At 38.4% G+C, this 563,424-nt stretch overlaps 2 protein-coding genes, 1 non-coding gene and 2 pseudogenes across 3 annotated transcripts; 4 read left to right on the top strand and 1 right to left on the bottom strand.

Moving 5' to 3' along the window:
- Window positions 1–79,121: 79,121 nt before the first annotated feature.
- On the bottom strand, window positions 79,122–79,491 carry LOC129084241 (NTF2-related export protein 1-like; annotated as a pseudogene).
- Window positions 79,492–171,234: 91,743 nt separating this feature from the next.
- Window positions 171,235–171,381, top strand: LOC129087753 (U4 spliceosomal RNA). Its single transcript, XR_008530927.1, has one exon. It is a non-coding gene; the product is annotated as a U4 spliceosomal RNA (small nuclear RNA).
- Window positions 171,382–206,659: 35,278 nt separating this feature from the next.
- MYO3A (myosin IIIA) lies at window positions 206,660–406,561 on the top strand. The gene is made up of 33 exons (XM_054590298.1): window positions 206,660–206,827; window positions 209,228–209,362; window positions 223,108–223,212; window positions 224,048–224,147; window positions 244,833–244,909; window positions 249,593–249,738; window positions 252,460–252,525; window positions 255,459–255,614; window positions 283,004–283,103; window positions 284,643–284,759; window positions 285,989–286,093; window positions 286,194–286,277; window positions 291,014–291,216; window positions 297,776–297,874; window positions 297,966–298,080; window positions 314,604–314,730; window positions 318,246–318,456; window positions 322,218–322,365; window positions 332,480–332,633; window positions 334,171–334,259; window positions 336,179–336,308; window positions 342,388–342,467; window positions 345,567–345,644; window positions 347,304–347,509; window positions 354,421–354,532; window positions 356,817–356,979; window positions 358,884–359,007; window positions 362,655–363,561; window positions 365,269–365,413; window positions 392,809–392,915; window positions 398,040–398,080; window positions 399,401–399,544; window positions 406,444–406,561. Exons 1-33 carry the CDS (start codon window positions 206,660–206,662, stop codon window positions 406,559–406,561), a joined length of 4,860 nt encoding a protein of 1,619 aa, XP_054446273.1.
- Window positions 329,323–329,795, top strand: LOC129084232 (60S ribosomal protein L23a-like; annotated as a pseudogene).
- A 4,766-nt stretch (window positions 406,562–411,327) lies between the features above and the next one.
- Window positions 411,328–489,360, top strand: GAD2 (glutamate decarboxylase 2). Its single transcript, XM_054592519.1, has 16 exons — window positions 411,328–411,462; window positions 412,176–412,235; window positions 412,425–412,574; window positions 413,583–413,816; window positions 418,134–418,224; window positions 418,780–418,892; window positions 422,839–422,954; window positions 436,679–436,758; window positions 457,920–457,974; window positions 459,395–459,511; window positions 461,659–461,723; window positions 468,069–468,147; window positions 470,835–470,984; window positions 476,738–476,845; window positions 477,181–477,270; window positions 486,765–489,360. Exons 1-16 carry the CDS (start codon window positions 411,387–411,389, stop codon window positions 486,936–486,938), a joined length of 1,758 nt encoding a protein of 585 aa, XP_054448494.1. The 5' UTR covers window positions 411,328–411,386; the 3' UTR covers window positions 486,939–489,360.
- Window positions 489,361–563,424: the final 74,064 nt, after the last annotated feature.

The following is a 563,424-nucleotide window of genomic DNA, read 5'->3' as shown; positions in this document are numbered from 1 at the left end:
AGCACTCCACTGACAGAAACCAGGGCAACACCTTTACAGAGGAAGTGGAAAAATGAAGAATGGAAATTATTTGATAGACAGACCTTAAAGTTTAGTTGACTGTTTGTCATTGGTCGTCTGTACTTAGCATTTAGCTTCTGTTACATTGAGTCATTAACAGGCTTAAGTTTTGGTTTGTTTACAGAGGCCACCATGGCATTGGAGAGACCTCAGCCTGAGGGCCTCCTTATTTAATTACTTTAACAGTGTAGGTGTCACTCTCCAATCTCCATCTTTTGTGCATTCTTTGTGGGTTATAAAGTACATGGTAACTTGACTCTTGGTGAAAAGTTGCTTTGTGTGTTTTTCCAGACTCCATCTGTGTTTGGGATCCACTAAGAAAGGCATGTACTGGAGTAACACCCTGCAAAGAAGGCTGAGTGCTGACTCTAAGTGTTGGTACCTGCTGCAGTGTCCATGTTTCTGCTTTACAATTGTATGAAAACACCTAGAAATACAAACGAAGAGAAACCAAGATTATATGTTTGCAATACGTTCATATCCAGTTGAAAAATTTCAATAACCAGTCTTTTGCGGACGTGATATATGATTCTATGTGACTGATTTTTTTTCTCTGCCAAGTTTACCAATGAACACTGATGACCTATGGCTATGCCTTGAAGGTGACCTTATAATCATTTCTCTCTGAAATAGACTTGCTCCCATTCTGCTGCCCTCCCCAGTGTAACCTTGTCCCCAAAGAATCTTAATAGAATGTTATACTGCAAATATACCATTTGAGGGGAGAGGGAAGTCTGGCTTCAGAGCTCTGTGTATCTGAATCCCTGGCTTATATATGTCCAGCTCACTGAGGAGTAAGCATGAGTTATAAAAAAAAGTCACCTTAGGGCTCACAGAGATTCAAAATTTATCTCTACAGTTTTCACGTTGTTTTGTTATCTGGGTGTTGCCTTGAGGCTCTTGAAATTAAGATTCACATTTCTCACATCAAAGGAAGCTTGTTATTCCTCTTTGCACCCTATCTTGTTAGAAAGAGGACTGGTTAAAGCTTGCTATAATACAACAAAGTTAAATAATGGAATAAATAAAAGAACTTGGATAAAAAATAAGTGACTGCTACGATAACAATAGCACCCACAATCCATGTTTAAGATCCTAAAAAACTGAGCTATACATGTGATTCTTAACTACCCAATTTCCATGACAAAAAAATGAGAAATGACTATTATCAGTAATATTTATTTTTGCAGTTGCTCAAGGGAAGTTTTTATAAAGTGTCCATCAACAGACAAATGCATAAAAGTAGACTATTATTCAGTCTTCAAAAAGGAAATCCAGCCCTGGCCACATAGCTCAGTTGGTTAGGGCATTGTCCTGATGCACCAAGGTTACAGGTTGAATCTCCCATCAGGGCACATACAAGAAACAACCAATGAATGCAAAAATAAGCAGAACAACTAATTGATCTCTCTCTCTCTCTCTCAAATCAATATTTACAAAACAGGAAGAAAATCCATATGCAACAACATGGATGAACCTGGAGGACATTGTGCTGAGTAAAATAAGCCAATGACAGAGAAACAAATCCAACGTGATTCCATTTACATGAAAATAGTCATACTCATGAAGCAGAGAATAGAATGGTAGTGGGCAAGGGCTGAGGGAGGGGGGAACAGGGAGAAGTTTTTCAATGGGTTTAAAGTTTCAGTTATGCTAGATGAGTAAGTGCTAGAGACCTGTTGCATGACAATAGTTAACCTACAGTGAATAATATGGTATTGTGCACTTCAAGATTTGTTTAGAGAGTAGATGTCACATTAAGTGTTCTTAACATACACACATGCCACAAAGAAACAAACAAAAAAAGGGGGGCACAAGGAAACTCTGATGGGTGTTAGATATGTCTATTACCTTGATTGCAGTGAAGGTGTCACAGGTGTTTGTATATGCCCAAATTCATCAAGTTGTACATGTTAAATATGTGCAGCTCTTTGTATATAATTTATGCCTCAATAAAGCCATTTTAAAAAGGCAAATAAACATGTTCACATTTTCTAATATTATCAATGTTTTGCTGAACAGAAGTTCATAACATGCCACTATCAGAACAAAACATAACCACGAGTTGTTAAAAGAGGTGAACATGCAGAATGTAGATGATCCACATAATCTGTTAATACCTGTCAGAATTTTCTAATTTTAAGCATAATGAATTGTTAAAAAGATAAAATAAATACATACATAAATAAATAAATGAGATGTTAGTAGAATAAGGTTCCATCCATCACTTACGTTTGATTACGCGTAGATTTTTCTATTTCAAGATGTGGTAGGCAAATTTTTCTTGCAAACAAACATGGTCAACAGCATCCATCAAAAGGTCCACCCTCATTCAGCAATCCAAAATGCCTTCAGGGTGTTAGCTCCAGTAATGCATGTGACATTGTAGGACTAGAAATAGTTACTGAGGCTCAAGGTAGCAAGCAGATCTGCCTCATATATTGCCACAGAAGTCAATACCCTTCAAAATATGAAGACAGTTAAAATGGTCTTATTTGCAGAAGTGACTGTGATCACTCCTGATCAAATAAGATATTGTATAGCTTCTTTGTGTGATTCATCAGCTCACAGTGAAATAAACAAGTAGGAGAACCAAGAACCACTTTATATTCATTCAGTGTGTCCTCAGATCCTAATTTTTTAAAGCTCAAATGAGATTTTAATATAATAAGGTTGCAGCTGTTTAATAAGGCTTAATAAGGCTACAATTCCGTGTATACTAGTCTACATGTGAGAATAGCCTGGCTGGTTTCTCTTAAATCATAGATTTTTTTTCTTACTATTTATTTGCTTTGCTTTATAACTTTATTGAGTTATAATTAATCTAAATAAATTTTCCTTATTTAAAGTGTACCATATGGTGAGTTTTGACATAATAAACTCCTATGAAACCATCACTACAGTCAATTTCATGAAACTTTTTATCACTGTTACAAGTTTCACTTACCTCTTCACACTCTATCATTCATTATCATGATTTTTTATTTGTCTGTTTCCACTACATAGCAAATAATTTATTGTTTAGAATCAAGTTAATTGTGACACAGTAGTTAGTCATCATTTACTCTTTTAAATTGCAGTTGATGGTTCTGTCACATTTATAAGTATCACAAAAGGGGTTTCCTCTAATGCAGAAAACTTAAGCTCCACACATGAATGAGTGTCTTTAGGTATTTCAGGTGATCTAGGATGACAAGAGAACTGGCTAGTCATTGATATGGGAATAAAATGTTGAAAATGGGGAGGAGAGAAGCAGTGTAGGGAGATGGTACCAACTCTGTGTAAGAAAACTGCATAAGGGGAAAAGCAACAAACATGATATGCTATGGCAGGAGCCAGTCCATTATCATACCATAAAAGGGTCAAATAGTTTAAAATATGTTAGGTACTGGTGAAGGCCTAAATAGAAGGAAAAAAGAATGAATTGGGGGTGAAAAGGAGAGAAAAAAGCTATTAAGAGTAATAGGAAAAAAGACAAGTAGAAAGCACTGCAGTGGGGCTTTTGGCTGGAAGATGTCCGTAGAGTGACTTTTGTGGTAAAGAAACCAAAGAAGGTCACGAAATGGGTATCTACAAATGGGCAGCACTGTTGCTGGGTAAAGAGCATTAGAGACCAAGAAGTAACTCTGGCTGTTTTAATGTTTCCAGCAATGTTGACTCTTCGTTTTTGAGTTTGGCCAAGAAAGAATTCAGAGTCAAGGACTCTAGCACAAGAAGAAGATTACTTAGCATACAAAGCAAAAGTACACTTGAAGAGAAGATTTGCGTGGGCTACTCAGAGAGCTGCCTTGGCCTTTCAGAAAGAAAGTCACAAAGGCAGAAAAAGTGAGCCATCTGGGCTGCGTGGACTCAGGAAACAAGTTACAGAGACAAAGAAAGGATGCTTGGAGACAGGATCAGGTTGTTAGCCAGAGGTGAGATGCCTCTGCCTGTTGCTCCCCTGGTTGTAAGTCCCATGGGGACCCCTACAGCTTAGGAGAAAGAAAGCAAAGATACATATCTGAAAAAATAAGGCACAAGTGCGCTCCAGAGAGAGTGCACTGGGTCCTTTGTCTTAAGGGTTTTTATCTCTTTTCTAAAGGCAGGAATTTTAGGGGACATCTCAAAGGAGGATCTCAATAGTATATTCATCAGCTTTCCAGGTGGGTCCTTTAATATGCTGATTCATCAAAATGATCATATACAATCAGAGTCATGGTCTCTACTGATCGGTCAGCACTAATGTAAGGGGTCATCGGTCATTGCATCTGGTTCTGATGCCAGCCATAGCATCACTTTGTCTGGTTTTGCTGCTTTTCCAGACCTAGAGCTAAAAAACAACTGAGGCCTAGATGTTATCTCTAGTTTGACCAAAACTTTGTCTCTATGGTCAACAGACCCAAGGCCTTGTCCCTAAGATTACTTGATGCTGATCAGAACCTCATGCTGTCCAGAGGGCGTAATGCTTAAGGGAGTGGACATGCAAGGGAGAGGGAGGCAGGTGAGTCAGTGTGTTGGATGAGGCCAGTTTGAAACAGCCACCCTTCTCAGTTTCCCCATTCCACTTGCCACGGAATTTTCCTAACTTCTTACTACCCTGTCTCAATAAGATTCCCCCAGCATCACTGCCCATCCTCAGGGCTGGAGGCAGAGAAAAACTTGCTCTCCTAAGGAAAAGGGAGCTATTTTTGTCACATTAAATGAGCCTGAACCTGCGGAGCTGAGCTGGCAGATGAATATTGTTAATTGGTGCAGTTTCTTCAGTGCAGGCAAGAGTTTTCAATCAGACTAGCAATTCTCCTGCCACACAAAGGGTGATTTATTAATAAAAATAAAATGAAGTTTCAGAATCCTTGTTAACCAGGAGCTTATAGTGATGCGCCCTAGAAAAGAAGCCCTACAGTGGTGATGCCACTAAGACATCCTTTCCAGGCCACTCTTTATGTGGCAACAATTCAAACAGTGATTTTTCCCCCTAAAATCTTCCCCCTAAAATCTTCTACATTTAAATGTCAAATCAAGCTGCTGTGCTCACCTAATTGTGATTCTCCCTTCATCAGCAGGTAACTTTCAAGGAGTTTCTGATTTAAAGTAACCAGGCAACTTTGCTAGGTACATGCTATTCTGAAAAGAAAGTGGGGAAAAGCAGAGAGGAGGAACACTCTCTTTTTAAAAAATCAGCTTTATTTATTTTACAGGTTAACAAATTTGAAAATGTCTACTCCCACATAACCACAGGCACATTAAGGTATGGAGCACTTACTCCAGAAAGTTCCACTGTTTCCATTTTCAGCAACCTCTCCTCAAAATCCCAGTCTTAGACAAACCACTGATTTGTCTTCTTCAGGATAGAGTAATGTTGCCTTTTCTAGAATTTTATAAAAAAAAAAAAAAAAAACCCTCAGCTTAATGGTTTTGAAATTCTGTCCATGTTGTATGAGTAGCAGTAGTTTATTCCTTTTCATTGCTGCATAGTATTCTATTATATGAATATACCACCATGTGTTTATCCAGGAATATCTGAGTTATTATCTGTTTTAGGCTATTATACATAAATCTACTATAAATATTAGCATCCCAGTATTTTTGTGGACATATTCACATTTCTCTGGGGTAAGCACCTAGAGATGGAGTTGCTGTGTCATATAGTAAGTATATTTTTAACTTTTTAAGAAACTACCAACTGTTTTCCATACTGGTTGTATCACTTCACATTCCCATCAGTAATTATTGCTCCAAATATTAGCCAGTGGAATGGGTATAATGTTATCTATCTCATTATGGCTTTAATTATACTTTCCTAATGATTAGTAATGTTGACTGTTTTTCATATGTTCATTGGCATTCATTAAGTTCTTTTGTAAAATGTTTAATAAAAGCTATTGCCCATTTTTTAAAATTAAAGTCACTTGTCATTACTATTGATTTATAAGATTTCTTTACATATTCTTACTACAAATCCCTTGTCAGATAGATGTACTATGAATATTTTTCTTCAGTGTGTGGATTGCCTTTTTATTTTCTTAATGGTGTCTTTCAAGCAACTATATTTTTAATTTTAATAAAATTCAATTTCCCATTTTTATAGTTTTTGTTCTGTGCTTACTTTATAATTGTAAAAAATTTCTCCTGCTTTCTACCAGCTTTTAAGCCTAGATCTACCCTCTACTTGAGAAAATTTTTGCATGTTATCATATTAAGGGACTTTTTTTATTTAATATGTGTCTATTGAGTTATTTGAGGACTATTTGCTGAAAAGACTATCCAAATGGATTTACCACGCCATCTTTATAAACAATCAATACACATGTGGCCTGTTGCCGAACGTCCTATTTTAGTCCATTGATATATATGTCTATATGTATGCAAATACTGTGTTATCCTGATTATTGTTATTTTATGGTCTTAAAATCAGATAGTTACCTTACCAACCAACGTGCTAACACTGAAAAAAAAAAAGAAATCAGTTATAAGTCTTGCAACTTGATTTTTTTTACCTCAAAATAATTTTGACTATGTTCTTAGTATTGGTATACAAATTTTATTAACTTGCCAATTCCTACAAAAGAGCTTGTTGGGATTTTGATTAGCATAGCATTCAATGTATACAACGATTGAATAGAATTGACTTTTATTTTACTTTATTGTAGTAAGAAGTTTTAACATGAAATTTACCCTCTTAACAAAATTTTAAGTGTACCATACAGTATTATTAACTATAGGCACAATGAAAATTGACACCTTAACATTGTTTTCAAATTCATTAACATGGTATATGTCTATATTTATATCTTCTTTTAGATAATTTCTCTCAACATGCTTTTTTACTTTTTAAAGATCTTGCACATATTTTATAAAGTTATTCCTAGGTTGCCCATGTTTTTAGATGATATATTAAATGGAGTGGTTTTATAAAATTTTACTCTCCAATAGTTATTTTTAGTATATAGAAGTATAGTTGATTTGTTAGATTGACTTTGAACCCTATAATTTTGCCAAATTTATTCATTCTAGTAGCCTTTTTGTTGTTTCCTTATGATTTTCTACATATGTGGTCATGCCTCATGCAAGGAGAGACAGGTTTGTTTCTTAATCCATATGCATTATATTTATTTATTTTTATCTTATTGCTCTACTATGACTTTGAGTACAGGGTTGAAGAGAAGTGGTGACAGTGGCACCTTTGTCCTCTTCATCTTGTTTTTTCACCGTTAAGTATAATCATAGGTGCAGGTTTTTTGAAGCTATCTTTTCCCATATTAAGAAAGTTACCTTCTCTTCTGTTTTTATGAGAATGAGTTTTAAATTTTGTCAGATGATTTTCTGCATCTATTGAGATAATCATGACAATCACATGTACTTTTTTCTCTTTTTTTAATATGGGAAATTACATTGACTTTGAAACATTAATAAACCTCTCCTTCTTTGAATAAGCCCCCTTTGGTTATGATACATTATCCTTTTTATATACTCCTGGATTCAATTTAATAATATTTTTAAAGAAATGTTGTGCCCTGACTAGTGGGCTCAGTTGGTTGGGCATTGTCTTGCAAAGAGAAAGGCCGTCGGTTAGATTCTTGGTCAGAGCACATGCCTGGGTTGCGGCCTGGTCCCTAACTGGGGACATGTGCGAAGCAACTGATTGATTATTCTCTCACACGTGGAAGTTTCTCTCCTTCTTTTTCTCCTGTCCCTTCCTTCTCTCTAAAAATAATAAAATAAAATATTTTTAAAGAAGAATTTTTGTATCTATTATAATGAGAGGTATTAGTTTATAATTTACTTTCCTTATACAATATTCACCTATTTTTTTAAAGGCTGACCTTATGAGACTGCTTCCTCTGTTTTCTAAGAGTGTGGGAAGAACTAACATTATTGCTTCTTTAAATGTATGACAGAATTCACTAGTGAATCCATCTGCACCAGATATTTTCCTTTTAAATTTAATTCCTTTAATAGATATGACTATTTGATCTTTGACATATTTTTCTCCAAATTAAAAATGATATTTTATTGGTTCTTCCTGTGTCTAATAATTGTTTATTGGTAATAAGCTTTGTAATTTGTATGATATTGAGTCCTAGATTTTGTCTTTAACGAGTATTGGACTTTGTTCTCAAAGGTACTAAATTTACTTGTGGATCAGCTTAATTTTTGGAGACTTACTTTAAAACCTTCTGGGGACTCTACTGAATGCTCTACTTATTTACTTCACTCTGGCTGGTTGAAAGTTGAACAGCTTCCAGCCCTTTGTGAACTGTGGAATTGTTTAGCATACAAATAAATCCCTTGCCATTTTTTTTCTCAGCCTCATAGAATTTTACCCTTTGCAACTCAGTATTCCACCTTACTATGATGATCATGAGGTCACATTTGTGGGACTCATCATGAGATCACATGTGTGGGACTCATTATCTGCACAGCCCTCTCCTCTCTGGTACTTCCCACCACACATTCCATTCATCTCAACTGAGACGCACTCTAATCTCTGTTTCCTCAACTCAGTGAGACCATGACCCTAAGTTTCTCTTGCCAGAACTGCTGCTCAGAAAATGCTTCCAGGCAGGAATCCGAGGTGATGGTAAGGCTCACTTTCTTTGTTTCCCTTCTCACAAGATTATTAGTCCTACATTGTTTTTTGTCTGATGTCCCAAAACAGTTTTCTACTTGGTTATGGCAGGACAGCCAGTCTGGGGCCAGTTATTCCACCATGGCTTCAGTGAAACATATCTTTTAAAAATATAAAATGTAAAGAGTTGAAAATAGTGCTGATGTCATCTAATTGTAGTTGCTTGTGCATCATAGAAGTTGATTTTGTCCTACAATTTTATGTAACCACAAATGGAACCATAGTAACTCTTCTTTTTTCCATTAAAAATTCCCTAAAATATGAGTAGTGAAACTATGTCCACACACTTTAATGAAAGCTAAAGATACTCCTATTGGAAATTTGGATTTAGAGAATTTTTTTACTTTATTAAGCAATTACATTGTCATAAAGTGAGACCCTCACTAAGGCTAGATTATATTGTTCTATTTCATAATGGACAGGGGAATGCCTAATCACTAAAATACAGTTTAAAAGAATAGTATCTGTCTTTGCCTTTTTCCTTTTTATTCAGTTAATCTTTAACCAATATTTTATGATCCAACTCACGTCCATTTCTCCAAGGAGTTACTGAATTATTTCATTCCTGTTTACATTATGATAGCTAAGCATCTGCCATAAAAGGACCACAAAATACAGAACCTTGAAGTATATGGAAATCTCTCTCTCCACTGACAGTTTTAAAGTAAGCAGTTCTGGTTAAATGGGGCAGCTCCTTCCAAGGTTCCTCTCAAGTTATTGTGCTATCATTCTTTAGATGCAGCCCTCACATGGTCAAAGCTGGATTTCTACCTCTTTCTGCTCCAGAACAATTAACCATAGAGGAGAAAATATGGTGAGCAGAGCACATCCACGAGACTTAAGTCCAACCCAGATTTTTTATTGGTGAGAACTTAGTCACGTGGCCATACCTAACCACATGGGAGGCTAGAACATGTAATCTAGCTGGGCACCATGGTGTAGCTACATTAACATATAAGAAGGGGAGTGTGAATTTTGGTGGATAGTTAGCAGTCTCCTCATATCATTCTAACCTCTCAGAACTCAGTCTCAAGTTCAGATCTAACAAGCAGCCGGCTCTATTAATCAGATGAGTAAGAGGGGATGCTCAAAGTGAGAGGGCCCATTTTGTCCAAATATAGGTTGGTAAATATGACTCTTGCTTTGTTGTTTTCATTACTTTTTTATGTGACTTTGCATATTCATTGGGACCACTAGTGAGACTCTCCAGGCCAATTTTCATTTAGTGCACATTTAAGATAGACAATAGAGATATGCAATGTTAGTCACTCATCTTTACTATAGATTTTGGGGACAGATAGGACAGGTTCAAATCTTGGTGTTTTTCATTTTCAGGCTTTGTGATTTTGGGTGAGTTACCTAACTTCTCCGAACCTCAAGTTTGAATAAGGATAACAATGTCTATCTTTCAAAGTATGGTGAAGATCAAATATAAAGACCTAATAAAGTACCAAAGCATGCAATTAAAACCCGATAACTTAGGGAGATGTAGATATAAACATATAGATATAGATATAGAGAGATATATAGAGATACATATATAAATGAGTATGTACATATGAGTATATATATGTAAAGAACGGTGAGAAATGAGAGAACAAGGGATTGCTTGTACATGTATATAGACATGTATACCTTGCTCTCTCTCACTCTCTCACTCTTTCTTTTCTCATTTCTGTGGAATGTTCAGCAGTCAACAAGTGTTTACCTGAGAGATACTAATCTATAATTTACTCTTTCTCACCACATGGAAACCCTCTGTGTTTGTCATCTACCTATATTATAGAGCCAATGAAAAGTGCACATTTCCTTTCTGGAGAAACAGCTCATTGCTTTAAATACAAGTCCAGTATTGCAGGCTTGAATTGTGAGCTTAGGTCCTACTGTTGATCACTATTGCACGTTTCCATGGTGAAGAAAATTTGACAGTACCTTCTCATTTATGAAATATTTTCACTTGTATTACCTAAGGATAGGGTCTCTTGCTCATGGTCACCACTGAACCACAGATTAAAATAATGGAGCATGCATTTAAGCAGTAAAAATTATGTGTGTAAATTAAGTCAACAGGCACAAAAACACTGCAAATAACACCAGTGGGACACTATAGATAACTAACCCCGTAGAGCTGGGAGTTTCCTTCCCAGGTGGAAGTTTTTCTGGAATAGAGCAAATGATAAGGGAAATAAACCCATCTTCCCTAATTTCTGGAAATGTTCTACTATCCATCTCTTTATCTACCTATCTACATATCAACATACCTATCTATTTCATTTTACAAAATATTTGGAGCAACATAAAATAATATAAACAATATTCACAGTTAAACAGAAAATTATAAGCCAATCAGAGTTAGAAGAACTATGTACAAAAGAATAAGATAGGCAAGTTTATGATTGGAACAGATATCTATATATTAAAGCATATAAAAAAGTTATCCCAGTTCATCGACAAAAGGAAATCTTTTCCTTATACTAACACTTGAAATAAATTTTTCAAGTGAAACTTAAAACAGAACCCTGAGTGAAAATGTGGGTGATGTTCTTAATCATTTTCTTCCATAAATGCAGCAGGGACATGTGGAGGGCACTTCCTTCCAGTGTCTCTGAAAGTCAGCTGGAGGCCAGCGCCAGACGAGAAGTTTGCAGGAAGCTAAAACAATGTCATCATTTCGGTCTGTAGGTCTCTTAGTTCCAGCTTTATCTAAGAGAAAATCCTAGGTTTTCTGGGTGAATCAGATTTTTCAATTTTACATAACTATCAGGCCCCTCTTTGGAAATTTTTGTTGAAAAGCCGAGCTGCTGACGGGCAAGGTCACTCCCCTGTGGAGTGTGGGCGTGTGAGGCAGCACAGCCTGGAAGGTGATGCCATCTGAAAATGACATTTTGGGAGAACGGAGGCTCCTCATGGGGACTCTCGACTGAGTGGCCAGGCATCACCCCTCCCTATTGCTCTCAGAACACAGACAAATAGACAATCGGCCTGTGGTACAGAGCCGAAGATTAATGTGACGGACTGCCTGGACACCTGAACCCAGAAGGGCCGTAAGGGCAAATTCTGCTCCCTGTCCTGCTGCTATGGATAAAGGTCCCCTCACCAAACAACCCTGCTCATGGATGAGCCCAGGCATAGTTTCTGCTTATCCTGAGTGGTGGTTTCAGTTCCCTGCTAGCCCTTGAAATTATCCAAGCACAGCTGTCTTCAAGAACAAGAAGTTACCGCTCTCATGGTACTACAAAGTCAGCCTTCCTCTGCCCCCGATTGTTCACTCTGACTCCCAAGTACAACTTCTCAGTGACAATGAAAACATGGCCCCAAAATTGCACCCTCAAGTACATTGAAAGAGCTTAGTCTCTTTCTTTGGCCAACAATAAATATCCAGACCAGGGTGAGATCCAATGTCTCTTTTTCTTGATTTTCTGGAGTCATGAATGTGTGATGGTCAAAACACCTGCATCAGAATCCCCTGGAGTCATTGGTAAAAGGCTTATTCCAGGATCCCATTGAGCAGAATACCTGTAAATGAGTTCTAGAAGTTTGCATTTTATTACTCCCCTGGTGACACTGTGGCACTTAGGGCTACTGACCTAGACATTGGGTTATGTGAGAGCAGCTACATTAGTGACCATTAGTAACTCATACACTCAACTTTAGTATATTTTATATTTTAAGATGAGACCCAACCACAGACCCTGGCTACTTTGGGGAACTAAAAAAACAAAAACTACATGCTCTAATTGCAGCCCCTGTCTAACAAGGTTCTTGTCTTCATGTGCTAGAAAGTGGTTCTATTGTCATGTATAGCCCCACCTTCCATGTACAGTTGGAGAGGCTAAAAATAGACCCCACCTGCATAGAACATTTCCTAATAGAATGTGCTCTTCTTTCTGATGTTTGATCCAAGAACATTGCTCCAGAAACATTTGTTTTCAACTACTCTTGCTGGGAAGTGGGTTCAGATAGCAGTGTGATCTTTTTCTTATTAAAAGGTCATGTGAGGGGGAAAAAACAAAACTGCAATTTCCGTCACACTTATTGATATTATATATAAAATAATTAAGAAATTACCAAATACTACATATATTTTGACATACTTGGTTTTCTATTTCTATGGGACATAGAATTTACTAATCTATATTCAGAGCTTAATAATTATTATTAAAAATTAATTCCTTGTTGGCTTTACAAATAATCTGATTAGAAACAAGCTAAAAATCACCTTCATATTTATTCAATTTCAAGATGTTCAGAAAATCTTGCAAATCAGTGATTGTAAACCTAATGTGTATACACAAGAACCATCTAGAGAAACTAGAATACAATAGTGTCTAAGAGTGTTTTGAATCCCAGTTCAACCAGTTATTTTAGTATGAGGCCTCCAACAAGTTACTTAACCTCTTTGTGCCTCAATAATAATAGTATATACCTCATAACATTGATCTAAAGTTTCAATTATTTAACATATATAAAGTTTTGGAAAAATGCCTGTCAAACAACACACTCAGTATGTATTATTATTTAATAAAGATTATTGGACTGCTCTTTCAGAGACTTGAAAAATTTCATTCATCCCTGGCTGGTGTGGCTCGGTGGATTGAGTGTTGGCCTGTGAACCAAAGGGTTGTCAGTTTGATTCCCAGTCAGAATACATGCCTGGGTTGTGGGCCAGGCCCCCAGTGGGGGGCGTGTGAGAGGCAACCACACATTGATGTTTCTCTCCCTCTCTTTCTCCCTCCCTTCCCCTCTCTGTAAAAATAAATAAAATCTTTCTTAATAAAAAGAAATATTTCATCCAAAGTATATCCTGGGAATCTACATTTTAAATAATTGTTTATAATAATTCTGATGTAAGTGGCTCATGGACCAACTTAAGAGGCAGCAATCTAAGCCAGCGGTCTTAAGAGGAGTGGACGAGCAAGTGAATAAGATGATCCATTGGAGCTGAGGAGGAAATGTTGGTATTCCATTTCTATTTGCCTTCTTTATCTAAAACTAAGAAATTGTTCTAGTAGTTTTAGAAATACTGATTAATACTGAGGCCCTCAGTGGTCTTCTGTGGTTTGGGTGCCAAACAGGGGGCTCAAGGAATCTCTTGTGGAAGACATGGAAGTCCCAAAGACAAGAGCTGCGGGTGGGCCCTCGGCAGTGGTTTGCTTTCAGTGCTGTGATGCATCATCATCACTGTGATGATGTTCATGCTGGGTGAAATGAATTTACAGATTACATTTCACAGTTTTAAATTAGATGTACTCTTACAAAATGAACAACTGACTTAAAAGGATTTTTGCTAGGAAATTATACACCAATGATAATACTAACAACATCAACAAAAGTGAAGAAGAAGAAAATGACAGTCACCATTGGCCTTTGCTTTCATGCAATCCCTCTGCCAACCACATCTCCAATGAGAGCAATCTCCATACAATCCATGAAACAAAAAAGAGACCCTCCTTAATGTGCTTGCATATAGAAAACTATTTGAAATATGAATTACTTCTGCTCATATAACTGATTATTTCATCCCAGGCATGTGTTATGCCTTAATATGTTAAGGAATGTTACCAGTGTGTTTTAAAAATTTGGAGATAGTTAGAATAAATTTTAAGATTCTTTTTGCCAGCTAGTTAATTCACATGAGTAGAGATCAACAACAAAAGGAAGAAGATGTCTTTTTAAATTGGGGGAAAATGATCATCTCACAACAAATGGAGTGTAGAAGTATAAGGCAATCTAAAAAGATCCAGTGTCAGTGGATGGTCATTTACAGGCGGAGGGGAGACAGATCTTTCCCTCTTGGCCCTCAGAAGAAGCCAGCCCTGCCAACACTTTCACCTGGGACGTTCAGCCTGCAGAAATTTAGCAGACATCCCTTTAAGCTTACCCAGAAATTATTTTGGAAGGAGTCACAACATGCATTGCAAGACACTTGTCCACTAGGAAGTGGCCTGAGACCAATTCATTTCATCCTGGCTGCAGAAAAGAAATCAAGTGGTGGTCCGTAGATCTCAGAAGGCAAGAAATAGGGATGAAAGATCACATTCACAATAAGGAAGAGGTCTCGGTCCTGGATCACTGCTTGAAGGTTAGGAAAATCCATTTGAGTCATCTCGAATGAAAAATAAGTGTTTACCACATGAGAAACATGAATTTTGCAGCTGGAATACAGCTGACAAATCTGGGTGTGATCCAGTAGTTATAGTTCTGTAAAAAGACAGCAACAGGAGCTCAAAATTCATCAGCCAAGCCAGTACAGATTCTGTTTCATGTGAATAAATGTTCCAAGTGGTAGGAACGACATAGTCATCCGAGGGACTGCAGATGGTGGAGGAGTGAATGGGAGTCACATTGACCTCCTCCCAAGACCAAACTGGAACTGCGACTAAATAGCGGAGAAATCACCTGGAAAACAATGGAACAATAGAGGGAGAGGAGCCTTGGCGCTGCGGACAGATAGTGGATTCAACTTTCACACATCCAAATCCCTGAGAAGTGCAATGGAGGCTCAAGAGGATGGGATGGGCACCCGTAGGCACCAGCACCAGAAGGACATTGAAACGGCCATTTGGATGCCCCTGAGAAGAACAGGGTCTGAACCATAAAGAGGGACCCCCTAGACTACAGCAGATGAAACTAGGAAAACACACAGACAAAACACAACCCCAAAAAGTTTAGGGGCACTCTCTGCCAGAGATAGGTGGCTGGAGATGCAAAGAGACATTTAAAGGGCCAATGCAAAAATTTGCAGTGGCAGCCACTTTCCTTGATCTCTGGGTAGAGGCAGCGGGAGAGTGGGCTGGTGCCTGAGAAAAGATTGGCGAGGAAAACTTTGTGAAGAGAACAGAGACAGTGGCCAGTGGAGCCCTGATCATAACTCGCCTCCCACTCTGCAGCTACCACCTCGCCCAGGCATAAGGGAATCAATTAACCTGCCTTTTGTGTGCTCCACACGCAGCTTGTGCAAGTGTGGGCTAGGGGCTGAGTGCACCTTGCCTGGAAGAAATAGAGGATCTTTGGCCAAAGAGGACACACAGCTGCATAGAGACCCTTGAGGAGAGACTGGAGATGGAGGGGTTGGGGAAAGAACTGGAGGATTATCTGACATCCCCAGAGCAGAGTCCCTCCCCGTTCTGTAGTCCCCACTTGCACAGGCAGGCCACGCGCCCAAAGAGGCAGAAGCAGGAGTGGGAGCCAGAAAGCCCGCAATTATGGTCCACAGAAATAGTGGATCCCTAGCCGAAGGGGTCACAGAGGTCCCCAGAGACCCTCGGGGAGAGACTGGAGACAGGACTAACTGGAGGTTCCTAGAGCTGACTTCTTCCCATTTCCCTAGTCTCCATTTTGGGTGGGCAGGCCACACCCCCAAAGAGCCAAAAGCAGGGGAAAGCACACAATAGAAGACCGTAAACTGACCAATGTCCGGGCGCTGCTAGGCGCAGACAGCAGGCGAGCATGCGAGGTTGGGCAAGTAAACTGCCCTGGGCTGACGCGAGCGCCCAGGTGGGCGGGGGATCTTGCGGGGCCAGGGAGCACGCACAAGGAGCTGGCTTGAGACTGCAGAGCGATCCACAGAAATAATGGATCCCTGGCCAAAGGGGTCACAGAGCGGCCCAAAGCAGGAGTCAGACACAGACAGTAGATTCCTGGAAGGCTCAAACAAACAACCCAAGGTCATATACGGTCAACAACTGACATCATCAGAGGCAAGCCCAGAAAGAAAAGAAAGAAGAAATTAATTAATTAAAAGACCCGCCTACTACCATAGTTTAATCCACAAAGTCGGGAAATCTAGAAGGCCCAATTGAAGCACAAGCAAAAATAAATCAATGAAAAAATAAAAAGAAATAGACTCTCACAAGAAGTTCCCCTGAACTAAGTAGTAAAGAGGAATCCCCACAGAGAGAGCTAAATGAAACAGAGGCAAGGGAACTATCAGATATTGAATTCAAAACAATGGCTCTAAGGAAGCTCAATGAGCTCAGCCAGCACAAAGATAACTATGAGAAACTGCAGAGAAACTATCAGGATCTTACAGCAAACTATATCAACCTGGAAAAGGACATAGAAACTATCAAGAAGACACAAGAGGATATGAAGAATACCATTTCTGAATTGAAGAACACAGTAGAAGGAATCCAAAGCAGGCTGGATGAAGCCGAGGATCAAATCAGTGATGTGGAGGATAGGGAAGAAAGAAGCTCCCAGAAAGAACAAGAAATGGAAAAAAGACTCAAAAAGCATGAAGAGGCATTTAGGGAAATGCAGGACAACCTGAAACGCAATAATATCCACATAATAGGGATACCAGAAGGAGGAGAAGAGGAGCAAGCCATAGAGAACCTCCTCGAAAAAGTAATGATGGAAAATTTCCCTACTTTGAGGAGAGAAATGCTCTCATGGATCCAGGAGGCACAGAGGGCCCCACTCAAGAGGGACTCACGGAGGTCCACTCCAAGACACATTGTCATTAAAATGGCAACTATCAAAGACAAAGAGAGAATCCTCAAGGCAGCAAGGGAGAAGGAGAAAGTAACATACAAGGGGGCCCCGATAAGGCTAGGAGCTGACTTCTCAACAGAAACACTACAAGCCAGAAGGGAATGGCAACAGATATTCCAAGTCATGAAAAGCAAGGGCCTACAAACAAGGCTGCTCTACCCAGCAAGGCTCTCAGTTAACACAGAAGGGGAAATAAGGAGTTCCCAAGACAAAAGAAGGCTAAAAGAATACATCTCTACCAAACCAGCACTCCAAGATATGCTAAAGGGACTGGTTTAAGAAGATGAAATAAAAGAGTGAGAAAGAGAAAAACACAGGTACAAAGAGAAAAAATGAATAAGTTTCTATCAGTAATAACTCTCAATGTAAATGGACTAAAAGCCCCAATCAAGAGACACAGGGTAGCTGAATGGATAAGAAAACATGACCCACACATATGCTGCCTACATAGACCCACCTCAGAACAAAAGACCTACACAGATTGAAAGTAAAGGGATGGAAAAAAATATTCCAAGCAAATGGGCAAGAGAAGAAAGCAGGGGTTGCAATACTTATATCAGACAAAATAGATTCCAAAACAAAGGCCATAAAAAGAGACCCAGAGGGGCACTTTATAATACTCAAAGGAAGAATCCATCAAGGGGACATAAACATTGTAAACTTATATGCAACAAACATAGGAGCACCCGAATATATAAGGAAAATCTTGGACAACTTCAAAAAAGATATAGACAGCAACACACTGATAGTAGGGGATTTCAACACCCCATTGTCAAAAATGGACAGATCTTCCAAACAAAACATCAATAAGGATATTGTGCAGCTGAATGACACACTGAATCAAATAGACTTAACTGAACATCTATAGAACCTTACATCCCAAAAAGAAAAATACACATTCTTTTCAAATGCTCATGGAAGTTTTTCAAAGATAGACCACATGATAGGACACAAAGCAAACCTCAACAAATTCAGGAATATTGAAATAATACCAAGCATTTTCTCAGACCACAAGGGCTTGAAACTGGAAATCAACCTCAAAGAGAAACTTCAAAAACTTGCAAACTCATGGAGACTGAACAGTAAACTATTAACAATGAATGGGTCAATAATGAGATAAAAGAAGAAATCAAAAAATTTATGGAATCAAATGAAAATGAACAGACAACAGTCCAAAACCTATGGGACAGAACAAAGGCGGTCCTGAGAGGGAAGTGCATAGCAATGCAGGCTTACCTAAAAAGATAGAAACATTTCAATTAAAAGACCTAACACTACAACTTCAAGAATGGGAGAAACAACTACAAATAAGTCCCAGAGCAAGTAGAAGGAAGGAAATAGTCAAGATTAGAGCAGAACTGAATGACATAGAGACAAAAAGAACAATTCAAAGGATCACCCAATCCACGAGCTGATTCTTTGAAAAGATAAATAAAATTAACAAGCCTTTAAGGAGACTCATCAAGAAAAAAAGGAGAGGACCCAAATAAATAATATCAGAAATGAAAGGGGAGAAATAACAACTGATACCACAGAAATACAAAGGATTGTCAGAAACTACTATGAACAATTATATGCCAAGAAATTTGAAAACCTTGATGAAATGGACAAATTTCTAGAAAAGTATAATCTTCCAACACTGAGGGAGGAAGAAACAGAAAGCTTGAACAGACCGATAACAGCTGGGGAAATTGAAGCAGTCATCAAGAAACTCCCGGCACACAAAAGCCCTGGGCCAGACGGTTTCACAGGAGGATTTCACAAAACATTTAAGGAAGAGCTAACCCCTGTCCTTCTCAGACTATTCCAAAATATCCAAGAGGAGGGAAGACTCCCAGACTCTTTTTATGAGGCTAGCATCACCCCAATCCCAAAACCAGATAAAGACCCTACAAAGAAAGAAAACTACAGGTCAATTTTGCTGATGAACATTGATGCTAAAATCTTCAACAAAATATTGGCAAACCGCATCCAGCAATACATTCGAAAGATTATCCACCACGATCAAGTGGGATTCATCCCAGGGATGCAGGGATGTTTCAATATACGCAAATCAGTAAACGTGATACATCACATAAATAAAAGAAAAGACAAAAACCACATGATCATCTCGATAGATGCAGAAAAACCATTCGATAAGGTACAGCACCCATTTATGATCAAAACACTCAGCAAAATGGGACTAAATGGGCCATTCCTCAACATAATAAAGGCCATATATGAAAAACCTACAGCCAACATCATACTCAACGAGCAAAAACTGAAAGCTTTCCCACTAAGGTCAGGAACACGACAAGGATGTCCGCTTTCACCGCTTCATTTCAACATCATATTGGAAGTCCTAGCCACAACAGTCAGATAAGAAAAAGAAATAAAAGGCATCTAAATAGGAAAGGAGGAAGTAAAGCTATCATTGTTTGCAGATGACATGATAGTATACATAGAAAACCCTGTAGGCTCCACCAAAAAACTACTCAACCTAATAAGCGAATTTGGCAAAACAGCAGGATACAAAGTCAATATTCAGAAATCAAAGCCATTTGTGTACACCAGCAATGAAATAGAAGAAGAAGAAATCAGAAAAAAAATACCATTTGATATAACAACAAGAAAAATAAAGTACCTAGGAATAAATTTAACCAAAGAGATAAAAGACCTGTACGCAGAAAACTATACAACATTGAAGAAAAAAATGAAGGAAGACACAAATAAATGGAAGCATATACCGTGCTCATGGATTGGAAGAATTAATATCATCAAAATGTCCATACTACCCAAAGCAATTTACAGATTCAACGCAATCCCTATTAAGACACCAATGACGTATTTCACAGAAATAGAACACACATTTCAAAAATTTATATGGAACCATAAACGACCCTGAATAGCCGCAGCAACTTGAGAAAGAAAAACAAAGTAGGAGGGATCACAATACCGGACATCAAACTGTACTACAAAGCCACTGTACTCAAAACAATCTGGTACTGGCACAAGAACAGACCCATAGACCAGTGGAACAGAATAGAAATCCCAGAAATAAGCCCAGGTCTCTATGGGCATCTAATATTTGACAAAGGGGGCAGAAGCATAAAATGGAGCAATAATAGCCTCTTCAACAAATGGTGTTGGGAGAGCTGGACAGCTACATGCAAAAAATTGAAATTGGATCATCAGCTGACACCATGCGCAAAAATAAACTCAAGATGGATCAAAGACTTAAATATAAGTCGCAACACCATACAAGTCCTAGAGGAGAACATTGGCAGGAAACTCTCAGATATCCCATGCAGCAATTTTTTCACCGATATGTCTCCTAAAGCAAGGGACGTGAAGGAAAGAATAAACAAGTGGGACCTCATCAAAATAAGAAGCTTCTGCAAGGCTAAAGAAAACAGCAGCAAAATGAAAAGCGAGCCAACTCTATGGGAAAACATATTTGCTGATGATACATCAGATAGAGGTTTCATCTCCAAGATATATGAAGAACTCACTCAACTCCACTCCAAGAAGACAAACGATCCAATCAAAAAATGGGCAAAGGACCTGGGCAGATGCTTTTCCAAGGAAGAGATACAGAGGGCCCAGAGACATTTGAAAGGATGCTCAGCATCACTAGTCATCAGAGAAATGCAGATCAAAACCACCATGAGGTACCACCTCACACCAGTCAGAATGGCTATCATAAACAGATCCACAAACAACAGGTGCTGGCGAGGCTGTGGAGAAAAGGGAACACTATACTAATACATGGTTGGTGGGAATGCAGACTGGTGCAGCCATTGTGGAAAGCAGTGTGGAATTTCCTCAAAAAGCTGAAAATGGAACTGCCTTTTGATCCAGTGATTCCCCTGCTGGGACTATACCCTAAGAATCCCAAAACGCCAATTCAAAAGAACCTATGCACCCCAATGTTCATAGCAGCACAATTTACAATAGCCAAGTGTTGGAAGCAACCTAAATGCCCATCAGTAGATGATTGGATCAAAAAGTAATGGTACATATACACAATGGAATACTACACAGCAGAAAGGAAAAAAGAACTACTAAACTTCGTGACAGCATGGATGGAAGTGGAGAGCGTTATGCTAAGCGAAATGATCTCACCTATAAGCAGAACGTAACCAACAATACAAAGATGCAAAGAAAATAAGACCAGCAACACTGAAAGGAAAAGAAACCAAGAGATAAGAGGGAAGGAGGGAAGGATGGGTTGGGGAAAAGGAAGGGAAAGGGAAAGTCAAGGAACATATAGCAAAGATCATGGACAAAACCAAAGGGGAAGAATTGAGGGAGGGGGGGGGGAGGGGGCAAGGGAAAGTGGTGGGAGGAAGGCAGAAACAAATCTATTTGGGAAAAAATTTAATTTAAAAAAAATTAAAAAAAAATAAAAAGATCATGTGTCTTCTGGACTCAATTGCTTCTTTGAAGCATAAAATAAAATTAAATCCAATTATTCAACTTGAGCCCAACAGGCATCAGCTTCCCCTTTTGGTTTGTCTTTAAGATGCTTACATAATAAAGCCATTTAATGAGAGAGCTGAGTATATTTTCTGTGGACAGAAGTTGTTTTCTTCTTAAATTTGAAAAATGACCCAACAAAAGGAAATATGAGGGGTACAAAAGAGTTAAATAGATAAATATTTCTATGATCGATGCCTCACTGCAGGCTGGACAGAATTTTTGCAGATCAAATGGCTTTGGAAGGCCTTTACTGTGTTGTGTTTACTGTGTGTACTTATGTCAGAAAGTTATCCTTTCATTTTGACATAACAGACCCTCATTGTCAAATGAACATCAGCCTTCAGTTTAACACTATGTTGAGGAAGGAATCAGATAAAATAACTTTTTTAGGATTTTTATGGTAGAGAAAGAAATTACCATGCACCCACATCACTCAGAGCCCTGGGGAACACCTAGGCTACTTTGGGTCTGAGCCATGGTGCTTGTATTTTATAACATTTACTAAGAACACAAAAGCATGTGTTCCTGAACTACATAGATGTTATGTATCTTCTGTGCTATAGTGCTAAACTAACTATAGTAACCTGCCCATGAAAATTAAATATCGGATCTTGGTTATAATTAGAGGCTCAAGCCGAAGGCAGCAGAGCTTAAAATTGAGTTGAATCATATGAAATGGTCAAAAATCAGCTCTCAAGTAAAGTAATCCTGAAATCAGATTGGGCCGCCAACACCGGTAGGTGGCCCAACTCCAGTCCAGGGCTGCCTGGCTCCGAAGCCAGCTCCTAAGCTCTTTGAGTATTATACCTGCATTTATTACCCTAATAAATATATTTTCTCCAAAAACCCTGGGCTAAAATCCTCATGTGTTGAACTTAGTTACATGAAAAACTACTGAAAAAGAAGCTAAATGCTAACTTTTAATGTTTTTCAAATGGAATCTATTCACTTTTAAAAATGATGTATGCCTGTCAAGGTCCAGAAGTTTGTGAATTTAGAGAAATAGAATCGATATAAAAATGCACAGACCACCACTTAAGCAACAAATGTATTTTTTTTCCTTCCAAATAGTCTCTGTGGGAGCCTATGCACTCATTCCCAAGATGAGATTGTTGGTAACACACTGTGAGGACTGCTGTTGGCATTACCCTGAAAAAGAATTTATAAAAAGCATCCTCATTATATTATATTCATACCTCATGAATCTGTTTACCTTGAGGTAGTCAAGTTAAAGGCCAGTGGTATATACATCGTATGTTCAATATATCTTAATACTAATGAAAATATCAAGAGTGATGACGAGTTTGTCATAGTTTAGAGGAAGCCTTTCTGGAGCTAAACAACTTTAGGCCGAATCCCAGAAGTGTTTCCACATTCATCTAGCAGGACAACTACAGTTGCAAATACTCACTAGTAAGTGGAAAGAAGACTGGAATAAATAGGTCTGAAAAAACCATTATAAATGCAATTGGATATCAATATTTCATGTCTATTCCATACTATTTTCTAAGAAAATTCTTAAATTCTGTTACATGATTTTATGGAAATTCTCTAACAGTTGAAAAGGAAAGAGTGGAAGTGCCCTTGAATTTGTCAGTTCAGTCCCGCATGAGCCTCCTGGGAGTGAGGGATTTACTTGCCCTTCCTCAGGGGCCTACACAGCAGCATATCTGCCCATCTGTCCAGCTCTCCTGCTAAGAGGAGGTAGATTGAGAAACAGAAGATGGACCTGTCTTTATTTCCTTTCCTTCCAAAGACTCTATCACTCAGTTCAGCCTGTGTGTCTGCATCTACTTTTACTGAGCCACCAAAGCACCATTCACAGCCTCCCGTCAGCAGCAGCGCTTGTCAGGCACCTTGGATTTGCCCCCAGGGCACGTTGCCAAGCACAGGAGATGGCTCTGGTCGGGGGCGTTCCTTATCCACCGCCACCCACTTTAGCCGGTCTCCATGCGTGTGAAAATATTATGATTTCATCTTCTGGAAACCCTCAAATTAAGCCCAACCCAATTAGACTTTAAATGGCAGTTTTCATTGATCCAGAGAAGCTAAGAAAGGTTCTTGACAAAACTGTGTCCCTATAGATTCTCTTGCATTCCAGACCTCATCAACCAGCAGTTCTTCAACGGCTTCTGTCCACACCCCAGGGTCACCTGTCTATGAGAAACAAGAAAGACAGAATAAGAGCCAGTGGGCCAAGATATGCACCTAAGCTTTCATCTGTTTTAATGGTGTAACAACCAGCACCATGACCTCACTCATTCACGGGGGTGACCTCCATGGAGATGTTGTCTGTAGGGTGTGTTAAAGAGAAAAAAATGGCTAAGGATAATCCACACCAAAACCCACTGAGTTCAGAGGAAGTGTAGTGATACAAGGACACCTGGAAAGAGTGACAAATGCAGGCCTGATATTTTAAGAGTTAGGAGCTGGCAGCCTGGATTGGAGTAGGGCTGCTCACAGCACTGGTAGATCCTACTGTATTCAGTGTTGCCTGTCTCCAGAGCCAGTTTTTGACAGATTCTGGCCAAATGAAAAAGGCCACTTCATAGGACTCAGCGTAATGCTAAACTCTGCAGCCTGAAGTTTGCCTCGGTGTCCCCTGGGGCTCCCCCTCTTACCCTCTCTACGGGCCCAGCTGAGGAGGAGAGGCCACTCACCGGATCTTCTATTTTGCATTGCCTGTGAACTTTGTTTCCTTTTCCTGCATCCAAATCCACTATTTTCCATTTGGGGGTCACACTCAGGTGGCAGCTTCAGGCATTATTTAGCTTCCATCCTCCAGATCACAGCTTAACCCAAGGGGATTCACAGAGGGAAAATTTTAATTTAAGAGCAGGAAAGCAGAGAGGATAACTTAGGATAGATCTAGAGGATGGGGCCATCTTTCTGGGACCCCACTTCTAATCATAGCCATGTGGGGACGCCGCCAACCTCACCTAGACATGCCACAGCCTTTTCACAAGACTTTGTTTTAGTGATTATACAACTGGAAACTACATAACATTGTTCTCTAGGCCACACTCAAGAGGTGCTTATTTTTGTTACTCATTTTGCAATGGCTTTAAATAGTGTACCTTGAGAGGCATTTTGAGATGAAGGAGTTTACCTTTAAGGTAATTTCTCCTCCTTGTCAGCTTTGGGGCCATTCTTTGGCACAAGATGTGCGCTGTTATGATATTGCAATCTATTGGGATAAAAATAACTCATGATGTCAGACCCTTCGCCCAGGAGTGCTGCCCTCACCAGATAACCTGCCAGGAGGGGAAACAGGGTGGGCCAGGCCCAAGGCCTCCGTGGAGACGAAAATAGAGTGCTAATGGCCTGCAGTGACATGGACAAGAGTGGGAAGTGGACAGATATATTTATAAAGAAAAACAGCTCTGAGCATCTGCTAAGTCCCCATTCTCTTATTTTTTCCCAGGTCTATTTCTGGCTTCTCTTTCCACAGCACAGGCAGCGCCTCAAAATAAAGAGGCTTGCTCCTGCCTGCCCTGGCCTCCAACCGAGCTCTGAAGGAGGCAGGCCATGAATGATGTCTCTCTGTGTCTGGAGTTTTAATTGAAAAACATTCCCAGAAATGGAAAGACACAGGGAGGAAGTGACCTCATCCTCATTGATTCCCCCCCCCCCCCCCCCCCACTTTCAGTTTTGGTTCTACGGGGTGGAACTCGATGCAGCAGCGTCCCTCGGTGGCTTTGGCCGGAACTGCAGGGGGAAGCCGTCTGCCTGCAAATGGGCTCTGTGCCCAGCTAACAGGTCACAGAGGCAGAACGTCAGACCTGTGTCAAAAGGCGAAGACTTCTCTCACCAAGAAGTAGCTTCTTCCTTCTGTGCTTCTCTCTAGACCCACATTTTACAGTTTGTAATCCAGTAGGAGTGGCCCCACCTGAGCTTCAGGTTTGCAACAGATGGGAAAGAGAAAGGTAAGGGAATTAAATGCTGCACGTGAATTTGGAACTTCTGTCCAAAAACAGAAAAACTAAATGAAAATCATATTACCCTCCTCTCAAATAACATTCTTGTGAAACAAAGTTTATTTGGGAATTTAGATCAGTATGATTAATTTGTGCTCATAGTATGTGACTCTGCCTACAAATGCTTATTGATCATTGTAATCAATCACTCTAAAGATCTTAGAGTAAACTCATTAATCAAAATTCAAGCTTTCTTTTTTTAAAAACAAAAAAAACAACTTTCCATGTACAAATCCAAACTCACAGAAACAAAAGAGTGGATCGTGGCACTGCCCTTTGTGGTAGAAGCAGAAACCAAAGTGATCCAGGTGATCTCTGTTCATGTTTTACTTCATACTTTCGGTGCATCCACAGAATAACATTGGATTTCTCCCCCTAATATTCAAATTATGAGAATGTGAAGGATTTTACAAATTGGATAAGTCATGGGATTTGACCCCAAATTGGTATTTATCTCTAAACATTCTAACTAAAAAATCTGTCTGCCTCTCAGAGCAAAAAGGGAAAGGATTCCCCTAAAGAGGTGAGGGAAACATGTACAAACATGTTTCAACCCTGCCCAGCCAGGAGAACAAAGTTTTGAAGCTTTTGGTGTTTAAGGAGTAGCGCAATAGAAAAGGTACCAAGACTCTTGGCTGGTGTGACTCAGTGGATTGAGTGCCAGCCTGCGAACCAAAGAGTCACTGGTTCAATTCCTAGTCTAGGGCACATGCCTGAGTTGCAGGCCACCCAGTAGGAGGTGCATGAGAGGGAACCACATATCGATGTTTCTCTCCCTCACTTTCTCCTTCCTTTCCCCTATCTAAAAATAAATAAAATCTTTAAAAGAAAAGAAAAGGTACCAAGAGAGGCCAAGTGGCTTACAAAACAAGGGCTCTTGAGGTGGCACCTGATGTGGTTCCCCGATGTCTCAGCCTTGAAGATTTCAAAATATAATTTGTCAGTTTCCCATGGGTGGTCTGACTCTTGGCAACACAGCTGAATTAAAGACACTTGAGAGACTGATCTATTATGCAGACTGCAAATATACAGTGATAAATAAAACTGCCAAGATGAACTTGAAATGTTCTTTCTAGCTGATAAACATCTCTCCTTAGAGAAAAGTCACAGAGGAAGATGAATTATAGTTGGAAGGTGGTTTGGTACCATGGAATCAAAGCTGGAATCAAAGCAGGGGAGCAGGGAGGAAATACAATGATCTGATTGGCTGATATTATTGAGCTGTAAAACGTGGCTCACCCATCTTGACTGGAGCATGCCCACCAGCACTCTGGGAGGCCTGTTGTCTTAGATTGGGCGCCCCAGAAGCAGACAGATTCTGAGACAAGGATTCTTGTTAAAGTCACTTTTTAGAATGTGTTTACAGTTAAAGCTGGTAGGTGAGCAGGGATGTGAAACAGGAATGGGCAGCAAACAAGGTGTGCTATCCAGTGTGTTATCCAGTGAAATCCGAGGGGAAGGTGTAAGTTTGGTTCGATCCCAAAGGAGAGCTCTAGAGATAATGTAGTTCCCATGCCAAACATCCTGTTCAGAGGCGAGGTTGCTGGAGTATTTATACTCCTGCACCCATCATCGCTGCGTAAGAGTCGCCCAGGTATGCAGGCAAAGGAGTCGCTAGCACCCTCAAGTCAAAGTCAGCACTGGCCAGAACTTAGAAAAGAGATGCAGGTGCCTGCTGTAGGGAGTGAACGCACAGCAGAAGACCAAATGCGCAATAAAAAGGACAGGTATCTGCCGGGGTGGGGCAGGAGTTGCGGGGGCGGGGCCCTGGCACTGCCAGCCCTGGCTCCGCCTAAGGTCAGTGCACGCTCCCCTAGACTGTCAGGGCTCAGTCGCGGGCGGACTCTCCGCCAGGCTTCGAATTTCAGTGCCCCCTGGAGGCCAGTCCCTTCTTCAGCTATACCCTGGTCTCTGAACTTGATGTTCGTAATCCGTACCCACCCCGTCATCAAATATAACAAGGTGACTTCTTTTACATATCGTTGAGCTTGATTTTGGCATGTCCACACACTCTCATTTTGTTCTCAAAGAAAAACCTTACTGTGGCTCCAGGTACATACAGCCTACTGTTGGTAGAGGGGAAAAAGACAACTGGACACCTCCCTGTCTAGTTGGTCAGCCCCCCCCACCCCGCCGTGGGACCTGAATTATGGGACCAGGGGGGTGAAAGTCATTCAAATGAAGAAGATGATGGGTTTACTGTATCCAACACTTCTCCAAAAAGACAGCTACACACTCTAAATAATATTTCAGCTTTGACTTTGATGGGCTGTGAGAGGAAATTATTCCCAGGAAAAAGCCCATATAAAAACAGGATTAACAGAGTGGGAAACACGCCACAAAGACCCTTTGCCTGTGTGCCCGAGGTCTCAGGCTTGATGTTTACAGCACAGACTCAGGCTTGCCAAATTCCTTCTTCCCTCAGCCTCAGGAAGGGAGCCCAGCTTTATATATAATATTTTATCCAAAACTTTCCCTTTTCCACTCTGTAGCCCCCTTCCTCACCCCATCTCTGTCTCACTCCCTCCCCCTCTTTCAGTATAAAATTTTATAATTTTAGTTACAAGGGAAAATTGCTCCCAGTAAGTTTAAAGTGAAGAAGCTGTTCTTTATGATAAAAAGACAAAAATCTGAAAAAGATGGCGGAGGAGTGAATGGGAGTTACGCTGACCTCCTCCTCCCAAGACCAAACTGGAATTGCAACTAAAAAATGGAGTAATCACGTAGAAAACAACAGAACAATAGAGGGAGAGGAGCCTTGGAGCCACAGACAGACAGTGGATTCAACTCTCACACATCCCAACGGGTGAGAAGTGTGATGGAGGCTCGAGAGGGTGGGCTGGGTGCCCATGGGCACTAGCACCAGAGGGACATTGAAACAGCCAGTTAGCTCCCCCCGAGAAGAACGGGGTCTGAATCATAAACGGGGACCTCTAAACTACAGCAGCTAAAGCCGAGAAAATACAGACAAAATGCAACCCCAAAAACCTTAGGGGTGCTCTCTGCCAGAGAGAGGTGGCTGGGGATGCAAAGAGACATTTAAAGGGCCAATGCAAAAATTGCAGTGGCAGCCACTCTCCTTGATCTCTGGGTAGAGGAGGCAGCAGGGTGGGCTGGTGCCTGGGAAAAGATTGATGAGGAAAACTTTGTGAAGAGAACTGAGAAGGCGTGGGTGGAGCCCTGGTGATAACGCACCTCCCACTCTGCAGCTACCATCTCGCTCAGGAATAAGGGAATCAATTAACCTGCCTTTTGTGCGCTCTGCACACAGCTTGTGCGCGTGTGAGCTGGGGGGCTAAGTGCAGACTGGCTGGGAGAGCCTTGAGGAGAGACTGGAGACAGAGGCGTTGGGGAAAGAACGGGAGGAGGAACCGGAGAGTCTCGACTCCCTCCCCATTCTGTAGTCTCCATTCCGGGCAGGCAAGGCGCGCCCCCAAAAGGCAGAAGTGGGGTGCGCACGAACCAGACTGTCCATGATTGAAACGCAGTATGCTCAGGTGATGGATCCTTGGCTGAAGGGGTCACAGAACTGCCCAGAAACCCCTGAGGAGAGACTGGAGACGGAGGCACTGGGGAAAGAACGGGAGGAGGAACCGGGGAGTCCCGACTCCTTCTCCTTTCCCTAGTCTCCATTGTGTGGGATAAGGACACACCCCCAAAGAGCCAAAAGCCGAAAAGCACACAATAGAGAGTCCAAAACCACCCAGTGCAGGCGCGCACACTTGCGCCAGTGGCCAGTGAGGGTTGACGAGTGTATGTGTGGACCTGCGCAGGCTGGCGAGGGTTCGCAGGGGCTGGCAAGGCCTCCCACAGGTTGGCACCGATGGGGCCTGCGAGGGAGTGCACATATCGGAGAGGGCAGCTATAAAACAACCGGCGCAGGCCGCGAGTGCAGAGCAGGCCGCAGAAATAGTGGATCCTCGGCCGAAGGGGTCACAGAGCTGCCCAAAGCAGGAGTCAGACACAGACAGTAGACTCCTGGAAGACTCAAACAAACAAACCAAGTCATATAGGATCAACAATTGACATCATCAGAGGCAGGCCCAGAAAGAAAAGTAAAGGAAATAAATAAATAAATAAATAAATAAATAAATAGACCCGCCTACTACCATAGAAATTTAACCCACAAAGTCAGGAAATCTAGAAGGCCTAACTGAAGCAGAAGCATAATAAGTAAGTAAATTACTTAACAGACTCTCACAAAAAAGGGAAGAAAAAGAAGTTCCCCCCAAATGAGTGGAAAAAGGGACTCCCCACAGAGAGAGCTAAATGAAACACAGGCAAGGGAACTATCAGATATTGAATTCAAAACAATGGCTCTAAGGAAGCTCAATGAGCTCAGCCAGCACAAAGATAACTATGAGAAACTGCAGAGAAACTATCAGGATCTTACAGCAAACTATATCAACCTGGAAAAGGACATAGAAACTATCAAGAAGACACAAGAGGATATGAAGAATACCATTTCTGAATTGAAGAACACAGTAGAAGGAATCCAAAGCAGGCTGGATGAAGCCGAGGATCGAATCAGTGAGATGGAGGATAGGGTAGAAAGAAGCTCCCAGAAAGAACAAGAAATGGAAAAAAGACTCAAAAAGCATGAAGAGGCATTTAGGGAAATGCAGGACAACCTGAAACGCAATAATATCCGCATAATAGGGATACCAGAAGGAGAAGAAGAGGAGCAAGCGATAGAGAACCTCCTCGAAAAAGTAATGATGGAAAATTTCCCTACTTTGAGGAGAGCTTTGCTGGGTACAAGCCAGAAGGGAATGGCAACAGATATTCCAAGTCATGAAAGGCAAGGACCTACAACCAAGGCTGCTCTACCCAGCAAGGCTCTCAGTTAACACAGAAGGGGAAATAAGGAGTTTCCAAGACAAAAGAAGGCTAAAAGAATACATCTCTACCAAACCAGCACTCCAAGATATGCTAAAGGGACTGGTTTAAGAAGATGAAATAAAAGAGTGAGAAAGAGAAAAACACAGGTACAAAGAGAAAAAATGAATAAGTTTCTATCAGTAATAACTCTCAATGTAAATGGACTAAAAGCCCCAATCAAGAGACACAGGGTAGCTGAATGGATAAGAAAACATGGCCCACACATATGCTGCCTACATAGACCCACCTCAGAACAAAAGACCTACACAGATTGAAAGTAAAGGGATGGAAAAAAATATTCCAAGCAAATGGGCAAGAGAAAAAGCCCGGGATTGCCATACTTGTATCAGACAAAGTAGATTTCAAAACAAAGGCCATAAAAAGAGATACAGAGGAGCACTTTATAATACTTAAAGGAAGAATCCATCAAGGGGACATAAACATTGTAAACTCATATGCAACAAACATAGGAGCCCCCATGTACATAAGGAAATTGTTGAACAACTTCAAAAAAGATATAGACAGCAACACACTGATAGTAGGGGATTTCAACACCCCATTGTCAAAAATGGACAGATCTTCCAAACAAAACATCAATAAGGATATTGTGGAGCTGAATGACACACTGAATCAAATAGACTTAACTGACATCTATAGAACCTTACATCCCAAAAAGAAAAATACACATTCTTTTCAAATGCTCATGGCAGTTTTTCAAAGATAGACCACATGATAGGACACAAAGCAAACCTCAGCAAATTCAGGAATATTGAAATAATACCAAGCATTTTCTAAGACCACAAGGGCTTGAAACTGGAAATTCAACCTCAAAGAGAAACTTCAAAAACTTGCAAACTCATGGAGACTGAACAGTAGACTATTAAACAATGAATGGGTCAATAATGAGATAAAAGAAGAAATCAAAAAATTTACGGAATCAAATGAAAATGAACAGACAACAGTCCAAAACCTATGGGACAGAACAAAGGCAGTCCTGAGAGGGAAGTGCATAGCAATGCAGGCTTACCTAAAAAGATAGAAACATTTCATAAAAGACCTAACACTACAACTTCAAGAATGGGAGAAACAACAACAAATAAGTCCCAGAGCAAGTAGAAGGAAGGAAATAGTCAAGATTAGAGCAGAACTGAATGACATAGAGACAAAAAGAACAATTCAAAGGATCACCCAATCCACGAACTGGTTCTTTGAAAAGATAAATAAAATTGACAAGCCTTTAAGGAGACTCATCAAGAAAAAAAGGAGAGGACCCAAATGAATAATATCAGAAATGAAAGGGGAGAAATAACAACTGATACCACAGAAATACAAAGGATTGTCAGAAACTACTATGAACAATTATATGCCAAGAAATTTGAAAACCTTGATGAAATGGACAAATTTCTAGAAAAGTATAATCTTCCAACACTGAGGGAGGAAGAAACAGAAAGCTTGAACAGACCGATAACAGCTGGGGAAATTGAAGCAGTCATCAAGAAACTCCCGGCACACAAAAGCCCTGGGCCAGATGGTTTCACAGGAGAATTTTACAAAACATTTAAGGAAGAGCTAACCCCTGTCCTTCTCAGACTATTCCAAAATATCCAAGAGGAGGGAAGACTCCCAGACTCTTTTTATGAGGCTAGCATCACCCCAATCCCAAAACCAGATAAAGACCCTACAAAGAAAGAAAACTACAGGTCAATTTTGCTGATGACCATAGATGCTAAATCCTCAACAAAATATTGGCAAACCGCATCCAGCAATACATTCGAAAGATTATCCACCACGATCAAATAGGATTCACCCAGGGATGCAGGAATAGCTCCATATATGCAAGTCAATAAATGTAATACATCACATAAATAAAAGAAAAGACAAAAACCACATGATCATCTCGATAGATGCAGAAAAAGCATTCGATAAGGTACAGCACCCATTTATGATCAAAACACTCAGCAAAATGGGACTAAATGGGCCATTCCTCAACATAATAAGGCCATATATGAAAAACCTACAGCTAACATCATACTTAACGGGCAAAAACTGAAAGCTTTCCCACTAAGGTCGGGAACACAACAAGGATGTCTGCTTTCACCGCTTCATTTCAACATCATATTGGAAGTCCTAGCCACAACAGTCAGATAAGAAAAAGAAATAAAAGGCATCTAAATAGGAAAGGAGGAAGTAAAGCTATCATTGTTTGCAGATGACATGATAGTATACATAGAAAACCCTGTAGGCTCCACCAAAAAACTACTCAACCTAATAAGCGAATTTGGCAAAACAGCAGGATACAAAGTCAATATTCAGAAATCAAAGCCATTTGTGTACACCAGCAATGAAATAGAAGAAGAAGAAATCAGAAAAAAAATACCATTCGATATAGCAACAAGAAAAATAAAGTACCTAGGAATAAATTTAACCAAAGAGGTAAAAGACCTGTACACAGAAAACTATACATTGAAGAAAAAAATGAAGGAAGACACAAATAAATGGAAGCATATACCGTGCTCATGGATTGGAAGAATTAATATCATCAAAATGTCCATACTACCCAAAGCAATTTACAGATTCAACGCAATCCCTATTAAGATACCAATGACTTATTTCACAGAAATAGAACACACATTTCAAAAATTTATATGGAACCATAAACGACCCTGAATAGCCGCAGCAATTTTGAGAAAGAAAAGCAAAGTAGGAGGGATCACAATACTGGACATCAAACTGCACTACAAAGCCACTGTACTCAAAACAATCTGGTACTGGCACAAGAACAGACCCATAGACCAGTGGAACAGAATAGAGAGCCCAGAAATAAGCCCAGGTCTCTATGGACATCTAATATTTGACAAAGGGGGCAGAAGCATAAAATGGAGCAATAATAGCCTCTTCAACAAATGGTGTTGGGAGAGCTGGACGGCTACAGGCAAAAAATTGAAATTGGATCATCAGCTGACACCATGCCCAAAAATAAACTCAAGATGGATAAAAGACTTAAACATAAGTCGCAACACCATACAAGTCCTAGAGGAGAACATTGGCAGGAAACTCTCAGATATCCCATACAGCAATTTTTTCACCGATATGTCTCCTAAAGCAAGGGACGTGAAGGAAAGAATAAACAAGTGGGACCTCATCAAAATAAGAAGCTTCTGCACGGCTAAAGAAAACAGCAGCAAAATGAAAAGCGAGCCAACTCTATGGGAAAACATATTTGCGGATGATACATCAGATAGAGGTTTCATCTCCAAGATATATGAAGAACTCACTCAACTCCACTCCAAGAAGACAAACGATCCAATCAAAAAATGGGCAAAGGACCTGGGCAGACGCTTTTCCAAGGAAGAGATACAGAGGGCCCAGAGACATTTGAAAGGATGCTCAGCATCACTAGCCATCAGAGAAATGCAAATCAAAACCACCATGAGGTACCACCTCACACCAGTCAGAATGGCCATCATAAACAGATCCACAAACAACAGGTGCTGGTGAGGCTGTAGAGAAAAGGGAACCCTAGTACACTGTTGGTGGGAATGCAGACTGGTGTAGCCACTGTGGAAAGCAGTGTGGAATTTTTTTTCAAAAACCTGAGAATGAAACTACCTTTTGATCCAGTGATTCCTCTGCTGAGACTATACCCTAAGAATCCCAAAATGCCAATTCAAAAGAACCTATGCACCCCAATGTTCATAGCAGCACAATTTACAATAGCCAAGTTTTGGAAGCAACCTAAATGCCCATCAGTAGAAGATTGGGTCAAAAAATTATGGTACATTTACACAATGGAATACTACACAGCAGAAAGAAAAAAAGAACTACTAAACTTCGTGACAGCATGGATGGAACTCGAGAGCATTATGCTAAGTGAAATAAGCCAGGGGGCAAAAGACAAATACCATATCATCTCACATATAAGTGGAACTTAACCAACAATACAAAGATACAAGGAAAATAAGACCAGCAACACTGAAAGGAAAAGAAACCAACAGAGAGAAGAGGGAAGGAGGGAAAGGTGGGCGGGGGAAAAGGAAGGGAAAGGGAAAGTCAAGGAACATATAGCAAGGACTCGTGGACTGAACCATAGGGGAAGAGCTGAGGGAGGGAGGGAGGGAGAGGGCAAGGGAAAATGGTGGGGAGTAGGCAGAGACAAATGCATTTGAAAAAATAAATTAATTAAAAAAAATTTAAAAATAAAAAGAAATCTTTCTCAACTCAAATACTTCTATTAGTCTTTCATGAGGGTCAAACATGGAAAATTATTCAAATTGGTCATCAGTGAATTTCCCTGCAGCTTCCTGGACACAGAACAGAGCAGCAACTTGACCTGATTATCATAAGATCCAACGTTATTTTTCTTCATCTTGAAGATGAAATGAAAAGAGAAAACAGTATCGTTAGCAAGAAAAGGGGTCTTTTTTTAAAAATAGTGTTTTTCAATTACAGTTGGCATACAATATTATATTCCTTTCAGGTGTACAACATAGTGATTAGACATTTGTACACCTGACAAAGTGATCTCTCTGATAAAGCTACTGCCCATACGACACCATACATAGTCATTACAACATTATTGACTGTACTCCCTAGGATGCACTCACCTTCCCATGACTGTGTTTATAATGGACAATTTGTATTTCTTTATCCTTTTAATCTTGAGGGCGGATGAGAATACTGGCAGGAGAGGGCAGCATTTCCACAGCTATAGAGTGCTTTCTGAGCTCCGATCTGCTTCACTCAGTACTAGGAGACTTGGAGGCTTCGCCCAGACCCTGGATTTTCAGGGCCTGGGCTGAGAGCCAGGAGCAGCCGCAGAGACCCCACTCCAGGGGTGAGTGGAGGAGGGCAGGCTCCATGAGGAGACACTGCACAAACAAGAGGCGGGCCCCCCGACTTGTGCATCTTATTGCTGTGGCTTTGGACCCCAGTGAAAAGAGGGAGATGTTAGAGCTCCCCGGTAACATAAAGGGTGCCTTGGGAGAGAGCAGTAAACAGCCAGTGAAAGTGCTTTTTATTCAAGATTTATTAGTCATGCTGAGTCTCATTCTAAGGCTTGGTTTCCATATTTGTTATATGCTTTCTAAAATTTTAATACAATCTCATTCCCTCACTTTGTGGTCAGTGCCTTGGCCATTTGGGAATTGGAGCCACGAGTTGGGCTCACGGGTGAAGAGAGCGATTCAGAGTTCAAGGTGAGGCTTCAAGTCTAGCAAAGTGTGACGCCCCAGAAACCATGCACTTTGGTGGGCAGGGTACTTCTGACACAAGGGCCCAGATGCCAACTTTTGCATGACTAAAATGTCAAGGATTTTTCTACCTAGGATGCCTTTACCCTCCTCGTTCTTGCTCAACTTTCTCTGTACACTACCTCCAAGCCTGTAATTTCTTTAAGATATTTAATATCCAAGTCGTATGCTCATCTCTCTATAATTCCTATCTCAAGTGTTTTTCATCCTTGAACATGTAATAACTTGAAATGATCTACTATGGAATTTGTGGGTTTTTTCTAATACGTAAGCACCTTTACCTATTTTATTTATTACCTCAGCATCTACGTAGTACATTTTTGTGCTTCATTTTCTTCATCTAGAAATTTGGGATAGCCCTGGCCAGTGTGCCTCAGTTGGTTGGAGCATCATCTTGTAAACCAAAAGTTGGTGGGTTTGATTCCCAGTCAGAGCACCTGCTTAGGTTTCAAGTTCAACCCCCAGTTGGGGCACATATGGGAGGCAACTAATCAATGTTTCTCTCACATCAATGTTTCTCTCTCTCTCTCCCCTTTCTTCTCTCTCTGAAATTAAAAAAGAGAGAAAGAAAGAAAAAGAAAGAAAGAAAGAAAGAAAGAAAGAAAGAAAGAAAGAAAGAAAGAAAGAAAGAAAGAAAGAAAGAAAGAAAGAAAGAAATTGAGGCTAAGAATGACAGTTCTTGCCTCAGTGGGTTGCCAAGATGATTAAATGAGTCAGTATATCTGAAGTGCTGAGAATAGAACCAGACACATCGTTAACGTATTTAAAAGTTAGCAATTATGATAATACTGTTTATTGTTACCACAGAAACTTCAAATGGTGTCAGTAAAGACTTTGGAATGAATGAATGAATGAATGAATGAATGAATAGGAAAAGAATTACAAATTTCCCAGAAGCATTAATGACTTGAAAAGCCAGTCAGTCCTATGTCCCAGACACCCATAAGGATTGATCCTGCCATTACCAGGCCTGGCTAGAGAGAGATACAGATATTATGACAGTTGGAAATAAGTTATTTAAAGAAAAACAAAGTAAGTTACAGGAGCTAGAGCTCGGCCGTTGGTTTATGGAGAGCGGTTGGAAGATCCTTCTGAAAGCAGACATTTTGATGAGAGATCTGACAGGATGAGGGCGTAAGCCATAGGGCCTTTTGGCAAAAGATGACAGCAGGCAGTGACACAAGCAGGTGTCGCGGCCCCGCGCACTGTTCAGGAATGAAGGGACATCAAGGGGCCGGTGTGGCTGGGGTGGCAGAGGCAGTTGGGCAGTGATGCAGCTAGTTTCAGAGCGATGTCAGGCCTTTAGATAGCAGAAAGGGTTTTATTTTGAGCAAGACAGAAAGCCACAGGAGGATTTGCGCAGGAGAGAGGTGTGACAAGATGTGTTGAAAAAATCACTAAGGCTGCTGTGAGGAGAATGCAGATGAATGCTGAGGAGCTAGCGGCAAGATTCCATTGCTTAAGAAATGCCATGCAAAAGCCACAGAACATTCTGGTTTCCTTATCAGAAATAAAGAAGGAAAACGTAGCATCAGGGGAAGGAAGAGCTAAAGAAAACACACTTACTGAGTGAGGACTTACAGCATTAAAAGCAATGTTTTTGTTCTTTTCTTAAATCAGGCTGCATACCTTTAAGCTAAAAAATAAGATTGACCCCTACCAACCATGCCGAGCTTCCCTTTGAGTGGGGCAGATTTTCAGTTAATCATGTGGCAGCTAGAAAGAAGTTCATGAATGGACAGACAGACAGCCACCAGAGCACTACTTGATGTTCAGCCTCTTTTAATGGGTCTGAATTTGTTGGGCCAATTAGTGCCCAGTGCGCCATAAAATATAAACAGAAATGTGTCCCAGAATCTTCTAATTTCCTTTAAAGAAGAAAAAGCAGCAGCGGCAGCAGCTACAGAGAACCTATCACTACTAACAACAAGTAATGGGGGAAGGGTGCTGTGTGCCCAGGTGTTCCTTGTCCCAGCTCCCGGCCAGGCCTTCCTGCCTCTCACCTCCTGTCACATCACACCACCCTCAGCACCGTCCTTTAGAAGAACTGCTCTGTGCCCCTCCAGCCAGTCTGCCCGACACTAGGCAAGGAGCCCAAAAGGCCATGACCTCAGGAACCCAGGCACCCCTTTTAGACCACACGGTCTGGGTACCTGGGACGCTGGAGTTGTCTACATCTGAAGTCAGCTCCGGCGTCTCTCCCTGCCTCTCCCGGGGTTGATTGTCTAGATGACCAGCAGGCTCCCAGTGTGCACACCCAAGGCCCAAGGGTCTGGGGCATTAGAGAGAACTGGAATGTGGAGCTGGGAGGGAGCTGGGGTGACGGGGAGTGGGGCTGGGTGAGTGGAAAGCCAGGTGTATAGAGGCTGGTGCTCCCCGCCAGTTGGTATTTTGGCACTTAACCGTGAGGAATCTGAGTTCTGAACTCAGTCCTGACCTTCCGCATCATTATGAAGTTATCTCTGTCCAAAAGAAGATGTATTTTATACACCAGTTTGTAGCTTGACTTATCATTTTAAATATTGGACATACAGCAGGTCAACCTCCATTTGCAGCGTCGGGGACAGCCTGCCCTTACCCAGGCCCCTGTCCGCAGTCTCTAACCCTGCAGCCACAGCCCAGCTAGGATCAGTCCTAATAGCTCACATGTTTATTCATTTTCCCTTTATTTTAGATCATTACATCTAAATTTGTTTTTTCCTCCTTAAAACAGTAAGCGGTGATATTCTCAACTAATTTGTTTATAAATAAATATTGGGATGTGTGATGTCTACCCTTTGCTAACATTTCTAAAGAGGCAGAATGATGGATGTATTTGTTATTAACTCTTTATCTGTTTTTCCAATCTCCTATCGAGCCCCGCTCTTGTCTTCTGATCCTAATACCACAATGACCATATTTAAGTAGAGAAGCATGTCGCAGTTTTAATTCATTCAGGAGCGTTACTGCCCAGTGACACGCAGCCATCCCTGTGCCTGCCTAACAGGTTTGCCATCGTCTTTGCAGTGACGGAGTCTGGTCAGCAGATGGCAATGAACATCTTGCAAGGAAAAAAAAAAGATTTACATTCAGTTAAAAATAAACAGAAAGAGGGAGGAAGAAAACCAGACGTGTGGAGACGCAGACCGCTACAAAACAGCGTCTTCCTTGGAGGATGGGGGGCCAGCTTCTCACAGGACCTGTGCAGGGCTCTGGCCCTGTGTTCCTGTTCACGCAGCCGTTTCTGGCCCACACCTCATTTGCTGCACAGAGGTTGTTTACATGAGACGTTAAACTAATAGCACATGCAGATTGGGGTACTTGGAGAAAGAGACTGAGGGAGGGCTGGCTCTGAGCACAGAAAGATTCCTCCCACTCTCAGCCCCCAGGAAGGCCCAGGCCCAGGCGTGCTCTGACCTGCTCTCAGCTGTGGCCGCCTTGCTGGTCCTCCAGCTACTCAGTATGCACCCAGCATCCCAGTCTGGCTCCTGATTCCAGACCGGCCCTCCCCCTGGGCAGCCCTTGAGACAAGAGACAGCTAATTTACCCTGTGTGTCCTCTTCTCCCTGCTCAGCTGGCGGTTGTCATGGCAACCCCTGAGGCTCCTCCGGCGTTCTCACTGACTGACCAGGCCCAGAAAACCATTCTGGAATTGACAGTGCTATATTTGGGAAAAATTTAATGAAAGTGCAGGTTGACCTAGTTTTAATGCTACACAATGAAATGGCAGGGAAGTGAGGTATTACTGAATTGAAAGGGAGAGTTGCTTCCAGAAAGATGGGAAGGTTGCATTCCAGGTTATCTCCTCAGTCTTCCAGCTCAACACTAAAATTGGGGAGCAATTCTCCCAAATAGTGAGGACATTTCAGAAAATGCAGAAATATGAAATTCTTCTTCTATGTTTCTGTTTTTAAGAAAAATATAAATTTAAGATGATTATACTTCCTTAAAAGAGGGAAACAAAATAAAAACTGCATGATCCATTGAAAAATGTGGGAGAAAGCCTCCTGATAGTCGGACCTGGTTCCCCTGCGCTGCTCGCCATGATCTGTCCAGTTCTCCATGGGGCAGGCAACCTCTGTGATGAACCAGCGAGCCCCACCCCCCACCCTTCCATGTGGCTTGGACTCACTGTGCTTCTGATTAGAATACAACAGAAATGATGGCATGTCACTTCCGAAATGAGGATAAAGAGACTGGGTTCTGTCTTGGTGCTCTCCATCACTGGGACCAATAATTGCCTTATCATGAGGACACACAACCCATGGAGGGCCGACGTGGCAAGGAACTGAGGCCTGCCTGCTACGGTGAGAAAGCGGTTGGGAGTGGACCCTCCAGACCTAGAGGGGCCTTGAGGTGACTGTCCCCCAGCTGACAGCTTCACTGCAACCATGAGAGGCCCTGAGCAGAGAGGACCCAGCTAAGCTGCACCCCTAGTCCTGCCACACAGAAACTGTGAGAAAATGACTGTTGTTTTAAGCTGCGAAGTTTTGGGGATTTTGTTACACAGCAATCAGTAACTAATACAGCCATTTGTTTGTCTTCTTGCTTCCATGTGGTTATGAGTATTTGTTTTTAGAATCTACCTGGTCATAGCTGATTTTGCTCTTTATTACTTACAACTGTGTAATCATGGGCGCATTTTCTCGCCTCGCTGGACCTCAGTTTCCTCATCTCAAAAATAAATTAATACTTGTAAAGGGCTTAGAACATAGCCAGCTCACAGAACATGCTTAATGAATTAGTGATTCTTATTATTGAATACAAATCATTTACATTTCTATATAACTAATCTTCTCCAAATCTATACCTATCATGCCTTCAGTGCTGATTTCCCCTAGAATGTAATTTTTTTTAAAAAACTAGCCATTTTAGAGCCTTGGAGATCTATTACAAAACTAAGCAGGTGTCACCTGGGTGGCTCGCAAAGGTGCTGGAATTGCACATCTCTGTGACTCTGTGGGCTCAGGGCTGAAGCCTCATTTAAGGAGCAGGCATCACTGCCTGTGTCCATCCAAGGGCAGAGCTAGACGGCTAGAAAGACATGTAAGTGTCACTGCAGAAATGTGATCTCCATCAAAAAACTAGGGTGTCACCCATTTTCCTTAGAGATTCTGTGGTCATAACTTTTAAAACATAGGCAAGGCTAATATTTCTTGGGTAGATTAGGGAAAGGAAGTAGGGGCCTTAAGTCTTGACCAAGCTAGCATCTCTTTGACTTGCGAGTTTGTAGCCTGGGTACCGCAGCACCCTGAGCTGGGCATCGTGCCAGGTCCACAGGGCATGGAAAACATGGTCCTTGGACTCCTGCGCTCTAGATGAATTGGGAGATAACAGTAACCCCTGGAGGGATGAGCAGTGCGCACGCATGAAGCATGTTCAGGAAGGAAGGGCACTGGCTTTGGAAGCTGCGTGAGGCCTCCTGCAGGGTGCCAGCTCTACACTGTCAGCGTTGGCATAAAAAATAAAAGTGGCATCTGGGTCTGCTCACCCTGGGTGTCACCTGCAATGTGCATCCATGTCAAATAAAATTCAGGAACTTAATGAAGTTTTGTTCTATTCCCAAGCTACTAAATCCTAAGATAGCATGTGTTAATCGCAAACCTCAAATTTAGGTGTTTACTGCTGTTGATGGTCGTGGTTTGTTGCTAATATTTCTTGAACATTTAAGTTATATTAACTGAACGGCCCTAGAAGGCAAGTACCATTAGACCCATTTTCCAGATGAAAAATACTAAGGTTCAAGCAGGTCCAGCCCCACACAGGGGGTAGGAGGCAGAGCTGGGATGTCAAATTGGGCAGCCTGCCAACAGTCTCATGCACTAAGGGATACAGACCCTCTGGCATACTTTTCTAAGATTCCAACTTATTTTAATTTTGAACCTGTATTCTGCCCGACTGCAGAAATGTGATCTCCATCAAAAAACTAGGGTGTCACCCATTTTCCTTAGGGTTCTGTCTTAGTTTGTTGAGAAACTTAAACAGTGCTTTGGGATCCAGGTAGGGGTGGAAGATCTGATCCTTGGCCATCACCACACAAGCTGTTGCTGCTTTGTTCCCACACAGGCATTACTCAGGTTTATTTGAGACCTGCCGCCTCTACAGGAAGTGGGCCAAGGGGGAACAGCATGTCCAGGACCGAATCCCACCATCTGATCAGAGTGCATTTGAAGTGATCAGGTGGGATCAAGGGGGCACACACGTTGCAGCCAGGATTTAGGGCCTGCATGTTTTCATCACTGCTGTCCCCTGACCCCCATCCAGGACGTGCTGAAGGGGGGGCCCCGCCCTTTCTTGAACATCCATTTGCACACCAATAACAAATGGAGCCAAGGCCCCAGGGTTTACTTTAGACCCTCCTGGCCCCTGAGTGGTTCAGAGACTTTTGCTGAAAGACTTTTGAGTTTGGAGTTTTTCCTGAAGGACATGGATGTGCTGGAGATTTTTAAACCTGAGATAATTTGAGAGGTAATAATTTGCTTGAAGAGAGACATGAAATTGATAAAAGTGCGAGTAAAAAAAGAGGAAGCATAAGAGAAAAACTAAAGGGAAGATAAGCTTTTCACATCATCTCGTTAGCCTTGTTGTGACTGACATGTTATCATCACCTTCATCATTGCTACTTACTGAAGGCCACCTCTGTGCTCAGCAGTGTTATGTGATTTGCACATGACCTCTCTAAGCACAGGCTCAGAGGTCACAAACTGGTAGCTGAGGGCTGGATAGCTGCCCAGCGCAGGTGCGACCAGCTCACAGTCACCCTTTCTGGCTTGGTGCGCTCATTTAGGTGCCTGCCAGGCTCCACAGGCACGGAAAGACACTATCTGTCACTGCTGGTATCGGGCACCACCGGTAGCCGAAGCTGGCCTTCCTGTCTTCCCCATCAAACGCACGTATGAGTGCACACACACGAGGACTTTCCAAACCTTACTGAAGCAGAGAAAACCAGGATCTTAAGGGTCATCTTCTGGAGTCTCAGAATTATCCCTTTCCTCACTGTCTCTTCTATCGTGGTCTTATGGGTGAGGCAGGGGCCTGGTCTATGCTTAACTTCTTCTTCCCTCCCCCATCACTTAGTGCTGTCTTCACACAGGCAGGGCATGGGGATCACTCTCACCAAACCCTCACCCTCCCAGCAACCAAGAAACAAACACCCACAAAGTTCCCTACTCTGGTCATGTGCCTGACTCTTTATCTTAAAGTTAAAAAAAAACAAACAAAAAAAAACCCTGAAAAAGTATTTTCTAAATGAAATAATTTATTTAAACATTGACAGACATTAAGGTGTCATTATGAATTAATTTACCAAATTAATCAATTGATTTAGTTGAATAATTGGATCAAGCAGATAGCAGGCTACTTTGATCCAGCCTGATTAAATTTAAAATATCTGATAACTAGATAAGATTACTTAAGGGCTTTTTAAAGGCATGCACAGACAAAATTTGAGGTCCTCCCAGGTTCCCATGTCCTAGCCCCAGAGCATTCTTGAGCGTTAGGCTGGTGGCAAGGCACTGGCTGGGATCCCCACTCAGGTTTTAGAAGTCCTACAACTTCGTACATAAAGCTCAGTAACCATGTTACTGGACAGCCGTGTGAGTTTCTTACTGCTGCTGTAACAAATTATCACAACATTAGTGGTTGAAACAACACAGATTTACTATCATGCAGTTTAGAGTTATAATTGACTTTTCTGCCTCCCTCTATTACTTATAAGAACCCTTGTGATTGCATTGGGCTTACCTAGATAACCCAGGATAATCTTCCATCTCAAGATCCTTAATATAGTCACCCCTGCAAAGTCACTTTGACCATGTAAAGTGACATATTCACAGGTTCCAGGATAAGGACATGGATGTCTTTGGAGGGCCATTACTGTGCCTCCTGTAACATTGCCAGATTTTCAGAAGTCATGACCCTTACAGACACCTCTATGCTTAGGGACACTGAAAAGCCTATGGGATGGAACCGTGCACCCTTGATTTGGCCACAGCAACTAAAGCTCTTATAATTAAAAAGTAATCCTTTGCATTAAAGCTTAGCTTCTAGAAATCTCCTGCTACCATAGAAATAATTAACCTGGGAGGATAATAGCATGCTTTTGTTAACAACCATCACCTATAATTAGAAGATGAGGAGTTAGTTTATCAAACACCCTACGACTAAGAAATGCTATAACTAATTATGTGTTGGGGGGAGATCAACTCATAATACTCAGAACTTAGTTCTCCAGTCCCAACTCCAGAAAAGACAAAAAAAAATTGAATTTACAATAACCACTTCTGCCATAAAATGTGTTAACTATAGATAACACGCAATAACATACTGCTATATTGAAATACTTGCATGTAGACTCATACATAATCTTGTATCTTTCTCATGATTTACCTCTGCCAACAACAGTACACTTAGGAGGCCCTATGCTTGGACCTGGAGGTAAAGTCTATAAAGGTAAGAATAAAAAGTTATATACATTCTGTGTCCAAAGTGAGTAAGGATTGATGTGGCCGTTAAAAGTTGACTGGCTATCAAGGAAGTGGTATTAGTTTCCTGGGGCTGCCATAACCAAGTATCAGAGGCTGGGCAGCTTAAACAATAGAAATGTATTTTCTCACAGTTCCAGAGGTTAGAAATCTAAGATCAAGGTGTCAACCAAGTTGTCACCCTCTGAGACCTCGCTCCTTGACTCCTAGATGGCCGTGTTCTCCCGTGTCTTCACACATACTTCCTCCTGTGTGAGTCCGCGTCCTAATCTCTTCTTGTCCTATTGGGTCAGGGACCACCCTAGTGACTTCATTTTAATTTTAACTCTTCTAAAGACCGTATCTCCAAATGCAGTCACATTCTGAGGTACCAGGGGTTAGGACGTCGATACGTGACTTTTGGAGGGGCACCATTCAGGCCATAACAGACATGTGGGGCTCAGCAAAGCAAAGAGGAGGGAGTAATGGAGGTGGACAGGGATGGAATGCATATATACTTGCGGAAAGGAAAGCTCAAGAGATGAGCCATACTGAAACAAAAAAGAGTTTAATTTCCCCTTAACTAGAGGTAAAAACACCATATAGGGAGACTAGATAGTAAGGTACTCCCATATGCTTCAGGATGTTTCACCAATAAAAGTTTAATTTCCAAGTTTTTAGGTCTTCTTTCATTAATATTCTGCGTGTCATAGCAGTTACAATACACTCACATTTCAAGAGTACCAAGAACACACCTGTTTTGCTCCATGCCTAGAACACTCTCTCTTTAACCTTCTATTGTGAGACAAATCAACTGAAATAAAAGAGACATGCAAGTTTCCCACCTTACCTCCTTGGGGACAGAAAATTTGGCCATACTGCATATTATCTTTGTGCCTAAACCTCTCTACCTTAATTTCCTCATCTATAACAAGAAAAGATACCCTGGATGGCCCTAAAATTCCATTACTTAAGTAGAATTGGACTCAAATCTACTTATGACTCTAGAGAAAATTATTTAATGTGTGTTTCCCAGGGAAATATAAATTAAAATAATGACTGACTGCATAATAGCTAAACACCAAATGAGAATTAATATCAAGAAAAAAAAAACAATTAGCAAATCGATCAATTGATATACTCTTTATATTTTTTATTAATATTAATCACTTCCTTCAGGCAACTACTGCCTGTATTAATTTTGCTCAGGCTGCCATAACAACCAGATGGTTTAAACAACAGAAATTTATTGTCTCACAATTCCAAAGGCCAGGGGTGAGATCAAAGTGTCAGCAGGATGATTTATTCTGAGGATAGCAGGAAAGAGTATGTTCCAGGCCTCCCTCTGAGCTTCTGGTAGTTTCTCGGCTGCATAACTCATCTTCACATGGCTTCTCCCTATGTACTTGTCTGTGTCCAATATTCCCCTTTTTGTAAAAACACCAGTCATACTGGAGAAGGGTATTTTTCATATTAAAATTCCAGTATGAATTTTAGAAGATACAATTCAATCCTTAACACTATCAAGGGATTTGAAAAATAATAAGAACACTTAATTCTCTTACATCTTCCATTTCAAAAGGAGGCTCTGGCTTAATCAACATATACCTCTATTTTCTGTAATAATATTTTAATCAACAATTAAATCAAAAGCAATTTTTTAAAAATAGAAAACTTAAAGTCCATCAAAACAGAATCCTGGTCCTCGCTGAGTGGCTCTGGTAGGAGCATTGTCCCGTACACCAAGAGGTTGTGGATTCATTCCGCAGCCAGGGCATACACCTAGGTTTCAGGTTAGGTCCCCAGTCAGGGCACACACAGGAAACAACCAATCGATGTTTCTCTCTCTCTTTTCCTTTCTCTCTCGTGCTCTCTCTCGCCTCACTTTCTCTCTCTCTAAAATCAATAAATATATCCCTGGGTGAGTATTTTAAAAAAATATCTTGATTATAAAGTGGATCCTGCTTCAAGTCTATATAAAATCTGTTTGCCTGTAGAACTTCCCTGGTCCAGGAGCATACATGTTTTTCTCCTCCAGCTCATGTGTGCATTAGGTTTAGAAGTTATTTTCAGAGCACGATCGATCCACTTAAGGAATCCTTGAAGCAACAAAGGTCTATTTTAGATTAGTTGTCATGATTCAGGTGTCCATGAAGTACCTGTAAGGAAAAGAACCTGCTCTCGCTCGTAGCTCAGAACAACCACCATTTAGATGGGTTTGGTAAAACTAAGAAGAAACTCCTTAATTCCAATCTAGACTCACCCATCATCCTCCAGAGCGCATATTTATAAATAAACAGATACACATTTGCATTCTTCTTGTATCTTATAGTAAATGTTGATAAGACATACTTTAATTCTTCTTCCTTTTGAATTAGCTTTTACAGAGAAGAATAGTGCTACAAATGTCATATCACAGTAGTAACGTTTTCTGATACTTTAAGAATTCAAGGTGGTCATAAAGGAGTCCCACCATTTAAGAAAACTGTAGCTGAATATGAATCTTTAAAAGGCAAGTAGGTAGTTGGCATTTGGAAATGTTCTTTTAACTCTGGTTTGAATATGTCTACTCTTCTGAGCATTTAATATTTGATTTCTTAGGAGAATCACATTTTAAAACCAGATTTAGAGCAAAAATCTCATTAAACATCACCTGGCTAGCATCCTCCAAGTTAAGTCAATTGAAGTGAAAAAAGCCTGTCTGGGGACATGGAAAGCATCTTCTAGAGCTATGGGGCCATCTTGTGGCAAATTATAGTCAGGACTTTTAAAAATATACTTAGACTCAAATAAATGGTTCCAATGTGTAACTGTGCTCTGTGCAGGGATTATAAAGATGAATAAAACATAAGCTGTGTTTTTTAAAAACTGTAAGAACGGAAAGAAGCTAAGCATTTTAATATGGCTAGGCCTTACTTAATTTAGACACAGAAATTTAGGCATCTTTTTAAAAATCTAAAGGTACAGATGTAATGACCATCTGCGTTTTGGGCCTGTCCTCCAGGCATCCCGCCTTCCTCACCACTTAGGTTTGGTTTCACTTTGGAGGCCCCCCGACCCCTCTCCTCGGAGGCCCCGTGTTGGGGTAAGAGTGCTGGCCAGCCACCCTGGGCCCAGGGCTCTCTGGTCCTCAGCTGCTGTCAGGAGCACAGGATCCAAACCAGGTCAAGGTAGTTCACTTCCAGGAGTGAACTTTTCTTTGACTTAGGGGCAAATGACAATCACTTTCTGCTGGTTGCCTGTCAGCCTGAAGCTGCTGCTAACAGCTGCTGTACTGCGGGAAGGAAGGAGCCCAGAGGGAGGCAGAGGCGAGGTCTGACTGCATGACTGGAGCACCTGGGCTACCACGGAACGCGCAATGGAAAGGGTTAGTTCGAAAATGAGAAAAGGAGAGAGCAGGGGAGAATGAAAAAAACAAATTAACAGAAAACTATTGACGACTTTACAGATATATAGGTATATTTATATGTAAAAATATTAAAATATACACAAATATGTAACAAAATATATTTAAATATAGTCCTAAAATTTAGCTTTTCTAGCTGAATAAATTGTAAAATCTTTCCATATGACTAAATATCACGCTATTATTATTCTTAAGAGTTGTACAGTTTTCTATGTTGTAAATGTATAATTTATATACTCAATTGTCATTTACTGAACATTTTGAATATTTAATATGTTTGCAATCTTTGTGGCTATGAGCAATGCTGCAATTTTTCATCCTTTCTTTAAAAACTGTCAGATTATTTCCTTCAAATTATCAAAGATTTTTATCTAATTATATTTGAACTAATATAAATTTGGTACATTCAGATGGTTTTACTACTCTTAGAAAATAGAGATGCCAGAGCCATACTAATATTTAAGATTCAAGCAGTGAGCCTATATTCCTCAGGAATCAAAATATCTATTCTGAGAGGAAAAATACCCAAATCCATGAATACCTGGTACAACAAGAATGGCAGAGGGGAGATTGGGTGAATCATATTACTTGTTTATTTTCCTTTTTGTCTGCATACTCAGAAATAAACATGAAAAGGGGCTCAATATTATTGTTGATTAGGGAAAAATGTAAATCACAACGAGGTGACCTATTACAAGGGGTAAAATTAAAAAGACTTGCCATTATCAAGCGTTGGTGAGGATACGGAGCAACTGGAACCCCTGTCTCTGGTTGACAGGAGTATAACATGGCGCTACCACTTCAAAGCGCTGACAGTGTCTTCGAGGGTTCAACATACTCCTTTCATAGGTCCCAGACATTCCACTCCAAATCAATAAAACAACTTATTTTCACACAAATACTTATCCATGAATGTTCATAACAAGTTTCTCCATTATAGCCCCTACTGGAAACAACCTAGACATCCACCTGTATTATAACTTGTGGTATATTCATATAATGGAATACTTACTATTCACCAACAAAAAGGAACAAACTACCGGTTCACACACAACAAGAATGAATTTCAAAATAATTGTTCTGAGTGAAATGGCTCATCCCATCACTATAGCATTTCCTTTATACAAAATTCTGTTAAATGCAAACTGACCTGGAGTGGACAAAAGCAGGTCAGAGGTCACGTGCGGCCAGGAGTGGGAGAGGGACAGACTGCAGCCTGGCACAAAGGGGGTCTGGCGGCCGTGGGACTCTGTACCTCAACTGTGGCAGTATTTTCATGGGTGTCTACATACATCAAAACCCGCTGACTACTCTCTTGAAATGAAGGCAGCTTATTGCACATAAATTGTACTTCAATAAAGCTGATAAAATAATTGAGAAAAAAACCCAAAATTTATGCTTCTTACAAGAGTGAAATATATGTAAATTTTATAAGTACAAAGCATGGAAAGAAATACTCTATAAAACAACGTACCAAATGAAAATGAATAATAATTTCTAAGTTTGGCATTTTTGAAAAAAATATTTTGCATTTTGAATGGTAAACTTTACAAGTATAGTTGTAAAAATACATCCCAGAAAATGGACCAAAGAAGAACTGAGATGGAAATTGCCAAGGCCTCTCTAGTCATTGCTTCTTATGTCATTTGTTTACTTTGAATTCCTAGGTGATTGCTTTCACATCCAAGTATACTTACTTATTCATGGCCACTAGATGGGTCTCTACTCAAAAATAGACTTTCTTCCTTTTTTCTTCCACAGGCAAATTACATTCGTGTTTGACTTTTTCTCTTCCTTTCAAGATATGTGTTTTGAGTTTTCCTCTTTACATGTTTGCTAAAAACAAAAGTAGTAATCCTAAGTACCTAAATTCTTGAACAAAACATTTACTATTAAAAAAATGGAACAAATGTGAAAACAGGAATACTTTACTGGGTCAGGCAGAGAAAGGGTACAATGAACCACGAGTTCAACAAAAGGTACAAACCCTTCCTTCCTTCTTACCTTCCTGCTTTCCTTCCTTCGAAACTAATACTTTCAGTTTCTCTCCTCTTTGGGATTGTGAGCTTCTGCCTCCAGGGTGCAGACAAATAAAAGGCACTAGAAGCCTGCCCTCTGAAAGAAGAGTGGTTCTGACATGCAGCCTCTGTAAGGTTCTCTAGCAATCTTCTTCATTTGGCTTGGTTTTCCAGTCCCTGCAGAAACAGAGGCTGCCCCTTTCTTGAGTCCTGACCCCATGTTCCCGGATGTTGTCTAGGACGGGAAAAAATTGCTCCCCGTCACTTCTGCACAAGGAAGCCAGGTGTGGCTCAGGCCAAGGGGAACAGAGAGAGTGTTCCAATGGCAGCTTTCCTGGGACCACCCACTGGCTCTGGCTCACAAGCAAGTTGTCGAACCATTCTGTGTCTCAGTTTCTTTACCTGTAGAAAGACAGTAATTTTTCCTATTTCACTTGGTTTTTATATTAAATGAATAAAGCACTTAGAACCATATTAGGCATAGTATATGGTCAGTAAATGTTAGCACTGATAATACTAATGATTACCAATATTAACACAAGCAGATGGAAACGTTATCAAAGAGCAGAGGAGATGACTCATAGGCACTCTTTATCTTGAGGCTTTGCTTTAAAAGCCCTTTAGACCGAGGACTAAGGTCTTTTCCTAGGTTTTCCTGCTTCCTAAGGCAAAGTACCAAGTGAAAGCTGGTGCCCAGGCATTTTGAAGACCAGTAGCAAGCTCCCTTGGGCTGTGTGTTGGGGTTGGGGGGGACAGAAGTGGGAAGATGTGCACACTAAATATTTCCAAAGTTCTTGGAGACTGGTACATAAATTCAAGATTGCCACCTACATGCTTTTGGAGTTTTGGGCTTTTGGTCTTATAAAAATAACAAACAGAAGCTTCCTAAAATTCAGCTCCTGCTATGCAGAAAAAGTACTTGCTTTGGAGGATGTTCAGAGGGATCGGAGCAGAGCAGTACTCATCCTGTTTCACTTTGTCTTAAGATGTCTCAATATAACACAGTAAGGGCCCTGCTGTCCTGCTTCCAGATGGTATGTAATTGTCTTAAAACTCAAGAACGTTTCTTCCTGGAATTACATCCTACACATTCAAGGAGAAATGACTATTCTTTCCTGCCAGGAGAGTCGCAGCAAATGAAGAAATCACAGCCGTGTCCTGGAATTGGCCTTATGTTTACATTTCCAGAATAGAAAGGAAGCTACACTTAAAATATTTTAAGGAAATTACACCATACTTCATCATAAACTGCGATTATACATACAGCTTCTTAAATAAAATTCCTTATTATGAGAAGTTTCTGGTTAAATGTGGAAATACCTGAAAAGAAAAAAGGGGACAGGCTTGGGCTGTTTTTATTACACGAAGAACCATGATCAGAAATCAAAACTAATATTCTAGATAGTCACGCCATATTGTTTCTGATAATTAGGTTCATTGCTTTAAGGCTTTCTTGTCAGATTTTCAGAAATCACAGGCTTAAATCTGCATAAAATATCTCGCTTTGTCCCTGAACTTCCAGGGCATTTAACTGTTCTCCCAAGGTTTGCAACAGCGTTCTCAGTGGTAAATCTAGTGCAGAATGCTCATGGGGCACCTCCTTTTAAAACAACTTCTTGTTTGAACTTTTATGAAGCCATATTCTTCTAGTTTTCTCTAAACATGACCATTTTATGGTACTAGGAAAATTCAACAAGAAAATGATAATCTTTTCAATAAATGATGCTGGGACAACTGGATATCTGCATGCAAAAGTGGGGTTTGACCCCTTAGTCAACATGATATGTAAAAATTATCTTAAAATGAGTCATAAATCTGCACATAAGAGTTAAAACTATAAAACTCTAGGAAAGGAATATAAAGATCAATCATTGTGACTGAATTAGACAATGGTTTCTTAGGTATGACACAAAAAGCACAAGTAACAAAAGAAGAAAAGAGATAAATTGGCTTCATTAAAAATTTAAAAGTTTCATGCTTCAAAAAACACTATAAAAAAAGAAAAGACAACAGACAGAATGGGGGAATATACTGTAAATCTTATATCTGATTTGGGACTTTTATGGAGAATATATAAAGAACACTTACAACTCAAAAAATAAAAAGCCAAGTAAGAGATTTTAAAATGGGCAATGAATTTGAATAGACATTTCACCAAAGGAGATATGCTTACGGCAAACACACAAAAAGATGTTTTTTTACATATCTTTTAGTCATTTGGAAAATTCAAATGAAAATCACACAAAATAATACTTTACAACTTCTAGGATGGCTATAATTTTAAAGCAAACAAAAAAAATAACAAGTTTTGGCAGGAATAAGGAGAAACTGGAACTCTCACACATAGTGGTGGGGATATAAGATGGCACAGCTGTTGTGGGAAACAGTTTGGCAGTTTCTGGAAGAGTTAAACATAGAGTTACCACATGACTCAGCAATTCTACTCCTAGGTCTCTATCAAGAGACTTGAAACCCTATGTCCACACAGAAACATGCAAATAAATAACATTATTCATAAAAGCCAAAAGCGTGTCCCCAAATTGGTGAATGGATAAACAAAATATGATACAACTGTAAAATAAAGTATGACTGGGTCATAAAAAAGAACGAGGTACTGATATATGTTACAATGTGTATAAGCCTTGAAAACATCATTCTAAGTGAAAGAAAGCAAACTTAAAAGTACACACATTGTAAGAGACCACTTCCATGGAAAGTTCAGTGTAGGCAAATCTATAGACACAAAGTAGATCAGTGGTTACCAGGTCTTGGGATAAAGAAAGAACAGGGAATGACTGCTAATAGGTATGGGCTTTCTTTGGAGGACAATGAGATAATTTTGGAATTAGAGGGTTATGGCGTTTGCATAACTCTGAATACACTTAAAAATATTGAGTTGTATGCTTTAAAAAAGTGAGTTATTATATCTCAATGAAACTTTTATTTTAAAAGATGACCAATGGGTATAAACACACACCTCACCAAAGAAGATACACAGATGTCATATTAAGAATATGAAAACATGCTTTACATTTTTTGTCAAAGTCAACAAAAACAAGGAATTTCTGAAAAACTATCACAGTCCAGAAGCATCTAGGGAAACATGACTAAATGTGACACGGTATTCTAGACAGGATCCGTAGAAGAGAAAAAAGACATTAGATAAATACTATGGAAATCTGAATAAAAGATGGAATTTAGATAATAATCACCAATATTGGCTTATTAATGCTGATAAATGTACCATAGCAATATAAAATGTTAATAATAGGGAAACTGAGTATGGAGTACATGAAAATCTTAAACTACCTTCACAGTTTTACTAGAAACCTAAAAGTACTTTAAAATGAAGAATTAGATTTTTATTTTAAACATATAGAGCATGGATTTTATTAGCAATGTTGCCAGACTGGCTGATTATCCACACAATTGATTTGAATGAAATGTGAAATTGTGGGGAAACTCCACTCAAGATTCCATGGCTTTCCTGGAGTTCATAAATGGTGGGTTTATAATTTGGAGTTAACATGTCACAGCAATTGAGATGCAATTGTTATCAAGAGGTGAAAAGGAATGTAACACATAGAAAATATACCAATTCAAAAGAACCTATGCACCCCAATGCTCATAGCAGCACAATTTACAATAGCCAAGTGCTGGAAGCAACTAAAGTGCCCATCAATAAATGAGTGGATCAAAAAACTATGGTACATTTATACAACGGAATACTACACAGCAGGAAAAAAGAAGGAGCTACTTCCCTTCGCAGCAGCATGGATGGAATTGGAGAGCATTATGCTAAGCAATTCATTGTTCTGCTAGGAGAGCATGAAAAATAGAAGAAAAATTTTCAAAGGTGAGATATTTAAAATGAGTATGTGTAAATACATATACAAAGTCACTAGTTTGTTTAGTTGAGTGTCCCCATGAATTCCACTAGATTGCATTAAGTGATTTGCCAGTGTTTAATCTTCAAGCTAAATTCCAGATGATACTTCCTTCCAGGCATTTCTCCTTAGGAACAACTTCAATTCTTTTCTTCTCTATTTATATTTTAGTAACACTGGCACTGTTGAAAATGGTGCAATAACTGATTTAATTATTTTCATCATCATGATTAATAATTATCCAAAGCTTGTCTATTATGCATGACACCATGATAAGCAGGAATGCTTAATTTCCTTCCTCCCTACCCCTCATGCACAAATAATTAACTGATATTTTAGTATTTTATAGGACAACATCCAGCTTAGAGTTTTTCTGTTTTTTCAGTTAATCCTTACATAGAATTGAGATAATGATGTTAAAGTCAGATTGACAGAGAAGTAATGAAAATTCATAGGTTCTTATTTTTATGGATGAGCATAATATTGAATTATGAAAAGTGGTTTAATTTCAAATCATTCTGGTTACTTTAGGTCATATTGGATTTATACTTTATGAACATTAGCATTAAGATTTTTCAAAAAGATACGGTGTTATAAACCCGATTTCAGAACCACGAGTACATTCTTTACATCTAAATTTGATTCGAGTTGTCTGAATAGGTAAATGCTATTTATGTTTTTCTAAGAAATCTGCCAGAATTCGGTGGCTTGCCTCTCTGTTAATATTTAAATAAATACTACTTTTTTTTAAACCGTGTAACATTATTCTCAGATGAAGAGTTTAAGGCAGATCTTCAAGATGAAAATGTAATCGAGGAGACTGTAATTTTGGTTTAAAAAAAGCTTCCATTCCAACTCTGCTAGGGATCATGAATAAGTATGAGGTGAAGAGTAGGCAGCAGAGTCACCAAAAATATGTGATTCGAGGGAGGCCACTTGAATTATTACCTTTTGGTTTCATCTTTGTTTCCAAAAAGTGTATTAGACACGTATGTCAAGCACACCCTTCTGTCGTGATACCTTAAATGATTTGTGTACTTTGAGCCCCAATATATTTATGGAAATTAGGATGTCAAAGAACTGGGGAATTATCCCAAAGAAGTTAAAATGGAACTGTCTGGCTCATTATTATTACCAATGAATAGGTCCAGGGGAAACCAATTTGCTTGTGACGCATCTTCGATTTAGCCACTGAATGACTCACAACAAATTGAGGACCTGAGACTAATGCTGTCGGCTTAATGCCAAAGATAGGTCAAGCTCTTAGTTCAAAGACAGCATGTAGAAGTGGCTGACAAATCAAGAAGACTATTAGTGAAGTTTAAATTATAAAGCCTGAGCTGAGGGCTGTGATTAAATATGGACCAGTCTCAATTAATTATTAAGTAAGCTAGTTTTCCCCTGTGTTCCCTTCACTCATTCTGACAGTAGTTATCTAATAAAGCTGTAGCAAGGATTTGAAGAGATACCTAAACACTTAGCATTTCAAGTTGGAAAGTTGTGCCAGTACATGGAGGCTTACAGAGCCTAAGGGGTTTAAGCAGCATCTACCCTAGAAATGACTCGATCCTTCAGAGAAGGTGCTGCTGTCTCCCCTCCCAGCTCTGACCCCTCCCTCACTCCTTAATACTGCAGCCAGGTTGTGAAGATGACTGAAAATTTGGTAGATTTCAAAATTGAAATCCAAAACTAAAACAGGCAGAAATAAGCCAAATAGATCTACAAAACTTCCTTTCTCATTTTCCTTTAAGAAACTGACTGTCCATCAATTTGGAAACACAGTTGCGGGGGAAATGGGCTATGTCTGGGATGCTGAAGAGCTATTACTGTAAAGTTAATTAGTTATTTCAATTTGCAAACCTCCTAATGCCTAATGTATACAAAATGTGCCAAGGATATGATCATTTTGTTAAGGAAGAGTGTAGGAAATCGTTCTGGAGTCTGAGCTTCTTTAGAAGGAAGGATAGAAGCAACAATGAGGTGCTCAAGAGAGCACAGAGAAGGATCAAAAATGGAGGTGGGAAAAAACAATTCCATGTGCTGAATTTCTTTTAGGCTGGCCCTGTACTCAAGGAAATATGAAATTCTCCTCTCTCTCTCTCTCTCTCTCTCCTTCTCATGTCAGTCTTTGATTTTTTACATCAACACAGCCAACATTGTTATGGATAAAATAAACAGTCGTTCTCTCACCTGAGACCATAAAAAATAATACTTTTGTGGAAAAAGTGTTTGACTTCTAAGCAATAAATTTATATGGGAACTGAGGCACACACTTCTTGAGTAAGGTGATGGTTGGTTTACCTGAACAAATCTCTCATAAAAAAACTCCTTCACAAATAATTTTCTCTTGCTCCTGTGTTGATTTTCCTCTCAGTGACAAATAGTGCCAAAGCAGGTCGGCTATTATTATGTATTATTTCCATTTTTGAGCTGATATTTCATGAATGACTCAAAGAACAAGGGTGACTCAGTGGTGAGAAGTACAGAGAAGAAAACAAAGCAGGATAAGTGGACAGAGGGGGACAGAGGTGCTACTTCCCAGGGGGTAGTCCAGAAAGACTTCACTTGAACTGACATCTGAATGATGTGAATGTGCCAGCCACACGAATGTTTGGTAGGGAGACTATCAGTGAGAAGGAACAGCAAGCCCAAAGGCCTTGAGACAGCAGCGTTTTAGTTACAACCAGAGGAGACAAAGCAGATTGTATGAGGGGAAAGCAGCCAGTGCTGTGAAGGACTGGGCCTCTAGACAATGGAAAGGACTTGGGGTTTCACTCTGAGTGAGGCAGACAATATCAGCCTTGAAGAGTTGAGAATGGAATCATGAAATTATCCAATTGATGTTTGCAGTGGTGTCCAACCCTTTGGTGCCTCTGGGCCACACTGAAAGAAGAGTTGTCATGGGTCACACATTAATTACACTGTGACACATAATTACACATAATGTTTTAAGTAAATTTACGGTTTTGTGTTGGGCCACATTCATAGCCATCCTGGGATGCATGCAGCCTAAGGGCCACAGGTTGGACACCCCTGTAAAGATTGCCCTATGACCTGCAATATTAAGACTGTATTGTATGTGGCAAGTCTGAAAGGAGAGCAACCGTGAGGAGGCCTTTGTGAGTAGTCCACACGAGAGATGGTTATGCCTTGAAGTGAGATGGCAGCAGGAGAGAAGGCAAGGAGTAGTGTTTCTTCCCCACGTATTTTCAAGGTGGAGCCAATAGGATTTGTTGATGGGTTGGATGTGGGATTTGGTGGGGGAAATAAACAGAATTCAAAGATGATTTCACAATGAGTCTGATTAATTGGGGGTTACCTTTCTGAGACAGGTGACAGTCAATGAAATAGAGCAGATTCGGGGTGGGGAAGGATCACAATTTCCATTTGAACAGGTTTGGTTTGAGATGCTTATTGCACATCTAGGAGGAAATGGTGAGCACACAGTAGAGTATGTGACAAGGGCTTATGAGAAAGGTCTGGGCTGGGGTTTAAATTTCGGAATCACCTATATATAGATGCTATTTATAGTAATGGGGCTGAAATATTGTTACCAATAGCAGGTCCAAATGTCTGCCAATACTCAAGAGGCCAGTGCTGATGTAATGGAAAATGGTTTCTTTTCAGGTGCTGGCCACCAGGAAGATCGGGGACTCACCTCTCAAGCCCACCGCCCCACCTCAGTGAAGGCCGAGGTTTTTATAAGGAGGGAGATGGGAACAGAATAAAGAGACCAAGGGAGAGGTTGAAAAGTTCTCTACGTGCAGACAAGCACAGTCCGTTCCAATAAGGCAAGTGATGGTCCGGTGTGCGCCATCCTGGTTTAGTCATCCTGGCTCCACGTCATCCTGGTGTCGTGGTTGAAGGTCAGAAAATCTCCCAGAGCTCGGATGCCTGAAGGCTGGAGTTTGTATCTTTTGAAGTTAGTTCCTAGGATTCTTATACAAACATGTTGTTCATCTACAAGGTACATATTAGTCAGACTCAGCACTTACAGAAACAGTGTCAGAAGAAAGGTGGGGCGGGTTACAACTCCCCACCATTACAATTTTCCACTGTTACAATATCTGTGGATTAAATGTAGAAGAAACCTGAGGTCTGAGCCCTGGTGCGCTCCAAAGTTTATAACTTGGGGGGGAAAAGGGAAGACTCAAAAAATCTGTGAAGAAAGAAGCAAGACAGTTCTGGGTTTCAGAAACCAAGTGAAGAAGGTGATTCCAGAAGGAGAGGGAGATCACTGTATCAGATGGGCCTGAGATACTGAGAAAGGGCAGCACAGAGGATTAAGACAAGTCTGTCTCAAGCAGAAGTCCCTGAGACCTGGATGGGAGTGATTTCTCGGCAAGATAGGGGAGAAAATGACTGGGCTGTATTCAAGAGAGCACGGGAAGTAAGGAAGTATTCAGGGCAAGCAACGACAAGTCTTTTAGGCAATGTCTCTATCAAAAAACACCAAAGCAATGGAAGAGTAGCTGGAAGGGGAGGAGAGAAGGGAGCCTCTCTTCAATGCCTCTGTAAGAACATCATCCTTGAGGAGGCGAGAGGGAGGGAATTCAGTGTCTGAGGGCATGGGCTGACCTTAGATAAAGCTCTAGGCATTTTACCCATTGTCATAGGGGGAAGGCAGGATTATGGGCACAGATGCAGGTAGAGTAGGGACTTTTCAGATAGGAAGAAGTGAAAGTTCTTTTCTGATCATTTCTATCATCTCAGACACATAATAAGAAGGAATCAACTGAGTAAGAAGAAAGAGGTTGAGGAGAGAGCTGGCATGAGTGGCCCTCAGCAAGTGCCTGTGAGTGAAGTGGGCAGGGCCCAGGGTCAGTGGGCAGTGCAGAAGGCCCCTCAAGGCTTAGGTTCATGAATTCACAGCCACACAGCCAGTATGGTTTTTCTCCAACCGTATTCAGCACAGTAGATGCAGGAGTGGTATAGGCAGAGAAGTGGACTGAATGCACATAGACTATGTGCCAGGTGAGTACAGGGGAGGGAAGCAAGAGCAAGAGGTTTTGTAACACAAGCAGGACAGTTATGCCAATTAATGAGCCATGAACTCTACTCTGAGTAAGAGGAAACTTGAGCATTGGAGGGAGATAAAAACAATGGAAGGCAAGGCAAGTGCATCAGAAAACTCCTATCAGAATTTCCCAGTTTACACAGGGAACTCTAAATGCCATAGGGAGTGCCAAAATTGCATCTTCCTTTGGGATCAGAATATAACATCAGAGAAATTTCTTTTACTCCTCTTCTTCTGTCATCTTCTTTTTCCCTTTCTTTCTCCTTCTTCTTTAGAAATTTTATGTAAGCTAAAAAGTGTTCCTTGAATAGACTATTTACTGATAAGAAACATGAATCCTATAAATTCAATGTCTCTGATAAAGAGACATAAATATCTATTCTCCCAGACTGTGAAAAACTGTTAATTGGCTTATTTTCAAAAGAAGACAATTATTTTAAAAGAAGAAGTAGGAATTCAAGCAAATCACATTGGAGTGATATTGGGCCTATTGGTTTCTGCAATTTTCAGCAAAAAAGAAGTTTCGCTCAGGCAGAAAGAGCCCCATGAAGTCAAGAGCAGATGAACAAACTGCTTAGGTTCATTTCCATCTCCCCATGCAGGCACAGCCTGAGTCACAGCTCAATCCTAAGTTGAATTCTTGGAAAAGCAAATTAACTATTTCAAGTCATCAGGGAAATTACATATATAGCAACAGTAATTTTAAAAGTGCTAAAACTGTATAGCACTGGCAATATGCTTTCTAAAAGAAGGACTTTGCCATGATGCAAAATAGGACCCAGTGGCCCACAGCATCCTGCTAAGTCAACAGCATCTTAGACTTTATTCGAGCAAAGTTAAAGAACAAAATTCAACCAAGTAAATTTGAAGACATAATTGGCTTCATTAAGACATTCATGAATCAGGCAGCATCCCTTCCAGCAACTAGAAGGGCTCTTGGAGGGGTTGTAGGAACTGGAAGACATTAATAGGAAGAAGAGTGGGGCAAGGGAACTATTAACAAAAGAAAAGAAAGGATTGTTTTAGGCCAGGACATCTTTTAGGGGCAAGGGAACAGCAAAGATTTCAATCTTATAGATTGTGTCTTCTTTCTGCGGGGAATAGAAGAGGGCCCACAGGAAAGATTACCACATTGGCGTTGACCAGAAAATTCCTGACTGATTGACTAAGATTATGTTTTGGGGAGAGAATGAAATAGCAGTTCGGTCAGGTATTAAATCTAAGTTTTGTATCATGGGCTTCAGCCTGAGTGACACTATTTGGGAAGACTACGGTTTTCTTTTTAACAAAGTAATAATGTGAGTTTCTCCAGATCTGACCCAATTTCACATATGGTAATGAATAGTTTAGAGATGTAAGCTATAAATCTGATCTAGAAAGACCCTCGTAATTTTTCATTTTTATCTTTTACAGTCAGCTGTGTTTTTCTCAACTATATTCCCAGGAGTTAGGCATTTGTGGAAAGAAACCAATGCATTCTAGGCCGGTGTTTCAAAGTATGTATTACATAATCTACAAAATTGTGGCATTCCGAGTAGCCTGAATGTGTTATAAAAATTCCCGCAGAGAGACTCTGTGTTCCGGGAATCACATCTTTGTCTGACCTTCACAGCCTTGACCCTTTCGGTCCAAGACTCCCACTCGTCTTCCATGAGGAAGAAGAAGAGAACTGAGATTATGAGCTGCCCCACCATGAACCAGACACCTCTCATACATGTCTCATGCATAGTAGGGATGGGTATCACTATATCCTCACTTGAAGGAAGGGGAAACTAGGTTTAAGAAGTTTGTCCAAGTCACACATTGAGTAAGTGGCTGAGCTGGGATTCAAATTCAGACTCAGAGGTCTGACTGACTAGAAACCTCTTGCTCCCTTGACCAAACCGGAAAGTGCTCCTGGCTCCATTAGAAAAGCTGGTTCCTCCCTAACTCCCTTTCTTTGTGTGATGGCTTCCTGCCCAAGCATCCCGAGGCCCTACGCTAAAGCATCTCAGGTAAGAACAAAAGCTTTCTGGTCAGGGAGACCTGAGGCAGGTCCCAGCTCTGCCTCATCTTTGCTGAATGACCTTGCTCTCAACTTAAAGCTTTGGTTCCATTCAGGGAAAGAAATGAAAAGCTACACTATTACCTTCTTTGCAGAGTTATTATGTACATTGAATGAGATAATGAATGCAAAAGATTTAGTACAATGCCTGAAAAAAATTGTATTGTATATTGCATTTTTAAAAATCAGCTACACAAATTTGACTCTTTACCATTATTTTAACAGTTCATCTCATACATTCTGGTGACCTCTATTAGTCTTCTATTTAATCTTTAATCCATTCTTGTCTCTCTAACTTGTTTAAAAGCCTACAAAGGTTTGGATCATGTTCTATTTCTTTGTATACACTACACATAGCATAGAGCAGGTTCTCCAAAGAGATCTGCTGAGTTGATTTCATTTCATAAGGAATTCTTTTAAAAGAGCAATAGGAAGAACAATTCAAGATATACTATGGATTTTGATGGCGTGTTTGGGGGTTTTTTTTTTAGGCGGAGTGGCCCTTTGTTTTGCTTTTTGCCTTCTGTATCTGTGTTTTGAAATGACACTTGGGGGCAGCCTTGAGTCAGCTTGCACTTCTGTGTTGTGGAAATGGGAAATCTAAAGGTAGGAGCTGACAGATTGGAAATAAATAATTCTCAAAATACGTCACTGGCTTTTAAAATGACTGTGCACTTTGCTACAGAAATCTATTTAAAAGCAGCACACCCTCCATCATGCCTCACAGGAGCTTTTGAGGATAAATGACTTGTTTTCTTTCTAACCCTGGGTGGCAAAGCAAACTGGAAGACATTTAACTGTTTATTCTCACCACAAAATTGAGCAAATGTGCAAGCTACAACATAAAGGAAGATAGATTTAGCATAGATTTATGATGTGAAAAAGCATATTCTGCTCTGGTTAAAAAGTACCTTGGAATCAACTGAATCAGTTCAATGAAACACTGAAACAAAATGCTCCATTAGCTAGATTTTTGTCCTGCAACAAACACTGAAGAGGGGAAAGGTGCAGATGTGGTACAAGAAATCTACAGCAGGTTTCTTTAGCCAAGCAACTTCTTAAAATGCTCTATGCCCAGTATAGACTTTGTGAGATCTCCCACAGCTCTGTTTATGTATTAGATGCTTTGTTCATGCTCAGAATTTTTGCTCCTGGGTACTGCAAAATTTTTACCAGTCAAAACCAGTGTGCTCATTCAACTTTCCTTAAGAGTTGAAAAAAGACTAAGGGAAGCTAATAGAAGAACACCTTTGCTCAGTAACTTGGCCCTGCAACTTGGAAATAGCATATATTTTTATACCAATAGCGTTTCCATTAAAACCAAATATAAAAGTGCAATAGGACACACCAGTTTCTCCATAAGCCCACACACTAATTTCTGTCATACCTAGTCCCTGATTATTATGGAGGAATTTACTTTTCATTTACTCATTCAATAAACATTCACTGAACATCCAGTATGTGTTCAGTAGTGGATATATAATAATGAAAGACATATTCACCTGTGTTTTAAAGAAGTGCACAGTCTAGGGAGTGTCAACCAATAGTCCTTGGCACTAATTCAATACCAATAGGAATCCCCAGTTTGGGGTGCAGTAAAGAAGGAAACTTCATTTGGTGTAAAGCAGCTCAGTTGTGATGCATCATGAAAGAGCATGGCTGTGGAGCAGTTCCACTGCGATGCTGCACAGCTGTGAGAACAGCAGGGCTGTCTGGGGCCAGGCCCCACTCTGCTCCATTCTGCTCTGCTCTCAACAGCCAGCTTCAGTGTTTCAGCTCAGGCAGGGAAAGGGAAAGAATCCTCTCACAGCCATTGGGGAGCTGGCTTATAGGGACAGAAGTCCCTGCCCTTGATCCCTGATTGGTCTGTCCTCATGTAAATGAGGATTCTAAAACCTCACAGTTTGATTGGCCCAAACGGCACCCATTACTATTGGTCAGAATACAGCTGCTTTGATTGGTTAGAGCTGTGCAGCTCTGATTGCAGAGGGAGAACCTTAGTTCTATTGGTTGAAATAGGATTCCAGAAACTCCTTTAAAGATGGCTCAGATGGTGGGAACACAGTGCAGACAAGCAGTTCAGTGCAGGCTTCTCCCTGAAGTGCAGTTTGTGTGAGAGGCCCCTGCGTAGAAATGGCTGTGTGGGAGAAAAGGGGCCACACACCAAACCTCACAAGCTCAGGGGAGGGCTGCATGGTGGCCTCACAAACTCACAGACCTAAGTAACCAGGAAGGATGGTCTAAAATTAAAAACTTTGTAACTAAAAGCAAGTCATGTTTGAAGCCAGTATTTTTCCCTAACAAAGGTCAATCTTTACCTTAATTGAGCCTGTTGCCTTTTTGCACCAAAGATAACATATCTTTGGAATGTCAAATTTCCTTTTTCTGAACTCCTCAAAGCACAGGCACTGTACCTGGGAGAGACCACAAATTCCCTCGTTGTTATTGTTATCGTGTTAATTGTTGACTGTTAACTATCCTGTACCCACCTATGTAAAAGTTTTACTTTTCATCCAATTTCAGAGATTTCCCCTCATAGCTTCCTCCCACCTCCCTAATCTATCACCAACAGATTTCACGAAACCATCTTACGCCTCCTCTTTTAATTGTAATGTATAAAATAAGGTGCAAAGCTGCCATTCTCTCAAGTATTTCTCAGTCTGTTGAGATAATGCTTTTCAGCAACTGTCTTCAGTTTGGCTCACATAAACTCACAAAAATTCTCTACAGGTTTGCATGTTTCTCGTGTTGACAGCTGCTAGGCTCTGTTTTTTAAAATTTGAGCCCAGTTAGCTCCCAGAACCCCTTCTTCGGTGTGTTTCTTTTTCAAGGTTCACAGATGAAGTACATACACACATAGTATAATTGCAATCATACTGATTTATTTTAGGCTTAGAATCTGTTATTCCTTTTATAGCTAGACAAAAGTACACCTCAGGGTGTAATCTCAGAGAGCATAGATCTCATTCGAGAGATGAGGAAAGTGAAGTCCAAAGACGTTAATTGTTGTCAATGGCTGTTTGTGTCCTTCCCAAATTCATACATTGAAATCCTAACTCCCAGGTGATGTTTTAAGGAAGTGGAGTCTTTGGAATGTAATTGGATCATGAGGGTGGAGGCCTCATTATGGGATTAGTGCCTTTATAAGAAGACACCAGAGACCTTGCTCTTTCTCTCTTCACTATGTAGGGTTACAAAAGAGGTCAGCCACCTGCAAACCAAGAATTTGGATTCTCACCAGAACCAAACATGCCAGCATCTTGATCTTAGACTCCCCAACTCCTAGAACAGTGAGAAATAAATGTTTGTTATTTAAGCCAGCAAGTCTATGGTAATATGTTACAGCAGCCTAAGTTCAGACAAAGGGCATTTATTGGGAATCCTTTTCTGTGATTTTACAAATTTAAGTATCCAGAAAAGGAGCTCAAATAATGTAGAACAGGGAAAGAATTTACAGAAAGCTATGAAAATAGCAATGCCCCATTCAACTCTGAGCCTCCAGCTCTAGGGCTGTGGGAAGAGCTCAGCAGAGATCTGGTCCTCAACCTGGTCTGGTGGCTCCAATCCAAAGCTGGGCTACTTGGCACCCAAGAGATGTAGCTGCTGCCTTTTCCCGGGAGGAATTCTTTAGTGACACACTTGATGGTCATCAGCAGCCCAACACAAGTCAGTGGGGAAGTCATAGTTCCCAGAAGTTCTCAAACATCATGCTTGGGCTGAGATGTTTATATAAGATGAGAAAAAACAAAATACTTCATTTTCTTCCCTTGCAGACTCTTCCCAGGTTCCCACCTGCTTCAGAGTAGTTGTTTTGTTTTGTTTTGTTTGTTTGTTTGTTTACAGTGTTATTGGTTGGGGACCACTTTGAGTGGTATTGGGAATTATAGCCCCACGTGAGCTAGGCCCTGCCCGTAAGCCTTGACTGGAAAGCCAGGAATGCTGGGAGGCGCATAGACTGATATTAAGACTGGGGGTCCCCTGGGAGATCTGGCCTAAAGAAAGCAATATAATTACTGAAGCTTGCTCTGCTTCTCACTGCCCTGATAAGGAAATACCAGGTGTCTGACTTCACAGTAAGGATATAATTCCTGAGCCCCAAAACTGTGCTTAATGAGCATCTAGCACCAACTTGTCTGACAGACTTTGATTTAAGACAAACCTCTGTATTTCTTCAATTTATTGTCTGTAGCTTTTTTGATATAGATTGATAGGCTTGCACGCATGCTGTATACACCTGCGCGCATTTCAATCTCAGTAAAAGCCACTTCAAGAGAAGGGCTCCGAGCATTCTGGAGGGAATCGCCCCCCGCCTCCTGACAGGCAAATCATGCCTGGTACAATTTATTTCTTCATCCACGGTGACCGGGAAGACTGCAGGACAAAACCTCCCTCAGTCATCAACCTGGGGACCGCATCACACCTGTCCTTTTAGTAACTTTCCCACAGCGTTGCTTTAATACAGGGAGTTTTTGAGTGTCCCGTGTCTCAGGTATGGTAGTAATCCTAAACAGGATGATTCTCTTCCAACTATGAGCAAACCATAACAGTACTGTGTTCAAAGCTATGAAACAACTCATATGCTTACTTTCCATTATAACTATAAAAACTCTACATTTAAATTACATCTCTACAAAGATCTGCTTGATTTCTTCAGTGTCTTTGTATTTTTATTCCCCTTTTGGAATTTAGATTATAAATTTTCTAAAATATATATATGTTCTAAAATACATATTAATATATTTTATTATATGGTGGGGCCCCAGGCTTTCAATCCTTACCAGCGTGTATTAACAACACTGCATGTTTTGATATGACATGGGGGCGGGCGTGCTTTTTTTGCCTGCCTGCTACGTGTGGCTACTCCCCCAGCTGGCAACTACACCAAAGAACACCCATGATTATAGAGACCATTCATGCTCTTTAGCTTTGTAAGGAGACACTTTGGGCATGAGACGATAAAATCTGAAACAACAGAGGGAGATTTTATGGGAGGAAAAATTTTTGTCTTCCACCCAACCTCCTCAAACTATGTTGGGGACAGGAAATGAGGGAAACTCTTTCATAAATTGAGAGAACTCATAAGAGAACTAGTCTCTTCAGTTCCTTCTCTGGGAGTTGTCATCTCACAGAGATGCTGGCAAAGGGGTTGCGGGGCAGTGTTATGACTGCCTCCTGATAAGCTCTGTTTCCTCGAGGACCGCAGAGCTGAGGTCAGGGCAGAGTGAGAGACAGGAGCCCGGGGCAGGGGTAAGCGCTGATGCACACATCCCCCCCAACCCTGATGCCTCCCTCTCTCCACCTTCCAGGAAAAGGTGGGGAAGGGGCAGAACTTTCACCAGACTGCACTTGGATTGGAATATAGAAGAAGGAACAAAATAAAAAGTAGAGATGGATTGAAAGAAAAATTGTCGGGTTGGAGAAAAGAAACATCTCAGAAGTAGACAGATTATATTCTGCCAAGAACAGAATGGGGCAGTGGGAATCAAAAATCAAATTGAGTCATAAAGGAGTATTTCCAGACACCTGAGTCTTGTCAATTATCATGGCCTTGAAAATGTATGTCCATCATGCAGATAATCCATTGTAAATGTAAATTAGTTATTTAGTGCCATGTCACTCAAAATACCTGCTCCTCGCCCCACTGTCCTCCTCACACCGTTGTACATACCTCGTACATAGCTGATTGACTCATGAATGTGTTTTTACCATAAAGTCTAGAGGAGTTGGTGCTATTCAGACACAGATTTCATTATTTTCTGTTCATATCACTTGTGATTCTTTCCAGTAGATTATGTCAGTCCTAAGTCTAAAAGTAGTAAAGACTTATCAAAATACATTAGTCTTCTAAGTATCAGCTGTGAAAGCATTTAACTTATTTTATATGTTTATTAGTGGACATGCATTTACATTACTTAACCATTAGCAATTCTTAAATCTCCATATAAATTGTCCTCTGAAGTAGATACTGTAAAAGCACCCAGGGAAGAGGCTGGATGTGTGTCACTGGGGCTGGAGTGATGCTTAGGGGGTCTAATGTGTCCATTGAGACAAACTGTCACCGGCAGTAGAGATTGAAAAAGGTCCTGGGTGTGCCTGTGTCTTGCAAGAGGATTTATATTTACCAGTTCCAAAGAGAAGGAATTGGGAAAGGAATAGAAGGAAATGGGAGTAAATCCAATTTGATACATTAAAGAATGCCTTAAAAAAAATTCCAGCTTCATAGATTACTGCTTCAGTATCATTACTTCTTTGGCAACAGTGCAGTGGTACATTCAAATGAGGCTAAATTGTCCCTAAATGATGTCTGAGGGAACAAAATAATGAGAAAAGAAAGGCACAAAACTCTTGCTCTTTAAGGCTTCAGATATCTTACCCAAATAGTGCCACTTCAACCATTTGCCTAAATCTTTAAAATTTATTAAGTATATATCATTTAAGAAAATGTTTCAAACCTCTTTTAATTGCAAACCTTTGCTCTGGTCCTCCATAGTCTATGGAATATCTATTTTACCATTAAAGTGATTTTAATTTTATCCCCACCCTAAATGCATGCCAAACCCACCTTTCTGTTAAAGCGCAGTGTCACCTGTTCTTAGGTCCCTTACTAGATCACCAAATCTGTTACTTACATTCCAAGAAGCACCCACCATTTCAAGGATGTCTTTCAGACGCTCTGACGCCAACCCTACCCTTTCAGTATTCATTTATTTACATCACAAGTAAATTATAGTTATTGTAACTACCCCGTTTCCTCGTCTTTCTGTTAAAAAGTGTGACGCCAAGGGTAGTCAGGAATTCCAAGCTGTCCCCCTAGAATTGTCACAAAGTTCTCATCTCCCCATCCTGCCCTTTCTTTCCACAGAGGGAAAAATATCGTGGGCGCTGACTCGCTGCGGAAACAGTGCCGCCCTGCAGAGCCTCACACTGTGCCCCTAAACGTGCTGCTGTAATCGATTGTTCACGTTGAATAACAATGCGAGCCGCGGGCGCTTTGCTGCCTGCTAGCAAATAGATTAGGCTGCTGGCTTTGGCGAGTGGGAAGACAGCGCCCGGGAGCCCCCAGGAGGCTGCTATCAGCCGCCAACAGATGGAGTCTATCAGCGCGCTGTCAGTCATCCACACCTGTGGATTGCGCGTCCCAGCCAAAAAATTAATTGCTTAGAAATATAAAATCGGTAGTCTCAGATCGCAGAGGATTAAGAGAAAAAAAGGTTAAGCCACGGAAAGAGGAAGCCGTGCTCTGCTAGGGAACCTGATCAACGCCGGTTTATCTAAGCGTGTGACGTGCGCAGCGTTTGATTCGCTTTTCAAAAACAAGAAACACAGCAGGATTAGAACTAGAACTGTTCGGGAAGAAAGGGGACCATTTCAATGGAGGTTTAGTGCCCATTGCTTCAAAACTGGGTTGTCCACGCGCCTTCTGTAAAAACAAGGAAACATTTTTTTCTCTCCTCTTTTAATAGTTTACTACTGTAATTTCACATTTTATTTGTTGTTTCATTCATTCTCCTTATTTTTTTACTTGTCATATATATCAGTTTTTCATAGTTTTCTGCTTTTAAGATTTCAGTACTAGTAGGGGTAGTTTTGGGGGTTTTGTTTTGCTTTTCATAATGGCTTCATGGGACTGTTTTCGTATCATATTTTCTTGTTTCTCTTAGAGAGTCTTAAAAATAGAAAAAATAATTTTGATTCCACTGCAAAAATGGTTTCTCGCTAACTGTGTGAGCTTTAGTCCTTCATCTTTTTTCATCTGTTATCTGAAAAATGAAACAGGATTGCTAAGGTCCCTTGCAGCCCTTGAATTTTAGGGCTCTGCAAATCTCTTTGCTACAGTCTTTAGAAATGGCTTAGACAAAATAACTGGACTATGAAAATAAGGCATATGGGAAAAAAGGAATCCCTAAGAAGATTATATGTTATATTGCCCAACATAGCCCTCTTCCTTTGGACATTTCTCCAGTGAAACAATGGATCATTATTAATTAGGGCCACAGTGAGAAAGCATCAATAATCTCAGTAATTATGATGCAGTAGTTTGGAGCTACATTAACTTAATTGGAAAATTAAGTAGTTTTTACTTGTCAATATTTTGTTTTATTTCAGTTTTTAAACAAATGTATCTTTGATCCTGGCACAGGAAAGCAACAATATTCTACATGAGTTGAAATAACCAGTTTTTCTCTGCAAATAGGCAATAGAGGCAATTTCATTAAAAATGAACTAATTCAACAAACTTTTATTAATTATGTGTCAATTTCCATCATATGCTGCAAGCAAAATCTAGTACCTTTACTCAAGGAATTTAAAATCTAGAAATTTGAATAAAAACAATTGTACAAATTAAAATAATACTAGACATCACTTACTGAGCACTTGCTATGTGCACTTAGACACTTGATATACATCTAATATCTTTAATCTTTATTTTTTTCTTTCTTTCTTTCTTTATTTTCAAATACATTTGTCTCTGCCTCCCCCCCACCACTTTCCCTTGCCCCCTCCCTCCTTCCCTCCCTCAGCTCTTCCCCTTTGGTTTTGTCCATGAGTCCTTGCTATATGTTCCTTGACTTTCCCCTTCCCTTCCCTTCCCCTGCCCACCCCTCCCTCCTTCCCTCTTGTCTCTGTTGATTTCTTTTCCTTTCAGTGTTGCTGGTCATAATATCTTTAATCTTTAAAACAACGCTGCAAAGTATCGACATTATCCTGTTTTTGCAGTTTTTTTAAGACTTTATTTTTAGAGCAGTTTTAGGTTCACAGAAAAATTAAAAGAAAGTACAGAGATTTACCCCCTGCCTCTACACATGCATATCCTCCCTATGATCAATATTCCACAACAGAGAGGTACTTTGGTTACAATGGAATAACCTGCATTGACACATCATAATCACCTGAAGTCCACAGTTTTACATTAGGGTTCACTCTTGGAGTAGTACATTCTATATGTTTGGACAAATATATCATGACATGTATCTGTCATAGCATCATGAAGGCTAGTTTCACTATCCTAAAAATCTTCTATTCATCTTTCTATAACCACTGATCTTTTTACTGTCACCATAGTTTTGCCTTTTTCAGAATGTCATATAATTGGAATCACACAGTATTGAGTCTTTTCAGACTGGCTTCTTTCACTTAGCAATATGTATGGAAGATTCCTTCATGTCTGTTCATGGTTTGATTGCTTATTCTTTTTTTAACACTGAATACTATTCCATTGTCTGTATTCTATTGTCCACAATCCATTCAGCTACGGAAGGACATTGAGATTGTTTCAAAGTTTTGACAATCATGGATGCAGCTTCTATAAACACTCCATGTACAGGTATTTCTGTAGACATAAGTTTTCAATTGCTGTGCCAAGGAGAGCAATTGCTAGGTCATATGGAAAGAATATGTTTAGTTTTGGCCAAACTGTCTTCCAAGGTATCTGTACCAGTTTGCCTTTCCCCCACCACCGAGAGTTCCTGCTGCTTCACATCCTCACCAGCATTTGGTGTTGTCATTGTTCTGGATTTTGGCCATTCTAAAGGATGCATAGTGGTATCTCATTGTTGTTTTAATTTGAGTTTCCATGATGACATAGGATGTGGAGTATCATTTCATATGATTATTTTCTATCTGTGTATCTTCTTTAGTGAGGTGTCTGTTAAAGTCTCTGGTCCATTTTTTAGTCAGGTCAATTTCCTTATTATTGAGTTTTAAAAGTTCTTTGTATATTTTGCATAGCAGTTCTTTATCAGATGTCTCTTTGGCAGATATTTTCTCCAAGTCTGTGGCTTGTCTTTTCATTATCTTAACATTGTCTTTCACAGAGCAAAAGTTTTCGGTTTTAATGAAGTCCAGCTTATCAATTATATCTTTCATGAGTCATGCTTCTGTTTTTATATTTAAAAATTCATTGCCATTCCCAAGGGCATATGAGTTTTCTTCTATGTTATCTTATATGAATTTTGGAGTTTAGTGTTCTGCATTTAGGTGTGTGATCCATTTTAAGTTAATTTTTATGAAGGGTATAAAGTGTGTGTCTCTTCATTTTTTTCTCATGTGGATGCTCAACTGTTCTTGCATGATTTGTTGAAGAGACTATCTTTGCTCCATTATATTGCCTTTTTTCCTTTGTCAAAGATCAATTGACTCTATTTTTATTTTTAAATCATGTTTATTCTATTTCAGCTGTCTCAATTTTTTCCACTTTGCCTTCCTCCACCTATCCCACCCAGCTCGCCCGCTCCCACAGTCAATTCCCACTCTGTTGTCCATGTGATTCATACACGTTCTTTCTCTAGTCCCTTCCCCTTCTACCCACAATTGTCTTTCTTCCCTATCCTCTCTGGTCACTTTCAGTCTGCTCCGTGTTTCCATGCCTGTGGTTTATTTTGTTCGTTAGTTTATTTTGTTGAATAGATTCCACTTATAGGTGAGATCATATGGTATTTGTCTTTCACTGACTGGCTTATTACACTTAACATATTCTCCAGTTCCATCCATGTTGTCGCAAAAGGTAGGAGTTCCTTTTTTCTTTCTTTCTTTTTTTTTTAAATCCAGATTGATTTTATTTATTTTTTTAATGTCAAACTCCATTATAAAATAGTGAAAGAATCAAGTCCATTGTAAAGTCTCAGTAATTAAAACCACATGATACCAGCACGGAAATAATCAAGTAGATCAATGAAATAAACAAACAACAAACATATATATCTATCTAGAAACAAACATAGATATCTGTCTAACAATGTAATGTATGATTCAGTTGATATTTCATATCAATGGGGAATAAGGTTTATTCAACAAATGAGGTTCATGGACCACTGTTACTTGAAATAAAACAAACACAGAGCCCTATTTCACACATTATACTCAAAATATTCAGGTGAGTTAAAAATCAATATGTAAAATCTAAGAAGTTTTAGGAGAAAGTACAAAATAATATTTTTCTTACCCTGAAGGAAAATATTCAAAGCCAGAAGCTATAAAGTAAAATATTGACAATATGACTATATTAAACATTTAAGGCTATACAAAAAGTTAAAGGACAAGTAATAGAATATGAAAGTATTTGCAACACATCTAAAAAAGGGTTAATAGGTTTCATTTTTAGAGAAAAAAATGGATAAAGAATACCAAAAAGTCATTTAAAACTTTTTAAAAATATAGAAATGGGCAAGAAATATACAAAAACAGGTTTGGTTTCAACAAATAATAAAGTAACTTAAAATAACACATCATGTCACAATCAGATTAATAAGTATTAAAAATGTTGATAATATCAAGTATTGGTGGCTGTGAAAGGAACTGGATATTGATAGACTTTTTCTTCCACTTCTTAAAACAGTCCCTTTAGCAAATCTTGCAATGCTGGTTTGGTGGAGGTGTATTCTTTTAGCCTTCTTTTCTCTGGGAAACTCCTTATTTCGCCTTCCATTTTAATTGAGCTCCTTGTTGGGTAGAGTAGTCTTTGATGTAGGCCTTTGCTTTTCATGACTTGAAATATTTCTTGCAATTCCCTTCTGGCTTGCAGTGTTTCTGTTGAGAAGTCAGATGCTAGCCATATTGGGGCTCCCTTATATGTTACTACCTCTTTCTCCCTTGCTTGCTTTATGATTCTCTGTTTGTCTTTGATATTTGCCATTTTAATGATGATATGCCTTGGAGTGGGCCTCATTGGATTCCTCCTGAATGGAACCCTCTGTGCTTCCTGGACTTGTGGGACTTTTTCTCTCTTCCAGTTGGGGAAGTTTTCCATCATTATTTTTTCAAACAGGTTCTCTATCCCTTCCTCATCCTTTTCTCCTTCTGGTATCCCTATTATATGGATATTATTACATTTCAGGTTGTCCTGCATTTCCCAAACACCTCTTCATTCTTTTTGAGTCTGTTTTCATTTTCTTACTCTTTCTGGGAGCTTTTTTCTACCTTGTCCTCCAGCTCGCTGATTCAATCTTCTGCTTCATCTAGCCTACTTTTGATTCCTTCTACTGTGTTCTTCAATTCAGAAATTGTATTCTTCATTTCCTCTTGTCTCTTCTTGATAGTTTCTATGTCCTTTTTCTTGCTCATATAGTTTTCAGTAAGTGCCTCATAGTTTCCCTGTAGTTTTTGGTAATTCTCTCTGAGCTCACTGAGCTCATTGAGCTTCCTTAGAACCACTGTTTTGAACTCAATATCTGATAGTTTACTTGCCTCTATTTCATTTAGTTCTCTTTCCAGGAATTCCTTCTTTCCCTTCAACTAGGGGGTGTTTCTTTGTCTTCCCATTATTTGTGAGACTTCTATTTTGCCTCTGCTTCTTAAATTGATCTGTCTTGTTTTCCGGTCTTTGTGGTATGAACTTCTATGTTAGGAAATTGCTGTTTTTTTCTTTCTCGATCTGCATCTGATGATGTTAGCTGTTGACCCCGTCTGACCTTAGGCAGTCTTTTTGAGACTTCCAGGAATCTACTGTCTGTGGCTGACTCCTTCAGTTGTAAATCTAGTCACTCTCCACTCAGCAGTCAGACTTAGACAGCTCAGGGCAGGGCAGAGTCCCTTCTGGAGGCAGGGTTATTGGGTCATCTCATGCTGCTGCTGCTGCTGCTGCTGCTGCTTCTTAGGGGAGTGGTCTGCCTGAGCCAGATGGCTCCTGCCATATGAGGGATGAGTCAGCACCAGGATCCCGCCTGCCACTCTCTCAGTTCTCTCCCCAAAGCCTCCGTCCTCAGTCTCTCCTCAGGTGTCTCTAGCACACTCTGCCCCCACATTTGCCAGAGACCAGGGTTAGTGGCTGCAAATAAAAATTTATGCATTGGCCCTTTAAAAGGCTCTTTGGGTCTCCAGCTGCCTGTCTCTGGCAGAGAGCAACCCTGCTGCTTTTCACAGCTGGTGGTTATGCGTACACTCCTTGGGCTCTGGTGCTGTAGGCTGGAGATCCCCACTTATGATTTAGACCCCGCTCTTTTCAGGGGGATCCACTTGGCCGATTCAATATCCTTCTGGTGCTGCTGTCCGTTGGCACCCCACCCACCTTTTCTAGTCTCTACCACACTCCTTACTAGTTAGGTTGTGCTAAAGCTGACTCTTCTGTCTGTCCAAGGTTATAAGGCTCCTCTCCTGCTATTGTTCAGTTGTTTTTTTCCAGGTGATTTCTCCACAATTTAGTTGTAATTCCAGATTGGTTCTGGGAGGTGATCAATGTGACTTCCATTCACTCCTCTGCCATCTTGATTTTTCCAGTGGACTCTATTTATGTGGGTCTATTTCTGGGCACTCTATTTTGTTCATTAATCTACCACACCATCTTAATTACAGTAATTTTATAGTAAGCCTTGAAGTTGGGTAGTATCAGTCCTCCAACTTTGTTTTTTACAATGTTGAACCAGCCTCATATATCTGGTATAAACCCCACTAAGTCATAATGTATAATTCTTTTTATATATTGTTGGATTTGATTTGCTACTATTTTGTTGAGTATTTTTGCATTTATGTTTGTGAGAGATATTGATCGGTAGTTTTTTTTCTTGTACTCTCTTTGTCTGCTTTTGGTATTAGGGTAATACTGGCCTAACCAATGAGTCAGGAAACATTGCCTCTGTTTCTATCCTCTGAAAGAGAATGCAGATATTTGGCATAATTTCATCCTTAAGTGTTATTAGAATTCATCAGTAAACCCATCTAGACCTGATGTTTTTTGTTTTGGAAGATTTAGTTATTGACTCAATTTCTTTAACTGATATAGCCCTATTATGGTTGTCTATTTCCTCCTGTACGAGTTTTGGAAAATTGTGTCTTTCAGGGAATTTGTCCATTTCATCTCAGTTATCAAATTTGTTAGCATAATATTCCTTTCCTTTTATGTTCATAGAATCTATAATGATGTCCCCTCTTTCATTTTAGATATTAATAATCAGTATCCTGCTTTTACAAATGAAAACACTGAGTTCAGCAAGGTTAGGAAACCTGCTCAAAGCCAAACCATCTGGCAAGTGTGGGAGCTGCTTTGTATATGGCATTTTGCCTATAACACAGGTAGTGTATTATCCTTTCCACGAGAGACATAGAAAATGGATTTAGAGTTGGGATAAAGATCAGTGCTGAGAACATGTTACGGAAGAATGTAGCTGATTTCAAGAAAGAATGTAAGCCTATTTTTACTTCTGAGCACTTCTTAAACTAAGCTGGATCCCTTGTCATCATTCCCACAGCACCTTATACTTCCTCTTTCCTCCCACTCATCACATTTTTAATTATTCTATAATTAAAACATAATATTATGTGTTATTATGCTATATTATGTAATAGTTATGTTAAAATTCCATCCCCACTAGAGTGTGAGTCTATGAAAACAGGAACCACTAATGTGCTGGTAAATGTTTGACCCCCAGCTCTCCATGTTTGCCCATCTCTGTGGTTAAATACTCTCAAGCTGCTGACATGCTGGTTATTGGCCTGTAAAATTCTGGAAAATTTAGCAGACCAGCTGCAGCACAACATTGGCAGGGTCTGTGTTGCTCATCACTATATCCCAGCACTGGCACTTGGTAGACACTTGACATTTCTGTTGAATAAATGGAGATTTCTTCCCAATTGAAATCTACATGTTCATATTTCTCTTGTGGTCTTGTCTTTGGTCAGAAGATTATAATTTATATCTGCCCAGTCCTAACTGCCTGTACCTGGGGAGAGCTGAGAAGGAACTCAGGGGGTTACAACTCCTCATTACAACCACATTTACACAGCTATTGCCAAAACACAGCAGTGTGAGGAAATTCTCAGGAAATGTGAACAGAAGGGGAGGAGAAAAACATAGCTATAGTTATGTTCTTCAGGAAAAAACTAATGTGCTATGTTTATTAAGGCTTAGTCATCACTACTACAAATGATAATGTTTAGATTTACACTCTTAAATATCATAGGCTCAGCCAACACAGTTCCAAAGAACTGGGCTAGTATCTTTGTGGAGACTTTACCACATTCTCTTCATTTTCAAAATGTAAAAAATTAGAAATGTTGACATAAGACACCCAAAACACCACTCTGAGCATCATATACTAGTAGATTAATAATGGTGGTTATATTGTCCTTGTTACCATAAGAGGCATGTGTATCCATCTCCTCCATTGGGTTATGAGACCCTGGAAGAAAAGTGAAGATTCTTCTGTGTGTTCTCCTAAGTCTTTCCCATGTGGTTCCTGCAATAAGCCCTCAAGTTAAATAGACCTGCCCGCAGTGAATTGACTGTACTGACAATCTCATCAAAGCAGATGGTCTCATGTTTTCCAGGAAAAAGCTAACAAAACCAAAATTTAGAAATCTGTTAAAAGTGTATTTAACTGTGACTTACAGGTAAAAAGGAGGATCACATCTGGAGCTATATTCGGGGCTTTAAAAAAAAATCTCAGCTACTCCTTTTCTCTCTTACTTCGTAAGTCATATTTCTCCTCGTTGTTAAGAGCATGGACTACAGAGCCAAGCTCTCTTGGCTTAAAATCCTGGTTCTGCTCTGGTCAACAGCTTAACCTCTGCAGGCCTCAGTTTCCTTATCTGTACAGTGTGGGAAATAATTGTACCTACCTCATCTGGCTATTATGAAGATTGAATGTAGCAACGTGTATCTCGTGCTAGCACAGTGAATGTGCTCAAGAAATATTAGCTATTCTTAGACATAGTGTATCATTATGTCTTCCCTCCCACTATAAAAATATTCCTAGGTTGTTTGAGATGTGGTTGATTTACTGCCTGGATGTGTCTTAGCTTTGCATATATTTATTATCTCTCAAACCAGCCTATAAAAATACCATTTAATCAACATTTGCTATCTGAAAAGTGGTCATCTTTTAGCTAAAAAAAGTCACTATCTTTCTATAAAATATTACTTAAAATATATTAGGATTTTGGTGACATAGGTCGTGCTGGAAAATGATGATCTTTAAATCCTTTAGAATAAACCCTAAAAGGTGTTTTATAATGCTCAAAGTGAAAACGACCATTAGAGTACATAATACTTTGTAGAGAAAGATGGCATCTTTAGAGAACATGTTATTTACTCTAACTTCCATCCAGACTCATTTGCTATGGTCAGTGGAGACATTCAATGACTAGATACATAAATGAAATAGATCAAATGAGATATTGCTCACTAAAAAAATCAGTATATTATAGTGTAAGCAGAGTGGCCTGGAATCAGAATTCTCATGCTGATTGCTGTTTAATCATTGTGTGATCTAGTGCAAGGCTCTTCACTTCTGCAGGATCTGTTTCTTCCTCTATGAAATATGGTCATTGAGTGAGGCAGTCTGTGAAGACTTTCTACTTACGTGATTCTATAGTTTATAGCTATTTGGCATCATCAGCCTTAGAGATAGCTGGTTTTAATGAAATTGGGAAGGAAGAACAGCCTGATCTGTGATTAGTTGATAATGTACTCTGGGTTTATTTTTATCACTCTTTTCACTAACCGACTTGACTTACCGATGTAAGCAAGAGCACTCTGCAGACAATTTCATGAATTGAAGATCAGATGAATTAGAATAAACAAGTATAAGATGAAGGAACTTTTTTTCTGTTATTTAAATCAAATTGATTATTTCAAAGCCCATCTCCTGGATTTGCATCCTAGCAGATCATATAAAAGAGAAAATTCTGTTTAGCTTCTTGGTGCCACAAGCTTCATTTTTTTCAGATGTGATGCTGCATTAGCATGCTGAGGTAAACATTTATTCATTTATTTATTCATTATTTATTTACACCTCTAAATGGCATTGACATTTGATAAAGTTTCAAGGACCAAAAAACAAACTTAACCAAATTAATGCAAATTGCAGAGCACCAGCCCTTTTTGCTTGCACAGTGCCCCTCACTTGTGTAGGTAACTGCGCCTGACATTTCTCTGGACTCTAAGTGCGGCCTAAGGGATGAAATCACCGACTTGGACACTGATGGAATAGCTCTTTACTTCAGCTCTTTTAAAAATAATATTGACTGTTTTTCAGATAAGAAAAATATTTTAAATCACATTAATCTTTTTCTGATTATAAAAGTAATATCTGATCTTTGTAGAAACTTTGAAAACTATTTATAAGTAATCAAAAGTACCAAAATTGCTTGTAATCTCATCAGTCAGAGATAACCACCATTAACGCTGCGGTGTATTTCCTCCCAGTTTGCTAGCTTTTTTCCCAGACATGCACGTGCACACACAAGTATATTTTTGAAAACAAAATAGGGATTGTACCAGACATGCTGTTTATTCTTTTCATCTAAAACTATACAGATCATATTTCCTTGAGTATTACAAAGGCATATTTTTAAATGGTGGCACAGTGTTCCATTATATGAATGTACTATAATTTTTTTTTAAATTAACCTTCCATTGTTAAATACTTAGGTTATTTCTATTTTTTGCTCATAAATAAAACTATGAAATACAACATTGTACATACACTATAGTACACACCTATAATTATTTCCTCAGAACAATATAGTATCAATGGAATTACCAGGTCAAAGTATATTTTTCCTTCTCTCCAGCAGTCACTGTGAAGATCTATTTTATTGAATGCTCACCAAAACTTCAAATTATCATTGAAAAAAATATCTATCAACTTGATAAGGGAAAATTATACTTTGTATTTCTGTGATAACAAACAGTAATTTTTATCATGTGCATTTGGTTTTGTTTATTTTTCTTTTGTAAGTGCATTAGCTATGTGAGTCCTTTTTATACTCCCAGTAAATTTGCTAAAACAATCTCTGGTGGCCGGCCTCCTTCTTAGCCACTAGGAGAGTGGTAACTTCTTGCTCCATGAAAAATTCCAATTCTGAGAAATTCCCATGGCAAACTCTTGTGTCACCAGCCTTGTAAAAGCAGGACACTAAGATGATATACGTGACACATAGGAAGCTGATGGATATTGCTTTAAACTGAATGCTTGTGTCCTCACAAAATACAAATGTTGAAATCTAATATCCAATGTGATGGTATTTGGAGGTGGGGTCTGTGGGAGGTGATTCGGTCATGAGGGTTCCCTCATAGTTGGGATTAGTGCCCTTATAAAAGGGATACTCCCTCAACTCCCTTGCCCCTTTCACCATGTACGATTATAGCAAAAAGACCGCCATCTATGAACTAAGAAGTGGGACAACACTTTGACTTACTAATTTTCATTTTATTTATGCCACAAAATTCCATACTTCCATGATCATAATGAACTAAATTTTTAAATGTATTAACTACTCAACAAAGAAGGGAAGCAGACTAGGATAATTCCCTTGATTTATTTTTCATTTCAAATTGTCAAGTAATTGTCAGTATCATTTTTGCCCTTGCTTTATTTCTTTTTTTTTAAACATTTTTACTATTGTTTTATTTGTCAGAATTCCCAGAATCAGGGTCACTACTGGGCAAGTAGAAAAAGAGAAAATTTTACTGTTTTGTAAAGGCAGCTCTGACAAGCAAGTATCCATCCACTCAGAAAGGGCTCCCTGCAGAGTGCAGCCTGGGCCGGGAGGCTTGCAGCACCGGGAAGGAGCTTGTTACCCCAGCTTTGAGATCTGTTTCCTGGCGTGGCTGGGACGGAAGCAGAGGCCTTTTCTGCTCCACTAGCAGGCGCAGTCCTGGAACCGACAGCAGTGGCGGGCGTATCTTCCACACCGTGTCGCCAGGCGAGGTCTGGGCAGTCAGGAGGAAGTTCTGGCTGAAGTCCTGTTGCTTGTTGCCATCATACTCCACTGTTCCACAGACAGCACTGAGGACTGGGGTCTGGCTTGGGGTGACTTCATTATGTACAGGTGGGCAGTCGGCCACATTGATTTGGAACTCACCGGGAGGTCACATTTCAAAAACTCACGAAGGGACTCGTCCTGAAACACCGTTTTCATTCCACACCATGGTGGTGTTGTAGATGCTGACAAACTCCTCAGCAGCTCTTGAGGACCCATCCACGTAGGTCTGAAAGGTCACCGAGGTCATCTCCGGCCCTGCTGAGGGAGGTCTCCTGCCAGGTGCGTCCTGCACATGTGGGAGCCGGGGCAGCACAGGTGAAGCCACGGGTCAGCGTGGGCGCAGATGTGTGACAGCGGCAGAGGTGGGACCTCAGCCCATTAGCTTGGGTCGTGGTGGCCCCTTTGCTTTATTTTTAAAATTTAAACAATGTCCAAATAGTTTCTTTCATTTTTACCCTTACTTATTTATCACGTTTTCTATTGCCACTTTTTTCCTTGGTTTAAATGTTAACCCCCATTTATATGAAATATGTGTTTCCATTTCCCCTAAATCATCTTCTATTTTCTGTTTTTTAAATTTTTATTATGCTTATCCAGACATTTTACTTCTTTCACTTTTATGCTTTATTTTATAATTATTTATTTTGACTATACTACAATACAATCAGAACTGGAAAAGACTTCATTCTCCTCTAGTCCACAAACCCCTTACAGGAGGAGAAAATCCTACAGGTTTTAGTCTCAGTTAATCTTCCCTAACTATCCTTTAAAGAGTAATTCATACTCTGTATAGTTGGATAATTAATTTTGTTGGAAAATATCTTATCTCTCTGTAGTCTGTATACTTTTGGGATGCTATGTATCATCATTTCCAAGTTCTATGATCCATCTTAATTATTAAGTACGATTCGAAGTCTCTGCCTTTCCTATTCCAGGCATCTCTGTTCTCTGTTCAGGCCACACACGCGCTTTGCTCTCAGTGTGCTTCCTTGTTTCTGATATGCTGAGACCGGCTGCTTTCACAGGAGAGGGAGGAACGAAGAGATCTGGTGACTGGCCTGATGAAAGAGGAGCCCTGGACTTCACAGCTTACTATGCTTTTGCAGTTTCATTTTAGATAACTGCTTCCAAAAATGCTTTGGTCCTTGGCCATTGTTGGTTTTTAATTTTCAGTTTGAGCTTATGCGTAAGCATTCCCAATACTGTTTTGAATGAAGCTGATGCTGATTCAATGTGTCCAGACAATTGATATCTACATAATAAAGGATAATTATATTCATCTTTAAAAGAATATGGGTTAGCAAGAAACATCAATGCCGTCATAAGCCAGCAGAGTGTGTGAATTGGCTATTTTCAGAACCAACTCTGAAATAGTTATCACTGCCATTTATTGTATGGTGGATAAAGACAATTGGATTAATTAAGCAAGCAGGCATTTAACTTGTGTGGGTAGCATTAAGGAGTAGTATGCCAATATATTGAATGTACTTACTTGACAGCCATCTGTTTATCCTTTGATGCATTTCATCTTAAAGGAAGATTTCTACTAATTAAACAATTTACACTACAATAAAAGTTACACTAGTGTATTCCCACATGCTCTTTAGACCTTTTGTGTGTAATTTGTTAAAGTCTATTTAGATTACTCAGATTGGATTAATTTTAACTCCTCCTACTTTTTATTCCACCATATGACCTTTTTATGAGCCACTTTCTGTTTGATCTCAAGTTTCTTTCTCTCTGATGATAACAAGGGTGATATCAATGTAACCCCAGAAACACCTGGATATTTACCACCTGTTTGGTTCTTTTTCATTTGGTTTCAAATCAAATCTTGGCACCAGATATTGTGAGGCTGTGTCTATCACAGAACAGATCCTGACAAGCAGTCTGTGAAAAATAGGCAGCAGCTGGCTGACTGAGAAAGGAGCTCCCTCTCATTGCCACTTGCTGCACCAGTCAGCAAGTATTCATTAAGTGCCTGCTCAAGGCTTGGAATCCAATACATGTAAAATGTGATATATGAGCTTACAATTGACCATTTTTATGGAGAATGGAGTTGCCCATCATCCCAGCCTCTGGAGGGGTGACCTCAGGTGACCAGTGTTAGATCATGAGCTGTTCTTTTCCCAGTCCTCACACTCATGGTATAAGTCATTATTAATGAGCTTTATGCTTGTATATGTGGATGGAATTCTATAATCTTAAAGCCTCGTCCATGTGAATTCATGTGAGATTTCTATGACGAGAAATGTATTCTTTCATAGTTTTAAAGACAAGGCTGGTTCCTTTCCTCCTCGGGTCTCAGTTAAGGAGCCATGGGCAGTGGACTAGCCCTTCCCATTGTTTCTGCTGTTTCTCCTCGCTTTTTGAAAGTAGAACCAGTGCATGGTCAATTGGGGTTTTTCTTAGTGCAAGGAGAATCTTTGCAGAGCAGTATCTGACATCTGCACACCCAGGGGAGGATTAGCTTTAGGGCCTTGAGTCACTTCACTAGGCTGTTGTCTATACCACTCTCTACTAAGTTGTCCTTAAAGTGATATTACTTGCTCCTGCCTTTTGACTTTATTGATTTCTGAAGCCTCCCAGGGAGCACTTGCAGGTCTTCCTAAGTCCAATAAAAATCATTTGTTCCAAAGTGACACAAAGTCATGCAGCATAGATTTTTGCTCTCCTGTAAGACAGTAACACTCTCTGGAACAAAAGGCTATGGACTGCTAAAATGTCAAATGATGGGAACAGGAGCCTCATTTCAGAGACTGATGGCTGTGAGCCTACTCTCTGGGCCACCGCCTGCCCACACTGGGCTGCCGCCTTCACTGGCCTACCACATTCCTTAGGAACTGAGAGCGTTAGAGCAAAGGAGTGTTCACATGAACTTTTCTTGGTATGTAAAGAACACAGACCATCCACTGATATGTCCTGCACTATAAGAAAGAAAGAGAGAGAGAGAAAGAAAGAGAGAAAGAAGGAAGGAAGGAAGGAAGAAACGAACAAATGAACGAACGAAAGAGAAAGAAAGAAAGAGATAGAAAGAAAGAGAGAAAGAAAGAAAGGGAGAAAGAAAGAGAGAGAAAGGGGAAGGAAGGAAGGAAGGAAGGAAGGAAGGAAGGAAGGAAGGAAGGAAGGAAGGAAGGAAGGAAGGAAGGGAGGGAGGAGGAAGAAGGGACAATTTATTGAAAGGGGCCATCTCTTTATTGAAAAGGGCTATCTCTTTGAAACACTCCTTAAGCCTATGTGCATAAGTAAAAGCTGAATAAGATAGAGATTGTTGGGATAAAAAATCACTGTACTGCAGAGATTCGTATTCATCTACTTGGGAGAGGCTCAGGAATCAACATGTTATGAACTATCTAGTGGCACTTGAGGCAGGAAGGCTTTGAGCTTCACAAAAACATTTTTTTCTAGCCCACATTTTACTCCTAATTAATTACTACCTTACCCCTAGGAGATTTGAGGCAATGGACTTGGCCCTCTTACCAGTCACCTGACATTAATAGATTCTCATTCTGGCTAAGAAGCAGTGGCTATTTGCAAAGTTAACTGAAATAACCTGGCAAAATGTTGCCCTGTCCCTCTCCAGGGAAAAAGCTCTGAACTTGACCTGAATAGCTCCCACTCTGCCTCTCTCTGGGCTCCAAGACAGATACATTCTGAGAACTGTTGTCCCTCTTTTATTGTTTGTTTGTTTGTTGAGTATGTGCATGTGTGGACTTCCTTGTTCAACCCTGGCTACATATTAGAATAACCTAGAAAACATAAACAAGACTAGCTAGCTCCGCAGGTCTACCTGGAGACTCTCAACTAGGTTGCTAAAGGAATGTTGTCTGAGCTATCTTAAAAGGCTGAACTGCACTAGTCAGAAAGTGTGGGTAGAACAAACACACTTAAAATGTCATAGAAACATCCTTTTATAAGTACCTGGATATCTACTTCATGCAGGGCTATGTGCCAGGAGCAAGAGAAAAATGCGGAGAAATAAGACCGGAGCCCGCCTTCAAGAAACTTAGAGCCCTGGGGGCATGAAAGAAGGTCTCCAGTCCTGCTGACAGCAGTCTCCTCTAATTGGTCTCTCTGTTCTGCCTTCAGGCTATTCTCAGCACAGCAGCAACATAAACCAGGTAAAACCCAGATCAGACAATGCCACTTCGCACTCAAAACCTGCCTGTGGTCATCTGCCCCCTCCTTCCATTTCCTTCCCAAGGCCCAGCCCACCTCAGCCCCTTTCTCATCCTCAAACCCAGCAGGCCTCCTCCTGCCTTCATCCTGCCTTCATCCTTCCTAGCTCTTCCTGCTGCAGGGCTCCCCCGCCCCCACCTCACCTGCTTCAGGACTTTGCTCAAATTTAACCTTATCATGAGGCTTCGCTGAACATCCTATATAAAAAGCCAGCGCCTCCCTCCCTTGGCAGCCTTTCTCTCCTCTTTCCTGCTTGGTTTGTCCTCATAGCACTTTTCCCCTTGCAACCAACTGTATCTTTCTTTTTGACTTCTGTTTTTCTCTTTTTACAAGAACGCTTATTTCACACAGGCCAGGACTCTATACATGGATATAATCCAAGCCAGGCTCTGGCTACCTGCCACCTGCTGGCACTGCTAAATGCCCAACAGTGCATGGCCCTAGCTGTCGTTCTTTACATACTGTGGCATGAATGAACACTTGGGAATCATACACAGGGGCAGGGCATGCTGGGAGGGAGCAGGGGAAGAGAGCCATTGTTGCCTTGTGGAGGAACTTACTATTTTGTTTTAAATGATCATATCTGTGATTTAGAAACATCTCTTGGTAAGAGTGGAACATGGATGCAGTCATTTCCCCAATTTATAGGTGAAGATGCCGAGACACAGAGAGGTTACACAATTTGCCCAAGTTCACAAGGCTAGTAAGTGATTAGTAAGGTTCAGACTCAGGAAGTTCGCCTCTAGACAATCTGCCTCAACCTCCAGGAAGCCTGAATAAATACAGCTTCTGTTTCCTGAGACCTGTGGACCGTTGTGGTAGGACTGAGCTTGCCTTCTGAGGTTCCGACCATTGTTGCACATGGCAAGCTTAGCTGAGCATGTCCACTCCTCAGGCCACCTTCTCTGTCATGACACCCCAGCCCCAGCAAGGGCAAAGGGGCCCATATTTTATACTGTGTACTTTCAATCGGTTGCACCAGAGATGGGTGCCTGAAGTCAAAAAAGTCAGTTAGTTTGGATAGCCAGTAACCATCTGTGATTATCTCTGATTATCAACAATTTGAACGAAGAGACCAGGGCTGTAGTCAGAAATTAAAGACTACCAGAACAGTTAACAGAATCATTGTAAGAGGAAGCAGGTCAATGTGCAGACATGAGATTGCAGCGAAGCTGCAGGGAAAAGAGAAGAGGTGAGACCACACGCCAGAAGCGCCCACACCTGGGGAAGGGCAGGGAGACGGGAGAGAGAATCAGATCCTGACTGTCCAGATTTTAGATACAGTTTTCATGAAACTCAACTTCATTTCATTTCTTTGAGACTTCCTTATATTACTTCAATAACCCTTCCTCTTTGTATTATATTTTATTCATCCTTTCTGGTTGTTTTATTTATTTTTGTATGTTTTGTTTTCCAACCAAGAACTCTTATTAGAAAACCATATTTCAGACTTAAAAACCAAAAAATCTGAATTAAGTCCAATATGAAAAGTAATATATCCTTCAATTTTTAGGTGGCCTCTTTTAATTAGGAATTTTGTATCAGTGGCTTTAGCAGAGTAATTGCCAACTGGTATTGGTAACTAGGGCATTTGAGCGAGTAAACATGTTCTGTCACCTTGCCGACAGGCAAGGCTAGCCAAATTGGTTTCCAGAGAATTCTGACACTTTTAAGTAATGAGTATTTTTACAAATCCAAATCATTTATGGAAGGGAGTTTATTGTCCCTGAGAAAATAAGAAAATATTTGGTTTTTTTGAGTGTGACAGATAACTAATTTCCTAGTAAGTGGACAATGTCACCCTGACACCTATATGGATGAATAATTACCTCCCTTAGCCTTTTAGATATATATATATACTACTTGCTTTTTATCATAGCAATACTTCCTACATAGTAGTTCCATATTTGAATTAATATAGTTGATATACAGCATGATAAACTAGTTTACCTATGATATATAGATATATAAATATATACACATATATACTTTTTTCTTTTAATGAATATTCATTAATTATATAAAAAGGGACACAGGGCATCATTATCACTCTTAATGTTATATTTAATAACAGATTGTTGATTTTTATAAACTGTTCTGCTAAAACATAGGTCATTCCTTAAGGGTTGGTTTGGAGAATTAAGGCTGCTTTTAGTCTAGAGATTCATACTCTGTTAGAAGTTGATTTGAACAAAAATACTCCTTTGCTCTAGTCAACGACAGTAATCTACCATGCTTAGCACAAAAACTGTTTGATGAATAAATGAGTGAATGAATGAAGAAATGAACTTGTAAGATTATAAACAAAAAATTTACATGTGGAATCTGGCACTTGAGTGCAGCAGCTAGTCTTGGTGTGACTAAATTATTAATAGGTTGTTGTTCTTTGCCTGGTACTTACTTGGAGCAACAAAATTTTGAGTCTACTTGGTGTTTCTCAGTCTTACTTCTGGCCTGTGTGCCCCATACAGACTTTATAGTAAAATATACTCGGTTGGGACCACTGCTCTTACCCTCTTGAACAGTCCCAGAAATAAAATGAATAAAGAAGCCATGCTTCACTCCCGTGTGTTTTGAAAACTTCTGTCTTGCTTCTGGTAAGGGTTAACACTGGAGAAAGAGGCACAGAGCTGCTTTTTCTCTAGTTCTATCCATTTTCTGCTATGAGTCATGTCAAACCCATTACAGTAGGAAGAGTAATTCCTGCAAGTAATCTCAGCTGAGAAAGGGACTGCAAACCTTAATGATATGTTCTGTGAAACAAATTTCAACCAATCAGGCTATTATATATGTTACCACCTGATCTGCATGTGGTCACTTAAGGAGGTGAGTTAGTCCTGTACGATGCTTATTCTAGTGGGTATTACTGGCCAACATTTGATTTCAATAAATCCAAGGTTGTTGAGTTTTTAGATTTGATATTGATGCTGCATCATTAGAAAATCTTATCTTAAAAATAAATCCTAAATTTTATTTATAAAATGACACACTAAAAATGATACTACCGCCCTCTTTTTTCTAAATCATTTTTAAAATCACAGGAAATTAAATGTGAAAAATATAAATTTTATCTTTGGCAAATCTAGGAGACAGCTGTAACCCCAAACCATGATATATAGGATGGTCTTTATGAGGTGAAGTCAAATTTGAGTAAGGGGACCTCAGGGGAGAATACCTGCAGCTTTGTCTCTGGGGCAAGAGCTCCATTGTGTCAGCTGATCTGGTGGCATGAGACCACAACTGACTGTTTGAAACAATGGAACAGGATGCAAGTGCTGGGCGCTTCTCTGGATTGGGTTTCACATGGAGGAGAAACAAAGGAATTGCTTCTGGACACTAGTGAAAGTGCTCAGGACAGATTTTGATTAGTAATAACTATTTGCAACAGGGAAAAGAGCCAACATGAACTGAACGCAACTTTGATTTGTTCAGAAGTGGCTGGGAATTTTTCAGTGAGGATGAGGGAGTAAGGAGGGGGTGAGCAAGGGCTCAGTAGAGTCAGAAAATTTAAAAAATTACAAAATGCACATATTAAGATGCACTTGTTGCCCTGGCCAGGGTGGCTTGGTCGGTTGGAACATCATCCTGTGCACCAAAAGTTTTGGGGTTCGATCCCTGGTCAGGGCGCATATGGGAGGCAACTGATCACTGAACTCATTTGTGGCACCAGGTGCTCCAGACAGAGATAGAACTTCTTGGTTTTAAATTTAGGATCTGTATATGATGACCAGGCTAGAGTTCCCTATTAATCGTTCCTTGCCACTGCTAATGTTGAGATCATTAATGGTGTTAGCCATTTCCTTGAGGTGCTGCACAAGACACAAGATAAGTTAGACACAGTCTAACTTTAAATTAACCTACCATCTAGTCTGGTAGGAAGGCAAAGAAATCAACAGAGCATATATTTATAATAAGGCAAAATTGAAAGCTGCAGTATATAATTATCTTAAATGTTATGCATTGTTTTTAGAGTTTGTTTTTGAGTATATAAAACAGTACAAGTCTACCATTTATTTTCACAAGGGTGAGCAAAATATTTTTCAAAGCTGTTTACATCTAAAAATGAATTTCAGGTATACCACTCACATGGAGCTAGTTTAATGATGCGCTAAATACCTCGGTTGATTTTGCATGGGTAGGAAACAAGCTAATTGACAAAAAAGCAAATCACCAGACAATGACACTTTATTCTTTTAAGCACAGGATTCTCAAAATTATACCATTTTGGGGAAACTCTTCCTAAAACATCCCATACTCATTTGGCTTCATAAAGAAGTAATTTAACTTTTTATTGATGACTCATTGTCAACGTTTCAAACTTCAGTCCTCAGAGTAGGTGGTAAAACAGCCGTGCTGTCAGGATCCACTGAGAAGGTAAGGCTGATTTTATTAGGCTCCTTATAGTTTCAGCTTTCGGCTTTTTATTATGACCTTGAGCTTGATTCGATGGAGTTTAATGTACAATACTCTCAGCTCCCTTCTCTAAAGTGAGGTCACTTCATGCCCCTTCTCAGGGCAAAGTTCATGGATGCTGACGGGGCCAAGAACCCCCCCACTAAAGCACGGGGTGGGGAAAAATATGAAAAGCCCTTAACAAATCACCTCAAATTTTATATCACATTCAAACTAACTTCCAGGGACTGCGAACTCATGGGGAAATTTCAGCTAGGGAAAATGTTTCATAAGGGCCTCATGAAATCTCAGCAATGCCTATGGGCTCGTTTATTGTCTTTATGCTTCTCCCCTTCACTCTAGTCCTAGGCCACAGATTTACTAGACCACCCAAACCTCAGGGTCATTTTCCCTTATCTTATTCATGATTGTGTTATTCAGAAGACACTTTGAATTAATAAAAAAATTAATTTTTTAGTTCTTCTTTTTTGAATTGTATTTTATTGACTCTGTTACTACAGTTATCCCAATTTTCCCTCCTTTGACCCCCTCCACCCAACCCCACTCCCTCAGGCAATCCCCATGCCATTGTTCATGTCCATGGGTTATACATATAAATTCGTTGGCTATCATTTCCTATATTGGACTTTGCATCCCCATGACTATTCTGTAACTACCTATTTGTACTTCCTCTTTAAAAAAAAATAGATTTTATTTACTTATTTTAGAGAGAGAGGAAGAGAGGGAAAAAGAGGAGGACAGAAAATCAGTGTGTGGTTGCCTCTCGTGCACCCCCTCCTGCCCCACAACCCAGGCATGTGCCCTGATTGGGAACAAAACTAGTGGCCCTTTGGTTCCCAGGCCATTGCTCAGTCCACTGAGCCATACCAGCCAGGGCCGTATTTGTACTTCTTAATCTACTCACCTCTTCACCTATTCCCCTACCCCTCTCTCCAATCTGGCTACCATCAAAATGTTTTCCATATTCATGATTCCGTCTCTGTTCTTCTTGTTTGTTTAGTTTGTTTTTTAGATTCAATTGTTAATATATGTGTATTTATTGCCATTTTATTGTTCATAGTTTTGATCCTCTTTTTCTTAAACAAGTCCCTTTAACATTTCATATAATAATGGTTTCGTGATAATGAACTCCTTTAGTGTTTTCTTGGCTGGGGCGTTCTTTATCTGCTCTTCAATTCTAAATCATATTTTTGCTGGTCACAGCAATCTTGGTTGTAGGTCCCTGCGATTCATGACTTTGAATATTTCTTGCCAATCCAATCTAGCCTGCAGTTTTTCTTTGAGAAATCAGCTGACAGTCTTATGGGAATTCTCATGTAAGTAACTGACTGCTTTTCTCTTGCTACTTTTAAGATTCTCTCTTCATCTTTAACCTTTGGCATTTTAATTATGATGTGCCTCAGAGTGGGCCTCTTTGAATCCATTGTGTTTGGGAGTCTGTAATTCCTGGATTTGCATGTCTATTTCCTTCACCATATTAGGGAAGTTTTCTTTCATTATTTTTTCAAATAGATTTCCAATTTCTGCTCTTTCTCTTCTCCTTCTGGCACCCCTCTGATGCAAATATTGGACTGCTTGAAGTTGTCCCAGAGGCTGCTTATACTATCCTTGTTATTATGGATTCTTTGTTCTTCTTCTTGTTCTGCGTGATTGTTTTTTGCTTCCTTATGTTCCAGATCATTGATGTGATTCTTGGTTTCATCCACTCTATTATTATTTCCCTGTAAATTGTTCTTTATTTTAATTAGTGTATCCTTTGTTTCTGACTGGATCTTTTTTATGCTGTTGAGATCCTCACTGAGTTCCTTGAGCATCCTTGTAACCAGTGTTTTGAACTCTGCATCTAATAAATTGCTTATTTCCATTTTGTTTACCTCTTTTTCTGGTGTCTTGATCTGTTCTTTCATTTGTGCCATATTTCTTTCCCCCTTAATTTAGGCAGCCTCCCTGTATTTGTTTCTATATATTAGGTGGAGCTGTTATGACTCCCTGTTTTGGTATCATGGCCTAATGTAGTAGGTGTCCTGTAGGGTCCAGTGGCATAGCCTCCTCTATCACACAAGCTGGGTACTCAAGGTGTGCCCTTCGTGTGGGATGAGTACACGCTCCTCTTGTAGTTGAGCCTTGATTGCTGTTGGCAGATCAATGGAAGGGATTTACCCAGGCCAGAGAGCTGCAAGGACTGGCTGTGACCACTGACTACCAACCTCCGCCCTCCATGAAGCATAAGCTGTGCAGGAGCAGGATGGTGGTGCTCCAATATGGTCTGTAGTTGTCCACAGAGTAGGAAGGCCCTTGAGTTTCCTAGGTGGTGCAGAACAAGTTTAGCCCCCACCTGTGTTTTGCCCAGGTCCACCCTGCCTGAGCTATCTGAGCAATCTGAGATGGCTGCTACTTGTGCTGGGCATGGAGATTCCCAGGCAAAGCCAAACTGAACCTAGGCTGGCTACTGCTATTGTCATGTGTGGGGCCACTTAGCAAGAGGATTGGGGGCAGGGGACTCACTGAGGCCAGCTGTTGCTTGTTTGAAGGGATTAGGAAGTTATGAAACATGAGCCAAGACCAGTCATTCTGTAGAAAAGCCACTGTGAACAGTTGAAAGTTGGGTGGGACAGAGCTGAAGGGGATCTCCAGGTTGGGGCAAATAGTGTTAGCCAGACTGATGGAGTCTCAGATACGATACCTGCCTGCCAGCTCTCTGGCTCTGCCCACCTTCCTGTCTGGGAGAAAGCTGTCCCCCAACTCTCACCTTAATGCCAGACACTTCAGTTCCTTCCTGTGTGCCACTGATGTCTTTCAAGCTGCTACCTTGGTGCTAGAACTCAGAGGGAGTGAGTCTGTGTAAGTTCATGTGTGGGTTCTTTAAGAGGAACTGTTTGAGACTCTTGAAGTTTCTTCTATTGACTCAATCCTTGCTGTTTTTGGCAGCCAGAATTATGGGGACTTATTTTCCTGGCACTGGAAACTTAAGCTGAGGGACCTGGTGTGGGGCTGGGACTCCTCATTCCTGAAATATCCCTTCCTAATGTGGGACCAGCCCATTCTGCAACTCTGCACCTTCTACCAGTCTGGATGGATATAGTTTCTTTAATTCCGTAGTTGTCAGACTTCCATTCAATTTGATTTCTAGTGGTTTTGAATGTTGGTTGTTTTATAATTTACTTTTAATTTTGATGTGGTTATGGGAGGAGGAGAGCCATGTTTACCTATGCTGCCATCTTGACCAGAAATCTATCATGTTTTATTTTAAAAGAAAAAAAACATAAGATCAAATTAGAATATCAAATGTGACCATCTCTAGTCATTCAATTCAACATGCATTCATTAGGGGTCTGTGGTATGCCAGGAACTAAGACTCATGGAGGAGTTGACCATAGCTTCTGCGCTTAAGGAGCTGACAGACTGAAAAGGGAAACAAAGACATAAGCCAACAACTTAACAGTTCAGTGTGTTAAGTTATATAATAGACATGGATACTGAGCTAGGAAAGCATGGAGGACAGAAAATATCAAATGGAGAAAGTATGAAGTGAGGTTAACTTACTAAAGGGATGGAAAGAAATTTAAACAAAGAAGATGGGATTTAAGGTTGTATTTAAATGATACATGGAAGTGGAAGTGGAGGGAAGGACAGCTTTGACAAAAGCAACAACAGAAACAAAGCAGAGCGGAACCTCTAGACCAGGGCTGTGATGAGGTTTTTGGAGTGGGGTTTAGAGACTGAGCTGGGGTTAAATCAAATGTCAGGATGAGGAATTTGGAAAATTTAAGGGGGAGGGAGGGATTATATATTTTAAATTAGGAGACTGACATGGTAACTTTTAGTGCTTTAATTAAAAAAGTTGGAAGTAGTGTGGGAAGTGGCCTGGAGTTGAAGAAACTGGAAATGGAGAAACCATTTAAGTTTGTTGGAATCATTTACGAAAGAGATGGGGAGGGTCTGATATGCAGAGGTAACAGGCATGCAGAGGTGGGAATGTAGAGAGAGCTGGCGGTTCAGCTTGGAAGGGAAGGAGAAGACGGATTTTAGGATAACCGATAGCTATCTGATTTGTGAGATTTAATGGACTATAACACAAGTCTGAAAGGAAAAATGCCGAGTTCGTTGTTCTGGATGAAATACCTTTGAGATGCCCATGGGGCACATAGGCTGCCAGTTTTAACTAACAGTTGGAAATCTGTGTGCTCTGGGGAGTGGGGTTAAATGGCTGCTTGCATGAGCCAGGTAGGATAGGGAACGATGACAACAGGAAGACAGGCTGTGAGTCCGTGTTTGAACAAGGCATAGGTCCAGTGTAAGTTTAGTGACTAGTTTTCCAAGCCCAAATTAGGATATTCTTACAAGCACATATGTACTTCCAAGTATGATGGGACAAGTCACTTCAAGTCTACTGTACCAACAAATTATGGTCATATATCGCTTTCTAAGTGAACAAATGGTCAAAACAACCAGACAAGCAATGAGGCTGAGATTATCCTGGTCTGGGAAGGAGACAACAGGTTCACACTGCCCCCTCTTCCAAAAGCAGAGCATTCCTATGAATCATTTCATAAACCCAAATGATGTAAAGAAGCAATTGTCATTAATTTATATGAAATTTTTTGAGCATTCCCAGACCAAAAATTCAACACACGCACAATGTCTTTATTTCACTCACCACTATCGAAGCACTTAATTATGTCCAGTTTTATGCTAAATGTAACAACCTTACTTATATACAGTTTCATGCTGAACATCCTTACAAGCTTTCTCAGTGTAGCTCCTGGGGACAGAGCCTGATGCTACCATTCTTACTGCTGCGGGGAGGGGTCACGCTGCCTTCATAAGGACTAGCTGCAGAACAAACACTGAACACAGTGTTCACCTTTCGCATGTCTGTGTGTGTGTGTGTGTGAGAGAGAGAGAAAATCCTTGTATTTCTTTCAGTTAGCAAAAACAAGGGCTAGTGTAGATCTTTCATAAAAGATAAACGGCTTATTTTCAGAAAGCATATTGAATCCCTCACCACTCCTTTGCTTGTAAATAACGCGGCGATGATATTCCTAGACGTTTGTTCTATAGCATCTTCACTCACTTCCTTTGATCTTTCACAAGGTGGCAGTTCTGCACCGGAGGGGAGCACAGCAGACACAGCTTGTCCTGCCTGTTGTGGCTACTGCAGCTACTGTTCTGAGTCTTGGCTAATTGTTCAGGCCTCTGTGACTTAATTTCCCAGTGAATTGGCCGTTTGAACTACAATGACCTACTTTCTCTGGTACAACCAATTCTTCTATATTTTTAAAATTTTCATTTTTTTAAAAAAAGAACTCAGCTGTAATTATTAGAAGAAAAAAAGTTCTGTGTTCTTGCTATTCTTTTGTCTTGGGCTGTTAACTTTTGGAAGTCTGATCTGGCTTTTATCGGACAGAGAAACACGTACAACGGTCACCCCCATCCTCAGAAAGGATTGGTGGTTTGGGGACATGTGCTGTTGCAGCAAAATATGCATGGAATCTGCTTTTAAAGGCAATCGTTTTTACTGTGTCATCGATATCTTCAAATGGAGTGGGGATGGCCTGAAATATAAAGATCTGCGACATAGCCTGATAAAGCCACAGGATTCGTGCCAACACATCAGCAAATACCTCCGCCAGCCCTTGCTGCGCATTCGGTCACTACACGCTTATCGGAGGAAAGCAAATTCACAACCCGGGAAAACGCAACAGCGTTTTTTGTTTGTATGTAAAGCATTTCTGCGTTTATCAGGCTCTCTAAGGCAGGTATTCTTTATCACAAAATGAAAATGCCAGAAATGTGATAACCAAGTCCACATGTTTAAGAGATCAAGCCACCAACGTGAGGAGGAAATTAACATTCTAGTCACGGACTCCAAGCAGTTTATTCTGGAGTTCATTCGGAGGAGGTAATGACTAGGAAAATGACAAAGAAAACTGTTACTGACCATTAGTGAGCAATCACTCTGTCATCTTACGGAGATAATTTAGATAAATGGGAGTTTCGCTGTCTCCCAGGGAGACGGGCTGTTGACGTCTCCGATAATGGCAGCCCACTTGCAGGTTGCTTTTGACAAATGAATTTTTTCATCGGAAAGATGTAAAATAGTCATGTCTGTGCCTGCCTGTTGGATGTAGTAATAGCTCCGTTTAGAAGTTTTTCAAAAAAAAAAAAAAAAAAAAAAAAAAGTCTGTCAATTTTCTGTGTTTGGTGCCCAGGGATACAGGCTGAAATGACCCTCCAAGGCTTTTCAGCCACTGAGGAGAGCAGTTTGGAAACATAAGGTATTTAATAAATGAATGCCAAGCATACCATATTTTTGTTCAATTGACTTCTATTATTTAGCAGCTGCTAATTATGCCCTGTTGCTATTTGGAAGCTGGTAACAGATTTCTCTCTCCCATCTGGGTAATCCAGTGTTTTCAGAATGGATTTTTCCTGCATTCAAACGTTAGTAAAATTTTGGCTGCTGCATTTTGAGGACAATGGTCAAATCAATTTAAAGCAGGTAAGCAGCAGTTTTCAAGGGAGAAGATGAAACCTAGTGTTTAAAAAATATTTTAATTTATCTTTGATGTTATAGTGTACTCTAGTATCATTTAGGGCCAAGAGGAAAAAGATCAGCTATGCCCATTTTCAGTGGGATTAACTGTATAAATTGTGAGAATATTTTATTTTAAGAAAATAGTGAGCAAAAATGGCTTCGGCGTAAGTTTGTAGTGGAATGGAGTAGGCAGGAGAAGGGAGCTGAGAGGGGCTCAAAGCCAGCTACTACAATGCACAAAATGTGCAAACAGTGAAGTTCCCAGATCACCTAAAATTTGGTTTTCTCATATGTAAAAGAGAGTGAAAATAGCATCTGGCTTTCAGGACTGTTGTCTGAATAACATAATGATTTATGTTATGATAAGATAATGATTTATATAGCTATGATGATAATGACAATGATGATAAAAATAATGACGACGATGATTTTTAAAATGCCAAACCCACCTTGAAATAACCAAAGTGTTTTTACTTACTGTGATGCAATGTCCCTGGGGGTAACAGGAAGGCTCTGCCTTACCTGCCTGTCTTAATAGACAGGAAGCAAAGAGCTACATGAAGTTGCAGTGAGTAGCACTCATTCTCTTTATTGACTGTTTTGCTTTTTACTTTCTCCTTGAACAGGCAGCACACACATTTGTTTCTTGCACGTGATTGTTTTGTTTTTTAATGTGGCTGATTGAAATGTGCACTAAGGTGAGTGACTGCCTCACTGCTGAAGGCTGGGCAGCGGGGCCTGCTGCAGAGGACGGGGAAGTGGAAACCACCTACATATTAGGCCTGTGCAGTCCACGAGGGTGCAGGCTCAGTTGATGTGTTAGTCTGCTAGGACTGCCATAACAAAATACCATAGACTTGGTGGATTAAACAACAGAAATTTATTTTCTCATTGTTCTGGAGACTGAAAGTCCAAGGTGAAGGTTCTAGCTAATTCATTTTCTGGTGAGAGTTCTTCTCCTGGCTGGTAGAGGACTGCCTTCTCACTCGGTGCTTACACGGCCCTTCCTTAGCGCATGAGCACAGAGAGCTCTCTCTCTTCCTTTTCTTATAGGAACAGCAGTCCTATCAGAGTAGGGTCCAGCTTCATGATCTCATTCTACCTTGATTATACCCTAAAGACCCTATTTATCTCTAAATACCATCACACTGGGGACTAGGGATTCAACATATGGATTTGGAAAGATAAGGGAGACGCAATTCAGTCCACAACAGTCAGCATCAAAGAAGGAGAATTTTCAGTGATCCAAAATCCCTACTATTTTTTATTATTTTTTAAGTTAATTAATTTATTTTTCCAAATACATTTGTCTCTGTCTTACCCCCACCACTTTCCCTTGCCCCCTCCTCCCCTCTCTCCCTCAGTCCTTCCCCACTTTGGTTTTGTCCATGAGTCCTTGCTATAAGTTCCTTGACTTGCCCCTTCCCTTTCTTTTCCCCCACCCACCCCTCCCTCCTTCCCTCTTATCTCTGTTGGTTTCTTTTCCTTTCAGTGTTGCTGGTCTTATTTCCCTTGCATCTTTGTATTGTTGGTTAGGTTCTGCTTATAGGTGAGATCATATGGTATTTGTCTTTCGCTCCCTGGCTTATTTCGCTTAACATAATGCTCTCTAGTTCCATCCATGCTGTCGCGAAGTTTAGTAGTTCTTTTTTTCTTTCTGCTGCGTAGTATTCCACTGTGTAAATGTACCATAATTTTTTGATCCAATCTTCTACTGATGGGCATTTAAGTTGCTTCCAACACTTGGCTATTGTAAATTGTGCTGCTATGAACACTGGGGTGCATAGGTTCTTTTGAATTGGCGTTTTGGGATTCTTAGGGTATAGTCCCAGCAGAGGAATCACTGGATCAAAAGGCAGTTCCATTTTCAGCTTTTTGAGGAAATTCCACACTGCTTTCCACAGTGGCTACACCAGTCTGCATTCCCACCAACAGTGTACTAGGGTTCCCTTTTCTCCACAGCCTCGCCAGCACCTGTTGTTTGTTGATCTGTTTATGATGGCCATTCTGACTGGTGTGAAGTGGTATCTCATTGTGGTTTTAATTTGCATTTCTCTGATGGCTAGTGATGCTGAGCATCCTTTCAAATATCTCTGGGCCCTCTGTATCTCTTCCTTGGAAAAGCGTCTGCCCAGGTCCTTTGCCCATTTTTTGACTGGATCGTTTGTCTTCTGGGAGTGGAGTCGAGTGAGTTCTTTATATACAAAATCCCTACTTTTAAAAACCACTCTTAGAAACTATAAGTAAAGTAAAATGCAGGGAATTCCCACAGCCGTACATGTCATATGTAGAGGTTTTATTTAGATAGAGGGAGCCCTGGCTGGTATGCCTTAGTTGGTTGGAATATCACCTTGTAAATGGAAAGACTGCAGGTTTGATCCCTTCTCTTGGAATACTCTGTCTAGATATCCATGTAGCTAAGATCCTTCCAGTCCTTCATTCAAGTGACACCTTTCTAATGAGAACTCTCCTGACTCTTTTATTTAAGACACGAAACACACACCCCACAAGAGTCCATGACACTTCTGGTACCTATGGCCCTACTGTATTTTTTTCCATAACTATTTTCCATAGCTATTTTTATTTTTCCATAACTATTTCCATTTCTATTTTTTTCTTAACTTCTAACACACTATAACTACTCAATTATCATGTTTGTTGTGTACTTCTGGTCTCCTTCCACTAGAATATGTGTCCCACAGAGGCAAGGGTTGTTATTCCACTGAAGTGTCCCAACTGTCTGGGAAAGCTCCTGCTGCACTGCTGCCTCTCAGGACATCATTGTTAATTGAATGAATGATATGCTGCCCAGTTCTGACTTCAAGGCCTGTTCAATTCCCTGGACAGACCCCCTGCTCAGCCCTGTAATTACTTCAGGCTCCAGACTCCTAGCCCAGTACCTGCCTACCATCTGAGCCTGGTAGGGAAGGATAAAGGATAAGTCCTAGCGCACAGCCACTCGAATTCTCTTCCGGCATTCCATTGTCAATAGGAAGATAAGGAAAACTAAATCTACCACCACCCATAGAAGGAAACTATTAATTCTACATTTTTGAAGATATCCCATGATCCCAGTGGCTTCATTATAGCCTGTTTTAAATCTTGGGTTTTGCTCTTTGAAGGAGAAACTTTCCTCAAAAAGGGGGTGAGTAGAAGTAATGACTGGATATTGTTCATGCTTATCATTTACAGCTCTTAATCCAACATTATGCAATCAGCAAAATTCCCATAAAAAGATTCATTATATAGTCTGATTTTAACACTAGTGAAAATGTTATGGAGATAGACAACTCTAAGCATTGATCTTAATTTCTAATCACTTTGAATTAACAGCTTTTGCCTCATCTCCTGCTTCTGTCTCACATTCATCTCAAGAATTTACTCCTTGGAACTCCAGGTCCAAGCAGCAAAATCTGTTCCCCTCACGAATAAAAAGCAAAGTCTGATTTAACTGTTTTGTTTGATTTACTTTTTTCCTTTTTCCATCAACAGCATGAGGACTTAAGAGAACACAATGATGTCAGAAACTCAAATTGGATCTTATTAGGATTTTCCAATTTTAGTAAATGGTTTTGGGAGGAAAAAGCTGTCATAGAAACTCATCTTTAGCAATATGAGTAATAGAGGGGAAATTGCAGTCAGAGGTAAATGGCTTTGACTCACATATTCATTTTGCCTCCCCAAGTCTGACACATTACAGAGTAACCTCTTAGTGAGATTACGAGTCATTCATGTTGCCCTCTCTTACTTGGACAGCTGGTGAAAGAGAAAAAATTATGTGCAGCCACTAAGCATTGGCTTTGCATCTGTGGGTTGTCTTATTTTAGGTTTCTCCTTTCATATAGCTGTATTTGCCCATATCTTTTGAATCTCTTTCATCCTTCAAATAATTGGTTAGAAGTAGCCTTTCAGGTCATGATGGGAAAGGGAGAAAAGGAAAAAAAGCACTCTTCTTATTAAGGCTGAAAATTGAAACTGAAAAATGGAGTTGAGCTAGCATTATCCGCACAATAGACCCTGGATGGTTCTGGTTCCCAATGAGCTCAGAACAGCTGAGTGTTCAGGAATAATATAGAAACAGAAATCCCACATGAGTGCCTCTCAGACTCTGGCAGACAAGTGAGCAATGAGTGCCTTCCGCTGTTGCCTTGGCCTGTGAGGGGAGGAGGGAACTGACTCTGAATTGCAAGTGAACCTGAAATTTGTAAATTAATATGTGCAGATGGTAGGGAACTTCTACCATGAGAGGAGCTCAGTGGGGCAGCTCTTCCTGTCCAGCCGGTGTCATCTTAAAGTCTTTCCAAGTTCTAGGGGGAATGTGAAATGTAGGTACGGTTGGGTTTTGAAGCTTTCTTTTTTCTCCTTTGAGGAGTCCTGAATCCCTTCAATAGCTGCTCAACTTATACCAGGGTCAGCCCCTTATTGAGTTGGAACAGGGCCCTACTTAAAATATAGTTCTAAAGGTTTTGTGCTTCCCTTACCCTGGCCCTCCTCAGGGCATCCTTGATGACTGAATCACTGTCAGAGGCCCAGTCTCTCCTGGCATCAGTGCAGGGTAGAGAGAGGGATGATACAGGTAAAGAGGCTTTTATATCAGTGCCTCTCAAGTCACTGCAGGTAAGATGTCACCTCTTTGTCCTACAACAGGAGCCATAAATAGAGCTTTAAGTGAGTCTGTCACCAGACAATGTTTCCCTTCATTCTTCAGAGTTATGCCGGTGATTTCTGCTTTCATTTGCTACCCGAATATTTGATTTAATAAAATTGACCCCAGGCACTGAGACCCCACAAATGACAAACTTGAGGGACAAAAGCAGATACAACCATTGCAAAAGTTGTAAATTCAAAGTGATAGAAAAATGATGTATCTGAGTGACATCATCTCTGGTTGGCTCGAATATCTCCAGAGAATGAGAGACCACAGAAAAAAAGACACAAGTCATATAATATTTACTGCAGAAAGGAAACAATGAATAGTGAATCTGATTTTACTGATTCACAGTTAAGAAATGTGGCCTCGAGAGATTAAATAGCTAAACCAGCCAGCCATGTTATGTGCACTGAGTCAAGTGAGAACACAAATTCACCAAATGCTTTGTTCTATTTTCTTCCCATTGAGTCATTGGGTACCCACCGTTAGCATGTACTCTTCAGGTAGAGAATCAACTTTATCATCATTCATGAAGGTGCTCTTAGCTTCAGCCTGAGCCATGTTCACTGCTGAGGTGCACACATACAGCTGTTGGCAAAAGTAGGTTTACAAATGTTTGTATGGAAACTAATACAGTAATTAATAAATAATAATACAATAATAAACTCTGTGTTTCACAGATGAACAGCTATAAACCTACTGTTGCCTACCCCTGTGTTGGCCTAGTATGAGCCAGCCAAAGATTTCTTTGCATAAAGAGCCAAGGATTTTGCAAAGCAACTCATCCTGAAAAGGAGTGAATTAGCCCCCACAATAGGACCAATAAAAATATCTTATATTCTAAGGAAAAGGGTGATTTTTTTTTCTGTCAGTCAATGAACATCTTTCAACTCAATCCCTGTTGATTAATACCAAATTCTAGGGAGGGTACTGTATTCTCAAAAAAGTACTTAAAAGGAAAAATCAAGGAATGACGTCTCCCCACGTTAATCTAGGGTGCCACTGGCAAGGCACGAGTCAAGGCCCCAGGAAGGCGGCCTTGTATCTTAGTCTATATGGATGCCATTCTTTGTGTCTTAGTCTGTATGGATTTTACCACCTGGATAGTGCAGTGCACAGCCTGTGCAGCCACATACGGACATCCTTGTCTAGAATATTGATTCTACTCCCTGGTGGACTAGGAGATGTAGTGACAGAGAAGAAAGGCTCAAAGCCTGGAAATCTGGTTTTGAAACCTCTTTTAATTACCAGTAACTGAGAAATCTTAAGCAAGTTATTTCAGCTTTATGGACCTCAATCTCCTTATCTGTAAAATGGATGAATTTGTAAAAAATTTTCTGGGGTTAAAATTATTTAACTAGTTTACCCTTCTAGGCTTTTTTCATCATAGAGTGAGAAATAGCTGTGTCCAAGGATCCAGTTTTTTGTGCAACACTTTGGCCCGTTTGAGATATTTTTGCACAATCTGTGGAACATTTCTCAGAGAACCCTCCTAGGACAGACATCACTTTGCACGTAAGCCAGAGTTCCAGAGTGATGGCTCAGCCACAGCACTTCACAATAGACCTCTGATTAGCACCTGGGAGTCATGAGCAGGGGTTGAGTCAGCCACACCTCCTTCTAAGTATGCATGTGGTCATATCTGCACCCTGATAAGACCCCCTCCCCCTGAATTCAGAGAATTGACTTCAGCAGGAGACATGCACCAGGGAGCTGCGTGGTTGATCATAGGCTGCATCCCAGAATCAGGATACAGTCAGCACAGTGAACATGCTTCTCTGACTTTCAGTTCTCTGCCCTCTTGGCAGATGATGTGTTCAATTTCATGTTCCAACAGTATGGCTACTGATTGCCTGGCCATTCCAAAGACATGCCAGTCCCTACTGTACATGAATTGTGCTCATAGAAATGTCTCTTAGAATATAAAGATGAGGGAAGAAGACTATGTGAGTCCTTCCATACATTCAACAAAAATAACCTTTATTGCCATTTCGAATGTTCAAAAACAAAATGATGGAAAGCTTCCAAATTATTTTTTATGAAGATAGAATAACAGTTATTACCAAAATCACACCAAGGTAGTGCAAAGAGGGAAAACAATTCTCACTATGAATAAATATCAATGGAAAAATATTAAGTAAAATTATACTAAATAGAATGTATCAACAAGCTAAGAGAAAAGTACTGTAGGACAAATAGAGGTCAATGTAGAGGCTGAGTCCTGACTGGAGGTAGGTTATCCGTATGTAAATGCTTGCTCTGCCACTTAGTAGCTGTAGGATCTTGGGCAAGTTACTAACATTTTCTGTGCCTCCATTTCCTTATCTGCAGAATGGAGATAATTATAGCACCTACCTGGTCAGTTGTTGTGTGGATTAAATTAGTTACTATACATGCTTAGAAAAGGGCCTGACACAAGCAAATTAGCCTTTATTTTTATTACTGTTTTTCCAGGCATACACAGTATGAGGCAGGGGTCAAACTTCTTTCCAAATAAAATGACTATTTGTTCCAGTACAATTTATTAAATAACAGTTTATTTTCTAACTTATTTGAAATAACAGCCTTTGCCATATTAATAAAATCATTCAATGGCTACCATTTGTTAAGTGCTTATTCTTGACTTTATAGAGGTTGAGTATAATGACACAAAGAAGTAGATGGCAGAGCCAGGACTGCAAACCAGATTGGGCTGACTCCCACGAGTGCTTTATACCAGTGTATTTGGATGCCTTCTTAAGACTGGCTTCAGACTCCAGTGCTTGTTCACTGGAGAGCATGTCCAGTGGATGAAATGTTTAGTTAGATCAACAGCAATGCTCAATACAGTGAACTACAATACATTCTCGCTTAGGCTCTTGGAAATTGCAACTAAGCAAAATGACATATAAGGAAACCAGTTTTACCTTAGATGAATCAATGTAAACAAGGTAAGTTCCTATGGCATATTGCTGGTCATACACACAAAAATCACTACACTTCTAAATAAAGACCCCAAACACTTCTAATATGAAACACCAAAATAAATGTGAGCTATACATACATACATGTAAGGAAGTTGAATACAAACAAGTAATAGAATTTTTTCCCACCCCACCTATTCCAGTGCCATGTCACGAGTGGCCAGGTTCTCCCCCGGCAGCTCAGGCTCAGGGCAGGGCCCCACGCTGGACAGGACACCCTTCCACCACTGGGCCCCTAACAGCCCCCACACTCACCCAGACTGGGAAAAACTGAGACACACTAATTAACCTAACTTGCCGATGTTTGGGTTGTTGGAAGAATACAGAGCACCTGGAGAAAACCCACACAGACATTGGAGAATATGCCAGCTCCACACAGACATTAGCTCTGGCCAGGAATTAATTTTTCGCCTCATCGACATTTTAACAAAACAACGTTGAATGAGATGACATTATTCAAGGACCTGTTATAAATAGTTTGAAACCGACATTCAGACTTCTGCAACACCCACAAAGCCTAGGGAAGAACAACCATCAAATCAGCTATTTGTCCATTATAGACAAGATAGGGTAGGGAAAATTGTACTTTTCATTATCATGAAAATGAGTGCATGCAATAGACTTTAAAAAAAAATTTCTGACTCATCATCTCTTTCAAAATCCTGTCTACATATCTAGTTGCATTTCAATATAAGTTGACAGTTGTTTTTATATTTTCCATGCTTTTTTTTTGCCTTTAATAGTGCAGATAATACAAGTTTTACTTAGATAAGCAAAATCATCTCTATTTTGACTTCAACTCTAATAATCTGCCAACCACAGAATTTTAACTAAATACTTTATTACCCTTTCAAAGGAAAGGATTAGCCACAGAACTTCTGTGTGAGTTCTTGCTTCATGATACATTTGTTTTGTATAACATAACATCATAACTTATAAGTGGTATACATCCTGATAAGCATTATGCACATTGTACCATTTGTGTTAAAAACAATAATTGATGATGAGAAAAAAATTAGACATTAACTACATGACATTAGAGGTCAAGCCCTTGGGAAAAGGCACAGATTCTGCTGACTCCACATTTTTGCTTTTTTCCTCCCTGATCAGTACACAGCGTATGAGTGCACCAAGCTTATTGTAGATTTTCATTCTGAAAAGTCAATATCCAAGGGCATATTTTAAATTAATCAAACCTGTTTTTGAGAGATAAGCTAAATTAGTTCTTTAAAAGGAGAATGTGCAATGCAAACTTATGTATTTGTCATTATATTTGGCTTCAAGAAATAGCCTTGCATAACCCCAAAGTGGATTTAAATGATGACTAAAACCCAACTTCAGGTTTGAAGCTGATATAAAATCTCTTAAAAGAATATGCTTTCATAATTTTCAGTGTCATATAGGTTGCATTGTTTCTGAATGTTTTATACATTTACATTATAATTTATGTCATAGGAATGGTCTTGAGTCAAATCAATAAATACTTATTAAACACCTATTTAAACTATGTATATAAAAAGATAAGATATAGCTTGTCGACCCAGGGAGGAAGAGAGACTTAGACACATAGAAACAATCATAGACAAATAAAAGTATATGGAAATGACTCAAAATTCATGGTTTCCAAAGTTATGATATGCCCTTACAATCTCTGAGTTATTTGCTCCCTCATTTGATCACAGCCCAAAGCTTAGCTCTTTCCAATCTAACTGCAGGTTACAGAAACCTTAGATTGAGGCATATTTTCTTACCGAAGGGGAGATTACCTACCCTTATCCTTGGTTTAAGAGTTGTTTTAATAAAAGGTAAGCAAAGAAACCTTAAGCAGCCTCTTAAAAAGAAGAGCCTCAGAGTAAATGAGTATGGTATCTAGAGCCGTGCAGTTGATAGCAAATCTCCTTCTGGAAATGCCCTAAAATCTTCAGGTATCCATTGATTTCTTAACCAGAAGAAATTTGAAGATTTCTAATCTGTTGACCCTTTAAAGGAAGATAAATTTTATCTTGGCTGTCCCAGTACCCACCAAAGTGTATAGCATGCGCTAGACATTAAATATTTTCTGCTTGCTTGATTTAAAAAAATGAATATGTATTCTTTTTAGAGCAGTGTTAAAATACAAGATTAGTTAGCACAGTATAAGTTTGGATAAGGTGTCTTTTGACTCTTCTAAATAAGCAAAACATTGCATTTAAAACAATCTATAGTCATTTCCAATATTTGCCTTTGATAGTTGGCTTCACCATACATCAACAAATTATTAAATACCAGGCAACAAAGATGAAAGACTGCAGTATTCTTCTGGCTTTGTATGTATAAATAAGGGGATTAAAATTTTTGCAAATGTAGTGAGAAAGATTATTACAAATAGTGAAAAAATCTTCTGGTGTAAGAAATGTTATTACTTCTGGCCTTTCCCCCTGATTTCCAGGTGATATCACTACTATGGAAGTTTTCATTTCCAGAGTTGCAGTTTCTCATCTTTCAGATTTATGGTTGGCAATGAAATAGATATCCTCATAAAATATATTGCTGAAATACCACTAGTAAATTTTAATATTCTCATTCTTGAATAGCAAGAGTACCAGTAGTTCCTGATGAGAGAGCTATCCGTGACCCACAAAATGGAAGTGACTCTTTGAGACAGAAATGAAACTAAACTTTAGGTGATCAAGTGAAGTTAAAAGATCAGTTCATGGGTGCAGCTAGGCCATAAGGGGGATGTTTTCTCTCCCTCCAAACTCATATGTTGAAACTTAATTCCTAACATGACAGTAATTGGAGGTGGGGCCTTTGGGAGTGATTAGAGTATGAGGGTGGAGCCCTCATGAATGGGATCAGACCCCAGAGAGCCCCCTTGCCCCTTCTGCCATGTGAAGACACAATAGAAGATGATCCTCACCAGATGCCGAATCTTCTGGTGCCTTGATCTTGGACTTCTCTGTCTTGGGAACTGTGAGAAATAAATGTTCATTGTTTAAGCCATCCAGTCTATTGTATTTTGTGTAGCAACCTGAACAAACTAAGACAAGATACATGTAGATTCCTAATGAATTGGGGTCAGTAAAGATAATCCGCCCTTGATCATACAATATGTAAAAGCTAATTTTTCTGTTGTTACATCTCATAGCAGCCCGTATGAGCTCCTCCTTTCATAATCAGAATGGCCCTCACAAGTAAACTCGGCCAACTTCATTGTGGATGATCCAGTACCACAGGCAAAATTATAAACAATTGCCACCTGGAAGCGTGGACATTCTGAAAGCCTGTCATTACGGGAATCATTATCGTGGAGGTTGCTATGGTTTCTGGGCTACACTTTCTCCTTTCTCTATAGTTGGATGATTTAGTTAATCAATAGCAAGCCACAGTGTAATCATTTTCTATTCAGAGAACACAAGAAAAAAAAAACCACAAGCCTAGAGTCTCACACAATGGCACTGCTGACAGTTATTTTTTGGCTACAAAAAAAAAAAAAAAAAAGACATGTTCTTATTCTAAATAAACAGCAGAAAAGGAAAGTTGAGAGAAAATTGAAGTCACTTTCTAATCCATGCTAGCTTTTTGAGAGGCACCAAAAAAGATATTCTCCCAAATGGTCTTCTTAGAATATTTTTTATTAGGATGTTTACACAGGAGGATGTGAAGAAGAATTAGTCCCCACCCACAAATATTCTTAGAATTTTCTTACTACCTCTGCAAGACATCTAGGTATCAAGAAGCCATAGGTCTTGTTTTGTTGCTTGACTTAAGACAATTACTGCTTCAGGTTTTTACAGTTTGTTTACTGGATATCATTAAGAAGAAAAGCCACTATTCCACATGGTGTCCAACACAAATAAAATATGGGAAAAATCCTATTAAGAGAAGCAGAAAAACAAAGAATCATCACAAGTAAAAATCACAAAAGAGGCTTAGGAGAGCATTCAGAAAGCTTTGTAGTTAAGAACTGGCATCAACTTTTTTTCCTAGTCTGAAGAGTTGATGGGTATAATCTAAGTTGTCACACTCATTAGATTGCTGCTGTGTTTAATAAATTTAAATTTGGAGGCAGACATTGGCATGGGGACCAACAAGATCCAAATTTGGCCCTCTTCATACAGCATCCATTCCATTTGCTCTTTCCTCAGAGAGTGGCAACAGCATGTGCAAGTCACTGAAAGTCCAGGAGCAGTTCAGGACTTCTAAATTGTAACATCAAAGCACAGGAGTAGTGGAAATTACAAAGAAGGAAGGCAAGGTTCATATTTTGAGGAACTTGGCTATGCATGTAGAAAATATGAGCTACCAAGTGATTTAGAAGCTCTTTCTAATTGAAAAATATAGAATCATAAAGTTCAGTCAATTTCCTTTTTAGGTTTTGTAAGAAGTATCAAGGCCATAGTTCTGTGGCCTTGTATAAACAAGTCACATCACTCCCAACTGTTCTGATTTGAAAGGATATGTTTAATTCAATCTGCATGCTTTTAGCTTGTATTTGGAAACAGGCCCTTTTTCATTCAGATAGACCCAGCTGTCTACAAGAGGGAAGTGTTCCTTGCCTATGTGAAGAAGAATTCAGAGCCTCAATGTACACCATCAGATATGTAAGAGAAATAATGGACTTAACAGTTGTAAAAGACAATGTAAATTTAGTGTGACTATTACTTTTTCTTTAATTTTTCTTATTTTAAAATAAAATAGAGATAATTAAAAATTATATTACTCCAGGAAAGCAGACTAATCTGTTAGGAATAGAGGCTGACGTTGGATTTAGTTGTTACCATTATATCCATAAGCCTACAGCACTGTTATTTTTAGGTTTGGCAATGTGGTATGTACCATTGATTTTTATGAGAAAGTGGGATTTTTGCCCTGGCTCATCAGACAGACTAAGAACTCATCAGGCTTTGCAGACGTGAGTTTCTGGTCACAACAAGCTGACTTCCTTTGATCACTACCGTCACACAACTCATCCAACTGAGATCCCCTTTGAAGTGTAGAAAGTTCCTTCATGTAACCTGTTCATTTGGAGGTCTGCACTCTTTTTAGCACTTTTGATGAAAATATGTAATGTGCACCACCAGTCAAGTTCATTCGTAGAATATAAACTTAAGAATTATTTGTGATAAAACTCAGTTGACACATGTTCCTTCCAAATGCATACACCCTGAAAAGGCTACACACTCAAGTAAATGTTCTCAATGGAATATAAGATGGAGAATATTGTTGACACCTCTGCTTGGGATATTTTTTGCAATATCTTTGAGACTATTTTCATTGATCTTTACTTTTTGTCTACTTATAAAAACAATACTTGATTGTTATAGAATATTTGGAAAATAGAGAACTTAAAAAATGAACATTAAGTTACCTGAAATCACATCACATCATTCTGTAATTATTACTATTAATATATGGTATACTTTCTTTAAAGTTTTATACATCCACACACATATATCCAAACAAACATGGCCCTGGCCAGGTGGCTCAGTTGGTTGGAGCATCATACTGTATACCAAAAGGTTGTGAATTTGATCCCCTGTCAAGGTTCATAACAAGGTTGCATGTTTGAACCCAGGTCAAGGTAACCTATGGATGTTTCTCTCTAACATCAATGTTTCTCTCTCTCCCTTCTTCTCACTCTAAAATCAATAAACATATCGTTGGGTGAGGATTAAAACAAACAAAAAAAAACCAAATACAAACATGAATACAATGAACTATACATAAATGATTCCATACCTCATTTTTCTCACAATTTAGTAATGTGTACATTTACTCATATTATTAAATATTCTAGTAAGATGTATTTTTAATGGCTACATAATATTCCAACATGTGGCTGTGCCATACTTTAAACATGCCATTTGTTAACATTTTAAAATTTTCATTTGTTCTATTATTGTAAATGAATGCCTTAGTGAGCATTCATATACATTAATATCTAATCACATCTCTAATTAATTGCTTAATAAAAATATAAGAAGTGACATTAAAGGATCAAAAGATGTAGTATATTGGAGATTCTTTGCACCTATTTGTATAATCTTGCTGTATTCATTTTGAGAGAGATAATAATTGTCACTTCCACAGTTTTTGAGTACCCATCTCACTTTGTCTTCACTAGCAATGAATAGTATCAAATAAACATTTTTACAGTTTGACTTTTGAAAAATGATATGTAACTAGTGTTTAAATATCCATTTCTTGGATTATTGGCATAGTTGAACTGTCTGTGCAATTTTATTAATTTTTACATTTTTTTCTTTGTGATTTGTTTGGTCATAACTGTTCATTAGTTCTAAAAAGTAACCCAGTGTATTTGTAAGCAGGTAGAATCTTTTCCCTTAGGATGCACTATGGAACTGCTTCAGGAGCTGCTGGATTTTATTACCACTTTGACAATGCCCTGTAAAGAGCTCTCGATTGACCAACGAAAAGCTGCTTGGTTTATGGATGGTAGTTCCAAGGTGATCAGACAGCATCCTGTTTGATAGGCTGCCATGCAGATAGAAGAAGATAAAAATAAGTCAGTTCAGCGGGCTGAATTGCATGGTATTTTTCCTTATGTCTGGGTTCTACGAACTCATAGGCCTTAAAGTTAGGCAGAAGGGCAGCAGAAAACTGGCTTATTCCAAGATACTTTTATGAAGAACGGCCCTATGGGAATCACAATGGGAACTTGAGGAATACATTAAAGTAGAACATGTAAATACCCATCAGAAGAACCCTCTTCCAGGGTTGGAAGTAATTTGAGCAAGGGAGTGGATATTCCAGTGTGCTCACCTGAGGTGGCCACCTGGTCCACTGAAGTGAATGGACATTAACAGGCTGCAGCAAGGCAGAGATGGGTTGATACAATAGATTGAATATTTGTGTCCCCACACCCTAAATTCATATGTTGAAATCTTAATGCTCAACAAGATGGATTTAGGAGGTGGGGCCCTTGGGAAGTAACTAGGTCAAGAGGCTGGAACTCTTATGATTGGAATTTAGTGCCCTTATAGCTGGGGATCCAGAGAATTCTCTTACCCTCTCTTCCATGTGAAGATGTACTTCAGAAAAAAGAAGTATCTTAGGATGAAGGTCTGAAATAATAGAAGAAAAGAGAAGGATAAACATCTCGGTAATTATTGACTATAAAGCAACAACACCTACTTTATTTTTAAAAGAACATAAAATTGATACTGAAAAACAATAGTGTATAAGTTAGATGTGGGCTAATAATAAATGTTAAAACATTATGCACTGTTTTTTAAAAGAGTTTATTTATTTATTTTCAGAGAGGGGGAAGGGAGGGAGAAAGAGAGGGAGAGAAACATCAATGTGTGGTTGCTTCTCATGCGCCCCCCACCCCCGACCGGGGACCTGGCCCACAACCCAGGCATGTGTCCTGACTGGGAATCGAACTGTCAACCCTTTGGTTCGCAGGCCAGCATTCAATCCACTGAGTCACACCAGCCAGGGCTATAAAGTTTTTTTATAATTACAGGGAAATATATTATTTAGCCTAATAAATAACTTTAAACATTAGAAAAACAGCACAATAAACTGAAAGTAGAAGGGTGGAAATGAAAGATATAGAAACAGAATTAATAATAGAGAAGACAGAGCTATGATAGAGTCAACAAAGCCAAATATTAACTCTTTAAAAAATTAATAAAACCACAAGTCTACAGAACAACTAGCAACAATAAACCAACAACTACAACTAGAAATATACGATCACTTATCATGTGATCTATCAGGTGGCATTGATTAATGAGGAAAGAAAAATGATTTAAAATATGTTAGGATAATGGGTTTTCCATGAGAAAAAAATGAAGTTGGGCTCTTTCCTCCTACCATGCCCTAAACATAATTCCATGTTAAGGTTTAAATGTGAAAATAAAACATTTAAAACTAAGAAGTTATGCACATATACACTCACTCACTCATACATATAAAATTTGGGGTACAGAGTAATTTCTTAAATGAGACAGAAAATCACACAGCATAAAAAGTATGACTATATTAATATTTAAAACTTCTGCACATTAAATGACAACTTAAAAATGTCAAAAAACAGGCTATGAACTAAGAGAAGGCTAAACACATATATCCAAGAAAGGACTCATATTCAGAATAGAATATTAAGGAACCCCTGTGGCTCAATAACACCTCCAAAAAAAGAAAAGAAAAAAGAAAAGGATAAAAATCAATTCCCAAAAGAGGAAATAAGTCTGGCCAATCAACAAATGAAGAGATCCCAACCTTATCAATTCAGGAAAATACAAATTAAAACCACAATAAAATACTCATTGATAAGAATAAAAATCAGACAATAAAAATACCACAGAGGATGTAGAACAAGGAATCTCAATATACTTCTGGAAAGAAAGTATATTAGTACAACTGTTTTGCTAAACTACCTGGCATTATTTAGCATATACTGCAGAGAAACTCTTATATATGCTTTCTTTATAATTTTCCTTTATAATAACAAAAAACTAGAAACAACCCAAATGCCCACTGATAGGAAAATGAAAACAATAATACATGACTAGTGCACAGCTGTGGAAAAGAATGATGTGCAATTATAAACAAGAACGTGTGTAGGCTCCGGAAACAACATTTTTGACCCACAAAGTGGCAAAAGAACATATTCATTTACTGTGAAAAAATTTTTTAGTTGGATGTAGTCCCATTTGTTTATTTTTTCTTTTGTTTCCCTTTCCTGGGGAGATGTATCTGATAAAATATTGCTACGAGCAATGTCCAAGATTTTGCTGCTTGTGTTTTCTTCTAGGATTTTTATGGTTTTGGGTCTAATATTTAAGACTTTGATCCATTTTGAATTTATTCTTGTGTGTGGGGTAAGAAGATGGTCTAGTTTCATTTTTGCACACATATCTGTCCAATTTTCCCCACACCATTTATTCAATAAACTATCTTCAGTCCATTGTATGTGCTTGCTTCCTCTGTTAAATATTCATTGACTATAAAGCTGTGGGTTTATTCATGGGCTCTCTGTTCTGTTTCATTCATCTACTAACATCAACACAATGAAAAGACTACCCACAGAATGGGAGAACATATTTGCTGATATAACTTATAAGGGGTTAATGACCAAAATTTATTTAAAACATAAAATGCAGCATACACACACACACACACACACACACACACACACACACACACACAAATCCTAATTAAAAAATGGGCAAAGTACCTGAATAGACACTTCTCCAAAGAGGAAATAGAGATGGCCAATAGACATATGAAAAGATTCTCAACATCACTAATCATTAGAAAAATGCAAATTAAAACCACAATTATAGATCATCTCACACTTATCAGAATGACTATCATCAATAAGTCAGCCTATGCCCTCTTAGTGGGGATGCAGATTGGTGCAACCACTGTGAAAAGCATTATGGAGATATCTCAAAAAATTAAAAATGGATCGGCCTTTTGACCCAGAGATCCCATTCTGGGAATATATCCAAAGGAACCCAAAACACTAATTCAAAAGAATATACGCACCTCATGTTAACTGCAACATTATTTACAATCACCAAGATATGAAAGGAACCCAAGTGTTCACAGTAGATGAGTGGATAACACAACTATAATACATTTGTATAATGGAATACTACTCAGCCATAAAAAGGAAGAAAATTTTACCCTTTGTGACCAGTATGGATGGACCTAGAGAATATTGTGCTAAATGAAATAAGCCAGTCAGAGAAAAACAAATACCATATGATTTCCCTCATATATGGAATCTAAAGAACAAACTGAACTAACAAGGAAAATAGAGACAGACTCACGGATAGAGAGCAGGATAACAGCTAGTTGGGGGTTGGGGGGATGTTAGGGGGTGGAAGGATTGCGCAAAAAGGAAAAAGGAGTCATGGACATGGACAACAGTGTGGTGATTGTTGGAGGGGCAGGGAAGGAGGTATAAGGGGACTAAATAGTAATGGAAAAATACAACACAAATTTTTTTAAAATATATTCAGTATTTTAAATTCAAAATATTTGAAACAAAACAATATAATCCTCAGGTTTATACATGAGGGGTAAAACTATGGTAAATTGAAAGGGAGTCATAAAAACAAAACTCAGAAAAATTCTGGAGAGGAGAGGTGAAAGGAATAAGGGAAGGACAGACAGGGGCTTCAAATGTATTATTAATGTTCTATTCTTCTAGTTGGGTAGATGGTATAGGATTGTTCATTTATTTTTAATCTTTATAACTTAAATTAAAGATCCATGTATTTTTTGTACTTATGAATTATTTCATATTTTTTTTAATTAAGAGAATGTTTTCCATGACATCAACAGATTTAAGTCTTTCAGCAGATACTATGTAATTATGTCTGCCCTGAGAAACTGAGTACAATCCATGTCACTATAGCTTACCCAGTTTGCATCATAAAGAATAATAAGGTTAATAATAAAATATTCAATCATAGCAAACAACTTAGCTTAACTTTTTTTGTACCACTCTGGCATCAAGCTTCAAACTAATATTCTCCAGTCTTAAAGAATCACAAATATCACATCTCACTGCTTAAATAGTATCCTAAGAATTACCTTTACTTTTCTTAGGCCCATCTCAAAATGTGGTAGATCCAAATGGTACTAATAACTCACTAATAACTCACCTATTGGATATAATTTTCCTGCCAAGGCACTTTACTCTCACAAACACCCTAGCATTTCTGTGCATAAGCTCAAGAAAAAATGATAACATACAAAGTAGGGAGAATAAACATTCAAAAAATGAACTATTAAATCCCTGGTTATCAGATCACAGCCACAGCCACCTGTGGAGTTAAGAATCATCAGCTTTAAAGAGAAAGGTACAGCCTTGGCCAGTGTGGCTCAGTTGGTGGGAGTGTCCACCCAGAGGTGAAAGATCACAAGTTCAATGACCAATCATGTCATGTGCCTGGGTTGCAGGTTCAGTCCCAGTCAGGGTGCGCACAAGAGGCAACCAAGGAATGTTTCTCTCTCACATCAATGTTTCTCTCCCACTCTCTCTCTTTCCCTTCCCTCCTCTCTAAAATCAATAGGCATGTCCTCAGGTTAGGATTAAAAAACAAAAAAAGAGAAAAGCACAGGCATATAAAAAATAACAGTTCTTCAGTGGATTTATGTAGGACATGAACTGAAAACAATGACTAAATAGAAAAATAAGGTAAATTTCATAAATATTGTAAATAAAACAATTTCAATTTTATGAGAAAGTATTTCATAAAAGAATTTGTAAACTCAACAAATTGTTCCTTGAAGAGAAACAAGTAACAATATCAAAGTGAAACTTTCTTTTTTCCTGGGTCACTTTACACTGAATATTTAAAATCAGCCAATGCCTTAGAAAACAGGTAGATATTACCATGTTTGTGAACATTACCCAACACCTCCTCCCCTGTCCCTTATATAATACCATTCACCATGCAGCAAAAATCATTACACGGCCATTTAATTTTGGACCTCTTTCAACAAAATCTAGTTACCTCATTAAAAGCTGGGCCCAAAGGCCTGTGGACCATTTGTGTGTGTCATGACCATGCATCTGAGTGTGTATAATGCCTATTCTCAATGAAAATTTTATTCTTATGCGAAAAGAATCTCATTAATACCTATAAACTAATATTAAGATACATAGAAGAGAGAGTAAAGATCAGTTTATTTTATTTCCTCTAATTTTTCAACTTTAGCTGTTTCTATGATGGGAAATCTGTTTCCCTGTCTCTGTCTAAGCTCTCCTGGCTAAACACGTTTAGCATGCCAGTATCAGTGAGGACTCTTATTTGACTTATAGTTCATGAGCAGTATACACGAGTAAGATATTAAAACGGATCCCATTAATAAGCAGTTTGAAATGTTCAAAGATCATGTAAAACCAAAGAGAATACCATCAAAGAAAAAGTGGATGGTCCCTCCTAGTAACTGGTCAGCTGCAACTTCCCCATCAATGCACAAAAGTAGTTTGCTCATGCATGAATCTGGGACGCTGACATCCCCGCAGATATGCCACGTCAACTAGCCAAAGGGCTTGCACGAGTCATTTATGCCCTCATTTCAGATTGAAGAGCACATACATCTGGCACTGTCATGCTTGACTGGTGTTAGCTTGTGGCATATGTGCAGCTGAGGACTAAACTTAGGGACATTATTAACTGAGACCAAAAACTACCCATTCTATTTCACTGGCTTAGAAATAACAACGCCCATTTTTCTAAAATGTAGTCATCTCAGTATTCTGGTATGTGCCTTTCAATGTCAGTAAAATTACAATGAAATAACTCAAACAAGTTATTTATAATATGTATGTATCTATGTTTTGATAAACTTCAAATATAAATTTGGGAATTTTAAATGGGTAGTTTAAAAGGCATATGAGGACATTTGGATTTGAGGAAGAATCAAGCTGTTTTTGTGCCACAGTTTGATGATGCAAAATAAACACTCTAACATTCTGCAGGTCTTCCATGAGCAGACACCATGGTACAAGCTGGGGGATAGAAAAAGGCACAAAATATTATACGTGCTTCCAAAGACCATAGAAGGCAGAAAAGGAAATTATCTATACAAAAAAGACTCGCACCAGGGTTAAATCAGCAGGAATGAAGATGAACAGAAGAGAAATCCTGTGGGCAGAAGGACTTGGGGATACACTGGGTGCAGAAGACAAGTCTATGAACGGATTATGCAATGATGACAAGGGATAAAACATCAATGGGACAAGGACCAAGTAGGATTAAGTTTCAGTGGAAAATCTGAGGTTTGTGCTTTTCCCTTTAATTAGTTTTATTTCCCCCACCCCAAGTAAAGCATCTGCAATTGTGAGGGAAAGGAGGACTTTTAACAATGTGTAATAAAAGCACAGATTGAGAAGAAGGACAACAGCGTAATTCTGATCACCCCATTGGTACAAAAGAAAAAAGAAGCTCCTTCTCCCATACCTCAGTCCTCTCTGCCCAAAGCAGAAGGTGCAGGAGAAGGTGGGGGAGGGGGAGAACTTTGCTACCCTTAAATTATAAATGTTTCTCCAAAGGCTAGAGCACAGGAGAGTACTTCTAAGAATTCCGTAAGTGCCTCAAACTTTTTTCAAATTTCCCAATTTTGGTGAACAGTCCACAACTAAATCCATGGCTGTCTTCAGAGAGTCTCAACAGCGTGTTGGGGAAAATATATGAAAACTAGTAAAGGGAGTATTAGTAACAGCAATGGTAAAAATAGTACTAATAACAATAGCAACAATAGTAACTAATATTAAACCTCCATGAATGCTTACTCAGGGTAGGCACTGTTGTTGAGAACATTTCTGATATTACTCATGTGATCCTCACAGCAATCCTGTGAAGTGTGTAATGCTATGACCACCATTTTATTGAGGGACAAAGAACTTAAGTATTGTACACAGGGTCACAGTCTGCAAGTAGCAGAGTACAATGCTGCCTCCCAACATAATCTATGATACTGTGGAGAGCAGGACCAATAAATGGCATCAGTCTGATCAAGACAGCATAAAGTATATACAAAAAAGTGGCATCACTCATGTTAACCAAGATGGCTGTCAGTCAGCCATGACACTTTGGCTCAAGAAGGAAACTACATAAGTCAGAGCAGACACATCTGGCAAGGAGACACATCTAAGATATCTACACACATGATCAGAGTAGCCATGTCTGCAGAGCGAGACCACCCATAGAAAGGCTCCTGAAAAAATTCCCCATTGGCCATCAGGGGTGCAAAGCAGAACAGCCATGTACCAGCCATAGGCTCCTGGGCAAATTCCCTAGCCGGCATCTGGGGTGCCAAGATACTTATCAAAACACCCAGAAGAGCCGGGGGGTGGTACACCACTTTCAAGGTGTAACTGCGGCAGGCTCCAGGTCTCTGCTGAGACAGCTGAGCTCCACGCCCCAGAGTGCGACTCCATGCCACACTGACCTCCCTTGGCATTGGCTGCCAGAGGCTCTGCTCTTTTGGACTGGGGACTTCGCCTGCCCTGCTGCTCACCTGGCTCCGGAGATCCTTCCTTGCAAGATGCTGACAACTCCCCTGCCCACCATGCTGTCTTCCTGGCCTGCAGACTGAGACTCTAGGACTCGAGTTTGTTACCCCCCATTGATTGTTGTGTGTGTTTGTGTGTGTGTTACATGTCTCTTAGATTGCTAGAGTGTGAGTAGGATATTAACGGATGTTGATGTTCTACTGTGAGTGAACCGGCATTCAATAAAAGCTGAGTGAATAGCATAGCTACCGTGTGTGACTCTTGTCTGTTCCTTGGTGTCGGGCTGCTTAGCAGGCAAGTAACCAAGCAGTTGTCCAGCTCATTTATGGGAAAAACTATATCATGAATATACACTAGTGACAGGTACTAAGTTATTCTCTAGGGTTTGTTTTGTTATACTCTATTTGCTCTTAATATTACAAATCAATTTATCTTTAGTCATAACATCCCCATATCTTTGGTACTTTTTATTGAATTATTACATATTGTTTAATGCTTATGTTCTATATGTAAATATCTGCCAATAGTCATATTTCTGGAATTGCCTGTTATTATATACTTTCCAGCATAAGATGGAAATTACTCTTACTCTTATACTGAGTAATACTCTTATACTCTTATACTGAGTATTTACTCTTATACTGAGTCTGTGTCTAACAGTAAGTGCAATTAAAGATGGAAATACCTTGAAACAGCCCTGGCAGGAACACATACCTAGGTTGTTGGTTTAACTCCTGGTCGGGGTATGTATGGGGGGCAAGCGATCAATGTTTCTCACATTAATGTCTCTCTCTCTCTCTCTCTCTCTCCTCGCCTTCCCCCTTCTCTCCTTTCCTCTTTCTCTAAAATAAATGAACATATGCTCAGGTAAGGAGTAAAAAAATACCTTCAAACAAAAACTATCAGTATAAGCTGTAAACATTACTTCCGCCTTTTCAAGGTTTTACATGCACAACTAGAAATCCATGTTTCTTATGATCATAGCAACCAGTGCAATGAATTAAAAACCCATTTGTGCAACACACTTAGATTTCACTTCCATTGGACACCTTAAGGACCTCATGCCCCCTCGAGCACATCGGGCTGATCAGCTTTCAAACAGGAATATCAAAAGGCTGCCTCCCCCTGCACAGTGTCTCCTCAGAGTCCAGAGACTGAGCTCAATGGATGCTTTTGAGTCTGCTGACCTTCTATAATAGTAATGTAGAGATTAAGTAACAAAGTTTAGAATTTAGCCTTTTCATCTGAAACTGCTTGGAATTCAGATAGTTAAATTTTACTCTCCCCACCTCCTTTTAAATATTGAAAAACAATATAAATCCATTTAAAATCAGATCATCTGTTTCTTTGGGAAATGAGATATGCTCCCCAGAGGCTATTCCCTTTTTCTAGAATGTGGACGACAGTACTGGGAGAAATCCTCAGTGCCAACACACATAGGACACCATTACAGGATTTCCCATGTAATAAATTGGGCAAATTTGCTTGCCTTTGACGGAGAGATAGGGACAAAGAAAAGCACATTAATGGAAATAGGGTTCCAACAATTAAAGGCACTCTGAGGTTAGCAGCTGCTCCTATGAAGTTGGCTATGCATATTTACATATAAGGCAGGCCTTGGAGAAATGAGACTAGCTGCTAGCCAGCAAAATGGGCCCCCTGCCAAAAGCTAGGCTTATTCTTGAGTGTCAGCCCAAGTTGCAGGAGTGCACAAGAAATGAAACTAGACTTCTAGATCCCACAGTCTGGGGTCAGCCCTCTCTTTAACCCCCATCACAGGCTCCCAGCACAAGCAAGGCAGTAGAGCCACCCTGGCAGTAGGTCAGTTTTCTGCTCTGAGCAATAAGGGACTGATTTGAGAATACCATGCAGTAGGTGAGAGAGACAGAAACGACATCCAGGCGGGTGGTTTGATTCTAGTCCTCTTCCATTAAGAAATGTTTGATGAGGAGGAGGATAAGGATAATAAAAAGGCATCAACAGCAATAAAAGGAAAATCCACCATATTTTGTTTTTTAAGATCTTCAGTTTTACCTTACAAGAAGGAAAATTCTATCCCATAAGTTACTAGCATGAACTCAATTAATGGAGCCCACACAGGTGCCTTAGAATCTATGTGGAAAATAAATGCTTTAAATTTATGTACTCCTTCATCTTTAATGAATCCAGGTCAAATCAAGCTATAGTTCAGTGTATCCTTGTATTTCTTAGATTTTACACATCTTGGTCATTTTCCTCTTTTCTCACGCGTGACCTGATTTCATCCTTACAGCGACTTAGTGAATCAGATATCATAATGACGACTTTTGTTCACACATTTCAGGTAACAAGATTGAGACAAGAAAAGGTTTGCTGACTGCTCAAGGTCAAGTGGACCTCGAAGGTCCTGAGGGACTTGGGTCCGCAGCTAGGTGTCTTAAAATCAAGTTTTGTGCCCCTTCCCACTCACTAAACTGTTTCAATAACAATTATGCAATTTTAATTCTATATTCCCACTATATAAAAAAGCTACTGGAAAAGCCTGCACCCATAATTACGGTTTGAGGAACCCTCAGCACACTGATCCGAATTCAGTCAACTCAACTCATTCTGAATTTGGTGTAGGCCCAATGATGCCAACAAATTCTCTTGAATTTTTCTTTCTGGGGCACTAATCCATGTTCCTGGGAAGCAGGACTGTGGCTATAGTGCTCAGACATTCTCGAACAGACACCAGTGACTCTCATGTTGTTTTTCTGCCTCCTATTTACAATATACCTAAGCTTTTATGATAAAGAAAAGTCCTCAAAGTCATTACTCTGAGCCTTCAAATAGGTCTTGTCTTTCTTCTTTATCAATGATGAATGATCCACATGAGCTTGCCTTTGGCTTTCCTTATGTTTTGGTTTCTCGTATTTTATAACACGCATGGCCTTGAGTAATGCAGGCTTAGCCAAGAAAATATTATTGGCTGTTCATCTCCTGACCATCTATAAATCGTCTTCATCTGCTCAGCTGCCTTTTTGTTTACCCCTAAAGGTGCTTTCTGCTCTTTCTAACAAATACTCCTCACCCCTTCACCCCCATTCCAGCCCTTGGTTTTACTGATCAAATCTAGCCTGAGTAACTGTTATGAATCTCAGCTTTCCTGGGGATATATTCAGGACCTAACATACCATGTAATTAAAAAAAAATGCTTTGGTGAAAGAATCATTGCTATTGTAACATATAACTAAGGCATATGCATTGACATATTCCTCCTTTGGAACTCTTTCTGTCAGAAATACTAGTGGCACAAAAGTTTGAGTAATATTCTTAAATGATACAATTTAGCAGTTCTAGCTGCTATCGAGAAATCTGGGGGTTCTCTCCAAAAGACCAGGCTAATAGTTTGATTTCAAGTGCATCACATTGTGTTAAAAGTATAAAGTAGGTAAATAAAAATATGAATATAAGTACACAAAGCAACAACTAAATGGTGAAATGAATGACTCCTAAACTGTTCTGCAGTAAACTTCCTTCTCTATCACATTCTCTTGCAGATCCCATGGAGGCTGTTCCAGTAGCATTTCTTTATGTTGAATAGAGCTGAGCCCTCAAGGCTTGCTCTTGTTCACTTGTGTTGGTCTGACCCCCTTACCTCTAACCTGGTACTTTCTGACATGGTACCGCTCAGTGTTCAGCCCCACTATGAGGTAAGATCAGGAATTGAATGTAAGCATTTAGCAACTTTAAAGTAATTTCCTGACTAGTAAATCTAATAACAAAGAGTTATTATATTGGTTTTGAATATTATATGATCTTGATTTTTTAAGTTCTTTTTGAAGTAATACATGATTTATTTTTTTATTTATTAATTTTTAATCCTCGCCCAAGGTTATGTTTATTGATTTTGGAGGGGTGGAAGCGAGAGAGAGAGAACATCATTGTGAATTTAAGATAAAAACATCGATTGGTCGCCTCCCTTGCACACACTGAGTGGGGATTGAACCCACACCCTAGGTATGAGCCCTGATGGATGGAAACTGCAAACTTCTGGTGCACAGGATGATGCTGCAACCAACTGAGCCACCCAGCCAAGGTGATTTATTTTATTTTATAAAACCATTGGCTTATGATGGATTGGAATTTTGTTTCTAGTGATCCTTTAGATGGTTTGAGAAACCCAATTCTGATAGGCCATAGGCAGTGCCCCAGTTTTTCCATCAAATTGGCAAAATTGATACAGAATGATAACACCAGTGTTGGCAAGTGTACATAGAATCCTGCCCTTTCTGATATTTTGGATACATTACCACATGTATTCACAGAGGGTTTGCAGAATTGTGGAGTCAACAGAGAAATTGGCATGTCCGGGGGACTGAAAATGGTCTGTCCAGAAAGTATAATTCAGGCAGGCCCTGAGTGTATAAGAAGATAAAAAGAGCCAGTAAAGGATGATTGTTGCCTACGCAAGGGTAATAATAGTGCAATAACAGTGGGTCTGCAGACCTATTTAGGAGGTGAATGAAAAGGACCTGGTGACTGACAGGAGTAAGGGATGAGGGAGAAGGAGGAGTCAAGGGTGACTTCCATGTTTTCTATGAGAACTGGGTGCTTGGCTGAGACATGATGCCTGGAGTTTTCTAGTGAAAGGAAAAAATGAGGCCAATGGTCCTCACAGACCTCTGGCATAAGAGGAAAGGAGAATTAGAAAAGTGCCTTTGAGAATGCTGAGTGGCCTGGACTGCCAAGTAGGGCAGTGTCTGAAAGCATTGTTTTTCTTTTCAGTTACAGTTTACATTCACTATTATTCTATATTAAATGTGCAGCATCAAAGTTAGAGAATCATGTGTTTTATAGAGTGGTCCTGGCGATGTTTCATATCCCCATGGAAGGGTCATTATTTTTCACTTGTTAATTTCCAGTAGGAGAGATATTGGTGATGTCATTTAGTTGGCATTGGGGACAAAACCCACTGTATCAATTATTCAGTATTATTTAAATTAAAGATAAATTATTGTCATGTTGACTCCAAGTTTATAAGACACCTAATTTAATGTCCAATTTGACCTGATGTCTCTCTTCATGTGGCACCAAATGACCTTTAGGAAAGGGACGCTTGAGGCCTGGGTTGCTCGCACAGCTCAACAGAGAAGGCCAATGGGAATCTAAGGATTAAGGACTCTGTTTTGACAGCACAAACACAGTAGATTTAAAGAGCGACTTCATCTGGTTCTTTGGAGGGAGTTTCTCCTGGGTTGGCGACCTTAGAAATGCTCTTCTGGGAACAACACAAAGAGAATCATACAACAACTGAAGCCAAATCATTTCCCCAGAAAGGAGGTAGGGACAATAGCATGGAAAACCATGAAGATAATATGACAAGTGGCATGATTTTGTCCAGCATCTTGATTTATGACACTGGTTCCTTGCGTAAGGTAGGAAAATTTAAGTTCAAATGAGACAAGAAAACCAATCCTAGCACCAGAGTCTTATCATATAACATCATTATAAAGTGCATGCTGTCACCAAGAAGCAAAAATGTGTCCCATTGAAATACATTTCTGAATATCTCCAAAAATACTCTCTTATTTGGTAGAATTTGTTTCTCAAACAGAAAATCAAATGTGCCTTTGCAAGAACCCATTTTTTTTCCTGACATGTAATCATTCTGCCTTTATTCTGCCAAGTTTCTCTTCCATGGGTTTCCATGATGCCAGTTTTAAAATGTCTTTTGTTGTTGCCACTTGCAAAAATAGAAATAATTTCACTCTTGGTGCAAAGCGCCAGTTATAAGACATCACATAGGTAATAATTTATATTCCTATTGATGGAATAGAAAATTTATATTAAGAAAATTTAGAAAAGAAAAGCACCACGTCATTCACCCTGCAGAGTTCTACCATCCCTTGTTTCTATACTGGATATAAATAATTCTCCTGAGCATTTTTTCTTAAAGGGAATGTTTTTATAATAATAATAATAATAAAGGTGTTTATTAGATGACAAATAATCCAGTGTCATATGGGGTCAAGTTTATTGTTTCCTTACAATCTGAAAAATTCTGTGTTCCAATCACTCACCAAATAGACAGGTCCAGCTACCTGCTGCTATAAAAGCCAATACTCAAGAGGCAGATGCTGATGTAAAGGAAAGTGGTTTATTCAAATACCAGCTGCCTAGAAGGCAGGAGACTCGTGTCATGAAGCCCATCACCACGTCTCAGTGGAAGCAGAGGTTTCTATAAGGAGAGAGAGGGGAACAGAATAGAGATCAAGAGAAGGGGTTGAAAGTTCTCTACATGCAGACGAGCATGATCCATTCTTATAAGGCAAGTGACAGCCCAGTGTGTATCACCCTGGGTTAGTCATCCCAGCTCCACGTCATGCCCAACTTCACGTCATCCTGGATCCATGGTTGAAGGTCAGCAAATTTCCTGGAGCTGGGATGCCTGAAGGTCAGAGCTGTATCTTTAGACGTTAGTTCCTAAAGTTCTTATACAAACATGCTCTTCATCTACAAGGTACAAGTCAGAGTCAGCATTTTCATAAACAATATCAAAAGAATGGTGGGGTGGGTTAGAATTTTCCATCATTACAATTTTCCACTGTTAAAGAGGAAATGCAAAACAAATTGTTTTGTGGGAAACAAAGCTATTCCAGATGGCTCTATCTTTCCGAGAGGCTGCTTCCTTGTCCCCAGTTCCCTGACATCATAAGGCACAATGATATAGCTTGGGCAGAAGGTATGAGTGCAGTATTGGAAGGTACCCCAGTGCAATGGACACTTGAAGAGAATATGATAGCCAGCTCTACTCTCCACTTGTCAGGCCTCCAGAAAATGCCACCTGGGTGGAAGAAGGTAGGCAAATCACTTTTGAGATTTTCAAGATAAATCTGAGATTTACACTAAGGTGTAAGATCAACAAGGCTAAGAACTCGGTACATGAACCACTGAATTCTAGTGCTTAGAAGAGTACCTACACAAAGTAGACACTCAAATACCAATCATGGGAGGGAGGAAAAAAGGGAAAAATCCACCAGTAGATTCAGATTTCTTGGGTTGATGAGTGTAATTACTACCACTGCTTAAATAACATTTGTTGATACAGTGTACATAAAGGGATTAAGATGGTATTTATCACTGCTGCCACTGTGCTTAGAGGCTAAAATTTAGGGCTGTTCTAAAGCAAAAGCTGTGCCGAGCAGATATCAGGCATAGGTTCCTCTATTCTTTTGTTCAGGGAGACCGAAGGCTTGTAGCTCAGAGCTGAGTACCTGAAGCCACACAACCAGGCAAAGTTTGCTTGCTCTGTAGGATCTCACTGACTATTAAGAGAGCTAAGGCTTGTACACCAGTAACTGCAACACAGGTTTGTAAAGGGGTAAGAACCCTAGATGCCCATAGAAGAGGCTGTGGACTGTTACTGATTACTGTAAAGAAACATTTGAGCCAGGAGAGATGAGTGTGTAGAATTTAGACACAGCATCTCGGCTCCTTCAGAAGCAGTAAGATTTCCGGGCTGACTTCATCCTCCTCCCACCCAAGTGAACAGCTGGAGTCAGGAGACAGGCAGAGAATAAGAGAGACTGTCTCAAAACACCTGCCTGCCTGAATTTCTCTCTGTTCCCCAGCAGAGCCAGAAATGGTCATCAAATTCTTGAGTTCTCTTCCACATTTTAACCCCATTCAGAACAAATAAACCCCAAATCTCACCATCCCCTCGGTCTTGAATTGAAAGAAGGCCTTGAAGTCTGGGATGGAAAGAGGCACAGAAGAGAGGAGACCAAGTCATCCCAGTATCCCAGACAGTGTCCAGTGAGGTCAAGTCTATTGCTTCCTTATGACCTGGAAATTTTCATGATTCATGTACCCACTAGATTGACAGGGACCTTCTTCAAATAGGGCCACTATCTGAGGCATCCTGCTAAGGGTTATTGGGATACTAGAGAGAGGAAGTGCAAGAAATTTCTTTGTAAACCAAAGTGAATCCATTCGTCACCACCAAAGATCTGACAAATTCTGGTATCTTCATGATTCCTTAAATTTCACTCTATCCACTTTAAAGTTACATTGAGCTTTATCAGGCCCCTAGGATTTTAAACCTAAAGCACAGTACCTAGAAAAGCAATAAATGGGGGAATGGAAAGTGGGTTTTTCTTCAGAGAAGGATAATGGAATGAGTCACTGTTTAAATGAATCTGTGGATCTTAGCAAAGTCTTAAAACGATCCATTAAGTTGTGTAATACTAAGTCCTTAACATTATAGTTTCTGGAAGAAGGTAATCTCTGTGAAGTCGTGGTGGGGTGGGGGGCAGTAAATGCTTCCATGTGATACTGAGACCAGAACAATAGCTCAAGATGTGTGGAGGAAATTGGTGTGTTAGCTTCTGACATAAATTGCAGCTCTCTGGAGCTGTTTGCTCTGCCTGGGAATGACCTGTCAAGCAGAAAGGTGTTGTAAGTGCATTTGTGAGAATGTGGGTGGATTTTTTTCACTTCAAGGAAAATATCCTGACCAAAAGAATGTCTTGAATACAAAATCAATAGGAATGGATCGTTCTAAGCCTCCTTTTCTTTTTATCTTTTCTCCTACATGGTACTGTTTTCTTAATTCTTCAATGACCTGTTTCAGGCAAATTATAGTGTGGCTTTAAGGCTGTGATTTTCAGCCGGAGTGATTTTGCACAATTACCACCACTTACCTCAGGGGACATCTGGCAAAGTTTGGGGACATTTTTGGTTGTCACAAGTGAGAGGGTGCTACTGGCAATTAGGGTGGTAGAGGCCAAGGTACTGCTAAACCTCCTACAATGCACAAGACTGTCTGCCTACAAAGAATTATCTGGTCTCAAACGACAATAACACTGAGGTTGAGAATTGATCGTGGTTTAAGATCAATTCTTTTATGTTTTTTAAAGTGTCCAGGTGAGTCATATTACTTGGGAGTAATGACTCCCAAGGCAAAAATGGGAGCCTCCCCCATGTAAGGAATACCTGTGATATCTATTTCTTATGAATTTATAAAAAATATTATCACTCCCCTAAATCAGCAATCACATAACACTGTTGTTGCTATTCATCTCATGTAATTTTATGGGAAAATATGCAATTCTACTTACATAAAATCATGATAAAGTATCATATATTGGATACCACTTCCTCTGTAATGCAACGTAACAAAACACAGCAAAAATGCATAAAAATATAATACCCATATATTCAGGGTGATTTCTGATAATCTTGGACATATATCAGATCTTGGTGAGATAACTGCATTTCAGGATCCCAGGAATACTAATAACTACCCTGAAATACTGTCAGAGTTTCAGAGAACAAGGCTTCAATACACATAAGATTGTTAAGAAAAATAAGAATAGCTACCACTTTCTAAGTCCTCGTCGTTTTTTTTTTTTCAGTTTCTCTTTTCATTATTTGATATGATTTATTTTATTTAATGCAAAAGTACTACAAGGTAAACATTAGTAACCTTTTCTCTTCCTTCCTTCCTTCCTTTCTTTTTCTTTCTTTCTTTCTTTCTGTCTCGTCGCAAGCCTAGAGAAGAAAGGAAACTGACCCAATTACAGTGAATTTTAGTGTTTTCTCTCCCATTTCACCCCCTTAGTCTGACAGGTTGGAGACAATTGTGGGGGCCTTTTGGAATGGGACTGAAAGTAGAGAAATAGGTTCATTGTAGAAGGCAGGTGGATATTCCTGCACAGTGAAGAACTACTTTTCTTCACCATCTTCAGTCTTCATGGAAGGCCTCTTTTCCTCTGGCCTCAGATAGAGGATGGGCCGAACAGAAGTAAATGGCCACATCCATGTTGCAGAGGTCAGGGAGAGGCAGATCCTGGGAGGCATCCTGGAAATACAAGGAAGTACAAGAATCAGAGAGTGGCTCCAAGGAAAGCTATTGGAAAGCTTTCTACCAAATGGGACAGAAATGGCCACAAGGGGTGTTCTGAGAGACAAAAATGGGGATCTCAGACTCAAATGCTTTTAGGTTTCAGGCCTTGGGGAGGCAACAGTGGAGTGGTTAGGATCAGAGACTCCTGATTCAGCCACTTGGGTTTACTTTCCAGTTTCACCACTTATCAGCTCTATGACTTGGGCAAGATATTTGACTTGTGTGTGCCTCAGATGGTGTTCACTTTCCTAGGTTGCTGTTATCCCATTGTATTAATTCCTTTTAGGCCAAGGTTAAATGAGATTAACCTTAAAAAGTCACCCAACATTTACTAGAACCAAAAGAATTAATCTCAGTTCTTTTAACTCAGTGTTTGGATGCTTATTCTATATCATAGAAATGCTCCTAGCATGGATTACTGCTAAGGAAACTGTGATGACTTGGTGGAGGCAGGGGAGAAGGGGAAGTGTAAGGGGACTAAATGGTAATGGAAAAAATGCAATTAAAAAAACCCTTGGGGGAAAAAATACTATGGGGGTGGAAGGGTGGGGAAGGATAAGGAACAGAGAAAATAATGATAAAACATAACAAATACTGAACATGATGAGGAAACATACAATTAGAGGGAATTAAGAAGAAGTAATAAAATAAGTGTCAAATATGAACAGATGAAGGAAATGTTTGTGATTGAATGTGATTAAAAAACATATTTATGCTCTTGGTGATGGGTGAAATGAGGCTTATTTATTAAAGTATTTCTAGTTTGAACAACAATTTGTAAACTACAAATGTTTATAATAAGAATAATTTGTTCATCTTATGCTAATAGAATAAAGTAAGACATGGTGTTAGCCATTAAGAGATACTTCTCAGATTTACAAAAAGAATTATTTTTTTATAGGAGCACAATCAATTCTAACATAAATCACTTTGTTATTTTTACAAATCAGAGAAATTTAAATTTTACATAAGACTAAAACATAATCCTATCTACAGCTGCACTGGTATTTGGATGTGAAATACAGATACAGCGTGTTCTAGATTAGAGGGGACTAAAGAAAATGACAACTAAATGCAATACCCGATTCTTGATTAGGTCTTGGATTTAAAAATAGCTATAAAGTATATTATTAGGACAGTCAGATAAATTTGTATAGGGACCATATATCACATAATATTCTTGTACTGACATGACTAAATAATGTAGTATACTAGTGGTATTGTCATTATATTAGAGATTGAGCTTGTTCTGAGAGATAGATACTGAAGGACTTAGAAGTGTCATGAAGTCTGCAATTTATGTGTCTTCTTTCAAATGGTTCAGCAAATACAAAACAATTACACATATACACAAAGAGGGAGCCAAATATGGCAAAATGTTAATAATTAGTGAATCTGGGTTAAGGATTTATTGGTGGTCATTGCAATATTCTTTCAACTTTTCTGTAAGTTTTTGACTTTTCAAAATAAAAAGTTGGGAAATATACAGTTTTAATATTTACATGAACTCAGAAATCCAGATGAAAAATGGCTGAAATTACTGTGGAAGTCATAGTGTGAGTAATTTAGCTGCAAAACATTTAATTCTGTCTCATGAATGAGAGATGCAAGCAATCTATTCATCATCCTGCTATTCAACCAATTAGATGACTCTTCTAGAATCTAGATGGTTCAGTTTTATAAAATGACAGGTCTTCTAGGGGTGAATAGAAATAGAAATCAGGAAAACTTTTTTTTTCACTCTGGATATATCAATTTTATGAAATAAAAAAATCAGCAATCTCAAAGTGATATAGCTTATATTATATAAATTATACAAAAAATCTTAAATTCCTTGAGGACGCTAATTTAGGAAAATATGCAAATGCAGAACTCCAGATTGTCAGCGCAGAACACCAGCACAGATCTCTCCCAACTTCCCATGAAAAGTATCATATAAATAGATAAATAGCCATAAAACCTAATCACACCATTTGAAACATAAGTTAAGAACTGCCATTGAGATATTCCCACTAACAGCAATTTTGGAGGATAAAACCAAAATGTATTCTTCAACATCACGCACTCTGTCTTTAGAAACAGAACAGGACAGGAAGCATTAACAAAGATAAGAAGTCATAAATTCACGGCCTGTTGACCTTCGCACAGGGACGTAAGGAAATGTAGGGATTGTTTTATATACTGGTCTCTTCTTTTCCTTATTAACCAGATGTTTTCTTCTTTCACCGTAACCCTATCAGTTCATTTTGGTAGCTTCTCTGTGGAGAGCACTGTGTGCTCTGAAATGCATGGTCACTTACAAAGAAACATTGTGGGGGAACACAGATACAGAAGAAGCCCTGGCCATGGGGCCGCGTAGGAGGGAAGTCCCTCCGGGCGCACCCAAACCAAGGAAAAGTACAGATGGCATCTCACTCTGGTCAAGCCATAGAATATAATAAGCAAAGCAGAATCTTCTAACTCAGTGAAGGTTATGAAGTGATGAAATGTTTGCTCATCACATGAACTTCTGTCACTTAAACATCTCCACCTAAAAAGAGGCACCAGTTAATAACCAAGTGTACACAGAGGTACTTAGGACACTACTCTCCGTATCTGTTGCCTTCCTATTGAAATATCCTCAGCTGATACACATTACTTCACCATGAATAGAATTTGTATTTAATATCTAGAGGGAGCCTTATGAAGAAGACTCAGAGCAAAAGCATTTCTCACTATGATAGTTCTACAGGAAATTTTAGAATTCACATCTTTTCTGTCCTCAACAAATTTGAAGAAGACGAAATATGAACAAGAAACTGGAAGACAAATGGGCTGAGACAAAATCTGAGATAAATATAAAACACTCTGACTCTAGCCAGGTGGCTCAGCTGGTTGGAGCATCGTCTTGTACACCAGTAGGTTGTGGGTTCAATTCCTGGTCAGGGCACATACTGAGGTGCAGGTTTGATCCCCGACTAAACCTTATGGGAGGCAACTGATCTATGTTTCCCTCTAACACTTATGTCTCTCTCTCCCTCTCTCTCTCTCCCCCTCCCTCCCCTTTCTCTCTCTCTAATATCAATAAACATATTCTCGGTTGAAGATTAAAAAAAACTAGGGCACTCTGAAGTTCAAAAATAAATGAAAGAAAACTAGGAATATGGGGTCGAAATTAAAATTCACATCATACACAAAAAGAATTTTAAATTTTAAAACAGAACATATAAACCGAAAATTAAAAACCATATGGTGCATGACTAAAAATTTGTTGATACAAAGGAAAAAACAAAAATAAAAATGAAGAGAAAGAATATAATAGCTATGTAATGCAAATAATAGAGACTCAACCAAATGATATTTTGTTGTCTGCATAAATGTTTCAGAATTGTAGAGAAATATCAATCCACAAACTCAGGAATAACAATTATAATGAAACTGCAGAATGCCAAAGACAGAGAATATATCATGAAGGGGTCAGAGAGGAAAGATAACAAAAGTAACACAAAAATTAGACAGACAGTTGACTTTTCCAAAATAACATGGAATGACAGATGTGAATCGGAAAAAAAAAAATCTTTGAAGTGCTGACCAAAAACAAAATAAAACAACAACAGCAAAAATGAGACTATTAACCAAGAACTGTGTTCTTCCTAAAAATATCTTTAGCAACAAGCTTGAAATAAAAATATTTAAAGTTAAACAAAAACAGAGTTTCTGAACTACGTGTACTCCAAAAAATTTTAGTAAGATAGAGTTCAAAAGAACAGTGGAAGAGTGTATATGTAGATAAATACAAATACTGGAATGTTAAAACAATAATAACAATCCAAATTGGGAGGGGAAGGTAATTAAAATAAGATAGAGATAAAATGCACAACAATTGAATGTTAACTGGGAGGAAAATATTTGACTTACAGCATTCTAAGGGCCCTGTGTTGTTTGAGAAGAGATACCAGATAACCTTTGTCTTTGGTAAATATGAAGATTGAAATTCCAGGAGTAATAACTCGAAGAAAATACCTCTTTCAAACCAGTACAAAGGAAAAGAACTGAACAAGAACAACTAACAAGGAAATAAATAAGAGAAATGGTAAAACTTTATTGAACAACCTTAAGGGAAACCTCAATAAATGGAGAGATAAATAATGTTTACGGCTTACCTTCTGAGTGTAGGAGCTTTGTTTTAATTCACTACTCTCTTCCTAGTGAATACACAGTACTTTGCCCAGAGAAGGTGCTCAGTAAATATTTTTGGAGTGAAAAGATGAATAAATTCATGAATGAAGTAATAAATGTGAGGAAAAAATGTGGTAAAGATATAAACTTGGGGAGAATTGTTACACCAAATATGATTTATAAATTTATAGCAATCAACTATAATACAATTAAAATAAATGCTAACTGTAGTATAAATATTTTTAAAATACCTAGAGGGTATTAAAATCAGTGAAATAAGTCAGGCAGAGAAAGACAAATAGTGTGTGATTTCACTTATGTGTAGAATCTTAAGAAGAAGATACATAGATTTAGAGAACAAACCGATGGTTGCCAGAGGAGAAGGGGGATGGATGAAAAGGATGAAAGGGAATAAGAGGCACAAGCCTCCAGTTATTTAAAAAAAAAAAAAAAGAAAAGGCACAGGGATATAATGTACAGCATAGGGAAAATGGTCATCATAGTAAATTTGTGTGGTAACAGAAAGTTACTAATCTTATTGTAGTGATCATATAGTAAGGAATATAAATGCAGAATCACTGCTGTACACCTGAAACTAATATACTATTGTATATTAAATATACTTTAGCAGAAAAAATGCAGACTCTCAGGTTTTTCCTGACAATGGCATTTAGATTTTTTTCCTAATTTTTAGCTTTTGCAAACCAAGCTTCAATTTGCATTATTGTACATGTAGCAATGCACACCTTTCTCAATATATTTTGTAGAGTAGATTCTACTGGGTGGATCAATGATTATGAGCATTTTCTATTATATAGGCAATATTCTCTCATCAGTACTTATCTCTCAATGTACTAACACCAGTGCAAGACAGTTCCTATGTTCTTAGTTCCTTGCCAGCATGGGTATTATAAAAATTTTTATTTCACCTCTCTAAAGAAAATTACTTTTATGTGATTAATTTATTTTGTCTTCTAAATTTATAAGGTTTAAAATTCTTATATAAGGATAATGTTGATAAAATGGATAAGTTTCTATAAACACAAAGACTCTCAAAATTAAATCATGAAGAGATAAAAATTCTAAAAATATTCATAACTATCCAGGAGATTGAATCGGTAATTGAAAATCTCCCAACGAAGTCCAGGATCAGATGGTTTCATCGTTGAACTCTACCAAAAGTGTAAAGAAGAATTTACACTAGCCCTCCTTGAACTCTGTGATCTGCTTATGTATAACTATTCTGCTAGAGCACATGTGGAGCACATAGAGAATAATGAAGCCAAACCACTCTGTCCTCCCTGAAGAGGTGAAAGCATTAAAGGCTCCAAGGGCAGCAAATGAAGTGAGTGAAACAAAGGTCTGGAAACAAGGGAACAACTGAAAACCAGCGGGTAGAAGAGTTTGTCCCCACGACTGTGGCTAGAACTCAGGCAATTAACCGTCTGCCTCCAGGATGGAGATCAGAGGCTCCTGGGGTTCCCTGGCTCAGGTGACTATCCAGCTAAAATGGTCTTCATCAGTCAGCAGAATACTTCACATCAGTAATGTGCAGAATTCTTATTTAGCTTTTTAATGCCTTGTTCTTTAATATCACCATATATTTTGGAGGATCTTTCAACATAAGGGGAAAGATAAATACTAAAGAAGCAGGAAAAGAGAAAAGAAATGACCAGGAGGACACAAAGAGAAGGATTAGAACTTTAAAAATTTCTATTTGTTGATGTTCAGAAAATTTTGAGATGATTTTGTAAGCATACAAGATGAGAATTTTATACAAATTTTCTAATGAAAGGTAAAGTCTAGACAAGACAAAAAGGACAAGGTGGATTGTATAAGATGAAAATGAAAGAGGCTCAAACTAAGAAGCATGACATTTCACTAATAGGCATTCCAAAGAGAGAAGAAAAAAGTAAGAGGAAACCATCAGAGAAGAAAATCTTCCAAATTGAAGGACATAAGCTTCTAGATTGAAAGGTATGGAGAGTGTCCAATACAGTAATGAAAGAATGTTCAGCCCTAGATATGCAATTACAAAATTTCTCCATACTCGGAATAAAGGAAAGATGTTACAGACTTTCAGAGGGGAAAAATGGCCCAAGAGAAATGGAGACCGGATGGAGGGAGAGGGTAGAAGAGAGAGAGAGACAGAATGAGAAGCACCAGACCTTTCAACCACAACTCTATAAGCTGGAAGAACATAAGGACATGAACTGTGAGTCCAACCTAGGAGAGCAGGCAGGAGAAGACTCAAGACAACAGAACTACATAAGGCCCGGAGAGCAACACATTTAGATTAAAGCAGGGTAGACCCCTGGAACGAAATTTTACTTGGAGGGGAGGGGAGAGACGAAGGAAGAAATCATTACAATATACCTGGAATTATACTAGTATATACAAAGCACAATTCCAAATTCTTTTTAAATGTTTATAGTCCTCATAATAACCTAAGATATAGGTAATGTTATTAGCCTCATTTTACAGATAAGAAAATAAAGGCATAGATTTGTTGAGTAACTTGCTCAAGGCCACTCAGCTAAGAAGTTTTAGAGCCAGAATTTGAACTGAATGGTTTAATGCCAGAGCCCATGTTCTTACACTGTACTATGTGACTCTATATGAATAAGCTATGGTGGAAAAGATTGGGCTTGAGGTTATAATGTAAAGCAATACAAGTGAGATAAATAAAATTATGATTAATTCTGAAAAAAACAAAGTTACACAAGAAAGAATGCAATACTTGGTTTGGCAGTAAACTACACTGTCACTGTTACAATAATATAAAAGCTAGAATAAAATGAAAATAGACATAAAACTATATTGGTTTACTGGGGGTTGGGGATGCAGGAAGGTAATAAGCAGTTTAAGAAGTAAATTCTCACCCATTTGTGCAGAAAGCAAAGAGATAATGTCTTAAGTGGATAAGTCAAGAAAGTATTTAGAATATTGGGGGAATAGTCAAAAGAGACAGCTAAAATGATAAAAACAGTTGCTTCTGGGGCGTAGAATGAGATTGGGGAGAGAGAGTGCAGAACGCTGTTTTTTAAAATTGTCATTATAAATAAGTTACTTTTTAAACATTATATAATACCCTAACAAAATGATTTAGGTGATTTTTTAAAACTAAAAGACAAACTCCTAAAATCACAGCTGTCCCAGGCCCAGAGAACAACTGGTTCCACAGACTCAGGAAGTCTGAGGGATACAGAAAGAATGTTTTTAAGAAGAAAGTTTTAATGCAATAGAAACCGTAATTAAGAGAATGGATTATCGTAATGGTATGGTGTAGGCACACAATGAGAAGGTTTGAAAAATTGTTGGGAACCATCTCACCTGGTTTCAGGGACTGTAGCCTCACCGACAGGTGAGAGGGCCCCAAGGCTGGAGCTGAGCAAGGAGGCCTTGGGAAAACAGGCCACTGAGGAGACAAAACTTGTCCCCCTGGCAGGGGCGCAGCCCCTGCCTCCCTCACATCACCCTGCTTGGCCCCAGAGGATGGTTGGTTAGTCAATGACGGGTAAGACCCCTCAATGGCAGAGACAACCTAAGACAGGCACAGTCACATAGGGGCTATCATGGGAAGGACTTGGGGGTCACAAAGGGCAGAAGACCCTCACCCCTAGGCTTTTTCATAGCTGGAGTCCTCATTCTATCTGAATGAAGTCTCCTTATCTCTTGGCTGCTCTGCCTGCCACCAGGTCAGTGAAACAATACTAAAGGTAGATACAGCTCTAAACTAGATCGGGCGGTTCTTGGGGACAATTAGGTGCAGAAAAGGAATGCATTAAATCCTATGAAACTTACTTTGCTAAGAATGCCCTCGAGTTAATGAGTACTAATGTTTGAGCATAGAATGTGATCAGTTCCCAGGTTTCAGGGCTGAATAGGAGCCACCCTGCCCACCAGAACCTGACCTGAGGTTAATCTCTTGTGGTACTTCAGTTGTTATCTATGATCTCTATTTGTTTTCTGTAAACATAGCCTTTTGACATTGACTGATGAGCTTTGCATCCATGCTATATACCCCTGTCCATATGGTTCTCAATAAAAGCCACTTCAAGAGAAGAGGTCAGGGCATTCTCCACTAGAGGGAATCACCACCCCTTTCCTTGGCAGACTGAGAAAAGTGTCTTGGATGACTAATTTTATTTCTCCATCCATGATGACCCAGAATGTACTCTGCAGGACAGAGTCTGCCCTCCTCCTTGGCTGGCACCTGAACAGGGACCTTCAGGATCTGCGCCTCCTCAAAAAATGAAATTAAATATGTAAGAATAAAAAACTGAAAAAGATAAACATGATCCAAACCTGAGTAAACTAAAATATTAAAATATGTATTGAATGGCTGAGGTAAAGTCAAGAATTAAAATCAATGTGAAGTTAATACATGGAGCACTCTTCTTCAAGTGGCACACGAGCTAGTGACTTTTCTTTAATGGTGAAATAACATTTCTTGTTTCTGCAGTGAATGATATAGCAACAGAAACTATGAGAGGATTCAAGTTTTAGAGATAAAGCCACAGGCAGAGCCTTCTCTCAACTGGAAATGTGGAGGGCAGGGTGAGGTCAGCTGAGATTTGCAACAATGCAAAAACTGAAGAAGAAACTTAAAGAATACCTGGGTCAAGCATTGTGGTGAATACATGACTTTTCTATTAGCTTCCTCCTCATCCAATAGATATTTACATTCATCTTTTGAGCCAGTACCCACAATAGACAATAGCTGATCACCACTATGTTTAATAAATGCTACAATATAATTACTACTGTTTGTATTCTCAGACCATGTTAGATGCATAGATGGTAAGTTATGATTCCTGCCTTTTAAGTGAAATGACAAAGACTTAAATACAGAAAAAGTACCCAATAATATAAACCATGATTGGGATGTGCTACGTTGCAGAGTGTGGGCAGTGCATTACTATAGGACCCGAGAGGACAACCCAGACTGTGAGGGTGGCAACGGTCAGAAAGACCTTGAAAGGAGGCTAAGTCTTAAGCTAAACCTTGGAAGGCCTATAAAATGAAGAAATAGAGAGGAAAGGTATTCCAGGAGATAAGTAGCAAGTAAAAACAGTGGAAGTGACCCATCCACATAGAGGATACTGGCTGAGGGAAAATGAGAATTGCCAGCCGGGGACTAGAAAGAGGCACACCCGAACGGTGAGGTGGGGGTGAAGAAACTATGGGAGACTTTGAAGCTCAGGCATAGTTTAGATTTGACATACTGACATGGGCTTGAGCAAAAGAGTTAGGGCTTGAAAGTGAAGTCTAACAGAGAGGGTCAGAGTGTGGCAGACAATTATCTAAGAGGCCTATGTAATAATCCAAGAATGGGAGAAGAGTTATTCACGTACATGTACATGAATTTTCCAAGCCCTCACAAGCCTGCTCCAAGAAGGATGCTGAATCAGCATCCTTTTTAGGATGCGTAAGATCAAGGATACAAGGAGAAGGCTACTATAAAAATAATACTTGACATTAAAACAAAATCAGTTTTAACAGCTCCCGATCCATAGGACAAAATTGTTTTCACTAATGATCATGTAATAATAATTAGCATTACTCATTATTATCTTGACACACTCCTAAGATTTAAAACAATTAACAGTTAAAAATGAATAAATTTCTATTTTAAAATGTTATTCAAATATAATAAAATATATGAAGACTGTCAGAAGGTATCCAGCCATGTAATATGAAAAATAGAGACATTTATTGAAGAAGATACCAGATAAAAGAGATACTGTACAGGACAAAGATGCCTCAGTTCCCTTCAAAGTAGGCACGATGGGACCTCACACAGTTCTCCCAATCACCACCAGCTGCCCTGTTGTATTTTCCTGATTCTCATAAACAGTCTGAAATCTCTTCACTTTCAAAGCCAGAAGTCACAGGGCACCTGGGTGGTTTGATGTTTCGGCAAAAAACTCTGCAGGAGACATGATGCATGCACAGGCATGTTGTGGTGATGAAGCTGTCAGTCACCAGTTGCCCATAGCTACAGCCTTCTGAATCATCTGAATAGTTTCTGTGGATGAATGTTCAAGCTTAATGGAAAATCTGATGCAAATTTGTGGCTCTACTCACTCAGTCATTTTAAACACCAGACAGTACACATGCTCACTCAGTGGTGTCTACCACCCACACTGACTAGTACAGTGAAGTCCCCATTGTTCACATATGCACATTCCAGTCCATTCCTTGGCTGCCAGGTTACATCGATGTTGCACAAACCATTCTTATATTTATAATGGCTGGACTTTTTCTGGTCAGGCCTCATACAATGTAGTTCATATTCTGTTTCACTGTTTTAAATTTTAAACACAAATTAAATCTTCAGCTAGTTATATAAAATGCCAGAATTGAAGTGACACAAGTTCAGTTTCTATGTCTTTACAGTCACTGTTATCATTTTTGTATTTTGATTCTACTGTTAAATGCAAGAATATGCAATACCATAGAGTTGGAGAAGGAAATTGTGCCCAAAGTGGCAGGAATGATTGAATTCTTGTGAACATATTCTCAAAAAGAATATATATATTTTAGTCCACATGTTGGGGGAAGTCAACTGTGTAACTGAGAGTTCTCAGAATTTATTTGTAGGTAGAATCCAATGTTGAGTAAAGAATGTGTAATAAAAAAAAAAATCCACATAAAGTTTTATATTCTCTTGACTCCAAGAAGGAATATACCCATCAAAAAGGACTCCTTCTGGTTAACTGAGCCCAAATATATAATCAGTCTAGCAGTCAGTTGTTTACAGGGATCCTCTCACACATGCTGGGAATACATACAGGGAAAAGCCACAGACTGGGCTGCTAAGCCTTCTGCTATCTGAGTCATTCTTTATCAAAGAGTTCCTGGAATCATATTTTGACCAATGGGCTGAGATATGCCCTATACAATCAGAGCTCTGCAGCTATAGCTTCATTTGTATGTTTACTGACCAATCAGAGAACTTCATAAAACCTATCAGGACTCTGACCATTCAGGAAAGTTTTATCTGGACCAATTTTGTATAAAAATGGAGCAGTCAGGGTCTAGGGCAGACACTTTCTCTATGTAAACCAGATTCCCTTTGTCTGGAGGTAGTACACCCTCAGTTTTCTCCAGAGACTCTGCTCCTCAAGTTTGCAAACTGTTCACCTGACCTAGACTCTCCTCAGATTGGGAACTCCTGTTGGCATTGGATTGGTGGCAGTGGCCCTTTGTTGATACAACTTTTATGCATATATGTGTTATGTGTGTATATATATTTTTATTTATACATGTATATGTTATTAAAATTAAATACTTGCCATATCAACTAGATTAATAGAAGATGGGGAGGAAGAGGGAAGTGGTTTAACACTGATGTATTAAGAGTTGCCAGCACATGGAAAAAGTAAAAATCAAGCTGACTTTTCATTTGTTTGGTTATTGATTTTTAAGTTCTCTATAATGAAGTGGCTCTTTACCAACTGCACTGGGAGACTGCTTTCACCTTTCTTTCCTTGGTAGAAAGTTTAAAAAATCTGAAAGGATGGAAGATGGGCTAGGAGAATTTACATTGGAAAAAGATAAGAAAAGTGTCCAGCAAGTTGAAAAAATGGCCAGAGATGTTATGAGCAGGCTGGGCTAGTTTCTGTGAAAGGATTTGGGTCCAAAGTTGAGAGTGGAGTCAGAGATATTTTAGGGAAAATAACTGCTATCCTTTTTGATAGTGTCAAAGACTAACGAGGATTTTCAATAACAGTAAAATCAATATTAAAACATAATAACTTACTATGTATCAGACGTTGTTGTAAATGCTTTACATGTGTTGAGTCATCTTATTCTCACAATAATCATCTGATGTAGGTACTACATCATTTTATCACTTATTATCCCCCTTTATCATTTCTCAGATGAAGTCACTAAGGCAGATGAAGTGGCTAGTAGAAAGTGAAAGAGCTAGCTTTTAGCCCAGGCCATCTGGCTTCAGATCCCCACTCTTAACTATTACACTGTGCATTTCTTGAGAGACTAAGTAAAGACTTGAACCGTCATCAATTTTATTTTTTAGTCAGACTGCTTTTCCTCTAAATGGATGGAGCACAGAAACTCAAGTACACACAGAATATTTGAGTTACACAAGGACAAGGCGATAAGATTATGAAAATAGGAGAAAATTAATGGAATCCAGAGATATTTTGCAAAACAATTATATAGGACTTCACAGTGACTAAATAAAATCAGAAGATAAGAAGAATGAGTCAACAGTGACTCAAAAATTAAGCTTCAGCAATGCAGAAAGCGATCATGGGATGATGAGTGGGAAATGTACAAGTGGGTGGATCGGTGGGTGGAAGCTGATGGTGAATTTAGCTTTGATAACCAAGAAGAAAGTTTCAATAAGCATTTAGAAATAATGCAACACACGAGAAGAGAGAAAAATGGAAAATACTTCAGAAATAGTAGCATAGATGATATAGGACACAGTTGAAATTTTAACTCATTTTACAGTTAGCGTGTGATGCGTTGATTGCTTTCGTTTATACGTTGCTTTTTTTTCACAGAGAAGTTGAGGCATTTTACATGAAAATGTACAAGACTATTGTTGGTATGTTAATCTTTCATATAGATTCATTTATTTTTAACTTCCTCTTTGTCTTTTCAAATTAAAGTGATTTCATTTTTTCCTCAGCCCTTACCCTAGGTCAAAACTTTTATGGATCAAATAATGTTCACTTTTAAACAAGTGTTTTGTTGTTCTCTGAAATGGGCTGGTAACACTACTTGCCAGTTGTGGTATTTTACATACACTGTTTTGTTTTGTCTCATTTTGCTTTGTTCCACATCATATAAAATATTGGAAGTCTAAATGGTAATAACAGCATTTGAAAATCATAATTGAAATTATATGTATACATATATATTTTTCCAGAATCCCTTTATACCTTTGCTCTCCTTTTCTATTTTCTCAACAATGGATAATTTTTGCAGATTTTCAATAGAAAGTTTTGAGATCAGTCTTCCTCCTCTAGCATCTAAGAAACTAGTAAGTACATAAATGTGGCTTTGACTTAAATAGTAATAATTATGATACTAGGTATGTCAAGAAAGAAAACTAGTAGATTGAATTGAACAGGAATTTTGAATTATTTCCTATTAAATTTTAGTTTTAGCAGAAGTTTATATGGAACTGGGAATCTATATTTTCTGGTTTAGTAAAATAAATATTGAGTTGGTAATAAATTCTTATTGGGTTTTATCCATTCATTGCCACCAACTCTCTCTTAATTCTCAAGCAAATCTATTTTTGCCTGTAAAATATGCATTATTTAGAATCTCAGTGGTGGCATTTATAATGCCTTCTGGGGAATCAGCCTTGATAAGGGTGGAGTGGAATCAAAGATAAGTGGAAATTGCAGTAATGGGGAGTGAAAAGAGAAAAGACTACTAGTTCATGACAAAGTATCATAAGACCCTAACAATCAGGGAAACTTGGTGTGCAGTGCGTGGAAACACTCTAATATCTTTTGAACTTGTTTGTAAATCTAATCTATTCTAAAATTTAAAAGTTTATTTATAAAAAGTTTAAGAAACTAAATTAAAATACAGGGAAGAATGGAGAGTTTCACCAGACTCTCAACCATTTTTTTAAATGAATTGAATGGATGAAAGTAGCACATAGCAACTGAAATTTATGAACAGGAAGACAAGTAAAGCAAGAGCAAACAAAAGGAAGCACGGAGAAAAAGGACATTTGAAATAAGAAATACGTAGGACGTATTTAAAGTTTCTACATATATGCCATAGGAGTTCCAGAAGAGGAGAAAGAAAATGAAAAAGGAGAAATATTCTAAAAGAAAATGGCCATTTTCTAACAGTGATTTAATAAAAAAAAAACCCCATAGATTAAAGAAGTTCAGAGAAGCTGAAATATGATAAACACAAAGCAAAAGAAAATTACACCTAAATAACATCATTGTCAACCGTCAAAAGTCAGAGAAAATCTTAAAAGAATTTTTTAAAGTTTTATTACTAGAATATACAGAAAAAAATTCTTACAATTCAAATGACAAGAAAACAACTTGATTTTACAAAGGATGAGGCAAAATATATTAATAGGTATCTTCAAAAAAGTTGTACAAATGGCAACAAAGCACACAGTAAGTAGTCTATATCATTAGTCATTAGGGAAATGCAAATTAAAACCATAATTAAATACCACTGCACAAAAACTAAAGTGGTTCTAATGAAAAGTGGGACAGACCCCAAGAGGTTATTTTGAGACAAAGCAGGGGGACCAAAGAGGCCATCTCCATAATGACTCCCTTTCTGGGCCATCAGAATAATTCACCCCTAAGCATTTTAGCATATATATGAAATTTCAAGATAGGTTCTATCCAATACTTCAGATTTTGTTTAAGGCTAATCTCACAGGGTTCCAGTGAGGTGAAGGAACGACTGGGACATGAGGAGGAAGGAAGGTCAATAGTCTAGAGAGTTTAAAAGACTGGGGAATAGATATATTGAACTCATCATAGTAAGCTTCTGGGTGTCTTGGAGCTATGTAAGTAGTCTATGAGGCCAAACTTTGTTTATAGACTGAAAAAAATTCTGTATACATAGGTACCAATATACATCAAATTCATATCAATAAGGTTGTGATTACTAGTTGAGTAATATAAATGCATTTAAAGGTGTGACTAAATTTGTAGTAGTCACTTTTTTGTCATTATGCATTTTCTAAATCAGTGGTAATCAAAACATGACTATTATGGAAGATTATCAGTAATGTTTTTGCTTTTAAAAGGATGCTTTATATCCCACAACATTAGAAATGACCTCTTTAACGAGAACCAGTGAGTTACAGACAAAGGGAGTTTGGAGCCTCCGTTCATGGATGAAAATGGTAGCTAAGCAGCCCTGACCTCTGAGAGAGGTGTCACACAGGTAGGGCGGTTTGTCTTTCTGCTCTTAGTACAGCAAGCACATCCAAAATCGGTAGGTGACTGATTGCTAGAAAAGGAATTTTAGAAATGGAGGGGAGTTCAGCACAACCATGTTTTCCTGTTCAGAAAACTTTTAACTGCTTTTGCTAGGCCATTGCCACCGGCCTCTTACTGGGAGTGAGAGGAGGGCACCTGATATTTGAGCCAACATCCTCCTCAGACAGCCCTGATTTCCCTACGAGGCAGATAAATAGCCAATTAATAGATCTCTCAATGCACCCGGCATGGTATGCACACACAATGGAATATTATTCAATCATGAAACTGAAGAAAATCTTGCCATTTGCAACAATGGATGGACCCTCAGGTAGTTATGCTAAGTGATAGGTCACACAGAGAAAGACCAATACCATATGATTTCATTTGTATGTAGAATCTTTAAAATAAAGTAAAAATCCAAACTCATAGATAGAGAGAACAGATAGGTGGTTGATAAAAGTGGTGATTGGGGGTGGGCAAAATGGTTAAAGGTGTCAAAAGGTACAAACTTCCAGTTATTAAATAAATAAGTCAAGAGAATATAATGCACAGCATGTTGACTATCCTTAATAATACTGTACTTCACATTTGAATGTTGCTAAGAGAGTCGTTCTTATCACTAGAAAAGAAATATTTGCAACTATTTATGGTGACTGATGTTAGCTAGACTTGTGGTGATCATTTCATAATACATAAAAATATCATTATGTTGTACACCTGAAAATAATGTTATGTGTCAATTTATCTCAATAAAGAGAAAAAAACCTCAGGCTAACACTATTTCCCCGCTGGCAATGAAACAGAAATTGGGGGAACCTACTGATTGACCATTTATCTGCACCATGAGGAAAATTCAGAATTGTCTGAGGAAGATGTTGGCCCAAACATCAGGTTCTTCTTATTCAGCTCACCTCAGAACAGTAGCATGAACTTCTAGTTAAGCAAGAGCTCTTTTTGGGTCTTAGTTTCTCTATTAGGATTTTCACTGTCTCATTGATGATAGTTTTTAAGGTTTCAAAACTTCCCAGGGAGCCCAACCCACTGCTCACTGCAGTTGGAATGTTTAAATATGTCCCTGAATCGAGAGTTTGGCAAAAAAGTAGGTACCTATGCCACAATAATTTTACCCCTCAAGTTTCTTTAAACAAATTGTGGAATGTTGTGATGTCATAAACACATACAAAGATCTTATAAGAAAAGACCCTGATTCCAGTGTAAAGATGATGTAATCTATGTTGTATTTTGTCCTTTTTATGAGGAATCCTGGAAAAATGCCTGTCTGATTATAGAATTAAAAATAGCTGTGCCCTGGCTGGTGTGGCTCAGTGGACTGAGTGCCAGCCTGCAAAATGAAAGGTTGCTGGTTTGATCCGAGCCAGGGCACATGCCTGGGTTGTGGGCCAGGTCCCCCACTGGGGGCATGCAAGAGGCAACTGATCAAAGTATCTCTCGCACATTGATGTTTCTCTCCCTCTCTTTCTCCCTTCCTTCCCCTCTCTCTAAAAATAAATAAATAGAATCCAAAAAAAAAGAAGTAAAATATATCATAACTGCTAATTCTGAGGACATATTAAAATAATATTTAAGGAATAGTTGTAAGGGGAGGATACATGGTGATGGAAGGAGACTTGGGGTGGTAAAAACAAAATATGATAAATAGTTGATGTACCTGAACCTGTATAATTTTATTAACCAATGTCACCTTAATAAATTAAATAAAAATAGTTGTAATTTTCCTGAACTGTTATATTCTTTTTATCTCATGTACTTTGTGAACCAGATCTGTCTTCATTTCATTTTTCACCCTTCTAGAACACTGTAGCAGGCTTTAGGGAGCCAACAAACATCTTGTTCCGCCTGTTCTACATAGAAGACTAGAAGTTCCAGTTCTCTTGTGGATGGAGTTATGAGACTAGTTCTAGCCAATGAGAGAGAATAGAAAAAACAGGACCAAAGCTTTTAATTGCTAGTGCAAGAGCCTTCAAAGCTTTCTTTCACTCTGCACAGTGACTGACAGAATGAGTGACAGTTGCTGCCCCATTAGCATAGAAATTAGAGAGAAGAGCGGGGAGCAGACCTCCAGCTCACCTTCAGTGGGTCTGCAACCTGAAAAGAAATTATAGTTGTTATCAGCTCCTGAGATTTGGGAACTGGTTTTGCTATAGGATAACCTAGTCTATCTTGATTAATGTACATAAGAAGGGCTAACGATACAGCTCATCAATGAAAGGAACGTCAGTTGTTATTTTATGTTTTTTAATCTAATTTTTTGATCATTTTGCCTCGCTTTTTAAAAAATCATTCAATACATTTTAACATACCAAATCTTGTTATATTTTATGTATCCTTGTAAGCCATTTATGAGACCAAGTAAGATATAAATTAATAAGGTAAAATAATGAATGTGTATGAATGTCCTGGAGAAAGACAATAGTATAAGTTGGGTATGCAGCATAAACTGAGATTTTAAAGCAGAAGCTGCTCTGGAAATTCTCTTCTTATAAGGGAAATTACTTACATAAGCAAAGAACCAGCTGCTGTATTTCCAGAGGGATGCACTAGAGGGCATGTGGAATTTAGGTACAGGAATGGCAGAGTTGGACAGTATAGGGGCCCTAACAAGGGATATTGTCCAAAGATTTTGCTGAGAGTCTTTGTCTATTTTTCCTTATTTGAAATTTAAAAAATTCATATTGATTGAATTTTATTTTATTCAAAGTCAGCAAGTCCTGGGAAAAATGATTTCAAAAATTGAAGCTTGCCTGTATATAACATTATTTTACTATAAAATTCAGAACTGAAAGGCATCTTCGAGTTTCATGGAGTCTCTGTTCTCACTGGTATTTGCTTTCAATGCAGAGCTCTACCCAAACTTGCTCAGTGTTCTTCAGCTATAGTCACCTCTCTCCTCAAAACCAACAAGTCCTGGCTTTCACTTCCTGGGAGACACCTGGTAAGTGGCAAGTGTGTTAATCTGGCAATCTAATTTGATATAAAGTACTAACAGTTGGCAATACCTTATAACTAACCACACCTACCTGTTTAGATAGAATTATGTTTTTAACTGGCTCTATCTCCAAAGTCAAAAGGGGACTACAGAATAAGTGTGGGAGTTGCTTTAGGGTAGAGAAGCTTCCAGGTCTGAATACCATAACCAACTTTCCATATGTATGCAAGAGCCTAAATTCATAGAGATTTATCCATCACCCAAGACAAGAGTTCGCTTCCAGTAGAATTTCTACTCATATAAAAAATTGAGTACCATTAAATGTGTCATAGAATTTTGTTATTCAGATCCTCAGTGTGAGGATAATACGTCTGGAATTTTGGTATGTTTTGAGCTGTTGTGGTGGTTGTTTAAACCTTTGATAAGAGTAACAAGAATAAATACAGGGTTGAAATGCATTTTATAATTTCCAAACATTTTTTAGTCAATAGCTTCAATCTTCTCTCTTTCAAGATAAAAGTATAGGACAAATGAAAGAACACAGATTTTGGAGTCAAATAAATATGGATTTAAACCCTAATCTGAGTTTTATATTCCTCAACTCAAAGATGGAATATTGATACACCTCTCAAGGATTAAGGGAAAGTTTTATGTTTTATGAAAAGTACCTGGAATATCTCAAGAAAAATGGTAACTTTATATTTTCCATCAAGTCTTTTTGAGACTTAGGAATGAAATTATTTAAATTGCATTGCTAACAGGAGAATTGAAATGGCATTTCTAATTAATATTGGTAAAGTGAAGCCCCTGATGGAGGGTACTAATGGTAAGATGCTTAAGGTTAGCAGACAGATCTGGGTTTGGTGTTAGCAACACAGTGAAGTCACTACTGTCCACTATGTAAGGGCCTGCCATTCTGGTCCCCATGGGGAATGGGTCAGCAGACAATATTTCGGTTGTATCTTATATAAGCCTTCATTTCTATCTCCATTCCATTTTATTACCCACACATTTCCACACTGTCAACCAATGGTATGGTTGTTAGCAACAAGTCAATGCAAATAGAAACCCCAATTTCAGGTGTGGTGAAGAAGGGACGAAGAAAACTCTATTCGGTGCAAAACTGCTCATTTAGGATATAGCACAGCTGTGAAAACAGCAAGGCTGTGAGGCAGCCCGGGAACTACGTCTCTCCCTGCCTAGACAGCTCTGCTCCTGCCAGTGTGTTTCACATTGCACTTGTCAGCTCTGCTCTGCTCTGGAGAGACATCTTTGGTCTTTCAGCTCAGACGGGGAAAGGCAGTCTTCAGCTTCTGATGGAAAGGAAAAATGCACTCTGAGAGCCAGAGGGAAGCTGGCTTATAAAGACAGAAGTCCCTGCCCCTTGTCCTTGATTGGTCGGTCCTCATGCAAATGAGGACTCCAAATCCTTGCAGTTTGATTGGCCTAAAAGGCCCTCTGATTGATCAAAACAGAGCTACTCTGGTTGGTCAGAGCTATGAATCTCTGATTGGATGGGAAAACTTCAGTCCTATGGGCTGAAATAGGACTCCAGTAACTCCTTTATAAGGCTGGCTCAGATTGCAGAAACACAGTGCAGGCAGGCAGCTCAGTGCAGAGACAGGTATTTTAGTGCACGCTTATCCTTGAAGTGCAGTTTTTTTTTTGTCAGGCCCCTTTATAGGAATGGCTCTAGGATCCAGACTTTTTTTTTCTTTGTTATGTTTACAATTTGAACCCAATTAGCCACCAGGAGCCCTTCTTTTTAAGTATCTTCTTTTCAGGGTCCACAACATAAAAAGAAAATAAACATTTAGACTATAATAGACAATATAGTTAAAACACTTACGTTGCTTGGATAGGATCTAAGCTTTGTTTTTTCATTAATTAGTTTTTTCAACAGAATAATACACTAAAGAAATGTTCAGTTTAGGGACATTTTCCAGGTCATGTGTTATTTTAGTTCTTCCCAAAAATCTATATGCCTGATTAAATTCAATAATTATTAACTGGCATTTCAAAATAACTAGTTAAGTTCAACATGTTATCTTTAACCAATTAGAATATGTACCAGAACAAGAAAAAGAGAAATATATATGATAAAAAATTACTATTATAAGTGTCTGCTATAAGATGTACCTTTAAAAAAAGTTATTATTCTAGAAAATGATTACTGAAATGTAAGCAACTCTAATGACAATCTAGGTCATTCTTATCTGCAGAGTGAATGCAAAAGGAGATATGAAATTCTATGAAATCCTTAATTATCTACATCTAATTTTTATTGAGTCATGGCTTGAAACCTGATACTCTCTGCTACAAATCTTTCATATTTTCATTAATTTTCTGGGGCCGGCACTGATTGTATTGGGCAATGGGTGACATATTCTTTTTGTAGTTTTTTCCTGAATCTCCAAATCATTCCGAGGAAAGAAGAATCACTGTCATCACCCTTCCTTTACAGAAACAAACTGCTCTGTTCAATGTGTTAATTTCCTTGACTATCCTATTATGACCCTCTGTTTGATCCAGGGACAGTAGTCAAAACTGATTAAAATACAGCAATTAATGGAAACTCTCTTGGGTTTCACTGTAAAATATAATTTCATACATTTCAAATTTAGTTACTTAAGTTTTTATAGCTAAATTTTCAAGCTTTTATTTTTTGAGAACTTGCATAATATTGCATCTGCATCATGTATGTACAGGAAATAAGATTAAAGGAAGCTATTTCAGAGGGCAAGCCATTCTCCCTTTCTGGTTTCCCAATCTTCCTAATTTTGTGGAGGAACTAGAACCACGCTCACTCTACAGGCAAACTCCTTGGACCTTGTTCTGAGTTCTCATTGCGCTTCCTTTCCCCTCTCCATTTTCTCTCCCTTATTCTTCCTGGATATTTTGTTCCTTTGTTCTTTTAACCCTCCAGAATAACAACAGAAATTGCATGAAAACCTTAGCTATTTTGAGCAAAGAAAATAGGCAAGCTGCACAATACAAGGAACAAGAGGAAGAACTTTGGAGAAAGAAGATGTAGTTTTAAGGGAGGGAGAAGGGGGTTAAGTCTTGAACAGACCAGAAGAAGGGACAGATCAGCAACCAAGTGGAAATAAGTGCACTGAGGCAATGGAAAATGAAAAGCAAACTTCAACTAGGACTGAAGGGAGAGAGAGCGCAGCAGGCTGCCTGCCCACTGTCCCTGACACTGAACTGAGCACAGACACACAGTGTGGAGGTTAGGATTTGGGGTGAGCCAAGTCAAAAAAATAATATTAAGAACAGCCGAGACAATATTAACCAAGAACAAAGTTAAGATGGCTGTAAAAGAGAAGCCAAACGTTTTGGGGAGAAGTAACGTCAAATAAATTGTGGTTTCCTATGTAGTCTAGCTGTTTTTATGGGAGTCTATTTCTCTTTTCACTTCAAGGAGCAAAATATCTGGTCTTTCACCTTGCATGGGAGAGTCTATTCTAGTCAATTGTATAATTTATTTTGTTTAATTATTTTCAAAGAAGCTCTCTTTCTTCTCATTAATTCAGTTTACACCACCGCAGCTCAGCTCACGGAAGGAGGCCATGCAAACATCTGCCCAGCCCCAACTCCACACCGTCTCAACTAACCACTCTACAGCAAGAACATCCTCTGCCATTGTGATTCTGAAGCAAAGAAGTTACCGGTATGGAGGAGAGGTTTAGTTGGTTGTTTTACACTTTATCCTTTCACTATCAATTACAGTTTTATGCTAAAAGCCCACTTCTAATTCTTCATTTTAAACTTCTTCGCTAGGTTCATCCGTTTCCAAAACTGCCCTGCTTCAACACCTCATTGAAACTCTTATGAAGCTCAAGGTCACTCTGGGTCTGGGCCCACTCCAAAATCTCTGATTTCATGGTGGCTGGGACCAAACTTCTGCTGGTACAGCGGTGGGAACCCCTTGGCTGCTGGTCAGGATGTCAGGCGTTGAAGGCTCAGCAGTTATTCCTCCCCTGAAGCCCCCAGGATGGCATGGCCCGGCATATGTGAGACAGCAGAGTCCACAGCCCGCTGGCCGCAGGGGTTGCCATCTCTGCCAGCAGACCTGGACACCGGAACACAGTGCTAGGTGAGGCAAACAGGGGGCCTGTTGGCGCTGAGCTGCTGGTGCTGCCAGGGACAGCTCTCCTCCAGGGCACCTAGCTGGCCCGAGACTCTGACTTCCAATGGGCGTGGCAACTCCTCAACAATTTGGCTTCTAGAATTGTGATACTCCCAAGTGTTCGTTAAATATTCAAGCTTCCTTTGTTGAATACTTTTGATCTAAAATCTATCCATTATTTTTACTGATAAAAACCATATAAGAAAGACAATAGTTCAGGCTTTCCTTATATAATAAAAGCCACGCAATGTTCCCTTCCTAGGTTTTATATAAATTTTGAGTGTAGTCATTTCAAACATGTTTCAAAACTGGTTTTTATTTAAAATAGGCCATTAGTCATTTAGGAGCAGTAACTGTCACCTGAATCATCCCATCTAAACCTTCAGTATCATCAAAGAGCTTCTTTTCTTCAGCAACATGGTAGAAGCAGCTTTGCCAATACCCTCAGCCTCCAGCTTGATTAAGATTGAGGTTCTTTAATATACATCTCAAAATCTTCCTGAACCTCCAACTTTCCTATATTCCATTGTTCATCTTTTCCAAGATTAACTTCTCTGTGTTCCTGATTCCTTCTCTCCAGCTAGCTCCAGGCAGCTTTGAACTTTTTTACCCCTTTGTCTACAAATTGGCCCTGGTCTTTTCTCGGCTGAAACAAAGTTGCCTTCTCCTCCCCTTTTTTTAAAAAAATAATACTATTTTATTGTTTTTGTATATATTCTTTAGCTATTTTATTTGTGATTACCATGGGGATTACATTTGACATGAAACACCCTATTTCTTATACTTCTTATCTCCAATAATACATACAAATTCTCCTCCTTTAACAGCTCCATTCCTACCCTTTTCAGTTGATGTAACAAAATCAGATCTATATATGTTGTATGTCCAAAAAACATAAACTAATAATTTTTTTAAGATTTTTAAAATTTATTTTTTGAGAAAGAGGTGAAGGGAGAGAGAAAGAGAGGGAGAGAAACATCAATGTGTGAAGCAAACATTGATTGGTTGCCTCTTGCACATGCCCAGCTGAAGACCAAACCCGCAGCACACACATGTGCCCCAACTGGGAATCAAACCAGACAGATTACTGTTTGCAGGATATTGCCCAGCCTACTGAGCCACACCATTTAGGGCTAAACTAATAATTTTTAATGTATTAATCTCTTAAATTATATAGCAAATTGTGGCTTTACAAATGATTGTTACAAAATTACCAGCTTTTAGATTACCAGCTAATAGATTTTTCAAATGCATTAGTCTCTTAAGTCATGTAGAAAACAAAAGGCAGAGTTACAAACCTTTGTTACAATAATTCTAACTTTTATAATTACCCATGTACAGAAGTTCTTAATTCAGTTCATGGATCTTTTCTCCTTTCTGTTGCTGTTAAAGGACTTGAAAAATTATATGAACTAAACTACTAGCTTTACTTCTTTAATATCCACTCACTTTTAAAAGTAATTTTTTACTGATGCATAAAATAATATACATAAAAATGTGAAAACCGTAAGTGTACAGTTCAATGAATTTTCACCAACTTTGGGGGAAAAAATAATGTAACTGCCACCAGATCAAAAAACAGAACACCCTGAACACCCCCAGAAGCCTCCTTCACATCCTTTTCCAGTAGCTTCCTCAACCCAAGGAGAACCACCCTTCCTGAATTGTTACTATCAATTAGTTGAAACTTGTAAAATGGAATCATAAAAGTTACATTGTTTTGTGTGTGGCCTTTTTGCCTAACATTATTCTTGAGAGTAATTATTGTTCTTGCATGTAGCAGTACTTCATTCATTTTCATTGCTGTAAAAGTTCCATTTTTGGATTATTATAAAACCTTCTCTAAAACTTTGAACATGTTTTTTGCTGTACATGTACATATTCTGTTGGATATATACCTAGATGTGTGAGATATTTATCTCTGAATTCTGTACATAGAAGATATTCAAGTCAATGAAGCAAGGAAAAAAAAGGAGGAAAGGAAACAGAAAAGGAAGGAGTAACAGAGGGAGGGAAAGAAGGTGGGAGGGAGAAAGATTTGAATATTTCTTATTCAGCTTACAGGGAGTTTATGTTACTTCCTGATATTGTGAATGAAATATTTCCATTGCATTTTTCTAGTTTGTTTTATTGGTATATATACACATATATTTAGTATATATATTAATAATAAATATATATAAATAATAAATATATTTATTTATTCATTTTGTTTCTCAGTAGCTTATAATTTTCATTTTTCCTGTTGATCCCAGCAGTGATGTTTCTGTTATTAATAACACTACATTCTTAATGACTGATCTGTAGGTTCTATGTTTTTAGGACTTTATTGCAATTTTTTTTGTGATCTAATTTAGTCTACTGTTTAATGTTCTATGTATGTTTGAAAATAATAATGCTTATATATTGTGTTAAAATTCTATTTAAATATAAAAGATCAAGCTTGTTAATTGTGCTATTCAAATTCTCTATATTCATATTTAATTTTTCCTCTCTTTAATCTGTCATTTCATGAGAAAAATGTTTCCCATCATAATTATGAACATATCAACATTTGCATATGTATTGTTTTTACTTTATTAATATTAAAGATGTATTGCTAGTTACATATTTATAGTGAATATATTCCTCATTTGTTTTCCTCTCATTAAAGAATCAGTTTTTATTCCATATTTTTTTTTCATTGAATTCTATCTGACATGAAAATACCTTTGATATCTTCAAATTTTCTGGTGCATTTATTAGATAGTTTTTTTTTCTCATGTTATTATGGACTCTTTCTTTTTAACATGTTTTCATAGCATAGTTATGGGGAATGACGGGAGGTATACATGCTCAGTGTGCCATTTTCACCCAGTCTCATTTCTCTCTAACTGTGCCCACTTCCATGTTCTGTATACCAGCCACATTTATTTAATAACCTTTATGGGTACATATATTTTGCTTACATCACTTCAAATCTTGCATCTTCTATTGGGAGTCTCACTACACATTTCTTTGCCTATCTCAAGGACTTTCTCCTCCTTGAAGACTTCTCTGATTACCATGTCCAAATGTGAATACTCTCCTCCAGTGAATCCTTATGGCGCTTAATTTGAATCTCTGTTGTTACTAAGTTGTAACAAAGCAACTTTTATTATCTATGAACTTATTACTCATTCACAGCCTAGAATGGTGTCTTTCTTATCTTCATATTCCCATTAAATATAACAGTGCCTTCCACATATTAGGGACAAAAATCTATGACTAAAATTGAATTAATTTGAAATTGTGGCCAGTTCCCATCAACAAGGTAAAATTTTTCTTTATTCTGTTCTTGGGCTGAACATCAAACAATATTTGTTGAGAAGCACAATAAATTCTGCTTGTGATTAACTTTTGTCCTTAAAATTGAATTGATGTCTTTCTCGCATGCATGTTTGTATATTAAGAACCCCAAAGAGATATTTAAAATATTTCTGATTTACTCATTACTTATAGACATTAGCTGATAATGATATTTTCTTAAACAATGCTATCTACTCAGCACACACACCCTTAATCTCTCGCAGAGAGTGCCACACTGACACATATTATTATTTATCACAACATTGCCCCTAATCATTCACGCTGCTCAACCTCATCAGAGGTCCTTCCATCAAAGTGTGTCTCCATGGTAACACAAGCCAGATTGGCCATTTGGTCTCTGTTTGGAAGACAAAGGTCACTTGAGTGTTTATGACATTTGGATTTTGGAATTTATTTCTGAAACAACACATTCTGCATGGTTTTGACATTTAGAAATACTCTTTATTAATAGTATTTTTCCTTGGTGTACATATATATTTTAATTAGGAATTATATTTGTTTATTGGTAATAAAAGCAGCCAATGTAACCAATTTTATGAAATTCATTTTTTTGTCTTCATTACCATTCTTTCCAGAAAATAATAGTTTGTGGTTTAACAGGGTTGTAAGAAAATCATTGTAAAATATAAACACTGAGATCACTAAAAATATCCCAAACTAATAAAACTGAAAACCCGATTATTGATTATTTTATAATGTATTCTTTTTTTCTCAAAATATAATTATATCTTGAGTTTTACTGACACAGGAAAAAAATTATTCAGTTTGTCATCATGCATTGAAACCTTTTTCATATCCAGAAAGTATTTGATTTGTGGATGAAAAGAACAAATGTGTTTTTATTGAAACAGAATCATTTGCATCTAAATTTGAGGTTATCTAAAAATGAAAAGCTTAAGTAGTTAATAAAATATTTAAAACTCTAGAATCTTGCCAAAGTATATTTGGATATAATAAAGATCATAGCTATTTCTGGATAATAAAACTATCACAGAATCAATACTTTGCAAATATATATATTTAAAATAATAATAGCTAACACTAAGCACTTCCATGTGCCTGATTCTGTTCTAAGTACTTGAAACATATTAACTTACTTAATCCTCACCAACCCTAAGAAATCAGTGCTATAATATCCCCCATTTTACCAATGGCAAACTGATACCCAGAGAGATTAATAATTTGCCCAGCGTCATACAAGTACCAAGTGGCATGATCAGGATTCAAACCCAGGCAGTCTGAATAGATAACCTAGGTTAGACTGCCTCCAACTCTCTGAATTAAGGACGTTACAATAAAAAATTCAAACAAGATGGGGGTTTTTTGAGAATTTTTTTAAAAGTAGATTTTATCTGAAGAAGAAAAGCACCTGAGAGTAGCTATGAAAGTCTCCAAAAAGAAGAATTTACCAGATATTTAAGTACTAGAAAAACAGAAACTAGTTTAAAAAATAGTTTTAAAAATTATGGATTTTATTTCTCTCAACCATATTCTTACCCAGAAACCTCAAGGACCTGCAGTGTTTCCACAATTGTCGTCACGAGAAAACAAGCGCCCTGTGGTTTCTTGTCAGCCACGCTCAGTGAGTGCCTTGATTCTCAATGCTTCCGTCATGGTCACAGGATGGCTGCTCTCCATCCCACATCCCTTTTGGATTCCAGTGAACAAGAAGGGCATGAGCAAGAGAGAAAAAGACATAAGCCAGATGAGTTGCCCCCCTTTAAAGAGCTTTTTTGGAAACTTCCACACTGATTTTCACTTAACATTATAATTACCTAGTTCTAGCACACGACAAAATCTAGCTGTATGGGGGTGGGGGGGAGAAAAGGCTGATTTACAATTTTTTTAAAAGCGCCTTTGATTGGACATGTTGCCACCATGGTCAAAATCTGGATTTTGATAATAAAGAAGTGATGTTGGGGCAGGTCTAAATGAGAATTTACTCCAGAGTTAATTTATCCCGCATTCTATTGCACAGTCCAGTGTGCCCTCAGCAGACCCTGGGCGTGCGATGAGCTTTCCCACTCGCTGGTCAGGACCCAACTGTTTGGAAATGGTTAGTTTACAGATCCCTGGTAGTTTTTTGCTCTGCTTCATGGAGCTTCACCCTAAAGAGACATTTTTTCATATACCTCCTTCCTCTCAGGTATCAGAGGCCTATGCCATCTGTTAATCAATGTCTAGAAATGCTTTGCTCAGTTTTCCAATTGCTTTTGAGAGATGGCAATTTTAGTGCCAGATTCACCATCACAGAAGAAACAGGACTCCTCCCTGATTGTCCTTGTTTAGGTCATGCTATACGACAGTAAAAAAGAAGCAATTTTTCTCTTGCGAGTTGTATATAACTCTTCCCTTATTAATCAGTTGCTTAGAAAATGAAATACATTTCTCATAGAAACTCATTAAACATTTGCAAATTTACCAAAGATGTGGGTTCTGCAGCCTAAGATTTTAATCACAGTTTATAATACGGAGTTGGTAAGAAAATGCCTGTAGAATTTCAAATAATTCTCAACTGTGACAAATGATCTATATGCCATTAATCCTCTGGTATAACAGAAGCCATGCTTCCAAATGTGGACCACAATCATTGCAAATCTTTTAAAAATTATGACTATTTATCACTTTGAAGTTATAATTACGAAAATTTGCCACAGCTTATGTTAAATAACCTATTGTATATTTGTTTTTAACATTAAGGAAAATTTAAGTTACCATTTTTGAGAAATTTAGAGATAATTTTATAATAGGCTTTAAGAGGGATGCCATGTGACTAAGATTCACAAATTCTTTCTTAAGCAAAGCTGCTTCATGCCAGATAAACTTCACTAATAATTTAAATATAGGAATTTAGGGTAAATTATAGCCCTAGTGGAATTTTTGCTGTTGTGTTTTTGTTTGTATTTGTGCTGTGTTTTGTTTAATATTCAAAGTGCTTTTTAACATCTCTCTGGTTTCAAGGAATTAAAGACGTCAGCTCTCATGAAGAAGAAATAACTCTCTGCACAGAATGATTAGATGGGTAGCAAAAAGGCTGCCTGTGCAATGTCATTACGTCACTCCTCCATTTCTCCCATCTTAGGATCACAGCTAAGAAAGGTCTAGTTAAGTCCATTGGCTGAAGGTAAACGAGAAAGTGCTATTTATAGACATGATTTCTTGGGTTGGCCAAGCAATATCAAAACAGGTTCTAGAAGGGAGATTAGTCAAATAGAAAGAGTTCAGTATCCAGAGCCTAGGGGACCAGAAGCTAGGTATTCAGAGCAGTTGACATGGTGTGGGGGGACGAAGATTCTACACAAGCAAGTGGAAAAGAAGCACGAGTGATTCCAAAGTGGATGGCACTGAGAGTCAGGCAAGCAGAGAGAATTGGCATTGACAAAAATCTATCAGAACATTGCAGGAACCCAGCAGAATATCTAGGATTTGGGACAATGGTGCTAGTGTCTTAGACCAAGACTAGAAAGAGAAACATAGGCCTTATTTCTGGAAGGACAATGGTACTAGGACAGGGGCAACGCAGAAAATCTAATGTTTGAGTTAAACTGGAGGCCAAAGGATCCATTCAGAGTGTCATACTGTCAGTCAAGAACTCTCCAATCAATTAGGGGACATTTAGTCCTGTCCAAACATCCACAGGGACGTCTGGTCCACACCCAAAGGTTCTTGATATTTAGGCCTGTCTGAAACATCCATGGAGACATTTGGTTTACTCCAACCCATACCCAACGCTCTGTGCCATTACTGGCTAGGCTACCAAAGCTAGAAGGGTTATTATTGGCAATACAGCCACAACCCAATTATTGGACATAAAATTGGGACAAAAATTGGGATAGAATTTTCATAAATTAATCCTATAAACTAAAAGTATAAATATTATGAGATGTTTGAACCCAAGGATGTTTTCTTAAATGTGGGCATTTTAGAGTGGATCAAATGTCCTGCAAGACTCTAATCCATCTGGTCCTGTGTACAGGTTGATTTTGCAGGTGTTTATGAAACTGGGCCTGATGGCAAGAGTGAAAAGACATAGCCCGGGCAGGAAAATGACACTAGGGGAAGGCTGGCAGGGCCTGAAACTGTCACACTGCCTGCCATGTGCTTAAATATCTTACCTTTAGAGCCATTTTCTGGAGTTCTTTTAGAAGATCAGTTAAGTTTGTGTGTATGTGTATGTGTGTGTGTGTGTATGTGTGTGTGTGTGTGTGTATCAGTTAAGATAATTAAGATAGATATATATAGTGGAGAGACTAGACATTAGCATATATTAGATTATCAGATTAGGTGTTCGTTTCAAACAAGAGAAGTAGTATCTCGAGGATATACAGTTCAGACATTGGATTTAAAGGATAATTGAAGGAAATAAAGTTCCAGAGTGGATAATCATACACATATTGTAAATTAGGGGGAAATTTGTCTTTTATGCCCTTCATTTTGCATTTTCCCTTAGGCAGCATGCATTGAGAGTCACTCTGTGTCCTGCACATCCAAGGCTTTTTAAATATATTATTTCATTTAATCTTCCAACCATATGAGTATATTTTATCCTTTTCATTTTAGAAATAGAAAAACAGAGTTTCCAAAAGTACCCCAAAAGTACATAGATAGTAAGATGAAGAACCTGGATTTAAACTCCCCTTTGTTTTACGACCCAAATATTTTTGCAGAAGGGACATTCAAAAGTCCAAGTGAAAAGCATTGACGGTTTCACTAGGGAAGGTGTCATTGAAAATGGTGGGATGGGAATGGGGCAAAAGAGTAAATACATGTCAGACAGAGCAAGTCAACAGTTAACTGCTATTTGTTACTCGCCAACCATGATCAGAGATTGTGCCAAGTACTAAGGATACTTTCATTAGAAACCAGGTCTGACTCATAGACTTCATGGAGCTTATAGTCTGGCGGGGAAAAGACATTCAACCAATAATGAAAAATAACTGCAAACAAGTGTCAACATTACAAAGAGTTGAAAATAGAGGTACCAGGGGTGGCTGCCACTAATAGAACTGACACTACTGTTTTCATAACTCATATTTTAGCAAAAGGATGGCATGAAAAATTATTCTGAAAGTGAGAGAGAATAGAGATAGGAAAATCAGGAAGAAGAGCACTTATGTGGAGGAAAATATGCTGAGATGGGTTTACCACATGTTGAAGTTAGGGTGAGTTTGAGACACCCAGGAATTGTCCACTAAACCACTGTTGATAAGGTCAGGTGCCAGAAGCAAGGGAAAGAGACCCTGATATTGTAACAGGGCACAGCCAGGGACCCCCAGAAAAGGGGGGGATTTGTACAGGAGTCCAGAACTTGGGCTGTCCAAGAAAAATATAGAATATTCTCCCCCGCAACCCAAGGCGGGCCACTGTGGGAGATGCGAGACAAGGAGCAGGGCCATTGAGAATCATTTTGCATGCCAATAACAGCAAAAGGGCTTTAAATCTCATATGCAAAGACGGTTATTTTGTATAACAAGGCTAACCGGGAAACTTTGCATAACTTTAACGCAGGTTGTAACTAGGAAGGGGATACTGGGCCTGTGAGAGAGGCAACCTGACACGGACTCTAGGAAATAATGTGAAGACCTTGCGGGAAGGAAAGGGCCTAAAGGACTGTTGCTAGTGGGCCATGAGAAGGTGCCACGTGGTTTTGGATGAAGAGCTGGAGATCGCAGCGGCGCAGCGGATGGTGCCGGGAACCCGCGAGAGGCCTGCCTAGCCGAGCTCTGGACTCCTGTTCTTTTTCTTCTGAAGGACGGTACCCCTGACTGGCCTGACTGGGCAAAAGGGGGAAAGGCAGGACTGTGTGTGTTGGTGGGTGTTTTTAAAGGCATTTTGAGATTTTAACAGCGACATTTAGCTATTTATTCAAAACCTGTATAACTTTTGAATAAATAGTTCCTTTCCTTTTCACCAAACTCCGCCCCTGAGAGCCATAATTTCAAGGGCGGTGGCAACGAACCTAGAACAGAGGGACTCCGGGGAAGAGGGGCGTTGTTCCGGTAATAGCATCTGGGCACCCCCCGCAACGGGTCCATTATTTGGTAACAATATGAGCCCTGGAGAAACTCTTTGCATACAACCATGCTGGACAGGGTGAAGGAAGGGGCCAAGGGCTCTTCAAGACATGATCTTCAATTCCTATCCACATTTCCAGCAGCCCCTGGGGGTAAAGAGAGGGAGGGAGGTGTCGCGGGGGGTAAACAAACCAAGCTGATAGGTCAGTTGTACTATTATTCAACAACATTCTACTCCCCTTCTTTTGTTTCCTAATTTTTAGGTGTTATTTGGGCAGAATAATATGCACTCCAAAGCAAACCTAGGGAACAACCACAGATAGTAGGGAAGTTAAAACCTTCATTTACCTAAGCATTAAAACGAAAAATAAAAACCAAGCATTTAAAACAAGCCTTCACGTTTGTATTATAAAATGCAGGAAATTCATCGCATCCTAATCTGATTATTACTGTACCTCATTTATTCCTCCTGGTGACTAAGATAATCATGCGTATTTGGAGGAGCGGTGTTTTAGTCGGGTGTGCAAAAGGCAGCAGAAAGCCAGCAAGGCGACCCTACACCCTTATTGCTATTGGCATTCCACAGGCAGGGCGGCCAGTGTGTCCTTAATTTCTTGCTCCACTGATTTACAAACGGTAACTGTATAGCTGGGAATCAACACAGTGGTAGACCAAGGGAAAAAAAGCCCCTAATCTCTTAAATGGCCAGCAGGCAAGTGTCCAAAAAGCATTGTTATCTCAAATAGCAGAGTGACAATGGAAACATTGATGTTGGAAGATAACAAGTCACATAGCTAGATGAGAATACGAGGTCATTGGTGCTTAAATGTTTCATATTGTTTTCAGAGATACGACTTTTATAATTCAGGTCCACAATGGTACATCTGCACAGAATGGCTTTTAGGTATTATTAATATTATGGTGAGCATGACAAATAAGAAGACCCTTAAAGAGAAGGAGTAATATCAATATGTCAGCTTGAAACTGATCTTTGTAGGTGGCTACATATTCCCAATGCACGACTGAGTCTATTTTCTCTTCTCTGTATCTAAAATGGAGTCAGCTTTATATAGTGCTTTAGGCATATAAAATGCTTTCATATGTATTGCCTCTTTTTTTAGGCAAACATTTATTGTAAGGACTTGTTCAGCCTCGTACGCTGTGTGGAGAGCATATCAGTATTGTCTCATTAAATCCTCACAAGGCAGCACAGGGTGACTTTCAGATTAACACTGTTAAATAGATGAGGGAACAGATGTTACATAGGGCAGGGAATTTTCCCACGGTCATGCTCCATTTCTAGCAAGGGCTAAGAAAAGAGACCATTCTTCTCTCTGAATTTGGCCATGCTGGCCCAACTTTCCATAGACTTTAGAGGCTACTTTGGAAGTTTCTTGATAAGCCGATTTTTCCAGTATTAGATATCCTCTAATGTCTCTTTTGGGTTTCTAACCTCTTTCCTCCTCGTCTTCAAGGCTTTTCTGAAAGCAGCCACAAAGGGGACCTTAGTATGAACCCATGGATGGAGCATCGGTAATCTTGATCAGTTGGAAGGATCAGGTACAAGCAGATGAAACAAATTCAGAATATCGGGGTCTGTCTGACAAAATGTAGTTAAAATACTTGTGATTCAAGAGATGCAGACTAATATCAAATCACCTCTAAGAGCATTGGAGTATCAAGTTACATCTTTATGTCTTTGCAAAATGCAAGAAGGAGCTTCCCTTTACACCAGGACCTGGAATCATGTAAGTGACTGAGTCTCAAATGACTCATAAACAAAAACAACATTCCTGCAACATTTTTTATAAGTTTGAGATTGTTTCAAAACAACAACAACATTAATCCCTCCTCCAAAAAACCAAAACAAACAAGTGTACCTCATCCAAATTCTATATTTTGCCTTTTGCCAGTTAGCTACATCTAAATACTGTGTTAGTATGATTATATATTTTTGGTGTATCAGTTACAGCAGTTTAATTTTCCCTGTACAAATTTAAATGTCAAACACTAGGGGAATTATTAGGATATAGCTATGTCCTAGACATTATAAATATTTTTAAATGCTCCTATTTTGACAAGTAGGTAACAACATGGGAAAATTCTCATAGTATATTATTTTAAAATAGGATCAAAGCAGTACATACCAAAGTAATTTGATTCTATGTATACATTTCTTACTTGAAGGAATTAAAACATTGCAACTATGATCATCCCTGGGCAGTATAAATGTGGATGATTTATTTTTATTCTGATTCAGTGTCTCAATTTCCTACAATGACCATTCATTTTTAATAAGAAAAATTAAATATATAATAGTCATTAATATAAAGTGATGTGAAGAAGAACAAGAGTAGTTGATTAATGAGGAAGTCTGAGGGCATGAAACCCTGCTGGGTAAATTATAGAAGTTATAGAGATAAAGAAGGAATTAGGGTAAGACCAGAGACCAACAATTTTGCCCAAAGAAGGGACCCTCAGCTGTGATTCTGTGACTGATCCCTGCATCTTGGCTGAAATAGAGCTTTAATCCATGAGTAACTGAAAGGTGATGACCAGAAGGCTGATGGGTGTGGTAAGGACAGAGACTGTCTGTTGACCAGGGTTTCCCCCTCCTTAGATCGGAATGAAGTTCAGAGACATTGTGTGTGGAGCCCCCAGCACAGTGTCTGGCACACCCTGCTGGTCATGGCACTTCCTGACTCAGGCTCGGCTGGGGCCACCCCTCTCTTGGCGCAGGGAAACCTGGGCATCCCCAGGTACATACAGCAGCTCTACTAGAAGATGGTCACCACCATCTGCACTCATGCACATGAAAGACCCCCTTCTCCATCCACCCTCCAGTGGACAAGGGTGTATGGCAGGGCTTGGCCTACTACAATAAAAACGGGGCAATAGATGTCAGTAATCCACACGATCCAAATATTCATAGTTCTGTCAGACATACAATCATTCTTATTCTCAAATCAAAAGCATCTTTTCACTATCAGAGAAAATCAGTGCCCTTTACTGCCTTACATTAACATTAACAGAAACTATGGGCAGAAGTCCTCTATAAAAACAACAGACATCACAGATTTGACAATTCGTCCTGCTCTCTATTCTAGGCTCGGTTTAGCATATTTGAATTCAGCTAGGAAGCTTCTGTTGATACAAAATATTTGCAGACTACTTATGCTAAACTGGTCGTATGACAGATGGTGACAAAGTATTAACTGAAACTATCACGTGACAACATGAAGAAAATAAGTTGCTGTGCAGAGAAATATTAGAATGTTACATTAAAAAAACAGTCAAAAGATCAACATCTTAGAAGGCTTAAATTCAGTCTGTAGAAAGACTGCATAAGCTTTGAAGCCTGCTTCAGACTGCTTGGGCTCAAATCCCAATAAGCAGGCAATAGCCAGATAAATACATAATGTGACTCTGAGAGAGTGGTTTAAAGCTTCAGTTTCCTCATAAGATAAATGGGGTCAACCTCTTGTGATGGTAGTGAGGATTAAATAAAATATGTATATACAGCATGTAGCATAGTCCCTGGTCTATATGAAAAATGTGATAAAATTATTATTATCCTCATTATTGCTTTTATATTGTTAATACATTTATTGTATTACACATGTAATTAATATCTATATGCTATGAAGGCATGTGTAGGCATGCAGATGAAAAGATGAAAGAAGGAAGACAAAAAATCACAAAATAAATGCTGTTTCTCCCCAACCCCTACCACTCAAATGTTCTTTCTCTTCCTAGTCCTCCCCATATCAGTACATGGAAGTATCATTCACTCAGTTGCTCAGACCAGGTATTTTGGGGTCAGCCTTAATGTGGCCTTCTCCCTGCCGCCTGGCCCCACCTACCCTCTATGCAATCCCAGTATTCTCATCCCATCATCATCTCACCCTGCTTTTTAGGAAGAGCAAGCTTCCTAATGCTTCTTGCTTTTACACACAGATGCCTCTAGTCCATTCTCCACATAAAACCAGAGATACCTTCTTAAAGCATTAATTAGATCTCTCTTCCTAACTGGAAACCTTCAATGACTTCTCGCTGTATTTCAAATAACATCAGGACACCGCCCCTGCCCTGCGTGATCTGCACCCTAACAATTCCCTAATGCGGCCTTCTGTCACTCTGAACAATTCAGTCAAGAGACAAACCAAGGGTCTTCTTCCTTCCCTTCTCACAACCTTTGGATCTATTGTTCTCTCTACCTGGGACACTTTCTCTTTCACAGGAATGTCTGTCTGGTCTCTTCCTCACCTTCAAGCCAGAGATTCAAGGTCATCTCCTCAGAGGCAACTTTTCAATACCCCTGCGAAAGCAGCTGACCTCTTCACCTCAGTTTCCTCTTGATTGGCATGCTCTCTTCTTTGTAGCCCATAAAGCAATTTGCAATTATTTTGTTTTTTACTTTTTTCTTGTCTGTGTCTCCCAAAGACTATAAATAACTTGAGAGCTGGGGTCATATCTTTTTTATTTTTAAAGCACTCACGGTGCTTAGCTCAGGCATTGTGCGGGGCACAGAAATGGTCAGTAAATGTTTGTTGAAAAACACGATGAATTGAGTAATTTAATCATCTAAATTTCCATGATTAAAATGCCTTAGAAGTATAATAATTTATTTTCACTCTTTATTAAAAGGTCAGTGAAGGGAAAGGTGAATAACATGTGTCCTAAAATGGTTAGAAATATCTCACTCTATATAGAGCAATTGTTTGAAAAGTCTCCATTGCCTAGAAAGAGGTCATGTTCAAGGGGAAAATGTAAATTCAGGAATTTTGCTCATTGCATTTGCTTAACTGGCATTTTCAGGGCCCCTGGATTGCATAAGTCCACTTTCTAAAATCTCTAATTTCAGAGGATACTTGGGTTTGAAATCAACATTATTAGCATGTTTCATAAGATTCACCCCTTTTTGGTCAGGGGTAATCAAAGATAAATTTCTTTTCAGATGGGTATTTGCCATTTGGGGGTTGTCATCTTCTCATGGACCCCCAACTAATTGTTTTCTGAATAATGTAGCCAACATAGAAGGTCTGCCCAGAAAAAGTCTAGCCATTGTTATAACAAGAGTGGTTTGTATGACATCGATGTAACCTGGCAGCCAAGGAGAGTGGGCTGGAATGCACGTGCGTGAACAAAGATGACTTCACTGTATTTAGTCAGTGAGGACAGTAGAGCTGTTGTGTGAGCACGTGTGGTGTGTAGCTCTCACATTGGAAGCAACTTGAGCAAGTAGAGCAACAAATCTGCATCAAATTTTGTGTTAAGCTTGAACATTCCTCCACAGAAACTATTTGGATAATTCAGAAGCTGTAGCTATGGGCAGCTGGTGATTGGCAGCTTCATCATTGCAACGTGCAGCTCATGCATCACATCTCGTGCAGAGTATTTGGTGAAACATCAAATCACCCAGGTGACTCAGCCCCTGTACAGCCCAGATTTGATGCCCTGAGACTTCTGGCTTTTTCCAAAACTAAAATCACCTTTGAAAGGGAAGACATTTCAGACTGTCGAGGATATTCAGGAAAATATGACTGGGGAGTGGATGGCGATTGGGGAACTGTAGTGTGAGTGCATGTGGAGGGGACAAGGGGAGATTCTGATTCATCCCTCTTGCCTAATGGGCACCATTCAGAAGGACCATTCCATTTCAAACCTCTGTGAGATCAGCAGAGATCTTTGTTGCAATCGCACTGACTACTTTGAGTCTGGTTTTTCCTTATGCCCAATTCTACTTTCTTTACTTCTCCACAGCGGCTGATCCTGAGAGCACTTCCCAGTAAACTTCCTGCACCCAAATCTCCATCTCAAGACACTGACCAAGCTGATTTGGTGCCACTTTTCCCCACCACTTCCCTTTTTCCTTGGCATGAAAGCACTCTCTAGTACAGGTGAACAGATAGAATCTGCTACCCAGCTTTCTCTCAACAACAGGTAGTGTTTGATGGCAGAATAGGATATAATAACACAATCTATTGCTGACCACCCCCAAGCCTATACCACCATCTATCTCCTTTCCTTACTCTGTATGTCTTTTCAGTGCAAAGAAAAATGTGATAGAGACCACTTCCTTCCTAATTAATTAGTGAGAAACTAACCATGAGTCTGTACTCTGATATAATTATTCTAAAAACATGTGTATGGGGCCTTGGTCAGTGTGGTTCAGTTGGTTGGAGTGTCAACCCACAGACCAAAAGGTTACAGGTCGAATTCCCAGTCAGGGAATATGCCTGGGGTGTAGGTTCCGTCCCCAGTCTGAGCATGTATAAGAGGCAACTGATCAATGTTTGTCCCTCACATCAATGTTTCACCCCTTCCCTTCCCTTCTCTGTAAAATCAATGAGCATGTCCCCAAGCGAGGATTTAAAAAAATAGTATGTTATAGGATGAATTGTGTCCCACCTCAAAATTCGTATGTTCTAATTGCCCCCTTCCACAGTATCTCAGAATGTGACTGTATTTGGAGATAAGGTCTTTAAAGAGACAAGTAAGGTTAGTGGAGTTCACTCAGGTGGACCCTAACACAATGTGACTGGTGCTTATGTAAGAAAAGATGAGGACGCAGGCATGTACAGCAGAGGGATGTTGTGAGGACCAAGGGAGAAGATGGCATTCTACAAGCCAAAAGAAACCAGCCACGCTGATGCCTTGATCTCAAACTTCTAACCTCCAGAACTGTGAGAAAATAATTTTCTGTTGAGTAAATCCAGTGTGTGCTTGGTTATGGTAGCCCTAGCAAATTAATACAACATGTAATTGTAAAACCTGTGGATTTTGTTCCATACCCTTTACATGCACTGGGCACACCTAACAAGGCCCGGGAAGGCACCTATGGGATGCTCCAGGATGTCGCCAGGCTGTATGGATTCTTCATGCCCTGTCCTGCCCAATTTTTGTTTTTCTGCCCCATTTTTCCCCCATATCTCTATTTCTGCTTGATATGGGTATGTCATATTAACCATGTGGTTTTAGAATATTTCCTTCAGCCCCAATTTGCATTTCTGTATATACCTTCTTTTGTTTTGATGCTGTTGTTTGGCTGATTCCTTATTCTGTACCCCAAACCCAGGTCCCAGAAAGCTGTCCCACTAATCCAGCCTTTCCTGGAAGAGCTGTTCATAGCTCAGAGGGACTGATTTACCAGCTGGGGTTTAATCACATTGAAGTTTTCCTGATTTCCCATCTAGAAATGTAGAAAATAACCTGTGAGCATCCTAGTGCTTCCTGGTTGTAAGGCATTTGACTGTAATGTATCAAAAATATTTAATTTAGGAAGAAAAAATAAAAACATATTCCAGGAGAGAACGTCATTGTAAGTGACGATTTCTATTGTCTTAGAGAGCTTTTCATGTGACACCTTGGAGACTCCACCTAGTCTTCTCTAGACATTCTGATGATCAAATCATCTCAGATCACAGCTTCCTGGCACTGCCATGCTTCTGTTGTTTCACACCTGGACCATCGCAGATGTCAGGAGACCCTGAGAGACCTGGACTGTGTGGTGGTCTATGGCAGAAGGGACACCTCAGTCTCCTTGCAGGAAACATACATAAAGAGTATCAGATCTGTGTTACCCACATGGAAACTTTCAGCTTCCTGTGTAACAGCTTTTAGTTGCTTCACTTACAGCTCCCATCTTTGCCCTTGACTCAGTCAAGGCCCGGGGAAGTAGTTGATTGACAGCTTCTGCTCTCTGCTCTGTGCTCCCCTCTGATGACTAAGACTTTGTTTCTGGGTCATGCTTGTCACGACTCCTTTCTCCCTTCAGGGGAAGCTCTCTCCTAGTTCCCTCCTCAGTCCCTCATGCAAAGAGACTTCTGATCGCCTGTCCTGCCGGCTCACAGAGGATGCCTGCGAGAGCGAATGCTAGCTTCAAGACGGCCAGGGCTTTCTGTCTCCAAACTTCTACCCACATCCCCCTTTCATATGTCTGTACAGAATGATTACATAGTAAAAAAAAAAAAAAAAAAAAACCCAAAAAACAAAAAACCCTCAGTTGTTCCTTTAGGGAGAGGCTGAAACGCTGGCTGCATGCTGTCTGGATATTCTGTGTTGCTCTCGAATCTGTTATCTGATCTGAGATAGGACACCAATTTTGCATTGTTATTATTATTATAGATGAGTTTTTGTCTCTTGTTTACAGAGAATGGCCACGATACTTCCTAATTCTGTCACCTAAGTGCCTGTGCCTGTAGATTTCCTGTCAGGAGAGTCTTCCTTTAAAAAAATCAATGTTGTTCTATTCTGTTCTGTTCCTGAATCCCCTCGGTGCATCTTGATAATGCAAAGAGTTTGAGAGCTTTTTCAGTGACAATAGTCCTTCCCACTTAGAGCTCAAACAAAAAGTGAGCACTCCTGAATGTTTTAGCTTAAAAACTTCATGTTTGATTTGACATGGAAATCAACTGAATAAAAATATAATGTGTAAGTTGACATTACATTTTGTATTGGAGAGAATAATCCTGTCTAGTAGGGTTAACAGTTTGCCATCATGCTGTCCTTTAGGTATGTTACTTGGATCATCTGCTAACAAGAAATGACTTTGTTAAATAAAATTTTTCTTAACATAAGTGATATTTTCTCGTTTTACTTGTATGTAAATCTGAAATGCTACTGTTATTAAGACAAGAGGTTAAAGCTAAGGTGCAGTAGGATTTTTTTGTTTGTTGGTTGGCTATTTTTTCCATTTGGAAAAGGATTTAAGGATCCAGCTTCCATCAAGACTTAGGAAAAGTAGAAAGCAAGAGGATAGGTAGAAAAGAGTTAATTATTTTATTGACGCAGGAGCAATGGCCCTTGACGTCTTCTGCCTTCATCCCACTGAGAGGAGCGTGTGACCTGGTGCAGGCGATTGCTCTGGGGACCAACTCAGGGGCAGCTGCCCAAAGCATGTTATGACCTGGGTTTCTTTGGGAGCTCTTTCCTCTGCCACGTGCTAACACCCATGAGTATTAACCCCTGCTTGGGATAAAAGTTAAACACTAGGGCCAAAGACAGCCAGAGGACATGGTTTTAAAATCTGCTCCCAAGAAATAGCACAAATAGGTCTTTACTTATAAGTACAAATAACAAACTGATGGCTGATAACAATAAAGTCAACAGGGGAGAAAAATCCTAAAAAATTCAACTGAATTGTCTACATCCAAATCCTGCTATTATTCGTCTAAGCTCACATCCCTTGCTTTTAATTGTCCCTTACATGTTTATAATGCTTACTGCTAGAGCACTTTAAAAGGAAATTGCTGTGTGAAAGTGTGTGCAGGTGCAATTTGCACAGAGTTCTCAAAATAAATTGTGCAAATGTATTAGACTTTCGGTAGCCAATGTCGATTATTACTTCATTTAAATTTAATATGTCCTAAATCCTTGTCCACACAATCTCCCCTCCCATTTCAGAGGGAGTAAAGATTACATCATTTCAACTACCCTGTCCTTCCATTAGAGGCCACTATGCAGAGACAAAGGAGGGTCAAAGTTGTGGTAGTACCAATGAGAGTTTTCCTAGCAGAGGAGCTGGCCACAGTGGGAGAGGGGACTCTCCCCTTTCCTGGGAGGGCTGTATGGCCAGGCTGAGCTAGATATCCAGCCCGGTTATGAGCTAGATGTCCAGGCTATTAGCTCGATGTCAAAGGTCATAGTGACCTTTTGATATAGGACAGGGGTTGGTGGTGGCAGCTTTGTAAAGGCAAATCCTCATGCACAGCAAAGGAATTTAAGTCTGGCAGCGTAGTCAAGGTCCCAGACATTCTTAACAATGGCAGAATGTTTCCCAAAACTGGTTGCTTAGTTTTCTTTTTATGACAAAAACTAACTGTATAGTAAGATGTAAATGTGTTGAAACACAGAGATTGTAAAAGATACATTAGTACAAGAGGACAATGATCTATCACCAATGACATTGAGAGGAGGCCTGGAACAATGGTTGAACAAATAGTTCTGGGTTTGCAAATAGCATAATCTCTCTGTGTTTTAAATGCTGTTTGATATGTAGAGGAGATAATTCATATAAAACACCTAGGATAGAGCTTGGTATATGGTAATTACTGAAGACCCTATTGAGAATAATTGGTATTTTTAGAAAATGAAACATTTCAGGTTTAATTCACCTAAAATTAGAACCAAAACTTCATGGTAAACGGTAAAAATAAGGTACCAATCAATAAACAAATAGAACAGTAATTGGGACTCTATCTTGAATATAGACATTTAGAAGTAATTTTATTTTATAATCAGCCTTAAACTATAATTGCTAGCAACTTCCTGTCCCCGTTCCCTCTGTGAGCGCCAAGGCCCCTCACCCTGACCCCCGGGTGGCGGGAAGGGAATGTGAGCAGCACGTGGCCTGGGACTTGTATCCAAGACCCGCTCACCTAGGGCAACAGGGGGGCCAGCCACCTTTTCCCAGTCCAGCCTTCCCTCTAGCAGCATTGAGGACAAATAGAGCAGGATAGAAATGCACACCCCTGACCTATTACGTAGGATGACATGGTCCACAGAGGCTAGTGGGACAAGCAGCACTCAAGCGGTTCCCAGAAGCTCCGTCAAACTGTTTCCTGCGTGACCTCGATCTTTGTCTGTGGTGCAAATCTGTCCCAAATTCCTTCTCAGATCATCCCCTAAAATGGAACTAAGCAGACTACACACAGCTCTGTTTCTGGTTACTTTTCATTTCCTTTCATGTGCCTTTTCAATTTTACTGTAATTAGCATTGAGAAAGAGCCCCATAACCAAAGCAGCTGAACTGGGCGCTCACAGCTGAGCCTTGGGCCAACCTCCTGCCCCATTTTGTTAATCTCCACATGTGTCCTTAAAGACCCTAAACTTCTGGTGTCAGCCTTGATGGAGTAGGCCGACTGACCGGGGACTGCAGGTAAAACCTGAGTGAGCTGTAACAGGGGTGAGTTCCCTGTTTGTGTTTCCCTCCTTTATAACCCAGCTTCAACCTGCAGGTGGGCCTACTGGCAGAGCTGTGCTGCAAAATCTCAGGGAGAAATCCCTTTTCTAGCCAGACAGCTGGAGAAGGGGCCCCTGAGCGCTAGCGAGTATGGCAGGAGTCCCAGATTTTCTTCTTGTTTTCTCTCTTTTCTCTCCCAGCCATCTTAAAGCCAGTAGGGAACTGCTTTACTATGGCAGCAACTCTGACATTAAAAACCCAGAGAGATGAGAGAAAACCTCACTTTGTCCAGAGGAAGAGGGGAAAAGGGCTTCTAGGAGCCAGAGAGCGTATGGGTACTGCTGGAAGGAAGCTCTGAAGAAGGTTTATTATACAAACTCTTAAGTCCTAGACTTACTCTTGAGCTGAGCATGTGATGAATGCACCCAAAGAAGCAGAGCAAATGCTTTGAGAACTCAACTATGATCTAAACAACTGCCCAAATCCTAGACTAACTCTCAAGTGACACATGCACCAGGTGGACCTCACCAGCAAAGCAAAGGTGAAAACTGAACTGATACTGAACCACTGTCCAGAAAATGGGAGACAGAACTGACGGTCTGACCTAACTACAGTAATACCTACGAACACATATCCTTAAATTATTGACACGATTGCTCTGTCCAGGTGCTCAGCTGGTTGGAGCATCATCCTGCATACCAAAATGTTGTGAGTTCAATTCCCAGTCAGGAGTCAGGGCATGTACTTAGGTTGTGGGTTCATCCCCAGCTGGAGCATGTATGGGAGGCAACCAATTGATGTTTCTCGCTCACACCGATGTTTCTTTCTCTCTCTCCCCCCTCCCACCCTCCCTTCCTTTCTCTCCAAAATCAATTAACATATTCTTAGGTGAGGGTTTAAAAGATTAAATCAATACTGCAGGGATTCTAACTACCTAGAAAGATCTGTTGCCCTCAAGGATGTGTTCTGACCACAGTTAAGACTGATTGATAGGTAAATGGCTACTTCTCAAATAGCCAAGATTCTTGGAAAGAAATAATTTGTCAAGTTTTTAAGCATTAAAAATTATTATACAACTACTTTACAGTTAACAAAAGAGGAGTCTGTTATGCAAAATCAATTTGAAACTATCAATTTCAAAAAATCCTCAGTAGAAGGGTATAAATAAGTACTTAATATACCTCAGAATTAAAAACTGGCAAAAGAACTGGGGGGGAGAGACATTTTTATTTTTCCAATTATATTTTATTAATTATGCTATTACAGTTGTCTTGATTTTCCTCTTTCCTCCTCTCCACCCAACACCCCCCATCCCTCAGAAAATCCCCCCACCATTGTTCATGTCCATGTGTCATGCGTATAAGTTCTTTGGCTACTCCATTTCCTATACTGTACTTCACATCCCCATGGCTATTCTGTACCTACCTATTTGTACTTCTTAATCCCCTCACCTCTTCACCCATTCCCCCACACCCCCCTCCCATCTTGCAATCATCAAAATACTGTCTGTATCCATGATTCTGCCTCTGTTCTTCTTGTTGCTTAGTTTGTTTTTTAGATTCAATTGTTGATAGGTTTGTATTTTTTGCCATTTTGTTGTTCATGGTTTTGATCTTTTTCTTAGATAAGTCCCTTTAACATTTTATATAATAATGGTTTGGTGGTGATGAACTCCTTTAGTTTTTTCTTGTCTGGGAAGTCCTTCCTCTGCCCTTCAATTTAAACAGTATCTTTGCTGGGTAGAGCATTTGGCTGTAGGTCCCTGTTTTTCATGACTTTCAATATTTCTTGCCAATCCCTTCTAGCCTGCAAAGTTTCTTTTTCTTACAGTTATGGAAGCAACACAGACTCATCACTTCTCAGGGTATATCTTTTACTATGTACAATTTAAAGCTTTAATGGATAAGAATTTCTCCTCAGGAATTAGGTATATCAAATTAAGCTACCTAAAAGGACATCTAAGTGTTCTGCCAGCTCATTAACTAGATATTAACAATTAATAATTTAGACAGAATAATTAATCAGAATTTGTCTTATCAGATGTAATACTTTTGACTAATAATAACAATGCTCTCCTTACTTGTAAGTTCAAGTTAATGTTTAGGAAGCTAACATGTAGACAGGACTTTTACAGAATATTTTGGAAACTTCTTTTTTTAATAGGCATATTGAGAAGTATAAAGTTTCCTATTTCTTCAGAATAGCTGGAAAATAACTCATCTTGGTTATTGTATATAAACGTAGACTGCTGTGTTAGAATAATAGCTTTGAAATTTTAATAGGATCTTCTTGAACATGTGTTATTAATTATTTAGCAGCATAATAAGTTTGAAGTTACATTTGAAAATATACTTACTTCTAGAATTTCTTTTACTTCTAGAATTTCTTAGCAGAAGACATTGCTAAGATGTTCTAACAAAGGAGAAAAAATGAGGGGTTAGTTCAGATGAAGGTGAGTGACAGAAACCCTACGTAGATTTGATGACTCAGGCTGACTGCTGCCCCCCGGACAGAGACTGAGAAGCCATTCGGGTCCCCGAATGGCCATGGCGGCGTCCCAGGGTCAGGAGAAGCAGCCAAACGAGAGGGAACCCAGGAGCGGCACAGGACTTAGTTCAAAGAGCAAGAAATATCTGGAACCTTAACAGTAGAAACGGGGAGCAACATGACAATGACTGTCAGGTAAAGTAGGGCATTATTACGATTTTATTCATTAACAAAGTTAAGTATAAACTGAGGTTAAGTAGCCAAGACCATACAAACAGTAGTCAGAGAAGCAGGGATTTATAGTCAATTGGCTCCTTCAAAGTTATGCAATAGCATTGGTATGTGAGCAAAGAATAAACCAATGGAACAGAACAACTAACCACAATTTGTATATTTAGAACATTTATTTATGACATTTCAAATTCATAAGACAGCTTCGCACAGTGGTAGTACCGTAGCCAATGAGGTTTATCTGAGGCGCGATTATTGCTAATTGAAAACTTTTCTCAAATTCATAAGACAGTAATGGACTATTTTATAAGATTGCCCTGGGAAAATTTCCATCAATATGAAAAAGTAAATAAAATTGGACTCTTTGCAAGTCAAACATAATAATCAATTCCAAATGGGAATTATAAAATTATAAAACTTTTAGAACATGTAGAAGATTATCTTCATGACTGTGATATGGGGAAGGACTTCCTAAACAAAATACAAAAATAATAACCCATTATTGGCAAAATTTAAATTATAATTTCCAATTTACCTAAAAGCTTTATAGGGAAAGTAAGAGAAATGCACAATCTGAAAGAAGATATTTCAATTAATGTGACATAAAATTATATCTAAAAAACACAGAGAATTGTTATAAATCAATAAGATGACATAGACTTTGATAGAATTGTGTCACAATAAGAATTATATTCAAAACACATAAAAATTGCTGAAAATCTAGAAGAAAAATAACAAACAACCATATGGGAAAATGCACAGAAGAAATAAATAAACATTTGACAGAACTGCATTGTAATTTATGAAAATATATTCCTTACTAGCAACAGTAGCAATACATGTTAAGACTACAATGAGATATTTTATATCATTAATTTGGCAAAAAAATTAAAATATGACGATATGAGGAATTTGTGATGATATAAGGGGTGAGAGAGAGAGAGAGAGAGAGAGAGAGTGAGAGAACACAGGAGAATTCTTCTACCCTGGTGATAGATTGTAAATTGGTACAACCATTCTGGCAAACAACTTGGCATTTTCTTGTAACATTAAAGAAACATAATTAAAGACCAGAAATATTAATCCTAGGCCTGTACACACTTGGGGATGTGTAAAAGAATGTTTGTAGAGCATTTTTGCAATGTGCATAATTAAAAAATGAAATACTATACAGCAAGAGAAAGTGAACTGCAGCTGCATACATTAACACCAATGAATTTCACAAGTATGATGTTGTGAAATATAATTTCAAAATGCATTCTATATGATTCTTTACCAAGTTAAAGGACTTTTAAAAAACATGGAAAATTGGGCTTTGTGCAAATACAGTAAACTAGTAAGGCCTTTGTAAATCCCCAGTTTAGGGTAGTGGCTATCCAAGTTTGAGGTGAGGTTGGAGAGGGGCTGAAATGGGGGTACCATCAGGATTCAAGGTATTTCTAATGTACTTTCAAGCTTCACAAAGTGTAAGTGTCTATATACATAATATATTTTTTATATATACAAAACAGTGTCTATTTTCTCCAAAGGAAAGAAAGAGTATGAGGTCTCAAAAAGAAAATTTGGTCCCCTCCCACTCCAGGATCAAAGATGGAGAAAAATGGTCCAGAGACCTCTTGGTGAAAGGGTCAAGTTTCCATTTAATTTCTTAGTTCTAAAGAAATCTTCACTTTTCCATCTTTATAAAACAGAAAAAACATGGTGTCTAATAATGTTTCACATTTTTATGTGACTTTGAGAGCAGTTTCATAAATGCTATTTTGTTGGATCTTCACAAATCTCCTGCAAAAAAAAAAAAGTTATGGCTGGGCTTACTGTTCTCATTTTACAGATAAAGAAACTGGATCTGCGTGTCCATGTTCAGCAGCCAGTAAGTAACAAACCCAAAGTAGAACCTAGGTCTTGAAATTGCATCAACCTAAATATATACATTTTTTTAATGTAAAATATACACACACACATATATGTGTGTGAGTGTGGTGTTGTGTATACATATATATGTAAATGTAAAGGTATATACACCTATATATTGGTTTATGTAATATAAAAACATATTAAAATATATTTTATATATAAATATTATATACACACATATGCACACAGAGACAGACTTATGGTGTTCTCAAGAGTTTAAAGTGATTTAGAATGTAAATAACTGCATTCAAAACCTGGTCCCATTAAGAGATCCCCATAGAATTGTTAGAAAGAATGAAATAAGACTGTGAGAAAGCACTTAACTGTAAATCACCATAAAGGGCAGCTATTAAGTTTTTCTATCATGCTGTTCAATGTGACAGATAAATAAATACTTGACGGCCGGAACCATTTCACCTATTGCTTTTCCGTTCATAAGAGAACCTCGTCCAGTGCTAAACATACATGGGTAATATTAATATGGAACAAATACCTGCTCATGGACAGCCATCATGGTATTAATAAGATGCCAAAACATTTTAAAGGAAATATGAATCAAAATTAAAGTAGAGGAATAAAAGAGATAAGACACAGGTCTGTAGAGGGTTGATGCTAACGGAAAATGTCTGGCCTCTGTTCGGATTCACTTGCCTTTCTCAGGTGCTCGTTCACGGTTCGTGGAATCAAGCATCTTGGAGTCAGGCAGCTGCTGGCACAAAAGTGATTTTGGAAAAAGTGGGCTGTCGCATCCTGGATCAAAGTGCCAGGTGTAGTTGTTTTTTATATTTACTTTCAGTGTGACTCAGATGATCAGATACTAAATGTGTAAAGTGTTTAAGAATCAGAAAGATAGTTCACAACCAGCAGAGGAAGAAATAATGTCACCCAGATGTATACACACATTGTGCATTACTGTTAACACCTGTGAATCATTTTGTTGGATCATCGTGGTCTGTGATGCCCTTTCTGTGGATGAATTTATGAGGAAAATGGGCAATTGACGTTCTCTGGTGGGAACAATAATAGATTTAGCTGAGAAGCCTTATTTTAACTTTAATGTTTGCTTATTTTTCTGTGTAATTCATCCCACAGGAGAGGCTAGAAATTCTCTCCCTGCAGGTTTTTCCTAACTAGCACAAAAGGAAACCTGGGCATCCCAGATCAAGCAGGACAGCAAGGTAATAAAAATTTGATGATGTAGGTAGCCCTAGGCCACACATTCTGTAAAAGGCCTGGAGGACACAAAAATGAATAAATGATAGTCTCTCCCTTTGAAGAGACATTAGGAGTTGTTCTGAGAAAACTTATGGAAAGCCAGTAGCACAAGGCATGGCATAAGTGCTTAATGTAATACTATATTTTTTTCCAAGATAGATTAACACATGACATTCAATTACTCTTCTTCTATTGGCACCTTTCTGTTGCTCTGATCTCCACTAATCTAAAGAAAGCCTTTTTTACATTGCTGCCTCTCTTTCTGTTCTTTATAATAAGATCTTAATAAAGTCTCCTCTGGCTAAATTTTCTTATTTACTACCCCTTAATACTAAAAATATTTGTGATCTTCATTGAAACAGGAATCACGCCAGTATATGTGCATGTATACTATGAAAGTCATTTTCTGAGCAAAGTATTTTGGGCTGCTTACGTGTGTGTGTGTGTGTGTGTGTGTGTGTGTGTGTGTGTGTGTGTGATGTTGGAGATATTAGGGGAAGGCAGTGGGAAAGCATTCCTGTTCTGGTGTTCTGGGGCTTTTCCTAACCTGCTTTTAGGTCCTTTTAGGACCTTCCTAATCCAGGATAACTTTTAGAGTTGTCAAGCTGTCCAGGGCCTCTCTTAACCAGAGCCAATCCCTTGGGGATGATCAAAGTTTATATCTTAATTTCTAAGGCTGGTATAGAATTGAATCACCCTCTGTGAGCCAGAGAGTCAAGTAACATTTGCTGAGGCACTTGTCCAAGAGAGTATAATGAGCCATAGAAATAATCTTTCATATCTCATTCACCAAAAGATATACTATGTCATTTTTTATTTAAAGACTTTAAGTTAGGCATCATTCTTGATATTTTAAATCACTTAATTCAGAATCTTTTTTGGAACAAACATGTATATTCTTATTGCTGATGAGTTATTACCCCTGATGGTAGAACATGATTCTGCTAGTTTGTTTGGTTTCAAGCTTATATTTATTAGTCACAGTAAATGTTTGAATTATGATCACCACTTGCACACTTATGTATAAATCCAGGGGTGTCCAATCTGCGGCCCACAAGCTGCATGAGGCTCAGGGTGGCTACGAATGTGGCCGAGCACAAAATTGTCGATTTACTTAAAACATTATGAGTTGTTGTTGTTGTTGTTTTCAATACAGGTCGCAATGTATTTAATGTATGGCCCAAGACAATTCTTCCAGTGTGGCCCAGAGAGGCTGAAAGGCTGGACACCACTGATGTAAATTAAGAAATACTTTGAAATGGGGAAAATATATTAGTAAATTGTGTGTATAAAGGATACTTGATTGTCATAGGTCATTCTAAAGCTTATTTCTTTATCCTTTCTTATATTTTTTCTTTATTAATGTTTCTAATATTGTTCCATTCCTGAACTCAACACATTATTGTTCTATTCTTCTAAATTATTTAATTAACAAAATCAGTGGATTACGAAATAGTTTGCCTTATTTAAAAGTTCTTAGTGTCAACAGATCAAATAATGAACAAATGAGTAGGGTCTGATTATGTCTGATCTTTATTACTGTCTAGCTTATCTCAAAACACAGGTCTTTAGTCCACATTTTAAATTGCATTATTAAAATATTAAACATTGTTAAAGATTTATATTTTTAAGTAAGCGGTGTCCATAGTAATTCTAGAGCTGTAATGTACCAATTTCTGACCGGGAGTGTAACACTTTCACATAGGGTTTTGTTTGAAATATTCAAGTTCTATGTTAAACACAGAAAGAATGTTTGATTAGCTTTGTCATTTTCAGTTAAATTAAGTAAATAAAATACCATAATTCTCTGAGCAGCTTAGGAACCATTACAGATACAGATACTTTGTTTTTCCTGTGAAGATAGTGATCTCTGTGTTTTAGGTATAAAATTGAGAGAGAGAGAAACAATATTGCCAATCCCAAAGAAGGCAAAGTCCACCCTCAGCAAAATGCTATTATATTGTTTCCCTCAATTGACACTTCAACAGTTCCTCTCTTTTGAAAGCTACCCACTTTCAAGTCCTATGATCGGTCACTTGAATTTAGTTTTACTACACGCATCCACGTTTTCTACTCTTTTTAACTCCCAAACCATCATCCAAACTAAGCAGAACCATGTCCCACACTCCCTCAGGTCCTGCTCTCTGCAAATCAGCCCAATGATTTTTATATCAGTGATAATAAGATCCACCTTGAACACCCAACTGCTCCCAACCTGGGGAACCTGGGTTTGCATCTCCTAGCTCTTGAATAATCCAGATCTCTGATTTCTCATCTGTAACATGAGGTTAATATTGACCTCACACAAATGTTATAATAATTAACCATATGTGTAAAGAATTACACAAATGTTTTTTATTGTTAACAACTAATATGTAGTCTACTGAGAGCTTTAAATGACTCATACATTGCAGAGAATTTCAGATTCAGTTATAATTAAGTGGGGAAGATATTTTGGTTTATCTATGAAATTTCATACCTGTCTTTGCAGAAGCAAACTTACACAGTGACAATCAATCTCATCTCGCATGTAAGAAAATTACTACTATCAAAAAACAGAACATTATAAATGTTGGAGTGGATTAGGAAAAATTGGAACTCTTGTGCACTGTTGGTGGGAATGTAAAATAGTATGGCCTCTGTGGAAAACAGGATGGTGGTTCTTCAAAAAATTAAAATTGAACTACCACTTGATCCAGAAATTAAACCTTGGGTATATACACAAAAGAAATGAAAGCAGAGACTGAAAAAGATGTTTGTACACCCATTTCATAGCATCATTACCCACATTACCACCAAAAGGTGGAGGCGCCTGAAGTGTCCATTGACAGATGAAAGGAAAAATGAAATGTGGTGTTTATATGCAATGAATATAATTCAACATTAAAAAAGAAAAAAATTCTGACACATACTACAACATAGATGAACCTTAAAGACATTATGTTGAGTTAAATAAGCTAGTCACAGAAGAACAAATACTGTATGTACTGCTTATATTAGGTACCTAGAGTAGTCAATTCACATGGATGGAAAGTAGAACTGTGGTGGCCAGGGGCCCGGGGAATGGGACATGGCAGTGACTGTTTAATGGATACAGTTCAGTTTTACAAGATGCAAAGAGTTCTGTGGATGGATGTTGGTTATGGTGGCACAACAGTATAAATGTACTTATTGCCACTGAACTGTACACTTAAAATAGTTGGTAAATTTTATGTGTATTGTATCACATACTCTTATAAAAGCAATCAACCAATCTGACACATCAAAGTCCCTCATTTCTTATCTAAACAAAATATCTAAAAAAAATAAAGAGGTGTTATTAGAATTTATTATCTTAGGCAACTTTTCAAACAAGACAAGTCTGCTCCACATCCCATGCTCTGTGAAGCTCAGGTGCACATAAAATTGTTTCTCTCTACTTGGCTTCACCACTTGTAAATGGGACTGCCTAGGCTAGTTACTTGACCTCTCTTAATCTTAGTTTACTCATCTGTAAAATGGAAAAGCTAACTTCTTTCTACTTGGGTTCTTGCTAGTATTAGATTAAACGGTGTTATGGCCAGGCCTAGTAGGCATATAGCCCAATCATTGGTCAACATTTGTTTCCTTTTATAGGTGAACTCATTAAAATGAGAACTAATTGTACCAAAAGGGCCACAATCAAAAAAGATGAGACGAACAGATATGCATGGAAGGGAGTAGGGTGAGCCCACTCTTTTTTTTTTTTTTTAAAGATAATGGGCACCTTTTGGCTTTGCAGCATGTGGTATACATTTAGCCATCAACTTCTTTTTGGCACCACAGGAAGCAATAGTCCTCAATGCTTACCTCTCCCGATTATCTACCCATCCCGTCTATACCCTGCTTCCACCAACACTGGGGAGATCCCCACTAGCAAGGGGCTATAGTTATTTGCTCTGTCAGAAAAATGTCCCTGCATGTGTTTTTAAATTTCAAAGACTGAACACGCGAAGTTGCAAAAAACACATAGTTGGTGGACTTGGAGGTGGGAGGAGAATATGTTGGTGGATCTGAAACCATTTTAAAACTTAGTGCCAAAGGTGGATTTTATTCTTTGTTTTTGTTTTATATTTACTTTGCTAGTTTTCCTGCTTTTTAAAGCTATCTTATAAAGAATCTACTGTCCCCATTATACTAATTGGCAATGTAAATATTTTAACAAACTCCGCAGGATTACTTTACCTCATCTTTAGGCAAATGTATAATTTAACACTACCAACCCAACTTGTATCACCCCATCATTTGATGCCTCTCAGCCTTAAATTAATTACATGACAAGAAATTTTGTGGTTTTGAAATCAGAAATTAGTTTGTAATGCAGAAGACAAGGCCGTGCCTTCATTCAGCTTCATGAGTTCTTAAAAAAGAACGCATATTGGGATTATTATTGGTGTTTCTTAAATCAAAGGAAACTAATTCTTCTACAGATGTGCATGTTCAGAACTTTTGGCCTGTTAATTAACTATTGTAATCATAGGGAAGTCTAATTATATTGCTAATCAAGAGTTCATCTTGAACCATGTTTGTCTAAAAACTCTATTTCATGGTTTTTAAAGGAAAAGTATACAATCCCTTCATTCCCTCCCCATTGTGTAGAAAGAGGCTTGCTTTGGAATGGGATATGCAAAAACAAATTTTCTATTAATTTTTCTATTCTTCCTTCTTTCCTTCTTTCCTCCCTCTTGTCTCTAATACTCAAAATCCCCAAAAGTGCAGTATTTATGAAATACTATATATAGTATATATGCATTATTATATTTTATATTATTTATTTTATATTTTTATTATCTGTATACATATTGGTAGTAACACAATTACCTGTATCAGAGTGGAGTCCAGTGGCTAGTTGATGTTCTCTCTTCCTTCTCAGCCAATGCTAGGAAAGAAAGCACTTAACCTGCATGCTAATTCCCAAACGACTTCTTAAATTTTTTAGCCGAGGTAGGGAGTCATTCTAGTCAACCACCCGAGGAAGCTACACTCTATTTTACATCTCTCCTTTACCACCTTGATGTCTGAGAGTATATCAATGAAAACTTGATAAAATGAACAGTAAGAGAAGCTTTAATCTGTGGAACTCAAGAAACAAACACTATGAATTGCAGCTTCAGAGAGAAGTAGTCCTTGGAGCAAAGACCAAACAACCTGACAGAGTCACAGAGGGCAGAGATGGGAGGCAGACTTCAAACTGACATTGACCGTTTCGCACAATCTCTGAATCGCTGTCAGTGAGCTGCCAGCTCTCAGCTTTTTCTTCTGGTGCCTTTTCCATTTATGACCAGTGCTCATAAGACTTTAAATTACTAGATGCTTAGGACAGCCTTAAACGAAGGTAAACTCACACTGGCCACACCAGTACTGACAAGAGTGAAGAGGAAGTAAGTACAGAATCCCAGGCAAGTAGGGAGCTTCAGAAGAGACAGTCCTTCCCATTGGAGGCACCACCATGTTCAACGGTGTCAAAAGAATTTCATCTCCACGTTCTCTAGTTGCCACCTTTAGTCTCAAAGTCTCACTCACAGGGCCCTGTTCTACTTTCTCAGTTGGCTCTGCCCTCCCATATTACTTAAAATTACATCCTCCACCCATTACACACACTTAATTTTTTTTATATCCTTACCCAAGGACATTTTTTCATTGCTTTTAGAGAGAGAGGAAAGGAGAGGAGGAGGGTGAGAGAAAAACATCCATTCAAGAGAAACATTGATTGGCGGCCTCCCATAGGCACCTGGACCAGGGATGCAACCTGTAACCTAGGCATGTGCTCTGACAGGGAATCAAACCTGCAATATTTTCATTATGGGATGATGTGCCAACCAACTGAGCCACAGAGGGCAAGACCTCACACATACTTTTCACCTACCTTCCCTGTTTTATTTCTTTCAATGTTTGTCACTGTCTGAAGTGAAATGTATTTTACTTATTGTTTTACTTGGTCTCCACAACTAGAATACACACTCCGCAAGAGCAGTGATTTTTGACCAGTTTTTGATTGTCATATATTCCATACTTTACAACACACCTGCCATATAGGAAGCTCTTGATCCATATTTCTGAATGAAGGAAGTAATAGTTTATTTTCTTAAATCTCTATGTTCTGATCCCTCACAAGTAGGATTTCATAATGTTGACATAAGGACATCTAATTCCATCTCCTGTAGACACTGAGTGAGGGGTCAATGAGTATAAGCTTAATAATAAAGATTGTGATGATATGCATCTTTTTTTAAATAAAGTGATATTATATATCATGTTCCTCCCACACACCATAATGCAAAACAATGAAGGAAGTTTAAAATACATAGAGAAAAATAAAGTAGGTAACACCAATGGACTCGTAAAATGTGGACTATTTCATGAACAAGTCAGATATAGGGCCCTTCTGCCTGAATAGACGTAACTGAAATGATAGTTCTGATGTACTTGAGTTAGTAGTACATTTATATACATGTTTACAGGTCCTTAGAGCTGGAAAACAGACAATGAAGGCAGCAACCAGCTGACATGCCCAAAACAATGATCAAGAACATAACTGGACTACCTTTTCTAATAAGTCAAGAACCTAAACAATAAATTAGATTATTTAGAGAAAGTTGGTGGTGAAAGAATGTGTTTGTCTCAACTATCTGAGTATCATTTACATTAGCAATTTTCTGCTCAGTTATGGAGTGAGTGTCAGCTCCAATAAAAGGCAAGTCTGCAAACATTTTGTGGACATATATGGCAAAGATGTGTTTCAATGTCAATGCCTAGAACAGTCCTAGCATGTAGAATCACTCAGTAAATATTTATTGAGTGATGAATAAAAGTGGAGGAAGGGAATTCTTCAAAAATTCCTGCTTTATCCATCAGTGATTCTGATAAATGCTGTTCTGTAGGAAAGGAACAATCAAGTGTATCACAACTGAGATTGTAATAGTTCAGTAAGTACCGAGTGGGTGTTCAGTTTAGATAGAGGAGCAAGAGGGATGTTCCAGGAAATTCTCACCATGAGGAGATCTGACTAAGCCCACCCCTGGCCCATCATTGGGAAGTTAGTAAATGGTGTTTTGATCATTTGAAGCAGCATGATTTCAACACTTGATACCTCTGTGAGGATCACACTCCAATTTGAGCATTTACAGGGGTGATAGCTTTTGGAATTTATTATCTTAAAAAGGCAATTACTTTAACAAGATTATGGCCTTTGAGAAGTCATTAATGAGTCTGTGCTTCAGCTTTCTTGTTAGTAAATAGAGGCTCCAATCTTATAGGTATTTCCATTAGAGAGGAATGTTGTGCAAATAAAATGAGCTAATGAACTTAAAGAAGTATATATACTATATTTTGTTAATTACTATATCTTCTATTTATTATATTCTCTTGCCTGAGAGAGGCACCACACATGTGTATTATCAATGCAAGGAGACTTCCTGCAAAGGCCTGGAACAACACATCCAATGCTTTAATTTATTATAAAGCTAAGAGGGCAAGGCAGGGGCAAACATCAGGAAATGTTGGAACACTCTAGGATGGTGAAAGTCTCAAGGCAATACAAGTGGATTAAAGACAAAGATCCATTTCAGAAGTAATTTAATTGCACTGTAGTTCACATACAAATATTGCCCGGTGGGACTGCTGAGGCTCAGAAAGCAGGACTGAGTGCCTTCCTTCCCTTGCTCGCTCTCCTGGGGCTCTGTAGCAGCTGTGCTGGGCTCTCTTACAAGGAAGGAAGGGGCTGTTAGCTCACAAGGCAGGTCCATTCCTCTGCTTTCTTTGAGCTCTTTTGCCCAGCACTGAATGGGTGGGTTAAACCAGAATGAGAGGTTAAGAGGCTTGGGCTTGTCTTTTAATTTCATTTGAACAGTAATAAAGATCACATTCAGCTCCTTGTGTCTCATTTCCAGTTTGTTAGAAGTGGATTGAAGATGCGCGCATGTGTTAATTAACTCCCCTAAACCTCTGACAGAGACATGAGTATCTTCTGATAAGATGGGGAGAAATACAGGAAAAAATACTGTGAGAAGACAGAGAACTAAATCAACATGAAGAGCTTATGAGCAGAACAAAGTGATATAAAAGACAAAGGAAAAGCAAATACTGTACTTTTGAAGCTATAAATATGAGAACCTATTCTTAAAAAGAGACTTCAAAGATTCTAAAAAAGCTCTATCTTATATCTAATAATAATTTACACTTCACTCTCAATATGTGAAATTTAAAATTCATTGTTTCTATCCCAAACCCACAACTCCTACTGTACTTCCGTTCAGTTTCTGGGACCACAGTTCATTAACTAGCTCATGTAACCAGAATAGGGTTGGGCTATTTGAGTCCTTTAAGGCCACTCTTAGCACTTCACCTAACCTACGTCCCCACCATCCTCCCTGTCGATTTTACCGGCCGCTTCATGGAGAGACAAGGGAAGATGGTCCCATCCCCCCACCTTCTAGCAAAAAGTGATCAAATGACTGAGTCTATCAGTTCTTCCTCCAGAGCCTCTCCCCAAACTTTTCAGTTCTATTCAGCAAAACAAAACCCTCAATTAACCCCATCCAGCTTTTTCTAGAAAACAATTCTGCAACTATTTATCACTCTCCTTGGAGTGGCGGTAGAGACAGTGAACGTGCATGTACCCATGCATGCTTATCAAGGTATTCCTTCATTGGAAATACATCTCTTGAGGAGGCAGGAGGAACAGGGAGTCTACTACTAACAAAAATAAGGTCGCTTTTTCTGTCATTACACCCAAGGCAAAATCTCAGTCATTCTTAACTACTTTATCTCTCTTCTACATTCAGTCACCAAATCTGACCAAATCTGACCACCAAAATCCTTAATATCTCTCAAAGTCACCTCTTCCTCTTTGTTTCCAGTATCAGGTTATGTTATTCATTACCAAATATTCTTTAATAACTTCCCATAATCTATACCATTTGGTCTGGCGTGTGGGGGTTTTGTCAAGCTCACCTATTTTGCAGCTTTATCTCCCATGCCTCTCCAGCCACATTCAGGTATCTTGTTTCTTCCAGGTCTCTCATTTCTGCACATACTGCTCTGTTTGTCTCATATGACCTTCTTCCTCCATCTACCTAGTGAGCTCCTAGGCATTCTTATACCTCAAACCAGACATCTCTTCCGAGAAGCCTTCCCTGACTGCCCCACTCTCAATCCCTCAACCCAAGCCCACATAGAATTATCTACTTTCCCTTTCTGTTCCCACGCCCAACTGCCTGTCCATCTATTGTAGCACTTACCATTTCCATATAGTGTTCCTTAACATCCTGGTGTTTTTCTTATCCATTTTAATGCACGTTTTAATGGATTAAAGATATGAACCCTTTTGATCTGCTTCACTTGTCTCCAGAGTTTTGTGTCCCTTTGCCTGTTTGTTGGGTTTTGTTTGTTTTGGTTGATGTTTTTTAGGGATGTAGCAAATTTTTAAATAAAATGAACCAATTATTTTTCTATATAAATGCTTTTAAACATAAAATATTTTCCCATCCAGGTGTTTGATAGATAGTAATTTTAATTTTATCTAAACTATTGATTTGATTTTCTAAATTTAACTTTTTGATCCTTATAGCATTTATATTGTGCATGATGCAACACAAGGATCTAATTGCATAAAGGATTTCCTGAAAGCTAGCCAATAGTCCTAAAATTATTTCCTAAACAAATTTTTTCTCCTATATTGCTTTTCACGGCTTTGTATCAGGTGTTAAGTTCTCATTATATCTTTTAGCAAGTGCTTTTGGACTAGTTAATTAGTCTATTTTGAGAAAGAGAAAGTAGGTCAGGTGAAAAAAGTAAAATCCACCTGGTTATACTGGTAGAGTCAGCAGGAAACCATACTTGTCCCAAGGGCTCTCTGCAGCTGTAAGGCCATCACAGAGTCATCTTCTTTGAGTGACTATTGCTTTCTTACTTAATGACAAATTATTCTGTAATATCATAGATTATCAGAATTTTTTGTTTTTGAAGTTATATCGGTAAGAATGAAACACCCTGTTCTTGCATGGAGATTCTAACTCACTTTGACCCAAAGAAGTGGTCTTGGTTGACAACGCGGGTGCAGAGCTCCAGATATGGCATTTCTGCATACACCATTCTACATTTACACAAGGAAACAGGACCCCTGGGCTCAATTCATGGGCCAAGCCTCATGTTGATGCTTCTACTCTCAGCACCGGTCTGCCTTGAGCCTGCCAAACCTCAAACTCATGGCTCTTCTCGTGGGCAGTGTCCACTGCTGCAATGAGTCAACAAATCTGACTGTGAGACTAGGGGTTTTGTCCCTGACCGTCTTATGCTGATTGGATCGGAGGTATTGTTCTATTCATATGTTAGTGCCATACTCTTAATTATTAGAGTTTAATATGCGGCGTCTTTTTCACTGTTATCAAAAGGTTCTCAAATGTTTTGGTCTTTGGAACTTCTTTTACATTCTCAAAAACAATTGAGGACACCAAAGAACTTTTGTTTATGGGTTATAGCTATTGATATTTATGATATCAGAAATTGAAACTGAGAAATTAAAAATATATTTATTTTAAAATTAATTCGAAAACACTAGTAAATTTATTACATGTTAACATAAATAACATTTTATGAAAAATAACTATAGTTTCCCAAACAAAAGAAATTTAGTGGTAGAACATTCTTGCAAATTTCCTGAAACGTGTGGCATAACAGAAGACGTATTTGCTTTTGCATTCAATCTGTTGTGATACCACATATTATATAGTCACTGGAAAACTTCCCTGTATTCTTGTGAAAGAATGGGAGTTAAAAAAGGAAGTTAAAAAATGTCAACCCTGTTTGATGTGACTCAGTTGGTTGAAGTGGCAGCCCATAAACTAAAAGGTCGTGGGTTCAATTCTCCGTCAGGGCACATGTCTGGGCTGCAGGTTTGGGCCCCAGTTGGGGCATGCAGGAAGCAACCGATCAATGTTTCTCTCACATTAATGTTTCTCTCCTTCTCTCCCCCTCATTTCCCTCTCTCTAAGCATTTCTTCAGGTGATGATTTTAAAAAAAAAGTATTGTTATGAGAGCAATTTTGATTCTGTGAGCTCCTTGAAAGGGTTTCTAGAACCCCAAATGCCCCAGGCCACACACAGTCTGAGAACCCCTGATCTAAACTAGTCTAGCCTGTGTAGTTTCTCAGATGAATTCTAGAAAATTTTCATCTCTTATTTTGAGAAGTAGTAATTGTGTATGTAAAATTTTGTCCTCTCACTTAAGGATATGCTATGTCTCTCCAGTTAATAAAATATTTTTCAGTAGTCCTACATTTTAAAAAAAATTTTTTTATTCTTGTTCAAGTACAGCTGTCTCCATTTTCCCACCACCATTCTCCCCTACCCCACCTACACCCACCTCCCACCCTCAGTCCTTCCCCGCTTTGGCTTTGTCATGGGTCCTTTATACATGTTCCTTGACCTGACCCCTCCCCTTCTTTTCCCCCATTACATCCCACCCTCCTCCCCTCTGGCTACTGTCCATTTGTTTTTCTTTCAATGTTGCTGGTTATACTTTGCTTGCTTGTTTGTTTTGTTGATTAGGTTCCACTTACAGGTGAGACCATATGGTATTTGTCTATCATCGCCCAGCTTAGCTCCCCACATTTCTCATTTTTATCAGTCCTGGTTAATTTGGGGTTTTTTTGTTGCTATTGGGAGTAGACTTCATTTTTTTTTCCATTGCATTTTGTTTATTGTTGGCCTATTATATTATGTATGTGGTCACTTGTAATCTTTATGAATTCTGTTAAATAATATATTTGATATGGTGCTTTTAAAAGAAATACCCTGAAATTTGAATGTTTATATAACATTAGTATTGATATGATAGTCTCAATATTCCAAGGTATCATCATATAGCAGATGAGATACATAATGTTGAGAAAAATCCTCTATCCAATTTCAACATTTCAGAGATATTTTATGACGAAGGATCTTGAATATATGCCAAATGCTTTCTTTGGCATATATTCAAATGATCATGTGTTTTCTTGGACACATGCATTGAGTAGGACTAGATGGCCTCTCTTTGGTCTCATTAAGACGACATCATGAATGACAGACAGACCCTTTTGGATATTAATAGAATCAAAGTGTTGCTTGAGACTGTTCAAGGGAATCTGGCCAGCCTGGACTACTGAGCCCTGTTTGTCAGGAGACTGATAGGACAGAATTCGCACCCACCGCAAGGGATCAGTTAGAGCGTTGATCTTCAGCAGTCGTCCTTCTGAAGGCAGAACTTACTGTCTTGCCTTCAGCTTGAGCTCAAGCTTCCTTAAACCTACAAGTGAATTGGTATCTGGGGGTGATCTTATGATCAAAACCGATGCTTATTTTCAGTGTCCGAGCCTCCCAGGCAGGAGCTCCACGTAGTTTGGAAAGGCACCGCACATTAAGAGTTTTAGTTTGTTGTGGAACGCTGGCCTGTCCGAGAAGGTTCCAGGGATGGGGCGGGTGGGGCATCGGGCGCCCCAGGGCGGGGGCCTGGCCAAGGAGGCGCGGCCCGAGACCCGGGAAGCCCCTTGCAGCCTTGGTCGCCAGCCCATCGCTGTGGCGTGAATGGCGCTGCCTCCCCTCTGCCGTCGCCGGGGCGGCAGCTCGAGGGGGCAAGGTGAAAAAGAATATTCCCCAGAACCTGGACAGGTCGCCCCGGTCAACTCCTCCCGCCGACCTGCGGCTCGCGCCTGGCAGGAGGCCCTGTTCCACCCCCGGGAGGCCGTCCCGCCCGCCCTGCCAGGGAGCGGCCACCACCAGCGCCCCGGACGGGAGTCGGGAGGAGACCCGCTGCCGGCCCAGGTAGGGGTCAGGCCGCGCCCGGGTCCGGGGATGGGGAGGCGCTGTGGGAGGGGCCGGACGCGCGGGCGCCGCTGGCAGCTCCGCTTCCCCGGCCACTGGAGGCGTGCGGAGCGCGCGCCGGCCTCCGGGAGCGCGGGCCCACCTCGCCTGCCCAGCGGTCCCGGACGGTAGCAGGTTGATTTGCCGGGGAAGTGTGAAGAATGTGGGGTGAACTCGAGGGAGACACTGAGGAGGGTCTTGAGAACCTGCAGGGAGAACTCGAGGGGAGGACCCACCTCGTGCCAGCCGCGTCGGGGAGAACCTGTGGCCCGCGCCGCGGGGAGTCCACCTAAGAGAACAAAGGTTCAGGGTCGATTCTCTAGGGCAGGGTGGTGGAGCCTGCGGTCCCTGCTATTCCAAAGGCATCTGTAAAGTTTTCTTTTTAAGGAGAAAGACCAGACAAGATCATGATGGTCGTTACTGAGAAATAAAGAAATCCTACCAGAAAAGTCATTTCAAGTTGCTCGACAACAGCTTTGTTCTGTTCCCTAGTAATTTCTATTTACAACTTGCTAAAATCTTCCTATGAGAAATGTCGGAAGATATATATATAATTCTTAGGATAGTAATTGGATAAAAGCCTTGAACTAGCCATTTTAATGACACTAAAATTATTTTTTTAAAGGTTGTTTTGCAAACTCTTGAAAAATCCCCAGATCCTCATGGGTTTTGATGTTTTCTCCAGTTTTCTTGGTGATTGCTTGGTACTCTCAAAGCCTCTTAAACATTTTGGGAATTCACACTGATCCAGGATAACTGCACAACTTCAGAGTGGTTTTATGCATGCACAGAAAATGAAGTGCTTTGTGTAAAATTGCTAAGACTGAGGAATATATTATAGTCATGCCACATGGCCTAAATGTGTCTAAGTTCAAATTCTAATTATCTTCCCCAGACCATGAATGCTCGTCCTTGTAACACCACGACTTTCTTGTTGTGTCACAGGCCCAGGATCACAGCTGCTGCCTGGACATTGACTCTGTCTTGATAATCTGAGCGTTGTTATGCATTACTTTCAAGCTGTGCTAAAGGTGGGTGATAACATTGACAAGTTTTCTGGATTTGCTAGAGCCTAAGGGCCAAGTTTTGACAGATAAATGAGGGTGCATGTTATTTGTGCCATATTGATTTTTATTACATTATCAAAGATAATTGTTTTAAAATGGGAAAATTGAGAGATGTATTAGCTTTCAAAGATAACTTGCTCTTTATGAATATATTGGTGTGATGTCTGGCATGTGAAAAATTACTCTCATTTGTCTCAGTCCATTTTTTATTATCATTGTTGGGAACAAAAAAAAAAAGTACAAAGTAAATGATTCAATTTGGCGATCTTTAATACCAGCTTAGTATATCTATTAGCAGAGATTTTGGTCACAGCACATGACAGGATAACATCATCCTACACTTCCCTTTTCAATTGTATTTCTACAAGTCTAATATTCTTTGAAAATCATCTTTGCAAATATTCTTTGAAAAATAACTCTTTATCAGCCAAATTAAAAATATTTGATCGTTCATTAGTTGTTACTAATAATTTGATAAACAATATTTGAAAGTAAAATATATTTTAGATTATATAAGCGTAAATTATATAAAGTTTTGATGTAAAAATATTTTATCATTTTAATAATTTCTGCCATGTCAGTGCTCTAACCTAGTCATTTCCAATTTTTTCCCCCCCAACAAAGATCCCTTCCTTAGTTTTTTTCCTGGATTGCTATTTTGAGAGATTGTATTTAACAAACTCCCTTTCTTTCGTAATAGAAAACAAATTGTTTTTCCATTGAAGTGTTAATAAATTTCCTTTAGGCTTTCAAACTAATTCACAGAGGACCCTTTATCACTTTGGGGACACATACCAAGTCAGGAACCTCAAGTTGGGAAGATTTACTTCTTTGAACTGAAATTGTGATCATTGAACACCGAATTTCTACCATGGACTTTGACCTGGTTTGTTTCTTGACTGTACCACTTTCCATCATTATGACCTTAAGAACGCTCTCTAATCCTCAGTTTTCTTTTCTGAAAAAGGAGGTTACAGTAGTGCCTTGCCCAAAGGTCTTTTATGAGTATTAAACGACACAGTGCATGTTAAAGCATAAGCACAGGAGGTTCCTGGCATATAGCAAACAGTCAGAAAAATGCTGTCCACGGTTATTATCCATTTTTCCTCCTGTCTGAGGGAGATTACCTCCCTGTGGATACGTTTATGTGTATTGGACATTTGTTGCTCAAGAACACAAAACCCCAGGTAGAAGTCATAGGCTGAGAGCATAAAAGCTAAAAATGGCCATCAGGTATGTTTATTTGGGTCAGCTCAGTACTTTAACTGAATACTTTAAAATTATTTTCCAATGTTTTAAAATTAGTAAATTTTACATAAAATCCCGTGTCCTAGCTTCTCCTGAAAAACAGGAGGACCAGGCTGGGCAGGGCTTGCAACTGTCAGTGCTGAAGCCAGGATGTGGTTTTCCACTCTGGGTGGAACATACACCCTGCACGTTGCCACAGTGCTTCATTCCCTGGTTGAATTTCATCCAGATCTGCTTCACTCGTGTATTTTACCTCTCTCGCTCCTACAGACATTTTCAGTTTGTGATTTCTGGCTAAGATATAACCCTTACTAATTTGTGTAGCCAAAACTGTAACCCAACTTTCATGCTTAAAAACAGAGAAGAATAAACTTGTATTACAATTTACAAAGTATTTCCTCCTAAAATTCATTTGATGCTTGTATCAGTTTTGACAGCATCATTATTGCATTTTATAGCCATGGACATTGGAACTTTTAGTGTTCTGATGACTTAAAGTTCTCACTAATTTCACTTTTTAAATATGGAGAAATTTTCTAGGAAATGATAGCCTTTCTCTTGGTTCCAGCATTTATTTTCAGCAAGGACTTTTATCCCTATAATTACAAAATGATAAAATGGCGGTGGAACGAAGAATATATGTATAAAATACATGGGTTGACATTTTTCCCCTCTGTATAAAACATTTTTAAGTAAATCAAAGGGAACAAAACATTGGTTATGGCTTGTTCAGAACAAACTATAAATACAAGTGGTCAAAGTCTCTTTTAAACCATACTTTAGGTTATTTAAAAGATGAAAGGTATATGTGCCCAGTTCATGTAGTCTGTAATTAGACTAAACCAGAGATTTTTGTATCTGTATTTTAAACTTCTCTGAGAAAGGAGATACCCGTAGCTTGTTTGGTGATTCAGCCTATTGTCTCTGGAAGGTTGTTTTATATGGCAAGCTAACATTTTGTAGGCTTTATTTTCTTACTGTCATAATTATACCAAGAGAATAATCTGTAGCATAAATAAATCAGAGGTAGTTCATTTGTAGATAGAGTGACTGTATGTAACTGTGCATGAGAGAAGTTCAAGGCAACCGACCAGAGGATTGGGGAAAACATCTAGACAAAGATACCAGGAGTTCCTGCAGTGAAAGAGTTTACAGTGTTCTAAGAACAATTACAAGGCAGTTGAGGCCAAGAAGAACATAGTAAGAGTTTAGAGAGGTCAGAAAGGGCCAGACCTTCTGGGTGGGGAGGACATGGTAAGAACACTGATTTTGAAGGATTTTTAGCAGGAAAAATAATGCGATCTGAATTCTGTGTTGAGATCATTCTGGCTGCTCTATGGAGAAAGACAAGTTCTGTAGCTGACCTGCTGACATCCCAGTATGTGTCCTCCATCACAAGCAGCTCCTTTTCAATCTAATGTAGACCTTACCTAATGCAGTTTAAGCAGCTTGACAAAATGGAAGGATCTTTGCATAATATTCTACAGAAAACATATATAGAATGTTAGTTTTTCAGTAAAGCCATCTGCTAATTCCTTAGTGTATTCTATACCATGGAGAAATTACATTTCATTGAGAAATAGTGCTGTGTGAATGTGTTTCGGAAAAGTTAACAATTAAGCTGGTTAATGTTTGTGTTATGTTAGAAAGGAAAATGTGCTAATATCCATTTATGAAGTGGTTATACCTAAATTGGATTTTTAGCCTCTTCCACCAATAAATTTGCTATTACATCTAGTACGAGATACTTGGAAAGAATGTTTTTTCTGCCATTAATTTATCTACTCTCCGCAGAAATTATATGAGTTAAGAATTAAGTGTTAGGAGTCTGAAAGCTAATTAATGCAAATATACCAAGAAAAATCACTTTTATTTTTTCTTTTACTACTTTTTCCTTCCGTAATATTATTTCTAGAAAATTGTCCATTTAATCTGTGTTTAAGTTTATTGATATAAAATTATATCCTTTAATGATCATTGTCATTTTCTGCCGTAATTTCTTAGTCTCTTCATCCTTAGTGTTGCTCACCTGTATATTCTTTCTTGTTTGCCTTTTTCTTGATCAGTCTTTACAGGAGTTTGTCAATTTTTTAAAAATTCCCTTTGAATAATTATACTTATCAGTCTTCTTTTTATATCTTATAATGTCTTTAATTTCTACTCTTTTCTTTTTTCTGTATTCTTTGCTATATAATTTTTAGACTTCTTTCCTTTCTAATATAAAATTTGAGGCTGTATGTTTTCCTCTATGTACTGCTTTAGCTGCATCCCACAAATTTTGATGAGTAGTATTTTCATCATTATTAATTTTTTAACCAAGGTATAAATGGCATACATTATATTAGTTTCAAGTATACGACATAATGAACCCATATTTGTATATATTGTAAAATGATGACCATAATAAGTCTAATTAACATCCATCAGCCTACATAGTTACAGATTTCTTTTACTTGTGATGAGAACTTTTAAGATCTAATCTCCTAGCAAATTCCAAATATGCAATTCAGTATTATTAACTATGGTTGCAATGCTCTACTTTATATCCTCATGACATTTATTTGCTAAATGGAAGTTTGCACCTTTTTATTCCCTTCACTTTTTTTGCTCCCTCTACCTCTACTCTGTTCTCTTTATCTATGAGGTTGTTTAAAAAAAAAAAAAAAAAGATTTTATTTATTTATTTATTTTTGGAGAGAGGGGAAGGGAGGGAGAAAGAGAGGAAGAGGAACATCAATGTGTGGTTGCCTCTCACATTGTCTCTCACGGGTCTCCTACAGGGGACCTGGCCTGCAACCCAGGCCTTTGCCTTGCACCCCAGACCTGTGCCCTGATTTGGAATCAAACCGGTGACCCTTTCGTTTGCAGACTAACACTCAATCCACTGAACCACACCAGCCAGGCCTCTATGAGTTTGTTTTATTTCTGTTGTTGTTTTGTTTTAGATCCACGTAGAAGTGAAATAGTATTGTTGTCTTTTTCTGTTTGATTTATTTCACTTAGCATAATGCCCTCAAGTTCATCCATGTTATCACACATGAAAAGATTTCATTCTTTTTTATGGCTGAATAATATACACACACACATATACATGTTTACATTTTCTTTATCCATTCATCCTTTGATGGACACTTAGTTTGTTTCTATATCTTGGCTATTGTAAATAATGCAGCAGTGAACATGGGGGTGCATATATCTATTTGAGTTAGTGTTTTTGTTTTCTTTGGATAAATACTAAGAAATGAAATTGTTGGATCATATGGTAGTTTTATTTTTAACGTTTTGAGCAACCTCATACTGTTATCCATAGTGGTTGCTCCAATTTACATTCCCACCAATAGTGTGCACGGGTTCCCTTTTCTCCACATTCTCTCCAACACTTGTTATCTTTGTTTGTTTGTTTGTTTGTTCTGATAATAATTCTAATAAGTGTGAGGTAATACCTCGTTGTGATTTTGATTTGCATTGCCCTGATGATTAGTAATGTTGAACACCTTTTCATGTGCCTGTTGGCCATCTGTATGTCTTCTTTGGTGAAATGTCTATTCAGATCTCCAGCCCATTTTTAATCAGATTGTTTTTGTTTTGTTATGTGGGTGTTTTTTGATTTTGCTGTTGAGTGGTGTGAGTTCTTTGTATACATTGACTATTAACTCCTTATCAGATATATGATTTGCAAATATTTTCTCCTCTTCAATAAGTTGCCTTTTCATTTTATTGATAGTTTCCTAGCTATGCATAAGGATTTTTGTATGGTGATGACTTGTTTATTTTTACTTTTTTTGCCTGTGCTTTTGGTGTCATATCCAAAAAAATCATTGTCAAGACCAATGTAAAGGAGCTTATCGCCTATGTTTTCTTCTAAGAGTTTTATGGTTTCAGATATTATATTTAAGTCTTTAATACATTTTAAGTTAATTTTTGTGTATGGCATAAGATGGTGGTTCAGTTTCATTCTTTTCATGTGGCTGTTTAATTTCCCAACAGCATTTATTGAAGAGATTGTCCTTTTTTCCATTGTATATTCTTGGCTCCTTTGTCATGAATTAATTGACCGTATAGGTATAGGTTTATTTCTGTGCACTTTCTATTCAGTTCCATTGATATGTGTGTCTCTTTTTATGCCAATACTGCACTGTTTTGATTACTATGGAGTTGTAATATAGTTTGAAATAACTGTATTACAAAGTTGGAGCATGATGCTTCCAACTTTGTTCTTCTTTCTCAAGACTGTTTTGACTTGTTCAGGGTACTTTATAGGATTGTTTTTAGGATTTTTTTTTCTTCTATATACATTTCTTCTATATTTGTTCTATTCCTGTGAAAAATGTCATGGGAATTTTGATAGGGATTGCATTGGATCTATAGATTGCTTTGAGTAGTATGGGCATTTTAACAATATTAATTCTTCCAATCCATGAGCATAGAATGTCTTTCAATTTATTTATATCCATTTCAATTTCTTCATCAGTGTCTTACAGTTTTCAATATTTGGATCTTTTACCTTTTTTGTTAAATTTATTCCTAGATTTTTTTGATGCAATTGTAAATGGGATTGTTTTCTTAATTTCTTTTTTTTTTTTTGATAGTTTGTTATTAGTGAATAGAAATGCAATCTACTTTTGAATATTGATTTTGTATCCTGCAACTTTACTGAATTTACCAGTTCTAATAGTTTCTTGGTGGGCTCTTTAGAATTTTCTATATATAATATTATGTCATCCACAGATAGCTATGTTTTTACTTCTTACTTTTCAATTTGGACACCTTTTATTTCTCTTTCATGCCTAAGTGCTATGTCTAGGACTTTCAGTACTATATCAAATAAAAATGGTGAGAGTGGACATCCCTGTCTTGTTCCTGATTTATGATGAAAAGCTTTCCACTTTTCATGGTCAATTATGATGTTAGCTGTGGGCTTGTCATATACAGCCTTTATTATGTAGCAGTACATTTCCTCTATACCTATTTTGTTGAAAGTTTTCTTTTATCACAAATGGAGGTTGAATTTTGTCAAATGCTTTTTCTGCATCTATTGAGAGAATAATGTGATTTTTATATTTCATTAACTAGTGTAGTATATCACTTTGATTTATTTGTGGATGTTGAAGGTACTGTTTTAAGTTTATTTTAAAATTTTCATTATCATTCCTCTTTGACTCTTTGTTTAGTACTGCTTTTTAAAATATCCCATTTTATAGGTTTTTAGAAACTTATCTTTTCATTGTTGATTTCTTAACTATGTTGTAGTTATATGTTCTCAGAGAGACTATTTATTTTTGGATATAGGATTTAATGTGTATTTCAGTGTACCCATTACATTTTCCTGTTAATTACATTGTTTAAATTTTATTTATCCTTAAGAATTCTTTTGCTCACTTGATCCAGAAATCACTGAGGTATGTTAAAATCACCCACTGAAATTGTGAATTTCTCCATTTTTCCTTGAATGCTTTTCTAGTTCTTTAATATATTTTGGGATTCTATTTTTGGGCTTTATATTTTTCTTGGTGAATTAAGTCTTTAATTATTATTTAGTGACCCTCTTTACCTCTAATAATTATTATTGCCTTTGAGTATATTTTGTCTGACATTAATCTAGGCACAGTGCTTTCTTTTATTGAGTATTTATATGGTACTATTATCTTACTTTCAGCCTGTCTATAGTTTATGTGACTATCTTTCAAATTGATAGCCTGTAGCTACTTATTTCTGTAATTTCACTGTTGAGTTTTATCCATTTAATACTATTGTGATTATTGGTATATTTCCAATTATTTTACAAGATTTTTTATGCTTTCTGTTTCTCCTGTTTTTTTAATTCCTCCTTTATTCCCTTTTCCTGAGTTTTTTGATTGAGTATATTAATGTCTGTTTTCCTTCTCTAATATTTTAGAAGCTACACATGGTATTTTGAGATTTTCATGTTTAATATAAGTTTTTACATGTATATTTATCTTAAAGTCTGAAGTTGCTATTACTGACTACCTCTTTATATGAGGAACTTACTGGGGAAACATTTTAAATCCTGTTACTCCATTTTTGATTATTGTTGTTCATTATTGGCTATTTTTTTTTTTTACAGTCAGTGTTAGCTTAGATTTACACCCGTGATTAACAATTTCTTTGCTGTTTTGACAATTTAGACCTTCCTTGAAGGATCATTACCATTTTCAAAATAAAACCATTAGAAGTGCTCTTTCTCAGGAATTGTTTTTGTTAGACTCACATTTTGGAGGTGAATAGTATCTTTATCTTGCCTTCAATCTTGAAAAAACCTTTTGTGGGTACTTTTTTTTTATCCTCACCTGAAAATGTGTTTATTGACTTTAGGGAGAGAGAGAGGGGCAGGATGGCGGGGAGAAAGGGAGAGAAACATCAATGGGAGATAGAAACATCAATCAGTTGCCTCCTGTATGCACCCTGACCAGGGATTGAACCTGCAACCTAAGTACTGTGTGCCCTGATCAGGAATTGAACTTACAGCCAGCCTTTTGGTGTACCAGATGACACTCCAACCAACTGAGCCACCCAGCCAGGGCTGTGGGTACTTATGCTAATTCTAGATTAATAGTTATTTTCTTCTGGCACTTTGAATATATTATACTATTGTTTTCATGTGAAATATCAGCAGTCATTCTAATTGTTTTCCTCTTAAGTAATATATCTTTTCTATCTGGTTGATTTTAAGAGCTTCTCATTGTCCTTGGTGTTCTATAATTTTATTGTGGTGTATCTTAAGTGTGGATTTTTTTTTTATCTACCCTACTTGAGCTTCTTAAAATTGAGCATTCATACCTTTTCTCTATTGGGGAAAACTCTCAGTCATTATCTATTGTCTTTTCTCTATTCTCTCCTTAAACTCTGCTTAGATGTTTGTCAGACTGAATTAATCAGGAAAACAGAGTGAATGCCAGGCAATTCAACACAGAAAATGTAAAATGGTGCTATGGTGTGAAGGTTTGTGTCCCCCCCAAATTAACATGTTGAAATCCTAACTCTCAGGGTGATAGTGGTGGAAGCTGGGGCCCTTGTGAGAGATTAGGTCATGAGGATTAGTATCCTCAGGGACCTCAGAGAGTTGCATCGTCATTTCTGTCATGTGAAGTTACAGAAAAGTGATGCTCATCTAGAAAGCGGGCCCTCATCAGATACCAAATCTGCAATCACCATGATCTTGCATTTCTCAGCCTCCAGAACTATGAGAAATAAATGTTTGTTGTTTATAAGCCATCCAGTATGGTATTTTTGTTATAGCAGCTCACATAGACTAAGACATAATTACAAATATTTTAGGATATATAAAGGTTAAACGGGGGATAGGGAGGTGATCTAAAGGTTAGCAATAGCAAAAAACTGTTATCCCTTCTTGAGCTGCAGGGATACAGAAAGGAGATAGTCTTACCAGAATGCAGAAGCTGAGGCCATTTAATACAAGGGACTTAATATAGGAACAGGGACCATGGAAGAGACAAGCTACTGATGGAGTCACCACAAAACCCAGAGAAAGCAGAGGAAAAATATCCTGGCCTCTCCCTTCCTCCTACCATCCTGTCTCCTGCCTGGAACTCTCAATGACAGAATCTGGCAGGCCAGGAAGCCAGTGAACAAGGAGTATGGGAAATACAGTTGTTATGAAATGTCAGCTGTTAAGATTCAGGACAGGAAAGGTTATGCATATATTTGAGAGCAAACAAACCATTCCATTTTCCTTTCCGTGTCTTTCCACTTGGCTTTCAAATTTTTTAGTACTTTGTTTTCCTGTACTGCATTCTAGGTCATATTTTTATTGTGATAAAATATACATTATATATAATTTACTCTTTTAACTATTTTAAATGTGCAATTTAGTGGCATTAAGTTCATTCACATTGTTGTACAATGAATACCTCCATCCATCTGCAGAACTTTTTTTATCTTCCCAAAAAGAAACTCTTCCCATTAGGTACTATATATAAAGTAGAATCATACAATGCTTGCCTTTTTGTGACTAGCTTATTCACTTAGCATAATGTCTCCTAGGCTCTTCAGTGTTCTAGGATGTGTCAGAATTTCCTTCCCTTTTAAGGCTGAATAATATTCCATTGCATGTATATATAACATTTACTTATACATTCATCCACTTAGGGACTTGTGGTCGCTTCCAACTTTTAGCTGTTGTGAAAGATACTGATAATAACATGGATGTACAAATACCTCATTGAGACCCAGCTTTTATTTCTTTTGGGCATATACCCAGAAGTGTAATTGCTGCATCCAACATATGGTAATTCTTTGTTTTTTTGAAGAGCCATCCATTTTTCACAGCAGCTGCTCTATTTTACATTCCCACTAGCAATACACAAGAGTTTTAATTATCCCCACTCTCAGCAACACTTGTTTTTTTTTGGGTTTTTTTGCTAATAGCCACCCTTGTGGGTGTGAAGAAGTATCTTATTATCATTTTGATTTGCATTTCCCTAATGATTAGTGATGTTGAGTATTACTTCATGTGATTATTGGCTATTCGTATATATTCTTTGGCCAAATATCTATTTAAGTCATTGCCCATTTTTAAAAATAGATTATTTTATTGTTTTGTAGTAGAAGCTCTTTATATATCCTGGATATTAACCTTATATCCCCACATGTCTTAGTCTATAACAAAAATACTGCTATAACAAAACAAAAATACTGTCAAAAATATTTAAAAAATATAATAAAAATATTATCAGATATATGACTAGCAAATATGTTCTCCTCTTCTGTAGTTTTTTCACTCTATAAAAGGACACTCAATAGTGTCCTTTGATGTACAAGAGTTTTTAATTTTTATGAATTCCAAATGATCTATTTATTACTGTTACCTGTGCTTTGTTATCATATCCAAGAAATCTTTGCCAAATCCAATGTCAAGAAGTTTTTCCCATTTTCTTCTAAGTTTTAAAGTTTTAGCTCCTACGTTTGGGGCTTTGACCCATTTTGGGTAAGGTTTTGCATGTGGTTTAACATAGAAATTCAATTTAATTCTTTTGCATATATATATTCAGTGTTCTCAGCACCATTTATTGAAAAGATTGTTCTTTCCCCATTGAATTGTCTCGACAGTCTCGCCAAAAATCATTTGACCACATATGACAACTTGTATTTCTGGGCTCTCTGTTTTATTGTGTTGGTCTGTATGTCTGTCTTTATGGCACTACCACACTATTTTGATTATGGTAGCTTTTTAATAAGTTCTGAAATCAAGAAATGTGAGACTTCCAGTTTTATTCTTCTTTTTTTAGGATTGTTTGGGTTTTTGGAGGTCATTTGCAATTCCATATGTATTTAGGATCGATATTTTTATTTCTGCAAAAAATCTCATTAGGATTTTGATGGAAATGAATGAAATCTACAGATCACTTTGGGTATTATTGACATCTTCACAATATCCAGTCATCTAATACATGAACATGGATGTCTTCTCATTTACTTGCGTATTTTTAAATTTTTGTCAACAATGTTTTGTAGTTTTTACTATACAAGTCTCCTTGGTTAAAATTTATTCCTAAGTATTTTATTCTTTTTGGTGCTATTGTAAATAGAATTGTTTTCCTAATTTCCTTTTCAGACTCATTGTTAGTATATAGAAATGCAACTGATTTTAGCATGGTTTTGTATCCCACAACTTTCCCAAATTTATTTATTTATTCTTATAGTCTTTTTTGTGGGTTCTTTAGGGTTTCTCTATATATAAGATCAAGTTACCTGTGAATAGAGATAATTTTATTGTCCAATTTGGATACCTTTTCTATTCTTTCTTTTTTCTTTTCCTTCTCTTTTCTTTTCTTTTTTCGGACTGCTTGGTCTAGCTAGCTTGGACTTCTAGTACTATGTTGGATAGAAATGGCAAAAGGAGGCATCCTTGACTGGTTCTGATCTTAGGGGAAAGGCTTTCAGTTTTTCACCACTGCGTATGATGCTAGCTGTGGTTTTTCAACATACTGCCTTTATTATATTCGGGTAGTTTCCTTACATTCTTAGAGTGTTTTTTTAAAATCTGTAAAGGGTATTGAATTTTATGAAATGCCTTTTTCTGCATCAATTTAAACAAGCACATGTGTTCCCTCCTTCATTTCGTTAATATAGTGTGTTACATTGATTGACTTTCATATGTAGAACCATTCTTGTGTTCCAGGAGTAAGTTCCACTTGGTCATTTTATATGATCCTTTTAATATCTATTGAATTAAGGGAGCTGTTTTATTTTGAGGATTTTTATATAAATGTTTACGGGGATATTGATGTGCAGTTTTCTTGTAGTGTCTTTGTCTGGCTTTCATATCAGGGTAATGGTGGCCTCATATAATAAGTTAAGAAATATTCTTTTCTCTTAAACAATTTGGAATAGCTTGAGGAGGATTGGTGTTAATTCTTTAAATGTGTCATAGCTCTGCCAATAAAGTAATCCAGTCCTGGACTTCTTTTATTGTTGTTGAGAGGTTTTGGGATTGTGATTACTGATTCAATTTCCTTACTAATTATAGGTCTATTTAGATTTTTTATTTTTTCATGATTCATCTTGGTAGGTTTTGTGTTTCTAGAAATTCATCCATTTTATCTAGCTTACTCGTTATGTTGGCATACAAATTATAGTATTCTTATAATCTTTTATTTCTGTGAAATAATTTCTGGTTTTAGTTATGTATGTCTTCTCCCTGTTTTTAAGTTAACCTAAAGTTTTGTCAATTTTGCTTATCTCTTTGAAGAACAAATTCTTGGATTTGTTGATTTTCTATATGTTTTCTATTCTCTATCTTATTTATCTCTGCTCTAGTCTTTATTATATCCTTTCTTTTACTACCTTTGGGTTTAATCTGTTCCCCTTATTCAAATTTTAGTCAAGGTGTAAAGTTAGGTCATTGATTTGAGATATTCCTTCCTTTTTTGACATACACTTCTACAGCTATCATTTGCCCTCTGAGCACTGTTTTTGCTACATCCCATAAGTTATTCTAGGTTGTATTTTCATTATCATTTGTTTTAATATATTTTCTAATTTCCCATATCATTTATTGTATGACTCATTGGTTAACAGTGTGTTCTAAAATTTCCACATATTTGTGGGTTTTCTAGTTTTCCTTCTGCTTTTGATTTCTAGTTTAACTCCATTTTTATTGGAAATGATATTTTGTAAGTTTTCAGTCCTTTAAAATTTATGAAGACTTGTTTAGTGGCCTACCATATAGCCTATCTTGGAGAATGTTTCATGTACACTTGAGAAAAATGTGTATTCTGCTCCTGTTGAATGGAGTGCTCTTTGTATGTGTATTAGATCAAATTGTTCTATAGTGTTATTCAAGTCCTATATTTCTGTATCGATCTCCTTTTCATTGTTCTATGTATTATTTAAGATGCGGTATTGAAGTCTTGTACTATTATTGTAAACTGTCTATTTCTCCCTTCAATTCTGTCAATGTTTGCTTCATTTATTTTGTAGCCCTGATGTTTTGTACATTATAATTACTATACTGTCTTGGTGAATTGATACTTTTATCAATATATAATGTCTAGCATTCTTTCATTTCAGCCTGAAGGACTCTCTTTAGCATTTCTTGTAAGATAAATCTAGTGGTAATGAACTCCCTTATCCTTGTTTTATTTGGGAATGTGTTATTTCCTTCTCATGTTTGAAGGACATTTTTGACTGATATAAAAATTTTAGGTGACAAAGTTCTCCCTGCCCCAGCACATTAATAAATTATCACACTGTCTTTTGGCTTACAAGGTTTCTGTTGAGAAATCTTGTTGAAGATCTCTTATAAATGACAGATTTCATTTCTTTCGGGACTTTCAGGATTCCTTCTTTGTCTTTGTTTTTGTCTTTCAACGGCTGCACTCTTCTTCTCGGACTCTTATAATACTTATATTCATCCTCCTGACGGTATTGCAAAAGTCTCTTAGGCTCCATTCACTTTTCTTCATTATTTTTTTCTTTTTTTCTCAATTTGGATAATTTCAAATGATTTGTCAAGTTTGCTGATTTTCTTCTGTCTCTCCAAGACTGATATTGAATCACTCTGGGAGAATTTCTCAATTCAGTTATTCTATTTTTTAATATACAATTTTTTGGTTCTCTTTTAATAATTTCTATATCTTTGTAAATGCTCTCAATTGTCTCCTCTATCTCTCCTTTCTGAAAACATTAAATAAGATAGCATTATTTCTTTCTTATGTATTTCATAGAATTCATTGGTAAAACCATCTGAAAATTTTCTGTTTACTGTTCTTTTCATTTGTACCTAATATACAGGAAATACTTGTAGCGTGCCTCCTCTGTGCCTGTCTTTTGAATACATCTGTGAACAACCTGGATAAAAATTTCAGTCCTCATGGAACTTACATTCCAGTAGTATACAAAAACAATAAATAAAACATAAACAAGAAGTGAAGTAAAGTGTTAGGAGGTAATAAGTGCCATGAAAATACAGCAGGTTAAGGGGGACCAGTAGTTGGGAGGCAAGATGAGGTGGAGAAGAGCAGGAATAGATTTTTAACTAGGGTAGTCAGGATAGTACTTATTGAGAAGGAGATCACTGATGTAAAACTTGAAGGTCATGTGGATATCTGGAGAAAGAGCCTTCTGGCAGATGATAGAGACAGCTCAATGGGAGATCATTCCCACTGTGTTTTTGAATGAGCATGAAGTCCATTTGTTTATTTTAGTAAAGAAAAATTAAGTGCAGGTTTCCAAAAGCAGTCAGAGTAATAGTTGTGATGAATGTCAAGATCCTGAAGTAAGATACTTTTTTTCATTATATTATGGGCTTTTTTTCCTATTGTGAAAAAGAACCCAACAGCTGAATATATAATAAATCAATTATAAAAGATGATTCTTCATTTTTTACTTGTAGCTTTGTAAGTAACTTTTTGGATTTATGCAAATATATACACCAAAATACCGTAAGTATCTGACAAAAATAATTCTTTAGCTTACTTGATTGTATAATTAGAAACTTAAATATATGTTTTAGTTTTATGAGCTAGAGGATTTTTTTTATTCTGTGACTGCTAAAGGACTAGGAAAAAATACCAATATGTATTGCTATGTAGAATGCAATTTACTGTAGTCATTAAATAATTAGTCATTTACTAACTGTGACAGTCTATTTTTTTCTTAAAGAATAAACAACTGTGTATAGTGGGAAAAGTATAGTTTAGGAGTCAAAAGACTGGCTTTTGTTTTAATTCTTGAAATTCTTTAATGTTTGATTTTGAGGAAGTCATTTTAGGCTTTATTTTACCTACTTGTTGGGAAGTTTTTGTTTGTTTTTAATGGAATTTGATTAAATGTATTCTGAATATTCTGAATCCAAATCCCTGTACTTTTGTCATTCTGTGATTATTATTTTATAATAATTTGTTTAATTGAGAACTTTTAAAGAAAAACTTATATTTTAGACAAACTCTTATTCATATTTAATGTCCAGCTCTAATACTGCTTATTTTCTGTATTTTTAATGATAATTTCAGAATTAATTACTTCTTGATCTGGGCTACTATAGCACTTTATGAATATTCCCTTTATGTGTCACCTTTCATACTATATTATAGTTTCAGGTTTATTTATCTATCCATGAGTTGCCTATCTTTGTATCCTTAAAACTCTAAAATACTTCGCATTCATTTGGTGTTCAGTCACTTTTTAATTGAATTTTTATGCCTATGTATTTAAAGACTAATAGTTAATTCCTAATAGCTAATATAGCAGAAATTAAAATTGTGTTCAATAATATTATTGCTTGAAAGGAAGTATTCCATATAAAGAATATTTCTCATGATTGAAAACTCCTGTTTCAGGCATTTAAAAAGATTTAAGTTGGTCTTTTGGTCTAGCTTTTATACTGGTTGGCATAAATACCATTTGTGTGACTCTGATATATATAAGAAGTAGTTATCTTACCACTGATTTTGAAATCACTCAAGTTGATGATTATTACTGATTACCTTCTACTTGTTCCTTTTCATTTCAAATCAAAAGCACAAATTTCATAAAGATTAAGTGTTCTAAGAGCTGTTCATAAATGTGTTTTTATGTACTGTTACAATTTTAACAGGCATTCATAGCCATCTGCTAGGTGATGTGCCCTTACATATAATGAATCAGAATATGACCCTTTTCTGTTTATATTTTAAAACTCGACTTTACTCCAAGAAGACAAACGGTCCAATCAAAAAATGGACAAAGGACCTGGGCAGACGCTTTTCTAAGGAGGAGATACAGAGGGCCCAGAGGCATTTGAAAGGATGCTCTGCATCACTAGCCATCAGAGAAATGCAGATCAAAACCACCATGAGGTACCACCTCACACCGGTCAGAATGGCCATCATAAACAGATCCACAAACAACAGGTGCTGGTGAGGCTGTGGAGAAAAGGGAACCCTAGTCCACTGTTGGTGGGAATGCAGACTGGTGCAGCCACTATGGAAAGCAGTGTGGAATTTCCTCAGAAAGCTGAAAATGGAACTGCCTTTTGATCCAGCGATTCCCCTGCTGGGACTATACCCTGAGAACACCAAAACGCCAATACAAAAGAACCTATGCACCCCAATGTTCATAGCAGCACAATTTACAATAGCCAAGTGTTGGAAGCAACCTAAATGCCCATCAGTAGATGACTGGATCAAAAAGTGATGGTACATATACACAATGGAATACTACGCAGCAGAAAGAAAAAAAGAAGTACTAAACTTTGCGACAGCATGGATGGAACTGGAGAGCATCATGCTAAGCGAAATAAGCCAGGGGGCGAAAGACAAATACCATATGATCTCACCTATAAGCAGAACCTAACCAACAATGCAAAGAAGCAAGGAAAATATGACCAGCAACACTGAAAGGAAAAGAAATCAACAGAGACAAGAGGGAAGGGCGGGGGCAGGGAAAGGGAAGGGAAGGGGAAAGTCAAGGAACATATAGCAAGGACTCATGGACAAAACCAAAGGGGAAGAGCTGAGGGAGGGAAGGTAGGAGGGGGCAAGGGAAAGAGGTGGGGGGAAGGCAGAGACAAATGTATTTAAAAAGTAAATAAATTAATTAAAAAAAAAAAAAAAAGAAAGTGGCAAAACCAGCCTTGACCAATGTGGCTCAGTTGGTTGGGCATTGTTCCACAAAGCAAAAGGTCAGTGGTTCGATTCCCGGTCAGCACACCAGCCTGGGTTGCAGGATTGGCCCCCAGTTGTTGTTTATCTCTCACATTCATGTTTCTCTTTTACTTTTTCTCCCTCCCTTCCCCTCTCTCTAAAAATAAATTAAAAATGGCAAAACCAAAAAAATAAAATAAAATAAAATAAAATTCTTTTCATCTCTCTCTAATCCTTATTTCTCTTCTATTTTTTCAAAAACAATTGTTTGAAGAACCATATTGATCCATTTATTCAACAGCTATATTTAACATCTATGTGCCAGGCAAAGAGTTAGGCATTATTAGATTTGGAAATGAACAAGATAGATAAGGTCTCTGCTGTCATAATTAAAAAATAAACAAGTATTTTCCCACTTAGCCAGTACTTACTGATTGCCTACTATGTGTTAGGTATTGTTTTGGAAATTATGGATACAGTAGTAAACATAACAAAGTCTGTATGTTCTTGTTGTGGGGAAGGCCACCTTTATATAGGTCGTCAGGAAAGACCTGTTCTAAAAAAGTGTTGTTTGAGCCAAGAAGGAACCAAAAAAAATTAAAAAATAGACTGATGCCAACCGGCAGTTGCTGATGATTTGAATGAACTCTTCGTGTTTGATGTACATTGGTTTGTAGTTTTTTGAGATGAGAAGTTTAAGGGGTGTATTATTGCTTCCATTTTTTCAATTAATCATTAAATAATGCCATCAGTTGGGAAGTTTGTGGGAGTGGGTGGGTGGTAGAGGGAATAATTAGGAGAAAAAATTTAGGAGAGAGATCGCTGTAAAACAGTCATTCCAAAGAAAAGGGAATAGTCAAACCAAGGAAGTGCAGTTTGTTGTGGGTGAACTTGTAGATTTTTTAATCCTGAATTTAAAGTGAAGCTAGTCAGCATGGTTGTGTGGTTTTCTCTAGATACAGGGACAGGTGATAAGAACATATAGTGTATAACCAGAGTTGGATTGTTTACTCCGGGGAATTGTGGTGAAGAAAGAGAGGAACAAGTGGTGAGGGTGTTTGCAAGAAAGTCACAGTAGTTCAAGTTGTAGAATTTATGCTGGGGAAGAAGAAGTATGAAGACTGAAGAGGTTCTACAGTGAGGAATCAATGGATTGGTGGTGTGGAGGAGGTTGAAAGTTGTGGTCAGACAAGTGAATTTCATGGAATAAAGTGCTGGGGGTTCTTTCAATTTCTTTTTTTCTTTTATACGAATGGTTGAATGTAATATAGGGAGAATGTGGAACGTTAAAAGCACTACCTAGAAGTAAGAAATCTGGTATCTTATCTCTTATTTATATATAAAATCTCCTTTTTAAAGTCTTGACTTTATTAGCCATATTCTCCTAATTATTCCAGCCCTGTGCCAGGTGCTGGGCATATAATATTATAAAGTAAAGGTAGATACAGAATGATGTTGGAGTACAGAGGTAAGTCATTGAACCCAAATGGAACAGAGAATGGTCAGATTTCAAGGAAGTGACATTGAAGCCTAGATTTGAAGGATAAGTAGGAGTTTGAGTTTAGCAAAGGAATCATGGGCAGAGGTGGGAGCGTATGTTAAGATCCTCAAGCCACAAAGAAATGATCTGAAGGGTCCTAAATGGCTGGATTATAGTGTAAGAGAGAAGTGTAGGAACATTAGGCTGGAAAATTAAGCAAGAGCCATATTTTAAAGGACCTGGTAGGTTTTGTTAAAGAAATTTCATCCTAAAAGCAATGGAGAGGGGCCCATTATTGGAGTTTACATAGAAAAGTGTTATAAGACAAAATCATTTTAAAGTAGCAATCTGCTTTGGTGAAGTTGAATTTTATCGTCTCTAAACTTCATTCTAAAATCCTTTCATTTCTGTGTATAAAGGAGTAAAGCAAAATGATTTAAATATGTAACTCTTATTTTAATCTGAAAAGAATTAATAGTAATTAATATGGGACTATATTAAACATAGAAATAAAGCCCTGCTTACAAAGTGATATTAAACTCATATTAATGTGTTTGCAAAAAAGAATGCAAATTAAAATTTTCTATGACTTTGAGTACATTTGGTTACTGATGTACATTTTCCATCATAACAGTGAAATATTAGATAATTTCCCATGAGTTTATGTATGCCATTTACTATTCCAATCTAATGGAGATGAAACTCTGTACTTTTTCTCTCCAGTGATTTAAATTTTTGAGATGCTTCCATTAGTTGGAAAAACAATCATCTTCGATAACTTTCCTGATCCTTCTGATACATGGGAAATCACTGAAACAATCGGCAAAGGAACTTACGGGAAAGTTTTTAAAGTGTTAAATAAGAAAAATGGCCAAAAAGCAGCAGTCAAAATTCTGGATCCAATTCACGTAAGTCACATTGTTTTTATCATGTAATTAATTTTTTTAATCTGTATTAAACAGTTAAAAAGTCTGTACGTATCTTATCTGTCACAATGTTAGTTTTAAGTCTGATTGTTAAATTTTACCTCTTTATATATGCTTAACACATAAAGTAAGGCCCAATAAATATCTGATAAATACATAAATAAATACAACTCAAACAGCTAACAGTTGATTTAATATTATTTTAGATTTCAAAAAATTGTAAGAATGGACTCATGGGTCTAGAAGAAGTCCTAAAGTATCACCAAGACCAGACATCCTTTCCGCTTTGCTTTATTTAGGCTGCAGGAAAAAATTTTTTTAAGCCAAGTCAGAAATACTATTTTGAAATTAAATTTCATTCAGAGAAGGGAAATTAATTTTCAGGTTTGCTTAAATGTTTTCAAAGCAGAAATCGTGTTTATTTATAATCAGGTTGATGTTCCTTGGGAAGAACTGAATTCCACATTCCATCTGTTTAAGCAATGCCCCAAAGGGATCCCCCTTTGCTTTTTTGGGGAGAGGGAATAGCAGTTTTGATCAGGGAACCTACTAAGCCTTCTCTTTGCCTTGAAGACCATGAGGAGGCTGACAAGATTTTGTTTTCTGGGAATGAGAGCTGGCTGTTGGGGACCATGAGTGGGTTTGGTGATCACATAATCCCCAAACTTTTAGTGAGAGCCACTTCTCCAATTATACCACTCTTGCTCATGTGAAGGGGGCATGGCATGATGCAAATGATGTGATTTGTGTCGGGGGGACATCAGAGCCCTAGTCCTTATCACATCTCTCCCACTAACAAATTGGAGGACACTGCAAAAGGTCCCCAGGCCTCCATTTGTCCATCTTAGGATTTCTCTCTCTCTCTCTCTCTGATAGTTTATTTCTACTAAACCCATGCTAAATACAGCATTTCATATTATTTTGAGTAAAAAAGGAAGAGCGGATTTTTAAAAAGTAATAGGAAATAATGAGGAAAAACAATGAGCAACACTATGCTGTTTTAACACTATTGGAAAGTTCTTACTTACCATTTAAACTGAGGGAAGAGAGACTCAAGTTAATCTGTACCAGGGTGACTACCCCTCTCTCCATTCTTTGCAGTTAGAAATTGGGGTTCGTGGTGGCCAGAGAAAGTGTTCCAGACAGTTCCCAATGTCTGATTCTGTAATCAGTGTCTCTCATCCCATTTCCTCCTTCTTAATGGAGAAGAACAAATGGCTTTCATAATATACTCATGTTTGGTATACTATTGACCTAATCATACTGTGTGGTATTGCTCTAATAGAATATATTGATTGCATAGCTTTAGTGTGAAATTTGTTCTTTTGCTGCTTTTACTCTTGTCATAGTACATATGTGGTTTTCTAAGAATTATTTATTCTTCATTCATCGTGTCACAAGTCAAATAAAAAAGATTTATAACCAAGAGATCATAATCTAAATAAAGTTAATTTAAATGCATCCAAGCATTTCCCAGAGTGGCTCTTTTATTAAAAGGGTTTTATTATTATGGATTCTGAGCTAGTTACTTTCTTTCTAAGAAAAGGCCAAACTGAGCAGTATCAGAAGGTAGTAGTAGGTAGTGGACTTGCAGTCTGGTCCTGGATCTTGCACTAACCAGCTCTGTGACTGTAACTCCTCTGAGCTTTAGCTTCTTCCTCTCAAATTAGAGTTCTAATCTAAAATTCTTTCCAGCTCTGTGATTCCATGATCTGTCTTAAAACAATATAGACATTAAATATTACCATAAAAACAATATTAGAAAGCTTTCTCTTATTTATTCCTCTGTGAGTTGTTTCATGTATATGTGGTTTTCTAGAAACATGACTATGTAGCTATCTTGCATTTTTATTGACAGGATAGCAGCCAATTCTCCTTCTGCTCAATGGGCCTTTAGCTCATTAGAGGCTATGTGCCATCTTATATAATTTAACTGTATTTTACTTTTTGGAAAGGTAGGAATTTATTGTTTGTATGACTAGTTATTGATAACTTCTAAATATCTTGTATTTCAAAGAAACAAAATAACCCAGCCAAAAGTTTTTATTTTGAATCAGTGACTTTGCCATTGAAATGCAGTTAACACTGCAAAGAAAAGAAAATCATCTGCAGTAGTTCTCATATACAATAGCCTTTTATTTATCCCTTTTTAATTCAATGTAATTAACATAATTGGAGATGTACTTGATTAGCAAGAAAATCCCAGTTTCTCCCTTTAAACAATGTAATGACCAATTTCAATACATAGTACTGAGCATAATAAAAACTATTATGACCTTGCTTTGACAAAATTAAATTCCCTATTTGATAGTCTATAATGTGTTTCTTTGACAATATTCATGTTTTTCTCACGAGTGTCTTCCTATGTCTTTTTGAAACTAGGATATTGATGAAGAGATTGAAGCAGAATATAATATCTTAAAAGCCCTATCTGACCATCCTAATGTGGTCAAATTCTATGGGATGTACTTCAAGAAGGATAAAATAAATGGAGATAAGCTTTGGTTGGTTCTTGAGGTAAGTGCTTCAACGTTATCTTATGGGTAGAAATTTTCAATGTGGTCTTGGAATGACTTAGGTTTATGTAACATCAACACCACAAGGCAGTTGTAGAGTGTTCCTGACTGGTCACATTTTCAGTAGAATACTGTGCCCGGTTCTGCCCTTGTCATCTTAAGACACGTTGGAAATCAAAGAAAAGCCACAGAGATTATTCAAAATTAAAAGGAAACATTTCCACAATAAAAGACTAAAGAAACTAGGATTATTTCCCTTGCAGAAGAACAAGCTTAAAAGGTACTTCATTATAACATTTATTTATTCATCCCTATTTGTTCGACTGAGGCTCTGTGCAGGTGCTAGGATGGAAGAGAAAATTAATTTAAGTGAGGGTTCATTAGGCAAAAATGGTGAGCTGCAACATTTTTTTTCTGTTATCATTGAATACTAATGACATAAATTATAGAACCAGGTATTTACATTTATGGAGAGGAGGGAACCTTACTAGAAATGATGTTGAATACTGAATAACTTGTCAGAAGGTAGCTGTAAATTCTGCCCTTTTAATGCCTGAGAGTAAGTTTGGACAATTCTCTCTAATGCAGGAGCACTAAAAGATGCCTGGCTAAGGTAGCTGCCAGTGCTTTATTAATTTTCACTGAATAGCATTATTCAAGTGACTTAAGAATTTTTAAAAGTTGTTACTATGACTAGTAAAACCTTTATTTAACCACTGTAACATCATATATTTATTCTGTTTATTATGATTTTATTAGAATTTGACTCTATTTCTTTCAGAATGTTCTATTGGTTTTCCTACAGCAACACAGTAATTATTTACAAATTATATTATTACCTTACTCAACATTATATTTTATATTACAGTTTTTAAATGACTCTAGAAATAATGGGTAGTAATTATAGAAAAATACTTGAAACTGTAAGAACCATTCTTATAGTTTCCTTCCCCCTTTTTTGTATGTTTAAAAAGGTTGACAATATCACTTGAGAAATTACCCTATTTTTCACTTAATATAGTTTCAAATAGACTTAATCACAGTTATCTTTTTCAAAATAAATACATTCACGTGATTAATAAAAAGCAAGTTAAAGCAAAAGGCCTAAAATATAGAGCAAGAATCATGTATTTCTGATTTAGTGGTACCACTTTCTCATGAGTAGGTATGTGCTTTTGATGTACCTGGAAATGTATGGCTGTGCATCTCCACTCTCTCATTTAGTAATCCATGTTCTGAATTTTATTGAAGTTGTTCTTTGCATTTCTGGACTCTGTCTCCTGCTCCACTCTGGAGGTCTGCCGTGCATCTGACCTCTGATATCTCTCTGCTGCTCATGGGGGTGGAATCCACCATTTCCTAGATCCCTTGACATCCTCTTTCCAACTTTACTTCTTTGTTTTGCACATCCTGTAATGGTTTGTGCCTTAGTCTCATTATCCACTGTACCGATGTCATCATATCTTGAGTCCCTTTAGTTCATTTTCTCCAGAGAACAAAACCTCCAGTCTCTTGCCTGGGTATGTGTGAAAGGAGTGCTCAAGCGGGCTTCTGGCTGTTGATAGTTTGTATATGGGTTAAGGGGGTGTCGAGTCTTTTTATTAGAGCCTTCTGAAGGATTTCCTGTTTCTGCCCTCCTGTCCCCCTCTCCACCTCCACTTTTGCTATGCCTTATCCTGTCTGGGTTAGTTTGCTCACCTAGCGCCTTTGTGGCTTCCGTGGTGTTGCTGAATCCGTTACCACAGATCATCTGATTTCCATATTGAAAAATTTTATTAAATCTCTTGTTCACCTCTCTCCCTTTTTCTGTTCTCTTTTTTCTTGTGATTATACTTTTTTATTCCTTTTCTAGCATTTTAATGGAGAGTAATGAGTGAGAGGAAATAAATTTATATATTTAATTTGCCACCTTTAATTGAACCAGAGAGCCTTTCAAAATTATAAACTAGTACTTTCAAGAACCATTTCAAAATCTGAAACTATATATTATTTTATAGAAGTTTAAAGTTTTTTAAATAACCAGTTATTTAGAAATAGGCAAATTATTATGAGTTCAGAATTATTTTGTATGTCTGAATTAAGTTTTAAATAGCTTCATATTTTTTACTTAAATCACACATTAAAACAAAGCAAAATTCTACTCATCTAAACTTAATTACCTAAGTAATAAAATATAAGTTATAAATTTAAACCTTTCTGACAAATTAATGGAGAATTTTTAAGGGTTTACTTTGTGTTTGTGTTTGTATATTTGAGATGTAATGCTGTGCAAATCCTTAATGTAGTCTTGAATAAAATTTCATATCTTTATATCCTTCAAAACATTTTCAATAATTGCTTCTTTACTTTTTCCCATGTAGAATCATTAGTAGATTAACATTAGAAAGGAGATTCAGGTATTCTGCCTAATGTAAGCCTAAATGGGAAAGGACACAAGGTATAAATCTTTACCTTTAACAATGTTGAATGAGATCAATCATTGTCTTTTATGATGATCAAATCCCTATCCGATTATATTGTCATTCATTATTATCACTTGGAATTAGGTAAGAGTCGGAGACTCCTGATCATAGTCACACATTCCTTTGAGAGGGCAGAAAAGATTTATTTAAATGGTTTTGAACATCCAGTACAAATGAAGCAGCTTCCTGATGTAGTGAATCAATAGAGACTTTGCAGCTTCTCTGAGCTTTGTTTTTATATCTTATTATCACATGGAGGTATTAGAAATATCCCTAAATAGCTTGGGGGATAGTTTAATAAAATGGTAGTTTATTATAATGGGATTTCAGAAATCTAATCTATCTGCACTTACAAGGTGGGGATGGAAAAGCATAAAGAAAGCAAGGAGTTGGCCAACTGTATATAACAAAATTGATTTGCATATGTAAATCAGACCACATATACACATAAGTGGTTAGGTGTACAATTATCTGATTTATAAACATGGATGGTGCAGGTGCTGCTTTAGAGGCACTTTCAGAAAATTGGCTTGTGGCATCACAAGTACTTTATTCTACAGAATGACTGCTAATTATACTCTTATTGTAGTAAAGCCCAAATGAATTATTTTGCATGAGGATACCAAAAGAGTGGCCAAAGAGAGGCTGTGATGTTGCGCGCAGAGTCATGCTAACGAGGCTTGGTTTCCAATGTGAATCTGCGTAAAGAAGCTGAGGCCTGGAGAGGCTGAGCCGTCACGGCCCCTCATTATCAGTCAGGCACGTGGGTAAGCGCTATGCTAGCTTAGACCAACTCCTGCCCAGTGTCTTTTTTTACCAAGAAAAGTCATTTTATTGGCATTTTAATCTAGAATTAAAATCCTGCGAAGAATAATATGTAATGTGCAAATCTTTCTGGGCAGTCTGTTTTCTCTATTACTCAAGTGTGATTTTTAAATGATTTCTTTTACTCTGATACAATTTTTGCTTTCTTGTATCTTTTCTTCATTTTGTTACACTATAAGTTTTGAAGATGAAAAATATACAAGGCTCTGTTTAGGAATCCTTTTCTTCTAAATTTTCTGTATATTTATTTTCTGACTATAAATGTTGCCCTGATTTAGTGAAAGAGCAGTCGTTGCTGGCCTTCTGAAATTCCAGTTGTCCAGTTGTAATGAAACTACCTACTAAGAGAAGAAGTGTAACAAAAGGGATCTGATTTGATATTTTTACAGAGAGTCTATGGAGATTTTTACTGGCACTTAACATTTTAGGTTTTCCTAATGATGAAGGCATAAAAGGAGAACTACTTTCTTATCTATGTCTCATATCAAAGTACCATACTTATATTAATTTTGCCTATTGTTACCACATCTTTTGGCTGACATGCTTAGTAAAATGTAGATACCGTAGTCCCCCTTATCCATGAGGAATATGTTCCAGGACCTCTAGTGGATGCCTGAAATTGTGAGTAGCACTGAACCCTAAATTAGTATGTTTTCTCCTATAAATACATACCTATGATAAAGTTTAATTTGTAAATTAGGCATAGTAACAGATTAACAAAAATGACTAATAATAAAATAGAACGAGTATAACAATGTACTATAATATAAGTTATGTGAATGTGGTCTCTCCTCTCTCCCTGCCTCAAAATGTCTTATTGTACTGCACGTATAGCGTGGATATGCCGGACAGAGGGATGTTTCATGTCTCAGCCAGCCCGGGCGGGACAGCAGCAGAATTCACCACACATCTCAGAATGCCATGCAATTGAAAACTTGGGAATTGTGTATTTCTGGAGTTTTCCCTTTAATATTTTCAGACCATGGTTGACCATGGCTGACTGAAACCCTGGAATATGAAACTGCTGATAAGGAGGGGGGACTACTGTACCTCTTGGGTTTGTGCTTCCTGTCACTCTCAGGTACACTTGAGGGTCAGTGGCAAAGACCAAGGGACAAAGGGAAAAACTGAGATGTAACTGTAATTTTCCCCTTCTTGGTTGGATGAGCACCTACATTTTAAATCTGTAAGCAATTCAGTCTTCTTTCTCAAGGGCTATTTACTTAGTGTGCCCCCAGCCACAATCAAAAGAGTTAGGACATCTTTCTGTTAAAGGCTCTTTCCCTCATAAACCAATCTGACATATAATTGCTCCTTCCACAGTGGTGCTACAGACTGCATTCTGTTCTTTATCTGAATTGGCCCTGATTTGTTTATTCATAATAGTGACGTTGCCTCCCAGTTATGGCAGTTTTTCACTTTGAAATTTGATCCCTCTCAGAGGATCAACGACTAGAAATTACAGGTGGTATTTGGAATCCTCTCCAATACACATCTCAGGTAATTGAAGTGGTTTTCACAGGCAAGTGCTACTTTCATATGTCATGCATTGTTAGTTATTCTGTCTTTATACTTACATCTAGTAATCTATCATGAGGAAAAGAAGCATAGGATGATAGAAAGAAAGTGAGTGACCAGTTTCTATTTGTTCAGCTATTAACCCTTTGAGATCACTGCCCTGGAGATAGCATGTACACAGAGGAGTCCTGCAGTCAGTCAGGCGTGCATATGTGGGCGGGGTCCAGGGGTGCAGGGCTGGAGCGGGAAGTCGGGCTTCTGAGTTGCTCTGGTAGCACAGCATTGCTCCTTTCTCGCTGTGGCCGTGCACAGTCGCGGTGGAGATGTACAAATGACAGGATGATTTCCTTTCCTGTTCTTGGGCTGGAACCACAATTCCCAGGTCTCACATAAAATGCTGTTATTTTGTGTACTTGCAACAGGACAGACAGTCAATTACCAAGAGTCCCTTCATTTCATATTTTGTTTAAAGGGCAATATGGAAAAACAGTCTAAATGTAACCCTGGAAATATATAAATTAAATATATAAGGCCTCTATGTTTTTCATCTCTCAAGGTAATTCAGTGTTACGAAAGCATCTGCTCTCTGAACAGGAATGAAATGTTATAGTATTACTTCATGGGAAAAATATGAGGTTGCCTGAGATGTTTTGCATTTGGTAAATCATATACATTAGATATTTCTAAGTTCTTTTCTTTTTTAATCACAGATCAGATTTATTTATCCTAGATTTTATAATAGATTTCTTTGTTTTTTCATAGACCATGACAATTTGTACTTATTCCTAAAATGAAAGGATGGTTCAACATATAAAAGCCAATAAATGTGATATATCACATTAATAAAATAAAGAATTATAATCATTTTGACAGGTGTGAGGTGATATCTCATGGTTTTAATTTGTACTTCTTTGATGATTAGTGATGTTGAGCATCTTTTCATGTGTCTATTGGGCATCTGTATGTCCTCTTTGGAGAAGTATCTATTCAGGTCCTTTGACCATTTTTTTTCTTACTTAAAAAAAAATTATTTTTATTGTTCAAATACATTTGTTTCCATTTACCCACCACCACTTTCCCCTGCCCCTCCCACCCCCACCTCCCTACCTCAAGGTGGGGAGGGATTGAGGTATCATAGATTTCTTATTCCTAACATTGCCAATGTTTAATGATGTTTTCCCAAGAATTTTGAAACAGTTTAGGTTAATGGAACTGTTTTATATCTTGATTTACTGGTTACATGATTGTATGTAATTACCAAAATACATCAAACTGCATACTTAAATAAGCCAATTATATTATATGTCAATAATACTTTAAAAATACTGTTTCTAGTTTACACATTAGAAAAGTAATATGAAAATGTCGCCTATTATGAAACTACACATTAAGGAAACGTCTAGTAAACAGATGGTGGTGACAGTTCTCATTTATCTTATCAGTATCTTATTGAAATGCAGAATTTGTTACATTAACATATTTTATAAAATTAAGTCAGACATGCCACACTTTGAAGATGTCCCTTATGTACCATGTGAAAAGACGTCCTTGTGTCATTTTGTGTGTGTACACACACACGTAAGTGTAGAACTTAAGTTTATCCATCCGTTTATTTATTCCCTAAATATCATCTGTTACTTTGGCCCAGGCCTTTTGGTAGGTTTTGGGCACTCAACAGAGAACAAGACTAACTGTCATCCTGGATCTTACAGTCTCATGATGGGGAAAGACAATTTAAAACTAAGTGACATGTGCTGGCAAGGGTTCGGGGAAGAGGGACTGCTAACGGGGCTGCGAACTGGTGCAGCCACTATGGAAAACAGTGTGGAGATTTCCCCCCAAAAAAAACAACTAAAAATAGGTCTACCATATAACCCAGCAATTCCACTTCTGGGTATTTATCCAAAGGAAAAAAAACCCACTAATTCAAAAAGATGTATGCACTCCTATGTTCATTGCAGCATTATTTACTAGAGCTAAGATATGGAAGCAACCTAGGTGTCTATGGATGGATGAGTGGGTAATGAAGATGTGGTGTAAGTATACAAGTGAATATTGCACAGCAATGAAAAAGAATGAAATCTTGCTAATTATGACAACATGGATGGACCCAGAGGGTATTATGTTAAGTAAAATAAGTCAGGTAGAGAGAGACAAATATCATATGACTTTTCACTTATATGTGGAATCTTAACATAACAAATGAACAAACAAACCAAAAACAGACTTAAAAACAGAGACCAAAGGGATTGTTACTAGAGTGGAAAGGGTAGAGGAATGTGAAAAAGGTGAAGGAGAATATAGTCAATAATATTGTAATGAGTTTGTATGGTGCCAGGTGATTACTAAAATTAGTGGAGTGATCACATTGCAAGATATAACAATGTAAAATCACTAACCTTTTTGACTCAGGATGCCAATAACATCAAAGCAAATTCAACCTAATATAAGTTGAAAAAAGAAATATAAAAGTAGAAATTGGTTAAATAGAAAATGAATAAAAAAATAGATATAATGAAAACAAAAGTTCTTTGAAAAATTTAATAATAAACTTGATCTCTCTAAACAGGTCTAGAAAATAGTATAAGATATGAATTAATTATATTATGGGTTAAATAGAGAAAATCACAACTGAATCTGCAGCTATTCATATGATAGTAATAAAATATTATGAACAACTTTATGTTAATATATCTGGCAATTTATTGTCTTGTGTTCCTCTTAAAACACACAAACTATGAAAATAACAAGAGAAGAACTAGAAAGTACAAATAGCTTTATATTAATAAAAAGAAACTTAATTTTTAATTAAAAGTCTTTCCACAAAGAAAAGACCAGGCTCAGTAGCTTCACTGGTGAATTCTATCAAATATTTATAATTTAATTCCAGAGAATTATAGAAATATTATTCCTGTATAATTCTATTTCACCTTTTTTCTTTTTTGTGCTTTGTTATATATAGTATGAATAAATGATACTGTATATATTTATAGTTACTATATGTAATTTTATGTATTTTGAAAAAGCTGAGAGGAGAGCAAATATATAATTATCAAGTGGTTATGTTTATTTTCTTATTTAAAATTTCTAGCTTTTAAATTTATTTCTGTAAATTTGAGTTACCATCTGGTTTCATTAATTCAATACAGCTTTGCTCCAATTCACTTTTTTCATGCTTTTATTGTTGAACATTTTGCATTTCTATATACTGTTGGCCCAAGAATGCAATTATGCCCTTATTGTTTTATACAGTGGCTTTTTAAATCAGTTAATAAAAATATGCATTTGCACTGTCTTTTTCAATCAAATGATTACTTTTACTGATGCTCTTTATTTTCTCATTTGCATTGAAAGCACTGTCTATTATCACTTGCTTTCAGCCTGAATAACTTCATTTAGTATTTCTTATAAGGTGGATCTGGTAGCAATGGATTCTCTTGAGTTTTGTTTACCTAAGAATGTATTTCTTATTCATTTTTGAAATATAATTTGGCTGAGATATAAGATTCTTTTGGACAGTTTTTTCTTTAGCAGCTTGAACATGTTATCCTTCCTCTTGGCCTCTACTGCTTCTGATAAGTTAGCAGTTAATCTCATTAAGATTCCCTAGCACTTCACAATTCATTTTCCCCCTCCTACTTTCAATATTTTCTTTTTATCTTAGGCATTCACCATTTTTATTTCATGTGACTGCGTGTGAATCTCTTTTTATAATGCTACTTGAGTTAATTGAGCTGATTGGATGTATAGAGTAATATTTTTCATTAATTTTGGGAAGTTTCAGCTATTTCTTCCAAGATTTTCTTCTGCTCTGTACTCTTTCTCCTCTATTCCAGTATTCCCATTACATGAACGTTGGTATGCATGCATCTCTCTTAGACTGGTCTTATAATGAAGATATTCTTTCTTCTCTCTTTTCATATTCATGATGTCTATTGATCTCTCTTAAAGTTTGTGGATTTCCTCTTTTGCCAGTTCATACCTACTGTTGAGTTCTTCCAGTGTATTTTTCATTTACCTTATTCTACTTTTAAACTCCAAAATTTTTTTTCTATAATTTGTTACTGATTGATTTTAGAGAGAGGGAGAGAAAGAGAGAAAGAAGCAGAAACACCAGTTTGTGGTTCTACCTATTTATGCATTCATTGGTTCCTCCTTGTGTGTGCCCTGACTGGAACCCACAAGCAGGGCATATCAGGATGACACTCTAACCAACTGGACTACCTGTCCAGCGCTTTAGTTTTGTTTTTTTTTATGAATTCTGTATTTTTATTGACATTTTCTACTTGATGAGACATTCACATCATATCTTCACTTCTTAAAGCATGTTTTTCTTTAGTTCTTTGAACATATTCATCATATTGCCTACTTTGAAGTCTTTGTCTGCTAAGTTTAATATCTGGGCTCTCTCACAGGCAGCTTCTGTTGCCTGCGTTTTTCCATTTGTGTGCATGACACTTTCCTGTTTCTTCACATATCTCATCAATTTTGTTTGGATGGGAGATGGGGGAAGAGAGAACCCCATTTTCTTGGAAACACTTCTCCGGAGTAGCGTTTCTGTCACTGGGCTGGTCAGAGGTGAATAGAGTGGCTCTCGTGTCCCAGACTCCTGCTGTTCTTATTAAGATTTAGTTTTATTCTTGAATGTTTCATCACTTGCTACATGACCTCATAAAATTTCAAAATATTTTAAATGGCTGTTTATTTTTATAATTTTTACCAGTTATGGTTGTTTCACTGGAGAATGGATCTACAGAGTTCTTCACCACCAGGATGTGTCTACATTACCATCCTGGGGAAGAAAATCCTATGAAATCTTTTAAAAAGAAATTATGAGTCTTGTTGACTCATTTGTGAGACCAGTATTATACTGACAAAAGAATATAAAGATATTGCAAAAAAAGAATACTATATTTTAACACTCTGCATGACAATAGATGCAAAAATCCTTAACAAATCAAACCCAGTAACATATAGAAAATGTTAATACATCATAACTGAATGGGATTGATCCCAGTAATACTAGTTTATGAAAACATTAAAAAAGTCTGTTACACATTAACATTTACTGCATCACATAATTCACTGTATTAAGAAAAAGAGAAGAAAATCATGAAAAATATGCCAAAATCCAACACCTATTTGTGACAGATAATCTCAGGACACTAGAAATAGACAGAAATTTCACCTAATAAAGTGCATTTACCCAATTTTTTTAAAAAGTGAGCAAAAAATTTGGGCTCTCAAAACACACACACACACACACACATTCAATACCTTTAGTCTTTAATGAAGTTCAAATTAAAACCACAATGAGATTACTAGTACACATCAACTAAAATGGCTAAAATTAAAAATGCTATTAATACCGAGATTTGTGAAGCTGCAAGTTAAATTGAACTTTTGCGCATTGCTTAGGCAGGGTAAAATGATGCACTTACTTTAGAAGCACCACAGCAGTCTTATAACATTTCACATACACTTATCATACAATACAAAATTCTACTATTGGGCATTTGCTAAAGATTAGTTTTTACAAAAGACAAACATGAATGTTGAAACCACTTTTATAAAATAAGCAAAGTAAAAACTAGAATGAGTATTAGAAAACAAGAATTTCTATGGTCTTTCATAGAATACTATGGACTAAACGAATGGCCTTTGAGCATTCTTAGAATAAACAAAAACAACTGAAAAGCAGTAAAAAACAGAAATGCCAAGAAGGAATTAGTAGTCCTTTTTCAGAAATTTGAATAAAAATCTCATATCTTCTTCTAACATGGTAAAGACAGAATACATTTAGAAAAATTACAAAGGCTAACTTTGGAAATTAGTTATAATGATCTGTTTATGGAATATTATCCTTTTTGGTTTAGGTGGGTTTTTTTTAAATGTTTGACTGTAGCTTGAGTAGAGTTCATTTTCAGTGCTGCTCTGTTATTTAATTAGTGTAGCTATGGTTTAAGAAAATTATACTTCAATTTTGTTCTTTTAAAGAACATTCCAGCCCTGACTGGTGTGGCTCAGTGGATTGAGCTCCGTCCTGTGAACCAAAGGGTCACCAGTCCAATCCCTAGTCAGAGCACATGCCTGGGTTGCTGGCCAGGTCCCCAGTAGGGGGCGTGTGAGAGGCAACCACACATTGATGTTTCTCTCCATCTCTTTCTCCCTCCCTCTCCCTCTGTCTAAAAATAAATAAACAAAAAATTTTTTTAAAAAAGAACATTCCAGAATGTCAAATAGTTGGAATCATACAATATGTAGCCTTTTCAGGCTGCCTTCTTTTACTCCTGTATAAGTATAATAATATACACTTAAGGCTTCCCTATTCTTGGTGTTGGCAACTAGATTTTAAACTCAATTCAGTTATATTATCTGTTTCTTGGAAATTTTTGACTAGTAGAAAAGTGTACTATAATAATTGGACAGCCACATACAATCCAAACCTCACATCATTTACAAAATTTAACTCAAAATGAATGATAGAACTACCTATTTATAAAACCTAAAACTATAAAACTTCCTCAAGAAAATATAGAAGAAAAATTTTCATACACTGCTTATGGGATACAGAATGTCATAACCACTTTGGGAAATACTCTGGCAGTTGCTTAGGTCAAATACATGGCCCATCAAATCCAGCCATTCCTTCTCTTAGATATTTACCCAGGAGAAATGAAAACTATATTCTCATAAAAATTTATATGTGAATGTTTAGTAGTTATATTCATAATTGCACAAAACTAGAAACAACTCAAGTATCTTTCAGTTAGTGAATGAATAAACAAACAGTGGTCTATCTATTTAATGGAATATTCAACACCACAAAAGGCGCAAACAATATTATTAAAACAGCATTTAGAAAGGAAGGTGCAACAATGTAAATGAATCTCAGATTCATTATGCTAAGTCAAAGAAGCCAGATTTAATGGGCTGCACACTTATCATTCAATTTCTTTAACAAAAACTATAGGGACAGAATATGGGTTAGTGGTTGCCAGGAGCCAGGAGAGGAGTTTGGCTACAAAGAGAGACAAAGGAAGATTTTTGCAGGATGGATTTGTTCGATATCTTATCTTGTATAGATTAACATTTTTATCTATTTTATCTAATTTGATTGGGGTTGGTAGTGGTTACAGGACTAATACTGGGCTGGCCAAAAATTTCCTTTGGTTTTTTCCCGTAAGATGGCTCTAGCAGTGCTTAGTTGTCTTTAACTTCATTCAAAACAGTTTTGTTAGATTGTATTGTGACAGCTGTCTTATCAGCATGTATTTTTTTTTAAATCAGAATTAATGAATTTTTGTGCAGCCAATTTAATATTGAAATTGGAAGAAAATATGCAACACTTTTGGCATATTATACTTTATTATTTCAAGAAATGTAAAAACACAGCTGAAACACCCAAAAAAAGATTTGTGCAGTGTATGGAGAAGGCGCTGTGACTGATTGAATGTGACAAAAGTGGTTTGTGAAGTTTCTTGGTACTGTTGATGTTTTGGCCAAATAATTACTTGCTGTGGGGCTGTCTTATGCATTGGGAGATATTTAGCAGCTCCCTGGCCTCTACCCACTAGAGGCCAAGAGCAGGAGACAGCCGACGTACTCAAAACATCCAAGTCAGTGAAGTTATTGGTGAAAATGAAAAATGTGTCTTTTGTTTTATGGATAAACCTAAACGGACTTTTTGGCCAACCCAATACATTTGTCGAAATTCAGAATTGTATACTAAGTTGAGTGAATTTTATTATATGTAAATTATACTTCAATATCCCTTACTGTATATTATAAAAAATTCTGTATTCTAAACCTTAACAGATAGGAAAAATAACTGTTTTAAGTAAAAACTGATATCCAGAAGTAAAATTTGAACTGCTTAGTGCAAATTGTATGATTGCATTAGGACTTATATTTCATTTAAAAATTTTATTTACTGCACATTTTGGGGGGTTCTTTTATTCTCCCTGCAACAGTCTAGCTGTTTATTCTGCATTAACATAACAGTCAACCACAGAAGAGGCAGCCACAGAGAGGCACACTTTGGAGAAACAGGAAAAGATGTTTAGTCTCTGCAGTGATTTTTAGAAATTCTCAAACTGATCTTGAAACTTGGTTCTTTTGAAACTTGGTTCTTTTAAATAAATGCCTTGCAATTTAAAGGGCTCTAACTTCTTTTCAGTCAGCTTTGAGTCATTTCATGAGCTGATTATGCTGAGACGGTTTTGCACTGCCAGGGCAGGGCCCTCTACTGCCTATGCAGTCAGAGGGCATTCCCCCTTCTTGACAGGGAAGAAAATGCAGGTTTTGGAATGCTAGGGCAGTATCTACTCCTGTATAAGCTGAAAGAAAATTTCTTTGAATGTAGAAGGACACTAGTTATAAATGAGGTGCCATCTAATTGTTCATTTGCAAGTTCATGTTTAGATTTTAAAACTTTCTTAAATAGAAACATATCTTACATGGTGGTTAGATCAGCCAGCCAGCCCATGAAGCATATTGGGGGATGATCACTAAGCACTGTGGTATTGACTCTGCAGTCAGACTGAGTTCATATCCTAGCTCTGTCACTGCTGGGTGACCTCTGCAGGTTACTTTATTATTTGGTGCCTCAGTTTTCCAATCTTTAATATGGAGGTGATAATACCTATTTCAGTGAGTTGTGAGTCATAGAGATAATATTATAAATGGATTAAGAGTATATGGTGGGAGGGAGGCAGAGACAAATGTATTTGAAAAAATAAATTAAAATAAAATAAAAAAAAAAGAATATGCTTGGCACAAAGGATGTGTTCATTCATCTATGAAACCAAAAGGATGATGAAAATAGTCACTTGAAACAAAAAATGGAACAATTTTTTAAATGTTTTGGGGAAACCTTTTATAGCAAGTACTTAAAATGCCACATTCATTTTAATATTAATCTTGAAATATTCTTTTATAGCTGTGCAATGGAGGATCAGTGACTGATCTTGTGAAAGGATTTCTGAAAAAGGGTAAAAGAATGAATGAGCCCATAATTGCCTATATTTTACGTGAAGCACTAATGGTAAGGCAATTTCAATGGTTTGTGCATTATTTATGAGGCAGTTCTAGTTAAATAAAAAATGTGGATCCTATTTTTAGAAAAATATTACTACATTAGTATTTATTGATGCAAGAGTATGTGCAAAATCTGGAATGTTTAGCATAGCTAAATTCTTTTTTCCATTAGAAATCTACCCTCCTTTTGTCAGCAGCACCTTGAGTTCTGATCTTCTAAGTATATTTCTGAGATTGTGATTATGATGAAGGTAGATTATGTGTATTTTTTGCTAAGAGTAAGGCTTTTATTTGCCACCATTTAACATAAATTCATAGAACATTTTCTTTTGTTGAGATCAACACATTTTTAATAAAATAGCTGATAAGCACTAGGGGTATGCCCCACTTTTAGGAATTTTTATGTAGTCCAAAATGGAAATGATGTAATTTGATATGACTAATTCATTATTAAACATTTAAGAATGCTTGAATGTTAATTTTCACTGTGTTTCCAATTGGTTTTGCACAAATGCATCCATCTTAAAAATATTCTTTTGTTTGATGCTTTCTTTAAAAACAAATATTTTGCCATGATTGGTGTGGCTTAGTTGGTTGGAGCGGCGTCCCATAAACCGAAAGGTCACGACAGGCTCAACTCCTGGTCAGGACACATGCCTGGGTTGCAGGTTTGGTCTGTTGGGAGGTGCAAGAGGCAACTGATCAATGTTCCTCACATCAATGTTTCTCTCTCTCTCCCTCCTCTCTCTCCTCGCCTTCCTTCCCATCTCTCTAAAATCAATAAGCATGTCCTCGGGTTAGGATAAATAATAAAATAAAAAGAAATATTTTCTATCTTCTAGGGACTTCAACATTTGCATAACAACAAAACTATCCATCGTGATGTAAAAGGAAATAACATCCTGTTGACCACTGAAGGAGGAGTTAAACTGGTAGACTTTGGTAAGTTTCGTTTGAAATGCATGAGTTTGGGCTGCAAAATGAGTAGTATAGTATGATTTGATCCCTTTCCACCCACCTTGCTTTCTAGGCATTGAAAGTAGAGGAAAAGCTGTATGTCCTTTATAGTAGAAAGTGCAGAGATTTTTTAAAATTTGGCAAGTGAGAGATTCTCAGAAGAAAGAACGTCTTCTTTCAAGTCATCTAACTTCTTGTGCCCATAACACCACTGTGGCATTGTGTGGCTGATTCTCTAACATAGATGGCACCCCAAATGAGTAATTGTTTTACAAATGGGCATGTGCTTAAATCCAGGCTTTTGAGGTGTGAGGGGAAACCTTCAAAAGTCTTTGGGAAAATTTTTTCCCTCCTAAGAAGGAGACACAAGGGAAAAAACGGTCTCTGTCTTCCCCGGGACCCTCTGTGTCTTCCTATGATGCCTAAACTGCTACAGCCACCTTGTTCTGTCCTGAGGTGCTCCATTTCACATGGTAAGCCAACCCTGAAAAAGGTAAAGCTGAGGATGGGAAGAGCAAGGGTCTTTGATGACATAATCAAGCCACTAAATCAACCAACTTTGGAGGCTGCCCCACCTCTGGACCTTTTGTCATGTGAGATAATACATTTTCATATTTACTAATAAGCCCATTTGGAGTTTCCGTGTCATTGCCAAGCCGATACCTCTATTCTTCATCTGAGTAGCTATTTCCCCGCTTTGACAGTGCTCTCCCACACCTCCTCTCATTTGATCCCTACTAATACTGCACTAATCCTGTGAAGGTGGGCATAATTATTCCAAGACACCTCAATATCCTTCAGTCATTCTCCCACTTTCCTTCCCCTGCACGCTGGCTGGCTAAGGTGCTCTTCCTTTTGCTTCTGTATGTTGTGTATTTCTCAATGATTGTGCTTATCATATAGAATTATAATTATCTCTTTAGTCATAGAAAAAGATACTTAGAAAGATAGATAAACGGGTGTTTGAGCAGTGGAACTATGTCTTATTCCATTTTGTCAACCTAAAGTTTTGGATATTAGTTGTTCAGTGAATGACCATTGAATGAATGAATCTTCCTTTGTTTTGCATTTTAGAAATTGAAGCTAAGAGAAGTTCATTGATTAATTTTAGAAATGAATTTCTTAATGTCCACATATGTAGCTCTCTAAAGATCTGACTTATCTTGGGAATAAATTTCAAAATATATATAGAGAGGAATGGACAAATAGCATATCTTTCAAACAAACATACATGTACCTTTTCTTTTTCCTCAGATGAGCTTTTGAAAGCTACCAAGCAGCTCTGAGTTTGGCAGTTAATTCCTGATTACTAACAGGGCCACAGCTAGTCTGTATTGCTAGTTGAGTTCAAAGATGTATATTTGAACAGTTTGGCCTGGTTAGGATACTAATAAGAACTTGTGCCTGAAATTAAACACCCATACACAAAACAAAACACTCTTCACTGTTCCATAGGCAGGGCCCTGACTCTCCTCAGAAAATAATTTTGGCTCCACTCTAAAAGACCCAAATGAATAGCTTTCTATTTAACTGGAGAGCTCATGAATTCATTAATTCTCTTGCTCCAAAAAATGGTTACAGCATACATAGCCTAGGTGAAAATTTTTAAAACAAATGTCTAAACAGCTTCTCAGTCATGAAAGAAAAACTTGGTAAACCAGTGGGTTTGAGAAGTACGACTTCCTGGGATATCCTCCAAAGTAATGAAGATTACAATCAAATACCTAGGTAATAAATAAGGTGACCTTTTACATGATATCTTATAAGGTAGTCATAAGTTGGAAAGCTGACAAAATGAGAGCTTTGGTTTTGGATTAATTGACTTAAAGACTTCCAGGAACAATTAGAAGAGGGCCTCTGCCAGTTAAATGTGTTCCTAGGTCTGATGCTAAAGTGCTTTTATTTGTATATACGATAATGCATGTATTTCTGTTTTCCATGGTAAGAGGATATGGATTCAGTTCACCCGAAATGATTTGTAGGTTTTCATATGAATTAAAACCGAGGAGAGAGGTGCATGCATAATCAGACTTCTCAAGGGCAGAAGGAATAGATGTGGTAAGCCACAGACTGCAGAATCACACTGAAAATCAATGTCCTCATTTTATGTTTAAATCAAATTTTCAGAGGAGACTGTAGATGAATGTAAAGGTTGTAGAATGCCTGTTATTTGAAATTCTCACCTTATTAAATATACGATAAGCTCATGGATACTGAAGGCCTGTTCTGTGATGGCTGCCAGCCCTGAAAGTGTCCAAAATCGAGCTCCACCACCTCATCCCTCCCCAGAAATCTGTGTCCTATCAAGAGTTTCTTGTCTTAGAAACTCACCATATCTATTTTGTTGTTCAAGCCAGAAATCTTAGGTTCATCCTTGAGACGTCCTTTGTGTCCGCTGCCTGCATCTACACTGAGTCAGAAAGCACTGGCTCTATGGTATACACATGCATCCTCAGGTTCCATCTCGGTTGCTCCTCCCCCATCCTAGCCATCATCTCTGACCTGGGCTCCTGCAATGACACTTTACCAAACTCCCTGCATCTAGTCTCATTCTCTTCCTCTCCATCCGTTTTCCACCCTGTAGCCAGAGGGACCCTTCCAGAAAGCACACATGGTCCTGCCACCCTCTTGCTCAGTACTCTGTTCAATGGCTTCCCGTAGCCCTTGGGAAGGTCTTTCCTTATGGTCCTCTGTGCTGGCACAGAGTAAGCACTAAACGATCGATACCTTTTTTATACCCCCTGGCATTTGTTAGGTACCCTCTCTCCTGTAGTGTAAGAGCCAGGTCAGCTTCTTTCAGTTCCGTAAATGGCCACACTCTTTCTCAGTCCGGGCTCTGGCACCTGTAATTGAGAACTTCAAAGTACTTGAAAATCTGATTACTTCCAAGTACTTTCAGGAGTACTCCAAAATTATTAGCATGCTTTCCACTTTTGCCTATCTAAAAACATGATCTTCACCTCAGCCTGCTGAGGCATCTCTCTGTCTAGGATGAGATTAAGGTTTGTTCTAGAAGGAATGGAAGAAAATGACTGAGGTAATTTTCAGTTTTTAGCATTTAAAAATAGGAATTTGTAGGAAGACCCAGGCTACCTGTTGAGAAAGTTTTGTCTAAATTGCTCTCACTTTTCTTGAGCATTTGGAGAGAGAATTTCCAGGGACACACCATAGAGTTTCACATAGGAGGGAACAGATACAAGAGGGAAATCCTCTCCAATTCTAGGGTGATTGTGGAAACATGAAACAGAGAAAGAGGCCGGAGAGTGGGATGAGCTTTCAAAAAGTGGAGATGACAATGAGGGCAGAAAGGAACCCTTCCTCACACTCCCTGGCACTGTCATTCCATGATCCAGAGGAAGCCGCTGACAGGCCGCCGCAGTCCAGGCTGGGCTGAGCCACAATGTTGTTCCCTGAGGCGTAGAGTGAGTAAGCAGAGGAAGTGCTCAAGCTGAGCTTCCTCAAACCCTTACCCTTAGTTCTCAGAAACTCAAAAGTACCTGAGAATCTGGCTGAGGAGCTTCTAGAGAGGGTTGCCTGGGAAGGGAATTGAGGTACAGAACAGACACCCTCGGTTAGGTGTGAATAGGTGTTATAGCCAAGCCTCAGAGTGAACCTTCACCTGCCAGGAGAACTACAGAAGACCTTGCTTGCACGAGGAGAACAGACCCGAAGTCCAATGATGCAGACACTAGCATGGAGGCCAGCAGGGCTCCTAGCAGCCAGGCAGACAAAGGCATGTGGTCCTAGAGCCTAGAGACCCATCACTCTCTTCTTCCTCCTCACAAGATCTTATAAGCCATTCCTTATCCTGTACAGACAGGACCACCTTCAGGAAAGAAGGAGGAGGAACGTCATCTGAGAAAAGGAACTAGCACGCTTTTATCCAACAAAAACTGAACTCTATCTGAAGGGACTAAATTTTACTTCCCTCCCAGACAGTGGGTAGGAACATAGGGATAGTCCAACCATAAGAATTATAGGTGAAACAAAGAAACTATAGTTTTTCTATATAGCTAAGTATAGTGATATTAAATTTTGCAACCAATGACAAACACAATGCTCTCCCTGCATAGAAATTTCTCCTCACCCCTGCACCCAGCTAATTTCTTTTGGCCCACTGAGTGCCTCCCTAACACCCTATACTTTGTGTGGCCAGCCAGTTATCACACTATTTGACCACCTTCCCTGCCAAGCTATAAGCTTCATGATGACAGGGTTCTCCATATGCTCTATCACTTTGTCTCTAGAACCAAGCCCAGTACTAACACATTGAAAGGACTCAATAAATACTTTTGAATGAGTGAATGAATGAATGAATGAATGAAAAGCAGGATTTTCCATACAATTTTGTGACCTTGAGAAAGTCGCTAAAATCCTCCAAGGACATCAATTTGCTCCTCTACAAGTGTTTAAAAAAAGTCTCTGCCTCATACCATTGATTGCTGTGAAGAGTAAACAGGATGATACAGGAAAACTACTTAGTAAAATTACTAACATTTTATAATATTTTAAAAAATCTGAGCTATTACGCTTATTATGAAATTTTAATCTCATGTAGCCTCTAGCTCATGTAGTGTTATGCATAAAGTAGGTACTCAATAAATAGTAAATACTTTATTAAATAAGTTGCTAAGTAATGAAAATCTGAGTTCCTTAAATAGATGCCCCTTTCTGTTTCCAAAAAAAACAAAAAAATAGCCCGTTGCTGTAGTAAACTTAGTATTACTTTAAATAGCAAGCTTTTATTTAATTACATTAAAACTAAGATTCAGTTTGGTAATACTAGTTAAGAAAATCTTTTGTTTTTTTTTGCTAAGTGTGATATGCTTTCACAGAAAACCACCAGACACCTCAGAGAGCAAAAAGACAAGTGAGCTTGTAAATGTTATTAATGAAATACATTAGCAGTCACTGGTGTGTAATCAATCAATACATAATATGACTTCCTAGGAGGCAAACCCCTTTAGGCAAGTCAGCTGACGTCTGAAAAAGCAGCTCTTGTCCAGAACAGTAAAGTGGAAGGGAGACTAAATTTGAAGGGCAGTTCCCAGTTCTTATTCCTATGGATTTCTCTCTGGGGAATTTCATTTATGATAGGATAGGTAACATTTCAATGCAAAAGTACAGAATATACATCATGTGATTTATTTATGCATTATTCTTGTGACAGAGTTTTTTATGGCTTTAAATCTCTTATTACCCACATACCCAAATTTAGACCAAATCCCAATGAGTAATGTAAGTCAAAGTTGTGAATTATTTATTAAAACCCACTTTTTAGCATCAAGAAAGGCAATTACATCTGAACTTAAAAACTGTGAAGTTCCCTTTATCCCCTCCTTTCTTCTCGAATAATTCAGAACAAAAGCCTTTAGGTGTGGTAGAGCAAGCATAGAAGTGCATGTGTAGCATGTGGTTGGAGTGAAATGGGTGAGGAAGGCATCCATGCTGGGAAGATGGCAGTAGTGGTGGCTTAGATGGGTGTTGAGTCTCTGAGTAGGACAAGGAAAGCGTTTGTTTAGGAGGATGATGGTGGTCCCAGTTGGGTTGTCAGAGTCTGAACTAAGTAACAAGGGCATCCATGTAGCAGTCAAGATGGAGACAAAAGATTGACTACATAAAGGGGGCTTAAAAAAATCAGGAAAAATAATGACAATGGGAGCCAAGTTTGTTGCTGTTGGAAAAAAGAATGACAAATCAAAGAGGAAAAAATTGAACCCAATGATGTTGGATTGGAATTGGAAGGGTCAATATGAACTCATGGCTTTTGAAATGTATAGATCGATATGTTGCAAAAATAAATATGCCATGTGTAAGGGTGTGTGTGTGTGTGTGTGTGTACATGTTACCTAGATGTCTCTACTTAGAAGGTTTGCAAACATTGATGCCCCAAAGGCAAACACATCAAGCACGTAACTCTTGGATTCTAAATATAATTCCTAACTATGAAGAAGATGTCAAGGTCATTAAATTCAAGGAAAGATTAAGGAACTGCTCTAGATTGAAGGAGACTAAAGAGACATGACAACTAAATGCAACACATGATCCTGCATTGGATCCTTGTTTTGTAAGAACATATTTGGGACACTTGATGAAATTTGAATGTCTGTAGATTAGATGGTAGAAATATATTCGTGTTAAATTTCCTGACTTAATGAGTTGTGTTGTGGGTATTTAAGAGAATGCCCATGTTTGTAGCAATTACACTGTAAAGTATTTGGGAGGAGGGGAAGGAACATCATGTAGCCTACTTACTCTGAAATGGTTCAGATAAAAATTATTTGTACTTCTCTTGCCAACTTTTCTGTAAGGCTGAACTTAATGTCAAAAAATTTTTTAAACTATAGAGTAGGAGACTTAGCAGAGAAGTCTAAAGATATTTGTGAATACACACATGTCTAAAGATTTTATATATATCCATATATATATAAATATATAAATATATATATATAAATTAGGTAGTTGAATAAATCTTGAAATTTTGAAAGGTAATGCTTTATAGAAATGATATGTTGAGAGCGGACCTTGCCCACAAATGCAGTATCTACCAGGCAATTGCAGCTGAACTGGCCAGGGCCGGATGCCAGATTGCTGGTGGAGGCCCTGATGCAGTCAAGGGCTGGCATTTCATCCAAACAGAGAGGTTGGAAGATAGTGGCCAAGTAGGTGGAAGCTGAGTCTTCTAATGCCCAACTCAAATTCTCAACGTATCTTCTGACAAAAAAACCTGAACAATCAATGTAATCTTAGCTGATAGGAAGTTTTGAGCCAAGGTATATAGAAGACACTTCACAATGGGCGTGTATAAGATGTGGCAGGGGTTATGATTCCCCATCAGCCAGCTGGCAGGGAGTGAGCCATTTAATGAGCCATGAATAATCAAAACCCAAGTACAACAAGATAGCCCACATAAATTGAATAAAGGGCATCCCTCAGCATCCAGATCAGGAGATCAAAGAGACTACACCATTAAGTCCCACAGGACTCCTACCACAGAAGGCCACCCCATGAAGACAGGGAGTCAAATCACACCAATCTGAGATGCAGAAACAAACAAACAAACAAACAAAGAATAACCTAAAATGGAGAGACAAAGAAATAATCTCAAATTGAAAGGAAAGAAAAAATCCCCAGAAAAAGGGATAAATGAAATAGAGGCAAGCAACCTACTAGACATAGAATTCAAAATAATGTTTATAAGGATGCTCACTGAACTCAGTGAGAACTACAAAGAACTTTGTGGAGCTACAAGGAACTTAGTGAGAACTTCAGCAGCATGAAAAAGGACATAGAAGCCATGAATAAGAGCCACAAAGAAAAGAAGACTACAATATCTGAAATGAAGAATACACTAGAAGGGATCAAAAGCAGGCTAGATGAAGCAAAAGACCAAATCAGTGAGCTGGAAGACAAGGTAGAAACAATACCCAGTCAGAGCAACAAAATGAAAAAAGACTAAAAAAAACCCTGAAAAAATGATATTTTAAGGGAGCTTCAGGACAACATGAAACATAACAACATTTGCGTCATAGGAATATCACAAGGAGAAAAAAAAAGACCAAGGGATAGAAAACCTGTTCTAAAAAAATCATGACAAAATACTTCCCTAACTTGATAAAGGGAAAAGTCAACCAAATTCAGGAAGCACAGAGGGTCCCAATAAAGATGAACCCAAGAGACCCACTCCAAAATACATCATAATTAAAATGGCAAAATTTAAAGACAGAGAGAACCTTAAAGGCAGAAAGAGAGAAACAGCTAGTAACATACAAGGGAGCTCCAATATAGCTATCAGCTCATTTCTCAACAGAAACACTAAAGGCCTGGAGGGTTTGACACAAAATAATCCAAGTAATTCAAAGCAAGGACATACAACCAAGACTACACTATCCAGCAAGACTCTCATTTAAAGTTGAAGGTGAAATAAAGAGCTTTCCAGACAAAAGAAAGCTAAAAGAGTATGTCTCCACCAAGCCAGCACTGTAAGAGATGCTAAAGGGACTGGTATAAGAAGAAATAGAAAAGAACACAGGTACACAATAAATGACAATAAATAAGCACCTATCAATAATAACATTAAATGTAAATGGACTAAATGCTCCAATCAAATAACATAGGTTAGCTGAATGGATAAGAAAGTACAACCTGTATATATGCTGTCTACAAGAGACCCAACTCAGAACAGAAGATCTACACAGACTGAAAGTGAAGGGATGGAAAAAAAATATTCCAGGTAAACAGACCAAAAAGCAGGGGTAGGAATACTTACATCAGACAAAATAGACTTCAAACAAAAGCCATAAAAAGAGACGAAGAAGGTCACTACATACTACTTAACGGGGTAGTCCATCAGCAGGATATAGCCCTTGTAAATATGCACCCAATGTAGGAGCACCTAAATATGTAAGGAAAATCTTGAAGGACTCCAAGAAAGATCAACAGCAACACAGTCATTTAGGGGATTTTAACACCCCATTACCCACAACAGATAGAGCTTCCAAACAAAGAATCAACAGGCATATTGTGGCATTGAATGACACTCTAGATTAAATGGACTTAATTAATATATATAGAACCTTTCACCCCCCCCAAAAAAAGCAAATAATACATTCGTTCAAATGCACATGGAACGTTTTCAAAGATAGACCACATGGTAGAATACAAAATAACATCAACAAATTCAAGAAAATTGAAATCATATCAAACATATACTTGGATCACAATGACTTGAAACTAGAAACCGACCTCAAGGAAAAAACTCAAAAACATTCAAATACATGGAGACTAAATAACATGTTATTAAATAATGAATGGGTTAACAATGAGATCGAGGAAGAAATCAAAAAGTATTTGGAAACAATGAAAATGAACACACAACAACCCAAAACCTATGGGACACTGTGAAAGCAGTCCTAAGAGGGAAGTTGCAATACAGGCTACCTAAAGAAGATAGAAAAATCTCAAATAAACAACTTAACCCTACACTACAAGAACCAAAGGAACAACCACAAACCAGAGTGAGTAGAAGGAAGGAAATAAGATCAGAGGAGAATTAAATGACATAGAAACTAAAAGAACAATTCAAAGGGTCAATAAATCCAGGAGCTTGTACTTTGCAAAGATAAACAAAATTAACAAATCTTTAACCAGACTCATCAAGAAAAAAAGAGAGGACCCAAATATATAAAACCAGAACTGAATGAGAAAGTGTAACCGATACCACAGAAATACAATGGATTGTAAGAAATTACTGAGAGTAACTATATGCCAAGAAGTTGGACAGAGTGGGTGAAAGGGACAAATTTCTAGAACATAGCAGTCTTCCAAAACTGAATAAAGAAGCAGAAAGCCTGAATAGACCATTAACTACTAGTGAAATTGAAGCAGCAATCAAAAACCTCCAGGCAAAGAAAGCCCTGGACCAGATGACTTCACAGGTGAATTTCACCAAACATTTAAAGAACTAATTCCCATCCATTCAAGCTATTCCAAAAAATTCAAGAAGAGGGAAGATTCCCAAACTCTTTTTATGTGGCTACTATCTTTGTAGTTCCAAAACCAGGTAAAGGCACAACAAAGAGTTGTTGTATCTAGTATCTCTGATGAACATAGATGCTAAAATCTTCAGCAAAATATTGGCAATCTGGATTCAGCAATACATTAAGAAGATCATACACCGTAATCAAGTGAGATTCATCCCAAGGATGCAAGGAGGTATAATATTTGCAAACCAATAAATGTAGTTCACCACATAAACAAAATGAAGGACAAAAATCATATGATCATATCAATAAATGCTGAAAACGCATTTGATAAAATCCATTACCCATTTATGATAAAAACTCAGCAAAGTGGGATTAGAGGGAGCATACCTCCATGTAATAAAAGCTATATATGAGAAACCTACAGCCAACATTATACTCAATCAGCAAAAACTAAAGTTTTCCCCTCAAGATCCGAAGCAAGAAAAGGGCATCTGCTTTCAACACTCTTATTCAACATAGTATTAGAAGTTCTAGCTACAGAGTTCAGACAAGGAAAAGAAATAAAAGGCATCCAAATTGTAAAGGAGGGAGTAAAACTGTCATTATACACAGATGACATGATAGTGTACATAGAAAACCCTATAATCTCCACCAAAAAATTACTTTGCCTAATAAGTGAATTTGGGAAAGTACTGGGATACAAAATATTTAGAAATTGATGCCATTTTTGTACACCAACAATGAAATACCAGAAAGGGAAACTAGGAAAAAAAATCCCATTTACAATAGCAACAAGAAAAATAAAGTACCTGGAAATAAATTTAACCAAGGAGATACAGGACCTATACTTGGAAAACAATAGAACATTGAAGAAAGAAATTAAGGAAGATACAAATAAATGGAAGCCTATACCATGTTCATGGAATTGAAGAATTAATATCATTAAAATGTCCACACTACCCAAAGTAATCTATAGATTCAATGCAATTCTTATTAAAATACCAATGGCATAATTCACCTATGTAGAACAAATACTTCAAATATTTATATGGAACCTAAAAATACCCCAAGTACCCACAGCAATCTTGAGAAAGAAAAACAAAGTAGGAGGGATCACAATATCTGGTGTCAAAGTATACTCCAAAGCCACGGTAATCAAAACAGTCTGGTACTGGCACAACAACAGACACATAGATCAATGGAACAATATAGAAAGCTCAGAAATAAATCTATGTCTCCATGGTCAATTAATATTTGACAAAGGAGACATGAACATACAATGGAGTAAAAATAACCTCGTCAATAAATTGGGAGAGCTGGACTGGTGCATGCAAAAACATGACGCTAGACCACCAACTTACAGCATACACCAGAATAAACTAAAATTGCATAAAAAAACATAAATATAAGTCATGCCACCATTAAAGTCCTAGAGAAAAACATAGGGAGTAATATTTCAGATAGCCCATGTAGCAATATTCTTGCCCTTATGTCTCCTAGGGCAAGGGAAATAAAAGAAAAAATAAACAATTTGGAATACATCAAATTAAAAAGCTTCTGCACAACTAAAGTAACCATCATCAAAATGAAAATGAAACCAACTGTATGGGAGAACATATTTGCCAATGATATATCAGACAAAAGTTTAATCCCAAAATATATAAAGAACTCATGTGACTTAACACCAGGAAGACAATCCACTTAAAAAAAATGGACAAAGAACCTAATCGACACTTCTTCAAGGAGGCATGCAGTTGGCCCATAGACATAAGAAAATATGCTCAACATCACTAGCCATCAGAGAAATGCAAATTAAAACCACAATGAGCTATCACCTCACACCTGTCAGAATGGCCATGATTAATAAATCTATGAAAAACAAGTGCTGGTGAGGATGTGGAGAAAAAGTAACCCTAGTGCACTGTTGGTGGGAATGCAGACTGGTACAGCCACGATGGAAAACTGAAATTTCCTCAGGAAACTAAAAAGGGAACTGCCTTTTGACCCAGCAATTTTGCTGCTGGGAATATAGGATCCCAAATCACTAATTTAAAAGAACCTGTGCACCCCAGTGTTCATAGCAGCTTATTTACAATAGCCAAGTGCTGCAAACAGCCTAAGGGCCCATCAGTAGATGAATGGATCAAAAAACTGAAGTACATTTACATAATGGAATACTATGCAGCAGAAAGAAAGAAGGAACTCCTACCTTTTTGGGACAACATGGATGGAACTGGAGAATATTATGCTAAATGAAATAAGCCACTCGGTGAAAGACAAATACCATAAAATCTCACTGATAAGAGGAATCTAATGAACAAAATAAACTAATGAACAAAATACACCCACAGGCATGGAAACATGGGGCAGACAGACCATGGCCAGAGGAGAGGGAGAGGGGGATAATGGTGGAAAGAAGGGGAAGAGACTAGTTAAAGACATGTATGAATTACCAGTGGACATCGACAACAGTGTGGGAATAACTGTGGGAGTGGGGGATGGGATCAGTGGAGGAGGACAAAGGGGGGAAAATTGGGACAACTGTAATAAAATAACCAAAAAAATTTTACAAAATACCAACAACATTTAGATGGCCCAAATTTGATTGTAAACCTTCTCCCATTTTCAAATTTCCAAGTAATTAAATCTCCTTGCAAATGAAAATGAAAATGAAAAATAATGGAGTCTAAAATAAAGTCACACAAAAAGAGAAATAATATGTTGGGGAAAAACTAGGGGGAAGAACCACTTTTAAAATATGTCAGAGCTTTAGAATTTTCATACCTATACAAAAAATTAATATTTTACTTAGACTTTTTTTTTTTTTTTTTGCTTTGGGTAGGTGACCTTTATTTGAAAGGAAAGACATTTATAATTCTTTTGTTATATAAAGCAAAACCATAAATGGGCTCTAAAAGAGAGTTTTGTAGTTTCAGCTGAACTTGTCGAATCAAGTGTTCCTTGAGCTGAACATTAAGTTGGATTAAAACTATTCAACATTGTAGATAATGTGGTATGTCTTGGTCAGGGAGGTATTTAGTTGTATCGACAAGAAACCCAAAGTAACTGCAGAGAAGAGGAGCAGGACAAAGGGGACTGAAACTGAAACGGGAGAATGGAAGGCAACAACCACTACCGCTTGCTGCTTCTTGCTGTCACACTGAGAAACCAAATCTCTAATCTGCTCCCCTTTGAATGTCTACAGATCAGTCTCTGGAGTTACTAAATTGCCCATCGAGGCCACTCAGTATGCAGCCTCCACCTTCCCAATCTGGATAACCTTATGGGTCCATTGCCAACAGTTAACCGACCTATATTTTTAGCATCTCAAGTCAAAGGAATGAAGAGTGAGAGAAGGAACTCAGTTGAACCAGTCGGGTCAGACATCCCTTTTTAATCCAATTAGCCCTGACTTGGGAATGGGTTGATACTGTACAAGCAAGCCTGCCTTGGCCTATTCTGCAAATAACTATGAATAAAGATATTTTTAAAAGGATTATGGAGAGAGCGAGAGAAACAAAGATATTTTCTAAATATTCTAGAGAATTTTTTTTCTTATTAATGTGCACTGTCCTATATTCTGAAGGTGTTTAAAATTTTAGTTTTTAATTGTTGAAATAAAATTACATACCTAAAAATTCTATTATGAAGTTAAGAATGGATTTCAGACATTTTTAAAGTTTTTATTTAGAAAAAGAGAAAGGAAAACTTTACATCTAGAGATTTACCTAACGCAAAACAAACTAATTTCTTCAGTGCAGCTGTAAAAATTGTAATAAAAGCTACCAAGTATGCCTTTCCATGGTATGATAACTTTTGGTGAACCAAAAAAGACTTTCCTTATATTTTTTTAAGAATTACCTTTTTGCCCTTCAGTTTTTCTTATTGTAAAGTTATTGTAAAATAAGTGTTTTGAACTAGAAGTAAATTATCTTAGTCTGCAGGACAATGGAAGAGGTGAATGGAAAAGTAAGATAAGAGATCAGTGATCATGAACCCTAAATGAGAAGTATTATATATACTCAACTCTATAACTGAGGTTCAGTGCTACATACACACACAAAGTCATACATAATTGAATGGCACAGACAGCTCTAGGTGCATAATTCATGTGTTCAAAGCCAAGGAGAGCATAGCAAGCAGTAATCTTTTTTTTTTTTCTTTTCTTTTTTTTTTAATTAATTTATTTACTTTTTAAATACATTTGTCTCTGCCTTCCCCCCCTCTTTCCCTTGCCCCCTCCCACCTTCCCTCCCTCAGCTCTTCCCCTTTGGTTTTGTCCATGAGTCCTTGCTATATGTTCCTTGACTTTCCCCTTCCCTTCCCTTTCCCTGCCCCCGCCTTCCCTCTTGTCTCTGTTGATTTCTTTTCCTTTCAGTGTTGCTGGTCATATTTGCCTTGCTTCTTTGCATTGTTGGTTAGGTTCCGCTTATAGGTGAGATCATATGGTATTTGTCTTTCGCCCCCTGGCTTATTTCGCTTAGCATGATGCTCTCCAGTTCCATCCATGCTGTTGCGAAGTTTAGTACTTCTTTTTTTCTTTCTGCTGCGTAGTATTCCATTGTGTATATGTACCATAATTTTTTGATCCAATCATCTACTGATGGGCATTTAGGTTGCTTCCAACACTTGGCTATTGTAAATTGTGCAAGCAGTAATCTTGATGTCTTTAGAGAAAGTATTACACCATTTCTGTTACACGAGTTGAGTATTAAAGAAAGGGAAAGATCTAGTGCCAGGAGGACTGAAGAGAAGATAGATTTTAAGGGAAATCATATTAGTATTGATAAAAGTGGTGGTTGCATAGAATCAAGTACCTTGTGTTACCTCATGGACTCATTAAATGTTAAAACTGGAGATAACCTCGACTTTCATTTGCTGTATTAAGTACAGGGATGTCAGAAGATTTCCAATATCCCTTATATGCAAAATGTGGGAATATGAATTTCCTATTGAAAAAATATAAAACTTATGACACTCACTACATAGCCCAAGAGTAATGAAGAATCATTGATTTACTTCCATCTCCTCAATCAACAAGGAGAAAACAAAAGCCAGGGCCCATGGTGAGGTAGACCTGTACTGAAACTCCATTGCTCACCTCACCTCTGTTAAGTCCCTGCTCTGGTGGAACATAGTTACCTGAGGGATCGGTCTCCTAGAATATCAACTCAGAGTTAGTGTCCAGTAATCCCAGAAAAGTCTGGTTATTTCCTTGTCCCCAGTGCACAGTCACCCTGGGAAAATGCCATTGGTCCCTTTTGGAAGGTTGGAGAAAAATCAACAGTATAAATTTTTGGCAGTGTGCTGGGGCTCTCCCCTTTGTTCAAGTGTTTCTGGGTCTGTAAAGTACCTGAAGTCTTGAAATAATTGAAGGGCTGTGACTGTCTGTTTTTATGATTCAAGTTCACTTTTGTTCACTTAACTTAGAAGTATTTTGCTTATACAGATCAAGTCAGAATTTAGTAGGCTTCCCATCTACAACTTCTAGGAACAACAAGATCAGATAGGCAACACTGTCAGACTCTTAGTACTTTGACTCTGCTGCCCACTATGGTAACCATGTCCACCTTGCTTTTTGTAAATGAGGGTCACCACTTGGCCCCTGCCATCCTGTGATCCAATTATTCCTATTACAGTTAGCTGTCCCTGTGTAGTGGCAGCAGCAGTAGCCATTGCAAGTTCTAGCCTACAGAGAAGAGGGTTACCAGAGCTGTTCAAGGATGCTGAGGCTCCCCTCAAAAACATATTTCCCACAGTTCTGTTGAAACAAATAGCTTGTGGGCTCTCCTACGCTGGGTGAGCAGGTCTTAAATGATAAATCCACTCTAACGTTCCAATCTTCCTAAGCCTTTGAATCCCTTCTGCAAAGTAAACTAATGTAGTTTTGGTATTACCAGTTCATGTACTGGGAACCACTATTTGATCCATTTCTGAGCCAACCAACCAAACAAACTGATAGAGAGGCTTTCTAACCCCCCAGCTGCAATATTAAATCCAATGTTTCTGCTTAGTGGCCTCATATCAATAAATTGAGTCTGATCCAGATTTATGTTCCTTCCACCATTATGCCTCACCCTTAATGTCCATGCCCACACATATTCTCTGAATCCCTGTGTAACTTTGAAAATCAAGTAGTACTTTGTACTTTTGTACCTCATCTTTAGGGTTGTGTTAGGGCTTAAGTCTAATTATAGGTTTAGAAGTACAGAGAGGCAGTTAGGGTGGGTCCTGGAAGAGAGTAAGTAGTGTCTTATAAGGCAACTACTCGTACATCAGAGGAGGCCATTACAGTCTCCTCGGGCAACTCAAGGTTGATATCCTTCAATGGGGTTAGAAAGGTTAATTGTACCAACAAAGAAGACTCATCATAATTTAGAAGTTCAATGTCCCCAACTTCAACAAGTCCACATTCCAATTTTCAGGATCTCACTCCTTTTCAATCAATGCCCTCACTTTAACGGTAGACACCCTGTGAGGTTGGGAAATTAATTTGCAATTCAGCCACTTGCAAGATGAGATTCGGGTTTGGTTTTCAGCAATCTCTTCAGCTACAGGAGAGAAAGGTTTTTTTGAGGGCAGACAAAGAAGCTTTCAGGTCCTTTATGCAGCACTTGAGCTGGAAGTTTGAATTTCCAAGCTCATCCTTTTCTGTCCTCACTTTGACCAGTTATATTAGAAGCAACCAGCCAATCTCATTATACTTAATAGTTTGACAAAAATGTTTAAAGAGATCATATAGATGGTCACCCTGAACTGTACCTCTTATAAGTGTTTGACTGCAAGTATCCAATGACAGTATTTTCCATATCTCTAGGCCAGTATTTTGCACATTATGCCCATGGACTATCAGTGTTCTTTACTACTGGAAACAGAGCCATTAGTGTCTTTGAATCTAATGAGATTGGAAAAGCAATTGCAGAAGCACCAGAACCAACTCAGAAAGCTCATTTTTAAGATGCTGTTCCTCTACAACGACTCTCAGTACCAAAATCTGTACTAGGGTTCTCCAGAGAGACAGAAGACACACACACACACACACACACACACACACACACACACACACACACACACACAAACTCTCTCTCTCTCTCTCTCTCTCTCTCTCTCTCTCATATACATATGGAGTCTTGGCAACTCCAAAATCTGATGGTAGGCTGGCAGCTGAAGACCCAAAGAAGAGGTGCAGTAAGTCCAAATGGTATCTGCTGTTAGAACTTGCAGTGGAGGTCAGTCTTTGCTCTGTTAAGGCCTTTCACTTATTGAATGAGCCTCACCCACATTATGCAGAATAATCTGCTTCACTCAAAATCTACTGATTTAAATGTTAACCTTATTCAAAAACACCTTCACAGAAACAGCCAGAATAATGTTTCACCAAACATCTGGGTCCCATGGCTCAGCCAACTTGACTCATAAGATTAATTATTGCTGTGTCTTAACCTCATTACCAAAATGAAGATATTGGATGGTGCCATACATTTTATGGCCCCTCTTGTTGAAATAGTTCCATATTTTTATAATTTCAGTTCTTATTCCTGCAGTATTTTGTTTTTAACAAAACAAATAAAAAATCCCATGGTCTTCCCTTTGGTATCTGGAGATGGCAAGGGTTTTACTGTATGGTTATAGAAAATCAAGTTTCCTGAAATTTTCTGGTATGTTTGAACCATGTTGGAAACCACACATATGATGTTTGTTCGACTTGCTAAGACCCTAAGAGACCCTTTGACCTCAGGTATGAAGCCTGTACATTTTTCTTCCTAGAAATGGGACTAGTGCAATACAGAACAGATTTGCTGTGCAGCCATCAGCAGCCCTGGAATCCTTATTGAAGGGGCCTAAAATAGCATTAAATTCCCCAGCAGTATAATCAAGCAAAGGGCTAAAGAATCATTAACATAAACTTCCTTCATGTTTCTATGCTTTTGACTTTTAATGGATTATTATCCTCTCTACTAGTCTGTTTTCTGTTCAGTTCTGATCTCTTTTTGGCCTCCTGTTCTTTCAATAACCTTTCATTATCCCAACTTGCTGCCTGGAATTTTCCACCCTTTGCCATTTTTCTCCCTTGAGATGCTTATATAACTGTTTACTTTGGTGACTTATTCCATTAGTTCCTCTCTGGACAAGATGATTTTGCTAATCTGACATCCTAGGGCTCCTGAACTTATCATTTGAATTCCTGTTGCCTTTTAAAGTCATTTGTGTCAATCATTTTTTAATAGAATTTTATATTTTCCAACCTCCTTAACTACTTTCCTTGTGAGAATTTATATTGAGTAAAAATGCCATTTGTCCTCAGGAAACTCATTTTTCTCTCCAGCTAAAGTTTACTAATCTGAAATGAACTTTAGAACCATTAAGTTGCTTTTTAGCTTCGAAGCTGTTTGGTTGTGTCAGTAAATGGTCTAGAGGTTTAACAGTCATTGTAGAAACAGTCAACAAACATGAGATTTGGTAAACAACTCCCCTGTCACTTTCATAGTTGAGTGTGTGTCCTGTTTCTAATGTGATAATCATCCACTATTCTCTGACTCACCAATTTCTCATTCTACATAGTTGTATTTTTTCTTCTGAACTTATTTTGATACTTTTTGTTTTACTTTCTTTATAATCAGGGCTGAATTTTTCTTGTTTCCATGCAGTTTACAGGAACCAGGTATAAAACATTCTTTCTGTAGGATCTCAACAGACACATATATGAGACTCTAGGAGCATTGTAATTCATTACCCCAGCACTCCTTAGAACAGTGGACTTTGAAGGGAGTGTTAGGGTGTTCGCAAAATATCATTGGCATGCAGAAAGAAATACTTATACCTCTATTACAGTTATTTTAATCTCATCCTTTAAAATTACCTTCATTTTATATTTCATAATGTCTATATTAATGTACAAGTAGATATTTAGACAGTAGACTATCTTTATCTATATCTATGTACAGTGTACTTGCTCAAAAGTTTTTTATTGTTTGGGATGTGTGATTAAAGGGTTTGGAGGCCAAACATTTGCTCCTTCATGTGTAAAATCATTAGGGTCTTGTATTAGTTAGGGTTTCTTGGTTGTAAGGAATAGAAACTCACTGACCATCTGAGGCAAGAACTGAAAACAACGCTGCTGACTTACAAAGTCAAGGGAGAAGCTGGATCATCCAGCCTCCTAAGAAAAGAACGATGGCAGTCTTGGACCTCAGGTGCAGTACCACCTCTACTAATCCTTAGGCCTTGCCATTGGTGGACTCAGCTCTAGCTATCTCACTCCCTCAGTGTCTCCACTCAAAATTCACTTTTCTAAGGGAGAGAGACTGAATGGTCTACCTCGAGTCATATGCCCCACCCCTAAAAACCTTTTCTCAGCATCCTTTCATAAATATTTCCTGCTGTCAATGTCTATAAATTCAGATGCCAAGACATGAATACTTACTGAAAGAAGCCAATTATGACATAATTTTCAAATCCAGAAAGAGAAAAAAATATATCACACATGATTAATCTAAAATGTCTCTTTCCTGCCAGAAGCAATACTTCTGATTTTTTACTTCATTTTAGTTTTTTCCTTTCCTTTTCCATTCAGTAACTTGAATGGAAATTGAAGTTCAGTAACTTGACATTTGAATTCTTAAATTTTCTTTATGAAATTGAAACAAAAATGTCCACCAAGGGTCAAATGTAATTTAAAATTTTTTCATAAATATTTAGAAACCCTTAAATTTTAACAAATTTAGAATCCATTTTAAATTAAATTGCCTTTACAATTTGTATATTTTCCCACTCACATAAATAAATTACTATATACTAATACTACTGTGAAATTCATGCTTAATCATTTCTGCCTCTAGTTAACAGAAAAAAACAAGATAAAATGTTCAGATTTAATTTTATTTTTCTGAAAGGTGGAAGACCTGGAGTAGAAGTAGAAGTAAAGTAGAAGATGTCTTTTGGAGAAATGTGATATTAAATATTGATTTCTTGTCATCACATAGTCTGTTAGAAAATATTTAAAGGAGAATCTTCAAGCACAAATTAGAAAATCTCCTTTGAATTTGAAAAAAAAAGTTTTAGTGAAGTTTTTTTTTTTTGTAAATAAACTTCTTTAAAGGCAAAATTTGAAGGACATAAATAAAGAGTCTGTTTAGGACAAGATTTACATTTAGATGGAGTTGGTCCTTAAGGGATGGAATAAATGTAGAACCAAAACATACTAGCACCTGCCCCTCTGCTCAAGTATATTTCCACTGGTAAAATGCTCATTTGGTTGAATTTCATGATAAATGTCAAATGCCACCTTAGAGGAATCAAATATATCCAATTTTAAATTTCTATTAGTGCCTTGTTCTACTTGGCTTGTCAGATAAACATCCAGAGCCTAAAACAAATGTGACACCCGGGAGGTACTTTTCAAAACAGGGCAATCAGGGAATGAAAGCCCATGATTTGGTTATAACCCATCAAGTCCAGAGAAGGTCAAGGGAAGCAGCACTGAAGCACCAGAGGGAAGTAACCAGGCCCCCATGTGAAGAGCAGGAGTGTAAAATGCAAGACAAGAGACTTTCCTCCTAATTTTCTGGACGGTCAGTTAGGATTATGTCTAACCAGATGGAATGAATGGGATGGCATGATTTAAATACTTGGCTATTCATTGTAGTCCTTTGGTCTATATTCTCTCTAAAGGAAAATAATGGATTCTATTAATGATGTTACTTTAAATGGATGTTGTTAATTTGACTCTTCCAGTCACCCACCATGTGCATACCACCACAAATATTCTCAGATTCACCAGAATTTGATAGTGAGCAGAGAGAGGGGAGTTAGGAAGCAAACCATTCAAGTAACAATACATGCTGAAATATGTAATACAGACAAATCGTTAAAAATGTAGAAGGTAAAAAGAAACAGAGGTTAGTATGATGAAACAGATTAAAGGTCAGCATGGGGGACCTAAAACTTGAAATGAGGCTTTAAAGGATGCAACGGTTTGGAAACAGGTTTGGAAATAGAAAACAGGAGGACCAGTCTGTATTTTGGCTATGCAAAAATCCTGACTTAGGATCCTTTAATGTGAAGTTCAAGTCCAGTGGCAGCTTAAGGGAACAGAATTTTAATATTTGTTTGTAAGGAAGCTTATTGCAATGGGAATCTCTTTACATGAGAAATTAATGCAAGAAGTCTTGCCTCTTCCTTCCAGGTGTGTCTGCACAGCTGACCAGCACCTGGCACCGTCGGAATACTTCCGTAGGAACACCGTTTTGGATGGCTCCTGAGGTCAGACAAAATTTTAGGGAGACAAATGTAATAATTGATCCTCTCTGACTTTCCTTTTAATGAGTAATCTATCTCCATATGTATTTTAGAATATTACTAGAATAGAAGAAACTGTCAGTGGTGTTTTTATGTGAGGTTTTTGCATGCCTGAGGAGGAACTTGGGAGGTGCTCAGTAAATCAGCAGCGAATGAATAAATTAGCAAATGAAGCATTGAATGAATGAATGAATGAATGAATGAATGAATGAATGAGTGAATGAATCAAAGGAGCTAAGGAGAAACGGCTTGCAGCCTTAATTTTTCATTAAATTTGTTTTCATTTTAATTGCTTAGCATGTATTCATATAAATGATATTTAGATTCCAGTTTTAAATTATTTTAGAAATATATGAAAATTAGCCTTTGTTTAAGATCAGATTCAGGTCTGTTAACATATATAACAGATTTCCATAGTGAGTCACTGCTTGGGAACTGTGTTCAGCTTTAGTAGATTTTTTCCATTGTTGCTGTTGGGATGTAGAGAAACTGCCAAAATAGTTGAGGAGAAGAGTGTTCTAGAGTCACATCTTCTCTCCACAATCACTGTTAACACCTTTAGTGTTTTTAATTATGTTTATCAGAAAAGAATGCTTATTTTTAAAAACTCTCTTTGCAACCTTTCCTCTACTATTTACCTACAATTTTCTGAGGGGAGAAGGGAGGAAAAGGAGTTCAAATACCACATTAATATTGCAATATCTTATAATTAAATTTGAGGATTTAATCCTGCCATACTGTTAAATAGTAATTTAATTATTACTTGCAAAAATATTGTTAATGTAGCAATAAAATATGCAGAAAGGATAAATTATCTTAAGAAACTTTTAAAAACTCCAGTGGATTTAAAAACTTTTAACAGGGACTACATCTTAGAATAAAAATAAAGAGTATAGTCATAGAAACAAAAGTAAAGTAGAATAAGATTTTATAGCTTATCCTGATATATTGCTAGTTTTAAAATCTTATGAAAAACATTTAAACTGAGAAATTAATAAAATATAGCATATAGCTATAAACCAAACATTGCATCTTATTCACATCTATTAATAATATTAGATATAAGAAATACTATAAGAGATAATCATTCTATTATTATATAATTAACAATAATTGATCATCTAGTTTTATATGTTAATTTACAGTAACTAAGCCATTATTATGTTTAAATTTGCCATTTAGTAAAAATGATTTTAATTAATAGATTTTGGAATCACTCTATGAGTAAAAGTAAATATTTTGATCTATCTAAAATTTAATTACCAAAGTATTAAATGAGCTAATAATTAAAATTTACACTTCTTAATGTGCAGTTACTAGACAGGCAGACTTGTTCAAATCAATTATCAGTTGGACATGAATTCTTGATTTGACATTTTTAAATTAAATTCTAGATTAAAGGTAGCATTTGTTGGTTACATAAAGCCATCCTTCCCAAACTGGGGTACATGTATGTCAGGATGAAGGCAACACAGGAAATAGTGACTGTGGTTGGTGACTACATGATATATTGTTTAAGCCAGGACACTTTGGAGAGTGAAAGGAAATGGTATTTCTAATGACTTTAAGAAAGCAAGCATAAACCAAGAATGTCTCTGGCAAATTAGGGAATAAATTCACCTAAGCCTATGGGGAGATAGTCCTGGACCACTTGTGTCAAGCCATAAAATAACAATACTTGGAAAAAAAATAAGGATTGGGCAAAAAACACTTTTATGGTGAGGCAGGCAAACACGTACAACAGAATGAAAAATTCATATGAATGTAGTTTTATTTTTAACAGCTTTATTGAGATATAATTTACATACCATTCATTTAACATGTATAATTTAATTATTTTTAGTATATATGTATATATATACAGGGTTGTACAACCATCATCACAATTTAATTTCAGAACATTTTATTTCCCCTAAAAGGAATCCCATATTCATTTACAGTCACTTCCCATCCCCTCCCAAACTCCTCTAAACTAGGCAACTGCCAATCTGTTTTCTGTCTATAGATTTGCCTATTCAGTACATATCCTATAAGTGGAATCATACAATATGTGGCCTTTGTGTCTGGCTTCTTTCTCTCAATGTTCATCCATGTCGTAGCATATATCAAAATTTCACTCTTTTAATGGGTGAAATGATATTCCTTTGTATACATACACATACCACATTTTGTCTATCAATTACCAGGTGATGCACCTTTGAGTTATTTCCACTTTTTGGCTATTATGAGCAATAACTTACATGAATATTTGTCAAACGAAATTTTTGTATTTTTGACATTTTATTTTTCATGTACAGTTTACACTCAATATTATTTTGTATTAGTTTCAGGTATAGCTCAGGGGTTAGATAATCATATACTTTACAAAGTGTTCCCCCCAATATTTTCAGTGCCCACCTGGCAACATACATATTTATTACAATATTATTGACTATATTCTCTATGTTGTACTTTACATCCTTGTGAGTCTGTAACTTATCAATCTGTACCTCCCAATTCCTTCTTTTTTCACCCAGTCCCCTAATCCCCCTCCCCTCTGGCAACTTTCTCTGTTCTCTGTATCTATGAGTCTGTTTCTATTTTGCTTGTTTGTTTATTTTATTCTTTACATTCCATATTAAGTGAAATCATATGGTATTTGTCTTTCTCTGACTGACATATTTCACTTAGTGTAATACCCACTAGATGCATCCGTGTTGTCACACATGTTAAGATTTCATTCTTTTTATGGCTGAGTAATATTCCATTTTATATTGTCACATGAATTTTTAATACAAAACTTGGGACTCTTGTGCTTGCTCCCAGTACTTCAGGCTATGCTCTCATTTTAGCAATTCACTCCACTGTGATCTTAAAATTATATTCATAGGAAGAGTTGGGAAGTATTGAGTAATATGATGTCCCCATCCTCATAGTGACTCTTAACTTATGGAGGTAAATATTCTCTCTCTGTCTCTCATAGAATAGATAGATAGAGAGAGAGATAGATTGAAGGACATGCACACACACACACACGCACAGATATAATTTATTTATGTATTTATTATTGGCCTTCAGGAGCTAAAAATTGGATTGGTTTATGGTCCCTTGTCTATTTGCCCATGAATTCACTACCCAACCCAAGAACCTACATTTGCTTCTATGTTCTTCCTCTATCCCACTTTCTTGCATCCTTCCTGGAGTAACTCTTGTCCTACATGTTACATTTATTGTTGCATTCCTTTTAGTTTTTAATCATATCCATATGTTTATATTTAACCTGTTTCTGTACTTGCCATTAGTATCAGTTATGAATAAAGACATATTTATGAAGGAATCACCCTTCCTTCATATGGATGGCATGTATGTAAATGTGGCCAAGTAAACTCCAGTGTGCCAACACAGGGATATTTTAATGTGTTAGGCCTGAAATTAAGTGGGGCCAGAAAGACGGACTGTTGTTCCAGACAGGGCCTTGTAGTTCTTTTGATTCATGTATCATTTCATAGTTCTACAGTTAAATGATAAAACTCTTACCTGCCATCATCCCCAAATCATGTCTTTATTTATCTTATGGGTTGGAATTCACAAAATTTAAAAAAATTATAAGTGTAAAACATAGTTTTTAAAAAGTGTAAAGTTCAATTTTCTTTTTGTGATCATTGATGTTATTATTATTAATTGCAGTCCATCTGTATTTATATTTGCATATTTAGAAATAAATTCTGAAGTAATTTTTTAGTAATTCTTCCATGTAATACTATCTTATAATATTGCAAAAAGAAACATTTTTTCAATTATATCCTTTGATTAGTGAAATTTTTAAAAACCTTGTTGTAGTTTTACACTTTAGTGTGCTCCCAGATAAGTGTTGATACATTTTTAACAATATTTATTCTTATTCATTATATTTTTCTTTTATTAATGGCATAAACCTATTGCATTCCTTCAAATTGTCTCATTCCTCCCTTGGGTACCCTTGCCTTCTAGTTGCCAGGAAAGATTAAGGCCATTTAGTGGCTCTCAAGTTTATTTTTCTTTACCGCCTTCATTTTTAATTCACTAAAGATATGTTCTTTATCTCACCAAGATGTATGACTTCATTTACTCATCAGATGTTCATGGAATGACTGATTGCACAATCTTAAGCTGTGCATTTGATCCTATCTCTTTGCATTTGGGGCTCAGTTTCTTTGCCCTTTCTGTTTGACATTTTCAAAAATATTTCTTTTCATAAGCTTTTCCCCTTATGTTTGCAAACCTGTGTTTGCTAAGGTAGTCTCTGTTCTCAGAATGAAACTACTATGACTGATAACAATTTGAGCTTTTACTCTCCCAAGTTACTGCCTTTACTCATAGCTATCAAACTTCATCAGCTTGAACATTTACACATTGTTCTAAACATCTTGCTACATGTTTTTTTTAATCCTCACCCGAGGACATGCTTATTGATTTTAGAGAGAGAGAGGAAGGGAGGGAGAGAGAGAAGGAGTGAAACATCGATGTGAGAGAGAAACATCGATAGTTGCCTCTGGTGACTGAACCTGCAACCTAGGTATGTGCACTGACTGGGAATCAAACACTTGTGGACTATGAGCTACATCAGGCAGGGTGCTACATGTTTGTTAAAGTCACAAACTTCACCTTTTATTTTTCATTTTCTACTAGGTGATTGCATGTGAGCAGCAATTGGATACCACGTATGATTCCAGATGTGACACGTGGTCCCTGGGGATCACAGCAATTGAACTAGGGGATGGAGACCCTCCACTGGCTGACCTGCATCCCATGCGCGCACTCTTCAAAATACCAAGGTGAGCAGATTCTAACACTTGGTCCAGTGTCTGCATCCCGAGTGCCCTCCAGCCTCTGAGTGCCCATCATGCTTATCATGGAAATAGTCAGCTATATATCAGCAAGTCGGCGCAGAGTGGCCTGGAATATCATTGTGCTTCTTCCGATATACTGTATTTGTTCAATAGCTTCATTTCCTTGGTCTAAGTAGAAGAGTTTTCTCTTGATGCATAGCATCTTTTTCCTTTTGCAAGGATTTGCTGTCAGAAAACGGCAGTCCCTCCCAGTCTTTATCCACTCCCAGCTCAGTGCAGCGCCCTGGTCCACAAGTGGTGCAACAGTGATTTGATTTGCTTTGCTTCACTGTCAGTCTAGTAACTTTCACTGCTTGCTAAGACTTCTCTTCGTTTAGAACTTTAAAATAAAATATAAAAATTATAAAATAAAATTTATTGATAAAATAATTATTTAAAACATGCTAATGTTTTGAATATATTAACATAAAACAGTAAACTTAAAAGAATAATCTCTTCGGAGCCATGAATGCACATTCCTTTATCTATGTAGACCCCTCCCCTTTAGTGTGTATATTGACAAACTTTTCCCTCTTTTTCAATTACTATTTTATATGTTTTGGTTAGCTCCCAGACAGTTCAGAAAACTGACATGAAAAGACTTCCTATTTTTATTATAGTTGTGTTATCTTCTGAAGACTCTCTTAAGGATTTTGCCCAGTGTCTTAATTTTAATGGAATGCACAAAGAGGGCCTGTGGTGACAGGGGTCCAGGGCACAGTGGCCGGTGGTATGTCTTGGCTTGTTGCCACATTCTCTATTAAACCCCATGGTTCCAATGCCTATAGAACATAGTCATATGTACAAAGCCCTGGGGGTAGTTTTCTAGTCCTAAGAATTAATGCCAGTATTTTATATTCATTTCCAAATGGGTCCATTTGGAGTATTTAGCATGTAATTAAATTAGTATAAGACCAGAGCATTTGACTTTGTTTGTAATTCTACTTTTGAATTTCCTGTCCTACCTATAGGTTCTGAATTACAACACAACAATGCCAATGTATCTTTTAGGTCTTACCGTTTGTAAAATGTACTGCTTATTTGGTAAGTGGGGAAACAAGATTACAAATAAGAACAGAAAACCTGCTCTTTACCACGTCTAAGACATTTCATTAAATTTGAGGAAAACAGAAAAAAAAATCTGTATTTCCCAACTCCTGCTATCATTCAGTATGTATAATGAAGCACTGAGCTTCCTGAACCTTTTTAATAATGGTTTAACTGACTACAGTTAGCCCGATGCTATTACTTTTGGTGACGACGCTGAATGGAGGAGTAATGACGCCGTTGACATATGTTGTACCTATGGGCAAGGCACTTCTGGAAACTACATCATCTTAGTTATTTCTTACTTCTTTACCACCAGTATATCTGTAAAATGGAATTCTAAGAATTCCTATTGACTGTAGAAGCAAATATAAAAAAGGGATCTGAAAAGCTACCCAGTTCTGAGTGCTCTAAAATCATCAAAACTTTGTTATCCTCAGAGGAAGCCAATATATCTCTTACAAAGGAAATTTCAGGAAAACAAGAAACAAAGCAAGATTGTCAAGGGAAGGGAAGAGTTACTTCTTTTAATGTGCAAATCAGCAATCTTCAAATAGTCCTAAGGATTGTAAAATGAGCTTTAGGGGTGACCTAGGGTAGATGAGTAGCTGCACTTTTCTTTAATGAGCCTGTACAAACTGTACATTAATTTCATTATAAGCCATTTAAGAGTAATGCAGGACTGAAGACAAAATGTTTCCATTCCACTAATGAAAACAAAGGATTGTAAAATGAGCTTTAGGGGTGACCTAGGGTAGATGAGTAGCTGCACTTTTCTTTAATGAGCCTGTACAAACTGTACATTAATTTCATTATAAGCCATTTAAGAGTAATGCAGGACTGAAGACAAAATGTTTCCATTCCACTAATGAAAACAAAGAGCTGTTAGAATTAACATAAAGCAGTACTTCAGCAAATTTAACTACCATGGCTGATCAATGTTGCTTGATTACAGAGTTAGCTCAGCCTCATTTTCAAGTGATGGTCTTTTGTATTCATAAACATGTCAAAGACGGAAAGATTTGTTCACTTAAAAATAAAAGTAATTAATAACAAAATCTTTTAAGTGGCACGCAGAGCTTTATAGTTTTCTTTTCCTTGCTTTTGTAACCTTATTTCCGGCCATATATTCCGTAACAACAGAATCATGAAGGCATTGTCCTCGTGTCCTATGCCCTTCTCTGCTGCAGTTTCCTAATTCTTCTGAGCACCTCCTGTTAGGTCACCTCTGTGTACCCTGGATGTCCCTCAGAGACTTCTGCAGGACTCAAAGGAAACAATCTTTTCCCTAGTATTACTTGTCTCTATTCTGCTAAGTATTGATGTTTTCCCCTAGGGCTCTCAGGTAAAAGCAAGAAGATTCTTGAAAACAAAAAAAATTCCAGTTAGAAAAATTAGGTCATCTATTAAATGCTTTCAGAGAAACAAGAAATCTGTCATTTTCTATAAAGAATGATTAATAACTCATTATCTGCCTTTGAATTAAAAAATGATGGTAATGCTTGATTTTACCTGGCAGGACCTTTGAGAGCAGTACTGGATTAGTCTGTCTGGTTCTGCCCTTAATTTTGCACTGACTAACCCATGTATACAATCCAACCTTGATTCTTATTTTTCTAGGAATCCACCTCCCAAACTGAGGCAGCCTGAGTTATGGTCAGCAGAATTCAATGATTTCATTAGCAAGTGAGTAACAAGAGAGTCTTTCTTCAAAAATCAAAGAAATATCATCCTGCGAACCTTGAAATGTGCTTTATCAAACAATTCCTTTATCCTTCTGATTCTCTTCCTCACTTTTTATCTGTTAAATATCCCCAGAGGTTTCCATTATTTTCTTCAAAACAAGCATTTGTGGTTTCTTGTGAATGTTCAATGATCTCATTGTTGTTCAAACAGTGACCTTAGGGTCCTGTTTATTCACTTATTGATAGTGATGCTTATGCAGACTTTTCCTCATTCAATAACACGTTCTTCTGTCCACTTGCTTTTCCCTGCTACGCCCTCAACTTCTCCCACCTGCTTACTCACCATCTATTTAGTATGTTATTTAACCCTCTGTTTATCTTCATCATTAATTTTCAACACAGGAAATATGTATCGCAGTTGGTGAATCACATAATCATATAGATAAATTGCTTATACATTTGAAATTCAGTGAACATTTTTAATATGATGGATATTTACCTCAAGTGCAGTGCCTTAGAAATTCCAGAAGTTATGACTCTAGTCACTTCCAAATATCTGTCCCACAAACTGTTTTTTACTTAAACCACTTTCTATTTTTAGGCATTATGAATGTTTCTAACTTTCTTTTTTAAATAATTATTCTAATACAGTTGTCCCAATTTTCCCCCTTTGCCCATCTCTGCCCAGCCTACCCCTCCCACTCCTACAGTCCATCCTTTTTTTTTTCTACAATTTTTATGAGTTTACCTTAAAAAATAAGGGTATGGGATGACCCCCACCTGTAAGTGGAGTAGAGAGGTCATTAAGATTTGGTGTCAAACTCAGTAATTGTAGAAGGGGCAAAAAAAGTAGAGGAACCAGTCATACCCATTCGTAACCACTATCACTGGTTTTCCTACTGAGAGTATCAGCTATTCTTACAAAGACAAGGAGCATAGATTTAAGAGTTGTAGAAACCAAAAAAGGATTGATAACCTTTTTTCCCTTCGTTTTCACTTAACCAGTCATTACTGAGTATGTATTATACACTAGAGAATATTTAATAAACTGCAATTGAATTTCACAAATCTCTTAGAAACATCATTGGTAACTTTGAAAGGATCCCCTTGATTCATAATTTTACTCCATGTTTGCAGATCCTTCCATGCAGATCCTCAAGTGGAACCAGGTGACTTTGACATATTTCACACAATTTCACCTCTGAGAAACATTTACTGACTTCCTCCAGGCAGTTAGTATTCTGTTCTGTATGGTCTCATTGTATTTGTTTGTTTTCCTCTGGTAACATTGCCACTTTCATTTGGCTACCTTCTTAGAGGTCTTCCTCTCTAACTAGACAGTAAGCAACTGCAGGGCACTGAGCGCGCCTTACTCGTCACTGTAACTCCAGTGTCTTAGCAAAATACCTGTACACATCAGATATTTGATAAAGTTGTACTTGAATAAAATAATTTTATATGTGACTAAACTCAATACATACATACAAGTGCTGCAGATGTCAGACACTGACATCCTGTTAAACTACGTGAAAACTAAGAGCTCTTGTTTTATTTGCAGACATCGTCATCCTTATTCCTTAGCATTTTTAGCATACTTGGGAAATATCTTTTTGTTTAAACCCAATAAAATTAGTTGCCTAATTACCATTTCAGGAGAATTAACAATACAAATTAGAAATGGCACTGCTCAAGTCAAGGCATAGGATCCTTTTTTTTTTTTTTCTTTTTCTATATCCCCAATGACAGCCCAACTCTGACCAGTTTTCTCATAAACATAGATCCTCAGAATCTCAGGCTTGGAAATATATTGTAAATGTATATAGCCCAAACTTATATTCGGAGTGTAAATCCTTCTCAGACACAACCACTGAGTGGTCGTCTAATCAGTGAAAACCATTAATAAAAATAATCATGCTTCTCAATGTGGCCCAGCCTATCTTTGGGAAACCTCCCTGTTGAAGTTGACCTGAAACCTTCCTTATGCTGATATGAAATATGTTTCTTCTTTTTTTTTTAAATTTGATTTACTAATTTAAGAGAGAAAGAGGGAGAGATTGATTTGTTGTTCCACTTATTTATGCATTCGTTGATTAATTTTTGTATGTGCCCTGACTGGAAATCGAACCCACAACCTTGGCGTATTGGGACAATGCTTGAACCTACTGTGCTAACCAGCCAGGGCCTGTTTCTCTCTTAATTTCACCAATCCATTTTAGGATGTTTGTTTGTTTGTTTGTTTGTTTGTTGTTTTTTCTCTCTTGTGATCACTGAGTATTGTCTAATCCCTCTTCCAAATATTTGAAGACACCTGGCATGGCTGATGGAAAATCCTAAATTTCTTCAAATCCTCCTCCTGTGATGTTACTTCAGGTTCTCTCACTCCCTGCCCCCTTTCTTGTGACTCTGCTCTGGTCAGGCCTCTCAAGAAGTGTGACTGCACATACATTTACTGCCAGGGAATTTAAACCCCCTGGATGCACTGGCCTTCTCAAATGGGTTAGCAGTTTTATCACACAGAAAGAAGTAATCAATTGAGAAGCCTTTAAAAGCATTAACAAAGGGAATCTGAAAAGTGTGTTTTGATTTTAGATAAGCATCAAAACTATAATGACATCGTTGTTTATTTTTAGCTACTGACTTGTAAAGGAGACTTAGAAGTGGAGACCAAGTTTAATTATCACTATGCAATAATGCTTTTGGGGGACTAAGGAGTAGTACTTAGGTGGAAGTTGGCAGCATTACAGCATAATCACAGATGTGTGCACTTTCACAAGCATTCATTTCATCATATTGCAGTTTAACATCTTTTGAGATGTTTCGTGGGCTGAGCAATTATGAAGAACATTGTTCTCTATGTTAGAGTAGTTTTTAGGAATGTGAATCCTAATTTATCTAACTTATCTAATAATTGCATGTTCTTTTTTGCCAGTGCAGGTGCTTGACTAAAGATTATGAAAAACGTCCAACAGTGTCAGATCTTCTACAACATAAATTCATTACTCAAATTGAGGGCAAAGATGTGATGTTGCAAAAACAACTCATGGAATCCATTGACATTTATCAATGCATGGGAGGCACAGAAAAGGCCAGGTAATCAAATAATATCTTGATTCCAAAAGCCCAAGGATCACCTAAAAATGTGAACAGTTTTATAATGAAGTAGTTGTTAAGATGAGAAAAGAACTAATTTAAATTCCCTGGTTGTGATTTAGAGATAAGGAACACTTACTGTATATGAAAAGTCATCGTCACATACTGAGTTGCATCCTGAAATTGGTAAAATTACTGGCAACATTTTTTAAATACTTCATCCGAACAAAGAACATGAACTTCAATAGGTGATTGGTATTGATGCATAGTTCCATGTGTTTTCTGCTCCTCTGTAAAGTAAGATATCTTAGATTGAGGTTTAAAAAGGAACATAACATTTGAAAGACTTTTTGACACTAGTATTTGTTGGTATCATTTTCCCTGGTTGAATTACCTTAAAAAATAATTTTAATATCTTTATATTTCCTATTTGGATTTTTAATAATCTCTTATGTAGTTATAATGTTGACTGTGCTTTTTTACTTATTGTAAATACTATATGTGTTTATTTTAGGAAAGTTAGAAAAGAGAGAGAGAAGTGGAAAACATAAAAATCAATCAAGTATAACATTTTAATTTATAACCTAGAGTCTTATGAATAGAAATACATTTTAAAAGAAAATTGAAGTAATATTTTATGTGTTTTAGAGACTGCCTTCTTTCACTAAATAGTGAATATCCATATCATTAAATATCCTTCTACCACAGATTTTTAAATTCCTGCACAACATTCTCTGCCATGACTATTCAATGACTGATTAAATAATTCCTTATTATTAGACATTTAGGTTGTTATTAGTTGTTTTTATTCTAGTAAGTAACACCATAATGAAAAGAGGTGTACATGATTCCCTTATTATTTCCCTAAGATACATTATTATAGATGGTGCTGTTAAGCCTAAGAGTAGTCTTCTATAATTTAAATTCATTCTTGAGAATCTCATTATTCATCTCAGGACCATATCACTATTTAGGGTTTTGGAATAAGTGGGTAGAAAATAGGACATGATTTAAAAGACAATTATATTTGAATTCCTGTTGCAGTTTTACATATTCCTATTTCATTAATGCTTACTATTTGCCGGACATTGTATGAGGACTCTATTTATGTTACTTCATGCACTTTTACAACAACCCTGAGGGAAATACTTTTATGATACCCCATTTTCACAGCTGAGAAGAACTGAGGTTTTTTAGTTTTGTTTCTGTTTTTTTTAGAGAGAAGGAAAGGAAGGGAAGGGAGAGAGAAAAAGAGGGAGAAAAACATCTGTGGTCTGTTACCTCTTGTACACACCCTGACTGGGGACCGAAAAGCAACCCAGGCATGTGCCCTGACCGAGAATCAAACTGGTGACTTTTGCTTTGTGGGATGATGCCCAGCCAATTGAGCCACACTGGTCAGGGGTTTTTTGTTTGTTTTGTTCTTGTTTTTGTTTTTTTTAGAACTAAGGTTTGAAAAGACTCAGTAACTTGTAAGAGGCTGTACAAGCTAATGAATTAGCAAGAATTCAAATCCTGATCCCAAAGCCCAAATTTTATTCACTAAGTGTAAATGACATTAAAATTGTGGATAATCTTGGGAGACATTAATCCTTGCCTATGTGAGTTTATAACTTCACTATATACCTGTAATGAGGAAAAACGAAAGTTGTGAGTGGAGTAGAGTGCCAAAAAGAAGGAAGCAGGCATGGAGGCGGTCTTGGGCTCATGGATGCCCACCTTTTTATCTTTGTGTGACAGTTTCATAGTCTTCCATAATCCCTTCCTTCTCAAAACAAGCAAACAAATCAAACAGAAATTGAAGTTTACCAACATAGTACAGGGTGTTCAATGTCAAGAACTATGAGAGATGTGAGATTTACCCTAATAAGTTAACTTGCCAGTTTTGTGAAGGCTGGAAGAAGACCCAGGACTCATGGTCCATGGACAAAAGGACTTTATTACTCATAGTTAAGTCAGCAGTATGACTTTTATGGTCATGTTTGTTGTCCTTGCCACAAAAGTCCTAGGGTTGATGGCCTAAGTAGGGACTGTATTCACAGCGGGTTTGCCTCATAAGTTTGGGAAACTAATCCTTTAAAAGGGGTCTTTAGCAAATCTGTCCAAACTTATCCCTGGAGCAAACATTATCTTTACTGTCCCAGAGGACAAGAAACAGAACTTTCATCTGTTCTGGGGGGAGACATTTTCTTTGTATTGAAAGCCTGGTGCTCTAAATTCTAGTGATAAAAAATATTGAAAATTGCTATATATTGGGCACTGTAAAAGGCTTAATACTTCTGTTTCTGAGTCACAAAATTTATTCTTACTATCCAGCAAAGAACTCAATATGCTTGCAATGTGAGAACTCATGTATTACACAAATTATGGAAAATTTCCATTCATTATTCTTTAAATACCCTTTTTTATTTTTTTACTTCTAAGAGATAGGTATTGAAATGTCCCACTTTACCTTATATGTCTTATTATTTCTTTTTCATGTTGTCATCCAGTTATCAGTTTCTGCTGCATTCTGGATGACTTCTTCAGAATTGTTTTCAAATTCACTAATTCTCTCTTAGTCTAAGCCTAGTCTAAATTTTATTCTATATACTAATTTTTCTCCTGATATTTGTATTAACATCTGTATTTTTTCATTTCTAAATTTTACCACTATTTTATTTTTTAACCACTCCTTATACATATCTGACTTTTTAGGATTATCTAGCTCTTCACATATGGTTAATTTCTTTTTCTTTTTTTATGAATATAATTCTTTCTTTTTACTCTTTGATCTTATACCACTTAACAGTCATTTTTCATTTGCATTTCAATAAGGGTGAATTATCCTGGTTATTGAGTTTATTTGTTTCCTTAATATTTGGCTTCCTTCCATGGTTTAGGATTTTATTTTATCTGTCATCATGAATGGGGAGTTTGTTGTTTTGATTTTTCTTGCTTTCGGCATTCTTTTCTCCTGTTTTGGATGTTTTGCCTGTGCCATGATGTGGCTTCAGGAGCCCTCTAGGCCAAAGCCTTTCTGCCTACCATGACTTTGAGGATATTGAATATGTAGTCACCGAGCCAGTAGGAAGTAGAACCCATGTCTCTGTTCCATCCTGCAGTCTTAGGCACCTTGCTCCATGAAAGGAAGAAGGTGAAGAATTTTTTCAATCTCTTCCAGCAAGGGATATCTTTACCCTCCACCCTGTCTTCCTGCTCCCCCACCTTCCCCGCCCCCCGCCCACACACACATTCAGCTCTGTGCTCTCCACCGAGTCTAGGTCAGGACCTTCATTGTGCAGTGGCATATTTTAGTTCCTTTACCTTCCAGGACTCTTCTGCCAATTTCTAGTCTTGGGCTTCAAGTCAACCTATAGTTTCTGCCCTCTTACCCACTGTGTATCTTATCTGTTAGGTCCACAGTAATATTCCTCTTTTATCTTTCACAAGTGTGTTTGAAGAAGAAAGGAGTGGGGTTTAAATCATTAACCCACAGAACTTTTTGACTACAGATCTTAGTCCCAGGTCATCGCAGGTGGGAAGATTTAACTGATCTCAACATTTTTATACTAGTCCCAAAGTGTGAGACATACTGAGGAAAAGGAAATGAGGCTCTGGTATGCCAGTGCCAACACCTTGGGCAAAAGTAGTCCTCTTCAAGATCATGCAAAATTGATTGGTTGATTTGTTAAAGTTACCAATATTAATAACATTGATAACAAAATCTGATGTTGCTCAGTCGATATAGCTGACTGAAGCTGGTATTTTTTTGTACCTGATACTAACTTGAAATTGGATTGATACACGTGCTTGGCAGGATACTTAAAACACACACACACACACACACACACACACACATACACACACACAATCCAGTTTTAAAGAAGGCTGTTTTACTATAAATTGTACGTAAACTGAGTAAATTTTCAGATGGCAGAGAAGGGGTGGTGTTGGAAGGCACTGTTGAATGGATACAAGAACTTTCCATGTAAGTCAAGACCTGAATATGACAAGTCACTCATAATTTCCTCAAGTAATCTGAGGAACTGAGACTCATGTGCATGCAGCAACTGCTTCTATGATACTCCTCACAGGAATTAAAAGTGACAATGTTAGAGTACAGACTGAATCAGTGGGAAGTTTAAATAAAATATTTTAAAAGTAAAGCTTAATTCTTCTGCTCAGTATTTTAAAATATTCAAAGATTTAATCAGAATGGATAAAAGTCATTTGTAATTAAAGTGTGCTATTCAGCACTCTTGAGTAGAAACAGTACAAGCCAACTTCAGATGAAAAGCAGTTTAGTGAAACCAATGGATGTCTGAGAGAACTGAGAAGGCAGAGAGGCAGGCCTGCTTTACCATGGCATGAAACAATGGAAGTAGGGGCCTCAAATGTCCTTCTCGGGAACTGCCAGTGATACCCGCCCTCCCCCCCACAACATTCCCTGCAGCAACACTGGTTTCTTAAATGCCACAGCCACCTCACAATGTTGATAAACTGACCCTGAGCTTTGTGTCACTCGCTTAACCTTCAAGTTCCCTATAGGACCACCTGATTCTCCAGGCTCAGGTCGCAAGTCTGTGCTGCTATGGGAAGCACGTGGTCCTCCCTCCCTTCCAGTTTCTGTGTGGGAGGAAAAGTCCTTCCTCTCAACCATCTGGGAACCAGACCCCCCACCTTTCCCAGTCCCCTGCAGAGAAAGGGTTTTTTTGAGCTGCTGAAAAAATGAATATCCATTATGTGGAATCCAAATAGGTTCCTAAAATTCTTTCTTTTATATATCTTGAACATTTTCCTAAAAATATTATTTAAGCTGTGATTTGCATTCTTTGTAAATAAAGGAAAAACCTAACCCACTTGAATGATGACAGATTCCAAATTAAAATGAATTTTTGGGGTAGTTGTATTACTAACATGTTATCCTTTAAATTTCTTTTACTATGTGTATAAAGCAAAATATTTTTAACATTTTATTTGACATGCTTGATTTGCTGATGGTAATTAACTTTGATATATTTAAATTAATTTTGCGTATAATTTTATAGAAGCAGAAGTAATCTATATAAGTATTTAGTGACTCAAACATCGTATCTCTTAGGCCAAAAATGCTGGCTGTGTTTGTAGTGCTGTTGCATTCATCTGCTTGTCCCAGTGTCTATGATTGTCAAACCAGGATATAAAGCAACTTTGACACATTTCTCAAAGGATTAACAAATGAAAGAGAAACTAAAAAACTGTCTAACTATTCAACGCTAAAAGTGCTTGGTTCAAGCTGTCAACTCTTTAGTTAGGTGTAGGACTTTATGTAATAGAAATTCACTTGAATGGGGTTTTGATTTTACAGAAATAAATGAAAGGAGAAAGCAGAAAAATCAATAGTAAGTAATAATAAGGTTCTTTCAGTACAATACAATGCATGGCTCCATTTTACTTTCTATTTTCTGAGCAAGATAATTTTTCTCTAATGGCTGTGACTATGTCATGGTGAGAATTATTCACCCTTTGGAACATTTACTCCTTTCACTTAATACATGGGACTTCTAAAATGTTATCCTGGCTGCTTTTATAATAAACATCCTTTTGATTCCTGTCTCCATTTCAGTTTCAAATATTTCAAAAATACTGCAAATTCAACATGTCCTAAATTGAACTTATCTGTCCCACCCCAAATTAGTTCTTTGTTCCCTATCTTATTAATGGTGCCACCATTCATCCCGTTATGCCAACCAGAAATCTAGGCATTATCTTGATGTATCTTCTTGCCTCCCTTCCTTTCTTAGTCCATAAAAAGACTAAATTTTTTACACTCCCACTCAACATTGGTTTCTTGTGTCTGTTATGGAAAGCTTTGGGTGAGTTGCTACCCAGGGATCTGACAGCTGAAGCAGCTATGGAGTCTGCTCTGAGGGGGTTACTTTTTAGTAAAAGGTGTAAGACAAGCATGTAAATAAACATTACACAAAGCAGAAGTTTCAATCTCATAAAAGGAATACAAACAATGTTCTGTGAAATTTTACAAGTGGAGAGAATTTCTGCTCGCAGGTACAGGATAGGGAGGCTTATCTGGAAGGCAGCCTCTAAATCAGCAGTGTAAGGGATGGAGTAAGGGCCCATCTACAACCAGAACATTAAGAAATGATCACTGATTTTTGCCCCTCTGATACATCACCTTATGCCTTTCTCCTCTACTTCCCCTTCTGGAAAAGCTCCCAAATAAGAGCTAAATAGCTTTCAAACATGGTCTTTTGTTTTGGAGCAATTTAATAAGGAATAGGCGATTGAATAAGCACTCCCTGGGGAAGACCATTAATGAGAATCTGTGCTCCTAAGTAGCAGTAAATAAAGGGATTCAAATAAACAGGAAAAAGCAATTGCTAAAATGTGCTAAGAAGTTGTAAATAATTCCTAGGGATAAGTTACATTAATACTTGAAACAATAAAAGCAGAGTAAAGAGCCACTACATTACACAATTTGCCGTCTACATTGATTCATACAACTACAGGAAACTGAGACCAAGGAGGGAAGAAAAAGAGTTGTGCAGAATGGTGTCATGTTATGCAGAATAGGAGCCAGAACCCATTTGTACTAATACCTAGTTCAGTTCCTGTCTGTATCACATTGTCTTTTTTTTCCTCCAAAGAATAATCGTATAATTGTAGACTGTTATTGCTGGAAGAGAACTTTCCTTCTGGTTCCTTATTTTAGAGATCAGAACACTAAAGCCCAAGAAATTCTAAAGCCAGTTAGTGGTCAGCCTTGGACCGTAACACAAATTCCCTAATTTTCAGGCCAGCACTTTCACTAGTGTCTGTGTTCCTCACTAGTTATCTGTATTCACAAAACTAATGATATGAAGAGTTTTTGTGGGACTTGTGGGAGTTTTTGTGGGACTACTTTTTATGATTTACTCATAATGGGCATTTAAACTTAAATTTTAAACAATATCTTTACAATTGGGATTTGCATTACTGAGTAATATATTCAAGGGTTAAGAAATTTTTGCCCGTGTTCCCCCAAAGACTTTTTGTTTTAATTAAGAGGATTGAATGGAAACAACGAGTTTAAAATGGCAATCTAATTTACAGCAGCTTTGAAATGTTTGGGAAATAATCATTTAGGAACTAAATTTTAATATTCACTTGACATGAGTTGATAATTATCAACACCATGATCTTTTCATTTCTTTTGTAACGATTCCTCATCTCTGGTTTGAGTTTAAGGATTCGCATTTGTTATTAGTAATGAAGTTATCAGCAGGGACCAATCAAACTGAATTTATCAAAAAGTCTTAGTTCCATTTTCTCTGCTAATTACTGCTTGAAGTTATGCTATTCTCTGTGACTTTATTTAACTTGTTACTTTGTGTGCTCTATGGTATTTATTGTTCCATCCTTAGTTTCATTTAGGTGAGTCCTCAGTGACTGCCAATATGTGTCTCTGATGACAATAAGTGAGCCTGTGATGACCGGCTTGTCCACCTCTCCCCACATACCCACACTCGAGCCACCAAGTCACTAGCTGCTTGCTGAACCTATCGTGCATTTTCATTTATTTCTCTTTACTTTGGCTCATGCAGTATTCTGTCCTTGAGATCCCCCCTCTTCGTCATCTTCTTGAAAATGAGCTTGAGAACCACATCTACAAATGTCTCATCCTTGATAAGCCTTTCCCCCCAAAACCCAAATTACATTTGCATGTTTATCCTCTGTGGACTTACAGCACTTTGTTCCGACTTCAGAGTCAGGCAGACCTAGAATCAGATCCTCACCCTCTGTGCACTAGTCCTGTCAGGCACTAGTTTTGTGACTAAGGACAAGTGACTGAACCTCTCTTAGACACAATTAAACTTGCTTATGAAATGGGAACACTACTGAAACTTACCCCATACGGTTCTGAGGATAAATGAAACACTCTAAAAAGCATGAAACTCAGTACCATCACTTTACGAATGGTGATATGCATCTATATTTTGTGAATCTTAATCATCTTTGTATGTCCCATGCTGAATCTAGTACCTTGCCTATAGTAAATCCTCAATAAATATATATTATCTTGAATTGGAGAGTTTAGGTTGAGATGTGGAATAGAAAACTCTCATCTGGCTTTATATATTCAATAGACACAGTTAATAGCACATTAGGCTATTACTTTACTGACAATAATTGGAGAAACAATTAACATGAAAGATTTTTCGAGAGGAGTTTAATTATTTTTTCTGGAGAAAACTTTTATTTTAATAGTTCTTTTTTATAGTTCTGCTAAGTTAGTGACAGAAGCAAAAAGAGAACTTAGGAAAAAAAGACAATAAAATATACATTAACATCTCATTTGTTCCTAACACCATCTTTGTGAAGTTGCATGGTGTCAGTCATGATACTTCTTGTAAGATAACACCATTGAGGTGCAGGGAGCTATTGCAGAACTAAGTCTGGTGAGTCTCTGAATTTCATCCCTGTGATGTTTCTTGAAATTCAGTTGTTGTTCAGTAAAATAATCCAACCGATACTCTGGGGGTAAATGATACGTCCTGGGATGCATTTTACTAGTGGAATTTACAGGTTAAATGGACTTGGTCATGCCATCATTTCAGACCCCTTACAACCAACACACATAGTTCTGAAATTTAGATGGCAATGCTAGCTCTTACAGGAAGGCATTGTATTTTCCGTGCAAAGCCCCTTCTCATGGGGCAGACTCTCTTTATCCCTCTAACTTTACCATTGAGCTAACATGGTTATTCACATGCTCTTCCTTGAACTTTACTGCCTTCCTTAGTCCCTCACTTTTCTCAGGTAATGGTGGATAGAACTTTGAAACATGCATTGATACTCTCTGCTTCTTAATTCCTTTGAAGGAATAATGAATATTAGCTTATTGTAAAAGTAGCCCATACTTATTATTTAAACATCCAATTCATGCATAAACATATAAAGACGCTTTAGAAAATCACTGCACCAAGGGGAAAAAATAGTGTAAACATTTGAGGAACACAATTCTAGATTCATTCTCTCTCTCACTCTCTGTATATGTGTGTAGATAGCAAGAGGCATAGAGGTTTTTAATTGAAATTTTTTATTGAAATAATTAAAATTTTACATGTATTTGTAAGAAATAATCCAGAAAACCCTATGTACTCTACTAAATTTTCCTCAGTGGTTACATTTTGCAAGACTATGTACAGTAGTTCCCTCTTATCTTCAGGGGATACATTCCAAGACCCCAAGTAGATGCCTGAAACCTTAGATAGTATTGAACTGTATATGTACTGTGTTATTTCCTAGAAATATATCCCTATGATAAAGTTCAATTCATAAACTAGGCATAATAAGAGATGGACAGCAATTACTACTAATAAAATAGAACATATACTGTAATAAAAGTTAGGCAAATGTGGCACTGTTAAGTAAAATAAGGGTGAGTGGACCCAAGCACTGTGAGACGGTGGCATCAGTCTGACAGCCGAGAGGGCGGCTCAGTGACTGATGGGCAGGGAGTGTGCAGTGTGCAGACGCTGGACAAGGGGTGATTCACGTCCCGGGCAAGACAGAGAGGGGTGGCTCAAGGTTTCATGACGATACTCAGAATGGTGCACAATTTAATAGTTTTGAATTGTTTATTTCTAGAATTTCAGACCGGAGTTGACTATGGGTAATTGGACCTACAGAAAGCAAATCAAGGAATGGGTTGGGGAACTACAATAAACGCTATTTTCAATGAACATTTTACTCAAATTGAACAAAAGACAAACTAAAGAGAAAATGAAGATATTATTGGAGTAAAGATAAATGTTTATTTTTCTTCACTTCAAGAGTTTTTGGCTGTTGTTGAAGTTTAAAAGGTTAGATTCATTTTGATTCAATTCTGGACAGTATCTACTGTTTCCTGGCTCTGAAGGATGAAGTTAGCAGTTCTATTCCCTGCCTTCTGTGTTTTCACATCCTACTATTATTATACTATTCTTCCATATTGCCAAAGTTTAACATTTATAGTCTGCCTATAATCATAATTTGTACAGTTGCATAATCTTCTTTCTGTATTTAAATTGATTCATTTCTCACCAGTCTTTTTATTTTTTAAACTATACCATCTCCTTTTCTGACTTCTTTCATCATTCTCTCGAGGAGCTAAATTGTGTCATTTCATGGTTATTTCCAGAAAGTCTCAAACCCTGAGTTCCTTGCTGCTTGAGTTTGGAGTTCAGTTTAGTTTGGTAAAATATACTTAACATTTCTTTTCCTCGGAATATTAAAACCATTGTTCCACTATCTCTTTGGCAGTGTCTGTTGCTGTTGAGAGGAAAGAGACAATGAGATTCTTCCCCATACTTATGACTGGCTTTTTCTGCCAAGCTGTGTCTTAGAGTCAGTCCTTCCACATCAGTTTTCTTGTACCCTGTTCTGTGTTACAGCCAGCTCGTGCTGGTTTATGAAAGCCAAGTGGACCTTGGTTCTTTCTTTTTCATTTTATGTGCTTAAACCCTGCACCTCACCCCACTGGCGAATTCAGTCATGTTTATTCTGCACCTCGTTGCTGGTCTGTCATGATTTTCCTTCATTTCTTTCCCCAATTCAACTGACTCATTGTTTATCTATTTTTGATTTCTTCTTATCGCTTCATGAAACTTTGTACCTCCTCTTGCAGAGTTTTCTCTTTAATGAGAGATCATGTAAGAAATGCCTTCGAAAGATGGAGAACTTTTTGTCTGAACCTTTTCCATGACTCTTTTTTTTTAAATCCTCTGCTTTTTGTTTATAATTCTTAACTCCTCCTCCTCCTTTTTCTTTTTTGTCTTTTTCTTTCTGGTTAAAAGTATGTATGGTGATGAATCTTTTCTCAGATTGGAACAGGAACAACTGTGTTCTAGGGGGGAAAAAAAGGAGGAATGGTAGAAGGATGATTTAAGTTTGGATTAGTTTGATTGTATTGAACACCAACTCTGTATTTTCTTTGTCTTGGCACAGCTACCTTCTGTTTTGAACCTTTAAAAATTCAATGTATAGGGCCCGTGGGTGGTACAAACCCAAGTAACACCATTCACATTGACTCTCTGTGGTTCACAGTAAAATTCCATAATGACAGACTTTCCGTATCATTATGTAGCAACTGCTGCTGCTTCTCCACCTCCCTGTCCCTGTCTCTCCCTGGCCACGGGCTGCCCCTGTGCTGGCTGAGTAGGCGGTAGGTCACTGCCCCATGGTCTTCGGCTTGCCACGCCTTCCTCTTTCGCATGTTGACCTGAGTCTCATCAGGATCTTTTCCCACTTCCCCTGTGACCTGCTTATCCCCCAAGAAAAATTCATTGCATAGACCTCTCAGGGCTATGCACTTTATAGAAAAGTATCTTTCATTACCAATTGAGATCGAAGGAGTTATATGTTGGTTCTCAGCTTCCTCTTTCATTTTAAAGAGAATTCACAGTGTTTGACAGTTTTGCTTTGTAAATTGTAAGACTATAGCCATTACTGTTTTTCAGGAAAGAAAGAGACTTTTCTCTACCTTCCATTCTTTTTGCTGTTTAATGAGTTTTAAGGGAAGGGGAAAATTGCTTTATTCTGCGATCTTTTTTTAAAATTAGTTATATTTTTCCATTTCCATTTATCCCCCCTTATACCCTCTTCCACCTGTAACCCCACCCCCTGCAATCACCACACTGTTGTCCACGTCCACGAGTCCATTTTCTTTTTTGCTCAGTCCCTCTGTGCCCTTACCCAGCCCCAGGACTATCAGTCTGTGCTCTGTCTATGAATCTGCCTCAGTTTATTCATTAGATTCCAAGTATGAGTGAAATCATATGGTATTTGTCCTTCTGTGACTGGCTTATTTCACGCAGCATAATGTTCTCCAGGTCCATCCATGCAGTCACAGAAGGTAAACTTTTGTCCTTTTTATGGCCAAATAGTATTCCATTGTGTAAATGTGCCATAGTTGCTTTATGCACTCATCTACTGATGGATATTTGGACTGCTTCCACATCTTAACATTTGTAATGAACATAAGGGTGCTTATGTTGTTTTGGGTTAGTGTTTCAGGTTTCTTTGGATAAATTCCCAAAAGTGGAATCCCTGGGTCATAAGGCAGTTACATTTTTAAGGGGGGTTTTGAGGTAATTCCACAGCAGCTGCATGAGTCTGCATTCCCTCCAAGAGTGCAAAACAATTCCCCTTTCTCCACATCCTTGCCAGCACTTGTTGTTTGTTGATTTATTGATGATAGTCATTCTGACTGGTGTGAGGTGATAGCTCATTGTGGTTTTAATTTGCATTTCTCCGATAATTAGTGACATTGAGCATCTTTTCACGTATCTATTGGCCCTCTGCATGTCCTCTTTGGAGAAGCATCGATTCAGGTCCTTTGACGATTTTTTAAATTGGATTGTTTAGGGGGAGGTTTGGTGTTGCATTTTATAAGTTCTTCATAAATTTTGGTTATAAACACCTTATTAGACATGTTCGCAAGTATATTCTCCAATTCAGTGAGTTGTCTTTTTATTTTGTTGATGGTTTCCTTTGCTATGCAAAAATTTTTTAGTTTGATGTAGTCCCATTTGTTTATTTTTTTTCTTTTGTTTCCTTTGCCTGAGGAAATATATCAGGAAAAAATATTGCTACAAGCAACTTCTGAGATTTTACTGCCTATGTTTTCTTCAGGATTTTTATGGTTTCAGGTCTAACATTTAAGTCTTTGATCCATTTTGAATTCATTCTTGTGTGTGGTGTAAGAAGGTAGTCTAATTTCATTTTTCTGCATGTATCTGTACAATTTTCCCAATACTATTTGTTGGATTAACTGTCTTTAGCCCATTGTATGTGTTTGCTTCCTCTGTTGAATATTAATTAACTATAAAGGTGTAGATTTATTTCTGGGCTCTCCTGTCCCATTGATCTATGTGTTTGTTTTTATGACAGTACCAGGCTGCTTTGATTACTGTGGCTTTATAGTATAGTTTCATATTAGGTAGTGTGATTCCTTAAACTTTGCTGTTCTTTCCTAAGATTGCTGTTGCTGGTCAGGCCTTTTGTGGTTCAATATAAATTTTTGAAATTTTTGTTCTAGTTCTGTGAAATATGTCATTGGAATCCTGATAGGAAATATGTTGAATCTATAGATTGCTTTAGGTAGTATGAACATTTTAATGATGTTAATTCTTCCTATCCATGAACATGGTATATGCTTCCACTTATTTGTATATTCTTCAGTTTCTTTCTTTAGTGTCATAATTTCCTGAGCTCAGGCCTTTTACATCCTTGGTTAGATTTATTCCTAGGTATTTTATTCTTTTTGAAGTAATTATGAATGGGATTGTTTTCTTAACTTCCCTTTCTGATAGTTTATTACTGGTGTATAAAATGCAACTGATATCTGGATATTTGTTTTGTATCCTGTTACACTACTGAATTCTACTTTACTGAATTCATTGATCAGTTCTAATAGTTTCTTGATGGAATCTTTAGGGTTCTCTATGTACAGTATCATTATCTGCAAATAATGACAGTTTTACTTTTTCCTTTCCCACTTGGATACCTTTTATTTCTTCTTCTTGTCTGATTTCTGTGGCTAGGACTTCCAGTACTATGTTGAATAAGAGAGGTGAAAGTACACATCCCTGTCTGATTCCTGATTTTAAGGAAAACACTTACAGTTTTTGACCATTGACTATAATGCTAACAGTGGGTTTGTCATATATGGCCTTTGTTACATTTAGGTATGTTCCCTCTATTCCCACTTTGTTGAGAGTTTTTATCAAAAATCAGTGCTGGATTTTATCAGATGCTTTTTTATGTCTATTGATATGAGCATGTGGTTTTTATCTTTTATTTTGCTTATATGGTGTATTACATTTACTGATGTGCAAATGTTTTACCAGCCTTGCATCCCTGGGATAAATCCCACTTGATCATGGAGTATGATCTTTTGATGTATCACTGTATTCAGTTTGCTAATATTTTGTTGAGGATTTTAGCACCTGTAATTATCAGGGATATTGACCTATAATTTTCTTTTTTTGGTAGTGTCTTTCCCTCGCTTTGGATTTAAGGTCATGCTGGCCTCGTAAAATGAGCTTGGGAGGCTTCTGTCCTCCTCAGTTTTTTGGAATATTTTAAGGAGAGGTGTTAGGTCTTGTATGGATGTTTTTGACATTTCTTTTATTAAGAGTTGGAATCTTTCTTGCCCGACTTTGAGCCCTGCCATTTTCTGTGACCTCCTTAGTTGATGGAAGATAGCAAAAGGAATGCCGTGATGTTTTTGAGCCAAGGCCTTAAAAAGCTGTCAGTATCCACCTCATGTCTCTTGGAACACTTTTCCTGAGAACCTTGACTGCCGTAAAGGAAGTAAGACTAACCAAGAGACAGCGTGCTGGATATACGATATATAGGCACTCTGGGAATTTTGTACTCTGAAGTACTTTCACATAGAAATGCATTCAGAAAATCTGTACAAGGATGAAATCCTATATGTTTCCTTAAAGTTCATATGGATTCATTTACTTAGTACTTCCTTGGTATCTTCAGCATCATTCAGTGTAAGATTGTTTTTCATTAGAATTTAGTATTAAAATATGCTAATTATCTGTAGGAAAGTTTAAATTTTATCAGCTATTAGGACCACTTTATAAATTCTGAAAGTTATGTTAGATTCCCAAATTCCTAAAATGTTAATGTCTCCAGTGATGTTCTAGAAATCCTTATTTTAAAGATGACATTATTCATTTTTAGCTATATTAAATTGACTCAGATCCTTACTTGTTTTAAAATATTATCTGTATTTTTTTCTTGTAATTTTGTAATTATTTTATTTACAGAGGTTCCTGAAAATATCACATTTGATTTCATGGGCTAAAAAGGAATCCAATAAGTATATGTGCTTAAATAGAGCAAAATATAATCCATTTTCTAAAAAGAACAAAGTTTCCTGAAAAATTTTCTCTGTACACTATTTGGTCTTTCTCTTAAAAACATTCATCTTAAAAAATTTTTTTCTGGAGAGAAAAAATAACCTAAGGGATTATTAAGAGCATTGCCCTCCATTATATAGGTTGCAAGAAATACTGCAATATTGCCATTTATTTGTTTGTTTGTTTATTTATTTCAAGTTAGCAATGGCCTAGGATTGACTGCATCCATTTTTGGGATAATTGTCATAATACAAGAAACATTTGCATGGAATTACATTTACTGTTGAATTCTGCAGTGTCTCCCAGGAGGCAGGACACTGAGTGTGGATGGTACCAATTTTTTTTTTTTGCAGTAAAGGAAGATTCACAAGATGCGTAGGTTGAGTGGAGAGCGGAGGACCCTTTCCCTGAGCGCCTTCCCATTTTCAGTTCTCTGCAGGTTGCCATCAGGTCACAGGGGCAGAGTAAGAAACCTAGTGAGAGGGACAGTGGAGATTTATGCGCTTTCAATTACCTAAAACCCATCTTGCTGCCAGAGAAGAGGGAAAAGTATTTTTCAAGGATAGTAGTCAAGGGTTAGAACAGACCACTTCAGTCTTTGAGCAGAATTCAAAATGATGTGCCCTCATTCCTTACTGCAGCGCACGTAAAGCTTTATCTCTGCTTGCTCAGCTGCCCTAATCTTGTTTGCTTCCCCATTTAGCTTTGTAATCTCTGCAAAAAGAAAGTGCTGTATTTAACAGAATTTTGGGTTTTGGAGGATTATGATTCATTTTTGAAGTTAGGTTTCTATACATGTATATAAATACAGCTGGACTTATTTTTAAGTGAAAAAATATGAAGTCAAAATGCCATGTTTTTTCAAAAAGAAAAGAAAGAGAAAAAAATTACCTAACTATGGCTATTCTAGTCTTGGGAATTGAAATTAAAATCCAGGGTCTGGCACAAATACACCCCTTTTTTATTACAAAGTCTTTTATTACATAATCATAAGCACACAATTCTGCATCATAACAATATCACACATAGACACACCATATGACATTTTAGGTGAAATGTTCAAATTAAAACTATAAATTATTACACCCGTCTTATTACCCTACCAATTACACTCAAGCAGGCGTTACTTCTGCCAGACCCTGTAGAATGCTATTATTTTATGTTTGACTCATATCAGTTTGGTTGTACCACAAGTTCCTCTCAAAAAATTACATTTGTGTATGTGTGCGGGGGGTGGGGTGGGGTGTGTGTATGTGTGTTTGTGTAAAAACATTACCTTGGCAGCCCAGCCTAAAATGTGGTGGTTGTTCCCCGGCCCATGGATGGTAGCATAGTACTCCCGTGTTTATTCAAGTCAGGTGGAAGAAAGAGGTCTTGGATTCTCTTGGGGGAATGTTCGATTTTATATAATTAAACATGAAAGAGTTATCAAGTAGGCAGTTGGATATGAGAATCTGGACTTCAGGAGAGAAATTCGTGTTAGAAATCATCTTTATAAATCATTTACTTATAGAGGTTCTTAATGCCCTGGCATGGGATGAGGTCACTGAATGTGAATAGTTAGAAAGAGATGTAAAGGGGGTCTAGGGAAGAGCTCTGGGAGACACCAACACTTAGGAACCCGACAGGGGGACATTAGTCAGAACTGGAGATTAAGCGAGTGTGGTCCTCTATGGAGGAGGAACCGGGGAATGTGGTCTGTTTGAAACCACATGAACCAAGTATTTCAAAAAGGAGAGGGTAATCACCTCTGCCAAAGAGTGCGGAAAATTTAGGAAAAAAATGAGTAATGCTGAATTTGGACACAAGAAGTTCTCTAGGGACCTTGACAAGAGCCATCTCAGCAGGGTGAGGTGGCAGGAAGCCCCAGCTGGCAGACCTTACAGGAGAGTGGTTTGGTGAGTAAGGAGAGGGAGTGTGAACTACTCTTTCAAGAAGCTCAGCTATGAAAGGAGGAGAAATGAGATGGTAATGAAGGAATATAGGATCAAAGGAGAGATTTTTAAAGATGGGAGACACTAGAGCCCATTTGATGCTGAGAGAGGGAAAAGTTGACAATGCAGGTGAGAGCATCCTCAGAGCAGCATCCTGAGAGAGGAAGCATACAAGTAGAAGAGTTGGCCTTTGCTCACAGCAGGGACAGTTTCCCTGTCCCTCAGAGAGGAGGCTGAGAGAATAAGGTGACACAAAAATGAAATTATGCTGATTTGTTTAAAAAATATATGCAAAGAAAAAAAATACAAGGAAACATCAGCCCTGTCTGGTGTGGCCCAGGGAATTGAGTTCTGGCCTGCAAACCAAAGGGTCGCTGGTTCGATTCCCAGGCGGGGCACATGCCTGGGCTTCAGGCCAGGTCCCCAGTGGGGGACATGTGAGAGGCAACCACACATCGATGTTTCTCTCTCTCTCTTTCTCCTTTCCTTCCCCTGTCTAAAAAGAAACAAACAAATACATAATTAATTTTTTAAAAAAAAGAAAGAAAAAATACGAGGAAACATTAAAATGTCAGTAATAGTTATCTCTTGGTGATGGAGTTGTAGGCGTTTTTTTCTCATATTTTTGGCATTTTTCACTTTTTTTAGCAAAGAACAGATATTATTTTTATACTTGGAATAAACTGAATGTAATAAAGATAATCACACACTCCTCAGTAATGCTTCATGCCATCATTCCTTGAAAAAACAAACTCCACAAAACTACCTGCCCATATTTGTTCTTAACCAGATAAGTTTTCTGCAGTGATGTTTGTCCTGTGGATGCTTATAGGAGCAATGATAACACAGCTCTACTTACTGTAGGAACTGTGCGACTCCCTCTTTGCAACAAAATTCTACTCACAGCAATGGTGTCTTCTCTGTTCTCTTACTTGTCTCTAAGCTAAGAGTGGGGAGAAGAAAGATATTAGGAACTCTTGGCAGATGGAAAATAGCCATCAGATATTCTTGCAAACACAGATGTCAATTTTATTTCAACATCTAAAAGCAGGTCACTCTAAAACAATAGAACAGAGAAGTCCCATTCACAGCAGAAACAAGACAAGATTTCCCAGTGGAAACAGTTTTCTTTAGTCTCCAGATAACTGATTCTTTTTTTAGAGCCTATAGGCACAGTTTCACCCTGCTCTGAACCACCTAAAAATGATTACTGATGGTATATGTTGCTTAAAATGTGTTCATAGCCTTGATAAAATCACTTTTTAGTAAGTGATATTGTGCCTATTGACCAAATCATTAAAAAAAGATCATATACTTCTTCTGGATACAGGCTGCTTCTTAATTATAAATCAAAATCTATGTTAAAAATAACATTTCCTTTATTATGTTTCTTGAATAAGTAATCCACACATATTGAAATAGTGCAAGCATAGTGAGTGAAAAATGTTCTTCTCACCGATGCCCCTTCTCAAAGGTGACCACCGCGTGCAGTTTCCCGTGAGATATTCTGTTTATATACAAGCAAATAACTAGAGCATTCATGGAAAGTTTAACAAGACTCTTTTAATATTTAATTTAATTATTTAATATTCTTTATCACTTTAGCAGAAACATCAAGGGTGGTCAGAGAAGCCTGTAATGTTGACAACCACTGACAATTAGAAGTTGGAGACAATTTAATATTTTTCTGAAATAAGAATGTTGAAGATTGGAGAAAAGACTCAATTTTTTACAAGTTGATTATAATTACCTCTCACTGACACATCAATTGTATTAAATGGGATATCTAATTTATTCTTCGACTAGCTTGTACGTTTTTAGTGTAATAGGAAACATTTAATGGTTGAATGTTTTTTAAAAGTTTCACTCATTCATAAAGCATACGTTAACCTTTAATGCGCTGATTTTTTAAAAAGGACTCCCTACCTGGTGAAGCAGCGGCCATGGATAGTGCCTGCTGTCCCTCTGCCTGAGACCCTGCTCTTTCCCCCAAATCTTGTCCCCCTCAAGGGCTCAGCAAGCTATGGCTGGTGGGCCAAATGTGGCCTGCTGCCTGTTTTTATAAATGAAGTTTTATTAGGACACAGTCAGGCCTATTCGTTTATGTATTATCTAGGCTGCTTTCATACCTTGATAGCAAGGTTGAGTAGTTGTGCACAGGTCAGGTGGCCTGCAAAGCTCAAAATGTTTATTTTTCTGGCCCTTTGCAGAGAAGTTTGCCAATCCATACCCTAGAGGATGGAATTTTGGTCATGGTAAAGAATGGGCAAAACCATTAGAAAAAAGAAAAATCAGGAAGTGATTTTAAATGCAACAATAAAAAGATTATAATGGTACAGAGTATCCTGTAGGAACATGTTAATTTTATACAAAAATCCCTCAGTGTTCATTTATTTCATGTGTTTTAGTACCCACATGGAGAAAAGGGGAGGGAGACTACTAATACAGAGATTTAGAATAAATTAAGGAAGATGCTAACAGAGGTACAAATTTTCACCTGCTTCTGTATACAGTTCACCCTTGAACAGCACAGGTTTGAACTGCATGGGTCCCCTTATACATGGATTTTTTTTTCAGTAAATATGTACAACACTATAAATGTATTTTCTCTTCCTCATGATTTTATTAACATTTTTTCTTTAGCTTATTTTTATTGCATATAATTGTATACAAGACAACATAAAAATATTTGTTAGTTGTCTGTTTATATTATTGGTAATGCTTCTGGTCAGCAGTAAAGTTTTGGGGGAGGCAAAGGTTTTATGTGGATTTCCGCCCATGGGGGAAGGTAATGTCCCTAACCCCCATGTTGTTCAAGGGTCAACTGTATTACTTTTCCAACCTCGCCCAGCATTGCTTCAAGCTTTATGAACATGCTTTTATTTGAACAGTGCAGATTAAAACACATCTTTAAGGAATTACATGCAAAAGAGGAAGGGCTCCGTGAATGAAAAGGACAATTAAAAGTGTAGTGGGAGCTGGGTGACTATGACATCTGTCACTCCAGTCATTGCTAGAGTTGTTCTACTGATCTGGCTTTCTCTCCCACATTTCTCTGGCTTTCATTTCAGAGCTACATACTTGGCCAAAAGGGCCAAACTACAGATAAATGAAAACTACTTTTCCAAGGCACCCAGTGAAAGCCATACTCCCATTGGTACTCCCAGTTGTGACTTTGTTTCTAGAATTTGGAGATGGAGAAGGAAACTAAACATTGATAACATTGATTAAGTTTATGTTTAACAAAGGATTGCTGGGCCACCCCAGCGGTTCCTGGATTGCCTTAGAAGATAGAGTTTGATATTTACAAGAGCATATTTAACCAAAGTAAAAGCAAATAAAGCTGTTGCATTGCAATAGTACAACCGAATAATAAAGAAAAAATTTAACACAGAACAGCAATAGTTGTTTCTTTTTCCAGTGTGTAGAACTGAAATACAAATGAAACTATAATAACTGTCCCTGAGGGCATCTGTGACCTTTGACAACACAGAAAGAAAATATTTATAGTCTGAAACTATGTCTCTCCAGTATTACAGAGTAAATGCAATATATAATCTGGCTAACAAGCTGTACTCTTCACAAGAGGACAAAAGTCTCATAGATTCTAACTGCTTTCTCCAAGTCTTATAGAAATTAAATATTAAATAATGTAAAAAGAATGGAAACTAATTCTATAAAAAGAAGGCAAAAGGAAAATGTTAGAATTATAAAATTATCTTGAAACTTATATACATACTTTTTAATTGAGCATTTCAGTTGTTTATCCGAGTTAAAAAGTATTAAAATTTTTATATGATTCCACAGTAGATGGACATTTAGTAAAAGGAAAATATTCACTCTTTTACCCAAGAAATATGTTTTGAGCACTTATCATTTGTCTAGCAGAGTGGGGTATATCAGTCAACAGATTTAATTTAGAAAAAAAAATTCCTGTTCCATGGTGCTTACATACCAATGGGAAAACCCAGGCAATAAATATGATAAATTAGTAAATAATGTAATATGTTAGATGGTGATGTATGCTTAAGAAAAAAAATAGAGCAAGGTAAATTGGATTGGGAGCCTTGGGATAGGGGCTGGAATGGAACTGCAGCATTAAAAAAGAGTGATCAGCTTAGACCTCACAACAGAAGGAGCCTCTGAAGCATTTGTTTTATTAAATACTCTCTCTGTTTAGGATTTAGAAGGAGATCAGAATATGGTTCGATTGTAAGAAATCCCCCTTTATACCCAAGTATCAAGTTAGCAGTACAAGACAAATTTTCTAAGTGTTCTTACAAATGTTCTATAGCTTTCATACATCTGATTTTCCCCCCCTGTTTCACTGTTCCTTTCCTCAGTCAACTCCAGCACATTCAGTGGAACTGTCATCTCCTCAGTGGAGATGGAGAGAAATGGAGACTTCAGGAATTTTAATTAGATGACAGCCCTACAATCTGGTGATGTAGAGTGCATATAGGAGGGAGATGGAGGTTTCTAATGTGTGCTATTAATGAGACGGTGGTGTCAGTCAATGAGATAAGAAACACTGGGTGAGTTTCAGGCTTTGCTGCGGAAGGTCATGCTTTGCCTGTTGGACATTCAGAATTTGAATGCATTTAAGACATCTGTATTTCCTCAGCCTCCAGCATCACACACTGCAATTGACACGGGCTGTTCTTTCAGACCTGACCAACCCTCCGGTCACCAGGCCCTCACACAGGCGATGGAATCCTATTTTTACTTAAAAACAAAGATTAAAAGCTGAATGAATAAAAACCATTTCCAGTTCACCAGAATGGAATTATTTCCTCCTTACTATTCCATAACATTTAATTTTTACTTCATTTGTGGCACTATGCTTGTGTTGTTTTAAATGTTTGTGTTTATATCTCCCATTAGATTAAAACTCCCTGAATGCAGAGTTTTGGATCTTATTTCATACACAGTAACCCCTCAACACTTAGGACAATGCCTTTCACGTAATAGGGTCTCAACAAATAGTGATTGGATTAAACTTCATGCTTAGATTTTATTAAAATGGCAGTGATATGAGAATAGTCTAAAGAAGAACCCTTCCAAAATCTATAGCAATCACTTCCTATTCATGTGTATTTTTTTAAGTAACAAAATCATTTTCATTATAATTTTGTCTGGTACTTGCTATGTAGTTAAATCTAACAAATAAGAAACATTTGATACTGGAAAAATAAAAGTTGAGCAGAGCAACAATCAGTCATGATTGATAAGATATTCACTACTGTGTAAAATTATAGAAACATTTAGATGTCCTTGTGGAAATGTACTAACCTTAAGAAATACCCAATAGTATAATAAGAAAAATTATTCAAAGCTATTTACCCAAATGAACTCCAAAGAATTCATTTTGTTCAGACAAACATGGGTATCATATTAATGTCATGACAAAGATTGGACCAGACATCATCCATCCTTTGCACATGGCTATTGAGTATCTATGTCCCAGCTACTCTTTCGGGTGCTTAGGATACATTAGTGACCAAAAGAGACATGAAAGAAGATGTAAAGTATTTTTATTATTTTCATTTATAAAATATACTTTTGTTTTCCTTCATCATGAATTACAACTTAAATAGCTTGTAAAGTGTTTAATTCATAGAGAAAGCTTTCAAAACTAATTCATGCACCTAAAACTATGCTTCATTTATGTATTTTCAAAACCCATGTGAACAGATATAGCTATATTAGTTAACAGAGTAGTATTTGAAGCAGCAGCTAGTTGTACCTCCTTGATTTTAACATATTCTTCTTCAAAAATGAATCTATCCAAACATATAAGTCCCAGCTGAAATTGTCTTAAATTGTTTTTGTTGATATTTTTTAATCCTCACCCAAGGATATGTTTCTTAATTTTTTTAGAAAGAGAGAAAGGGAGGGAAAGAGGGAGGGGTGGGGAGAGAGAGAGGGAAACGTTGATGTGAGAGAGAAACATCTATCGGTTGTCTCCCATACACACCCTGACAGGAGATTGAACTCACAACCTAGGTATGTGCCCTGGCTGGGAATCAAACCCATAACCTTTTGTTATACAGAATGGTGCTCCAACCAACTGAACCACCTGGCCAGGGCTGTTGTTTTTTTTTTTGTTGTTGTTGTTAACTCTTTCATCAGATTGTGTGCTCTATGTGAGCAGGGACCTGTTCTGGTGTCTTCGTAAGTTCCCAGCATGTTGGGTGCTCCAGAGTTTTAAATAATTGTTGAATGAATGAATTGTTGGATGAATATAGTAATGAATGTTGAAACATGTATAATTCAAGGCTCTTCTTGTATGTGTGTGCATATTTGAATTGGGGGAGAAATCTAGTAAATCACAAGTGGAAATGTTATATTAATCAGGTATATTAATCAAGGCTCTTCTTGTATGTGTGTGCATATTTGAAGTGGGGGAGAAATCTAGTAAATCACAAGTGGAAATGTTATATTAATCAGGTAGTTCACTGAGTTTTGCCACAAGGTTGAACCTATCACAAACTTATCTGACTTTTCACATTTCTTAAAATGAAAGGAAATTGGATGGTGTTATATTTAACTATTCTTCTCACTCTTATGTCCTGTGCTCTTCCATTGTTAATTGTGTGGCTTTTTCAATGTTACGCTAATTTTAATGTTGAACGATATTATTGATGCAACTGTCATGCCACTCAAAAGAGTATAGATGTGAGTCATTCACTAGTGCTACTTTGTCGTGACAGCTGTAACTGTCTCTTTTTCTTGCCTCATTTTCTGCATAATGTTTAAGGCCCAAGCAAGTGACAGCAACACTGACCATGCTGTTCAGAGCACCCTTTTGCCAGGGCCTCTGTCCTGCAGTAATTAGTGATGCAGAAATACAGTTATGGGAGAAATACAAATAGGCAATTTCAGTGGTCAGGGTGCTTCTCTAGTTGAACTGACCTCAACCCTGACCAGAGAGAGATTGGGAGGGAAGCGTGCGGGAGCCAGAATGTACGGGACAGCCACGTGCCTTCTCATTGCATTCCTCCAGCACCTAACTGGGCTTCAGTTCTCTTGCCAAAAGGGTTAGTTTGCACACCAGTTGTTTGGAGTAAGGCTCAGTAGTTCCACTGAAGCTACCCGCTGTATTTTACATCTTTGTATTCTCCATTTCAGGCATAAAAAGATGAATAGCATTTGGTTTCTCTCAGTTTCTCCCCCTGTGGTGGGGATGATGAACATGAATATACCTAACTGAACATGAAAGCATCTCTGCCAGTGGCATATGCTCTCTGAGATGGGTTTGCAGAGAGTGTGTTGTTTGAGCCTGACTTTGCATGATAAGTAGTAATTGGCCAGACAAGGGAGGAAAGTAATTCCAGGCAGAGAAAAAAGAATGAGCAAAGTATAGAATCTTGGAGATACTTGACATATTGGGGAATGTTCTGTACAGAGAGGATGTACGACGGTGCTAGAAAGGTTGTTTGAGGCAAGACTGTGAAGATTCATTGATTTCATGCCAAGGAATTTTTAAGTCATACTATAGAATATGGTGAGCCAGCTGAGGTTTTTAATCATCACAGTATCAAAACCTTTGCTACATTTTTGGAAGCTGATACCAAAAGCATCATAGAGGATGAATTCACAGGAGCAGAAGAATGAGGGCACCAGCCTGCCAAATATTAATCCCCCAGTTCTTCACTATCCAATCCTTTTTATTCTCCAGGAATAGTCTTTATCTGCCAAATGGGCTCATAAAAACAGACGAAAAGTTCAGGGCTCTTCACTTCAATTAAGTGGATAGTTGGATATCTTTTTCTAGTTTAAAAAAATGTATATTATATGAGTCTCTTTGAAAATAGAGGATAAATAAGATGATATTTATTGTGTTTAGCAAGTGTGGAGACAAACTATATTCCTGTCCTGTGCCAGAAATCATGGGGGATAAGCCTTCATTCATTCATTCATTCATTCATTCACTCAGCAAACCTTTATTGTGGACCTTCTATGTTCTAAATGGGAACTAAAGACACATATTCTTGTACATCTGGGAGCTTACATTGTAGTAAAGGATTCAAATATTAACTAAATTATCCACACAAATAAGTGCCTAACTGTAAATTTCTGTAAAAGCTATAAAATTATGGAGGAATCTGAGAACTGCAAATAGGAGTAAAACTATTCCTATTATTAGATACAAGTCTTATATCATTACACGATTTGCAAATATTTACTCCCAATCTGTGATTTCACTTTTTATTCCCTTAGCAATGTCTTTTGTAGAACAGAGTTTTTAATTTAAGGAAACCCCATTTATCATTTTTTCTTCCATGGATAGTACTTTTGGAGTTGTATCTGAAAACTCATCTCCAGACCTAAGGATATCTATATTTTTTCTTATGTTATCTTTTCACAGTTTTATAGTTTTGTATTTTACATTTAGGTCTGTGACTCATTTTGAGTTAATTTTTGTGAAAGGTATAAGGTTAGTGTCTAGAGTCTTTTTTATGTTTTTGCACATGGACATTTCATTGTTCCAGCTCCATATTTTGAAGAGATATGCCTATCATGAGGAAGTTTACAGTCTAGTAAAGGAACAAAATCCATACGCAAAGGACTGACTGAAATGACTTAACTAAGATATTTGTCCTGAAGGATGTAGGAATTATGCTGAATGGTTCAAAAGAGGTGGCATTTGAGTTGGACTGTGAAAAGTGAATACGGTTTCATCACACAAGTAGGGACAAGGAGGAAATAAAAACAAAGGACACGTCTTACATATTTTTTAAAAGATCGTTCTGAATACAGTGTTGAGAAGAGTGACAAGGCAGAGATGGTAACAGGGAAACCACTTGGAAGGCTATTGAGAAGAAAATGTGGTAGAGGAGGTGGATGGTGTTGAGAAATGTTTGGTTCTAGACAGAGCTGAACAGATTTGTGTATAGACAGCACAGGAGGTGTGAGAGAAAGAGAAGAGCCAAGGGTCACTCTCAGGTTTTTTACCTGAACAATAAGAATGAAGTCTCCATTTACTGAGATAAGGATCATGGAACAGGAGCAGGTATGGGGCTCTGGGGTGTTAGTAAGGACCGTGGTGTGGGATGTGTTAAGCCCGCCCGTTAGACTTCCAAATGAAGTGTCGAGTAAGCAGTTGGATGTGTAAGTCTGTAGGTCAGCAGACTTGTCAGTGCATGAGTAATATTTAAAGCTATGAAACAGGACATGAACATAGAGAATAGCTGCAAGGACTGAAGTTTGGGAAACTCCAAAATGTCACAGAAAGATAAGGAGAAAACAGAAACACTCAGATGAAGATGCCAGTGAATTAAGGAAGAGAATCAAGGAAGGAGTATAGGAAGCTGAGATGGATGTAGTCATGAAGGGGGTCTGTTTCATGCTTCTGATAGGTTAAGTAAGATGAGGATTAGAACTACCACTGGATTAGCTCTGTGAGGGTCATGGATGTCCTTAACAGAAACTGTTTCCGTGGAGTGTAGCAAGGAGAGCCTGACTGAAATCGGGTTTCTTAATGATAGAGAAAAATTGAAAATACTGAATTTAGAAAATTTTTTGAGGATTTTTGCAATAAAACAAGGAAATGGAACAGTAGATGGAAAAAACAGGAAGTCAGGAAATGGTGTTTTTTGTTTGCTATAGCAGCTGACAGTTAAGAATGAATGATGTAGAAGTGAGAGAGGACCCGACAAGAGTGATTTCCTTGAATAAGTGAGAGGAGACAGAATGCAGTGCATAAAACCAGGGCTGGCCATGGATAGAGGCCAAGATAGTTTATCAATAGTGACCTAATTCTCTAAGCAATGAGAAAGCATTCAAATGTACTGACGGAATAGTTTGATTCATACTGTTCCTCTTAATCTATTTATTCTTTTTCCTTTTACTAATAGACAAATTCAGATACTTAAAAGTGTATCCAAAAATAAACATTGGAAATACAGGTTTGCTCAAAATAAAGTGGATGATCGTTTTATGTCCAGAAAAGGTGAAACAACCCCTTGTGTTTATCTCAGCAACTTCTCTAGCCTCCATGTCAAATCAGGATCCTTATGATATTAGTGAAAGTTGCTGAAATGTTTTCCTTTGAGAATAAACTTCCTAATGTCTGAAATCAATTTTATACATACCTTTAACCTTTGGGAAATCTACAATGTGGTTTATTTTTTGTACTCTTCTTAAATTTTGCTGAATAATAATTTTTAAATTACTATTCCTTGACCACGAATGGCCTAATATTACCTCATACAAAATTAGTAAACTAATGGATTAAAATCTCTCTGATTTACCACCTTGTAGCAGATTAAATCACATATAAGAATTTAGAGAAAACATTAAAGAAAATTACACGTAGGATAGTTATTGATAGAAACTGTGAACTCTTGTTCATCCATGAAGTAAGTCTAATCAGTTACATTTTTCCAGGGGAGAAGGAAAACAAACAAATCCAATACATTAGGCTATTTTCTGATAAACTGTTTTCATCGAATTTAATAAATCAGCTTCATAGAAGTTTTTCAGTCTCATATGAATCTAAAACTTATTTCCACTATGATCAGTAGTAAGTTCTCAAATCAGAAAGGGTTTTTCTTTTTGTATTTCTCCACAGACACGAACGTATTCACACCAAGAAAAGTAACTTCAGCAGGCCTTTAATTTCCAGTCTGAAGGATGTAGATGATTTAGCAACCCTAGAAGTTTTGGATGAGGTAAGGAGCCCAGTTTAATTGAACATCAACATTTTTGATTTTTTAAATTTATATAATTGGTGTGAGTAGCAGGTTGTTTGAATAGCATCCGTACATCTCATGCTTTCTTTGCCTCTTCGCTTCCGGAATCTCTCTCCTATCTTCCCCTTTGACACGTGTAACACAAATGCCCAGACAGCTCCAGCCTGCTGTCAAGTTTTTTCTGCTCCTGATATTCAAATTGCAACAGTGTGAGTTTCTACCCACATGCATTGCTTATAGGTCACAGATTCTTCTTCCCCTGAATTCTTTCTGTAAGTTTCAAAAAGATAATGTACTAAGGTCAAAACATTGTCTCCTGCAACCTCTTCGTCCTCTCCTGTTCCACTCTCACTGGCAGTACTTAGAGGCCTCCAGGATACCTCAAGAGCCTATTACTGTGGTCAGTGGTCCCCCTAATCCCAGTGATCTCAGAAATAGTTTAAACATCTCTATGTAAGGTCCAAATCCAAGCCGGTAAATTACAGTTTCAGCCTTCATTCCCCTCATCCCCCTTTATTCCAGGTAATCAGATCATTATAGAAATGAATAGTTCCTTTCCAGTAAAAGGCTGGGATCTCCATCCTGTCTGATCAACAAATTTTTTTAAATACTTCTGATACATGCCTAATCATTTTTGCTCAGAAATGCAACAAATCAGGAGATACTTTCTGAGCAGAAGTAGTCATTTGGTAAATTTAGGGTTGCATAAACAACTCAAGTACTTCCTCAAAATAATCTCTCTTGTGAACATCAAACATCTTGTAATCAGACAGTGTTTGCAAGTCAGAGATTTTTGCCAAAACCCTTATGAATCCTTGTGTATCAAATTTTCCAGTGATGTGAATTTCTAGGCTTGTGGATTATAAAGAAGGCCTTGATATTATATTGCTGACCTATATGTTAAACACTGGGTTTGTTTGTTGCTATTGTCTGTGCTTTCTTGTCTCTTTTTTGACCTAACAACTTTTGTTCCTCTCTTGTATCATTTACTATTAAAGTAGTACATGGTGCTATTAAAATTGATTTCATATACTTATTTATCCACTGTGAAAGGTACTTTTCTAAACTTCTCATTCTGCCTCATAAAGCCAAATGTCTAAGCAAATGGCTAGAATATAACACAAAGCCACTGAACAATCTCAATTTGGAATATTACCATATTCACTGTACCTTCCCTTGCTTTTTCTAGTGTTCTTTCTCTTTATTTCATCTTCTGCATTTACTTATTTCCTTGAAGCATTATATATATATATAATATCCCTATAATATCACATTTGTCCTTTGGAAACCACAGATAACAATGACATCCCTGTATGGCTCTCAAAACCAAAGAAAATGCCTGTCAAGTGGAAGGGCAGTTGTTGGCCAAATGTTACACGTGTTACTATCAATACATATATCTCTTTCTAGAGCCTTCATCCAGATTCCAGATGTTTTATTTATTACTGTTTACTTTTTAAATGGTTATTGACCATAAATTATTTTTAATAGAAAGAAATTATTTTTATTTTTTAATAGAATACAGTCTCTGAGCAACTTGAGAAGTGTTATTCCAGAGGTCAGATTTATATCTATGTGGGAGACATACTCATCGCTCTTAACCCTTTCCAGAGCCTGGGTCTTTATTCCACGGAGGTATGTGGTGTGCCTTGAATTCTCTTACTTTATACTAATAATTACACAATTAAAATATGTAAATTAATGTAAATTATGCTAAAGAAAATTTTATTTAGCACCTTGATTAAACAGTTAAATAACTATTATTAAAACATAAAGGAAGGAAAAAATAAAAAATGACTTTAACCTGGATGCCGTATGTGGTCTTCCTTTTCCCAAAGGTATGTGGCAGATGTGCCTTACTTCCAGCTATTGATAACTAGTCTATCCTGTGTGTCACATCAAAACACAGTTGTCTAAAATACTGTCTACCTAGTACCTACCTCCAAACCAAGTATTGGAGAATTAAAGATATAATCACATTGTTTATATAGGTAATATATACTTAACAGCTCTGAAACCTGTCTTATGCATTTAGAAATCCTTTAGACATATTGATTCATTTTTTAATATCAGACCATGTGTTTTGTATGAAGATAAATATATAGTTATCCATTATTCAACCTCAAGTGGTTGAAATATAGAACAGTGTTCTGAAATTAAACTACACTGTTATTAATTGGACCCATTCTCTTCTGGCTATTTGTGTACTCCAGAAAATTATTTAAAACTGGGCCTGAGTTATGTTTTATATGTGGAAAATACATAATACTTTCTTCCTCTACCAACTTAAAATTTACATGGTGAATTTAGGAACCTTGATTTAAGTTTCAGATGATTTTGCACTTTAGTGCAAGTTCTGCTAACAATCAACTGTCTCATCTTAGACAAATCAAGTAAGAGAATGTATATAAAAGACATGAAAGAAAAAAAAAGTGGTGATCATATGTCAGACATTATTATACCCAAGGAATAATCAACAAAATGATACTTGACTAACTTAGTTATAAAGTCCCTTTTACTTAAAGAAATAATAGTATTTTCAAACCTTAAGTTCTATTTTGGAAGTGGTATGCACTTCCAAAAGAGTCTTCTTTTAAATACTGCTGCCAGGATGATATTATATCATATTCTCATATCATATTTCTGGGCTGTTTTGTCAGTCTTTTTTATTTTACATAATTTTACATGAACTGTGCATATGTGTATGTGGTATGTGTAACATGTATGTAGTGTTTGGTGATATGAAACTTTATTTATGTTTTGCTTTTAAAAATTGGAACTCTACCTGTAAATAATCTAGGGTTTCAACAAAAACAAAAACAAAACCAAAAGCCCTACAAAGTGTGATTTTTTTTAATCCTTAGCATTCCAAACTATATATTGGAGCAAAGAGAACTGCCAATCCTCCTCACATTTTTGCAGTGGCTGACTTAGCCTACCAGTCTATGGTAACATATAATTCAGATCAGGTAAGAAGTGACACATTCTTAGAAATTCCTCTTAGTTTCTTTTGTCCACTGAATTTCATGTGATAAAGCCTTCTCACAGTTTCCATTTCTCACTGTCCAGTGCATTGTTATTTCTGGAGAAAGTGGGGCCGGAAAGACAGAAAGTGCTCATCTTTTAGTTCAGCAGCTGACAGTGCTTGGAAAGGTATAGTTTATTTTTTCTCTGCCCCAATAGAAATATTTGTTACATATCAGAGTCTAATATGACTGATTAGATTAATATTCTGTAATTCCAACATTTAATATTGCACAGAAACTATAAAACACTCTTGTTACTCTTTGTGAATTGAAAATATAACAAACAATATAAAAGGTATATGTTCGTTTTTGAGGATATTTTAACTTTTCTCACTTTTAGTCGACAAAACTTTATGAATGTGATTTTCCTCCTTTTAGCCTCAACACATTCACTGAATGCTTTCTTCCTCTCCTTTTGTTACTAGCAAGGTAAAGAGGAGTCAATATTATAAAAATCAGCTGTATTTATATATTATACATATATACAATGCATATATATACATATACGCAATGATCAATTGGAAATTGAAATTTGAGTATAATTTACAATAGCACCAACAACATTAGCTATTTAAATCTAACTCTTATAAAACATGTGCAAGAGTTGTATGCTCAAAAGTATAAAAAACTGATTTATCAAAAAGACCTGAATAAATGGAGAGATATACTATGTTCATGGATTAAAAGAATCAATATTATTAATATGTTGGTTCTACATCAATTTGTCCATAGGTTCAATTCAATTATAATAAAAATCTAAGCACTATTTTTTTGTAAAAATTGACAAGTTGAATCAAAAATTTATATGGAAATGCAGAAGATCTATAACAACCAAATAATTTTGAAAAGGAACAAAATTGGAAGATTAATATTACCTAATTTTGAGATTTACTATGAAGCTGCCATAGTTGTTAGATACAGTATAAAAAGCATAATCCATAAAGAGAAAAATTGGATTTCACTAAAATTAAGAATTTCTGTTCTCTGAATGACATTGTTATGAAAGTGAAACCACAAGCTACAGACTCAAAGAAATTATTTGCATGTCTCATATCTAATGAAAGACTGTATCCTTATATATATATATATATATATATATTTTAAAACTCTTAAAAGTCATTAATAAGAAATCAAATAATTTTTAAAAATGAATGAAAGAACACTGATACAAGCAATGAATGAGTCTTATTATATGATATTTGGATATATTTCAAATGCATTACATTAGGACAAAGAAGCCAGGTTCAGAAGAGTACATACTGTATGATTCAATTTATATCTCATTCTTGCATATTTAAAATTATAGGAACAGAAATACATCAGTGATTATCATGGGCAGGGGATGAAGGGAGGTGTTGACTACAAAGATTAAGGATACAATTTGGAGGGGTGATGGAATTGCTTTATATGTGGATTGTAATTGGGGGTTATATGATTGTATGTGTAAAAGCTTTCAGAACTTTACACTATAAAGGATGAAACTTTATTAAATTATATCTTAATTTTTGAAAAAGGGACTTTGATAATAGAGACTTGGTTTGATTTTCTAAATAGAGTCCTTGAAGTAAGATAAGTCAAGAATTTTGTGTTCATAATAGGCTAATATCTTTTAAAAAATCACTGTGCACAACATTTCTCTGTGAAAATTTTCATTATAATCTACATAGTTGCAATTAGAATCATGTTAAATTTTTTGCCATCACTGTGATGTAGGAATCATGTGTTACAAAATACTGTGGATACAGAGGTAGACCTCGCTGTTAAAGGGTGAGACCTAACAGTGTCAAAACAACTGCTTAACTGAGTCTAATTCATTTTCAACATAATGAGTTGAAAAAATTCCATGTTCCTATTAAAGATCAATTAACTTGTTTTAATATTTTCAATCATGTGTATTGGTATGCAATAGAAATATACTTTGCTCAATGGATTACTATGACCTCTACTAACCAGACTTGTGACCCTGAAGGACCGGAAGAGCCAGAAGAGACCAGTCAGGTAGTGCTACCTCAGGCCTGTCATCTCAGTTCCTTGCCCATCACTTCCCCTCTCATTACAACTAGGATAAGTACCTATCTAAAGGTTTTAAGTATAGTAAAATAAGACGTAATTTTGGAGGGAGAAAGGCGGTGAGGCACAGCATACTATCCTGACATAGAAGAGTTGAACACCTGAATTAATTTACTCAAGTTTTTGTAATAAAATGGCATTTGCCATTCGTTATTGATTTGTGGGCCAAGAGATGTTTTTTATCAGTAATGGAATGTTGTTCTGTAGACATCAATGAACTTGTTTATCCAATATCTCTATCTTGTTCTAGATCTAAAAATATGCTCTAATATTAATTAGGGATGGTTGCGTGCAGACACACACCTCAGAATCCTACCCTTACAAGATCATATCATGTCTTTTATTTATCTTCTTGATAAAGATTTACCAGATACAAATACAGGATATTTGGTGGATTGAAGTTACATATGTAATATGCAGTTCTCAAAACCTTAGAACAGAAGCATAAAATGGTTTAAAAATAGCCTCTTCAACAAATGGTGCTGGAAGATCAGGAATAGTACATGCAAAAAATGAAACTAGACCACCAACTTAAACCATACACCAGGATAAACTCAAAATGGATAAAAGACTTAAACATAAGACACAACACCATAGAAGTCCTAAAGGAAAACGTAAGCAGGAAAATTTCAGATATCCCAGGCAGCAATACTTTTGTTGATACATCCTCAATGGCAAACGAGACAAAGGAAAGAATAAACAAATGGAACTACATCAAATTAAAAAGCTTCTTCAAGGCTAAAGAAAACATCAGCAAAATGAAAAGGGAACTAACCGTATGGGAAAACATATTTGCCAATGAACCTCAGACAAGGGTTTGATCTCTAAAAATATATCAAGAACTCTTACAACTCAACACCAAAAAGACAAACAATCCAATTAAAAAATGGGGAAAGGACCTGAACAGACACTTCTCCAAGGAGGACATACAGTTGTCCCATAGACATATGAAAGGATGCTCAATATCGCTAGCCATCAGAGAGATGCAAATTGAAACCACAATGGGATCTCACCTCACATCGGTCAGAGTGGCCATCATTAACAAATCAACAAACAACAAGTGCTGACGAGGTTATGGAGAAAAAGGAACCCTAGTGCGCTGTTGGTGAGAATTCAGACTGGTGCAGCCACTGTGGAAAACAGTATGGAATTTCCTCAAAAAACTAAAAATGGAACTGTCTTTTGATCCAACAATTCCACTGCTTGGATTATGCTCCAAGAATCATGAAACACCAGTTCAAAAGAACCTATGCACCCCTATGTTCATAGCAGCATTATTTACAATAGCCAAGTGCTGGAAACAGCCTAAGTGCCCATCAGTAAATGAGTGGATCAAAAAACTGTGGTACATTTACACAATGGAATACTATGCAGCAGAAAGAAGGAACTCCTACCCTTTGAGGAAGCATGGATGGAACTGGAGAATATTATGCTAAGTGAAATAAGCCAGGTGGCAAAAGACACATACTATATGATCTCACCTATAAGTGGAACCTAATGAACAAAACAAACAAATAAGCAAACCAGAACCAGAGATATGGAAATAAGGAACAGACCAACAGGGACCAGAAGGGAGGGGAAAGGGGGATAAAGGAGGTAAGAAGTGAAAGGGCCTAGTTCAAGAACAAATATAAGTGACCCATGGACAAAGACAACAGGGTTGGGGTTGACTGGGAGCGGGGACGTGAGCAGGGCAGGGGACAGCAGCAGGGGAAAATTGGGGCAACTGTAATAGAATGACAATAAAAAAAAATATCCCACAGATGCCTCAACTCAAAAATTTAAAAAGTCCTTACTTAAGGAACTAATATAAGTAGATGAAGATGTTTTCTCATCTTTTTCATGTATGCAAAGCTAGTCCCACATTTTAAAAGAGCTATGTTTGTTTCAATCCATGTTACTCTCAACCCTTATTGCCTCTTTTAGAAATACTCAGAGTCCTATATGCCCTTCAGACCTCACTGTGACTGCCCGCTCCAGCCCACTCACATTCTACTGTAGCCTATGTCCCAGAAGTACCTTTTGCCCCTAGCCCTGACTTATAAAATTTCCATATTTTAACACAGCTAAGATCAGCAAGATATTACACTGCACATAACCTACCTAATCCAAAATTTCTACAAACGTGTGAATGACTGATAGCTCCTTCAACTTCGCAGAGTAGAGGATGCTTTTTAAAAGAGATCATTTTAATCCAAATAAATTCCTACTCAGTGGAATTTCAAGTCTTGGTGATAAAGACAAAGAAATTACTCTTGTTTGAGGGGAGGAGAATATGAAATGAGGTAGGAAAAAAATAGAAGGACAGGCAAGTAGGCCTTGACTGGGTTTCCATTTCCCCATCTACACTTCTAAGATGGTCTCGATTTTCACAATTACTCCCTTTCCTCTGCTTTGGAATTTACAGATTATCTTAACTCCCTCACTTGCAGGTTTAGCACCTTCCATGGAAGCAGGGAGAATGGTTCTGGCTTTTGGGAAGCTTTGGATGAGGGCCCAAGCAAGTAGAGGAGGAATAATAAGAAGTGTACCTCAATGTGCATAAGCTGTGTTGGTAAATTTGGCACTAAATGGAACTGTATTTGAATAGAAACAGCACAGAATGTTTCTGAGCCCCTCTCAGGGAGCAGGTGGGTGAATGCACATATGGGAGGGGAGAAATAGGCTAGGTTGTACCATCCGGCAGTACACCAAGATTATGTTCCTATACACTTATATATACATAAAGTGCTTATCAAAGAATAAACATTACATACAAAATTAATTTTTAAATATATTTTGCATTTTCTCTAGGCTAATAACATAACCCTTCAAGAGAAGATTTTACAAGTGAACAATTTGGTGGAAGCCTTTGGCAATGCCTGCACTATTATAAATGACAATTCCAGCCGATTTGGGAAATATTTAGAAATGAAATTTACCTCTTCTGGAGCGGTAGTGGGAGCACAGATTTATGAATACCTTCTGGAGAAATCCCGAGTTATCCACCAAGCCCTGTAAGTTCACATACAATCTCTCCTATTAGGGGGAAACAACCAAAGATACATGGCATAAGCAACATACTTGTCACAAGTTGACGCACATACCCAAGTGTCATGTGTGTTGTACGTGCCATGTGTTTCATAAGCAACATATGCATCATTAGTGACATCTGTGCCATCTGTGACATGCATGTCATTGGTGATCTGCATGTCCTGAAACTGTGTGCCCTAAACTGCATGTGTGTCATAAGCGGCATCTGTGTTCCTTTTGGCAGCTTGTAGCTGAATGAAAAAACTTCTTCTCTGGCCTAATGATTCAAAGACATTTTCATTATTTTTATGAGGAAACTATAATCACAAATCAGATTTCTACCCCAGTGGTGATATTATTTTTTTAAAGTGAGCAAGTTAGAGTCTTCCATTTTTTTTACATTGGTTTTATGCTAGACATACCTACATTATTGTAGTAATATGTCATATTTAATTCATGGGAACACAAGCTCTTGTTATGTAGTAGCATATTATTATTTACCATAAGTGCCTTCAAATTTGCTGTCATTCAACTATGAGTAAATTGTGAATATAAATTGCCTGGAGTCCAGCTCCTGAGCTCAGCCCTCAGTGTGGAAAATTATTCTTTAGTCCTTAATTCAAGATATGTAAGGAAAGGCAATTAGACAAATACGGTTTTTAGTTGTGGCTCTGTGACATGTAGGTCCACTTTAGGAAAGATTTTGAAATCTTAAAGACCCTTCTAGGATCTAGGTTCTGAAACTTACTGTGCGTATGAAGATTTGGAATATTTAATCTCTCTGCACATCAGTTTTTCATCTTTAAAATGGAAAGAGCAATAGTCCTACCTATCAATTAAGATAATGCCGGTCCAGTATTTGCACAATGAATAGCACATAGTAAGAACCCATCAGTTTAAGCTATTATTATCAGTAGTAGTGTTGACAATCGTGTAAAGATCAAAGTAACACCTAGCACAGACATAGAACATTGAAGATGTTCAGTAAACAGCAACTACTATTATTGATGTATACCCTGTGCCCAGAGCTTAGTGGACCTGCATGGGTGGACTTTGCCACCCATACCTTGGGGTCCTCTGCACATGTGGAGAATTAACTGGTTCTCCCAACCATTTGTCCTATTCTCATAACTGTGTAAGTCTCTCCTTTGGGCATTTGGGGAAGGTCTACCTAAGAGGCAAAATTGTTGAGATTTAAGTGGTGCCACCATGTTGCACAATGTCAGAGGACACCGTTCATATTGGGTTCTAGGGAGTATCATGTAAAATAAACTGTGGACAGTGACACTCTTAGGTTAACCATAGAAATAATCTCATGAATGCTTATTGAAATATCGTAGGATATATTCTAAGTAATTGCTCAGTTAGAATTATATTTAGGCATGCTGTAAATTAAGTAAGGTTTTTTCCAGCTGTCCTAAAGGACTAGTTTAGTTTTACTACATTGTTTATTGAGGGAAACATTCCAAGTTCCAAATTCACATTCAGGTTGAAATACAACTCAGTTATAATTTGAGCACAGCTGCCTTATCGGTTTTCCGTTTTTCTGGGGGGTTTTTTACTTTTTTTTTTTTACTTAATTTCAATTGTACTTTTAAATTCTAGAGAAGATTTTTGTGATCTTTAAAAACGAAATGTAACAGAAGCATTCTTAGTAGGTCCATTTTCTCATTATAAATGTAAGTGTGCTCTATCAGTCAGAGCACGGAAAGCAAAGAACTGGTTCAAAGAGTGTAACTGAGAGGACGATCAACAGAGGTAGAGAGGGCATCGAAGAACCAATAATAAATGTGAGACACCCACAGAAGCACAGCAGTGAGGAACCAGTACTACCCTTCAACCTAATGTGCGAAAGGAGGGAGCAGCATTGCAGCGCCTGGTGAGAGCCAGGGCCCTCAGGATCTGTTCATTTAGGGAGTACAGCCACTGTGAGGGAGGGAGCAAGGGGACAACACCCAGCCCTCTCTTCTCCCTCCCTGCCATCTCCTACCTGTGCTTCCTGGTGGTCATGCCCCAGAGAGGGCTGGAGCCCCGGTAGGTATCACAGTCTGGAGAGCAGGGCAAAGAAGAGTGGAAAATGGATCTCAGGTGGCAGAGAAGAATCAGAGCAGACAATTATTTTTTTAATTGAATTTACCCTTTCTTTTTAGGGAATAAGTTCTTCTCTTTTTAACTCATGTCATTGCACCCCAATCTCTGTGTTTATTTTTATATTTTTAATAATGGCACTATCATATAAATTGTGACTTAAATCCCTTATTCTAAAGAAGTTTTTAAAAGAGGTTGCTTTAATTTCACTTGTAAGTACAAAGTATAGCTGTTTCACTGCACTTTTATCCTGTACTACAGTTTACTTCAGCAAGCATTAATTGCATTTCTCTCACACACCCTGCACCTTACCAGACCCTACAGGAGATATCAACAAAGTGCACATGAGGTGCTCTCTACTTCAGAGGAAGGGACAGTATTACTTATGAAGCAATCACTGTGTCAGACATTGTGCTAAGCACTTTATAACCATTATTCTCTTAATTCTCAGAATGATGTGACAGGATATTGTTGTCTATTTTATGCATGAGGAAATGAAGACTAAAAGAATTGTAGTAAGTTACCTAATATTAAGAAGCTAATAAATGACTGAGTTGGGATTTGAACCCATGTCTGGCCGGCTGGCTACAAAGTCCATTAGTCAGTCATTCACCCATCCAGTTGGCAAATATTTATTTAGTACCCACTAGGTTCCAGGAACTGTTCTAGGCATAGAAGATACAAAGCTAAGGATTCCTGTGGTAAAGCAGTTCACAGTCTCCTGGAGGGCTGTGTATGCTTTGACACAAAGCATGCTGACCACTTATTGGTTTCTAATCTCTCACGAAAGAAGGCATTGGGTCCATCCGCTACGCGTGAGCAGGGGTGTGGCAGATTGAGGGATTGAGGAGGCTGCATGTCTTAGAGGAGCAACTCTTAGTGGAGGGAGCTATAATTAAAAATGAAAAATTAAAAGCTGTTTCACAAATATTCTATGGGGTTTATTAATAAAAAGTTGTATTGCTGGCTTTCCAAGCCTTATCATTGACCACTTTGTCAAAGATTGAACCATTTTACAGGTGGAGTAGGCCGCACCCTTGTGAGGACTCTGCCACAGTTTTGAGGGTGTTCAAAGCCTTGGCTACATAGGTGATCCCCAGGATCTAGGGCAGGTGAACACACATGAGACAGCCCTGAGGACCTTCTGAAAATGGCTCAGCGAGACTCTGAAGAAGTATTATAAGACACACAGTTAGGGCTGTGGCCAGAGACAGAGAAATACTCTTTGGTAACTTGCTGACACCCTGTTTGTCCTTAGCCTTTGTGACCTGGGAAGCACTGTCATATGAGCACGTATGGGATGCTGTGGTCCTCTGTTTACTTCGGTATGCCTTTGGTATAGTTAGGGCAAGACAGCAAATGGGTCCATTTTGGCAGTATCTTTTTTTCCTGTTTCTTTAACTCTCTGGATGTTTGTCTACTAAAGATCAGTATATTTCCTATAGTATCTCCAGGTCCTGTCAAATTACAGTTCTCAGTAAACATAAACTGATAATTAAAAAGAAAACCACCAATTCTGAGTGTCTACATTTATGACTCACCTCTCTAATTGTACACTGTGTCATTTAAGCCTGAAAGGTGTGACACACAGAGCAATCATGTGGTTTCATTAGAACAAAGCAAACCGAATTATATGCTTTGCCAACCTTAGGGGAATTTTTGTTATCTTGTGGTGAGAAAAGGCAAGAACTAAAATTTTCATTTTGTTCTAACCATGCAGTGCTAATGTTCATTGAAGTGTGACAGGTGACTGCAACAAGTCATGCTGGGGGGGTGGAGAGTGTGAACACAACCATTCTAAAGGACGTCCAGTCCTCGCTTCAGCATCTGAGCCAGTGGACCAGCCCTTTTCTCAAAAGTTCACCTGCCTTTGCTTCTATGACTAGATTCCCTGATTCTTCTTATACCTCTCTGATTTTTTCTTCTCTAACTTAGAGTTATCCATCCATTTCCAAAATGTGTATTGTCCTTGATGTTTCTTTTTTCCTTTCTTGACCAATTCATATTACACACTCTCTCTCTCCCCCCACCCCCCACTCATAGGCACACCCTGTTGGTCCTGATTCCCTGGAGATTCCTGGCTAATACAGCCACAGAGAAGACTGCTTGTGCAGCAGCAATTTAGCATCTCCTGACCAAGTCCCTTTTGTAACATCCAAACCTTTGTGATGGGGTGGGAGCTTTATAGTAACTGAAAGAGGAGTCATATAAAAAGAAATAAAGACAGCGAGGCCTTACGGTTTGAAGGTTATACCTAATTTAGCCCTTGTAGGAGGAACTGTTCTCTGCCCCAACTGCAGTCTCAGAGTGATAATGGAGTGAATAGTCAAGTGAAGATTTAGAGCCACACTAAAAAAGAGGAAGGTACAGTGGCAAACAAAAAGGGCAATTCCACAAGAAAGAGGCAAACTCAGAGTTTCCAAATGGCCAATCATGGTCTTCAGAATCGAAGCAAAGCAGGCCAAAGAGGGACCACAGAGACTGTGAACCTGGAAAGCAGGAAGATCAGCCTTCTCTGTTTCTGAAGGGAACTTGCCTGACCTTGAAGAGAAAGTGTGATCCATTCCAGGACCTCTCCAGAGCAAAAGAAAGACAAGGAAAGGAGGAGAAGGGGGACCCTGAGGTCTCAGCAGTTATGCTGTGTACCCTTCTGAGCCAGAGACTCACCTTGTGACCCACACTCCTTCCCTTAATTGTATTATTGCAGAATCTGGGAATGCTGTTTATATATAGAACCACAGAGTCACACTCCCTCCGGAAATGGGGGAGGGGTTTGAGCTGTGCATGTGTGGCTGGAGACTTTGCCCCCTTGCGAACCATGGGGGAGGAGGGCAAAGGCAAACATGGCCAACGCTGGCCCTCATTGGTTGGGAAGCTGGACACCCCCACTGACTTTCAGCGTGCATAGGATTCTGGGAGACTTTCGAAACAGAGCACACTGGGAAGTGAAAAGTCGGTTGGTTCTTTTCCCTCTCCTGGGCAAGGGGCATGTCAAAGGTCACGAGTGGGCCTGCCAGTGGTGGGGGCCTGTGAGCGGAGGCCTAGGGCAGACTCTGAAAGATGCCTGAAGCTGGACGGTGACTGGAGACCAGCTGAGCCACCTACGTTTATGATACTTTTGGGTGGGAGGAGAGGTTCCTAGCTCAACCTTGAACTGAGCTGACAGAGGGTGACAGGGTGATTTTTCTTTGGGTGTCTTAGAGGGAATGGGCTTTGAAGCAGAAACTTGCCATAATTTCCAAAGGCCTTGGTGATAACAGTCAGCACTGTGAACGGATTTTTGAGCTTGTGTTATTTTCAGTTCTTGAACCTGTGTAGTAGTTGTAATGACAAATATTTAAATATGTCATACTCTGACTTTTCCTTTCCCCTTAATTTTGTTACCCAGATATTTTAGGCAGAAACTTGCCATTAAATAAAAGATTCCTTTCTTTTCCACCAAATTCCATCTTTGGAGATTTGCCTGGTAGTCAGAGAGCAGTAGGACCCCCCTCTCCTGTTAGGGTTTGGTAACAAAAGGAAGGGTAGGAAAGAAAGAGGTGGACTATCTTGAGCCAGAGACTCACCATGTGACTCACATTCCTTTAATTGTATTATTCCAGAATCTGGGGATGCTGTTTATATATAGAACCCTAGTCATGGAACCTGAGACTTGTAAGAAACAGATTCCTCATACAGTGAGAAAACTGAGCCCCACAAAGTCAGTGTAACAATGTGGTCAAAGACATGGGCTTTGGATTCAAACAGCCCTGGTTTGAATCCAGTTTAGTCATCAACTTGAAGAGATCAGTAGCCACTCAAACCCTCAGTTTCCTTGTATGTAAAATGAAGGAAGGGCATGAGTAATAACCAGGGGGTTATGGCAGGTAAATAAGGCAATGTAGTGCTTATGATCATCTGGCACACTGTCTATATATTATTAATTTGTTTCTTTTTCTCTCTGCTCTGCTCACATGTAAACTCCAAGGAGTTAGGGATTTTCATTGTATTTTTTGCATTGCCTTATACTCCCCTTCCCCCCTCCTCTGCAATCACCACACTGTTGTCCATGTTCATGACAATCCCTCCACCGCCTCAATCCCTCAGTCCCTTCACCACCTACCCCCACCCCGCTGCTGTTAGCTGTCATTCTGCTCTCTATGAGTCTGTTGTTATTTTGCTTGTTAGGGAGTTTTGACTGTTTTCTCTTGCTGTTTCCCAGTGCCTGCAACAGTGCCTGGTACTCACTCACAAACAGGCATTGAGTGGTTCATATAAAATGCTTAGCAGTGTCCAGAATCCAATGACAATCATTGTTGAAAGTAATATCAACAATGACAACCACAGAAAGCCAAAATCCAGTATCCTGGGAAACATTGATACTCACAGTTGTTGTTCTGATCATTATATTGCCAAGAAATTTTAACAATAAATATTCCTACTAATCACCTTTCTGCAAATGTCTTATTTTTTCAGTGGAGAAAAAAATTTTCATGTTTTTTACTACATCTATGCTGGTTTAGCCGAAAAGAAGAAACTAGCCCATTACAAACTGCCTGAAAATAAACCTCCCAGGTAATTCAGCAGGTTGTAATTTTCTTAAATAATGCTTTCACTTTCCACCTAATTTTAGATTTTTTACTCACTCTTCCATATTTTTTTTCAGATACCTACAAAACGATCACCTCAGAACAGTACAAGACCTGACGAACAATAGTTTCTATAAATCTCAATATGAATTAATTGAGCAATGTTTCAAAGTCATAGGTTTTACAATGGAGGTGAGTATGAAAGACACCTCTTTAGGAAGTATCTTTTCATCCTCTCTAATTGCAAGAGTTAGCAATTAATTGAGTGATTAATATATGCCAAGCATTATGCTAAGTGCTTTACATGGGTCATCCTTTTAATTACTCAAATAACCTTATGAGATGAGTAGAATTATAATATTTATAGATAAGGAAACAGTGGCCTTGAGATGTAACTGAATTTGGTTTTGTTCTTAACCTTTTATTTTACATAAATTTGCATCCCCTGCTTATGAAATTTTATATAAATGCATAAATATGATTACATGTTATTTTCTACTGCAGTCATTTTTTATAACAGCTTTATTAACATAATTCATATATCATACAAGTCAGCCATTTAAAAGTACATTTTTTAACATCCTCACCCAAGGATATGTGTATTGATTTTAGAGAGAGAGGAAAGGGGAGAGAGAAAGAGAGCAAGCGAGAGAGTGAGAGGGAGAAATATTGATGCAAGAGAGAAACATGGATCAGTTACCTTCCATATACCCCTTGACCAGGGATCAGGCCTGCAACTTAAGTATGTTCCCTGACTGGGAATCAAACCTGCAACCTTTTTAGTGTACAGGAACATCACTCAAACCAACGGAGCCACCCAGCCAGTGCACCCAGCCAGTGCAAAAGTACATTTTAATGACTTTTAGCATATTCACAGTTGTCTGCATCCATCACCATCATCATTTTAAAAATATTTTCATGTTCTAAAGTTTTCACCCCAAAAAGAAACATGCTAGAAGCATATTTCCTAGCCCATTCCTAGCCCACCTCTGCTTTCTATCACTACAGATCTCTTTGTTCTGGACATTTTACATAAAGTGATGCTATATGCCGTCCTTTTTGACGGGCTTCTCTCTTTCATGTAACATTTTCAAACTTCACCCATGTTGTAGCATGCATCATTACTTTATTTCTCTTTATCCTTGAGCAATATTCCATTTTATGGACATACCTCATGTTCTTTATCCATTCTTCAATTCATGCACATTTAGGCTGTTTCCATTTTTTCAGCATTATGAATAATATTGCTGTGAACTTTTGTGTATCATTTTGGTGTAGACATAAGTTTTCATTTCTCTTTGCTATATAACTAGGTGTGAAACTACTGGTATACAGAGTAATTCTATGGTTAACTTTTTGAGAAACTGCCAGAATTTTCCAAAGTGGGTGTACAATTTTACATTCCAACCAGCAGTATATAAAGTTTCCAGTTTCTTCATCTTCTCCCTAATACTCGTTATTATGTCTTCCTATCATAGCCATGCCAGTGGGTGTGCAGTGGAATCTCAGCGAGGTCTTGATTTGCATTTCCCTAAATGGCTTGTGATGCTGAACTTCTTCTCATGTACTTATTGCTCACTTATCTATCTTCTTTGAAGAAACGTCTATTCCAATCTTTTGCCTATTTTTTAATTGGGTTGTCTTTTTATTATTGAGTTGCAAGTATTCTTTAAATTATAAATACACTTAGTGGCTTATCAGATATGTAACTTGCAAAAACTTTATCTCAGTTGTCTTTTTACACTTTTGATGGTGTCACACTCTTGATGGTGTCCTTTGAAGCACACAAGTTTTTTGTGATGTCCAGTCTATTTATTTTTTTCTCTTGTTGCTTGTGATTTCAGTGCCATACATAAGAAACCACTGCTAATCTCAAGTCATGAAGAATTTTGCCGAAATTTTCTTCTAAGTCTTATAGTTTTAGTTCTTACATTCAAGTCTTGGTTCCACTTTGAGTTGATTTCTGTGTCTGGTGTGAGATAGGGGCCCAACTTCTTCTGCGTGTGACATTCGGTTGTATCACAACCATTTGCTGAAAAGACCGTTCTTTCTCATTGATTGGTCCTGGCATCCTTGTTGAAAATCAGTTGACTCCAAATGTCTAGAATTACTCCTGAACTCTCAATTCTATTATTTGGATCTCTATCTGTCTCTATGCCAGTACCACACTGTCTTGATTATCGTAGCTTTAGAATAAGTTTTGAAATTGGGAAGTGTGACTCCTCCAACTTTATTCTTCTTTATCAAGATTGTTTTGGGTTTCTTGAATTTCTATGTGAATTTAAGAATCAGCTTATCAATTTCTGGTGCAGTTTTTTTAAAACTTCTCTTTTTATCAGTTCTTTCTTCCCCATCCCACCCTCTTTCATCCATATCTGCTCTCTTTCTCTTCCCCCAGCTAATGGTTGTTAATGATCCAGCATACATAGCCCAATATTCCATATTTATCTCCCTGCTCATAAAATCTACTTGTAGACATTCCACATACACACACACACTCTCCACACCACACACATAAACACAAATACATACATGTACCTATGTCTGGAGGGATGGCTCTTGTTTTATTAATATGGGATTATATTACACACACTCTTCTATGTCCAGTTTTCCTCACTCAGCAATACCTTGTGAAATCCCTTCAAATCACCTAGTATAATACTAAATCAGTGATCTTAAAGGCAACATAGTGTCCCATGGTATATACTACCTTTATTTAGCCATTCAGCTATGAATGGGCATACAAGTATTAATGTTTCCAGATCTTTATCACAGTAAACAAAGCCAAAATATGTCCTTATTTACTAGTGCTTTTATTTTTATAGAGTGGACCTCTAGTAGCGGGATTGTTGAGTCAAAGGTTATATGTATTTTAAATTTGAATATGAATTGCAAGAGTGCCTACTGAGAATTATGAAATACTTATTATTTCCACCAGTAATGTGTAGAGTCCCCCTCATCCCCTCCACTGCCTACAATGCATTGTAGTTTTTTAAATATTTGTTTGTCTGATGGGTGAAAGTAACATCACATTTCAAGTTTGCATATCTTTAACTAATAGTGAAATTGAACATCTTTTCATTTGTTTTCTGGCTGCTTAGGTTTGTGGTTTTATGAATTGTTTATTTATGTATGTTTCCCTTTTAATATATTTTAATTAAATTTATCCGGGTGACATTGGTTTTTAGGGTTATATAGGTTTCAAGTGTACACTTCTATGATACGTGATCTGTACATAGTACTGTGTCCACCATCCAAAGTCAGGTCATCTTCTGTCACGATATATTTGTCCTTCTTTACCCTTTACTATCCTCCCCACCCTCTTCCCTCTGCTAATCACCATACTGTTTTCTGTGTCTATTAGTATCCATATTTTATCCCACCCATGTGTAAAATCATATGGTTCTTAGGTTTTTCTGACTTACTTTGCTTAGCTTAATATTATCAAGATCCATCTGTGTTGTCACAAATGACAGTATTTCATCTCCTCTTATGGTTAAGTAATATTCCATTGTATATATGTATGACATCTTCTACAGCCAATCATCTATGGAAGGACACTTTTATTGTCTCCATGTGTTGGCCACCATGAATAATGCTGCAGTGAACATAGGGGTATATAAATCTTTGCCAGTAAAGGTTTTTGAGTTTTTCAGATAGGTACCAGAAGAGGGATTACTGGGTCATATGGTAACTCTATATTTAGTTTTCTGAGGCACCATAGTCATTGTACCAATTTACATTCCCACCAGCAGCAAATGAGAGTTCCTTTTACTCCACAGCCTCCCCATTGCTTGTCATTACCTGCCTTGTTGGTAATAGCCATTCTAACAGGTGTGAGTTTTGATTTGCATTTCCCTAATAGCTAGTGAAGTTGAACAGCTTTTCATATATCTGATGGCCTTTGTATGTCTTCTTGAGAGAGGTGTCTGTTCAGGTCCTCTGCCCATTTTCTAATTGGAATGTCTGTTTGTTTGGTGTTGAGTTGTATGAATTCTTTATATATTTTGGATATTAACCGCTTGTTGGAGATGTTGTTCACAAATATCATCTCCCATTCAATTGACTGTCTTTTTGTTTTGTGGTCAGTATCTTTTACTGTGTAGAATCTTTTTAGTTTGATATAGTCCCATTCATTTATTTTTGCCTTTACTTCCCTTGCTTTTGGGGTCAAATTAATAAAATGTTCTTTTTGTGTTTTTACGAGTTGTATATTTATATATGTCACCCTTTGTTGTAGAGGTATTTCTATGCTTTATATCAGTTTGTAAGTTCTCACTGAATATTGTAGACATATTATTTTGTCATTTGTATTATAAATGTTTCCTGTTTTATGACTTGTCCATGACTTGTTTTTTAGCATATCTTTTACCATAGAAAAAATGTGTTTTTAATTTTTATATAGTCCAACAAATTTATTTTTTTTGCTTTTAACATCTGAGTTTCTAGTCTTGGTTTAAAAGATTTCACTATCTCTAGATTGTACATGTAGTCTCTCAGATTTTCTTCTAAGTTTTTAAAAAATTATTTGACTTTAATCCATTTGAAATGTTTTTTTTATAGTGTCAGATGGGGCACTATATTTTTTCCACATGGAGAGCCCGTTGTGCCTCACTGTCATAATAAACCACTGAACCACTCATGTGCCACTGGTTTCTGTACCACTGGTTTAATACTATACACATTTCCCACTGTGTTGACTGGTCATATATTAAAGCCTTATATAACATGGACTGTTTCTGATATCTCTACCACCAATTTATGTTTCTATTTATGTAGCAATATTCTGTTGACTTGATTAGAGTGGTTTGGTACTAAGTTTTTCTGGTGAGGCATCCTACCTGGTAAGGTAAGCCCTGTTCTCACTTTCCATGATTTTGTCAGATATTGTCTGGCATTTAATTTTAAAGTAAACTTTAAAATCAACTTATTCAATTCTCAGACCCTCAGTTGAAATTCTAATTCAAATTGTATTAAACTTATATATTAATTTGGGGGCATTGCCATTTTTATGATGTTATATCTTCTCATCCCAAATTATGATATGCCTTCCCATTTGTTTAGATGTTGCCTGTTTTATCATTTATAGTTTATTCATCTAGAACTTGTTTTACTTTTACACCTCTTTCTAACTATGTTATGGTTTTTGATATTATTCTAAATGAAATGTTTTTTCTATTGGTAACCTTTTCTAAGTATGTAATCATGTCATCAACAAAAAGAATAATTATTTTCCCTTTTTCTGTCAGTTATTCCTTTTTCTTTTGTGCACTTAGAGCATCTAAGACTTATAGAGTCTAAGTCAATATTAAGCAATAATGATTATAACTTGCCTCCTTGTCTAGTTTCTGGTTTTAAGTAAATTGGTTTTAGTGTTTTGCTCTCATTTCTAATAAAGAACACTTATCATAAATAATATCCTTTTATTGATGCTTTACTTAGAGGTTTTATTACATATCCTGCTGAATTTCATCAAATGTTTTTTCATTATGTAATGATATAATCATATTTTTCTGAAGCCATATGTTGAGATCTATTATTGTTTTAATAGATTTTTAAATATTAAAATATTAAAATTAAAATTAAATATTAAAATATTAAGGATATATAAGTATCCTTACATTTCTGGAATAATCCCAATGTAGTCAAACTGTATTTCTCTTTTGACATATTTTTGGATTCTATGTCCTAGTGTTTTATTTAGAATTTTTGCATCTAATCATCAATGAGATTTAACTATTATTTCAATTTAATTCATTTATATCCTTATCAGATCTGAGTATTAAAATTATGACAGTGAGCATTTTAATCTTTTTTTCTTTGGCCTGTAAGATTTTAAATCAGAGTTCAAATCAGTTCCCAATATCTCTTAAGATGTAAAGCACTTAGACACAGATACCTAGGTTCCTACCAGATTATATAGGAACTTCCATGGAAGAGACCTAGTCGTGTGTCTTTTACAAGCACCCCAGATGAGTCTTATTAATTAGAGAAGATTGGAGAACACTAGTTTTCAAAACTTTGGACTAAGATGAGATAAAACTTAGCTGTGTGTGCCTCTGGCCCTGGGGCCTTTTTGATACTAAATCTTTAATCAATTTCTGATTTTTCTGTGGTAATTACCTATTCAAATTTTTCTTTTTTTTAGGTTATTTGTATTTTGTTAATACTATAATCAAATTTTAGGCCACAGATTTGATTGATAAATTTTATTATAATACTTCTAATTTATTCCATATCTCTGGTTGTGTTTTCTTTCACATTCTAATCTTATATTTTTATTGGTTTTGTCCTCCTGTATCTTTAATTGAGTTTACAGGAAGTGTTCAATCTTAAGAATAAAAATGAAAACAAAACAACAGCTGTTGGATATATTTACCCATCCTATAACTTTTTTCATTATCTATTTTATGGATTTCAATTTTACTTTTATATTTTTACTAATTTAGTCATGTGGTTTGTTTTGTTGTTCTTTTTTAAAAGAGAACACTTGGTTCCTCATTTCTTCCTTTATCTTATTTAATAATGAAGGCATTCAAGGCTATAAATTTACGCCTGAGTAATAAAGGTTTCTTTCTGTGCCACTGGTTTATAATCTTTAATATTTATAACAAAATATGTTGTTTAATAGACTTTTAAAGAAACTGTCAGACTTGCTTTTAGCAATTTACTATTTGCTGTGTCGATTTCATCCAGGGATAAAGAATGTTTCAGGGGACTTCTGGTAAAATAACAGCATAAATATGGTACTTGGAACCTCCCACAACCACATCAAAATTACAACTAAATTACAGAACAACCATCATTCAGAAGCACCTGAATTCTACCTGATCATAAGTCCTACAACTAAGGATATTGAAAAGAAGCTGCTTTTGGACTGTTAGGAGGGGTGTAGACTTGCAAGGGGCTGGTCCCAACCCATGTGAGATGAATAAAAATCAGGAGGGTCATCTCAGATGCAGATGTTCCCCCCAAGGAGTAGAGGTGTCCCAGCTCCACATCAGACTCTGCAGCCCAAGTATAAGTACCAGGAAGAGAAGTCCCCATAACTTATCTCTATAAAAACCAATGGGAATTGTGTCTGAGACAAAGGCTTCTGGAGACGCAGGCAGTTTCTCTTAAAAGGCCCACACACATACTTACTCTGATTCATTTCCTCTGAGCTCCAGTCTTGGGACAATAGCTCAAAAGGCACCAGGGACATATGGGGAAGAAATGAAGTGGTTGACATCAGGGCAAGAGCTGGGAGAGCAGCTTTCTCTCATCCAGAAGTGCTGGCAGAGGCCACTGTTCCTTTACTGAGCCCTCCTCCCACACAGCCAGTGCCATATCTGAGTCTCTATCAACTATAGCCCTGTTCTGGTGATCCCCTGAGACCCCACCCCAACCAACTTGTGGGCCCACAGAAGCTGTTTCCAGTGGCTTTTCAATACAAATGACCTGTCTTGGCTCATACTTCAGACATTCCTAAAATCTCTCAAACAAGCATCTGGCCTCAGAAGGCTTTGTACCTTTCACTAAGTGGCCCCAGACCTAGCCATAGTGGCAGCCAGCCTTGCTTCACAGCTTGGCCTGGCCTGGACACCTCCAAGCCCAGCACAAGTAGCAGCCATCTGCAGATGGCTTTGTAACCCATGCCAGGCAGCCCCAACTAGAATTCATATGGTGACTGACATTGACCCCCACCTTCTGGGAAGCCCCAGAGCTAGCACACCCTCTAGGCAGCTTCAGGTCATATCGAAATACCACCCAGCCACCTCCATAAGTGATACACTCAAGAAGTGGACTCACAGGGCACAAGAGCCATGCTAAAGTATACCTTGCTCCATGGAGTGGGTCCCTGCTGCACAGATCATCCTCCATGGTGGTCCCTGCAGCTAATTGGCCTGGGGGTAAATCCCTCCCATTGACATACCAATAGTAATCAAGGCTCAACTACAACAGGAGGGTGTACACAGCCCACATAGGGTGGGGGTGTGCCCTGCTTGAGTGAATGGGAAGGCTGTACCACTGGACCCTACGGGACACCTACTACATAAGGCCACTCTACTAAGCCAGGGAGGTGTAGCAGCTCTACCTAATACACAAAAGCAGAAAGAGGGGGGCTGCCAAACTGAAGAGACAAAGAAACAAGTCCCAAATGAAAGAGCAGAACAAAACTCCAGAAAAAAAGGGCTAAATAAAATGGAAACAAGCAATCTACTTGATCCATAGTTCAAAACACTAGTTATAAGGATGCTCAATGAATTTAGGGGAAGAGTAGATGAACTTAGTAAGAACTTCAATCGCATAAAAAACATAGAAACAATAAAATGAACAAGTCAGAAATGAAGGATACACTAACTGAAATAAAAAGTACATTATAGGGAATCAAAAGTGAAATAGGTGAAGCAGAGGATCAAAGCAGATACTTGGAAAATAAGGAAGCAAAACACACCCAATCAGAACAGCAAAAAGAAAAAACAATCCATAAATATGAGGATAGTATAGAAACCTCTGGGACAACTTCAGACATACCAACATTCACTTCATAGGGGTGCCAAAAGGAGAAGAGAGAGAAAGGAATTGAAAACTTATGTGAAAAAATAATGATGGAAACTTCCCTAACCTGGCACAAGTCTAGGAAGTGCAGAGAGTTCCAAACAAGATGAACCCAAAGAGGCTCACACCAAGACACATCATAATTAAAATGCCACAGGTTAAAGACAAAGAGAAAATCTTAAAAACAGCAAGAGAAAAACAGTTACCTATAAGGGAGCTCCCATAAAACTGTCAGCTGATTTCACAAAAGAACCTTTTCAAGCTAGAAGGAATGGGCAAGAAACATTAAAAATGATGAAAAGCAAAGACCTACAACCCAGAAACACTATCATTTGTGTCAAAGAACAGATAAAGAGCTTCCCAGACAAGAAAACGCTTGAGTTCATCACCACCAAACCAGTATTACATAAAATATTAAAAGATTTTCTTTAAGAAGAAGAAGGAAAAGGAAAAGATCAAAAATATGAATAATTAAATGTCAATAAATACATATCTATCAACAATTTAATCTAAAAAACAAAATCAACAACAAGCATAACAGAAACAGCTCAGATACAAAGGCCATTTTGACAGTTTGCCAGATGGGAGAGGGATTGGGAGATAGATGAAAAAGGTGAATGTAATTGAAAAATCAAAAATTATTAAAAAAAGAAATACATCACTCAGAATGTAAATCAGACTTTTAGATGAACTCTTTCAGGAAAGTAATATTCAATTTGTTGAATCTTAGTTTTATTTTCATAAATAACCCTCCTTCAGCTTTAAACAGTTGATGTATCTGTTTAAGAAGTTTACTGAGATTACTTGGGTTATCAGATCTAAGAGCTTGAGCTAAAAGAAGTATGCAATTATTCTCTCAAACTGGAAAATTTTATCAGTAAAATATAAAATATAGAGATGCTGATATAATTGAAACTTTACAAAAATCATTTAAATTACATCCAGTCAGGTTAATGAACCTAATCACTTAAAAGTGTGTTTTTAAGGCAAAGTTGACTCCCTTCTAAAGTGGAAGGCTGTCAACAATAACCTTTAGTCCATTGTCCATTTGCTTGTCAGAAAGTAATATTTTTATAGATATATGTGTACTTGACATAGAGAAAAGTTTGTAGCTAAATGCTTTTTCTCCAAATATGGAACTGTAAGATCTTGCTACTAATTCTACAGTCTTGCCTTCTCTTTGAAAGCTTTTGGCTCCCACATGGGTATTCTTGCTGTAGGCTTGTAGGGGAGGATATTCTCAAGACCTTGACCCTAGAAAACGAGGTATGATCTCTTCCAACTGCCAACTGGGTAAGGTTGGAGAAGAAGGCTTTTCTCTTGACTTGAAATTAGGGCCCTGCCTGCATGGGGATATTTATGGAAGTTAGGGTAATCTTTGTCCATCAGGAAACATTTTGCCTACTAGAGTTAATGTTTCTAATGTCTTTATCCATAGCCAAGAAGAGTTCAAATTTGATGGGGAGACTCCCTACCTGGGTGCTCTACAGTGTAAGAATTTAGAGTCCCTCCTTGAGTTATGAATAAATGTTGCTACTCTGTTTCTAGGTGAATTAATGGGTTGTATAGAGGGGAGTGAGAGGTTAAGGGGACCTGGCAGGCTCCTTCTAAGACCCACTGAGGAGAAATAACTCCTCTTGGGACCAGAGAGGAATATTGCCATGACTTCCCCAAAGAGTTTTCAGTTTTTCCCAGAACGCTGAATTATATGGACAAGAGCGAAGCAATCTTTTGGACTAATTGGAAACCCAAGGTTGAATGCATTTTTAGTCAAACACTCTACTCACAGGAAGTCTTGAGCTGAAGAGTTGAGTAACTTTTTTGGTTTAGAAGTAGAGGCTCCAACTTGACTATCCTCATTTCTGAACTATGCATTCTCTCTATAGATTCATGGACTCTACCTTGAACTTTGGGCTTATGACTCAAGCCGTCACTCTGTAACTACAATAGTTTACTGCAGATAAAATCAGGAAACTCAATGGTTCTGTGGTCTCTAGACAGAAAGAAAGTGATTGAGCCCTTCTCTCTGTTGATGTATTAAATAGCTTTTAGGCTGTCAAATGATATAAAGAATCCATTGTTTGGTAGGATTTCTGAAGGTTTGTGGAGAAACTTGCAGACTCTTCTCTTAGCTGTAATATGTAACTATGGAGAACTTTTTCCTGGCAAGAGAGATGCCTGATTCTTAAAGTGGCCAATATGTGAATCCTATTTCCCCCACTCCATCTTTACATCAGAAAAAAAGAAGAAGAAGAAGAAAAAGCAAATGTTGGCAGGGTAACTGGATTGATGTATGAGGACAAGAGAATTTGCTCAACCAGTAGCAGCCTTTGCTGGAGAGTTGGGAGAGAAATGATGGGGACTGAACAGGAGTTGGACAACTAAGAGATTATTAAGCTTGTAGGACTCATTGTGGATATCTCGTGTAAAGAGTAGAGTGGTGTACACGCTTTCGTATGGCATGAGGTTGTGAACGTCATGCCATGATGGAAACTGTGCTGTTAACCATACCTAACTGCCTTTTGGGAAGGAGGTCTGAACTGTAACATCTGGAATCAGATATGACCCTAATACCTTTCCTAATAAAAATAGATATTTTTGTTACTAGTGAAATAAACATGTTTGTAGTTGGTTCAGCTCTGGGAGAGGAAGTCACTGACTCAGAAGGCATGAGTTTCAGCCATAGTCCAGGTGACATGAGATTACCACCCAGAGATGGCAGACAAACTACGGGAGATACTCCAGAAGATGTCACATACCACCCTGTCTCAGACATAGTCCCATTCTTATGTTCTATTCCGATGTCCCAAGAATCATCAGTGACTACTTGGGTCTTTTGCTCTCATTCTGGTTCAGAAGACCAAGACCTTGTCTTCTCTTGAGTGTTTCAGCACGACATTAATCCTAGGTTAGCTGCACCAGGAGTGAAAACAGGCTATTTTGCTGTTCCAGCTATCTGGTATGATGCAGTAATTAGTTAAATACTAATGCTGCCCAGACACACCCATCCTTCCTGGGTGTAGCCACTTTCAGGTGCCTCCTCCTCACTTCCGCCTGCCAAATTCAAATTCGAATCTGGCTCCTCCCTTTTTGCTGCATCCCTTTCCCTCCCCAGGCTCTCCCCAGCCCTGTCCTCACCCACTGGGTGCACCTGTGGAGGCACGTTGACATAAGCACTAAGAGGTATATGACTTAATTAGGGGTACAGTGAATAAAGGAAAAAGCAGTGAATACCTTTTCTCTAATCCTTGATCTTAAGATGAATGTTTGCTAGTGGTAGATGCTCCTTTAGACTGTGATCTGGCTCTGTGGTTTGCCTGGTGAGCAGGAAACAGGAGAAGGTATCTAGAGCTTAGCGCATCCTCCAAACTGAAGCATCTTGTACACCAAGCAAGCAGCTCCAGCTCTGAGCAGGGGCTGGGCCTCTCTGTACTTCTTTACTCTGCTTTCTGCCATCAGAAGAGCTGACCTACTTACCAATTCCCTCCCCTAGAGGTTCCTGTCTTAGAAGCAAGGGATCATTTTTAATTGGTTTGTTTACTTCTAAGCCCCACTCATTAGAGGCAATGTTTCACTTATATTTAGCTCAACTCCCTTCTCTTGCCTAGTAGAGCAACGTTTAGTAGCATCAAATGAAACCAATCTTGCAGTTAACATCCACTGAAAAATAGAATTCACTTATTTAAAGCTGCATATTCCAAATGTAAACATACTTCTTATTGAACATCTGAACATACAGCTTATGATACAGGAAACTATAACAGATGTTTCTGAAGCTGAGGCACAATCACTGCTAAATATTTGTCAAGACTTAATCTGGTTCCAGATGACTCTCCTGAGACGTGGTGGTCCCCATCTAAAAGCAGGGATTCAGACTCCCCAAGGCAGGCTGACCCAGTTTGGAGGCCATAAAATGAAACCAAGTGAGTGTGTACTTCCTTTTCATCACACCCCTGGTTTTTGTTTGTGTTTTGCTTTCCCACTGGCTTTCTTGAATATGTCCTTTGTCAATAGCTGCTTCAATTCCATTTTGGAAAGAGGAAACTCAATGTCAAGAGGAGTAGCATGATTCTCACATCCCTTGAGCACAGCTTGCTGCCATCAGTTTATTGTAGCCCAGTTTTGATGACTCTCCAATATGAAGAGTCTCTCCTTCTCTCTTTTTATACCCCGATGTTTCTCTGATTAGTGTTGACAGCACCTACAGCTTGTATCCTTCTAAAGAGTCGAAGCATTTACAGTTCACTTGTACATTTGTTATTTAGCACAATTCAGGCAAACCAAAATTGGAGAGTCTCAAAAAAAAAAAAAACAAAATGTAAAACTCCAAAGCTTTTCAAGTCATATGATTCCCTATGCCATTTTTCTGCCATAGTTGAAAATAAATGATTAGTAATTTTTGCCACGTCATGACAGGAATTTTTATTAGTTTCCCTGCACAAAGTCATATGTCTTATGTCTAAGATGAGGTGGTTGTTGTTTTTCCTCCTATAATTTTGCTTGCCTTTTTTATGTAGTCTAAAATCACAGTCTGGTACATTTTCTTTGGATTACCAGTTATGACTTTAGTTATAATCAAATAATATTTTTGAAAGAAATTTTTAAGTATTCACACAAAATGTTGAATTTTTGTGAAATACTGTGACCAAAAATTGTTTTGGTCGGTGTGGGAGGTACATATGCCTCTTTTTGTCATTTGATAATTTTAAAATAATAATCTGAGGCCTAATCATCTTCATTCAAAACATATAAAATAAGTTACACGCCTGCAATGTTATCATTCAGCCAACATTAATGACTTGAATGGAATGACAGGACCAAGGAAGTCAGCTGTTTAAAATAAAAGTAATTCTATACAAATGAGTCAGATCTGTGAGTTAAAGTCCTCGGCACTGCTTGTCTCTGGCTATGTGTCTTTAGAGCAATAACTAAATCTCTCTGAACTAGCTTCAAGGAGGACAGAAAAAAGATTTATTTCTGAGTCACTTCCTACTCACTATCTGTGATTGAGGGCTATTTAATTTCATTCTAATCTTTGTAGACTGTTCATGTCATTTTATTGTTTTAAGCATCTGCAAAAATCAACCTAAGCCTAGAGAAATAGTCATATCCCTTACATACAAACAGCTACGTATGCTGATTGCAGAGCTCCTCCTTTCTCCCATCCTCTCCTATTTGCCTGGGACATAGTCTTGGATAGCATCTGGTCACATGATACTGGCCCCAGCCTGCTCCTTCCCAGCCCGCCTGCTCCGTCTTTTATCAATGGCAACATCAGCATCTTGGCTTCCCCAGGACTGGAATGGGTAGTGCCACATCCTCCAGCCTGGGCTGGTGTCACTTTGTCATGGCCCATTGTGACTCTCACCTACTTTGAGGTCTAGGTATTGTCCCCTATCTTACCCCTCTCTCAAATGGATTTCAGTTCAGCAAGAAGGGGTTCACTGTCTAAGAAAGGACATGGTGCATGTCACTAAAAGGACTCTGCACCAAACTCAATTCACCCAGCTGGGGTATAGTTTCCAATCTCAAAACAAAATCGGAAAAAGGGAATTGTGCATTTTCCGATGACAAGGCTCCACTGCTTAAAAGAGTTCTTCGGGTTTTAGAAGAAAACAACTTGGCTCAGTATAGTCTTATTATTCTCATAAAATTTGACAACTAACTCAGGCTGCAAAGCTTGAGACCAAAAAAGTGGACAACTAGAATTTTTTTTTAAATCTGAGGAAGATGAGCACCCTATGTTCATTGCAGCATTATTTGCAATAGCCAAGGTATAGAAGCAACCTAAGCATCCATCAATAGGTGAGTGGATAAAGAACATGTGGTACATTTACACAATGGAATACTACTTGTCCATAAAAAAGAGTGGATAGGCCTAGAGGGTATTATGCTAAGTGAAATAAGTCAGACAGAGAAACACAAATACCATATGATTTCACTTACATTTGGAATCTAAAGAAGAAAACGAACAAAATTAAAACAGACTCATAGATACAGAGAATAGACTGATGGTTGCTAGAAGGGAGGGGAGATGGGGGACTGTGTGAAAAAGGTGAATGGATTAAGAAGTACAAATTGGTGGTTACAGAACAGTCATAGGAATGTGAAGCACGGCATAGGAAATATTGTCAGCAATATTGTAATAACTATGTATGGTACCAGGTGGGTACTGGAAGTATCTGGGGGAATACTTTGTAAAGCATATGATTGTCTAACCACTATGCTGTACACCTGTAACTAAAACAAAGTAATATTAAATGTAAACTGTAATTGAAAGATATTTAAAAAAAGAATGGGGACAAGAGCAGTGTGAATTGGAACTAAAGTATGACAATAACGTGGAATTTGGGGACCTAAAGGAGTTTGCCTCACTGAAAAATATGTGAGAAAAAGTAGCTGGGAATGTTTATTGTCTTAAAAATATAATTTGAGCCCTGGCTGGTGTGGCCCAGTGGTTTGAGTGCCAGCCTGCGAACCAAAGGGTTGCTGTTTCAGTTCCCAGTCAGGGCACACACCTGGGTTGCAGGCCAGGTCCCCAGTTGGGCGTGGCATGAGGGGTAACCACGCATTGATGTTTCTCTCCCTCTCTTTCTCCCTCCCTTCCTCTCGCTCTAAAAATAAATAAATAAAATCTTTAAAGTGTGTGTGTGTGTGTGTGTATATATATATATATAATTCAATAGTGTTATTTTCTACCTTTTATAACAAAAATAGACTATTTCAGTTACTTTGTGAGTTGTGCTGCGCTCAGTGAGAGAAACATTCCTTGTTACCTTTTGAGCAAGTTACACATGGAGGCTGATGAAGCCGTTATGAAAGAACGTGCTTCGTCATAGGTCCATGCTCCATGTCTCAAATAAAGTCACTCAACAAAGAAACTTTTGGAATATCATGTTTTATAAATTAGATACACCCTATATTTTATAAAGAGCTACAAGGTGATGTATTCATCCTAATTCCTCTGGCCTTCTTACCAGCATGATATTCATTATCTACCATTAAAAGCACACGTATTCTTTGATTACACAAACCTTGAGACATTGCCGACCATGTGGAAGGCAATGGGCTAGAGCTTAAGTAGGATCTGTGGATCAGACACAGATCCACATCATCAGGATTTTTAAGTCCAACAGCAGAAATGTTACTTTTTTACATAAAAAAAGCATAACAACAATGAAATACCACCACACACTTATTATTATAGAATGGCCAAAATCCAAACCACTGACACCAAATGCTGGTGAGGATTCATTCAAAAATCATATTTATATATTAACAACATATATGTTATATATGAATGAATAAGTATTCCTGAAAATATTTTTCATCTCCACCTTTTATCTTGACTTGGAATGTTGGAGTGGATGGAATAATCATTTTTTATTAAGTGTAGGAGCTGGGCTAAAATAAATGCGGCAAAATAAGAAAACATTAAAGGATTTTCTCCTTTACTTGTTCCTCAGTGCACCATGAACACAGTTAGAACGCCACCTATAATTACCATAGACTCCTTAACAAATGCCTCCCGTGCCTTTGAAAAGAATTGTGTGTGTGTGTATGTGTGTGTGTTTGTATATATATTATGTACACATTGTATATATGGTTCTGGATATATTTTGATATACCTTATTTAGGATTTTATGTTAAAAAAGCAAATACTATAAGCTATAGTCCAAAGTTCTCCTACCTTTTCTTAAACCACACATATCCTTTGATTTTGGTGCTGGGATCTTTTGAATTTTCTTCCTTCATTATCCTTTATTCACACCTATAACTTTACTTTTAAGATAGCCTCAAGGAAAATGGACTTATAGAAATGACGGCATTAAGGTCTGACATTAATCTGTCACATGGATAGATTTCTCTGTGGCTTGATGAATTAGCTGTTTTTACTTACTCTGAGGGAGCTCCTCATTTCTATTTTTTATTCATATTTGCATCCATAAAATATTTTTTAATCACTCACTGGGTAACAGACCCCATGCACCCCTCTCAGATTGATGAATGAGGCCAGGCTTGCCTACTTGAATCTCTTAGTTTGACGTTGTAGTCTGCAGGATGACCTTCTTATTCTGGAGCCTAAGGATTCTCCCAGTCTGTCCTCGCCCGTAGTCACTGCCTTGCCATACTCAAGGGCAGAGTGATGCTAACATTTGTGTGGTGTGTTTCAGCAACTTGGAAGTGTGTACAGTACACTTGCTGCCATCTTGAATGTTGGAAACATTGAATTTTCCTCTGTGGCAAGTGAACACCAGATTGACAAGAGCCACATTTCCAATCTGGCTGCTTTGGAGAACTGTGAGTACTATTATCATCCATTCAAAACTGAGCTCTTAAAAAAAGTCTGATGACATACTGTGTCATAGAAGGATAATTTCAAGCAATTGTATTTCTATGGAATCCTTAAAAAGAATACTCAGATTCAATTTGTGTGAAATGAAGTTTTTTAAGTCCACTATTTGAAACAGATTTTATACTTCCAAATTAACTGATTCCTGTAGAAAACATTTCTAAAGACTACGCTTTCATGACTGTTTTAGGAGCTACTTAACATTTCAAAGTAAAAACACAGAAAATTTAATTAAAATTTAGTTAATGAATCTAAAAAGATTTAAAGTTGTTATCTTACAGATTTAGCATCTGTACCGTTTTATAAGTAATAAAGTCCTGTATATTTATTTTATACTGCATAGATTTTCACACATTCATTCTGGGTTGATTAATTTTGCAGTCATTTTCTACATAAGTACATCATGGCATTTGCTTCAAATCAATTTTTCGCTTACTTGCAAAGTCTGATGTTTTAACTCCACTAACTTAAGGCTCCCCACTGATAGATTCCAGTGGCATAGCCTTTTTTATTTTGATTACATGATGTAAATTTTTGAATCATGATATAAATTTTTACTTATATGTTTTTCCTGGTGTATACTTATTAGTGAACAGAATGAGATGTTGTAAGGTAATCTGAGAGGCCCAACTGTCCTGGCCCGGGCCTCTCCCTCGGTCCCTATCGCCTCCATCTCTCTGTCTCAGGAACCAGCCTGGTAATACAGCAGCACAAATGTCTGAGGTTGGCATGTACCCAGAAACCTGTTCTGATATTTCATATATAAAAAACTTAATTGGCACATAAGATATTAGTTTATCAGAAGTATAATAAACAAAAAATCCCAATGAGAAGATTAAAATTTTACCAACTAAAGAGCATCCAAGATCGCTCTACCCAGCAAAGCTATCATCTAGAATCAAAGGGCAGATACAGAACTTCCCAGATAAGAAAAAGCTAAAGGAGTTTATCACTACCAAACCAGTATTGTATGAAATGTTAAGGGATCTTACTAAGAAAAAGATCAAAAATATGAACAATAAGATGACAACAAATACCTGTCTATCAACAACTGAATCTAAAAAACAAAATAAAGAAACAAGTATAACAGAAACACGACAAAGAATGTTTTGATAGTTGCCAGATAGGAGGGGGATCAGAGGAATGGGCAAAATAGGCAAAGGTATTAAGTCAAATTGGCAGTTACAGAATAGTCATGGGGATCTAAAATACAACATAGGCAATATAGTAGCCAAAGAACAGATATGCATGTCCCATGGACATGGACACGGACAATGGAGGGACTGCCTGAGGGAGTGGGGAGGGCTGGATGGAGGGGAGCAGAGGGGGAAAAATGGAACAACTCTAATAGCATAAATAATGAAATACAATTTAAGTTTAATAAAAGAAAAGAGATGGATCAAAGTAGAATTAGCAAAAATGACATCACAAATCACTGATAACCAACTAGCAGGGACCACCAACTAGCTAACCATTTGGGAGAGGAAGGGTTTGTATCCTTCTCATACACCATGTGCCAAAATGAATGCCAAACGTATATTAATTTATATGCAAAAAAAAAAGCATAAGGGTACCAGACAAAATACACTTTTAAAAAATCTTGAAGTGAGAAAATAAATACTTGAAAGAATTTATGTGCAAAAAACCAAAAGGAGAAATTGTTTTTAAAAATGGATATTTGACTACATAAAAAATTAAAATTTTTCCATATTAAAAAACAAGTGAAATTGCAATGCAAATTAAAATCAAAGGAAAATATTTGCAGTGTATATCAAAACATTCTCTTTAAGTGACAAGGAGCTCTCATAGATTGGGGAAAGGTGAACATATCAATGAAAATAACTCATTTCCCCAAAATAGAACCACAAATCACTAATAAAAATATAAGAACAAAACATTCAGCTTCACCAGGAATCAATTAAAAAAAAATTGAAAGAGGCATTTTTTCCTATCAAATTGGCCATTTTTATAAATAACAATCTCCAGTGTCCATTAAACTTTGTTGGAACTATTACTTTTTTATTTGGCTGATAGAAATGTAATTGGTTCAAGGTTTTTGAAGAGCAGCTAAATAGTATCTACAAAGGCTTGATACATTTATATACTTTGAACCCATTGCTGAATTTAGGAAATCTATGCTAAGAAAATAATACAAAACAAGAACATAGATTCATACCCAAAATATTTATCCCAGCATTCTTTACAAATACAAGCACATGGAAGCATTCTAAGCATCCAACAATTTAAAAATTATTGATATATTATGATATGTTAGAATATTAAGCTGCACCTTAAATGATAATTATAATACTCAACAAAATGGAAATACTTGATACTATACTAAGATGAAATGTATGTGCAGAATAATGGCAATAAAATGCCTTCCTAGAAGGAAAGAAATGTAGAATATTAACTTCAAAGGTGAGATTTATGCTATGAGTCTGCATTATTTCTAAAATACGTAAGAAATATTTTATTTAAATAAGGCCCAACTGTCTTCTCCACATAACTAAGGAATACCTTGTTCCAAAGGCTAAAAGTAAATTCAATATGTTCAAAATATTTTAAAAGAACAACTGATTTGAAAACTTAGCCTATCTGTCATGTAATAGTTTGAGTTAAAGATGTGTATTTTTTTTAAAAATGAGTTTTGTTCACTAGGTTAGTTAGTATTAATTTTTCCATTTCATTTTAGTTTTCCATTACCGTTGATTCCCCCAGGCCCTCTTTCATCTCCTCCCACTGCCCTCTCCCCGGCCCCGTTCACCGCGCTGTTGTCCTTGTGCGCGGGTTCTTTGCCTTTTTTTTCTGCTCGATCCCTCCATCCTCTGCAACAGCCCCCCAAGTATTATTAATTTTAAACTCCTGTGATAATAAATGTTTTCTCAAGCATCGAGTTTTAACAAAATGTAGTAATTGAAATCTGTAACTGAAAGATAGTATAATAGAAGGTATATGCCTGTCAAGATAGGTGAATGTTCTTTGGGTTGTATAGTGCAGAAGTTGCATAAAATATACTTGTTTGGGTCTATCCCTGAAGTCTGGGTAACCTTCCAATTAATTTCTACATTTTGAAAATTTTTATAAAATAGATAGTATCCAAATTATACTATCTATTCATTATGTTTTTAAATTATTTAACATAATTCAATGAAATTACACTTGACATCTTTTTTTTTTTTTAATAAACAACCACTCACGTGTGCAGACATTTCACTCTGTCAGCCCGTTTAGTTTGGACTGTGCTATATTCTATAGCAGCCTAAAATGTGATCAGACAAGATAGAGAAAAATGATAAAAGACATAGTACTACTATTGAGCTTATTTTTACATTATAAAGTCTTTGCATATTTATTTCATGTCATTTGAAGAAGATAATTAAGACATTTTCTTTCTCTGGAGAGTTTCTTCATTGCCATAATTTTTTCTAACAACACATCTGTTTTTTTGTTTTTTTTTTAGCTGCTTCTTTGCTTTGCATTCAGGCAGACGAGCTACAAGAAGCTCTCACGTCCCACTGTGTGGTCATGAGAGGAGAAACCATTATAAGACCCAATACTGTAGAAAAAGCCACTGATGTCAGAGATGCTACGGCTAAAACTTTATATGGCCGTCTCTTTAGTTGGATAGTCAATCGCATTAACAGCTTGTTGAAGCATGACACATCACCAAGGTAAACATTTTTATGCAAATGTTTTTTCCCAAATGTCAGGTGATGTGAATCCACTTTGTAATTTATTAATTTATATTGGAGTCCCTTTGAAGATGTTTCTAATTGGTACAATTTAACTTATCAAAGTTATATTTCAGTAGATCTGCTTTATTTCCTAGTAGTACCACTTCATTATGCCAGCAACATGAATAAACATAATAGAAAGTGAATTTTAAATGTGACATCTTACTATCAAATTGTGTCTTTTAAATAGAAGGTGTACTATGAAGTGTATACCATTTAATACTTGTATAAAATGTCAATTCAGCGGTTCTTTGTTTCCATTTTGAGGTTTTGAATTAAATCGTGAAGGCAAAGAAAAACTTTTTTTTTAATATTTTAACCCTCTACAGTCTTTGAAAAGAAGGTGTTGTGACTGGCAATGAAATTTGGCTCAGAAATGCTCTAAATAACTAGTGAATGGTAGATCCAGGCTATGAGCAATGCTATGTGGTCATAGTCTACACCCTACCCAGTGCCTCATCTGAGAAGTGAAGGTGATCGTAGCCACCATTTGACTGTGTGCTCTCTGTGTGCCAGGGATTCTGCATAGATATAAGTCCTTTCATTTACATCTAAAGTTTTGTTTTGCCATAAATTATAGAATCTTTAGAAATTTGAAAATGAAAAAAAGAAGTTAAATGCCTACCTTAAGATCACCTCATACCCACTTGCTTATTAAATGTAAAAGACCATTTTATATACATTTCAGGCATGCAATTGTTATTTTTCCACCAAAATACACATCAATCCATAATATGATCCAGTTAAAACTATCCTCAAAATTGCTTCTTTACCTTCCTGCTAAAATGTACCTTATATGACTGGATATGGCGATCACAATCCAATTTGCGCACTACGAGTTAATGGTCAAATAGTTTGTATGTTCATGTGCTGCCATCTGTTTGATTCTAAGCTCACAGTAAAAATGGAAAAATTCAAAGTTTTTTCAATATTTTATATTCCACAGAATGTAAACTAGATATTCAGAGATTTGACCTCATTTTGTTAGTTATAATATGAATATTCAGCAGTAAATAGTACCCAGAAGGGTATGACTTCTAAGCAGGAGATCTGCTGAAAATCCTACTGTAATCTATCTGCCACATGGTAACTTTCCTTCCCATACATTAATGAAAACTATCCAAATCTTAGATTTTTAAACTTTTTTTTAAAAAGTTTAAAAACCAAAACAAAACCATTGAAGCAGTTCAATCTGTGAAGATTTTTGGAGAGTATGTGTTTTATGTGAGGCATTGCCACCAACTTCTTGTGTGACCTTGAACCTCTTACTGCATTTCTCTGCATCTCTCCCTCCTCAGCTATTAAATAAGGCCATGGAATGATAAGGCCGTGGTCTTCATTGTTGGTGGGTATCTTGGACCTTTGTAAGAACCTCTTGAAAATTATGTCCTTCACTCCAAAATCAAAACTGGGGATACTTAAACCCACCCACCAAAGTATGGCACACAGCTGTGGCTTCAGACCCCTTAAAGCCATTCACAGACCTCAGTTTAAGAATTTCTGAATTATAAAATAACAAACTGAAAAACACAAAACAGAAACAGGCATAGATACAGGGAACAAGCTGATGGTTGCCCGATGTGAGGGGGCTCGGGAAATGGGTGAAAGGGTGAAGGGGAACAGGACGTACAAACTTCCAGTTAAAAATAAATGAGCCACAGGAAATATAAATAATATCACAGTAACTTTCTATGGTGATAGATGATGACCAGACATCGTGTTGATCACATTGTAAGGTATATAAATGTCACATCACTATGTTGTACACCTGAAATCAATAATGTATTGTGCGTTAACTATAATTTAAAAAAAAAAAAAGGAACCCTGAACTAGATCATGTCTTGCTTCTTTCTCTCCCTGCTAAACTGTATGTTATCTAACTGGATCTAACATATTAATTACATGTTAGACATTTAGCTCAGTGAAATCCTACAGAACAGAGATGGTAAAAGAATAATCATTTTGAATAACCAGTATAAATTTTAGCTAGAAATTTGCATCATATAATCACATAAAATTACACTCTTCCAAATAAGAACTTTCAGAAATGTTTGATACCTTTCCTTTTGTCAATCTCGTCACATATTCAAAATGTTCTGTAACTCTGCATTCTAAATTCAGTCGATTTCTCCCAATAGAGAGAACATCCTCCAGTTCACAGCATGCAGTGGCTGCCTGTCACTTCCAGATCACTGCCTCACACAGTACTAAGAGGAACCTAGACTACTTAAATAATGAACATAAAGAGAAGTGTTTGTACTTTCCTTTTTAAATTCACATGAAAATAACTTGGGAATGTATATATTTCTTGGGGAACGAGCAGACTTTTTACCAAGTATCTAACCTTTAGCGAGCAGAGGTAGCCATTATGGAGAAGCAGGAAAAAATGCCTCAGTGGTTTGTAATTGTAAAATAGTATTTAATTGTATTTTTAAAACATTTACTTTTAAAATAAATCCACATATATTTGTTACCCAACTGGGGCCTGGCCTTGAGTGTGTCCACCTAGAGCCAGCTGGTGATGGGTGGGTTTTGACTTTGTGTCAGAAAATTTTCACAACACGAGTGCAGGTGACCATGAGGGTACTTTTATTAAAGCTGGGGACAGTGAAACAAGGAAGGGCTTAGCATAAAAGCAACAGAAGAGCCTAGGCTGGGCTGCCTCAGTTTACTGGGAAGTCAGAGAAAAGGGGACCAGCTGCCCGTTACCTTAGAGTTTAAGGGACTTGTGCCTGTAGGGAAAGAAGCGAGGGAGGAGAGGTAAGGGAATGAATGGCTCAGGCTGCTCCCCAGAGGGAGAGGAAGCCCAGGTCCTTGTCTTGAGGCTTGTCTCTCTCTTGCAGAGAAATATCTTAGGGAGCGTGTCAGGGGAGGGTTTCAGCGGAACACGCATCGGTTTTCCAGGTGTGTCCTTTTAGGGTCGCGATCAGTGCCAGGGCACGGGTCATTAGTCACTGCAGCTGGTCCTGGCATCGTTGTCACCCACCTGGTTTTGCTGCTTTTCTGGGCCTGGAGCTGAAATACAACTGAGGCTCAGATGTTATCCCCAGGGAGGTGACCTTTCGTAACTGGCCATAAACTGCTCAGCCAGTTTGTCCAGGTATCTGTCTCAGTTTCCCTGTTGCACTTGCCAAGGAATTATCCTAGCTTCCTACTATCCTGTCTCATATTTACAACTTTCTCTGGGTTACCATTCGTTCTATATTTAAAAAATTATGCATGAATAACCCAACAATACATATGATTCTTTAAAATAATTAAAATATTTTTAGCAAGATGTTTTAATTGTTGTTCTTTCACAGAATATGTGTGGTGAGGGGGGCTGCTATGGTTTTTATCGAACATATTTTTGCTATCTTCTGAGTGCTAGCCAGGTTTGCCCCGTGAATCACTACTCGCTCAGATCTGCAATCTTGTGCTCATAAACTCATATGAAAAAAAGTTTCTTTTGTTTAAGGATATAAGATAGTGTAGGAGTAGTTTCTTCAGAACAAGGAAAATAGTGACCATTTTCATATTAAAATCGGTGCTACCTCATTTGTATTTTAATTTCTCTGGAGGGAAACTTTTTCAATTAAAATTTTCACTTTAAGTCTGTATGCTGATAGTGGTTTTTAGCTAAATCACGAAAACATAACCTGCTTTACATTACCTCTTAAGAAAGTAAATAAGAACTCAATATCTCTCTAATTTTCCAGTGGGAATGGTGATGAACTGAGCATTGGCATTCTGGATATATTTGGCTTTGAAAATTTCAAAAAAAATTCCTTTGAGCAGCTTTGCATTAACATTGCAAATGAACAAATTCAGTATTATTTTAATCAACACGTGTTTGCATGGGAACAGGTAAGTTGATGTACTACAAAGATTCATGCATGTGTATGTTATGTGCAGTATTGTACTGATGAAGCAGAACCTACATCATAGATTTAAAGCCTTAAACATTTAATAAAGACAAAGAAAAGGTATTACACCTCCATTCCTTCCCATTGCAAAGACAAAACAAGCCAAAAATTAGTATGAATTTAGTGTGCATTGAACATCCTGCATCGAAAATCAATGTGCCCTTCTCCAAAACTTAGCAAGCCTGAGCCCTTGCAAATGAGGACGTTTCCTTTGGAAATATAAGTAGGTAGTTGTATGTATCCAACTGTTTCTCTTCCCGTAGACTGCATTGCTGAAATTCTTTTTGAAATTTAAATATCCATCTAAAATGCATTGAACTTCAGAATTCCAGTAACTAAGCAACAGAACACAAGATAATGGGTTTGATGCAAATTCCATGAAACAGTACTGTTGTCAGGGTATAATGAGTAATTTATGAGTCAGCCTTAAAAATGTTCTTCCTTAGAGAAAAAAAACAACAGAGATTTACCCGAATTGCATTTGGCAAAAATGTAGTATGAAGATTATTTAAAATATTTAACAATCTTAAAAGAAATAGTCATATTTATTTTGTCATTTGTGTCCTTGGAATAATATTAAATGATCTTGTGTTTATAGGTTACAATTGAAGTTTTTATTTAAATTTGAAATAAATTAGAGGTACATGAACCTCTTTTGATTGAAAATACTTAGACTTATTGAATCCTAGCCACTACACCACCAGGAAGTCCCAGTATACTTAGACTTATTGAGATTTAACTTTGAAATTGCATTTTGAAAACAGTGGTCACAAAAGAAAATGTTTAGATCTTGACATTTCTTAAGCAAAAAAAAAAAAAAAATGGACAGAAATTTAAGATTGTAATCTGTGTTTGCCCATCTCTCATCTCCAAGCCTTCTCTCCTTCCTTTACAGCCAAGCTCTTTGAAAGCATATTCAATATTCAAGGCATTGTATTGCCTTCTTCCCCACCAGGTACACTGGACCCACACCCTAGCACCTGGCTCTGGCCTCCCCCACTCCATTGGAATGGCCCTCCCTAATCTCATTAGTCATTGGTATAAGAAACATTTTACTCACCGTATCATTCGTCTTTCTGTGATTTACAGCCCTGTTGACAGATTCTTATTTCTGGAAAAACCCAACATTCTCACCACCATTTTCTCTTTCTCCTCCGCGTGGATGGTTTCTTCGTTTACTCTTCCTGCAACACCCCCTAAACCAATGGTCCTCAACCCTGGCTGCATATTAGATTCACTTGAGGGTCTTTGTAAAATTCCAGTGCCCAGACCCTGTCCCAGAACAATTACATCAGACCTCTTGGGATGACACCCAGGCACCAGTATTTTTTAAGGTTACCAGTGTATGTCTATCCAATGTGCAGCCAACATTGAGTATTACTGCCCCGGATGCTAGCTCCCACAGCATCTGTCCTTGACCTTGTCATACAGCAAGTGCTCAGCAAATATTTCTTCAGTTTAGTTCATCCTGCTTTAATGCCTCACGGTGTTCACCGAATTCATTCTAACCAGAGACTGAAACAAGTAAAAAAAAAATTTTGGTTTGGACTTTTGTTAGAGGATCTATTAGAATTACCTACTTCATGGGGCAAGGTCTCTCTTTGTATTATTTCCTATCTGATTATTAATGGCTTGTGTTGGCAGACCTCTGTTATTCTTCTCTTTTTGAGATTGAGATTAGACCCTGATTTACTGGAATTAGCCTTCAAACCAATGTACAGATCTTTCGATTATTACTTGCTTTTTACTTTTTATATAACGTTACAATTTACAGTTTACTTTGATTGACAGTCTTGAATTCTGTCCATTCCATGCTCTTAATTCTTTTGTCTCTGGGCTTGCTGCAAATGAAACTGCTCTATAAGACCCTTTAAAATATGTATCCTGGAGAGGTTTTCAAGACAAAGCAAATCAAAATTGTCCCCCACAAATTACAGTTTTAACTAGGATCCAGAACTATACAAAGCACTTTGAGGAATTAAGGCTATTCTCAATTCTTTCAAGTGATGTTCTAGGGTAACTACCCAAGAACCCCTGCTTTATGATCTTAAGGACCAGGTATTGGCAACTGAGTGTGTGATGAATGTGTGATCTGGTGGATGCAGGATCAGTCAGTGATTCTCTTGACTGTAACATGGGTGTGTATGTTGTTGCTGTTTTTCTTTCACTACCACTTCCTGTAATGGCAAAAAAATGTAACTGAGACTATAGTTGTATGTACTGGCTGTCGCAGAGAAAGAGAGCACACTTACACTAATTTCTATAAATGAGAAACAGCTGGTAAGCCAAGTCATTATTTAAAGTTGTGGTCACACTGTTTTTAGTAGAACATAATCAATCACAGGTTTGACCTAATTCAGAGCTCCTTTGTGTAGGAAAGCCATTGTTACTTACCAGTAAGACACTAGTCAGTTTCATGCACATACAAAGAATCTGCTCAGTCTGAGCAAAACACAGCCTGCCTCAGGCAGCTTCTTCACAGACAAAATTACTCTGGTCCTGCTTAAACCAACAAATTCTATCTTTATTGACTGTCCTACAACATTGGAACATAAATACAGGTTTGATGAAAGCATTTCCTTATTTATCCCAAATTCAGTTGGTGTGTAATATACACTGGGACACTCCAGCAAAGTTGGTTACAAAGGTATTTTGAATATCATTTCTTTTTACTTACCATTAAAATAATCAATAGACTACAGACAAACATGTTTAGTGAAAGAGTTTATGACAGCAACCTAATCCATGGCTTGCTGGGTGAATAGTTTCATGTTTCTTGAAATGGTAGCCTCCATCTAACCATCCTTATTCTTTTGAACATGTTCTTAAATCTGGGAACCCCACTTTTAACTTACTAGCAGCTATGCCTCCCTTCTCAATGTACCTGTTTTTCTGTGGATACAAATTTTATGTCTTGGAATCTCAAAACCCAACCAAGAGCATCCAGGCTTGTATCATTTTTCTTATTATTATCATCTAGACATTTAGAATATCTAAGACACCTGGTCTATGGTAGCATTATTTTTCTAACGTGTGCTATATAGCTCCTGGAAATTTCCTGGAGTTTAATATTTCATAGTATTTGAAGCTTCCATACTTTCCCAGCACTATAAGAACCATTATATATACATATATATATTGATTTTAATAAAATTCAAAAGGATGATTACATCTGGAAACAATAGTTTGAACATTAGATGATAATCCAGGTCAACATTAAATGATAATCAAGGTCCCCACCCCTGTAAATAGACAACGAGTGGTACAATTGTAACCTTTTAAAATCCCAGACTCAAACTCTTCTAAGTGAGTTGCGGCTAGAAGGTATATGATTTTTCTCTCAATTTTATTTATTTCACAGAATGTTCATATTTCCTATTACATTTGTGTAGAGTTATACTGATGCACACTGTTTTCCGTATTTTTCAAAAAGCTTTTAGCCAGCAGCTCAAAGGGCAGCAAACCAGTTATCCCATTTCTGATTTGAACGACATCTTTCTGCAAGCCCCTCACACTGCATCTCCACAGTAATTATGCAACCAAGAGTTGGGGGGGATTGTTTTTTTTTATTTTCAGGTCTTCTTCCATGCAAGAGAAAGCTCAAAGTGAACAAGTGTGATAGGTAGTTTGAAATTCCCTTCAAGTTAAGAGTCTTGTGAGTGCTCTAATGATGGGTTTTGTCCTTTGTTTAAATTTTCTACTGTGGTATAATCATTATAGTATAGACATATCAAAAAAATAATATGTTCCCTACAAGTTTATGCTTCAAATCAAGGCAAATTCACATCAACCTTTAACTAATCACCCATGGGCATGATTTGAATCGAAACAAATACCATTGTTCTTTAGGGCCATTATGATACTACAAAGCGTTATTATAGAATCCTGAAGATTCACTCTACTTCCTTACATGCCTGTTTATACCCAGGAAAAGCTTTCTCATCCTATAGTGTCACTCATCTTTCTGGCTATTAATTGAACTAAAACTCATTTTTAAAGTGAGCTATCAACATTTGTTTCTGTATGAGGATAAGCTGTTATGTATATTACATATATATGTATCCATGGGTTTAGAATGGAGAGTCAGAAGTCATTTCATAGCCAGGCCTCTATTTACAGCCCGGAATGGAAACAATAACTGCAATTGTGTCACTGGCTCTCTGGCTGAAAATGATGTGTCTCCCTTTCATCTCCAGCTGTTCGTAACCTAAAGGTTAAAGTGTTCAACATTTTTGAATGTGGGCTCTAAAACTTAATTTGTGGTAATTACGAAGAATAAAAATTTATTCAATTATATAATATCTACATTTTCAACTTTTTTAAACGTCATGAAGGAAAAATCAGTCATCAGATTTAAAAAAAATGTGTGGGTGATTCAAAATGAACCTCTTACAAATGTGTTCAAATTGTTTTGCTTGCAAAGTGTGAATTTTTGTTTTATATCCAACTTCCTTATTAAACAAGTCACATGTGTGATATGGTGATAAAGGCCATTTTATAGGCATTTTCTTTAAGCATTAAAATAGCCATACATTTAAGAAACCCTTAATACAACATATCTGTCTTTTTAAATGCTCAGCCAAGACTTGGATTACTGTTCAAGATCACATACAAATGTTCCTTAAGCTTCTCACATTTTAGGAGAGTATGGAACTTGACAACATACGTGTGGAGCGGCCCTACAGCACCTCCTGGCTGTGGGTGTGTCATCCTCTGCCTTGGCTCTTGCAGGCAACCCCTTGGGTTCCTTGTCTGTGTCACCCGTTGCCCAGCACCGTGCTGCGCATAGTCTGTTTTCTTCCATTGATAAGGTTGGGTCAATGCCCTTTATGTGATGTGGGGATTTGCGGTACTTACTTTGATTTTGATAACTTAAAAAAAAAACCTTTTAATTATGATAAAAGATAATTTTTAATGAAATATATGATTAAGAGCATAGATCCATACAATTGCTATAATTTCTATGTGTGAGGTTCAAACAGGCTGTGGATACACTGAAATAAAAATGTTTGGTGAAGTTTTAAGCATGATGGTAAAGGAGAACTAGCGTAAGGTGAGAGAGAGATACAGAAAGTTACATTTCCAAATTCCCAACTGAAATACCTCCTTGTCTTATGCTAATACCTGTCAATAGAATATAAATTTGTAAGATTCTATATGATTTTTAAAGAGCTTTCAAAAATAGGAATTATACACTAAAAGAATTTCCTTCTTAACACACATTGTGTCACTTTTTCTGAAAAAGGAAATGCTCTGGAGAGCAACACTTAAAATTCCTTCCTCCAAAGTTTATTATATATGTGTGAAATAAAACATGTATATTTTATTAGGAATTATCCAGAGTGCTTTCTCATTAGGGTACTTGTCAGATTCTGAATTAATGACCTATGTCACCGCGAGTTAATCATAAACAACATTCCCTGTGGCTTGCCATTAACATTAACATAAAAATCAGCAGAATTATTGACAGCAGTTTTGAATGGAAAATAGAGGAAGAAATATATTTCAAATTATACATTTCATTTTCCATCAAGGGTTTAGATTTTAAACACCTGTATTATCACTTTGTTTCTTCATTTTTAGTTTTTTTAAATACTTCAGGAAAATGTTATTCCTAAAAATAATATATAGAGAGAAAGAGAATGAAAGTAAATATGATAAAATGTTAGCAACTGGGGAATTGGATAAGGGGCACATAAGAGTTTTTTGTACTATTCTTACAATTTTTCTTTAAAATTATTTCAAAATAAAAAGTGGCAAAAGTTTCTTTTTCCACTATAACAAACATACTGCATTTACCTTGAGTATCTATAGCACACTCCCAGATTTTCAGCCTTTAAAATGTTTCTTTTAGAATGTAGGTTTTTGTCCTCATTCTAAACATGTAGCTTCTCCATGTTTTCTGTCCACTCTGGGTTTTTGTAAATGTGTACACTCATATGGACAGCTGGTGAGTAGGAATTCTTTTACTAAAAAGACAGACTTCAAGGAATGAATGTGTTTACATGGCTTCTTTCCCCTTGTAAATGTATTGTCAACAGATGTTTATTTGTTCATTAAATTTCACAACACTTTGAGGCCATTTTGGCATTTTGAGATTTTAGAACCAGAAGAAACCTAAATAGATTGTCTATATTTCACAGATAAAAATGACTCCCTGTGACCTGCCCAAGGTTGCAGGCTGGTGAAACAAAGCCAGAACCAGACTCCATGTCTTCTGATACCTATCCTGGGTTCTTCTCATGGACAGACAAATAAGTAAGGCTGGGAAGAGCCAGAGCCCGACAAAGTAATCACTCACGCAGAAGAGAAGTTTGCTCCATATATTGGAAGGAAAGGAAGGAAAAGGAGTGGAAGAAAAAGAGAGAGAAAGAGACATCTTTTTGTATTAAAAGCCAGGAAGAATCAACATAAGGCAGGAAAGAGGGAAGATGGAGAGAAGAGTAGGACTAAGGCAGGAGGCAGCAGGAAGAGACTGTGGCGCCTGGAGGGAGCAGAGACCCCTAATGGGAAGCATGTAGTTCTGAAAGATGGAGGAAATGAAAGAGAGAATAGACCAAAAGCAAGGAGAGTCTACGATGTTTCTGGCGGGTTGGAACGGCAAGGCAGAGAGAATATCTTTGCTGTGCCTTAACGGACGGGGACTCTGCCTTTCTCATCTTTAGTTCTACCCTCCCCTGTCTACCCCCAAACAGACATACAGTAGGTACTCCTAAAATATTTGAAGAATTTTAGTACATGGTATCTTTTACAGTTTATGCAGAGATAGTGCCACACACCTAGGTGAATTTCAAATACCATCTCTTGATACAAATCCCCCCCATGGGGATTCATTCTTCCTCCCATGATTTCAAATTAGAAGTATTTTAAAAAAAAAAAGTGGACCCTTTTCACAAAGATGGTGCCAAAAGCAAAAAAGGAACCGGCCCCTCCTGTTCCCCCTCAAGCTGAAGCCAAAGCAAAGGCTTTGATGGCAAGGAAAGCAGTGCTGAGGGGTGTCCACAGCCACACACACACAAAATTGCATCACCCACCTTCCAATGGCCCAGGACACTGTGGCTTGGAGCGCAGGTTGACTATCCTCTGAAGAATGTCCCCAGGAGAAACAAGCTTGACCGCTATGCCATCACCCAGGTCCCGCTGACTACTGAGGCAGCCACGAAGAAGGCAGGAGACACCAGCACACTTGTGTTCATGGTGGATGCCAAGGCCAACAAGCCTCAGATCAAACAGGCTGTGAAGAGGCTCTGTGACAGTGACGCAGCCCAGGCCAACGGCCTGGTCAGGCCTGACGGAGGGAAGAAGGCATGTTTTCAACTGGCTCTCACCTATGATGCTTTGGATGTTGCCAACAAAATTGGGATCATCTAAACAGAGCCCAGCTGGCTAATTTTAAATATAAAAAACTTTCACTGTACAAATAAGTAGACTAAACTTTAAGAGAGGTACACACGATTAGTGGGGCAATAGAGAGTGACCAGTTTAGGAAGCAGGGTTGCTGAATGAGTTTGGGAAATGAGAGATGGTCTCTCAGACGACGTGAGGCCTGAATGATGAGACTCAAGCTGTTACTGTGTTATTAATCTGTGCTGAGTCATCTACACTTAAATTGTCTCCTGCCCGGCTTGCAGCCTCTCCCAGCCTGTGGTAAGCACCTTTCCATGCTACTATGAGTCTGAGGACTCAATTTAGTAATCTCAAACCTCTCCTGAGATCACATGTTGACCCTAAATATTAAAGCGTGTTGTCTAAGCCCTGTAGCTATGGAGTGCACGTTCCAGGGGCTTTCTTGCCAGTGTGTCGTTTCACAACCCACGCTCAAAATTCAGTGAAAAACGGGAGTATTTGACTGAGATGAGGTTTTCTAACATCGACGTCTTATGATTTTCCTTGCTTCCTTGATATGTACTTTAAGTGATAATTCATCTAACCTTTTTCAAAAGAGAATTTATGCCCTATGAACAGGGTAGGGATTCCATATGCTAAACAGCTCAGCTTCACCATAGTTAGTAACTCCCTTCATCTGCTTTCAATGTAGCTTTAATGGACAGGCAAAGCAGAGGACTTTCTGAAGAGGTAGATGAGCTTCATTTCTCTACATACACTTAAAAACAGCTAAGCATTTTGAGATCTTAACTGCTATAATATATATATTATTTTAGTCATGATCATTTTACAGAAAGTGCTTTATAAATCCTGAGTAGCAACATTTTTTTCTCCATTGGTTTGCCTGGGGTTTGTAAAACTAGCAAGTATCTGAAAGGGGAGCCTGTTGTTTTCCAAGTCCTCATCTCTGTCTGTATGGCCTGTCACAAAAGCATCCCATGGATTTTGCTACAGACAAATAGAGATGACAAATGCATTGATTTAGACCTTAACCTCGTGTGCTTTCTATATAAAATATATAAACTGCCTTTGAAATTTGCAATCGCCATGTAAGCTGTAACATGCTGTCAGCATAAGGTGTCTAATAGTAAAGTAATTGTAGGTCTGCATACTTCTCGAAAGTTGCCTCCAAAGGAGAAAGCTGTGAAATTTCAAAACATTGTTTCCATTTTTTAAGAACTGTATAAACTAAATATCTTTTAGGTGATCTACCTTTTAGACCAAAAGGTTCTGCCTCATTTTTATGTATTAGATTTTGTTTTACTTAAAAATATACATATATGTTTTCTTCTGGTGTCACCCTGGAAATGAGATTTCAGTTTCATAAGGTTCTGAAAGTAGTGATTAAAACTTTTGCTTTCAAATGCCCCACCTGCCACTGACTAAATTCCTCCATGAAGTTGCAGATGTTAAGTTCTCTCTCCCTGAACTCTTGTAGTAGATGGTGCATAGCATTTATCTGTCACATCCTACCTTGCATTTTGAATATGTACTTATTAAACTTATCAGTCAAGATACTCAATATTTTAAACCTACTGAAGACAGGGAGTTTGTTTTAACATCTTTTTATCTAGCACCCAACACAGTCCTTATTGTAAGGCTTTTAGTGCATTTTAAAAAACCATAAAATATATCAAATTGAAATTAAATATATAATGGAAAATAGCCACTGATTTTAATTTGTGAATGGAGCACAACATTCTTCCTGAGTCAGTGGTTATCTGACGCACTTCCCAGTAAGAGTTGTTTTCTCACCTGAGAACCCGTGAGGACCCTGTGTGTGAGCGTCGCTCCAAGTGATCATGCAGATGTCATGTGTGTCCTCTCTTCTATAGGCTGTGAAGTAGGGACAGAGTATGAAGGCAAAGTTATAGAAACGCACAGTTGCAGAATTCTTCATGTCCCTTTTGGAAAATAGATCATCAACACCTATGTTGTTCTGGAAGCATGATTGTACAGTAATTGTTGTTCATTGTTTTTTACTGTATACATCTTATAATATACTCTACAGAAAATTATTATTAATGTACCAGATATTTTTATTTTGTTAGATGAAAATCATGAGCTCTACTAAGTAGATGAGAAAATGGAAGCTTAGAGAGTGTGAAAATTCCAAAGGATGACACAGCTAGTTAAGTGGCAGATCCCAGATATGAACCTGTTTGTTCTTGTTATAATCCATTGGTTGTTCCTGTGACCCACAGCTGTCCACTCTACTAACAGTGTACATGTTATTCGACTGAAATATTATGTAAATGTTTGGAGAGATTCACATCTGGAACTAGATAAAAGGCTTACTTTGGGGGAAGTGTAACCCTAAAATATACCTAATTAATGTTCTATAAATTCTGAAACATAAATTTATTACTGCTCATCAACAACATATTCCCTTGCATTCTGAAGTCTTAACATGTCTGTAATTCTAGTATAGAGACTGGAAACTTTTCATTACTATCCAGAGTAGAATCAGTGCTGACTATAATGAACTAACATTTCTGGGGAGAGAAAAATACAATGATATCCTCAGGTTAAGGGTAAGGTCAGAGGGAGTGATTTATTATAACATGTGCGAAGTAGGGTTTTAGGTCATTACTATAAAACTACACATTATTCACAAAGTTGTAAGTGAATTTGTAAAGTGAATTTTTCTGTGTCATGTCCTGTTATAGAATGAATATGTAAATGAGGATATTGATGCCAGAGTTATTGAATATGAAGATAACCGGCCCCTCCTAGATATGTTTCTGCAGAAGCCAATGGGTTTACTATCTCTACTTGATGAAGAAAGTAGATTTCCCAAAGCCACTGACCAGACTCTTATTGGTGAGTATTAAATTTAGTATGTCTACATCATTTTTTGATACAGTCACCTAATTCTGAATGGTTATAAAATAAATTTTTAATTATTTGGAAGAAAATTCCTGTCACAAAACCTGCATATCAGACTTAAAAGAAAAGGCTTTGGATCTACTACCTGGACCAGTGAATGTTTATAATAGGGTGAAATATTTCATGACAAATTAAAAAAGTTTAGACATTGGATTTCTCCTTACTTTATGGCAGACCCCCAACCATAAGATCTTATGTCAGAAATGACCTTAGAAATTATCCAGCCTAAAATTAGAAATTAGAGGACAAGACAAAAGGATAGTTCTAGAATTTGAAAAGAGCTAATAGGGAGGAAGTAAATTCATCTTTGATATTCTACTCATTTATCTGCTAGAGGCAACTAGCCTCAAATACCTTAGTAATCTCTAAGTTACAGTTCATTAATAAATGTTTATGATAATAATCCTGAGTCATCAAAAATATTAAACATTGATTTTTTCTGTTTGAGAAGACAGAGGTATATGTACAATATTTAAAAGATTATCATCTAAAACACTTAAAATAAATGTCTTATGCCTTAAAGTTTTTTTGAAAATTTTAGATTTTTTCAGCTGTCTGAAAAAAATAATTTTAAATGTAGAATACTATATTCCCTGATGCAAGGAGATATTCATTATGTATAGTTAGTACTTGCAAAAAAATTTGGATTCACATTTTCTTTCATTTACTTTTGGTGATATATCAGTCTGTTTCTTACCATTAAGTCAGTGATGTTGTTTCCTTCTTACTCACTGATGGATTTATTCTCTCCTCTAATTGTATAATACTGATGGAAAATAAAATAAACTCAATATTGTGGGAAAATCATTTCATAGCAGTCACTTGATTTCATTTTGATGTTAAAATGTTCCTTCTGGAACACAAAGTGACAAGTTCTCTGAAGGTGGTAAAATTGTTATAGAAAAGCAACTGTTTTATGATCCTATTGTGTTTCCCATGTGGTCAGTAATAACAGACAAACTAGAAAGGAAAGACAAAACACTCAGTTTCTAGGTGCATGGCTTTGCTTCAGTCTCTGTTTCACAAACCTCTTTGATTAGTCGATCTCCGGTAGTTCCCCTCCCCTGTACCAGCGCTTCTCCAAGTGTGAGCCCCAGACAAGGAACGTTAGCATTTCCTGGGACATTGCCAGACTTGTGACTCCTTGGAGCCCATCCATCCCAGGTGGACTAAGTGGGGAATCCTGGGGGCAGGCCCTGGTGATCTGTGTTTTAATAGGCCCTTCTGGAAACTCTGATCTTTGCTAAGGTTTGAGAACTACTGCTCTGAGTTATAATGGAATGGTAGAATTCATGATTTTGAGTTTTGCCTTACCATTTATAATTATATTCCATATCTGCATATATTAGCTATGTAAAATTTTCTTGTACTGCACATTGCCCACTTGACTGAGAAAGAGATGATTCTGTCAATCTGTGTTTCTTGAGGATCTCCTGAATGATTGACATTGGAGTTCTTTCTTTTCCTATAGAAAAATTTGAAGATAACCTGAAATCGCAGTATTTCTGGAGGCCCAAAAGAATGGAACTTAGTTTTGGAGTTCACCATTTTGCAGGAAAGGTAAGAACTTTGAATAATTATGGATGAGTTTCTCTTTAGTCTGTTGTTCAATAATAAGGGTAGACGTAAAAATGATGACCCAAAATATATATAGAAGATTGTAGCGAGTCAGCCACCTGTTTCCGCCCCTGTCTGGCCCTGCTCTGCTCTCCAGGTTCCTGCAGTCTGTCCTGTCCCGCAGCCACTCCCACCCGTAGGCAACCACTCTAGCATCTTTCTTCAAAAGGAAAAGAAAAAAAAAAGGAAGGAAGGAATCCTTCTCTTAGTTCAGCAAACACAAGGTCATAACTTTTCTAGAGGAATTTTTATTAAGAAGCTAAGGGAAAACCAGAAGGAAAAGAAAGAGACATGACTTGAGCAGCCCATCTTTCTGATGCTGACATCTGGCTTTGGGTGAGACTGGCTAGCAATGAGTACCTACTTTTTCCTTCTTTCAGTGATAGCTGGGAACGTCTATCATGAACCATGTTGTTTTAGATATTAAGTGCTTTTCTCTTCACTGCAGCTTTGGTCTCCCCTCCCTCCCAACAGGAGAAGGTGCCAGGCTGCAGGTATGGTCAGATAGCTGAGGCAACCCAGGTAGATGAAGTTGGCTAATGGAATGGTGCACAGTTAGAGAAAGAAATGTTTATGCATCGACAGATACACATTCCCACACCAGAGCAAACCTCGGCACCCACAGGACATTTTCCTTCTCTTCTGCAGAGAATAACAGGTCATTCCCTCACAATGATAAGTATTGGAAGACTAAGAAGATATTAAAATCAAGAAAGAATGCAATAAATTAAAATGCATAAGCAAAATAAAATAATGCAGAACACTGACCACTTTAGTTTACTAGAACTGCATTTCACAAACTTCAATATTCCACAGACTTGTTACCAAAAAAGAAATCTCAATATTATAGGAATAGCCTCTCTGGTGATTTTTAGCATCTGATTTTTTAAAAATAAACCTCTTTTAAAATTGCCATTAACAACTGCCTATGATCATTTTATTTCTTTAATAACTGTATCAGTCTGCTAGGGCTGCCATAATAACAAAAATACCACAGGCAGGGGGGCTTCAAAAAAAGAAATTTATTTTTTCATAGTTCTGGAGATTTCAAGCACAAGATCAAGTGTCCAGCAGGGCTAGTGTCTGGCGAGACCCCTCTTTCTGGCTTGCAGACAATGGTCTTTCTGCTGTGTCCTCCCATATGTCCTTTTCTCTGTGTACAAGTGAGGGGAGAGAGAGGCAGATCCCTGATGTATCTTCCTCATCTTGTAAGGACATCAGTCCTATGGGGTTAGGACCCCACCCTCATGACATCGTTTTACCTTTATTATCTGCTTAAAGAGCCTCTGTCTAAATAGTCACATTAGAGGTTAGGGATTCAACATAAAATTCTAGAGGAATACAATTCATTTCATAACAACAACCATCTTACAGAAGTCTTTGAGTTACATTGCTCCTTAGAAAATCTTAAAATTATTTAGTGGTGCCAGAAATGTAAGCACCCACAGTGGACTTGGACCACACTAGTATGGAGACAAAAGTCTATAATGGCCAGTTGACTGCAGTGAATCAATTACTAGGAAATGAGAACGCCTGGGCAGCCCCCGTGTGCTTCCTTCAGGCCATCCCCAGCTCTCCGGAAATGCACAAAATTTCCAGCAAAATAAATGGGAGGAATCAAACTTCTCTTTTCATTTCAACCCAGATAAAATCAGTGAGACGAATCTTTCTCTGACAAGATTTACTGTACACTTGAAGAGGTTTGCTTCTCCAACCAGGTTATAAGGGACTACCTTTATAAATCTTTGTATACCTGTCACTCGGCACAGAGTAAGCTCTCAATAGGTATCTATTGATGATGACGATGATGATGATGTGACAGTGACACTGATTGTGATGACGATAACATACTTTATCAATAGGTCCTCTATAATGCAAGTGGGTTCTTGGCTAAAAATAGAGACACTCTTCCAACTGATATTGTGCTGCTTTTGAGGTCATCAGAAAACAGTGTAATCCGACAACTAGTCAACCACCCTCTGACAAAAACAGGTAAGCTCAGACAGTTTCCTTTAAACGAAAAGGTTTTTCAGGCCTGATCAAATAGTGTCTGATTGTCATTTTCATGAGTATAATCCTCAGTTTTTTTTTATGTTGGTTTGTTTTCAGCTCATTAAATATACAATTATTAATGTCCTCTGCCTAGATCATTTGAGGAAAATAATAAAACATAAAGAAGGCAGGTTTTCATGAAGGAAAGTGGTATCCTAGCTACTTACTAGAAGAATATACTCCCTTCCAGAGAGTTCAGAATTGCCTGCTATTTCAGAGTGGGTAGCATTTGGTTTAGTGAGCTCTGTCTTATTTATTAAAAACTCTCTTATTTATTAAAACAACCCCATTCAACTATATATATTCTGGGATTTGCTTTTAAGTAGGGAAAAAATGTAGTTTGGGGTTGTTTTTCATTACTGGAGTTTAAAATTGTTCTCTGTATTTTTTATAGTTTTATTGAGGTACAGCTGACAAACAACATATATTTAGACAATAAAATTTGATGAGTGTCGACATACATAAACACTTGTAAAACCATCACTGCAATCAATAATGAACCTATTCATCACCCCTAAATGATGTTTCTTCATGACCCTCTGTAATTCTTCCCCTTACTCCTCTGCATCTCTAACCAACTGTTCTAGCATTTGTTGGAAAGGTGTTCATTCCATCACGGAATTTCTTTTGCAATTGACTCTATATGTATAGGTCTATTTTTAGGCTCTCTACTGTGTTACTGATATTTGTCTCTTTCTGCCAATACCGTACTTATTGATTATAGTAATTTAAAAAAAACCTTGAAATCTGAAGTGTGTTACCCAACTTTGTGTTTTTTCAGAGTTTGGGTGATTGTAATACCTTTGCTTTTCCGCATAAGTTTTAGAGTAAGTTTGTCAACTTCTACCAAAAGTCCTGGTGAGACTTTGATTGGAATACACTGAAGCTATTAGATTAATTTTAGAAGAAATGATATCACCACAATATTGGGTCTTCCAAGCAGGAAGCATGATATAGCTCTCCATTTAAGTCTTCCTTAATTTCTCTCAGTAATATTTTGTAGTTTTCATTGTATAAGTCTTGCATATCTTTTGTCAAATTATCTGCTAGTATGTCACATTTTAAGCTATTATAAATGGTAATTTAAATGCAAGTTCTGAGTGTTGCTAGTACATAGAAATTTAATTAATTTTTGTGCATTAATCTTTTGCCCTGCAATGCCGCTTAACTCATTTATTAGAGAGGTTTTTTTTCTTTTTTGGTAATTTCTGAAGGATGTTCTACATGTCATGTCATTTATAAATAAAAAGGTTTCCCTATTTTTCCTTCTGTTTACTTTTTATTTCTTCATCTTGCCTGGTTGCACTGGCTAGAATCACCAATGCAATATTCAATAAAATAGGCAAGAAACAATATTCTTGCTTAATTCCCGATCTTTGGGTGAAAGCATTCAGTTTTTCCCCATTAAGTATGATGTTCTTTACCAAGAAGAATAAATCAGTTTCTAGTCTTACTTTGCTGAATTTTTATCAGACATACATGTTTGAATTTTGTCAAATTCTTTTTCTGCATATATTTTATTTGTTTATTTTTTTAATCTAGAAATATGGTCAGTTACATTGATTACTTTTTTAATGTTATGCCAACTTTTTATTCCTCAGAAAAGCCAGACATGGTCATGATGTATTGGATGTTTAATGTATTACGTGATTCAATTTGCTAACATTTTTTAAAGAATTTCTGTATCTATATTCATGGATATTAGACTGTAGTTTTCTTTTCTTCTAATTATTTTTCCTGATTTTGGAATCAGCGTAATACTGACCTCATAGAAGGTATTGAGATATAGTGCCTCCTCTTCGATTTTCAGGAAAAGTAAAATTAGTATTATTTTTCTAAACTGCTTTGTATGATTCACCTCTGAAGCCATCTGGGCCTAAAGGGCTTTTTGTGAGAAGGTTGTTAATGACAAATTCAATTTCTTTAATAAATATTAGTATATTTAACTTATCTAATTCAATAAACTTTGGTAGGTTGTGTCTTTTAAGAAATTTATCAATTTCATCTGTATAGTCAGATTTATTGACATAAAGTTGATTATATTATTTACTTATTATCTTTTTATTATCTGTAGATCTTAAAGTTATATCAGCTCTCTCATTCCTGATATTATTGATAATGTGTGCCCCCTCTAATTTTATTCTTGATAGATTTTCTAGAGACATCAATTTTAGTGATATTCTTAAAGAATCAGCTTATGGTTTCCTTGATATGCTCTATTGCTTTTGCTTTCTATTTGTAGGGTTTTTGTGGGTTTTGGGGGGTTTTTTTTGCTTCTATCTTGATTGCTTGCTTTCTTCTATTTACTTTGGGTATTTTGTTTTTTCCCCTAATTTCTAAGGTGAAAGCCTGGGTCAGTGATTACAGAAAATGTTTCTTCTTTTCTAATATATGGCACTAATATGGGTTATTTACAAGTCTTATATTTAATTTCAAAATATGTTGGGATTTTCCAGATATCTTTTTGTTATGGACTTCTAATTTAATTCAGTAATGGTCAGAAAACATATATTGTATGGTTTAATTTTATTGAAACATTTTTATAGCTCAGGATATGTTCTATCTTGTTTTATGTTTCATTTACACTTGAAAATATGTATATTCTGCTGTTGTTAAGTGGAGTATTCTATGTCAATTAGGTCACTTGTTTGGTAATATTGGCCAAGTCTTCTGTATTCTTACTGGTTTTCTCCTGGCTCTATCAATTACTGAGACAGGGGTTTTGAAATATCTGACTACAATTGTCAATTTATTGATTTTTCCTTTCATTGTAATCATTTTTGCTTCATGTATTTTTAAGGTCTACTACTGGGTGCATAGAAATTTAGAATTGTTTTTGTCTTCTTGATGAATCGACCCCTTTATTGTTATTAAATGACCCCTTTAGCTCTGGAAATATTCTTTGTTTTGTAATCTACTTTGCCTAATAATGATAGGGAGACTCCAACTTTCTTATGATTAGTGGTTGAATGGCATTTTTTATACATTTAATTTCAATTTATTTTTGTGTTTATATTTAAATTGGGTTTTTTGTAGATAACATATATTTGGACCTGGCTTTTTAAAACCCAGTCTGAAAACCTCTGACTTTTAATTGTGGTGATCCAAACATTTACATTCAATGTGATCAATGATATGTTTGGATTGACTCTACCATCTTGCTATTTGTTTTCTATTGGTCACATCTGTTCTTTTCCCCAGGCTTTACCTGGGTTTCCCTCTCTGCATTCCAGCTTAAAACCTCTTCAGCAGAGAAAGCTGGGGGAATCACAGGGCTCGCTTCCCTTATTTTCCCTCTGTCAGAGGTCACTGTCCTGCGCTGCTCTATTCCCAATGCATTAAAACAGCTTCTCCTAGGCAAATATTGCATGATTCCACCCAAATGAGATAGTCAAACTCTTAGGGAGAGAAAGCAGAATTATGGTTGTCTGGGGTTGGAGGATGAGGGATTGGGAAGTTAGTATTGAATATGTACAGAGTTTCAGTTTTAATACATGAAAAGTGCTTTGGAGATGGATGGCAGTGATGGTTGTGCAACATTAAAAATGTATTTAATAACACTGAACTATATGTACAGTTTAAAATGGTTAGATGCCTGCTCTGTATGGGTGGCTCAGTTGGTTGGAGTGTCGGCCTATACCCCAAAAGGTTGTGAGTTCAAACCCAGTCAGGGCATGTAGCTAGGTTGCGGGTTCAATCTCTGGTTAGAGAGCGTATGGGAGGCAACCAATTGATGTTTCTCTCTCAGACTGATGTTTCTCTTTCTCCTTTCCTCTCTCTTTAAAATCAATAAACATATCCTGGGGTGAGGATTAAAAAAAATGGAAAAGAAAGAAAAACTGTTCATATATTTTGTATTATTTTTAGTTGGTTCAGTTAATCTAGTCTGCGTTACTTTATCTTGCCCAGAAGCCAAAGTCTTCAGTTTTGAGTTTTACAATTGCTGTCTCTTTCTATATCTACCCACAATATCTGTGCATCTAACTTCAAGTTTTTCACCCATATAAAATATGCAACCAGGTTCTTAATACTACGTATGCCTCCAGACTATCACCAGAACAGTTAGTTCTCTAGTTGAAGAGAAGAACTTCATAGTCAAAAGGTGTTTCAGGAACTCAGAACCTCAATGCTATCAAAAGCATATGGGCTTTTTATTCACTTAGATGTGCAAACATATAATAATAACAACAACAAAAATAATCGATAAATGTGTTTAAAAAGTGCACTGTGCTAGGCACTATGCCAAATACTTTCATTTACTCCTAATAACACTCTGGGGAGGAACTACTTTTACAGATGAGACATTGAGGCTTGGAAATGCTGGGCAGCTTTTCCACTGTTACCCCACGGAAACAGGCTTGAAAATCCAGGTTCTTCAATCCTCTATTTATGTTGTCTCTGAGATTCTAAAATAGGATGTGGCCTTTTGCATGTATGAGTTCAAATATGAAAGAGTTCAGCCATTATTAGGGGGAAATGCAGTCCAGTTCCTTGCAGCTCACATCTCCAGTTTGGTTTATAATAAATTTGTTCATCATGTCAACTATAAAAGCAAGCTGGATATATTTTCTAAAATCAAGATTGATGCTAATTTTAGTTCCTACATAGTTTTCATGCATAGGTGAGTTTTTAAGACTTTCATTTATTTTTTGTTAAATGATTTGATGACTAATATATACACTTTGTTTACATGAAATTATTAATCCTTTACTAAATTTTGTATAACTTTTTAGTTTTCAGATAAACTTAAAATTTTAGCTTTTTTTTGGGTAATACTAAGTAATAGTATCTATTAAGTAATGAGTCTATCCTAATTAACATGCTACTAGCACTTTTGTATATTCATCATTCTTCTAAGAAATCTCCCAGTCTGTGGTAATTTTTTCCTAAAACTCCCTGGTAATCCTAATAATAATAGTAATAAATAATAATAGAAAGTCCCAAAGTGCTTGTCTGGAGCTCATCTGTTCCTGTCTCTCTCCACCTTGCTGTATTCACTAAGCTTCACGTTTGAAGAGTGACCAGTGCAGTGTGCAGTTGGAGCCCAGCACGAAAGCCGCTGCGAACACTCATCTCAGCAGGGAGGGTGGGGGCGCGAACAGAGCCGAGCACTGCGGCTCACCCCCAGGCAGGGTTCCTTCCCCACCATCATCTCAGAGCCACCTGCTCAACCACAAAGCATGTGAAGGATTTGCCAAAAACATCTAGTTTCTGTTTATCCCCTAAGAGGATGAGAGTGAGGAGAAATTATCTTTCTAAAGTGATACCCAATTCTGCATATATTTTGAACATTACTGTAAGGATGATAAACTCTTAGATTGTGGGTGGTTGTTTCATCGTTCTTGTTGAGGGGCGGGGAAAGAGTAAAAGTGAACTAACTTTTGCGAGTGCCTACCATGTGACAGACATACTATCACATTTCATCAAAATTCTGTGAGGTAGGCATCGTTTTCTCCATCTTATGGATCTGAACTACAACTCATAGGCTGAAGCCAATAACCCACTGGTAACACAATTTAAGTACCACAGCTGGTATTCAAACCCAGGTCTTCCTGGCTTCCAAGGTCATTATTTTTTCCCTACACCATCATTTCTTCATGGCCTTTAGTTGTAAATATTTACATAGCCCTCACACCAAGCACAAATTTCTGAATATTAGCTTGAAATTGTCCAATACTCTCAACCACATTTGATTCACTATAACCACTTCATAAGAATTAATGATCGACATGATTTTTTTTAGGCCAGTTGTGTAGTTTGTCTTTGTGTTAAAAAAAATCTCAGATGTCTCTTTCCATTCTCTAAACTGGATTTGTTTTCTGAATTAAAATTTTGTTATAAATTTTTACATAATATTATTTTATCTTTAAGTTTCTTAATAAATAGTTAACTAACTATTTAAGTCTGAATATTTTGGTTATTCAGACTTAATGCTTATTTTAATATTTAAGTAAATGGGGAAAATGTTCTAGTCATTAGGATTCTAAAAAATATATTATTTTTATCTAAATTCCAATAGGTAACCTGCCACATTCAAAAACTAAAAATATCATAAACTATCAAATGAGAATTTCAGAAAAATCAATCAACCTGACAAAGGTAAGAAAAAGCATTTTTAAGAATCGTTTACAATGGCAATGTTTGTGTGCTTCTAAAAGTAAAGTCTTTTCCTTCATTTTCCTCTCTTTGATCTTGTTTGATGCTTAAACAGATATTTATGCTATGTTTGTATTACTGCTAGACACTAAAATAATCATGCATTTCTGATATATTCTTAACTCTTCGTTTATAACTAGTTTTAATGTTACACTAAGACAAACTAAATATGTATTAGCTAAGGTCAGAGATATCCACATTCTGTCCATGACCAACCCAAGTTCCAATAAGACTGTGAACAATTACCTTATGACTCCTGGTCAAGATGGTGGCATAGGTAAACGTGGCTCCCCTCCTCAAACAACCACATCAAAATTACAACTAAATTTAGAACAACCATCATTCAGAACCATCAGAAATGAAGTTGAATAGAAGACTGACAAGTTGGAATTAAAGAAACCACATCCATCCAGACTGGTAGGAGGGGCAGAGACGCGGAACAGGCCGGTCCCACATCCCTGTGTATTAGATACAAATTCAGGAGGGATATCTCAGGAGTGAGGAGTCCCAGTCCCACATTGGACCCCCCAGGCCAGGGTTCCAGTGCCATAAAGATAAGTCCCCATAACTCTGGCTGGAAAAACCAGTGGGGAGTAAGTTGGTGGAAGAAGTTTCTGGAATCCCAAGCAGTTCTTAAAGAAACCACACAGAGACTTACTCAGACTCAACCCCTCTGAGCTCTAACACTGGTGTAGCAGCCTGAAAGGAACCAGTGGCATACAAGGAGGAACTGAAGTGTCTGGGATTAAGGTGAGAGCAGGGGGGACAGCTTTCTCCCAGACAGAAAAATGGGCAGAGGCCATTGTTCCTTTTCTAAATCCTCACATCACAGAGTCAGAGAGTTGGTAGGTGGGTGCCATATTTGAGACACCATCAAGGTGGCTAACGCTGTTTGCTCTACCCTGGAGATCCCCTGAGACTCCATCCTGCCCAATTATGGGCACACCAAAGCTGTTAACACTAACTTTTCTATATGAATGCTTAGTCTAGGCTCATGCTTCACAACTTCCTAAATCCTCTTAAGCAACAGCTGGCCTCAGTGAGCCCCCAGCACCCATCCCCCTGCTAAGTGGTTCCAGGCCTTGCACTAGCAGCAGCCAGCTTAGATTCACAGCATGGCTTCACCTGGGAATCTCCAAGCCCAGTGAATGTAGCAGCCATCTTATATTGCTTTATAGCTCATGTAGGTTGGCCCTGGGCAGAACCAGGGCAGAACCTGGGCAGGTAATGGCTGACGTTGGTCTGAATTACACAGGAAACCCCAGAGCTTGTTCACCCAGTGCATGGCTATAGACTACATCAAAGCACCACAACCCTGCATCTGCATAGCTCACCTTCCATGGAGGGCAGAGGTTGGTGGTCAGTGGTTACAGCCAGTCCGTGCAGCTGACTGGCCTAGGTAAAACACTCCCATTGACCTGACAACATCAAACAAGGCTCAACTACAAGAGGAGAGTGTACTCAGCCCATATGGAGGGTGCACCTTGAGTACCCAACTTGGGTTATAGGGGAGGGTGTACCATTGGACCCTACAGGACACCTATTACATTTGGGCACACTACCAAGACATAGTCAAAGCAGCTCAAACTAATACATAGAAAGAAACACAGGGAGGCTGTCAAAGTAATGAGGCAAAGAAACATGGCCCAAATGAAGGAACAGATCAAAACTCCAGAAAAATAGCTAAATGAAATGGAGATAAGCAATCTACCATATGCAGAGTTCAAACACTGGTTATAAGGATGCTCAAGGAACTTAGCAAGGAGCTCAAAAGCATAAAAAAGATCCAGTCAGACATGGAGAATACATTAATTAAAATAAAGAACAATTTACAGGGAAACAACAGTAGAGTGGATGAAGCTGAGAATCAAGTCAATGATTTGGAACATAATGAAGCAAAAAACAACCAATCAGAACAACAAGCAGAAAAAAAAGAATCCAAAAAATTGAGGATAGTATAAACAGCCTTGGGACAACCTCAAGCAGTCCAACATTTACATCATAGGGGTGCCAGAAGAAGAAGAGAAAGAGCAAGAAATTAGAACTCTATTTGGAAAAATAATGAAAGAAAACTTCCCTAATTTGGTGAAGGAAATAGACATGCAATTCTAGGTAGCACAGAGAGTCCCAAACAAGATGGATATGCAAAGATGCCCACTCCAAGACACATCATAATTAAAATGCCAAAAGTTAAAAATAAAGAGAGAATCTTGAAAGCATCAAGAGAAAAGCAGTTAGTAACCTATAGATGAGTTTTCATAAGACTGTCAGCTGATTTCTCAAAAGAAACCTTGCAGGCTAGAATGAATTGGCAAGAAATAGTCAAAGTCATGAAAAGCAGGGACCTACAGCCAAGATTGCTTTAGCAAAGATATCATATAGAATCGAATAGCAGATAAAGAGATTCCCAGACAAGAAAAAACCAAAGGAGTTCATCATCACCAAACCATTATTATATGAAACGTTAAAGGGACTTATTTAAGAAAAAGAAGATCAAAGCTATGAAGAATAAAATGGCAATAAATACATATCTGTCAACAATTGGATCTAAAACACAAACTAAGCAAACAAGAACAGAAACAGAGTTATGGGTGGATGCAGAGAGCATTTTGATGGTTGTCATATGAGAGGAGGTTGTGGGGAAATGGGTGAAGAGGTGAGGGAATTAAGAAGTACAAGTAGGTAGTTACAGAATAGCCATGGGGATGTTAATTACAGTATAGGAAATGGAGTAGCCAAAGAACCTATATTCATGACTCATGGACATGAATAATAGTGTAGTGATTTTCTGAGGGAGTGGCGGTACTTGCTGGAGAGGGGAAAAAGGAGTAAAATTGGGACAACTGTAATAGAATAATCAATGAAATATAATAAAAAAAGAAAAAAACAATTACCTTAAAGTAAAAACATCAGTGACATTTTGTTGTCTTATATATTTGAATGCATAGACTATGATAACCCAAAGGAAAATTCCATGTGCTCCCTGTGGATCATAAAGCACAATCAGTACTGAGGCATCACTATCTCCTTTGGTCTTCTTAGGGTGAAACTGGAGAAACCACATGTCATGCCAGAGAGACGACCAACATGAAGACACAAACAGTTGCATCATATTTTAGAGTAAGATATTAAATTACGATGTGCTATGCTTAGGGATGTTATTTATTCTAAATGAGCGTGACAGATCAAAAGCTAGTAATATAGTGTGCTATAAGCAAAAAAGAATTTTTATTGTATTTTAATTACTATTTTTTAGATATAGGATGTATTAGAGTATACACTCAAAAATCTGGAAAATTACTGTATACTAGGTCCATTTAATGAAGGCCTATACCTGGGTTAAAATGTGTCATTTGAACCGAATGCATTTCTACCTGAATAAAACTTAGAAGGGCTTTTAATCTGATGCTCTGTGAACTATCAGTGCTCATTCCTACTTCTGAATAATTTTAGGATAGACAGACAGGACAAGGTTGAGCATTCATTCCCATTCCATATCTTGCTGCACACAGATAAGGTGAAAACCTCAAAATAATGTACATAGAGTAACCGCTGCCTGGTCCCTAAAGAAAACCAATGCCTAAACTGCAGGAAGCTCCTGCCCAGCTTACCAACAGACGTGTCTGTCACCTTTGTATCCTCACTGCCTGGCAGGTGTTTGCATGACTAGAGGGATGATGACTCACTGATAAATGTAATGAAAAAGAGCTCCAAAATAACAGACCCAGCCATTTAATGAAGATCACATCTGAGTCTCGGTGCCTGAGAGGAAGCCATGCGAAGCCAATGCTGTGTCAGTGACCCAAGGCCAGCATTAGGTTTTCTCTGCCTTGTAACTGTAGGCTTTTATATTCCCAGCACTGAAAGAGATCCAGCCATCATCAGCTATCAATGTCCACACATTCATTCCCAGGCCAACTACCTGTAATCCTGGTCTCTAACATGCTAGTTTTCTGGGATTTCACATTTTTTATAATTTTTTTTTTGAAGCTTATACATTTTTTTCCTTTGCCACCATTTTCCCCCGCCCCACCTACCCCCTGCCTCCCACCCTCAAGTGGGATTCCACTTTTAATTGAACCATAATTATCTTACTATGTTATATACTTACTTAATTTGGCTACTAGTTTATTATACTTAGCAAACTGGCTGCTGCTTTAATAAGGTATTGCTGCATAGCAGAGTTTCCCCATTTGTAAGATTTTTAAAAATCTAAAATAAATAAGAAAATTATCAAACTAGAGCAGACTAGAGAACTTACATGGATTTGCTTATTTTTATAACTATGTTCTGTATATTAAACTGTATTAACTTCTCAGTCCTTATTTTAAAGTAGGGGATGATTCTGACAGGGATTAAAGTGTTTAATTCTTTCTATAAAGAAAGAGCTAGATAAGGAAATTGGTAGTATAAGCAGGAAACTAGATTGTGTGCCTAAATATTGTAATTTGGCCAGTTTCCCTGAAAGCATATAATTACTTACAAGCTATCTCAAAAATAATGTTATCTATTAATTAAAGTTGCCTTTAGAAGTTACAGGCAAATTTTAAATAACTAAGTTCCTAGTTATTATCTCTACATTTTTATGAGTAAATCTGTCTTTAAAAAATACTGTATATAAAATTGTCATTAATATAACATTCCCTCCATTTACTGTGAATTAGTACAAGCATGTGTAATATTCAGTTTTTAGTTTTTCTTCCTTCTAATAAAAAGACCCACAAGCTCATAAGCTTTTGTATGCTATATTGGGAAATTTATTTTTGTTGCATATTATAGTATTCCCTGATGGATTTGTTATCTAAAATGGTGGTGGGCCAACCTCATTTTGTTCGTTGCATCAAACCAAATAATGAACGTCAGGCAAGAAAATACGACAAAGACAAAGTTCTGCTACAGCTTCGCTACACAGGAATTCTGGAAACAGCAAGAATTCGAAGGCTAGGATACTCACATCGGATACTTTTTGCTAACTTTATAAAGCGGTACGTCGATTCCTTTTTAAGTTTCCGTGGGTAATTTATATCAAAACTCTTCAGAAGAATTATAGGAAACAATAAGAAACAATTACTTAGGTGTTCTTGAGAGGAAGCATTTTGTTCATGCTACGGATTGTGTGTTGAAAGAGAAGGTAACCATGAACAGGAGCTGGAAGTCTCTCGTGGCAGCTGGGAGGTCCTGTGTGGCAGCACAGGGTACGGGTCACAGGCAGCATGGCGGAGAGGCCTGAGCTCCTATCCGGTTCTCATCCTGGCTCTGCCACTTGCTGTGTGACCGTGGCCTATGCCAGTGGTTCTCAGTGAGGGCAGATTGTGCCCTCACAGGACATTTGCTGATGCCTGGAGACCCTTTGGGTTGTCACAACTGGTGGAATGAGGAAACAGCTGGTGGCATCTAGTGAATAGAGACCAGGGATCCTGCTCAACATCTGAAAATGCACAGGACAACCCCCTGCAACAAGTAATTATCCAGCCTAAAATGTAAACAATGATTGAGAAACCTCATCTTCCTCACCTAATAAATATTCCATGACTACCTGATAGAATTGTTATAAGAATCAAATGAGATATGTCTCTAAAGGTGACTTAGGAGACATAAAGGGTATAAGGAGTCCATTCTGATATTTGAGATTAATGTAAAATGAACTAAACTATAGATTCAATAGATTTTATGAAATAATACATTAGTGGTGATATAGAGATTAAGTATCTTATATATTTAATATTTTAATTGCTCATGTTTTTGATATGTACCAAATCTATGATTTCTATTAGCCATTAAACATGAAGTTTTAGTTTTAAAAGCAAATTCTATTAAAATTTGTAGATAAAACCTAGCATTTGAGGAATTCTCCATATGTAACATTCTCTGAATTTTTTCAGAGGTTATCCATTAGTATTTAAGAGCAAAACAACATTTTGTGATTGCACAAGGAACTATGATTTCTAACTCCTCCCCCGGCTCCAGGAAAAAACAAATCAAAACATGGGCTTATCTTATGTAAAGCATAATTTTACTTGGGGTAACCAATACTCTTACTAAATGAAATGAAAATTCTTTTTCTTTTTATAGATTTTCATATTTCCAGTAATTTATGGTATCTCCTGATTATTCTTTTCTTTAGAAAACTAGGAAAGAAAAGAAAGGTATTTATTAGGAGCACCTTGAAGTAAAGTAAACCCTACCAATTTGTTATAACAGAGTGCAAAATTACACAAATTTGATGACTTCTATACTGGCAAATTCTTTATTGTAGTTTAAGACAGACTTTTAAATTTCAGGTTTTAAAGTTCAGAAGTAGAGCCAGCATCTAATCACTGACTTCACTCCTCACATAGCAGACACAACTTTACATCCTAAACTAAGAAATAAAAAAAATACTGCCATTTCTTATTGACCAGTAGGTAAAGTTTTCATTCTGAACATGAAAGCAGGTAGCCCACAAGTGCTTGATGCAAAAAAGTTTCAAGTTTTAAGTTAAAATTTGATCTGTTGTCATACTTTTCATTTTTAGGAGAAGAGTAGATCTTTAACTCACTTAAATATTAATATAAGTAACATTAATATAAGTGTCCTTATATTTTAGGAATTTTTTTTCATGTACAAGGCACCATGCTAATCACTATGGGAAACATTAAACTTTAAAACTGTAAAAAAGTGCAGACTTGATCTTCAAGAAATAACAACTCAGTTAAAATTATCAGAGCCATGGGCATGGAAAGTTAATAAGCAATGCAAGATGATAAATACCAGGATCCAAGGGAAAGGAACACACAGTATAAGAAAACAGGGGAGGGAAATATTATTTCCAGGAGAGCTGCTAAGAGAGCATCAAGAAAGAAGACTCCAATGGGACCAGAGGGAGGGCATGGTTTGTGGAAAAGACAGGAAGGGGCTTTCCCAGGCTAGAGGAGGGTGTGCAAGAGCAAGAGGGGCTTGGATTAGACTGGATTGGCAGAGTGGGTGTTACTGAACTGACAGAGGATAAGAGGGAGGGGATGGGGGAAACTGATCAGGTTAAAAATACGGACTTGAATGCCAGACTAATCCAGTTCTTTCAAAATTATCCATGGTTTTACAATATGGACCATAAGGAGAACTAAACCTTGATGTTAATAACTTGAAGATAATTATAGTGGCAGTTGCTTGTTTAGAAGGATAGAGTGAGAATAAGTTCTTAAATGTATTTTTTAAGTCCTGTACTATTAAAGAATAACAAATTACTACATGATAAATGAGGAGAGGGGAAAACTAAGTATATAGAAAACATGTGAAAAGTTGTTCTGAATAGAGGAAGTTCCAGAAATAAAAGACCAAGCCTCTTCTCTGTCACCGATTTGAAAGTTATCATCCAAATGGACATAGACTCTTAGGAAGGCAGAACAACTTGCAAAGGCCCTGTGGAGGTGTAAATAGGACTAAATGAACCTCCTCTGTCCTGCCTTAACCTTTGACTAATCTTCCCATATGATGCAGAATTCATCAGACCCTTTGTCTGTTCTGTGGTAGAAGAACACTTCTATTTTGTGGCAAAGGAATAATCTTAAGGGAAGGTATACAACATGAACTTGCTTTGCACATGACACTGGGTTTTTACTATAGGTATTTCAAGTGAACCCTTATACTAATAAACTGCTGAAGTTAGCTCCATTTTCCCACCAGGCACCTATACACAGTGGTTTGCATCCCAGAGTTCTAATAGAACTAGAACTTATGGCAGGCAATGGTATAGTGGAGTAGGTAAGTACATAAACTTCGAAGTCAGGAAACTCAGGTCTGAATCCCAGTTCTTCCACTTAAATACGTGACCTTGTTCAAAGTTACTTGAGTTCTAAAAGCTACAAGTTGCTCTAATGTGCAAATAAGAATGACGGTAATCATTTCAACTTTATATGTGGTTAGAAGCATTAAATAAAATAATATATATAAAGTTTATTGATAGAACCAATTGCCAACAACACACACTAGCTATAATTATTTTCATTATTATTTTTGCCTCAGCCCCAAGATCCCCAAATTACTTATGTATAATGCTGTAGTCCCAAATACCACAATTTAAACCACAAAGCTAATCCATAAAAAACAAAGCAGAAGTCAGTATGTTGGCTTTAAAACAAGTCTTTAAACCAAGAGGTACAACAAAACACCGGTCTGGGTGTTTTTCTATGAGCAATATCTGTCTGATCTACATAGATGTTTATTTGCACAGCAAAATCCCAGAGACAGTTCATTAGTCATTCAATAGGCATTTAATTGAGCATCCACTATGTTCCAGTCATTGAAAAAAAGATTACTAAAAAAGCCTCTGATGTTAAGAAACTCACGGGGATCAAATTATCTCCATCATCATCCAATGTAATATAAACTCCAGGAGGCAAGGGTGTTTGTCGGTCCGCTGTGTTCACTGTTGCATCCCCATCACTTACCTAGGTGCCTGGCACATAGTAGGTACTCAGTAAATACTTGTTATATGAATGAAAGAATAGTGGATATTTTCAATAGGTGTACATAGGGCACTCTGACAGCATAAAGTAGAGATGGTGGAAGTAAAGAAAGGGGAAGACTTCTTAAATTATAGCAGAAGTTCCGCTATAGCAGAGAATCATAAAAGTAATATATACTATAAATAAATATTTATAAAAGTATAAATATATACTATACATACTTTAACTTAGAACATGGGCATATATTCATTTTACAATCTTTTGAAATAGGTTTAATTTTTTTCTTTGGATAAAAGTCCACTAATCAGAGTTAATTGACTCTTACATAAGCTATCCAGAACCCCTTATTTATGATTCATAGCTAATATTTCTCGAAGTGAAGCAAGAAGTTAAAGATACTTGTAAAACAATCACAAGACTGAATTTTTCCTGTTTTTCCTCAACCCTTTGTAATAGCTTCATCCATGTTTAATTCCATAGTTTTTTAGAACACTTCTTTATGAAGTCTTACCAACACATTGAGTACAGTTTTGTATAAACAGCTCTCTGGCTTTTCCCACTCATATTTCACAAATTTACCTGATAATTATTTGACTAATGTGTCCTCAAGTGCAACTGACAAAACAGACTTGGCAGTAAACCAGCTCACTTGGCAGAGCAGAGCACACAGGCACACGAGCAAGAGCTCCAGGAGTTCAGCGGACGTCAGTCGGCATGCCCCACACAGGGAAAAAGAATGTCGTGAACCCAGTCAGTCTGTTCACTGAAAACAGGTTAACAAGAGTCCCTAGGCTACTGGAAGTTGGTCTTCCTTAAGAGAATAAGGAGTGAGGATGGAAGGACATGCAGGCATAGGAAATAATAAGCACAAAAGCATAGAGGTATGAGCAAACATGGCCAATTGGCATAATTTTAAATAATTGGTATGACTGGATCTCCAGATGTCCATGGGAAATTGTAAAACATGGGGCTGGAAGGGCAGGCAGGGAAACGGAGCAGGAAGGAATGTTCAGACTAGTCATCATATGTGGCAACCAATTTTCAGTGACTGCTTTCATTTTAATTTTAAATGGCTTCATTTCCACTGCTTCCCAGCCTTCATATTTAAGTTACCTCCCAGCTTTTGGAAGCACCCGATTTTGCGATCACAACTTAGAACGTGGGAAATCCTCCAAGATTTTGAAGTCAGGAAAGAGCATGATCAGATTTTCATTTTAAGGTAATTCAGACAGAGCTGTACAGGTTGACCTAGGGAGGGGAGAGGGGAGTGAAGGTGGACACGACCAGTGGGGAGACAGTTACAGACGTCGAGGTGTAGCTTTAAAGTAATGACAGTAGGAATAGAAAAAAAGAAATGGATTCCGGAGGGACTTTTACAGCTGTTGGGTACACTGAGTGAAGAATAAGGAAGACTCTAGGATGACTCACGGATTTCTAGTTTTAGCACCTTTTCAAAAGAGGTGATATTCACAGAGATGGGAACTAGCAGAGGAAAGAAAAGGTGGTGCATTTTGCTCAGTTTGAAGAGTGTGTAGGATAACCAGGTGAAGATGTAGAGCAGGAAGTCAGAAGTAATGTGTTCAGAGCTTATGTAAACAGGTCTAAAGATAAAGATTTAGGAAGTATCACATACAGGGAATAGTTGCAACCATGCCTTTAACAAGACATCTGTGAAAAGTGCGTAGAAAGAAATGAAATAGTGTAGAACACTAGCTTTTCAGCAGCAGTCTAAAGATGAAGCATGTCAGGGAGGCTGAGGGGAAAGCAGCGCAGGCGGACAAGGTGGGCGGGAAACCCTGGGGACATTCTCGAGACAGAGAGTGGTCTACAATATCAAATGCTGCAGAAAAAATACTTAGGATTAGGGTGGAAAACAACACTTTAGATTTAATTACTAAAAGATTATGTGTGATTCAGTAAGATTCCAGGAGCTGAGGAGTTTTGGGAAGTAGAGAAATGAAGACAGTAATTTTAAACAATCTTTCAAGTTACCTATAACATCAGCAGGGGGATATAGAATCATTTTAGATGAGAGAGACTTAGGGGGTTTGTTCTGTACTAAATGGAAGGAGCTAGAAGAGAGAAAAAGAACTGAAAATATACAGAAGAGAAGAAAAAGACAGTAACCAGAATACAGGGAGGTGGAGAATGAATATCTTCTCCTCTTAAGTAGGAAGAAAGAACCAATAGTGGGCAAATGAGCTTGTAGTTGGGGAAGAAGTCGGTGGAGCTTGTGCCCGGTGGCTTCTAGTAAAACAGTAGACAAGCTTATCTGCTGAGAGTGGTTCAGAGGGCAGAACAGGTAGGGGGCTGGTTGGGTGCAGGAAACATTAAATAGCTCTGTGGGGATCGAGTGAGGGAAATGGCCATGGACACCAATGAGGATCCTGAACATCCTTGTGGGCCCAGCTGAACCAGGAGGCCATGTGTGCATAGGGGAGTGCACAATGAATAAATGGGGATTTTTCACTGGCAGTGCTCTGAAGCCTGACATGAGAGCAGAGAAGCAGATAGTCCTGGTTTGCATGTGTGCAGAGCATTTGCAACAAAACAAGAGTGAGAGAGTCAAGGGTGTTCACTTAGAGTGACTCATGTGATGACTTGTAAGACTCTGGCTGGATCTAGAAGGGAATGAAGCCAGGAGATGGTTGGTAGACTGAGAGAGCAAGTTTAATCTCAAAGCCCTGGCCAATGTGGCTCAGCTAGTTGGAATGTTTTCCCATAAAGCGATAGGTCACAGGTTCGTTCCCCAATGAAGGTAAACACCTAGGGTTCAGTCCCCTGTCAGGGTGCCTACAAGAGGCAACCGATCAATATTTCTCTCTCACATCAATATTTCTCTCCTTCCCTTCCCCTCTCTCTAAAAAAAATAAGCATGTCCTTGGGTGAGGATAAAAAACAAAAGTTTAATCCTCAGGTGAGCAGGGCTAAAGCATGGGAGGCTAATAGGCACTTTCTGATATATTTTGCACAGACAGCAAAAGCTATGACCATCACTTCATTCTAGACCATTCTAAGCCAGAATTCTCCAAGAGCCTAACAGAAACTGGTTCATCTGAAGAGTTAATGAAATGAAACTTGGTGGAGCTGGGATGTGTTATTTTTAGAGGTTTTATCTATGGGCTCATATTTAGATAAGAAGGTTGATACTTAAAGAGGTTCCATGACATGCCCAAGTTTATACAGGTAACTAGTCAAGATTAGAGCCCTGCTCTCCTGCCTCTCAGTAGGGCACCCTCCACTTCACTGTGCTCCCACAGTCTTCTACACAGCATGGCCTCCGTTCTGACGTTCAAAACCTGCCAAAACTTGCTGCTTTCTTTCCTACGGGATCTACTGTGTTAAATCTGGGGAGTCTCTTCCCTCCCCTGCACAGAGCTGTTGAGTGTCCACCAGGCTCTGAGATGTTAGACCTTTGTGAAATACTAACCAGCCTGTTCTCCCATTTGAAGGTACCATGTTCTCTGCTACAAGTGGAGCGAGGAACCCCCAGTGAGCCCTGACACCTGCGCCACCATTTTGGAAAAAGCTGGTCTTGATAACTGGGCTCTTGGAAAAACAAAAGTAAGGTTTTCATATCATTTTCAAGACAAAAATTAATAATTATGTTAGATTTACTAAGAATTATAATATTTTACAGTGAAAATATTATGGCTTTTTAGATTATAGAATCTTAGCTCAACATAGGGGAAGTAAATTGATAAATTCATAAAGGTTTTCTTCAGCAAAATTAAACAATTTGCTCTATAAAGGTTTCTTTTAAGAAACTCAAGGAAAAAAAATCCAAAAATAAGATGAAATTTATAGTGACTATACTTCAGTTCAAATAGTGTTGATACAGACTGATATATTTTCTCTATTTTATCACCACCAAATATAGTCAAAAAGCTGTAGAGAATCATGATCTAAATAGGATTCTGTTTTTCTTTTTTTCCTAATTCTCAAATATTCTATTATAAACTTGAAATTTATCCAGAATGAAATGTTCATCAATATTATTAGACTTACTATATGTGTTTGGATATTGATATGCTTATGTCTTATATTTGAGAGACTGTGAGATCTTAGGTGATTTAATGCCTTAAAAAATGAAGTAAAAAATCATAACCCATTTTGAATAGGGAAGACAGGTGGCTTCTTAAAGAAAGAATGCATTGGGTTTTGCAGATACCCTCAGGCATTCAAGATGGGAATAAAGAGATAAACAGAGTACCTGGCTTTTGGGGCACATAAGTGTATCACTGGTGGAGGATAGATCAGAGAGCCAATCTAAAGAAAAGAAGTACTCAAGGACTGTCCACTCAAGAATAACCACTGTCAGCCATACCATAGACCCAGACTGAAACAAACTTCCATGATTGCAGAGAAATTTGTATAGTTGTCCCTTGGGGGTGGGAGGTGTGGGAATCTTCATAATGTTTAGATGAGATGTTACTGTAACAATTTAAGAGATTTGTTTCAATGTTCATCTTAGACTGAGTCCTACATATTCAATAAGCTATATTTACTTTAGTATTTAGTAAGGGAAAATTCTGAGCACTAAAAAGAGTGTATTTCATTCACACTCTTTTCTTTTAGATGCTCACAAAGATGAGTTTTGTCAGGCTGAAATCTCATGATTCACGGTCTGAAACACATGCATAACTTCAAATGGAGTTTTAACTAGTAAAAAGGCCCTTTGCAGTTCCAGTTCTGCATGATATTTGAGTAACATTTTAAAGCTATTAAAGCTATTTGTATTTTTCCACTTCACCTTTTCCAACTCATTAAGATGGATAAAAGTATTCACTATAGGAACATTCCTAATGCTGCACACACAAAAAAAAGATGACCTTTTTAAACAGATTGAATTTTAAATGAATTGTCAACAGTAGAATGGACCAAATATATTAATATCTAGAGTCCTGTAGAAATTAAAACTAACTTCAATCAAAACATGTACAGCTAAACTGCTTGCCTGTGGTGCCAAGCTTTCAAGTAACGGAATTTTGAGAGAATTTTAGAGTCTGGGTGACCGGGTCTCATGATTCAGCTGTTTAATTTGAATTTAAGTGACTTTCTTAGTGGATTCAGTAAACTCTCTTTGAGGTGAATTAATTAGTAAATGCAGCCATTAAAAGAAGGGGGAAAGAAATCTTCCTATTTCCTGGGGGGAGTTGAATACTCTTAGGTGAGAACACCTCCAGGCCTCAGGCTCCCCTTTTGCTGGAATTCATTTTCATTTTAAAATGATCAAAGCCAGCCATCCTTCCTCCAGGGCGACCGCGACCGCGACCACGACCACGACCGACCGCGGGGTCTGGTGAGGGAGTTGTTCATTCTGCCCCCACGCCCCGCTGACCCCTGGAGAGCCCCTGACAGGCAGTGCGCCTCCTTGTTCACCTTTGCGTCCCCAGTGGATAATAGATCTCAAATAAACATTGGATAAATGAACTGCTATAATTGCTTTCTGTCTTACAAATAGAGATGTAAGATTTTTAAATTAGGGAAATATAATTGTCTTTAAAAAAATAACAGCATAAAAATTAGCTTTGCTCAGAGTATACGATGCTAAAATTGATACAAGAGCTCACCATCCTCTGCGCTTATTAGGCCGTTCAACAAGACCTAGTTACCTGCTCCAAATAAACAGTATGGTTTTCCAACTGTAGTTTTTCTTAAAGAGAGGTTTTCTTCTAGCATATAAATCTATGATGTTGGAGCAACACTGAGGCCAAAGAAGCATAAGATAGTGCTCTCCAAAATCTAAAAAGGTTTAGAATGTAATCCACTCTTCAAAGCATAGCACGTGACTGTTTCACATCTGTGTGCCTTAGTTTTATTTGTATTTTATCTTAATTCTTTTAAGGTGTTTCTTAAATATTATCATGTGGAACAGTTAAATTTAATGCGAAAGGAAGCCATTGACAAGCTTATTTTGATTCAAGCCTGTGTCAGAGGATTCTTGGGTTCAAGAAGGTACCAAAAAATACAAGAGAAAAGGAAAGAGAGCGCTATAATAATACAGTCAGGTAACCACCAGACTATCTCACAGTGTAACAAAGTATAATGTTATGTTTAGATATGGGCATAAAATCAAATATTAAATACAAACCTCCAATTCTTACGCAGCTTCTGTGTTTAATTTCAGAGCCTCTTGCCTTGATGCTTTCTGTATCCTGAATCTAAATCAGATTTAGTGATTGACACTTTTAATATTTGAATAAATGTTTTTGTTTTAAATAAAATAATTTAATTTTAAATTTTCTGTCAAGTATTATTGAAACACATTTGACCTACTGTGCAAGATAGGGCAAAGGATTGAATTAATTATAGAGCTCAAGCTTCATATTATGATAACCCATTGAACAGTAAGATTTATTCTACTTTATTCCAAGGGTTACAGTTACCGTATTTTTTGACAACTTAATTAAATTTCATTTTAAATGACATTCAATTCTTTCTGTTAATTGTAGGGACAAAATGTTTATAAACATTTTAAATTTTTTTATTAAAATGTACTCACAGACTTTGGATTTTGCTTTTCATTCTCCTGTAAGAAACTAAATTTAGAACCTGCTATGGCTTAGTACAGTATCTTTCCAAAATTTTTGACTGGACAGCCATAGTAAAAAGTGTATTTTACTCTATAACCTGATACACACACATACTGCAAGCAATGCACTCTGACATTTTCTATTCTGGCTTATTTTATTTCATTTTTAGATTCCAGATTTAGCCCACTAAATCAATTTTAAGGTCCACTATTGATTTGCAGCCTGTGTTCTGAGCAACGCTGACTGATGGTCTGAACAACTAGCATTCAGGAGATTGGTGTTGCAGCCCTCACTCTGTTACTCCATGAGGGCTCACTGTGATCTCTTTTGGAATTTTAGGCCCTCAACTTCTCGCTGAGACATGAAAATGCAAATCCAGTAGTTTGGGATCCAATTCTTTATCCACAATTCCAAAATTTATAAAATGATGAAAAAATTTTTCATAATTCATTTGAAAGTGAAATATGACCTAATTTTTACAGTTCTTTACTCATCCCACTTAAAAATATCGTGTTATTCTACAGAAACGTTAGTGCTGGATTATGAAATGCTGCCCTGACATGGGGAGTGTTACAAAATATGTTACCTTATTTTGCTGTATATAATGCGCACCCATGTTTTTAGCCCAAACTTTCAAGGAAAAAATCTTTCCTTTTAATTTTTTAATTCAATTTTTCATTTACTTATATTTAGAAACGAAACCTATCATCGAATTTTAGGGTATTATTTTTCATACAGGTATGATCATTGCTTTCTGGAGTTGCACTTTTAATGCTTAACCATAAATAAAAGAATTGAAAATATTTATGTAGATATGGAATTAGTACTACCCATGTATAATGCACATCCTTATTTTTCCCTCAAAAATTTGGGGAAAAAAGTGTGCATTATACACAGCAAAATGCTTTACTTACTATGACTCAGCTTCCTTTAAAAAGAAAAAATATTAAACCTGAATTACAAAAAATATCAGCTCCAAGAAAAATTGGCCAAAAGATCCAAAACACATGTTTAGGTAATAGGGGCTTTCTCCCATGAATAGGTTAACATGGTAAAAATAAAAGGAAAATAATTATTAGCAGGTTTTAAGCAAATTAGTATACTTTGTCTTTTTTTATTAATTTCAGTCATTTCTATAATTTGTTTCATCTTAATACTCTTAATACAAAAGGTACTTTAACTATTTTCTTGTTATATAGCTTATCATCTGAGTCTTGTTAATGTATACCATATTTTTTTATAAACCTGTTATATTTTGAATCTTTAATTTCATTTTCCTCTTTGAAATTGATGGTCAAAAAAACACTCATTTCTACTCATTTAAATAACGGTCTTTTATTTGTTATGATTAACCCTACCCTGGGCCTTATATGTTTCAGCTGCAAGAGGACTTCTAGTTAGGAAACAAAGAAAAGAAATCATTAACACCAAAAACACAGCAGTGACAACTATTCAGACTCATGATCAAGAATTTGACTACAAGAAAAACTTTGAAAATAAAAGGTATAATAATATCATTCATATACCACTTCGATGCTATAGAGTTTTCAAATCTGTAGACACCAAATAAAGTTCACAGTCTTTATCGTACCCAACCAGTTTCCTAATATTGATGCATTAATTTTCAGCGAACACTTGTGCCCACTTTCAAAGATTTTAACCTTCTGGGGAGTGTATTGGCACTTCACACGGATGACCACACTTTCTTTCTCAGCTTTTTCTCCCTATGCTCTGCCACACTGCTCTCTACTGTTTTTGCTTCTAATTCTCAATGTCCTTTGCTAATTTCTCCTCCCCTCCCCTTATTTAAATCCTCCTCCACATCTAAATATTGTCCCTGGGCTCTCCCATTCATTCCTATGGCCCTAAAAACCAAAAAGTCATTGATTGGCTCCTAAATCATAATCTAATCTATAGAGCATAATAACACCTTTGCTCTTTATCCTCTTGAACCTCCATATCTGTATTCCTAAGTGCACATGCACAGGCCCACCTGAATTCATTTATACAGTGGGCTCTATGCTAAATGATGGGGGCACATGCATAAATGAGACAAAATCCTTATTCTCAATTGCTCACAGAGTCGTGGAAAGGAAATATAACCAATAAATACATGATGCTAGTAACATGAGTTAACTTTGCTATTAAAATATGCAAAGGGTACAGAGGGGGCATGGAGGAGGGAACCCTGCCTTGTTTTGGTTTGGATTAGGGGACGGAAAAATACCTAGATTTTGCCTAAGTGGTAAAACTTTAATTGATTGGAAGATGAGTAAGTGCTTTTTCAGGGAGATAAAAATTTTTCCAATCCCAACCCCAGGCCTTTTGCCTCTTTTTTTTTCAAATTTATTGAGATTTACTTGTCATACAACATTGTATAAGTTTAAGGTGAACAACATGGTGACTTGATACATATGTATATTATGAAATGATTACGGTAGGGTCAGTTAACATTTCCATCCTCTCAATAATTACAGTTGTGTGTGTGTGTGTGAGTGTATGTGTGTGTGTGTGTGTGTGTGTGACGAGAACATTTAAGAACTACTCTCTTAGCAACTTTCAAGTATATAACACAGCATTAACAGTCACAATACTGTGTATTAGATTTTTAAAATGTTCATTTAAAAAAATCAGCTTTACTGAGGTATAATTGACTTATAAATTGTAAGATATTTGAAGTGTACATCATGATAATTTTATGTATATCTACATTGTGAAAGGACCCCCCATCTAGATGTATAACACATTTATCATCTCACTTCGTTTTCTGCTTTTTTTCCTCTACTGAATGAGAGCCCCTAAGTTCTACTCTCTTAGCAAAATTTAATTACACCCTACAGCATTATCAAGTATTGTCACCATGTTTTACATTAGCTCCCTGACCATATTCATATTATAGCTGAAAATTTTGCATCCTTGTACCAACATCTCCCTATTTTCCCTACCTCCTGCCCCTGGCGACCACTTTTCTATTCTCTGTTTCTATGAGTTTGACTTTCTCTTTTTTTAGATTCATATATAATTGCTCTCATGCAGTATTTGTCTTTCTCTGTTTGGTTTAGTTCACGTAGCATAATTCCCTCAAGACCCATCCATGTTGTCACAAATGGCAGGATTTCTTTCTTTTTTATGGCTGAATAATATACTCCATTGTGTATATATATATCCCATTCATCTATTCATTAGGTTATTTCCATATCTTGTCTATTGTGCATAATACTCCAGTAAACATGGGAGTGCAGATATCTCTTCAAGATAATGGTTTCATTTCCTTTGAATAAATACCCAGAAGTGGTATTACTGAATTATGGTGGTCCTATTTTTAAGTTTTTAGTAACTTCCATACTGTTTTCCATAGTGGCTGTGGGATTTATATTCCCACTAACAATGCACAGGGTTTTCTTTTCTCCACATCTTCACCAAAACTCACCTCTTTTCTGTTTGATAGTAGCCATTTTAACAGGTGTGAGATGTTATCTGATTGTGGTTTTGATTTGGATTTACCTGATGATTAATGAAGTTAAGCATCTTTTCATATACCTGTTCTCCATTTGTATGTCTTTGAAAAAAAATCTATTCAGATCTTTGGCCATTTTTTTAATTAGGGTGTTTGGTATTTTTGCTAACCCCTTATCGTATATATGATTTGAAAGTATTTTCTCCCATTTGGCAGGCTGCCTTTTCATTTTGTTGATAGTTTTATTTGCTGTGCAGAAGTTTTTTCATTTGATGTAGTCCACTATTTGAATTTTGCTTTTGATGCCTGTGCTTTTGGTATCAAATCCAAAAAATCATTATCAAGACTAATGTCAAAAAACTTACCACTTGTTTTCTTCTAGGAGTTTTATGGCTTCATATCTTAAGTCTTGAATCCATTTCGAGTTGATTTTTGTGTGTGGCATAAGGCAGGAGTCCAGTTTCAGTATTTAATATGTGGCTGTTCAGTTTTCCCGACACTATTTTTGAAGAGACTACCTTATCCCCATTTTATATTCTTGACTTCTTTGTCATAAATTTATTGACCATAAATGCATGTGTTTATTTCTGGGCTGTCTGTTCTGTCCCATTGATCTATGTGTTTATTTTATGCAAATACAATACTGTTTTGATTACTGTAGCATTCTAAGATAGTTTGCTCATCTTTTCTCATTAACTGTATTTTCCTTTTATTTAATATAAGCATTCTAGGGGGAGGGTATTAGCATAGTCATTCATAAAAATTATGTGGTTCTTGGTTCCCTACCTAGTTCTCTGATCCTTAGCAGAATAATGGGGATTCTGTTATCCCTCCTGTACAAGCCTGAGGATGCCACAGTCAACTTTGGAAGTGGCTAGAGAAATTAGGAAAATAGAGTCCCAATAGCTTTCTCCAAGTTTAACTCAAAGAAAGCGCTTCTTTACAAATAGTTCCAAAAGGCCAAAACTCTTCCATGGCTTTCCTGGGACAAAATGGAAAGTTTTTAGCAAAAGCCCCCAAGTAGCATATCAAGGTGTCAGGTTACAACTTTTTTGATTCTACCTTAACATTCTTTTCATGGTCAAATTGATCTTGAGAGTTTTGCTCTCACACAAAAAAAAAGTTATAGAAAATATCTTATCTTTAATTTAAGGGGAAACAATTTTGAAAGGATATTGGTAAAGTAAGAAGTGTGAAATTTTGGCCAACATATTATATTATTATGAACTGTAACAGGGATGTTGCTTTGCCTTTAATTTTGTAAAGTATTTCCTGTGATCAAAAGATTTAGAGCTTATTAAAATTTAGCCCCTCAGCCTAGTAAACATACCCTGTTTTTTTTGTCTTAAATCTAGATATATGTTCCACAACATTCCTCACTGTACATACTCTGGTTTGAAAAGAACATAATTGAAGTAATTAAATATCTAAGATTTTGATACCACCCTCATAAAATGAAAATTTGCTAGGATATCTCTTACTCAGAATTTAAACTGGTCTTACCATTATTTGAGAAGCCATTACAGTTGTCACTAAAAATAATATTTTGGGATGTGACTTGGCAAGTTTTTATTTTAAAGATTTTTTTCTCTTTTGCTTTTCTTCCAACATTATGTAGCATGTAGCTATTGCCAAAGGAGGTAATAAGCTCTAGTTTAGTATCATATATTCAGATGCAATATATTTTCCACAGGGAACCTTTTGTGAAAAAACAGATAGAAAATGCAGCCTCTGCTAATGGAAGGGTCAATCCAGCTCCAAATAATAAAGGGAGTACATCTGTAGTGAAGACTTCTACCTTCAAAGCTGAAGAGGAAGCCACTCATGCTGTCGAAAATAACAACAGAGGATGTCAAACTCAGAAAAAATTGAATAATGTGTATGGGGAAGAGGCTAAGCAAGAATCGTATTTGGTGGGGGACACTTGGGCAGAAGTAAACCCCAAACAGAAGTATATTAAAGACCCGGAAGAGAACAGTAAAATAAACAAAGAGGATAAGGAGGACACTGTGATCCAGCATTACTATCAAAGCTATACAGAGGAAAGGAATTTTGAAGACTCAAAATCAGCGTATCTGGAAAGGAAGGTCGTATCAGAAAGGCCAAAATACCAAGGACCTTGGTTAGCTGAGAATGAAACTAAGCAGCCTTCTATTAAAAAATCTTCACAGCCGAGCCTTAGCCCAAGGTCAGTTTATCAAAATGTGGACAGCAAGGAAAAAGAAAAGAATACATCTGTCGTCACCCAGAACACATCCGCGTGCAGCCCACAGAGAAGCCACCTGAGGCATGGGATGGCCAAAGAGAATCAAGCTGAACCATCGGCGCAAGCTCAGGACGAAGAAGATAAAGCAGCAGTGTTCATTCAGAGCAAATACCGGGGTTACAAGAGAAGACAGCAGTTAAGGAAGGACAGGAGGTCTTCTTTTAAAAATCAAAAGATCACTCCAACAGCAACAGAAGTAGCAAGAAATACTCAAAATTTGTATACCTATTCCACAAAACATGAGGAATCCTGTAATATCAAGATGAGGAATGATAAAGACTCAAGAGCAATTTCAGAGAAAGAAGCATGCGATTTGGCAATGTTTTCAAAACAGGTATGTAAATAAATTTATTTACTAGTACAAATCTCTGGGGACTACGCAATAAGTAAATTAAACCATAGTTCATTCATCTGTTTTTATGAGATCACTAACCCTTTTATTAAAATCTTTCAAGGGTTGTGCTATCCAAATTGCTGTAAATTTTGAAACAATTTGCTATGATAAAATAGTACAAAATATGATAAAAAATCTTGTGTAGCAGGGTGACTAGTCATTGGTGTAAACAGCTTAAAAATGCTAGCATTTGACAATGCCAGCTTCTATGTATCTGAGATCTTTCACGATAGTTTTTTTTATTGTATTCTAAATTTTTTAAAGTCTATGATTTTTTTGCCCCAGATTTTGAGACAACATCATCAGGTATGGAAATTAGATGTGTAGCCACACTGAGGCACATGTGCAATGAAGCTGAAAGTCTTCATGTTACATCTTGACAGTGAGGAACCATAAAGAAAAACCACCAAGAAAAACTCCCTCTTGGAGAATATGTCATGCCATTAGTGGGCATGTCTCGGCTGTTTCTAGAAGGGAGCAATCAATGTTAGGGCTTCTCATGGGAGCACACAGAACTCTGAAAAATCAGTACTATGGAGAGACCATAGGGACTGGTCCCTGTAAATGCCACTTCCAGCTCCTGCTCTCTCTCTACATGTTTGATCTTAAGAAAATAACTTTATCAGCACCTTTATTTTCTTTTGTAAAGTGAAGGATTTTAACTAGATGATCTCTAAAATGCATATTATAAACTAATATGAACTACCAGGGTAGTCAATAGTGTATGAAATCATAGAAGAAGTATCATAATGCTTGGTTCAAAGAAGTATCAGCTCATAATGTCAAGTACTTAAACTCTGCTTTTTTGTCTGATGGTAGATGAGCCCACAAGAAAGCACAGTAAACTGCCCTTGGACACCCCTGAGTGTTACAGGTGTGGAAATATCTCCTACTTCTAGCTGTTAGTAGGATATGCCATTGATTTATTTAGCAAACCCCTTCCTGTGCTATTTTTTTAAGCAGTCCTTTATTTCCCTTGGTGCATAAATTTGTCCATTCTGAAGACCAAGTTCAGAGTTAGAACCCTGGCATGCTATGCAGCCGAAATATTGAGGAGATGTAAAATGATGAAGTCACCTCCCCAGAGTGGCTGATGAGGCCCTGGGGCAGGTTCCGCGCTCCCCAGGGACAAAGCTAGAGGCAGGAAAACAGGATCCCCACATTCAACCTAGGAGGACAGCCCTGTTAACAGAAGAGACACAGGCAGCAGTGCCATGTGGAAGGAGCGGAGCCAGGAGAGAGAGGCCCTGAAGTCAGGCAAAGGAAACTCAAGAGGAAGGAGGACAGTCAGTCAGCAGAGGGGCTCCTCCAGCAAATAGCAGAAAGGCAATCACAAGAGAATGGTAAGGACAGAAGCCACGTCTTAGGAACCCCAGGAAGGAGTTGATCAGGACAGAACGCATCATGTAGCATTCCATGACTGGCAACTGTAAATGGCAAATGTGAAATAGGAACATAGCACAGGGAGTACATGTTTGCCAAGTGAAGCCTTTTTCAGCCGTTGGTACAGGGTCAGGGTAGGTCCTGAAAAAGAAGTCGGTGAGTGTCCCAGGGACCGGTGATCAGGAATTCATTAGACCCCAGTGTACCTGTGAACTCTCTGAATTCTTTTCCTTGATTTAATCTGACACCTGGCCTTCTTTTTAGATATCAAAGTTATCTGAAGAATATTTCATTCTGCAGAAAAAACTGAATGAAATGATTTTGTCACAGCAACTGAAGCCTCTTTATCTGGGTGTCTATCCTCATAAGCCAATTAATAGACGAGTTTCCTCTCCGCAGTACTTCTCAGGTAAAAAAAAAAAAAAAAAAATAGATAGACCTTCCTGCAGGAAAGGCAATGCCAGGTACTTCCCTTTAGTTACTTCTTAGTTTCCCACATTTATTCTATAGCAGATTTGAAGTGACTATGTTCAAACTGTTTTGGGGAAAACCTTCCTTTCATTCCATTTTTTATAAACAGATAACACACTTTTTAAGAATGTTCCACATACTTTCTCTGGCTTTCTTCTCCTCCTTTTTCTTGTTGTTTTCTTTTTCCCATTGTACACACTTTAACTAGAACTTGGCATATGACACCACAGGGAATACAAAGGGATGGAGCTGGGGGGACCAGGGTAGGGGTAGGGTACAGGTTTGATAAGAGGGAGCTGTTCCTTTTGTCAATGTCTGACACTTTGAGTAGAGTATGGAAAATGCCTATCTCTGTTCAGAAATACAAACCCAGATGCATTATTAAATTTTCTTCTATCAGCCTATATCACACTCTGCCCCCTTCCCACTAAACTGTCTGGGAACTCAGACTCAGTAGTTATTGGGCCACTTGCTTGCCAAGAATGTTCAAAGGCCCTAAAGCCTTACACACCCACCAAGGTGAGGATCAGGTTGAACGTGTGGTGACTAGTCATTTGCCCACCATTACTGCTGAGACACCCGTCTCCTAGCGGACCTTATGGTCCCTTCATGTTGGGAGGCTCTACTGCTCCCCTACCTACAAGGGGCAGCCGGAAACTGGCAAGTTTGAAATCATGCCCGGTCCTCACACGCTGCAGACAGCCATCCTCTCTGCAGCCTTACCACCTCCCCTAGGGATGGCCGCCGACAGCTCTGCTGCCCTCTCCCTAAGAGAATCTGTGTTTATTTTCCCTTGCTCATTCTCCCTCACTTTCTCCAAGGCCTTCCATTCCCTCGCCACCCCCTCCAGGACACCTTGGCAGCATCTCTGCAATGAGTTTGGCTCCTGCCAAAGACAGGAAGAGCTGCTAACCTCATGCAGTTTCTGCAAAAATCCCTTGGGCAAGAAAATACTAGAATGAGCCTGGCTATTTGCCTGATATGTAAGGAAGGAAACTATCTTAATGTTTCAATCAATTATCTTGACACATTATTGTCATGAATTGTGGTGCAACTTTAAAAATAAAAAATTAAAAAATATATAAAAGCTTGCCCCCAAAGTGGATTTTGGCCCTTTCCACCCCTGCTGTTCTCAGGCACCGGCCCAGAACCTCTTCATTAAAGAAACTGCTTAACAAGTCAGAGTCCAGAGGCCCAACAGTTCGACTGCCATGAATGACCCATGTGCAGACGGGAGCAGAGGGGAAAGCAGGGGCTGAGCTTCCCTCTTGGTTGTGGATGTGGCAACCATGGTAAATGTGGGCAGTGAGGTGCTGGTCACATAGGGAAAACAAGGGCAGCCAGGTAGTGTGCCCTGTGTAAGCAGCTCAGCCCAGTCCTCAGTGGGAAAAGGGAGTGTGGGGGAAGCTACTAATGTTTTGCTATGATTTGCATTTCTGAACATCTCAGGGACTTATATATGTGTTTAATAAAAAATGTATACAGGGTTCAGCAGAAGTAACCCCTGCCTGAGTGTGGTTGGTAGGGTAATAATATGGGTGTAATAATTTATAGTTTTAATGTGAACATTTCACCTAAAATGTCACATGGTATGCTTGAGTGTGATATCGTTATGCTACAGGAGTACATGCTTATGATTTTGTAATAAAAGATTTTCTAATAAAAAAGGAGTGTTATTCATGCTGGACCCTATATATTTAAGACATGATGATTTGATTCAATACACATAGTGAAGTGATTACTACAATCAAGCTGATTAACATACCTTCTCACATAATGATGCTTTTGTGCATGTGTGATGAAAGCATCTGAAACCTACTCTCCTAGCAAATTTCTAGTATTCAATACAGGATTATTAACTCTGGTCATCAGGCTGTACATTAGATTTCTAGACTTATTCATCCTATCTAACTGCAACTTTGTAGCCTTTGACCAACATCTCATTTCCTCTACCTGCTCACCCCTTGTAACCACTATTCTACTCTGCTTCTATGTATTTTCATTTTTTAGATGCTAAATATAATTGAGATCATGCTGTTGTTTTCTTTCTGTGTCTGGCTTATTTCGCTTAGCGTAATGTCTTTCATTTTCATCCATGCTGTCACAATGACAGGATTTCCTTCTTTCCCATGGCTGAATAATATCTTAGTCCTTATCCATTCATCTGTTGACGGACACTTAGGTTGTTTCCACATTTTGGCTACTATAAATAATGCAATGAACACAGATACTTCCCTAAGGTACTGATTTCTTTTCCTTTAAATATACCCAGAAGAGGGATTGCTGGATTGGATGGTAGTTCTATTTTTAGTTTCTTGAGGAACTTCCACATGTTTTCCATAATGGTTGCCCCAACTTACATTCACATCAACAGTGTGCAAAAATTCCCTTTTTTCTCCATATCCTGCCAACATTTTTCTCATTTTTGAGAAAATGAGAAAAATTTTTGATAACAGATCCTAACAGACGTGAGGTGATTCACTGTGATTTTGATATCATCATTTCCCTAATGATTAGTGATATTGAGCAGCTTTTCATGTAGGGTTAGCCATTTGTATGTTTTCTTTGGAAAAGTGTTGAGTCAGATCATTTGCCAATCTTTTAATCAAGTTGCTTGTTTTTGTTGTTGTTTTGGGAGTTTTTTGTTATTAAATTGTATCAGTCCTTATATGTTTTGGATATTAGCCCTTTATCTGATATGTGGCTTACAAATATTTTCTCTAATTCTATAGGTCCCCTTTTTATTCTGTTGATGATTTTCTCTAGTGTGCAGAAGCTCTTTAGTTTGATACAGTCCTACTTGTTGATTTTTGCTTTTGTTGCCTGAGCTGTTGAGTCATATCCAACAAATCATTGCCAAGGCCAATGTCAAGGAGTTTTTCCCTATGTTTTCTTCTAGGATTTGTATGGTTTCAGGTCTTATGTTTAAGTCTTCATCTATTTTGAGTTAATTTTTGTGTATGGTGTAATATAAAAGTCCAGTTTCATTCTTTTGCATGTGGATATCCAGTTTTTCTAGCATCATTTATTGAAGAAATTATTCTTTCCTCATTGCGTATTCATGGTGACTGTCAAAATTAGTTAACCATATAAGCCATGCTTAGGTTTATTTCTGGGTTTTCTATTCTGTTCCATTGGTACATGTGTCTATTTTTATTCCAGTACCATACCATTTTGAATACTGTACCTTTGTAATATAGATTCAAATCCAGACTTTAAATAGGCTTAATAGCAGCAGAATTTTTCTAGATAGTCAAATGAGTTTTCATTTTTCTTCAATGTGCCAATTTTTAAATGAACCTAAAATGAATATCAGAACAAGTTTTTAGCTTATCTGGAGAGAATCTTAATTCAGTGACTTTTTTAACTCTTTAGATGGAGAAAGAGAGAGAGAACTTTTTGTTCCATGCACATGTAGAAAGGTTACATAGTCTACTACACATGTTGGAGGCTAAATTGACAAACATCTAAAATGGTCTGTGCCCCTGGGAGCATAGGAAGTGCCTGTGTGAGGGCCTGAAGTGGCGTAAAGACACAGAGGGCTTCTGGGTGGACCTGACAATCCAGAACCAAGGAATAGGGGAGGATATTGGGAGGTGTAAAGGATGCCATCGACTAGACTAGTTAATCTCGACAGGTGCTGATGAAAAGCCCAGAATAGCTTCAGAGCACGTGACTGATCTCCATTAATACCAGGGAGCTTCAAAAGTCCCCTGCCCACCCCCAACTTAGATGTTGAATAAAAGAGGAGAAAAAAAAAAAAGGAAGGTTAGAAACCTAAAATTTACTGAGGAGATATTAAGAAAATTGAAAGTCACTAAGTTTAACTAGGATTCATTAAAAATAATGTAAAGCTAGAATATACGAATGAGCACTAAGAGGTAGGAATTGAGTCTAGTTTTAGAAAAAATCAAATTACATCTGAATTGTTGTACATTGTGAAAATTTAAGCCTGCCATAGACAACTACATTTTTGAAAGATCATTCTGATTACATTGTATTGAATATAAATTGATATAATTTTATGGCTTTTAAAGAAACATGGAAGGCTAGCAGAGATGATGGTGGCTTGGACAAAGTGATAGCTGAGAAGTTAAATAGTTTCAAGTAACCATTAGAGTGTAAACGACCTGCCAGGTAGGCAGGTAGAGATGCTGAAGGCATGAGTAAATGAGATCATTCAGGACTCATGTACAGTGAAGAGAAGAGAACCCAAAGCAAGAGTTTGGACATGTACAGGTAAGATAGGGATTGACCAGCAAAGAAGAGCACAGGAGAGGTGGGAAGAATGCAGGCAGCCTAGTACCCCAGAAGCCCTGAGAACAGGCTTTTAAGACGTACCAAATGATGCTGACAAAGCAATAAGAAGAGGACTATGAAATATACATTGACTTTCTAAGCATTAACCATACTAAATTCCCCAGAGGCTTTTAAATAATAAGATAGACATGAATTGAAAGGGGGGATGCATGCAAGTAATTATTGTGCTGTTTTTGTGGAGATTCACCCATGATATTTGCTAGGCTTTATTAGTGAATATAGTCTATATTCATATATTTCAGTGATCCATGCAACTGTCTTTTAAAAAGTCTTGAATATAAAGTTTATGGTAAAATATAGTTGAAATAATTCAAGCTGAGGTCATAAATTGAGTCAGATACTGCTTGGTCAATATTTCATCCCTGAAATGGTTCCAGATCCATTATTGTGAATGTGAATGTGCTTGTTTTACCTCGCCATTGGCCATCTCCATCCTACATTTTTGGACTCTGTTTTTCTTTATAAGACAGTCTAGGTTTGCCAATCTCCTGACCACATTTAAACAAAGAATTTCCACCACCCACTCCCTATTCCTCTAGTCTTAGTGGTTTTCCCAGTTCCCTTTATATATCTACAGATGTCACACACGTCACACGGGCATTCAGGTACGCACTTGTTGAAGGGAGCAGGCTATCAGTACCATGGTCTGCCTGTACTTATCCTTAAAGTTAATTCGTGTAGATTAATTTAGTCTTCTCCAAAAAGACTTTCAACACTTTGTAAGCAGGACCATGTCATATACTATGTATTCATTTTTTGTAACCCTAAAACATTTATCCATCTGTCAAATAGCACGTTCAATAAGTGCTTGTTAATTGGCTGGAAAGCTGTTTAATTTCCTCCAAGATTTATAGTGGAGCAAAGTATAGTGACCAGTGGAGTCCAGATTGGAAAATTTGGTTTTTATTAAAACAAAGATTGCAACATGGCATTCGTTATCCATTCATTTATTTTCATGTGTTGTCTGCTTTAAAACTCCTTGTGGTAAAAAGGTCAGTTTTTATAGCATATATAAGTCCTGCCTCCTTAGATCATCAGAACTGCTAAAGGCTGAATTTGGAACCTCAAAGTACAAGCAGCTGCCCTTACATGGAGAGGCAGATTTGGGTGATAAGCTGTAGAATCCGTTAGCTCAGGCTCAGCAGGCCGCCCTGCAGTTCTGTCCTTCAGGGCAAACCATACTTCCCCACGAAAATTTTCTCTTGGGAAGCCAAAATCAAACTTATTTATAAATAATTCTATCATTATTTTTAAAGCATATTTTATTGATTATGCTATTACAGTTGTCCCATTTTTCCCCACGTGTGTCCCTCCACCCTGCACCCCCTCTCCCACCGGCATCCCCCTGTTAGTTCATGTCCTTGGGTCATACGTATAAGTTCTTCGGCTTCTCCATTCCTATGCTATTCTTAACCTCTCCATGCCTATTTTGTACCTACCATTTACGCTTCTTATTCCCTGTATCTTTTCCCCCATTCTCCCCTCTCCCCTCCCAAATGATCTCCCTCCACGTGATCTCCACCTCTGTGATTCCATTCCTGTTCCAGTTGCTTGCTTGCTTTGTTTTTGTTTTCGTTTTTTAGATTCAGTTGTTGATAGTTGTCAGTTTGTTGTCATTTACTATTCATGGTTTTTATCTTCTTCTTTTTCTTAAGTCCCTTTAACACTTCGTATAACAAGGGCTTGGTGATGATGAACTCCTTTCACTTGACCTTACCTGGGAAGCACTTTATCTGCCCTTCCATTCTAAAGGACAGCTTTGCTGGGTAGAGTCATCTTGGATGTAGGTCCTTGCCTTTCATGACTTTGAATGCTTCTTTCTCTCATTTTCTCTCACTGCTTTTAAGATTCTGTCATTAAAATAAGCTAAAGAGGCACCTGAAATAATAATCTTATGCTTCTCAAAAATCTACAGATGTTTTCAAATAATTGCTGCTCCCAACTCTGCTGTAAGAACTGAATGAGCCGTAGCTAGCTTAAGTAAAGTGGCCCATTAAAGCTTCTTACCTACTTTTAAAAAAGCCCTAGAAAACATTGATAATAAATGGGGATAATTAAATTTTGCAAATTTTAACAAGCTGTAACTTTATTTTATAAAGTTTCTGTTTCTGTGAGAAACTTAATTTTATAAAAATAACTTAATTTTATAAAAAAACTTAATAACTTAAACTTATAAACTTATAAAAACTTATAAACTTATAAAAAAACTTTATAACTTAATCTTATAAAAAAACTTATAAACTTATAAAAAAACTTTATAACTTAATTTTATAAAAAAATTTTATAAAATAAAATAAACTTATTTTATAAAGTTTCTCTTTCTGTGAGACATGTTTAAAAGTGCAAAAGTGACCAGAGTAAAATAATATGCAAATGAAAACCAAGGAGCTAATTATGAAATTTAAAAATAAAGGTAAGTGCATGAACAGCTTATTTTATATCTTTGTTTTGATAATAATTGTTATAAATTAAAACTGATATGAGAGAACTGCACCTGCATTTTCTTTTTTATTTAAATTTATCAGGGTGGCATTGGTTAATAAGGGCACCTGCATTTTTGTTGAGAGAAATACATAAATAGGCTATATTTAACTAAAGCTTAGTCATTTGAGCATATCTCCTAGTAAATGCTGTTGTATTCATAACTATACAATGACTTTGCATTATTTCTCCCTGAATGGTGTGCAGAGTTTGGGGGATGTTTTCTTCTTAATTATGATACACCTGGAAATTTGTGTTGACAATTGTGAAGAGAATAAAAAGATTAATTGTAGGACAAATAAACTCTGGTAACACAAAAACATGTTCTCCTTCTCTCCTTTTACAAAGAAGCTATAACTATCCAACAAGCTGCAATTTTTAAATAGGTTGCAAAGTTAACAAAGAGTATGCTATTATAATTCTATGCTTCATTTACATAATATCGTCACTAAAAAAACACTAAATTAAAGCAGTCCTTTGCCATGCACACATACAGTAGATATAATGAAAATGCTTTTATGTTGCTTTCGGAGTAAATGTCAGGGGGAAAATAGCAATTTTCTATTTATTTCTAAATATTCATGGCATTTAGATCCATGCAAAAACTCTAGTATTTTCAGTTATTATGGTACAGATTTATCTGATTTATTTTTTAGGTATGCCTATCCTTTTACCATTGTAATGCTAGCACCTAGAAATGTGTTTTACAAACTATCTAAGAAGATATTTCCACGTGTATCTATAAACATACTTATATTTTTGTGAAACCCAGGCAGCTCAAATAATGTTAGATTATATATTTTATATTAATATTATTTCTTTCATTAAGAGTAGAAATAGATTACGGAAGTTATATTGCTTCCCACCTAGCATACCTCTAGCAAGCACATATCTTCTTAAGTTTATTTGCTATACCTCCTTTCTCATGAGAAGTAATACTGATTCCCCAAAACTCTTAAAAACAATGACCTTTATTATCCAAAAAGCAATGAGTTTATTTACAATCATACAATTTAGTTAGAATCATTTACTTCTAGTATTTTAATTACACTAAATACTATTTAAAGCATTTGCCATACATAAGTTTACAGTAGAAGTATGCATTTCTGATGAGTTCACTAAATTAGTTCAGACAAAACACTTGACCTAGCAACCTATGGAAAGAGCTAAATTTCTTGCCATCAAGTTATTTCTCCTCATTCCATATTTTTTATCTACTTTAAACTATGAAGGATGTGGAGCTAACATGGAAACAGGAAAGTTACGAACAATATACTCCCCCTCATCTTCCCATTAATTTTTTTATTATAATACACAAAAAGACAAATAAGAGCAGCAGCACTAGAAACTGAGTTTTTTCTTTATATGTTTTGACACCATATTACATACATGAGACCAAAGATATTGAGATAGCCTATTTAATAAAATAGCATAGGCAACAGATAAATTCACATATACTTATAATTTCATATTACATAGAGGAAGTGCCTTCTTTTCAATCCTAGTATATTTTTATCATTTTTTTCTTATAACTAGACACATTGGGCTAGTCCACAAACTCCCAAAGGTCATAATTGAAATAGATTACATTTTCTGACCATGATGTAATTGAGATAAATGTGAAAAACAAATATGCATATTAAAAATAAATAAGATAAGAGACTTCTGGCCAAGATAGAGGCATAGGTAGATACAATTTGCCTCCTCACACAACCAAAAGAAGGACAACAAATTTAAAAACAGAAAACAACCAGAACTGCCAGAAAACCGAACTGTATGGAAGTCTGACAATCAAGGAGTTAAAAAAGAAACACTCATCCAGACTGGTAGGAAGGGCAGAGACAGGCAGCCAAGGCAGAGAGGACCCTCAGCAAGGCAGTGGCTGGTGGACCAGGCAGTCCCACATTTGCTTGCAGATAAACTAGGAGGAACAACAAGGGAGCAAGACAGACCGCACAACCCAGTGTTCCAGTGTGAGAAAAGAAAGCTTCAAAATCCCTGGCTGTAAAAATCTGTGGGGGGTGTGGCAACAGGAGAAACTCCCAGCCTCACAGGAGAGTTCGTTGGAGAGACCCGCCAGATCCCAGAATGTACACAAACCCACCTACCAGGGAATCAGCATCAGAAGGACCCAATTTGATTGTGGGTAGCGGGAGAAGTGACTGAAAGCAGGGCGAGAGCTGAGCAAGTGGCATTGTTCCCTCCCTGACCCCTCTGCCATCTACAGCACCACAATGTTGCTTTGTGGGTTGCCCAGCCCTGGTGAATACCTAAGTCTCCACCCCTTACAACATAATAGGAGCACCAAGACAAATAAATATGGCCCAAATGAAAGAACAGGTCAAAACTCCAGAAAAAAATATAACTAAGCGACAAAGAGATAGCCAATGTATCAGTTGCACAGTTCAAAACACTGGTGATCAGGATGCTCACAGAACTAGTTGAGTATGGTCGCAAAATAGAGGGAAAAGTGAAGGCTATGCAAAGTGAAATAAAGAAAAATATACAGGGAACCAACAGTGAAGAGAAGTAAACCGGGACTCAAATCAATGATTTGGAGCAGAAGGAAGAAACAAACATTCAACCAGAACAGAATGAAGAAACAAAATTGAAAGAAATAGGAGAGGCTTAGGACCCTCCAGGACAACTTTAAATGTTCCAAGATCCAAATCATAGGAGTGCCAGAATGAGAAGAAAAAGAGCAAGAAATTGAAAACGTATTTGAAAAAATAATGAAGGAGAACTTCCCTGATCTAGCCAAGGAAATAGACTTCCAGGAAGTCCAGGAGGCTCAGAGAGCCCCAAAGAAATTGGACCCAAGGAAGCACACACCAAAGCACACCATAATTATATTACCCAAGATTAAAGATAAGGAGAGAATCTTCAAAGCATCAAGAGAAAAAGAGACAGTTACCTACAAAGGAGTTACCATAAGACTCTCAGCTGATTTCTCCAAATAAACCTTATAGGCAAGAAAGTGCTGTAAAGAAGTATTCAAAGTCATGAAAGCCAAGGACCTACATCTAAGACTACTCTATCCAGCAAACCTATCATTTAGAATGGAAAGACAGACAAAGCACTTCCCAGATAAGGTCAAGTTAAAGAAGTTCATCATCACCAAGCCTTTATTATATGAAATGTTAAAGGGACTTCCTAGGAAAAAGAAGAAGAGCAAAACTATGTACAGTAAAATGACAACAAACTCACAAATATTAACAACTGAACCTAAAAAAAAAGAAAAGAAAAGAAAAAGAAAAAGAAGCTAATCGAACAACTAGAACAGGAACAGAATCACAGAAGTGGAGATCAAATGGAGGGTTACCAGTGGGGAGAGGGAGGGGGAAGAAGAAGGGAAAAGGAACAGGGAATAAGAAGCATAAATGGTAGGTACAAAATAGGGGGAGTTAAGAATAGTGTAGGAAATGGAGAAACCAAAGAACTTATATGTATGACCCATGGACATGAACTAAGTGGGGGAATGCTAGTGGGAGGGGGGTGCAGGTAAGAGGGGAATAAAGAGAGGAAAAAAACTGGGACAACTATAATAACATAATCAATAAAATATATTTTAAGAAATAAAAAATAAAGAAAAATCAATAAGATAGTCTGAAGTGAAGGAATTATAGCTACAGTTTTAAATTATTTCAAAATAATAGAAATGAGAATAACCACATAAAAATTTTGAATGACGCGCAGCCAGATCAGCATTCACAGAAAATTTGAAATCATTAAATGTTTTATTAATTAACTGAAAAAAAGTAATTTTGAAAGTTTGTAATTTAAGAAATTTTTTAAAAGGAAAACAAATATTATTCAACCTCAGGAAAACCAAAAAAGAGAAATAACTATGAAAAGACAGAAATAGATTAAGGGATCCAAGATGGCCACAAAGTAGATGGAAGCACCAAGGACCAAGCTGGAATTATACCTAAATTCTGGAACAATCATCCTGAATTTAGTTGGTTAACTGAAGACTAGCTGAAGGAAGGTCTTATAACCAAGGATTTACAGAAGAAGCCACATCAAGACTAGTAGGAATGGTGGAGCCACAAAACGGGCTGGCCCTGTTCCCACAGTTAGTGGCTGAGATTGTGCAGGAATGTCTCAGCTGTGGGGGATTCCCTATGATAAGTATGGGGTCTCAACCCCAAGGCAGGCTCCCCAGCACAGAGCACGAGAGCCAGGAAGAGGCACCAACATAACATCTGGCTGTGAAAATCAGCAGGGATTCTGTCCATCAGGGAGAGGCGAGAGTTCACCCTATTATATGGCCAGTTCAAAAAATTTCATTAGCAGCTACTCATCCTGGGCTTCAGTGAAGGGAGGGCAAACTGGACTAGAGTCATCTGTGGAGAGTCTGGGGTTTTTAACTCTGGGAAGACCTGATGGTACAGCCCAGGGCCAGTCACAGGAAGCATCTGATATTGGTATGCACCAGAGTCTTTCCCATGGTCCCAGAACCAACATACCCAATGGCCAGCTTCAGACAACATCAGAGCAGAATTCAGTGTTTCACAAGTGGCATATCCAAAGGGAAATCTTAGCAGGCACCAGATCCTGCTGAAGACACCTACACATCAGCTTGCCCACCATGGTTGGGGTCGAACCTGTCAGCCCGTCTGAGAGTTGTTCCCAAGCATAACTGGGCCAATAGCAATGAAGACTCAATTACATCAGAAGGGCCCAAATAATCCACCCAAGAATTATTACTGGAGCACCCAGCACAGGTGTTCAAGGACACTATACCACTGGACCCTACAGAGCACGCACTGCATAAGGCCAACCTACCAAAACTGGGAGTCATAGAAGATCTACTTAATACATAGAAACAAACACAAAGAGGCAGCCAGAACAGAGAGACAAAGAAACATGCCCCCAGTGAAAAAATGGGAGAAATCTCCAGGAAAAGCTAAATGAAAGAGAGGGGAGCAATCTACTGGATACAGTTCAAAACAATGGTTATAAGGATGGTCAAGAAACTTAGTGAGAACTAAAACATCAGGAAAAAAGGACATGGAAACCATAAAAAAAAACCCAGTCAGAAATGAAGAATACAATATCTGAAATGAAGAATATGCTGGAAGAAAGAAATAGTAGGTTGAATGAAGCAGAAGATCAAATCGCTGACTTGGAAGATAAGCTGGGGAAAAAAACCTAATCATAGCAGCAAAAAGAAAAAAGAATTTTAAAAATGAGGATAGTTTAAGGGACCCTTGGGACAATATGAAGCATAACAACATCCACATCACAGAGGTGAAATAAGGAGACAAGAGAAACCAAAAGATCAAGAACATATTTGAAGAAATAATGACCAAAAACCTCCTAATCTGGTGAAGGAAAAGGACACACAAATCCAGGAAATGCAGAGAGTCCCAAATAAGATGAACACAAAGAGGCCCACACCAAGACACATCTAATTAAAATGCCAAAGGTTAAAGACAGAGAATTTTTAAAGCTCCCATAAGACTTACAGCTGATTTTTCAACAAAAATATTTCAAGTCAGAAGGGAACGGCATGAAATATTCAAAGCGATGAAAAGCAGGACCTATCATCAAGACTACTTTACCCAGCAAAGATATCATTTAACATTGAAGGTGAAATAAAGAGCTTCCCAGACAAGAAAGAGCTAAAGGAGTTTGTTACCACCAAACCAGGATTACAAGAAATGTTAAAGAGCCTTCTTTAAGAAAAAGGAGGAGAAGGAGGAAGAGGAAGAGGAGGGGGGTAGAAGGAAGAAAAGAAGAAAGTCATTAAAAGAATAAAGTGGCAATAAACATGTATCTATCAACAATCGCTTTAAATTTAAGTGGCTTAAATGCTCCAATCAAAAGATCTAGGATAGCTGGATACATAAGAAAACAAGACCCAGACATATGCTATCTACTAGATACCAACTTCAGAATGAAAGAAACTAAAGGCATGGAAAAATACACTTCATACCAATGAAAAGGAGGGGAAAAGGCTAGGGTTGCAATATTTATATCTGACAAAATAGACTTTAAAACAAAGGCTATAGTGGGAGACAACGGAGACTACATAATGATAAAGGGAGCAATCTGTCAGACAGAAAGTCAGCAAGGAAGCAGTGGCCTAAAATGACACACTAGACCGGATGGATTTAACTGATATCTTCAGAGCATTTCATCCCAAAGCACCAGAATATAGATTCTTTTCAAATGTATATGGTACATTTTCTAAGATAGACCACATGTTAGGACACAAGTCACAGTATATTTAAGATTGAAATCATATCAAGCATTCTCTCTGAACATAATGTATAAAACTAGAAATCACAAGAAAAAAACTGAAAGACACACAAAGACATGGAGGCTAAAAACATTACTAAATTATGAATGTATTAACAATGAGATCAAAGAAGAAATCAAAAGATGCTTTAAGCTCTGGCTCATGTGGCTTAGTTGGTTGGAGCATTGTCCAATAAACCAAAGAGCCGCAGGTTCAATTCCCAGTCACAGTACATGCCTTGGTTGTGGATTCGGTCCCCAGTCAGGACATGTGCAAGAAGCAACCATTCAACGTTTCTCTCTCATATTGATGCTTCTCTCCCTCTTTCTCTACCTCCCTTCCCCTCTCTAAAAATCAATAAACAAGTCCTAAGGTGAAGATTTTAAAAAAAAGAAAAGATAACTTGAAACAAATGAAAATGAGAACACAACAACCCAGAATCTGTGAGACGCAGAGAAAGCAGGTCTATCAGGGAAATTCATAACATTACAAATCTATCTCAATAAACAAGAAAAAATCTCAAATAAACAATCTTTACATTTAAAGGAACTGGAGTAGTAGCAAAAACAAAGCCTAAAATGAGTAGAAGAAAGGAAATAATGAAGATTAGAGCAGAAATAAATGAAATAGAGTCTAAAAAAATACAAAAGATCAATGAAACCAAAAGCTGCTTCTTTGAAAAGATAAACAAGATTCACAAACCTCTAACCAGACTCATCAAGAAAAAAAGAAAAGGGACCCAAAGAAATAATATCAGAAATGAAAGAGGAAAAGTAACAACTGATGCCAAAGAAATACAAAGGATTGTAAAAAATACATATATATTATGAACAATATATGGCAACAAATTGGGCAACCTGAATAAAATGGATAAATTACTAGAAACATACAATTTTCCAAAACTGAATCAGAAAGACTCAGATTCTGAATAAACAGTTTATAACTCATGGAATTGAAGGAATAATCAAAAAATTCCCAATGAACAAACAAGTCCAGGATGGGATGGCTTCACAGGTAAGTTTTATCAAACATTCAAAGAAAAACTAACACCTATCCTTCTCAAACTATTCCAAAAACTTCAAGAGAAGACTCCAAGCTCATTTTATGAGGCCAACATTATCCTAATTCCAAAACCAGATAAAGACACTACAGAGAAAGAAAAGTATAGGCCAATATTCCTAATCAACATCGATTCTAAAATCCTCAACAAAATATTAACAAAGAGGATCCAGCAATACATTAAAAAGATAATACACCCAGATCAAATGTGATTTATTTGGGGGAGCAAAGTTGGTACAATATCCACAAATCAATAAACATGATATACCACATAAATAAAATGAAGGATAAAAAAAACATGATAAAATCAATAGATGCAGGAAAAGCATTTGCTAAAATCCAATACCCATTTATGATAAAAAACACTCAGCAAAGTGGATGTAAAGGAAATATACCTCAACATAATAAAGGCCATATATGACAAACACACAGCCAACATTTTACTTATTGGGTAAAAATTACAAGCATTACCTTTAAGATCTAGAACAAGACAGGAATGCCCGCTTTTACTACTCTTATTCAACATAGTACTGGAAGTCCTAGCCACAGAAATCAGACAAGAAGAAATAAAAGGTATCCAAATTGGAAAGGAAGAAGAAAAACTGTCATTATTTGCAGATGACATGATGTGTATAGAGATGTATAGACATGACCCTCTTTCTAAAGGTGTATAGAGAACCCTAAAGATTCCACAAAAAACTACCAGAAATGATAAATGAATTTAATAAAGTAGCGGGATACAATACAAATATCCAGAGATCAGTTGCATTTTATACATCAGTAATGAACTATCAGAAAGGGGATCCTAAGAAAACAATTCCATTCACAATTGCTTCAAAAAGAATAAAATACCTAGGTATAAATTCAGCCAAAGAGGTCAAAAACCTGTACTCAGGAAACTATAGACCACTGAAGAAAGAAATTGAGGAAGATACAAATAAGTGGAAGCATACACCATATTCATAGTTAGGAAAAATTAAGATCATTAAAACATCTATACTACCCAAAGCAGTCTATAGATTTGATTCAATTCCCATCAAGATATCAATGGTGTTAAGTCACAGAACTAGAACAAGTATTCCAAAAATTTATATAGAACCACAAAAGACCCTGAATGGCAATAGCGATCTTGAAAAAGAACAAAGTTGCAAGAATCATGCTGCCTGATAACAAACTATAAGGCCATAGTAATCAAAACAGCATGGTACTGGTATAAAAACAGAACCAATGTATCAATGGAATAGAATAGAGAGCCCAGAAATAAACCCATGCCTTTATTGTCAATTAATATTTGACAAAGGAGGCAAAAACATATAATGGGGTAAAGATAGTTGGTCAATAAACGATGTTGGGAAAATTGGACAGATACATGCAAAAAATAAAACCAGACTACCTTCTTACACCACACACAGGTATAAACTCAAAATGAATTAAAAAATTAAATGCTACACTTAAAACTGTAAAAATGCTAAAAGAAAACATAGGCAGTAAAATCTCAGACAATTGTCATAGCAATAGTTTTTCTGATATATCTCCTTGGACAAGGGCAATAAAAGAAAAAAAATTGGACTACATCAAACTAAAAAGATTTTGCACAACAAAGGAAACAAGCAACAAAATTAAAAGATAACCCCCTGCCTGGGAGAACATATTTGCCAGCGATGCATCAGATGAGGGGTTCATATCCAAAGTTGATGAAGAACTTATAGAACTCAACACACAAAAAAAGCAAACAATCAATTAAAAAATGGATAAAAGACCTGAGTAGACACTTCTCCAAAGAGGATATAGAGATGGCAAAAAGACATTTGAAAAGATGCTTACCACCACTAATCACCAGAGAAATGCAAATTAAAACAACAATGAAATGTCATCTCACACCTGTCAGAATGATTATCATCAATAAATCAACAAATAGCAAGTCTTGGCGAGGATGTGGAGAAAAAGGAGTCATCGTGCACCGATGGTGGGAATGCAGACTGGTGCAGCCACTGTGGAAAACAGATGAAGTTTCCTCAAAAAATGAAAAATGGAACTGCCTGTGACCCAGTGATCCCACTTATGGGAACATTTTCGAAGAAACCTAAAACAGTAATTTGAAGGAATATTTGCATCACTATGTTCATTGCAGCATTATTTACAATAGTCAAACTTTGGAAACCGCCCAAGTGGCCATCAGGAGATGAGTGATAAAACAGCTGTGGTACAGTTACACAAAGGACTACTGCTCAGCCATAAAAAGAAGGAAATCTTACCTTTTCCAGCAGCACACATGGGTCTGGAGAATATTATTCTAAATGAAATATGCCAGTCAGAGAAAGATAAATATCGTATGATTCCACTTATTTGTAGAATATTGGACAAAATAAGTTAAACAAAATAGAAACAGACTCATAGATATAGAGAACAAACACATCTGTCAGAGGGGAGGGCTATTAAGGGGCTGGGTGAAATAGGTGAAGGGATTAAGCAAAAAAACAAAACTCATAGACACAGACAACGGTATGATTACCAGGGGAAAGTGTGGTGGGAGCAGGTAAAGTGAGTAAAGGGAGGATAAGAGATGCCGGAAGAATTGACTTGGGGTGATAAGCATACAATACAATATGCAGATGATGCATTATAAAATGGTACACTTGAAACATACAATTTCATTAACCAATGTCATCCCAATAAATTCAATAAAAACTTTTTAAAAATACACCAAAGATCTAAAAGAAACTAAGATAATTTTTTTAAATAAAACAACAAAACAAACAAATTTAGGACTAATTACTTTAAAAAGAAGCTCCCAGCCCTGGTCTGTGCGTCTCAGTTGGTTGGAGCGTTGTCCTGTAGACCAAAAGGTCATAGGTTCGATTTCTAGTCAGGACCCCTGCCTCAGTTGCTGCTTTGGTTCCCAGCCTGGGCATACAAGAGGCAACTGATTGATGTTTCTCTCACACACATCGATGTTTCTTTCCCTTTCTTCTCTCTCTCCCTTCCCCTCTCTGTAAAATCAATAAGCATGTCCTCAGGTGAGAATTTAATAAAGAAGCCCCCCAATTAGAAAAAAACAATATTATAACAGCTATAATTGGTAACACTAAAATCTTGGCATGCCATAAATGCAATCAATTTTATAAAGGCAATTTGGGGCTGACATACATTTTTAAGAATAAATTAGTCAATATGACATTATGTCTGTCAAAGAATTACTTCCAAAAAAAGGTTCCAAGGACTCAGCATTTTAGGCAATTGCATTCAAAGTTTTTGAAAGAGGCCATTCCCATACTATGTAATCTGATAAAAAAAATAGGTTACATGTTTTATGATAGTCATGTACCCTCAAACCAAAGTATGACAAATAACTTTTTAGAAAGAAAGAGAGAGGTAGGGAGGAAGGAGAAAAAAAAAGATGAGGGAAGGATGGAAGGGAGGAAGAAAACAAGGAAAGAAACATAGGGATCAATCTCAGAAATTTGGAGGTAACACAGATAAGTACAGTACTAGATAATTGAATGCAATATTACATTAAAAGATTCTCCATGTAATATATTAATGTAACACAATATCAAAAGTTCAAAAGAAAAAAATCATCTTGATAAATGTTGAAACAGTTTTCAGTAAAATCCAACTACGGGTCCTGAAGATAAACCAAACTTTTACTAAATTAGAAGTAGGAGATTGTTTAGCGACATGAAGAATGTATTTCTTGACCCAGTTGCCTGCATGATAATTAACTGTGAACACTGGGAGCAGTTCCATTTAGAAATCAGGATTAAGATGCGGATGCTACTAACAACAATTTTTTATAGTTTGGGGAAATTTCTAGCTGACACAATAAGACAGAAAATAGGGATTTCTAAAAATTGTACCTGTTGAAAAGTAGAAGATAAGATTATAAGGGTATTAGTATACAACATGAATTTTGACCTTAAAAATGCAAAGAATGAGCCAAAATAATGATAGGTACTAGCAATAGAATTCAGCAAGAAAAATAGATATACAGATTTTTTTCCTATAAAAATTTATAATGAAGAAAGAGCTCATTGGAAATAACAGCAAAAAAATTATTGTTTTGAAATAAAGCCAGCAAGAAAACCATAAAAGACAAAGAAGTAAATTATGGAAAATATTGCATTGTGTGTCTGGATGGGAAGATACTGTAAACATGACTATTCTAAAATTAATTTCTAGGTTTAAAAATATTGTATTCAATCTCCATGAGATTTTTTTAGAACTTAAGAAAATATCCCTAAAGATTTTTTTTGTAAATTTTCAGGAAAAAAAGTAATAATTATAAATGAGAACTCTTCTTATTAGACAATAAAATGGACACTATAAAGCTATAATAATTAAAACCATATGCCTCTGTTATAAAAATCAACCACAGATTATTGAACAGGAAAGCCCCAAAATTGACCCTAGTATTTCTGAAAACCTTTCACTAAAAGATACACAGCAAAGCAATAAGAAATTAATTGATAATGCTTAAAATCTTTCTTATTTGGGGAGAAGAAATAATACAGTTTTATGCTGACTATGCAAATATTTCACACATATATTAATGATTTAAATATAAGAAATAAACCAGATGATATGAACGGAGTGTTTCACTATTTCTACTTTGGAAATGACAAAGCATAAGGAGCACCAGTAGAATTACAAGCCCCGCCCGGGCAGCTCAGTTGGTTAGAGCACGCCCAGTATGCGAAGGTTTGATCATCCCCCAGTCAGGGCGTATGCAGAAGCAACCTATGAATGCATGAATGAGTGGAACAACAAATTTATCTCTCTCCCTCCCTCTCTTTCTCTCCCCCCTCACCCCAACCTCTTCCTTCCTTCCCTGCCTTCCTCTCTCTCTTTGAAATCATTTTTTAAATTTTTTTTAAAAAAGAAATACAAAGAAAAATTTGTGATAGATTTGGACTGCATAAGCAGTCAAACCTTCTAGAGATTAGAAAGCATCATTAAAAGTTAAAGGACTAAAGACAAACTAGATAAAATATTTAAATCAAATGGAGAAAGGGTTAACATATGTAATGTAGAAAGAGCTTTTACAAATCGTTAGGAAAAATATGAACACACCAGTAGAAAAAATGAGCACAAGAATGGATTTATTTATAGAAGAATAAATGCAAATGGAAAATAAGCATATATACGATTACCCTAGAAATAAAAAATGCAATTAAAACAAGTTACTATTTTTCTTGCCAAATGACAAAAATAAAAAACAGTGAGAAGAATGTGCTAATTTAATTATTCTCAAACAGTAATGGAGAGACTATAAAGAATCAACATTTCAAAGTGATTTGATGATATGTAAAAAAAAAAATTGACATAGTTTATATCATTGACCCTGTAAACCCACTTATAGTAGCACAGCCTAAGGGAATAATCAGAGCTGAAAAATAGAAATTTATGTACATGGCAAAAATATAAAATTAGACAATAAGAAAATGATTAATAAATAATGACACATTCAAGTGGGGAGTATTAACAGCTCTTAAATTCATTTATCAAAGAATAACCTTGGCAAACTGCTAGCTAATCTAACTATAAGATAAAATATTGCACAGTTGGAATTGGAATGCTGCAAATAAATCAGCTTCATCTTCCCTCATGTAAGGTGGTTCATTAACAAGAGCATCTGTGTGGAAAGCTCTAGAAAGGCCCAGTGACATAAATGAGAACAAGGTGCTCACTCGCCAATAGAGCGGACACTCTCCATTCCTCTGTCTTGGACCCTCAAAGTCCATGACTGTATAAAATTAATAATCTGAATAATGCTTGCAGCATGGCCGAGAGCTCCCACAGCCACATGTGGTAAGATAGAGGGCCATCTCCAGGTATGTCGTCTTTGCTGCCTTGAGCTGCTGAAAGCTTAGTCAGCATCTCCTCTGGCCATGCTTATGGCCAGACACACTCTAATATGGAATAATGGCTTTTTAAAAATATTGGTGTGTTTAATCTTACCCTGAGAGGAACCACCTACTTTTGTGTTTTAGAGCATGGGCAGAGTACAAGAAAAATCTTGCACATGTTGCTTGTTTAAAATCGGGTCATGTTCTTCTATCCTGTGGTTTTTCAAGTCCAATCTGAGAAAATGACTATGAAATAGCCAATAAATAATTTTATAAAATGTGGCTCTTTGGAAAAAATTAACTTAGGTTTTCACCTCAGGCCATCTACCCAACCATTTTTCAGGTAGATTAAGATCAATGTGATCCTGAAAAATAACCAAGGGGTTATTAGGGACCCTTAAATGCTACCCCTGAGTCTCCTCCTTCTTCAGGTAAGTAAGTATGTATTTTGTTGTTTGTACTCATAGTCCTGTGGCAGCCGATCAGCATGACGGCTCACTATCCCCAACAGCGATGGCACTGTCGAGACACTATCCGCGTCGCTGTGTGCAGTCTCCTGTTCCTCTGCTAGGGCATCCTCCTCTGACAGCTGTGCACATGAATGTAAAGTAGCTCAGGTTAATAGTAACCTATCCCCAGGGACAGGAAAAGAAACTGACTAGCCCTTGAGGGCTGTAATCCATGACCTCAGCCCAGTGGAAATGACAGAAGGTATGTAGTACTCATGTCCAAGAGAAAATGGTAGTCCAGAGGCCCTGCAAACCGAACTGCTTTATTCCCCCCTGTTGCTCCTGTGATGTAAGTGGAAGAGACTTGAGAGACAGGCTGGGGGAAGCACCTTACCTAAATCTCAGAGTGTAATTGAAAAACTAAATGCTTCATATTCAAGGTTCTGGATATTAATGCAACATACTTAAATCAGAGAGTGGCAGAAAGCTTAAAGCCCATGGCTTGTAGGGTAAATACAGGTTTAAACTGGCTCTGGGGCATTGGTGTTCAGTTGGTAGAAAAAAACAGAAAGAATCGCTTGAACCGTTCCAAATGAAATGGGGGCTGGTAGCTGCCCGCTGAGGTCAGAGGAAGCCAGGGAGTCAGACCCACAGAAGAGTAAGGCAAACCGAAGTGTTAAAGACACTCACAGGAGGATAAGAATCTACCCTCACAACTCCTCACCTCAGGTAGCATTGAAAGAATGCAGCCCACAGAGCAGAGTAATGCTAGTGGTCAAATGCGAGGCAACCACAAGAAATGAAAATGTCTCCAGGAGCTCAAAGCAGAAGGCAAACAGGAGTGATGCAGAACTGAACAGCCCGCGCACGCTCAAAACCTGTATCTGGCTACCTTGAGTGGCTGACCTGGCAGAAGGCCAGAGCCGGAGAAGGGCAGAAACAGCAGCTTCCCAAAGGCAGGTTGCAACCCTGACTGGGGTGAATCCTGCCTTGTACCTACGGCAATGAATATTCCTCTCTTCTAAGGTTTCCTGCAGGTCACTATACTGCTTAAAGTTCATAGACTGTCAGGAGTAAATGGAAATTAACAAAAACTGACTTCTTAAAGAGAAATTAAAACAGCATGAGTGCATTTCTCATGTCTGATTTAGGCATGTGATCCATATGCAAATTACACTCTGAATGTATACTTAAGTAAAATAGTGTTATTAAAATGAGAGTAGCAGTGAAATTTAATTTTCTAAAGCTAATATTGACAATGAGTTTTAAATCTACTTTCTTTTGGGTGCAGAATGTTGAGACGTTTGTCCATTCATTATTTTTAAAATGTTCATTTCTGGTGAACTAAGACACTTAATGAAATCATTACCGGAACTACAATATAAATAAATATTTTACCCTCTGACTATTTAATATAACAATAACCTTTACCATCTAATATTTATCATGCACATCACGCAGAATAGTCACAAACCTAATTTTGCTACTGCCAGTATTGCTATGCTGCTGATTATTTGTGATTATAAATGTTTATGTCACTTTTGTAATTAAGGAGTTAGAATGATGTTAGCAGACAGTGTTTGTACTCCCCCAAAGGAACAAAAATTTAGAGGACAAAAATAAACTTGTGCCTTTCTGAAATATTTGTATACTGATAAGCTCATGGGAAGTTTGCTCTTCAAAAATACAAAATAGTCTGGGTAAATTTAATCTGAACAATCAGGCCCTGTTGAATATATTCATCAATAGTTTTCCCTTGCTGGCTGCCCACTTTGCATGGCAGTATCTTAAATGAGACCCCCTTTAAGAATATTCAACCTTCAGATTGTCCTGGTAAAGAAAAAAAGTCAATAAATTAACACTAAAGCAGATCCTGCAAGATACAAGAATTGAACAGAAATTCTGAAAATTCAAAGCATTTTGACATTTTTTATTCCTATGAGATTCATATACAGGTATGTAAATTTATAACTTTACATAAATGTCACCATACCATACATTCCAGGATTCTTTTTATGCAATATTTTTTCATTTTCTGTTTTTGTCCTATTTCCTTCTTCCCCACCCCTCTGTTCTCTAATGTACATTACTCTCCCTTATTATAAAATATGAATTATTTAATTTTTTGCAGATATGCCTCCATGTACTTATATATGCATACAGACAAATGGAGATTTGTGTCATTCTTTCATATAAATAAGATCATAATGTTAATACTTATGTATCTCGCTTTTCTTTCTCAATATTTTAGCAGGAATACCTACACATCAACAGGAATTGCTTTATGTATTCTTTTCACTGGCTATATAATATTCCATGTGTGGATCACAATAATTTATATAACCATTTTTCTATTGTCAGATATCCATTTTTTAAATTTTTTGCCACTATGGAAAATGTTGCAGTAAACATCTTTGAAAATATCTCTGTATCCTAGGATTTTAATTTTATGGGATAAGTTCCCAAAATTGGAGTAACTGAGTTGAAAGGGATTTTTGGATCTGATGGATTGCTTTATGAAAAGGCCCTAAATATTGACATTTCCTTCCACAGTTTGTGAGGATACACTTTTTCTGACATCTTATCCAGTAAGATATTATCCTTCTTTTTAATCTTTGCTAATGTGTCTGAAGTGAAATGATATTTCAATGTTATAATTTATATTTTTTTGTCTACTAGAACAATTAGGTGCCTTCCATGCTTATTGGCCTTTTGTATTTGCTCATCTTGACTTTCCTGTTTATATCTTTTGTTCATTTTTCTGTCAGTCTGTGTTTTTGTAGTCATTTGCTTGCACTCATATATTAGAAATATCAACCCTTTATTTGGCATTTGTGTTATAGATATAGTTTTTCAAATCTATTGTGTGTCTTTTGATTTCATTGTCCTATTAAGGCTTTTTTTTTTAATGGGCAGCTATCTCTGCCTTTTTGTGGCTCCTGAATTTTGGTTAAGACATTTGTGCCTTGGCTGGGCAGCTCAGTTGGTTGGAGCATCATCCCTTACATCAAAAGTTTGCAGATTTGATCCCTGCTGAGGATACATACCTAGGTTGTGGGTTCCATCCCCAGTCAGGGCATGGATGGATGTATGGGGGGCAACCAACTGATGTTTTTCTTTCACCTCTCTCTCCCCCTCTTCCCTAAAATCAATAAACATATTCTTGGGTGAGGATTTTTTTTAAAAAGACATTTGTGCCCCTAGATTGTTCATGAAGCCTCTGGGTTTTCTTTCAAGAGTTTCGATGGGTTTTTATTTACATTTTTCTTTAAAGCATTAGGAATTTATTTTTAAATCTGGTAACAATGGAGATCCAGTTAACAAAAGTATATTGAGCATCTACTATTCACTTAGCACTGTGTCTCTAAGCTCAGATGGAATCAATCAAACCTCTTATCTCCAAACGCCTAGCACACGCAGACCACCAGTGACAAGGAAGGCAGGAGGGCATCAGAACCTAAGTCATGATCTCCACTGTCCAAAACATAAGGTCTCATTATTTAGAAAAACAAATCACAGGTAAAAGAATAATAATAATAAGCTTTTATGTGTCTTGCTAGAGCTGCCGTAACAATGTTGCACAGACTAGGTGGCTTAAACAGCAGCTTATTTCCTCACAGTTCTGGAGGCTAGAAATTCAAGATCAAGGTATTGGCAAGGTTGGATTCTTCTGCAACCTCCCCTCTTGGCTTGTAGGTGGCCATGTTCTCCCTGTGCCTCCACATCATCCTCCTTCTGCATGTGTCTCTGTTCTAATCTCCTCACAAAAGGTCTCCAGTCATGTGGGGTCAGGGCCCACTTGTATGACCTCACTTTAAAGACTTTCTCTAAATACAGACATATTCTGTGGTACTGGAGCTTAGGATTTCAACATATGAATGTAGAGGGATCACGATCCAGCCCATAACTCATTTCAAATGATTTGTGCAGCCTGTAAGTACCACGGGTGCTCACATGAGCGGGAAATCATGGGAGGGTCAGTGAAGGCTTCAGGGAAGAGATGCGACTGGAGACGGACACTGAAAGATGCTCCAGCTTTCAGGGGGCAGTGGCAAGGCCTGCTGTGAGAAGGTGAGAGTAAGCGAAGTGATAGCTATCACCGTGGGGGGCCGAGGTCCCTCTGAGGTAACTAGGCTGAGACCAGGGGAGATGGTTATTTGGGGAGGAAAAGTGGAAGGTACAGTTGAAACTGCTGATTGTAAGTAATCTGGATGTAGAGGTTTAGGCCTCATGAAGAAGGAAAAAGAAGCTTCACACGTTTTTTTGAAAAATGAACTTTCTGACCAATGAAAACCAGATTTTCTATCCTGAAATACCACTTCAGTATTGACGTGAAGTTGGTGGTCGCCTATTTATAGGAAAAGAAAAGGAGGGAAAAGACAAGGTGACATCAGTTTTTTGAACCCCGGGGACAGAAATAATGGTGCCAGTGAGGTTGTGGTATGCAGAACTCTAGAGGGAGAAGAAAGGCAACTGCTGACCCCTTTGAGTCTGGAAGTTTGAGATGGGAATATCCAGTAAGAAATGAGGGCCAGACCTCTGGGGAGCTGAGAGGGTCAAACCTGAGGTGTGCACTAGGGAGTCTTCAGTGTGGAGCACGTCGTGGGAAGTGCAAGGAGCTGAGAGGGGTGTGATTCGATCCAGAAGGCAAAGGGATTATTAACTCATCCAGCAAACTTCTATTCAACATTTATTGTGTGCAGCATGGCCTCAAGTGCCAGGAATGCAAAGATAAATAAGATAAGGTGTCTGCCCTCAGAAACCTCATCTTGAGCCGTGAAGGCAAGGACTGGTCAATAATGTTAAATGATCAAGAAGTCAGAGATAATAAGGACAGATAAAGGGCCTCTGATTTGTCAATAAAGTGGCCACCCTTGACCTTCTAGAAGGCAGCTGCAGTAAAGTCTTGGTAATAGAAATAAGATTGGATGGGGAAATTTTGATGAGAAAATGGAGAAAAGAGCAAAACTTTTCTTATCCCCGGAAGCTGACTTGTTTTTCACTCTCCTTGTGGTTCTTCAAATTCTTCGCCAGTTTCAATTTAATTAATTTTTGTTACAATAGCAGTGTTCTGATATTTTAATTCAGGCTTTAAATAATATTACCACTCAAGTTAAAATTCAGTCACAGGTCACCTTCATGTTTCTAAAAACAAAATAACTTGATACTATATTTTTATATTTCTTTCCACTCAGATTCAAATAAGTAATATAAGTGAATATGACCAATACATTTTAAGATAATAAAACTTTGCAAGAGCAAATAGAAGCATTTATTAAGCAGCACTGGGGCAGATAGTAAGCAAAGAGAAAGAAAATAATTTTAAAACACACTGTTTATGGTGGTGGCAAGAGTTCAGGTTTTATCATTTCTCTTTGTGCCTCCGACTGTCTTAAGAGAGGATATTTAAATTCCTTCCGCTGTCTATTCCTGTAGAAAAAAAAAGGAAAGAGGCAGAATGGGAGATGAGCTTCCAGGGACTGGTTGGAAAAATGCTCTCACTCCTCCTTATTTGTAATTAGTCTATTACTGATCCCTATTTAACATGCTGTCGTTAACAAAGACCTCATTTTCTTTTGTTTTATTCAAAAAAGGATGGTAATGTATGATTGTCATAGTTTTCTCTGATTAGCATTGTTCTATGCATTACACTTTTGAGAAGTACTCCCAACTAGCCGATATATCTTCGTCATCCAGCAATTTCCCATAGATTTTGAAATGATTGAACTGGATGACATTAGACTATGAATGTTCACCTCGTGGGTCAGACAGGGGACTAGAAAGTTAGACATCAGTGTGTCCCCTCCATTCCGGCTACAGCTGATGTGCACTGCCTGCCATGGTTGTCTACACATAGTAAATATTAAATGTTCTTTGATTTGGTTCTGTTTGACTTGATTTGATTAGTTTTGGTTTGGAGCAATTCAGTTTCTCTGTGTATTCTACATCTAAGAATTAGGGATCATTACTGCCCCTTTATTATATACAACAATAATCTATTACTATCCTTAAAGTTCAGCTAAGAAATGTATGCTCAAGTATCTGTTAAATGTAGGCTGTTCTCCAATAAGCACCCAGATCCCTTGATAATCTACCGAGCAGACATTTCTGTGCAAATGCAGTCAGCAGGTGGGGTGTCAAGAACCATGAAAAATAGACAGAAATACTCCATGAGAGACCTATTAGCTCAGTGAATATAAAGACACTTACAATGAACACTAACAACCAAGCATGCTCTGATGATGCTGCTACAGCTTTGAGAACTTGGCTATATTGAGCCATATTGACAGAAAGGGCAGAAAAAGATGTCAAACGTTCTTTTTTCTTGGTCAAGATTTTTAAAGTCACGTCTGAAAATTCTAATAGTGTGATGTTCTAAATTGTTGGCAAAAGGTTAGATTAGGCTTTTAGAAAAGAGTTAAGCCTAACTCTTAGAGTTAAGCCTAGAAAAGGAGCTAAGCAGGCTCCTTGTTTGCGCCATTACATGAGGTGGTGCTTTAAAGTGAAGATCAGGCATTGCTTGGAGGAGCAGGTGGACGTGTAAGGCTGTCAGTAAAGGGAGAGAAGGGGACAGAAAGAAGACCTTATGAGCATAAAATCCCTTTTAAAAGTTTTTTAGCAGCTTTGTCTCCTCTCTCCATCCACCCTCTGAACTGCAGTACCCTATTCCAAGTCACCGAACTACGTATTTCTTCTCCTCCCTTTCTTTTCTCCCCCTCACCTCCCAGAGTCTTAGACCACCAGACTATTGGAAGGAAGCACATGGTGAGGAATATGATAACGGTCGGTTGGGGAAACAAAGGTATTGCCTCCTTCTCCCAGCCCTAGCCCCAGTGGTATGTGTATAATATTGTATTTACTCCAAAAGAAAAACATTGCTTGATTATAGTCTTTGTCATTGAATACTTGTTTATGATCACCTTTCTTATAGGTATCCCTAAAGGAGAGGAACCAAAAATATTGAGACCCCCAAGACGGCCCCGGAAACCCAAAACATTAAATAACCCTGAAGACTGCACATATTATTATCTGCTACATGTAAGTGGCTCACTCTTATCATCAGATGGGAGCCATAGCATTCACAAAACTGTGACCACACTAGGTCTGTCCAAAGGGAGGACTCTGTAAAAGGGAGATGCCCCTCAGTTTCTGCCTTCCCATTCCGGCCTTGGCTGAGGATCTGGACACTTGGCTGTCCCAAGGCCCCTCTTCCTCGCCATCCAGGTCTCTCCTACAGTCCTGCAGCCCCATGTCCTCCCAGCAGTTTTCTCTGCTGATCCATTCATCTGAGCTGAGATGCAAATACAAACCAAGAAAGAGAGCTGTGTCATAGCAGGAGCTCTCCAGAGAGGGACCTGATGTGAGTGGGTGAGATGTGGTCAAATTAGAGGAAGGGAAGGAAAAGGAAAAAGAGACATTTATTGAGCACCTTTTATTTTTTTTCTCTCAAAGACTTTTATTATGGAAAAATTAAACACATACAAAAGTAGAATGGTATAATGAACTCTTATATCCATCACAATCTTCCTCAATTTTCAACAAATCTTATTTCCTGTATCCATTTACCCCCAGCCCCACTGAATGGTTTTGAAGCAAATACTAGGCATCGTATCTTTTCACTTATAAATATTTCAGCATGGATCTCATAAAAACTAAAGATTGTTGGTCTTTTTAAAAGATTTCTACAATCATTATATATACTACAAAAATTTTAATTTCTTAATTTACTTAATAGTTTTTAAATGTTTATCTGATTCATAAAGTTGTTTTTCAGTAATTCTTTATTTCTGTTTCTTTTCCAAGACATTTATTCCATATTTTTTCTGCAATTAGTTATGTCTGCTATGTTCACTTCCCTTTTAAATTCCAGGCCTGAAATGAGGCATGTCCACCTGCATTGTGATCTCTAATCCTAGAAACAACCCTTAAGGGGGCATTCCCATATACCTGCTCAGGACTCTGAGAGGCAGATAAAGCACTTCTTAGCTCTCAAGGTCGTTAATTGTACTGTCTCTCACTCACCACGGGCAGCATGCGAGCTCAGTGCATCACCCCTGCCAGCCTGCCCTTCCTCTCCTTTTCCTGTTCTCCAAAGGCCACCGTCGTACATTTGATTACCTAAGCCAAGACCAGGTGTCATCTTGGACCTGGACTCTCTCATACCTGACATCTAACCATTTACTCTAAAGTGTGGCTTCTACCAGCAAAGACTGGCTCCCATTCATCTCCCTCTCCTAAGCTCACTGCCTTATTTCAGACCTTCGTCATTCCTCACCATAAATGCCTCAGGCCCTACACAAGTGCTTCTAATCTCAGCCTCTCAAGCCTGTACTAGAAAATTTCTCTAAACCATCAATTTGATTGTCTTCCTTCCTTGCTTGTCCCTTTATAGCTCAGCAACGCCCTTAGCATAAAGCCCAGAATACTTCCAAGGCCAAGCAGCAGAGAATAAGATTAGAAAAGGCCAACCATGTCCTATTAACCTTGAATATAAGTAGTAAGTGATGCTCAGTAAGATTTATTAATTACCAATAGAATGACATTTGGCTGCTGTGGCTTCAACAACAGGTACCATTCTTGATATGAGAGACAAGGAGGGATGTTTATGACTAAGAACCAACCAGTCAGTGAGACTGGAGCAGATCCTGAGTGTCACAAATGACTCCCTGCTCCCCAAAATATTACATTGTCATTGAACTATTAGTTTTTTAATGAATATAAACTGTTTTAAAACATCTTAAGTTATTAGTGACTAGAATCCTTTTTATAACCCCGAGTCTTTAAATCTGTGGCTTCAGTGAAAAATAAAGCAGAGAAAACTAGTCAGTTATTATCAATGAAAACAGATGAGGTGTTCATATCTATCTGGCCCTGCCCCGGGTTTGGGGTGCTACACATAGGTGAAATTACAGAAATGATGGGGCCCCACACCCTTTTCCCAACAAAACACTGCAATTTTAAGTGGTTTTCATGAAAATCTTTCTAAAATATCCTACACACTTTAAACCTTTTCTTGATGACCCCGGGTCACTGTAATGAGCGAAAGTGTACTTTATTCAGATCTACGCTTATCAGCGAGGCCCCCTGACCCCCATGTCTAAGGCAGCACCCGTCTCTCTGCATCCCCCGGCCCTGCTTCATTTTTGTTTTGAGAGCATTTACAAATATTTATTTCTCTACTTGATTCCTGTCTGACTCTCCCTCGCAGACTATAAGCTCTATGAAGGCAGGGACTTTGCTGCCTGTGACAGCCCCCCTGTTGCTGGGCTATGGGGGGTCACGCGTCGGTAGAAGACTGTTTGGTAAATAACACTCCCCTGTGGTACAGGGGCTGCCGAGCTGTGCGAATGATGGCCCTGAGCCTGCCCATCATGGACAGCTGTGCTTTCGGTCGTTTTACCTATTTTTATAGTTTCTCCTTGGATGTCACTTCTTACTATGGTCATTCTGCCTGCCTTCACACCCATACCAGCTCTCTTCTATGATTTGATGCTCTTAAGCCCTTACATCTGGGGAATGTTGTTGCTATAGTTATGTCCAACATACGAGCAGGTTGAGCCTGAGAAGAACATTCTCAGAATGTTCGCCCCCAGAGGGGAGAACCTTCGCTGGGCACGCGCACCCCGCTGGAACGGTGTCGGGGGGCTGCTCTAACACTTAGAGGCTGGGCAGACATCTGCGAAACAACTCACGGGCCAATGGTTTCTTCAAAAGAGTAACTGAACACACCATTTCAAAGACCTTCCAGTTTATTATTTTCTCCAGCCCCTCCCCTGACTGCAGTAGGTAGTTTGGCCATTCCAAGATCTTTCCCGCCTCCCTATATTTTGGCTACTTTCTTCATCCCTGTGAAGACCTCTAAATAAATAAAGTGTTGGTATAGTTCCAAAAGGAATGTAAGATTGTATCTACTGTAATATAATGGCTGTGAAATTTAAAATATTGTTATAAAATGTGTTTCTTTATGTCAGGTAAGAGGGAAAGGGACATGATGCAGACCAGTGTTCAAAGTCCTGTGAGCTAAGGCCTTGGGTCTCTCAAGGCCTCCTCGAGAAACACCCTCTTGGGACTATCTCCTCCTCAAGTCTCCTTGTCTTTCACTCGTCTTTGTTCCTGGTCCCTAAGAAACTGCCATAGGACATTTGCTGCTTTATTTTCATTTCAAATTTTAAGTTGGAAATTCATAATTTCAAAACTATAGTTAAAAGCATTGTTCATCGTAGCTATAAATGCCCCTAAAATAGAGTCCCATGGGTTAACACTTACATGAAATCCTCTCCCACGACGTACACTGTGCTTCCTTCCCTGTGATGAAGGGAAGCAGTCTCACGCTTCCCTTCCGGACTCAGCAGCGATGAAACTAGGAGAGAAACGTGAGGCTCCATCTTAACACACTGCGCTTTTGTCCTCTTTCTTATTTACAGCTTCTGTTTTATTACCTTGGTTGTATAATTGCTTCTATGATAAACCCTCTTAAATATTTTTTGGAAAAGTTTATTGTCAAATTACATTTCATTAGAATATTCTAACACAGGCAAGAATGAAAATAAAGCCTGGACAGTATTTCCTCTTCTAAGAATTCCTGTAACTGAGAACCAATTTGTATATATTACCTCCCAGGGAGAAAGGCTGATCCAGAATTCAAAAAGGTCCTGGCCAGCTTGAGATTTCAAGGGCAGAATGTTATTTGATTGATTCTTGGTTGTATGAAGGGGATCTTTGCCTCTCGGCATCATGCCATCATTTCAGCATAATTTTGGACTGTAGAAAATTGTTCTTAAGAACAAAACAGACTTTTTTCCAGACAGTGGATCAAAAAGACAGGACCTGTGTCATATTAAAACAATAGCAGCAACCACAGCAAACACCACCCTGGTCCCAGGGATCATTAAGTGGACCACTAGGGGCCATGTACTTATGCTGGTAATGTAATTATTTGTGAGCACCTCCTGGCCTCGGGCATTGGGTCAAGAATGTGAAGTAATAGGAAATGAGAAGGAGGACAGGAATGTAATTGGTGTCCTGCTCCTTACATTGTTGTTTTCTGAATGGTCCACTCCCAGACCTGATACATTTAAACATTCACTTCTGCCTCATCCACCCACTAAAATAACAGCCAATGAGTAGTTTAAAAACTATGAACTGTTTGACTCAGCCAACATTGTAGTGTATTACAAATGATAAATCATGAGCAAAAATGTTTGCATGTCTAAAAATACTGCGAAAACCCTCAATACTTACAAACCATCATTAATTACCACTTTCATTATCTTGCACTTTTATGGTGCCAGCCAACTTGATATCTGCATTAGGGTTTCTACAATTAGATCTTCAGCTTGCTCAAGGTGAGTGTGGCATTATCTTTCTTCAGTCCGAGAGACATAGATGCTTTTCTAACATGTAAATATATGAGCTCAAATATACTGAGCTAGCACACAGGGAAACACAGTACTAGTGTTGCGATACCAAAGACAATAGTGCTTTGTATGTATTGTAAAGTACCATTCTGTTATTCAAATTAAAGTACTGGTTGAAATATATCTAATCATATGTACACTTAAATACTCTCATTTGTACCTCAATACATAAAGTTCTCAACTATGAAAACATTTTGCAAATGAACATATGTATCATCTGTGCTGCTACTTTTATGCCATAAATGGGCTCCTAAAGGTTAGTGATGTCGATTTCATTCCTTTGTAAATGGTTGCAGCTGCCCTCACTATCTACCCATCTGCTTTACCTGCAGACAAGGATGACATAGAAACAAGACATCAAAGCAGCCTTATTATCTGCATAAATCACAACTGCATTTGTGAAGAGAGGTCGATTTCCCAGAAATTCTGACTTTTCCCTCCCATTTTTAGGTAGACAGACCTTATGTAATCTTGTGTATAGTGGTCACTGTGGTAAATAATTTTTTAATGGAATACAAAGGCTAATTTTAGTCCAGTCCTGGGAAAAATAGTCATAAATTCATAATTAGTAAAATTAGTAATTATATTTATTCAGATCTTAAAAATATTGTGTATGCTTGTTTATTTCTACGTTAGCTTTATAGGAATAAATGTATTTATATATTAAGATTATAGTAATATACCAATCATATTATATTAATATCATAATATTTATAGATTTTAAAAATTATTCTGTTCCCTTTAGAAGTCAATCCAAGAAGAAAAACGAAGACCAAGGAAAGATAGGTAATTATTTTTTCTGAATTTCAATGTTATCAAATGAAAATACAAATCTATATGTTCAAATTAGATTAAGAATCACCAGTTGTATGTAGATAGATTTAGAAGGTAGTGCGCTCTTAATGCATTTATGTTATAAATACCTGCACATGGTTTGAGACCTTGTCTACTGGAAATACATTGAGCTAGCACAGTGCAAGGCATACGTTAAAAACTCAAATAGTTTTGAATAAATTATACTGTCCCAATATACAATTTGTTGAGGGGCGGGTTGGTTCGTTGATATGATTTGGGCAATTTGAACATGCCCATGTCCATAACTTTCTTTCCCCAAACTCCTCTTTGCTTTTTGTTCTTGGAGACAAGACATGCTAAATCTCACTCTTATGGATTTGTTAGGAAGATAAGGTTTGTGTCTCCTGTAGGTGTTGCATACTTAAATTCATACTGTTCCCCTTTTCCTATAATATTTCAGATGACCAATACTTTACTATTTCAATCAACCAATTTCCAGGTAATGCTAATACCAATTGAGGGTTCTTCTGTTAAGCATGAACAGACACAGAGCTCCTAATTTATGAATCGATGGCATTCGGAAAGTTCATTTATAAATTGCTGTCTGGAGCTCATAAAGCTCTTTTCCTCAGAAGCACCATAACATCTGACAGTTGCCCAGACCTGACCCTGGTTGTCTCATATGAAGTCCCATCAGACTGCAGATACTGAGCACCGCAGGTGCCAGACCTGCAGTCCGAGTAAATTCAAGAAATAAACATGTTTGAGGACACACCCCATGTGTATGTCATGTGCAGGAATTCAAATCTAGCACAAAAAAATAATTCTCTAAAGACCAATGGGTAGAGACGTGACAGAAGGTTATCTGTAAAGGACGTAAGGTAAGATCATGAAACATTGTGTACATCAATGTATTGATGATTGATAAAAGCATAAAATGCTATATGGTAGTATATAATGTGGCCCAAGGGTCTTTTGTGAACTCTGACCTACACTAGCCAAACTGGAACATTGTAATTACTGGCTATCTGGTAACTACTACTGTTGTGCCAAGTTGAATGTGACAGAACCAGGAAAAGCCCCTCCAGCAGCTAATATTCTCCTAAAAGTAAAACCTAAGTGTTTTACTTTTTTTTAAATTTATGGCATGTGCTATTTTTGCACATTTTAAAACTAGTCCTATTTTATTGACATGTGTATGTGACTTTAAATTACAGTAAATACTTTAAAGGAAGAAAGCAAGTGTCCTATAAGTTATAGTGAATAGAAAATTTGATTGATACTGTGGTGTGTTCATGTGTTCATTTGCAGTCAGGGGAAATTATTAGATTTGGAAGATTTCTATTATAAGGAATTTTTGCCCACTCGTTCTGGACCAAAGGAACATAACCCTAGTTTAAGAGGACGAAGACAACAGAGAGAACTCCAGAATCAATGTTTTAAGACTGATGAAAGGTAATACACTTCACATTAAAGTTCAGCATTTTCAATTTTATACTCACAATTCCATTTTTAAAATGCTTTAATTTTATGTATGACAAAGCATTTAGTGAGAAAGCATTACTGAATATTGCTCCCTCATGATTGATATGTTGTCTAAAAGCAAAACCATAAATATTATGGTAATTAATGACACCCCAGTCATTAATTTAGATAGTTTTTCTAGAACAATCCCAGTTTATACCTGTTTTCTTGGTGTACTCATTAATAGCACCCCCTCCCTTTAAAAGTCCCTCAGGATGATAAATTTATGGTCATACTAATTATAAGCAATAAACCATATTCAAAATTGTAGTTAAGCTCTAACCAATGTAATTTTAATCACTTATTTTAGTTTCTCAATTATGCTGTGTAATGTCTCAGAATCAGTGATTTCATACCAAAAAAAATTTGGGAGAAAGATTATATAGAAATATGTAATTTGGATTTAATTTCTCACTTTGCCACTGACTTGTGTATCACGTAACAAACTGTTTGTAGCTGGCTTCCTGTTGATATCTTGGGAATTTTTTTCTTTCCCCAGAAATTCTTCATGAAGTTTTAAAATTGAGAGCATATAATAAGATGGAAATGTGGTGTATGAGAAAAAGGAATAATAGGCTATGAAAAGCTGTTTTTCCAAAGTCCTAAATGAGCATCCTATCAGCCTAGGGTACGCTGGTCTCCTTACCTGTCTCTTCTACAGAGTGAGATGGTGGTTAAGAGAAGAGGTTTCAAAGTCACGCACTCTCAGATTGGATCTTAATGCTGCCACTTAGTAGTTGAGTGACCTTGTTTATGTTACTAGACCTCTCTAAGCTTTCATTTTCACATCTGCAAAGGGATTTAATAATAACTGCCTCAGCATGTTGTTATAGAAATTAATGAAATGATATATGCGAAGCAATTAACACCAGATGTGGCATAGATGAGGTGGTCCATAAAAATGGGTATTACCATCTTTATTTGCTTTTCTAGAATCTCCCTCAACTATGATTTGTTCCCCTTGTACCCAAAAGAAGATGCATTCTTTCATCTTGAGATCGAGAATTATAACATGCTTAGAGATGTTCCATTCTAAACACAAAGTTCTACATAGGAGATCACTAAGTGCCAGAACAATTGAGTGACTTGCCCAAAGTCACACAATGAGTTAGTGAACCAAATTCCAAGCTTTTCCACTCCCTGATCAAATTGCTTTTCAGTAACTTACCCACTTCCTATTTTAACAACCCAACCTGGTCTGCATCCTCCCCAGTACAGTCTCCCCACCCCCACAGCAGACACACACACACACACACACACACACACACACACACACACACACACTGTCAAAGCATTGCATTCCTTAAGTACTGCCTGGTCTTCTAGTTCCTATGGATGTGTAGTTAGTGTTCACTAGCACAAGAATTCTAGAAGTTAGCATTGGTTAAGGGCTTACCTTGTGCTAAGCAGTATACTGGTATCTCATTTAATCCTCACAGCAACCTTCTGAGGCACTTACTACCCATTTTATAGAAGAGGAGGCTAAGTCCACAAAGTTTAGTGGCTGCAGATACTCACCTAGATAGTAAGTGATGGAGCCATCATTTGAACATGAGCCTTCTTGAGTTTAACTTATTTAAATCCTCACCGGAGAATATGTTTATTGATTTTAGAAAGAGAGGAAGGGGGAGAGAGACAGGCAGACAGACAGACAGATAGACTTTAATCTGTGAAAGAAACATCAATTGGTTGCCTCCTGCATGATGCCCTACCAGGGATTGAACCTGCTACCTAGATATGTGCCCCGACCAGGAATTGAACCCACAGCCTTTTAGTATATGGGATGACATGCCAATGTCATCCCATATGGAGGCACCCAGCCAGGACAGGCCTTCATGCATTTAGAATCAACAACCTTAACCACTGCTCCGTATCAGCGCCCTAAGCAACCCCACCTGCTGAGTGTTTGAGGAAGGGGTAGTAGATACATTGGTGTGTGATAGGTGATCCCTATATCTAAGCAACTTGACTCTAAAGAGAAAGTATATTGATCTAACAAAGCTGAACAAGATGACACCAAGAGGGGATCTTTCTAAACTAAGGAAGAATAAAGAGACAAGACATTAAAATGCACTAGGTAAACCTTGATAGGATCCTGAATTTAAAATGGAAAACAAAGCAACACAGAAAAGCAACTCTAAAGGATATTTTGGAACAATTAGAGAAACTTGAGGCTAAACTATAACTTGGATGATGTTACTACTGCAGAAAGAATATATATCTTATTATATTTTAAATTAGTATATACTTTATATTTATATAATATAAATATAACATTTTTATCATATATGTTTACATTGTATGTAATAAGTATATTATATTATTCTGACAATATATTATATGTAATACCCACACATACATATGCACATGCTAAGGACAATGCTGATATCACCCAGGAAGGTGTGAGTAGATCTGGGAATCAGGGACAATAGCATGTTGAGTTCAATGTCTCATAAATGTGGTGGCGGGTAGTCAGTGATTAGAGGATAGGATGAGAGAGCAAGAGGAGAACTGATGTCTCCTCGTCTCCTCGAAGATGGGATTTGGTGGGGTCTCTGCTGAGCAATAAAGAGCCCTGTGGGGTATTTAAGGCATAGCCAAGTTTTAACTAGGACAAGAAGATATGGAGAGGATGGAGCGGGGGAAAGAAAATGGAACAAGAGTGCCTCAGTTTAGGGATGGGAGAATCATGAAAGAAGCAACAGCAGAAAAGAGACAAAAAGATACAGTGGGGAAAGTGTAAGATCCGAGTGCTCTCGACCTGGGTTTGAACCCCCACTCCACTTCTCACTAGACATATCAACTACAATTTTCTCATCTGCAGACTGAGGATGAGAAAAACTAAGGCCTTGCCAAACTGTCCTTAGAATTAAAGGTAATGTATGTGATGTACCTAGCAGATAGTTGATCCTCAATATTCTTATACTGGAGCTGAGATGAACAGGTATGGGAATTCAAGTCAGTTACCCAAGATCCTCCCTACAGACACCACCCAAACACCTACCCTGGCAGATATCCACTGAGCTTAAGATATCCTGAAAGACCTTCCCAAAGTTTTTTTTTTAATTTTTCATTTAAAGTTACAGTTTACATTCAGTATTATTTTGTGTGAGTTTCAGATGTACAGCATGGTGCTCAGACAATCACATACTTTACAAAGTGTTCCAGTACTCACCTGGCACCATACATAGTTATTACAATATTATTGACTATATTCCCTATGCTATAATTTACATCCAGTTTGTACTCTTTAATCCCTTTACCTTTTTTACCCAGTCCCCCAAACCCCTCCCATCGGGCAGCCATCCGTCTATTCTCTGTTTTAATTTTGTGTGTTCTTTTATTTTGTTCTTTCAAGTCCACATGTAAGTGAAATCATTTGGTATTTGCCTTTCTCTGACTAACTTATTTCGCTTAGCATAATACCAAGGCCATCCATGCTGTAACAGATGGTAAGATTTCATTTTTTTAATGGCTGAGTAATATTCCATTATATATGTACAATACATCTTCTGTAGCCAATCATCTATTGATAGGCACGTGGGCTGCTTCCTTGGCTATTTTAATAACATTGCAATGAACATAGAGGTGTATATATTCTTTCAAATCAGTGTTTTGGGTTCCTTTGGATATATACCCAGAAGTGGAATCACTGGTTCATAAAGCAGTTCCATTCATAATTTTTTGAGGACCCTCCATATTGTTTTCCATAGTGGCTGCACCAATCTGCATTCCCACCAACAGTGCACAAGGGTTCCCTTTTCTCCGCATCCTCGCCAATACTTGCTGTTTGTTGATTTGTTGATTTTAGCCATTCTTCCAGATATAAGGTGATATCTCATTGTGGTTTTAGTTTGCATTTTTCTGATGGTCAGTGACATTGAGCATCTTTTCATATATCTATTGACCATCTGTGTCCTCTGAAGGAGTGTGTATTCAGGTCCTGTGCCTATTTTTAATTGGATTATTTGTGGGGGGGTTTCACATTGAATTGTATTCGTTCTTTATAAATTTTCGATATTAACCTCTTATCAGATGTATCTTTGGCAAATATATTCTCCCATTCAGTACATTGTCTTTTGTTTTGTTGATGGTTTCCTCTGCTGTGCAAAAACCCAAAGATTTCTTTCTTTTTCTCTATTCAGAAGTGGACTAGAATAAAGGCACATTCCACCTGCAGACAAATTTTAGTTTTTCCTTTCTAGCTTCTCATTATTTTCCCTTGTTTACATATACCTTCAATAACCTTATCCTTGCTCCCTCAGTTATATCCAACTGGTAAACCCCAATACTGGTAAAACTAACTTCCTACCCAATCCATACTTACACCCAAGTAGCTGAACATGCCTAGAAGAAACAGTCTATTATCACTTAAACTTAGGACCATGCACTTTAGACAGGCCTTTAGAGTTACTTTGCAATACTACATTTCCCTAAAAATCCATTATTCTGCTTTCCCAGTTCACTCTTTTAGACTTCCTCCTCTCTCTTCAAACCTTCAAAACTCCCTCACTCTCACCAGACAATTTCCTTTCCTCTTTTACTCAGAAAACAATAGCAGAGAACAGACAAAAGCTTCCACCATCAAATCTATCACTTACTCATATACCTTCCTCAGTTTTGCATGAATGACTGTTTGTCCTCCAGCTAAGACCAAACCTGCCTTTTGTGCACTGAAACCAGGTCCTTCCTCTACTCAAGTACATCGTCCTGCAGTTATCACCTTTCTTCACAACTTAAACATTTGTTCTCTTTACAGCATCATTTCTGACAGTCTGTGAACATGATGCAATTGGATCCATCATTAAAAAAAAAACAACACATTTGACTCAGTCCCTCTCCCAAACCACCCACATTCCTGCTCTTCATTATAGCAAGAATAACACATGAAAATGACCCAACTTCCTCCATATCTTCCTTCCCAATCTCTCTTGAATCCCTGCCTAGGCCACCAGTGACACCGATTTTGCCATATGCCATTATCTGTCCTCAGTCCTTATCTTGCCCTATCAGCATTTAACACTTTTTCTTTACAATCACTCATTTTGTTTCTTTAAACATTTCTTCTATTTTCCTCCAGGATAGGACTTCTCCTGCATTGCTTCCTACCACCCTGGTTCCTCCTTTATATTCTCCTTCACTAATATTTCCTCATTGCATTGACCTCTCAGCATTCGAGTGACCCAGTCCCTTGCTTTATCAACATGTACTCTTATGACCTTAAGTATCATCTATTTACTTACAATTCCTAAACTGAAATCTCTAGCCTAGATCAGGACTTGTGCATTCAACTGCCTATTCAATATCCCCTGTTGGATATTTAATAAGTAAACTTGGCATAACTGAAACCAAAATCTCTACCCCTCCCCCCCCCAAAAAAAATCCTCTCCTGCAGATCTTCCCCATTTCAAATGGCAGTCCCATTCTTCCGGTTGTTTAAACCAAAAACCTTGGGGGTGTTCTTGATTCCTTTGGGTGTTCTTGATTCCTTTTCTTTACACTCCACATCCAATCCATCAGCAAACTCTTTCAGTTCTACCTGCCAAGTATGACTGGAATCTGGTCAATTCTTACCTCCTCTGTAAGCCTAGAACATGTCATTATCAGTCTTGCTTGAACTATTGCAGTTACCTTTTAACAAGTCTACTGACTTCCACTCTGCCAGCCAGGTCTTTTTATGAATCATTCCTCCACTCAGAACTCTAAAGTTCAAGTTCTTACCATGGTCTCAAAGCTCTAAATTACATGCCATACTATCCCCTCACTCTTCCTACTCTCATCCCTTGCTATTCTTCCTCTCGCTTCCTCCATTTAAGCCACAGTGGCCTCTTTCCTGTTCCTTGAACACAATAAACACACTGTACTCTTGGAACCTTTACGGTGTTTGACTGGCATGCTGGAATAGCTGCCCTTCCCTCAGAGAGCTTCCTGGCTTACTCCTCCCCTTCCTTCTGGTCTCTCCTCAGCCATCACCTTTGCCTTATCAGAGAGGCCTTTCCTGATCACCTTCTGTGAAATGGTGTGTACACACAGGCGCACACATGACATCACTCTTTCCCCCACTAGCCTGCTTTATTTGTGTCTAGCACTGCTCACCATCTGGGATTAAAAGCTGGCTCTGGTCCTCTCCCATACTCGCCTATAAGCTCCATGAGAGTAGGGACTTGTATCCCCTCATCGCCTGCGCTGCCGGCTGACACTGGGTGATCCCTGGATAAAATGGATGAATCTCCGTAGCTGCCTTTTAGGTAGCACCCTCCTTACCCAGGGAAGCTGCAGAGTCCAAAGGTAAACGCTGGCAGGGTTCCCTGCAGTGGGTTTAGGAAATTTGGCTCAACAGCCTCATTGAAAATACTGAAAAAGCTAACAGAGCTGACAACAACGATGTCGCTAACAAAGAGGTTAGTTACATATGATGGGAGCATTTTTAAGACACATTTGAGCAGTGTAAAAAATGCAAAATAATGGTTATCCATTAGGCAGCTAATGTAAGTATTTGTTTGTTGGGTGTGAGTTATTTCCAGCCAAAAGAAGCTCGCCTTTCTGAACTACACATTCTGATGATTTGCTTAGGGGTCAGTCAAACACAAAGCCACCAGATTCCGCCAGCCCTTGCTCCTCGGCTCAGAGGAGTTTTGAAAACCTGCTGAGAAAAGTTATCGCAGTTCCTTTTGATCAGGATCCCGACGTTTAGAATGTGGAATGTGCGTTCTCAAATGCCCGCAGACAGTGGGAGAAAGGGAGAAGAGGACCCGCCTAACTCGGGGTGGGCGGGGATGCGCTGCGCGCGCTGGCGCCAGTGACGCTCGGGCCCTGGGTCTCGCTCGCAGGTGCTGGGCCGTGGAGAACCCGGAGGAGGAGGAGAATGGACCCGCGAGCAACCCCTACGACTACAGGAAGCTCCTGCGCAAAACCTCGCAGCGCCGGCGCCTGGTCCAGCAGGTGTAGCCCTGCTGCCACAGTAGCCGCCGAAATGTGCCTGAGACTGCGGGGTGCAAGTGCCCAAGGGGAGGACCGTCAGGCCCTGAAGTCTCGGGTTGGACCTTGACAAGGGCTGCCCGCGGCGCTCGCCCACTGTGAGTGCCCTTTGGCGCTCGCAGGGCGGAGACCAAGGAGCTTTTCGGACGCCGACTCGCAGCGCTCCCGCAGCTTCCACTCCCGCCAGCACACCAGTTGAGGCTCCCTGTCCCCGGCCCCCAATATGTCTCTTTGTTCAATTGTGTGCGAGTTCTGAGAACCCAACGGTGCCTGAGCTCTTGCTGACTCCTCCTCTCCCATTTTGGGTGACAAAAAAATTTCTTATTTCATGAAAACGCCTCTCCCAGGCCCGATGGACAGTCGCGGGCGGGCCGAGTCTGTAAGAACGGAATAAACCCGGGGTGGGAGAAGAAGCTCAAGCATGGTGTGCAAGTTTTGAAGGTGAACTTTATCTTAAACTCGTGCTTTCCTTTCCCTTAGCTTAATATTAAGGTTATTGAATAAAGAAGTGCCTTGGAGAGTCCATGGCTTTCAGGGCTGGTCCGTTGTGTTTCCCTTTGGGGCCCAACTCCGGAGAGGAGGTGAGGTGCTCTGTCAGCGAACAACCCCACCGCCATCACCCGGAACACACAGATGAAGTAGTAACCCCTACTTGCGACGCAAATGTGGCCTCCAGACAGATTTTCAAATCACCCAACACTGTGCGCGCGCGCGGCCTTCCCAAACACTGTGGCTTCCATTGGCCCGCTGTAAAATTTTTGGTCTACTACTGAGTGAACTGTCAGATGTTTTAGGTTCTCCACGCCTGCAAATTTGGGGCAATCTCCAATGTTCTGACTTTTGGTGAATTTGAGATGGAGGGGAGGGCAGGAGGTGGGTAGAGGTTTGCATTCTTCGGTTGATGCATTTTATTTTAAAATCTGGGTTGAGCTCTTCTATGAAACTTACACCCTCCGTGTCCACACAACCCGGAGAGGGCAAGGAAGGGTGGCGCGGTGATTTCATCGATGACTTACTTGGGAGGAAGGTTCTGGCTGGGATGGGGCTGTTCCCTTCTGCCGGCGTCCCCGGCTCCTACAACCCTGGCCCAGGCCGAGAAGACTTTGAGGAAATACTCGAGCAGAGGGTTGAGGGCCAGTGCAGCCGGCTGATAACGTTTGCTGTGCGTCTCGCCCACCGAACAAGATCTTTTCTCCAACCCAAAGAGTTGGCACTGACAGGTCCCTTGAGATGACTCGTACAAACCCTTCATTTTACAAGTGAGACCAGCCCGAGGGGAAACCTCCCACTTCGGCGGGGCTGAGCTCCAAGAACAAGTGCGCTCTACGTTCTGCGCTTTCCCGGGGTTTGCGCCCCCGCCCCCGCCCAGGTTTGTGACCCGGAGGGAGGAGCCACCCGAGGCTGTGCGGACCCACGTCGTAGCCGTGGCGTGTGGCCGGGCGCTGCCGGGCGCAGGCACCTAGGAAACCTGCGCGGCAAGGCACGGTTCACTGGCGGGTCTGGGAGGGCGGAAACCCTGTCACCAGAGGTGGCTTGGAGCCCTCCGCCCCCACCCAGCTTTCCAGCCACCACGTGGAGGCCTCGAGGGTACAAGCCGAGCTTGCAGCCTGGCCGCGTCTTCAATCCAGGATTTCCGAGTGGCCCCTGCAGACCAGAGCCCAGGCAGCCTGGCCCTAAAGTTACTGCAAAGGGAGGAAACTGACCCTTTCCCTAAATATTCCCGGCACTCCGCCCACCCACACACACATTTTTAAAGTGGACCGGGAAAATGGCAAGCGTTAGGTGAAAAGATCAATGGTTTTTGTTTTTCTTTTCTATTTCTTTATTTATCTCTCCTTTCTCTTTTTTCCCACCTCCCTTTTTTCTCTGTCCTTCAACATGTAAGCACTGGGAGGACGTAAGGGAAAAACTGCACGATACACTCTTCTTTGGTGAGCCTGTAACGCGATCTCTTGTGTAAATCAGGGACCCCCCCCCCCCCCAAAAAAATAGGTCAACTGAGGAAGCCGGCCCGGAGCATGGGCCTCTCTTCCCTTAGCCAGGACGGGCCTTGAAAAGCTTTCCCCAGCGCTGGCCCGCCTCCCCTTCCCCTTCCCCTTCCCCCTGGTTGCCTCCTTTGTGAACTAATGACTGCAATTATTACCTCCCTGAGCGCTTTTGTTATCGCCAACCCCAGCCGGGCGAAGGGGGAGTGGGCTCTTCTGCGAAATAAAAGTGATTATAAAGCAAATTGCCGTCTAGGGAGGGATGGCGTTAAGAAGGACAAATCCGATCCCGAGTGCATCTGAAGTAGGGGTATTAAATAAAAAAAATGCAAATACTACCCTTCGATTCAAAGTATTCCTGAGCTGCGAGATGTAATGGAGTAGAATTTTAAGTCATTGCGTTTTTAAAAATCAGTGAAATCCAGGTGTGAATTCTACGTTCCTCATGTTTTAATCCGCTTCTTCCTTCAGGGCTTTGTGTGTGTTTTAAAAAATTTTTTTAAGAATCCTTCTGTTTTCGACCACTCATCCGTAATATTAAAATTCTGCCAACCCAGCCTGCTGGCTTGAAGCGAACATTTGCAGGATTTGGTGTGGACTTAAACAAAGAACGTGTGTCAGCACTGTTGAAGCGAGAGCTGCAGAGCTGCCCTGCCCGCGGCTCAGACGATGGAACCACCGAGTCATTACACCGCCAGAGTTGTTACCTGGACCCACTGGAGCATTGGTGCCCGGAGTGCCGGAAAGAGGGGGCAAACTGAGGCCTGGGTTGGTGCCCACCGCGCGCCCGTGGCCTCGTGCAGGCTTCTGAACACATCCGGCTCTGCGTCCTTCCCTGTCCCTGTCCCTGTCCCCTCCCCCAGCCCGGGCCCTGCGGCCACGGTACAGATCCAACGGCTCTGTTAGGCTCGGCTCGGGCAAAAGGGAAGAGGACAAAGCTTTGTGTAGAGAATTGACCAGGCCCAAGTGCCTGGGGACCCAAGACTTGAACTTGCACGCAGCCATCCTGGCCCCATGACGCCCTTCCTAAGCTAAGGTCGAGAGGTGGTAGCCAGGACTGAGGATCCGTGGATCTCTGCTTAGCAGCAACTTTGGTGTCTTGGTTAGGAGGTCAGAGAAAGAGTGGCTGGAACACAATGGAAATGCAAAACGTTCGCCCAAGGAGAGAAGGGGAGCGGTACGCCGGGAATGAACGCCGCGGGAGGCTGCACGCAGCCGTTTTCGCTCCGGGCCCTTCTCGCCCTTCCTCCGCCTGTCCAGGAACCGCTTGGTGTGCAGGACTCTGCTCTCGACTGCTAAAGGGAAAGCAGCGCGAATTCTACGCGCTCCGAACCCTCAGGGGGCCCTCCCTTTTTTAACAGTTTTTAGAGAAAGGAAATTTTAAGATGAAAGACTCTAACTTCCTTAGGAAAGGAGAAACCCGTTTTCAATAGGCCACAGAAATAGTCAATCCCCAACACACACACACACACACACACACACACGCACACCCGCTATACTAAACATTCTCAAGAGGGGGGAGGGGTTGCTTTTTCAGGCCCGCTAAAAAGAGGGCCCAGCAGGAGATGCAGCTTTTCGCTTCGGATTTGGAAAGCCCAGATTGCTTAGTTGGAAACTGTGCACGCCTACCACGCATACACCGAGTCCTGTCATACCTAAGAAGTGGCCCTTCCGCCCTGCCGCAGGTCAAGGTCACCAAATGACCCGATCCCATCCCCCGTCTACTATCAGTCCTGCTGACTCTAACTGCTCTCCCTCCCAGCTCTTCCTCTCCCCCTTTCAAGAAGTTTCCATTTGTTTTGTTTTGTTTTTCCCAGTCCCAGGTCCTCGGTGATAGACTCCAACATGGATTTTAATTGCCTCAATCGGCAGTCTTTCTACCCAGCTGTCAGTCAGAACCTGGACGGTGGGTCTGGCGATTGCGCGCTCGAAGGCTCAGGACTAGTGCACCGCCGGGGATTTGGCGGCTCAGTAGGCTGGCATTAGGCGCTACTGAGGAGCTGAAATGTGCCCTTAAGCCCGTAGGCGTCCCTCCTCCGCCATCCCCTCCCCAAGCTCAAGAACGGCTCCCAATTCCAGCCCAGACGCTCGAGCTCTCGAGGTCACTGCGACCTCAGCACCCTCCTGAATGCAGGCGGCGCGGGAACCGCGCCTCCTTCTCCCCGGCCAGAGCTAGATCTCAAACAATACGCCAATCCGTGCGTATATAAGACTCCTCTCAGCCACCCTTCCCGCCTCGCCGAGGTCTCTCTGGTCCACCCTTCGATGAGGCCAGCGCGCAATTAGCCGCGCTAGCACCCTGGACAGCGCATCCGGACCCAGAGTGAAAGCCCGCACCCTTTCACCTCGCCTTTTCGGGAGCTCGCCTGCACACCTCCCACCCACTCACTCCGACTCCAGCTCGTGCGTACTGTCTGTTTCTCACCCTCACCATTCGTCTCCTTCCCTCTCCAATTTTCCCTTCCGCCGCCCCTCATCCATCCGTATTGGGCTCCCTCGCCTTCAAAATCTCTCAGGCGCTCAGCACTTTCCCATCTCCTGGCTGTGAGGACCCTTCTGTCCCCTTCCCTATTTAACCTCCCCAGCTTTCAGAGTGTTGTCACGTCTCAAAGCCCTAACGCCTACACACACGCGCGCACGAGCGCACGCAGACACGCACATTCCCTGTCCCTGAGTGACATCCACCCTCTGCCGCGCGGTCGCGTGGTGCCCTCCTCCCGCCACACATACGCACGCGCGAAGGACCGAGCCGAAAGCAGCTCTCCGACACTTCGCACTCGGAGGAGATCTGCTCCGGTCTCGCAGCGCCAATGGCATCTCCCGGCTCCGGCTTTTGGTCCTTCGGGTCTGAAGATAGCTCCGGGAATCCCGAGAACCCCGGCACAGGTAGGAGAACCGGGACCTGCACTAGGCGAGCTTTGAGGGTGGGCTGGGGTTTGCGGAGCTAGGGAAGACGAAGGAGGTTTTCCACCTTGCAGCACAAAACTTCTGCGGCTTCGCCCTGCTCTCGGGGTAGGTCCCTGATGGCCCAAGAGACCAAAACCTCCACAGGTCCTTATGCCTTAGAAAGACGTCCCAAGATTCCTGAGCCCATTCCACCGAAGTCTGAGCTAGCCTTCCCATCAGAGGCATCACCTCGACCCTCAGTTCCGTGGGCCTGGGACACTGCCACCATCTTGGTGTCTAGATCCTGGAGAGATACAGTGTCACGGTAGGGAAAGGATAAATTAGAGAGGGGAGAGAATTATTAGTTTGGAAGGAGAGCCTGCGCGGAAAAGGAACGGCTAGGTGTCTAGGAAAACTCGTCCGAGCGATGCAGGAAGGGGAGGGAGTTTGCCTGAACCGACTGGCACCTAGAAGGCAAGTGCAAGGGGCCGCGGTGTGGGCTTTTCCTTGAAAAGAATCAGAGAACTGAGGGCAGCGCTGGATCGCCAGGCTCCCGCGCACCTCCCACACCTGCCCGCGGTGCCTAACCTCGGGCGCCCCCTTTCCAGACCCTGGGTTTATTGATGTTGTTCACATAAAACGAAATTTCGCACGTCCGTCTGCCTGCTCTTTTCTTTCCGCCTTGCCGACCCCCTTCCTGTCTTTCCTAACAGCAAGAGCCTGGTGTCAGGTGGCCCAGAAGTTCACGGGCGGCATCGGGAACAAGCTGTGCGGTGAGTGCTCAGGCCCAAGGGAGGGAAGCGAACAGGGATAGACGCCTGGGGCCCGCAGCGCAAAGCCACCTTCTCGGCTCTGCATCCCCAGCTGCGAAGTCGGGATTACTAGGTCCAGGATGGGCGGGGGCGAGCGAGCCCGGCCCCGCGGGCGACTGACCGAGGTCCGCGCTCCGTGTCCTTGCCCAGCTTTGCTCTACGGAGACGCCGAGAAGCCGGCAGAGAACGGTGGGAGCGAGCCCCCCCGGTCCACCTCCCGGAAGGCCGTCTGCGCCTGTAACCAGAAGCCTTGCAGCTGTCCCAAAGCAGATGTCAACTACGCGTTTCTACACGCTACAGGTAAAGGCGCCTCGCGGGGGCCCCCTGGAGCCACTGCCCCTTGCTCTGCTTCCCCGCCCCCTCCCCCCACCGCTACAGGGATGAACCCGGCGCCCTGAGCTCGACCCCAGGTTTGCAGGCAGAAGGCGGAGGCCGACCTTACGAGACTTTTAAGCTGAAAGTGAGACACGCAGGTCCTGTCCCCTGGGTCTGAGACCCGACCCCATGCGCCGACCTTGGCTCCCGCGTTGCCAGTGGGCTCTGGGGCTCAGGGGGCTGTGGCGGTCTTTCCAAGGGCCGCCCTCGGGGCTGCCGCTGTCCGAGAAGCCAGTGCACGCGGAGCTCCCGGTCAGCTCCTTGGTGATTCTGAGGCCTAGGAAGAGACTCTGTTTCCAGTTCAGAAAGGCAAAGACTTTCTAGGTCTTTAGAGCACAAGAGTAATTTGTAGCTGGTGATTTCACTGAAGAACGATTCTATTCACACGAGACTTGCACGCGTTCTTGCTGCCTTGTGTGCACACAACTAGTCATCCCAACACGCGGGAGCGCCACACGCGCACGCGCGCGCGCACAGACTTTGGAAACATCGGGCCTTCTTAATAGGCCAGAAGTCCTAACTAACATTGCATGTTCGTTCCGCTTTGCATGATTTGCCCAAAGGCGTTCCTCAAACATTTCTGACATGAATTTCCATAATCATTTAGAATGATTTACTGAGAAATAACATTTAGCATGAACCCTGTAAAAAGTCACACTGTCTTTTAAAAATAAAGCAAACAAGTTTTGAATTGAAATGCAAGAATTTACTTAGGGTGAGGGATAAATCATAATTTGTCTCATTCCTCCGTCTTTGAAAAATGTCTCCCTTTTAATGAAAACATTGTGGGGTTTTTTCCCAGAAGTTTTTTTTTTTTCTTTTAACACGCAGTCGCTCAATTAATTTTTTTTAAAAAAAAATTGCTGGATCAAGATCTTGCCTGAGTATTTTCATAGTAAAATTAAAATGTGGCATTTTGACTCCATTCCTTAGATCTGCTGCCAGCGTGCGATGGAGAAAGACCCACCTTGGCATTTCTGCAGGATGTTATGGATATTTTGCTTCAGTATGTGGTGAAAAGTTTCGACAGATCAACCAAAGTGATTGATTTCCATTACCCTAATGAGCTTCTTCAAGAGTATAATTGGGAATTGGCAGACCAACCACAAAATTTGGAGGAAATTCTGATGCATTGCCAAACAACTCTAAAATATGCAATTAAAACAGGTATTGTCCCATCAGAAATAATAAAGCTCTTTTTTCTTTCACAATCTTTATTTTTTTCTACAAAATGTTTTCTGTTTTATGGAGTTGCTGGTATTTTCAAATTTACAAAATTATTTTCATCATTTAAAAATACTCATTATTAGAATGACTCAAATCAAAAGCAACCATTACGATTAGTGTTAATAATGCATCTGAAGCTGATAATATCAGAAACATTATCTAGTCATAAATCATCATATTTTACATTGCACATATTTGGCCATGGAGATTGACCACTGATGTAGAAACAACCATTTGTCAGCAGAGGCCAGTAGAAGTGATGCAAAATGCAGGGAAAAGGGGAATATGGAAATGAATGCTCAAAAAAACACGATCCAAACAAAAGCCCAAATACTAGTGTAGTGCTGGTGATTTGCATGGCACAGAAAGGGTCAGAAATTGGACAAACCATCCCAAGTAATTATTGAACCAGAGGGATAATAACATTTTGACATTGTCTCAAATGGCCAGCAGTTTAGTTTTGAACTCCAGGTTGTCTTTATTTTTAAATAAGGAAATATAAAAGAAAACACAATACAAACTACATTAACAATTCAGCCATATTATATGAGGATGAGTGTTTCATAGCCATTTTGTATATAAGATAAAGGAAAAAGGTGGGCAAGGAACATCAGATATCATTAGGGACAAATTTATTGCTTTTTCATAGTACTTTTCATATTCTATTTTGTAGTGCCAGGTGTACCATTTATTTGGATGCATTCTAAGTTTTCATTTTGTCTACACAAAGTCAGCTATTCATCTCCCAGGTCATGATTACCTCTTCCTTTTCTACATTCTCTCATCCTGATGCATGGTGACACTGCACTTCATTAAAGCAATAAAAATAAGAATGACTGAATTTTCCAGGGGGTGGGGAGAAGGGAGAGACTTTGTGGATCTAAATTGGTTTGTGAATGTTTTATTTGGAGCTAAATTTTATCTGTATCATTCTAATCAACAACAAACATTTTAAGAATGTCTACTGTGTGATTTTAGCTCTTTGGGGGGGAGGGTAGCATTCCTTGCACATTATTTATACCAACAGAGAGGAAAGGTATGTAGAGAAGACACCTTAGGAAATTGATTTACTGAATTATTAGTATCCACTTCTGTGAGACTATAGAATTAGAACTAGGTATATAGGGAAAGGAATTTAGCTTGGTGACTTCTAACAAACTCAGTCTGTACAGTATGATTTTTGAAGGCTTATTAGATATCATTCTCAACTATGTTCACAGAGAATCCACATGATGTATATACTAGACGTTAGAAATGGAGTTTTTTTCTCCCAGCTTTTCATGTATCTGTAAGTGCAAACCTGAACAATCCTTCTAATTCATTTTTGTTTGAACGATTCTTCTCGCCTAATACTTAAATGTTAATAGTAAAATGCTACCTATTTTTTTTTTTTTTTTGCTACCAAGCCAAAAAGAATCTATACAAATGTTTTATATCTTCATTTTTAAAAGCTGGTGGTGTCTGAAATACAATTTAAAGAATTAAGATCATGGGAATTGCAAATCAATGAAAATAATTCTGTCTGTCAATGTTCCATTTAGAGTCATGAAAACATACGTCAATTCAATACGTTGACTTTTACTATAATGCTTGTAAAACTTTTGGTCAAGTGTAGCTCTAATGCATGCTATTTAAAGTTCAGGAAAAAAAGATGATTGATTAAGTTAGATTAGAGTCTTTAACCTAATTTCCACCCGGGTTGCAAGCTTAGAGAGGAGTGAAGGGCAGTGGGGAAATACTTTTAAATGATACCTTCATGTTTTGTTAAAATCACCTCTGTAAGAAATGTTCAGAACAGAAAGCTGCTGAGAATAAGAATGATAGAATCTTGAAATAATTAGCGTTTGTGGGAGTCCTTAGATTTGGTGGAGGTGGTGGTGGTTGGGTGATGGAGGGGTTAAATGTTGTGTTGAGTCTTTTAACCAAACCACCAGACAAAGGAATTGAAACGTCAGTAAGTGAGGCCGTCCCTGGGTGCACGTCGCCAGAGCAAATAGAGCAGTTTGGAGGACCTCGGCCCCTCCCCAGCTGATTATGAACAAGCAGTCTCTGCATCCTTCCGGGCTCTCTTTTGCTAATCTGCAAAGGTCGTTCTAGAGCTGGGAGAGGTTGTAATCTCACCTTTCAAACTCGCTGTCTCCCCGGCGCTCCCGCTGCGGTGGCCACGGGATTCCTGGCGCAGAGCCTCGCGGCCCAGGCAGCACAGGGCCCGGCGGGGCGGCGGCCGCGGCTGGATGCCAGGGCTGCCGGGACAGCGGGCGAGCTCCAAGGCAGGTCTCTCACACCCTTTCTCTCAGAGAGCCCTGCCCCGATTCCCCTGCAACTTGTAGGAATCATGCGAAGGAAGCAAAATAATATTTCTGCAGAAATCGAGAGGTCATGTTTTTCTGACCGGTCCATCTGTCTCCCTCTGTATCTGCACATCCTTATCAGTGAATGAAAAATTTGAGGAAGCCCAGGTGTAATGGGAGAGCAAGGTCAAAAAAACAGAGACAGGCCACTGAAGCATCAGACTGGATTCTACAGTTTCCCCAAAGCAGTCATCAGTGGGGAATGGCCTTTTGACACCCTGGGCCAGGACACAGGCCTTGGAATCCCTCTCTGCAGAGGCTTTCATGCCAAAGTTTCCATAGAGTTCAATAGTGTGTGACAGTGGACACCAGATTCACGGAGAAAATGCACATGAGTTGTGAGAGCAGATTAATGGATAGATTCACTAATCCTTATTAATTTTCTCGCTCTAAGGAAATGGCTTAAGGAAGAGAAATGCAGGGGCACCAGGAGGGAGAGGAGGGCTATGATTTCAGCTGTGAGCGCTAATGAAATGGGGAGTCAATGAGGCAGAGAGGAGCGGAGGGTTGTTCCAGACAGGCGGCGGCGGCGGCAGCGGGGCCAGCAACGAAGGCTTTTTCCCTTTCTGTGGACGCATAAACTGACAGGGTCAGCATCAGAGGGCCTGGAAAAGAGCAAAAAAGATAGACGAACACTGTGCAAGGCCATGGGAGGTAAAACAATGGCGGGATCGGGTTTGAGAGCTTCACAAAACCCAATCTCTTTCAAATGTGCTCCTTTCTTTCCCGGCTCCTATCTTTTCTCAGCGTCTAATTGTCTAGCCACATGCCGGATGCTGATAAGAGAGCACTCCAGTCCTAGAGATAAGCTGTGTGTTGACTTTTGTCCCTGCTTTCCCCACTGCCTACCTTTATCTTGTTTTGCCCATGCTGGCAAGAGAGACTCACATCCCCAGGCTTCAGACAGGTGTCCAGGAAGTGGCAGGTGCCTTTTTATCAGATGCTATTTCCATAATTGTTCATCTTCCCAAATTTTGCTGCTAATTTACAGATAGTCTTTGGGGGGGGCAAGATTTATAGATAGGCTTTTATGGGGCAAGATAAGGAAGAGGAATTTTAATGAGATACTTACCATCACATTTAAAATAATAGCCTCAGGAGTATTTGGATGTCAACCCCTTTAGAGAGACTTAGAGAAATCCAGAAATTAATTAGATAAGTCTTGCTAATGGTCTGATTAGTCCATTGACTATATCTTCACATATCTTGTTGACAAGACAGTGATATTGACTGTATTCAGCTTTATTTTAAACTGCAGCTATGACAGAATTCTGTTGTTTATACTTAAATATTGGGACAGAAAAGAATTGGCAAGAATTAGGTTTGCCCATACCATCTTTAGAAAATCATCACCTTTTGAATCCAAGATAAATCATTCAACAGAATGTCCTATTTTCTCATTTTTGCCTTGTCTTTTGTAATCATCGGCCATTTGTCACTGATATTATTATGAATGCTGGCATGCCTGGAGGATGTCATGGAATGACTGATTTCAGAGCAGCTTCAACAGAAATGGATTTTTAGCAGCATGAGTGTAAACAAGAAAAGCCTGTCTTTGAATAGCCTTGGACAGCACTGGCACTTTAGTTTGCAAATATAATGAAAGAATGATAGAAATAAGCCAGCGTCCACCTTGCAGACCACATTTGTTCTTTTTAATAGGGACCATTTAAAGTATGATTTTTAGAGTGTGCTTTAAGAAGTACCAAAGATCCAAAACAATCTTTGTTAGAGGAAATATTCCTTGAGGTCAGGGGTGTGCAGCGTGCGTACCTGTTGGGTTCTGAATATGGATGTCCTATTACTGACGGATCTTTTGAGGTTCTTTAGCTCAAAAAATTATGTGTCTGAGAGGCATTTATTTTCCTTGGTTAAAGTCCTGATTCTGGTATTCCATTTTATTCAGGGCATCCCAGATATTTTAATCAACTCTCCACTGGACTGGATATGGTTGGATTGGCAGCAGACTGGCTGACATCAACTGCAAACACTAACATGTAAGTAGTTAAATGTGTTTTTGTGTAATCCAGGATAATCATTAGTGAGATTCCATACTCTTTATCCTATCTCTTAAATGAAAATCTCTTTTATTAAGTAGCTCCTAAAATAGTTACTTGGCCGTCAGCCGTACTTTGCTGTTCACCCCAGCTTAATAGGATATAGTCCTGATAAAATTTTCATGCAAAACTACACAATGTTTTTTAAACACAAAAAGGACTTCTTTTGTATTTGGAGTACATAATTACGTATATTATAAAAGAGAAATGAGACTAGATGTTGTCTTTTAAATAGTGTTACACAGTAATGTTCTTTATTTATTCAATATGCTAAATGGCCCTTGTACGCTAAGCCAATAATTGAAGCTCTTCACTTTATGAATATACAAAAATGAAGAAACCTTTTAGGAGACAATTTTCTCCCTGCTTAATGTATAATCATAACTTTTGTGAATGTAGAGTTTGAAAAAGGAAGTGGTTCTGTAGATATTGTAATGGTGAATTATTTCTTTGAGTTACATACGTAAAATATGGCGATTAATTACTATGTTTCAGGTTCACCTATGAAATTGCTCCAGTGTTTGTGCTTTTGGAGTACGTCACACTGAAGAAAATGAGAGAAATCATTGGCTGGCCAGGGGGCTCTGGCGACGGGATATTTTCTCCGGGTATATATTTCAACTTTTCTTTGTGTTTCTTTCTTCTGGTATACAATGTCCCATTAGGAACCAAGGGAATCTTAACTATCTAGTCTGTATTTCTGCTTAGGTTAAATAGGTTGTATATTGATCAAAAGAGAAAGTGTCATTAAGCACATGACCATTGACCATGCCTCCAACTGGCTACCCCATGCTTGAACATTAGTTATTTGTGTTCCAAAAGCCCATGAACAAAGATGATATTTGCCCTGTACTTCTACTGGGATCCCACACACAGGATGTGTGCATCATGTAGAACAAAAAAAACCGATTCATAATAAAAGAATTCACTCTCCATTCTCTTCCCAGAACTAAAGAAAGGAAAAGGGTAGCAGCCTCTTTTAATAAAGCATTTTCTGTTTGAGAGTGCATGACAGGCAGATCTACTTAATAGATCCTAAGTACCTTGTCCCTTTCAAGCAACAAGCAGAGAAGCCGATTTACACTAATTTCAAGGAGGGCAGAGAGTGCCTCAGGAGACAGTTTGTTAGAGCTCAAAGAGAAGGTGATGATTTCTTCAAGAATGTTCTCATTCCTTCTCTTCTTTATCACACCATTCATTCTCTTCCATCTGCCTTTTATCACCCACCACTGCATTCTAAGCTCTATTATTTACACCTCTTCCAGTCAAGAGAATCAAACTGAAATGGAGCCCTGCCCTCGGTTCCGGGCATGTCTGTGACCTTGGTTCAATGCAGAGAAGAAACAGGAGTTGGACAGGCAGTGAGAAAAGAGTCACTGACCCGTGGAAAAGAAACCTGGTGTGCAGATCCCATCTCATCAGCGGCAGGAAGCAGGTCATCATAACGGGGTGGGCACTCCCCTAGGGCTCAGTGCAGCGAGCCAGCGCCACACCTGCCATTGCGCCAGGCCCAGCGAAGGCCGCATCACGATCTCTCTTCAGCAAATCTACAAAGACAAGGGAATGATGAGGGAGAGGTAAAATAAAAGACAGGTGGAAAGAAGACATGATCAACAAGCAACAGTGGCCTCAAGGCCAGAACTTGAATCAAGCAGCTTTATCTGATGTTTTATTTTATGTTTTTAAAGATATAGTACATTTTTTTTCAGGTGCTGAAGGAAAACCTATTAGTTAAATTGTAGGGAAAATTAGCCTTTTCTTTTTAAGTCATTGAACACCAGCTGTGATAAATTTTAAACTAGCCTTTATTTTGTAAGGGACTTAGCACTTAGTTTTTCTGTGGAAAAAGCATCCCCTATTGAGGGAACTTTGCCATTATTGCCTGGAACTGATGCTCTTAAGGTTTAGGGTATTTTTCATGAACAATTAGATAGGGTTCAGAAATCAGCATCACTTCTGCCTGTATTCTTCCTCCATCTGTTAAGCTGGTTGTGTGACTGAGCTGTCTCTGAGGGAGGGGGCCAGGAGCATGCTGGGCTACGTTTTAATGACTCCCAAGAGGAAGGAGAGAACATTGCTCCTAGAGACCCTAACTATTTGACTAAAGGGGCTTGGGGCAGGCCTAATTTACCCAGCTGGTCTTGGAACCCACCTGCCCCAGAAAATACACACCGAGAGAAAGCATCCTCTGGCAGTTCTGCTAAGCCAGGTATGGACTAAGGGCTTCCCAGATGCCCTCATCGGTGACAGGGAATGATTAAGAGAAGCAGGTAGATAACACTTAAGTGTGATAACAAGGCTTCTTTCTTGGACCCTAAAGACCCAAAATGGAAGAAGTCATAGATGACACGTTACAATATAGTGTAGACACTGCAAAGTGGGGAGGGGACAGAAAGAAAGGCCATTGGCAATCTGTTTCTTCTCTGCTGTCTATACACATTACAGAGGAAAGGTTGATAACATCCTTAATCTCTAACAGATGCCTTTTTAGGCAGCAGTCAGCCTTATTCCTGGAGTAAAGGATTTTATGATTTAAAGGGTGAGGATAAGGGGAAATCACATATATTACATGGCTGAGGTCTCAAAGTCCCGTTGCCTGGGACTAAGCATGAAGAGTTAGGTTTGTAGCTGAATATATAGCTCAGCTGTTTGCCTTACACCTCCATCCATAACATCCAGAGGTTTCATGCTTCATGGAAAGCCCTTTGGGACATCTAGAAAAAAATCCGTTTACGTGATGCCACCTGTGCTCACGGCCAGAGAGAACTGAGCACTCCTCACTGCTCAGCAAGTCATGAAGGCCTGAGGGGGAAGGAAGGAAGGCTTGGCTTAATCGCAGACCTATTCCTATCTACAGGCTTCTCAGTATGACTCGGGGCTTGCTTTTGTACCCTTTTTTGGGAAGATTCATGGACAATAAGTGCGCATCTGTCCTCCTGCCTTTGCTCTGCGCTGTCCAGGGCCCAGGAGCATTTTCATCCCTCCCAGGGCTGCTGGACCCTCAGGCAGAGAACAACCAAGTGCAAAACAAAGAGAGGGAAGGCAGAGCCAGAAGCTCTTTGGATAAGAGTCCTGTGAAATGCACTTTCTTTGTGTACATCTTCTCTTGCCTTCTGCTCTCCTTCTCCCCAGCCTGTCTGAAAAGAACAGGGCAGTGGCTCTCAACAGGAGAATTTTGCCCCCAATTTTTGACAATGTCTGGAAACATTTCTGACTGTCACTCTGGGGAAACATAGTGCTGCTAGCTTCTGTTGGGTGGAGGCCATGGATACTGCTAGGCACCCTACAATGCTCAGGAAAGCCCCCCCAAATATCATTAAGTGCCAGGACCGAGAAACCATAGCTAGAGGGCAAGTTCCTTTAAGAGCTGCTCCATTTCCCAATAGCATCCTACGCAGTCAGACTTTTAGACAGGGTGTCTGCTCAGAGCAGGTCTGACCTAGATTTTGCTTGTCCCATGTCTCTGGGGTCCAGAAGCAGTAGGAGTCGTCCTCATTTTGACTGATGGCAGGGCCAGGATCTAGTTGATGACTGTTCTGCGTCAGGCTGCCTGCTGGTGTCAGAGCCAGGGTTCATGAGGCAAAGATCGTGCTCATGCGGGCCCTTCGACTAGGTATAGCGAGCCTGTCTGCTCCTCAGCCACGTGAGCAGGGAACTCAAAGTACTCACATAATGGCAGGGCCAGGGCGTGTCCCTCTTTGGGTGAAGAGGGGAGATAGTACCTTTACTCTGCCTCATGATCTCATGACTTCCATGTCAGCATATCCATTTGCATGCTTCACAATCTGTCTTTTTCCTGAATAACAAAAATCCTAAACTTTCTAAAATCCTTGCTTATCAAATAAAACTCTCTTTATTAGATATACATTTTATTGTATGAAATCCTTGACAATGATAGGATCACACAGGAAAAATAATTTAATATGAACTTTAAATTCCCTTAGTTGCATGCCTTCCTATAATTATAAAGTAAGATTTTGTTAACTCTTATGATTATATTTTAATGATATATTTAAGAGGGAAAAACTGTTTAGGGGGAATTAATAAATGACTATGATGAGATGGGTTTATATGAAATAATTGTTGATTAACGGTCTACTTCACTAACAGCAACTAATTTGTCGCAGTTCAAGTGCAAAGTATGTGAGCTGTGATGAAAAGAAAGAAGTCAACTACATGAGGCTATAAGTGAGATTTTCCTAGGCCTGATGCAGAATGACCACATTTGCAAGTTGGGGAGGAGGGCAACGCTTTCTCAGTTCTCAACAGCTTCTTCAAAGTGCTCCCGATAAGAGCAAAATGGATTGTAGTTCCCCTTAGTGACAGAGATGGGTGTGGAGGGGGAACGTCCACCCTGTGGTCGGGCCCAAAGCTCCTTTTCTGGACTCTCTTAGCTAGTGCCTGAGTCTGAGGATTCAGTGCAAGGATAGCCAATAAGAGGGTGTTCTCCTGTGTCCAAGGAGGACTCTAAGTCAGGGAAATAGGAATGTGGCTTGCATGTGAAATGATGTTGATAATAACTAGAAAATTTAACTGTGTTGCTGTGCACTTTAGGTGGTGCCATATCTAACATGTATGCCATGCTGATTGCGCGCTTTAAGATGTTCCCAGAAGTCAAGGAGAAAGGAATGGCTGCTGTTCCCAGGCTCATTGCCTTCACATCTGAGCATGTACGTGTTTCTATTCTTTCCAAGTTTAAGGTTATATTCTGTAAAGCCCGGTTGAAGGGATGATCATTTGGAAATGTGTTATCCCTAGAGGTTCTCTTTCCAGAAGATAACTCTTAGAAAAGAATGAGGGGAGAGGAGAGTTGAGTGGTACAAAAGGGTGAACTCCTTTCTCTTTGAAATTCAGGAAAACTCTCAATGAGAAAGCAGGATGTTTTTATCTGCAGGTCCTACAGTTCATTCTTTAGCAATAATGTTGTATATTGGGGGAAGGGTATAAGGAGCAAAAGCAGAGTGAGTAAGAACTAATTTGGACTATCTATACTGTGCCTACGTAACTCAAAACTCCAAAGTACCTTGTCGAATCAGTCTTTGTGTTTAAAAATTCTGATAATATATTCTACCCTCATGGTGTATTGAACCACTTAATATTAACCCTTGGCAGACTTAACCAGAGGTTTTATCACTGTAGAGAAATGGCATAATGATCTGTCATAGTTGATCTCTGGACCAGATCTGTCTCAGCCAATCACAGGCTCCTATCTACCACAAACTGCTGGCCAGACAGGATGCTGAGAGCTCAGGCCTCCCATCTTGAATGCCAGGAAATAGCATTTCACATTTCTTCCATTTTCAAAGAGCTAATGCCATTCTCCCTACTACCAAGGAGGCATTGAAACAGTGACCAATCCTGTTCACATATGTGGAGCTAACAGCCCTGCTAGGCTGCCAGCTTTCTCTCACATGCCAAGGTAAAGCAGACACAAACTCAAAGCCACACTAGAGCTGTGGGAGCATCATTTTGGTACAGAACTCTCCACCACACAGGACCTTACAGTGAACAAGACTGTTCTGAAGGTGCTAGATAAGCATCGCCTGCTGTCTAAGTCCTAACATTGTTCTTTTAGAACCTTGCCTCAAAACAGTCTAGAGTCTGGGAAACAACTGCCTGGAAGATCAAGAAGCCCTTGGATGGTAGGGGAAAAATGAAATGGAGAGGGAGGAGTGGGGTCTATAGGGAAATTAGAAGCTCCTGAAAGAGATGTTTGTCAGGAGAAGCAGGAAATCACAGTGGGCCTCAGGTCTTCAGTGGGACTTTTCTTTTTATGTTTTAGGTGGGGTGTGTGGGGAGGGGGTGTTTATAACATGGAAACAAGGGGCAAGTACAGGTTGGAAGCCAGTGAGTACAATTCATAACCACAGCCGTAGCCATGGAATCAAAGGAAACTAATGATTTATGCTAACAAATTGTCTTTAGCATCTTGTTTTCAGTCATGTTTACTACAAACTTAGTGGCTTAAAACAACATGACTGCATTATATTACCATTCTGGAGGTCGGAAATCTAACATGGATGAGGCAGGGCCAGGTTCCATCTGGTGACTGTAGGGGAGAACCGTTTTCCTTGTCTTTTGCAGCCTCTAGAGCTCACTTACCTTTCTTGGCTCATGGCCCCTTCTTCCATCTTCCAAGCATGGAGTATCTTCAGATCTCTCTCTCTCTCTGACCTCTGTTTCCATCACCAAAACTCCTTCTCTGGCTCCGACTCTCCTATCCCTTCTTTCCTTTGTAAGGACCCTTGTGATTACTTGGGTCTATCTACCCGGATAACCCAGGATAATCTCTCATCTCAAGACCCTTATTTTAATCACATAAGGTCCCCTTTGCCATGGAAGATAATACTTTCCCAGGTTTCAGGAACTGGCTATGGGCATCTTTGTACAGGGAGGCATTATTCAACTTCCTAGGTCTTGTACCTCCACCATCAGCTAAATTTCATCTCTCAGCTTCTCCAAGGGTAGAAAAACATGACACAATTTTTTTCCTAATTTCTGCTTCCCTGCAATGGATTTGGACCCCTGCATAGTTAAATGGTACTATATTCACAGTCTGAAAAATTCCTGATCTTATATGGGGTATTTTTTCTTTCGGCTTCAGGGCTGATTGCACAATCTGATATGAGATTGGTCAACCAGCAAGCTTCCCTGTGCTCTCTGGTTTCTGCTTAGTTTCTTGGGCTCAAGCTTCACACAAATTGACTTAACCTTACCCAAGAAGTTCAGGTCATGTGGCCTGGGAATAACTTTGCTATGCTTTATTTTCTTGATATTGCAAACTTAGACTAGTTCTTCATTTCTAAGAGAAACAAAGGTAATTCAGTTATACAACAACCCTTTCATTCTCCCTCCTCTTTCCTGGATCTCTATCCAAATACATAATTATGAAAGAGCATTTGAATTATAAACCTGCCCTAAAATACTAACTGGTTTTAACTGCAGGCTTATTTTTGACAAACGAACTGTTGTTCTAATGTATAATATATCTTATGCATAGTTATGTCTAATAACTATTTGACCGTTTCCAAACACTTCCAATATACATTAGCTCATTTAAGTCTCACAACAATCTTGTGGGACGGGCAGAACAGTAATCATTATCAGTATTTTAAAAATGAAGAGGCCATAGTTAGCTATGTAGGCAGAGCCAAGAAAATGGATTTCCTGACTCCCAGACCAGTGAGGTCCCTGCCTTGATTACCAATGTAGAAGCCAGATTAAAAGATTCAGCCTCAAAAATTTGTACAGAGCAGTTCATCAATTGACTTAACATTTTCTACCACCCCAAATCAAATTTCCACTAAGCGCTTTCTTAATGCAAAGGTGATGCTAGATTTTTACCTCTCCCCCCAACACTGGTGAAACAAAAAAAAACCCCAAAAAACAAAAAGTCTCTTCCTTATCTCACAGGGCTGGGCTGGAGGGGGTTTTCAGAGTTTACTGAAAGAACTCCTATGTCTCCTTGAACACTCAATCCACATCATTCTGGACAGCTGCGCCCTTAAATGTAATTGCCACCTTAAAGCTCTAGGTTAAGAGGTAACTTGACCCCCATGTCTAATTCCCTTTGGGTCCATACCCCAGGGCCATTCCATTCCCTCTGTCATTTAGGGCATCTCCTCCAGGCTTCAGACCAAGCTATATATTCCCCTAGTCCTTTCAGATTTTACAATCCCCACGCTTCTACCAGCCCTAGAAATAGATCTCCATAGGCTGAAGAAAGAAAATTACCAAGTCATGCCTCAAATGCCTTTTCTCCAGACCAATTTGCATCTTTGCATGGAGGTTTCTTTTCCGAATTATTTGACCTGCAGAAAGAAAGGGTGGCGGATGAGCTTCTGTGTGGGCCCAGTGAGGAGAGGGAGAAGCTGCTCCAAGTGTTTTCTCTTTATGTTTTTTGAGAGTTTTGAAAGCCCACAGCTTTTGGAGAATCAAAACAAGAGCCTTGTAAGACACTTACCTCAGTGCCTGGGACATAGGAAATCTACATAAACGTGAGGTACTTAAACAAAACAAAATCTTTGTTTTATATACAAAGAAACCAAGCCCCGGCCCTGACTGATGTGGTGGCTCAGTGGGCCGGGCGTCATTTCCTCAAACCAAAATGTCGCTGGTTCAATTCCTGGTCAAGGCACACGCCTGGGTTGTGGGCCAGGTCTCCAGCTGGGGACATGTGAGAGGCAACTGATTGATGTTTCTCTCCCTCTCTGTCTCCCTCCCTTCCCCTCTCTCAAAAAATAAGTAAAATCTTTTTAAAAAACAAAAAAGAAAGAATCCAAGTGCTGGAGGTGGAAGATGCTTTGCCCAAGGTTTCATGTCCATTTAGTGGGAGAGTTAGGTCTAGAGCCGCAGTTTCCCAATGGTCCCAATACTGTTCTTTCAACTGATGGACAGAATCACCTGAACACCACTCTCTGGGTGGCTGATCTACACTCACTTGTAGTGCCTTTTCTCAAATCTTGTTTTCCCCATGTTAGTTATTCTAGTGCTAATGTAATTTCCTGATCTATTGAACCTGCTCAAGTTTCTTCCCTTTCTTCTGTTCTGAATATTGAGTTAACAACTTGACATGTTTAGAGCAAAGAGATGGAAATGGTATTGAGAAACTTTGTCTTCCAATACTGAACCAGAAACTTCACACATTTAGGAAGGGAAAGGTCATCTTTTATTTTCTAAATAACCTGTCACTCTCTCTGTGGCACTCCACCAAAGCTACCCATTTCTTTTCTGTCCACCAAAATAGACTAGAACTTTCTCTAGCTTAGAAGTAGGGCAACATATTAAAATTTCATTTGTTCAAATAAAACTGTTTCCTTGAAATTTTGAATAGGACTAAATTAAATGAATAGTATTGTTATGAAGAACATTAGAAGACATAAATAAATCACTGAGTTTAAAAAAGAGAAAGCATGGAAGCTCTGAGTGAAAAGTTCCAAGATTATTTTCCTCCAAAATATAGAATCACAAAATCTCAGAAATGAAAAGGCTCTTAGAGATCATCTGGTCCAATACTCTTTCTTTGTTGGAATCTCCTCACTTTCAAAGATCTTTAGTGACAGAAAACTTGGCAAAAAATAATCTGAGTTTTAGGTTCTTTAATGAATGTAGGTTTAGAGAGAAGCTAAGATTCCAGCTATATAGTTCATATATCTCTCTCCCCACCCCATTCTCTCTCTCTCCTCTGAAAAACCCAACCACAAGCTTAATTTCAAATACCTCTTATTTCCTCATGTGACACAAGATTTGCCAGAAATAGTTTCAATGAAACAGCATAATTGCATCAAGGAAAAATGTTCTTCATAATCAGAACAAACACTGGGATCTTTCAGGCCAATCACCACAACTAACTCACTCAGCTCTTCACAGGCCTGCCCAGTTCGTGTCCACGTCACCTGGGACCAGGCACCAACACTCTGCTGCGGCCCCTCACGGCCTAAGCCCACTTCTTTGGGGAGGTGATTTTCATAATTGCTTTGGAAACATGTTTTTCACGTAACAATACTATTTGAAAGGGTTTCAATTCCCAAAATAGGTGTCTTTGATTTAAAAAAAAAAATAAAAAAAAATAACCCTAATGGCAACCCAGGCAGCTTGGAAAAAGACAGCTTCCATACAATGATTCCCATTAGACAGATTCCCTTAGGTAGAGATTAGCTTAACCAAACTTTCAGTAAGTGAATTGTGAGCCAAATTCCGTGAACCTTTAGCATCCCCTGCTCTGCCTCCTTTTCACTTCAAGGCACTCATCTCCCCTGTGCTATTTTCTCCTCTACTCAATCCCAGTATAACCTCCTCTCAGGAAAAAACCTGAGAGACATGCCAATGACTGTGAAACCTAAGTGTTGCCTTTCCTGGGGACATTTCCAATGTAATAGGAGACAAAGAAATGAGCTAATGAGGCACAAGTTCAGGCACTGGCCAGTGAGACATTTTCTCTATTCCTTCCTTCCTCTGCTCAGTGATGCTGTGGGCCAGACATTGCTTGAGGCCCAGGGAGACAGCAGTGAACACAACAGACCCAGTGCCTGCTCTTGGGGAACACTCGTACTGGGGGAGACGGGAAGGACAAGGAGGGGATGTCCCCTTTCCAGTGTCCCTGAGATCACATTCCATATTGGGTGAATGACTCCCTTGCTCTGAGTGCCAGGTCAGGAATAACTAGATAGATTTGTTTTTCTTTAGGTTAATGGATAAAGCCCATAAGCTATGGAAGTGACTAGAAATGATGGCAGGCCCTGCTCTGCCACCTCCCAGGACATGACCTCAGAGTAGCTACTTATTTCTTCCTTGTCTATAAAATGGAAATTATTTGTATGATTGACCCATGGACATGGAAAACAGTGTGGGAATTGATTGTGGGGGTGGGGTAGGAGAGCAGTGGGATGGGTGGAGGAGGGCAAAGGGGGAAAAATTGAGACAACTGTAATAGAATAAACATGATGTCTTTTCAAAGGGGTGAAAAAACTAAAATGAAAATTGTAATACCCAGCTCACATAGCTGTTGGAGGATGAAGTGAGATTATACATGTCAAGGGGTAGAGCACAGTGCCAGACCTTCAGTAAGTACTCCACCAATGGCTGCTAACTAACATTGCTATTATAACCAGCCTCTACATGGGAAAGAGTTGAGTCCACCCTGGAGGCAAGATGGCACCCTGGCTGGTGTGGCTCAGCAGATTGAGCACTGGCCTGTGATTCAAAGGGTCACTGGTTTGATTCCCAATCAGGGCACATGCCTGGGTTGTGGGCCAGGTTCCCAGGTGGAGGCACTTGAGAGGCAACCACACACTGATGTTTTTCTCCCTCTCTCTGTCCTTTTCTCTAAAAATAAATAAATAAGATTTTTTAAAAAAAAGATAGAGGCAGCAGGGAAGGCAGTGACATGCCTGGTGATATATCTGGGGGCAAATTATTTCCTTAAGATGGATATGGCCTCTCTCCCAAGACACCAGAAGAATACTCAAGAATTTACAGACTTAAGAGAGTTTAAAACTCTAGTATTACTTGTATTGTTACTCTATAGCAGCAGTCCCCAACTTTTGTGGCACCAGGGACTGGTTTTGTGAAAATACATTTTTTCACAGACCTGGGGTTTGTGGGGGCGGGTAGAGGAGGCAGAGCGCTGGTGGCAATGCAAGCGGCATCCACAGACTGGAGGTGGCGAGGAGACAGGAAGTAGAGCTGCTTACCTCCTGCTGTGCAGCCCGATTCCTAACAGGCCTCGCATGCTAGCAGCCTGTGGCCCTGGGGTTAGGGGTCCCTACTCTTTAGGGCATATGTTTAGTTTAAGACATAAAGTAATTGACATTAATTTTGTCTGAGGATTTCAAAATTCTGCTTGAGGAAACTAGGGAGACTTAAGAATGGTTTCTCAGTTGGTAAGACGATAGGAGAATAAGAAGGGACACATCTGTGGATGCCAGGTGATCTGTAGAGACTTCACATTCTGTAGCTACACTTACCATAACAACTCTGCTGACAGAGGAACTCATCACTGCCGCTGATTTTATGGTAGCTAACTTAACTAAATAAAACCAGATCAATAAAATGATCTAACTCAGATCATTTTGTCTCAAATGACCTCTTTCTTTTTTTAAAGTATATTTTATTGATTATGCTATTACAGTTGTCCCAATTTTTTCCCAACTTTGTCCCCTCTCTGTCTGGTACACCCATTCACTCCAGCAATCCCCCCTTTAGTTCATGTCCATGGGTCAAGCATGTAAATTCTTTGGTTTCTCCATTTCCTATGCTATTCTTAACTTCCCCTGTCTATTTTGTTCCTACCAGTTATGCTTCTTCATCCCTGCACCATTTCCCCATTCTCTCTCTTCCCCTTCCCAGCTGATAACCCTCCAAATGATTTCCACATCTATGATTCTCTTCTGGTTGTTTACTTAGTTTTTTTTTTTGTTTTTTAGATTCAGTTGTTAATAGTTGTGAATTTGTTGCCTTTTTAATGTTCATGGTTTTGGTCTTCTTTTTCTTAAATACATCCCTTTAACATTTCCTATAATAATGGTTTGGTGGTAATAAAGTCCTTTAGCTTTACCATGCCTGGGAAGCACTTCATCTGCCCTTCTATTCTAAATGATAGTTTTGCTGGATAAAGTAATCTAGGTTGTAAGTCCTTGCTTTTCATCATTTTGAATACTTCTTGCCAGTCTCTTCTAGCCTGCAAAGTTCCTTTTGAAGAATCCACTGATTGTCTTATGGGAACTCCTTTATAGATAATTGTCTGCTTTTCTCTTGCTGCTTTTAAGATTCTCTCTTTATCTTTAAACTTTGGCATTTTAATTATGATGTGCCTTGGTGTGTTCCTCTTTGGGTCCAACTTGTTTGGGATTCTCTGTGCTTCCTGGACTTGTGTATCTACTTCCTTAGCCAATTACAAAAGTTTTCTTTCATTATTTTTTTCAAATAAGTTTTTAGTTTCTTGCTCTTTCTCTTCTCCTTCTGGCATCCCTTTGATTCAGATGTTGACACATTTGGAGGTGTCCCAGATGTTCCTCAGCCTATCCTCATTTTTTTGAAATCTTGTTTCTTCTTTTTGTTCTGGTTGAATGTTTATCCCTCCCTTATGTTCCAAATCATTGGTTTGAATCCCAGCTTCTTTCCCTCCTCTGTTAGTTTCCTGTGGATTATTCTTTATTTCACTTAGTGTGACTTTCATTTCTTTCTTTATTTTTTTGCCATATTCAAGGAGTTTTCTGAGCATCCTGATCACCAATGTTTTGAACTTTGCATCTGATAGGTTGGCTATCTCCATTTTGCTTAGTTCTTTTTCTGGGGTTTTGTTTTGTTCTTTCATTTGGACCATATTTCCTTGTCTCCTCAATTTAGCAGCCTCCCTGTGTTTCCGTTTATTAAGTAGAGCTGCTTTTACCCCCTTAGTAGCATGGCCTATGGAGAAAAGACACCTATAAACTGTGTAAGGTGGAACCTGAGATAATTGCTAGGGCGGGGCAACCCGTTTCACCTTTTTGTGGCTGTGTGGGAAGATCTCCTCCAGGGAACAATGATGCTGCCTGGCTTCTGACAGTTCACCCTGCACTCAGCCGTTTCCAGCCACTTCACCCCCTTCTCACGTGTGACTAGCAACCTTCCAGCTTCTGCCCCAGTGGTGAATCCTGGAGTGGGTGAGTTTGTGTACATTCTAAGACCTTCAAATGACCTCTTTCCATAAACATTTTCATTTCACTCTTCTCAGGATGCTTAAGTCATGGAAATAATAGCTTTCGATTGAGTGATCATTGTGACATGCTCAGTGCTGTGTTCATATTTGACACCAAATATCCTTGGATCTCTTTTTGTGTCAACTTAAGCGTGGGATATACCAGGATCTTTTAACACATTCTTTGGACAAAAGCTAACAGTGGGAATACTTTAAACTATAGAATTAAGTGTGAGTAATAGGGTAGCAGCTTCACAGAAATGCCTTATGTGCACATCCATATCACCTCTGACTCACAGGGTATCTAAGAACATGGCTGGGTGACCCCCTCCTCTCCAAATCATAATAATTAGAAATCACTGAGGCAGTCTCACAGAGTATGAACTTCTTTGTAAATCAAGTGCTTCTTAAAGCATTTCTTTAATTCTTTAAGAAGCAGGAAGCTCTTTTATGCCATCTGATGAATAGAAGCAAAAATAAGGGCTACCAGTCTCTCTGACAAATGGGGTTATCATTTCCCTCAAATCCCATATATATTTGAGGAAAACCAATGGGTACGTGGGAGGGAGGCAAAGAAGCTGGTAAATAAGTGATAATTGTTGGTCCTGCAATTGCAAATGGGAGGAAGGGGATCCAAGACAGGGGAAGGAGTCAAAATAGTAGACTCCAGTTCCGTCATAGGTTGGGCTTCAAGATTTACTGGTTGGGGGTCCTGGATGTATGATGATGTGCAATCCATTCATTCTGCTCAGTGTTCTCTCACACACACTCCATTCACTCCACTCTCAAGGAGAATGGGGGGAGGTACTGGCATGAAAGGAGCAAGTCCAAGGACAACTGACAGATCTTAGAGAAAAAAGATAAAGCTTTTGATAAAATGTCAGCAGAGTTAAGAGCTGATATTTCCAACCTAGTGTTTTCTTTCTCTTTTCTTTATTTGAGGTCTCTCATTGCTTCTTCTTCCCCTAAGCAGATGGGCTCTTTAGAATGGCCTACAGTTGCTTCCTGCTTGGAAAGGACCCTATCTCAGGCTTTCTGGGGTGGGTATCAAAAAGACCTCTCGACTTGCTCTAGAATGGACCTTGGAATAGAGGCATTGAGGTCCATTTGGCCCACTATCATTTAGCCCCAATGACCAAAGCTGCCCTTCAACATTGGGACTTGTGGTCAGAGGTTTATGGCAACAAATAGTAGATATTTCCCTGGATTTGTTCTCTGAGAATATGGTCAAATTCAACAAATATTTATTAACTATGCTACAACAAAGTTTTGCCCTTATGTAGCCTATGTTCTAATAGGGGACAGAGAGTGGGTAAACTAATAAATACTTAATTTCACATGGTGACGAGAGAACAGGGTGGTAGTGGGCTATTCCACTAGCTGGTCATAAATGGTCTCTGTGGAAGTGATACATAACAGAGATCTACATTTAATGAGAGAGGGAGCCATATACACATATCTGAGAAAGGTTTTTCCAAGAAATGAAACAGCAAATACTAAGACCCAGAAGAAAGAATTGACAAGTTTAGCAACTCACAGAAGACCAGCAAAACCAGTACCACTACTAGATAGAGAAAGCAAGAAGAGGAGAGGTAGGACACAAGGTAGGGGATGGAGGGGTGAAGATAACTAGATGCTGAGGGCTGTCTTAATAATCTTTGTGTTCCCTGAGCCTAGAAGAGAATTTCTGTGAAGCCCTGTGGTTTACTAGGCAGTTGAATCTGAGTCTCAGTTAAATATCTGGGTGTGACTAACAATGGCTTGAAAGAATTGATGCAGCTTTCCAAACTGCTTGCCTAAATTGTAATAGAGGAAGAGAAACCAGCATGTCAAGAGACTGAAGTGGTTTGTCCCATAACTGTCTACCATTCCCCTTACTCTCTCATCAACTTTAAAGACAAATAGGATTTGCTGTCCCCAATAAAGCAGGAAGGAGTTGATTTGCACCCCCTAGTCCCAGGGCTGGATGAAATAGCAGAGCCCATGCCTGTGGGCTCTCATTTTACACATTCTCACTTTGGACAATCAAATCCCATGCAAACCCAGGAGGCCTGCTTACTTTTTTACTTACATTTATTTTATAACTATAAAATCCCATACTTGTTTGCACATGTTTTAAATGTCAACTGAATCATGTAGCCTGTGTCTAGATTACTTACACCTTGTTTTTTAAAGATAGAGAAATTAATCTTCATTTGTATAAATTAAAAACCATATGGGTTTTATCTTCTACTACCCTTAAATCAAAACACGATTTAGTTCTAAATGAGCACTAGATTCTACTGAGGAGGTCTATTGTTATTTTTTTCAAAATCAGGGTGGGGAAGGCAAGTGGGGCATTCATAAGCTCATTCCCCAGCTACTTTATTAATGAACTGACTATTGCAACAGTCTTGATGGTTTAAGAGACACGTCTGAATCCTTACAGCTTCCAATTTTTGTTCATAGCTCTGCTTTGTGAAGCCGCCCAGGGCGGCCAGTTCATTCCCTTACTGTTGCCTTGGCACAGCCCTTTAGCTATCAAGGCCACCGGGGCCATACACCACCGCATTTCCTCTGCTCTCTCTAGGCGCTTGGTCTCCAGGCTCCTCAGCATCCAGGATGCTGTTGTGCTCTGGTTCATCAGCAAGTGGTTCCATGAAATATGGTGCCGAGGATTAAAAGTGATTCTGCACATGTTGTCTCTCCAGCACAGAGAGATAGGCCATTTAAGCTGTCTTCGCTGTTTCTTCCTTATTAGGCAGTCTTTCTTTTTCTCTCAAGTTCCTTCCTCTTTATGGGTCCCTTGCTATTTGTGGACAACATTTAGCTATTTCTCTGCTCCCTTTCCTGAAAATATAAACAGTGTCTGGTACCTAATTCTCTTCTTCATGCCTCATATCACGTTTGTTCCCCATCTTTAAGCTTTCTATTTGGGCATGTGTTTGCCTTTAAGTGTGTAGCATTTGGTGCAGTGATCAATTATCCTGGTTAATTGCTCCTCATTTGAGAATCCCTATTCTTTCTCATTAAAGACCAGACAAGCCGACTTCCTCTCATTGACCAGGTGCACCAGATCTCTTACTTATCCCCAATTTGCCATTTGGCAGTTTAGTGCTCACTTATGAGCTCCTTCATTGAGGGGCTAATTTGAGTAGCTTGTGCTTGCTCAGTGGGGCAGCTGTTTCTTCTGTTCTCTGCCCTCCCGGCAGTGAGACTTAGTACTGTTTTCTCCTTTTCTGGGGGTCACTCAGGGATCTGCTAAATAAGCAAGAGAAAGCACTTTCGTAAGTGGGGGAGACATGCATCTTTACAAACCCAATTAAGCTTTCTCTCCTACTTCCCAGGTATCTTGGTAACTAATGTCCACTTTGTCTTTCTGGGGTTGTAAAATGAGGCTAATGGCCCTTTCTCATTACTTCCAAGCTACACGGGGCTTTATAAACACCTCTATTCAGTGTCTTGTTTACTGGTTTACATTATTTGCTGTTCTTTTAAATCTGATTTCCTCTTGCTTATGTAACATACCCCCTAAAAACACATGTGTTAGTAGTTCCTATGCTCCATATTTAAGAATTCAGATGAATCAAAAGTGGGCATTCAAAGAGAAAGTACACTCTGGAACCATAACTTAAAATTCTAGTCAGCAGCCCTTTGGTGATGTAAATTGAGGCAGCAGCTTCTCTTCTGGACAGCTTAATGATCTGTAGTTAATAGTAAGAGGCTGCTGGGCAGACACAGCACATACAGCTGGGCTTAGGTTAGCTTCTCTCAGCTTTCCAAATTGCCCGTGATTCCTACCCAGAATCAATAACCAGGAGCACGAAAATGTGGCGATTCCTTTTCCGTGTGGCATTTGCCACACCATATTCTGCCCAAGCCAGGAATCATCACCTCCTTCCTGAGCACACCCCAGGCTGGGCAGTCACCTATTTGCACAACGAATAGCCTCTCCAGTATGTCTAGGACAAAAAGTGCTGGATTTAAAGGCAATCTCTCCCCTTACTTGAACACACACAATTTCACTGAACTTGAGAGAAACTGAGCGTAATCTATCAGGAGCAAGTTGAAAGTCTGGGAGCCATGTATACACTGATGGAGACAGTCGATGTGTTCTTTATCCTTGTATGTAAAATTGGCTTGGATTACCCTGTGTTGGGGTAGCAAGCTGTCTTACAGAGGTAGCAGGCCCTTTTACAATTTCCAGGGCCCTACTATTTTTCTTAAAAGTCTAAGTGAATTCTATAACAACAAGCAAACAAACAAAAAACCCATTCAAAAATGGCCACAGGACTCGTATAGACATTTCTCCAAAGAAGATCTACAAATAGTAAGCATGTGAGAAGATGCTCAGTGTCACTAATCACTGGGGAAATACAAAGCAAATCCACAATGTCGCACCACCCCACACCCATCAGAATGAGTATCCTCAACAAAGCAGAAAATAACAACAGATATAGAACAACTGAAACCATTGGGCAGTGCTGGTGGGAGTGGAAAATGGTGCAGCTGCTGTGAAAAACAATGTGACAATTTCTCAAAAATAGAATTGCCTTAGGATTCAGCATTCACTTCTGAGTATTTCCAAAAGAATGAAAAGAAGGGCTCAAAGAGATACCTGTACACTCTGCTCATAGCACCTGTATTCACATGGCCAAAAGGCATAAGCAAACTGTGTCCATTGATGGATTAAAGGAAAAACAAGGTGTGATGTAGACATACAATGCATGTGACCCAGCACTGAAAAAGATTACAACACGGAAGAACCTTGAGGACATTAAGCTCAATGAAATAAGCCAGGCACAAAAGGACAAAGGGTGTATGATTCCACTTATATGAAGTACCTAGAATAGTCAAATTGATAGATACAGGAAGTAGAATAGTTGTCACCAGGAGATAGGGAGAGGGAGGATTGAGGAGTTTCACAGGTTTCATGGGTACAGAATTCCACTTTTACAAGATAAAAAAAGTTATGGAAATGGATGGTAGCAATGGTTACACAACAATATTAATATTAAGGTCACTGAATTGTGCATGTAAAATGGCTAAGATGGTAATTGTGTGTTATGTATATTTCACCACAATTTTTTTAAAGCCCAAGTAAAGGATACCTTTTACTCTCAGCAAACCAGGCTTTGGAGGGACAGATTAGAAATAGAAGAAAAGAAAAAATATAATAGCTGGGGGAGTGGATCTTGACTTTATAGGCAACTAATTACAAATATGCTCTTTTTACAGAGTCATTTTTCCCTCAAGAAAGGAGCTGCAGCCTTGGGCATTGGAACAGACAGCGTGATTCTGATTAAATGTGATGAGAGGTGAGCATGAATATGAATCCTTGTGGGTTAGCAGTTTGCATATTCCACACATATGCCTTGTAGTCCCAAAAGAGGCAATGACCATGGGGCAACAAACCTGCACCATCCTGGCCACTGCCACTCACTTACTTTTTCACAGGGACTCTTGCTTGGAGTCCTGGGACAGTGTCCCTCAATGCCATGAAGCATTCCATGGCCCTTGACTGAATCAGAATCTTTGTTAAATCAACCCAAATATGCTGCACCAAGATGGTGCATGAGGACACTTAAGCAACAACCAGCAGCTTGAGCACTGATTTACTATGATGTCATCATTGTAGGCACCGTGGACAGTGTGAACTTAATGGACTAATTACAGAAGGAGGGACATTTTAGAGAGCAGGGAGTAAAAAATACCCCAGGCATTCACTAGCTTTGTGCTGGAACCAAAGGGGAATCCTTGTTTTAATTGATACCCATACCTCACAGGTACTCTGTGAAAAGGTGTGGGGGACATTTAAAAGCACTTTATGGATATTCATGTAAATTATCTGGAACCTATAAAAAATTAAATGCATTGAGTAAGAAATTTTTCTAAATTAAAAGGAAGCCACTCAGTCAACCACTCTATTATTCATATGAATTTAGTGGACAGGCATTTATGATTGACCACCATATTGCAAAGCACTAGAAAAAGATACAGCCTAATGCCCATGCGCTGATAGTGTATGATCTAAGTGGAGAGGGGGTAGCCTCAGAAGCGACATTTTATGGTTGAATTGTGTGGCCCTGAGTACATATTCTGTACATTGATAAGGCTTGAAAGGCTTCATGCAGCAGGAAGGGCTTGAGCTGGATTTTTAAAATGGGAGATGAGTTGGATGGGTGGAGGGAAGGCGTGGCAGCTGGAGAAGACTGAATGCCATGGGCAAAGCCACAGAGGTAAGAACGTGCTTGTGGGACTCCAGGAGCTGGGCCTGGCCAGAGACGAGGGGAGGGGGAAGCATGACAGATAGGGTTGGCCAAGTGGGACTTTGAAAGCTCCATAAACCAAGCTGATTAATAACCATATCTCCCTCTGGGAGATAAAATTACAAGAGATTGCCACTTTCTTGTTCACACCTTCATATATTGTCTGATTTTGTTTGTTTGCAAGGAACACACATTACTTTTACAATGAGGGGGAAAAGTGATGTTTCATTTTTCCTTTGCGGGGAGGGAGTTAACAGCATTTGAGCTTGGCGTGTCTGAAGGCCAGGCAACTTGCAAGCGTTTTTACTGGCCAAGGGCATGAATGAGACCTCGCTTCAAGACTCAGGTAATAAGATGGGTGTGAAATAATAGAGGACTGGAGTGAGGTGAACATGTTTTGAAAAAGGAACAGCCGCATATTTTTAAGGCTACCAGTGTTTCTCACTATCAAGTATTTAAGAATTAAGATTTGAGGGGAAAACTGGCACACGCACAAATTGCTAACTGGAGATAAAGGTTTAATTAACAAAAAATTTTCTTAACCTGTAGCCAAACAGTTATAAGTAATGAGCCTAGAATTCAGGGAAGAATTGCCTGACAGGCCCTAGTTTCCTGGTCTCGTCAGTTTTCCTTCTTAGCTTAACTTGTAGGTGTTCTCGAGTTGAATCCCAATGGGCTGATAGATGAGCTGGTGGAACAGAGGGAACCCTTGACCCCACTCCCTACAGCACCAGCATTGCTGCTTCTACTCCTGTGAAAATCGGGTTGTGACCAAGGAAATGGCCTTGGGATGAGTCCTCCAAGCCCGCCAGCCAGGTATTCCTGAGAGCAAAAGGTTGGCCCGAGGACATCTGACTGTCTGGAGGCAGTTTTGTGCTCGAGAGAGGAGTGCAGGCTGGAAGAAGGCAGAGAAAGAAGGGAAAGCTGGGTGTTGCGGGGGAAGGAACCATAGACAGGGCCGCCAGGACAGACCGGAGGGTGCCTGCCATTCGCCCTCAGCAGAGCCTGGGGCCTTTGTCTCCTTCTGCTCACAGGCCTTGTAGGACCAGGAGGGAGGAGGGAACACACAAGAGGGAGAAGAAAGAAAAAGGGGGAGATCATAAGAAATAAAAAGTGGGATAAATAAGGACTAGGAGAACAATCTTTTGTTGGATGTATAAAGTGAAGCGAGGAAGAGGGAGGTGGAAGGAAACATGAGAGGGAGCGTAAACACATGAGAGCTTTAAAAGGAATAAATTATCATTTTTACCATTTAAAAAGCAATCGAATCTTACTTTTTTAAAAGTAAAAAATAACAGGGAACTATCACAGTTCTATCACCGAAATATCATCGCTAATACTACCTTGGTGTCTAAACTTTTGAATCTCTTTTTAAGCATAAAGGTTTATTTTTACTCTCTTGCTTTTGAATAATATTTACATTTGTGACCATGCTTGTTTTTCTAACCAGACATGAAAACATAAATACGTTTCTACATTATTACCAACACAACACATTTAACTACGTTATTTTTAAGATGTAACTGTCAGAAAACACGATAGTACTTTGAGGGGCTGGCTCTGGGGCTGGGCCATTAAAATAAATCTCAGCTCCAGCAGGAGCCAGGACAAATGCCTCTGTGCCTGTTTCCTTATCTCAAAAAAGGAAAAAAGAATGGCACCTGCTTCATAAGGTTGTTGTGCAGATTCAATGCACTGACAAATGTAAAATGCTAAAAATGACAGCTAGAACAGAGCAAGCACAAAATATTAGTCCCCTACTGTTTATTCCACTATTTCGGGTGTTCCTGTTATAAATAACCTCTACATCCTTCAGTGAGTGTTCTTATGTGCCCAGGGCTTCTCCATCTATGGTTGTTTCTCAGTATAATTGCTGACTTAAACTATATGAACATTCTTAAGTGATGCTTTAGGCCAAATTACCTTTCAAAGGGCTTCATAAATTTACTCCTAGCAGTATTGTATGAGAATATTTTGGAAAATAAAATTAAAGCTATGTCAGTAGCTACTGGTAGTCTTTAGTTCTAATAATTCACACCATCTGTATAGCTTGAGTTTAAGATTGAGAGGCTGGCCTTAATGGAGTAAGTGAAATTGGAGTGTTTGGGGTCAGGAGTCAAGGAGAAGTCCTTGAACAGTCATCTGTAACCACCATTCCAGTCAGAATCAGTTAAAACACTCTTTGCAGCCTTTTTATTTGTATTATCAAGTCCTCATAAAAGTCAGATGTGCTGTTCAGAATATCATTTGAGGCTGACAAAGAGCATACCTACATTTTTGTTTCTCCTCACGTGCTTTGCAAAGTTCCAGGCTTTGCAAAACATGAGCCAGGACCTGCTCTCTAAGGCTTTCACTTCTTACAGTTACTCTCGCCAGCTCGGCACAATAGTCCATCCATGACTGGGGTGACGGGTTTTATCTTGTTCTACAGACAGTTGACTTAGTAGGAAGCTCACAATTGAAAGGAAATGTCCTATTAAAAGAGAATAATCTCTGACCTTCTACCAACAAGCTCAAAGCCACATATGGAAGAAAATCCAAGAGATACTATCCCTTAATTAGCAATTATAGGACCTCTGCTTGGGGAGCCATTCAAAGTGAAACATGGTTCTCAGTTAAAACACGGTTCTTAGAAATGTATAGCAGATTGTTTGTTTGGAATAGGTCCTCTCAGAGTTGAAAATCAAAAACAATTTTAATTTTGTTACGCATACTCTGAAAAGTAAAGTAAGATAAGGTCATGGAAAAACCTCAATTCACAATGGTTTACATTTTAATGGAAGCATCATAACTAAAGAGAATATTTTATTTTGTAAAAATTAATTATTAAATACAAAAGAAGAAAATTCGTTAAATGAATCCTTCATTTCCTAAGTTTTAACTTGAGTTCCCTTTCCTTGTCAGCAAAAGGTTGACTATTTACAGTGATGGGATTAATGACCTTTTTTAGGCGTCATTGTGTCTAATATTTGCAACATTTGAATTAATGGAATCTAAAGTAATGGTTCACTAATGTATCTAAGGATTGTGAAGAAAAGTCTGAGTTAGTATGTAAAGGAAAAATAAGTATTTGTGGAAGAAAACTGAGTGACATTTCAGAATTGGATGAGGCCACTGACCAAACAGATGTTTCCCAAAGGTTCAGACAGGGGATGAGGAGAGAGAACTTCTACTCCATGGGTGGTAATCTGGAAGAATATGAAGTTCCCACATGATGGAGATGAGAGCCCTGCGAGCTATTGCTTTTGGCTCTAGGTAGTGGCCTTGGTTGGGAACACAGTGGCAGACAAGGTAGACGTCGTCACAGACGCACAAAACTTAGGCGGGTGTGCAGAAGGCAGACTTCGAAACAAGCGGAGACCACGACACCTTCTAAGCCATGGATGAGGGAGAAGTTGGCGTTCCCAAGGAACTGAGAAGAAGTTCCGGGGGAAGTGGTCAGAATGTTCTTGTCACAAAAAATCTTTTAAGCTATGTGAAGCTATTTGGACTTTAGCTGAAAACACTGAGCATCATGGAAGGATTTTAAGCAGGGGAAGATCTTCATATTTTTATGTTAGAAAAATCATGTTAAGTGCCTAGGGAGGCGTGGGTTAGAGGGTGGGAGTCGGTGGCTGTGGTGAGATGAATAGAAGAGGACACATGGTGGCTGACCTGAGGTAGAGCAGTGGAGACGGAGCGATGGAACTAATAGGAATTATTAGCTGACTGGCATGCAGGGTGGGAGAGGAGTCCGGATGAATGCAAGGCTTCTGGCTTGCCAGCGAAGTCCGTGTGGTGTTATTCTCTGCGGTAAGGAGCCATGGCCAAAGCGAGAAGTTCAGATTTGGAGGTGCTGAGTTTGAAAAGCGTGTGAGGCATCCAAGTGAGGGTGTCAGTGGGCAATGGGGAATCTGAAGGTGCGCACTGGAAGCCATGTGGGGTGGCCTAGGCCAGAACTGGGGCGGAGGCAGAGGAGCCTGCCACGGAGACAGAGAGAGTGGGCAGAGGAGAATCGGGACCCGGGGCCATGAAGACCACGAGTGTTTCTGAAAGAAGGAGCTGTTAATGTGTCAGATGCTACTGATCAATGAAATGAGGGCCTACAACTGCTCATCGGCTTCACTGCTTTGCTTTATAAGGAAGTAGCTGGTGAGTTTGGCGAAAGCATCTTCAACAGAAGGATGAGGGCAGAAGGCAGTTTGCAGTGGGTTGAAGGATAAGGAAGGGCAGGGAGAGCGAACAGGGGCAGTGCTTCCAGAGGCTGAGTGTTAAGGGGATGAGGGAGGGAAGAAGGTGATGGAGAGGTTGAGTCCAGCCCAGTTTTTGGTCTTATTTTAGGAGAGGGGTTTAAGGCATATTTGTGCGATGAAGGACCTGCTAGAGAGGAAATGTGAATTTCATGAAAAAAGAAAGTGTAAGATAAATAGCAAAGGTTTCATTCCCCTATCTCTGAGCCCTTGTAAGAACTCTGAAGTTATTGCACATTATAGAATTGGAAGGAAACAAAGGGGGAGAAAACAGGAATGGGGATGGGGGAAAGGTGGAGGAAGGGTCAGAGGAGGCCAGGGGCAAAGCCCTGGGCTTACACTGTGTTGACAAGCCACTAATGAATCTCAGTTCAGAAACCCTTAGAGGTGGAAAGGTTCTTGGACAGTAACTCATCCATACCCTCCCTTTTTTTAAAAAGTTTTACTTTGTATTTTTGTAAATAATTTCAGACTTAAAGAAAAACTGCATGACTAGTAGCAAAAACTCCCATATTTCCTATACCCAAATTTACTAGTTGTTAATAATCTGACACATTTTGTCATTCTGCTTTGTCATTCTCCTTCTCTCCATCTAATTCAATATTACACATTGGATGTAATGAATATTACAATATTACATGTGTAAATTATATGTATCTTATAGATATATTTTTTTTCTGAACCATTAGAGTATTCCTTGCAGACCTCTTGCCTCTTTACCCCTTCATATTTCAGTGTGGATTTTCTAAGGACAAGGATATTCACTTACATAATCACAGTACAATGAGCAAAATCCGGAAATTTGACATTGACATAAGGCTATTATTTAACCTATACACGTTATTCAAATTTCATTAATTGTCCCAATAACATTCTTTAGAGCTATTTTTCCCAGTTCAGGATAGTACATTACATTTAACTGTCATGTCTTTTTAATCTCCTTTAATGAGGGACATTTGCTCAGCCTTCCTTTGCCTTTCATGACATTGATGTTTTTGAAGAGTATAGACCATTTATTTTGTAGACTCTGTCTTAATTTAGGTTTGTCTGGTATTTCCTCATGATTAGTTTCAGGTGATGCATTCAGAGCAGCCGTTCCTGGGAGGTGATGCTGGTTTTTCTCCCATGTACCCCATCAGGAGGTTTGTTACATTATCAGTTATGTCAGCTTTGACCATTTGCTTCAGGTGGTGTCTGCCAGGCTTCTCCCCTGGAAAATGACTGTTCTCCCCTTTGTAGTTAATAGGTACCTCGCAGGGGATACTTTCAGGCTATGGATATTCTGATCCTCTGAAACAGTCACTCACTAGTTTAGCATCCATCGACTATTCTTGCCTGAATTATTATTATGATGGTTGCAAATGAGTGATATTTCTAACTCCACCATTCCTTCTACATTAATTAGTTCCTTTCATTCTACTGTAAGAAAGAGCTCTCTCCCTCTCTGTCCCTTTTTCTTTCTCTGTTATTTATTATCAATATGGACTCATAGATACTTTTTGAAATTAATTCTCTCTGACATTCTCTCCCACTCTCTCTCCTCTCGCCTGTTTTTCCATCTCTTACTCCTTCATTCACACTTTCCTTTAAATTATCTAAATTACTTGTAAATTGCTGTAAAGCCTTACAGAAAACAAACCAGACCAAGATACAAGATTCCTGGTTGGTATAGGACTAGAAGAGTCATTGGCCTTCCTAGCTCACATGTAACACAAGAATTCTGTGAGCTATTTTGATTAATACTGTCCTACTCCAAGAATTAACCACTTATGTTTTTATATACATTTTAGTTTTTTCTTTTCACATATTACTTAGCTTTATAAATTACAGCTAAAGTGCATTCCCCATTGTTGTTAAGTACCTCCCTTTATTATACAATTGATATACAATTGAAAGTATAAATAATCTGGGATCATTATGTTTTTTTATTTAATTAGTTGAACTGTGGTCAGTGCTTGAAGACAGTTAGGGAAGATGATTAACTCTTTCAAGCCCTACAGGAACTGTAGAGTGCACCGTAATAGGATAAACTTCGCAGAGACCCTGAATCAGTTATAACTGAGCAGGGATGTAGTAAGCCCTCTGAGTGTCATCTTTTCTGTGGGTGTAGATGCAGAGAACTCAGAGATGCTCGTGGTGTTTGTACATCATTATGTCCTATATAAGGAGGATTACAAAATAATAACAGCTGAGCCCTGGCTGGGTAGCTCAGTTGGTTAGAGCATCGTCCCAGTATATCATGATTGCAGGTTTGATCTCTGGTAAGGACACATACAAGAATCAACCAATGAATGCATAAGTAAGTGGAACAACAAATTGATGTTTCCCTTTCTCTCTCTCCCCTTCTCTTTCTCTTTCAACTTAATGCAAAATAATGATAGCCGACAGTTTATTATGTGTCAGGTACAGGTTTAAGCACTTTACAAAATTGATTTGATTAAATTATTTCATTGGAGACACAAAAGAGTATATTTCCTCACATCTACCTGGTATTGACATAGCTTGTGAAGTGTTTCTATATACACAACAGCCCTACTGTATGGTGTATTCTCCTTTCTCCATTTGACCCATAACCCTGGCAAAGGTGGGACATGTCCAGGGTCACATAGCTGATAAGTGAAGAATCAGGGATTGGACTCAGAAGAGAATTCCTAGTGTTCAACAGTTAATGGCCTTTTCTTTTTGTTTATTATGATAAAATATATGTAGCAACATTTACCATCCTAACCATTTATAAGTGTACAGTTCAGTGATATGCAGTGTATTCAGATTGTTGTCCAATCATCATAACTGCCCATCTCCAACACTCTTTTCATTGTGGAAAACTGAAACTCTATATCCTTTAAACATCTCCCCATTTCCCCTTTCCCGCAGCCCCGTGTGACCATTATTCTACTTTCTGTCTCTATGAATCTGACTAGTCTAGGTACCTCACTCTTTTTGTGATTGATTTATTTCATTTGGCCTAATGTCCTCAAGGTTTATCCATGTTGTCATATATGTCAGTATTTTCTATCATTTTAAGGCTAAATAATATTCCTTAAGCAATAATATTTAAGGCTGAATAATATATACTACTGGGGTTGCTTCCACATTTTAGCTGCTTTGAATATGCTGCTATGAACATGGGTATATAAATATCTCTTCGAGCTCTGCTTTTAAATTTTGGGGTATATATTCAGAAGTGGAATTGCTGGATAATGTGGTCATTCTATTTTTTAAAGATATTCACTACCACTATTTCTTCTTTTAACATATTTTTAAATTTTTAATTTATTGATTTGAGAGAGAGACACTGACTTGTTCACTGGCTGCTTCCTTGGCATATTGGGATAACGCTCTAACCACCTGAGCTGCCTGGCCAGGGTAGTCATTCTTTTTCTTATTTTTTATTTTTTGAGGAACTGACACTGTTTTCTATTTTACATTTCCACCAACACTGTACAAGTGTTCCAATTTCTTTATATCCTTACTGACAATTGTTACTTTCTGTTTTATTTGTGTTATAGTAGCTATCCTAATGGTTTAAGGTCGTATTTCATAGAGGTTCTGATTTGCATTTCCCCAGTGATTAGTGATGTTGAGAAATATTTCACATGCTTTTTGGCCATTTGTACACCTTTTTTTGAGAGATATCTACTAAAGTCCTTTTTCCATTTCTAAGAATTTTATTCACCTGTTTATTTTTACTTTTTTTAAGAACTATCTTTCCAACTTTATTGAGCTAAAATTGACAAAAAGTGAATATTTAAAGTATACAATGAGATGAGTTGATATATGCATACATTGTAAAATGATTACAATTAAGCTAATTAACATGTCTGTCCCCTCACATAGTTATCATTTGTACATGTGAAGAGAGAACACTTAAGATCTAATCTCTCATCAAATTTCAAGTATACAAAACAGTATTATTAACTATAGTCACCATGTTGTACATTAGATCCCCAGAACTCATTCATCATATAACTAAAAGTTTATACTTTTTGACCAACATCTCCCCGTTTTCCTCTTCCAATAGCTTCTAGCAATCACCATTCTACTTTCTGCTTCTGAGTTCAACTTTTTTAGATTCCATACATACGTGAATTCAAACAGTATTTGTCTTTCTCTCTCTGACTTATTTCACTTAGCAAAATGTTTTCCAGATTCATCCATGTTGTCACAAATGACAAGATTTCCTTCTTTCTCATAATATTCCATTGTATATACATACCACATTTTTTTAACCCATTCACCCATCAATAGACACTAAGGTCGTTTCCATGTCTTGGCTATTATAAATAATAATGCTGCAATGAACATGAGAGTGCAGCTATCTCTTCAAGATACTGATTCATTTCCTTTGGATATATATACCAAGGAGCGGAATTTTTGAATCATATAGTAGTTTTATTTTTCATTTTTCAGGAACCTCCATACTGTTTTTCATAAATGACTGAATCAATTTATATTCCCACCAAGAGAATATGAGGGTTCCCCTTTATCCACACCGTTACCAACACTTATGGCTTGTCTTTTTGATAATAGCCATTCTAACAGCAATAAATATCTCATTGTGGCTTTGATTTGCATTTCCCTGATTAGTGATGTTGAGCATCTTTTTGTATACCTGTTAATCATTTGTATCCCTTCTTTGAAAAATTATCTATTCAAATCCGTTGCCAATTTTTCAATTAGGTTAATTTGCTTTTGCTATTGAGTTGTAGAGTCTCTTACATATTTTAGAGATTAAACCATTATCAGATATGTGGTTTACAAGTATTTTCTCCCATTCCATAGGCTGCCTTTTCATTTTGCTGATTGACTGTGTTGCTGTGCGGAGGCTTTTTAGTTTGTTAAAGTACCATTTATTTATTTTTATTTTGTTGGCTTTGCTTTGATGTCACATCCAAAAATAAAATATCACCAACAACCAAGAGTGGCTTGTTCAGTTCTCCCAACACCCCTTTATTGAAGAATGTCTCCTTTCCTCATGGTATATTCTTGATATCTTTGTCAATGATTAGTTGACTGTACATGCATGAGTTTATTTCTGGGTTCTTCTTTCCGTTCAGTTGGTCTATGTATCTGTTTCTACAGTACCATACTGTTTTGATTACTATAACTTTCTAATACATTTTGAAATCAGGAAGTACAATGACTCAAACTTTGTTCTTCTTTATCAAGATTGCTTTGGTTACTTGGGTTCTTTGATGGTTCCATACAAATTTGGGGAACCATATTTTTGTATGTTCCATACAAATTTGGGGAACCAAATTTTGTATGGTCCCATAGAAAAAAGTTCTTTCTGTTTCTGTGGAAAATGCCATTGGAATGTTGATAAGGATTGCATTGAATCTGTAAATTGTCTTGGGTAGGTAGTATGGACATTTTAACAATATTAAATTGTTCAATCCTTGAACACAGGATATCTTTCCATTTATTTGTATCTTCTCTCATTGATAATCTTATAGTTTTCAGTGTACACATCTTTCGCCTCCTTTGTTAAATTTATTTCTAAGTATTTTATTCTCTTTTATGTTATTGTAAACAGGCTTGATTTCTGTATCTTGATTTTGTATCCTGCAACTTTATTGAATTTGTTTATTAGTTCTAACAGTTTTTTGTTAGAGTCTTGAGGGTTTTCTAGATTGTGTCATCTGTGTCCATAGATGATATAAACCTTCTTTTCTAATTTTGATGTAATGTTTTTCATTTTCTAGTCTATATGCTCTGGCTAGGACTTACAATGCTATCTTGACTGGAAGTGGTGAGAGTAGACAATTTTGCCTTTTTTCTGAGGTTAGAGAAAAAGTTTTCATCTTTTCACTATTGAGTATGTTAGTTGAGGACTTGTCATACATGACCTTTATTATGTTAAGGTATGTTTCTCCTATACCCAGTTTGTTGAGAGTTTTTAAAACCCTCTCATCCAAGGGATAAGTCCCACATGATCATGGTATGTGATCCTTTTATGTATTGTTAAATTCAATTTGCTAGTATTTAGTGAGGATTTATGTTCATCAGGGATATTGGCTTGTAATTTTCTTTTCTTGTAGTATTCTAGCTCTATTAGAAAGGGTAATACCCTCATAAAATGAGTCAGGATGTGTTCCATCCTCTCCAATTGTTTGAAAGAAACTGAGAAGTATTGGCCTTTATTCTTCTTTAAATGTTTGGTAGAATTTATTTACCTTTGAAACCATCCTGGGCTTTGCTTTGTTGAAGGTTGTTGATTACATCTTAAATCTCTTACTCATTATTGGTTTCTTCAGAAATTCTATATCTTCATGATCTAGTCTTGGTAAGTTGTAAGTTCCTAAGAATTGTCCATTTTCTACATCCTCACTTTGTTGGCATATAATTGTTTGCAGTAGTCTCATGGAACCATTTGTATTTCCATGGTGTCAGTTGTAATGTCTTCTTTTTAATTTATTTTATTTGAATCCTCTTTTTCTTATTGGTGAGTCTAGTTAAAGGTTTGTCAATTTTTTTCTTTTTTAAAAAAAACCAACTCTTAGTTTTATGCATCTTTTCTATTGTCTCTCTCATTTATTTCTGCTCTATTCTTTATTATTTTCTTTCTTATGTTCATTTGAGGCTTTGCTTGTTCTTCTTTTTCTAGTTCCCTGAGACATAAAGTTAGATTGTTTGAGATCTTTCTTTTTTCTTAATGTAGGCATTTATCACTATAAACTTCCCTCTTAAAACTGCTTTGTTGCATACCATAAGTTTTGGCATGTTGTGTTTCATTTTCATTTCTCTGAAGATACATTTGATTTCTCTTTTGATTTCTTCTTTGATCCATTGGTTGTTCAAGAGTGTGTTGTTTGATTTCCACATATTTATGACTTTTCCAATTTTTCTCCTATTATTGATTTTATACTGTTATGGCTGGAAAAGATACTTGATATGATTTGAGTCTTCTAAAATTTGTTAAGGCTTGTTTTGTGGCTAATATATGCTCTATTCTAGAAAATGTCCATGTGCGCTTGGAAAGAATATGTATCATGCTGCTGTTGGATGCAATGTTCTATATGTGCCTCTTAGGTTCATTCAACCATTTTTAATTGAGTTGTTTCTTTGTTGTTGAGTTTAACGAGTTCTCTATATACTTTGGATACTAATCCTTTATCATATATATGACTTGCAAGTATTTTCTCCCATTTATGTAGGTTGCCTTTTTATGCTAATGTAGTGTCTTTTGATGCACAATTTTTTAAATTTTCATGAGGTTCAATTCATCTGTTTTCTTTCATTGCTTGTACCTCTGGCCCCATATCCATAAAAATATTCATTGCAAAATCCAATATCATGAAGCTTTAGTACGATGCTTTTTTCTAAGAGTTTGTTTTAATTAAAATTTTTTCAATCACAGTTTACATTCAATATTATTTTGTATTACTAGCTTCAGTTGTGTCTTCTAAGAGCTTTATGGCTATATTTCTTACATGTAGGCCTTGATTCATTTTAAGTTAATTTTTATATATAGTGTTAGGTAAGGGATAACTCTTTCTTTTAAAAAAAGGAAATGAACATTATTTTTTCTTATTTCAGAAGTAGCACATATTTATTATAGAAAAATAATGGAAGAATCTAGACAAAATCTCATAATATTTTTGAGCATATAATTCCATATATAAAAATATATATATTTAAACACAACATTTACTGATGAGAATTTGTTTATATAGTTAAAATATGGGCAACTTTCATGTCATTAGAAATTCTCCATTATAATTCTCAATTACATTTAATAATCTATTGTTTAGAATTTATTATTGTTACTTATTGTTAAGTAATTTAACAAACCTCCTGTTGTTAGATATTTACTTTAAGTTTTTGCTATTTAAAAAATGCCAATATAAACATCATTGTGACTAACTATTTATATACATTTTTATATTCTATTCCTAGGGTAAGTTCCTAGAAATAGAATTTCTGAGCCCAGGACTATGCCCATGTTAAGAGTTAGGAGTCTTGCTGGCATGTTGCCCTTCCAATCAGAACTTACCAATTTCATTCCCCCAAGGAGTCCACAGGGGTGACTGCTCACCATGTCTGCACACACGTAGGAATAAAACCTTATGTGACTTGTATGAATTTGGTGCATAGAACCTTTTACTACTATTATTTATTATTATTATTATTCTCATTTGCACTTTTGATAATTAGCAAAGTTAAGCATTTTACGCTTATCAGTTATTTATAATTGAAAAAAAAGCAAGGCCCTCTTTTGTCATGTGTGCTGTAAATATTTTCTAAAATGTATCATTTGCTTTTTAATTTTACTTATGGTATTTATAAAAATGTTCCATTTTTTGGTAGTCAAAGCTATCATTAATTATTCATCTCCCACCATTAGTACCTTCTGTGGAAAGTATTCCCCATCCTTAGTACATGTTAACATTAATTTTTTTCCCCTAGAAACTTTATATTATTATTTTAATAGTTGATCTAATGGAAATTTATTTTGATCTGTGGTGTTGGAGAGGTATGTAATTTTTTTAATTTATTTTTTGCCACATATCTCAATGCCATAAGACATTTTTTAAAAATACTTTAATCACTGATCTGCATATACTAAATTCATATTAGGCCTGTTTCTAGTCTTTTAGTTTTTTTCCACTGATTTCCCTATTTGGCTTTGTTAGCATACTTTTTAATCACACTACAGTTTTACAATGTGTTCTACATTCTCGTAGAGAGAAATTTGTCCCCTGCCTATTCTTCTGTTTGTGTGCTACTTTAAAAAAAAAATGAATATCCTTATTTATGTTTTTCAGTTAGTTGTACTTTAGAATTATTTCCCCAGGTTCCCATTCCCCTACAACTCCTACTGGGGATCATATTGGAATTGTGTTTAGAGATTAATTGTATGTATTAACTGCATTTTTTTCCTCACCAAAAGCATGATATATCTTTCTATTTATCCACATTTTTTTTGCATCCTTTGGTAAAAATTTGTTTTTCTTTTTCTTCTTTTTTTTTCTCTCTGAACATATTTTATTAGTTAGTCCTGGTAAGGGAAAAAAATTTTATCAGGTTATAAACCAAAGTAAAAACTGGCACTTTCACTCCAGCTTTGGTGAGGTCTCAAATCTGTTAAACAACAGTAAGCAAAGCTCTGTTTCTAGTGTAAACCACTACACTAGCCAGCACTAAGAATTGTGTGGTCTTTGGAAGAAACATTTTCTTCATTTAAAAAAAAGGGGATATAAATCATACATCCTTATATACAAATAAGATTTAGTTTCAATTTGAGCTCACTATCCATCTCATCACACATCTTGAAAAAGGCCTGTAAGAAACAACAGAAAAAAAGTTTCTTCATGTTTTGTATGAATAGGTGTACACATCAGGTAGTAACTGGAAGAAAAATCAAGTTTCTATTAACACAGGCTGTCAGTCAACTGTAAAATCTTAGCTATCACTATTCTATTTTATTTGAGGTATTGGATTCAGGCTATACACTAAAAGTACAGTTAATAAATCCCCAGTCTCCTATGTTAAAGAATAAAAACGACTACTACAAAGATACCATCTTTCAATTTTAACTGTCCCATTTACATTCCACAGTCAAAAGTCATGTTCCAGTTTTCATAAAGCTCTAAAGCCTTTGGAGACACACTGGGTCGCCCAGTTGACAGCTCGTGGCGGAGGCAGGGAGGTTGGTGTTTAGGGGTGGAGGGACTGAGCGAAAAGGAAAAAGGACTCAAGGACATGGACAGCAGTGTGGGGACTGCTGGGGGTAAGGGCTCTAAGGGGACTAAAGGGTCATCTAAAAAAATACAATAAAGATTAAATTTTAAAAAAGCGTAAAGGGGTTTTGAGGCCAAAAAATAAAATAAAATAAAATAATTTCCAAAATCAATGCAAGCTATTGGTGGGACTTGATCTGGCGTTACTGTGGCCGTGTCAGCAGTCTGTAAACTGTGAAAGGGACCAAGGAGAGCCCCTCTGCACAGTCGCGCCATGTCAGCACCCGAGAACCCTTCCAGTCGCTGCACAGCCAGCTCAGCCTGCTCACAAAGGCAGCACAGCTCCCTGGACATCAGACCAATTACTGTCTGTCTCCTGAGCGACTTCTGGGAGGGGAATGCGGAGCCTTTTGACCAGCCTCCTGCAGGCAGCTTCATGATTTCCTGAGACCCATTGATGCCTCCCACCACTAGCATACGATTTTCAGAAGATGTGGTTTTTCCATCTAACTGAGTTAGAAACTTGGTTTTTATCCTCCTAGAAGACTCATGCTCACCATCTCCCCACTGAGAAAAGAGGGAGTCATTTTCATCAGTAAATATCATAGTTGGTTGCTCACAACTTGCAACAACAAACAACGTGCATGGACCATTTTCTTTCCTCACCTACCCAGAGAGGTCGAGGAGGAAGCACAGATACTGAAAAAGCTGCCACAGACTGACCATCAACACACTTGCCAATCAGTGTTTATCCAGCCCCAGGAGGACCAAAGAGCAGAGTTCTTCTTTGGGATTCTCATAAACGAGTGAAGATGTCTAGCCTGCTTCATCATGGGCCATACCAGCTACCTCCTTTATTATGCCTTTGGCAAACCCTATCCCTGCCACATATTCCCAATCCATGAGGTGCCCGTGGTCCATGATCTAGTCATAATGTTCAATCACGTTTGGTTCCAAGTTCTTCAGTCACTCGTCAATGGGATCTGCTGGTTCCGTGGGTCCGGCGCCATCAGGCCTACAATGCATCCCTTATTCAGATTCCCCAGCCCATCTTGCTTAGGTAGAGGAGGAGCAAACTTTCCAAATATTCCTCAGGATCTACTGGCTCTCAGAGACTTTTTTACGCCACCACATGAAGACCCTGATGCATGAAGGGAGTGCTGATCTACCTTTAATTGCGCTTCTGCAGTTTGAAAGTTTGTCAGGTTGCTTTCCTCCCTTGGCCATTAACCTCTGGTTTACTACCAGCCTTGTTCAGGACTGCAGCGGAAAGTGCCTCGGGAGTGCCAGAACCCTAAAAGCTTTCCTTTTCTGAGGACACAAGACTGACTGGATGAGAACAAACCCATTCAGTCCTATGTTGGCTTTTGGAGAGCTGTTACTTCCCCTTCTGATATTTACAAATAATGGTGTGGTGTGGAATTTTGCAGTGGCTAATTCACAAAAAAATGTTGAGAATGTGGGACATGTCTTTGAGGTGTTTGTCACCACAGGTGGCTGGGCATTCTAAGGCCCCTTCAAAGACTGCTCTCTGTGATGTCTTGGGTCCTATCTGTACCATGTGCTGGGTTAGTTAATGGATCATCCTCCTCAAAGCCACCACAAACACGAAATTTAGGAGGATCAAAGACAACGGCCTCTTTGTGGATCACGACTGATGTCTCCACAAGTGCCAACAGGGATTCTGAACTTTTTTCCAGCCTGTGTCATATTTCTGTGAACAGCCAAGCTCTGCTCACTAGGAAAGCCTGGTAGAATTACTGCAGGTGCGCAGGGCCAGTGAGCACAGTCACCGATGACTCCATCACCCCACATCTGACCGTTTAGATGCCTGCCTAGAGGCTACAGTCTCCAGTAACGTTCTCCTTTCAGTAAGAGAGGTAGCTTTCTCCTCAGGACCGTGGAAGGGAGCCATGAATCTGGGTCCAAAGTCTGCACACAGTATAATCTGTGGGTTTCCCCCTCCCACAAAGAGAAGACTTTCCCTATTGGCAGCTGTAGCTGGCATTGCAGGATATTGCAGAGGCAGCTGTATGAAGTTATCTGACCCTACAGCATCATGTGACTTTTGAAAGACTATTGCTAATCAGGAATTTTAATGCAAAAGAGCAACATTCAAAGCAGCAGTCTGGTTCAGGAGTCCTCACTTGAATGGCAGTCCTGTTTTAAACACTAACAACTAAGAGAGATCAGCATTACAAAGCATCAGTTATGACTTAATTGTGAGCCTAAAAGCTGGATGTGTAAACATTAAAGATAACTTTTTAAAAGTATCGAAATACTTTTAGAACTGACAGAGAGGACGCAACAGCTGCCATCCAAAACTGCTCTGCACCAAGAGATGCTTCTCCGGAAGAGCCAGGACTGCCAGGCAACTCCTCATCCTCAGAAGAGGCTGCTGGTGGCCACCCAGTGTGCGCACTCCACAGCCCAGGGGCAGGCAGGGGTCCCATGGTGCCACATCTGGAGCTCCTTCTGCTCGTGGCCCTAAGCTATGACAGCACAAAACCATGGGCCCCATGAAAAGTACTTGGCTAGTATGTTACACAATTATTTAAATGTCTACCAGGTTAAAACTTCATCTATTTGCTTCAGAATCACCTTGGGTTCTTATTAGAAATGCAAATTCCTAGGCATGTCTGTCTATTAACTATGTTATTGTTTGTCTCCCTTGTTGCCATGTAAGCCCTGGAGAATAGAAACTGGCCTGTTTTACCCTGGTACCCCAGCACCCCTAACAGTGTTCAGCACATAGTAAGTGCTCAATAAATACTTGTGGGATGAATTAATTCCTGAGTCCTATAACTGACCTTCTGAATTAAAATCCCTAAGAACAAAGAATCTGCATTTTAAAGATGTGTGCAGGTCTTTTTTTAAGCACGCTAAATTCTAAGAACCGTTCTAAAGTCATTCAGCCAATTCTAAGATAAATGGAAAGATGAAAAGTTCTGTCTCACGAGGCCCCCACACTAGCCACCTGGTTAGAGAGTAAGGTAAAGTGAACGTATTATCATCCTTGGGTTAAACTTTTGCCTTCTAGTCACACACCTCCAATGAATGTTGACCTGCCACTTGCAATGTGCCAGACATTAGGTTCCTAAGTGGACAACACAGATACGGGTGGGGAAGGCAGATGCCTCAGAGAGGCCCGAGCCTGCCTAATCAGGAACCACGCCCACCGCTGTCCAGTCTGCAAGTAGGAAATATGTGGACTTGATTACAGTGGTTCCTCTTATCCACAGTTTTGCTTTCCATAGTCAACCATGGTTCAAAATAGTAAATGGAAAATTCCAGATGTAATTCATAAGTTTTAAATTGTGCACTGTTCTGAGTAGTGCCATGAAATCCCACGCTATCCTGCTCCATCTCACCCAAAACATAAATTATCCCTTTGATCAAGGTCTCTACGCTGTAGGAGCTCCCTACTCACTAATCACTTAGTAGCCATCTTGGTTATCAGATTTATTGCCACAATATCGCAGTATTAATTTTCAGGTCACCCTTATTTTACTTAATAATGGCCACAAAGAGTAAGATAGTAATGTTGACAAGTCAGATGCCAAAGAGAAGCTGTAAAGTGCTTCCTTTAAGTGAAAGAGTGAATAGAGAAAAATAAGATATTTGGGGGGAGAAAGGGAGAGAGAGACCACATTCACTTAACTTTTATTTATGCTATATTGCTTAATAGTTTTATTTTATATTACTTGTTTATCTCTTATTGTACTTAATTTATAAATTAAACTCTCCCATAGGTATCCATGTATAGGAAAAAAACATAAGTGTATATATAGTGTTTGTACTCTCCACTGGGGGTCTTGTAGTGTATCCCCCGTAGATAAGGGGGGAGTATTGTGTTTGACAAGCCTGCCCCTTCCTGCTGCCCCACAGCTCCCTGAGATGGGAATGGGAGTGACTAGACATTGGTTAACTGCTTTCCTAGAAGGCTTAAATGACACCTCTGACTCATGAAAGCCAGATACTATCTTAAAGGATTTATCTTATCTTTAAAGACTCCAATCATTCCAAGTAGGTTTCCTATATGTTTGGTCCTTTGCGTTTGTGCTGGAAGCTTGGCATTTTATTTCTAGTTGCAACCAGTACCAGCTTTTGATCTTGGGTAGTCACTTCACCTCTCTTGGTCTGTTTCTCCTTTGAAATATGAGACGATTAAACTAGAATCATGTCTTGAGCCCCTTTCAATTCTAACACATCCTAATCTGTGACCCCTTACTGCCTTACCCTTAACAAAACATCCAGATGTAGATTAGATGAGCAGATAGCGACTGTCCAGCCAGTCCACCTTAAACCCTCCAAGGCAGAGGTGACTAACTTTGGTAGACTAGCTTTTGGTAGAGGTGACTAGCTTTGCAAAGTCTGTTTGCAAAATTTGGGATTTGCAAACAATTTCTAGGAATTCTGTCTCTCAATTTCCACATACTGCAGAAGTGCTACAGTGATTTTAATGTGCTTAGAACTTTATATGAAAGATAAATACCTGAATTTCCTCTGAAATATGAACAGTTTCTGTAGAGCAGCACTGGAGGTCTTTTAGCAGAGCCTGCGCTAAGAGAGGTGAAAATCACTACTTTGAGGGTTGCTCCTAGGCCAAGCTGGGACGTGAAGAGAAAAATGTAGGGAGTGAGGTGCCCTCCCAACCACCCTGCTTTTGCATTGCCTCTGTCCCTCCTTCTGTCCCCATTGCACAGAAGTTCCCCCAAGGTGACTGCTCTGAATTATACATTTAATGCCCTTTTTCCCTACCACCCTCCCTAACTAATCACTGCTAACTTGTCCATTACCTTTGCCAGGTAATTGCACTTTAACTGCCTTTCTTTGGAAAACAGCTTCACATAAATCAGTGGTTCTCAGTGCCTTCAGGCCTAATGTCCGCTTTATAGTCCAACTATTCTGTAACACCTCCTTTGTTAGCCTGAAATGAAAATTGTAAAAATTATAACTTACCTATTCACTGTATAATGCCCAAATTATGTTTTTAAATGGAGAAATGTTAGCAAAGTAATTAATAATACTTCAATATGCAAAAGTCTTGGCAAGACCATACTGGAAGATATAATGAAGCAGCCCAATGCTTGCTCTGTATCTAGAATCCCAGAGACAGCCACAGATGGACTATTGAGCTAGCGACAAATACTAATAACCTGCTTGCTGCTCACCAAGTGCTGGCAGCATCTCCCCACATTTACTGTCACAACCTCCTCCTCATAATTTATTTTTCCAAATTGCCTTAAAGCACACACACACACACACACACCCCTAGATCAAGGACCTTAATGTGAAAAGTTTAACCAGCTTAGCAGCCTCAAGAGAGCATAGCCTCCAGGGCCACGCACCTCCTCCGTCCGCCCCTGACCTGGTTTGTCCCGGATGTCCTAAGATAGGAATGCCGCTGTACATAATAACAATCCCAACAATAAAAGCTAACATTTTTTTAATGCTTCTCATATGCCAATCACTTTTAAAATAATTTTGCATTTATTAACTCATTTAACCCTCATTACTCCATAAGTAATATCATTACCACTAAATTCTAGGGATAATAATCATAGACACAGGGAAATTAAGAAACTTGACTAATACTTATTATCTAGCCACATCTCACTTCTTGGAGAAATCAGCTCCTCTGGTTATTCTAACAATGGGATTTTATAGTAAACAAAGCACTATCTGTGTTTTTATTTTAGGAAAGAAACATCATGGGGATAAAATATCGTGGGGAAACATTGTTTTCTTTCTCTAGTTCCTGTCTGTCTATATGTTTGAAATTGGAGCCCACGAGTTCTTGGCCTGCTTTATGTGTTTAGCAGTTAGAATGTAATTAAGTAGCTTTTTGGCTTAATATTTCATTCCAATGCTTCAGAATGGATTTTCTCTTCTTGGTATTTTGTCTGTATGTGAGATTGTGGGTTCATTCACTGGAATATTTGGAATACAAATCTTTCACCCTCCCTCTATTGTTAAATGTCCTGCTCCAAAGCAGCCTTGTTTTAACGAATTAAGTGGAGGACCTAAAAAGTAGGGTCTAGGCGGAGTGGAGGGACATATGGCTGTTGTGACAGTGCAGTGTGGTCAGGGGTCCCCAGAACTTGCCAGACATTACAGCCTGGCCTCATTTGGGGGAGAAATGCATTTCTTTCTGAAAAGAGGCAAGGAGTTATTTAAACTGACCATTATTACCAATAGTTTAGGGCTGGACTTTTACCCTCAAGTGGCCACTTGTCAAAGACAAAAAAGTAAAGTATTCAAAGGAAATCTATAATATATTTATTTTTCCTTTCAGGGGAAAAATGATCCCATCCGATCTTGAAAGAAGGATCCTTGAAGCCAAGCAAAAAGTAGGTTTTTGTGGGGAGATTTATGCTGCCCATACCAAGCTAAGGGTGCAAATTTGAAATCTTATCCAGTGGAAAACAGACTTTAGTTTTATTTTTTAGAAGAAGATCCCAGCTCAACCTCCCAGCTTTAATGAGAATATGGAATTTTGCATCCAGTTATTATTTATTTCTCTGGGTTGTAGGCTCTGCTTTTGAAAGATCTAAGTTGCAGAATATATAACATATACAATAATATTGTAAGAGTTTCCAAAGCATTTGTCTTCTTCTGTGATTAGGTTTGAAATTAAACAGATGCATTTGAAAGATCATTTTCACAAGTGGAAAATATCAGAATGCTAATGTGGCATGTGAGTTACTGTTGTCAGGTTATTTGAAAGGAACCATTTTTTCCTGCCTGGACGAATACTGATATGATTGGCTCTCCAAACGTCTTATTTTTCCAAAGAAATTTAGAACTCTTTTCTGAAGTGACAAGTTCTGAAGACCTGCTAAAGATCCCCACAAAGCTCTGGAAAGCCATTTGCATCCCTGAATGGTTTGGAAGCCAGAGAGCTTGTTTTCAGAATTGTTCGTTTAACTTTCACTGGATATAATCTGCAGCTCCTAGGTCAATGCTGCAACATGTGTATCTGATTATTATGAACTCAGGAATAATTATTTCTTTTTATATGCCTTTTCCCTCATACAAATTGGCAGCAGGAGGTTCACATTGTTCTTGTACTAGAACTACTTCTTGTAATGTAAATCACAGATTAAGTCTTTGCTGCCACCTACAGACGGCCTCTGTAACATCGTGTTACATCGCAGAAGAACATGTCCATCCTATCGGAGGCATTCTGCCTTCTTTTAGCAGCCACACATTATTTCAATTTCACTGAGCCAATGCCAGGCAGACTGAGAATTGCTAAGATGGATAAAAGCCGTGGCTATTGTTTAGCTCATGTGAATCCTCTAAGACTCCAGATAAATTATCTAAGGATTTTCCAAATAGAAGTAGTGGGCTGGAGTTCTCTCCATTCTGTTTTCTGCTTATTTATTAGGTTCAGAGGCTCTGTTATGAAAAAGGAAGACTAGAAAGCCAGCAAAAGGGGCTGGGGAGGCCAGAAAATCTCCATGGAGTGTATAAATAACCTGTGGGTGCCACAAAGCTTATTCACGTCTGGGTCCAATGTAGCCTCTTCTGAGAACCAGGATGTCTTCTCGTAGGGCAACTGTAGGTCCAACAGAATGGCCTGGAGAACTCAGATCCTGGAGCGTGAATATCATTCCTACCAAGCTCCAAGGATTCAATAAGCCTTCTGATGGCTCCCTTAATGCACATGCATATGATAGGGGGAGAATTTCCATTGTTTTTGTCAGCTATTTAAAAGAATGCTTGAACCTCTGTTTTACATTATGTGGGGTTTTCTCATTTATGTAGGGATTTGTTCCTTTCCTTGTGAGCGCTACGGCTGGGACCACCGTGTATGGGGCATTTGATCCCCTCTTAGCTGTCGCGGACATTTGCAAGAAGTACAAGATCTGGATGCATGTGGATGTAAGTGCCCCGTGGGGCCTGCCGCTAACATGTCCGTGCGCATTTTTCACCCGGGGATGGCAGAATGAAATTTGTTTTCTCATGTTCCCTGGTTTACTTTAGGAACTTATTTTCAAATGGTGGTATTTCAGCTTTTAAAGACCACAAAGACAAAATAGCACAGAACTCACATAATACACGATATTCACTGTAAGCAGTCTGAGGCTGATAATGCCTTAATGTTCCCGACATGATAGCATTCTTATTTCTTTGACCAGTACCTGAGCTGAGCACTTAGTTCTCAGTTCATTGAGCCATAATGTCCTGTGTACGTCTACACAGTCACATGCCTACAGAGCTTACTTCCCTGCAAAAAAAAGATTGAAAAGGTAAATAGAAGCTGTATTTACATAGGGAACCCAAAGGGCAAAAACCTCAACTCAAGTCAGGTATTGGTATATATCAAAAGGAAAGCAGACTTGACAATTTGCTAAGAAATACCTACCACCAAATTTCCAATTTCTTAGCTTGATCAGTTAAGAAGACGAGCTATATGTGAGAGTTTTGACTTCAGGCTTAGTCACAATTTTAAAAATGGAGATATGCCCAAAAAACATTTTCAAATGAAAAACTATCCATCTTTAGGACAAATTGCAGGAATTTAAATTTAGGCCAGTGTTTTTCAAAGTGCAGCTCAAAAATTAGCCACTATCTGCAAACTGTCAATGATCCACAATGGGATAGGAGTTGGTGCCAAATTATCACTAAGCTCACGTCTGGTACACACAGCTGACTTTTCTGATTGCAAGGCTTTCTCAGTGGAGGAAGTGTAATGGTTTATGTTCCATGGCAAGAACCTTGGTGAGCAGCCCTGGCTTTCGATTGTTTTGGCTTTATGATAAGTATTCAGAGCCAACAAATTCCCCTCTCCTTAGGAGCAGACAATGCCCCCAGTCTAAGCCAGGTAAATTTCTATTATTTCAGAGGTGTCTGCATAGCAATTACCGACCTTGCTTTCCTTCCCTGATTCACAATGTGAGTTGTACCAGAGACTCTTGGGTTTTACACACGAAGACACTGAGAAAAGGTTGAACCACTCGAGTTGTTCAGTGACCTGGTCTCAGAACAGGCTCTGTCAAATCTTGCTCGCTGATTCAGGAGGAGCATTGCCCCAGCAGCTTTAGCAACAGCACCATCAGCGTGTCCTAAGTGAGCGAGTGCTGTGGTCTCTCCTCCAAGATTTGCGATTGCAATGGCGCTGGGAGTACCAAGTGCATTAGCTTTTTTTGAAATATGTCAAGCTTACCACTTATTCTTATTCTCTTTAATGTTTATTCATTCTATAATTAAGCTAGAAAAAAATCTTAAATATTATGCACTTGGAAAATTGGGTAATTTTTGAAAGTGTAAAAGAACTGAAATTACAACAAAGGAGGGGGGAGGCAATTATACCCAAACAGGGTTTTGGTTTTTTTTCCCTTAAAATTATCCCAGGAATATTTTTACCCACAAATAATGTTAACGTGTTCCAATGAATCTCCACCTTGACATCCTGTTTTTTAAAACTACTATACCAACTCAAATCTTAAAACTGGAGAACAAATTTTTAAGGGACATGTTCTAATTGTTCAACTGATTGACTAGCACAAATCTTTCCTGCTTGCTTTTCTGTTATTTGTCTCTTTGACAGAGAGTTTAGCTTATCTCAGATTACACAGGAGTAAGTCAAGCTCCTTCCTCCCTCTGGAATTATCCAGACTTGTCAAAAGTGTTTCCCTTGGACCTGGGAAGACGTTTAAAGAGTCCCCAGCCCATGTCCTCGACTCTAAGCTGTGGGGATAACAGGGTCTCTTGTTCTGAGGTGCTGAGCTTCCCTGGGACTGAGATGGGCCACGGGGAGGACCTGGCTCTTTCTTATGCAGGCTGAGGAAACACGGCCCCAGTCTGGCTCCTCACACCATGTCAATGCCGGATGGAGTATGAGACTTCAGAACAATAGCCCTCCCACTTTAAACTTTGAAAATTTAGTGCTAGACAAAAGTGGCCAACCGCCTAAGTCGCCTTGAATCAGGAAGACTCTCTGTCACTGCTCTGAAAAACACCCAACTGTAGATATCTAGGCACTGAGAAACCACTACCTTTCCCCTTGTATGATCTTCCTTTTTCAGGCCGCGTGGGGTGGGGGATTGCTGATGTCCCGGAAACACAAGTGGAAGCTGAGTGGCGTGGAGAGGTACACACGTTTTTCTTGTTCACAAAATGTGAAGTGTAAAGTGTGAAAGCTAAATGTGAAAAGCGCCCAGTTTTCCAGAACTGTTGGTATACAGGTGAGCCCATTCTGTGCAGTGTTCGTGTGCCTTGCCTTGTGTGGTCGCGTACGTGCAAATACTGTGTGCGATGAACCAAAAGAAATCAAAGCCTGTATCAAATGACCCAAGTGGGATGTCTCTCAGAGAGATTCCTCCCTGGGGCCCACGGTTCTCCAGAGGAATCAGGAATGACCTTCCTAGGACCTCTGAACCAACCACCAAAATTATTTAAACCTGCAGGCAGTCCATTCTAGGGAGAAGGTCTATAGCTTTTGAGCTTCATAAAGGATAATATCCACTGCTTTAAAGAAACCAGGAAATAATTTAGCAAAGCAAATAAGCACTTTGTAATTTATGTTGGGTTTGGGTTTAATATGGTCACTTTACTCAAAGTGGAACATGCTTTTATTCCCACAACAATTTTTTCTGATATAGCTCTGATGCTGCAAAGCACCCTTTAATCAGAAACTAAGCAGTAAATGATTGAGAAAAGCTGTAAAACACAAAAGAGACAATATCTGATTAGTGTAAAGCATCTTCATATCCAACAGAAATGAAAAAAAAAGTTACAGAATGCAACGCTGGCCTCGGGCGTTGGACCGTGTATGGAGAGGGAGCTCAGAGTTCACTGTGCCCCGGTCAGGACAGGGCAGGTCAACAGCGGCTGGGTGCTCTGGCGCTCCAGGCCACTGAGAAGGCCTTAATTCATCCGAGGCTGCCAGGTGCCCGGCACGCCCTGCCAGGGAGCCAGGCACTGCCCAGGAGCAGCTTCCCACTGCCTCTGCTCCTGGACAGCATGGCACAGTTCCCATTCCAGGATGGGGAGAGAGGCTGATGGCACTTGGGAGCATCTGTCAGCACTGGTCCTGCACAGCAGCCAGACCAGAAAGAACACATGGGGTGTCCTGCATGACGCCCAGGCCCACTCACCCCCGGAGAATCTCTGAGTGTGGGAAGAGGGGTGGGGTTACCGAGGCAGAGTCAGGGGCACCCTGCCTAACTAGCGAAAAGAAGGCTGGAAGACGCAAGAGAGACCAGCTAAGGCCCCCGCCAGCCAGACTGCTGTCCCTGAGCCAGCTGCCCTTGCCCCGGCTGCAGGAACCTGTGCGGTGAGAGTAGCTCAGGACGGGCCTCTCTGCTTCCCACACTGAGCCAGTTCCGGTCTCTGCTTCTGGTCCTTCGGGGCTTCTCACAGGCCCAACTCCTTTAGTCACGAAGATCCACGTGACAGCCAAAGCTTAAGGAGGAGGCAATGAACCAAGTGGAGAGACAATGACAAAAGTGAACGATGCAGAAGGTGCCTGTTTAGATGATCGAGACACGAATTAAATTCATGTGCTTTTGACAGAGGTGACCTGTGCACAGCACCTTCTCCTCTTTGAGTTTCTTTGTAACTGGCACAACAAGTGAGCATCTGTTATTTTACCTTTACGCCACCTGGGACTCCAAGTGCTGACAGCCACGCAGCACCCTACGCTGACAACTGCCTGAAAGCTGCCAAATTATCTCCCAGGGCCTTGGAGAAACACACACCCACACACCTTTGTAGTAAAGACTATTATTTGAGAGCAAAGCTTAGAACACTGAACATGGAACAGAGAGTCCTCTGTAATTGCCACAACCCTTAGAACTATATTATAACTAATTTTACTAAACAGAACAGCCAGCTATGAAGTCCTAAAAATGAGGGACTGATGGTGTTCTGCTTTGAGCAGAATCTCCTTAGCCATCCATTTACCCGAGAGTATCCATCTTGCTGACTTGCCAGTAAAAGCCACACTTTCTTTGGTGAATAAAGTTTTAGGGCCCGTGGAAACCACTGGGTATAATGTGCATGTGCACAAATTTAGGAAAGAAATTGGCCTCACTCGGGGTATCATGTTTTCCCAAGCATTAAGGCTCACGCTAAAGTGGAGGAAATCTATAGTTGATGCTTGTCCCCAAATCCAGAGGTTCCCCAGTGGTCACAGAGATCCCAGAGTGCTGCCCTCATAACAAAACGTCACAAGCTCCCAGAGCCCTGCCTGGCATCCTCTTCAAGAACCAACCCAATTCTCAGAAAGAAACTTTCTTCCCCACTAGCACTGTCCAAATATCTAGAGGCAAGGTCGCTGCAAAGGCAGGCCTGGCAGGAGCCCTGCTGCTCCGAAGTCTGCTTCCGTGCACGGTGAAGCGGCTTCTTTAGCCTTCCGCAGCACGCCGCTGCTCCCCTGCAATAACCCACCGCTGTGGTCCCCGCGCCAGGCTTCCTGGCCCAGCTGCGTTTCCCGCTCAGCCTCTCTCTCCCCCGCCACCAATGACTGCCCTCACTCCCGCTCTGAGAGCCAGGGGTCCCGCAACTCGAATCAGTGCCTGCAGATCGTGTGCCATGTGCAGGCCTCGGCACCAGGCTCAGTGAGGGCACAGAGTCGAATATGATAGGAAGCCTGTCTGCAAGGGGCTGCGGATCCAACAAGGAAGACTGACCGTCAACAATGGATTAAAATTCACGACAGAGGAAGGAAAGGCCCAAGACACAGACAAGCCAGCTGTTTGGAGGGCAGAGAGGAGGGAATGATTGCTCCTAAACAGCGGGTGAGCATGGGAGCCTTTTCAGGCAGAAGTGGAAGAAGGACGTCAAGGTGATGAGCAGGCACACACAGGTTTGAAAGGGTCTTGGGAGAAAGTCCAGATGAGTTTTTGGAGACTGAGATGGAGCCATGGCCGTGCTTAGGAGGCTGGTGGAGTGTCCCCAGGTCCGCCCAGTGCGCCCCAGCAGCAGGCCTGCTCACAGAGCCATGGCAGGCTCTGCTCTGCGCTGAGAATCCCAGCCGTGCGAGCCACCGATTCCGCACGGAGAGCATTATATTTCTTGGGTTGGGGGAAAAAGCTGGAAAAGCCCTGTATAGCAGCCATAGTAGATGTTTGAGGAGAGGAGTCATAGTATCTCCTTTGTGCTTTGGAAAGACAACTCTGGATTCGAGAGGAGATGGAAGCTGGAGACTGACCAGAGCTATTGCACAAATGTCTGGTGCAGGAGGCAGCGAAGGTGAGAGAAGCTGAAGGCAGCGGGGGAGAAGAGTGGATAGACCCACAGGGTAGGAACCCAACTGCAAGGGTCACTGTCAGGGGACAGGGACGGGGACGAAGAGGAGGAAACCAAATCATCGGGGTGGATGCATGGGAGGAAGATGGTGCTTGGAACTGAGGCACAAAAGATTAGAAGAGAAAAACGGGTCTGGAAGAAAGAGAGGGGGTTAGTGAATGAGTTCTTCGTGGTCTGCTGAGTTTGCGGTGCAAATGAGGGTATAAGGCTATGTCTGAAAACAGCCCTAGGGGACTCAGTTCCCTCCCAATTGTGGAAAATCAGACACCACGCGTCTGGTTCCCACAGCAAAACATTTTAAAATAAACCTGAGGCTGTTTTTTATAAATTGCCCACATTTCTCCCATAAGCAAAGCCTGTGTCATTGCATCACTCTGTGCCGCTGTCTGCCCTCTTTATGAGGCAGCCCTTCTGAGACAGAGGCGGGACAGTGACAGGCAGCAGTGCACCTGGGCACTTTCTAGTCTAAAAAGACACACTGGCCGCTGCACTGAAATAAACACCTCCAGTCAGAGAAATGGAGAGCAGCCAGCTGTTTTCTCCTCCACAGGACTCACTGCTGGCATAGCTGAGCTTCATCAGGATCAGGGGTAGAGCTGTAGAATATTAGAGAATATTCTACAAAATGTACATAGTGTCACAAAGCTCGTAAATGATAGAGTTGAAATGAATAGGGAAAGCCAAACTTACGGTGTCAAACACAGTTAGAAGCACTGTACCCAAACCACTTACTATTATTATTCTATATAATATATTACTCTATATTACAGGCAAGGAAATCTAGGCACAGAGAATAAATAACTTGCTCACGATCACACAGCTAGGACACAACAGAGCAGGAGGGCGAACGCAGGCTGTCTGGCTCCTGAGCTTGCCTCCCTTAACTACTGTTACCTGCTTCTTAGAGCCCAGGTTTCTTGATTCTGGTCATGAACTTATTTAGCCCTCCTTTCCGGGGTAGTATCTGTCTGGCCATGAACTGCCTACGCGTCTTGCATCAATTTCAGTGCAGAAGAGCTGAACTGTTCACTGATCCAGATAAGATCCCAGGCCAGTAAGTGTTCTTGCTGAGCCTGCCATTCATCAAAGAGATGAACGAATGAGATCTTTCCCAGCTTCTCATTTCTCCTCAAGGTTTTCATACCTCGTTGCTGGGAGCAGGGTGATCCCAAGGCTGCTGTTCGGCCAGAAGGGCAGCAATCCCCAGCAGCTCTCATGTGTGGTACTGCTACTTCCTCCTCCTGTGAGTCTGCTTATACCAAGGTCACATTCAGGAGATGTTCATAGAGAGTTACCTGCCTGAGAAGCATGTAATGTGAACAGTGGGGACTTATGAGGAACAGCTGCTTTCCCTGGGAACGGAAGGAGGAGGGCATTGGAGCAGTATACAGTGGAATGAGGGAGAGAAGTTGAATGAAGCCCAAGAAAGCTGCAGAGTTAAGACTTGACCTGGGCCTTCATCATAAACAAATCAACAAACAACAAGTGCTGGCAAGGTTGTAGAGAAAAGGGAACCCTAGTACGCTGTTGGTGGGAATGTAGACTGGTGCAGCCACTGTGGATAACAGTTTGGAAGTTCCTCAAAAAGCTAACAATGGAACCCCTTTTGACCCAGCAATTCCACTGCTGGGATTATACCCTAAGAATCTCAAAATACCAATTCAAAAAAACTTACTCACCCTAATGTTCATAGCACCACAATTATAATAGCCAAGTGCTGGAAGCAACCTAAGTGCCCATCAGTAAATGAGTGGATCAAAACACCGTGGTACATTTACACAACGGAATACTACACAGCAGAAAAAAAGGAGCTACTTCCCTTCACAGCAGCATGGATGGAATTGGAGAGCATTATGCTAAGCAAAATAAGCCAGGGAGTGAAAGACAAATATGATATGATCTCACCTATAATTGGAACCTAATCAGCAAAACAAATAAGCAAGAAAAATATAACCAGCAACATTGAAAGAAAAAAACAAATGGACAGTAACGAGAGGGAAGTGGGGGAAGGGGTAATGGGGAAAGGATGGGAAGGGTCAAATCAAGGCACATGTATAAAGGGCCCACGGACAAAGCCAAAGCGGGGAAGGATTGAGGGTGGGAGGTGGGGGTGGGTGGGGCAGGGGAAAGCGGTGGCGAGAAAATGAAAAGAAATGTATTTGAACAACTAAAAAATTAAAAAGACTTGATCTGGGCCTTAAAGAATAGGAAAGATTTAGCCAAGTGAGGCAAAGGGAAGAGACATCCAGAAAGAGGAAATCACGTAAAGAGACCTAGGAGCGTGAACACAGAATTTTCTGAGAACAAAAGTAGTCTAGTGTGATGGAAATAGATACAAGAGAGTGAAAGGACACAAGACCGAACACATTGCCTGGGGCTCACCTGTGTGGGCATCATAGCCATACCCTATGGTTTGACTTTAGTCTGAAGGCAAAAGGAAGTTGTCAACAATTTAGAAAGAGGCGAGGGCTATAAACAGAGCTAGGAGATAACTCTGGAGCTGGGTAGAGGAGGAAATGGAAGCCAAGAATCAGTTAAGACAGGATTGCTGTATCTAGATGATGATGATGATGATGATGATTAAAGGACTCTGAATCAGGACTATGGTTTAGACTTTTCAGATAGCATAAAGCCCTGAGCTGAGAATCGTGAATAATGACGGAAGAGCGTGTCTCCTGTATGCTGAAACCAAATCGATTAAAAACTGCTGTAGGAGCCATAGCGTGTCTCACCTGCAGTCTAGAAGGATAATTCAGAATCTGAGAAGAAATGGAAGCAGGAGACTAGCTAGAAGCTACTATGAAATTACATATTTGAGAAATTTGAGAACAAAATTAAGCAGTGGAATGACCCATGGCTCTGAGCTCCAGGCCACTACTGTGTCAGAAGCAGGAACAATGGGGACACACAAGGGCAACTCCTCCACTTGCCCGGCGCTCTGTTCCTTGGTGGCCAATGGCGGGACCCTGGACTGGTCGATCCTGGTCATTGGAAAGGGCTCTCAGACCACCTTGGAAGCCAAATGAATGCCTCCATGGAAAAGAGAAAGGTTATGGATCCATTTGTTGCTTTGCAAATTTAGTGTCCTCCTGTGATCTGAAAAAGAATGCCAAGAACCCTGAAGTTCTGGCGCCCATACACAAGGCCTGAGTAGTATGACTTGTCATGGATTTGTTTCCCTTAGGGCCAACTCTGTGACATGGAATCCACACAAGATGATGGGCGTCCCTTTGCAGTGCTCTGCTCTCCTGGTGAGGGAGGAGGTACGTCTTTCCTGACTGGTGGCCCAGTCCCTCTGTGGGGTTTGATAGAATAAAGTGTGTGTCGTGACACAATCAGAATACGGCATGATTTCACAGGCTGCAAGTGAGCTCCATCCAGAAAGGGGAAATTATTAATGAGGATAATGGTGAGGCCCTGCCCTTATGTCCTAATATAGCCTGGTTACGATTTGATTAGACCAGACAGTCGTGTGTCACATATGACTAGATTGTTCTACTTGTGAAAAAGCATAGGACATTAGGCTGTAATCTATGGGGTCAACGATGGGTCAAGAGAGAATTACTATTCACAAACCATTAATGGGATGAAAGAGTGGAGTTTCAGGATGAGGGAGGTTGCAGTCCCCCATGTCATCTGGTTGAACCACACCTGGCGTGGTTTGCTTAGGTGGGTGCCAAATAGTATATGGGACCCCATCAAGCTAGAGCTTGAACAGTGGAGAACACTTGGTAAGCATGTAAGAAAAGGGGCTCAAAGAACTAAGGATGCTTAGTCTAGAAATGTAGGGAGAGAGGGAAGGATGGAGGGAGAGAGGGAGAGTGGAAAGGACAGCAGTTTTTACAGTTTAAATGACTCAAGTGGAAGAGATTTCATTTTTTTCTTGAGGTTTCAGGGAACTGGGTTAGTAACACTGGGAGGTACAGATGTGATGGCAAAATTAGAATACACCATATCTTTAGGTTTGAGCTGGGGTCAGCAGGAGGAACACTTTTCTAAAAATTAAGCTGCCCAAAAAGTAATAAATGCCTTATATAGATATAAATTCCTCATCAGGGGAGGTGACTGAATGAAGATTGCACAATCACTCATTAGTAAGAGGATAAAAAGGATTCCCTCATTGGGAAGGAATAGATTAATAGTTGCAGAATCTCTTCCAAACCTCTGATGCTCTGACAGCATTTCCCTTATTGGGAACCAAAGAATAATGCCATTCTATATCTTATATTACATATTCTGTATCTTGTATTAAGTATTCTTTGGTAAGAGAATTCTCAGTTTTAAAAAACGCTTGTGATACATTGGACTAGAGAGTTAAAAAAATAAGTTTAATTATTTCTGGGCATATCAGAGCCTTCGATATGCTCATAAATATTGCAAATATCTGAAAAGAAGACATTTATGATATAGAATATCCTAAATTTATCTGACAGTGGAAATCTCTTTTACAGCATCTATTTTACAGCACAGCACCTATCCATGTATATATTTAACAGGGTTTGGGACATAACGGTTTATAACTTTTTAATGGCCCAGAACCAGGATAGTATGTTACCAAGGTCCTTTATGTGAAAAACAACACCTCTTTTACTTATCCTTTTGCACAACGAGACTATGCTCTCCAACCTTTTAGAGGTCACATGCTTTGAGTGGCTTTTCCTCTCCCAATAGAATCTGGACTGATCTGTCTACCATCCCGCAGTGCTCCCTTAGGATTGAGGGCACCTATTTGGGAGTTTCCTGGGCTGGGCAAGGTTGGTGCCAAGTTTCTGTGACTGCAAGACAAAATAGAAGCACCTGCAGCAATTTTTTACTTTATTGATCAAGTGAATTTTCTTTGTCAAATTCTATATCTTTCTACTTCCCTATTTCAATTAGATTGTGTAACTTCCTTTAGTCTCAAAAAATAACAATGAATTCCACTGAATATGAAGCCTAAACTACAAAGCTGAACCCTAGTTAAAATCTTAGATGCACTGCATTTTCTTTTAGTTTGGATAATTTTTTTTAAACAGTTCTCACTGCTCACTTCAACTAAATGATCATATTTTAGTCTTTTCTTCTCTGGTCATAAGTCACAAGAGAAGAAAATGCCAAAGCTTCTGTAAAATCACAATTATGCTGTAGATAATGCAAGAATCAAGGGATCCCTGTGGTTCATGACAAATTGCCATGTGGTGGGGTTTCTTTACAGGGAGACTGGCAGTGCTATTTTAGTCAGAGAGTATGATTCATTCGCCGTCCTTTGGACAAGTTCAGTCACTTTGCCACCCATTTACATGGTGAGCCTGTGGACCATTAATGGTCACCAACGATGACACTGTCCACTGCCACTCCCATAAGCAAACAGAGTGTGAAAATGCAGTACAGGCACTCTAACCGCTCGAGAAAAGAATGTGACATTTGAAATATTGGTATTCAAGACTTCTCAAAGTAGCAGTGTCTTTATTTTTTTAGATTTCAGCATATAAAAATGATAGCAGTAAACTATCTTAAAAGCTATGACTCCCAAAGAGAACCCAACTTAAAAGGCTAAATGATAAAGTACTTGAAGTAAATATGAATGAAGCCCTAGAAGAATCACACTAACAATACTTTACAGAACCAAAGAGTTTCTAAAATATTGTAATTACAACAAAACCAGAACATCAGGATGTTCCCCCAAAGAATAGACGTTACACTCTGTGATTTCTTTTTTCTTACAAATGCCTCCTCCGATTGAACTCTGGTAAAATCTGACCCTGAGCCATTTATCCCACAGAGTCGACCTGTCACAGCCCATCCTGTCCAGAGATTGGTCCCATGTTTTTTCATTTGCGTCTTACTCTTTTCCTTCTCTACACTAGTCAATATTTCTTTTATTTTTTCTTAATGATTCCCATCCCAATGTAAATCTAATAGAACACCTGAGAAAGTCGATACAGTTCCTAAGTTTTTTCTTCCCTTCTAGGGACTGATGCAGAGTTGCAACCAGATGCACGCCTCCTACCTCTTCCAACAAGATAAACACTACGACCTGTCCTACGACACTGGGGACAAGGCCTTACAGTGTGGGCGCCATGTTGACGTCTTTAAGTTATGGCTAATGTGGAGAGCAAAGGTGAGCACATGTAGATCTATTGAATGTCAGCTAAATGCACATACTAAGGCTCTGGTGAGCCTTAGTCTGACATGTTAATAATTGGTTTCCAAATTGAAAATTACTAACCCAAGATTAAGTTTGTTTAATCCTGTATCTACATATCGTCATTTTACCATGGACAATAATATAATAAAATCCATTTTATTTCTTTCTCTTAAGCCAATTTGCTCTAAATGTTCACTCATCTAGAAAACAAATCCATGTTGCCTTGTATGGCAGAACATCTGGTATTTAAGAAGTGTTTCGTTGTTGTTTTTGTCCCCCAACTCTTGCTGTTTACCCACTGATTGATCACTGGGCAGATTAACACAATCTAAAAGCATATGTTTGGAGAACACAAAAGGAAAATAAAAAACCCATCATGATAGCCTGTTTTTAACATTTCAAAGGGGCAACATCTAGTTATAAAAACTCCAGAAGTACCTAGTGACCCCCTTTGCACAGTTTCTCTGCTGACCTCAGAATTGAACTGCAACGATCATTCCTCCCTTTGAAGCACAAACTCTGTAGCTAATGGTGCGCAGTGCTGGCTGGACCTGACGGTAGCCTTCAAGGAGTGTAAGTGTATGTTTAAGTGCAAGTGAGCCGGAAAGGCTGAAGGTTTTATTTTTTTATCTTGACCAGACTCTGAACCTAAATGTCACAAATTGGGGACTTCCTACCTGGTTTCACTTATCTCCCACAGGAGGCAATGACCAGAGCCAGCTGATATGCTACAAAAACCCAGCTGCCAAAAGAGGAAAACATGGAAAATGAAAAGGGAAAGGGAGCAATTAGGATGTTGTTATGCCCTGAGGTCCTATATGGGGCGGGGAGGTGGGGGTGTCCCACCAAGGTGGCTCCAAGCTTTTTAAGTAGCCAACACAAACATGTGACAGGTTTAATCCCACAGGAACAGGCTGATCACCTGGTCAGCAGGGGTGGGACACACCGAGTTGAGACCACAGCTTGTATAGTCCGCGGTGATTTTATGGACTCTTCTTTAAAGCCCTCCTGGAAAAAAGGCAAGTTAAATGGAAAGAAGTTATATACAGAAATAATTCTCAGGTGGTCTCCAGAGATGACTGGACTTCATAGTCTCCAGGCAAGCCTCCATAACAGCATTTACGCTAGCTGAATTTTCTCTCAGTGTTGCTAAGTATTGGGCTGCTACCTGGCATGAGGGTCCAGGTAAGTGGTTGCCCCATAATGTTGTATGTGGGTGAGCTCCCATCCGTGGAGCTGGGCAGGGGACCTCTTTCTGTTTTGAAAGCTGAAAGCCTGACAAGGACACATATCTGATCCTCATCACTCAAAATGAGACTCTTTCGGATGGCAATAATACCTTCACTGAAGATAAGTAAATGAATCAAGAATATGAATTACTGGTGTACCCTCAAGCTATTTAAAAGGAGAGGGCTTTTCATTTCATCAATTGGTGGGAATTAGAAAATATCAGCTAGTAAGCTGAGGAAAGAATGATCTCTAAATGTTGTCCAGTACCATGCTTTTTGTTTCCTTTTCCTGTGGTGTTTTTATTAAGGTGTTGATCATTAGCCATGTTTACACAAAAACGTTTCTCTCATGGTTCATCAATTCCTGCTGCTCCTTTTCCATCTGAAGCCTCCTTACCAGCATGGTGCAGCCGGTTGGTTCTTAGAGAAATAACGTGGAGGACATCAGGTGTGAATTAAACAGCAGGAACAAATGAAGCTTGAAATAAAGGCAAAGGATCCAGTTTCTAAAATGCTGAGAGGAAGACATCAGGAGTGGATAAAAACAGAGAATACAGAACAATCACAGCAGCTACGTAACTATGGACACAAATCTCTTCATTCCTTGTGCAAAACCTTAAGTATCTAGACATCTAAAAAGCAAAAACTCCCATTTGGCTTTCAACTTAAAGGTGCATTTTTTTTGGGGGTTTTTTTGTTTTTTGTTTTTTGGGGGTTTTTTGCAAAATGAACTGATAATGATTATTAAAGTAGTAAGTGTAGTCCTACACTCTGGATCCAGGGTGAGGATAATTACCTTCTCATATCAAAAGCTGTTAGTAACACCAGCCAGGGAAGGAGCGGGCATCTCTCCCAAGAAGAACTGTGGAAGAGTGAGCCACGGTGTTCTACTTTACACGCCCTCGTGCTCTCAGGAATGAGAAAACAACCTGAAAAAACAATAATTAGTAAGTCCTCTGGTATCAGACATGCCTGGAGAGTGCAGCGTTCAAGTGAATCCACATTTTCTGCCAGGATAAACTACATGAAAAATAGTACTCTAAGTATAGATTACTATTCCTTAATCTGTTAATGACTAATGAAGCTAAGTGCACGGATGACAACCATCCGGTTAAGTTTGAGATAACTTGATTAGAGCAAATTTATCATCCCCTCCCCCCAAAAAAAGCCTCCTGAAACAGGATGCTGGGAGGCATTCTAGTTGCGTGGTGACGTGGAATCCTGTCGTGAGCAAAGGCAGTGTGCCTGCCCTCAACTCTGTTCTTATTGCACAGACCTTTCCTTTCGTCTGCCTTTTTCTAGCACTTGATGATTATTTTCCATCTTGACAGATTTCTTCAATGGTAAAAAATTGGGTGGTAGAAAAAAATCCTTAAAATTAGTCCCCCTTTTTTGCAGGGAAGGCTTAGTATGGAACTAATGAATTTTCACAGTAAGTCTCTAGGTTCATATCTTTCCTTCCAGTTTTCTGTGATTGGCCTCCTTAACTTAAACAGAGATAATAGAGGGACTGGCAAACAGCTGGGGACAAAACAATAACAGGAGAAAACTATTAATGGGACATTGATGACTAATGGCATCCTTTGCTGAGTGACTGAATGTTCACTTTCTCTCTAAAATATAAATTTATTTTAATAAGCCAATATGGAGCAGCTGTTATTGTGCCTGGTGCTGAATGGGATAAGGAACTATAATTTTCCAGACAGGATAAGATAAACACACAGAAAACCCTCATTTGAGACAGAATACGAGTGGTCACAAAAGGAACACAGATGCACTTTGAGAAGTTAAAGGATGGAGAGCTTTTTCCAAGTTTGAGAGTCAAGCATGATTTATCAAGAGATGACCTTCAAGATGGGCCTTGAACATGACAGGTAGAATAATAAGATATCTATTCCTGGAAGAAGGCCTAGCGGGGGCTAAAGTGCATAATACTCTGAGCCTAGTGAAAAGTCTAGGTGACAGAAGAGTAAATAGGGAGGCCTTGTCCAGATGACAGCAGTAAAAATGGAGGTAGCAGCAAGAGGTTCAGGCATTATTTCAGAAGCAGCAGCTCTGGGGCCCAAGAGCTTTCAGGTTTTAAGAAGCAGAGAACCACGAGCAGCACTCAGATGTCAGGCCCCTCGGTGTCACTGAGGCCATGGCTTAGTGGGAGACTGAGATCACTGAGGAGGGTAACACAAACCATGTTCATCTGCCCGAAATGCTGATTCAGGAGCCTAGGGTGGGCCTGAGAATCTACATTTTTAACACAATTAATCTGGTTCTGATACAGATGGTTTTTCAGAAGGTACTTTGTGAAAATACTACCCCAGGCATTATTAGTTACACTGCCATTCATTCATCCATTTATTCAAAAATACGCATTGAGCACCTAGTATGTGCCCAGCACTGCTGGTGTGAGTGATACAACAATGACCAAAAGGACCATAAACCTGTGCCCTTGTGGAGTATGTTTCCACCAGGTCAGTCTAAATCAATCCTAAATGTGGGCAATGAAGGAAAAAATCAAACCATCTTTCCCCAAAGCACCCTCAGCATAACCCTGACGCTGGGATGAGGCCTTTCCCTTAGGAAAACCCATCTGAGTCTCCAGCATCCTTCGGTGACTCAGGTCACCATGACACGATGCCTGACAAAGTCTTATGTGCCTTAGTCATTCTCACAATATGAGCTGAGTGGCGCATGATAAGCTACTCAACAACAGTTTGATGAATAAATGATTTTTAGAAAATGTCCTAAATAAGCATTCAAAACCTTAAAAAGAAAATACAGATCTTATTTCCATAAATATGCACCATGAAAGGAGGGACCCCAGGCATCTTGGGACACACTAGAGTTTCCTCTGTCACCCCCCTTATACCTGTTAAGCCATCGACTAAAGGGGCAGTCAGGCTCCTGCTCATCTGCGCAGTGAAGTCCTAGACTAGGAAAGGCCAGAGGACCCCCACTCTGGTCTGGGGCGATCCCACTCCCTTTGCAGTACAATCGAACTCATTTTCCAAGCATTCATTTTACCTTACTGTGTCTTTGTATGGGAAATCACACGGGCACCATTATTCACATGTGACCAGAGAGATTAGCCAAGGACATATGCTGGACAGGGTCAGAGTTATACTGGTCCTGGCCCTATCCTGGATCAGGCACACGCAAGTTTAACTTGAGCCCTAGACTGGTCAAAAGGATCCAGTTTGGAAAACAATTAACCTCTCTCCCTCCTACCCAGGGTCCATCCCAAGTGGACCCAAACTTCCAGGTCAGCCCCAACCAATCCTAATTTCTTTGGCACCCACAGCTTCATGGAGGGCATGGTGTAGGTGCTGGCATGAGCACTCGGGTGTCATTCCTTCCTTTCTTGTCATTCCAGTCCTTCTTTGGGCTCATCAGTAACCAGTCATCCTCCTTGGAGCAATCAGTGAGGGCAGCAATCTCCAAAGAAAGAGATTTCTAAACCCATAAGATTTTTTAAATTCAGCTTGTTCTTAAATATGCACCAGATATTGAATGTCACTGGTCATGCTGGATCCCCCTTTTTGCTGGGATGACCAGGCTGTGTGTAACCAGGAAAGTGGACTCACCTGTCTCCACTACAATCGCTTGCTCTAGTGTCCATGTTGGATTAGTCACTGATAGACCAGGTCTGAGAGCTCCTGGAATGAGCCTTAGCTCTTCTTCTAAGCTGCCCATTAGCATGCCGCAAACACTGCAGGAAAGCCATTTTGAGGGTTCCCTAGTATGGCATGACATCAGTTAAACAGTTCACCTAAGGGTGCTGTGTTGTTTTTCACAAGTCCAGCCCCTGGGCTTCCAGAGCCAGAAGCCAGAAGATCTCTGTGATAATGTTCAACCGTTATACACATATCAGTCATTTATCCCCAGAGGAGAAATCTAAAGAGCTTTGTAGAGTGATAGGCTAACAAAGCATCTGTGTGCCCCTTGATATTCATTCATTTGTATTTTCAACAAATAATCTCTGAGACCTACTGTTTGTTCTATGATGGGGGTATATTTGGTGAACAAAAGTAGGGTCTGGAAATGACAAATTTACATGATGGGCAGAGGCTGAGCAGACTTCCTGCGGTGGGGTTGGGGTCTTGATGCTTCTTATCCACAGGAAGAGAATAGCCCAGCCCCTCCTGTCATTAATGACTTCCATAATTACCCCTATAAATGGCTGAGGCAAATTTTCCCCTTGAGTAATCAAAATAATTGCCTGGGGAGTGGAGGCTCTGAGAAGAAAAGGAATGTCTATGGAGAGCAGTAATGAAAGACGTGAAAGGAAACAAAAACACCTGAGGGGGAGAGGAATAAAGGAGAAATAATTGACAGAGAAGCTTCTAGAAACACTGTCATATGTTAGGGAAGTGCTGGAGCAGAGCGGAGACAAAAGGGCAGAGAGACCCTCTGTCTCAAGGGATCACTTGCCCCTTGTCTCAGCCCGGGTGTTCACTCATTTTTCTCAGCCTGCCTGACGCTCTTTCTTCTTCTCTTGCTTAGGGGACTACTGGGTTTGAAGCACACATTGACAAGTGCTTGGAGCTGGCGGAGTATTTATACAATATCATAAAAAACAGAGAAGGATATGAAATGGTGTACGATGGAAAGGTATGTCTTCTCATTTCTACCCTCCCAAAATGTTTAGACAATTGCCATTCTTATCCCTGCTATTTTTAATGTCAATAATGTACTGTCCAGGTAAGCAGACCATTGGAAAGGAGAAGCAGGGCTGATGAGGTAGCTATTCTGATCTGGAGTAAAAATCACACTCACAAAAAATAACACTGTATAATGTTGTGAGAGTTGGCTATTTCAGAGGTGATTACAGATTTAAATGTAGGAATTGTATTCAGAAGCTACAGAATAAATATATTAGAAATGTCCTTGGAATTTTCAAAAGTGCCATTTTGGGCTGAGTATGAATCTTACTTTCCTCTTTGTAGCCTCAGCATACAAATGTCTGCTTCTGGTATGTCCCTCCAAGTTTGCGTGTTCTGGAAGACAAGGAAGAGAGAATGAACCGCCTCTCAAAGGTAAGTGGCACAAGCTCCTCTCATATGGATGTTGGTGGGTATGTTGGGCCTTTCACATATGTATCATCTGTATGGCCTCTCCGTAGGTCTTTAGGAGAAATGCATCCTTTGTCTTGGTGCATAGACCCACTCCTGCAGAGCCAGGACATACAAAGCTGGTATATCCAGACTTTTAACAACAGTACTTGCTCCTTTTTTCTGAGAGTGAGTTTATGACATCTTACAATAAGCAATTAGGTGATAACATGTATTGGCATTCACCACAGAGCAAGAACCCTTGCTGGCATTGACTGACCTGCCAAGTGAAACTGGTGCTAAGTTACAAGCATGGAAGAGACTTCAGACACCAGAAATAATTAGAAAATAAAGCTGCTGCAGATGCCCTTGAGATGCCAAGGTCAAGGCTGCCCTGTGGGGTCTTTAGGGCTGTGGTGACTCCCAGAAGGTAACAGTGCAGGGAGCAGTAATAGTAATGACTGCTGCTTAGTGTGTGGTATGTCCCTGGCTCGGCTTTGGTCTAGCGTTACATCACTTCACTCTCACAGCCACCGACCTCGGGAAGCACTGTTGTCTCTCTGTTCCACTGTTGGGGAACCTGAAGCACAGGGAGAAAAGTCTCTTTCCCAAAATCACACCCAAGTCTGACCCCAGAGCCTGAGCACTTATGCTGTAAATTCTACTGCAGCCAGTAAGACCCCCTTTCTTTTCTCCTCTCCTGCCCCCATGCTCACACCCAAGTGAAATCTGGTTTATTTTGCATGCCAAAAAGAGCCTCGATGGGAGGTAAATGCAAGGGCCCGTCTTCCAAGTGCTGGAGGAATGAGAAACTAGGTATGATCATGTGTATTGGGATCTAAAAGGGCTGGCTATTGGCTGTTTGGCTGGCTGGCTGATGGACTGGCTGGTTGATTAATTGGTTGGTTGACTGGTTGCTTGGTTTTCCACTTTCCACAAAGGAGAGGACCTCCTGCAGTCACGGCCCAGAGCAGGGAAGGCCCTCTCCCCGCTCTGCTAAGGAGCCAGGGCTGCCTCACTGACCTTCTGGAACACTTTATTTTCTTCCATGTCAACTGGAGAACAGGATTTTTTGTGGGCTTTAAAACCTCCAGAAAAGCTTATAAATGTTAACACCTGCCCACAAGGGCCTAGACAGGATAAAACTTACACATAGTTAAGGTCTTTAAATCAAGCCTCCCAATTACAGCATTGGTTCACATCCCTGGCTACACATTAGAACTGTCCCAAAGCTTTATTAAAAATACTAATGATTAGGTGTACATCAAGATTTTCTTCCAATTTATTCTGAATGGGCTTGGGGATAGTTCTAAAAGCTCTCCAGGTAAAACCCAGGCTGAGAGGCCAGTGACCTAGAGGAAAAATGGAAGAAAGCTTCCAGAGCAGAGACCCATGGGAGCGTGTGTCTGGAGTGGAAGGGGTTGTGGTCATGTTTGCAGCTTTAGAGGAGTTGGTTCATACCAGGAAATCAAGCCCAAGGGCATAAAGGAAGGAGGGTGGGGATCGCATTGGAGAAAATGATAGGTTCTGGCAAAAAAAAAAAAAGAAAGAAAAGAAAAGTTGAGGGGCCCACTATCTGAGAGGAAAAAAAATTTATTTTTTATGGAAGTTTTATGATGGCTTCTCCATGGTATATATTATCTTAAGAATAACTAATTTCATTTAACAAGCTAGTCAGAAATTAGATATTTTCATTGTTATTGGATTTCACTTTCTTAATTCTCTGGCCAGACAGAGAATACATGGAGTAGTTTGGCTGATTCCATTTGTTGATTCATTGTTGCTGGGCTGAGCAACAGGGCAAGATGGGCATACAAAACAGGAAGGGTTTTTCATCATTTTCTGAGTGAAAGTCAACTCTGAGTTCTCCCAGTTAAACAGAGCTCTCTTCAAATACCTCTTAGATTTTAGCCACTCACATAAACTGTGATGGGGATGGAGATTATTTCTTGGGGACAGCCATTACAATATTAGTAAATTGTTTTCATACTGTTGGTAAATCAAATGTGAAAGTCCCCAGGGATTGCAAAATGAATTCTCTTAATTTTTTCATCTCCTGTGACTGTTTTCCTGACTGTACTAGAGAGAACTCAGCAATTCAGAATTGGAAATCAAAATAGAACCACATAAAATATCAAGGTTAAGTTTTGCTTATTTATGTCAATGATTTTCAGAGTCCCAGAAAAGATTTTTATTAAGTATGAAGCCCTTAAACTATAATGTCCAGGGACCAGTAAAATCTTCACACACAGACACACACACACACACAATCCCAGAGGAAAAAGAGCTGAGGTGAAAAAAAATTGTCTGCCCTGTCCAATGTGGTAGTAATAGCCACATGTAACTATTTAAATTTAAATCAATTTAATTCTGGTTGAATTTTTCAGTCACACTAGCCACATGTCAAGTGCTCAGTTTGTGACCAGTGGCTCTTACCCTGGGTGTTTCAGGTAGAGAACATCTACATCATTATATGAAGTTCTCTTGGTCAGTGCTGATATAGACCCAAAGTGGGAAGAAATGTGGAGTCTTCTGTGTGGTGTGTTGCAAATAAGAGAATTAAGTTAAGTTACTCGGCTTAGTATACAGTAAGCACTCAAAAATGCTGCACTAAAGTGGTGTTTGCATCTTCCAAAATAGGGAAGGGAAACAACTCTTAGGAAACCTACTAGTGAATCAGTGGTCTTTTCTCAGTCCACACGCTGGCTTAGGGATGGATATCTAGGTAATGACCAATTATTACCAAAACGGGCATAGTGACAGCTTCATGAGGGAGGTAAAGATGACAGCCTGGTTGGTGCATTTCCTTCTGCCCAATCTGGACTATGACTGTGAAGGTGGCATATTGTAGGTAAGTCAGCGTGGACACGAGCACATGCCTTAGACATAGGCAAGGGGGAGCAGGTAGACTCCATATGCAGGAAGTTCTCAGATAAGAATCCAAAGGCAGTATATTGATCACCCTATTAACGTTTCCTGTTCTTTTTCATCCTCATCTTCTTTATTTTAGTTTTCATTATATTTGATCATTATCTGCATCTCTTCCATTAGCTTTTATAGTCCTATACTGATTGGTGGACTTTCAGAGTTCAACTATGGATTTAAAAGTACATTTATAAAGAAGTACTTTGGCCTCATATTTGATGTGACTCTATGTTATTAAATGGAGTAGGGAATTGAAATTTGTGAACTTTTAATGATAATGAGAATTATCATTATCTTGTAATGATAAGATGTCTTATTTATAGTTATTCTATTTCAGTTTTCAAAATTTCACTCATGCTTCCAGGATTTCAAAACAAAAAGGTTTTGTAATACACAGCAAGAAATACATTTCTGTGATAGCTTGTGAGAATGTTTTATGACACCTTAATGTGAGCTCTCTTTGCAAGAAAAAATATGTGGATTCAAATTCTGAAGGAGTCCCCTGGGTATTGTTTTCTAACAGAAGGAAAAAGCTAATGGCACAAGGAAAAAAAAACAATACCCTAAAAAATGATACCCTTAGGGCAGCTCCAAAGAGCTCTTGCTGATTAGGCCCTTAGTGAATTCTTCAACAAGCAGCTTCTCTTTTTCTTAACTGACTTTCTTTGTTTAGCAAACCCAAGAATGTCACACACCCCTCAAAAAAATTCTAGAAATAAGTGAAAACTATACACATTCATCAGAATAGTTAGAATTTTATTTTCCTTCTCAAGTTGCAATTAGTGATTATGAAATGAAGTAGATGTTCCATGTTCCTGCTAATTTTAGTTCTTCAGCATTTTCTGGAAACAATCAAAAGTCATATGTATTTAGACAGCTGTGATTTCTGCCAACCCTGCTAGCTTCAGGAACAGGAGGGAGTTGATCTTGCTTTATGGCGAAGTCTGTTTGGGAGAATGGCTGTTACCATTAATCTTTTGACATTTGATTTGCATTTATATGAAAAGTTAGAGGTGATTGTTCTTAATAATTAGTGCCATTCATATGTCTTTCTTTTTTTATTGAATTTATTGGGGCAATATTGGTTCACAAAATCATACAGGTTTCAAGTATACAACTCAACAAAACATCATCTGCACACATTCCAGTATGTTTTTCTTATATTGCCCATGAAAACCCATAAATCAGGGTTTAATTTATTGAGTAAAGCATAGTTATCATTTTATCAGTTTTAAAGAGCAAGCATAATTTGTTACACAGGTAAAACGAAGGACTAATCATGTGATTGTTCCTTAAGTTCCTGCAGATAACATGGATTTGGAATTCCTTTTCTAATTTGGGGTTTCTCTTCCCAGGAATGCATCGACTTACCCTGCCTCCTAGCACAAAGTGCTGAATTTCATGTCCTTAGGCTGTACTATAAAACAGGGGTGTCCAACTTTTTGGCATTTCTGGGCCACACTGGAAGAAAAAGAGTTGTCTTGGCCGCACATTAAATACATTGTGACATGTAATCACAAAAAAATCTCATGATGTTTTAAGTAAACTTACAATTTTGTGTTGGGCCATAATCAGCCATCCTGAGCGGCATGCAACCTGTGGGCCACAGTTGGACACCCCTGTTAGTAGTTCTGTTTTCAGAACTTGATCCCAGACTTGAGATACTTAAATTCTTACATATATTTATTCCCTGTGATGAGCCCAGTGCTCTAGATATATTCTTAATCCTTTGGGTGAAAGAAGGATCAACCCTATAGTAACATTCCTCTTTATATTACCTCCCCATGCAATGCGGGGGGGAGGGGGGCAGGAAGGGACTTAAGAATTTGTTCATATAAAATCAGAAAACCCAATGCTGAAACCATCCTCCACATTTTTATTTTTATTTTTTTAATTTTTAAAAGATTTATTTTTTATGTTAAATTATATTTTATTGATTATGCTATTACAGTTGTCCTGATTTTTCTATCTTTGCCCCCCTCCACCCAGCAAACCCTCTCTCTCAGGCAATCCCCCTGCCATTGTTCATGTCCATGGGTCATGAGTATAAGTTCTTTGGCTACTCCATTTCCTATACTGTATTTTATATCCCCATAGCTATTCTGTGACTATATATTTGTACTTCTTAATCCTCCCACCTTTTCACCTATTCCTCCTATACCCCTACCCAGGTGGCAACCATCAAAATCCTCTCTGTATCCATGATTCTGTCTCTGTTCTGGTTTGCTTAGTTTGATTTTTAGGTTAAATTGTTGACAGATATGTATTTATTGCCAGTTTTATTGTTCATAGTTTTGATCCTCTTTTCTTAAATAAGTTACTTTAACATTTCATATAATAATGGTTCAGTGATGACAAAATCCTTTAGTTTTTTCTTGTCTGGGAAGCTCTTTATCTGCCCTTCAAGTCTATATGATATCTTTGCTGCGTAGAGCAATCTTGGCTGTAGGTCTCTGCTTTTCATGACTTTGAATATTTCTTGCCAATCCCTTTTAGCCTGCAAAGTTTCTTTGAGAAATCAGCTGACAAGTCTTATGAGAATTTCCCTACAGGTAACTAACTTCTTTTCTCTTGCTGCTTTTAAGATTCTCTCCTTATCCTTAACCTTTATCATTTTAATTATGATGTGTTTTGGTGTGGGCCTCTTTGCATCCATCTTGTTTGGGGCTCTATGATTCTTGGACTTACATGTCTATTTCCTTCACCAAATTACGGGAGTTTTCCTTCATTATTTTTCCAAATAGATTTCCAATTTCTTGCTCTTTCTCTTCTTCTTCTGGCACCTCTATGATGTGAACGTTGGACAGCTTGAAGTTGTCCCACAGGCTGCTTATACTATCCTCATTTTTTTTTAATCATTTTTCTTCTTGTTTTTCTGATTGGTTGTTTTCCTGTAAATTGTTCTTTATTTCAATTAGTATACCTTCATTTCTGATGGAATCTTTTTTACACTGTTGAGGTCCTAAGTTCTTTGAGCATATTTATGCCCAGTGTTTGAACTCTGTATCTGATAGATTGCTTACTTCCATTTTGTTTAGCTCTTTTTCTGTAGTTTCAATCTGTTCTTTCATCTGGGCCATGTTTCTTTGTCTCCACGTTTTGGCAGCCTCCCTGTGTTTGTTTCTATGTATAAGGTAGAGCTGCTTTGACTCTGTGCCTTGATAGTGTTGCCTGATGTTTTAGGTGTTCTATAGGGTCCAATGGCACAGCCTCCTGTATCACACCAGCTGGGTATTCAAGGTGTGCCTTTCATGTGTGCTGAGTACACCCTCCTCTTGTAGTTGAGTCTTGATTGCTGTTGGCAAGGCAATGGGAGGGATTTACCCAGGCTAGTCAGCTACAAGGACTTGCTATGACCACTCATCACCACCCTCTGACCTCCGAGGAGGATCAGCTGTGCAGGGGCAGGGTGGTGGTGCTCTGATGTGGTCTGTCGCTGTCCACTAGGTGGTGCAGGGAAGGGTGAGCCCCGACTCGTGTTTTGCCTGGGGCCACCCTACCTGAGCTATAAAGCAATCTGAGATGGCTGCTACTTGTGCTGGTCTTAGAGATTCCCAGCCAAAGCCAAGTTGCAAATCTAGGCTGGCTGCTGCTATTGTTGGTCATGGGGTTCACTAAAGCCAGCTGTTGCTTGTTTGAGAGGGTTTAGGAAGTTGTAAAGCATGAGAAAGACCAGCCATTCATATGGAAAAGCAGCTTGGGTGGGCCTGTATGTTGGGTGGGGTGGAATCTCAGGGCATCTCCAGGGCACGGTAAACAGTGTTAGCCAGGTTAATGCAGTCTCAGATATGGCACCAGCTTGCACACTCTGTCGAGGGAGGGTTCAGAAAAGGGACAATGGCCTCTGCTCACCTTGATGCAGACACTTCAGTTTCTCCCTGTATGCCACTGGTGCCTTCCAAGCTGCTACGCCTTTGCTGGAGCTCAGAGGGAGTCTGAGTAGTGAGTCTGTGTGTAGGTTCTTTAAGAGGAACTGCTTCGGGCTCCAGCAGTTTATTCCTCTGACTCAGCCCCCACTGATTTTTCCAGCCAGAAGTTATGGGGACTTATCTTTCTGGCACTGGAACCCTGGGCTGGGGGGTGGTGGGGCTTGGTGTGGGACTGGCAATCCTTACTCCCTAGCTATCCCTCCCAAATTTTTATTCATCACACACTGATGTGGGACCAGCCCATTCTCTGCCCCTCTTACCAGTCTGGATGGATGTGGTTTCTTTAATTCCATAGTTGCCAGACTTCCATTCAACTCTATTTCTGACAGTTCTGAGTGATGGTTTTTCTATATTTTAGTTGTAATTTTGATGTGATTGTGGGAGGAGGTGAGCTATATCTGCCTGCACCTCCATCTTGACTGGAAGTCTCCATCCTCCACAATTTTAGATGAGGAAATTAGGTCTAGGATGTGAAGTGAAAGTGAAATGAAGGTGAAGGTGAAGTCTGTCTTTGGCTTTGTCTTTGGTAATGGAGAATAACAGAGTTTAGCACCCCAAAATATGCCTTTTGGGACATTAGTTATTTTAAGCTGGTTATTTAAGAACAAAAGGTTCAGAAAGAACCTTAGACCATCCCCCTTTATCTGCCTAAAGGAATTTAGATAGACAGCCTGTTCCAGGAAGGGAGATATCATCATAAGTAACTCTAGTTTAATATAAATTAAGTGTGATAGACAGGGAGGAACCTACCACAGTCACTTTAATCAAAGTCTTCCCTCTGTCCTATTGTTAAAGGTGGCCCGGCAAACATTTATTTACTAAACTTTTGCTTTTCCATCTCCATGTGAATTGTTTTCCTGCCCTTTGAAGGCCCAAACTACAACCCACCTCCTCTTCTCCTTAGCACAAGATGGCATATAAGCTCCTAACTGCCCAATATGTGATTGGGTCTCATTCTTATTACACCCCTAATGTGCACCTGTAAAATAAACTTTGCACATTTTCTCCTGATAATCTCTGTTCATTAAATTTGACTATTAATCTAGCTAGAAGGATTTAGAAGATGAAAGGAAAATTATTTTTTGTGCCCACAGTTTCTAACAAATCATCGGGCCTGTTGGTAACCACAATGATTTTGTGCATTGATTACTTCAAAGATGCAAACCTCACTGTAAATCAATGATTATTTATGTGTCGGTTTTGAAAAGTGATATGTTCATGACAGCATTCCATTTGAATATCACTCTCCTTCATTTCAGATGGATTCAACTGTGATATAAGGCATGGTCGCCATTTTGAACTGAGTTGTTGACTCTGTGTATCCAAAATGAGTTCAAAGTGTTCCTAACATCTGCCATTCCTGGTTATGTAATTACACCAATGAACTTAAAAGATCAGATGTTATATTTACAGACTCCAATGATAAAATGTCATTGGACAGATCATAATTTAAATGTGTACCTTTATATCACTAAGGACTCGGGGACCCCTCAATAGGCACCCAGCACCACCAGGAAACAAACAAACAATAAAAGACTCTATGCCTGCCCTCCAGGAACTTGAGGTTCAAATGCAGAGACAAAATGTATTTTCTCATAGTAAGGGAACAATCAGAAATTAGAATATAATCATAATCTGTGGGTAAGGATCATGTATTTATGAATTAAAAAACAGAAGATTCTAGTGGACTAGAGGAATCAGGAAGAGGTTCATAGCACCTGAACGGCTGTTGCGGAGCCTTGGAGTGCATGTTGAACATGAACCTAAAAGAAAAGTGGTTCTAATCAAAAATAACAAGTGTGAAGGGATAAAAGTATATGTGATCCATTCAAGGAGTATTAGATAGCTCTTGTCAGAGTTGAAGGTTTATTTTGGTGAACACTGGAAGATGAGTCCTCAGAGCTGGGTGACAGAGGGCTTTATGCTGAGCCAAAGAGTTTGACTTTAATTTCATACGCAGAGGACTGTGAGCACTGTAGTCATCAGCCTGGTGCACCTGTGGTAAAATCTCATCTGTGATCCATTTCTGGAATGTTCAGTCCTCATGGGTTTAGCTTTTTGCCTCAGCTGATTCATCATTATTAAGGAACACATTTCAAAATACCTTATAAACTGAGATAATGCAAAAGGAAAATGAAAAGGAACTAGGAAGATTTAGAGACTCAAGGAAAAAATTGCTTCCTGTTCTCAAAAGTCTGCTTATTTTCATACATCACTTGGTATTGAGGCTTACCTCTTGGTAGCCATTCCTTGAACAATGTTTTATCTCCAATGTTTCTACATTTACTGAGGGGGAAAATACCCTCCCCAAAATGTTATATTTTAAACTATTATCCTTGGATCAATACCAGATTCTTCTCATTCTCCCAAAACAACAACCAGAAAGTGGAGAAATGGGTGGCAAGCACTTGATACCCTGCCATTTATAATTCCTCTTACCACCTTTAAGATCTTGGATGTATTGAACTACTCCAGGCCTCTAATCCCAAGAAAACTCAGAAGCCATTTCTTTAAGGAAAAAATAAATATCTTCTAATCATTTAGTTAAAAATTAAAAATGCTGCTTGATAGTGGGGAGAGTCCCCAGGAGAAACAGTCACCATACTGGTCTGGTCTCTCCCACAGGTGGCTCCAGTGATTAAAGCCAGAATGATGGAGTACGGGACCACGATGGTCAGCTACCAGCCCTTGGGAGACAAGGTCAATTTCTTCCGCATGGTCATTTCTAATCCCGCAGCAACTCACCAAGACATTGACTTCCTGATTGAAGAAATAGAACGCCTTGGACAAGATTTATAATAAACTACTTCACTAAGCTGTTTCAATTCTCTAGATAGACAATTAAGTTGTCACAACCTGTGTGAATGTATTTGTAGTTTGTTCCAAAGTAAACCTATTTCTATATTGTGGTGTCAAAGTAGAGTACAGTTTAAAAAATCAAAAAAAGAAAAGAAAGAAAGAAAAAAAACATTGCTCCTTTTAAAAATCCTTTCTGAAGTTTAGAATACCTCTCTAGTAATTAGTGACAAAGGCTGTGTTTAATCAATAAGGAAAAGCTTAAAATTGTTATAAATACTTCCCATACTTTTAATATAGTGTGCAAATCAAATTTTATTTTCACTTCAGAGTAGTAAGATTGAATAGAGTCAAATTGCCCCCAAATCATAAAAGGTTCTTTGGGGTGCAGCAAAAAGGACAAAGTAAATATACAATGTATGTTGACAATAAAAACTCTTGCCTTTTTCATAGTATTAGAAAAAAATTTCTAATTTACCTATAGCAACATTTCAAATGTATTTAAATACATATAATTTTACAAAAGGAAAATATATATATTAAAAAGAAATCCTATTTTGTAACATATAGATTTTTATTTTATATGGGTTATACAAACTGCAGGGGCAGATATAAAAACTAAGCCAGGTTTGTTTGTTGTTTTTTTTTTTTTTTTCTCTTTCTTTTAATGGAGGCACAATAAAACACTTAGCAAAGTTATGTTGAAACATAGGTCCACAAAATTCTTCAAAAGGTATGATGCCTTCTTTCTATTCATGTTATGGCTTATCACACCTCTAAAGTCAGTATTAGAGAACAAACACAAAAGAATAGCACAAGCTCCTTAATACAATTAATCAGATAGACAATAAGATACTCTTCCCACTTAAAAATGTTTTTCACTAGTTGACCCTTTGCAGACTCTCTCAGTAAGTATGACAAGCCAAGCTTCACCTTAGACTAAATGAGGGTAATCATCTCTATTCTACTTTCCTGTTCAGCCTGTTTTGAACAGAAGTTTGATGCTGGTTCCTGAGGCATCTTCCCAAAGAGTATTCTTTTATTAGGTCATTTGAATTAAATAGGGAAATTAAAAATAAAATCTAGTCAGCCCAAGCAAAGAGGAATGAAGCACACTCCAGAATGTGATGAGCCCAGAAAATTAAAGTCAGCCTTGGGAGAGGCGATCTGTGTGTGAGAATAATGGTGTCATATTGCCACTGTCCAGGAAGGAGTCATTTACCACCCGGGTAATTGCTTAGTCCCATTTTTTCCCATTCCTCCCATCTTCCCTGCTAGACTCCCCATCATTGGGATCCCAAACAATTAATTTCTACTCCATGGCTGGTTATTTTTTCTCATGAAAAGCACTCCTCACCCAGGATTTTGAGACGACATCTTAAGACCTTCTTTTCTCTATCTCCCATCAAGATCCAAAGCAACCAGAGTATGCAGAGATAATAAGATCCTTAGAATTCAAAATAATATTTTTAAAGCATCCTCTGCCCCTGCAAACCTGATGGAGAAACATGAGCTAACAAGAGCTCCCAGATATTTATGGGGCTGCCGATTCTCAGATGCCAGTACTAGTAGAAGGGACTGCAGACACAAATTCAGAAACATCTCCCCTTTCTGTCTGGGCCAGAAATAATTTTCACCAACAGATTGTTTTCTCGACCCCGTCCTCCTTCCAGGTCCTTCACTAAGTTTTCTGGGAGACTTGCCCAACCATATGCAGTGAAATCCCTACCAACTGTAGGCCAGGGAAAATGGTAAATAAAACCCTAATAGGTCCCAGTAGTTAATAAACTTTCTTTAAAGTAGGTCTGTCATCCACTCAGGAGGGAGGGACTGAGGAAGGGAGATTGTTTTGAACATTAGCCAAAATTCCCAATGCCAAAGGCTTTTATGTGGGACCATCCTTTACAAATTTTAGAAAAGGTTGGTTGTAGCTTTAATCAGACCAATTGACCATTTTCATTTATACAGCAATATTGTGTTTATTATTTTAAAATACTTGAAAAAAGGTGTGGTATGTCTTAATTGAGACATGTAAATGGTACTGACTTCATGTACAGTCACAAGACTGTGAGGAAAGGAAGGGAAATCAGTTGTGTATGTAACTGTGTTGCCTTTATTATATTGATAGTACTGTCTTGTCACCTCAGATCATGGTTGTGTGCTTTAGATCTGAACTGTACAGTGTTGCAAATCAACATGTGTTGCTGTAAAAGCTTGTACAATATATTATCGATGTCCTTTTCTGTGTGGTAGCTGTACTGATATTCTGAGAACTACATTCGCATCTGTCCCTGTAATCTCTCACTCCCTCTCTCCGCTAAACTGTGTGCCCTCCACACCAGCTCTAATACAGAACATGCCCTTGGCTAAGCTCCCCACTGAGTAATCTCCTTTGAGATTTGTGTGATTTCACAAAATGCAAAGTGATCGCTACTTCATCTCTGAGAACAGAAGAAACCAATGATGGAATGTCACAGACTGCCAAAAGTACAGGTACTGTCCCTACTGGGTTTGGAGTAGGTACTACTCCTCGGAATATGGACAAAGGAAGCACAGGTGTAAATACAGGGCAGGGCAAGGAACCAAGGACCCTGACCATGGAGATGAGCATGCACGTGCTCTCCTGTTCTCCAATGCTAAGTGCAAACACCGCGTATTTATTAGTTCCGTGTGCCAAAATACTGTTCCCAACCAGTGTTTCTGAAAGACATTGCCACCTCCCCAACATTATTCCATTACTAAAGACAGAAAAAAGTGAAAAATATAAACCTGTTCTTCTTACCAAATATAAACTTGTGTATGATCAACGTATTTTATCTGTGTCGTCTCTCAAAACCCAAATAAATGTGTAAATGTGGACACGTCTCAGGCTTTGTATAGTTATTTCTAACCTTGCCACACTGTGGAACTGATTTTTAATGAATTGCCTGAATAAAAGGCCCTTCACTTTCCACAGAGCCAGTGTGTCTTTGGGTCTTTGTTGGGAAAAAGAGCTTTGCCTTCTGCAGTCGCCTCTACGGTAGCTTCTGAAGGGTGTTGCTTACCGCTCTGCTTTCTTCTTCAATCAGATCCAATCTTTTTTAAAAAAATTTATTATGGAAAATTTTGTGTACATATACAAGTGGAGAAAAGAGTATAATAAAGTGCCATGAAGGCTTCATCTAGCTTCAACATTTGTTGAATCAGAGCCTGAATGTTATTTCATCCATCCCCCCATTTCATATTCTCCCCAACACCAAATTATTTTTTTTTTAGATTTTATTTATTTTTAGAAAGAGAGGGAGAGAAGCATTGATCAATTTCCTCTCACACACACCCAACCGGGGACCTGGCCTACAACCCAGGCATGTACCCCAACCAGGAATCGAACGAGTAACCTTTAAGTTGACAGGACAGTGCCCAACCCACGGAGCCACACCAGTCAAGGCAACACCAAATTATTTCTATATGAATCTGTAAAAGACAAGGACTCCTGAAAAAGGCCTCAATGCCATTATCACAGCTGAAACTATGATAGTAATATTGCTGTAGTCATGTCAAATACTTTGTTGGTGTTTTCATATCCCTGATTCTCAATTCTCGAGCAAAACACCTAGCCCATGGCCAGTGGCCAGGAAACTTAGAGACGCCCCACACACCCTCCAGGACAGCTGAGACACATGCAATGCAGGCATGCCATGCAACACTGGCCCTGGCTGGGTAGGTCAGTTGGTTAGAGCATCGGCCCCAGTCAGGGCACATAAAAGAATCAGCCATGAATCCATAAATAAGTGGAACAACAAATCAGTCTCTCTCTCCCCTCCGCCCCTCTCCATCCCCTCTCTAAAATCAATAAATTTTTTAAAAATTTAAAAAATACAACACTGTATGTACATGGGTCATTGAGGTGCAAGTAAATTAACAAGTAGAATGCCATGGGAATTTAACTGGTGGAGTATATTCTAACATGCCTTGCCAGGGACTTCCATGGCCAAATAAGTACAAATCAGATTTAGAATATGTTATGAGTGCTTATGAGCACTATAATATCATGGAGAGGACATATCCGAATGGACTGGGTTCTGGCGTCCTGGAAACCTAGGCTCCTGCCAGGAGAGGTTGGGTCCATGTGCCCCTGTTTTCGTTCTTCTGATGTGGCAGCTACTAGAACAGTTGCTGGAGTCAGACTGCCTGGCCTCAGGTGCCAGGTCTGGCAGTTATTTGCTCTGTGACCCTCAGCAAATCACTTAACCTCTCAACCTCAGTTCACTCATCTGTTAAGTGAGGACAAAAATAGCATTTACCATAGGGTGAGAGTGAAGATTCACGTGAGAAGAAAACCAATACCTGCAATATAGAGAATGTTCACTGTGCATTAATTTGATTTTTATTCTGTGCTGCTGCCTGTAAGAACCAGATTTCAGATGGAAGCCCTTCATCCCTCCCATGCCTTCTAGAGAAGATTGTCCTTGACACATAGAACACATGGCAGCAGCATCTGAGAAAGCTGGTTTATGAATTACCCCTGAGGACAGCAAGCTGGTGGCTGAGGCCGCCTCCATCACAGCCTCAGCCTAAGCTTCAGTAGAGGATGGGAAGAGACTTGCGAGGGCTGGGAAGAATAACTGAGGGACAAGGCAGAACAAGAGGAAGAGCTATTTTCACAGGGATGAATTCTCTAGAACTTGTTCTGACCCTTTCCCCTGGGCACGCCCTTGCCTCAGACAGGCAGCCATCAGAGTTAGAACGAAATGACACGGGGTCATCAGCTCTGGCATCATTGGAATTGCAAATATGGTCACTTACCTAAGGCTTACAGCTTCCATTTATGCAGTGAGACTGAACCACTGGGGGCACACCCTGAGAAGGAAGAGGGACGTGGTCTCCCCCAAGCCACTGAAGAGCCTCCAATGCCTCAAAAAGCAAGCAGCGAAGAAGCACTAAAAATTCTCCATTGAAGGGCATCCCTTCCCAGCATCTGCTGCCATTGGTCCTGGCCTCGCAGCATGCACCCAGCTAACCACAGGCAGACCATTCACCCAAGTCGCTGCACAAATGCTTCTCCAGTTTTGGAAAAAATGTTTGTGGTCTCTATTAAAGCGTCAGAACTGAGGCTTCTGGATGAGCAAAAGTAATTAAAATATTGTTACAATTGGCAAGAAAAGGACTTTTGAGAGGAATTTCAATTTATTTAACCATGGTAACTTTGTAAATTCAAGAAAATTCAATTATTCGAACTTGAGAATAGGAAAGACTCAAAGAGTCTCTTTTAATTCAGATTTTAGGCAGTCAAGTGGAAACCTTGCTGCTAAATCTTTTGCCTTCACTTTATTTCCTTATATGTCTGTTTTATGATTGTGGAGATCAAGAGAATAAAGAATAGGAATTTTCGTTAGCGTTAATTTTTATTTAAATTGTCACATAAGGTTACGTACATTCCCTGTGTACTCGTGAAACATTCCAGGGGGAGAAGCTTTTGTGCGTCTCCACAGCTGGCTGAGCCCAGGCTGGTTTATGTTCATTCCGGAAGGAGCAGATGGTTCCAATTCTTACTTAGCAGCCAAGAGGTAAAGAAAGAGCTTCCTTCTTTTTAAAGTGGCAGAACAAAGCATCTGCTCACTTCACGTTTTTAAAAGGGTGGATAGAATTTTAGGTAAAAGATCTATTGAGAATTAACTATGTATACTTAGCCCTGGGTAGGGAATTAAATTCTGACATTGAGTGATTCTCTCTTCTCCTGTCCTAATGAGCTATAATAATTTACCATAAGAGCTGATTTGGTCTAGGAATAAATTCAATGCATGAAGGACCCCATCAATCTAACAGTTACGGCAAAATTCAGTGAGATTCAATGTGGGATAAAGGCACAGAGGAACGGGCAAAGGCCTGGCCTCATTCCTTTCCCTAATGCTCACCTTCAATCTGAGGCAGCGACTGCAAAATTTCAGAAACCCTTCAACAATTCCTGGACTAATGACAAAATTCCGTACTCAGTAATGTATTGTCCCCTCTCTATAAGTTCTGAATGTCTTTTCCTCATCTGTGGAAGTGGGGTAGTGGTACTTATTGCAGAGGGTTGTCAGGATTCAGTGAGAAAACCCTGCAAGGCAATAGTAGCTGTCAGTGACTGTTCCCTTTTTCCCTGGCTCAGTCCTGTGACTGCCTTACCTTCCTGGTATTAGAATCACCTCCTGATGGATGGCTGCCAGGGAATTAACCGGGTCAACATACTCACTAAGAATATGATTGCTACCCTGGGCAGCTTTTCGTATCAACGAAAGAGTTTTTGTTGTTTGGTTTGTTGGCTTAAACAAAACATCAACTGAGATCACGAACCTTTGCAGAAAGAGTCATGGGCTTGAGCACACTGGGAGCAGGTTTCGTTCCAGTAAACTCATTTACAAGGACTTTATTAGATTCCATTAAGACTAGGCCCCACAAGGAGGCAGACTAGATAATGATCTATTAGCTGGTGAGCATCCACCACCTGAGACAGAGGCCCTCAGATTGACAGATGCCACTGGAGCTGCCTTTGCTACAAAGATGACTTGTAGGGGCCGTGGAAGGCCTGAGCACGCAAGGAACAGGATCAGCACGGCTGCACATCCCACATCCCACGCCGTGACACTGGCTCCCAGGAAGAATCACATTCTGTCTTCATTTACCTCTCGCACACGCCACAGGAAGCGGCTCTCCATGCCTCTCCCAGGATCCTCAACAGGAGCACACTCGGGTCCCTGCCAGCTATGAACAACGCAAGGTTCTCTCTGACGCAGGACCCATGATTACCTCAGCCTCCCTGGGCCCAGTCGAGGATTCCTCTGAGAAAAATGGAGATGAAAGAAATGAAAGGACATGAGCCATGCCCTTCTGAGGTTAAATAACACATAGTTTGCTTCAGAAATGGAGTCCATAAAAAATATATAAACATATAACTCCCATGTTAAAGAATATATCTACAAACTATGTGATATCTAAAAATTTAAATGTCCTATGCCCATAGCTTCACTTTCCTTCTCCAGCCACCTGCCTTCCAGGAGTCATGCCTGAGCTTCTGAAAGAGCAAGTTGAGAGCAAGTCGACATAAACATTACCCCTCTGTGATGTGTTAGCTGCTGGCAGGCAATGATGAAAGATCCTAGTCTCGGGATTCAGGAAGCTTCCAGTGTGGCAGGAGAGACAAATCAGTACAGGACATTGTTGGAGTTACAAGAGGATGCCTCCTTGGGAAGTCAGAGAAGGGTGGGTGTATCTTGAAGGATACATTCCAAAAGCACCAGAGGGCGAGAGGCATGCAGGGCCCACACAGAGCATGAGGAAGGCATGGGAGGTCCTCCCCGCATGCAGCCTCTAAGACAGTCTGCAGCTCACAACCCCGCACACATTTGGGAGAGCCCCCTGTGCACCACCGGCTAAGGTGCTCTGGTCAGAAAACAACTAAGTACATGTTGTTGGCTAACACACATGAAAAAAAATCAAAATGAATATACTTATTCTGGAATCATCTATGACAAATGGTCTGGAGGATGGGAGACAAATATGCACGTTTTGGGGGTGGGAGATTTCCAGGTGAGGCTTCAGGGGCCAGAGCAGAGACCCCGGGCTTGCCCTGTGAGGGGACTTGCAGCACTTCCACTCCAACCCAGTTTGAAGGCTGGGACTCTGGTCCTGTACAGAGCACCACACAAAGAGAAGTCTTGAGTGAAAAATTTGGGTTGTGTAGAAACCGTGTTTTCCTACAGTCAGATGACTTTAGAACAAGCATGGCATTAGAAGTAGCCATAGGATCCGTAATCCTTAAGGGCCATAAGCTTAAGAAATGTTCAGACACATTTAATAGAGAAAACAAAAAACCTTACCACTTTACTGTGCTCCAAGGAAATAAAAAACTAGTGAATTGTTTTCATGTGATTAAATCTATTAGATTTGGAAGCAATGAAATGTTTAAGCACATGAACTACCCCCTGGGTTTCTCTCCTGTAGAGCATAATAAAAATCATCTATTTCCACTTCAGACAGAACCACACTGAATCATACTCAGTTGTCACTGAGTTCTACCAATATCAATTCTACTTATTCAGATCCATGGCTTCCTCTCTATGGCTACAGCCACTCATCTTATTTTTGGCACTAGCTTCTAACTGGAAATGTTGTAGTAACAGTTACCCTATGTGTTACTGTTTTTGGTTGCAAGTAGTAAAAGCCAACTTGAACTAGCTTAGGAAAAATAATTGGTAAAACCCTGGAGAAGCTCACAGAGTCCAAAGAACCTCAGAACACTCAGGACTTAGGAAGGGCAATGGTCAGGGTACCCAGTGACCTTTGCCACAAGAGCGCGTGCTTGCTCCTTCTACAGCCCTGCCATCAATGACCTGACTCAATTCCAAATCCCCAGTGTCTGACTTTCATTCTTGTTCTTAAGGAGGAATCTGACTGGGTGAGCTTTGAATCAAGTATTCATACTGATCAAAGTGACCATGTCCAGCCGTGGCCGGAATGGCTCAGTTGGTTGAAGTGTTGTCCTGTAATGGAAGGATTGCATGTTTGATTCCTGGTCAGGACACATACCTTGGTTGCAGGTTCGATCCCCACCCAGGCATGGATGATCCCTAGTCCAGGCGCATGTGGGAGGCAGCTAGTCACTGCTTCTCTCCTGCATCAATATTTCTCACTCTCCCTTCCTTCCTCAAAAAGCAATGAAAAAAAGGACCTTGAGTGAGGAGTAAAAAAAAATAAAAAGTAACCATGTCCAAGATGATGGAAACATGTAGCACAGATATGGTTCCCAGGGCCCTCACCCTGTATATCAGGGATAGAGGTCAAGGAAGAAAGGTGAGTTGAGAGCTCTGCAGGGTTGGCAGGCATCCTGATAGGCACCCCTGGTTCCTTAATGCGCATACGCAGCTACACACACACACACACACACACACACACACACACACAGTGGCAATGTTGTTCATTCACTCAGTCATTCATTTGCCAGCAAATATTTATTCAGTGTTCATGAGGTCTGGCCCTGGAGATATAATGGGAGTGAAAAACAGGCAAGGTTCCTGTTGTCATGCAGAAACATCTAAGTGGAGAGAAGACAATAAAACAAATAAATGTAAAATTGCAACTTCAGAAAGGAATGGTACCTGATGTAATGAGAACCTATGATGAAAACATCCCTGAGAAATTAATTTATGAGCTGAGATCTGAAAGATAAAGAGCAACCCGTGTGAAATGGGAAAGACGGGTGTTTCAGGAAGAGGAAAACGTACATGTGAGCTCCCTGTGGGGGAGAGGAGAGTGACTAGCAAAAGACACTTCTCCTTTTTTCTTTTTTTTAAGTTGTTGACTATTACACCTATCCCCCATTTCCCCCTCTCCACTCAGCCCCTGCCCCCAGCCTGGCCTTCACCACATTGTTCCTTATGTCCATGGTTTGTGCGTATATGCATATATGTTCTTTGGCTAGTCTCTTCCAGTCCTCCCTACCCCCCACCCCTCTGAGACCTGTCAGCCTGTTCCATGTAGCCATGCCTCTGTTTGGTTTTTGTTGGTCTCTATCTACTAGAGTGCAATAGTCTTGCATGGGTGGTTCCCTGCTTTCTCTCCAGTACCAAGAAAAGTAACCAGCCCCTGGCTGTCAGGCCTTCTAAAGGGTTAGAGAGCAAGGAGGAGACTGTGCCAACGTGAGGCTGGAGAGAGAAGCAGAGGCCAGGCCCTGTAGGGCCTTGAAGATCATATGTAGGGAGTTGTATCCTTGTCCTAAAAGAAAGGAGAACAGGTTGGCAGATTTGCATTTAAAAGGAGAACTATTTAAAATATGAAGCAATGATTGGAGAAGGTCCAGAGTAGCTTTACCAGGTGGGAGGTTATAACAATAGTCTAGGAGAGATGGCAGAATCTCAGACTAGCAAGTGATGGCAGACCCAGACATGCCATGGTCCACTGTTCTCAGAGCCTTCGATCTCCATGGAATGACTTTTCCTCTCTAGTCTTCATGTTCCCCACTCACAATTCTTCAGCTTATGGTCTATCCAAGGGTGTCCAACCCGCAGCCCATGGGCCTCATGCCGACCAGGATGGCTATGAATGAGGCCCAACACAAAATCATAAATTTACTTAAAATCTTTTTTTGCTCACCACTTTTTATTAATGTCTGTATATTTAATGTGTGGCCCAAGACAATTCTTTTTCTTCCAGTGTGGACCAGAGATGCCAGAAGATTGGACACCCATAAGCCCTATACATATTCAACCACCACCAACTGCCCTTTATCAATTAGAGGGAATATCTGAAGAAGACAAGGGGAAAATAACATAAGTCTTCTTTAAAAATAGAAAAGATTATTTTTTTCAAGTTATTGTGCAGATAGCAGAATGAACATATGTATTTCCTGCTCTATATTAGCCAAATTCCATTGAAAGAAGAGAAAAAAATGAGGAATTAATTCACAATAGTCTTAACAGGAAAGGATATCATTAATGGGCCAGAATTTAAGTATTTCTAAGAAGAAAGAGAGAGAGCAGAGAGATTGAAACAGCACAGAGAAAGTAGCAGCCCCAAACTGACCTGGGAGAAGCTATATAGAGTAGGGAGCCAGCCTTCCAGGCAGGATCCAGAAAAATCTAAACTCCATTTTAGCCGGTGTATGGACAGAACATGCAAGAAGGGTCAGCAATCAGGGTACTTAATGGAGGGCGTGTCACCAAAACAGCTGTATGGGTGACCTTAACACTCACTGACCCACACGTACCTACCTAGTAACTTAACTGACAATCTTGACTTTAATGAAATTAAACAACCCACTGTCACCCCTTGGCTAGAAAGAGCAAAGACTATATTTCATTTATAAAATAAAAACTAACCAATGTGGAAATAATTGTTTGCTGAAAAACAGGTCAATACATACAATAAATTTGTGATCTCTAAGAATAGTAAACAATAGACAAAGAGAAGGAAAAGGCAAGAGAAAATTCAAGAGAACTATAGGTTCAAGACAAGGGTTCCAAGAAAACAGAATGGAGAAAACTAGAGGTAAGAAAATAAAGATATAATAAAACTTGAAAGTAACATGGTGGTCTAAATTCTCATTCTTACTTTCTAATTGAAAACAGCTAAAATTAATGGATAATATGTATAAAACATCTTGCAAACATCATGATCTGGCCACAAATAAAACATACTCAGGTCAGCTTAGTGAAGGCAGAAATCCAGGGAAGTAAGCCTAGCATTAAATCATTTTGTCTTGAATTTATTTGTCAAACTTTGTGAATTAGAGCTTTGGTTTCATGACTTCATGGGAGAAAGGAGGCTAAATGGCCTTCACTCTTTGCTAGCTCTATTCCTTGCCTAGACATCGATGGCCATAATCACCGAAAATTGGGAGCCATTCATTTCTTTTTTTTTTTTTTTTTTACATATTTTCCTTCCCAGGCTGTAAGCTCCTTGAGGCCAGTGATTCTGCTCTGTTCATATCCTTTAAATATATTATTTTGTTTACCCATACCTGCCACTGCACATTACATGTTGTAGGTGCTCAATAAATATTTTATGAAAAGTTGAAAGCAATAACCAACGAATGTCAAGGAACCACTATATATAGAGAATAGAATCATTCAGGAACTCAAAAGGGCCAGAAATTGTTTTATGCTGCTGTAAATTATTATTAGTAAAGATGACCTGTAGCAAAATTGGTTTCCTAAATGTTTGTGAATTATACGAAAAAGATGAAGCCATCTTTAACCCACATATTAAACAAAATAAAGCATTGGTAGCAAATTCACTTTATTGCCTCTTATAAAATGTGTCAATACTTATTCTGCCTTTATAGAAACCAAGTTAACTGAAATATCATACTTCTCAATCATTCTAGATTAAACAGGGCTTGGTTACGCTCCAAATCTATATTAAAATATATTTCTTCTTACAGGCAACTCATACATGAACAAGATGTATTAAAAATATGTCCAAATCTGGGATGAAACTAAAAATAACACTGATTTTAGAATTGAACACAGAGGAGTAACTTGGGCAAAGTATGTTTTGGTAGAAATATCAGACAGGAAACTTCCCTGATAGAGGGCCTTGTCCTGTGTCTGCCACACTTTCATCTGAGAAAAACTGGGAATGCTTAAATACCTTAGCCGACACTCTGAATTTCCTTTTAGTGCATAGTTGCCACCTCAGCGACCTGGAGGTCCAGGTTTCTTTGCACAAAAATGTATTTGGCTCAGTTTCATCAAGATTGCTACCTCCATCTTTGAAAGATTTTAAAAAATCTTTAAACATATTATTTTGCCCTAAATAGCTTCTATTTTTCACTTAAGCAAACTTGACACATTCTGAATTTTAATGGATTCTGAGATAATATTCGTGTGATTTTTTTTTTTCTAATCACTGTCTTACCTGATTAATGCATATTCCCAACTGCGGCCAACAGTTGCCAGCTGTCTTTACTGCTACATCAAGTTTCATCAAATTCCAAACAGGCACAAAAAGGAAAAAGGAATAGAAGACATATAGCTCCAAGGTTGGATCACTTAACACTGGAATGAGAAGTAACTTTTTCAGAAAAGGAAGAGAGATCCCAGGATACCTTCTCCAAGCTGTTACTTGCTCAGTAGGAACTCCTCACAAATTTTTCAGAAGCCATTTACTTAGAATTCTTTCCTGTCTTCCAAGAAAAATCTTGGTCAGGACTCTATATCTCCATGACTGTCCCAGTATGCGACGGTGAACAAGTCTATCAGCTGTATCCATGTGCAAAGCAATCTACAGTAAGTGATGGTGGTGACTCATTTCCTTTCTGACCCTCTCCCTGCCAGCTCCCTCATCCCCGCCCACTTCTGCCTTGTTGTGAATCAGTTTTGCTAAATCTAGCTTGTTAGACTCTAGGTGGATTCAGAAGTGTGGGGAAACTATAGTATATGTTGACTGAAGCAAGGACTAAAGCCTGATATTTCCCAACATTGCGGGTCTGAAAGCTACACTGTGAGACTTACGTGGAGAAAACAGGATTACTCAAGCAAATGTCAGGTACTAGAGATGTTCCTGAAGCATTTTAATTATCTTTAATAACCTGAGACTTGTGTCATCTAAAACTGTCTCACTTCCATGCAAAAAATCTATGACATCTCCCTAAAATCCTATAAGGAAATTTCAAATAGTCTCGTTAGCTTTTTCCAGAATATGGTATTTAAGAAAAGCACCATCTTTTTTTTTCATAAAATTCTCTGAGCCTTTTAAAATACCAGTTATAATTTAATTATTCACTGGAGCCTCTCACATGGCTACCAATACTTCATATAAAAATGCTGCACTTCGTAGTCTCCATTTTGCGAGGGCAAGCAACACACCCAAAGAGCCAAAAGTGGGGAAAACACACAATAGAAGACCCTAAACTGACCAGTGCCAGGGAGCTCGCCGGCCAGGGGGGTCAGAAGAGTATGAGAGGTCGCGCATAAGCCCCCTGGTCTGGGGCAAGTACTCGCAAGCCCAGGCAGGCAGGGGATCCTGCAGCGCCGGGGAGCACGATCAAGGAGCTGGCATGAGAGTGCAGAGCCATCCCAAAAAAATAATCCAGCCCTGACAGAAGGGGTCACAGAGCTGCCCCAAGGAGGAGTCAGACACAGACAGTAGACTCCTGGAAGGCTCAAACAAACAACCCAAGGTCATATACGGTCAACAACTGACATCATCAGAGGCAGGCTCAGAAAGAAAAGTAAAGGGATAAATAAATAAATAAATAAATAAATAAATAAATAAATAAATAAATAAAAAGACCCACCTACTACCATAGAAGTTTAATCCACAAAGTCAGGAAATCTACACAGCCCAATTGAAGCAGAAGCAAAAATAAATTTTAAAAAATAAGTAAATTACTTAACAGACTCTCACAAAAATGGGAAGAAAAAAAAGTTCCCCCCAAATGAGTGGGAAAGAGGACTCCCCACAGAGAGAGCTAAATGAAATAGAGGCAACAGAACTATGAGATACTGAATTCAAAACAATGGTTCTAAGGAAGCTCAATGAGCTCAGCCAGCTCAAAGATAACTATGAGAAACTGCAGAGGAACTATCAGAATCTTACAACAAACTATATCAACCTGGAAAAGGACATAGAAACTATCAAGAAGACACAAGAGGATATGAAGAATACCATTTCTGAATTGAAGAACAGAGTAGAAGTAATCCAAAGCAGGCTGGATGAAGCCGAGGATCGAATCAGTGAGATGGAGGATAGGGTAGAAATAAGCTCCCAGAAAGAACAAGAAATGGAAAAAAGACTCAAAAAGCATGAAGAGGCATTTAGGGAAATGCAGGACAACCTGAAACGCAATAATATCCATATAATACGGATACCAGAAGGAGAAGGGGAGCAAGGGATAGAGAACCTCCTCGAAAAAGTAATGATGGAAAATTTCCCTAGTTTGAGGAGAGAAAGGCACTCATGGATCCAGGAGGCACAGAGGACCCCACTCAAGAGGGACTCAAGGAGGTCCACTCCAAGACACATCATCATTAAAATGGCAACTATCAAAGACAAAGAGAGAATCCTCAAGGCAGCAAGGGAGAAGGAGAAAGTAACATACAATACGCCTAGGAGCTGACTTCTCAACAGAAACACTACAAGCCAGAAGGGAATGGCAACAAATATTCCAAGTCATGAAAAGCAAGGGCCTATAACCAAGGCTGCTCTACCCAGCAAGGCTCTCAATTAAAATAGAAGGGGAAATACAGAGTTTTCCAGACAAGAGAAGGCTAAAAGAATACATCTCTACCAAACCAGCACTCCAAGATATGCTAAAGGGACTGGTTTAAGAAGATGAAGGAAAAGAATGAGAGAGAGAGGAACACAGGTACAAAGAGAAAAGATGAGTAAGTTTCTATCAGTAATATCTCTCAATGTGAATGGACTAAATGCCCCAATCAAGAGACACAGGGTAGCTGAATGGGTAAGAAAACATGACCCACACATATGCTGCCTACAAGAGACCCACCTCAGAGCAAGAGACCTACACAGATTGAAAGTAAAGGGATGGAAAAAAATATTCCAAGCAAATGGGGATGAGAAAAAGGTCGGGGTTGCCATACTTGTATCAGACAAAGTAGATTTCAAAACAAAGGCCATAAAAAGAGATCCAGAGGGGCACTTTATAATACTTCAAGGAAGAATCTATCAAGAAGACATCAACATTGTAAACTTATGTGCTCCCAATATAGGAGCCCCCAAGTTTATAAGGAGATTGTTGGATGACTTCAAAAAAGATATAGACAGCAACACACTGATAGTAGGGGATTTCAACACTCCACTGTCAAAAATGGACAGATCTTCCAAACAAAACATTAATAAATGTATTGTGGCACTGAATGACACACTGAATCAAAGAGACTTAACTGACATATATAGAACCTTACATCCAAAAGAAGAAAAATACACATTCTTTTCAAATGCTCATGGCAGTTTTTCAAAGATAGACCACATGATAGGACACAAAGCAAACCTCAGCAAATTCAGGAAAATTGAAATAATACCAAACTTTTTCTCGGACCACAAGGGCTTGAAATTGGAAATCGACCTCAAAGAGGAACTTCAAAAACTTGCAAATTCTACTATTTTTGAAAAAAATAGTAGACTATTAAACAATGAATGGGTCAATAATAAGATAAGAGAAGAAATCAAAAAATTTCTGGAAATAAATGAAAATGAACAGACAACATTCCAAAATCTATGGGACACAACAAAGGCAGTCCTGAGAGGGAAGTTCATAGCAATACAGGCTTACCTAAAAAGGATAGAAACATTTCAAATAAAAGACCTAACTCTACAACTTCAAGAACTGGAGAAACAACAACAAATAAATCCCAGAACAAGTAGAAGGAAGGAAATAGTCAAGATTAGAGCAGAACTGAATGACACAGAGACGAAAAGAACAATTCAAAGGATCAACCAATCCAGAAGCTGGTTCTGTGAAAAGATAAATAAAATTGACAATCCTTTAAGCAGACTCATCAAGACAAAAAGGGAGAGGACCCAAATTAATAATATCAGAAATGAAAGAGAAGAAATAACAACTGATACCACAGAAATACAAAGGATTGTCAGAAACTACTATGAACAATTATATGCCAAGAAATTTGAAAATCTTGATGAAATGGACAAATTTTTAGAAAAGTATAATCTTCCAACACTGAAGGAGGAAGAAACAGAAAGCTTGAACAGACCGATAACAGCTGGGGAAATTGAAGCAGTAATCAAGAAACTCCCAGCACACAAAAGGCCAGGGCCGGACGGTTTCCCAGGAGAATTTTACAAAACATTTAAGGAAGAGCTAACCCCTGTCCTTCTCAGACTATTCCAAAAAAATCCAAGAGGAGGGAAGACTCCCAGACTCCTTCTATGAGGCCAGCATCACCCTGATCCCAAAACCAGATAAAGACCCTACAAAGAAAGAAAACTACAGACAATTTCGCTGATGAACATAGATGCTAAAATCCTCAACAAAATATTGGCAAACCGCATCCAGCAATACATTAAAGAGATTATCCACCACAATCAAGTGGGATTCATCCCAGGGATGCAGGGATGGTTCAATATACACAAATCAGTAAACGTGATACATCACATAAATAAAAGAAAAGACAAAAACCACATGATCATCTCGATAGATACAGAAAAAGCATTCGATAAGGTACAGCACCCATTTATGATCAAAACACTCAGCAAAATGGGAATAAATGGGCCATTCCTCAACGTAATAAAGGCCATATATGAAAAACCTACAGCCAATATCATACTCAACGGGCAAAAACTGAAAGCTTTCCCACTAAGATCGGGAACATGACAAGGATGTCCACTTTCACCACTTCTTTTCAACATCATATTGGAAGTCCTAGCTGCAGCGATCAGACAAGAGAAAGAGATAAAAGGCATCCAAATAGGAAAGGAGGAAGTAAAGCTATCATTGTTTGCAGATGACATGATAGTGTACATAGAGAACCCTGTAGACTCTACCAAAAAACTCCTCAACCTAATAAGTGAATTTGGCAAAACAGCAGGATACAAAGTCAACATTCAGAAATCAAAGGCATTTTTGTACACCAGCAATGAAATAGAAGAAGAAATCAGAAAAAAAATACCATTTGATATAGCAACAAGAAAAATGAAGTACCTAGGAATAAATTTAACCAAGGAGGTAAAAGACCTGTACGCAGAAAACTATACAACATTGAAGAAAGAAATTAAGGAAGACACAAATAAATGGAAGCATATACAGTGCTCATGGATTGTAAGAATTAATATCATCAAAATGTCCATACTACCCAAAGCAATTTACAGATTCAATGCAATCCCTATTAAGATACCAATGACGTATTTCACAGAAATAGAACACACATTTCAAAAATTTATATGGAACCATAAACGACCCCGAATAGCCGCAGCAATTTTGAGAAAGAAAAACAAAGTAGGAGGGATCACAATACCGGACATCAAATTCTACTACAAAGCCACTATACTCAAAACAATCTGGTACTGGCACAAGAACAGACCCATAGACCAGTGGAACAGAATAGAAAGCCCAGAAATAAGTCCAGGTCTCTATGGCCATCTAATATTGGACAAAGGGGGCCGAAGCATAAAATGGAGCAATAATAGCCTCTTCAACAAATGGTGTTGGGAGAGCTGGATGGCTACATGCAAAAAATTGAAATTGGATCATCAGCTGACACCATACACAAAAATAAACTCAAGATGGATAAAAGACATAAATGTAAGTTGCAACATCATAAAAGTCCTAGAGGAGAACATTGGCAGGAAACTCTCAGATATCCCACGCAGCAATTTTTTCACCAATATGTCTCCTAAAGCAAGGGACATAAAGGAAAGAATAAACAAGTGGGACCTCATCAAAATAAGAAGCTTCTGCACGGCTAAAGAAAACATCAGCAAAATGAAAAGGGAGCCAACTGTATGGGAAAATATATTCGCTAATGATATATCAGATAGAGGTTTGACCTCCAAGATATATAAAGAACTCACTCGACTCGACTCCAAGACGAAAAACGATCCAATCAAAAAATGGGCAAAGGACCTGGGCAGACGCTTTTCCAAGGAGGAGATACAGAGGGCCCAGAGGCATTTGAAAGGATGCTCAGCATCACTAGCCATCAGAGAAATGCAGATCAAAACCACCATGAAGTACCACCTCACACCGGTCAGAATGGCCATCATAAACAGATCAACAAACAACAGGTGCTGGCGAGGCTGTGAAGAAAAGGGAACCCTAGTACACTGTTGGTGGGAATGCAGACTGGTGCAGCCACTGTGGAAAGCAGTGTGGAATTTCCTCAAAAAGCTGAAAATGGAACTGCCTTTTGATCCAGTGATTCCCCTGCTGGGACTATACCCTAAGAATCCCAAAACGCCAACACAAAAGAACCTATGCACCCCAATGTTCATAGCAGCACAATTTACAATAGCCAAGTGTTGGAAGCAACCTAAATGCCCATCAGTAGATGATTGGATCAAAAAGTAATGGTACATATACACAATGGAAAACTATGCAGCAGAAAGAAAAAAAGAACTACTAAACTTCGTGACAGCATGGATGGAAGTGGAGAGCGTTATGCTAAGCGAAATAAGCCAGGGGGCGAAAGACAAATACCATATGATCTCACCTATAAGCGGAACCTAACTAACAATACAAAGATGCAAGGAAAATAAGACCAGCAACACCGAAAGGAAAAGAAATCAACAGAGACAAGAGGGAAGGAGGGAGGCGGGGCGGGGAAAGGGAAGGGAAGGGGAAAGTCAAGAAACATATAGCAAGGACTCATGGACAAAACCAAAGGGGAAGAGCTGAGGGAGGGATGGAGGGAGGGGGCAAGGGAAAGTAGTGGGGGGTAGGCACAGACAAATGTATTTGAAAAAATAAAATAAATAAAAAATAAATCTTTAAAAAAAAAGAAATATAAACTTAAAAAAAATGCTGCACTTGGAATACATGGTCACAATTTCTCAGAAACTGAAAAGGGGAGCATAAACTACACTGATAAAGCTGAACTTGCATCACTCAGCCCATCCCAGTGAACTTACTTCACCCAAGTGAATGGTGTAACATAAAGTGAAAAACTACAAAATACCTTGACTGCACATAAAACCAGTAGAAATTTCAGGAAGATGCATGAACCCAACATTAAACTGGACGCTTACATGTCTGAGTGTTCCTTCTGAATACTTTTCACTTCTTATCATTTCCTCTACCCTTAATCAGCTTATAAAACCTCCACATCCACATGCAATACTCCCAATAGCTCACCACAAACTCAACTTTAAATGTGAGATGAAGCCACCTGAAGTTGACTTTTTCATCAGCATCTTTTTAAAATATATCTTATTGATTATATACTATCACAGTTGTCTCCACATTTCCTCCTTACCCCCCTCCATCCTGTACCACTCCATTCCCTCTGGCAATGCCCCGCTTAGTTCAAGCATATAAGCTCTTTAGCTACTCCACTTTCTATACTGTCCTTAACATCCCCCCTGCCTATTCTGTACCTACTAATTTGTACTTCTTAATCCCTGTACTTTTCCCCCGTTCTCCCGTGTCCACCTCCCAAATGGTAACCATCCAAATGAGCTCCATATCTATGATTCTGTTTCTGTTCTGCTTATTTACTTAGTTTTTTAGATTCAATTGTTGATAGGTGTGAATTTATTGCCGTTTTAATGTTCATAGTTTTGATCTTTTTCTTTAAAAAGTCCCTTTAACATCTCCTGTAATAATGGCTTGTTGGTAATGAACTCCTTTAGCTTTACCATGCCTGGAAAACACTTTATCTGCCCTTCCATTCTAAATGATAGCTTTGCTGGATAAAGTAATCTAGATTGTAGGCCCTTCTCTTTCATCACTTTGAATACTTCTTGCCAGTCCCTTCTAACCTGCAGAGTTTCTTTTGAGAAATAAGCTGACAGCCTCGCAGGAGTGTGGGTAACTAACTCCTCTTGCTGCTTTTAAGATTCTCTCTTCATCTTTTAACCTTTGGTATTTTAATTATGATGTGTCTTGCTGTGGTCTTCTTTGTGTCCATCTTATTTGGGATTCTCTGTGCTTCCTGTACTTTTATGTCTATTTCCTTCACCAAATTAGGAAAGTTTTCTTTCATTATTTTTTTCAAATAAGTTTTCAATTTCTTGCTCTTTCTCTTCTCCTTCCAGCACCCCTATGATTCTAATGTTGGTACATTTGAAGTTGACCCAGAGGCTCCTTAGCCTATTCTCCCTTTTTTTTTCTGCTTTCTTCTCACTGTTCTGATTGAATGTTTTTTCTTCCTTATGTTCCAAATCATGGATTTGATTCTATGCTTCATCTGCTCCTCTACTGGTTCTCTGTAAATTTTCCTTTATTTCACTTAGTATAACCTTCATTTCTGCCAGGGTCTTCTTTATGCTGAACTACCCAATAAGTTCCTTAAGCCTCCTAATAACTAGTGTTTTGAACTCTGCATCTGATAGATTGCTTATCTCCATTTTGTTTAATTCTTTTTCTGTAGTTTTGATCTGTTCTTTCATTTGGGCCATAATTCTTTGTCTCCTCATTTTGGCAGCCTCCCTGTGCTTGTTTCTATGCGTTAGGTAGAGCTGCCCTGATTTCCTGTCTTGATAGTGTGACCTATTGTAGAAAAATGCACCATTAAGTTGGATGGGGCAGAGCCTTAGGTAATTGCCAGAGTGGGGCAACCTATGTAAACCAGGTTGATAGAATCTCAGATATGACGTGGTTGCTCTGTGTCTTTGTTGGGGAGGGCTCAGAAAGGGGACATGTCGCTGCCTGGCCTCTGGGGTGCTGTCTGAGAGGAAGCTGTCCTCTGGCACTCACCCTGATGCCCAACACTTGACTTTCTCTCTGTATGCCACTAGTGACCTCCCAGCTGCTGCCCTCATGCTGAAGGCCTGAGGGAGTGAGTCTGTGTAAATCCTAAGTCTGTTGCAGACCCTTTAAGAGGAGACTCCTGCAAATCCTGCAGTTTCTTCTGCTGTCTCAACCCCTAGTGGTTTTTACATCCAGAAATTATGGGGACTTATCTTCCTGGCACTGGAACCCTGGGCTGCGTGGTCTGCTGTGGGGTTGTGATTCCTCGCTCCTGAGGTATCCCTCCTGATTTTTATCCACCACATGTGGGTGTGGGACCACGCATTCCACATCTCTGTGTCTCTGCACCTTTCTGTGTGTCTCTGCATCTCTGTCCCTCCTACCCATCTGGATGAATGTGACTTCTTTAATTCCTTGGTTGTCAGACTTCTATACAGCTCAATTTTCTGATGATTCTGGGTGGTATTTGTTTTGTAGTCTAGTTGTATTTTTTACTACGATTGTGCAAAGAGGCAAGCCATGTTTACCTATGCCTCCATCTTGACCATAAGTGTTTCATCAGCATCTTTATGGCTTATGTCTGGCATGTATTTAATGCTCAGAAACCAGTACCAATATTATTATCTCAGAGAACTTGTTCTAGAATCTAGTATCATACTGTCACCTCCATAGTTACAACCTAGTAAATGCTAGTGCCAGGCAGTAGCAGTATCTTCTCAAGAAATTCATAATGTTTTTCCCCCTGTTTTACATGTACCTTTTAATTCAGACAGCATCTGCATTTGCATTATTCCCCTTGAATATTCACTTAAAAAGAATGGATCATTCTAAGGAAAACTATATTATCTGGATCTTTATTTTTATTTTCTTCTACTCCTTTCACAGTGAGGAACACAAGGAACACACTGACATTTTTATTTTAAGAGCCTGTGGTCTTCCCACAGTAACCATCAGTTCTTGCAATCTCTGTCGTTGTCATGAAGTTCTGGCTTGTGGACCCTTTAACCTCAATTTCTAAGGACATGCAGAAAATAATTATGTGGTATTCTTGCCATTTTCTCATCTCCCATTTCTAATTCTCTATTGTGGCTCTTGGAAGGCAAACCTTTTCTTTTGTCATTTATCTATTCTTCATTTATAATTAGACCCCTTAATTTCCTTTCACACAGAGAGAGTGAAACGGAGTACAGTTAAATCAAGAGAAACTATATTCTAAGCCACATTGTCAGCGTTCTGATGAATGCTATCACTGAGCCTGGTAAATCGCAATTAATAATCCTTTTTAAAAGAAAAGAGAATATGTGACAAAGGAGGCAAAACATACAATGAGGTAAAAGAGAGTCTATTCAATAAATAGCATTGGAAAAATTGGACAGACACATGCAAAAGAAATTAAACTAGACCACATTCTTACACCATGCACAAGAATAAACTCAAAATGGATTAAAGACTTAAATGTAAGGCTCAAAACCATAAGAATCCTAGAAGAAAACATGGGCAGTAAAATCTCAGGCATTTCTCATAAAAATATTTTTTCTGATATATCTCCTTGGGCAGGGGAAGCAAAAGAAACATAGACAAGTGGAAGTATATCAAACTAAAAAGTTTTTGCAAAGCAAAGGAAACCATCGACAAAATGAAAGACAACCCACTGAATGGGAGAACATATTTGCCAATGATACATCTGATAAGGGATCAATATCCAAAATTTATAAAGCTCAACACCAAAAAGCAATCTAATTAAAAATGGGAAAAGGCCCTGAATAGACACTTCTCCAAAGAGGACACACAGATGGCCAATAGACATATGGGAAAACGCTCAACATCACTAATCATCAGAGAAATGCAAATTAAGCCATAATTGAATATAGCCTTACCCCTGTCAGAATGGCTATTATCAATAAATCAACAAACAACAAATACTGGCGAGGATGTAGGGAAAAGGGAACCCTCATGCACTGTTGGTGGGAATGCAGACTGGTATAGCCACTGTGGAAAACAAAATGGAGTTACCTCAAAAAATTAAAAATGGAACTGCCATATGACCTGGTGATTCTGCTTCTGGGAATGTATCCAGAGAAACCTGAAACACTAATTCAAAAGAATCTATGTGCCTTTATGTTTGTTGCAATGGTATTTACAATAACCAAGATTTGGAAGCATTTCAAATGTCCATCAGCAGATGAGTGGATAAAAATGCTGTGTGGTACATTTACACAACAGACTACTACTCAGCCATAAAAAGAAGGCAATCTTATCCTTTGTGACAGCGTGGATGGATGTGGAGAGCATTATGCTAAGTGAAATAAGTCAGTCAAAGAAATACAAGTACCATATAATTTCACTCATGTGTGAATAAAATAAACTTACAAATAAAATAGAAACAGATTCATAGATAGAGAACAGACTGACAGCTGTCAGAGGGGAGGGAGGTTGTGGCACTGGGTAAACAATGTGAAGGGATTAAGCAAAAGAAAAAAAAAAACCCAACTCATAGACACAGACAACAGTATGATGACTGCCAGAAGGAATGGGTAGGGGAGAGGGAGAAGAAGGCTGACGAGGGATAAATGGTGATGGAAGGAGACTTGACTTGGGGTGGTGAACACACACTACAATATACAGAAAAATGTATTATAGAACTGTACACCTGAAACTTATATAATTTTATATGTTTTTAAAGATTTTATTTATTTATTTTTAGATAGATAGGGAGGGAGATAGATAGGGAGAGAAACATTGATGTGAGAGAGAAACATCGACTGGTCTGCCATAAAGGCCCCGACAGAGGGATGAACCTGTCACTCAGGCATGTGCCCTGACAGGGAATTGCTCAACCAATTGAGCTGCAGGGGTCAAGGCCTATATAGTCTTATTAATCAAAGTCACCCTCATAAATTCAATAAAAAAGACAAAAAGTAAAATTATTTGTAATCTCTAAATGCTATATATGAAGCATTATATTACTCTCCAGTGTTTAAGCCTGTAATAGGCACCCATTGCTTCTGTGAGATTCTATAAAAACACTTAATGGTAACTTACAATTAGGAAAAAATGAACACACACACAAGGTTGGGGTGGAGATAGGGGGAAGAGAGAGAGAGCAAGAGAAAATGAGTAAACGAATTAATAGAGTCAGTGAGTAAATGAATAAATGAATTATTAATATATTGGACTCTATATACTTTCTTTTCTCATTTCTGCTCCCCCCCAATATGATGGTAAGAAACAGTAAGAACAGGGGAGGAGTCAGGTGACTATAACCCAGAGTGGGCTCCCAAGGGATGGAGGAGTTGGCTTCATGTTTCTCCATGTGGCACAAAACCCCACTGCTGGGGTCATGATGCTGAGGAAAGAGGGTCCCTGGCCCCTTCTCAGTTGGTTGGGTTTTTTTCTGCCTTTTTTCCCCATTAAGTAGAGAGGCCAAGATTCAAGAAGCCATTCTGTAATCATTTAGAATATGATGGTGATAAAATCACTTAAAATGTTTTGTTGAAAATTTAAAACCTGGGCACATTTCCTGTCTTTATTTTACCTTTCACAGTCCTTCCAAACACTCTATTCCATTTTTAAGTCCATTTTTTTTACCAAAATAACAAAACACGTGGAAAATCCAACCAATACAAAAAGGTGAAAACAGAAGCTGAAAGCCCTTTCACAAATCCTAGAGAGAATCTGTGTGAGGAGGTTTGGCTATATCACACTGGTGTTTTCAATACATGTGCAAATGCACCAAAGTATAGATATATAGATTTACAAATATATAGAATAAAAGTTGTATGTATACCTATATTTAAACACATTTGTAGGCATATGGGTATGTTTCCATATTTATATGTATCATTGAACATAAAAGCAAACATATACATGGCAAAATTTTAGAAACGTGTGAGGTTATATTTCTAGGCATATTTGTGTTTGTGTGAATGTACATATGTATGTGTATACATATATAATTTATAATACGTAATTCTATTCCACATTTTTCTGTTAACCGTGGCACAATTCTTCTCAGGATGGCAATTGCATTGTTTAAGAAAATTTTTTGGCAAGTCATTTGGGCTAGAAGGTGTGATACTGAGGACATGGGTATCTGTAGGAGCCAAAGTAACACAAGAGATAAGTTAATTTTAAAAATCATTATCATCTCTGTTATGGCTGACATGTATTGAATATCTACTATGTGTCAGGTGATGTTTTAGCATGACTAAACAACTGTGCAGAAGTACATGAGCAAAATTTACTTCTGCCACAGGGAGGGAGTGAGAGAGAGAGAGGGAGGCGAGCAGAGTGAGTGGCAGAAAAGGGTGGGGAGAGGGAGGCTGCCCAGCTGAGTACTAAGCGAGGTGCAAAGACAGTGAGGCAGCCCCAGCGGTGAGCCCCAGCTTTCTATGTCCGTATCTCTTTTTCTATACCTTCCTGAGAGCAAAAATTAATTCTGCTCATTTTTTTCAGGCACAGAAACTTAGTGACTATTTTTATTGGCTTTTTTCAATTTATCTTTCTAATGGATGGAGGAAATTTTTTGTTTTTGCTTTTATTTTTGGTTTGATTGTTGGGTTTTTTTTGACAATGAAGTTTTAATGTTTACAGAAGCAAATTTCTTAACATTTTCTTTATGGATTCTGGTTTTATGCCTACGTATAAAGGCCTTCCACTCTCCCAAGATTATCAAAACAAATTTTCCATGTCTTCTTTTAGTGCTACTGTGATTTTATTTCTTACATTTAAATTTTCACTCTATCTAAATTTTTTTCTGCATTATATTGTATTTAGGAAGTAATTTAGAAATCTACTTTTTAATGGCTTATCAGTTGTTGCAACATTATTTATTAATTCACCCTTTTCACTGATTTGAAGTACCACTTTTATTTATACAGGAAATCTTATTAGTTCTTGTACTTATCATCTGTATTCTCTGATCTTTCCATTGATTAGTCCATCTATTCCAGTATGAGTACCCTACTGTGTAAATTAAGGTGACTTCATAATGGCAAGACCAAAGATTTATTGAATGCTTATTATGTGCTGGTAGTGTTATATGTATTTTGCAAGTGAAACATAAGGCGTAGAAAAGTCATTTACCAAGTTCACAAAGATATTAAGTGGAAGAGTCAAGATTTGGTCCTAGATTGGCCCTAGAAACAATCTCTTAGCTATTACTCTCAACTGCTTCATAATTTCCCAAAATTTTACTCTAGTTTTACATGGGGATCCTAGTGAATATGACATTGATTTAGGAAGATTTGATAAATGTAAGGTGTCTTCCTATCCATGAGTAAGGTATGCTTCTCTATCTATTTTTCTTTTAAATCCCTCTGTAGAAATATTTGAAAATATCTTTATAGTGACAAGACTTGGTTTGTCCATTCTATTTCCTAAGTGATTATTGCTTATATAAGAAAACTATGAACATTCTTACATTAATGTCAAATAATGACAGAGAATAGTGACACCCTGTCATGGGGAGCACTGCACAGGGCACTCCTGGATCTGAGGGTCACTGTCCGGGGCCAGCTGAGGTGGGACGCCAGACTCTGAATCCCACAGAGCCCGTCCCGGGGGTGTCATGGATGGGGGAATAAACACGAGTCGTCACAAACACGTCAGTGTTTGCCAGGAGAGGGGACGTGGCTCTTCCCTCTAGTGGAAAAGGCCCCGAGCCCGTTTGTCCAAGGGCTTTTATTGAAAGGGTTATCGGTGGGGCCAGGTAATAGGAATGTGAAGCTTATCTCGTGACATCAGTATGTTAATGTTTATAGAGAATAGATGGTGTTTTGAAGAAAACAATTGGCAGGAACACACCGATTTACATAGGTCCCAGAGGAAACTAGTAAACATGAGAGCGTAAACATGAGAGCACCAAAGGGTTTAGGGTCAGGGTCTGTGAATAATGTAAATTTCCTTCCCAGCATGACCTGGCTATCATAGCTTTTCAGGGAGAAACAAAGTATGCTTTAAAGGATTTGCCTCTAGGCCTGATTTCACCTGGGAACGACTAGATCCAGTTTAGGACTGTCTCCAGTATTGTTTCGAGCCTAAACCAGGTGGGGGGAAGGAGCCACCAAGAGACAAAGAGACTTCTTTCAGATAGAATAAGGACCCTAGCCATGTCCAACCCAAGCCGAGGGGTGCAGGCCTTTTTGCCCATTCTCCGTGTTCCCCAAGTCCTTGACCTGTTGCCCACACCAGCTGAGTCTGTCTTAGGTCATCTCTCATCTTGAGGAATCTTACCCATCATTGACTGCCAACCATCACAGGGCCAAGCAGGGTGATGTGAGGTTTTGTGTCCTCAGTGGCCTGTTTTTCCAAGGCCTCCTTGATTATTTCCAGCCTTGGGGCCCTCTGGATTGTCAGCAGGGCTACAATTCCTGAAACCAGACAGAGCATTTCCCAATAACACCCTAATCTTATTTGTGATTATAATGTGAATGCTTCCAATGTTTTGCCATAAGTATATTCTTACATTTTGGCTTAACAGATATATTTTTATCATATTAAAGAAGTACTCATTTAATACTATGTTACTATGAGTTCTTTAAAGTCAGGTATAGACATTGAATTTTTATTAAATACCTCTTCTATACTTATCAACATGATTATACCTTTATATCTTTTGACCGATTAATATGGTGAATTATGTTAATAAATATCCTAATAATAAGCCTTTCTTAAAGTCTTAGAATAAGCTTCATTGGGTTTTGTGTACTTTTTTAGCTTATTGCTAAATAATATTTGCCTTATTATTTAGGATTTTTGCATAGATATTCACATGTGAGACTAGTCTATAATTTTTTTTTAGTGCAAAATTTTTTTGGCAAAACTTACATGCTTGTTTGTTTGTTTTTTTAATCTTTCTTTTTCTCTGTTCTTGGCTCTGAAAGCATCAGAACTATCTATTTCTTGAACATTTGAAATAATTCACTATGGAAAACACTGGATTCCAGTACTTCTTAAAGGCATAGCTTTTAGAAAACCTGAACAAAATAATAATAAAAATATGAATAAAGCTGATATCATTTTGACAAATGTCAACAGTTGGTTCAGATTTCCATAGTTTAGAAACAGACTGAAATTAGGTAAACCCAAAAGGTTATCCATAGACAGGACACAGAGAACAGCCAAGATGCACAGCAAAGAGATCAGTGACATCACTGAGAGCAGACAGAGGTGCGAGTCTCTGGACTCCCAACAACCCCCCCGGGGATACATGACTGATGATGGCAGCAGAGGCCTTACTGCTCTCCTTCCTGGCAGCCCTGGAAAGTGGCCAGCTTTCACTCAATCAGCTGTGTGGACAAGGTCAAAGTCACAAAGGAGGTAAGAGGCCTCTCATGGCTATGGGAACACTCAGGCTCACCGAGAAGGAGGTATGGGCATCAAAGAAGTGATTAACTCCTCTACCCCAGATTCCATCATTTCTGTTTGTGACTATTTTTCTAATTTCTCAATTTTTATTTAAAATTTGTTCTAATATTACAAAGTATCAGTGCAACTAACAGTTTTCAATCTCAACCAATTCAATATTGTATGTGATTCTGATACACATGTTCTCTTTTTCCTTCATCCAGATCACTCGTGAAAACATTTTAAATAGAAATTTGGCTTTCTAGTGTACCACCACAGAAGGCTCATGCCTCTTCCAAAAAGAACTGTGGGTTTAGAAGATAATGTTTTTGAAAATCAGGAAGCCAAAAGCACAAGGTTTTGACTATATGTCTGTAGTAACAGATGGTAATACTTACTGTTTTTCAGGAATTGCATATTGTTTTAATTTCTCAAGGGTAAAATATGAAAGTACACATGCACAGATTTTTAATATTCCATTTCTATACTCACTAAAGGAGCTCTGCAAATTATGTAACTCTCACATTAAAATGTATCTTCCTTTTTTGAAAGGATGTGACCCTTTTATAAGGAGAACCATTTTTAGAATGTATCAAAAAATGCCACTACTTAGAAAAACTCATTTGAAATTAAGTTGTATATTTGCATGTGAATGATATGCTATTTCTGTTCATTTCAATATAATCAGCATAATGCTTCCAGTAATATCCAGAAACTTGACTAAAAGAGTTTCAGTGTAAGTCACTGTGATGAAATTCTATATTTCTCCCAGTTCAAGAAGATCAGAGCTCACCCCGTGGTTCACAGGCTCCTTAGTGTGTGTGTGTGTGTGTGTGTGTGTGTGTGTGTGTGTGTGTGTGTGTGTGTATGAGATTTTCAAAACAATTGGAAGACAAGTGTCATCTTCCACCCATGCCAGCTGGGTGAAACATACAGCTAAAAACTGATAATAAAACATCATGTTAAAGGAGTATGAGATAGAGGTATGTAAATAGTTCATCAAATTGAATAATTGAATGTGGACAGTATGTAATACATTGTACAAAGGGAATCTAATTTGAGACTTTGCCAAACCTGAACTTCACCTTGAAAAGGTAGTTTCTAATTTCTGATTACATATATAGGAATTCTCTTATATCGTGGACTTCATAACCTATATAGCCTTCTTTAAGACATTTGGAAAATTTGGGGGGGAAAGTCCAGGATGGACTTTTCTGACCTTCTTCTTGAAACCCTCTCATTCTCTGCCTTGCCCTGTCACAGAGCAGGCGAATTAACTGTTAGAGCGCCACTCCTTTGCATCAACCATGGCCCTTTTCATGCAGGGAGGCACGGTGATACAACACATCAATGCATCTTCACCTGAGAGGCTTTATCAAAGAGCTGTACAGAAACAGTGTGCAACAGGAAGGCGAGAAAGAAGCAGAAAATGGGCCTGTGGGGATGCAGACGATGCTCTGTCAGTTTGAATTCAGTGATTGAGTTGATGATTCCCTCTATAAAATGCTTCTAATATTTAACAAAATTGTGTCAAAATTGTTTAGTTCCTTTTTGTTTGACTTGTTTAAATCATGAAACAATCCTGTGATTTGCATTATGTTTATACCAAAGGCTTTTCTGCCACATTAAAAGAAGTAACTGCTACCACCTTCACTACACAGGGAGAACCTGAATAGCCAGTGAGTCAATTTGCAAGCCAACCACCATCCTGTTCTCATTTTCCAAATTAACAGAGTGCTGATATGAAAAGGTGTATAGACATTAGCAGAGTCTTGACTCTGCTTTTCAGCCTAGAACTGGACCTCAGAATGAAGCCGGTTCATTAGATATTTTTTCTCCCAACCCAAGAATTTGTCAGAGAGGGAGAGAGGGAGAAAGAGAGACCCTGTATAACTGCGATGGGGATTGGGCAGGCATGGGAGAATCTGGAGTGGCCATATTCTGCCCTTAGAACTCAAGAAGCAAGAAAATGATCACCCTGTTAGAGAGCCGGATGCAGTGGGTATGCAGAGGGTCCTGGCAGCTCCAGTTCCCCCAGCTCCAGTTCCATGCTGAGCCCAGCTGGGGTCCATGTGACACCCCAGGCCCACTTTAGAAACTTTCCACCACTACTGGGTTTCTTTTTGTTTTCAGTCAGCCTGAACTGAATTCTGTTGCTTGCAAACAGGGTTGAAACCAACATAATTCATAGGATGGTTCTGCAGATACACCCTAATCTGTAACCACAGGCTACACTAAGATGTCAGAGAGGAAAATTTCACGTAAGCCTTCCAGAAGGGAGTGCCTTATTCTTATTAAAAGTCCATGTGTATTTCAGGAAAATGGCATGCATGGCACCCACAAGACTGAGCAGTTGGCTGCTCCTTACAGGCGTTAGATATATCATTGGTATACTATGAACTTGAAAATAAAACACACAGGATTGCCCTCTGAAAACATGAAACAAATGATCTGGACACAGTGGATCAGATTAGATACATACCAAAGTATAATTTATAATAATAAGCGTAGTACCTATGCAAAAAAATTGACTATAACATGATTGAATGTATAGTCATGAAATTAATACAAAATAATATTGACTATAAACTGTAACAAATTTAAAAGAAAAAATTTAAAAAATTTAAAGAAAAAAACAACTAAATAAAACAATTAGGTTAATTGAATTTTGAGATGACTTCAATCATCAGTAGCTTGGATCTGGGCTAGTAGGTTTGTGGTTTAAAAATACAAGATAAGGGAGTGCCCTTTTAGCTGCTGGGTGGGATGCTGTTCAATTCATGGATTACGTAATAAAGCCAATTAGATCTTCAAAAAAATACATGATAAAACTCTCAAAAAGTATAAAAGTTACAAAAGGAAATATTTTCAATTGGTTTTATCTAAGTAGATGTAAGAGGTCTGTCCAGAAAAACTTGAGCCATTATTAATGTAACAAGAATGGTTTGCACAACATTGGTGTAACCTGGCAGCCAAGGAGAGTGGACTGGAATATGCATGCGTGAACAGCGATGACCTCATTATACTAGTCAGTGGCGGCAGTAGACGCTATGGCGAGCATGTGTACTGTGTGGCTGTTATATTCAAAATGATTGAGCAAGTAGAACAACAAATCTGCATCAAATTTTGCATTAAGCTTGAATATTCCTTGTGGAAACCCTTTGGATGATTCAGAAGGCTGCAGCTAGGGGCAACTGGTGATTGGCATTTTCATCATGACAATGCACCTTCTCATGCTCCTGTCTCATGCAGTTTTTTGGAAAAACATCAAATCACCCAGGTGACTCAGCCCCCTACAGCCCAGATTTGGCATCTGCGACTTCTGGCTTTTCCTAAAAGTAAAATCACCTTTGAAAGGGAAGAAATTTCAGACCATCACTGAAATTCAGGAAAATATGATGGCGCAGTTGATGGTAATTTGGGGAACTGTGTGAAGTCCCAAGACGCCTACTTTGAATAGGACTGAGGTGTCATTGTCCTATATACAATGTTTCTTGTATCTCCTTCAATAAATGTCTCTATTTTTCATATTACATGGCTGGATACCTTCTAGACAGACCTCATATTATATGAGGTTTCTATAAAAAGTATCTATATAAAATTGACACAGTATTTTCAACTTTTATATTTCATACTATAATATCACCATATTGATAATTGCACAGCTCTATATCTAATAATAAAGGTTGAATTGTGTTAGAGGAATTAGCTACATATTTGCCTCTAGAGAAACATAGTGTATTTCTCTATATATTAATGAATTCCTTTATACCATGTCACATTTACTTTGGTCCTCTATGTATTTAAATGTTTGAAGTGCCTTACAATCTAACCATGTTTTAAAAATTAAATTTCATTAAGCTCTGACAAAAAACTGTAGTACATATTTTTATGAAGAAAACTTCAGTCTCTCACATTTATGATAAACATTATCAAAATAAAATATTTTTACATTATAAAATATTTCATTAAGCTCTAATGAATTTTGAGTAAAAACTTGAACAAAATTGTGGAGCTTAGCCTTTATAGCTAAGAGGGCAGTAAGTAGAATCATGGGTGAAAAAGTGCATGTTTTAAACACACAGAAAATAATATTGCATAGCAATTAGGACAATGGTTCTCAAAATGTGGTCATTTGAACCCTAAGGCTCCTAATTGCTTTTCAGGGCATCCATGGGGTCAAAATCATTTTCTTAATGATCGTAAAATGTTATTTTTTTTACTATGTTGACATTTCAGTGAAAAATTAATAGTGAGCAAAATTACATATGCATTAGCACGATTCAGGGTACTGGCACCAAACTGTACACTATATTGATAGTTATTAGAATCCTACTAACATAAAAGTATAGTTTTTGAAATCTATTTCCCCTAAAGACTGTCCTTGATTCTGCAAAAAATGTGATTAAATCGCTACCTTTGAAAACAAGGGGATGGAATAATAAGTACTGACTCATAAAGTACGTCCACTCGCACTTTACTAAGACAGTTGCCTCAAGAAAAAATACTTTTGTAATTTTGTTGCAAGCTGAACTGTCCACTGTTTTCATGGAACAAAATTTTTACTTCAAAGAATAACTGACAGAAAAACTATGGTTATTCTGACCTTGGTATGTAGCAGACTTTTTCTAATGAATCAAAGGAGTCTGTCACTGCAAGGAAAACAGATGTATTTATTCCCAAAAATAAAATTCAAGCTTTGAAGCAAAAATTGGAATTTTTGAAAATTTGCATCCACCACCATGAACTTGACAACTTTGGTCAAGGGTGATTTTAATGAATATGTTGTATGTTATATAATGGAATGTGTCAATATTTCAAATATCTGCATAATTTTCCACATGACCAAGTCATGATGTTACAAAATTATACACATTCAAAGTGTAAGATAGAAAAATGGATTTCAGATTCACCATTGCAACTAACTTCTATCTGAAAAGGCTACTATAATACTCCTTTCCTTTGCCAACTGTCTATCAATATGAAGCCAAGTTTTCTTCATATACTTCAATTTTATGCATACATCTTCCTCACTCTTCTCATTTGGTTAGCTGACAAGATTCAATCTTCCTTCTTCAGAGAAAAATCTATTTGGAGCATTCTTATATGGAGTGATTCTATGATTTATCTCAACTTTAAGAAGAGCCTATAAGTATTTAGAAAGAAGCAGAGTATCCCTGAGTGAATATTTGTGGCCTGATAGATAAGTGTTAGTTACTACACATCACTCTAAGATGTCCCAGAGACTGAAAGATGTCTAACTGGGAAAGGAAAGGGGTACTTTCTCTCAAGAAAAAACAAAAACACATCATCACGGGTTTCTCTTGGATATATTGTTCTGTTTTTTGGAGGGGAAGGGGATATCCTAAATCACAAGCTCAGTTATGTGTAAATGTCCCTTTCAAAAGGATATGGGCTGGGAGAGAATGTCTGGGGTCTATGTTTAGGATAATAGAAGATGGGAAAAATGAGTGACTTTCAAGTGACTGGCAGTTTGAGTCAAGAGCTTTGAGAGGGGAAGTGCTGAGCATCCTTCAGCGAGGCGGACGTTAGGGAAAGGGTTCTGTAATGAGGAATTTCTCAAGAAATGTTAAGAGACATTGGAGTCCTGGCTGATATGGCTCAGTGGATTGAGTACTGGCCTTAGAATCACAGGGTCACAGGTTCAATTCTCAGTCAGGGCACATGCCTGAGTTGTAGGCCAGGTCCCCAGTAGGGGGTGCTCAAGAGGCAACCACACATTGATGTTTTTCTCTCTTTCTTCCTCCCTTTCCCTCTCTCTCTAAAAATAAATAAATAAAATCTTATATTAAAAAAAAGAAACATTAGAGATATTTTTCTTATCTCTACTTTGCTAGTTTACACAATTCTTTCCCAAATCTTTTACCTGTGTTTACATGGGAGTGTGTGTGTTCAAAAACAATAAACATCTACTCTCTCTTTTTGGAAGGCCTTAGCTAATAACAAGGATCTGATATGTATAAGATAAAACTTTTTGGTATGATGAAGCAGGAAATGCTATTAAAAATGGACAAAAATGAATAATCTCACCATAATCGATGTTGAAAATTATAGAAACAATAAATGTTCCTTACCATTCTGTATTTTGTATGTGCTCCCTGTGAGACTGTCCTATCCATCAGCAATATTTCTCAGAGAATTTACGATATAAAAGGGTCGTAAAAAACCTTCCACCACTTACCTTTATCTTGCCCTAGAAACCTGTAAACATTTATATGAGGTTTTCAGGAGACAAACCCCTGGTTTAATTTGTATCCAAGGTCTTTAAAGGTAGTCATCAGTTTCTGCTTCCTTTAAAACTCTGAATCATACTAGCACAGCCTCTCCTGACATATGTCTGTTGGTCTGATTTAAAACTTACTCACTGAAACTTTTACCTTCCACCTGTACAGCCTGAATTCTAACTATAATCCACCGCTCCTTAAGAAACAAATTTAGTACAGTGTGGATTCTATACAATATGTCACACAATTTTAAATGTTTATATTCAATTGCTGCCTTAGTCCTAAGTGTCATAAAATATGAATTTTTAACTATATAGTTAAATTGCTAGAGTCATTTACTCTTAACTAATACTATACTTACATGGTCAGAGCCAACTATTTTTAAATATCATTGTAGTGCTGAAACATTTCTAATGGCCTTATTTCAATTGGGATCGATACCCAATTGCCAGGAGTAGCAGTGCTCAGTGGAAAACCACCTAAATGTGCTCTGACATCAGGCCCCATATCTCCCACCTGGTTAGCTGCTTTCAAAGACAGACTCAGCAGCAATGCCTTGCGCCTTGTTTCTGACCCCACAGGAGTGTCTAAGAGACTCCCTAGCTGGAGGAGAGTTCTATGTCTACATTTTCTCACCATCCAGCTGTTCTTGTTCTGGGCCCTTCCTTGGCCATTGTCTCCAAGCAGTTTTCTGAGATTAACCCATTTCCTAACAGGCCTTTGTTGTTCTCAAAACTTTGACTTGGCTCTCCTTGGAGCCAGCTTCCCGCACTGCTTGGGCTGACCCTCAGAATCAGCCCCTCCCTGCTAAAACAGTAACTAGAAGTAACATTGTCCTTGGGAAATTCCATCCACAGTCCTCATTCCCTTTACCTCACATCTGCCCAGTTGCTTCTTTGAACTCACACAGCTACCATTCTTTAGTCTTTTGCTTTCTTTCTAACCCACTATCCTTTCGTATTTCTTTCCTTTTAAAAAATAACATCCTTAGCTTCTATTCCCTCCTCTCACTCCTGCTCTACCATCTCAATCTTCTAACCATTCTTTCTCTTACGCTATATTGTTTCTATGTCTCCTCTTTTTATTTTATGTCCTTTCATTTTTCTCTTCCAGTTTTTCCCTCTTTTCTCTTCACTTCCTCTCATGCTACAACCTAAGTTTTTATTCCAATACTTGGCAAGCAGCAAGCATTGCCAAATATGTGGTTTTGAATCAGCCCCCATATGTGTGGTTTCTATCTGAGAAACTAAGAAAATATCAGATTTTCACAATGGTTTCAAATTAAGGTTTGTTACAGCATGTTTGAAATGAGCTTGCATCATCAACTTAGGTCATTCTCTGGGCTTCTCCACCCACCTCTCTGCTCTTGTTCTCCGGGAGAACCTCCCTGACCCTCAATGCTTGCCCAAAGGTTCTGAACTCATAGTTCTCAATTCACACTAGTGACTCTACCAGCCAGAGGAATTGCACCTCCTCAGTTATGCAAACCATTTGCCTTTTATACACTGTTTTTAATGGTGCTACCCTTGGGAAGTCTATTTTTCTAAACATTGCAGAAGTTTTTAAGTCAAAAGCCCAAGCTTAATCATAAAGAAAGGATAGCCTTCTAAAATGAGAACATTTTAAGAGGTATAATCCATTTCTGAAAATCCTCAAGAGAAAAATATGCATGATAATTTTTCTGTTGGAAAGTTATATCTGCGTTGAAGCAGGGCTGTTCCGAGTGTTTTAACTTGGACCGTCGTGAGAAACGGGCTGATGAAGAAGCCCAAGAGGCGATGAGTGGCCGTGCCCCTCACTCCTGCTGAGGGGGCACCAACTCTTTAGAAGGAATGGTGTTTCATCCTGAAAATTATCTGCCACTGAAAACCAGCTCCAAGTATTTCATATTCTGCTTCCATTTCTATATTGAACCCAGTGTGTAAGGAATTTATATCATTTTAGGCAGAACTGATGATCAAAATATTTAACATCTGATGAGGAGTGGATACTGTTTGCTCAAATGGACAGACGCCCTGTTGGTGTACACCTGCTACAATCAGCTCTAGTTTTGGAATGCCTGGGACAATGAATCCAAGAGATGAGCTATGTCAATATTTTGTACCATGTGTACTTATTATTCTCACCCAAGGATATATGAATTGATTTGAGAGAGAGAGGACGGGAGAGAGAGAAACAACAGTATGAAAGAGAAACATCAATTGGTTGCCTCCCATTCATGCCCTGATTGGGAATCGAACCTTCAACCTTTTGGTGTACAGGAAAATGCTCCAAACAACTGAGCCACTTCCGCCAGGTCCCATGTGTATTTTTAATGTGCCTGCTGCTTATATAAAAAAAATATATTTGGGTAAGTGAAAATTGGGAGAATCTTTCTTCTTAAAGTAAAATTTTAAAAAATTATAAAATTATACAATTTAAAATTGTAAATTAACTTTCAAGCAAGTTCCCTGAAGGTGACTGTTGCACTGCCTAAATAGCATAAACATAATAGATGGTGCTATTAGTAATATATCTTTTTTGTCACCAGATACTTATCAAGAATTTATTGAAAATCTAGCCATATGGAATTCAGAGGCTTCACAACAATATCTCACAATGTAAAAAAAAAAAAAAAAAATCAGTTGAGCACTCACAGAAAATGACAAAAAGGAAGAAACTGATGAATCTATAAAGAAGAAGGAGATATAAAGTAGATATATAAAGTAGAAGGACACATAAAGTAGAAGGATGAATCTATAAAGTAGAAGAAAGTAAATATAGAAATGCTAAAATAAGTGGGAAATAAAAAACAATCTAAGAAAAATAAGTAGTTTAAAAATATATCTTGTGAAAATGAGTAACACTAGAATGGGATGGCAGCCAAGGCTTTGGGCACATGACACTAAGAACTGGAGCAAACCCCAATGATTTAGACATTTAGAGCAGTGTTCAGAAAAAATGTCAGTGTCTTCTCATGTTGTGGAAGACAAAAGTGGCCCTTTCAAAAGCATTGCAAGCAGGACCTCCAGGAAGCTCATCAGGCCCAAGAAGCATGTGGACTTCGAGTTTCCTCCTCTACCACCCACATCCATGCTCCAGCCTTTGGATTCAGCCAGTTCCAGGAGCCTTTGGCCTTCTTTTCGCTTTAGAGGACAAACAGAAAGTGACAAAACAAGAGATACCATTTAAAAATAATTACAGCTGCCAAGACAGTAAGTTTCACCCGCTGGGAAGAGAAGGGGGAAACGGAAGAGAGAAGGAATGGTTCACCTCATAACCACAATCCCACACTACACTTACAACAGGAGAGGTATTCTACTAAGGGTTTTGGTCAGCTTCAATATATAAACATTGAAGGATGTGTAGGAAGTAATCAAATGTCTCCCTGCTGATAATATTTCATTTCTAACCTAATTACATATATATACTTAAGTCACATATTACTTAAACGTCTTTTAAGTTAGCAATTTTTTTCCACTCTCACATTCCAGTAAAAAATATACTCAGATTATTCACCTGTACCTTTGATATCATCATCTTCTTCATTACTTGAGGCACTTTGGTAGTCACTGAGTACAGTTATCCAGAGCACATTGTTGTTATATTTTTTATGCATGATTCTAGCTCTGAAACCTTTATTTCAATTCATGAATAACAATTCACAGATTACTTGTTAGCTTTCTCAGTCATCTTACAGGTGCATATTCTTGATCTCTAAACATTCCCAATAGATGTATGACTCTTTATAAAATATGTTAAATATTGAATAAATACAAAATATTTGTGACATGCCTGAGTTATAAGAATTTGAAAATCAAAAGAAAAAATTAATGCATCCCACACTTAACTTAAAAAATAAACATTACTTGTCCTCTTGGAGCTCTCATTGTGTCCCTTTCTAATTTTACTCCTTCCTCCTTATCCACTCCATTTCCTATGGTATTTCATCATTTTAAAGACTGTTTTCTTTAGTTTCATTTTAGTTATGGTTTTAACTTTATCGTAGTATCCCTGTGCAATATATGATTTCATTTTGCACATTTTTTATCACTTTATAAGTGAAATCATGCATGCCATGAAACTTGCTTTTTGGACTTGATATTGTATTTGAGAGATTCACCCATGCTAAATGTGCATAACTATGGTTCGCTGATTTTCACTATTATCAGCATGCATTTATCTTTTCTACTACTAAAGAATATTTCATTGTCTTACGTTTTGCCATTTCAAATAACGCTTCAATGAACACTTTCTTTCAATGTCTCTTGGTGAACACTGGAGAGATTTTTCTAGGGTATTTCATTGGTTTGGTGAAGGGGGACACTTCGAGTGGTATTGGGGACTGTAGTCCCACGCAAGCTGGGGCCTGGGAGAGGACCTGTAAGACTTGGCCGGAACACCGGTAATGCAGTTGATAGGCAGGACCCGATAATAACTCCAAGGGCCCCTGAGGGAAATAGGGCCTAGGAGTAAATTACACTCCTTGAAGCAGGCTTTGTTTCTCTCTCAAGCTCTGTTAATCTTATACCAGATAACCAGTTCAAGGCTGGGGAAGTAATTTACAGAATTCCTGGATCCTGACCCAAATCCCACCTGGTGCCATAATGTGTGCTCATCTCAGACCCAAGCAATTCAATGTGTTCCTGCCATTTCTTCTTTACACATCACCTAGTCTCTGCAAGCTTAAGTTACTGATGTAATTAGATTACCTATACATTCCTGCTACCTCTCCCCCACTTGTAACCCTCTCAATAAAAACCACTGAGCACAGAGGCTTGGGGCATTCTCCTTTAGAGAGAATTGCCTTCCCCATTCCTTGACAGGCAAACAGGGTCTGGAACGACTCTTTCTTTCATCTGCGGCAAATCGGGGCACTTTGAGGGCCAGAGTCCACCATAGTTTGGGTACAATTGCAGGAACCAATCTAGTTTATATAAATTTTAAAAGATTTATTACAAAGTATGAAACAGATTATAAATTAAATGCCCTATTACAACTCACATAGCTATAAGAAAAAAGAATGGAGATTACCTTTATATATAACCATAAAGTAATCATCAAAATAATCCTTTTTTATTCCAGAGAGAGAAAGTGAAACATTAATGCAAGAGAAACATCAATCAGTTGCCTCCTGTATACACAACAATGGGGAACAGAACATGCAACCTAGTCATGTGTCCTAACCAGAATTCAAACCTGCGACCTTTCAGTTTGCAGGATAATGCTCCAAGCAACTGACCACACCAGCCAGGGTTCAAAATATATTCTTACATGAATAAAAGCAAGACAGAGAAGAGTATATATAGTATTTATCTAAAGAAATGAAGAATATAAAAAATATATACACTGGTCAAGATGGATGCATAGGTAAACATAGCTTGCCTCCTCACACAACTAAAGGAAAAAATACAACTAAACTACAAAATAACTGTCACCCAGAATTGTCAGAAAATCAAGCTGTATGGAAGTCCAACAACCAAGAAATTAAAGAAGTCATATTCATCCAGACAGGTAGGAAGAGTGGAGACATGGGGACACACAGAGATGCAGAGACATGGAACAGACTGTCCCTCACCCACATGTGGTGAACAAAAATCAGAAGGGATATCTTGGGAGCAAGGGATCACAGCCAAACACCAGACCACCAAGCCCAGGGTTCCAGTGCCAGGAAGATAAGTTCCTATAATGCCTGGCTGTAAAAACCAGTGGGAGTTGGGATGGTGGAAGAAACTGTAGGATTCTCAGGTACCTTCTCTTAAAGGGCCCTCAGTGGACTTAGGACTTATACAGAACCACTTCCTCTGGGCTCCAGCACCAGAGCAGCAGTTGGAAGGGCATCAGTGGTATATCGGGGGGAACTGAAGTGTCTGGCATTGGGGTGATACCAGAGGGCAGCTTCCTCCTGGACAACACTCCAGAGGCCAGGCAGTGGCTATCACCCCTTTTGAGCCCTCCCTCACACAGAGCCACAGGGTGGCAACACCCTATCTGAGATCCCATCAACCTGGTTCACACAGGTTGCCCCACCTTGGCAATTGCCTAAGTCTCTGCCCCATCCAACTTAATGGTGCACTTTTCTAAAAATAGGTCACACTACTAACATAGGAAATCAGGGCAGCTCTACCTAATACATAGAAACAAACACAGGGAAGCTGATAAAATGAGAAAACAAAGAATTATGGCCCAAACAAAAGAACATATCAAAAGAACAAAAAAAAGAACTAAACAAAATGGAGATAAGCAGTCCAATAGATGCAGAGTTCAAAACACTGGTTATTAGGATGTTCAAGGAACTCATTGGGTACTTCAGCATAAAAAAGACGTAGGCAAAAATGAAGGTTACACTAAGTGTAATAAAGAAAAATTTACAGGGAAAATTTACAGCAGTGGAGTGGACAAAGCCAAGAATCAAATCAATGATTTGGAACACATGGAAGAAAAATAAGTTCAAACAGAACAGCAAGAAGAAAAATGAATCCAAAAAATATCGAGGATAAGTTAAGGAGCCTCTGGGACAATTAAAACATACCAACATTAGAATTATAGGGGTGCCAGAAGAAGAAGAGAAAGATCAAGAAATTGGAAATCTATGAGAAAAAATAAGGAAAAAAACTTCCCTAATTGGTGGAGGAAATACACATATAAGTACAAGAAACACAGAGTCCCAAACAAGATGGACGCAAAGAGGACCACACCAAGACACATCATAATTAAAAGGTCACAAGTTAAAGAAAGAATCTTAAAAGCAGCAAGAGAAAATAGATAGTTACCTACAAAGGAGTTCCCATAAGACTGTCAGCTGATCTCTCCAAAAAAATTTGCAGGCTAGAGGGGACTGGCAAAAAGTATTCAAAGTGATGAAAATCAAAGACCAACAGCCTAGATTATTCTATCCAGCAAAACTACCATTTATAACCAAAGGGCAGATAAAGTGCTTCCCAGACAAGGTAAAGATAAAGGAGTTCATCATCACCAAGCCCATATTATATGAAATGTTAAAGAGACTTATCTAAGAAAAAGATGAAGATCAAAACTAGGAACATTAAAATGGTAATAAATTCACAACTATCAACAATTGATTCTAAAAAACAAACTAAGCAAACAAACAGAACAGAAACAGAATCATAGATATGGAGCTCATTTGGATGGTTGCCAGTTGGGAGGGGAGAGAGAAGGAATGGGGCTTAAGGCACAGGGATTAAGAAGTACAAATTGGCAGGTACAGAATAGGCAGGAGAATGTTAAGAACAGTATAGGAAATGCAGTAGCCAAAGAACTTATATGCATATTCAATGGACATGAACTAAGTGTGTGGAGGGGGGAGGTTGCCAGAGGAAATAGTGGGTATTGGGTGGAAGGGGGCAAAGGGGAAAAATTGCAACAATGTAATAGCATAATCAATAAAATATATTAAAATATGTATATATATTCTCATTCACATATACACTTTAACTTTTATAGGGTGAACTATAAAATACATTAAGAATTATCTTTCAGTGTTACAATTTGAAGTCCATGTGCCTAACAATTCAAAAGGCCAAAACCCAAAATATCAGAGTTTGGAGTAAAAAAAGGGTTATTTCTCAAATCCATCTTAAGAAAGTACAGATTTCAGGCTTCTTTTATGTCACAGGAAAGGAAAATGGGAGAGGAGGTTTTTGTAAAAACTTAAGCCCAAGCAGCATTCTTCTAATGCTTCACATATCTAAAGAAAAAGCTATTAGCTTGGACCATGGCAACAGTATAGGCCTGAACAAGATGGAGTCAGAGTCCAGACATTTCATTCTGTTACACAGGGTGAGGGAAGGGCCAGGGATAGACACTAGATCTGAATATAACATGTATTGTAAACTTGACTTTATAATCACATTAATATTTTACATAACTAAAAAAATCAAAGTAAAAGTAAAGTAATCCCTAAATATCAAAAGCAAAATGAACAAATAAACTCACCTGAGTATCAAATTGATGATTTAACCACACAAAGAGAGATTATTTCAAATGATTTTAAAATACAGTGATATGACAATACATCAATCCACTTGAGACAACTTGAACAGGCTCCCACTGTCTAAATATGGGACAATATGACCAAGCAAAATAACACATAAACCATATTAAAAACACATCTATACATAATGATACTGAGGCAGGTCAGAAGCTAGGAAAATTTATTGGCAAGTGGAATGGGGAAACTAAGAGAGACAAGTAAACAAGTGGCCAATTAACAGCTAGTTATTAAATCTCAAGGTCTTATCTTTTCTAACCAAGAACACTTAGGAGCAGATGGCTTACATCTCTCCTTCCCAACCAGAGAGTGAGTAGCTTAATCACCTTAGTCAGGGATATAGACAACAGAGACCCAATTAGTGCCATCAGTGCCAGACAAACCCAAGGACAGACGAAGTAAGGGGAATAAAAAACAAAAAACTCACCTAGAGCCAGTCAAATCCAAATAGAGATGAGGATAACCAGAGAATGATCCCAAACCCCTCTATATACTCATTTTGATGCATCAGCATATTAAAGGTACACCTAGAAAGCTGATGAATATTCTGATTGAGATCCTCCCCTGAGATATCCCCTAAAATTCCCACCTACAGAAAACAGATAAAAAAACCCTCAAGACAAAGGACCCAACACACACTATCCCTTGAGCACATCTACTCCCCCTACCCTTCTCAGGCATATATCTTTGTTTTCTTTCTTCTAAGCCCTAAAGAGGTTCTGACAAGACTTGCAATCAGGGTAGCAATGGGCCATGGCTGCTCATCCCAGGAACCTCCTGATCATGTCTCCAAGAGCCCTCCTTTTGCCTCTGTAATTTTCTTTCCTGAGTCCAAGCAACCTAGCATGGCTCACTTTTTCTGCCTTTGAGACTTTCTAAAAGAGCCCAAAGGCTCACCCCTGTTGCTGTTATCTTGCCTCTTCTATCCTAAACCCTTCCTTTCTTTCACTGTCCCAAACTTTAATAAACATACTCTCAAAATCATCTGGACTTGTTCTTGAATTCTTTCCTACATGAAGTCAAGAACCCACACATCCCAGATTGTGCTGGAGCAGATCCACTTCGGCCCAGTCCCTTCCCAATGATGATACTAAAATAACCAAACTAAACCAACAAGTGAACTTAATAAAACATTAAGGGTCAATTGGGGACTGAAGAATCAACCAAGATTGTGACATAGGAGGCTCCTGAGTTCCTCTCCTCCCACAAGGCACCAAATGTATACCTACACAAGGAGCAATTCTGTGAAGAAAAAAAAAATCCAGCAACTGAGTGCCTCCTACACATCAGACAAATAAGAAAATACCCATAAGAAAACAGGGGAAAAAAGCTGAGATATATTCTCACCATAAACCCCACCCCCAGCACAGCACCATAAAAGTGAGAGGATATCCCCAACCCCTAGCTTCACACTGAGGAATGTAGTATTTTGACCCCCCATCTAGCATCTGAAATTTTTTATCACCAAAGGACATATTCATTGATTTTAGAGAGAGGGGAAGAGTTGAGGAGAGAGAGGGAAAGAAACATCAATGTGAGAGAGAAACATTGGTTGCCTCTCATAGGCACCCCAGCTAGGGATGAACCCACAATCTAGGCATATGCCATGACTGGGAATTGAACCCATGACCTTTTAGTTTATGGGACGATGCTCCAACCAACTGAGCCACACTGGCTAGGACTAGCACTGAACATTTAAGACTACCACCAGGAGTATGGACTCCCAAATAACCTAGCTCTGAAAATCTATAGACTTGTGCCCAGGAGACCCACAAGAGCATAGCAAACAAAGAAGCAATTCTTAATGATGCAGGACATTTCTTATAGCTATCACCCCAGGCCTTAGCCCAGAGGAAACAGGAACTATCACCCATCTCCCAGTCTTTCCCTGAAAGGCGTTCATCTGCATACTTTCAAAGCTGCTGCTGAGGGCTGGCCTTCTAATTCAGTAGGCACTGGGGACCAGGAAAGGAGACTAGGAAAACCAGAGTATATCTCTCTCGTCCTCTCCCTCTAACCCATTCTGAGTTACCCCATCTCCCTGGAAGTTTGTACAACATCTGGCTCCCCAGTTTTTTCGTCTTCCAACCAAGGGAAAAGCCCCCAGATTGGCAGGCTCTAATACTCAATAGGGACTGCACTTGAGTGCCACAGGACTGCAGCAAACATAGAAATAGTTTTTAATGGGTGCATGAGCACTACCTTGCAGTTATACTTTTAGACACAGATAGAGTAGGCAAAAGTGCCCATCTCCGAGTTCCTCTCTGGAAGAGACTTAACTACACACTTTCCCAGCTGTGACCTGAAGGATCAGTTTCTAATCAGCCTGCATCTAGGTGATGACTGTGGTCTTCCCCCTTTGGGAGACTGATATAATGATACAACTCCTAGCTACATCTTCACCAATATATTGTATCATCACACTGCATGCTTCTGCTATATTAAATTGTATGTGGGTTCTTGAAAAAGTCGTTTCTGTTTACACTGATAATGCCTTCTCTCCCTGAATGTCTCTCAGGGCCCTTTTACCTATAGGTGTTATCTGAGGACTAATTTCAGAACGTTAGTTCTGAAAAGCTTATGATTTTGGAAAGCTTATGATTTTGTAAGTACATCATTGCAGAGTGTACTGAAGAGCTAATCTTTCCAAAGGAGAAACTTCCTTCTCGGGAATAAATAATTTGATATCTCTTCTCCCTACTTTCCCAAATTCCCACATCACTGAGTCAATAGCTTAGTGGCTGTCCCTTCAACAACTTCTTTAATCTGCTTATATCTGTGTTCCTCCATTTTTCTACTCCTCTCCTCAGCTGGTTCAGAATTAGTGGGAGGGGTGACAGGGAAATCACCAGAGGCCCGGTGGTAAGTGAAAATTTTCCTTATTCTAGCAGATGAAGAGATAGTTCAGCACCAAGGACAGGGGCACCCTAGCCTCTCCTCCTCATCAATGTATTTTTAGTCATGCCATAACTCTATTCCCTAGGTTAAGAGTTCCCCCTTTGTTGTTGAGTTTATCTCTATCATAGCTGTCATCTTATATTGAAATCACTTGTTTCTTATTTATATTCCCTACCACACTTAAGGACACCCTCCTTAGCTTCACTTAGCACAATTCTACATAGTATACTCAGTAAATTATAAATGAATTAACAAATGAGTCAATGACTCAATACATAAACAGATTTCTGAAAAGAAAGGACACACTTAGATTAAACAAGTATGCAAGGAAGCAAAAGTCATGTATTGGTTAGTAGTCCTTCAGGCATCAGTTCTCAACCCTGGCATCCGTTCATCAGAATGATCTGTAGAGATTATTAAATATGCAAAACCCATGATGCTACTCCAGAAATGAAGACCATGAATCCTAAGAACGGGGCATGGCATGTGTAAGGGAGTGGGGGACAGGTGATATCCAAGGTCATGAAGTAGCTCTATAGTAGTTTTAAGTGCTGCTATCCTAGAGGAGGAATTAAATACCTGTTTGGAGAGGAAGTTCCAGCTTTGTTTATAAGAGCAAGAGGACCCAATCTTCTCAGCTAGGTTAAAAGGAAATCAGCAAAAATTATGTCTTTATGCCGGCATACACTGGTCTCCCACTCCTGGTGATAGTGTCAGTAATGCTATTCTTTCAGGTCCCCCCTTCCTAGCAACAACTTACAAGTATAGTCTTCAGAACTGTTTCTTTTCCCAGGTAGTGCCAGTAGCTCAGGGAATGTTCACTCTACTCCAACCAGGGACCCAAATAAATACCAAAAACAGCACAGTGGATGTGAAATAAAATCTGTTTCAGCTTTTGATTTCCTTTCTTTTAGTAAACTTCACCTTTAAGATTATCTTTGTAGAACTAGCTGCAAAGTATCCTCATCAAAATGTGAGTGCTAAGCATGTTTCATTAAAATTTGAAAGTTCCTACATGTATGAATAATTTGAACTGCAAGGCACATTTCAATTATTTCAATGAAGGCAATCGGATATTCTTTTTTCTTTTTGTCCAGGAACAGGAAATTTTAATTTTAAATGTCTATGTAGAGGGTTTTCTGCCAGATTTTCTGGCATTTACAGATTTAGAAGCATTTATTAACTGGACTTTATTATTCAATTCAATTAAGACAAATAATTCCTGGGTCTCTCATTACATCCATCATTGTAGCAGTTGACCAGGTCCTTTCCTCAAGTAACTTACGGTCTGGCTAAAGGATGTAGGGCTGGCCTCAGATGATATAAATGGAGACTCTGCCCATCTTCTTCATCACTCTTTTGCCAAACCTAGGAGAGTCCTACGTTTTATAGCATAACTCTGCTGATCAAAAAATAACTCACATGACAAGGCTACAAGGCTGCTTAGGTTTTTTTGTTTTATTTTGTTTTTATCATTATTGTATTTTTTCCATTACCATTAGCTCCCTTATACCACCTGCCCCCCAGCAATCACCACACTGTTGTCCATGCCCATGAGTCCTTTTTCCTTTTTGCTTAATCCTTCCACCCCCTAACTTCTCCCTCTCCATAGCTGCCATCCTGCTCTCCATCTATTAGTCTGTCCCCATTTTCCTTGTTACTTCAGTTTGTTCATTAGATTCCACATATGAGTGAAACAATATAGTATTTTTCTTTCACTGACTGGCTTATTTCACTTAGCATAATGTTCTCCAGGTCTATCTGTGTGTTACAAAGGATGAAATTTTCTTCTTTTCTACAGCCAAGTAGTATTCCATTGTGCAAATGTCCCATAGTTGTTTTAACCACTCATTTACTGAGGGACACTTGGGCTGCTTCCATATCTTGGCAATTGTAAATAATGCAGCAATGAACATAGGGATGCTTATGTTCTTTGAAAATTCAACCCACAGAATGGGAGAACATAGTCAACAGTACATCAGATAAGGGATTACTATCCAAAATTTGTAATGAACTTACAACACTCAACATCAAAAAAAAAATCCTATTTGAAAATGTGCAAAGGATGTGAATAGACACTTCTCTGAAGAGGACATATAGATGACCAATAGACATATGGAAAGATGCTCAACATCACTAATTATAAAAGAAATGCAAATTAAAACCAAAGTGAGATATCCTCTCACACCTGCCAGAATGGCTATCATCAAAAAATCAACAAACAACAACCGCTGGTGAGACTGTGGAGAAAGGGGAACCCTTTTGTACTGCTGGTGGGAATGCAGATTGGAGCAGCCACTGTGGAGTGCAGTATGGAGATACCTCAAAAATTTTAAAATGCCTTTTGACACAAAGATACCATTTCTGGAAATATATTCAAAGAAACCCAAAACAATTACTTTAAAGTCAAAAGGATTAAAAGCTCCAATCAAAAGATATACAGTGACTAAAGAGATAATAAAACAAGACCCTTGCATATACTGTCTGCAAAAGACTCACTTCAGATTGAAAGGCAAATACAGACTGAAAAAGGGATGGAAAAAAGTATTCATGAAAGTGGAAAGAAAGCAAAATAGAAAATCTGGGGTAGCAATAGTTATACCAGGCAACATAGATTTTAAAGCAAAGGATGTATAACTAGAGACAAAGAAGAACCGATCAATGCCAATTCTGAGTATTTATTCAAAGAAACCCAAAACGGTAAATTGAAAAGACATATACACCCATATGTTTTGGATTCTTTTTGGATTCTCTCTTAGCCCTAGAGATGACAGCTATTCCCTACCTTTGCTATTGTTGTATTATTTGCAATTTTGTTTTATCTCCTTTAGTAATGACTACTTTTTCCCGGTTAATAATTGCTGAAGTCTGAATATTTGTTTCCTCCCAAATTCATATATTGAAATCCTAATGGCCAATGTGATGATATTAATTGGTGGCAAAGCCCTCATGAATGAGATTAGTGCCCTTGTACAATAAAAGACACCCCCAAGAGCTCCCTTACCCCTTCTGCTCTGTGAGGATACATGAGACGTCTGTGACCCAGAAATGGGCAGTCACTTAACTATGGTTTAGGTCTCCTAATTGGAGCCTTACTGATGCAAAATTTGTCTTCTTTTAAGACAATTGGATATAGTGAACACTTTTATTTATTGAATGTATTAGAGTGATATTGGTTAATAACATTATGTTTCAAGTATATAATTCTATAGTACATCATCTGTATACCGCACTGCATGCCCATCACCCAAAATCTAGTTCCTTTACCCTCTTCATCCTTTGATACTGTCGTTTAATCTCCCTTCCCATCTGGGAAACCATCCAAACCACCACATTGTTATCTATGAGTTTGTTTGCCCTGTTTGTTCATTTATGAACCTTTTTTTTAATTAGTCATATTAATGCCACACTAAAATAGAGTTCAATTATTTTTATAACCTTAAGTGTGTTAAACTATAATTGAAGTGCTATCTAAATTTACCTCTGTAAATTTAACACAGTATTAAAATATCAAAAGCCCTAATAAACAATTATGAAAAGAAAGCTATAAAGGGAAATTCTAGAACTGCTGAACAGCTAGCATTACAATGAAAGAACTGTAACTTTATGCAACAGTCTATTTTCAACTTTTAATTAACTGTCATTTTCAGTAAATGCAAAAACATGTGTCCAACTCAGCATAAAATAGGAATGAGATGTTTCATGCATTTGCAATATATGTATCCCTTTAGCAACTGCTTCCTACCTTATGTAATTAAAATGTTATGATCTGTCTTCAGATTGCAGGTTAAATGAAAAGTACTAGACTATGAAACAAAAGAAAATGGACTAAGGAGACTTTTCTCTGACCAAGTTGTTTTTAATGGAAACCCAGGAAGTGGCGCTGCACTGTCATCAGTTAGTACAGCCAAGCCCAGAGCAGACGTGGTCAAGAACTGGATGGAACTAAGTTAGTTCTTCTCTAATTTATTTTTATCTTCCCACTTCCTTAAAGCTGTCCTAAATCATATCAGAAGCCCACATTCATGCCCAGTGGCCAGCACTTGCTCTGGCACTTGCTGACTTCATGCTTTTATGAAGTTCATTTGACACTTCCTCCTTCACAGATAACTGCTGGTAAATCCTGATGAGATTCCCCGGACTACAGCATTGTAGCCCTGCCATTAACCCATACTATCAAGGCATTAAAGCCAAGCTCCAGATTGCCCTGCAGAAATATAGCCTAACTTGAGTTAACTTTGATACTGTCATTTAAGTTGTGCACAGGCTACAGCTCGCAGGGTGGTCCCTTGAACATATTTTTTTTCTTGTTTGCCTTTGTTTTTAATTATATACATACAGAGTATGTATTTATTATAGAAACATTAGAAAATACAGGTATCCAAAATTTGAAAAAGCTTTCATGTGGTGATAATCATCATTGACTTCCAAAATATATATTCTTACAAAGGTGGTTTTACACAATAAAATATGTATTGATTTATTAATTATTTTTCTCTTAAATCATGTGTTTTTCATATATATGTAAAACCACCTTTGTGTGTGTATATGTACACACACACACACACACACACACACAATTTTAAACTGCTGCTTGGTTCTCCATTGAATGAGATATAGTATTTAACTCATTCCCTAATATACAGATTGCTTCTACTTTTTGCTTGTATAAACAATACTCCAGTGGATTTCCTTGTACATATACCTTTGCACACTTACCTATTTCCATAGGGTGGATTTCTAGATGTGGAATTTTAGTTTTTTAATTTTTTACTAAATTTGTTGGGATGGTATTGGTTAATAGGATCATATACATTTCAAGTGTACATTTCTATGATACTAGATCTGTTTATTGCACTGTGTGCCAACCACGCCCAGTCAAACCATCTCCTGTCCCCATATATTACACCTCCCTCCACCACCCATTCCCCTGAACATATTTCTTTTTGAAATTTTTCTTGAATTTCAATAGGTAGGGATTTCAGTACTGGATGTATGTGGAATAAAGTGATCTTATGGGTATGCGTGTGTTAAATGCCATTGAGTTGGCTTCAATTCCTGGCAACTCTGTGAGTGATGTCCACAGTGTCCTGTCCTCAATAGCCTTCCTCAGCACCTGTAAACTTGTTCCTACAGCTTCTTTGATGGAGTGAACCCATCTCATATTTGGTCTTCCATTTTTTCCTCTGTCCTCTGTTTTTCCCAACATTATTGTCTTTTCAAAAAAATCCTGACTGATCGTAATGTGCCTGAAATGGGACAGCTTCGGTTTTGTAATTTTTGCCTCTAGCAGTTTCAGGTTTAATTTAGCTCTGGAAGCCACTTGTTCATCTTTCTAGTGGTCCAGGGTATCCATAGAGATGTCCTCCAACACCATATTTCAAATTAATCAATGTTTTCCCTATCAGCCTTCTTCACTGTCCAACTGTGACGTTTGTACATAGAAATTGGAAATACAAGGGTGTGGATGGTCTTAGGCTTGGTCTCTAATGACACAGCTTTCTTCTTGATGATCTTCCCTAATTATTCCATTGCTGCTTATGGCTATTATGCCCACTTAATAGTAACAAAACAAAATAACCCAGAACCCAAAGATAGAGGGATCCCATGCACTACCTCTTTTGGTTCCATTACATTCCTGGACATTGTAACACTTTATGAGAGAAGGTGATATAAGAAAAGGTCACAAGCTTTGAGATAGCCAAACAGAGTTAAAATTTATTTTAACTCTCACACAATGAAAAGATGGTATTAATATTACTCCATTAGGTGTTAAGTGACTTAAAAAATGAAAGCACCTTCTCATTAATCTGTAGTATGTCTATGCTTGTCATTCAAATATCAGTTATGACAATAGCTCACAAGCCAATTCTCCCAACTATGTGAAAATTCCACCCGCTGCCATAAAGGGTAGTTTGCCTTCTGCCTGTGTCCCCCACAAAGTCATATCTTGGAGTCCTAACCTCCAGTGAGGCTGTATTTGGACATGGGGACTTTAAAGAAATAATTAAGTTTAAGGGAGGTCATAGAGTGGGGCCTTGATCTTATAAGACTAGTGTCCTTATGAATAGAGACACCAGAGAGCTCTCTCCCCCACCATATACCTGCTAAATCCTCCCCCCAACCCCCTATGTACATGCACTGGAAAAGGAACATGTGATAACATAGCAAGACGACCAGAAGCACTCACCAAAGACCAAATCAGCCAGGCCTTGATCTTGGACTGCCAGCCTCCAGAACTGTAAGAAATTAAATTTCTCTCATTTAGGCCACTCAGTCTTCGGTAATTTGTTATGACAACTCAAGCTAAGACACAGTCTACTACTAAAGTCTACTTGAAAGAACTATAAACCTCAGAAAAAAAATTATTTATTCCTTGAGTGGCTTTAACTTTTAGATACAGCAATCAAGCTCACTTAAATGCAGAACATGCATAATTTAGCATGCCTGATGTTTCAACAAATAATTTAATGTATAAACAGTTACAGCTTGTACCCATAATAGATGCCTCCCAGGCTAGGATATTGAAATATATTCAATTGAAAAACCACTTTATTGCAAACTAACTATTACAGAATTAAATAATGAATAGGAAATATTGCATTAAAAATATTAAGAAATATTTGCACATCAGAATTTAACCAATATAAAGGGAATGATAATGTCTTTTGAATAAAAATTCTCTTGAGGGTAGACTAACTCAGCTACATCCTATATTCCAATCTTCAAAATTTTTAAAAATTTATAATTTCAGTCACTTTAACATTCATGGATGAAGTGTGCTCCTTCACTGCTAGTTGATGTCAAATGTGACTGGCGGGCACATTGCCACTTAATATGCTTTAAGATAAGCCAAACATAGAACCGAGTGCATCATCTGCAGCAGGCTTAAGAATTACAGCCCCGTAGACATTTTGCTTTATCAGCCCTTCAACCCCATCTCAAAGCTTTATCTCGTAGCCTCTTACATGTTCAAGTTACTCAACCCAGTGTCACTGGGTTGTATTGAGATTTAGGTAATTCATACAGAACAACAAAGAATTTTTAACTTGGCTTTGGTACAAAATACGAGTATTTCCATCTGTCACATAAAGCTCCTTTTATTATTCTCTAGACATGAAGTCTGCCTTTCTTTGTTTATTAGCTGAGTAAGAGGCTAAAAAAGAGGCACTTTGCTGATCTCCTAAGTATCAAGACAATGGTATACAAGTCAAGTTCTGCAAGTGCCAACAGGAATGTCCCTAACAACTGCAAAAGACATCAGTAACAAAGTCACCTCCATTGTTCAAACAATCTGATCCTGTATATGGGTAAACTGGATATGCACTTTCTCCATACTTTGTCTTTCCCACACTTAGTGATTTTTTAATAATTTTTAAAAAGAAACAGTGCCATTTTATAGGGCAGAGTCAGTAGAAAGAAAAAACCATGGTAATCATAACCATCTTTATACACTAATTGCTATATACTGACTTGTAGAAAAGACAAGATGCAAAAGAAATGAAGTAGACATAAAGGTAAGTGACAAAAGGCAAAGATTTTTAAAGGTTCTAAGAACAAAGAAATAAGTAAAGTATAACCAAATGCTTGAAAGAAAGCCCAAAATAGTTTATACCAAAAAAAAAAAAAAAGCAAGAGTAAATGTGTTGGAAAAAAATCAACAGAAGTCAATATAACTAATGATTGGCAGCTTCAGCATTTAGATGTTGAACTTCATCATTAAATCCAACTTTAATTCACCAAAAGCTTTATTATTGTTACCTTAGTTAATGTGATAATTATCAATCCAGTTCATAGTATCTTAATTTATCTTAATTGTTCTTAAGAGCTTTGCATAAACCCAAAGAGGCACATGTTCACTTAAGCTGAAATTAGATCTACAAAATTTCTGTGGCATTAACTTAGTAATTTGCTTTTTTGCCCAATAAATATAAGAAAGTCCTGAATTTACTAGAATTTTAGATAAAATTTTAATTTATATTTAATCCAACTCTAACTCCAATCCAGAAGAAATAAGACTAAATTCTGCATATATTACAAAGAGAATTGTTCTTTACTTTTATGGTACAAAGCCAGCTCACAATTTAAATATATTTCAAAAGCACAGTTCTTTTAATTTTTTTTACATTTTTAAAAATGAATGTATTGGGATGACACTGGTTAACAAAATTATACAGGTTTCAGGTGCACAATTATACAACACATCATCTGTACACTGTATTATATGTTGACCATCACAGGCAGTTTTTTAAATGTTGGTTTCACAATATGTAAACACTGGATGGTGCTCTTTCAGGACAATGTAGTCAGTCAGCTTTCTATTGTTCAAGCAAATTAGAAGGCAATCCACAAGAGAAATATGTTGTTACTAACTTCCTGATTGGTCCTCCCACACATGTGTCAGGATAAACAGAGATCAGGGGGCCCTTGTGAACCTCAAAGGAAGAACAGACACACCAGCCAAAATGGCTTCCCTCAGGCATCTGGCTATCAATTTGCTGAGCAATTGAGGCTGGTTGTGTGTCAACATGAACCAACTAATTTAAAGTAATTTAAAGTATATTACATGTGTGGAACAGCTTTAGATCAAAGATAACATTGGCAATGTCTATAATCTAAAACACTTCTGAACAAACTATCGTGTAGAAACCAGCTGTATCTGTTTCTCATTGGATTTATGTAGACTGAAACACAACAGTTTGTTTCCAACAGCTCAAGTAGGCAATCCTGTCTTGGAAACGGTGACTGAAAGAGCAGTAGGAATTGCTGATGTGATCTAGATGAAGCTAAACATACTTGCACAAGAGCTGTCTCCAAAATGCCAGACATAGCACTTAGCAGAAGAGAGAATCTCAAAATTCATCAGAGTCCAGCCTGGACCCTGGCTGCTCCAGAGACAGCGATGTGTCGGGTACCTTACACTGCATTTGCATATGCTCATCAGCCCCACATTGGTACCATTCTTGATGATATAAGAGATCAAGAAAAGCTCTTTGAAGATACCAGTAGGACCCCATGGAATGCAAGGCCCAGTGGAAAACAAATGTGAAGATACCAGCCTTCCCATTATGTGATAAGTTAGTCTTGTGTGAGTCAGAGACAGAGTTCATTTGAAACATACAATGGTCAACTTTGGTTAACCGTTGACATCTGTGCAATATGGTCACTGCCCTCTGTCATTAGATAATTAAAACAAGCTGACTGGCATGTGAAGATTATAAACGTGAAAATATTTGCTTTGGTTGCAAAACTAATTAGTGCTCCTGAGGTATAATTCAAGAGTATGGCAGACTCCACTTGGACCCCACTGCTAATACCAGTGCTCCAGGAATGGTCCCCAACTGGGCTGCAGAGTGTGAACTCCATTGATTCTCGGACTCCTCTTCACTGTTACTTAACTTTAAGGACAGGTGGAGAACGTTTCTACAGTTATGTTTAACAACAAAATGGAGGTCAATCCACAGTAACCCATGTTGCCTAAATACCAGTCTGCTGTCCTCAGTGAATGCTATGGCATAGGGTGACCTGTTCCTTTAATCCCGAGGTTTAGCTCAGGGTTTCTTTGAGCAACAGACTTGGCTCAGGGTAGCTCAGTGTCCACCGGTCAGGTCTCAGCAAACTGGTTCTTACCAGGTGCTGACTAAGCCATGTCACTGACTGCAGAGCCCAAGAAGCCCTTTCACATGCCTGACAAGCTTGACATTCTTGCACTTTTTGACTGCAGAAATAGCGGCTACCACACAATCCAGAAGGGCATGTTTCTCAGCAATGCCCGGACTCCTGAAGCCACCTATTTAGGAAGGAAATAATCTTCATAGCATCTACAATTTTAAATTATTTTCAATTAAATAAGTAAAATTTCTTTTTTTTTCAGCCTAAAAAAGTCTCTTTACCATTTCTTGTAAGATTGGTCCAGTGGCAATGAACTCCTTTAGCTTTTATCTGGACAACTTTTTCTCTTTCCTTCAATTCTTAATGACAACTTTGCCGAATAGAAAATTTTTGATTGGCAGTTTTTCAGTTTTTTTCTTTAGGAATTTTGAATATGTCCCACTCCCTTCTGGCCCCGAAGGTGCCTGATGAAAAATCCACTGATATTCTTGTGGATTATAAATAACAAGTTGATTTTCCCTCACTGTTTTTAAGGTTCTCTCCTTGTCTTTAACTTCTGACAATTTACTTATGTCTCAGTGTGGATCTCTTCAAATTTATCTTCTTTGGTACAATTTGGGTTTTCTGAATCTGATATGTTTCTATACCCAAGTCAGAAATGTTTTTAGCCTTTTTTTTTTTTTGACTAAGCTTTCTGTCTCTTTCTGTATCTTTTGTCCTTCAGTCCCAGAAGTCCCTTAAACTATCTTCACTCTTTTTCACTTTTTCTTGTTAGTTTTTTTTAATGTTTTTTAACCAAAAGATTCTAAAGCTATAATCCAAAAGATGATTAGCCCAAGGGAAGAAGACGGGAAAGCAAAATCAAAACAAAACAAAAAAAATTTCTGAACCACAAACCCCTATCTTTTTTAGGCAAAAATTTCTTTGTAAGCTAACCATGCTATAAATTTCAATGAACACTCCTTAATGTATCATAATTCAAACTAAATACACTTCCAAGTTCAGGCAGGATTCCAAAAACTATAGACATAGCCCACCTAATCAGGTGGCAAAGTCATAATTATTTCACCCTGACCGGTGTGGCTCAGTTGTCTGGGCATTGTCCTGCAAAGTGAAAGACTGCCAGTTTGATTCCAGTCAGGAAACATGCCTAGCTTGCGGGTTTGGTTCCATAGTCAGGGCATGTGTGAGAGGGAATGAACTGATGTTTCTCTCTCTCTCTCTTTCTCCATCCATCCTTTCTCTCTCAGAGAGAGAGAGAGAGAGAGAGAGAGAAAGCCATAATTATTGTATCAACTTGAGGGAATTCATGCCACTGCCTTACAAGGCTATTTTTAAATTAATAATTATAGTATTTCACCTACAAGAACTGACCCATGTTTGTGGAACATTCAAACATTGGAAGAAATAAGCTTGTGTAAACTTAGGGCATACAGTTCATTTTTCACACTGTGATGTTCTCTTAAAAACTGCAAAATGCATTACTTTCATGAAGGTCATAGTCAGTGGAGCTTTCCTCAGCCTGGATCGCTTTCACATCAGCTTCCTGCAGAGATTCTGGTTTGTGGAGATGGCTAACCCATACTTGCTGTTGTTCTGTGAATTTCTGCTGCAAACTAGCAATGCCTGTGTGCAAGCTTTTTAGCATGTCTCCTTTTTTCTCTTGTCTCTTTGTGAGCCCATTGCAGCACTAGTGCATCCTCAGAAGGGACTTCGTTTTCTCCTGTCATGGGAGGAACAGCAATGGTGTTTCCGTATCACTGATCGGTGTTTTTCATTCCAAGTTAAGCACTGTGAGAAGGCTGTGTGTTGAATTTAAAATGGCAATTTTAATAACGACTTCTTATTTCAGAAACTTTAAACTTAAAGAAATGCGAAGTCTCCCAAATATTCTAACTATGTACCAAATTGAAATCTTGGTCTCTTCACTTACTTGCATATACAAAAAACTTACGTTACTTAAGATTTTATTTATGACATCAAAATTTAATAGATGCTTCGGAAAATCAAAAGTAATAGAACCTGATATAAAAACTATGAGGTTTAGCCCTGGCCAGTGGGGCCCAGTTGATTGGGCATCACCCTGCAAAGCAAAAGGCCACTGGTTCCAATACCCATCAGGGCACATTCCTGGGTTTCATGTTCTGTCCTTGGTCAGGGCACGTACCAGAGGCAACCAATCTCTGTTTCTCTTTCATATCGATGTTTCTCTCTCTCTCTTTCTACCTCCCTTCCCCTCTCTCTAAAAATAAATAAATACAAGTTTAAAAAAAAACTATGAGGTTTATTAATCCCACACTCAATCATAGTTCAAAACACAGCGCCGCATAGCTTGCAGTTATCCAAATTTATCCACAGAATTAAATTAACCATAAGAAAGAATATCATTATGCAGAAAATGCCAACTTGGCAGTTAATCATGGCCTTTAGAGGGAAAGGATAGTTGGATCATAACTCTTTTTTAACCCTCACCCAAGGATATGTTTATTGATTTAACAGAGAGAGGAAGGGGGAGAGAGAGAAAGAGAACAACAATGTGAAGAAAAGTATCAATTGGTTGTCTCCTGTACGCACCCTGACCAGGTTCCAACCCACAACCTTTTTGGTGCACAGGGTGATGCTGCAAACAACTGAGCCATCTGGCCAGGGAGGGATCATAACTTTTTTATGTGTTTATTTGTGTGCCTGTGATTGGGTAGGGTGTGTACATGTGTGTGTGTGTCTGTGTGTGTTCACTTAACACTCTTCTCCAGAGAGCAACCAATCTGTTTAGAAAAAGACTGTTTCTATTTGTAAATCAAGACTTGTTTATAAAATAAAAGAAGGAAGGAATGAAGGAAGGAAGGAAGGAAGGAAGGAAGGAAGGAAGGAAGGAAGGGAGGGAGGAAGGGAGGGAGGGAAGGAGGAAGGGAGGAAGGGAGGAAGGAGGGACACACAAGGCTAGTAGATACCAAAAACAAACAGCTTAGAAGAAAGTTAGGGAAAGAAATTAGGAAGACTAACTTAATATGATAACCATAATATTACTAACATTCCCTCCCCTTTTCTACTCAGCCACAAAATTCATTTGTGTAACTACATGCCTGGATATTTGACTGCTAACATTCAGACAATTCTGGCCAAAAGAAATCACGCAATTTCATAAAGGAGAATGAGAAATTTTATCTCATGCCCAGAGATGTAAAATAACTGTTAACTATGCTTACTAAACAATTCTACAGAAAATCAATAACTAAGTGGGCCTAAGAGCTAAAATAATTTTATAGTTTGAAATAAGCCTTTTAAGGAAGGAGAAAAAGTAATATGGGATCCTGCTAAATATTTTCCTAATAAAAATCTCATTATCCCACACATATTTTTTAAAAAATAAAGTCTACCTGAAGTCTACTTCTGTACCTATGTTTTCTACAAATCATTTTGTTAATTCATTTAGCCAGCACTGAGATGTTCAAAGAAATTATGTAATAACATTTGGGATAACAAATCAACGTGTTTAAAGCTTCCATTCTGACATCATACAAATAGTATGAGCATTACCCTCATACTGAAGTTAAATTCCTTGTTCACGTTCACCAACTTGACTTCTTGCAAGTTTGAGTATCCTTTCCTATGCTTACTGGTCATTTAAATGTTATCTTCTATGAGTCATCTTTACCCTTTCTTTCTTTCCTTATGTGTTTTCTATTTCTAATTAATTTGGAGAAATTATTATTATGGATATTAATAATAATATCTGTCATATTCATTGGAAATAAATTTTCCAATCTGCCTCTTGTTTAGTGTATAATTATTTTTGCCATGAACTTCTAAAAACATATATGTGGAAAGACATACCTGTCTTTCTGATTACTAGGTTTCTTTGTATGGAGGGTTTCCCTATTCCAAAACTTGGTCTTCAAAATTTTATTCTAGTTGTTCATTGTTTTCTAATATTAAATCTTTACAATTTCTGTACATAGTATAGTATACATCTTTCCTCTTTCTGTATCTAGCTTTGTGTGCTTTTGTTGTTGTTGTTATTTCCATACATATAAAAATGTGTACGTGTACAGTCCTGTCCCTTATAACAATGGTTCAGTTAACAACATACCACACATACAATGGTGGTCCCATAAGAGTATAATGGAGCTGAAAATTCCTATCACCTAGTGATGTCATAGCTGTTGTAATACTGTAGCACAATGCATTACCCACATGTTTGTGGTGAGACTGGTATAAACCAACCTACTGTGCTGCTAGTCATATTAAAGAACCGCACATAAAATTATGTACAGTACATAATACTTGATAATGATAATAAATGGCTATGTTACTGGTTTATATATTTATTATACTATACTTTGTATTATTATTTTAAAGTGTACTGTTTCTATTTATTAAAAAAAAGTTATACCTTATTATTCTGGCAGAGCCTCATACATTTTGTGTTTACCACATCCTTTGATTGCATCATTTTCTCTTGTGATTGACTTATTCTTGTGTTGGTTTGTACAGCAACATGATGTGCAGGCTTATAGCCTAGGAGCAACAGTCTAAGGTCTTACAGCTTAGTGTGTAGTAGATTATACCATCAAAGTTAATATAAGTACACTCCATGATTTCACACAACTGTGAAATCACCTAATGATGCATTCCTCAGAATGTATCCCCATAGTTAAGCAGTGCATGACTGCATATATTACATATATTGCAATGTCAATCAGGGAGAGTGGTGTACCTAAGATGGTGGGGGAGGAGACTCTAAACTCTGCCCCCAGTGAAGGCCAGCAATTATACAGTTATCCACAGGCAAAAACAGCTCTGGGAGAGCTCTGGAGTTCACCTAAGAAATTTACTAACACAGTGAAATGAAAAACTTGAGAATGACCACACCAGAAGGGAAGGAAGACAGCTTCATTTGGCTGTGTCATCTCAGCCCCGACACTGGCGTTGCAGAGCGTGAGGAAACTCCCTAGTTAGAAAAAGTTCCTCTCACAGGGAGAGAGTGACATGACCCACTTCTCCATCCTTTCGGGGTACCGCACCAAGGTCCCACTTCAGTTTCAGCCTGCCCAGAGCCCAGCAAGCTGAGAGGTACAGAGATGGCGAGGAGCAAGAAAGAAAAGCAGGGTTCACCAACAGCAGCCACACAGCAGGAAAGATCATGGTTTCCCAGCAACCTGCTCTGGAGACAAACCCAGCTGCTTTCAAGACTGAAGAAGCCAAAGCCAACGTGGCCACCACAGACCCCTTGTAGATTTCATTGGCTTTCACCTCAAAGGCACCTGCAGTCGGCCCCCCCACAGCCAGGCCTGTGCACACCACCAGCTCCAGCTACTGCCGCTGCTTGTCCTGGTCCTTAGTCACGGGACCTAGAGGCACTGCTGAGGACCCCAACTACTCTTGCAGCCCTTGTGGACCTCCTCCTACTCCTCCCACTGTGCTCACAGTCCTCCCTGCTGTGGGACCCAACGACCTGATCCAACGAGCTACCACACCCCCTGGAACCGGTTTCACCATGTGCCCTCGCACTTGGTGACTTGCACAACTAGATCTGGGGTCACAATATGCCCCAGCATTGCCCCATCCATAAGTGAAAGTCTTCCCGTACCAAAGAGATTTAATTATACCACATGTCTTTTCTGAACATAATGGTATGAAACTAGAAACCAGTAACAGGAAAAGAAACTGAAAAACTCATTAAGTACCTAGAAATTAAACAACGTGCTCCTGAATCACCAATCAATAGAAGAAGAAATCAAAAGGGAAAGCAAAATATATCTTGAGACAATGAAAATGGAAACATAGCATACCGAAACTTATGGGATGCAGCAAAAACAGTTCTAAGACAGAAGTTGATAGCAATAAATCTCTATGAGAGGTGTCCAAACTTTTGGAATCTCTGGGCCACACTGGAAGAAGAAAAGTTGTCTTGGATCACACATTAAATACACTGCAACATGTAATCACAAAAATAATCTCATGTTTTCAGTAAATTTACGATTTTGTGTTGGGCCACATTCATAGCCATCCTGAGCCGCATGCAGCACACAGGCCTCAGGTTGCATACCCTTGCATCTACAGTAAGAAAAAAATCTCTGATAAACAACCTAACTTCAATAAAACTAAAAATTGCTTTTTTCAAAAATATAAAATTGACAAACCTTTAGCTAGACTTACCAAAATAAGAGAAAGGACTCAAATAATTAAACATGTCAATGAAAAAGAAGACATTGCAACTGATACCACAGAAATACAAAAGATCACAAGGATACAAATGAACAATTATATACCCACAAATTGGATAACCTAGAAAAAAATGGGTAAATTCTTGGATATATAAATCTCCCAAAAAAGAAAAACCCTCCTGAGGAGATGGCCTCCTGAGTAAATTCTACCAAAAATTTCAAAGAGAATCAGTGCCAACTCTTTTCAAACTCTATTAAAAATTGGAAATGAGGTAACACTCCCCCAACTTATTTTACGAGGCCAGAACTATCCTCATACCAAAGCCAGAGAAAGACAGTAAAACAAAAAGACATTTACAGGCTAATATTCCTGATGAACATAGATGCATAAATCCTCAAAAAAATAATAGCAAACTAAATTCAATAGCATATTAAAAGGATCATACATTATAATCAAGTGAGATTTATTCTAGGGATGCAAGGATGGTATAATATGCCAATCAATCAATGTGACTGAAATTTCACCAAGCATATTCTCTGAACACAATGCTTTGAAATTAGAAAGCAACTGCAAAAAGAAAGTAAATAAACCCATTAATATGTAGGGATTAAAAAACATACTACTAAAGAATGATTGGGTAAAAGAAGAAATAAAAGGTGAGATCAAAAGATATGTAGAGACAAATGAGAATGACAATCCAACATATTAAAACTTCTGGAATGCAGCAAAGGTAGTAATGTGAAGGAAGTTTATAGCATTACAGGTCTATTTAAATAAATGAAGAAATTTGAAGTAAACAACCTAGTATTACATTTTAAAGAACTAGAAAAAGAAAAACAAAAGCAACCCAAAATCAGCAGAAGAAAGAAAATAAAAATTAGAGAATTGGATGAAATAGAGAAAGAAAGAAAGACTACCCAAAAAATTGAGAAAAGAAAGAGCTGGTTCTTTGAAAAGATTAATAAAATTGGCAAGCTCTTGATTAGATTCACTAAGGAAAAAAAGAGAAGAGACTCATATAAACAAAATCAGAAATGAAAATGAAGAAATTACCACAGACATCACATATATACAAAGGATCATACTAGAATACTATGAAAGACTATATGCCACCAAATTCAACAACCTAGAAGAAATGGATAAGTTCCCAGAAATATACAGCCTTCTAGACTGAATTATGAAGAATTGGAAATTCTCCCCAAAAATAAAAGTCCAGGACCAGATGGCTTCACTCTGGTGAATTCTGGTGAATTCTGGTGAATGTTCAGTGAATTCTACCAAACATTCCAAGAAGATCTGATACCTATACTTCTCAAATTTTTCAAAAAAAATTAAAGAAGAGGCAATACTTACTAACACATTTATGAGTTCAACAGAACACTGATACAAAAACCTGGCAAGGATAGCACCAAAAAATAAAACTACAGACCAATATCTCTGATGAATACAGATGCAAAAGTCCTAAACAAAATTCTAGCATATTGAATACAACAGTACATTAAAAAATAAAACATCACAATCAAAGGGGTTCATTTCAAAGGCACAAGGATGGTTCAACATACACAAATTTATCAATTAACAGAGCACAGTAACAAAACAAAGGATAAAATCATATGATCTTATCAATAGATGCAGAGAAAAGCATTTGATAAGTTTCAACATCCATTTATAATCAAAGTACTCAATAAAAGTGGGTATAGAAGGAAAGTATCTCAACATAATAAAGGCCATATATGACAAAGCTTCAGCTAATATCATATTCAGTGGTAAAAAATTGAAAGCTTTTCCTCTAAAATAAGGAGAAAGACAAGGATGTTTATTCTCACCACTCTTACTCAACATAATTTTGGAAGTCTTAGCCAGAGCAATAAAGCAAGAGAAAGAAATAAAAGGCATCCAAATTGGGAATGAAGAACAAGTGTCACTTTTTGCAGATGACATGATTATATAGGTAGAAAACCCTAAAGACTCTACAAAACAATCTATTAGAAACAATAAACAACTATAGTAAAGTTGAAAGATATAAAATCAATGTACAGAAATCCACTGCATTCCTATATACTAACAATAAAATTTCAGAAAGAGAAATGGAAAAAAATGATTCCTTTTGCAATTGCACCAAAAAGAATAAAATACCTAGGAATAAACTTAACAAAGGATGTGAAGGGTCTATATGCTGAAAACTACAAAGCATTATTAAAAGAGGTTGAAAAAGAAAGTGAAATGGAAAGATATTCCATGTTCATGGATTGGAAGAATCATAAAATGCCCATATTACTCAAAGCAATATACAGATTTAATGCAAACCCAACCAAAACCCCAGTGCCCATTTTTTTAAAGAAATAGAACAAAAATGTCATCAGACTTTCATGGAACCACAAAAGACTCCAAATAGCCAAAGCAATCCTAAGAAAAAAGAAGGACACCAGAGGTATCACACTACCTGACTTCAAATTACACCACAGAGCTCCAACCCCTGTCCCCTCTGGCAGCCATCAGTCTGCTCTCTGTATCTATGAGTCTGTGGAAACTAGCTTTTAAAACAACTGAATGGAAACGCTAGACCTGAAATTATGAACAAAATCTACTGGGTTTAACAGTAGAGTACAGAGCTCAAATGGGTAAACCAGGAGATAGGTCAGAAGATTAAATCACAGGAAGAAAAAAATAAAATCCAAAACTCCAGCAAAGAGTATAAGAGACATATGTAACAGTAAAAACATTTAATATGTAACTAGAATCTCAGAAGAGAGGAAGACAAACACAACTTTTGATAGGTAAAAGCTGAGAATTTTTCAAAACTGGCAAAACGCAGCAAACCACGTGTTCATTTCTACACTCATTCCTCTACTGAGACGATTAGCTCACCGTCACAGCCCGGTTTGGCTTGTCTGCCCTGAGGTCTGCTGGGTTCTGCTCCCTCCTCCCCACCCTGCCTCTGTGATTATCAAATTCAATGCTTCTCAACCCTCCCAGGTTCTCAATACTCACTTAGAATCTTTTGGAGAACTTTTCAAAATTACACTTGCTCAGTCTCTTCCTTCACCACTGAGATGATGATTCACCTTCTCTGGGGTTAGGGGTCTGAGCATCTGGTGTGTTTTTAAAAAAGATCCCCAGGTGACATGAATGTGTAGCCAGAGTGGAAAACGACCAGCAGCTGCCCTGCCTGGTACCAGGTGGGTTCAATTCTGTGGGAAATATTAGGAAGCTGTTTTTCCCCAAATCAAGTGGAATCCTCCAGTTCAGACTTGCCAATCACAAAGCTGCTCTTTTGATGTTTCCTTCTGTCAGGTTCCTACTCCCATCCTTCAGTGGGCTCAGAATTTAAGAGAGGAAGAGAAGGCTGTTACTTATTAGCCCTGCAAAACCCAACAATTATTTGGCAACAGATTTTAATCTTAATTCATTTAATATGAAGAATTAAATTCAGTCCGATGTTTTAGTTCTGTGTCTAGGTATGTGAACACTTATACTGATTAGCGTTGTAATTGGCATGTGTCAGGATTTCAAGAATATGTAAAAATTTTTGAGGTCTTTATGAATATATCATATAAAAATACCAGGGAGCTTTGTGTTTCTCTCCATTGAGTTTTACTTGCTTTTCCTGAAAAAGAAGTTGACGATAGGAGATTAGTGGTTCTAAGTGGCTGTGAAACTACGTAAAAGGTTTTGCGGATAACTCTACCAGAAAGAAGCAAAAAAGCACTGCTACATACCCAATGAACAGGCACCTTCCACCTTCACCTAGCATAATATTATATATGAACTTATCACAAGGAAGATGGGCTCAAGAATACAAGCAAGTGAGCTAAATAAACAGTAAGCAAGGACAGTGAAGAAACGAGAGAGAACATAGTTGGCCCCTTGGTAGGAGAACAAGAAGACTTACTTGCCTGTCCCAGCTATCACTAGGAAGAGAGAGTGAAATCAACAAGCCCCTTCCGTACAGGTTGGTGAAAGGTCTTTGAAGGCTGCAGACCAGGCAGGGCCCTCAAATATATTACTCTCAGTAAAATTCTGTGTGAACTGTGACTTTGTGTATGTGTGACTCGTACAACTCTGACATGTTTCTGATAGTTACATTTGTTACCAAATAACTTCTTTGTGCAAATGCAATTTTTATACTGAAAATACTGTTATTTGTATTGCGATGCATTATAAATTTACTTTTTATATTCTTTGTAATAGTCTTGATTATTTAGCCCAGTGCTATTTAATTATTTTTCTCTTCATCCATATATTCTTTGCTTGCTCAAATAGCATGTGCAACAGCTGGAATAGGAAATCAACATGCGAATTTCACAGACTCATAGATACAGAGAACAGACTGATGCTCGCCAGAGGTGAAGAGGGTTGGGGACGAGGTAGAAAAGATGAAGGGATTAGAAAGTACAAATTGTCAGTTAGAAAATAGTCACAGGGATGTAAAGTACAACATAGGGAGTATAGTCAATAATATTGTAATACCTATGTATGGTGCCAGGTGGGTACTTGAAATACTGCGGGAACCATTTTATAAAGTATACCATTGTCTAACTACTATGTTGTACATCTAAAATCAATACAAACTAATATTGAATGTAAATTGAAATTGAAAAATAAACTAATAATCTGAGTTTCAAGCAGTATGTTGCCTGAATTACAAATCACCTTATCACACACACACACAAAAATTCATGTTGTGTGTGCCTGTCTGCATGCACTGGGATATCCAGGACATTGAACACCTCCTGGCTTTGTGTGGACTTTTCGGGCCCCTCATTCTTCATTTTCCTAGGACATGCAGAGTCCCTATTTACAGCTATGAGGACATTTCATATAAATGCCATAGACAGTGTCCTGATGCTAGCTACTACACTGTTGTAATTACTAAATTGACAATTTTTTCTTTTAAAAAAGAGTGCAGAATCTACAATCTCCTTGCTTACACACAGGTGAGAGTGAACCATTCCCTTAGTTTTCCCTTAGTTTCCGAAGTAAGTTAAATTATTTCAATTGAAATAGACCAGTAACAAATGATTTAGAGAATTCTGCTTAGATAAAAAGTATGTAGCACATATCAGGAAGCTATAGCATGACACTTATTTTACCATTTATACACATGAGAGTCGAGAGATGGAACGGGGAACGGGCCAGGGGACACAGATGCTGTGACCTGACCCTTCGGAGTTTCCTGGAATTAGCTTCACAAGGTTCAAAGGAAAGAGAAGCATATCATTATGAAATATATCCTGGAGAAAAAGTTGAGTAAGATTCTTTCAAAATAATAATAAAAATAACTTTGAATGAGTTGAAATAAGGATTGGAACTGAAATAAAAGAAGGCTGTTGGCATAACAGTGATTTTTACCAAAAACCATCTCATTGACTGATTGCAGGCATAGCTTCAGGAAAGAAAACCTATTCAATATGTGTTTTTCTCTTATTTGTCCCCTATCAAGAATAAACAATTAAAATGTGGAGAAATAGTTTTATATGTTTTTAATTAGAAATTTAAATTTCCAGCAATGAGTTATTTTATACATTTACCTTAGATCATAGGATATAAAAGTGAATGAAGCAAAACAAACTAGAAGTAGTTGAGGTCTTTTGTGGGGTCTTAGCAACTTTGTTTGGTCATTTGATTACACCAGCATCTTCTAGTCTCATTAACAGTTAACACTGAAAAATCGACTGCCTCATACTTTACTGTGCTTGAAATTCATTTGTTTATGTGGAGTTTTCCACTTTGATCAAATTCCTTCTTCAGTCTTGGCAAGAGGGGAAGGGAAGAAAGAAGGGAGAGGGAGAGGAAGAAGGGAAGGATATGGGGGATAGCAGGTGAAAGAGGGAGAAAGGGAAGGAAAGAAGGAATTCTGGGCTAAAGTGAACTAGAGAAAAGTTTCCTATTTAAATTGTTTTCTTTGCTGTGTTCATTGAAAGAATACAATAAGCGTATTATTACTAACATAGTGTCTGAATGTGGCTGTATGGCTGGGCGATGAAGTGCAGAACCCTCAAGCTTCCCAGAGGAGGTGATGAAATGCCTACTGAGGACTACTTTTCCAGTCACTCTGAGCTCACTGCTTCCTCCTTGGAAGAATGTACAAGAAAAGGCACCACTGTGGCGTGAAGACCACATTAGTCTGAAGTTACTAACATCTGTTCCTGTTTATCGCTTTCAAAACAACCTTGCATGTGTGGTATCCACAACACCATTATTTGGGCAGGAAGACATTACTATTGACCTCATTTTACACTTCGGGGTGGGGTGAGAACATTAAAAAATGCTGTCTTCTTATCTATGTTTCACAATCTGATCATGGGTGTTTAAACTGAATATTTCTCCCAATTTTCTTAGAAGAGGCACCACTTTAGGATGATGTGCTTGGAGAAATGAAGACTCTCTGGGTTCCCTCAGCCCCCTACCTCAATCACCCCTCACCCGCCTACTGCAGCCACACCTCCGTGGCTTCATGGAGCTACATACCAGGAACAAGAGGTCATTTTTAACCTGAAACTAACAGGATGAGAAGATATCCTCCAAGCAAAGAGCAGGGAAATGTGCATTCTCGGCAGTAGAGAGCTCCCCAATACTCAGGGACAGAGAGGAAGACACCAGCATGGCTTGAATTTAGTTTACCATGAAGAGAGACAACTACGAGATGAGGTTGGAGAGCTGGGGTTGGAAGCAGATCTTATAAAGCCTTGGAGGTCACAGCAAGAAGTTTCAGTTTTACCTCGAGTACAAAGGCAAGTTTAAATTTTATGTGAACAAGGAATGACAAATCTGATATGTGCAGGGAGACAGGACATAGAGTGGTTAATAGCATAAGCTCTAGAATCAGACCACCTAGATTCACATACCACTTCTACCATTTATGAAATGTATGAATGAACACATGTTATTTAATAGCCACATATCAGTTTCCTCATTTAAAAAATAAAAATAACAATAGCAGGGCATAGGGTCATATTGAATGATTCATTGTTAAACCATGTAGAATGGTGTCCTGCTGAACCATAAATACTAGTAAATGTTACTTGTTTTATTTAAAAAATAATTCTGACTTCCGTGTGGAGAATGCATTGAGGGCATGGGGATAAGCAACAAATTCAGTTGGGAAGTTACTGAATTGGCCCAAGCAATATAGTTCATGGGGCTTGGACAAGGTAGCTGAGGATAGACATAAAGAGAAGGGTATATGTTTGGGAAGTAGTGCTAAAAGGACATGCTAAATAATGCTTTAGACAAGGGGAAGAAATAAAAATAGAATCAATGATAACTCTTGAGTTTTGGATTGAGGTACCAGGAAGAAAGGATCTGTTTTACAGAGATGAGAAAGACTGGGAGGAGAACTGGTTTAAGGGAAAATCAAAAATTCTGTCTTATTCATATTATAAGGTACCTGTTGGATACCCAAGTGGAAAGATCAAGAAAGTAGTTAGGTAAAACCAGCTAAATGTAACTAAAGCTATTGAGAATCTTGTTGCTGACAACAGAAACCAGGCTCACCACAAATGAGATTACCGGGTATCCTGTCTAGCTTAAGCATCCTGGTTACTGCCATCTTTCATTATCAGTGAGCTGATTTGCAACTCTAATTCGTACAATACCGGTATTATTACAAATAATTCTTGACCTCAGAAATGTAAATTACTTGTGATATAAAATTGACAATTTCCTTGAGGATAGTCTAGTCTTTTATTTATCCACTTGCAAATTCATTTCAGCTTTCCATTATTGCATATAAACACATACTTCTTTAAATTCTCCTTTGAAACTATTGTAACATCTTACAGGTTCCCTTATTAATTAATGAATTAAATTAAATCCTTGACAACTGTTCATTTTATGAGAATCATGATTTTTACCTCTTTAAAATTTATCCTGTACTACAAGCCAAGACACTTTTTAGTAAAAAGAAAAGATGAAAACAAAATGCCTCAACCAATCACTGTATAGGGTTATGGCCCACACGCAACTCAGTATCTAGGGAGGAAGAAAGAAGTAGAAATGTTCATGCAGCCTGGACCTGAGACAAGCCAGTCACTGGCTTTGAATCTGTGTTCCTTCCCTGGTAGCTTGGAAGGAGCTCCCAATGGAAAGAACTTATAAATAGCACCTCTCTTCCCCATCTGAGTTCTGAGACAACTGAATAATTATTGGAGACCAAAATATCACCTTCATGATGATAAAGACTAGACTAGGAGAGATGTAGCTTAGCATGAGCCAAATGGGCTCTCTGTCACTGAATCTGAGAATTGGACCAATCACTCAAGTTATGGAAGAGCTGAACTAGGAAAATCTTTTCAACAAATGATACTTGGACAACTGGATAAATGCATGGAAATAGAATTAATCTCAAATCCTACCTCATACCACTCAAAAATTAATTCAAGATTAATCATATGCATAAGCTAAAACTATAAAACTTCTAGAAGAAAACTTGGAAGAAAATATTTATAATCATGGGGTAGGCAAAGATTTTTAGATAAGACACAAAAAGAGACTTATAAAAAAAAGTTGATACATTACACTTCATCAAAACTTATACCATCAAGAGGGGGAGCCTCATAAAGTTGTACACTTCAAATCTGTGCATTTTTCTGCATGTAACTCATACCTCGATTAAGAAAAAGATTTGTTGTAAAAGTGAAAAAAAATTAATCAAAGAGCAAAAAAGCTAATGTTCACAAAAGGAAATAAACAATAGTTACTACTATTACATGCAAAACCCAAATTATCATATCATAAATTTACAACACATATCTCTCATTAAATTTGAGATTTATCTTTAAATGCAGGAATTATGTCAAAATAGCTTTTTTTCATTCCTCAAAAGGATAAATTAAATTATTAATGTAATGCAAACTGTAATTTAAATGCTTTTATTGAATAAGACCTTTTCTATAATTAAAATGCCTTAGGAAAATAATTTGTATTGATCATGTATCCAGCTGGGCAATGTTTATGGCCAGCATTTAAGTGTGACTCTGTGCCCATTAAAATCTGCCAAATCTCAATTTGAGGTTCTAAAACATTGAACAAGGTCAACTGCAATTAATTGTCATGCCCTTTTTTTTCTTACTTTAATCAGTTATAATCCTGTCATGCAGACACACATACAGAAAACTAACTACTGAAATTGGAAGCAGTTGGAATCTCTCTTTTCTTCTTAATGGAGTTTCACCGGATAGACTGAGGAGCTTGTGGTTTGGCCTCTATTACCAGCAGTCATATGGATTTAGCAAAAATGAAGAAAAAGAACTTAATTTGAATGAAAAAGACCAAAGTAAAATTTGTGTTTTAAACTTTTAAAGTATGTAACACTAAAATCCAATACTTTTTTCCAGCATGTTCGGTCCTAGTACAAACCCCTTGGTGCTGTAGAAACACACCTATTATTTCATCACCTTCCTACAGTAACGTAAGACTGTGTAACATCCAATAGCTCACTGTAGCCTATGATGTTAGTGCTTCTGGAAATTTTGTAGTATTTGATTTCATATTTCTTCCCATATAATTTTGTTTGCTTTCACTCTCTATCTCTCATTTACATTTTAGATTAAGATTTCCAAGAACAAAATGTTTGGCTATGAAAAATCTAAAGCAATGTTTCTGGACTGTTTATCAATATGTGTTATAATTATTAATGCTACAAATATTTAAAGTTTCCCTTATTGTTAAGATTTTAACTAAAATTTAATATTATTTAAATTATATTGCTGAAATCATGACTTGAACAACAGTCAAAGGGGCAAAGTTCTTTTATAGCTCTACTGAGATACAAATGACAGTTACAAATGACATATTGTAAACCACACTATTTGAACAATTTGGCATAAGCACGCACCCATGGAAAGCATCATCAAAGTCAAGGCAATGAACATGTTTATCACTCCTAAAAGTTGCCTTGTACCTCTCTAAAATCCTCCCTTTTTCTCTCCTTCCTCCCCTTTCAGTGCTTTTTCTCACTTTAGATTAGTTTTACTTTCCAATAATTTTATATAGATGGGATCATACAACATGTGTTCTTTTTTCAATATGGCTTTTTTCACTTACCATAAATATTTTTTAGTTTCATCCATGTTGTCGTATCAGCAGTTTATTCTCTTCTGCGGCAGAGTAGTATTCAATGGTATAATTCTTACACCATTTCTTTATACATTCCCTTATGATGGACATTTGGGTTGTTTCCAATTTGAGGTTGCTGTAAACATTCATGTAACAAGTCTTTGGGTGAACACATGACTTTCTTTCTCTTAGATAGGTACCTTAGATAGGTGGTACGATCAGGTCATGATACAAATATGTTTAACTTTTTAATGAACTGCTAAACTGTTTTATAAGTTATCATACCATTTCCACTCTCACCCTCATTGTATGAGAATTTCCACTTCCTCCATACCCTTGACAACACTTGATATGATCAATCTCTTTAATTTTAGCCATTCTAGTGCATATGTAGCAGTGTCCAATATGGTCTTAGTTGGTACAGAAATTTTTTTTCTTTTAATTTCCATTCTGGACTGTAAACCTCTTTTTAATTAAAGGATAGTTGACATACACTATTATATTAGTTTCAGGTATAAAATTTAGTGATTTGACATTTACATACATTACAAAGTGATCACCACAAGAAGACTAGTAACCATCTGTCACCATACAGTTATTGCAATATTATTGACTATATTCCCTATGCTGTATATTACATCCCTGTGATTACTTTCTTAACTATAAGTTTTAATTTCTTAATCCCCTTCACATTTTGCCCATTCCCTCCACTGCCCAACTATCTGGCAACTACAGCTTGTTTTCTATATCTATGAGTCTGCTTTGTTTGTCCATTTGTTTAGTTTTTTAGATTCCACATATAAATAAAATGATACAGTATTTGTCTTTCTCTGACTCACCTCACTTAGCATAATTTCCTCTAGGCCTATCCATGAGGTTGGAAATGGCAAGATTTCATTCATGCCTGAGTAATCATCCCCTTGTGTGTGCCACACACACACACACACACACACACACACACACATGCACATATTCTTCTTGGTCCATTCATCTATTGATAGACACTGAGGTTGCTTCCATATCATGATTCTTGTAAATAATGCTGCAGTGGACATAAAGGTGAATATATCTTTTTCAATTAGAGTTTTGTTTTATTTGGTACAGAAGTTTTGATATCAAAAATTACTTTAAGATTCTGGCTAAGATATCGGTATTTTGATGACTTCCCTGGGCATTCCAAAGCAGAGACTCACACTGGATGAAACAGATGACCTGTTTTAAAAGAGGAAATATATTAAGTATTGATTTTATAGCTTGCATTTTCACACACTTTAGAGTGACAGCCCTAAACTACCTTTAACCATGTCTGGTCTTTCACACAAAAGCCAACTAGTGGTAGCTGTCATTGGCCACCACTGTGTGAAAGACAGTTGGGGTGGAAGAAGAGGTTTTTCAGGCCTTGCTAGGGTCAATACTGAGTGAGCAGAAATTGAATATTAAAAATTTACTATTCCAAAAATAAATAAAGAACTCTTACAACTCAACAATAATACAACAAAGCCAAATAAATATGCACAAGCAATTTGAATGTACGCCTCACCAAAAAAAAAAATACATATAATATATAAATATATTAAGAGATGCTCAACATCATTTGTCATTGAGGAAATGCAAATTAAAATGACAGTGAGATACCACTATATACTTATTAGAATGGGGTAAAGTCCAAAACACTGACAAAACCAATTGCTGGTGAGGATGCAGAGCAACAGGAATTCTAATTTATTGCTGATCATTATACAAAACAGTATAGTCGCTTTGCAAACCAGTTTGGTAGTTTCACCAGATTCATGAAAAGCTAAACATAGTCTTATATAATCCCGCAATCATGTTCCTAGGGATTTACCAAACTGATGTGAAAATTTATGTCCACACAAAATCCTGTATGTGAATTATCCATAATTGCCAAAAACTGGAAACAATCAAGATTTCTTTGGTGAATGGATAAGCAAACTTGAGTGTATCTATCCTAGAATACTATGCAGTGATAAAAACGAAAGAACTATGAAGCTACACAAAGATATGGATAAATCTTAAATGCATATTGCTAAGTGGATAAAGCCAACCTGAGAAGGCTACATACTGTATGATTTCATTTATATGACATACTTGGAAAAGGTAAACAAAAGCGCTGTTAAAAGGAAACTATTCAGTCTGTCTTTTAGATAAATGTGGGTTTTTTCTATTTTTGTCTGACACCTCAACTCACCCTAAATGCCCAAACATTCTGACTTTAGGAATCATATTTATCTGAATTTGCTGCTGTTTCAACAAAATCATAACTGCTTTTCAAAAACAAAATGTTAGTCAAATAAAATCTGTATTAGAAGAATCAAGATGACAGAGGAGTGAATGGAAGTCACACTGACCTCTTCCTAGGACAAACCTGGAATTACTACTAAATTGTGGAGAAATCACCAGGAACAAACAACTGAACAATAGCGAGAAAGGAGCCTTATAACTTCAGACAGACAGAAGAATCAGCTTTAGCACAACCTAACTGGTAAGGAGTGCGATAGAGACTCAAGAAGGTGGGCAGGGTGCCCACAGGTGGCGGCACCAGAAGGATATTGGAATGGCCAGTTTGGTCGTCCTGAAAAGAACAGGGTCTAAACCATATGTGGGGATCCCCAGCCTACAGCACCAGAGCCCATACAGTACCCTGCAAAAAGCGACAGTGTTGCTCTCTGCCAAAGACAGGTAACTGGAGATACAAAGAGCCTTTTAAAGGGCCAACGCATAAATTTTTATTTGCAGCCACTTACCCTGGGCTCCTGCAAAGGTGGAGGCAGAATGAGCTAGAGACACCTGAAGAGAGACTGGGGAAGGAGGCTTTAGGGGGAGAACTGAGAGAGTTGTTGGCGAGATCCCGGTGCTGACTCATCCCCTATGCAGCAGCAGCCATCTGGCTCAGGCAAACCACTCCCATGAGTGGCAACAGCATGAGAGGACACAACAACCCCGCCCCCAGGAGGGACTCTGCCCTGCCCTGTGGTGTCTAAGATTGACTGCTGAGTGCAGAGTGACTAGATTAACATCTGAAGGAGACAGCCACAGACAGTGGATTCCTGGAATTCTCGAAAAGACTCTCTAAGGTCAGATGGGGTCAACAGCTAACATCATCAGAGGCAGATACAGAAAGAAAAAAACACCAGTGTCCTACCACTGAAGTTCACACCACAAAGTCAGGAACTGAATACAGATCAATTTAAGAAGCAGAAGCAAAAAAGAAGAGTCTCACAAATAAGGGAAGACAAAGGAACACCCCCTAGTCAAAGGGAAAAGAGGAATCCCCAGAAAGAAAACTAAATGAAATAGAGGCAAGTAAACTATCAGACACTGAGTTTAAAACAGCAGTTCTAAAAAAGCTCAAAGAGCTCAGTGAGCTCAGAGAGAATTACAAAAAACTACAGAGAAACTATGAGGAACTTACTGAAAACTATATAAGCTTGAAAAAGGACATAGAAACTATTAATAAGAGACAAGAGGAAATTAAGAATACAATTTCTGAATTGAAGAACACAGTAGAAGGAATCAAAAGCAGGCTAGATGAAGCCAAGGATCGAATCAGCGAGCTGGCAGACAAGGTAGAAAAAAGCTCCCAGAAAGAGCAAGAAAATGAAAAAAGACTCAAAAAGAATGAAGAGGCATTTGGGAAATGCAGAACAACCTGAAACATAATAATATCCGTATAATAGGATTACCAGAAGGAGAAGAGGAGGAGCAAGGGATAGAGAACTGTTTGAAAAAGTAATGATGGAAAACTTCTCTCATTGGAGGAGAGAAAAAGTCCCACAAGTCCAGGAAGCACAGAGGGTCCCATTCAAGAGGAACCCAAGGAGGCCCATTCCAAGACATATCATCATTAAAATGGCAAATATCAAAGACAAACAGAGAATCCTAAAGGTAGCAAGGGAGAAACAGGTAGTAACATACAAGGGAGCCCCAATATGGCTAGCTGCTGGCTTCTCAATAGAAACACTACAAACCAGAAGGGAATGGCAAAAAATATTCCAAGTCATGAAATGCAAAGGCCTGCAACCAAGACTGCTGTACTCAGCAAGGCTCTCAATTACAATGGAAGGTGAAATAAGGAGTTTCCCAGACAAGAGAAGGCCAAAAGAATACACTACCACCAAACCAGCATTGCAAGATATGCAAAAGGAACTGCTTTAAGAAGATGAAGAAAAAGAGTCTATGAATACCCAGTTTGTCTCATAGTCACCAGTACTTGATATTACTAATATTTTTAATACTTATTAATCTGATTGTGACAGTGATGTGTTATTTTAATTGTTACTTTATTATTTGTTGAAACTACACCTGTTTTTGTATATTTCTTGCCTATTTCTATTATTTTTAAAAAGCTTTAAATGACTTTTTGGTATTCTTTATCCATTTTTTGATTAAATGTTTGTAAAATTTTTTCCCTAAAAAAAAAACAAACTATTAACCCTCTTTTAAATGTGTTGCAAATAGTTTCCTATTCTATTACTTGTCTTTTAACTTTTTTATATGTATATTACTCTATAGTCTTAAATGTTTAATATAGTCATATTGTCAATATTTTACTCTATAGCTTCTGGGTTTGAATATTTTACTTCAGGGTAAGAAAAATATTAGTTTGTATTTTCTCCTAAAACTCCTTAGATTTTACATATTGATTTTTAATTTACCTGAATTTTTTTTGTATATAATGTGTGAAGTAGGGTTCTCTATTTGTTTTATTTCAAGTAATAGTGGTCCATGCACTTTGTTGAGTAAACCTTATTTTCCCCATTGATTTGAAATATCAATTTAATCATATACTACATTGTTAGCCAGATGTATACGTTTGTTTCTAGAATGCTCATTTTATTTCATTGATCTACTTGATTATTTCTGTGCTGGTGTCATGTTGTTTTAATTGCTGAGACTTTATACTGGATATAAATTTTTGAATATTTTCTAATGGATTTTTACACTTAAAAAATAAATAAATAAAATCAATCTGCATTTTAAAAAAGAAAAAGAAAGAACTCCTACCTTTTGCGACAACATGGATGGAACTGGAGAATATTACGCTAAGTGAAATAAGGCAGTCAGTTAAAGACAAATGCCCTATGACCTCACCTATAAGTGGAATCAATTCAACAAAATAAACTAATGGAAAAAAATAAACCACAGGCTTGGAAACATGGAGCGGACTGAAAGTGACCAAAGGAGATGGAGAAAGAGGACAATGGTGGAAAGAAGAGGAAGGGATTAGACACAGAACATGTATGTATGACCCATGGATGTGGACAACAGAGTGGGAATTCACTCTGGGAGTGGGGGGTGGGGGGT

Source organism: Pteronotus mesoamericanus, unplaced genomic scaffold (genome assembly GCF_021234165.1).
Source record: "Pteronotus mesoamericanus isolate MK-2021 breed Mesoamerican mustached bat unplaced genomic scaffold, CSHL_Meso_final contig_130, whole genome shotgun sequence".
NCBI lineage: Eukaryota > Metazoa > Chordata > Mammalia > Chiroptera > Mormoopidae > Pteronotus > Pteronotus mesoamericanus.
The sequence above is the reverse complement of the archived record's forward strand: the minus strand, read 5'-3'. Positions and strand labels throughout refer to the sequence as shown.

Coding starts and splice junctions, on each gene's coding strand:
- MYO3A (XM_054590298.1), top strand. CDS start 206,660: ATGCTTCCATTAGTTGGAAAAACAATCATCTTCGATAACTTTCCTGAT. Junction 223,213..224,047: donor TTTTACGTGAAGCACTAATG/GTAAGGCAATTT, acceptor TCTATCTTCTAG/GGACTTCAACATTTGCATAA. Junction 334,260..336,178: donor TTCACCATTTTGCAGGAAAG/GTAAGAACTTTG, acceptor CTTTATCAATAG/GTCCTCTATAATGCAAGTGG.
- GAD2 (XM_054592519.1), top strand. CDS start 411,387: ATGGCATCTCCCGGCTCCGGCTTTTGGTCCTTCGGGTCTGAAGATAGC. Junction 418,893..422,838: donor CGACGGGATATTTTCTCCGG/GTATATATTTCA, acceptor TGTGCACTTTAG/GTGGTGCCATATCTAACATG. Junction 476,846..477,180: donor AAATGGTGTACGATGGAAAG/GTATGTCTTCTC, acceptor TCCTCTTTGTAG/CCTCAGCATACAAATGTCTG.